Raw genomic sequence first — 576716 nt, 5'->3', positions numbered from 1 at the left:
ATTATAAAAACAAAGCATAATACATTTCTGAACATTTTTTTTCATATACCTTCTTTTAAACCAATGGATAAATCCTATTTATTAAAATCTAAACACCTTTTAATTACCCTGAAATTTTACATAAATGACCAGTAATAATTTTGCCAACCTAATTTCAGTACAAACTACTTTAAAGTGACTGGGCAGAAACACTTTTGTTCCTATAATTTTTAAATTAAACATGGCTGCAAAAACACTACGGGGTTACTAAAAGGTTGCTAAACTTAAACCTGTCAGTTAATTTTAAAAAGAAATCACTTTGCTCAGTGAGACAAAATAAGAGAAGTGAACAACTCCTAAAACTCTTGATAACATGTCAGTAACATCCACACAGGGTTAAGTCACTGAAACGTGGCTTACAGGTTGTTTAAAATTGTTCTGCCGGTTCAAAGGTCTCACATCTACCCTTTGTAAAGTTTATTTTTTGTTGATTTAGGCCAACTCAACCAGAGCCCTTCAGATTGGGAACTTTTCCTCTTCCTGCAGGATCCCAGGCTTTGCCGGGATCGTTGGATCATGAACTTGATAAAATTCCTTGCCACATACCAAAGGTTCCTCCAGGAAGCTCACTTGTCTTATGTTATTCCTTTAAGGACACTGCTTTCTAGCTGAAGGGGACAAAATCTAATGTTTGAAACTGGAAAAAATAAAAATAATAACGCAACTAGAGATAGCAAAATCATGTTCTCAGAAAGAACCTCAGTTGCTTTCAATATCTGGTGTGATAGAGACAATAGGGTCTCTCTTAAAAACATGATCTCCTTTCACACAGGAAGAAGCCATGATACACTGAGACATAACACCTAACATTAAATCAGACAAACTCAATTGTGTGATTTTGTTGTCAGCACATTCAACTTTGTACAGAACAAAGTATTCAATGAGAATATTTCATTCATTCAGATCTAGGATGTGTTATTTGAGTGTTCCCTTTATTTTTTTGAGCAGTGGTGTTTTATATGGTTTTTAAAGCTCTAGTACATTTTTTAGCTATAATAAACCATAATAGTGTTTAACAACAATGTACAACAACAACAAAAAAAGGCTTCTTACCCTGATTCCATTATCATTTCTCCCGTTTTGCAGCTGCTTTTCTGGCACTGCCCGTCCTCATTCCTATCTATCTCATCAAGTTTATTTTCCAGGTCAAATAAATCCTTCTCAGGGACAACACACACTTGGCTGCAAAATCTTTAACGGAAAACAAAAGCACGTTTTCAAATCATGTGACGAAATGAAATGGAGATACAAAATGGTCATGAGATTTGTTGAACATTGACAGACTCAGTGGAAATCTCTAACAGTGTTTAATTATATATATTTTAAAAAGTGTAGTGTTTTTATTACTCACCTGATAGATGTAAAGCTTTCTCTGAAGTAGCCATATACAAATCTGTGAAGACATAATGAAACCAATATCATATTATTTTGGTTAGTCAACAAGTTGTTTCTTCAGAGATTTATTGGCACTTGTTGCTCTTGGCAGTTGGTGGTTACCATAGCAACCGGTAACTGACGGGCCCCTTCTCCTTTTTCTGTTGCTGTTTGTAGCTGTGTGTTTTCGTCACAAATATTATATTTTAACATATATTTTAGACAAATGTAATAACATACAATGTTTCAAAAGTGACGTCATGTTTTGTATATGTTTTTTTAACTGTTGTCATTATTAATGTTGTCCATTTTAGATACGTTTAATTTTACAAATGTTAACGCTAACTGCTCATTGGGAGATATTGCTCTTGTAGTTTGTTTAGGGTTATTTATTGTATTTTATTTAATGTATAGGGGCAGAAGCTGCTGGACTGATGTTAACCAACAATTTGATTTTCTCTTTTGTTGGAATAAATACACTAAACCTGAATGTTTCTGTTGTGACGTCAACTTGTTGGACCTGAGACAGACATAGAAGGGTTACACATCCATACATCCATACAAAATGGATAGCAATATATACTCAATGGTTGCGATATAGCCATCTTAACTATCGTGAATTGAAAATATCGCGATACATCGAGTATTCTCGATACATTGCCCACATTAAGCCAAGTTTATTTTCATAGCACATTTCAGTAACAAGGTTAAAAGTGCTTTACATGACAAAAACATAACACAATAAACAAAAAAACGTGGTAAAATAAAGTGAAGAGAAGTGAGATTTGAAAAGTTGATACAACAACAACAACGACAGATCCTTAATGTATTTTGGTGCTAAGCCATTCAGTAATTTATAAACTAGTGTCAGTTTAAAGTCTATTCTCTAAGCTACAGAGAGCCAGTGTAAGGAAATGTATTATTAAACATTTTGGAGTAAAAGTGGTTTGTATTTTGATCCTTGTAGACATTAATGGTTAACTCACTTTGTAAATATTTTGCAATTTACGTCCAGAACATTTAATCTTTCACTAACTATTCCCATTCATTGCTATTTTGTCCAGTCCACCTTCTATTTTCTACCTGTAAACAAACCAATATACTGAAACTGGCACATAATTTGTTCATTCCAGACAACCAAACAACTGTTTGCTTGTTTTATACAGATTTTAGGTCGTCCACAGGAATACATTTCTTATCTTAAAATCACCACTATCCTCCTGACTACCAGAAAAAAAAATATTGTCCAATCACCATTTTTTTAATCCCACATTCTTTGTAAGGTAATAAAAGGTTTTATGCACTTACTTTGTCTTTTCCCATAAAATGTGTTATTACTGATGAACGCAATTTTTATGAATTAGAAAAAGATACGTACAAAAGCCCCACCCCTTCACATGTGGTATCATTGAAAAGCCCTAAATGTCCTCTCCAGATACCAAAAGGAATTAATTCAGTAGATGGAGGGGGTGGGAGATATTCAAGTTTAGAAATGTCCTGTACAGAGGACAAAAACGAACTACTGGTAGTCAGGAGGCTATGTACGGAAACGCATTGCTATCACGCAGTAAAAAAATTTTTTCGATCGCTATCTCGTTATAACGAGATACGTATCTCGTTTTAACGAGTTACGTATCTCGTTTTAACGAGTTATAACTCGTTAAAACGAGATAATTTTAGGTCCAGGAAGTGGCGGTATTATGCTAGGCTAGTACAGTGACTAATATGAATTGGTCAGGTTTCCCTTCATGTTTGGTCTACAACATGTAGAGATACGGATGCTGCTTTGCACTGTGGTTAAAACCATTAACAGCATGCCTACTCTGACAAGATCCTAAACAGAACGGGACTGCAAAGAAGGAGACGTTAGTCCGGTCCTCTAGCTGTGGCGGCGTTCCTGACTGGATCGAAGCTGAAGTTGGCTTTCGATTGTAGCTTCTGATTCGGGAAATGGCTAAAGGGAGATTATAACGGAGGCTCAGATGTATTTGATGAACATTTTCTGTCCAGATTTGTTTTAACAGTACACTTGCTGAACAACGGCAACGGCTGTTCGTAACCAAGCAACCGAAATCAACAGAAGGCTAGGTAATGGCAAAAGACAAAACTAGATCCTGTTAAGCATTCTTCAAAATAAAAGACTTCCTCTCTCCAAAATAAATCATACATAAAGCTTTGACTTTAATTATTTTTCTCGTCACCTTTTGGAATTGTGTACAGTCAAGTTAAATTCGGTGAATAATAATAATCATGTAAATTATACTTAACATATGACTTGGCATATGACTGTAAATAAGTAACTAATCATGGAAATTATATTTTACATATAAATGTTAAGAAATCATTTATTCTGCTTTAAAAACGAACATACATCGACACTTCAAATCTGGAGTAGATTATTCTAATCTGCGCTAATGGCAGAATATTTCAAACCTAGTTTGTAATTTGTGAAATCTTTATCTGAATTGAAACCTCAGTAATGAGAGATTTAAAAATATTTTTGCATCTGGAATGCATTAGAAATGAACTCCTATCACATTTACAATGTTTGTTATTATTTTAACCTTCTGTTTTCTTTCACTTTTTTGTCCTAGAGCACCTGCCTTTTTGTGTGGTTCACAGGGATCCATCAGCTGGGATAGCAACAACTTTTCAGATTCGATTTATAGTGATGCAACATAGCATCAGAGATGAATAATCGTGGAACATGCAAAAGAAAAAATATTATTAAAAAGTAAAGAATGGGAATTAACAGATCTATGCTGGAGCCAAGCCGAGTAGAGATTTATGAATCAGGATCATTAGATGATTGTTTCTCAGGACGCTTAAAGGAGGCCATTCAGCTTTTGCTGATTTATGATTTATTTTGGAGAAAGGAAGTCTTTTATTTTGAAGAATGTTTAACAGGATCTAGTTTTGTCTTTTGCCACTATCGAGCCTTCTGTTGATTTCGGTTGCTTGGTTACGAACAGCCGTTGCCGTTGTTCAGCAAGTGTACTGTTCTAATAAAAAATCTGACCAGAAAATGTCCAGCAAATACATCTGAGCCTCCGTTATAATCTCCCTTTAGCCATTTCCCGAATCAGAAGCTACAATCGAAAGCCAACTTCAGCTTCGATCCAGTCAGGAACGCCGCCACAGCTAGAGGACCGGACTGACGTCTCCTTCTGTGCAGTCCCGTTCTGTTTAGGATCTTGTCAGAGTAGGCATGATGTTAATGGTTTTAACCACAGTGCAAAGCAGCATCCGTATCTCTACATGTTGTAGACCAAACATGAAGGGAAACCTGACCAATTCATGTTAGCCACTGTACTAGCCTAGCATAATACCGCCACTTCCTGGACCTAAAATTATCTCGTTAAAACGAGATACGTAACCTCGTTAAAACGAGATACGTGACTCGTTATAACGATCTCGTTATAACGAGATACGTAACTCGTTAAAACGACATACTATCACGTTTTAACGAGATACTTATCTCGTTTTAACGAGATACGTATCTCGTTATAACGAGATAGCGATCGAAAAAATTTTTTTTCCTGCGTGATAGCAATGCGCTTCCGTAGCTATGCCACTCGAATATACAAAGGAATCCAGAAGAAAGAACCAGGGCTCAGCCATGCTCTCTACTACCCCACTATCCGTTCCCTCCATATGAAACAACGTTTCTGCTAACATTCTTCCGATTCCCAGAATGCCCAAAGTGTGATCGCTCTGGATTTATTATTAACATTTTATAGAGGCTCACCCAGAGTCCTGACTTTGAGTAAAACATTTGCCATGCTGTTTTTAAAGCCAGATGAAACTGCTGTGAGGAACACCAGAATACAAGCACGAAAAACCCACAGTACATGAATACAGTAAAACATCTATTCTCAAATAGGATTCTTTGCAATAAGAATTATTTTGGGTGTAAAGCATATCAGTGAAGCTAAGACTGTTCTTTGTAAAAATGTAATTGGCCTTTAGTGGATATTTTACTTAAGACACTCACCAAAAATGTTCAATGAACTGAAATGTTTTCTTAAAAAAGAAAAATTAAATCTGTTTGATCGTACACTAATCATCACTTGACACCATTTGCACATCTAAGAAACACAAGACAAAATGGAAAGACAAAAGTTAGCACCCTGAAAAAAGCAACGCATTGATTATCTGGTAAAATTATATTTTTGGGTAAGTTAATGCTTTTCCTAATGATGACAACATAGGGCTAAGTTTGTATTGCTGATTTTTACAGAACCGCCTTCTCTTCCTCCTACATGTCATGAATATTGTTTTATTCACATTTTACATGCTGCCCAATGACTTTGCCTCTGTATGTTATTCTGAGTCACAAAACACAGGCTGGTTGTTAATATCTTGTAATATTTTCACAAACTGCCATTGTAGCTGCGTGTGCTGGGAAGTGATAAACCAGTGTTCACAAACTGCATGGAATAGATGAGCAAAAACAAATGCTCTGGTTAAACAATTCTTTATAGCATTTTTCGTGGGATAAAAAAAAAAATCCTCTGCAGTACTAAATGTGTTTATAGGAAGTAAGCTTTAAAGTCAGCTGGTTCACTACTGCCTGCCAGATTTTGCAATAACTGAAAAAGCAAGTTAGGCAGCAAGAGGAAACTCAACTTTGACTAAATGTTTCAGATTGGCTCTGCTTGTCTTTAAGCTGTCTATGTTTATATTTTATTCTCATTGTCACGATAACGTAGCAATGAGGTTGAGTTCACTGTTTGGAAGTCAACCAAGCAGCTAACTGTTGCTGTCTCTACAGCAATGGCTGTAGAAATACAGCGGCTAACTAGTCCAAGAAAAAAAAAATTTTTAATGTCATTTTGCATTAATTAAAATGGCATTCTTTCAATAGCCTTTTTTTCTATCCTTAAATATAGATAACAACAAAGCAATACATGCATCCAAGCTCTAAAATTTTCACTAAAACCCTTTCTAATTGTAGACTGATCAAAAGAATGTCCAAACAATGGAAAATACCATTTTAACCACTGGGGTAAATCTGTTTTGTGAAGTGGTTATCACAATTGTTAATCACTAAATAGACAATGTTTTTGAGCTCCCATCCCTAATTTTGGAAGGTGAGAAGCTGAATGTGGAGAAGCTGGCATAAAGTTGAGTTTTTTCCTGCCTTTTTCACATTTGCAATACAGTGGAGACTTATACCTGCCTATTTTAATAGTTAAACAACCAAATGTACCTTTATATGCACTAAGACGTACAGTGGAAACTATCTTAGAATTATAGAAGAAGCTAATATGTACAGTTCTCCTTATTTCCACTCTTGTTCAACAAGCATTGAGCAGAGGTATTTCAACTGAACTTCAGGCAATGTTTTCAGAAGTGCTACAAAAACAAAAAACTCCCATTCTGAAAAGCTATGAATCAGGAGACAAATTTCCACATTACATGAATACGTGATTGCAAAAACCTGATAAAAAGACTAAAATTAAACCAGGCAAGTAGCTGCAGGAGCTTCAGGAATTTCTTACTCTGAGTCTTACGTGTTTCTTGTAACAACAGCCTGCACTCGGAGCAGAGGAAACACCCGGGTCATTTTAAACCCCCCTCACCACCTTGTAGTAGAATGTGTCAACAAAAGAACAGCATTTCCACTGGATAATGATCGGGGGTTGCTTTTCTTTACAGCAGAAAGAAACATTTTATTTTAATAGTTTTTAAGGTCAAGCAGGCCATTTTCTAAAAGTTGGCTGATACTGATAGACTCCAACCCAAAAGAAGTGAAATCTAAATTAAAACAAAAGAATGGAGGAAAACTTGATGAGAGTTTACGTGGCCTACATTTTGCTACTTAAATGTAGTAAAGATTATTACAAAAAAGAAGCAGCCAAAAAGAAACACCTGATGTTTCTGTCATTTGCTATCTGTTCTCATTCATTTTGAACACTGACATTCCCATAAGCTAGGATGATCTATGAACACAGAACATGTGGCTTACTGCCAAAGAAGCACTTATCATAATGGCAAGAAACATCCTCCACAAAACAATGATCAGCTTGCTCTCTCTGAAAGACAGGATTCTCTCCCCACTTCCTGTCCCAACATGCTGTTCTCGGCTGGTAAAGTGGGAGCTCACCCACTGGCCGGGTTTGACAACAGGTAATTTGAAATAACTTCTAACTTTCCACTCATCTCCAGTAAATCATGCCTACCAGGAGAAGGTAATCTTGAGTTATTTTGGTATCATTTGCATCATCTCACATATTTTAAGAGTCGTAAGAGCTAAGCTGGGGTCACTAAAATAAATGGCAATCATGTTCAGGTAATGGCATAATTAAATTACATGTAAGACTGAGCAATTTTTATTATCGGTAGTCTTAGGATGGCAATGCAAAGGTACAAAGCAGAGGATATGAAACGGTGGAAGATTGATACAGAGTCAGAAGACGACTATATCGACACAAAAGCCTGGGCGGATCAACTTTCCCAGTTAGATATGGAAGAATTATGTTTCTATTTTTAAGTCAATTGCTGTAGATGTTCATAATGTGCTGACTAACATGGATATGAACAGAATATTCTCCATGGAAATCTTATTTAAAATATTTGGAGATAATCTGTATCGAATGTATGTCGTCTCCTGACATCCAGAGGTTGGCTGTAAAGCGATGATTACAGCAACACTAACAGTGATCTGATAGTTACACCCACAGGTTCCTGAACAGTGAAGCAAGAGGAACAACTCGCCTCACTTTTAAAAGAAAGGTGCAAACTAGTGTTATACCTCTCCCGTATTTGGACACCAAAAATTTACATGAATGCTGTAGAAAACGTTCCATGTTTTCTGCAAGCCGCTCACACCGGTTCTGCAGCAGGAACGCACATGCAAATGTCAAGAGGTCTGTTTGTTGTAATACAGCGATTTTTCAACTAATACTTAAGCTTTCAAAGCTCTCTAAACTCTCATTTTTTCCCTGTGAACCACACAGGGATGATCTGTATACTAATCTTTCTTAGTCAAAGCTGTGAAATACTGAATATTTGCCAAAGGAAGGAGTAGAAACGTAGAAACATTGTTTTGCTAGTTTATGATAATATATCCACAAAATCAAAAGCTACCTCTGTTAACAATATAGGAACACAGTTGAATTTCCTTGAATGAATATTGTACACATCTCTTCATAAAATCATACTACTACAAAACATTTAATTGTCCCTGTTAAACCATTTAATGATGAACCAAAGGCGTTGCTAATTGCCTGCGCTTATCTTTCACAGAAATGTTTACCTGGAGGGAAGAAATAATTTAACATCTCTAGACCTTTACCAAGAAAAGTGGAGAACAATACTCCTAACAGAGTGGCTTCAGATTAGGCTAATGTAAAAAATAAAACTCACTACCACAAGCAGGATTGCAAACAAATAGTTATTCAAATGGAACTCAACTGATGTGCATTTCGTCTAGCCACCACACCCTTTTCCACGAAGGTCCCATGAAATACTTTGCTAGTAAAACTATGGTATGAATTACATTAGGTGTGCTTTTCCTGGAAGTGAGTTTGATACAGAAGGTAATTTATTAATCCCTGTCCTTTTAAAAAGGCTTAATCCAAACAAAAACAAAACAAAAAGGCAGTGGTAATTTCTGTTTGCTTCCTTAGACAAACATATAAATGCCAAATTTGGCATGTATGCATTCAAACTGCAAAACTAATTCCGACTTAGAGTTTTGTTTTTGCTTCCTGGCAAAGGCATGATAGACTGATAGGCCTGTCACGGTAACAAATTTTGCTGAGCGACTAATTGTCTCAAAAATTATTGCAATAAATGATAATATTGTTTGAAGACCATTTTAAACTAATTTAATGGTAATGACATAATAATGCAGGCAACATCCTGCTAAAAATAAATAAACTGTATTTTCAAAAGAACATTTAACACTGGAACAGGTAAACTAAACCAAAAACCAAAATAAAATGAACGATCAGAGCACTTGAAAAAGTGTTCAAACCTCTTTAACTTCTCATTGCATTTCAGGCTTTGATGTATTTTACTGAGGTTTTTACATGATGGACCGATACAAACTATGCATAACTACCGAGAGAAATGAATATAACTAGTTTTCAAACAAATATCTGGAAAGTGTGGTGGGTGTTTGAAACAAAATCGTTATTTATTTTGAAAATGTCAAATATGAGAGCGAGAGAGAGAAAAGGAAAAACTAAAATATTAAAACAAAATTTTCATACCCAGAATGAAAAGGAGTAGGAAGCAGCCAAAGCTTATTAAACTTTAACTGCATATTTTAGTTTGTGCTGTTTTTGTTTTGAAGATATTAATAAAGACCTCTGATGACCAATGGAAACTTTTTCTATTAATATTTTTTAAAATGATAGCGGCACAAACAACCATTTTTACTGCACAAACATAACACAAATGTTTGACAATTTTATTTATTTTATTCACTCAGGTTTGTCCAGAATATACAGAGGGCATTTCAGTATAGAATATGAAATCCAAATATGTCCCACATAGTTATTTACACTTCTAAGTTTTCCTACCTGTCACAACTTCCACTCTTTGAAAATTATATCTGTAGAATTAATTTACTATTACCATATAATGCTGTCAGGAAGTTGAAATATTTCTGTTGAGTTATATTTTGGAGAGAAGTTCTCAGTGTTGATGCTGGTTGATAATGCTACAGTGTGAATTCACGCTTTGATTTTTCTAACGCCACATTGAGAACAAAAACGGACTGATGGTTAAGCCACACCGATGCATACCATCATAACCACTCGTCTGCTGCGACCCTTAATCTGCATGACGCTGTTTATTTACACATCAATAGGTTAGGCTGCACAGTAATTTCCTGGTTGGGATGAATAAAGTACTTCTATTCTATTCTATTCTATTCTATTCTATTCTATTCTATTTCTATCACACCTCATTTATTGAACAGCTGTGTGTTTTAGTGTGATCGAGCTTCACACAGGTGAATTCAGTTTATTAAGTGATTAGTTGGATTGTATTTTATTTAGTAGTGTCGTAGTAAATGGGGCCTGACCACAAATGCACACCACACTCTTCAGAACTATATTAGTAAAATAATTTTAAAAAATAGCAAACGATGCATCACTTCACTTTTATTTCACAGTAATGCACAACGTGAAAGATATGGGTGTGAATATTTTCGCAAGACCTTAATTATGACAAGTGAGCTGCGATTGTGTAAATAAAACAGGCAACAACCAGGCTGAGAGGAAACCAAAGCAGCCTAAGAAAACACATTTAAACCAGCATTATTTCACTGGGATCACAGTTTCACTTCAGCTACATTGCAAATATGTAACTCATGGACAGGAGTTACTCATGTGAGAATTTTACAAGATGCAAAAAATAAAACAAAATAAAGCAAAAGAAAAGCAGGGGATAAAAAGAACAACACACCCAGTTCTAGGTATAGCAGCTTCAGAGAATTGTTTTGACACTTGAGTACAACACACAGAACAATGGAGGCTGCTTTAGCCCACAAGGAAGCGGTTTAAATATTAATATTTTTAAGCCGTACACTTACAGGGAGAAAACTTAACTCAGCCTTTTCCCCCTTATAGCAACACCATGCGCTTGGGTTTTCTACATTTTTACTTATTCCGAATGACACGATAATTTTCCGCTAGTGTTTTTTTTTTTAGCTTCACAAATTCCGGTGTAGAACTTCCGTTTTTGGTGACGCTTACAATATATTTACCATTTTACAACAGAACACTTCACACTAAATTTCACTTATCTACGCGTCGTCTACAGTCGTTCAGAAAAAACCAAAAAGACCATGTCAAGGAGAGAAGATTGGCTACAAACACCCCTCCGTTAAGCACTGTAATTTGAAGTGGAGCAGTTCTCTTTTAACCCCTGACATAACGGGATATATTATATCTTCTCATCTGTTACTCCCGTATTAAAAAGAGCAAAGAGTTGGATATATGTGTAAAAATTAAAAATAAATACAAATCAAGTTTAACTCATAAATGATTCGCTGTAACTGCATCCGAAAGTTCTTCAGAGACGACTTCGCAGTTCTTGACGGAGGATATTTGAGGAGGGCGCACGACGCGACGCACCTAAGTTCACACAAATAAATATTCTTATACTTCAACACCCAGATTTAACGGATACGGGCAGCAAATTTTCGCCTTCTTTGCATGATATTCTGAACTATGAAAACTAAGACACTTTTACACGCAAATACGCAATTTTCTTATTCGTTACAGCCTTTATGCCTTCCCTCCCTTTTTTTTTTTTTTACTTTTCTTGCATCACTACATCAAAAAATAATAATAAAAAAGTCAAACACTTACACCAGGATGATAAGAAAAACTACCACGATCAAGACATGGGACTTGGTGATGTTCCGCTGCATTTTCAGTCCGTTATGACGCGAACAATCGGACGTGAGTAAGAAAGCGTCGAGCAGAAGCTGAAGAGAGATGCGCAGGTTCTGGGGCGCTTGCTGGGACTTCCTGTCCGACAGGCGGTGGGAGGTAAACAATCTGAGAGTTAACAGCAGTTTCTATAGGGCGGGACAAAAACACAAGGCGAGGGGAGGGGATGTTCTCTTCATCATCATCATCATGATCATCATCATCATCAGGAAGCTGCACTGAGATGACAGGAAAGAAACATTTTCACTTCTCCTTTTCATGATTGATAAAATCACCAACTGAAAAAGCAAGAAGACTGTCTGTCAAACTTGTTCGGATCAAAGCCTGTTTTATCTGAACGAATGTTTTTCAAAATATATATTTTAATTTCATTTAATGGTAAACAAGCATCACATGATAAATTGCAAAAATAAATAAATAAATAAATAAAAAATAAAAATAACAAAAAAGTCAAGCATGTTTTAATGGAGCTCCAAAATAAAAAAGACATATATATATATATATATATATATATATATATATATATATATATATAATTTTACATATTTCCAAGGCTCTTCTTATAATGTTTCAGGAAGTGCTGCACCAGAAGCAAAACGTAAAAGTTCTGTAACCAACAAGATGATACGGAAAAAAAAGCAAAGTTATGAATGGATTTGCTTTTATGAAAAATAATTTCACAGTAGGAATTAAATGGGTAACACTTTATTTGAAGGGGGGGTGAATAAGACTGACATGACACTGTCATAAACATGACATAACACATGTCATGAACATGAATAAGTCTTCATGAATATTTATGACTGTTGTCATAAAGCGTCATTCGGTAAATTATGACACTTTTAATACAAAGATGATGAATTCATGCTAGATGTATTTTACTACAGTTTTCTCATTTATCATGACTTGTTTTGTATAAATAGTTTGAGCTGAAGTGTCACATTTAAGGCCTACTGTTTTTACATCATGTTGGCATTTTCACATTTTTTTCATTCTCCAACCACAAAGATGAATGTATTTTGTTGCCATTTCATGAGATAAGTTAGCATAAAGTAGTGCATATTTTTAAGTGAAAGACAAATGATGCAGAGTTTGTAATGTTTTTACAATAAAAACAAAAAAAGTCTGAAATAAGACTAAATTTAATTATTGTATCAGGAGTTCAGAACTTTTGCAGTTTTCTGGAAGTTTATTAAACTAACACTTGTTTCGTATAACATCTTGTTATACAAAACAAGTTTTTTTGCTTGTTTTGTATAATATCAACTCATTCTCTAGGGATCATAAAAATATATGGAGGATGTACCATTTTTAATTTTACTTGCTGATCACATTCTGATTTACAGACAGCAAGTAAAGACAATGATATATAAAAATGATCAATAAACAGCTTAGTAGGGCTTTCATGTTAAATGTAAAGTCAACTTAAAAAAAACAGTAAGTGGAACAAAGTTGAAATATTTACCACAATTTAAAAAGCTCCAAAACTTCTGCTGCACTTAAAACAACTCAGTTATTACTTTAAAAAATAATTTTTGAGTTTAACTACTTGATAGTTTTGTAAATTTCAGTAATTTTGCTTATTTCTGTTTTCAAGATATACTGTTAGGTTTTACAGTGCAGATTAGTTGAGCACAGAATCTTAATGTTGCTTCTCTGCATTTGGATCTGATTCTGGGGGAGTAAAACGACTGAATGTAAAGGACAAGAGAGGCAGATGTGAGAAGAAAGTTACCAGAGTACTATCTATTGAAAACAGAAGAAGAAAAAAGGAGAAACGCCCTTTCATACACTTACCAAAGTTCCCTAAAGAGAAGAGAAACTCAGAAAAAGTGCTGGGAGACGTTTGTCAATTCCGTCAAATTATTTTGACAGCACATCATTCATATCTGCAACATGAAGCAATTTCCACTTTTCCTGTTTTAACTGACTTCTACAACATTATTTAACACTTAAGATGACGAGTGAAACTCTGCTGTGGTTTAACTGAAATATGCAATGCCAGAAAGCAAAAACTCGCAATGAAAGATAATGATCAACACTTTTTCACCCGAGACCAAGGCGGAAGTTGGTGTCTGGATCACAGTTTCACAAAAGGCTTTCTGCTTAACTTGTCCCATCATTTCTGCTTACAAGATACAAAAATGCATCCGAGTTATCCAAATTTCACGAGGCCAAATCAAGGACACTTGTGGAGTTTACTGTCTTTAAATAAATTATACATAAAAAAAATCCACTGTTATGAAACTGAGATCAGATAAAAGCATAAATGAATAATAATGTCTCCTACAATAAAAGTTTGACACAACAAAAAAAGTTTTATTCAAGAATAATCCTGTCTAGTTCTCATCAGTACAAGTGTCATGAATTAAAGAAGATGATTAACATTCTCTGAAGGCAAACATGGTTTTTTGTTCTAGCTACGAATAAGAAACTGACTTTAGTGTCCGCTCAGTTAGATAAAGGCTTTTTGGAAAAGGATGGCTGCGAGTAACATGCGCACCGCGGTTGCTTGGGCGCGCAACTGGGATTCAACCCCGTGTAGCTTTGGAGACATGTGGACATTTATACAAGATTCTGGGAAACGTAAACATATAGTAATGTAGTTCTCTGCTGGTCTGGTTGCGGCGGAGTTGAGCTGCTTCTGGTGAACAGAGAAACCGGAGCGAGAGACCCGTTTCCTGTTTCCAGATGACACAATTTTTGGTTTATTTACCCTGTCAGAGAGAAAGAGAGACAGAGAGAGAGAGGGAGAGAGAGAGAAATTCGGTCATATTTTCAACATGTTAGTCATCCATTTATAAATGTCAGATTTCCAAACTAAACTTTTCATTCAGAAGCTAAATATTTTGCCTACAAACCTATACATTTGCTAAATATAGCTAGCAACTGAAGCTTAATATTTAAACAAGTGTTTCTCAGTTATTTTCTGTCATGCCCCCCTATGGCTGAATTTTTCATATTTAATACTTTTTTTGTACAAACCATGGTTCCAGCATTGACCTTATTATCAAAACCCCTGTTCTAAGTCTCAAAATAATTTCCAAGTCCTGTTTATTAAGTGAATCAGTAACATTTAATCAAGACTACGGTGTTTGAAAGAGAAAAAGTGCATTTGATTCAATTGGATGTGGATTTTTCGACTTAATACATTAAACATTTTTACAACTGTAAGCACTGGTTACTTGTCAGCTTCTTGAGTTTAGTTTTTCATAAGGTTTACCGTGTTTAACATTTATTCCAGCTTGTCAGATGAGAAGAGATGAAAAGTGTACAATGTTTTGCATTAACAATAAAAAGACAGGTTTTGTCTATTGAGAGCTACAATTTATGATGGAGTAAAAGGGCCGGGCTCTGAGTTTTTTTATTTGTGTTATAGATACGTGTAAAGTTGGTTGAGAATAAAGACTAATTTTATGATAACTTTTCACCATACTGAAAGACAAGCCCTGCTTATCCACGCCCTCCTGGGGGAGGGGGAAGCAGCAGCTGTGACATTTATTAATGAAGTTTGTGTCTCTTTCTGCTTTAGTGACTTACGCCAGGGGAAGGTTCGTTGCCAAACTAAAATTTCCTGCTTTTGAACGTACATTTATGCAAGTCTGAGGACATAAATGACCCCTGAACTCTCTTGCTGAGCTCATAATGGATCCATTCAAAAATATTAATGCAGAAAAATTGTCATGGAGGCCATTGAGAACCTTTCAGTTTCTTTCACAATGCAAAGATGAAAAACTCTCATTTCACTGAATAATGAAGCATACCAGTCGCTTACATAAGCCAAACAATTGACTTTTGTTCTGGTTTCATTTCTTTTAATGTAATAATTTCACCTTGTGAATCAAGACAATGAGGTTCACATGTGATAATCAGTCTGCTCTATGACCAAGACAAACCTTTTATAAACAGCAGTTCGCTCAAAAAAGTTATCCATGTCCCTTTATCTCAAGTTTTGGGCAGTAATTGTTGACTTCAGGGATTGTTTCCCAGAAAAATTTTCTGAAGATGTTCAGGTGGGAAAATAAGATGATGATTATCTTTTTAAATCAAGAAAATGTTCCTGCAATGTTGTGCACTTAAAACTGTCACTATGTCACACTAAAGCTGTCATAAGAAGGCCACAGTCACACTTATGTGAAATAGTTCTCTATAAAATCTTTGACACTGGCTTCATTTCCAGCGTCTTCGTGAGACGTCATTAACCTCTGTGTCCAAAGCACCACTTTATTTTATGTTTGCATTCAACAGAAATAACCTTAAGCGCTCTGTAAATGACTGTAAGAGACATAAAACATGAAGCTGTTGCGCTGCCTACTGGTTGGTCATACATCTGATCCATCCATAATTTCTATTTGATAAATTAAAATGTGGATCTGGATGAGGCTTGTTTGCCATCTTAAAAGTACATTTTGAAGATAATAACCTTTTAGAAGGTATTAAACAGAGTTTTTACAAAACCCACAGTAAGTGTTTTGATCTTAAATGTATAGTTTTCATTAGCTGTAACCAGGGTGACCAATGGTGGCCCCTGAGACTGAGAAACAAACATTTTAACCATTAAAATTTAGGAAGTTAAGAGTCATCCAGGCTTTTACTTCCTCAAGGCACTACAATGGCTGTATAGAGTATCTTTCCGCTTGTTTTGTGCTCATACATATACCTGGTAGTCATCAGCATATAAATGAAAAGAGCAATTGCACTTTATAAAAATGGAGCCCACATGAAAAGCATCTCTGTTTCATCTTTACCCTCATGATCTCTTCACTGTTATCGAAACAATTTGTTTCCTTTCGATTCTAATCTAACATAAACAAACTGAACAGGTAATGATATTTAATATTTACTAACTATATTACAGACACTGCACCTCAGTCGCAGTCACATACAATAAATAAAATACTTCATGTTGCTTTGATCGCCTTTTTCAATGTCAGTTACAAAAGAGGAAGTAATAATGAAAATGTTTTAAAAGTCTTCAAACGGGGAAAATAACGAGGGTTAGGCCTTTGTATTTACTTTCCTTTTGTTAAAAATACATGAAGTAAAAACTAAACAATTAAAGTTGGAAAGGTTTGAGGAATGTCTGGTTAGCTCGTTAAATACCTAAAAGTCAAACAAACAAACACAGAGCACTATTATCAGATCAAGATCAAAGCAGGTAATCATTGTGCCGTAATGATTCTGGAGCAATGACAAAGAACAAAAAAGGAAGTAAAATGAGTTTTTGTGGAAACACACAACCGCATCGGTTTTTGAATTTTGAAAATCTATATGTTTTACCTATTTGAGTGAGTGAGTGAGTGAGCTTGAACTTTGATGGATAAATATTCCAATGGCACCATGGCACAGATGTAGATGTAGCTCCTCTGCGGTTTCACATGTACTTCCTGGAGCTTTGCACGCAGGCCATGTCGTTGACGTCTGTACCCTGGAACTGGTATGGGTGGTAGACCTGGATTCCATCTACCTTTGGAGATGTAGGTATGTGGTGTCTGTGGTAGCCTCTGTTCAGCTGAGGTCTGTTGAACATACCGTGCAATCCTGAACGCTACTGCTACTGTTTGTTTTCAACAGTAGTATATGCCACAGGTTCGACCTGAATGACAATACATCCGGAAAGGGAGTTATCTGTGTGTTTCCCAGAACTTGAATTATGTTTCCACAGGTGCCTCCTTATCAACTGGAATACTCCCTACCTTAGAAACTGCCTGTGTGCAGTAGTATTTTGTCTCTGCTGTCTATCCTCCTTCTTTTTGCTTGATAATAAAAGACAAGCTGTAACCAAAGGTCTTCAGAACGCTCAGTGAACGGCTCGGAGGAGCAGTTTGCTGAGACTTCTCCTTTTGCAAAAGTTTGGTCATAAAATTCATATACGTTGTCTGTGGTTCTTTTAATGAAGGTTCGAGGAAAATACCCATCAAAGAAAGTCGCTGTGGGGTGAGTATTTTTAATTGGAAGCATGCAGACATGACCTGGTGGATTAGTCTGTCAAACCTATCTGTAGGCTGAGCAGAAGAGGACAGTGGGTGATTTCTATACCCTTGCTGAGGTACAGTCATGGCCAAAGGTTTTGAGAATGACACAAATATTATATTTTCACATGATCTGCTGTCCTCTGGTTTTCATGTGTGTATGTCAGATGTTTTCATCACATACAGAAATACAATTTCAATCATATTATGAGTAACAAAAGCTTTTATTGACAGAATGAGTTAGTGCAGCAAGTCAGTATTTGCAGTGTTGACCCCTCTTCTTCAGGACCTCTGCAATTCTCCCTGGCATGCTCTCAATCAACTTCTGGACCAAATCCTGACCGAGTTGCTCTCGGTGGACATTCTGGTACCATTCTTTATTCATGGCTGTGTTTTTAGGCAAGACTGTGAGAGAGCCGACTCCATTGGCTGAGAAGCAACCCCACACATGAATGGTTTTAGGATGCTTTACAGTTGGCATGAGACAAGACTGGTGGTAGCGCTCACCTCGTCTTCTCCGAACAAGCTGTTTTCCAGATGTCCCAAACAATCGGAAAGGGGATTCATCAGAGAAAATGACTTTACCCCAGTCCTCAGCAGTCCACTCCCTGTACCTTTTGCAGAATATCAGTCTTAATTGCTGTTAAGCTGATCACTCTTTATAACATTCTGGAGTATATGCAAATTGCCTGAAGGAGTAGACTTTGTTAATATTAACATTTGAATCATTCTCAAAACTTTTGGCCATGACTATAGATAAGTGTGGCTTCACATGTAATTATCGGCTTATCTCCCAAAATTAAGGAAATGTGCTCAATAAATCGGCTGGTACATAAACCAAACCACCCCTACTCTTGATTCCAGTTATTCTTGATGGCAGTTAGTTTGCATATTTTTTTCTCTGCATGCTTCTTGCGACCCCGCCGATTTGCAACAAAACGTTTAATGGTTCTGTGAGCACTGCATCCCTCTGAGAGACTTTTGGTAATTTTTGACTTTTCAGTCAGTTAAAACTCTTTTTTTATTTTTTTACTCTTTTTGCTAAACAAAAACAAGCTGGCTAATAAAGATGCACTCCTAAATATAAGGTATTTACCAACCTGGGTAACACCTTCCTTCATTACGCAAATACACGTCACCTGCTTAAATCCAATAAGCTTCAAAGTTCATTCAGCTTGGAGTTAGAAAATATTCCTAAAATGTGTTTTTGTACCAGTGAGCATTCACATTTATCATTACATGTTATTTATATTTTTTCTTTCTACTTTAGCACTTCCTGTTCTTTGCTCTGCTGTTTTGAAAACGTTGCTTGTTTCCTGTGGTACGAGTGTTTGTTTTTTTCACACTTACAGTTTGCAACACAAATGCTTTGCAGCTCTATAATGTATCCACGTCTGTTTCAGCATATGTTAAACACATTTAATGATCATCTTTTAGTGCTGTGTGCGTTGTTAATGCCGTACAAGATCAATGTAACAGTTAAAGTCAAACTATTGAATTGTTCATACGGAGGTTTTACAGACGTGATGCATGTTTTGTAATTAGTAAGAACAGTTCGAGGTTAGAAAAACCTACTGAACTCTTGTAATTGTGCTGTTAATATCAAAACTGCCATTTAAAAGCACAAGTTGATGTGGGCATTACTGCACTTCTGTGATGCTCAATAAGGGGATTTGACAAAATGTAATGTTTGCTGTTTGTTTTGAAATTGGTGACTTTATGATGCTTTTATGATGAAAAGCACTCTGAACTGCATTGTTGCTGAAATGTGCTATACAAATAAACTTGATAATAAACTACTTCTATTATCTGCATCTGCATTCCATTATTCACATTTGCAGGTTTAAATACCACAATATGCTAACACAGGGCTGAAACACTGCCATTGTAATACAGGCACATCTTTGTGATTTGTTTGCTCTTTCATCCTTACAGTTACTCTCTTCTTTGAAAAATGGAAACCATTGGTAACATCAACTCTGAAGCAGGTACACATTCATGTAGACAGATGTAAATAGTATTTATCTGTCACAACAACATTAAGAAGCTTTCTTTTCATTCTTATTTTACTTTTAGTGACTATTAAAAGTAAACTTGTCAATAGAGAAATGTTTTTCAGGTACATCAGCTTAAAGATACCTCACCAAAAACAATCAGAAAGTCCCGTACAATATTATTGTTTTAGAGATCACTAATAAAGACTTATTTAAAAAACAAACAAAAAAAAAAAAAAACAAAAAAAAAACAACGTAGACCTCTCATGGAGCGCCTAGTCGTACGTAACAGCGTCCGCCATCTTGTATGTGGCAGCAGAGCGATCGGAGCTCCTTAAGTCCTGTGCTGTGTGGACTCATTTCAACCGTTTTATGAAACAAACTGGATTCATTGGCATTACCTTCCCCAGGTAAGGATGAAAGATCAGAATTACTTGACTTTGCAGCCAGAAATTCGCTTCTAAACAACCGGAAAATATATCCTATGTAGCTAAATTGGCCCGAAATAACCGCTAATTGTTAGCATAGCAGCTAACGTTTTCATACTGTTTTCTAATGAGAGAGAGCTGATGAGAAACCGCTGTTAGAAGAGAAGTTAATTAGAAACCAGAGGATTTAGTGAGGAAAGATCAGTCAGGATCAGAGCTGGAGCTGCTGTTCTTCAGTCTGTTTCCCAGCTCAGCTTCTCCATGTCAGTATTTAGCTATAAAGATGCTACGAGTCAGAGCCCAACAAGCTGAAAATGTCTTTTTCTGAATGTGAAAGAAACACATACGAAACATATCGCATGTATTTTCTATTACACTTTTGGATAATTTCTCTTTTATCCTTGGCTTTAGCCTGTGAACTAGGACGTCTCAGAAGTCATTGAGTTCTCCCAGTGTGACCAGCAGACTGAAGCCCTGCCTGTGACCAGTGTTCCCAGTTTAATAAATAAATGTTTTATTCTTTCACTTTTTGTGTATTTTTAAATATCTCAATCTGAAGTATTAGTGTATTAATGTAGCTTATGTAACGAAATAAAAATAATTTACTCTGTTATAATTATTTTCACTCTTTGCTGTCAATAGCAGAGTTGACATACTGTAATAAATATTTATTCTCTGGAAAAAAGTAAGAAAAATGTGTATGTAGGTGAGGATCTACTCTGAAGTTGAAGCTGGTGGGATATATACACTCGCCACTTTGTGTCGATCAGAACAAACTGGAGATGGGCTTTGTTTTGAATCTCTCTTTATTGCGTCGTTACAGCAGATGTGCAGCAGAAGGTGGCTTGGAGTTGGAGATGTGGTCTAGATTAACAGAAACAAGCCCACATTAATACACCTTACACATGTATCCAATACAAGTAGCAGCAGTGACACCTGCTGGCCACAAACTGACCACATGTTCATAAAATGCTACAACTGACGGCTAAAGAGATCTACACACGTGAAATAACTTAAAAGTCACAATAAACAGGCACATCAACATGTACGGATATTAACCAGTGCACACGAAACAGTAATAAGACTAAATACTTGAAATACTACGCAGGTGAGAAGCTAACCATTTGTAGCATGCTAACAACGGCCCGACGAACAACGTCATCCTACAGAACAGGCAGAACTACTAAATAAACTACCGTAACATATTTAATAACAAAAAACACTTACAACAAGTCAGGAACGCACATCCACCCCAACCGAAACTGTCGGCAGCAACTGCACGCCTCCACTCTCAGAGACACGGTTTTTTGTACAGCTGCTGAAGGTGCTATAGAGAACTCACCACTGGGTGGCGCACCTTCCCCACCCAGGCCGAACCAGCCAACACCTGGCCCAATCTGGTCACAAACAATTTCAACCCGAGCCTTTGTAACAGTGTAGTTTAATGTTTGACAATGACTGGTTTATAAATCAAAAGTCATTTCTCAATGTCTAAAAAATAAATACAGGAAAATTATTTGTTTCTTGTCTTGAAATGTTAAATGTACATTAAATTATGGAATATTATAGCAATTATGGATATATTCTTTAATAAAACACCGTAAAAGTGTTTCTGTTCATCATTTTCAATATAAAAATTATCAGAATAATTTCTATCAAATAAAACGCTGTGCTCTTTACTCAGAAATGCCCCAAAACAATTAAAAAAAAATCACATCAAAAGTTAGAAACGCTCTTTATTTGATTGCCAAATATATTAATGTGTGTGAGAAAATGTGTCAATGGCAGGTATAATATATATATATATATATATATATATATATATATATATATATATAAATAAAAATACTTTGTAGAACGGCACTTTATAAAGTTCGGTCCATTTACTTGTATTAGCTTACTGGCACATATTCCACATTCAATATGGCGGACGCTGTTACGTATCGTAGCCATAGACATAATATAAGGATAGACGCCTCATGCCCCGCTGTCGCCTATTGTCGCTGACGAGATTTAGGGCGGCCATCTTGGAGCGGTATACCACTCCACTCGGTCCTATGTGTTTAACAGGCACAGTGACGGATCAGCGCATTTAATCGATCATAACACGCTTTTTTGTTACTGGAAACCATATTCAAACATCTATCAAAGCTACATTTATAAACAATTGTATTATTTAAGTATGTTATTTAAGTATTTAAATATGCTTAGTGGCTAAAACAATAGAATAGGAATGGAATATTCTGATATTGATGTATAAAGAGCATATTACAAAGCACACAGCCGTTCATAATTTATTTAATAAATTATTTAGTAATATCAATACATATTTAAATAACTATACAACACAAATAAAGATTCATAATGGCACAAATAAATAATTAATACTGAATAATATATATATGTTGGCAGTTCTAGGCACAGCCAAGATACTGCGCAGAACCCTCAAGCTCCCAGGCCTCTGGTAGAGGACCCGAGCTCAGAGGATGAAAGAGACCACCCACGGAGGGTGAGAAGGGAATAGAATTATTTATTATTATATATATATAATTTTTTTTTTTTTTTTTTTTTGCCGACTTCTAGCTTCAGAGATTCAGCAGCTGAGATTAAGTCCAAAATCTGATGAGATCCATCCTGCTGCAGTGAATTCGTCTCTCTTTATAGATTTCTCCCTCTTCTTCCTCACATCGTGTCTTTATGAAACTTTCAAAACAAAAACGGAAGATTTGGGATGTATCTTACTAGTGAAAGAATTACATATAAATAATAGTCTTTACCACCTGTGTAAACTTTGCTGGTGAATGTTATAACACATAAGTTTTATAATATGTGTTATATTGTTTCATTTCTAATGCTCTTGTGTCATATAATCTAAGTCAATGTTAGAGAATAATTAATATTTTTAGATGTACAGAATCTCAGTTAGTCTTCATAGCGGGGCTGAACCTGTATTACACCAAGCACTGTAGCTAATATTAGCTGGTATCTCGCCGGTGGACATAAATACAGTAAAGTAATATTCTAATATATAATATAATCACAATATATACACAATAATATGTCCATCTTACTTGTGAAATGCTGTCTGTGGAGCCCTCACATCAATAATCCATAGATCCGAACAATAATATCCCTCAGAGCTGAGGCATCGTCTATTGTTTTGATTGAGGAAAGTAGGAGTTTATACCGCTCTAAGATGGCCGCCGTATTTCCTGCGCCGGAGCAGCCAATGCGGCGTCTACCCTTATATTATGTCTATGATCGTAGCAACGGGCCCGCCCCATAAGTGGTCTACGTATTAATGTCTATGGGTAAACGTTCTGATGATGCGTTCTCATCAGCTCCGAGGTTGGTACTTCCATGTTTCACACCGAAACTTACTGTCTCCCAGTTGCAAGCCAGCGAACCAGTTTAATTCGCTCATTTGCTAACTCAGAGCTGTAGCTGACTGGAAGAAGCAAACTTCTCAGAATTTGTACTTAAACGCTTTTGCCGCATGTTCAGGAAGCATGGGAGTTGCCATTAGCGAACGTTCCATGAACGTTCCACTCGTCAGCTGTGATCACGTTTCTTCGCTCCGCCTCTTCCGGTCCTTTCCATCCGCGTGCCCTAGGTTAGCCTGTGTCCACGTCGAGGGTCTCCAACAGGGAAGAGAAATGCCGTCAAAAATCATCTTTGAAACTGAAGAAGAAACCACCGAGAAAGATATGGACACCGTCGCGGAAGCTGAAACCTTCAAGGTGAGTTTGACGATCCACGTCGAGTTAAAGGGCTGAAGTTTCTGCCACTGCTCCTCCATGTTTGACAACATGTGGCTGTCCTTGCTAGTAGCTAACGTCTAACGGTGGCAACAATAATACATCTCTAACAAAGGGGAACTCGAAACAAGTTACAGTTGAAATATTAACATTGAATTAGCGTTTACAGATGAAAATGAATGTGGTATTAGCATATATCCATTGTGTAATCAGGGAGACTCTTACTTGCATTATCATATGTCAAGTTTTTAAGTGGACGCTTAAAGTATCCAGTACATGGATCCATGATCATTGTACATATCAACAATGTGGACGAATATGACAGTAATTCGCATTTTACCTGTTGACACAAACTCGTGATGTTTAATTTATCTAGATTTACCGATGAGACATGATTTACAAACACACCGTCACGTGTTTCTTTCACTTTTTCATACACCCCTCATTGTATACACAGCTTATTCTTAATAATATAACGATCCCAGAAGTGGACAACTCTGATATTTTAACAGAGAAGGGACAACAGTCAAGTTGAGGTTTGGGGGAAAAATTAATGCATTTGTAGTGACTTGGTTCATTTCCTCAATTTTACCAACTTTACCTTATATCAACATGCATACTGGTATAAAAGGTGACAATTCACACCTGGCATTAAAAACTACCCTGAGTGATTTGATTATATTTTTGATAGTATAGTTATAGAAATATAGTAAATTTCAAACATCATCCAGTTTAAAAAGGATTTAAAGATATTTTACTGAAACAATATTTAGCTTAGGAGTGCCTGGCTTTTTCATACATCAGCAGTTTTGATTGTCAGATACTGGAATATAATTTAATTTTATATGTTTAACTTCCTCATTTCGAACATTCAGTTGTTAAGCTGAGTAGTGTCCCTCTGTTTACATTCTGCCCTGTGAAAAGCTCTAACATTGACCAATGCATGGTGAAATCTGCCCCATGAAAAGTTGCTCTCTGCTTCATGTTATTTATTGGTGAATAATATTAGGTGCATGCATTATGCATCAAATATTTCTTTAAAAAATCACGGAGTAACATTATTTACAAATGATATATCTAATGCAAAATGTATTTGTTACTGTTAAAATTAGTTTAACAATGTTGCTAATCATTACTTGGACAATGAATATTTGGTTAGGGTAAATATTTTTCTTTCCTTGTAGGTGAAGAACAAGACAAAGGAAGGTAAGAAGCTGAAAAAGAAACAACAGCAGTCTGAGGAGCAGGAGGAGGAACCAGACTGTGAACCTCCAGCACCGAAGAAGAAAAAGAAGAAGGACAAGCTGGCAGCGGACCAAGCGAACGGCCACATCGAAGAGGCTGCTGACCTGAACGGTAACAGCGGTGATGTGGAGTCGCCAAAAAAAATAAAGAAGAAGAAAAAGGAAGCATCAGAGGTTAGTACTGTACTGTTGTACATGCATATGTATTTTTTTTCAGTGTCTTTCTTCCACATGTAACACTTTTATTGCTGTTTTTGGACAAATAGAAGAGCCAGAAGCAAAAGAAAGCAACCACTGAGGCAGCAACCAATGGACATTCCACCCCAAACACACCAGTTCAAACTCCCAGTCAGACCCCATCCCATTCGAGCGATGAGTTGGCCAGTGACAGCGAAAATGTAAGATTTGACACCATGTTGGCTGTCTATGCTGGCACGAAGATGCTTAAGGTTTGCTGCAAAGAACAAAAGAAAACATTGGAACTGAATTTCTTTCCATTTTTAGGAGCAGACACCTGAGCAGAGAGAAGGAGCTTTCTCCAACTTCAGAATTTCCAAAGTCACCATTGATAAACTGAAAGGTAAGCAATCTCTGTTTTTATAGTCTAGATGTCTACATTTTAAAACTGGTGAAAAAAAAAGAAGTTCCCTTTACATAGCTGGCATGAAGCTGCATTTATCTGGTGATTGTGTGGTTTGTGTAGAGGACTCATCAACTTAATGATGGCTTAATAACATTAAAAACTTAATATGTGATCTTGATGACATTCATACACAACTGTATATTGCGTAAACACAAATGTGTCTACTTTCAGCCGGATGTTACTCATAAGTTTAAAGCCTGAGGTTATCATTGTTTGTTTTTTGCCTCTTCTGTATCTCCTTATTCTCTCTCTTCTCTGTCGTCTTTTCAGCTCGGGGAGTCACCTACTTGTTTGACATCCAAGTCAAGTCATTTAATCCTGTATATGATGGAGAGGATGTAATCGCCCAAGCCCGTACTGGAACAGGAAAGACTTTCTCCTTCGCCATACCGCTGGTAGAAAAGCTCCAGAACGATTCGGTGGAGATGGCGAGAGGCCGGCCTCCCAAGGTACTCACCAGAAACTTACACATTTCTTCTTCAGTTTCTCTCAATATTTGTCTAAAACTTGATTTTTTATTTGTTAATAGGTGCTAGTGTTGGCTCCTACCAGAGAATTGGCTATCCAGGTCTCCAAGGACTTCAAAGACATCGCCAAAAGACTGTCCATCGCCTGTTTCTATGGAGGCAGCTCATATAACCCACAGAGTATGTCCATGTTTCAGTATTAATAGCTTACTGAAGGTTGTTGTAAAAAAAAAAAAATAGAGAAAAAAAACAGCAAACTCTTGTTCTATATATAGCTTTTAAACGTGATTCAAATTGAAATAGTCTGAGTACCTTAGAAATGTGGCCTGCCGCCTCTTAGTACTTATACTTTTGTCAGAATTAATACTTACTTTTTTTAAAAATCTTTGTCCAGTTGATGCTATTCGTAACGGAATCGATATTTTGGTGGGAACGCCCGGTCGCATTAAAGATCACCTTGAGAACAACAAACTCAACCTCACCAAACTGAAACACGTCGTTCTGGACGAAGTGGACCAAATGTTGGACATGGGGTTTGCAGATCAAGTTGAAGAGATTTTGGGTTCTTCGTATAAGAAAGGTAAGTCAACATCAAAAGTTGTGTGAGAGGAATTTAAGTAGAGATGCAGAAATGGATTTATCAGGGTAGTAGAGGTTTCCAATTTTCTTTGAAATCCTGCTTGCCTATTCCAACTTGGGCTTATTGCATTTTTACATCCTCAGTACTATAATATATAAAAAAAGTGTTTAAGATGAATAGTTTGAGTCCAACATACAATGAAGCAATTACAAGACTATTATACATTGATGAAAATACAATTAAAGTCTGTGCTGTTTGTTGATGTTTATGTAGTATCAAAAATTTTGAGAGTGATTCGTTAAATGGAGCAGAAAAGCTCAGATGTTGTTTTTGGGGAGCTGATGACTCCTACACCTACCATACAGCAACAAGCAAACATTTGGGTGTCATGCTTATGGATATGATGTGTTGGATTTGTTTCGCATTCCTGTGAGAGTGGATCTAAAAATCCGGAGCAGGGTTTTTAAAATGACTGAAGCCCACTTGTGTGTGTGTTCCCCCTGCAGACAGCGACACCAACCCGCAGACTCTTCTGTTTTCTGCAACCTGCCCTCCCTGGGTGTATGATGTGGCCAAGAAATACATGAGGCCAGGCTGCAAGCACATCGACTTGATCGGCAAGAAAACACAAAAAGCAGCAACAACTGTTGAGGTAAGTGTGAGGAAAATAAAAACGCTGCATTCTGAGAACAAACGTGACCCTTGCTGGGTTTTGTTCTCTTTTGTCCACTTGTTGCATCATCCTGTCCTTCCCTCTGCAGCACCTGGCCATCGCGTGCCACTGGTCCCAGCGTGCAGCAGTGATTGGAGATGTAGTCCAGGTGTACAGTGGCAGCCATGGCAGAACAATCGTCTTCTGCGAGACTAAGAAGGAAGCCAATGAACTGGCCATGAATGCATCCATCAAACAGGTAACCATAGCAATCTGCATCTCATAATGACCTTACACAAAAGCAGTTCTTGAATATAAAGTCACATTTGCTGAGCTGTTAAGTTTTTCCTGTCTTATTTGATGCTTTTAGAGTTCCCAGTCCCTCCATGGGGATATTCCACAGAAACAGAGAGAGACGACTCTGAAAGGTTTCAGGAATGGTGTCTTTGAGGTCCTTGTTGCCACAAACGTCGCCGCCCGTGGATTAGACATCCCAGAGGTCGACTTGGTGGTCCAGTGTTCTCCTCCGAAGGTTGGCTCACACAGAAACTCACTCTGCTCGACGAAAATCGGCTCTGGTGTGGAACAAGCCATTATCAGATTTCAAGACAAAAAAAGCAGCACTGATAAAATCTATTATCATAACTGGGGCTGGACGAAATGGCTGAAAAACGTATCAGGATGAATCAAGCGTTTCATATCAGTAGATCAATAATATTGATAATTATTCAAATTCAAAATTAATCCCAAAGGGTTAATAAAATATTAATTTTTATTTTAAATAACTGAAATACTTCCAACATGATGCCGGGACCTCTCCTGTTTTATCCACAGTTTTAACTCCGTGCACTTGTTTTTTATTTTCCACCATTTTATTTATTTATTTTTTATTTTAACCATCAACCTGTTAGCCTGCTGCTAACAGGTTGTTGCTAGGCAACCAAAACTGGGAGGGGGACTTGAAGCTTCTTTTTACCCAGAAGGTTGTTGCTAGGTAACCGAAGAGCGAGTGAATTAGTTAATGCCACCAACCTGGCTGAGTGGCTAAAGCCTTTCCATTGCCTACATCTCCCAGAATGCTGTGCGGTTTTGAATTGGAGTTCAGTGAATATTCTGTCAGATATCATTAGTGATCACATGTATTGAGACATATAATTTTAGCAACTTATTGCAGCAATTTTATACTTTTCTTAGGCCTGTAACATACTATTTTATTCATAAGAATGTAATTTTAATTATTTTTATTTTACAATAAAAATGTTTTTTTTACTTTACTTCAGGCACACAGCAGAAACATGCTTGACCTTTTCTAGAAGCTGTTGCTCCAGGAATCACCAACTCCAGGCCTGAGAGCCACTGACCTAAACTCTTTAGATGCATCGCTGCTCCAACACCCCTGAATACAATTGATCCATTTCCTCTTCACCTTTTTGTCATGTTTGACAGATTCCTAGTAATGAGTCAGGTGTGTTGTAACAGAGATGCATTCAGAAGTTACTCTGGAGGTCTAGAGTTGGAGAGCTGTAGCAATAAATATTGAAAACAAAGTCATTTAGTTTTTAAATGAGAATAACTGAATATAAATCAGTCACATCTTGGCATGACTCAGCAATTTTCTACGTTGTTGTCAGGATGTCGAGTCCTACATCCATCGTTCAGGGCGAACAGGACGAGCGGGCAGGACTGGCATCTGCATCTGCTTCTACCAGAGGAAGGAAGAGGACCAGTTGCGCTATGTGGAGAACAAAGCCGTAGGCGTCTTACACTGACTTGGTTACATTCTGGCTATTTTACCTGTTTAAGTTGATACTAAATGCTTTTTGTTTGATTTTATTTTAGGGAATCACTTTCAGGCGAGTCGGTGTCCCAACTGCCAATGACATCATCAAATCATCCAGCAAAGACGCCGCCAGGTATGTATGGGAGACTCTGCTGCTGTCATTCATAAAACTATTGTAACATTATTGAACGTTTATGAAGTCATTCAACTTCTCAGTTACAAGATTTTGTTGGGATTTCATAAAATCCTTTCCCATTCTTGTTTGCTTGCAGGTTTTTGGACTCTGTTCCAGCCACAGCTGTTGAATATTTCAGGGAATCGGCAGAGAAGCTGATCAAAGAGAAGGGAGCGGTGGATGCACTCGCTGCTGCTCTGGCTCACATTTCCGGAGCCACGAGTCTGGAGCAGAGATCTTTGCTCAACTCTGACGCTGTGAGTTTCCTTTGCCCTCAGAAACCCTTTTCTCAAACCTTTCAGAGTGACTGCAGTTGGCTAAACTGGATCAGATCCAAAACCTGACCTTCGTATATATAACCCAGTTTCCTCATTGTTTCATTGGTGCTGCTCTTCTTGCCAGGGTTGGGCGACGAGGCTTAAAAATGAAAGATTTTTGTTTTCATACCAGATCCAATTTCTGATTTTAGTCATTTTTTTCTTCCTTTCTAAAAAATAAATCACAAGAATTGTATTGAATTATGAGAAAATAGTTATAAAATTAGCAGAATAAAGATTCAATTTCACCAGATTGTCTTAAAAGTAAGAGGTAAAGAGTTTTAATGAGAAAAGCTTCCACAGTTACTGATATATGACCTTTGACATGGACTCAGTCGTTTTCTCAATAGTTTCAAAGTCCTGCTACTGATAATTTGATGTTTATGTGTTAAAAGATGAAGTATTTACTTATCTTTGAGTATTACTTCACAAGATGCTCAGCGTTTCTCATTAAATTTTTTATGTACTCAACTTTATTCTTGTAATAAAAAAAATAGCTTGGCCCTGACGTTCTGTTGAATTCAAAGTCCAAATAATTAGAAGCTGTAACACACGCTTGTCAAGCAAGAGGGCGTGCTGACACAACTCTGTGGAAACACAAGGAGCTCACTGGTGAGAGAAAATCCAGATTTTTCATAAATTAAACTCAAAATTTGGTTGATAAAATCGATTTATCGCCCAGCTCTACTTCTTCCTGATGCACAAAACTGGAGTCATTTTCTTCCATTTCGAGATGCATGTTGTAGTTCCTGTGTGATATTTTGTGTGTTTTTGCAGGGCTACACCACGATGCAGTTGCAGTGCTCCCAGGAGATGCATAATCTGGGTTATGCCTGGAGAACCATTAAAGAGCAGCTGGGAGAGGACTTTGAAAACCACATTCACAGAATGACCTTCCTCAAAGGCAAAACGGTAAATCCATTCAGACGTCTCACTTCTGGAGTTGGTCGGAGCCAGAAATGTAAAACACAGACTTGATCTTTTATCACTGGACAAAACCGCTCACTATTTCTATTTATTTTTGTCTGTTTGTTTGTAATAGGGAGTTTGTTTCGATGTCCCGGCTGATAAAGTCAAAGTGATTCAGGTAAGAACATCAGCGCCCTCTACTGGTCAACGCCAGAATGCTTTTTTGAAATAAATTCAGAAATTGATTTTTCTTTTAATGTAACCCTTTCATGCATGAATTATGATCTTTTGTTTCAGGATTTTTTTTTCCAATTTTTTTTTTTTATTTTCTTAAGGCATAAAGAAAGTAGGAAAAAACATTTTTTTTAGGTGATCAATCGTAATTTTCTCCAAATACAAAGTTGTTATTTGAAAAATACACCAGTAGTATTGATCTTTAGGGGTTATCTGAGGTCACACTATTTGATTTTTTTTACCTGGAAGAGTCGTCTACAGTAGAAGGAGGGACCGGGTCGGTTGCCATGCTTTTTTGTCTGTCGGCCATATTGGATTTAACAAAAATAATTACTTGCATTTACAGCTGATGGCCAGTAGTTGATAGTGTATTTTATGATGCATTAGTGTCCACTTCAGTGCTCTGTGTGCATTTATAACATAAAAATCCACAAGAAGCACAAGAACATGGCTTTTAGACAGCCGTCCACTGTAGTGACCACTGTGCATGAAAGTGTTGAGGTGAAACAAATGTTTTGACACTTTTAGGCCAGTTTCTGTTGTTGAAATAAAACCCTCATCACTTGTTTTGCTTCATCAGGATAATTGGAAAGATGGTCGCCGCTGGCAGCTGACTGTAGCTACAGAGCTCCCAGAGCTGGAGGAGAAGCAGTTCCCCAACCGCGGAGACAGAGGCGGGTTTAGAGGCGGGAGGGGGCGTGGCTTCGGTGGAAACGGAGGACGCAACGGCGGCTTCCGGAGCAGCGGTGGCGGCGGCAGCGGCTACAACAACCGAGGAGGACACAAACGGACCTTCAACCAAGCGTTCGATTACTGAACCATCAACTGATTGATGTTTTCAGCTTTTCTGTTGGTGGACTTTATTAACTATCATTAAGAGGCCGACGGAGCCGGTGAATATATTTCTGATATGAAATATTAGTCACATGCCACATAAACATGAATTACTCCCCTTTGTTCAAAAGTGATAAAGTTTAATTTATCATCTAAAATAATGAATCCTTAGAAAAAAATACAGATGGTCCTTTATGGCTTCATATAAAACTAATATTGCTATTTGGAAGAGTTGAGCAAAAGCACAGCTCAAACACCATCAGCAACGGATGTGTTGGTTTTCCAATATTTTGATTTATAAACAAAGTATTTAAAAATAGTTTCCTGTCCTGGAAAAGGTAGGAGAGCGTCACTCTTACTGATAGTGTCACCGTCTTATCCTGGATCTTTGGGGAACAGCAGGAGCAGTAATCAGTCTTTGACCTCCGTCTATGTAGAGATGACTCGGCCATCAGTAGGTAACATGTTGCACAACGTTTTTATAACATGTTTACTGTCAGATTGCTGCATTACCATCTGCTGACACCTCTCCTCGAATACATATGTTGGATGATTGCTTTGCAATTGCTTCTATTTAATAACTGTTCTGCTTCCATTCATTTGAATGAAACATCTTATTAAAAAAGGTCAACTTGGCTGATGTTTGTTCTTTTTAAAGGTGTGGAAAATCAGACCTTTCACTCCTAATGCATATAAAACACATATGGTCAAAGTGCATGAATGAATCAGTTTTATTACGATGTTGCAATTTTATTCAGTGGTACGATGTGTGAGGGTAATATTGGTCAGAATAATAAACCTAACTGAGACGCACTCTAAACTGATACGGGAACAACATACAGGAATTTTATTCATACCAGCATTACACATAATCTAAACATTTCTGTTTAGTTTTGATCTTCAGTTATAATCCTATGACCTGGTTCTTCATGGGATTATAATCTTGTTCTTGAACTACAAGAATAAGGATTCAGAAAGAATTCACAGCATGCCACCGTTTCCCATGTTGCACCTTAATTCCAAATTATTAAATTAATCTCTTTCCCCTAATTCCCACAGAGAAGAATCCTGTTATGATGATGTGAAAAGGTTTTTTCTTTGTGCAATTTTATTAAAAATAGAAATCACATTTACGTAAGTATTCACATCCTTTTGCTATGAAGCTGAAAATTGTTCCACTGATTATTGAGATTTTTCTACAACGTATTTTCCTCCTGAGGAAAATTTAGTTGGTCTATCAAATCAAAGTCAAATCAAATTTTATTTGTGTAGCACATTTCAGCAACAAGGCATTTCAGAGTGCTTTACATGATAAAAACACGAAAATGCAACAGTCGACAATTGAAACATTTGCTGTCGTTTCACATCAGATTGATTAATGATGAATTGATTATGTTTCTAAAGCAACTCTAAACTGGTGGGTCTTAGTCTGGATTTAAGGGAAGTCAGTGTTTCGGCTGTTTTGCAGCTTTCTGGAAGTTTGTTTCAGATTTGTGGTGCATAGAAGCTGAATCCTGCTTCTCCATGTCTATAATGTCCCAGAGCTGGATCAGGCCAGAGGTCAGAAATCAGACACCAAGCATGAAAGTGAAGGAATCGTCAACAGACCTCAGATTGTCTTCCGGCACAAATCTGGAGAAAGATCAAAAAATGAAGATCCTAAAGAGATCTCTGGCTTCCAGGAATGGATTCATTTGCTCTTTTTCTGACCCGGCCCGCTCCATCATCCTCTCTGCAGACTAAGTTTTCTATAGACATCAGCCAGACGTCACAGCGGTGGATGTGAACAGGACAGACTAGATGACCAGCAGCTCCTGTGGAACGTTTTACTTCTTGAGTTGGTGCATGAAGGTCGTTTTTTCATGGGGCGTCTGTGTGGCTGTCTGGGTGACTCCGAGGAACTGGAAGTTATCTACATCTATTGGAGGGAGATCGCACCAGTTTGGACCGAACCAGTGGACCAGGCAGTCTGCCTCATGTATCCAGACCATTGTCCTGGATCAGACCCATGACATTGGTGTCATCTGCAAACTTCAGGAGTTTCTCAAGCTTTAAGTTTTTTTTTAATTTTTTAATTTTGTTATTTTGGTTCTGAGAAGATCTTGGAACGTTTGCGGTCTTTAATCGCAACTCTTTTGTTTATGTGTCACAAAAATGACATTTTAATTGCAGAAAAAAGAATTTATTTCATAACAGACATTTGATTTGACAAATACATTTTGCTTGTACATTTTTATGATTAAAGGAAATGTCTTTTTTTTCAAAGTGCTTTGCGATGATTAACAGATAATTACAACATTTTAATACAGTGCAGAAAAAGTAACACTGTCCAATACTTGGGTATTACGATAGATAATTCAGTATTTCTAACTATGTGTAAACGTTGAATGTGCTGAACTGTCAGTGATTCCAGGAAAATATCTAGATATTTACTTAAAATGATTTTAAATATTTAAAGATGTTATTTTTGAAATGGAAGTAAAAATGGACTACAATGTGTTTTTCCTTAGATATGGTCCACATCTGCCAATCATCCAACAAAAAGATGTTCAAAATGGCAAAAAAACAACTAGACAGCACTGATATTCTGTAAACCAAACCTGTGTATCTTTGTTTTCACTTCCACTAAATTATTCCAGAGTCATACGCACACTCTGCGACACCCTCTGCAATTAGGCCCTGAAGGATGCTTTTATCCATACAAACAAAAATAAATACAAATCTTAAAAGCAAACACATTTAGGTAAAACAGTCATTAAAAGCCCTCTCTCCAGTGATTTTGTTAAAACGTACTCTCTCGTTCTCATTTTGCATCGCCAAACAAAGCTTATTGAATTTGTAAAAACTGATTTCCCCTGTGCCGTTTGTTCCTCCCCACATTGATTACAATCAGTTCTTTGGGAGGGGAAACAGCTGCTGCAGAACAGATGAAAAGTTTATTATTTCCTGCGTTGACCGATTTAGAATATGGCTTTGTTACTATAAAAAAACAAAAAAGAAACCCAGGCAATATAGCTTTCTCTGAAGTATGATCAAAGATGGCTGTTATGCATTGTGAATGGTGGAAGATAGAAAGGAAGAAATGCATGAGGAGAGGTATTTGTTTCTTGTGCTACAGCTGGAAGTCCTCACTGTGGAGAGAAACGGCGTAATTGTTCTCCAAGACCTGGTCCTCCTCCTCTTCATCCTCCTGCGTTGCAAAACAAAAAACACATGAGGAATTTTATATTTCTTAACATACCAGATATTTTTAACAACCACAATCATGCAAGAGGGAAAGTTAAAGGTTTCCTGATTATCACAGTTGCATGTTAGCTCATATACTGTATTTTCCGGACTACAGAGCGGAGCTCACTATAAGCCGCACCCACAAAGTAAAAAACAACTGGAAACGGGCATATATAAGCCGCACTGAGCTATAAGTCGCTGGTATCTCCACAGCTCTCGGTTTTTCACAATGAATCTGCTATTAAGGACGTAGCCCTGCATCATCAGCGCCGAACCATGGATTCGTTCACGCCGAGTTTACGTGCGGCGGCTACCGATCTGTACTACTGGATCGATAGCCTTCAACTTAAAAGCTGCATCATATGAGTTTGAAAACATTTCTCCGTCGTTCCTGCTGCTAGCATGTGCTGGTTCTAAATGAAAATTAGCACTTTCTTCTTTGATTTCCAATTTTGACTTCCATTGATTCACCTCCTGCTAAAGCGCCCCCTGGTGGTGGAAGAAAAATCCACAGAAAAGCCACACCGGGCTACAAGCCACATGGTTCAAATGTGGGGGAAAAAGTAACAACTTATAGTCCGAAAAATACGGTAAAAGAAGTAATAAATAACTAAGATGAGAGCCAGCTACTGCAGACAAAAGTTTAACTTTAACTTTTTCTCCTTATTAGACTTTTTTAATATTCTTTCGGTACATATTGTTTCATGTCGAGTTCAAAGTTGTTGATCTATAATATTCTGAAATTTGGGTTTTAATGATCAGTAAGCTTTTAAGATAAAAAAATAAGACTAATGCTTAGAAATACGTTGCTCATAATAAATATTGGATATAAATCTATATTATGTATGAGCTTCACTCTTTAAATTAATTCACTAAAGTAACTTTTTGACAATATTTGAATTCACTGGGTACATTCGGATGGGTGTCGTTTCCTACCGGCTCTCTCTCTTTGTAGTCCTTCTCTGTGCCACGGTAGGAAACCACATGGATCAGAGTGTAGACCCTGCAAACCAAGAGACACAAAAGTAAAATGACGGTCGGCCGTGTGGAAAATACCATCTAAATAAGAGATTATTTTAGTAATTTTAGAGTTAATTTTACTTAATAAAAAAACCTGAACAGGAAGTGTTCGCAATGGTTCAGATAACAAAAATAAACCGAAGCATTGAATGCATTCGCTTGTGTACCTGTGATACAACATGGCCACAAACTGGACGAGAAGAAGAACCGCAAAGGAAAACAGGAACATCAAACTGAGAGGCTCCACCTGCCAGAGGAAAACAAAACCAGTGTTTATTTTAAAGTCCCTTCGCTTTATCATTGTGTTGAACTCCATTTTCTGATGTTCCCACCCTTAGGTATTCTGTTTCATTTTTCTCCACTGAAAACTTGGGGATCTTGATGCTGATGATGTCGTTTCCGATGAGCTGCAGGAAGAAAGTTGCTACCACCCAGAGAACGTTGATGATGAAATACAGGAAGACCGACTGTGGGAACCAGACACGTTTTGAGAATTTGGTCACGTCTTTAATGCAGATATAGCGCTTTGGAAAAACGGATCAGGAACTTTTCATCACAGGACACTGAACATAAATGTTGTACCTTGTTTCGCAGCGACTTAAGTTCTTGGCCCACTCTCTTCTTGTGCTCCTCTGAATCATTTATCGGTGTCAGATATCGTTCGATCAGCTTATCCCAGAAGTCCTTCTCACCCTAAACACACAGATAAAGGAACAGCTTTTTAGGTTTTTTAAAAAATACAAATTGGAAATAAATCAATGTCGTTTTCAACTGTGGAGTTTTAGTTTTGCATCAACCCGCCCAGACGCCTGGAGATGTAGAACGATGTGAACCATAATCTCACTTTCTCACCTGCAATCAACCAAACTCAGACATGTACGCAGAAATCACTAACATCTTTCATCTTCCAACCCAAATAACAAATCTGCTAAAAACGTCGGCAGTGAAGGAAACCTACTGAAGTTTAAACCAAACATCAGAACAGGGGGGGAAAAAAAACAATTAAGTGACTTTGAATGCAGCACAGCTGAAAGGCTTGTGTGACTGTTTCAAAATCTACTTATCTAATAAGATTTTTACACACAACCGTTTCTAAGATTTACAGAAATTCGTCTGAAAGGTAAATTTATCCAGTGAGTAAATGTCATTTCTGAAAGCCCCACACGTCGAACCCTGACTCATAGCTACGCTGCCAGCTCAGACTAAAACCTGCACAGGCTCACCAGAACTGGACAAGAATGAGCAACACAAATATTGCCTGGGTCAGCCTTGATTCGAGCCGACATTCAAACGTCGGGGTCAGAATTTGACACAAAACATGAAAACATGGATTCGCTCTGAAGGACTCAAGGTCGATGAAAAATCTTTTCTTGGTACACCAAGCAGAGCAGCAGCAGAATATCGTCCACCTGTTTGTGGATTATGATGGCTCCTTGTAACAGGATAATGCAGCAAAGCTCAGATCGCCTCCAACTCTTCTTAAACACGATAATGAGGTCCCTGTACTCCACCGGCCTCCAGTCAAGAGGTTTACGATCCAGCGGAGCGCGTTTCAGACGCGAGTGATTTGTGTCGTTTACAAGCAGCAAATCTGTGATGTTATCAAGTCAACATGGACCCAAATCTCCGGGGAATATTTCTGACGTCTTGTAGCGTTTACTATAAAAAGACTGAAGCAGGTCCAAGTGGATCCAACCTGTCACTAGAAGCGTGTATTTAATAAAGCAGCCGGTGTGCGTACATTTGAAATGTCATTTATTCTGTAAGCCGATTGGTTTTCTTACCTCATCCAGTCTTTGAATCTGTGGGGCACTGAGGGTTTTCTCTATGGCTCGTTTCACTCTCTTTTCTAACTTCATCATCTTATTACTCTTCAGGATGTGTCGAGCCTGAGGCATAAGCAAAGTAAATCACTCAGTGTCTTATTCCAACAGAAAATACGAGTAATGTTAATCATTGCAAACTGTTGTTCTTAAGGCTGCTATTTTAGAAACAAATGATCCCGTTTTTATGTTTTGAAAGAAAAAAAAAAAACAAAAACACATGACATCCACCTGATTGGTCAGTTCGTGCTGCAACTCGTCAATTTCAGCTTGTTCCAAAATGTCCTCAGGTCCAGCTTTGCTCAGTCTTATATTAAGCGTGTCCGTCAACATCAGGATCAGGTCTTCAACCACATCTTCCTGATTTTTGTTTCGGAGTGTGTATCTGGGAATGAAAACAATATTTACACAACTGCTACTCAGTGACGTCAATGTGCTGCTGTGGTTTATTTGGACATACGAACATGAAGAAACACGTTTTAAAACAAAACAGAGGCAATAAAATGCACATCAGTTACTTCAAAATTAGGTCGTTTTTTTTAAAAAGTAGTTTGTAGTTTCCTTTTGTCCAATCATTAAGGTTTAAGGTTTGTTTCTTTTCCAACATTATCTCACAGGACAAAAATATGAAAACGAGGAAGCTCATCACAATTTACCGGATTTGCGCCTGCAGATTTCTCTTCATGTTGAAATAAGTTAACTTCTTCAGAAACTCTACCTTTACAGGCTCCACCCAGTCTGCACACACAGAAAAATACACGTGTATAATTACAGTTTAATCCTCTGCACGATGTGAATATTGGACATAACTGTGTCGTTTGTAACAACGGCTCACCGCTGACAGGGATGTCTTCCATTTCCTCCGAGTCTGAATTCATAAAGTCATCGTCGCCTTCATCGGACGAGAAAGAGGAATCAGACTTTATGCTCTTTTTCTCATCATCATCGTCGCTGTCGTCACTGTTTACAAATATAGCAATAAATGTCAGTGTTTGGTCGATGATTCAAATACATACTGACAACAGCAGCGATAAAAATGACAAGAAGAAGAAAAATCATAACCTATGAGAGGATGAATCTCCCTTGTCTTTCAGTGATGCCTTTTTGTTTTGGCCAGCTAGAGGAGTTTTAGCTTCTGCGGCTTTCTCTGTGGTGAGTTCAGGTTTGTCTTGAGGCTCCGGGTTTGAGGCGGCCTGCGGCTGCGTTTCTTTTTGGGTGATTTGAAGGAGAGGCGCTTTCTGTGTGGCCAAACTTGTGATCTGCTGAAGCATGGGGTTTTCTGCTTCCTGGGTTATCTGCGAGACAGAAGAGCAGTTTAACTCGGCAGATGCTCTCGCCGAAAGGTTTGTGTCCATTTCTCTCTTGGCCGTACCTTTATGTTCCAGTCCCAGCAGCAGAGCCTGCAGTCTTTGTTGCACAAAACGTTATGAGTTTTCTTCTGTACTCCTTCTTCCCTAATGACAGAAATGACGTAAAGATAAAAATTAGGACATTAATGACAACTAAACCTGATCCTGTGTGATTCAGGTGGATTCTGCGCTTATCGTTTTTGTTTGAGTAGTTACCATTTTACAGTAATTCACTTTACCGTTACTCCATATCAGATTTAGTGCCTTTTAAATAACATTTGGTGTGCAGGTTAAACACTACACATTGTGGAAAGTCAAAACTCCTTTTCAGATTAAGCCAAAATTTGAATTTTACATTTTAGCCTAATTTTATTATGTTATTAATCTCAAAACAATTTCAAGAAAACACTACGATATGTATAACATTTTATTATCTCATTACTTGGATTCTCTTGTTCCCCATGACACATTGTTCATGTTCACCAGAGAGTAGATGGTCAGCAGGAGGTATCCACTGGGGATACAGATGAAGTACATCAGACCATAGATAATCAGCCCTGGAAGAGAGCAGAAAAAACTAATTAGCATAAAATTCAAAAACACTTTCAAAATCAGGAATTAACTGATTAAAACAAAAACACTCCTGAAAATAAGCATGTGATGCACTGCTGATGGAGAATAATGTTTATGATTATAATAAAAACCTACCAAACTCTTGTGGGTGCAATATGGCCGTCACCAAGTACATAATCGTCATTGAGACCAAAAACACACCAGTGGGGGTCAGAAACGTGCCCTGCACCACCATGTCCCCTAAAAGAAGAAACACTCTATGTTTGTATGCACAACGACTGCACAACTGCAGCTACGCATAAGGTTGCACCTACCAATGATGGAGAAGAACGACGCGGTCATAAGAAACGCGTAAATAACGCTCATGACGGCAGCGATGGTTATCTGGGTATTTGCTTTAGTTGCAAAGCAGATGATGATGTAGAGGACGGGCGGGATGCAGGCGATGACGATGGCAAGGGCGCCATCCATTTTGAAGATGAACTGAAACGCTCCTGTTGGGAAAAACAACATGGAGAGCGAGGGACGTATTAACGCCTGACAGAAACATTTTGCATATTATTTATAAATAATGACCATATATGTCTGATTGGCCCAGTTGTCGTCAATATTATTTGTGAATATAAATGTTTCGCTTCCAAACTGTGTGAGATCTGCTTAAATATTGTTCAAGGTATATTTGATTTGACAGAAAAATATTCTTGCATGGTCCCTACTTCTCGTCGAAAAAGTACTTTCTAAATGACTTCAAGAAAACGACCGACTTGATTTTATTAGCTTAGAAGTGACAACAAGGTTCTCTTTGGTTTTTCAATTTTTTCTTTCCAATTAATTTGTTTTGACACACTTTAAAGACACAATGTTCTGTCTTTATAAAATAGAATGTATACATGCAGCTCTGGAAAAAGATAAAGAGTCCACTTAAAATGATCAGTTTCCTTGATTTTGCTTTATATAGGTATATGATTGAGTAAAATGAACATTGTTCTTTTATTCCATAAACTACTGCCAACATGTCTCCAAAATTACAAGCAAAGATTTAGTATTTATTTGAAAAAAATTGCAAAAAGATGCAGAGCTTCCAGACCTCAAATAATGCAAAGAAAACAAGAAACAACAAAACCAATGTTTTAACTCAGGAATAGTTCAGAAATCAATGTTTGGTGGAATAACCAGGAGGTTTTCAATGGGGTTCAGTGCAGCGGACTCTCAGTTTTTTCCAGAGCTTTACATCTGAAACATGTAACTTCCAGTTTCTAAGTCTCTCTGTGATCAGCTTTCAGTGACCGGTACACAAACTGAGGTTCTAAGTCGACACAAGTAAACTTGTTGAGCTTCATTGTTGTGTAAAAACTAGAATGGTTTAAGGCAACAGGTTTCCTCTAACCAAGTCAAACAATCCAGGTTAAGAGAGAACAGACATGTTGCAGTTTGCCTGCGTTCTTATTGTCAGACTTCTGCGGTAAAGTTGAAAACTTGTGCTTTAACTCTAATTTGCTGAGCACAAACATGGAGTGTGAAGGGTCTTTGGTTAACTTGTGGCCTTAGATGTGACGGTCCGGTTCTGCTCACCTGCTACCATAAGCGTCACAGAGGCGGGTCCCAGAATAGAGGATCCAACAGTGAACATCTGATAGAAGATATAAAGGCTTGAGATGGATTGGTTTCTCTTCACCGTCTCACTTCCACTGTATTTAAATGATGAAAAACACAAGAATTAGTACATTTTGATTTAAATATGTGACATCTTTAAATGTCTCGTTGAATAATTAAATCCAGAATAAGATCACAAGAAACCTAAGCAGATATAAAAAAGATTAACATAAGCATCAGACTTACGTGTGTATTTACAGTGCATTGGAAAAGGATGGCATTTTTTTTTTTAATTTGTCACATAACAACCACATGTGAAAATGCACATAACTGGCCAACACAATATGAAGCATAAATGTAAAAAATGATTGATTGTTTTCACACAAGATCCAATAAAACATTTTAAAGTTTTGGGGGTAGTAACATACAAACATGTGAAAATATTAGCTTTCCAAGGCACTGTGTGTACTTACATTTAAAACATGAATGAAAAAGATTGGGTTTTTATCGCTAACCATGATTACTGACCTGTGCAGAAGATCCAGTGTGTTAGCCAGTGTGGAAGGCCCCCATCGTCTCCTCTGGTTGTAAAACTCCTTGAATTCCTGTGGTGAGTTGGTGTATGCGTCTGATGCAGCGTTGTACTCCACACGCCATCCTTGTTGCAGCAGCAAAGTACACAGCCAACGATCCTCCCCTGATGATACGCACAATTATTCCTGCTCCAAGGCCGTCGCATTACGAAACCGGGTCGGATCAGAACCTACCTTGGTCATATTGCACATACTCGGCTCCTCTTGTTGCAGTTGTTGTGTACTTCTTCAAGATGTTGTCGTCCATCAGCGCGGAGCCCCTGAACAGACTGAAGCATCCCGGGCTGCACAACACCGAGCCGAACACGTGCTCTGCGGTCTTCTGCAGCCAATGGCCCACTGCGTACTCAAACTTCTGGTACCAAACCATGGGACCTGTGAAATGCAGGGCAAAGAAGATAATTTAGAGTGAGAATTTAGCATTATGCACAAAAAAGAAAGCCTGTCCTTTAAAAAGGCAACATTTACAGCAAATTGCATTCACAGCTAAATGCATATCAGCTGGTTGGTACCTTCCCATGCATCTTTCTGAGATATAAGATTAAAATCTGTCCAAATGTTCTGAAGTAAAAACACAAAGTAGTGAAAAGTTATCGAGAACATTTGACGTACCCATGCCAGTCGGATGGATTCTGCCACATGCTGCACCGACGTTGTAATACATTCTCAGCCTGTTAAGAAATTATTATTTTTTATTTCAAAGCATTCAAGTGAAACTGCAGAAGTTAAGAAAGTAAACCATTTATGGTATTTATGAAATAAGTAATTCATCAAGCTTTGGTCATTTGTTTTGAGGAAGTTTGAATCATGTTTTTTGATGATGATACTGAATGACAAAACTGTTCGTTAACACAAGAGCTACTTTTTTTCCACACATCATATTCAAGCTGTACCTTAGCACTTGCTATCTGAAGAAAGAAAAATCCCCACCTTGATTATGTCAAGATAAGAGAACTGTAAAGATACGATCTCCAGTAAAACTGCACGGTGGTATGAAATGGCTTCCTGAAAGTGAGATACATCAATATGTTTAGTTTAAAAAACGCGTCGCCCACCTGTCCACGAGCAGAACCACGGCTTTAGGGTGGAAGTCTGTGTCTCCGTCCAGAGCCAGGATGTACGTGTTGTCGTCTGAAATGAATCTTCTCTTGTTGTCGTTGTCGTACTGAGGCAAAAGGAAAATCTCTCCGTCCATAGAGATCAGACTTTCTCTGCTGGTATCCATACGCTGGAATCAGAAAGAAGGACGTTTAACATTTTCACCAGAACATAGAGATAGTAAAATATAAATGCAATCAAGAAATCTCTTACTGGCATTTTCTGGGGGTTCTTGGTGATGTAACCTTTCCAGCCGAGCAGATAGTACATGTACATTATCTGGAAAAAAAGGGAATATTTTGACACTTTTGAGTTTCATAATACATAAAAAATATAACAATGTTGTTTATTAAAAACTATGAAAACTACAAGTCATAAATACAAACTATATAGTGCTTCTCCTTACCTGAGACCACCTTTTTTTGTTGCGAATGCGACTTTTGTCCTTCAGGTGAACGTAGAGCATGTTGCCCTCAGGCAGGACAAACATTAACCTCCCGCCGTAGGGAGTTTCAATGATCGACACGTCGTCAGGCTCTTTGTTGGTGAACACTCTGAACGGGGGGATGGACAGATCAGTGGTCAGAGATGTCAAAATGTACATGTACGCGCTCCATGTCTGCATGGTAGTCTTGTACCTGTAAACCTCTGTCACAACATGAATCAGGTCTTCCACATATTCATTGACCAGCCTTTTCCCTGTCTCCTTTTGAGTCATGAACGCATCGTCAACAAAGATGTGGCTTTCAAAGTCAAAGCTGTCCTTGTGCTCCTCCTTTGGATCGCCTCGATAACGATCCAGCCTGAAACGAAGCAAGAAACAAATGGTAATGCAAATTAAATATTCAGCTTCACTTATGTCACATGTTAAGCTCTTGAATGTCAGCAGGCATACATATTTTCCGGACTACAGAGCGCGCCTCACTATAAGCGCTACCCACAAAGGAAAAAATAAAAAATAAAAAATTTAGAAACGTACATATATATATATATATATATATATATATATATATATATATATATATATATATATATATATATATATATATATATATATATGTTGTTTCCATGATGAGCGAAAGAAATTTCTCTGTCGTGCCTGCTGCTAGCATGTGCTTGCTCTAAATGAAAATTAGCACTTTCTTCTTCGATTTCCAATTTTGACTTCCAATGATTCACTGCTAGAGAGCCCCCTGGTGGTTGAAGAAAAATCCACGGAAAAGCCGCATGGTTCAAAGCGTGGGGGAAAAATAGCGGCTTATAGTCCGAAAAACACGGTATTGATATTGATATTGTGCTACCTGAACATGGAAGTGAGAATCTTCAGCATTTCATCGTAGGTTTCGTGCCACATGGTGGCACAGAGATAGATCACAACGCTCTGCAGTTCATCCTGGCTGTGGAGACGAGGATTTAAAAGATTACAGGAAGGTTTTAGCACATTCTTATATACAACTGCACTGTACATTAGTTTTATTTTGTTCATCTTGTTTTGTACATATAAAACTGTTTGATCTTTTGTGTGAACTAATTACCCCACTTTGGGACAATAAAAGGTATTTATCTCTTCTCTCTGTCTCTGTTATTCTGGTGAGGCTTCATTTTCGTCTTCAGTTCCCCTCAGCTATGGAATAACCTAAGGGTTCATTCTTGGACCACTTCTCTCGTCCCTGTACGTGATTCCATTTGGCTTGATTTTCAAGAAATAAGATTTCATCCTCTTGCTACATGGATAATTCAAAGAGGTTTCTCTTCCTCAAAAAGAATACTGCAGCACTACTGAATCCCTGGTCGTCTACCTGATTTTCAAATCATATATGGCTCTTAAATTTATCAACCTATTTAAAAAAAATCTGCTTGTGACTTCAACAGTGGTAATGTTGCGCCACTATAAATTTTCAAGAAAGGGACTTTTCTGTTATTTTTGAAAACACTTCTATCAAAAATTGATAAATTCAGTTTTCAAAAGCAGATTTTTCCAATTTAGTGTAATTGCTACAGTCAACCCATGTCTGCATGTGCTGTTTTATAATTTTAAAACAGGAAAACAAAGCATGAGAATCCTTTTACTTCTCATTTGTTTGGGCTTTTGGCAGCTTCATCTTGGTGTTGAGCAGCAGAGACAGGTCGATAAAGGCGGATTCGTAGAGTCGACGCACAAAGAGCTGAGATGTTCTTTCTATGCGCTGGACCTGTTGAGTGTAGAATCATTAAGGTCCGCAACTTTTTGTGTGGTTAAAGAAAATAAAATGGCTCAAAAATGCAGTGTTTTAACTTTAACTTAGACAAATGTCTTGTCCGAAACATAATATCTCGGTTTATCTAAGCACATTTTTTTCAGAAACGTGGTTTCAACCTTGTAATTTTAAATATTCGGTAAAGAGAGAAGTATATAAGAGAGCATAAAAATACCTTGATCTTCCACACATAATACGTAGCTGAGACAAATCCACCCCACATGCACACTCCCTCCAGCACCAACATGGCAAAAGGCCATTGGAAGTAGTGGCTGTCAAACAAACAACGCATCACCGTGAGCAACCTTTGCATTTCTAAGACTTCTGTACTTCATATACAACCAAACTGTTCACAGAGCACATAATTTATGCAGGTTTGTGTGGAAATAAAGCAGAATATTAGCCTGGGGTGTCGTACTTGTTGAGTGAGGTCCTGCAGATGCTCCGGAACATCTCCAACAGAGGAACATTAGTTGTGTTTTTGTCCTTAATCAAATGCAAATTTGAACAGAAGGCTGCAAGAATGAAAACATCAATGAGGCGGTTCAGTTTCATGCATAGCATCCGTTTTGTTTTATCCTTTTGATAAAAATATTTGTAGTTTTTTTGTCTCAGCTGATTAACAAAATAATAATAATAACAACAGCAAATAACAATAGATAAGGTCAAAAGAAAATACTTCCGGAAGCTGTATGTTGGTACTTGTTTTCCCAAGTAATCTTGCAATAATCATGCAGCCATTTTCTTTTTATTACATCTGATGTACGTCATAGAGAAAAGGCTCAGATAGATACAGTGATGTGCATAAGGAAGAAGTTTGTCTCTGAGTAAATGACGTCCCAGCATTTTATTTTTTTATTGAAGCTGGACAAGTCAGGTGAGGGAATAAGGAAGAAAAAGTATTTGTAAGAAAAGGTAACCTTACCAATGATCCCGTCTGCGTCTGCTGAATCAAAACGTTCTGCATATACGAGGAAGAGTATCAGGCCCAGGCCCAGCACTGCCGGGCCAGTGCAACACAGAGGCACAGCGAAACTCATCCGGACAGCGTTGATCTTACAGGCAACTACGCCAAACCAGTGGCAGGCTGCTGAGCAGAAGGCCTGAGATAAAAGAAAACATTTTAAAGCTTACTGCGTTTAGGAAGGGATTCGTTTTCTGTCACAGTTTTCCAGTGTGAAGTCGATGGTTTCAGCATTTCACTGGGAACTTTTACATCACGTACAGGCATTCACAAAACGCTCGCTTTAGAGTCAAAGGTTGAATTAATCAGGGCGCAACGCAAAACAACTTGTCTTTATTGCCATCGTCATCTTTTATGAAACAAAAAAAAAATTGTGAAAACCTCAAAACACTACTGGTGAATTTTAGAGTAAGTTTAATACCAGATTCTTTATATGTCCAGTCAGTGTGATTTGTCTTTTTCTCATAACTGTAGTTTTGCCAGGTTAGGTGTTCAGGGTGAGTCTCAGTTTTATAAATAAGAACAAGAAAACTTCCTGAGGAGGTAAAAACAAACTACATTACTGATTTTCTGAGAATACACCTCAGTTAGAATAGATAGAGAGAAACACTAACAATATATTCCACATTACGACATGTAACTCTCCCATAAATGTCTATTTATCAGCCTCTTTGACTTACCTGTAAGAAAAAGAGCACAAGACCTATTTTCAGAATATCTCCTTCATCACCTGCCAGGTTAAAATCTTTCCACACGATAGATTTGATCATGAGTCTGTGGTAGATCAGGTACACAGCTCCTGCAAAAAACAAAAAAACATACTGCATGTTTACAAAACATGATAATGCTAATGCTATTATGAAGCAGAAAAGAGGCATCAAACCTCAAAAGCCTCATTTACATTGTTTATTGTGTGACTATTTCTAAAATCGTGATCCAATTTGTATTTTACTATAACAAACGCTAACTGGTGATGTTCATAAAATCCCAAAACTAACAGTATTTTGGGATTTTTATTGTTTCCTCCAGTGTTGTCTCCATGTGGGCTTCAATAGATATAATATATATAGCAATAAAACTGAACTTATTAAAGCCACTGGTGTAATTTATTAACAAATTTCTCATTTGTTAAGGGCGAGTTTGTGGTGTTTCTGTAGCAGCGACTTTTTATCTACTCTCCTGTCATCATTACCACAACATCAAAGTTCATATTCCCTCATCCCTGCCACATGCTGCACAGAAATGTTGGTGTTTTCATGTCGACTCTTTTCCATCCAAGCATATCAAACCACAGTGAAGCTGAGCGATAAGACGTTTTCCCCGCCAGGTGGGATTCCTCTGCATTGTTTTGACTGCTGCACACCGACACAAGCTTTGGCAGCAGATAATTACCTATCACCAGTATCCTCAAAATACTGCTGATGACAAAGACAAAGTCCCTGAAGCCGTCCAACTCTGCCAGCGCTTTCTGTGAAGTAAGACGTAGAGGAGTTTCACTGATCGTTATTCGTTGACATGTCGGCGCTCTGGAGTGTGTTTGAGGAATACCTGCATGCGGTTTTTGGCCTGCATTGTGTTTTCCCACCAGCAGAGGGAGACGAGGAGCGAAGAGAAAATCCCCAAACCCACGTAGTAAAAGGAATCCTTTTTGTGCCGGTCCACATGCGACGCTTCACGGATGTAGTAGTCCATTCCCAAGAGGCAGTAACCTGCAATCAGGTAGTTATTCCCAAACAGTTAGTGCTTCCTGTACGTTTCTGTCTGTTCGGTCTAAACCAAGCGACAGAGGTTTTATTTCATACTACAGGCAGTAATTCAATTTGTCTAAACTGTTTTGTCCAGTGGAGCAACTAAATCCATGATTTGATCCTGAAAATTGGGTTAGGGGAAAACATTCGTGCTTTCTGGAAGAACCTGATTGAAGATTCTTGCACACGCTATTATAGAGTGGCTATCTGCTAAAAAAAACAATGATATTTTATAAAATCATAAAACTCTTTCTAAGCCACAATTTGCAAATCGTTGTATATCACTTTTCTACTTCTATTATGGAGTTTGTCCAAGTTGCTCCAACACAGCTGCATAGCAGGAAAATCTGTAGTTTTCTTTTTCTGTTTTCATAATAAACAACGAAGTCAGGAGCGTTACCAGCACTGGTGAGGAGAAGGGAGCAGATTGGGAAGAGGATTTTCCAGTTCTCCCTTTGTAGCCTGAACACTATCTGCAGGATTGCTGACATAATGCAGACTCCTCCACTGATGAAGAGATTCGTCAGGATGTCAAACTGAGGCATAACGACCAGGACCAGGAGTGAAGTGCCAAGAGACACCAAACTCTCAATGACACAAATCTGAAAAGGACAGGAGAACATGATGGGACAAAAACACACCAGAGCCTGAAAAGACACCTCATAAGAAAAACTGTAGGTGGCGAAATGAGCCGTATTTCATACCGTGATACATAAGTTGTGTCTTAATTCACTCACTCACTTGTTACACCTAATACATGTCAGCAAATAAGTAAATCTAAAATGAACACTGTATAGTTTCTGGGGCCGTGTGACGGATTAATTTGACGTTTTAAGACACATACCAACGCCATGGTCTTCATGTTGGGGGGCACAAATGTCTTGAAGGCACAACGCCACAGGGACTTCAAAAAAACTAAGAAGTTGGGGAAAACCAGGCAAAACACCAACATCAGCATGTAGAACTGCTGGTCCTTTTTATTACGGAATGAGTTTGGACTGGAGAGTGCTGACAAGACCAAGAGGGAGCCCTGAAAGGAGACGACAGAGAGCCACTGAGAGACAGACTAACACAGACAAGAGCAAAGTGGATACAAGTCGGCTAAAACCGAACTCTATTAAAGATTAGTCAGCTGTAATAAGGATGTTATGTACAAGGAAAAAAGATGCACAAAAAGATCTAACAAATGTTAAACAATCCAAATAAAACCAAAGGTTTGTTTGCTGACATTAAACACACTGAACAAAGAACGTTGTTATGAGAGGAGTGATAAACTGTCCACTATTTTATGTCAATTTCCATTTAAGTAAGTATCAAGGAACAATTTTTTTTTTTTTTTTGCTTCCTGCTCAGCTCTCCAAAAGCATCCATAATGCGCCAACCAAGTCAGACTGGAGAACCAATTAGATTTATGAAATTAAATTTAACTTTTTGTCCTTGGAGCTTTAGGATAGATGCTTGGGTTCCTTACAAGAAAAAAAAGTATTTGAAAAATAATTTTTACCTTGGCAACAACAGCGCTGACCAAAACCGCCAACCCAACAAAAATAGCCACGAGGTACTGCGCCACCAGGAGGCATCGTTTCTTTTGCTCCTTCTCGGCTCCAATGGGGTTCAGCTGAAATGGATCCCATGTGTCCCTGAGAGGCGAGCACAGATGTTTGGGTCAACGGCCAAAACAAAGAGTATCAACACACATTTTTCTATAACTAAGAGAACTGGGCACATTTCTAGAGAGGTTAGTCACCGTTTGCCACTGAGCTCATTGGGACTTGGGATTTTTCTGTATCCTTCCCCAAATCTATAGACAATTCCTTTGATTTCATGCTTGGTGTTTGACCTCTAACCTTGTACTGTCAGCTGTGGGAGCTTGTAGACAGATGCATATCCAATAAAGTAGATTTACCATGAATCTAGTTTGTAATAAAGTAGATTTACCATGAATCTAGTTTGTAATAAAGTAGATTTACCTTGAATGCACTCCATTTAAGATGTAGAAACATCTCAAGAATGATCAGTGGAAATGTCTTAACTGAGTTTTCAAGCCAAAGGCTGTAAATACTTAGATATGTGATTTCCTTTCTTTATTAAAAAAAAAAAAAACATTTTGAAAAGCATTTTCTCCATGTAGACCCAATGGGGTATTTGTGTGTATAATGTAGAAGAAATATATTAATTCCTTGGACTTTTTGAATAAATTCTTTGTATTTTAATTTGCGTTTGTATGTTTTTGTTTTTCCATTTGTATTTGTATCATGGATTAAGTGAGCAGAAAGGATTTGGCACTTAACATAAACGCTGCTGAGTCAACCCCAACACGTAACGCAGAAACAATGCTTTCCCGCTAATCCGGCTGAATATCTCTGACGTCGACAGATGATAGGCAATCAGATTGTTTATGTCCATCATTCTCTGCTGCCAGCTTGTTGCTTACATATAGAGTAATCATCAGGGTGTGGGCTCTGTCTGAGCAGATAAGACATTTTTCTTTTTTATCTTTGTTTCTGGCATAGCAACCATCCAAACAGCTCAGACTGGAAATGAGGACAGCAACACATGCAGAGTTAGTTTATATTGTACGAAGCAATTAAACAGCTCCTTAAAACTCTTTACAATCTTTATCTGGCTTGTTACATAAACTTATGCGCTGATTTAAGCATTATTTGTTGAGCAAGAGTATTTCTTAAGATGATCTCTTAGGTTTAAAGATGTGGCAGAAAAAAAATGACGTCTCACCGACATCTCTACGGATAATGATTGAAAATTACCGCTTTTTAACACAACTCAAAGTACGCCTGTTAAAGACGCGTCATCATAAGGAAACAGACTCTGTCTAAAGCTGTATATATAGTCACCAGATTTCCAGGCACTAAAATGACAAACTCGACTGTTGACCTTTCTGAAAAAAATCCCTTTAGCTTTATTCCTTTTTCCTGTTCTGCAGCGTTGTGTGCATACAGCTCACAGAACAAAGTTCATGTTTAGAGGATCGTTCCAGAAATCTCAGCTCCTTAAACATAATAAATGCCATAAGCTAAGAAGGCTGCTCTTCTGTCACTGAAGCCAGCCTTATAAAACCCTCTTATGTAACATCTGGTCACTGGCTAATTGGCAACAACTCACACAAAAAAAATGAGCAGCTGTCACACTCGCCGTTATTTTTACATGACTTCACGAACCAAATGCTGAAAAAAGACAAAGTGGAGCATATTTAAATCTCCTGATGGAGGTGGCGTTAACAGTGAGGAACAAGAACATGACCTAAACCAACACAAGTAAAGATCATTTCTGCTTTTCTCATCATACTAACCACTCAAAGCACCGTTAGACCAGGATTCTCACTCATCCACTCTTACAAACTTCCCCAATCATACGAAGGCCAGTAAACAATTTTGGTTTCAGTTTTGCCCAAGGATATGAGGCAATGGTGAGGCGTTTGATTGCAACATGACCACTTTTCCCACTGACCCCCCCACTGTATTATTGTTACACAAGAGTGCAATAGATAAAGGACAATTAGAGGGCAAACTGCTGCCATGAACTGCTCTGGTTACAGTAAAGGGGAAGTAATTTCTGTGAAACTGAATCTAAGCAAAACATTTCATCAAAAAAAGAAAAGATTAGCTGCAATTTCTAAATGAGAAAAGGTTGTAATAAGATATCTACTGGCGTCTTAAAATGAGTTAGAGTTGATCAAATGGACAAACCAAGGATGAGTTTGTCTTTGATTAAACTCAATTCAGAGTCAATTTTCCACAAAACTTTTTTCTGGGCTAAAACAAAAAAAAAAGGACCTGGCAACTGCAATAGCAATCGAATCGTTGTCCATCCACGTCCTGAGTTTGAGTGATTTGGTTCAGGATTTAGTCGATGTTGTTTTGCAGACACTTATATGCATAACGTAGCAAGAGAAACCAAATATTTCTGTAGGGAAATTTGAGAAGTAAGGATGGATGAACAATTTTATCAAGACATTTTGCTGCATTTGTTGTGAAAACCAACAAACAGCAGCTGTAATTTCTCTGATTTATTTAGATGTATTTATGAGCCACTATATGGTCCCAACACAAAATCTACTTATTCCCATGAATTGTCTGTCAGTTCTTGGGTTTACAAAATGTTATTAATTTGTGTTTAACATCATCACAATCACAATGTTTCTTATCAACATTTTTCTTCTCCAATAACAACAAACATTTATATTTTCCTTTCATCATCTGGTGAACATGTTACTGATGGCATTAAGGAAAAACTTAAACATTTCCTGGTTTATGAGAACAGCATAAAAAAACTTAAAGGATGATAGTTAATTTAGAACAAATATAAAAAATAAATGTGTTTGTGGTCTATCAAGTTTTTAGTTGTTCCTTGATTTATTAACTTTCTTTAATGGTACTTTTATTTGACAATATATAATTAAAGCTTTCACATTTAAAGTTTTAATTACATACTTTTCTCTTGTGAGGCCTATTTCAAAATGTAAAATATTTTAAGTTTTTAATTTCTAAAAAAAAGTTTAGTAGATAAATGTAACCAATGTTATTTTCTTTTCCAAACTATGGACTTTGTACATTTTATTTAAACAATTTTAATTTCTGTTTTCTTGATATTCTGTTGTTAATTTTGGTGTAATTTGCTATTTTCGAAGAAAACTTAATATTGACTGAATATTTAGTTAGATAGAATATTGAATATTAAGTTAACACCTTTAAGAACAAGTTGATCATATCAGTAATACAAATAAAACAACAATGTTGTGCATTTTTAGATGATAAATAATGAGGGAATATTAAAAAAACTCAGTTTGAAACGGGATTTCAACCTTCAACCCTGTGGCTGTTATGAACTCACCTGTTGTGCTCACAAGATATACAAGCAAATACAATAAATCAATTTTAAAAGGACCTGTTGGATTTAAAACATATTCTGACATTGCTTTTAAAAATTATATTATAATTCATGCCCCTCAGACGATAGCGACATTAATCATATATATGCTTCGGTCTTTTTTCCAAAGCCCTGAGAGTTTAAAATCAGATTAAAAAAAAAAAAAAACTGGTAACCTGATTCCATATTTGCCTCACAGATATCAATATGGAGAATGTGATTAAAGTTTGGTATGTATTTAACATTTTTTAATGGCCCGTCTAACAGCAGGCAGCATCAGCGGGGATGATATCGGGCGCAGCAATAAAGAGAAACGCAGCAGTGCTCAAGGGAAATTAAGTGTTCCCTCAAACTGTAAATTATATTTAATTGAAACCAGGTAATACAAGCGAGCAGTTTTTAATTTTATCCAATACTAATATCTATCCCACTAACAATTAACCTCCTAACAATGATGAAGAGGTTAATAAAGTTTGATCGTGAGCCTGAGGACAAGGAAATTGAATAGTTTCCGTGATTCAACTTGTCTCTTGAATTTTTTTTTACAGGATTTAAAACTTGATGACCGGATGAAACGCTTCCAGTTCTGTTTGCGGAAGAACTTGGGTTGTTCTGAAATAAGAAAAGTGAACTTGCTCTTCCTGGTTTTTTTTTTTACTTTCAGTTGCTGTGGGTGCTAGAAATAATCTGCTGAACAGACAGAGACACAAAAGTAATAAATCTATTTAAATAGTACAATAACCTAAACAAATACTATAAAAGCATATATTCAGAGTTTTGGCCATAATTAAGAAAAGACAGATAATCTATTTTTGCTCAATGTCAACTAAGACAAAACTTTTCCTGGTTTAGGTCAAATAGCATCAACAAAATTATTTCTATTTACTGGTGAGAATTTTACATACACAAATGTTACTGTAACTCTTAACAGTTTGTGACACCACAGATTATAATTTCTGTCTTTGTATGATTTTAAGATTCATTCAAATTTTCAACACTTGAGTTAAATGCATACAAACATTACAGCGCCGCCTCAAATATTCCTTGTGTGACATCATGTGAAAATAAAGTTAAATAAACAAAAACCTCCTGGTTATTCCTCCAAATACTGATCTCTGAACTCTTCCCAAGTTAAAACATTAGCTTTGTTGTTTCTGAATGAACATGAACTTGTTTCCTTTGCATTATTTCAGGTCTGAAAGCGCTGAGTCTTTTTCCTTGTTCTATTTCTCATTTTCTACAGTTTCTGCTTGGATTTTCAGAGAAACTGATAATTTTAAGTGGTCTCCTAATTTTGTCCAGAGCTGTATATCTAATATAACCTAAATAAACCAACATTTGTTGCAAAGTGGCTTAAGGACAACAATGTCACCAGATATCATAACAGGACTGTAAGATACTCAAAAGATCTGTATATACAGCTAAAATGAAACTGCAACGAACTAAGCTAATCTATGCAATCTTTGGACTTTAAAGAAAGTTACAAAAGTATATAAAATAAATCAATCTTTAATTATTCTGACATATATGAAGTTACATTAAACAGGAAAAACTAGTTTAAATCAATTATTGAGTTTTTTTTCTTTTACACAAACTTGAGTTTCCACACCATGTATGTTAAGATATTAGACATTTCCATATTTAAAAGTATATCATATGGTGTCAAAAATATTTACATTTACTTTCCTGAACAAGGTAAATAACCCAAAAAGTAGAAAATACATCTCCACCAATCAGAGAGAAACGTGTCATGTCTGTAGTTAGGACTGCATTTAATCATGCATGCTAATTATAATCAAAGAGTTGCTAATTGGGCCTCCATTAACCTGAATGTGATTCACCGCTCTACATTCACATGTTGTCCTGAGCCTCTTTTCTTTAAAGGAGATTTCTTCCTTGAATAAACAGCAAACAGAGGAAGACAAACAGCCTGTTTACCTGTGCCTCCCTTCTCTTTTCCTCCCTCTGAATCTCAGCTCCTCCGACATGGTCTAATCCGCTGCCTCAGCGACGACCTGAAATCAGTAATGGTTCCTGTTTCATTACCAGCTTTACAACACAGCGTTTAGAAAGGAAGGCCTGGCAACACCAGCTCCGTTCTTCTGTGTTAACCCAGACACGAAATGAGAAATAAGCAGATGAAATTTACCACGACTCGTCGATTATTCTCCTCACAAATGACAGGAAACTGAAAGTACGGTACAGACTCTTCTCAGTGACCTTCTGCCTTTCAATGCTGCTTTTCTTCCAAAAGCAAATGTCAGCAAACTTTAGACATCGGTACTCCGAATCGTATCCCACCGAGTCGGTCTCTGCTGGTCTGTGAAGCAGCTTCTTCTTTGTTGGGCTGTTTTTCTCCGTGTTATCTCTAATGCTTATAAAAGAAACACCCATAAAGACAGTCATCTCCAGCCCTCTCAGGTGTGTTCACCTTAATCAGAGTTTATGAAAGATAAGAGTCCCAGGAAGTACGTGCGTGGGGAATGGTATTAGCAATTCACCATGAGCGAGTTACCATAAGGACCCAATCACACCCATGGTTTTGTGAGTGCGTCTGTGCGTGTGAAGCAGACGTATCAAAGTTTTGCAGTAATAAATAACTTCAGGCTATCTAAGTAGTTTTTATGAGGGCTGTAAGACGGTCCAAGGGTCATTTACACAGAAGCACGCAGAAAGTTAAACTTCAGATCCACAGTGAGCCCCAAATGCAGCTTTCAGTTTGATATTTAATTTGTGAGGCTGGTCTTTCATGGCTATGCCACATAAAAACTTCATTAATTAAGATGTGCAAGTAACACCTGATGTTATAACGGTGTTACAGTGGTGTGAAGAAGAAGTGTTTGGCCTCTTCCTGGTTTCCAGTTTTTTGCATATTTGTCACACTTAACAACAAACTAATTTAAATGTTAGTTAAAGATTTTTCTAAAATAGATTTTTCTAATGAAGGTGTTTATTATTAAGGGAAACGAACCTACATGAAAAGTTGATTGCCCCACACCGTCATTAAGACAGAACCTAACTCTGATTTATCACACCTGAGTTCACCGTCTAGCCACACCCACAAAACACCTGTTCTTACTCAAGATGTCACTTAAAAACCACGTCCACGTTGGTGGTGAGGTTTTCCAGGAACGGCTGGTGAACCAAAGTTACTTCAAGAGTTCAGTAGTGACTCTACCAAAACGTCACAGAAGACAGAAAAGCAAAACAAAAAACCTACAAAAAACTGCAGGTCCCATTTGCCTCAGTTAAGGTCAAAGTTCACAATTAAAAAAAAAAAAACAGCCTGCATGGCAGAGTTCAAATATAAAAGAAGAACATTAAGGCTCATCTTAGTTTTTCCAGAAACATCTTGATGATCCATAAAACCTTGGGGAACAGATTCTGTGGACTGACTAGGCAACATTTTAACTCTTTGGAAGAGAGTCCCATCACATCTGGTGTAAAAATACTGTATTTTTTAGACTATAAGCCGCTATTTTTTTTCCCACACTCTGAACCATGCGGCTTGTAGCCCGGGGCGGCTTTTCAGTGGATTTTTCTTCGACCACCAAGGGGCTCTTTAGCAGGAAGTGAATCATTGGAAGTCAAAATTGGAAATCAAAGAAAAAAGCGCTAATTTTCATTTAGAACAAGCACATGCTAGCAGCAGGCACGACGGAGACATTTCTTCAAACTCATATGATGCAGCTTTTAAGTTGAGGGCTAAAGGTCTGGCAGTGCAGGAGGGAAATAGAGCCGCTGAATGTAAACTGCAGATTTATTAGGACGCAGCTCTCTGCTGCCCTCTGCTGGGTCCTTATGGAAAACCGAGAGCGGCTGAGATTCCAGCAGCTTATAGCCCGGTGCGGCTTGTTACGTTTCCAGTTTTTTGTTTTTTTTTTAAATCTGTAGCTGCTCTTATATTATGGCGCTCTGTAGTCCAGAAAATACGATACCATTGCATTTCAGAAAAACAACCTCAAACCTTCAAGTGTGGAATAATACACAAAAATCTGGCAAAGATGAACGGGCCAAAATTCCTCCACCGGGCTGTAAAAGATTGATTTGAAGTTATCGCCAACACTTGATTGCATTTATTGCAGTACAGGGTGACCTGGCCAATGATTAGGTTTAGCTGCAATAATTTTTCCACACAGGCCATGTTGGTTTGGATTTTGTCACCTTTAATAATGAACACCTTCATGTAATATTTAAACTGGTTTGATGCTCTGAAACACTTAAGTGTGACAAACGTATAAAAAATAGGAAATCAGGAAGGGTGGGACACTTTTTGACAGTGTCAGTATTTACAGCTTTTTTTATATGTGTTTTTGATTTGATGGAGGCAGAATCTTTTTAAAGTACCCAAGGTAATGAAGCGCATAAAAAACTAGAACTGCAAGCAGACCGACCCAGCAGGTCCTCCAGCCCCCAGCATCGCCCCCATAACTGGTTTCTATTTTTGTAAAGGCCATTGATAAAGTTGGTTTAACCCTTTCATGCATGAATTATGATCTTTTGTGTCAGTTTTTTTTCAATTTTTAAAAATTTTTTTTAAGGCATAAACTAAAGGTAGGAAAGACAATTTTGTAAAAAAGGTTTTTATTTTATTTTATTTTTTTGGTGATCAATTGTGATTTTCTCCAAATACAAAGTTGTTATTTGAAAAATACATCAGTACAGTAGTATTGATCTTTAGGGGTTATCTGAGGTCACACTATTTGTTTTTTTTTTTACCTGCAAGAGTTGTCTACAGTAGGAGGAAAGACCGGGTCGGTCGGCATGCCTTTTAGTTTGTCGGCCATATTGGATTTAACAAAAAATAATTTCTTGCATTTGCAGCTGATGGCCAGTTGTTGATAATGTATTTTATGATGCGTTGGTGTCCACTTCAGTGCTCTGTGTGCACTTATAAAAATCCACAAGAAGCACAAGAAAATGGCTTTTAGACAGCTGTCCACTGTAGTGACCACTGTGCATGAAAGGGTTAAAATAGGTTGAGTTTGGTAAATCTACCAAGACCTGACTCGATACCTGAAGTCAGGTGAATAATGTATAAACTGCTGCAGAAATCCACATCTCAGATGAGAAAATGAGTTGAAAGGTCAGCTATTAGATGTTTATTTAATTAATTTGGATCTTTATTTGAAGATGTATGAAACAGAAAAGATTTATTTAAAAGATAGTAAAAGAAAAACAGAGAGCAATGTAGGGGTATGCAAACATGTGAATTAATGTGTTTTCGTGAGATGAGATCCACATTATCTGGCCAACATGCAGCTGAGTACCATCCTCTCCATGACACCATGTTTTGGTGCATCTTGCTGTAGGGGTGTTTTTCCTATCACTGTTCATTCCTGTCCCTGAACAAAGCAGGACAGTCTTAGAAGGACACCTGAAAGAGGAAGAAAAAGCACCGGAGGCTGGTCTGGAGGTTTGCCTTCCTGCATCCCAATGACACTTTAAAGACACTGCTGCAGCGGGAGGTTTGGATTAAAACTTTCATCTGCTGAAGTCAGGAGCTAAAACCTAATTGACAACCTGAGGCAGGACAAGAAAAGGCAGGAAAATTGAAGCCCACAGATGACATGACTGAAAATTGTTGCATTGGAGGGGTTGAAAGCACATGCAAGCTACATTTTTCTCAGAATTTTATTTGCACAAACACAGTTGGGAAATCCACACCACTTTCCTCCCACTTCCAAACTATGTGCTAGTTTGCGTTATTCAACTCAGTCCAGGTGAAAAACATTGAACATTGTGGCTGTTTGTGGCAAAATGTGAAACTCTAACAAACTTTAAACATCTGGAAATTTAGAAATTGCTCCCAAAAAATGAATGAAAAATGTCAAAACAAATACATATAATAGTATTTCTGCTTCTAACAAAGTGATTTGCAAAGGGATCTTTGCAGAAAGCCTGGTACGCTGCAGACGACCAATGATCACAGATACTGAAGGTACAGGAACATAACAAAGACATATTAGACACATTAAAGAAGCATTTAGCTATTTGGCAGCAAAATATATTGGAATTAAAATAATTTAAAACCACCAGGACAAAAGCATTCTCTGTCATCTTCGATCACCACTGGGTGTCACTATAAGGCTTCAACTTCAGCTTGTTTCTATGCTTGGATTATTATTTTTTTTTAGTTTTGTTGTGTGGCTGCGCACAGAGACGGGTTGAGAATAGGATTTTTTTCTGTAATTACTGTTTGTTAATTTAATCTTCAGGAGTGTGTTTCACCATGAGTCTGCATGTTAATATGTTTCTATGATGTGGAATCAAAAGAAAGTCGCTGACAGTTTCTGGACTCTCATGAAGACGCTCGGCCAAATGCCAACATGTAACGATCTGGCCATACGGTCATCGTAGCGTCAGCTTCTCCCTCCTCCTTCAGGTGGAGTTTGACACTCGTTCCTGTGTTAAAGCAACAAAAAACACTGCATTTTACTGGATTAGCTCTTTCATGCACAGTGGTCACTGCAGTGGACAGCTGTCTAAAAGCCATTTTCTTGTGCTTCTTGTGGATTTTTATGTTATAAAAGCGCACAGACCACTGAAGTGGACACTAATGCATCATAAAATACACTATCAGTTACTGGCCATCAGCTGCAAATGCAAGAAATTATTTTTGTTAAATCCAATATGGCCGACAGACAAAAAAGCATGGCGACCGGCCCGGTCCCTCCTTCTACTGTAGATGACTCATGCAGGTAAAAAAAGTATTGACATCAGATAACCCCTAAAGAACAATACTACTGATGTATTTTTCAAATAACAACTTTGTATTTGGAGAAAATTACAATTGATTACCTAAAAAAATAAAATAAAAAACTTTTTTTTTCTTTTTTTTTACAAATTTTTATTCTACATTTTTTATGCTTTAAGAAAATAAAAAAAATTGGGAAAAAAAATCCTGACACAAAGGATCATAATTCATGCTGCATATTGTTGCTGCAGATAGCGCAACAATCACCGTAAGCACTTAAAAATAAGATGGAAAGAGATGTGTGTATGTATATATAGCTGTAATTTGGCTCAGCAGTTCTGCTGCATGATCTCTGATCTGAGTTGTGGCTCACATCACATTGGTGATGTTATTCAGGGCTTTGTTGCTGCTCTGCACAGCTGATGCCTCTCAGATCTGCAGAAAAGGTCAGTAGTGGGGTATCCAACCTTGACTTTGATTTGGTCTCGAAAATAACTCTGAGTGCCAAAGCATAATCAACAGCCATATGCTCTGAGTTGAGGTATCTCCCTGTTGTAGAGTCACTTGGAGAGGCTTTGTTGACGCTCAGCCTTTAGCATAGCGCTTAGTAAAGTGGAGCAATAATCAACAATCTCGTCCAATCAGCCAGAAATGGCTACAGAGCTGAAAACTGGTTAGAGTTTCAGCAAGATGCAGCAATTTCAAAGACTCACAGTACATTTTGAATTTTTGGAAATTAATCCAGTGGGATGCTTTTGTTTTGGCAGTGCGAGAAATTACATCAAGTCAAAATCCAGTATTTTCTCCATGGAGACTTGACGAAATAAAGCACCGGGCTCCTTCCTTTCTACAAGCTGATTTTCTATGATTAAGCAGGAAGAGTTGAAGGAAAAGGATGAAATTCCTCAGTGCATCACTTTATCCTCTCCGTAATCCTCTACAAACTATCAGCAGCAAACTGGATTTAAATTCGACTATAAGGTTCACATGTTATTTGAACAAAATTGTAACATTTCTTTTTATTTTTTATTCCCGTTTCTTTACCTTTTCCCAGTGAAAAGTTGAGAAAATGATGGCATACATCGTCATGTGGAAGTTTAGGTCGCAAATAAGGAGTAAAAGTTCAGAAAAACCCCTTCATCAAAGCCCTGTTGGACTGCATTTTTGCAAAACGGGGCGGGTTACGGTCTGATACCGAACGCGGCTGCTTTCAGAAATGAAAGGACTTTGATGTCAGGTAACTTTGCTTGAGCTAAGTCACCTTTTTGTACTGAAGAAGCATCAAAAGCTCAAATATAGGAGATAATTTGGGGGAGAACCCAATGCAATTCACGATATTTAAACAACTGAACAGCAATAAAGAGGTGTGAAATATCCATTACAGAAATCTATTTTCTAATGTATTTGCTGTACAGTGTGTTACAGACTGATTGGTAAATTTGCATAAAGTTGACTTAGGCAATGAGAAATGAATATGTGCAGATGGCATACTGTGCTGAACCAAAACAATTAATGACAAGTCTGTGAAATCTGTCGGTTGCATGTTGTTACCGCTGGTTAATCAGGAGTTACAGTCCTCTATTATTGCGACATAGTTATATTCAACTCTTCCTGGTCAAAGGTGTGAATGCTGCACAACTGAGCATGTGTTCAAAAATCACAATGGAAGTCAACATTCAGTTGTCTAAAACTTTACAATGTTGTAAATTAATGCAAAATGGAGTTTCAGTACTTTTTGTGCTGCAGCATCACAGCTAGAAGGTTTCTGGTTCAAATCTTGGCTGGAACCTCTGTGTGGAGTTTGCATGTGATAGTTTCCGCAGACATAAATATTATGTTTAGGTGACTTTAACCTGACCATAAATGTGCGTGTGTGTGTGTGTGTGTGTGTGTGTGTGTGTTTGTTGGCCTATTGATAGCAGCTTTGAGTAGTTACAGAATATGGAGAGAAAAGATTTATGTGTTGAGCTACACTGAACTGAATAAATTGTTCCACCAATTTCTAGTTTCCTGATACGGTGAATATTTTTTGAAGTGAGTAAATGGCTGAAAATAAAACTACATTATGGTGTTTCGAAGCTGGAGATCAGCTGGCGTGAAGCAGCAGGGGTTATTTTACACTCTTCACCAAAACACATGTGGCTGAATCTAACGTCTTTTCACTGGACAGATATTTTTTTTTATCTGTCCAGATGTTTTTTATATCTCTAAAAGGAATTCAACAGAAATAAAACATTTTTTTTATTGGATTATCCGTCATATTTTATTTGTAACTTTAGTTATCTGTTATTCCCAATTCACAACAGACAATCCTGTGCAGTTAACTTTTGCTTTACAACCAAACAGAGATTTTGGATTTTGCATCTGTTCTATCAAAACAGAGATTCTGATGCATCACTAAAACACAACTTGGACATTTTTATTTCAAAGCTTTTAAAATGGCATAAATCATTAACAACTTCCTATTTTCCTCAGATGTAATTTTCAAGTTGCAATTTGGAAAAAAAGGAGAATAAAATCACCAAAATTCAAAATTAAATTGAGAAAGTTGGTTGTTTCTCAATCGTCACAATTCAATATGGCTTCCATTGATTCTGAACGCTGCAATTCTCCACTGGAATTAGACAAGAGATTTTACTTTCTTCAAAGTGAAAAGCAAACATTTGATTTTTGAGATGAAGGAATTCAATCAGACGTGGCACAACGGGAGTAAGCATCCCAAACTGGACGAGTTTATGGAGCGATGTAGAATTAGGATGCACAACAATCACTGTTTATGAGATCACAGAGAGGCAAAGAAATTAAAAGCAAGCCTTGCTTTGACTGGATTAATAGAGAAAAATCCCCAGGCCTCAAGCAGAGGGACAATTTGTAAAGGAATGCTTCATTGCTGCTGCAGATCCCCTTTTTCCGGACAAAGATAAATTATTTGAAAGCATCAGTTTGTTCATTTATTCACTGACACAGCAAACAACTCGCGTCTAAACCGAAGCACTTCCAACCATCATATTAGGGCAGTCTGACCAATGCATTAATTTAACAGAAGATGAAGTATTTTCAAATGAAAAATACTTTCTACTCGAGTTCAGAAAGTAGCATTAATCTGAAATGATCGGTATTATACACTGAACAAGTCAGGTCTTTGGTTTACATTATTTAGGGATCCAAAAAGCAGTGCAATTGGTAGAGCTGTTGCCTTGGAGCAAGAAGGTTCTGGGTTTGATTCCCGGCCCGGTGTCTTTCTGCATGTTCTCCCTGTGCATGGTGGGTTCTCTCAGGGTACTCCAGCTTCCTTCCACAGTCCAAAAACACAACTGTTAGGTTAATTGGTCTCTCTAAATTCTCCCTAGGTGTGTCCTGTCTGTCTCTATGTTGCCCTGCTACAGACTGGTAACCTGGGGGGGCGCCGATTTATGTTTTCGCATCCACCTGAATAATGTGCAGTTGCGCCACTGCTCATATGAGTAGCATTTACTCCAGTTGTCATTCTGTTACCTTCCCAGTAAAATAATCCAGACATCCACGCACAAAGTTGCTTTTCTTATTTATCTTCAACACACAAACTAACCTGGCTTCTTCTACCCTGAACGGTGGTAGGAATTTAACACATATCAATCTCTATAACCCCTCATATACATTTACAAACATTAACAGTCCTTAAACTTACACCAACTTCCCATTTCAGCATATAACTTCACACACCTCCGCACACAGGGCCCGCACTCACACATACAGTCCAATACCCGTTGACACTTCCGTTGCAGGCCTGTTGATGTTTGAGTTCGCTGAAACGACCTTACTTTTCCTCTTGTTGGAACCGGATGGACCAAACGAAACCGGCTCGCTCCGCCGACGTCCTCACAGTCACCGCTGCTTCGATCTTGCTGCGTTACCCCAAACACCTGCTCCGCTGCAGTGTCCTCTAATTAGTCAGTAGCAGTCCTCTTATTCTAACTCACCAACTATGTTTAACACGAATTTTTTGTTTCCCGTATTGTTCCAATCCCTCTTACTTTTTTCTCCCCTCTCTACTTCCGCTCTCGTTCTCCTCTCTTCTCCCTGAATCCTCTCTCCATAGACATAATATAAGGATAGACGCCTCATGCACCGCTCTCGCCTATTGTCGATGACGAGATTTAGGGCGGCCATCTTGGAGCGGTACTCCAAGATTATGTGTTTAGCAGGCACAATGACGTATCAGCGCATTTAATCGATCATAACACTTTTTTTGTTACTGTAAACCATATTCAAACATCTATCAAAGCAACATTTATAAACAACTGTATTTTTAAGTATGTTTTTAATACATAGTTCATCATATTTAAATATGCTTAGTGGCTACAACAATAGAATAGGAATGGAATATTCTGATATCGATGTATGAAGAGCATATTACAAAACACAGCCGTTCATAATTTATTTTATAAATTATTTAGTAATATCAATATATATTTATATAACTATACAAACACTAATAAAGATTAATAATGGCACAAATAAATAATTATTAATAGTGTATATATGTTTGTTTTTCAGCCGACGAGTCCAAAATCCGATGCGAGATTCATCCGTGCTGCAGTGAATCCGTCAATCTTTATAGATTTCTCCCTCTTCTTCCTCACATCGTGTCTTTAGGAAACTTTCAAAACAAAAACGGAAGATTTAGGATGTATCTTACTTTTGACAGAGTGAAAGAATATAAATAATAGTCTTTACCACCTGTGTAAACTTTGCCGGTGAATGTTATAACACATAATATAAGTTTTATAATATGTGTTATATTGTTTCATTTCTAATATAGGCCCTTGTGTCAGATAATCTAAGTCAATGTTAGAGAATAATACATTTTTTAGATGTACAGAATCTCAGTTAGCCTTCATAGCGGGGCTGAACCTGTATTACACCAAGCACTGTAGCTAATATTAGCTGGTATCTCGCCGGTGGACATAGATACAGTAAAGTATTATTCTAATCACAATATATACACAATAATATGTCCATCTTACTTGTGAAATGTTGTCGGTGGAGCCCTCACATCAATAATCCATCGATCCGAATAACAATATCCCTCAGTACTGAGGCATCTTCTGCTGTTTTGATTGAGCAAAGTAGGAGAGTATACCGCTCCAAGATGGCCGCCGTATTTCCTGCGCCGGAGCGGCCAATGCGGGGTCTACTCTTATATTATGTCTATGCCTCTCTCCCCTTTCTTTCCCTCCGTACACTTCACTTCCCCTCGTAAATCTCAGTTACTCTCAGACATAGGAATTCATCCCTCTCCGTACTCTACAATAGGTAAATCACCGAAATATACATCTATGTAACTCCCGTATCCATTCTTAACCCCACTTACCTATCAAAAGACATAAACCCCCACTTCTTGTGGTTCTCAAACCCCAGAGCTACACAGATAAAAGAAATCAAAAGCTAAATAGCAGGTAGCTTACCCAGGGATGGAAACACAGCCTAACCCGGGAGGGAGCAGGTCAGCAGGTGAGGACCAGATGGAAGCCGCACACCACAGCAACCCACAGCTGCAGCCGGTGTTATGTCAGATCAGCATACATTGTCTGATAGTCATAGGCTTAGCTCAGACATGTATACGCAGTCATTACCATATGATTTTATTTAATCAGCAACATAGAATCATGACGTAGATCATCATACACGTTGTTATTAACAGTTATATGGCATCCTGACTTAGCGTTAAGTAGGTTAATGAGTTTTACACGGGCGTGTCTCGTAGTTGACTGCAGCTGCAGCCAGACCTGCTTTAAATACACTTTGAAACCATGACAACGCATGTATATTTATCTAGTTATCATATTATGTGATATTATAGACAATTTAATGACTTATTTTCGTCATAACTTGTTGCGTATGCTGAACTGACAACTTTATTGAAGTTTCAATTATTGTACTTATTAAGTGTACATATGCAGGATGTTGGGGGTTTTCTTGACCCTCAACCGCATCTACTTTTAATAACTACAGGAAATTAAATTATTAAGTTACAGACAAACAATTTTGTTAAATAACTGTTTACACATGTTGATGTATTAAGTTTTGGCTAAGTACATATTTTTTTATCAAAACATACAAATTATAGTAATTAACACTCAAAATAAGAATATTAATGTTATAATCACCACTGTTAAGAATAAGTCTCACAGCAATGTCCAACCTCATGCTGTAGACACCGCAGTGGAAACAGGAAAATCCACAACCTCTTTTGCTAGGAGTTTTTTCTGCAAACTGAAATAAACAGCTTAATTTAATGATTCACATTTTAGGTAACAAAGAAAATAATTCACTATACATGTCCATTTTATGTAGGGGGAACATATTATTTCAGGTGGCTGAAAGAGCGAAAATATTTTGTTCCCCCATCCTAACTTTGTCAAAAAAAGAGCAAATGTTATGAAAATCACAGGATTTCTTGTTGAAGATGAGGGGAATTAAGTGAGATAAGGCGGCTAACTGGAGCTCAACGTAGGGAACGTTCCAGATTACAGAACAGTTTTTGATGAATTATATAAAAAAAACGTTTTTGGTGAATAAAGTGGAGTAGACTTGCTATTTGTGAGATGACGGAAAACGTTGAAAGTATCGTTTCTGCTTCAGCACGGAGTAGCGGTTTAAGCAGAGAGGTAATGAAATACAACAGACACTGACAGGCCTGTGTCTGGCTTACTCTGAAGAACTACTGAACGGGAGGAGACAACCAGGTGAGGAAAAACTGTTCTTATCTATCGATTCAGTATTTTTATCATACAGACATTAGGCTGTTGTTGTTGTGCTATTAGCTAGCTGCTAGCTACGACTTTGCTAGCAAAGCTATATAACTGAAAAGCTTCTTCCCTGTGTATGAGGCACATCGCCCGTCCAAAACGTATCATCTCCATAATGGATAAATGTCCGATCTTCTAATTAATTTCCTTTGCTGCATAATGTACATTGCATTTATTCTGGCGTTAGGTAAATGTGTCTTGAAGGAAAATAGCACTTAAATAAAAGTCCAACAAGGATATTATTTAGAATTAAAAATAACTCACCCTGAATTACCATGATAGATATAATGTATGTCATTAATGAAGGGGAAAAAACTCAACCCAGACTTTAAGTTTAGGGTCTGGTTCGCAGAGTATGTAGTTAATTTTTCCCCCCAATTATTCAATGGGAAAAAATAAACTAACCTCAGTTAAGTAAAATAAAATTGTAATCAAAACTTTTGGAATTGTAATGATTTCTTTTTTAAAAACAAATTGTTTTGCTTAAAAACCTTTTTTTTAAATTAAATAACAAATGTTTGTCTTGTGAACTTAAAAAGTTATTTGCCAAACATAAACTTTTATTTGCACACATCAGAAATCTTTTGTTGCGATTTTGGGTCCTGCCAATGACGTCATGTGAGAATCACAAGCAAAACTTTGAGTCAAACAAAAACTTAGAATATTAAGAAAAGATTTCTGACATGCACAAATAAGTTTGTTTTGCAAAAAAAATTCACTTCATGAGACAAATGTGTGATTTAAATGTTTAAAAAAGTTTTAAGCAAAACTCAGTAGGCTTTTCCCATAGTGACATGCATTAACAATTCAATTTTTGCTTATGTTTTTTTCTTTTTTCTGCAGTTCCATGTTAAAGTTTGATGCAACTCTGCTTTCCTGAATGGACCATCTTCATCTCCACTGCAGTAGGAAACAGGCAGCTCTGTTTTATAGATTACAGTTCACTAATAGGTTGCATTGTGCCCCTGTTTATATTTTTAATAGTGTAATTCTGTAAAGACAAAATATGTAATCAGAGCTAGACCACCAGCACTGATTTACATATCTTGCTAAATTGCGGGTTTGAATATTGCAATACCAAAATAGACCTGCAGAAAGAAATTACTAATAAAATATCTTACATATGCATAGTTGTATGCTCTGTATAGAGATTTACCTTAGCTTTGATTGTATATTTCACAATTTTGTAATTTATCATTGTTTATTAAACTCTGAAAGCTGTGTGGCTTTGTTAATATTCTGTCCTAGAATGCGGTAAGATGTGCCCTTTTTTTCTTTTTGAGCACCTGCCCCTTTAGTGGTCTCTGCACGGCCCTGCCGTGCGCAGAGTGGGGGAGGGCGGAACACCATCCCACCACAGATTGTTGCAGTCTTTTTAAAGTGGAAAGTCTTTTTTTTAACTGGGACGACACCTTTCAATTCAAAGAAACCGTACCAACTCTGAGAACAAAAACAAAAGAGGGTCTGCTGCACTAAATCAACCTACTGACAGGGTCTGGTGGAGCATCTGGTAATGAAAGCATTCAGTCCCTCCATCCTGGGCTGTAAGTCAGAGTGTCCTTCAGCAGGACACTGTACCGCGTCTGCTTCACATGAGCAGGTCAATGATCGTTTTGTTAGGGAGAGATGCTCTCTCAGGCCTGTGACCTACATCTGCGCTGCCTTAGGTTTAATGCACGGCCCATCACTATTGACAAAAGACTCGCCCAGGATATTACTCAGGACTTGCTCGCAGATTAATAATCCGAGGTCCAGAGATGATCACTTAAAGTCACCTTCGGTAACACGGGTAAAAAAACAAAAAAACAAACAAAAGCAGCCTTATCTTTCAGCGCAGGCCACAAAGGCACAACCCCTCTCTTGGTGTTTGTTCGTGCTCTTAGCTGTAAGGGCTGCATCTGCTTGCTTCTGTTCATCACTTTGCCCTCCATATTTATTGCCCCATCTTCTGTAAAGATGTGTAAAAAGCTTTCAAATAAATACATATTGAATCCAGTTGCATAATCCCTCACTGAAGACTTTACTGCTTTGGGAATTTCTTTAATCTTCTCTCCTCTCATCCTTCTTTCTCGCTGGCCTTGAAGGCAAGATGAGATGTGTTCATAACAATACCAGTTGTTTTAAACTTTGAGTTTATTGTTCTACTCGCTTCAGATGGAGAAGGTAGTAATTTTATTTTGAGTCCATTTGCTAAGTTGTGAAGGTAAGAAAACTTATATGATGCGTTCGATTCTGTTCATGGAGACGAGCGACCCGGCAAGTTTCAAACACGTCAAGTTACTGCTTTACATTATCAAGCCCTGCAGAGGCGTCGTAGTGACCTATTTATTCAAATTAGATGTGCTGAACCAGAGAAAGATCCAGTCAACCAGCACACCGACCTGGATGACAGGAAGCGGAGGAAGTGGACGCTTCCCTCAACAACATGATCATTTAAAAATTGCCTTCATCTACATTTATTTTAAAAGAAATGTTTGTGGTACTACCTTTAAAAAAAACAAACAAAAAAAAACAATTCAAGATTTTAACATCTGAGGTTAAATTAAAGACAGGCCCTTTTATTAAAAATATATATTTAATGACATTATGCCACTGTAAGAAAAGATTAATCGGTGTAATGGAGTCTTGCACACACAGCTGTGCCTGGATGGTGCTGTAGTTACGTTACCCAGCCTTTGGATCGTTGTAAATCAGTTTGCTGACTTCTTGTGTCAAGCTTGAAGCATGGAACAATGTTCTGGCTATTAAAATCTGAGCAAAAGAGAAGTTGTCCAAGTCTAAAAAAACAAAAACAATCTTAGAGTTTTTGTTTTGTCGCTGAGAAAGCTAAACATTATTCCAGTAGGAACAAAACTCAACAAAGTAGCTACTGGAAGTAAGAAAGATTTCTGGAAAGCAAAATATCCCTGCAGGCAGTCTGGTAGGAAACTGTAAGATTTGATGAACACTTGCTCATTTTACTGCCACTTTTATGCCCTTGTCTCTGGCAATGTGCGTGAAGTCAACGAGCGATCAGGATTATTAGTGACAGGTGTAATTTAGTAGAGTGATATGGTTTCTTTTAACCAATCAAAAGGATAATGAGCTAAGCAAATCATAGCATTACATAAATCTGAAACTTGTTTTCCTCCAGTCAAAACAATGAAATACCTCCGCCATGCCAGCAGTAAATTAACCCAGATTGAAACGGATAGAATAAAATCGCTGCTTGTAATTACCCTTTTATTTCTTATAAAGGTAATATACTCAGCCGTTAGTTTCCTCTTTGCAGGTCAGCTAAATGTGTGGGGGATTTAAGTGAAAAGAATCTAATTATTGCAAAAATCCAAAAATAGCTTAAAGACATTTTCCTGTGTCCTTGATTTGTTAACTTCATGTTCCCTCGCAGTTTCCTTTCAGTGTTCAGCTCTGCTGCAAATGATTAAACCTTCATGGCGATAGGGTCACAAAAACAATAGCAGATGTTAAAAAAAGAATAAATTGGCATCACTGTTAAGTGAAGTGTGCATAAAGAAGGGCTGCTTTGTCATTCGCGTGTCACGTCAGTGTATCAAAGGTATTTTTAGAAAATCTGCCTCTCTCATCAACCTCGTCATTTGCACGTTGACAAGGTAAAGGTGCACAAGTTTGCTTTGTGTCAGGACATTACAGCATCTCAAATATCATTTCATGGTTTTAGTTAAAATGATAGCCAGTTCTAATAGGTGAATCTGTTCTGAATTTTTTTATATGGAGTACAGGAGAAAGAGTAGTGGAGCTCTTCCAGGGATGATACAAATGGAAACAATTTGCAGTTGAGTTTCTGTCCTGCCTCTCAGAGCGAGCAGGAGCTGCTGAAACTCTGCAGTCCAATTACGGCTTTTTGTTTTCACTCTGCTCTTTTTTCATGTCACAGGTTTGTGTTAAAGCAGCTCCTGCGCTGCAGTGCAGAGGGAGCAGTCATTGTTGTGACAAACACGTGTTCCTCCCGCAGAAATGCGGTATGAAAATAATATGTTGTGTCTTATCAGAAGATTGTTGGAGGAGGTGACGGCAGCAGCGTCTCAGACTGTTCTCTGACGGAAAAATGGCAGCATGTGATTCATCATCAATTTCCATCTTTTTGCTACCACAGCTGTAGTGGGAAAGGGACGAAAATGCGAGTCTTATAACTTAGCAGAGTTTCTAGACCAGAGGAAACAGACTTTCCTAAGACCCTCTAAAATGTCAATCTCTCCTTGGTAGGAGGCAGATTTTAAGAAAATAATATTTTTGTACCTTGGTGGTTTCAGTGCCAAACCAAAGCTGGTCCTGAACTTTCATGCAGGCCTCTACCGCATCACTATATATTATTTTTAATAAATATTTGCTCCTTCCTCTGTTTCATTTACAATTTTTGCACTCAGGATTGCGCAGATTACAGTGTTTGATTTCTCTCTGATTAAAGAATATTTGGGGTTTCTACTAAAAAAATGTCTCTGAAATTCAAAGTAAAAATTTAGTTTTTATTTGCAGAAGATGAGAAATGATCTAAATAACAAAAAAGATGCAGTTTTCAGACCTAAAGTAATGAAAAGAAAACATGATCATGTTAATTTAGAAACAACAACACTAATGTTTTAACTCAGGAAGAGTTCAGAAACCAATATTTGGTGGAAAATCCATCAATGGGGTTCAGTGCAGTGGACTCTTAGTTTTTCCCAGATTTGTATGAACACAACTGCAAACAGGAGCTCCACCTTGTTTTTAAATGTCTTTCTCCACCTGATGACTGGCTGAGATGCTTTAGGGCTGATTGTCTTTTCCGACAGAAGTAGTTGTAGTGAAGTGGTTTGTTTTGGTGAAACTCAACTTGTGGCATCAGCAGTTGTGCGTTAAGCATGCACTCAAAGTAAAATCGAACTGTTCCTGTTGGGCAGTGGATTAATTTGAGTTGCCAATTGACATGCAATCAAAACAAATGTGCCATCAAAATGTGAAGCATCTAATTGCTTAGCTAACTTCGCCAACCTTAATGAAAAGGAGTTTTCTTCCCATTCAGATTGTGCTCAGAGAGCTACAGGCAGTAATTAAGATGATGGAACGAAAAACCTCAACTCCAGTTTAATCCTGGAACTGGTTTTGGAGAAAAATTCCACAAAAGGGGGAAATTATGTGTCACCAATCTGAAGACACATAATTACAGGCTCTTCCTGGACTGCTTGTTTTATAGCAATACTAGTTGATGATAAATGGATGAGAGCTACACGACGGTTTCTCCGTTCTGGAAGCACATCCCACTCATCAGCATAGTCTAAGGTGGGAAATGTATTCCTTATTTGTTTAACAAGGAGAAATAAAACGAGCGAAATGTGAGCAACAAATGTTGAGGCTATAAAAAGGGTCTGGAGGCTGCTCGTTCTGAAGTGAATTATATGTCGCGTAGAATTGCCGAAGACTTCAGACTGGCTGTTTTGGGGGATTGCAATGTTTGCAGTGACTAATAAAACTATATTTATGAGGCAGGCGAGCTGCGTTGAGGAGGATGCTGGTTTTGCATTAAGATTTTCATTGGCATTCATGGTTGGTCTGTTTCGTAAATGAAATAATTTAAGGTCTCCTCCTCTCTTAGGTTTTAGTTAATTTACCACAAACTGGTTTATTTTTAAACCACGGCATTTTAGCCCATAAACCGCTGCATTATGCATGTGATAAAGGGTTGTATGTTACCTATCAGGCGGAACAAGGGAGAGCGTAAAGTGGAGGAGCTTTGCATGAAAAACAAAGTTCAACATAAGAGCAGCCAGTTGAATAATTGATCATAAAAAGCGGTGTAATCCAACAGGATTGTTGTCTAAAATACACAGCTTGAAACGATACAGTGAAGGAAAGGCATCATATTCCAATGAAATGAAGACGATGAGGAGGATTACTCAATCTTTACTGCTTTACATTTAGGATTGTTACCAATATTCCAGGGTCAAGGGATTAAAGCAAATTATCTGAATCATATAAAGCAGGGATGTCCAGAGTCAGTTTTCAGTTTTCGTTCTGTGTCTGGTGATTGTTACGACTTCTTCAGCTTGATATTGTTCTGCAGAGGGTGGGTGAGGCTACCTGTTTAGAGTTTGAGTAATATTTAGAAGATTGCACCACAAAATGCAAAAACGTAATGAGGAAACGACCAGCTACTCTCAACCAAAACTGCTTCTTGGGATTAGACAAATAACTCATAATAAACTCATAGTTACCAAGTGCACCCACACATTGATACACACTCTCTAAACTGAGTTAATGAGCGTACCTTGCGCAGTAGTTGCATGATACATTTAGAAAAACAGCAAGAGAGTGATACAGATTTGGCAGACATGGAGTCAAGGCAGGTTCTTCCAAAACCCAAGACCAAGAAAAAACAACACAATATGTGATGGAATGAAAAATATCTACAACATGAGAATAAAACATATACAGCTGATGTGACTGTCAATGTCACCACACACACTTTCTTTTTAAATCCAGTTTTTATCCTTTTCTTTAGTCTGGTGACCCATGTTAAGAAAAATGTATTTCATGTAGACGTTTCAAACTCACGTTTCCACTAAAGGCAGTGGCTTTATTGACTGAGCAAAGGTAAACGACTCGCATTCAAAGCTGTATATCGATATCTTTAACCGGTTTATGACCATGTTCATTCTGTCATAGCTAACCAGCAGACTTTGACGAAGAGAAAATGAAAATATTTTAAAATGTTAGGGGTTTATTTAAAATCAAACCAGTTATTGTTAGGTAGGGGAGAACAGGAAGGTATTGCAGTCTAAGAGGATTTCTGATGTGGAAAAGTATGGAAATGGGTTGAACAGGAAACTCTCTGCATAAAAGAGACCCTGTTCTGTAAAATATGGAAATATGGATTTCCCCCCAACGTAGTGGCTTGATTAATCAGAGTATGATATCTGATCTTGAAGTAAAATGTCGCATTCGAAGCATTTTGGCTGTATATCTGGATTTGACACATCATGAAAGAACAGCAACATCATTTCATTTTATACTAAACATAAGGAGAAATTTCTGTACATAATCAAAATATAAACCTTAAGTTTGAAAAAACTTTTCTATCAGTTACTGATACTTTATAAAAATTTGACTATTCCTGATTAATTTATTACCAAGCTAATAATTGATTAGATCTTTTTTCTAATCGCGCTGGACCTTGAGTTAAATGTTGAACTTAATGTAAAAGAGGGGGAAAAAAATCTTTGCAGGTGTGACTGTTACCGTAAGATTATGGTATTTATTGACACAATAAGCTATGAATTATCTGAACATACTATATGTAATAAATATATTATGTGCCTTAAATTATTCCATTTTTACCCTGAGACAAAAATATTGACAGAGTTTCTCCACACAGGCCAGATATGGATATGATCTAGGCGTTTTATTTTCCAAAAAGTCCTGCAAATGACAAATAATGGTGTTTGTTCTGTCACTGCACTCCACTGATCAAGTCATGAACAAACACTAAGTGCAGCCCAGCCGGTTTCCATCCACTCTCACTGTCATTTGCAATTCTATTAAGTCCCAAAGTGACACATTCCACTTTCTGCTCATCTTGGGACAGAACTGCATTAAAATAATGTTTGTGTCCTGCAGTGACAGATGCTGGAAGTGGCGCCGAGTCCAGAGGACGTGTTTGTGCGGGCGCACGTATGTGCAAAAGCTGCAAAGGAGAGCAAAACCAAAGCTCCCGTCATCTTCTTGGTTCTTTTTTTCCCCCCTGTTTGCTCACTCACCTGTTTTCTGTTCATGTCTTTGTTTTTAGAGTGAAGTTTTTCTTTTTGTTCCTGTCAAACTCCAAAATTAGGTTTTATTTGGGGTTTGAAGCTTTGGAGCGAGTGAGATCACAGTGTTTGTGATGTATTCAAATTGGATATTTGTGTTGCACATCACAGCTCGTCCTCTGCTTTGGTTTCCAGTTGATGTTGTTTTATCCAGAATGGTGGGGAAGATGGACACAAGGAAAAGTAGGTAAGAGAACACAGTTTGAGCAGGAATGATGGACACAAGGGGGCAGAGCTAAAGAAAGGACGATGGATGGGTACCACATGTAAGGACTAAATGTCACAATAAGAAAAAATGCTGCTTTTAGTGATTGGAGGAACAACAAAAGTTTGGAAATACAAATGTTTTCATACTATTTGGTTTATAATCTTTCAGACCTGGAAAATTAATCCATTCCATCCTGGAAGAAAAACTGTCTCGGTGTTTATAAAAAAACTGGGTTCACTTGGTTTGAAAGTCACACAAAACCTTTGAGATTATGCATAGTAAAAATGTAGAATGTGACTGCAGGAAATGCGTGCATTTCAGCAGATCATCACTCTTCCTTACGTTGGTCCCTTTCACAGTCTCCACCAACACTCTACATATCATTTTGGATGAATTCTTTCCTGTGGCTTTCCTCTCCTCCCTCCCGGCAGTCAACATGCATCTTATCTGCTACCCGTTCTCTGCAGATGTCCAAACCACCTCTGTCTTTCTCCTCTAACTTTGTTTCCAAACTGATCACCCTGAGCTGTCCCTCTGATGAAGTAATATCTGATCCTGTCCATGTTGGTCCCTCCCACTGTAAATCGAACCCAACTGAGACCGCCGCCTCCAGCAACATCTCCTGTCTCTTCTCCACAACCGAAATCCCTAAACCATAAATCATCGCCGGTCTTGCTAACATCTTGAAAACCTTCCTGCTCATGCTTGCAGCTAATTTCCTGTCATAATTCACCCCTGACATTCTTCCACCTACCCACTCCATCCTGACTAAGCCCTCTTTCCTTACCTCCCTCATGCACTGCCCATTACTACGTTTGATTGACCTGAGGTACTTAAACTCATCCATCTTCATTGCCTTTACTTGTTGCAGCTTCCTGTATAAAAACAAATACGTAGTTGGAGTTGAAGTGAACCTTATTTTATTGAGTTTCCTCTGCCTTACGGTTTTATCAGGAACTGGAAATATTTTGCTTTGCAGTGAACAATTTCAACAAGATTTAATTGCAAGTGTCTCTAATCCACACAGAGCCTAAGTTATACACACAACCTGCAATATATACATACTCTGACAAATAACTGAATAATGCAAGGTGCAATAAACTCACGTTTTGTAAACAAGGTTATGACATTCTTCTGTAAAAATATTCAATCACTGTTCATTTTCAGAAGTAGTAAAGCCCATTTGAGCTTGTTGGTTTCCTGGAAAATTCAACTAAATAAATACTAGCATAGATGCTTTTACAGATAAATTATTCTGTGTTTTTCCTTCAGCTGTTTGCATGCTCATATACACACACATCTACACACATGTAAGGTTAAGGAAAGGACTTCATAAGGAAACGCCGTCTTTTGGGTGTGGCTTAGATAGAGAAAAGGAACCAGAAACTGTTTAGGTCCAATTTCTGTGTTTCCCATAAGGAAGCGGTGATGGACCAGAACTATAAACAATTTCCTAAACAATGCTAACACTTATTTGGCCTTAAGAAACTGGACTGATGATCTTAAGTTTGTTTTCATGGTTATTTGAGACGATCCCTCCCCCAAAAAGACAGTCTAGACCAGGGGTCACCAACTCCAGTCCTCGAGGGCTACCATCCTGTAACTATTAGATGCGTCTCTGCTCAAACACACTTGGATCAAATAAACTGCTCGTTTCCAGCCTATGGCAGAGAGGAATGAATGCTGGTGAGGGAATTCAGACATTTTGGAACAGAGGTGAATCTAATGGTTGCAGGATGGTAGCCCTTGAGGACTGGAGTTGGTGACCCCTGGTCTAGGGCAACAATGCTAAGCTTTGGCTGGCATCATTTTCATGTTCTGAATTGGAAAAATGAAGATAAAACCTAAAAAAAAAATTTTTTTTTCAGTGCTGCTGTTCTTCATTCCAGTGGACCTCCCACCAGTTTTAAAGTATAACCTACCAAAATGGCTAGAGTCGGTCCTGCATTGTCCTACTGGAAGCCTCAACTATCTGACCCAAATTGTTATGCCGTGTTAATTGTTATATAGAGGAAATAAAATTTACCAGAATGATCTCAACTCTGATCAAAAACAAACATAATGCAATATTCTGTCACTGCCAATAGTGATCAGAGTTTAAGATCAACATAGAAAGTAACCTAGAAAGAAGAAGGAGTAAGGTTTGAGTAGCTGGAATCAGATAAGGATTCTTCATAGGACCAAGAAAATTAGGGAGAATCCTGACCATCCTCTTCATCAGATTGTCTTGGGAGGGAAGAGCATCCATCTTCAGTCAGAGGCTTCTTCTGGTTCAGTGTGGTACAGTCTGCTTCAGGAGAACTTTCCTGTCGACAGCCATCGCATCTTCAAAGGCTCTTTGAATAAACTTGATGAGTTACAACATTTAATTACAACTGGTAAATGCGTTTTACTAGTTATAATAAAATTTAAAGCTAAGTGCTCAATGCTTAGCTTGAGATTCCCAACAAATAACCAAGTCCAAAGACAAAATAAATAAATAAAAAACATGAAAATACCACCAAAGTAAATAAAAACCAATGGAAAACAAAGTAAACAAAATCCACAAAGTATCAACAAAAATTGTTTCCCCATATTTTCGGTTTTGTGGAGAGAAGATGCAATTTCTGTCTCCTCCATGACAATCTCTGCAGCCCCAAAATAGGTTTCGATCTTGTTTGCAGCAAGTTCTTTTAATGGTTTTGGCTCCTGTCGAAAACCAGTTTGGTTGCTTTGGAGAGGAAGAGCAGGGGAAGACGTCACACTTGGTCCATGCTTCTCATAAATATAAACAAATCCCCTTTTGTAAATGTCTTCTTTGCAGTAGCCATCTGCAAACGAAACGCGGTCGTCATCAACCTTAAACGTCCGTTGTCCACTCATAAGATATGTGTAGAAGTGAGTTCGCTCCGAATCACAGCAGATAATGGACGAAAGACAGTACAGCCAATTTCCACTTTGTCCAGGAACGTCAATAGTTGCATTTAGAATCACTAGACGTGTTGGACCCCTAGACCTGGCCAACCGTGGCAGAAACAAGACTATCGCTTCATTTTTACTGAGGAAGTTTTGTCTCTTAAAGACTGACTTGCAGTATGAACAGTGAGTTCCCCTACAATAATCCACCCAACAGCTAAGTAAAGAGGCGATGCTGCTGAGAGTTTTTGCAGGCAGAACAACGAGGGACTGCTCTTCAAGAGGTCTATGAAATCTCCCTTACATTTGTAATGTCTTGCTTCTGCTCGTTGCTGTGGAAACGATCAGATCACTTCTGCATGACCCAAACTATTGACCTTTTGCAACTTACTAGGCGCCATGACGGATTTCGGAAGTGAGGGATGGGCGTATTGAACAGAGCAACTGAAATTGTTTTCCAAAGTTGTTTTTGTCAGTTTATTCTACTTGTTCGAGTCGAGCTAATAATAATAATTTGCCATCAGTTATTGCCTTCTCTCCAAGCTGTTTGTCCCTTGTCCTGTTATCCATTCTGGTCTTTTGCAGGTGTATACCGTATTTTTTGGACCATGAGCCGCTACTTTTTCCCCACACTTTGAACCATGCGGCTTGTAGCCCGGGGCGGCTTTTCTGTGGATTTTTCTTCAACCACCAGGGGGCTCTGTAGCAGGAAGTGAATCATTGGAAGTCAAAATTGTAAATCAAAGAAAGAGCTAATTTTCATTTAGAACAAGCACATGCTAGCAGCAGGCACGACGGAGAAATTTCTTCAAACTCATACCCCCCTCATCATGGAAACCACACGAAGAAGTTCATAAGATGCCGCTTTTAAGTTGAAGGCTATCAATCTGGCTGTACAGATCGATAGTCGCTGCATGTAAACTCGGCGTGAACGAATCCATGGTTGGAGAGGCAGGGCTGCGTCCTTAACAGCAGATTTATTAAGGATGTTTGTGGAAAACTGAGAGCAGCAGGGATTCCAGCGGCTTTTACATAATAAACCAGTGCGGCTTATGTATGTTTCCAGTTGTTTTTTTTTTTTTTAACTTTGTGGGTCAGGCCTGCAGCAAGGTGCGCTCTACAGTCCGGAAAATGCAGTAGTTTTGTCTCTGGGGTTCTTACATCCAGGTCAGAGTCTGATTTAGTGTGTGAACAAGTGTGTTTTTTACAATTAGCTCATTCAAACAAGTGCAACTAATGTATGTAATGAATGAGGGACTGGATGGTTTCTTAAAGATGAACTAACAAATCTGAGAGAAAGAACTTGTAGGTCATTATATGCTTATTTAATACGGTAAAATGCAAATTAACCATATAAAAATCACAGTGTGATTTTTTAAAGACATTTTTTCTCTCATTTGAAGTGTTTCTGCAATGAAAATTCATTTTTTTGTAAATTGCAAAACCTCAGCAGTCTGATTGCAAAGACGTATTAATCAAAGATCTACCATTTATCAGTCACACAATCCAACATTGCATCATATTAAAGCCACAAACCTCAGTGTATTTTATTGTTCTTTAATGTGATACACCAACACAAAGTACTTCATAATTGTTTGGTGAAAAAAACAAAAACAAAACATGCATGTTTTTACTTTTAATGATCTACAAGCCAAAATCTGAAAAGTCTGGTGTACATTTCTATTTAGACAGATATTTTTGGTTTCCTTGTCCTGAAGTTGAGTCAGACTCAGTGCAAAGCATCTGTAAACGTCAATTTTCAAGTCTTGCCATGGACACTTTTTGATGCTAGTGTTATTGAACAAATGGCTGAAGCCTCGACAGAAAGGCTGCGTTCATACTGAGATTAAATGATGGACTTTGTTTAGTAAGTAGGGGAGTTTCTAGGGGTCTGAGAGAGAAGGGGGTGGAATATAAATACACATTTTACTTCTTAAGAAATGTCAAAAGATGCAATAATTGAACTTTCCTTGCATGTTATGTAATCACTTATACAGTGCAGCGTAATCCAAAGTGAAAGACGAGCCAAACATGCACCGATCAGGGCAGAGGTTATCTGGCTTGCTTCAGACAGTGAAGAAATCGATCAGGGATGCTGAAAAAGAAACAAGAAAGCTCCATCGGTTTTGTTTCAATACAATGACAGTGAGATAATCACTGAACCACTAGAATCCCATACTGTACGTTAGACAAAATACCCTCAACCGTGTTTAAAATTCTTTGCAGGGTTTGCTTGATTTTCCAAAACCAAACTTCCTCAGCAGAGAATTAACAAAGAAGGGACTCAAGAAATGGATGGCTGGATGACAGCACAATGATGTGCACATGGTAAATCCAGACAGGTGGGTGGACAGAGATGAATGGAGGGAGACAGACTGACACATAAGAAGAAGAGACAGATAATGAGGCAAAGGGAGGGAGATGAGAGACTGGAGCTGAGCAAGCAAACAGAAAATCAACTGGGGAAAATTAAAAAGGGAACTTGGAGTTGAAAGGATAAAGGGAGAGAGAAGGAGGAATTAAGGCCAGGTGATAAGAAATGAACAAGAGAACTAATTGAAAGCAAGTGAGGGAGAAAAGTATGGACCGGAGTTAGTGGGACAATGTTTGAGAGACAATGAGGAAGTGTGCGAGAGAGAGATAGGCTAGCAAAACAAATTAAGACAGGAGGGCGGGAAGGGATGGGAGGCTAAAAGAGTGACAGAATGAAGCAGTGAAATCAGATGGAAAGGCCTTTTCTGTTCATTCAGGCTGAAAGTTGAATCACAGTTTACAAGCTTCTGGCTTACGACAAGCAGGATGGTGTGTTTTTCATTAGGCAAGGATACAAGAGTGAAGGCATCGCACCATATGTTCACGGCACTCCGTCTTGTACTTCAGTGGAGCGCAGACAAATTCACATCTCGTCTCGTGTTGTGAAGAGGATGTTTACATATTCTTAAACAATCTTAGACGTGCTCCAGCAAACAGGTTTTGTAGAAAGTTTGGTTTAATTCTTACTTAGGGCAAGGCCAAGTTTCCTGACGCAGACACTGATGTGGGTCTGAGTAAGTTACTGACTCCGAACTTGTGTCTTTATGCAGCCTAATTAGGTTTTCTTTTACCCACTGATGTCTTGATTTATGTGTCATGTCAAAGTATTTTGTTGGAATGCATTAATCCTCAGAGTTTTTAGAAACATCCCCATCCTGGTTGGTTATAAGACGACGGTATTAAAATGTTTTTTTTGTTGGTTTGATCTAATATAGTGATCTTAAATGTTGTGTTTTCATTATCTGTAGGAAGAAAATCATCCTAATTGACAGAAATAAATGCTTTAAAGCATCAGTCTGTGTGTAACTAAGATATATGTGTCTTAGTCAACTCAGTTTCTGAATAAATTAACTTTTTAATAATATTCTAATTTATTGAATAGATGCCTTATTCTTCTATCCACCAGACAGTTTTTGTGAAGATTTCCTTCCTGCTTAACTGTGACATAGAACTAAGGAGAATACATTATGCAACACCATTTTCCTGCAAAGTGTCTAAATTGTTTCTTTACTCAGATGTCAGTTGTGTATGAATACCAACACTAGTTTATTGTTTGAATTTTAGGGGCCTTATTTATGCTTAAAAGGTTTATACATCCACATTAAGAGCACAAACAAGCAAAACAAAAATAAAACCAATAATAACATTCCACTCCACTTATTGTATTAAACTGAAAATATTTGCTTTCACCCAAAAATAAATGTTATTCATTCAAAATATGTCTTTTTATTTTTCAGATGCAAACTACACACGCACACACACACGCACACACCTTGATGGACCACATGGAAACCAGATGAGGATGTTTCACACAGTGACAAACTGATTTCTACAGCTTAGCCATAAACTTGAAAATGATTGACTTGTAGAACCTTGACGACTGAACTGATATCCAGACTTTTGGAGATAATCTAAGACGTTTATCCTTTCCCATCATCCTGGGATTTTCTGAGCATAGAAAACATTATTATTATTGTGAATCATTGTATAATCGTGACTTTACTGCATTATGTTGTTTTCAAGCTGTCTGGGATCGTATTGAACGTCTCAGATGAAGTGAAATATCTGGGTCATGTGGCGACAGGCCGTCTGGCTGATGATGAGGACATTTACCGTCAGGTTCAAACGTTATACGCTCAGGCAAATATCCTGCTCCGTAAGTTTGGATTCTGTTCGGATGAAACTGAACTTGTTTAGATCATAATGTACATCACTGTAGACTGAAGACATTTGTTAAAAAAGCCCAGATGGACCAGTGCCAGTGAACTGTTTGGATCTGCTCGTGTCAACTCTTTGATGGCTGTTTTAAGAAGGCTTATGTCTAAATTTAATTGCAGTTTAAACAAGTCTAATAATAGGATTATCCTATTGTTGACTAACATTATATATAGTGCAGTAAGACACTCATCTGTACTTCGGAGACATTGGTATGACTGCATCCTGAATGGTTAGGGGCCTCTTTATTCTCTTATTTTATTGATTGTCTTTCTTTTTTTCTTTTTAATGTGATTTGGACTGAAATAAAAACACACCTGTCTATCTGTTTGTGCAAATTGCCAAAAAGTCGGATATCTGCATATATGGGCAAAGTTTGATACATGTTTCAGTGCGTGCCGTTTTCACTGAATCCCTTTTTGCAGTGGCCTAAAAGATAAACACTTTGAGAGCATAAGCAGCAGCAAGACCACGATGATACGGCTAGAAAAGGAATGAAACACAGCTTCAAACAAGTTTGTTCAGGATCCTGGAGTTTATTTTTGGGAAGTGTTGGCATAAGTGCAAAGTGCAGTCAGCTGTGGAGATCACACAGGGCACGGTGTTTCAGTCTGGGGTTCCTAAGGCCAGAGAGAAGAGCTTCACCTCTTGACACTCTGAAAAACTAAGTGGGCTACCTTTCATGTGGGATGTGGCTCTCCGAGAATGCAGGAAGCATTGATCCATCTCGTCTCACCTCCTTAAAAGGAATGCACTTCATGCCATGAGAAAATGATAATAAACATAGCTAAATTTGGATTCACTTTCACCAAAGTATTTATAACCCCAAAGCTGCCTAAAAAGAAAAAAGAAGAGTTCATATTTGGAAAATAAACTGAGGCACTAACGTAATGTATTTGGCTTCCTAAAACAATGTGTAAAAGGGGCATGATTTTTTTGTGGAAAAGGTCAGATCTGACTCTAATGTGCCAAAATATACATTTAAAGTTGGATTTGATTCCATTTTGTTTATTATTGAAATACCAGAAGATGCAACACCAACACTGTGACTTCATTATATAAAATGTATCATTTTCACCTCTAAAACGTGAACAAAACCTTCTCTTTCCAGTGATGAGGAAGGCTTAAACCTGAAATCATTTTCAACACGTTCCTCCTGAATGCAGGCTAAAATAATTGAGCTGCGTCTGCTAATTGTGTTTCATAGTGTAATTCAATCTGCGTGCTGCACAATTACAGTAATATGTAATCTGATTTAAGACACAATGAGGCAAGACCTGATTACACTTAGGGAGCTATAAGTCTGTTATTGCAGTAAAGCAACACCTGGAAAGTCTCTTCATATGCATGTTTGTTTGTGGGTGAATTACAGAGAAAGAGAGACAGAGAGAGAGAGAGGGAGAGAGAGAGAGAAAGAGGACAACAGGTGAAAACAGACAGGCTTTAAATGAGAGGGATGGAGAGAGTTTGAATGTTTAGAGAAGGAGTTTATCTTTTGTTTTTTTGTACAATTATTATACAAAATCCTCCAAATGTCCAGTATAACAACCTATATATGGTTTATGATATATCAAAAATACAGCATAGTGTCATTGTGACGTTGCAAACGACTGTTTAGATCCTAATGTTTACATTCATATTATTCACAAGTATATTTCAAGTGTAGTGAGATTGTACTTTGCAGTATTTGATTCTGATTTGTCAAGTCATAAGGTTTTCCTAAATTTATGTTGTCTGCAAAATAAAAAAGTTTTGCACTTTTAAGTATAAATTATGAGTATAAAGTGCCACCTCCCAGCAAGATAATGAAGAAATGTTCTTTTATTTTTATTCTCAGGCTTTGCAGAGCTTTTTAGGAAGTTTTCATACACACTATCTGCCATGTTTGGTAAAAGTAGAGCAGACAGAGTGAACCAATGAATAAATTGTAACAGCTTTACACTTAGACACTGAGCATGTAGGATGAAGTCTTACTGCAGTGAATGTTCCCACCTGAAGATGCCAAAGGTCACATGACAAACTGAGGAGTGAGGAAAGTTGCAATCTATTGCTGTAATAAGTTTTGAGTGTGGTACAACTCTAATGATAACAGTTTTTCCCACATGTGTATTTCAAAAGGTACGTTGCTCAAGGTGTTTTTGTTTGCATGCCTTGCAGGGCGTCTTTATTCACTGTTTAGCTGAGAGGTCAGAGCTTGGGCCAAGGTGACTTACTGATTCAAAACAAATTAGTTAGCAACTAATTAGCTTGTCTACTAACGCTTGCAAAAAAAGACAAAAGAATAAAAGGCAACACTCTCGGTCCTCCATGCCTCTCACCACCAATTTCTTAATGAAATCTTGCTCTCCTCTTCGTTTCTTCTTCTTATCGTAATCAGTCCCTTCTGGGTATAGACTCAGAGTTTAACCTCCTCAAAGTCAATTTACCTTCTTACCTCTCTCATCTTTCGCTCTGCGTTTTTCACGCAGCCTCACTGCTTGGTTTTCCAGTCCATCTGCTGACTGCTTCTCTTCTGACGCGTGTATCTTTGTCCTCTTTTCAGAGTCTGACGTCTGCTGCTGTGCAAGATTATTTTAAAAAGATTCAGTGAAAAGTCATGTTCAATAATTTAGAATAGTATTGAAAAGTTGATTTAGTAACTTGGTTCACCAAATGGATTATATATAAAATAACAGAATGATGTTTTTAGGCTTTTATTTCTGTTGATTAAGAGGATTTTCTGCTTAGAATATTATATCAGATCAATAAAATAACAGTCGAAAGGATGTTTAATTCCTGATTGAAGGTTATTTACAAAATATACTTTTAATCTGACAAACAAGCCTCATCTGAACGCATATTCTAATTTAATGAATGACTTTAACTTTAAACCAGCCATGCTTCAAGGTCTTGCATTTTGCTAAAACCCCAAGCTGCCCATGAAATCGTTAACCAAAGCTTTTATGACTTTTATTATTGCACTCTTCAAAATAGAAGCACAGAACAAACACACAAAATTGCAGCACATTTACACAATTACTGATCAGATTTTTATGAGCCAAGTTCAGAAACAAAGTCTGAGTTAGTAGCAGAAGTTTTCACAGACAAATTCATAGACTTTCTTTAAATGACCCCAAATATTTAATCTGTAGTAACATTATTTCATATGAATTTACTAAATTTCATAGGATTGGTACATTCATTAAATTAGTCTTGCTAGATTTAGTAAGCAATACTGACAATTTCATGCCAAAGAGGGAGATACCTATTAGCAATTAAAATAGCAAACATGCAAATAAATCACAGTTATTAAGAAAAATGAAACTGAAAGACATTGAGCTCGATTAAATGTGACCGTGAGATTTAAAGAGAGATCCTTGTTTTTGGTACAGAGAGCTGAAGCAAAATTCAGAATAAAAGTCCTAATTATCCAAACATTTTCAGAAGATATTAAGCATTAACATATCCAGATCATTCTTGGTTGCCATACAGACTCAAACAGACAATAAAGGGTCAACTTTCAATGAATGCAACAAGTTAGTGATTTTCACTTTCACCCCCAAAATGCAAACACTCAGAGAAAATACACTTTTCTTGAAGAAAATGCCTCAAAGGTCTTACAGTTTAAAAATTGGGTTACATTTTGGAAATAGTAGCACTTCCTGTTTAGGTATTTTAGTGAATTCTGTGTAAAGTCTCTGTTAGATTTAATGTTTCACTCATATCATGATGACTACAGCAAACTAAACTTCTTCCACCTGACGAATATTATTCAGAAACATATCTTCTGTCTATGGTATTTTCTTTATAGATTTAATTTGTCTAGAGTTTACAAATGAGACAAGAAACGATCAATATCGGTTATCTAATCTCAGTTTGTGCAGAAACACAGCAGTCAAGTTGATAAAAACATATTCATAGGCAAAGGGCTTCATTCTTAGCATGTTACAGCTCTTATCTAAATTTACAGGAACTAAACGTGATAACAGAACAGAGGTTTGAAGTCTTGACAAAGCTTTTGAGTGAAATAATGAAAGGGAGATTTTGCAGACGTGTGGTCAGTGATCTCTGAGCGGTAGCAGCGCTAAATTACCTGAGTAGATTTTAAAATCGGTTTGCAGCATTTGTTAATCATAATGAAGGCTTTAGTAACAGTAGATAATCTCAATTCAGTTTAAAAAGGCTCAGTTCTTCGACATCTAATAGAGTTGGAAAGTCGTACAAACACGAGAACATGACAAAGTTAATTTTATAAGAGTTACCCGTGACCTCCAAAGATGGTGAAACTTTTCCTTTCCAAAACATTGCCTGTTCTCGGCTCTTTGTGTATCCATTCGTTTTAACTGTCAGACTGTGAACTCGGATTCAGATAAGAGCTATTGAGCAATAGAAGATGCGACATGTTGTTGTTTTTTTTTGCTTGCCCTTGTAGAGATTAATTTGTGGGTAAAGAGCTTAGACAAGGTGGACACTGTTACCTCTTACACTCCATCACAAGCACAACCATAATGTTGAGAGAAGCATGAAACACTTCGCATACTGAGTCCAGTTCAGCTGTCAGAAAGTATGTACCAGCAAAAGTAGCCAAATATATAAATGTTCTTCAGTCATGAAAGCAATACAAATGAGCTATTATTAGATTCTGTGGTTAAAAAAATAGAAAAGAGAATACTCACAGTATTGAGAGGTTTAAAATCCCGTTGTAAATGTTGATGACATACTGGCAGGACGAATCCAAATGACAAACATGCTAAATTTAAATGTTGTATTTTGTCATTTTTCATTTGTGAGAGCTTGATATTACATTACATTAGACTTTGTTAAGTAGTTGTGAAGTTTTGGGAATAATTTTGATAATTGGCATACACCTGCTAATCTGTGTCTCTAATCCAGAACATTACATGACGGTTATGTTTTATAGAACAAGATGTGAATGTTATCTACATGCATAAATAATGAAATTACCCTCATCAAAATGCATCACATGCAGCAGCCCAATATATATAAAACCACCTTTGAATTTGTAAGCTTAAACTATTAGGAAGGAGAAACTGAGAGAGGAGAAGAAAACAAAGAAGCCGAGGGATTGAGGGACGTAGATGTTTGAACTTCATTTAAGCTGCAGACCTAAAGCACGCAATCAAGAGTCAGCAAATATTCAAAGGATGAATTTTGATTGAGTTAAGTTACACGCCTTATTTTAATTATTTAATTTAGTATATTATGTACACATCTAAGGTTTGTAGTCATACGAGTCTAGAGTAAAAAGTAAGTAGACTTTCAGGTGGTGTTTCTGGCACTGATTGTAACTTTAGTTAGACGTCATCAGTGGACTTTGTGATTCCTGCAGAGCAATGAGAAACGTCAGGGAACCCTGGAGCCATGACTGTTGTATCTGTTAGCAACGTAGCAATGATCACAACCATCACACATGTTTCATTATGGACATAAAATTGGGCTTGTCTTTCCCCTCACCTGTCCTCTTTGGGTTTTGGTTTGTCGTCCTGGTTCGGTTCAGTTCGGTTCAGTTCGGTTCAGTTCAGTTCAGTTCAGTTCAGTTCAGTTACTTTATCAGGTTTGATTTTCTCCGTCTTTCCAATAACCTGTTTTATGTTACACTTTTTTAAAATGAACATTTCTAAATCTTGTGTCATTTTCCCTCTTCTTTTTGTCACAATCCCAGAGTCAGCTTGTAACAATATTTCTTGCGTGAGTTGACAAAAACTTGAAAAAGTTTTAAACATGTTTAATTCTCTCTCTTGAAGTTTATATTAATTAGCCCCATCATGCTGTAAGATGATTTGCATATTTTTCAAAGTTTTATAATTCATGAAAATGTTAATAAGCCTCACCTAATTCTCTTACTTGCTGCAGCCTTTAGCCAAACACTTCAGCATTTGCGAAGACGCTGTAAAGAAGTGATACATTCTCCAGCATTACTGAGGATACAGCACCAGTCGGCGCTGCATAAGCTATGACTTTTCAATCAGGCATAAACATTTTGAGATGTTTCTGTGAATAATATATATGTACATATATATGTATATGCATTTTCTTAATTGCAAGTCTGAAAACCCCACTATCATCCCTAATCTAACAAGATTAGATCCCCTTAGTTTGCTACATCTGCAGGTTTAAACTTTGAATTCATGATTTTGTTCAGCATGTCCATATTTAGTCGTTCTGTTCACATGTTGTTCAGTTCATGTTGTTATCCATGCCCCTGCTGTTTCTAATTGTTTTGTTCATTTTCTGGGCAGCTCCTTGTTTCCAACATTCCCAGCTTTGTCTCTCTCCTGTCCTCCTCAGCTCCAGTTTTAGCTGCTGTAGTTAAAGCTGCCCATCTTAAATTTAGCTCTGTTGGAAACTTTTTTTCTGCTAAAACGAAGGACTTCTCTCTCCAGTTTGTCTCTGTTTGAGGGACTGCAGTGAAACTAACACTAAATTGGATCTAATTGAGATATTTTTGATAGAAATGGCTGTAATTTAATTTGAATATATACATTAGTAGCATCCCACCCAACAGACTAAAAATACATGAACACATAAAGTAGGGAATACAATATTTCTTTTACAGGTAAAAAGAAAAAAATCTACCTCTGACTCATCTTCTTATGTAAGCATGTAAATTGTTTTCTCAGAAAGCAAAACATAATTACATATACTTGTCGGTAATGGGCTGCAATGCATGTTGGGATGTTTTAAGACATTTGAGTCTGTAAAAGAGGTCTTTACCACAACAATGGACTTCGTAAAGTTGTTGCTTTTTCCACCTTTTAAGCATGCGAAGGTGTGCTTTTTTACCTCTGTGACAACTCAAATTCACTCATCTTGTCTTGCGGCTGCTGTTTTAGCTGTAGGTGGGAAAACAATAAGGCAGTTATCGCTCTGCAACATAATTAGGATTAATATTTTGTGTTGAATTATCAGCATGGCACTGATTGAACAATGACAACCTGCAAGGCAATCTGAATCTGGTGTTGTCAGTGCACAAGTTGAACTTATTACACATTTTTCGGATGTTTTTTCTCTATGATTCCAACCTCAGATACACAAGGAGTTGTTAAGTTTTAAAGTGCTTTACTGCTTCACTTTGTGTGGCATTTTAATCTCAAATGCAGTGTGTTATCTTTACATTTAAACAAACCAACACTCAAATGTGGCGTGGAAAGTAATTGACAGATTGTTTTCAAGTGAAATCTAAAAAGTGTGGCAGGAATATACAGCCTCACAAAGTTCATACATTGTATGATCTATGCACGTTTTTGAGGTGTTTTATTGACGTTTTTGCATCTTTGTTGTATTTCCTGCATGCCTCATTGCAAACTACATGAGATTTCATGTGTTGTTTCATTAATCAAAGGCCAGATTTGTGGAGTGCAGGATGATCAGCTGCCCTGTCTACAGATGATCACACCTGAACTGTGGATGACTGCAGCTCCTCCAGAGTCACCTCAGGCCTGTTTGATCTCCTGGCACGCCAGTTTGGGTGGAGGATCAGGTTGGGCTGCACTCTTTCCACTTTAAATCACGAAATGTTCAAAGTTGGGAATATTATCGTGAGCTGTCATTTTAGAACTTAATCTTGCTTTAATTTCTCTGCAACTCTATTCCTGATCTACCTGCTATATTCATTTGTCTTATACTCTTTGTTCACTGACATTCTGTAACAAATCTCCACCAAGGACTGAAGTGGAAACTTCAGTTTCATCAACTGAAATATTTGCGGGAAACAAAAACCAAAAACAGAACTTCTGCAAGACAGATTCTCAGTTGGAGAATGATTAGATGATGCCAGACAGACAAAATTATAAACATCTTATCTGCATGAATCAGGACCAAAAGTACTCGTGGGGATTTCAAAGGTAAGTAAATGAAAACCACTTCTATCATGAGGAATAGCCATGCATGTAATGGATGGATATATCACCCACACAAGCCACAAGGTAGATAGATCCAAGACATAGGCATACAGATTTTCTCTTTTCAATATAAATGGATATGTGCAACCTCTGCAGTGGCTCAATAGCTGTTCACAGAGTGGAAATTAACTTCATTAAATAAGACGTGTGTGTGTGTGTGTGTGTGTGTGTGTGTGTGTGTGTGTGTGTGTGTGTGTGTGTGTGTGTGTGTGTGTGTGTGTGTGTGTTGGAGTCTGGAGGGCACAGGTATTAATGTCAGTGGCAAAAAGGGGAGACAGTCTGGGAGACAGGAAGGAGAGAAAAAGGAAGAAAAACCTCAGCATGGAATAAGCGGTAGAAATAACAGAGTAAAATTGAAAAAGAGGAATAATGAAAGAAAGTAAACAACACAGAAAGAGAGAGAGAGAAAGAGAGTGAGAGAGAGAGAGAGAGAAGTGGACAGTGTAGACAGTGAGAGGAGCTGAAAAGATGAAAAGTGTCTGTTGATTTGTTCTCTAACAGGGGAATTGGAATTGATCTTAGAGAAGGTGTGTGTGAGTGCATGTGTGTGTACGTGTACGTATGTGTGTGTACGTGTACGGGGGTGTGTGTGTGTGTGTGTGTGTGCGGGCCGGTGGCTGTCATGTGTGTATTCAAGCATAAAAGACATGTTTAAAGTTTGTATCTGAATCCATGCAGGGATATTAGAGAGCGACGGGCCGTCGTCGTGGGCGGCTGGTGATTACAGCCATCATACCGATCGACTTTAACAGGGAGACAGACAACATGCTCAGCTTGGCTTTGGTTAGATACGACTAAAGAAGGGTCAAATATTTTCAATTGGCTATTACTGCCGGGTCGCGTACCATTTGATTGGGTTTCATATACTTAAACTGCAAGGTCAAACAGTTTTAGCTCTGACTGAACTTCATTTCCTGCCTTCAGAGTGAGGAAAGTGTTGCTCTCCATTCATCAAAAGCCAACCTTTCTTCATGTTGATAAAGACACTGTTGCAGAAGGATCACACTCAACAGAATGGATAAGTGAAAAATCATTGATCTATACAGGATTTAAGGTATATGAATTAAAGATAGAGATGTCTTTACAGTACATACTCACAATACAAGTCCTGATGTTTACAAAAATGCAATTAAAAATCAAGGCACACTTGTCTCTTCTTCTCTTAAACAAGATATCTTCTTTTATCTGTCGATGAATTCAGAATCAGCTGCAAGAATTGCTTTTGTGCCGCATGCAGGATAATCAAATTATATTTAGACTGCAAGATTTGTTTTCTGTCTTGTCACATTTGCCATCACAACCCATGTTTCCTCCTACCTCTCTTCTTCGCACAAGATTTTCATGTAATTCCAAATCATATTTTAGCCTCTTTTATTGAGTTAGTATTCGTCTGATGCAGGGGTTGAAGGAGATGCACTGTCAGACTCTAAAATCCCCCTGTGTGATGATATAGTTCTGAAAAACAGGATGAATAGAGCATGCTGCACAAAAACACAGAAAAAAGATTCCACCCCTTTCTGCTGTGCAGGTTTTCCTTTTAATGTTTAAATTCTAATTAATTGGTATTTATGAACCTCCGCTGCATGCTCACTTCTCCACCAACTTTCACCTTATATTTATTGACGGCTTGTCTGTCTTACTTGACTTGCAAGAATAATTGAATATTTATCACCTCTCTCTGCATGCTAACACTGATGACTTTTATGATGTCTCCCCCAGTGCCAGGATCCTTTCAGGCATGGACAAAAAAGCTGGTAGCACTGGGATTCTGTGCTTGCACACATTTTGTAACACTCCCAGGATGATTTTTTCCCCCTGTATTATAGATACCTTAGAGATATTTTTAGTCAGTCCACTTCTTCTTTCAGCACCTTGCTCTCAGGCTCTGGAGCTCCTCTCAGGAGTGACATAATACATTCTGCAGACCTCTAAAGACAAGGATTTGCATTCAACACAAAGATGAAACACTCTTCTCAAACTAAAACCTAAAGTCTAATCAAACAGTTCAAATAATACAATTTACTCTTTGACTTCAATTATATATTTGGCTTTTTGAGGAAATGTAAAAAACTAAATGATTTGAAAGAAGTTGTAATGAAAGCTGAGCTATAGCGATGCATTTCAGCTTAAATTTAAATTTTTTTCCAAAAATGTTTCAGGAAAATATTTTACTCTCTCAAACCAAACACGTCCAAAGATTCTCAGTTTCCAAGGATTTCATATTCAGGAAAGTTTAAAAGCGGTCATTCTGTTTCAAATGTTAATTCAGATATAAATAAACTAGTTGTGCTTTGGTGGAAGGATAATTCATCACTGCAATATGTTGCTACATATTTCCCCAGTTTTATCCAAAGTAGAAAGTTGCTCTATATTTTTAAAGCAAAAATTTTAAAAACTCAACACGCTCTCCTCATTCATATATATCTTACTGTGTGAACCAGGCATGAGAATGGGTTTTCTATAATTTGGAGCTGAACGTTTAATGGCTGGAAGGAGAGACTGCAACTCTGGTCGGCATTATGGTTAAAATCATAATTCTGAGTCATAAATGTAGGAAATGTTAAAAATGAAGTAAGTCATGATGAAAGTAAGTGCATGTGCTGTTTTTTTTAATTTTTTTATTTTTCATTAAAGTCTGTGAATGTGTGAACAGACTTGGAGAAAGTTATTCTCAAGCAGCACAACATCCCACTGTGTAATCACTGGGAATATGCAATTAACGGGAAATCTCTCAGTCAACACCACGTTTTGTGTATTCATTCATTCTGTCTTCCTTCTACCTGCCCCTTCTTCTCGCTGCTCCTTTTCCTCTCTCTATTTGAGTACCTGCTTACTCTCCTCCTCCACATTAAAAAAAAAGTAAATCAAAATCTAGATCATCACAGAAAGAGCTTCTTGCTTCCCCTCTCGTCTTGCAAATCATTTCTTATTTAATGCAGTCTCATCGTCCCGTGCCATCATCATTACCACCACTCCAATCCCCTGCTTCTCTGTCCCTCTTACTCCTCCTCTCTGCCTCCCACTGGCCTGCGTGTTCATCACGCAGCTTTTTCATTATCATCATCATCACTGAATTCCCATCTCTACATTTCCATGTCGTTCCAACTTAACTCATTGGGATCCTAATTTGTAGTTTCATCTACACTTTTCTTCTGTCTTCAGTTTTTCCCCCACCCCCGAATTATTGCGAATGGCTCAGAACTGGAAAATGTCTCATTGCTCAGAGTCACACGTCTGGTTTCTGCAGCAGCTTCTTCAAATCTGTGGGATCAGGGTCAAGGACCCTGTATGAGTATTTTAGCATGTAACCTCTCTGTAGTCTCTTGTTTCAGTTGAGAAAACCTTTTAATACACAATATTCATCACATTTCACCCCACTTAGACATACATTTGTGTGTTTGCTTGTTTAGGCCTGATTGTCTTCTGATGAGGGGAAATAATATTTGACAAACTCTTCCTGGATGGCTGTAACATTTCATAATAGAGAAGTGAAACCACTACCCTGTGTGACTTTATTGGTGCAGCTCAGTAAATTTAAAAATCATTGAAAAACTAATTTACTTCAGCAATTCAACTCAAAAAGGGAAAGCTTTATATTATACAGATTCATTCCACACATAGTGATTTTTCTTTAAAGCTTTTTATATGGTACTACGAATGAAAACAATAAAATCGGTATCTCAGGAAAAATGCAGCTATTACATAAGAATGACTTTTAATGCAGGTTTGTGGTACCACTGAAAAGTATGTGGGTATAGTAGTATTGTGACGCAGTGCAGTACAAGTATTAAGGAAGGTGGTAGGTTGACGGCATCAGCAGATATTTCTAGTTTCTTCTTGATAGATTTTCTTCTCAGTAACATTAATTTCTGCGATCTTAAACACTCATTTCTTCTTCTTGTGTTTTCATTGAGGTTGGCAATCGACTTCAAGGTGAATTACTGCTACCTTTGAGTATTGATCCACATTATATAAAAAACTATAAAAATTAACAAAAACGTCATCCCTTTATTATCTTTGAAGTGGTTTCCTTATCCCTAATCTACTTTTATTGCTGTAAAGTTTTCTGACTACTACATCTGTCTCATTTGAATATCTATTGCACTCTAAGAATATAAGCTCCCTGTTTCCATTTGTCCACAATATTCACTAAATCCAGCAACATGTTTAGTAATTATTTTAAGCATGCTGCTTAATCCAATGTGACCGAATCTCATTTGATATGACATCAAATGACATCATAAATTCACAGACTTTATTTTGGATACTACAATAATATCTAGCCTTGCCTTCGCTGTCCCACTGCTCTTGCCATTTCCTCTTCATATATAATGTAACTAGGCTCAACCTCATTTTTGCTTGTTTTCAGGTTCCAAATCCACAACTAAGCTCAGCTAAGCTGATTAAAACTTACTGTTTTTACACACCTCAACCTCTTTAGCCTGTTCCATTTGAATACAGTATATTTTGGACTATAAGCCGCTACATTTTCCCCACCCTTTGAACCATGCGGCTTGTAGCCCGGTGCGGCTTTTCTGAGGATTTTTCTTCAACCACCAGGGGGTTCTATAGCAGGAAGTGAATCATTGGAAGTCAAAATTGTAAATCAAAGAACATGCTAATTTTCATTTAGAACAAGCACATGCTAGCAGCAGGCACGACGGAGACATGGTTTCAGACTCATATGATGCAGCTTTTAAGTTGAGGGCTGTCGATCTGGCAGTACAGGAGGGAAACAGAGCCGCTGCACGTAAACTCAGCGTGAACGAAACCATGGTTTGGCTTTAGAGACGGAGGGCTGCGTCCTTAAATCCAGTAGATTTATTAGGACGCAGCTTTCTGCTGCCCTCTGCTGGGTCCTTATGGAAAACCGAGAGCAGCTGAGATATCAGCAGCTTATAGCCCGGTGTGGCTTATATGTACTTTCTAGTTTTTTCCCCCCCAAAATTTGTAGGTGCGGCTTATAGTATGGTGCGCTCTATAGTCCGGAAAATACGGTTATTTAAACAGAGAAACAAGAATAAGACTATTAATCTAATTTACAAACTCGTCTACAAAACTAAATGGTTTGTAAAATGAAACACTCAAGGTTACTTTAAAGAGAGTTAACAATACTATACAAAAAAAGAAGAAAATCCTTCACTTGGTTTCACCCAGTGATGCAATCGGTGACGTCATCCAGCTATACAAACAGGAAGTGATGGGCCGGCCGCTCCCATGCACCTGTTCTGAACAAAGGACAAACATTTGTGAGTACTTACAAGGAAACATCAATAATTAACCACAAATGTACACTTTAACAGAAATGAGATTCAAATTACCTGCTTGCATGTAAACTGTAATATGTTGCTACCGCAAACAAACCCAGGGATAGCATGTCAAGCAAGTTTACAATAGCAATGTTAAGCTAAAGCAATATGAATAACTTTAAAATAAAAAGATAGTATACATTTTGAAATAGTTTAAGGGTCAACTTTGGAATAAATACAGTCTTTACCATTTTGTCACGAGTATACACTAAGTATTTGGTTAGACTATTTCTTTTATGTGTTAAAAGAAATAGCTTGATGGAAGTGATCCGTTTTGTCTTTGCTTTGTTATTAAACTTGTTGTTATTAAACTCTTATTAAACCATGTAGGTTTAATAAGAGACTTCAACTCGTGCATTGAGGTTCTCTTTAGGCCTTAAGTGAGGTAAATTTGTTAGCTAGTCAAGCTTTATGATATCATGGTCATTAAAACGGGTTTTGGTAATTTGACAGCGTGAACATGTGCCACGTGGAAAATTAAATCAGCTTATAATTAAGGCTTGTCAGCAGAGAGAAGCATGAAGTGCTCCAAATGTGGATTCTGCACTGATAAAACAAAGAGGACAAAAACCAGCAGATGACATGGTTGCCCTCTGAAAACCTTTCAGTGGAATGCAGGCAACATGGTTTCTGTGTCTCTACAGAGTCTAGGATCTTGATTTCATAATGAAAATGTGCTTTAATCTGAAAAGAGGTCATTATGCTAATGAGCAGCAGTCTGGTCTTTTTGCTCAGGTGAGATGCTTTTTCAGGAGTGACTTAAAACCATGGAGTTACTAGATGCTGCATGTCTGGTGGTTCTTGAAGTGCTGACTATTGAATCTTTTTGAAAGACTTCATGTCCTGAGATTAAAAAAAGGTTTTTATTAGAAAGAAGTGAAGAAACTCTAATAGACAGGAGAAAATTACTAGTACATAAAATTTTTTTTAACTTTGCTGTCTTCTTTTATCGAATCAGTAATCCATATTTAAGCTGATGGTAAATGACGACAAACCAAAACCAAGCCTTTGGCATGTCTAAATTTAGTCAAGGACAAAAAGTCTGGGATTCTCAGTTCCTTCTGAACCTAATTTATGTATCTGCCACTTGGTTCAAGGACACTTAAACAGCTTAATACAGTATTTTTTTAATAAGCCAACACTTTTGCCTCAAAACTCAGAATCCAAGTTTTCTTATTGGAAATTTTTAATCTCTGCATAAACGGGTCAAATCAGTGGACAGTAAGTTTCAGATTTGGTTTTGCAATAATTAAATAATTAATCAGATCAAACTGTTTTTGTTCTGGCTGAGAGCCATTATGACGATGCTTTTTTTCTTTTTTTTTGCACTTTTTCTGTTAAACTGCTTGTAGTTTGCTGTCCTTGTCTTCAGAGTTCAGCCCTCTCTGTAATATACATTTAAAATATGCAGCTAATTTAAAGGGTTTAGATTATCTCTTTGCTCCGTCATCAAGGTTAAAAACAACTCGGCTCGTTATTCATTCGTTTAAATCCAGTGATTCTTCTACAACAGTGCTTCCTAAGTCCGATCTTGAGGGGCCGCTGCCTGGCATGTTTTACATGAACCTGTTCCAGAACAGGTTCATATGATTGCATGACCTTCTCTGCATGCCGTTAAGTGCTGCAGAAGCTTGTTAGAAGGGAATCGCCTAAAACATGCAGGGCAGTGTTCCCACTGGTCCGAAATTAAGAAGCACTGCTCTGCAGCAAGCACAAAACCAGTAGCACCAGAAGGATCCAGTCCTATTTCGATGTCATTTCTGTGTGTCATTTATCCTGTAAAGATTTGCTTAGCATCTAGTGAGAAGGAGAAATTATTTTTCTGTTGTTGAGTTATGTAGCCAACTGATTGGGACACTTTGAATTCTCCATAAATGTTATTCTTTGAATTTTAGAGCACCTTAATTCAGAGCAACACGTTTTTTGATAATAATCGAACCTCAAGCATAAATATATGTTTGTAATAGTCCGTTTATTTTATTTATCTGAGCACTGGGTCAGATGGGTCACTCATTCTGATCTGGTTCTGCTGAAGGTTTATTCCTGTTAGTATAGAGTTGTTTTGCTCCATTGTTGCAACATGATTGCTCAACTTCAAGCAAAATCAGCAACTCTTACTCAGATGTAAAATTAATAAGAAATTAGTTGATCAACTGAATTAGATTTTTTTTGCACTAGAATTTCAATTGGATGATGGATTTCATTGATCTGAAATAAATTTGCGCGTAGTTGAATTTTGTAAACTGAAGAGGATTTGGTCTTTTTTATGCTTGAGGTTCCTTAAGTATTTTTTATTTAGTTTTTAATTGGTACAATAATTTCAAACAAACTGTAATTTTACCATTATTTTTATTTCTCAAAACCAGTCCAATGAGGTTACATTTCTTCATATTTCACCTTAGTGAGCATAAACCTTGATCGGCATCATTACTTTCCAAACAGCCCATGATGCATGTAAAATATAATGCCTATCCATCTCTTTCAGTCAATTAAAGCCAAGATGTTGGTTGTTACAGCCCTCAGACCAATCCTTAAGAAAAGCCCTGCTAATATCCAAATCTGCAGGGTAACTATGGTTTCATAAGGATGTGCCAAACATGCAGCAAGATGTTGAACCTGGTGTAGTTATTCATTTCCTGTACCTAATTAAGGGTTTTATGTTGTGTTTAAAATCAGCGGGTGTATCCCAGGTTCATGTGTCACAAAGGACTCGTTTTTTGCTGGAGAAGAAGAGTTGAAGTTTTAATTAGGAGGCCAGGTGTTTTTGTTGGGAACTTTCCAGAAACAACATCAGTCTTGCATATCCTCCTCATCCTCTTGGCATATTTTCTCCCCTCTTTATTGGCTTTTCGTTTCTCTCTTAAAACATCTGACTTTCTAAAATCGTTGGCTCTGTGATCTTTGTCTTAAACTGTTTCAGTTTTATTCCACTTCTATACCTCCTTTTTGTTTTTTTTAGATTTTTGCCATTTGAAACACCATTATGTTTAAACCAGAGCTTTTACAGTCAAAAAGGTATGCTCCTTATTAACTCTGAGTTAAACACACACACACATGCAGACACACAGTGAATACCTGAATACACATCACGGAGCACATAATTTCCCTCCAGACTGCGTGCATTGTGTTTGACCGCAAAGACACTTGAAGGAAACTTGGATGGGATCCAGCGCTGTGAAGCAGTTCAACGTACTCATCTAAAAAAAAGATGTCTGAAACTTTTTTCTCACGAGTTAAATAAATAAAGGGACTCACCTTGGACCTGCACTCATTAAAACGTTCTGGTTTTCTTAGTCTTCAGGGACTCAAGTTAAGTCAATTAAAGTCCTCCACTGTTGACCCTGACTTAGCAAGATACATCATGCTGAGGGATACCTAGAGTTCAAGTCATTTAAATAAAGTAAGATTTTTAAGCAGGTATATACTGAAAAACTGATCTTTTTATTCTAAACTGCCGTAAATGAACTTAATTTCACTGTTTGTACAGTACAAATGAACAAAAGGAGAAGCGTAACCCTTTATTTAATATCAAAAATGTACGATTTCGAAATCATCTCTAAGATTTTTCAGTAACATAATAAAAATAAGAATCGCAAGGCGACAATTATTAACAACCAGCTGGTGGGTTGGTTTTAAGCATTACATTTCTGAACAAATACAATTATTATGAAGATAATATTTTTGTCTATCTCACAAATTTTACAATAAATGATATTTGACAAGCAATGAACTTGTTTGGAGACTTTTTGTTATCTCCAGTTACTTAGTTGTCATGCAGGAATTAATTCACTAATCCACAAAGGTTTAGATCATATATTGGGTCAAATATATACCATACATGTATGTATGTACCTCCTGGTTGGTGACCAATGCTGACTGCACTGGGTGTCGGGATAAATTTTTTTTTAACTTCATTATTAGACCAATACTCAGAAAAATGAGAAAAGCCGAGAAACTCATTGTTGCATGAAAAGTAGAGGTGTGCCGATCGATCGGTCACCGATCATAATCGGGCCGATTTTCGTGAAAAAGTGCATGATCGGTGATCGGCGATCATTGGCTCTTGTTGCCGATACCGATCATCTCATTTCCAGCCTGCCTGTGCAGCTGGTCTCCTCTTTCCTTCACACTGCGCAAACGTGCAGCAACAAATCCTAAGCGATGTGTAACTATAACGCACTGAGTGAGTGGGGAAGTTTGCGTGTTGCGGCGGAAAATTGAAGCACGTCAAAATGCATCAACACAACGAAGCTAATACGACATAAAAACAGTGCCATACTTGACGGAGATTGGCTACATCGAGGCTCACTGCAGTAAAAAAGACATACGGAGGATCAGATAGCAGGTAAAGCAGCGCACAGCTACAAACACTCACCCGGATTAGCATGACGGTCAGAAAGCTAAACAAATAACCTGGAAAATTATTTAAGTCTTCGAGCTGCGATGTCAGACGCTGGTTCTGCTCTCGCTGTTGAACCGCTGCTATGCTACAGGTAGTAATATCTGACAGACGGAGCTTCGCTTCTGCTCCACCTGGTAGTGACTCTCACACCGAACCTCTGCTTAAAGCTGCAGCATCTGACTTAAAAAAATACATTTTACATACGTATTAAAACTTTAGTTGTCCTAACATGAGACAGATCATCTCTAAAAAAAATAATCGATCTCCTCCCTGATCTGCATAATTACTCCGCTCAGACAGAAACAGCCAATCAGAGCTAGCAGTAATCAGCTAGCCGCCATGCTAACAGGAAGTTTTCATTCAGTAACTCTGGATTGTTTATTGTAATGGAACCTGTTTTTGCCTTTGAATGTTAAGTTTTATACTTGAATTTTTTTGGCAATGTTGAGTGAGAGGTTTTATTTTGGCTCTTTGCGTTATTTAGCCTCTTCAGAGCCTTCATATGTTATCAGTCTGTTAAAGATGGTATTATCAATAGCAGTACAATTTGCACAATGCCTGTTTTGTTTAGTTTTCTTCTTGAAAAAATTTATTAAAAACAAGTTTTTGTCTAAATTAAGGTGAATTCATGGTTCCTTTTTCCACATAATGTAACCGGTAGTGTTTATGATAAAAATAAAAAAAATAAAAAATAATAATTATGTGATCGGGATCGGTATCGGTGTATCGGCCCTCATGGGTGATCGGTATCGGTATCGGCAGGAAAAAAACCTGATCGGCACATCCCTAATGAAAAGGTAGCGTTGAAAGATGGTTTGGAGCTTCCCATCCTCAGATCCTGGACAGATGATTCCTGGGTCTGAAGTTTAAATAATTGTGCACAAGTCCAAGTTATTCGGATGTTTCACAGATGTTTGTTCTTTTTACAAAAAAGATCCAAACCCCCTAGGTTGTTAAAATGTAAAAGAGGAAGCAATGAATCTCCAAGAAGTTTGTAGGAGAAACTGCTACTTATTATTGGTTATTCAGTCAAATAGTAACTGGACTGAATGTATACTTGTGAACCTGCTTGGATAATTTTGACCAACATCACTCGGTTCATGTTTTTAAAATTATTTTAAATTTTATGTTGTACAATGCACCTTGCATAATTACAAACCTAAAGATTAATTAATTCATGAGTAAATTAACACTGTGAATTATTTAAGCAAAAATAAAAATCCTTTCATTTTTTTTACTTAAACCAAATTATAGGTAAGTTAAAGTTGGCCGTTGGGGAAAAAAAGCCCTAATCTTTCTATTCTTAGTATTTCTTTTAAATTCTTTCAATAAAAAAAAAGTAAAGTGAAAAATTTGTTCTGTTTGTATATTCATGAGGCCGCCTTGTTGAAGCATACATTTCTGGGAGGGTTTTCTCACAAAACATTTTAGAAAATTATAGCTTTTTTCTGGGTTTGTTTTTTTATTTTATTTTTTTTTGTTTTTTCGCATAATGAGGGCAAAAACAAAATGTGGTGATTTTTTTACCTGCAGCAATAAGATGTTTTTCTTCATGTTTTGGTTTTCAGTTCATGTCCACTGTCTGTACGCTATCTGCTTTCTAATGTTCTTTCCCCATCCGAAGTATCTCAGTTTCTCTGTAACAGGAATACTTAACCTGAAAACATAAAAGCTCATCTGTGTGTGTGTGTGTTTTTAAAGAATATCGTTGGTGTCATTGATTGCTTACTTTATCCAGTTGTTTTCCTCTCTTCTTTCATCAGTTAGGATATAAAGCTCTTCATCTCCATCCTGTTAATATAGATGGACTATCATTCCTGGCACTGTGCATCTTTTCATGTTCCTGCTGCACCCACAGTAAACAGCAGCCATAAGATCTTTTATTCAATGACATGGTGCTTTTTGAGAAGGGAATTTGTTAGCTCAGTCCCAGTCGACGCTGTAAACTTCAGCCAACTTTGAACTCCGATCCGAGCCAGTCGTGAAGATGACGAGCAGAAACAGAACCACTTTGACAAATGTTACACCTTGAATTATGATCACATACAAATGGACAAACATTCTAAAATCCATGTAGTTTAAGATGGTTGTTTTTATTTCTGTTTCATTAGACTCTTTCTCCTGCAATATATTGTTGACCAGAAGATGGCAGCCTTACTGCACTGAGCTTTGGTAGGGAACTGTCCGTGGTGTTGAACTATGTTTACCGCAGATTATCTGTCCGTCTGTCTGAACTTTTATCACACATATAGATTCATTTTTACATTGTATATATTGCTCAAAACATGAATAATAAGGCAGTATATATATGTATATAGACACACGTATAAAATGACTGAAGTAGCCCAATGTACAGAGAGCTACCAGCTTGATGGATGACTCACAGTAATGCTGTGAAATGGCTCAACCCACACTCGCTTATACACACACACACACACACACACACACACACACACACACACACACACACACACACACAGTCACTAACTAAAAGACACACACTTTAAGGCAACTCCGGGCCTCGAGGGTCGAGGTCCTGCAGCTTTTAGATGTGTCCAGGTCCAACACACCTGAATCAAGTCACACATCAGGTAAGATATCCAAGTTGACGGTCTGAAATCTGATTATGTGGATCTACAACATGAGTGATTAGTGACACATTATTGTGAAAAAATGTCAAGAAGAGCTATGACAAAACAACACAGGCAGCTGTAGCCTCTAAATCCTGTTAGGATGTCTAAACATGAATTTGTTTGAATTTAATATTTCTTTTCATATAGATAATTATTGAAATGAATCATGAGGATTATTCATAACCTGTACCCCCTCCATGAAAGGGAGAATAAATATTTGATCAAATGTGACATGAAAAAAATGTTTGATGATTAAAGTTATTAAAGTAGGAGACAACTTTTGAGCATTGCTGTGGGGCTGGCAACAAGGGATGAATCCTCATCTCTACGCCACAAAGCTCAACAAAGAGCTAAGAGTGATGTCACAAAGTTACGTTTCCTCTTGTGGTGGAGAAAAGGCCTTCAGGTCGCTCCTTTTCTAAGGACAAATTTACAGCAACGTGTGAAGTGAAGCTGCTCTTGGCTGTCTTAGTGGCTCAGTCGGCTAATTCTTCACGATGCGTTTGTAGCATTGTGATCTTATTAGTGTGATCCTTCACACATGCCACCAGGGAGTTGAGATCAATAACTGGCTTGTGTCTCTCTTTGGGGTTTAGTTATACACACACTATCAAGTGGTGATTATGGAAACAAAAGGCACAGGTGTTGAGAAAAGTGGGATATTTGTTGCGTATGTGTTGAAGCTTATTGAGTTTTTTGCTGATACGCTGAACTTTTCCCCCCCATTAATTCCCTACTTTTGCGCCCCCATGTTTGCATTTTTTCTCTTCTCCCCTCTCTGCATCCCATCTCCTCCCTTCCTTTTTTAATTTCCTGCCACCCTCTTACCATACCCCCTTTCATTCTTCAAATTAGCCTCTTTCTCCTGTTTATAGCTCCTTTAATGCCTTGCTCCTTGACATTGTTCTCTTCTCTTCCCTTTTCACTTTTCTCACACTTCCCTTTCCTTTCTTTTCTCGCCCTTTTGCTTCAACCTTCCTGCCCTCGTCTCTCTTATTTCCCCTTCATTATCATTTCTGCCCCTCTTTTATGGTTTCCGCGCATATCTTCACCTGCTTTTCCTCTCGCTCTTTTCCACTCCTCCCCCCCTCTCTCTTTTTCCCGTCTCAGACCAACCTCTGCTTCTCTTTGCGCCTCTCTCCCTCTCTCTCCCCCCCTCCACCTCCACCAGTCTCAGTCGTTGCTGGCGCGCCGGGCTGTGCGGACCTATACCGACCATCTCTCTCCTCTCCTCCACTGAATCTCTCCTTCTCTTCGCCTCTCTCCTTCGCTCTCTGCTATGACAGCTCACACCAGCGGCGTGCTGCCCGATCTTAGACCGTCAACCCGTCACCGGTTGCTGTCCTGTCCAAACATCAACATGGACATGTGCGAGAGGGATATTCGTGATTGATCTTTCTTTCTTTTCTGTTAATAAGGAAGGGGAAAAAAAGAGGAAAGGGGCTGCCTTCCTTTTTTTTTAACCCCCCCCCCCACCCTCCGCTTCAGTCAGCCAAGCAGAGCGGCAAGGTGGGGAGAGGACTTTAAAAAACAGCCAGCTTGGATTTATTTAGCAGCAAAATGACGGATTTGGGAGCGCCGGAGATGCTGCCGCCGCTGAGAAGAAGGAGGACGATCGGGAAGAAATCTGGGGGACTCGGACTCGACCTCCCGCTTCTCCTCCTGTTGGGGCTCCTCGTCGGGGATTTCTCCCCGTCCAGTGGTGAGTTTTTAGCGGATCTGCGTCTCGCATGCGAGCGGACCTGCGTAACTGTGTGAGCGCGCGAGTTGAAGGGTTGCCACAGTGTTTTTATTTTTATTTTCATTTATTTTTTTTGACGTTGCGTGTGCGCGAATTCAAAAAGGTGATGCGTGGACCTCCGCAGCAACAGTCAGAGTCGGTATGCGAGAGTGACGGAGTTTTTGCATGGAGGCTTGGTGCGTGCGCGGGGGGGGGGGGTGATTGGCTGCGCACGCGCATTCAGGTCCGAGTCCTCTGCGTGTGTGTCTTGTCTTCATGGCGGTGCGTGTTTGTGATACTAAAGCCCGCACAGTTTCGTGTTTGCGCATTCGAGAGGTGGGAGAGCGCTGCGCGGCCAAGTTGGACACAGTGATGCATCTGGAGCTGCGAGGGCCTCGTATTCTCAGCAAAACCAACACAAGCCACTCCAGAATGAATCACCACAACCAGCCAAATCACATTTAGCATCTGCAAGAGTTAGAAATCCTCTCTGCTTGACAGCAGGCTCAGCCCGTGTTAGCCTTCTGTCTACAGACAGACAGGCAGGAAGGGATTTTCATGAGAGAGGAAATCCCGTGATCGGAGTTATTCGTGATTTCCGTGGCGGAGCAGTTCTCTCCGAGGTTGATGGTGGGGGTTGATACCGTGCATCAGCGGTGATGCAGCAGGTGACGAGCACTGGAAGCTCCTGGAGTTGAGCTACGGAGAGAGATCAAGCAGAAAGTGTTAAATTTCTCCCACTCTGTTCATCAATGCCCTCTTTGTGAGGACTTCTCCTCAGTCCTGTTGAAAATGCTCGTCCCCCTCCAAGAGTCTTCTAAACTTTCCCTCTCCACACACAAGTTCATCATCACCCTGAAATTAAGAAAATGTTCCCAGTTTTGAAAATCCTTTATAAGTCAATTAATCAACTTCTATTTCAGCAGCAAGGCATTTCAAAGTGCTTTACATTATAAGTTGCAGTATTTTTTTCCCCCTGTCTTTTCCTTAACTTTGATCTGTTCTGACTAACATAGATTTACTTTGTGGTGTGTGTGTGTGTGTGTGTGTGTGTGTGTGTGAGAATGAGTGCGAGTATGTTTGGCATTGGCATCTTTATCTGCATGCAGGCATGTGTGCCAGCTGTCAGCCTGGAAATAAAGGGATTTGAGTGAAAGCGTGATTGAGGGGGAATCGTGTGTGTTGATGAATATGATAGAGGGTCTTTTGTGATTGAAGCAACTGCTTCTCATCACCTGTGATTTAACTTCAAGCCCAATTTCTTTTTTTTCTGAATGTGTATGTGTGCTTTCAATCTCAGCTTATCTGCCATGAAATTTAAGATAGTCCAATTTTCACAAAAACAAGTTTTGAAATTGCTTGCTGTGTCATATATTATATCTCCCTTCTTTAGAATCTACAAGACATGTCCATAAATGATTATATCATTGAAAAGTTAATTTATTTGCAGTTGAAACTCATTAGATTCATTATGCACAAAGAGATATTCCAGGTGTTTATCTGTATTAATTTGCATGACTATGACGCCAGAATCAGCTCCCCAAACATTTAAAGAATTATATTTGTTTAATAAAATGTTTTATTTTTAATATACTGAATGCTGCTGACTTGGCAGATTTCCATAAGACCCTCTGCAAGAAGAGCAAATCTACAAAAAAGTAATTTCTAAAGAAGCGTAAAACTCAGAATGCTTATCCCAGCTTATTAATAGAAAGTTGAGTGAAAGGAAAAATGTTGTAGAAGCAGCAGCTGGGATAACCGCAGCATTCAGAGGGTTGTGCAGCAAAGCTCATAAGTGAGTGACTGGAGTGAGATCCATATCTGGAATTTGGGCTACAACTCTTCAGGACTGCGTTAGGCCAGATAAGGTCAGAGATTTCTTAGCTGGGCTAAAGAGAAATAAGACTCAGTGCTCCAAGGCCCTTGTTTGTCATTAAAGTAAAAGTCTTGTAGCCTGGAAAAAGAGAAGAGAGGCACAGAATTCAAATGACCCAAACCCAGAGGGAAGCCTCCACCCTCACTGTTGATTCAAGGAGCAATGTCATGTGCTGGTGTTGGTCCACTGTTACTGTTTTTCAAGTCCGAAGTCAGTGCAGCCGTGTTCCAGGAAATTTTTAGAGCCCTGCATGCTTCCCTGTGCTGATCGAATTTATCAAGATGCTAATTTCGTTTTCCGGTACCGACATGCTGAAAGCACCAAAACTTGGCTTATATACTTTCACTAAGCTAATATTTTTGTATTAACATTACTTCTAATATTTCCACGAAAACTAATTTTATACTACCCATAATCTTAGAACTAGATAACTGAAATAAATGTCTCTGGGTGCAATGAATCTATGTATGAGCTTCACCTTTACCAGAATTGAATTAGTGAAATAAATTCACTTTCCAAAAATGTTGAGATTTATTGAGATGCTCCTGTATATTAGATTAGGCTGCTCTGAGTTTACAGTAAAGATAAAGTAACCTGCTATCACTAAGTAGAGCACGATAATGGTAATAAATAAAGCCTTTCAGATGATGTCTTACACAATGTGAGACAACGTACGAGAAAATTAAAGGGCATCCAGACATCTGGCAAGACAGAAGGGAGGGTGGCAATAATTAATTTAGTCAAACCTCAAACCGCAAATGGCTGCCAGCCTTTCAGACAGTGTAAATGACATCACACTGCAAGTTTTAACAGTCAAGTAATTATTGATGTTCTGCAAATGTCTGCTAAAGATGTCACAAAAACCTAAATCCTTACCCAGTTCCTTAACAGAAAGAGATGTTTAAGCTCATTGACGTAGCTTTTTTTTTTTTCCAAGATTATTAGGTAAATAAAATGAGCCTAACATGTCAAAATATTAAGTTTGGAAATATAAATGCTTAACGTTGTAACATAAAACACAATGTTATGCTGAAAATGGTTTTGCGCTCAATACAAGCCAGTTATTATGAAAACAAAAAGCATTGTTGGCGTTGCATTGAAGCATTCACACATTTTCAGTCATTTGTATTTAAATAACCTCCGTCTACCCATCAACAGGTTGTCCGCATGTCCAGCTGTGATCATAATTCCCATTAAACCCAGCTAGTGCTAATATAATTGATATATTGTTAACTGCGCTCTACAGGGGATTGGACAAAAAGGCACTTTTGGAACACCCACTCGCACATACAGACACACACATCTGACAAAAACATGCCTGAGATTTTAGACTCCCACTGGGACTATGAAGCACTTGGTTAATCACTTGGGCACACACTCGCTTTACTAAACACACTCACACAACCCGACACGCGGGACATCCCAATGACTTATTTCTGTTCCGTTTTCGAAGTGCGGAGTGGTGAAAGGTCTGCTTTTCAAAGCTTTTTAAAGTTTATAAGGACACTTGGAGCCAAACGCACGTATTTGCATGCACACCCAAACAAACTAAAGTGCATGCACAAGGTGACAATTAGCTGACATGGAATCAATGCCAAACAACAAGATATTGGAACTAGCTGCCTGTCCTCCTGCCTGGCATACTAATATCACACATGGGAGGGACACACAAGCATGTACATGCACGCATCAACACACACTGGCTTTGTGAAGACAGTTAATTAAAAAAGAGCTGGCTGCCTGGTACAAATTCAACAATACACAACACAAGGGGAAGCGGGTGTACAGGTGGAGTGATCAGTGCCAAGGTACAGTTATGTTTAAAGAAAAAAACGGAGACCAAAATAGGGAAAAGGAGGTGTATCCTGCTTCTTGAAATTTGGCCTCACACAAGGCTTTTATAATCTCACACTGAAAAAATGTGAAATGTAATTTAGGTGTGTTTATGCAGGGAGGGGGAATCCCATGCAAAGAAGCAACTGATTTTAACTGAATCCTGTGTGTCGCTGCCATTGGAACGTCAACAATACAACAACCAAATGTTATTTTATAAAATGTTATTGGGCCGTTTTTGTAAAGACGACATTTTAATTAGGATTCAATTACTTCCTGCTACTGGGATGTAAATTTGATGTGACACAGACATCATTTTTGTTTTTGTTCATTTTGCCACCAGGCACAGTGTAGGGGTTGATGAGGGAGATGGAAAAAAATAAAACCGTACAGATGGAAAACGGCAACAAAGAGTGTCATCTTTCCAAACTAAGTCTGCATTAAATCCTTTCAGATGAAGTTGTTTGAACGCCTTAATGTCGATAAATGCGGAATCTTTACATTCCTTTTAATTCACTGGATAACATCAACTTATTGTACATGCATGACTGAAAATTAACATGGAATAATTAAAAAAAAGTTTTATTGCTTCCTCTTACGAGCATAATCTTTTCTTCTTTCAGTTAAAATTTTTATTTTTGGTAATAAACTGTTTGAGTCAATCCATTAATTATTCACACCTTACTTTTAGAATTACAGTTTTTTATGAACTAATACATTTGGTTGTGATTGGAAATGAGATGGGTGTCTCCCAAATATGTGATAAAACATTTAAAACTTTGAAGTACAAGAAATCAAAGGATTTATTTTTCTTCTTGTAATTCCAGACCATCTTTTGGTATTTTGACCATTAACCTTTGTTGACGAGCACCAAAACTTGCTTTTTTCTCCATCACGGATTTTCTCTGCCAGTGCAACTACAAATCTTGGTCATATTTCCTTTCAGAAGAAACACGGTAAAATTAAAAGATTACTTCAAACCTCAATCAGGGAAGCTGGTAAATCTGGACCAATAATAATATGAGATGTTCTTTTTACAAAGATATTTTTCCATCGCCTCTAATTTGGTTTATGTAACACATCCCACATAAACAATCATAGAATATTGGTTTGTTTTCATTTAAGAAGTCATTTTTAAGCTGACTACTGCCACCGATCCAGGATTTTAACTTTTTCTTTTCTGAATGGTGTCCTAAACATACTGTTTTATCCTCTTGTGTCTCATCTCATGACCTTTTTCTCTGTGTGAGGAAAATATGGATCCAAGTAAACACTCATTCTAGTTTTTATTCATATATTTCCCAAAAATCATTTGTGCTAAAAAAAAATTAATTGAATATTCTCTTATGCATTTAAATCTTACCACTAGTAGAATGTAAGTAAATAGACAAATTGAGGCACAAGTAAACTTATAAAAAAAATTGTCTTTGATTATTTGTTAAATAAATACACTTTGCATCCTGTCTCTCTTACCTTCCTTTTCACAGTTACTTTGTGTTGGTCTATTACATACCATCCGATAAAAATGTATCTTTGTAGCTGTGGTTGTGAAATTACATTATAAACATGTGCCTTGGGTATGAATACCTTGTATCTTAAATGAAAAATCAGTCAGAATATCTGTCCTGATTAATCTGTTTTCTGCATATTGTCATAGTGGCAGAAGGATGCCTTAATGGATTTTAGATGCTTTTGAGACATTTGACACTTTGTGAACGAAATGTCACTCAGTAATTTATCAAACATTTTAGATTTTTTTATTTATTAAGTACATCAAGAGGTTATTCTTTTGTTGAAGCGTACACAACGTGTAGCAGAAAGACCTTACTGTGTCTGCATTCCTGCCCACCAGTCTTTGACACCAGCCACCTGAACGTTGACCGGTCGTTCAAACAAGATAACTCGGACTGCGGTGCGCTTGATGGTTTTCACGTTTCCTGCCCTTTTATATTTCAGTGGGATTCATATCTGAGCTTTAACTCTGCCATTTCCATTAACCCTCCATTTCTGCTTTTTAAGCCATTCCTTGGTGGATTTCCTTGTGTGCTGTGGACCATTATCCTGTAGAAAGGTCTGCTTCAGCTTCAGCTGTTTTCAGGCAGCCTTTGATGTGACGAAGACGGTTTGGTTGAATCAACAAATGCAGGCTTCCCACCGCCTCAGGCAGTGACATTTACTCCACTACGCTTAAAAGCATTGAATTTATTTCTTTAAAATCATTGTCGTTTGCATCAAAACATGCATGACACCAGGCCATCCTAATTTATTGGGGTCTTTGCTTTGATTTTTCCTGATAATTCTTTGAAACAACAAAGTAAACAAATGACCATAAATGTCCAACACTCGCATAAGACATCGTTTACGTATCTTTATAGAATAAAATTTAATTCTCCTGGATTGGTGCGCTTGTGTGACTTTTGTATATTTACCAGTGATGCATTGATTGTTTCTTTGGTCTTTAAAACCCTGGTTTTAGCTTTTTCTTACTAGTAATAGCACATTTTGTTTGCTAACTTTAAAGAGGAAAATTAGCTCTTTGCAATAATTGCTGCTCACTTTTAGTGATTAGTAGGATGCTGAGAGGTTTCTGATAAGGTATGTGTTGCCATCTACAAATACGGTTTAAAATTAGGCAACGTAATATAAACATGATAAAGATATTTATAAAATAAGAATTTGACATTCTTGTATGCAGACAAAATGATAAAAATGAATTTTAATTGAACAGCTAACACTTAAAACAACAGAGGAAAGTTTGTTTATACTTTCAAATATTATGTTAAACACGTTTTATTTTATTTTGAGAAATGGAGAACTGTTCAGTGACATGGTGGATTTTTGCAGTTTGAAAAGGAAGACAGAAAAATACTAATAAACTTAAATGCAAAACTATTCACACCCCTGGCTGATTTTTATTTTTATTTTAATATACCAGTATTTTACTTTTGTTTAGAATTAGAGATTTGATTTGAATTTATCAAAGATTTTGTGCAAAAATCTAAAATTTAGGGTGATGGCAAGGAGGCCTTCCAAGCTCATGGTTTGGTACCATTAAAAGTTTGAGGTAACTGGTCAAAATACCATTGAAATCATGCTGCTTAGTAACTACAACTGAAGCAGGATTTCATTAATGGTGTTTTTGTACATATTTGAGGAGCCTTTAAATCATTTTTACAAGTTATTTTTTGAATGAAAAAAATAAAATAAAATAACATCATTTTTAAAAATTAGCTAAATCTTGTTATTTTTGTTATGTTATTTTTTCTGAGTTATTTACTTATGAAAACTGTTTTATAAATTGGTCAGCTCAGAGTTTTATAATCAGACTGTTGGAACCAGCTTAAAAGTTCGGTAACTGGTACATTTCTAGCATTTGAACTTAGTTACTGTGTTAAAGAGCATTAACTGTTTAAGTTATTTTTCAAACCTTACAGCAGGTTTCCCCCCCAGTGTGTTATAACTAAGTAACGGTGATTTAAAGACGGGTTTAAGAGTCTCTGGCGAAATGGTTGGAACACATACTGAGACTGAAGCCTGGTGTTTTCTGTCGGTCTACAACTTCAGCATATAAAGGATTAAAAAAACACTTTAATTAGGATGAAACAACTGAAGTGCAAAAATCTGATATTTATGTTAATTGCATTTCTAGTATCTTTTAATGACCTGGTTATATTTTCAAATTTCATGCCAACTTTCAACATTTTTTTTTTAAACTCAAAAACATTGGCAGCCCTACAGAGTTTCGCTAGTTTTCTGAGGGGAAACGCTCAAAGCTTGCAGGTTATCACAGTAGCAGTGTGTGGGGTGCTGTGGGTGTTTGCTGGGAATTCAGTGGGAATGTGTTTGCTTTTGACTTCCTGTGGTCTCTGTATGAGAAACCTGGGAATACTCAGCCACAGCTTTTAATTGTGTGAGGAAGATATGTACTATAAGACTCGCATGCGTTCAGGCAAACTCATGCTGCAGGTGGTGGAAGAAAAAAATTTCTGTTCGTTTTCAGGTGCTTGTGTTGTAATTGATCCTCCTTAGTCACACCAAAGACAGAGCGCATTTTAAACAAACGGAGCTTGACAAAGAGCAAAGGAGACTCTTCTCACTGAGTACTGATGATTTTCAGGCACTTGAGAGTGCTTCTGGCTGTCCAGTGAGATGAGCAAAAAACACACACACACACAGTCTTCAGTACAGTTAACTAGCACATCATACACAGTTCAGCAGAGCAAAGGGTCTGTGTTTGATCTGCAGTCAAAAGAAAAATATGGATATGTGGAGATATTTAATAAATTGTGGAAGCAATGCTTTGTTTTATTCCAGATCTAGATTTCAAAATCACATCGAGAACAAAGAAAATAAATTGAAATTAGCTGTCAAAGAGCAAATAAGAAACATACCATTCAAACATTGTTCATATTTTTGACTCTAGCGATGAAAAATTAGCGTGAGCCTCGAGTTAATTGACTTAATTTTTTTGTTGAAGTTACACAGGTTTTAAAAAGAGCCATGGCCTACATAGAGTACGCTTACGCAGGGGAAGAGGACAGTGAGGGGAATACTGGGACAGAAAAACGGGGAATGTGTGTGAAGACAGAGAAAGCGATTGAGGCAGAGACCAAAGGCAGTATGCTAAGGAGAGATTGGGCATGAGAGGAGGGGAGAGGCACTTGAATGTAGGAGGAGACGACACAAAAGGGAAAATGAAAATGCATTTCTGAATTGATGCAATTAATCAGGAATGACTTTTCCATCTTGTGTTACTCAGTTCTTAATGTCAGGCATAAACTAATGACATCATAACCCTGTCGCGCCCAAATTTATTGCTAAGATACGTGAGGGAAATTCACTAAAGTGACCCAAAGGCAAATACAAACAGGGCCTTAAAATGTGCAGATATTAATGACTGGACTCAGATATTTCATGCTGGCAATAAATACTACATTATGCACAGGACTCCCTATGTGTTCATGATTTAAGTGAGGAGAGAAAGGAAAAATATACAGACTGAGGAAATTTAGAAACAACAATACTGATGTTTTAACTCAGGCAGAGTTCAGAAATCTGTATTTGGTGGGATAACCAGGAGGTATGAGGCTTTTAATTTTCTCCAGAGCTGAATGTTAAAAGTATTGATTTCTGTTAAATTTGATTATTATTTTTTTGCCTATAGAACATGAAACATGACATTTAAAATCAAAACATTACCAGAAGGGTACATTTTTTAAAACAGAAATGTGGTCTTAATGGAAATGATGTTCAGTGCCTGCTTTAAGGTTGTTATTTTCAATAGGTACTTTAATAAATCTGATCTGTTAATGTCATTAACTATCAAAAAAACTTAAAGTAAGATTGAAACTTGACATAATTAACATCATAAATGTGTTGTTGCTGAGAGACCTGAGGTTTGCTGGTCTGTCAGCAACAACTAGCATCTAGTTTCATTTTGGGGTCTTTAATTTTTTCATCTTATCCCTTTAATGTCCCGTTTGAACAGATGACAACACTGCATGCACCTAATAAGCAGTGTGTTGCCGAAATTCCTGCAGCATCATAATACAAGTAACAACAGTACGCCCTTAAAACTCGTTTAATCCTTCCACTTCAGGAGCAGTTGTGGCTGTTTTTCTGTACCTTGTTGTGCTGATGCCTCGCTGTGGTGGGAGCTGACGGTTATTTCATAACACACTGGATTACTCAGCCAGCCAACTCTAAAAATAAGCATGAAATGAACCTCTTAAATGGAGCTCATAATGAAAGATTGGGTGGTGTGACTACAAGACATCCATGAAAACCAATATCCAAATTTAATTTGACAGATTATTCAGAACATCAACAGCTATGGAACGTTTTCACCAATTTCAGCAAAGTACATAATTTCCATTTCTTTCACTTCGTTTGCTGTGTTAATGGTAGTGGAATGAATTATTGTAGCTTTGGTTCAAGAAGTAAATACTCCACGCACATATCGATTTGCATTTGCATGCAGCTGTCATACAGACTGTTTTATTCAGACGTTGCTCGTGACCGGCAGAACCTGCAAGTCTGCAGGCAGCATGATTTAATTTCTTGGGAACAGTCTGGGTGTAGTTAAGCAAAGGCATTCCTTCTGCCATCACCAAGGTGGCTCCAACCACTTACTTTTAAATATTTAGCCTTTTGGTCGAAATATGGATCTGACTTTGCCAGTTTAAGATACTGGTCTGATGAAAAAGATCCTTGTAGAGCCGCACAATAGAAATACACTGTGAAATTGTAATGTTTGAAAGAATAAAAACAAACTCCAGGATATACCGTATATTTTGGACTATAAGCTGCTACTTTTCCCCCACGCTTTGAACCATGCGGCTTGTAGCCCGGTGCGGCTTTTCTGAGGATTTTTCTTCAACCACCAGGGGGCGCTTTAGCAGGAAGTGAATCATTGGAAGTCAAAATTGGAAATCAAAGAAGAACACGCTAATTTGCATTTAGATCAAGCACATGCTAGCAGCAGGCACAACGGAGACATTTCTTCAAACTCATATGATGCAGCTTTTAAGTTGAGGGCTAAAGATCTGGCAGTACAGGAGGGAAATGGAGCCGCTGCACGTAAACTCAACGTGAACGAAACCATGGTTTAGTGTTTGAGACGGAGTGCTGCGTCCTTAATAAATCCAGCAGATTTATTAGGACGCAGCCCTCTGCTGGGTCCTTATGGAAAACCGAGAGCGGCGGAGATACCAGCGGCTTATAGAACGGTGCGGCTTATATGTGCACGTTTCCAGTTTTTTCAAACAAATTTGTAGCTGCAACTTATAGTGTGGTGCACTCTATAGTCTGGAAAATACAGTAAATACTTTTGTCAGGTTAAAGTCATAAAGTTAAAGTTAGTTAATTATGTTGGGATAAACACTTTGTTTGTAGTTGGGCCAGGTTGAATTTTGCTGGAGGAATTGAAGTCTTAAGACGGAACATAAAGTTTTACCATGAAAAGTATAAACAATTGCAACTTTCTGTTTACATCTGGAAATGTGTGAATGTGGAGCTGTTGTCCAATGAATCTAAAGGCTAATGTCTCTGTTATTGTACCACTTTTCTTACATTATTTCTGCCTTGCCACCGCTCTTTAGCATGACATTTTATATCAGCTGTAGGCTAATGGCTGGCTAACGGGTTAACATTAAGCAGGCTAATGTGTCTGTTAATGTTATATTAGTGTTATTTCAGTTTTTCTCGCGCTTAGTTCCATGGTTTAAGGGCAGAGTGAGTCTGGGCTTTTGACTCTGTTTGAGCATACCTCCACTCTTTGTGTGAGTGTGTTGGGAAAAGGTGCAAGCTCTGTTCCCTGTGTGTGTGTGTGTGCACTCTGTATATGGAGCCAATGAGATACATTTCCATTTCAAAGCAACGAGTCAGCAGCAGGAGAAGCTACTTTCATCCGTTAATGTGATTTTAGGGGAAGAGCGAGACAGTGAGACACACGCGGAGGGAAATACTGTACATAGAGCCTCGGTAATCATTTCTCTACAGTTTAGAAAGGGGGCTGATATTGTTTAGTTTGTGTTTGAGTCCCCCACTCTCTTGTCTTTCTCCATTTCTGCCTGTGTGTTCTGCCTTACCTATCAAACAGGTCATGGTTTTAATGCTCTTTCACTAAGATTAACAAGTTTGCTACTCAAAAAAAACCAAACAAACAAAACAAATGATACTGCATGAGGCTTGTTTTAAATGTGAGAAATCGTTTTAAAGGAAAAAAAGAGCCTGTGCCGCCTGTAGCTTGGTGTTTGTATCAGCCTTCAAGCAAAAATTGCTCCCAGTTTTAGGTTAGAACAGGGAGTGTTAGAGAGAGAAGCGAGGGGATTACTTTGTGCTCGGGTGCCTTTTTGTGTGTAAATGTCCACACGTAAGCTAAAAGTGTGTACCAGTGTGTCTAAGCGTCGTGTGTGTGTGCGTGTGTGTGTGAGCACAGCTTTTCTATGTGCACCCATGCGAGAGCCGTATAGGCTGCATTTCACAATGTTACAGTGCTGCAAGTGGAGAGCAAATTTGTTTGTTTTAAATATATGTATGTGAATCAGTGTTTCCTTGTGTACACAAGCCTGCATGCGTGAGTGTGTTTGCTTGTCCGAGTGTGTCCATGTGAAAGAATTTAAACTGTTTATTTCCATAATGTAAGGACATTTGCCTCTGGAAATAAACAGAATGTGACGGAGGATACCACATTTTTCAAATGTTTTATTTTGTGTAGTTTATTTAAATGGCATTTCTATGGTGAAGCTCTGGCTTATGACCTGTGAAAGGTGGTATATAAATAATGTTTATCAGTTTTGTTGTCTGTAAAAGAAGCTGCAACATGGTAATTCAACGTGTTTCTTGTCCACATTATTGCCGTGATTTTATTTTTGTATGTGGGGTTGTGTTCATGCATTTTCAACGACCGTGTGTGTTTGTGTGTTTGAGTATGAATGCGTTTGCCACAGGCTATCATTGCTCCAGTAGCATCGTTCTTATTCTATCCATTTTTAATGATCGGTAATGGTCGCTAGCAGTGTCGAAGCTACATCTTAAGGAGGCAGCAAAAACGGTCCCATGGCGCCCAAAGCTACCGAGACAGAGGAGGCAGAAGGAGGGAGGCTGAAACTGGAAAGAGGTTTTAAATAAGGGTTCCTTGGGATGTAACTGCAATGGTCTCATGGCACACTGTGTCACTGCTTTACAGCCCTACATGGAGGACAGCGTGTGAAGAAGAACGAGGAGGTGAGAAAACGGCCAGCAGGCTTACTGACTGGAAGATTTAGAGGCTAAATGATTGGCTGGTTGTTAAATTGATTGACTGACTTGCTGGCTGATTGGTTGTGTTACAGGCTGGCTACGTGACTGACTGAGGCAGGCGCTGATCTGTGGGAGGATTTTTACAAGGTACCTTTGTAACAGCTGAGTAAGAAAAGGACGTATGAGAGCCAGAGGAATGCTTGGTCTCTAAACTGTATTTAATCTCTGTAAACTAAAGGTTTAGAATTAGTTTCCAGGGTCCAAAGGCCAGGGTTGGTTCTTAGCATGTAATGGCTTGTAAATTGTTTCTTGTTGAACTTAAATTTTATTTGTTCCCATTAGAAACCGCATTGGGCTTTATTGGCAATGATTCCTTACTTCTGCCCCCCCCACCCCTCCAGGGAAAAATCCAGATTCTGTCAGCTGAAATCCAGTGGAATCAAATTTAATTCAATTGTATTAAACTAAGCTAGATTTCACTGGGCTTTCTGAGGTATTTATCAATGCAAATGAAGAAAATGTGTTGGACTTTAGATGTTTTTTGCTACACTGACGAGAGAAAACGTTTGGACAGGAGATCAAAGATATGATTGGTTTGGCAGGAATAGGTGGACCAGGAGAAAGAGGCTGCAGTGCACAAACAAGAGGCAAATCAAAGGAAGGAGGAAGAGCCTGGCACTGTGATAAGGAAATAACAAAGGGTAGGTTGTAAAAGCCTTGAATACTGGAGCTGTAGCAAAGCCAACAACTCACATGTGCACACAAAGCTGTATCAAAACTGATTTTGCGGTGTCCTTTACAGACCATTAAATCCAAACAATGTCAATTGCTTCTCGCTCTCTCTGACAAATGATGGCTAAATAACACATCTTTTCTGTCCGTCTTCTTGCCTGAGTGCTTGCTGATCTGAAATCAATCAAACAGACTCTCTAACGGCGTGGGAAGGCCACAGCAGGAAATCCCTGAAGTTGGCATTTGAAAAGGTGGGACGGTCAAACCACACCGATTTCCATTCCCGGTGTGTCAGATGCATGACATCAGCAACAAGAAGCAACACCTGAGGCAGTGTGGGTTGTGGAGAACAAACTCGCCGTTATTATCAAGGATTATTTGGAGAATGAATGATTCTCAAAGTATGCGTTATGTCTCCAAATCAGGAAAAACCTGGCTCTTCATGTCACCAGCATTGGCTGAGGGTGACTAACTGTGATGAACAACAGTAAATTCACTTTGATTTGTTTTTCGTAACTGCTTTGCCGCCAGGATGAAAAACAAAACAAAACAAAAAAACAAAACATGAAAGCTGTATGTGCTCAGTTTTTACCTTAGAATGGCCAACTCTCTGTTATAACTATGTCAATTTGATACAGAGGCTTCCACACTTCCCATATTTGTGTCCTCTGTCACTTTTATCAGCAGTTAAAAGTGTTTAATCCGTTGTTAACATGTCGTAACCTGTTTTTCCGAGCCGACTTTAAACGCAACATGAGCGTTACGACGCTCGCGCTGGGTTTCCACCTGTGAAGGAGACCTGCTGCTGCTGCGCGGAGCTACGTAGGTTTGTGTTAGAATCACGGCAGCAAACCAGCAAAACGCAAAGAACTTTTCACAGTTTTTCCCTTCAAACTAACCGACTGAGTTAAGTAAAGTTGTGGGATGCAGGTAATGTTAGCTAAAGATGACTAGCTAGCTATATACAGCACCTTGTAGCTTGTAGGCTGTTGGTGTTGTTGTCTATGTTCAGCTACGATTCATTTTGCCCCCCAAAAAGTTGATTCCCCCCTTGTTCGTCTGGAAACCACTGGGTGGGTAGGGGGGGGAGAAAAAGTTTGGGAACCACTGGATTAGACAGTAACTTGCTCCTTTTAAGAGTTTTAAATTCACACTTCTTGCACGTCAAGAATCAATCAAGTTTTGTTCCACATTTTTTTTCTTTGCTTCTGTCACCAATCATCTCTTCTTGGTCCCTCTTCACCTTTTCTTTTTCCTGACTCCTCTACATTTTCTTTCTGCTTAATGTGTCAGCCTGCTGCCTTTTCTTTTTCCCCTCTGCCATTCATCCTTCGTTCTTTGTTCCGTCCTGTTTTTTTTTTAACACTTCTCTCCCTTCCCCTGCCTATTTCCTCTCCGTCTGACCGTGCTTCTCCCCTTTTCCTCTTCTGTCCTCCCACCTCTTTGACTTTCCTCCTTGCTCTCCTCACATTCCTCCCCACTTTCTTGGTGTGTCTATTCCTCCTTCCCATTCTCTCTCTCTCTCTCTGCCCTTTTCTGGTCCTTTGATTAGGTTGTTGGCATTTTCATTGAGATGTCTATATGACCACTGAAATAACTCCTCTGTCACAATCTCATCTGCCCTCCATCTACTTTGTCTCTCACTGTCTCTTCATTTTCTGTTTGTGTTCTGCAGAGTTCCCTCCTAATCTCCTCATAACCCTTTTATTTTCTTACTTCCTTTTGTCATCTTCCTGCTGCCTTGTTCCTCTCATTTCCCTCATTTTTTTTATCCCAACCTCTCATTTTCCTTGCTTTTTAACTCTCATTTCTGACTTCTCTTTTTCCTAAGCCACAACTATAGGTCATTCATTTAAATGTCAAATGGCCACGTCAACCAGAGTTGGTATTATAAACAGCCTCTTTGGTTGGTAACACAGGAAGAGAGACGCAGGAAGCGAAAGAGTAAGACAGAACGAGTGTGTGATTATCATGACGGGGCTGATGCTGCAGTTTTCTTGTGTTTCTGGCAGCGAACATCAAGAGAAAGATGTCTGTGAATGGATAGAAGTGTTTGAAAATGATTAGCAATGTGGGGCGGATGTAAGGAGAGGGAGAGAATGAGTTGGCTTTTAGAGAGGAATACGGAGGGGAGATAAGAGAAGTTAAAGGGAGAAGACAAGGAGATGAGGCAGGACAGGAAAAGGAGGATAATGATAAAAATGAAGAGAAAAGGATAGGGAGAGGCTGCTTGTCTACATGCCTCTAATCTGTTGATGGTTGAGGAGAATCAGACAATAACCTATTATCTCTGCAAGACTTAGCTGTCGCTGCTGCAGTATGCTAGATGGCAGATTGTCTGCGCTAAAGCAGCTTACATCCAGTGAAACCCATACAGGAACTTTAACAGAGGCCGGTGATGTGATATCACTACAAATACACAACCATGTACTGTCTATGCAGCTCTTGAAAAAATTAAGAGGCCACTTGAAATGATCAGCTTCTCTGATTTTATTTTTTACAGGTTTATGTTTGAGTAAATTGAACTTTGTTCTTTTATTCCATGAACTGCTGATAACATGGCTCTGAAACTCCAAGCAACAATTTAGTATTTATTTGCAGAAAATGAGAAATGGTCAAAATAACGAAAAAGCTTTCAGACCTCAAAATATGCAACAAAAAACAAATTCATATTCATTTAGAAACAACAATACTAATGTTTTAACTCAGGAAGAGTTCAGAAACCAATGTTTGGTGGTCTTAATTTTTAATTAATTATTTTTTTCCCAGAACTATACATACACACACCACAATGGTATTGAAAAGTTAATTTATTTCAGTAATTGAATTCACTAAGTGAAACACATTGCATAGATAATTACACACAGACTGATGTTTACAAGCCCTTATTTCTGTTATTTATGATGATTTTAAGACTAATGGAAACACACTGAACATTAGAATATTAACCAATAACAGTACTAAATATAATAGTACAGAAATGTGGGCTAATGAAAAGTGCATTTAACATCAGGTTGAAGGTTCTTTTCAATAGGTGCCTTTAACAATATCCGAATTTCCACCTGGATAGTTTTGCTTATTTTAATTGTACGCAGTTCTTTAAATGTCCTGTGATTAAATACATTGCCTATTTATCCATATCAACAGTAACTTTTAATATCTAGCAAGTTATTTTCGCAGTTTACTATTAAAATAATGCCCCTCAGATTAGTTTCACTCCCTGCTACAGGGGGAAAGAATTACGTCTTCTCTTTCAGAAACCATTGGAGTATTTCAGACATAATTACGGTCCTGAAAATCTGGCTGGATTGTGGCCGATATGTTCGGTCTGGAAGGGTTGATCTGTCGAATGAGCTTTATTTGAGTGAATATTCAAATTTATTGAATCAGAATATATTTGGATTGTTGTGATGTTCAGGAGGCCAAGGCTTTTTTTAACAGCGTCTTTCATCTTGTCCGTCTTTCATCATCCTCTTGACGATACTCCATAGATTCTCCGTGGGGTTCAGGTGACTTTTCTGCTTTATTATGTTCTTGAAACCAGATATTGGTACTGTAGGCAGTGTGGTCCTAATGGAATTTGAAATCAGCGTCTCTATAAAGCTCGTCAGAAGAAGGAAACATGAAGCGCTCTAAAATGTTCTTGGCAAACTTTAGAAAACAAAGTGGATGTGGATGTTCGGGTTCTGTGCCTTTCCACTTGATCTCTCAAATTAATTAAAAACGTATATTAATCTAAGGAGAGGCTGAATTGTAAGTCAGATCCTCCTGTCATTGTCTCCGGTCCTGGATCGGCCTAACATCAGGAGCGTTGTCCTCCGTGTCCTAGATGTGTCTGTGTGGTGACTCCTGAAGCTCTTATTTCAGCTGCAGTCGCCGCCTTGTGAAACTCCCCAAAACTGTTGAATAGGCTTTTCTTCACACTCTTTAAGGCTTGCGGTTGTCCCTGTTGCTTGTGCACCTTTTTAAATTCAGACTTTTTCCTTCTACTCAGCTGTCCATTAATGTGCTGGGATACAGCACTTTGTGCGGAGTAAGTTTCTTTAGCCATGACATTTTGTGGCTTTCCCTCCTTGTTGAGGTAACGGCTGCCTGCTGGACAACTTTCAAGTCAGCAGTCTTTTCCCCATCATTGTGTTGGCCATAACATTTCTGTATTAAGCATCCCTTTTCTGTTAATTTTATATAAAATGAATTGAATTGCTGAGATAATTAACTCTGGTTATGTTTTCCGTTCACAATTGTGTTGAATGTTTTATTGTTACTGTCTAGAACGAATGTTTGTCATGTCTCAGGCCTGTCACAAAATGTTTCTGGACGATTAATCTTCCCAGAAGTTATCACAATAAAATTGTTGCTTTGAGACAATTTGGCAGTAATATAAAGATGATAATGGCACAATAATGCAAGAATACGTTCTTGCAATAAACTTTAAATTCTGATGAACGTTTTACACTGGAACTGAAAGACATTTTAAATATCCAAAATAAATCAACAAAGCAATAGAAACGACTTGATAAAATGAATTTAGTTCATAATTCTTCATTTTGCTTTTGAAGGAAAAACAAAAATAATCCTTCTTAAAAAGTTTGGTTGAGACCAAAACTCCAGACTGAACACTTTTATCACCCAGCTTTTGGTAGAAAGAGAAAAATGACTGAGTTCATTTAAATTCATCACGCGATTAATTGATCTATTGATTATTGTGACGGGCCTTGTCATGCTTAGTTTTACACTATTTGACTTGGATTAGCAGATTCTGTTGGATCCTCGATGACGTGCATTTTCACGTGATCTGAAGCCAAATGTGCCTAAAGTGATGTCGCTTCATCTCACAAAGCAGCAGAATCCTGAAGAAATTCACAAAATCATAAACAGAAAGCTCAGCTTACCAGGCTACAAAGTTAGACTACAGATGTTATTTAAATATGATAAGTAAAACAACTCTTCCTGTCTTACTGGTTCAATGGGGTTTTACTTTGTTAATTTGCTTGGGCTGAGTTAGAGTGTGAGCTTGACAGATACTTTCTCTATTCACCTGCTAAGTATACTTTGATAATGCTTGGCTGTTTCCAAATGGATCCCTTGAAAGATTCCCCAGATGGTCCAGGGAAACGAACCATCTGGTATCAGGTAAGCAGCGCGGTGGCTCTGCAGTGACGGTAATGTTTGTAGATGCATATCAGAATGCAGTCTGTCAAAAGTTTAGCGGTAACTCCAGTTGAACTTTTGGTTCTGTTAAAGCAAATAACAAGAAGGGACACATGCAGATAGAAGAGGGGAAAAAATATCTTATTATAATGTAAAATCTGTCACAGTTCATGAAGAAGAGGGAAGCACCCAGTGGCAGAAGCTGGAAGTAAAAGACAGGCAGGCATAGTTACAGCAAACTTCCAGTAAATGAGGGAACGATTTGAAAAAAAGAAGCAGATGATACAGAATGTGTTGCACCCAGGAAGCGAAGTAAAAGCCAAAACGGATTGGACAGGTAAAAATAGGAAGAGAACATAGTGGATCTGGCAGCGAACAACGGAGTCCTGCCAAATACCGACAGAGCAAAGATATGAATGTAGCAAAGACGAACCAGCATCAGTACCAGTGTTACCAGTAGAAGAAGAAAGCTGTGTTTGAATTGAACAGTAATTCACCATGAAGTCCAACAAGGAGTTATATAAGCAGGTTACTTTACAGAGCTTGTACAATAGAAGTTAATGAGAAATTAAAGACAGTGATGGCATTTCTAGTCATTTTTTACTCCAGCAAAACTGTTTAGAGTAAGAGAGCGCTGTGGAGTTTTATTAATTAATTTTTTTTTTACGTAATTCAGGTGGGTTATAGATGCCTTACTGGGATATTCTTCCATGAAGTCAAAAATATGGCGGGCTGTTGCAAACCATCTTCCACTGGAAGAAAGTGAAAAAGCTAAAGCAAAGTTAGTTTGTGAAGAGTTCTCCGTCTGCAGGTTGCTTCTTCCAAGTCTGAGCTGAGCTTTTAGATATTATGAGAAAGTGGTAGTAAAATTGTATTGCAGAACTTTAATTCTAAAGAATAATCATGTCAAAGTCATTGTATGTTTCAGCTGAGAGCTTTTGATTGGGATGCACACATGCTCCAACTCCAAAACTAGCTGCTTACCATGAGATGTTCCATAACTTTCTATAAACAGTATTTCAAATTGTAAATTGATGTTTGTAATATATTCACAGCTGCAGTCTGTGTATGTGTGTAGTCATTTAATACCAGTGTTACAAAGAAGGATTGTCAATAAAAACATGTCTTTTGCCCATTGCCTCAACTTTAGCTCTGCATTCAGATGCACCATGGTGGTAATGGTTCATATTGATGAAGTGCTCACTGTTCACTGGCTGCCTTTATGCAGAACTTCATCATTATGTTGAACACAATGCAAGGAAAAGGACTGAACATTTCAAACCGAGGAGTGACTACGGAACAAAGCAGGGAAGAGATTTCCTGAATTTGACATGCAAACATTGAACAGAAGAAGCCAGATCCAGAAATGAAACATCAAATCAAAACCAACAATTCCCACACACATTATGTGAGAAAACCTTTATTGTCGTCTTACTCGTTGACATGATGCGGTTATATAACACTGGTGCAAGGCTGACTACAGGAAAATACATCACACTAAACTGTATTCTGGGATGTGTTTGCTCTGTGGCTTTTTTTTTTTTTGAGTTTTGACAGCTGGTCTTATAATTACGTCATCATGTTGCAGCTTCTTCTGCTGCCGTTCTGGCTGGATGTCTTATGCCTCACGAAGCTCATTTTGAAGAAAAAGCCCTGAATAATCTCATAGGACTGTTAAAATACCCCTGCGCTAACTCACATCTGAGAGCTATTTAGAATCACTAATTAACCCTGCACGCATACTTTTGGAAGAAACTCAGGTAATCAAGAAAAACATAATAATGTATTTACAAGTTCTTGTGCAGTTGCAGAGCTAATTTCCCCATTTAAGCTTTTAAGTTTATGATTATGATACAGATGCATCTCTGACTTTGATAAATTGAAAAAACTTGATGCAATGTCTGTTATTGGCAGCTTGGGGAGGCGCATGCCTCTTTATACGTCTGTGCATTTAGTTTTTTTTTATTATTAATAGTTACATTCTTTAACTTTGCAGTCTGACTCATGATAATATGGTTCACATAACTATGCTTCTTACCTGTATATCCAGTTTCCTGTGCAAATGAGAGACGAACACGGAGAAAATGTCACCGTGTAAATGTCATTGCAGGACTCGATGCCATCATTCTCAGGCTGTTGTTCTCATAGCCAATACTTCTATGAGTGGGAGTGCAGTGAGTGAAGAGCTTAGAATGCAAAACTGAACATTCGAGGGCTCATGAAGACAACTTAAATTGTTTTTTTTTTCTTTTAGTATCCGTCCACAAATGTCTTCAGAGGTCCACAGGGATGTTCATAAATATCTATGAAAACGCCACATTTACAGCTTAGTAGCCTCTTTCATGATTATCGTCTTGGTTCTAGAAACAGGAGGGAAGCCAGATTTGACACCAGTGCTGTTAAAAAGCTGACGTCACCACACTGAGTAAGACAGAGAACAGAGAGAGGTGTCACATAGCCAGCTTGCTCCTCTCCTCTCCTCTCCTCTCCTCTCCTCTCCTCTCCTCTCCTCTCCTCTCCTCTCCTCTCCTCTCCTCTCCTCTCCTCTCCTCTCCTCTCCTCTCCTCTCCTCTCCTCTCCTCTCCTCTCCTCTCCTCTCCTCTCCCCTCCTCCTCCTCCTCCTCCTCCTCCTCCTCCTCCTCCTCCTCCTCCTCCTCCTCCTCCCTTTTATTCCAATTTTGATTGCTCCAGTCATTTTGTGACATCCAGCAGCCTGCTGGTGTGGAGCTGTTTAGGGGACATGAAGAGCTTTCTAAATGATGGCTAAATTTAACTAAATGACTTCCTCCACTCATGTCTGATATAATGTTTCCCCCTGCTCCTCTCTATGGATCTCTGCCTCTTCCTGTTGTCCTTTTCCCCCTCCTCCTTCCTCTTGCATGCTCTCTCTCGGTCCTAAAGTCTGATTTCCATTTTGCAATCTGCAGCCTCCTTCTCCTGACTATTTACTTCTTTCATCTCGTTTTCCCTCCTGTTCGGCTCTTTTCCTCACTCAGACCTTTCTGCTAATCGTTGTGTTTTGTCTACTTTCTGCTGGCATAAAAAGGTTAGGCTGTTCTCAGCCCGGAGCCTTAATGAGCTGGCTTTAGAGGAATTTTCTGTTATTATATTATAGAAGTGAGCTGGCAGTTGTCAGTCTTTGTGTCGGGCTGATCGATCCCTGCTCTGCCTGTTTCTTGCTGCAATAATGTGCCTCTGACTGAAAGCGCTGACTAATTAGATGATAGATCTTTTACCCGGGAGTTATGGTCAGAAAATTGGAAAAGGATAATTGCTTGTAGATCAGCTGTCAATTGTGACTCCGGCAGCCAACCAACCAGCCTTTGTGGAACTGTATTAATCCTCTAACAACCTTACTGCAATATCACCTAATTACTTAATTTATATGTAGAAAGTATACCACTCATTAGATTGCTATGTATATTAGGGTGCCATATAATTACATCATAAAATAATGAAATATAATGTTGAGGCTGCAATTCATATTACATGTAATTTGATTACTGTATTATAAGCTTGTGATTTATATACTGAACTGAAATGTAATGAACTGAGGTAATATATCATAACCCTAATCTAGTTGCATATGTCGTTTTCATTGAACCGTAATGAAATGCAGCTTTTCCCCACAATGGTGAAAAGCAGGAACTCCAAAAAAAAAACAACTCCATCAAATTAATTAGCTGGCAAAACGGTCAAGATTGCGCGTGGCGTTGGACGGAATCTGCAAATGCGATTTTATGAATTTTAATCTAAATTTTCATTTGAAGACAGCGGTAATAAATCCATTAGGTAAGCCGACGAGAACTGTTTTTTGTTCCTGCTCCGCTGTTTTTGTGTTGAGCTGAATGAGCGAACAGGAGATGAAACCAGATCAAATTCAAATGATGGGTAATTTTTTTTACAGTGGACAGGAAGAGAAGGACAAAAATAATGAAGACAAACAGGGTGACAAGACGGTGACTGAGGGCCGAAACGTCAAATTAAATGAAAACAACGTTCACAGAATTTGTTTGAGGATATCTAAAGGAAAGTCATTCCTGTTAACTTTTGACATCAGGATGAGGAATTTCTGCAAAACCATTAACTGAAAATAATCACTTAGACTTTCTCAACACGTTGTACAATTCACTCAGTGGATTTCTGATTGTGCTGCACTATTTTTAGAATTGGGCTGCACTGTGTGTAACTGGAGATGAAGGTGACTACAGTATATATTTGGCCTGTATTCTATAATTTAGATTTTGACGGGACTAAAACTGACATAAATGCAAAAGATCTGGACATTTGTTGAAATTTGGTGCTTTATAGGTACATTTTGAATGCATTATTTTTTAAATTAAAAGATTCAGGAAGTCGCAGAATCTCCAAAAGGTTGACAAACAAAAACAACAATAGTCCTGTTGTGTTGAAGGAAACGCATTGGCACAGCGACGTAGTGCAGCAGACCAATCACTTCTGAAATAATGTGGAAGTTTACAACCTACATGATTTTATTTATTTCAGGTTTTAGTATTTGAAACTTTTCTCTTTTTCTGTAAAAATAGGACACAAATCTTTACCAGATTATAAATTAAAGTGCCGCAACACGCTATAATAATACACCACTTGCATTTCAGTGGTGCATTATAATGCTCTGACCATGCCTTCTTTCATATTTAACAATGTGACATATTTAATTTTTATTAACAGCTAAGTCCAGCAGTTCCAAGACGGCTGAAACATTTCACTTCAACATCCTGGACACCAGATGTGTGCCCAGCTTTGACCAGTAATGCTAAAATTACTGGTCCCATGTATCACTATGTAAACACTCAGGCTGTGCAGACAAAGATTCACTTCCCCCAGGATATGAAATGATTAAAACTGAGAGTGAATCAGATTGTATGACTACTTTCAGAATAATTTGCTTTATTGTTTGAGCACTTAGGGTCAAACAGGGCACCGAAAGTTTGCTCCTAAAAAGTCTTTTATTCCTTAAATACAGAAGAAAAGTAAAAAGGTAAAATTAAGGCACAGGTATGACATCCCACCTGGACACAGCAGAACGCAAAATTTTACACTCTTGTTCCTAATATGTATCACTTAAACACAGAACACATGACGGATCTTGATGTTCCACAAAATCCATATTATTTTCACTATTTCATAATCTGCAAAGTAGGAATGTGTTTCAAGACGACAGCTAAAGTTTACTAACTTCTACCCTGGTAAAGGTTTCTACTGCGAGTTTTGCTTCTTAAGCAAAAGAAAATATTGAAGAATGAAATTCTGTGTATTTAAGAGTTAATGGAAATATTCTCAAACCAAACATTTAGTTACCTTTACACCAGATTACAATTTAAAGTGCGGCAACACGCTATAATTTGAGGATTAGAGCATTCAGGAAGGATCGATTGTCTTCTCTATACAATATTTTTGATCAGTTTCTTCTTGAGGCTACAATTGCACAAATTATGCTCGCAGAGACATAACTTTTGCAAAGGGGAATGTGTACCGCTGAAAATATCGGAAGAGATCGCTCAGGGTTCTGGAACGAGTACTTATCTAGTTGCTGCAGAAGACAACACTCAGCAGTCTTTCAGTGTAGCGTAGCAGAAAGTCACACCGCTAAGCATGAGGACGGCAACAAACACATTTGACCTCACTAAAGGAAGTCTCGGTTGTTGCCGTTTTCAGCAGAGCATCTATTTTGTTCTGTCCCTGCAGCATGCTCGCTTTCCACACAGCATGGAGGGGTCGCTGTAGCAATCAGCTATTAGACTGATGTGCAGTAAAATCTATTTCCATAACTGTGCTGTCGGTTTAACATTTAGACACTTAATAATTTCATTATCTTAAGTTTTTATTCACCTTTAAATTCAGATTTTAAAGAGGCATCAGATTTGAACTTCACAGCAGAATTTGATGGTGTTTGTGTCACTTTGGCCTCCTCTGCTTTCGTTTTGTCGCTTGCAGAGACGGGTGCAAGTCGCTCCACGTCTCTTCTTGTCGTCCTGCCAGAGGAATCTGCTGGAACGCAATTTGCTTTTTTATTTGAATGAGCAATGATGGGATTCTCATGGACCGACGTTGTTAAAACATGTCAGGATATCATAGAATTTATGCAAATATTTTTAGCTTAACTGTAACCTGGATATAGTTTTTGTTTAAAACAGAAAAACAGCACTCATTTCTAACCCTGATAAAATATTCAGTTGCATTGAATAATGTTCTACATTTGAAATAATGCTTTCTGTAATTTTTATCTAGTGTGGCATTCACGTCATCAGACGGCTTCGTAAAAAGTTTTATTCTGTCGCTGTGGAAACTATGAATAATCTGTGGTTGTGAGTCATCTTGTTTTCCAATTAGAAATTATACATTTTTCATTTGCTGCAGATTACTTTGTACAACACAATGTTTGCTTTATGACACAACCTGATCATTTTCTCCAAGGGAGATTTACCCAGATAATTCATCTTTGCTAATAAATTCCGCCCCAAAAAAAAAAAAAAGCCCTGAAAGGTATTTTGTTTTCATTCCTTTCCTGCATAACTATCTGCAATCTTCTACTTTTGATTAAAAAAAAAACTTCAATAATGTATCCAACTCTTACAGACCCTCAAACACCACAGATCTGACCCTTCAACCACAAGGACTGCCTTTCTTGAAGTAGAAATATTCTTAAAATAGACTTCAGAAATATATAATATAATAGAAATATAACCCTTTTTAAAAGCTTCTTGAGCCTATAGTTTTACCTGCAGTTGTAGTTTTATTTACACTCCTCAATTTTTATCAAATCCACATCAGATTGGCTTCTTAACCTCATGACAACTCCTTCCCCTGAAAGCTGCCAACTCCAAGTGAACAGATATGTGCTGACTGAAAGAGAGAAAAACAAATGAATAATAGAGCCAGTAAAAGGAATCGTCCAGCCGAGTCAGAGCCAAACCTCATCAACCATCCAGATTAAGTTGCACTAAACAATTTTGTTGCATCACACACACTGTGAAGGGTTCCTGCAAAGTTGCCACCCGTGCACCGTGTCTTTCGTTCAGAGCCTGTTTTGTTACTGGTCCGCGTTACATACTTGAGTGCGCCGTGTTAAAGTGTCCTCCTCACAATATGGATGAATAAGAAACGATGTGATGCTACACGCTGTATGGCCTTTTTCTCAGTTCAGTTATTACGCTCGCTTTGGCATTTTATAGATGTAGTGATAAATTTTACCATAAAACGGAAGATGAATGGAGATATTAACACAGCATTCAGTCCTAAATGTCACATCTGAGGAGAGCGTCTCTGCCTTTGCTCTTCACATTTGCATCCTTGCTTGTACACACAAGTGCCCAGTTCTTCCTCAAGTGCGACACACTCTCTGCCTTCGTGTAATTTTGGATTGTTGGAATTAAACTCAGGTACTGCAAGTTTGCATGATTTGACATCCGAATGAAATGTTGTCATGATTTTAGAGAAACTGTAAAGCTTTTAGTCCGGCAGATACTTCCAAGAACGTCTTTGCTGTTATTGCTTCAGCAAGTAAAGTAAAATATCGTCGACCATTTTATATGAGGTTCCTAACTTGTCACATTTAGGTCAAGGTTATGAGTCAGTTCCTGAACACATGGCAAAAGACAGTCGGGTAATAAGATTAATATGATATAACGTCTTTAATAAAGCATGAAAAGCAAGTCGTAGCTACAGAGGCCAACATTAGAGTGTTCTTATTTCATGACTCCCAGGACAGGACTGTTCAGTCAGGTCTCATCTCGCACATTGTGTTTTCCTCTTTTTCTCATGACAGGAGTCAAAAAAAAAAAAAAAAATCCACTATTTCTTAACACACACCAGCCTGGTGAATACAAGGTCCAAAACTTGTATCCTCCTATTTTTTTGTTCTCCTTCATTGCACTTGAGGACCAAGAATTGAATTGAGAGTGATGGCTTCAGCGGTGAATATTTTAACACGTCAGGGTTCGCTTTGTAATTTTTTCCAAGTGATGGCAGCAGAGATGTTTGGCATTCCCCAAACATGTAGCAGGCTAAAGCAAAAGGCTCACTCTTTAGTAATTCATTTGTCTAGGAAAGTCTGATTGCACACATGCTTTCTCCCCCCACATCACAACATATAAAACATAAGCAAGACTTGTTGTAGTTTGTTACATCAGCAGGGGATGGAGGGAAAAAAAGAGTAGTTTCCCATCCAGTCTATTTTTTGTTTGTTAGCTCCATCAGTTTTTTTTTTCTTTGTGGTGACTCAGATTGCAGAACAAGGAGAACATGAGCTCTGCAACACAGATCCACTTCCTCAGTGTGGCTTCAATGAGTGATTGACATTATCTAAAGAATTACAATCGAGATGTCAGTCATGAAAATATAGCATCTAATTAATATAAACCAATTGCCACTGAGCTACTATCGTGGTCGTGTTCTCCCTCAAAATTTTTCACAACTGTTTAGTCATCAGTTCATTTTTATTGATAACTTGCTTTCTAGCAGCACGCAGGTTGTTAAAACCTCTCGCTCGTCTAAATTCTCCTTGATCTCTGCCTCCTCAGCTCTTTCTCTTCCGCACATCTTTGGACTATCAACACAATGAATTATACAAAATGAGGAGAGGGGCACACTCCTCCTGGCAGTTTCTCCTCAAAGGCGTTTTTTAGTCACATTTGGACTAAACACGCTGGATACAACCGCTCACATGGAGTTATTAAAATGAAAAAATAAAAAACTAAGAGGCTTTTTTAGACCTGGTTTTTCTGCGTCTCTCTGCTGAGAACTGAGATTAGGCAAATTAGCCCTCTGAAGTGGAAAAAAATCTCTCCTGTTTTAGAGCTGCAGGGTAGTTCACAGAGCGAGCGGTGATTCAGTTGCATTAACTCAGAATCTGGCAATGAAGCACCTTTCTGTGTGGCTTTTCTGATGATTTTGGCTTAGAAATCATATAATCATAAAATTAAATTTTGGAGATTTGCTGCTTTATGTTCTGGATTGCTCTCTCCGTCGTCATTTTTCACATCTCCGGCGCTGACATGGCCAGTCCAGCTGCATTGGTCAGGTGAGCAGACATTACTGCAGTCAGAATGGGGCGAAGTTAGCAAATATTTAGATTTTCCTTTTCCAATGTTGCATAATCCCAAAACAATGGTAGCAGCTACTTTTGCTAAATCTGCTTGTCTGGAAATTTTGTGACATTTTTTATATTAGTACTTTGCTTCAGTTTGGAAAAAACACACAAAACAAAAAACTGATCTGCTTGGTCCATTCTTTCAAATGTACCATTATTTGGTACATTTGTAATTGCATTTCAATTTAATTTGGCTTATTATGCCATTACAGAAATATTTCTCTCTGTTAGTAGAACAAAAAAAAAATTGTTCATACAAATGAAAAGGAATTACAAAATATCTCTTTTATATACCAGAGAGTACAAGGCTATCTGAATAAATTATAACATTATCATAAGGATAATTTACTTCAGTAATTCATTTAGTTCAAAAAAAGCTTTTTGTTACAATTACTCTCGTGCGACATCTAACCTACAAATAAAATACGTTTTCTCCAAAAATCTTAACATTACAAAGAAACCTGGTATTGCCCTTGTCTTGTAAAATAAATCTTTGTATTTGCCCCCCTCTTTTAGAAAAAGCTGAACCGTTGATGTAACTCGATGACCTCCACCGTTCAGATAATCTGACAAAGAATTGAAATAAGATCCCTTTCACTCGGCCCAGGAATGGTCTCTTGTTCTTGCTTTTGCAGAAGGCAGCCAGACGGTAAGCTCTTATCCAGGAAGTTCTATGTGAAGCTGATGTGATAGTTATACATGTAACATGTTCAGTGAAAGCCTGCCTGCCAGCCTACACCTCCTGGGCCCACGCGTGACAGCATCAGTAATGACTATACAATCACACCGCTTCATATCTCAAGGATTACAGATACATTCTCTGCTTTGGTGTTTGATAGGATTGCTTGGATGTGAAATATTGAACATTCAGCTGGAGACCTTCACCCATCTACTCTTCTTAGATTTTCTCTTCTTTTTCCTGTTTTTCCTCCTTTTCTCTTCTCTTAGAGCCAACTTGTCATCCTTGTCTGTGATTTACTGACTCTTGAACATTCAGTCAGTGACATTAATCCTGCGAAGTGACAAGCAACAAATCAAACTACTTCTCTGGCATATCAGAGAAAATGTCACTTGACATGAGCTGTCTTGATTAATGTGCTTATTAACATATGATGGCCTCCAAATAACTTTTCTTTTTTTTTTTTTAGGTAAATCAGCAAAACTTTGAATAAGGGAGCATCACAGGAAGTGACACACTTTGAACAACAATAACTTTAAGTTGGTGTAAAATATTCCTACTCATGCAGAGCAGTATGTGCACATTTACAGAGACGTCTTACTGATGGTTTGTATTTTATAGACTGCAAATGCGAACACAGAAACAAATACGCTTTCAATATTTAAGTTACTAGCTGTAAGAAGATGTTTCCCCTTGAATGTGTCTTGTGAATCAACGTGATAGAAAAATAAATCTACGTAGAACGTGAAGTGATGCCAGTTAGCAGCTGTGCTGTTTTGCTAGCCTACGCTTGCTAAATCGTCACATCATGATGTTGGTGATCTGATTTGGCGCTGTCCTCTCTGCTTCAGCACATTGTACTGGACGTTACAATACTGGATGTTTGGGGCTGGAGAAACGGTAGGACTCAGTTTTTGCTTTGTGGAGTGTGCTCAGTCTTCAAGCATTGTCTTTATTTTTTATATTTTTGAAGCATAATGCTCTACTTTGGTTTTAAAATGTGCAGTTTGCAACAATAGAATATGCACTTTTTTTTTAATAAAAGCTTGAGATGGGACGATTCCTACAAGTAACATGAAAACATCTTAGATTATAACTCCAGCACTCAGTTGCAGAAGAGATATTACATTTTAACAAGACATCCCTAGTGAGATAACATAAGGAAAGATTGAGAATATTGTCTTTTTAGTCAGCATGCTTTAATAATGAATATGTTGCTATTCTATTAAAAAAATATTTTTCTCTTCTCAAACCTAAGCACAGCTATCGCAGCTGTTTAAGTCATAAAATTCAAAGCATTTTCTGCAGTAAATAACAATCTGAGCAGTCGATTGTGTAGCACAGAGCTTTGTAAACCACCACTCATGAAGCACTTAGACATTCTTGTCCACAAATTTTAAGCTCTTGCAGGAAAACGTCTTTAAATACATGCAAAAATCTCGGTGTGCTTTGAATCTGGCCTCCTCAGACAGTAAATTTTTAACAGGGTGTGCACAAAGAGCAGCGCGAGAGTAAATGTGGTCCATACTGATTTAAAGACAGGATGCTTATTCATGCAGCAGACTCAGACTTGGAAGCTTGCAGCATTTGACACGTAACGTTTTGTGGTAAGCGTCTCACCTCATGAATGTGTCTGTGACTGTTGACACCCCAGTTTGATGTTCCCCTCAATAATTCAGGCAGTCGCTCAGGTTTCATAACCGCAGATTGTTGCCTTATTTTGACGTAGCCAGAACCATGACATGTTTTCTTGGAATCAGTCACGTTTGGCTAACATCATGGCTAAACAAATCTTTTTACATCTTCCGGTTATATAACAAACTGTGAAGATGCAACGTTTTGTGTGCATCGAAAGTACTTTTAAAGATTTTAGCCATTAGCATATTATTGTTAAAACAAGCCAAATAATTTGTTGGCACCTTGAAGTCATGGTTTTAAAAATTTAACTCAGTTTAACTTAATTTTTTTATAGCCAGAAAGCAAAGAGCCAATGTGTGACGGTGCAGAACCACAGCTCTGTACAATGGAAACTGATATGTGTGCTCCGATGCACTAAATAAAAATTGAAAAAGGTGGTGTTAGTTAATTTTTATGACTTATATAGTCAAATTAACAAGGCTTTTGTGCAACTATAAAAAAATGAGGGATGGTGACAGCACACTAAAACACAATCTGTTTGATTATGGACAGCATCACTAAACCAGTTCAAGTACAAAACAAGTCTAGATTCTCAGAGTGTTTAAGATCATCCCCAGCCACCAGCCTCACTTTTTAAAAATAAAATAAACATCCAAGAAGATTAGGTCCCCAACCGTTCAGCTTCTGACCCTCAACACAACGGCTGAAGAGACTCTTGACCCCAACCATTGGCTGATGATGTGGCCTTTTCTATTAACATTATTTATAAGTATCAGCAGCTTCCTTCTCCGCTCCAAAAGCATGACTTTTAGCTTAATTGCCCTCCTGCGTTGGCCTGTGATGGACTTTCGACCCAACCAGGATGGGACCCTGGATGGGTCCTGTTAAATTAGAGGAATAAAATGTTAAACGTCTTTGCTTGTTGTTTTCCTCTAGTGTCCTGAATTCAGGGTTCAGCATGTACAAAGTGGAAACCACACTGAGAACAACCAGTTGCCATTCAACTTCAGACATACCTAGGGTTTTATTCAGACAATTAAATGGATAGAAAAACAGATCAGCATCACAACCAAATCATCAAGAAGTCCAAACCACAAAACATTGATTAACATTTTCAGCTTTTCCCTGTATTATCTATTTTGAAAGATTTAGAAAATCAAAGGAGGTAATAGATTATGTGCCTCTTTTCTTTTAGACTATACAAATAGTCCTGTCATAAGACTGGTGAGCTGGTCTCACACAGAGATACCCCCACACTGTCATAAAACAGCAGGGGGTGGATTCTTGATGCTCAGGACTAATCTTTGTGTTACTTTCTCGACCCAGAACTTATCAGGATCAAAGCCGTACCCTTGAGCATCAAACACTTCCCCCTATTCTTCACAAAAGGCAAATGGCAAGACCATTTGTGCTGAGCTCCACAAAATCCTTGCACATCACAATCCGCAACTTCACACCTATAGATCATTCAGCCTTTTCTTCCCTTTGTTGGGAAACACCCACAAACAGTGGCAACCTGCTGTTACAGGATCTACTGACCAGAGTGAGCTGCTACAGACTCCTTTGACTATTTATCATTTTTCCCCCTGACAAGGTTTTGATAAATGTGTTACTTCTTCTTATCCAGACTCCTGTTAAAGTAATTCTCTTATGACAAAATAATACTCTGGTGTTAGGCCGGATCCTAGATTGTGTATTTTTGCAGCTGGTGCATCAGGATTTGTATTTATTGCTCCCATCAGATTTTCAACCGTTTGTGCAGAGAATCGCTGTTGACTGTATCCATGGTGAGGTTAGAACAGCAAGGGGAGCCATCATGCTTTTCAATCCCATGTACAAGTAACATTTCTGCAAATGCAGAGCCAGTCGTTTGCCAACTTGCAACTTCAATCACTAAACATTAGCATTTTGCATACAGCTCAGGGGTCCATGTGTGTCAAGCTAAACCCATCCATCCAGGACTTTTATGACCGGGGCATTAGGCGGTCCTGGAATGATCTCTGAGACGACACATTCAGTCCCATCTTTGACTACCAGCCATTTCCCTCCAGTGAAAGATTGAGGGACCTGAGAAGAGAGGACAGATATAAAAACTAATTTGTTCCTGTATCCAGTAGGATTTTTAAATGCGAGGAAGTAATTCTCATGGGTCTTGGCTTTTTACTCTTCAAATGCAAAGTCTTTCACAGACATAGACACCGTGCACCAGCCTGCAGTTGTGTGCCGTCTCTTTTCATGATTTTCACATGATGTCAAGATCTACCTTGAAAAGTCACGCATTTGTTTTAAAGATTTGCTTCTGCTTTCCAAAGAGAGGCAACTGAGTTTTTTATATTTTAGACGGCACAGACACTGCAGGTGTGAGAGATGGGATTTTGCGAAACAACTAAGAAAATCCCACACATGCGTAATATTGTGAGCATCATGGATAGAAAACTAAATGAAAGATGAGACCATATAGCTGAAGCTAATGATGAAGGGTACTGCTGAAATGTACTGGATGGATGATGACAGAACAAAACTGAAAATGTTTATGGCTGGAAACACAACTGTATTCTTATGAAAGAGAACATCACCTAAAACAGTCCAAATATAAACAGTTTTTACTGTATATTGTTGAAACATCTCCTTTTTAAAGCTACACTAGTCCTGATCTCTGTGGTTTAGGTGTTTCCAGGGAGCTTTAACATCTTTCTTTTATTTGTAAGAAATTAGTGAGTCACCTAGGAAACGGCACTTACATGCCTGGCTTTTACAGTAGCTGCTGTGCTGTTGAACAGAAATGGCTTCTTCTTTATTAAAATAGAATAATGGGCACTTTGCTAGCACTTATTGTGTGTCTCAATCAATAAAGCAGCTCATATTTAAACCGCCGCTTACTTCAGTGATGAGGTGCATCAACCCATCACCTGGCAACGTCACAGATTAGGCAGCTTATACTGTGAATGTACAGTGTTAGCCATCAGTTTTAGATTTTTTTTTGTTTTATTAACGGAGTAAACACAAATTCAATAAAGATCTTTAATCAATGCTTGGTCACCTCTCTGGTCTCGTCCTGTTTCATAATAACAGGTTTTTATGTTGATTTTGAATCACATTTGTCATATTCTGGACAATAAATCTGCTCCGGTCTTAAAACTGAAACGTCCCATTAAAATTTAATTTAGACATTCTGTTCGTGGATTCTTGTGAGTTCACGTGTTTGCGTAGATAGAGAGGCAAACTGATTTTGCTGACGATTAGCTTGCTGGTTAACCATTGCAATTTGCTCCCACAGCCCCAAAAGCCTTAAAATAATGAATGATTTTTAAATCAACTTTAGCTCTGAGTGCAAGTCTCTCATTATTAATATGCGATCTCTGATGTTTTGGACATGTATAGCAGTTGTCGTTAATATTTCTGATGTCTTGATAACTGTAGAAAACACAATGCAGCATAAAAATAGTGCTACATTATGTTTTATGTGTTTTATATGTTTCATGTGTTCATGCATTCTTCTTACCTCATTTCCTAGAAAGAAAAGTTATTTCAAATAATTAATCAAAATAATTCTACAAATGAATCTATATAGATTTTTTCATTTACAACATTAATTTTTGAGATTAATAAAAAATACCTAATTAATTCCAAAGGGAAATTAATAACAACAATAATAATAAATATTATTTAATGGTTTAACCATGATTCTCGCTGTTACCAATGAAGAATCCTGAAAGTCTCGTACCAACATATACAAAATCGAATACAACTTTTTATATAATCAATTTTTTTATGGTCTGGAGACTTGATGGAAACCAGAATCAAAATTTAAAGAAAGCAAAATGTTTTTGTTGTTTAAATAATAGGGGACATTGTTCAGTTAATGACATTAGGAGAGAGAGAGAGGAAACGAGCGCTGGTGAAACTCGGTGTGGCTTCGTCACGCACTCATGAGGCTGATGTGTAAATCCTTTTTAGCTTTAGATATTTGTAAGATTGTAGTTAAATAAAAAAAAAAAGATTAATATGTTTAACTCTAAGGACAGTGTCTGGTTGAAACACTAGAGGGGCAGTGCACTCATTTAAAACATACTGAGAATTTATTTTTAATATCAGATGTTGACAGCAAACATGTTCTAAAACAAACATGAGCTAAATTTAGTAGGAAATGTGATTAGCCAGATTCCTCTGTGTGAAGTGACTTTGGGAGTCTTACAAATGGATGCTAACTAATTAATATTTAGGTGTGTTTATATTTTTGTTGAGATTGTTGTAAGCTTTCTGCTTTGCCTGCAGACATCCTAACTGTTTGAAGTTGATGCCGATGTTTTTTTTTTTTAGAACAGCATTAAATTAACAAGTGTTTCCATCAGACACACTAAGACGATGTCCAGCATTTTGATTGGCTCTCAAAAGTCAAACCTGCACTGCAGATACTTTGTAACACCCAATAATTGAATGAGTTTATAATACAATAAATTCAGCCACGTTAAAGGTAATAAGTCCCATACCTTAAGACCTTGGTGATAATAAAGTTTATAAATTGCTCAGGCAATGTCCTTTAACCACAAATGGATAAGGTGACATCGCTTGTAAGTTGCTTTAATGTAACAGTTTTTGTGCAGCTTCTTCACCAAAACTAGGTGTCAAAAATACACGTTCTCTCTTTAATTATGGGCTTAATTTAAGATTCATTTATTGCATCAAAAACTTAAATAAGTTTAATCTTTGCTCAGATATCGAAATGCACAACTTTGCATATGGAGAAATATTAGTCACTTATTTCTACAAAGTATTTGATCGTTGGATCACTTTAGGCTGCTTGTTGTTTGCACAGGTTTTGTGCTCCTCCTCTCATTTCATGTCACAAGAACCTGTTCTTTCCCGCTCTGCTTTCCCGCTCTTTTGCCCTCTGGCAGACATACTGACCAGGTGGCAATATTGTTACGTTTTGAGATATATGAGATACATGTTCTGGCATTTCTAGACACCCTCTTCTATAGTGGGTGGCTGCAAATAAAGGCAGTGCTCTGCTTCAGAGACCATTTTATCATGTTTTTCTCTCCTAAATAATAAATCTTAGAGAGAACCAAATATTTTTTTATGTTTGTAGTGTGTAGTTGACTCTATGATTTTGATTTCATTCAACATGACTTTTATGGCCTTCATGAACTGAAGACAATATTTGTTTCTTTTTTTTTTTGTACAGCTTACATGGGAATATGCAAAATGGTAGCATTTTACTTATTCTTATATTGGGATAAATCTGGTAAAAGTTCTCAAATTTCCAGCTGAATAAATATAATTTGAGGCTTTATTTCTGCTTTTTAACTCGGTCATGAAGTCAACAGGTTCCAAGTGGGAAATAAATAAGCACAGTGAATTAAATGTAACAACATGGATTGTAAAACACAACTCGTATCAAATAATGCTAGAATATAACTTGCTGTTTTCACATCCTGCAAACAAAAAGTTCTGAATTTCCAAAGGCAGCTGACCCATATAATCGTGACAGGTTCTGTTTTCTTGAGGAAGATTAATTAGGGAGAAGCTTATTGAAACCAGAATATCCTCAAAGTCTGCAGAACATTTTCACATTTAATGTATATATTTTTTAGATGAACTGCTGACCTGAGTAAATCATCAGACTGGCCCCCAGGCAGCCGTGGCTACTACGCAGTAGCTTGCCACCATCAGTGTGTGAATGTGTGCGTGAATCGGTAAATGACTGAATGCAGTGTGAAACGCTTCGGGACTCTGGATTTGATGAAGGGCTGTACAAGTACAGGCCGTTTCACCAGTCACCATTTTCGAAGCAGGACAGTTGCAACCGGCTGAACATGGGGTCATTTCTTGTGTGTGTTGCCTTTGTATTTGTCATTTTTCATATTTATTAGTGCTTCAGAGATGACATCCAGGACAACTCTCAAACTCTCTTGCTAGGTTCGCATGTGCAAAGTTTAAAAAGTGCAGTTGGACTCGATCTTTGCTCTCCTGCGAGTAGCAACAGGAGCGATGGGACATGTATACAAAATAGTCCAAGTGCTTCATGAATCGTCCCCTGCAAACATCCAGTCATCACCGAATGAAATGTTTTGACCTGGCTTGACTGTCGGAGAGGAAATACTACGTGCCTGGCTGTATCAGATTCTGCTTGGCAAGGAAATATTTACATGATTGACAGAGAAAGACGTGGAAGATAAAGATTGAAAGATGGAGGACACAGATAAAAAAAGATTGACATAGAAATGGAGAGGTGGATGAAAAGAGAACATTTTCAAGGTTTTTCATTAGGAACATTCTGTCAGATATGTAAACATGTTCAAGATATGTGCCAGTACTAATTCAATAACTGTTAAAGATACTTTATGTTAATCGTCGTTTATCACAGCAATTGATAAAAAAAAATGTAATAGTGAATCAATTGTAGTTTTCTGGGTGATCACCGATGTTTAAAAATCCTGACCTGACACAGATTTTGTTTGAAATGTAGCAAAAAGTTGCTAATTCAGCAGCAGTGAGTTGACTGTTGCTGCTACACGCGTTCAGATGTGACCTGGAGGGAGGGAGGGAGGGCGTGTCTGTCTGTCTGTCTGTCTGTCTGTTCCCACAGCAGAGCAAATGGCTGATTTCCTGATCCCTGCAGAAGTAGATAAGACTGGATAAGATCGGTTTCACATGCAAGTTTCGGCTGGCGGTCGATCACACAAAATAAGGAAATCGGGGTCGATCGAGCCCTGCGCCCCTGAAAGAAAGCAATCAAAAACTTTCTTGTTTAACTGTGAGTCCATGCACTGGGACTGAACAGCCATTTAGTCTTAAGAAAACCACTAATCAGTAAAGCTAATTAGGAATCAATTTCCCACAGAGCACAAGGATTGGACCCTGGAGTGTGCCATGTTCCAGAGTGACGGGTGAAGTTATGCACTCACTCGTCATGCATTTTGCTTGGGCAGTGCGATGATGTGGGGTTGCTGCAGTTGGTCAGAAACAACTGATGACCTAAATGTGCAGAATAACCAGGTTATTCCATCAGTGGTTTTCTTCTTCCCTGATGGTACGGGCATGTTCCAGAACGACCAGGATTCACCTAATTGTCAAAGAGTGCGTCAAGGAGCACGAGACATTTTCCACTTGAGTCCAGAGCTTAACCCCACTGAAAACCTTTGTGACATGTTGAAGTTGTACAAAAATCCTCGCTTATAATTCTGCAAGATGTTGGTGAAGAATTAAAGTGAAATTTATAAAGCTTATTGATGCTGATGCGACAGTAAATAATTAAGGGTAAAGGTGGGCCAACAATGGCTGCAGTATATTTCACTTTTTGTAATATTAGAAGCGGTTTTATGGCATGCAAATAGCTGCTCTCATAGAAATAGCAACAGATCCGGCTGCAAGAGCAGTTAAGTTCCAACGACGGGATCCTGCATTTACAAGAATATCACGTCTGCAGATAATGGCAGTGGCGCTCCATAAACCCAAAGAAAGCCAAGCAGAATCAATATTGATTGGTTTATTCAGACCTTTTTACACGCATCTGATTCTTCCCGTGCTCCATGTTGGACAGTAAGAGGAAATGGCAACATTTACAACTTGCCAGTCAGTGATCTGGCAGAAAGACCGATATGGAGAGGAAGAGTGAGTGTGAAGACTGAAGGGAGAGGGTTGAATTAAGCTTCTGGGCCCCAAAGGGACAAGCTCTCAGACATTTTAATCAATAACTGCAGCTCTATCAAAGGACGGCTGATAGGCCAGAGACAGAGGGATTGTTCTGCACACTCCGGCTCACCCCTGAAGGAGTGACTCAACACTCTGGGATGGGCTGAGGAGCAGGAGGTAGGCGGAGACAGATGGTTCCGAAGAATGACGGCGTATGAGGGAAAGTCAAATTGGTAGGCTGACAAAGACGGACTGATCTCACAATAGATTTTTTTAAAAATAGATTTCCTGTCTCTGTTGGTTAGTAAAATGAAGATTCTGAATGCCCTTGCAAGATCCATTTCGATGTGATTCTAAAGATTTTTGTAACTTAAATGTAAAATATGTTTTATTCACAGTGTGTGGGGGAGAGAGGGAGGATGCTGCGACTGATGGGAACTGAGTGCAAGGTTTCATGCAGACAATGAAAAAGAAGGCATCCAGCTGGAAGTAGCATTAGATTCTTTATGCTTTGGGTGGTTAGCAAAACTCATTAACAGTTATGTGGCTCACAAAGTTCAGGTCAGACCCCTCTGGAGGATGAATTTCCCTGAGAGGATCTCCAGAAATAAAAGTTCATTGAAGAAATATTTTTTATATTGCACATTTTATCCCAGTTGAACTTTAAAAAAATGGTTTAGAATAGTATAATGGTGGTTGAGGCCGTGTGCAGTTTAGGCGAACTACCTAAACAAGAGAGGAGTTTCACAGAAATGGTTTTCAATTATTATCCATTATATTTTTTGAATGGCAGCGATTATTGAACCTAGTCGGTAACATAATAATACTGGTCAAGGTTATGGACTATAATAAAGTTCCTTTACTAAACCATCTTTAAGCTTCAGCATGCCTTTTTGCTTCTTGACTGGGAAAAGTGGTTTTACAGCATTATTAATATGCCGGCTAATTTGCATTTCAGACATGTGTTCTGATGGTGCTTTTAAATGCAAATAAGAAAAATGACTTCCTCCTTTTATTTTAACGAAATTCTATGAATCTGTTTTTGTCTTTTATAGTTGGACATATGCAAATGAACAACCATAGATATCATGATAATTCATGGTGAAAATTAGATAGGAAATATTTCTGATTTGTCCTACTGTGGTTGTTAAATGTTCATGTTGAGCTTTAAAGAAAATTTGACTTTAGTCAGAATCTGGATTATGTAGTAGCTGTTGCCACATAGATTTCAAGTTATGTGATGTAGCACATTCACTGCATTTCCTATCTGCTACTATGGAGAGATTACAATTAAAGCTAATGCAAAATAGAGACAACTATTATGTAAGCTTTCGGTATTTGAATTGGAAATATTTATTGTATTGTGAACTGCATCAATTAATTGAACTGTGTCAGTAGAAAGATATTTGCCCAGCCATGAAGGACGCTTCAACAGACCTTTTTGACCATTTGTTGCAAAAATATGAAAGCTGAAACAAAATGCTGCACCTCTTGTGACCTTTGAACTCTCAGAACAAAAAAAAGGGTCTTTTTCTCCAGTGACTTGAGAAAAATGGCTGTTTAATAATGAAGGAGCTGCACAAAAAGGGTTTTTGATTGTTATCTATTAAATTTTTTGAATGGCAGCAACTAAAAATGTACTTTATTTTCATGGCCAACTGCCAGGGTGAAGACATGAATAAGCTGCCATTGTTTGACTGACACTTTTCCAAGAGGAGGAGGAGGATTAACATCTTTGATGCTGTCTGTTATTCCTGACCTTTGAGTTCCTCTTCTTCCAAGATTTGCTGCCTGTTTCTTTCCTCACATCAGTGGAGTTCAACAGACAGAGAAAATAACATAACCTTGGGAAGATAATTCAGTTCATGTGACAGTCATGGCCATTTTTGTTTAAATCGTGCAACTCTCTGGGGCCTCTTCTCCAGCCGTCCATGTGCAAAATCAAGATCATATACAATGAAGAGACCGCTTGAAATGATCAGTTTCTCTGATTTTACTCTTTATAGGTCTATGTGTGAGTAAAATGAACATTGTTCTTTTATTCTATGAACTAATGACAACATGTCTCTGAAATTACAAGTAAAAATTTAGTTTTTATTTGCAGAAAATGAGAAATGGTGAAAATAACACAAGATGCAGAGCTTTCAGACCTCAAATAATGTAAATAAAACAAATTCATAATCATTTAGAAACAACACTAATGGGTAACACTTTATTTGAAGGGGGTGAATAAGACTGATATGACACGTCATAAACATGACATAACACCTGTCATGAACATGAATAAGCCTTCATGAATATTTATGACTGTTGTCATAAAGCGTCATTCGGTAAATTATGACACTTTTAATACAAAGTTGACATTATTCAAAATGTCTTTGTTATGACAACTTGACATTAACCAATAAATCATTACTGATATAAATTTGTTATAAAAGTATTACTGATTGCACTTTAAAAATCAGGTAACTTTATGTTATTAAAGGTAAAGTTTAAACAGTAATGATTTCTTGGGCTCAATGCAGCTTAATTTTTTCTAGAGCTTTATGTGCGTTTCAGTATATTGGTCCTGATCTGAAGCTGTCTACATTCGTAAACGTTTAAGAAGTTGGGTTTTGTGCAGAGCTGCATGCAGCTGCAGGTCTTTATATGTGCGTGCTTTTTGAAACAGATACAGTATGTGCGTGTGTGCTTCAGCCGAGCTGAAAATGTGTGCCTGTATTTGTGTGCAAATCATCTTCATGCGCTGCTGTTGCTCTTTAATCGTTCTGCTTTAGAAACCTCCCTCCAGCTCAGTGATCATGCCCATGATCTAACAGCTGTGCCTTACCTGCTTTTCTATTATTGCAGCTGTAATACGTCTTAAAAATGCACTACCTGTGTGGCAGCAGTAATTCCTAAAGAATGCTTTGGGAAACCTCTGTGGAGAAGCATTTGAATATGAAGTATTTGTGATTGCGTTTAAATACTCATTTGAAATCTGCGACTCCTTTGAGATGGATCCCATCCGGGACTGTAAATGACAAACTTTAAGTATCAATCATCTCTAATGGTAATGATGCTGCTGAAAATATTTGCGCAATCCTTTTTACCAAACTTGCAGGGTATAATAAAGAAAGTATTTGGAACAATCCATGAAATAAAAACAAAGTACAGTTTGTCTGATTTCGGTCATGCCCTGTCATAAGTGCTCTGTGTTAATCCACCTCCACCATTATGTTGTCAAGATGTTTGTTCCACCCGTCATATTCTCTCTAGTAGCTAAGTGCTTCTTTGTGGCTTCATTAGCCGTCAACATCGCAGGAGGCACTGCTCAAGATCAGAATACCTATACAGTCTACAGGCTACAAAATCCATTCATGACTCCTACATGAATTATAAGTTGCTTTCAATGATTATAATATCTTAACCAAACCCAAAATTTAGCTCCACAGAATATTGAAACATGCATCAGAACATTATTGGGCAATAAAGAAATTATCAGTGGTTTTTGCTTTATAATCTGCCTCATCTCACTGACAGAAAAAAAACTATCTTGAACAAAATGGTCCAGTTAATGTACTCCAATAAAATAGTTGGTCTGCAACAAGTCGTATGTCCACAACCCAACATAATCTGCTGCTGAAAACCATCATCATTTTTCAACGTTTGGGAAGAGGGGGGCAGGTGGCAATGGGGATATTATTAGGGTGACGTCAACTAAAAACAATTTTAAAATGGGAAAAGCGCCCTCATTCGACTCTAGGAGAGTTTGAAACGATGTGAGTAAAAACTGATAAGTGACGAACTTTGTATTGCAATTTAAATCCATAAGACGATTAACATGCAGTCCTATGTAAGCGAAGCTTTGGGCGGATGTGAAGTTAAGGTAAGAGGAAAACCTTTATGTGCCACCTACCACAATAAAACCTGTCATCCTTCTAATGCAACTCCATCTAAATACCTCTTTGAAACGAGTCATAAGAGCTTTCAAAAGTAATTTATTGCTTTCAATTTTCCAGATGTGGTCGCTTGAATCGCAATGAGATTCTTTTCGTTTTACCTCGAGGGTGAACATATGTATACATGAAAACCATGTAAATATAAAAATCTGTGCGGTCACAGGAAGTTGGGTTTTATTTTTAAGCAGGCTGTTGTTAGCAGGAAACAAAACTTTCAGATAAGGAATAAATAAGGACAAAATAATTGTTTTTAAATCTGGACGTTATCGGTTAAGACCATTTATAAACTGCACAGCAGATTGTATCGTTGAAGCACAGAGGGAAACGGTTTCTGTCATGTGGAAGGAAAACATTTCAACAAACCTAAAGCAGGATGGCGACTTTCTGTGCCGGTGCAGGACACAATTTAGGTACAAAGTGTGTTTGTTTTACTTGCTCCAGCGCATATACAAAACAGAGCCACATCAAATTTCAAAGTTGTGAAGGATTTCACAAAATGCTCTTTGTTCCTTTACATTTAGACCCTCACAAGTCACACGGTCACAGCGTAAAAACATCCAGAGGAACTGAAGTGGAATTAAATGTTCAACAGCGCGTTGAGTCGATGTCTGGAAAAACACTTATGCAGTCCGTTTGTGATCCACTCAGCAAAGTTAAAAATCTGGATAATGAATTCAAAGAGGAACATTTTTAAAACGGATACAAAAGGAGTGTTTTCCAGAGAGATTTCAGCATTAGCAAAAGAGCTGCAAACAAAATTGCCCCAACACACTGCCTTTGCAGAGCTAGAAGGTCATCTGGATTTGCATAGGTTTCTCTGGGAACCTGTCTACGTACGTGTTGCTGAAAGAGGAGGATGCCCTGAGAAAGTTAATCGTTCTCATCACCGTTCATCGCCTCAGCACACTGGTCCAACAGGACACAATGAAACACACAACTAAATAATGAAATGATGAGTTCAGGGTTGCTCTCTGTTTACAATGGCCTGCATTTAAGTTCTCTCTGTATGAGAGTGCCTTGCAAAAGCATTCAGATCCTGTAAAATGTTTCAGATTTTATTTTTTTAGCAATACATCCACATACTTTATTGCGATTTTCTGCGACCAACACAATGTAGCGCATAACTGTCAGTTTACGGAAAATAATACAAGTTTTTACAAATAAGAGTAAAAAGTGTTGTGTGCATATGTTGCCAGCCCCTTTTATACTGTTGACCCTAAATAAAATTCACAGCAATCAACTGACTTTAAAAAAAAAAGTTTGAAATAAACTCAATTTAAACTCAGTTTAAAACATGGTCAGGGTATAAAGTAACAGAGTAGGATTTAATCAGTTCATGATGGGAAAATATAAAATTTAAGGAGCAAAGCGCTTTAGCATAACCAGCAAACTTAAAATGACAGCTTAAGAAAGAAAAATGTTAATCAGAGAAGCTGCTAAGAAGGTAAAAGTAAATCTACAAGAATTGCAGAGAATGTCGACAATGTGTTACAATGTCCACAAAAACGCTTCAAGACTAGCAGAGCTTCAGCTATTTTACAAAGAAGACTGGGTAAAAGATTCAGGGCTTAGATATAAAGAGGCATGCACCAAAACATCTGTGTCTGTAACGGCAGTGAAACCTGGTTAATGCGAGGGCCTCAATTCAAATGGATGCAACAGTTTCCTGATTTCTGCAGCAAAAACATGTAAAAACCACAAACTGCCTTTTCTCCCGCTTTGCATTTATTCACTACTTTGTGCTAGACCATCACAAACAAAATCACAATGAAAATACATTATTATTAACAAAATGACTGTCATTTGTCCTCGTATAGCAATTTATTTAATATACAATAGCAAGGGCAGCATATTTCTTCTATTCTAAGTACTTCAGACGGATGAACAGGCTCTGCCCTTTATTTGAGACAGTAGATGATAAACACATCCGAGTTCAATAATTTATGTCTACGTTTGTTAATGATTCCTTCTTAAATTACTTATTTTTGCGTTTATATACAAGCTACTTTTGCTCTCCATAATACTAACGTATTGACAATGTTCAGACTCAAATCTCTACAACCTCTCCAGCAGTACTCAACACGTAAAGGTGTTAGGATCCTCATTTTCACAAGGCACATCTCAGACTATTTCCACTGATTGTTCCTTTATGGCCCTCCTTGTGTATTTCCAGTATCCCCGTCTTAGATTTGAGAGCTCATATTTGCTCAAAAGATTCATGCTTTGCTACATATGGCCGCTCTGCTTTGCTGCGTTTGTTAATTGCTGCTGTGCCAGAACATATGAGGCGTTCCGCTTTAGAGCCACCCGTGGGAAGAGCCAACATATAAAAGTCTGTAAATTCTCTTGGCTGCATGAGACTCTGAGAGACGTTATTGTTTGCTCCTTTAAAACCTGCGACTCATTATTTCTACAGGTGGGATTCCACGGGCTGATGAGCAATCTGGTGGGAGTGTTGATAGAGAGAGCAATTGCCCTCTTGGCAACAGAGAGGAAGGGATGGGGAAGAGATGGAAAGTCAGGGAGAGAAGACGAGACACAGGGAAGAGGAGTTATCTTACAGGACGAGACTGGAAGAGAGGATGGATGGTGAAATGTGGGGAAGGCAGATAAAAATAACGGAGACTTACAGATGCACAAACTGACAGTCTCTCCACATGAAAGAAGGAAGAGAATGAAAGGGAATATTAAAAGAACCATAAGCATGCACTTATTTCTACACACACACACACACACACTGTGCAGTCAGTGTCTGTATCTTTAGTGCCTAATGTTCATAGATACTTCTCCAAGCTGAGATAAAATGTGCAAGAGCTCCTTGAACCAGGAAGCAAACTCACTGTGTTGGTGTTTGAGCAGCAGATACTGGAAGATGGAGGAAAACAGAACTGAGCTGCAGAATAGAAAAAGTAAGAGGTTTTGAAAATAGAAGCAACTTTTTGTTGTTTCTAATAGTTCAATATGAGAATCTATGAGGCCCTTTTCTCCACTTCCATCTAAGCAATTACCCAAGAGCAGGTCACAGAAAATTACCAGGCTCGTCTGTCGGCACGTTTCCACGAATGGAGCCTAAAAGATCAGTTTGAAGGCTGTTGCATATGTAGCAAAACTTGCTTGTTGCTTTTTCAAAGGGACAAAGCCCCCTCAACAAGCTGTGGGAGTTTTTTTTATTTTTTATTTTTATAGCTGGGAATGGATAAACGGAGACTCAAATGTGTGGTAGAATGTGGAGCTGAGGATCCAAATGAGGAAACGGGGAGGGGAAGAGCAGGCAAGTCGAAAACTATTCTTAGCCTGCTGCTGTTAACTGCTTTGGCATCCTCGTGCATTTGCACACACACACATGCACGGACAGACACATCCTCAGAAGAATGCACACACTGAGAAAGAAAGATGCTGCACATTTGTCATCCATATAGACCTACAAAAGACGTGTGTGTGTGTTTGGTGTGTGTGTTTGGTGTGTGCCTGTGAAGAGAGGCAAAGGAGGGAAGAATTAAAAAACGAGTAGGGATAAAGCAAATGACTCAAAAACAGCTGACGGGATGGCGGAAACTGAGAGATAACTTATGTTCTTGTCCTTGTATCAGCTTTAATTCCCACTAATGTACCTGGTATTAAAGGGGGAGTTCACCCATTTTATCTGACCTTGACTACGGCACTCAGAGAAGCTGTGGAGATCCAGAGCAGGCAGAAACTGTCTGGCTTTGTGCCCAGAGTTCATCCTCATGTCTGCATGAAAACGAAGAGAATCACTCCTCACTTTATTGCTGCATATTTTAACATTCCTCATATGCATCCCTTCATCTTTTTATATCCTCCACTGTAAAACACATGTTATGTGGCATAATTAACAGCTTTTCGATTATTTTTATCCCATGTTTTTAATTGATAGACTGACGTTAAAAGTTTACTGAAAACCCATAGCACATTTGTTTGCTGTAGGTAAAAATAGACTTTAATCCAAATGGGGCTTTCTAAACATTATTCAACTGACGGATCCAACGCATGCTGTGAGGAATCTGTGGTTGTGCAGAAAAGAAAAGACTGTTGCATGTGGAGGGTAAACACTGACTAACATCGCTTCGCTTTCTCTGAGGATTTCTGCCTTACATGTGCCGTGGTTCGGTTCCCCTCCAGTCGCATTTTGTGTGTATTTTAGATGTTTTTCGACTCAGTGGGACGGTAAGCAATCAGGGTTCAGAGGGTTTTAATGGAAGCTTGCTTTGCTGTGATGCTGTGCCAAATAATTAAATGCCATTTTGATGTCGCTGACAACGACGATGATGCTGAGTGACCACTGAGAGTCAAAGTGATAGCGAGGCATTTTTGGGAAAACGGAGGCTGAAGTAGTGATGTGGTTAGTCCAGGAACATAAGCCACTGCTTTGTCCTCTAAACATTCTGCATTTAAGAGTCTCAATGTGACAATGGACTTTTAAAAAGCTGGTTTTAAAAATATAACATGTTTTATCAATCTTTTCCTCATTTTCTCAAGCTACAATATTCAATATAATAAGCAAATCACTGTTCCTAAATCTATGCTGTTCTTATTGCCTTAATACTTATATCAAAATGCAATAAAAAATACATTTTTGCTTTGTAATTTCAATCAATTACTGTTGCATTTCTGTTTTTAATAAAATAAATTAAAGAAACTGCATCATGTAATGCATTTCACCTTGTCAGAGTATATTTACTGAACAATATTTTCCAAGTAATTTTCCCTCCCACATTAAATATAAATGAATAGGAAAAAATACAGTGAATTTAAAATTTGATGAACTTGCTCAAAGATAGTATGTAAAAAAAAACATTTAATGGCGTTCTGAAATGGACGGAGAAAACAGTTACCTTAAGATGTGAAGTTGTTGTGTTTTTATATTATTTGCATGTACAAAGACATTTATTATTGTTCACTTGTTAGTGTTTTGTTAATTTTACTGAAATGTTGCTTTGCCAAGTTTTTGTTACGACATTGATTTATTATAAATACAGAAGAACATATCACTATTTGATGGCCAACTAGCTCAAACTTCCTGTTTTTGTCACCGATGCAGCAGCATTAACTTCCTACTAATCGCTCCCTGTTTAAAGATCCTTCTTTTGTTCTCGCTGTAGTTTTTGTCATTGCCTCCTTTTCTGCAGAAAGCCACTGTACAATCTCAGGTGCAGCTGATTTCTGTTCACCCTGCTATGCTGCCCCCGGTGGTGACCTTTGGTGACCTTTAAGATGCCGTCAGTGCGGTGTTTGTTTCACTAATGTGAAATCTCTGTCAGGAGTATATCAAATATTGGAAGATGCATATTGGTGAGATAAGACTTTTAAGGTTATCACTCTGGCACATGAACACAATGAATTCTGAATTACTTCAGGTTCGTATCTTTACATGATAGATGCTCGGATGTCACTTTGGACGACTAGGAAATAAATAGACACGCCTGCAAAAAATCAACAAAAGTATCACAATATTTTTCAATTTTTTTGCCATGGAAATAAAGTAGGATCTGTACCAAATGTGGCCCTCTGGTGGAGTGTTAGCTACGTAAAATGGTACATTTATTCCTTTCATTGGGACTGTTGTAAGCCCACAAATGCTTAAGTTGATGGAAGATATCCGTCACTCCTTTTTGCTTGCAATAGATGGCATACATCATATTTAACATGAAAATATTTATTTCCCCACACTTTGTTTTTCAGAAGGACAGCTACATTTTCCTCAGAGACTAAACTAACGTAAGAGAGACAATTAAAAATCCATCCATCCGTTACTTAAACACGCTTGTCTTTGCAGGGTTGTGAGGGCGCCGATCTCCAGAGGTCATCAGGCGAGACAATTAAAAATATACAGTTGATTTTCAGTGTAACTACTTGATTTACATTTCTGCCTTACAAGCATAACTCTGAAATGTGTTTCATTTTATAAAATATGCTAGAACTGCAGCGTTCTTATATGCATCTCTTAGATAATCTTGTTTTATTTTTCGGGTCACTGTAAAGTTCATTTGTTTTGTATTTCCAATCTCAAGTCTTGTTTCTATTTTTGAGTGTCACAATATACCGTATCAAATATTTTTATGGTTTTGGTTTTTCTGAAGATAAAAACTTTTCGTTTGTCTTGCTTGGATGATGTTACACTTCAAAAAGCAAACAATCATATTTCCTCAAGGGCGTTTTAGCAGGTCTATAAAATCACAAAGGTTTACAACAAAATGATATTTAGCACATTGGAAAGATTTATTTTTGAAGGAGTTATGTTGATTTTGTTTATCACAGAACAAAGTAAAATGTTTGAAAGGATTCAACAGCTTGTCACAATATTTACCATATTTATGTGACCTTAAAAAGAAGCGCTGGGATTGCAGTGTGCACACATGTGATCTTACTTCCACAAACAGCAACACACACAAGACTACGTGAGCATAAACAATAATTTATCACAATTCTGCTTGTAAAAGTTTAAGCTGTAGCCATGAGGTTGTTAGCTTAGCCAAGAATAAGTCTAAAAGTAGATGAAAGAAGCAGGTGTGGCTTTTTATAAACGTAACCGATTCCAGTTTGTTTCCGATTTTATCAAACGCACCGTAGATTTATTTTATTTTTTTTTTTTCAAAACTTTAGCTGCAGAAACAAAACTTTATATTGAGGAAATACAGGGACCCATAACCATTTGTACTCATGGTGAAGATATTTACATCACTTGGCAATAAATATTTTCAGTGTTGTAATGTCTCACTTGAAGAAAATAAAACTTGGGGGTACAAATGACAAAACAGACGACATTTCTTTTTGTAATTCTGCAAAATAGGAAAGACTGCAGAACATGTCATTCACATAAAATGGATCTGCTGATCCTCGTTAGTTAGGAAGTGCATTTTGGACACTTGTATCTCAAACAAACTTGCAGTGAGAGCTATGATCAAAAAGTTTCTGAGCTGTGACAGACGGGACTGGACGAAGAGGAAGGTGAGGGAAAGAACAAAAACCCCAAAGGCTTTTGGCCTCTTGGCAAAAAAATAATTTGGAAAGATGCTTAATATGCTGAAGAAAAGAGTATCCTAGTGCTAAGCTCTGTTTCAGCGAAAAGAGGTATATGTTTTAATGACTGTTCTTTTACAAATGTGTCTACTTACATATAATCTGTATTTTAAAAGTATTATCCAACTGGTGTGAACAGAATTGGAAACGGACAAACGACAAAACATGTAGACCACTAAAACTATGTTTTCTTTTTGTCAAACTTGAAAGAGAAACAAAAAGAGCAGAAGAAGAATAATCTACAACCAGATCTGATGCTAGATGAAAACTTTTCCCCTCACATTATTGTGTGTTTTTCTGTACATATCCACAGGAAAGCTTATGGTTTGTACATATTGCTGGGCAGTGTGACTATGATCATGAACATATTCACCAAATTACCACTATTTTCTCTCTCAGTACCTCCTTTCGCTGTAATTTGTCTTTTGGTTGAACTTAATGAAGCAAAAATGTCATTAAGAGATTTGCTGACATTAAGTAATATCCTGCTTAGCTATAGCTTAATAATATGTCAAAAAAAAGAGATTAAAATTCAAAAACAATGTTTTTGTCTCTCAGAGATTTATTGATGGGGGCAGATTGTTTTTCACAGCACCCAAGACTTTTACTGTACATACATTTTTAACACAGCAGCCAAGCCATGGCCCATAAAAGAGCACGGTTTGGGGCTTCGTATTTAATTACGTCGGGTAAATCCTGGAAGTGTGACAGATAATTGGAATCCATTTCCTTCCTCATAGAATATTCATAAATTCGCATCTTGAAATATAGTCAAAGGCGTGGATGAGAAAAACAGAATGAGAACACAAATATCACTTTTGTCATGATTTTGGGGGGAAAAAAAGACAATCTTCGAGCTTCAAAATTATTTCAACAGTGATCAATAGTATATATATATATATATATATATATATATATATATATATATATATATATATATTTTTTTTAAACTTTAATTCTCTGATCAAAACTCTGTGCTCATTTCTAATTATTTTATGTTTTATCCTTCTTTGTGGATTTGTGCATATTGCTTGACAACTATATTGAGACATGACCCATATAGACATGTAATATGTGTAGCAGAGAGATTTGCACAGTAGTAATTTTGTTAAGTGGCATTTATTTGCTGTAGCCCAATTTGCTTACTCTGATGCGAATCTGCATGTCTGTGTGTGTATTGTGCACATCTTTATAATAGCAACAAGGTTTCAGTCGGATTCACCAAAATAGAACGAAAATAATTAAACAATAACTAGATGAAAAGGCAGATTTTTACAGTAGGATGAACATTCATTGACGATTATCATTTCATAAATGCTATGGTAATAATATGTAAGTGAAGGATTGTTAAATTGATTAGTGGTTAATTTTAACGAGTGAATTACAAGTAATAAGTCAACTCTGTCCTTATATTGCTTATGTCTGCTTTTACAGTTGATTGTTGCTATTTTAATGTAGATTTTATGCCACTGGTGTGAACTGTCACTAAATTCTGCATCCACTGCAAAGAGAGAAGTGGCGATCCGGACCAGGCGTCTGTAAATGTTAACTCAGTATTTGGAAGCGTGACCAACACGGACGGATTTGCTCACTTTCTCTGCTGCCATTGCTAAAACTACAGACTACAATTCTATAACGGTGCAGAAAATCAGCCTCATCAAACTCAAACTCCTCCTTCTGCTCGCTGATTGGTCCCGTCAAAAATCGACCGGAAACAATCCGAAACAATAGAGGGGAGAAATCCCACTCTATGTTGGAAGTGGGATTTTTTATTTTTTTTCTTTCCCCCAAGTGGAATTGCACAGGAAAAAAAACAACAGCCAGACTAACAATTTCTTAAAATGTAGATGCAATTTTGAATGTATGACTTGGGGATTGGAGTCATTGTTAATTAACAGCCACTGGTTTTCCTGCTATTTGTGCCATATTGAGCTGCGTAGTGGTGGTCAAAGAGCAGATTACGGTCTAAATGTGTCACTTTCTTAAATACCAAAAATATGAAAAAAATTTAAATAAATTATATAATGGATGGTTCTCCATAAAACCCTGTATCTCAATTTATAGTTTTAGATTCTCAATCATCCAGGACATAAAATCCTGTTTCCTATTGTTCTTAGGAAACAATTCCCCAAACTTAATCTAAACAGGTTTTAGGTTAAGTTTATAAAAGTGTCGTCTCTCCTGTACCCACATCTTATTCCAATAACCTGAACTTTGGGTTTTACACCAAATAATTGACTAACTGGGCAATCCGCTCAGTCTGAACAGCTGTTCGCTCACGTTTTGGTCAGCACTACTGGTTGTCCATACTGTCCAGTGAAACCAAACTTTGTTGAATTGCTGATAACTCAGAATCAAACTTAAGTAAATTCCATAAATTTTCCAGATGGATTTATCAGATAAAACTAACTATTCAAATTAAACTCTTTCTCTAATTATTTTCTCATAAAATCGCTCTTAACATAAATGTTTCATTGGAGACTCTCAGCGTTTAGGAGTGCTTGGAGTCCAGTGTGCACAGTTACTCCTCTGCTCTTGGCACTGAGACAAATTACGCATTTAATATATTGTGCTGAACATAACACTTACCAGAGATCAGAGATCCACGTCCCAGTAGGGGACTGGGAGTCCAAGGGTTCTGCTACAGGTGAGACTGTAGGGATTTAGAAGGATTTAACACAACCTCACTTAAAAAAAAAAAACACCTAAAGGTCCATTCAAATGGAAAATGTAAGAAAGTGACAAATCAGTATTGCCTTAGTGGAATTATTTAGAAGCCTTTTGAGAGTTTCCCTGCAGAGACGGCAATAACAAACAGCCCTTCACTTTCTGTCATTAAGGTTCGAGCCTGGAGATACAGGAAATATAAAATGCAATTAGAAAGTTTTTAGCAAAACAAAATGCAGCCATGACAAGAAGAATGCATGCCCCTGTTACAGTCTTGGTTTAAACAGATTTAAGCTTTTCTGTTTTGGCTTCTTCTTTGCTGTGTTTTTTGCACGGTGGGGAAATTTCAAAGACGAGCTGTTTTTGACACCCAGGCTGACGGAGGGTGTTCTTTCTTTTGCCGTGGCCTGAAGTAAAACGGATCATACAAACTAATGAAGTCACGCTTCCAGAAAGTCAAAACCTCCAGGACACACCCACACAGGAAGCTGAAACCTCACCAAAGCAGTGTGGAAATAGAAAGACATCTTTAGATGGAACAATCGTCCAAGTTAAACATTTTTATCTATTGTTTCTCAGATATTTAATAAACATTTTGAGCATGTATGTGTAAATGACATTTTTCTACATTTTTATTAATGAAACTGTGATTTTTTTTTTTTTAGAAAATCATGGTTTTCAAAGGCTTTTTTTTATTTTATTTTGCTATTTTGTTGGGAAGAAAAAGATCTGTTTCTAACTAGGACGTCTCCTCTAAACAAAACCAGTGAGTAGTCACAGATATAATGAAACTCAGAGGCTGCCTGGTTACATAAGGTCACTCCTGCTGCTCTCTCCGTCTTCACCACCTTCGATAGACTGTGGATGATTTTTAGACCTTTGCAGAGGTAGATAAGATTGGCGTCACGTGTAAGTATTCGCCGATCTCCAAAACATATTTAAATCTGGGCCTGGTTATTGTCTGTCTGATTTATCCCAGCACCTTTTTTAAAAATCCCATACAGCCACACTCACACAAGTTCAGACAGCTCACCAGAAACTGCGTTAATATCTTCTTAAATGATGGAAAAATCTGGAGGCTGTCCATCATTTTGATGGTACACAGACATTTTCAACTTTACGCAGAGTACATCATAAATAAATCAATCAATAATTTCCTGCACATCGTCTCCGATGTGGACATTAAACTAAATGCTTCTAAGAGCATGTAGAAGAGTTACGGAAAAGACGCTTTGGAGCATGTCTGGTTCAAAAGCGCATTGACAACTTTGGGGGAATCTGTGTGTTTAACAATTGTTCAATACACAGAACACAGAAAACTACATTAGAAATCTCTGATGGATTTTTCAATGTAGTTTTTGGGGCCATAGTTAGTTTTTTTTTTTTTTTTTTTGTCACTGCAGAGAAACAGTCAGACGTGTTCATATGCTTGATGCGAGATATGATCTGGATTCTCGATTTAACTTGTTGAATATTAATTAAACCAAATTAAAATTAAATGCAACTGAATAGCCCTCGTCATTATTGTCATTTAAAAGTTGAGTAGAAAACAGAATTTTTTTTGACACCGTCTGTCAAAATGACGGACAGCCAAAGAGCAAAGCCCGACCTCTGCGGCTCACCTACTCATTCATATCATATCATCCAAGCGCATAAGTCCGCCTCTTTGTAAAAACCACTTCACAGAAGTTAGCATTTATGCATTCTAGTGATGTGGAGAGCACAGATAGCAGAGGTATAATGGTGAGTATGAGTTTGCACACGAGTGAGGGACAGTGATAGATTATAGTTAAGAGTAATTCAAGGTCTTCTCCTTTTCTCTGTTGGAGGCCCATCCACTCGACATGGAATAAATAAAATTATCTGAACATTTCAATGTTAAGCAAAATGAAACCGTGGGTCCACAAAGCCCCTTGATTCATATGAAGAGCACAACCTTTTTCTCACTGTTATCCAACCGTTTTTTTTGTCTTTGAGGTGCAGTTCTCATCACGATACAGCGAAACGGAAAGAAAAAAATAAGGCTCTCAACATTCTTAACACTTTTTCTGTCCCACTGGGTGCCGTCTAAATAACAAAAGTAATTATAATTACACTGTTGACATTCAAACATGCAGGAAACGCTTAAGCTCAATTCTGCTGCTTTTTATTTATTTATTTATTTATTTATTTATTTATTTTTTTGCTTTACTAAGCAAATATTCTCAGAAAACCTTTTAATACACCTGAATAAACAATGGTCATTTCACACATGATACTAAAACAGGTGTGTGCTGAAGCACTCAAGGGGCAGCATAGTTTTTATCTCACCAGGCACAAAAAAAACGACAATAAAAAGCATTTTGAACACTTTCGCTCAGTCTGTGATCTTATTTCCTATGTAGTCATGGGTTGCTTATGTTAAATTAAATGCTAATACACCAGACAGTGGACCTCCCACTGAGTGTGACCAAGCATAACATTATGAGTAACAAGTACATTCTTTGATATAGCTAAGTGTGTCCAATTTAGACGCAGCTGGGTGCATGAAAAAGGTTGCGGCCCTCCTTTACTGTTCATATGCTGAGGATCTCATTTGATTAAAGGCAATATCCTGCCACTCAGAATTTCATGTGACAAAACTGATGTAGTGGTTCATAAAAAGTAGCACTGCTTTGTCAATTAACAGGTGACAACGGGAATGAAGTGCTTGAATCAATCATAGTGTGATTTCCATGCATTCATGGAAATCACACAAGATATGTTGATATTAAAGCAGGTCTATTTGCTGTAATGATAAATAGAAACAGCTTTATTTATGTGCACTTTCAGTAGTTTTTAAAAAATTTGATCTAAATTGGATTTAAATAGGTTTTCTCCTGGAACTTCAGCTTCCTCCCACAAACCAAAAATATTTTAGGTTAATTGGATAGTAATTGTATTTATTAATGCTTGTGAAAATATTTTAACAAACAATTGTGATGCACAACACCCCAAATCCTTGTAAAACGTCAAAAAGCAAACTATCACGTCAGCTTGTTGTGCAGAACAGCTATTTTTACCTTTTTAATTAGGTGTGTTTTATGTTTCAGCGTCGAGTCCGCAGATGGCTTTTTATATTAGCAATAAATCAGGTAAATCTTGCATTTAGTTTGTTTAAAAACAGAGTAAAAGAGTGTTGACTTGTGCTTGTTTATCATAGCCAAGTTATGGTTATCTGGGTTTTCTGATAATGAAAAATATTCCAAAATGTTTTTTTTTTTAATAAGTCATTTACCCGACTTTAGTCATTGTAATTATAATAAAAAAAAGGAATGAAAGCAAACAGAAACAGGTTATTGGTTGAGCTGTTGTCACCTTATGACACTTAATTGGTAAAGTTAGATTTGTGATAATGTCACTCTGCGCATCAAAGAAGAAAATGTTGAAATATCTTTTCCAAACATATTAGTATAGTTTTGTTCATTATTTTCCGTGATGCAGGTGCTCAGCTGAGGAGTGATTTCAATAAAAGCCACGTGATGTGACTCACATCATCTTTAAACTCATCAAACCACTCAGTGACCTCTTGTGTTCATGTATGAAAGCTTTGTTATCCTGCAGGAAACAACTCCCATTATATCATAAATGTTTCATCACATTGTCGTGGAGGACAAGCAGATCTTTCCTTTGTCATCTCTCTGAACTGACACAATTTGGAGCTTAGAAAATAAAACTGTAAAATTTTTAGATGTATAAATACAGCAACAACAACAAAACATGCTGTTGGATATGAAAGACGAATTAAGAACAACAAAATAAATTAAGAACAACAAAATATCAGTTCGCTGTATGCGTCATTTTTCCATGGATCTATATAAATGTACTGCATTGATGAATATGTGTAGAGTGAGGAAGATTGTGTCTAATGCACTTAAAGGATATGTTTTGAAACTTTACTATCTTCTAGCTTTAGAACTGTAAGAGTAGGCAACAATAACCACATTTATATATTAGCAAATAAAAGAGGGACATTTCCATTGTATGTGTGTGTGTGTGTGTGTGTGTGTGTGTGTATATATATATATATATATATATATATATATATATATATATATATATATATATATATATATATGTATATGTATTTGACAACTTGCCTTCAGGCAGTTTTTTTTTCTTTTTTTTACATTGTCAAAATTAACACTTCCACCTCGAAAAGATGCAATAACTTTTGTTTCCTGAATTATAATTTTAGGTTTCGGTTTTCTGTCTGTAAGGTAACATTTTGTACTGGAAAACATTGTGCGTAGGTATGCGTGTTTCTTTGAAGTTCATGTATAAAGGCAATAAATAATGATACAATTTGAAAGAACTGTTTTGTAAAACCTTAACAATACACCCCATTTCTATTGACTTTGCTTCTGATTCCTGTTTGTTAGTAGGTCTCACATAAAGCTTAAGATCACAAATGAAACCAAGATAAATCCAAGTTGCCTCCTGTTTGAGTCATAAAAACACGTTTCCTTAAAGTCGACTATGATTAAGACATAAAACTGATTATTTATCAAAACGGGTATGAAATATCCGTCTGGATAGTATGCATGGATTGATACAAAAATCTCCTGTGGATGTTTGGAGCTTTCATCACCTGCCATTGTGCATTTTGTACAGACCATGTGACAACGTGTAACCACCTTTGAGATGTTTTAGCTCGACATAAAATAGTTAAGTACAAGGTATAATATAGCTTAGGTTTAAGTGAAGAGCATGGAATGATTCATGGATACAAAATGTCTGTAAAAAGTCCCTCAGAACCAACCTGGATTACTTCCACTTCCTTTTTATTTTACACGTCCGAATCTTTCTTACTCAGACACTTTTTTTGTCCCAGTTACACATAAATCTGTATTTCTCAGGTGCTTTCTTTTTGACAGGGAGACAAAGCCTTGATTCATAACTGTAAATGCTAGACTCATTTGCGAACATTAATTTACAAGCTGAAATCTTAATGACTCCAAATTCAGCCCATAAAAATTATGCATTATTCTGCCACAAAAACTATTAACGGTAACCTGAGGAGAAAGATTGGAAAGAAGGAGTGAATCTGGCAGTGTGGAAAAGAGATGAATTGGTGGAGAATGAAGGGAAATGAAAGATAAGGAGGAGAGCAACAGAGCAATCAGAGAAGGGGCTTTTTAAACTCAGAGGAGAACTGGAGGAGAAAAGGCAAAAATTGGCAAAAAGGGAAGGAAACCAGAGAGAGACCCGGATGAGGCTGGAAAGGGATGGAGGGATGGCATAGACTGCTAGGGGAACAAGACAGATGAATGCTGGGCAGAAGTGATATGAAGAAAAGGACTGGGAAATAAAACCAAGGAAGAAATATGTTGGCTTTTTTAAATGTACATAAGAGAGTATGTCAGGAGGCTGACTCACAGAGGAACAATGTGCTTTGCACAAGTAAAGGGTTCAGTCGCTCAGAGGAGCATTTGTTTCCTGAGTTCACTCGTTCACTCACTCACTCACTCACTCACTCACTCACTCACTCACTCACTCACTCACTCACTCACTCACTCACTCACTCACTCACTCACTCACTCACTCACTCACTCACTCACTCACTCACTCACTCGAATTTGACTTAAACAACATGGAGGAATTAATCCATCCTGCTTTCTACCGTTTAGGCTGCTGAAGGTTTGATTGTTTTGGCAAACCTTGAGTCCCGTCTTACCATCTGCACACAGCGGCCTTCCTGAGTCGAGTTAGTGACCAAAGCACGTCCATCTTCTGATTGCTTCTCCCATCAGGATAATGGATCACACTAGTTTCTTCAAAACATTGAGTTCCCCGCTCCAAAGTACCAATGTAGGATATTTGGTAGATTTACATAATGGTTGTGTAGCAACTGCGATGCTATCATGTCAGAATGTACCAAGATTTATCAGGAATGTTTCTGGGACCTTGCTGAGTCCATGTCATGAAGAGTTGAGGCAACTCAAGGGATTTTCAACCCTCTAACATAGGGTACCTAATAAAATGGCCAGTAAGTGTAGATATCAGTCTACAGATGAACCAGAGTTGACTGAATTGCATGCTGCTGCCAGTGTTGCTCTGCAATGCCAAACGTGTTTGTCTTTCATCGCCAAACAAGCGAGCATGAAGGAACTTTAAAGACTGTTATATACAAAAAAAATAAATAAAAGTTGAGAGTTATTGATTATAAACCAACAGAACAGCTGAAGTGAAACAGGAAAGAAACAGGACAACTGCAATCAGTAACTTGCCAGACAAGGCGCATCAGGATTTCTCTGAGATTCCTCCAACTTTCAAGAAGGTTTTACAGAGCAAGAGGAATAAAAAAGATGCAACTCGGTCTGCTCAGTGCGCTGGATCAATAACGGACCATCAAAAAGAGGCAACACGAGATGCTGAACACAGAAAATAAAGCCCCAGTTTTATTTTAGAGGCAACCTTGTTGTGATGAGAAGTCAGATTTAACACGTTGCTTTAGTTATGTAAAGTCAGCCCAACTATTCTGTGTGTTGATTTACAAACAAAAAGATGAAATTGTTTCCACTATGCCACACTCTCAGTGAGTTTTGACACTGTATAATCAGCCTGAGCAAAACCGAGGGGAAAATCTATTGAATATCTTCCATAAAATGTTTATCATAGGGCAAAAGCTGATCCATGTCTAGAAGGCTGGTTGGTTTGGAGAGTACACAATGTGCTACAAACATAGAAAACTTCATCCAGATGGGAAACAATGTGTCATCCCAACTCCAGCCCTCGGGACAGAATCTTTTTAAAACTTTTTTTTTAAATAAGAACATGTTATGTTCTTGTCAGAAAAACAAACCACCTACTGTTCTGCTGAAGGTTATTCCCCTAAAGCAAGGTTTTTTTTATCGACTTTTGAGTTTAGTTGAACATCATTTAAATAGCTGTTAAGAAAAAAAAAATCTAATTGCAAAAGTGATAAATACGAAAAGATTCACAAGCATTTCATCTTGAGACTGAGTTCTCACTATTATTTTTTCTTAAATCAACATATATTAAATATAAAACCAGTACAAGCACAACAGAACAGTACAGTTCCTTTGGAGCATAAAGAAACACGGTTTGCCTAAATTATTTTTCTTACAAATATTCTACATGATTTTTCAAAACTAAGCAGGGAGGAAAATAGTTTGATGCATGAGTTTGTTATATGCAGAACAAGCTTTAAAATGTCAATCTTATTTCAGTAAATGCATGCCAGATATATTTTAATATGTAATTTATACCAAATTTCATTAGAAGCCAAATAAAAGCAAAAAAGGCATATAAACACTTTCTCATTTAGAAAACATCCTGCCCTCTATCACTGTAAATTGTTTATTGCAAACTAAAGGCCTGCAAATAAAATTCCCTGACATAAATAAGTAATACGCTGGACCACAATAGGCCTGACGCGCTCTCACTGCACAAAAATGTTACCCTGTTTAATGTTTGCTGCAGAACATTTTGACAAAATGACAACAATAATCTTAATAATGAAAGTGAAATTCTTTGGATGTCAGTGAACTCGCCTTGTTTGGAAGAGAAATGGTCAGACATATGACTTCAAAAATACCAGATCAACAGACGTTTTAAGGTGGGAGCATCATGGTTTTGAGCTGCTTTATGTAATAATGATAAGATTCAGGTAGTACAATTATTTACTAGAAACTGACTAGACGATTATTCCAAAAACTTTCAGCATAAGACGATGGATTCAGCCGTCTAGCATGAGATAAAACAATAGAAATCAGCCTTGAATGGGACAATATCACACCTCACCAATAGATACTGTTAGGTTTTTCATGGAAGAGCTGTCCTCACCAAAAATGTTTTTTTGTTTGTTTTAATCTTTAATGTATTTGACATTTATTCACATTTCCATGTTATTACACCAAATCATTTGACTCATTTCTTTGCATCTGTAAATGATTTTGGCTCTTACCAGCTTCTGGAATTGATTTTATGTCAATAATCACATTAGAAATAAATGTATATAAAAAAAGTCATACTTTAATTGTTCGAATACTCAAATATTCAAAACTATTATCCTGTCCTTCCATGTGTATTTGAACAAGAATTTCTACCAAAAAAGTATTTGTTTAAAACTTTCATGATGTTTTGTAGTATCAACATTTCTCAACTCGACTCATAAATACAGCATTGAAATCCAATATTTTATTTTAAACATACAAATGTAAGTTTTATTCATTTTGTCCAGAGCATAAAAGCCACATGCTGTGCTTCTTTTTAAACAGCGATACAGCCGTGTTACGTCGTCGTCGACCGCTGGAATAGTTTGTTCAGGCTGAAGATTGGCTGAGAGTGTGAACGTGTGTCTGAACTTGCTGAGCGAGTGCGTGAGCAAGTGTGAGAGGAAGGATGGATAAAGGGAATGGTGCAGATAATAGGTGGCTCTATCTGCAGGTGAGAGACGAGGAGGTGCAGAGGGAAGTGAAAGAGGATAGATGGATGGACTGGAGCAGCAGGATAAGTGTAGATAATGGCCAGACATAATATCCGGCAGACAGAATAGAGAAGAGTGACAGAGAGGGGGAAGAAGAGAGAGAGAGCAGGTTGGGTGAAGCAAATCATGGAGGGAACCATGGGTGAATGAAAAGGAAAGAAGGCCCATGTAGCGATGAAGATGACAGACATCAGACCGAATTGGGACATGTGCTTGAGACCTGCGGTGGGGATAGATAATCAGAATTTACATCAGAGATGTTGCATTCATGAGCACAGGAGAGCAGAAATCAAAACTTGCGAGAACTACGCTAACTTGGTCTAAAGAGTGGATAGAAGATGCTTTTTCAGTCATTGGCTCTGACGTTTGAAATGTTGAAACTCAGATAAATGTTGCGCACATGTTGATCAGATTACAAAATGAAAAGGGAGATCAGTTATATAATAAGACACTTGAGGAACAAGTTTACAGTTCCCTCTGATAGCCTTTCTTGGCTTATTTCTAAGAAAATAAAAAATCAAGGACAAGAAAAACAACATAAAGCTACTGATATTCTACCTGTAAATGACGGGAGAAAACAAATAAATCCAAGCAAACTGTTGTTCCGATGCACCTCAGTCAAGACCACAGACCAAAAATCTTGCCTGCAAGTTAATAATGCTTTAGGTCAGACTATGAGTTTCATCACAAGAAAAGATTGCTCAAACATGTATATGTAGTGCCAAACACAAAGAGCTTCTGTTCAAAATCAGTTTATTTTGTCAGAGGTGAAACAATGAAACAACGCTCACACACTCTGGCCTCGGCGTGTCGTCGCTCTGGAGTTCGATCAGCTCCATTCGCAGGTTCAAAGGTGCTCTTTCCACATCGATGGCGAACCGATTACCGAGAAGTTGAAACCTAATTTTCTGGCCGTTAAAGTCTGCAAATCGCAGAGTGAGCTCGGCGCTAAGTGTTTTCCATTTTTCAGCAACATATGAGCTGACAAAGAGGTAAAAGTTTGGTCTGTCATGGATTGGCCACATGGAAGGAAACTGCAGTATTTCCAAGCATCTGCAGCTCTGCATCTCCCTCAAGTGTTTCTCAGTGGACATTCAGAGGCAGCAGGGAACCATCAATCAGCTGGTGATTTTCTGCTTTTGGGTGCGACAGTATAATATACTTATTGTGTGTTGCGTTTTAAAATATTTCAGCTTAGTTTCACACTTGCATAATGATGTACATTTGCATGTGTTGCTTAAGTTGTGCATCCTGTCCAGGTTATTTCCATTCGGTGCACAAGGCGCAGCTTGGGCTTGTTGTTCAGTCTCCTTTGGGGCTTTGTCATATGTTCACCCGGAACTTTCCGGAAGCCACAGATTTACTGTTTTGCTTTTCTTGAACTTATTAATAAACATTAAGTTAGTAATTAGCATTACGACGACAGAGCTGGTGATTTTAAAAAGATTTAGAACAATCAGTCTCTGCATTTTGATGCATCAGCAAATAGATATTATCCTTCACCTCTATTTGACAGCAAACTTTAAAGATTTTTTAGTTTCTGCTGCTGTGTGGTAACAGCTGTGTACCTCTTATTGATTAATGATGAATGTCTGTGTTTCTTTATTTATGGCTGCACACAATTTAGCTTTAGCTTTTCTGTCTGAAATCTCATGTATCAGAATCCGTCTTCAGTTTGTTCATCATCAGACTGATGGGGGAAGGTGGCTTTGCAGACCTCTATTACCATGACAATGTACCATCAGTGCATTCTGGGAATTGCTGTATTTGTGGTATCTACTATACTGCACACCCAAGGGCAAGCTTTGTGACATTTTCAATACGATCTCCGAGGCCTGATAAAGTTGCCAAATCTTTCCCACGGGCCTTCAATTTGAAACATTTTAAAGCTTATGCTCTAACGAGATAAATAGGAAGCAGTAAAATGGTTAAAAGTTGCTACGTCCTGCGTGCTATTTGTACATTTGAACTCACTTTGAACACACATTGTTTAGTGGCATTCAGGGGCTACTTCTGCATACCTGGTGACATATTGAATGCAAATTTAACACTCTTAAGTGCAAAGTGTTGCTTCCAGTTGGATGTCATTGAGACAGCTCGTAATTCAAGCACATGTCTTACCCATGACACATAATCTGATTCAAATGAGTTTACAGTACGATCCACTGACAATGACAGGCCTCTGAGAGACACACAGAGAGAGAGAGAGAGAGAGAGCTGAGGCCTACAGAGGAGAAGGGGAGAGGATGGAGACAGCAGTAGATGGATGTATTGATAGAGAGCACTGGAGGGACAAGTTTAAAATATGGTTCGACATGATGTCTGGCGACGGAAAGGAGAGGAGGGCTGGAAGAGAGACATGAGTGGGTAGAGAAACAGAGGAGCTGAGCATAAATGATGAGATAGGTCTAATGTGTGGAGGAGTAGCGGAGGACATGTGAGAGTAGAAGGGGAAAATAGATGGATGGTGGGAAAGAGTACAAGGATGAATGTGGTGAAGAGGGAGGCTGAGAGGGAGAGATGGATAGATGGACAGTGGAGGAATGAGTGTAGATAATGGCTAAACCTAATGTCTGGAGGGCAGACATCCATCTGACTGACCGAATTATAGTCAGGCTCACTTTCTACCGACTAATTACTGGAACACAGGATACTCTCTCTCTCTCTTTCCCTGCCAGTGGCTTTGTCTTTCTCTGTATCTAAGCACTCAGGGTGGATCAGAGAGCTTACCAGAGGGCAGGATGCCCGTACGGATAACACGTCTTTCTGCTCAGCTTGTAGATCACCTCACCTGGCCTCTTCTCCCCTTGTTACCTCTGAACATCACATGCCTGCCTCTCCTGGCAGATGGCTTTCTGAAGCAGAGTCAGTCTGTTACCTGTTCACCTCATCACTCATTTGACTTGCGTTCACCTTTATATTCCCTCCTGAATCCTAGTTCAGGCCTTTTGCAAAAGTCATAACGGTCCTTCATTTCCTGTGCCGTGATTAACCCTTAAATTTAATCTAAACTGACTAATTAGTAGAATAAAATGTGTTATCTTTATCGTGTATTTGACCACATTTTATCAAATAAATGTTAGAGGGAAAAGCATTAACAGTTTTATTCTTAGTTGTAGGAGCATCATAATCAAATTTCCCAACAAGTATTGATGGTCTAAAATAAAATTATTTGATATAGGCAGGATTAGTTTTGCTATTAAAACTAAAAGCCTTGAGCTTGACCTTCTTGATGACCTTCTTCATGACTGAACATAATGATGACAACTGGTGCTGATACCATTACTACTATAACTACAAGTACTCAAAACAACAACCAAAAAAGGATATTTATGCTCCAGAAAAACAGAGTAATTCTCAATCTGTGCACAATCTACACAGAGACTTTCCCAGTTACGTAAAAAAAAAAAAAAAATCAGCCTCAACTTTGCTAATCCTGTCATTCCTCAAACAAAATACTTAGAAATCACGAATTATTTATTTCTATTAATAGTCGACATCGATGTTTAAATTAGATCCCTCCAATATCTATGATTCCTACAATTCTACTAAGATACAATATTATTAATTTGAATTGCATTATATTGCAAACCTGATGAGTTCAAACTTCAACCAGTCTAATAGGATGCAACATTAATTAAAGCTTGTTTATATTTAAAACAAAACCAGGTTGATGCAAATTTGTAAAGCGGTCCAAAAGTAGTTTTTTTAAACTAACTGAATTTATACAACACTTTTCTCGTCATGGTGATCCTCAAAGCACTTTACTGTGTATCGGCTCACACACTTTCAGCAGGCAGCTTGTGGTTAAGTGGACGAGTCGATACGAGACAAGAGGGAAGCCAGAACGAAACCCACAAGACAAAACTGTGCCACCCACTGAGGCATCTACTTTCACCCGTCACTGTTCTTTTTGCATATTTAACACTTTTGAATTAAACTCCAGGACTACTGATAATTATGATTAGTTTATACATAACAATCCAGTGTTTCCATGCTTATGCATTCCTGATACGAACTGAGTTAAAAAGATTTAAGGCATTCTCCACACAGATAAATCCTCTGCTAGAGCTAAACAAAATAAACATATATTCCTAATATAAATACGTGCAACACGCATCAACATTAATCAGGTGGAAAAAAAAAAATTGCCTTTTTTTAATGTTTGTTCTGATCGTGGTACGTTTGGATCAGCATGTTGAACTCCTGCACTTGGCATGTGCATCTGTTGCACCTCTTTTCCAAGAACTTCCATTATTTAGTGTTTTGACTGTGGAGAAATCATGTCTTTGGCACCAGTGGCTCTCTTGCTAGATTGAGATTTAGTGCCAGCGGCTGCTTTGGGATTCGGTTTACATCGCTCTAAGGCTTATCAAACCAATTTCCTTTTGTTCCCCGTAGATGCAGCCATTATCTACCTGGAAGATTGAACATATTCTCTCACTCAACACGTTTAATGTGCCGTCAGAGATGTCCACTGTAGCTTAGCCATGCCAGGAAAATGCATCCCACACGGGAGAGCTGCTGCTGCTGCAGCAGGCAGAGACGCCGCCGCTTGTAGAGCAGCGTGTGAAGGATGACACATGTGACGGTGTGATTCTCTTTGCTCAGTAGATCATTATCCACGCTGTCGTTCTGCATCACTTGTGTGAAAGACTGTTTCAGGCATAATAAGGTGATTGTTACCGTAATGTAAATACAAAGTGGCATTACCTGGTAGTGCTTTGGATATATTAAGTCTTCTGCCCTTAAAACAAATAAACTGTTGATGCAGTTTAGCAGGTCGGACAGTTTTGCCCAAGTGCCTGAGCTGATTTTGTTTGTCACATTTGCTGAGTATTTTTAGCCACTCAGCTTATCAGTACCTGCTGTTTTACAGTTTTATTTGTACTCCATACACACACTTTGCTTTCTCGCATGTTCACTGGGAATGACACAAGTCTCAATTTAAACAATACTGCTTTCCTGTCCTTAGATCAATGAATTCACAATTATTTGTCTTGCTGTTTGTTGACTTGCATCCAGAGAAGGTCAGCCGCAAGTTTGGGAATCTGTGGCTTTCTTGTTTTGTCTCAAGGTCAAGCTTAATACTCCCTATTGAATTAGAGAGCAAGGTCACAATCTCTAATAATCATCAGAGACAGACCCACTTCATCAGCTCACAGATCTATTTTAAGTTACCATCTTAATGATCAATCACGCTCCTTGGGGGATTTGAACACACATTCTCTGTGTACCTATTTGTTTTTGTCCTTGTTTGAAAATGTGCACTGAAGAACAAGACAGATTATTTCATTTGAACTTGTGCGACACTCATCACCAAACAGCTAGGAGAGTCTATCTGTCTGTCTGCCTATCTAATCTATCTAATCTAATCTATCTAATCTAATCTGTCATATCTGAATGCCTCTATATTCCATGGTTTGTAGGCTGCACTGGTTTTCTTCACAGCAGTCTGCAGGTCAAAGTTCGTCAGCTTTGATTGCTGCACCACACCACACCACCTGAGCTGCATGACCTTCCATGCTGAGATGGCTGCTGCATCCCACTCCACTGCACTCCACTCCATGAAATACCATCGTTATGTTTCTCAATCAATTTCAGCGTCATCGTTAATATCAAATGTGCAAGATTTATTTGTTAATCTAGAAGGTTTAAGTTGTCGTCGGTGAGATTTCGCTGCAGTTTCCCTCCCTGCCTTTTATGGTTCAAGATCTTACCAAGAAGCATTTGCGTGTGAAAATGAACAACAGGTAGATTGCATTACAGTTTTCTGTGCTACAAGAACTGATAAGCAAATTTAGGATATTTATGCAATGGATGAAAAGTATTTTTGAAATGAATTATTGTGAACAATAGTGATTGATTAAGTTGCTATTGACCATTTATAAGTGACCACTGTCAGCACCAGAGACACAAACAATTCTGCTGAATGGCGTAAAAAACACTAAAATCTCTTCAAAGATATCTTAGGAAAAATCTGCAGATGAGTTTATCTGATTAAAAAGAGCAGAATTACAGAATGACGAAACGGCATACAAAAAGATTAGCATGAGTTGGTTTTTACGACGTCTACGCCATTGTTTTCATCCAGATAATATGAGCCCTACCTCCCGAGGTTTTGGATCACTGTTTTATTTTCAGTTCAGCATCATGTTGCTGCAATTAACGTTTACCACCCCCTGCTGTGTTTATGTGTGTGTGGGTCTGGAAGATAATTGAATCGAGCTTCATGTTTTTACCTATGGCTGTGTGTACGTGTGGTAATTAAATCTTTTTCTCAGTGTATCTGAAGGAATAGAGATATGAGGCTTAGTGGCAGAATGATTTACTGTGACAAAATGATGTGTGCTTGTGTGTGGGGGTGTATTTTTGACTTGAATCAAACTTCATACTCTGCACAGCCAACTATGTTATTCAATTAAAAACACAGTTTTAAGAATTTTTTTCATGTCGGTGTAGCTATGCAAGTCCAGTTTTGAATGACTTAGCCTTACCCTCGCTTCTTTTTGTTGCTTAAACTCTATTTGTTGTGTTAATTGTGTCAGAAATGCCAAGGAGGAACAATTTCTACATGCACAAAAATATGAACATATATCTTTAAATATCTAGACTCTTTATCTCAATTAACGAGCAGCTTGTTTACACAACAGTCTATTTTAAGTTATTTTACGCTGACGTAGCTATCCATATTATTCATCACACAACTTTTGTTTTTTGCCATAATTAATTTGAAAAACAAGCATTTTGATGGTCTAGAATTGGAAGCTGAGTATATAAGTACACAACAATCATTTTGTATTATATGTTTTGCGATTACCTGTTAGAAGATGAGATGCTACATCTCAAGGGGTTATCCTCAAAATAAATAAACACAGTAATAACTTGGTGGTTATAAAAAGAAAGGAATGGTGGTGGATACTTAAAACCATATGAAACAGTTAACCTTATAAGAAGTTGTCAAAGACTTAAAACAACAACAAGGAAACAAAGAATAAATCTGTTATGCGGCAAAGGTCACCAGGCTGGGACTCGAACCTGTGACCGCCGGGTTGAGTTTTATCCCTGCACCACCGCAGCACTCCCTATTGTGTACTTTTTAAATCTATGAAGGATTTTTTTTTTTACTGAAGAGTCCTCAGAGTAGCTGAAACCAAAAATAACCTGAAAGTGAACATTCTCCTGTTTGAAAAAATAAAATAGAATATAGCGAATGTCAAAACACTTACAATATCACTGGAAATGTAAATTCCTTTGACGATGTGTTGCAAAAAATCAATTAAGTTTTGTGTTTTTGTTCATGTTTCCATTGAGAATTAGACCTGCTGCCTTTGTAGAGGAAAACAAAACAGGGGGAAAAGCTGTAATAAGCCCCTTCCAGATCATGTTTCAGTGCACAGTCTACATAGGTTTTCTATAACTTGTGATCAGCTGCTCCACCTTGGGAACAGAGCAGCAATGGTCATGAGATGTAAGGTTGAAATGGGTTTGCAGAATGAGTGTGACCTCATAGTGCAGTTTGTGCGAAAGCAGCAGCCGACTGTAGATTACACTTTATTTTTCATTGTCTAATGAGGGAAATACAATAAGATGCAGATAACACTGAAAATGACACAAAGTTCTGGTTCTTGAATTAGGAACACAGAAAACTTGAATCCAGCCTTGTGGCTGTGCTATAAGCGGCGCTGTATTTGAGCCACAAGAGATCCAAGGATCTCCCAAACATGCATCACAGAATCAAAGCAACACTACAGGTTTTTTTTTTGTTTTGATAAGGGGATAACATGATGTAAAGCTAAAAAAACCCCCGAACCATGCGATTCGTTGTTGCAGATTTCTTGACGGACGTTGATCTGCATATTTATGCAGATACAGAAAACAATCTTTTAGTGGGCAACTTAGATCTCCATTCCATATTCCTAACGGTTTTATATTTCTCACTGTCCTCATCATTTTAACTCTTATCTTCAGCAATAGCTTTGATTTTTGTGATACACAAAGCTGCATGTTGCAGACTGTTTTTCTTTTTTCAGTGTAAAGTCGTAGAGTTCAATGACTATGTCTTTAAACTGATGGGCTAAACCGGGCCAGAGCCCAGTGGAGCACAGCTTTACTTCCTTATCTCTAAATCTGTTGCTTTGTCATTCACCATCACAGCCTCCCAAAATTACATGTAAATCTCGAAATCTGCCTTCAGCCTCTGTGTTGCTGTCTTTGCTCTTAGATAAAACTGCATTCGGAATAATGTTTATCTTTATTTGCTACATTCCTATTCTTTCATACCACTGAGACCTTTTATAGCCCAAGAATGCAATATAGATTCACAAATTGACATCATCCACCAAGAAATAAAAGGAGAAAAATCTATTGCGCTTTGAATAAATAACTTTTTTTTCCAGGACGGCATAAAACATTAACTTATTGCCAGAAAATAGTTTCTTTGGAAGCGTTTCGACTGTTTCTAGAAACAGTAACTTTAATGGAAGTAAAAAAAAATAAATAAAAAAATCATGCAAAAAGTAAATTCTGCATTCCCTTTAACACCTTTAACATGGCACAAAGTACTAGTTCTTGATGTCATAATCATACATTTTTAATGTTTTATTGTGACTGCTTGTGATAAACCAGCATAACGAATTGGCTCAATGTGAAAAACAAGGGAATATTATACATTTTTAAAATGGCTTTAAACAGACGTAAAAGTAAAACCTGTCGGTTTCAACTATCAAATCGTAGTTTGAGTATACTTTTTGACTATTTTTATTTAATGTGCATATAATATGAAATGCTAATTAATAGCCCACTCTGTTCAGTGGCTTCCTTCTTTTACTGTCCTTCGCATTTTTCTAAATAGAAACACTCTGCATTTATGTTTCTAAGCCCAGCAATGCATGCTTCTAAGATACACATTCACAATTAATTTACAAAGAATAGGTCCCTTAGTGTATTGCATCTAGAGACTGTGTTCACGTTTTCAAATATTTAAAGTCCGCTTTTATAGTTTCAATGCAGTTTAACATTTTTAAGATGGAGAAACGTCTTTAGCTTCTTGCTAGCAATGTGTACATGTGAGAACAGAATAGAGAATACCGAAAAGAGCAAAGAATGTGAACTAAAACAAAAGAAACTTTGTCTCTGCAGCGTCAGATTTTACCTCATATTAGCTGTGTTGGCAAAACTCAGGAACCTCAGCAGAGACGCAAAGGCCAGCTTTGAGGCTACCTCTACCCTTTATTACTGTAGCCCTAAGCAATGACGCACACATACACACATGCAAGTAAATCCTGCAGGATTGTCCTTACCTAAGTAAAGGTACTCTCACCAGCCAAATATCCACCCACCCACAAATACAGGTGAGTTCTCATTGCTTTGCCCTCAAGAGCACTATCTGTCAAAATGTAATTCAGTCACAACTTGATATACTAACGTGTGTTTGTGTGTATACTGTACATATCAGAGCGTGTGACTATGTGGCTGGCGAGTGTGTGTGTGTGTGTGTGTGTGGGTGTGTGTGTGTGTGCGTGTGTGTGTGTGTGTGTGTGTGTGCGCGTGTGGTATAATGGCAGGCCCGAGGGGGGAGAAAGAAATAGGGAGAGTCCAAACTCTAAGGTATTCTTCAGCTTTTATTACCACGATATTGCTGGAGGCCAGAGAAAGGGTGAGTGAAGGAGACACAAAGATGGATGGAAAGAAGAAACAGATAATCAGTGAACAGGACAGACAGCAGAGAGGACAACAAAGTAATGTCTTTCAGCTGCTTCAGAGATTTAACCTGGGCTTTAAGATGCATGTTTTTGTGAACATATAAACACAAGATAGTCTAAACATCTCTGAGTCATCTGTTTATTTAGGACCGGAGGAGGGAAACTGTTTCACTATCCTCTACAAATCTCTTCTTCGGGGGTCTGGTTAATAAGGGCTGCTGCTGTGTGCGTTTCAGATGGGTTTTGTTTAAATACACCTGACTGTAATGGCTGTATCAGGGCTCTGCAGACTGGAAATGCACCTCTGCTCAAACTGCTTTACAAAAGTTGAAAAATGTTTCCAACTTCTCAAAAACACATTCAGCTTTAGATTTCGGGCTGCTCGCACTGACACTTGGCAAACTAATGCCAGTACTGATGATTTCTTGCAGGAAAGCCTTGCCTTTATGCCCTGGTGTTCACTGAGTTATGGAAGGCCACAGAAAGAACTAAATGCTGACCATGTCATCCACCGTTATATCAAAGTCTGCTGCGGGTTTTCTGCCCCATGTGGGGACAGAATGAACTCCTGTTTGCCTCAGTTTTTTCTCTGATTACATCTCAAAAGCAACTTAAGTTCAGGCTTGCCTTGAACAGTATTTTAAAACTTTTTATGTCCTGACAATGTGTGAATCTGAAGTTGCAACAGTCATTGCAAAGTTAAGCTTAATTGAAGGATGACAAAAGGAATGATGCATTTAATGTGCTCATCAAGGTCTTTACCTCATACAAATGAATTATCTTAAGGCAGAAAGAAAGAAAATTCAAGTAGAAATCTCTGGGCACTTTATCACAATATACAAACAATGTTTCAAGGATGTTTCATCCTTTTAAATGATTCAAAATCAAGATTTAATGCTGAACAAGTTACAAAGTTAACTTGTGCCTCACTGGAAGAACAGCAGTAGCCACGGAGCTCCCACAGTCTATTCCACCTGTTGGGCTAATGCACTTTGTTTGGCTCCATGGAACAATTTAAATAAAGTCATAAACTAATCTGCCTTTGGTAGGTTGAAATACATAGCTATGTTTGTCTTACAGTTCAGTTCAATTCAATTTATTTATATAGAGCCAGTAGACAACATGCTTTCTCAAGGCACTTTACAAAACCACATCCGTTCAGCAGACTCATCTTAAAAATCAAGTGTATCCATTCCAAATGTATCCTGTTTATTCAATATTGCATTCATGTTTACTGACATTGATTAATTTTGAATAAAGTTTTTAGTGATTGCATTTAGTAGACTGCTGCATTCACTCCTCCTGGATGAGCAGCAGACAGTTGTCTATGTTGTGCGGTTGGCTTTGTAGCAATCTCTCACACTCAGCTAGTCTGAACTGACAGCAAAAAGCAAAACTCTCCTTAGCAGGAGAACGTAGAAGCACAAGGAAATGTGGTTATTATCAATCAATCAATCAATCAAATTTTATTTGTATAGCACATTTCAGCAGCAAGGCATTTCAAAGTGCTTTACATAATTTTAAACAATGAGAAAGAAAAAGAAAGTAATAAAAAGATGGCCTTCAGCAGCAACATAGCTCGAGAAATAGCTCACTGGATAAACCTAAGACACTCTAACTAGAAGTTTTATGAAAATGGGAAGTTTTAAGCCTTAAAAGTAGACAAGGTGTCTCTGAGAGCTGGTTCTAGAGGAGGGGAGACGGATAACTGAAGAATCTGTCTTTTGTTCTACTTTTGGAAACTCTACCGCCATCAATAAACCTACAGACTGAGAATGAAGTGCTCTGTGAGGAACATATGGAACAATCACATCTCTGATGTATGATGGAGCTTGATTATTAAGGGCTTCATATGTGATAAAGATAATTGTAAATTCTGCTCCGGATATACGAGGGAGAAAGTGAAGGGAAGCTGAAGTGAAAGAAATATAACTTCTCTTTTTAAATATTCATCAGAATGCTTCATGCACTCTTTGAGCATCACTCTTGGACAGGATATTTCTAATTTTTTTCCATATAGAAACCTGTTTAATAAGGGATGTACTTGTGTGGGTCACTGTAGGGCTGGGCTGGTTTGACCTGAACTGCGTGACTGGGTCAGGGGAGCTCACTGCTCTTTGTCTCACCCTTCTGTACCTCTTTGGTCTTGGTTCTGCTGCATCAGTACTTCACTGATGACCTACCTCTGTGTGTGTGTGTGTGTGTGTGTGTGGTGCAGGTCGGCCCTTTGGTAATGCCTGGTATGTGTCTGCTGCAGCTTTCTGTAGTTGAGTCCACCTGTCCTCTGCTAATCTTGGATACCTGGTGTGTTGCAGGCTTTCTACTGTTTTCACCAGACTAATAACTGTGCACCTCCAGATGACAAACACACTCACACTCAGACACTTATTTCTACATTTATGCTCACCCACCCGCACCTTCATACACATACGCACACTTAGTGCTCGGCCAGTTGTTAATAAAGCCAAACCATTTTTAAAGAGTACATACACATGCCACACTTTTCAGATATTTATTTTGAAAAAAATCTGAAAACTTTGTATTTGTTCACATTATAATTATTCATTTCTGGTTGTGAAATCACACAAAAATCTTAGTATAATACATTGAAGTTGTTGAAAATGTTGAAGGATGTTGATATCTTTGCAAGTTTAGACAATTAAAACTTTGAAACTTACTTGGCTCCCAGTTATTTTGCTCCCCTTGGTTAGTTGCCAATATTCCTCACCTTATTATTACGGTGGCTTATGATTGATCTCCGTTTCAAATTTCTTCTCTCCAGGACGAGGGTCGGTTTTCCACAGCCCGCCGTTTGACAGGTCACTGCTCTGGTGCAGTGTTTGCAGATCAAAAGGCAGGTCACATTGTCTCTGCGACTGCCGCTCCTCTTGACATCTGCTCTGCAACCGAGCTGGAGGAAACCATCTGTCAGCAGCTAAAAAAGCAGAGTGGCACATAAGTTTAAGCAGATTTTTTGAAGTTTTGCTAAAAGTATGGAAAGCTCAATCGATAAGTTTGACGTCTGTTCATGACCGCAGTTTCTTCACTTGACTTGCTTTCTTCCATGAATTAGTCTTTCATGTCTTTTTTTTCTAATTCAGTGAGAAGCTTGTGCTTTTGTTCCAAGCCAGTGTTTGCATCAGCTTAGGCACTAAAACAATTTGTGCACAACTGAGATCCAAAACTCTTAGTGCAACATTTGAGAAAGATCAGAGTTTGGCATAAAACACAGCCCTAAGAACCCGAACCAACATGACTTTGCAGAGAGATGAGAGTGAAAATGAGCTCATGGGTGGATAACATTCAACCCAGGATATCAAAGTCCTGTAGAGGTTGGTGTATGAAAGTGTGTGTTCTGTACTGTTAAGATGATTCCAATTAATCTCCAACAATGTGGCAAATGTCTGGTAATCTAAACTGGTCCTTAACATTTTCTTAGCATTGTTTGCTATCAGCGTCACGAGCTTGATGTTTCATAATCCCCCCGCTCTACCTTTTGAATGTAGAAGAGGGCGTGCCTGTCGTCAAAGTATTTAACATCCTAATAATTAACAAGATGCCTCTTATCTCTGTGTGTTTGCAGAGCTGTCAAATAAACTGAGTCATAAAAACAACAATGGGAAGGCTGGGATGAGACGCAGGCAGACATATGAAGTTACAGGGGCACGAGAAGAGACTGTGTTTTTCTTAATACTTTAAAGGGACCTTTATGATTCTGTTGCCACTTCTTCTTGACATAGATATGCAAATTTGTCTGAGCACACGAACAGAGCAGCTTAGCCATGCAGAGGAAGTGAGAGAAATTAGTTCTTGTGAAGATATTTAAGTTATACATTATTTATGGTTCTGTTTCAGTGTGCTGTCCTCGTCTCTTCTGCATTGTTCTTGCCTCATTGTGACCTGCATGTGTCAATGCTGCTTAATTTTCACTCCAACAACGATTTAAAACTTATCAGAAATATACAAAAAAAAATAAATAAATAGTGCAGACACCGGCAGATAAAAGAAGGGGACAAGGCAAAGACACGGGGCAAAGATGAAGGACAGCAGGAGGACGAGAAAGTGCGAGTCTGTGGCAGAGAGAGGGACAGAGAATTGGAATGGGGCATGTGATGAGTGGGCCATTAGTCACTGGCTTCTTGCTTCCTGCTGTGACTGTGTTTCTATGGTGATAATTAGCATACCAGGCATTAACCTTGTCATGACAACCATTAACAAATCAACTTCAGAGTCAACAAAACTATAAATGATGTATTCTGTGATACAAAAACATTCAAGCCTAAAGTTCATCACCAACGAAATATCTTCATCAGTTATGATAAGTGGAAGATTGCTATACAAAAATAAGTTTTCTAGCAAATATTTAGAGGCATATCAGCAGTTTTTGACATATTCTTAATAAAATGGAAATAAAAGCTTTATTTTTTCCCCCAACATTTATAGTGAATTGATACATTTATGTTGTTTTATTGTCTTTTGAGAGAGGTCTGTATCTTCTCTTTTAGAAATCAAAGTCTTCCGGGAGAAGTAATAATTTGGGTCGTATTTCTGCAAAATAATGGAGAAGCATATAGTCTGAACTAGACGACTGTGATTTTCTTTCTGTACTCTCGCCGCCTTTTTTTTTAGAGACTTTGGGTAGACGACTGGATCCCAGCTGTAATAGAAGTCGGGTCATATCATTGACAAGTTATAATACAATAGTAATATAGATGGGACTGCGGACTGGCTCTTACAGACAACAGAAAGTACTAAACTTATTTTTTAAAACCAACTTGTTTTACTCCTAACCCCAGTTGGATGCAAACCTGGGTGACGTTGTCTGTTATGGTTTTGACGTTTCTACTCATGACCGGTTTTTACTTTGTTTATTTAAAACAGTCAAGTTTCTGCAAGTCAATAAAAATTAGCTGATGAATGCTTTTGTGTTCGGCGTCCTGAATAGTGTTTTCCTTTCCATCTTTTCTGCTTTTATTAAATAAAATTGTTGGCTTGCAACATGTCCATTTTAAAGAACTCAGCCTAAAAATACACAAAAGTAATTTAATGTACGACATTAAGATTTTCATTAAAGCCATAAGGAGCTTTATTACTTTTAATCCTGCTAGTAATTTGGAATGCACCGTAATATTGGTTTCTAGGGGCATTAAATGCCATGCGACCTAAATACCTGTGACCTTGCACTTTAACTTCAGATTACCCACAAGAGCCACTCCCCACATACAGTGCTTGATATGGCCAAGGGATGGTTAAATCTCCAGATCTAACAAGTCTCTTTCCTCTAGTGTGTGATAGGTCTAGTCGGTGGCTGCCTGTAAAAGTGCCCTTGAACGAGGAGCTGAATCACAAGTGAGTCTAGTGACACCGCACTACCTGCCAACCCTCTCTTCTATCTTTTGTGAAGCAAGTTTTTGAAAAGATGCATTCTACAATGAGAAGTGACTGCTCACCAAAACAGTTCTAAAGTGCCCTTGAACAAGGCAGAGACTTCCACATTTCTCCAGGGGTATTGTTTTGCTGCCAGCTTGATGGTCTGTGAAAATATGTGCTTGAGCATGTACATGGCAGTGTGCAGGATGAGGCGTTCAAGGAACCCGCTGCAAGGAAGGATGCTCTGATTCACAAGCTAAAATCTTCAGGAAACATTTATGGGGAAGCTGTCTAAAGCTGGTCTAACAGTCCTTTAGGACGCTCAGACATTGTAGCTCTAAATGGGACAATTTGCTTTTTATGTTGCATTTAGCGTTTGTTATTATCATTTTTATTTTCTCCTCATTTCTTCCCTTATTCCAGGTTTATTCACCAGGCCAAAAAGGTCCCTCAGGTTTAGTCTCAGACAGGTGTTCAGCCAAGTACCCGTTGAAGTATGTGAGCGCTCCCCACCAGCACATTTCTTTGGCACTAACTCTGCATGGGAGGTTTTCCAGTTGCTCTCACAATCCTTTAATTGTTTCTAAAGCTTCAATTACAAGTGGCAAACTCAGGTTTCTTTTGTTCCACATGCAATTGACTTCCGTCTCAAGATCCTAGTCTGTTATTTTCTCTGCCATTTTCTTCAAGATCTGGGATAAACACATCAAGCAAATCACATACTTTGTTATTCTTACATGGAGCATAAGGTCTGGCTGCTTTGTAGAGATGGCACAGGTGCGATTTTTAGAGCGGGTAATGTTCCACGTTACAATATAATCCTCATTGTCAACCACTTTCTCAGTCCTGTGCTCATAGCACTTGTCACTTGTACTTCTGGCATAATGGTTTGTGCATGTAAGTCCTAACCTTGTTGTGTCTTTCTATGTAGTCTTTTAGCGCCAATAATTTGCAATCAGATACTATATGACATATTACTACTAGTGGTAATAATAATAATAATGTTAAAATTATAAATACTGCATGGTACACATAAAGTAACTGAAATAAGTTGTTTTGTTTTTTTGTTAAATCACCAACTATATAGATTCATATAATACAGTGTAATAAAAAAAAGAAAGGACACATTAATCACGGAGCAACATTCTTGTAGGTCAGTTACCATCGCAACAGGATTGAACACACTGGAGACGAGAGAGGGGGAAGAGAGAGACAGGAAAACAGAGGTCTGAACATCAAAAAGTGAACCAGAAGGAAAAATCAACACGGTCAAAGTCAAAAAGAGGGAAAGAGGATTGGGACGGCACAGGCAGTGATCTTGTTTAGCACATGATATATGTGGTCGTCATAACACAAATTGCATATTGTCCTAAATGGTTTCTGTAGAGGAGCTGCACTCTTTTGTTTCCGTGTTCTCCTTCACATCATGCTCAATCTATTTTATTCTCTCAAGGGCATCATGAAAGTAACATTGTTTGCAAAGGATTCTTGCTTTGTCTCTGACTGCATAGCAATAACATCTAAATCATAGCTCCAGCCGTTACTATTAATATGGTTAGTGAGGTATTCCCTTTCTTTACCGTTAGCCTTTAAGCCCCCCCGCCCCCCCACTGCACACAGCATGTGGTAATGCTGCAGTATTTATGTTAATTGTGTTATCTGGGAAATTCGGGTTCAATTCAGTTAATTGCAAATGTCATCTCAGAGCATTTTACATAAAAAAATCAACTCAATCCAATCATTCATACATTTCAATCGATCCTGGTTATCAAACAATGCAGTCAGTTTCAGTTTATTATTCAACTTAGTTTAAAAAAAAAAGTTATTTCTAAAAAAATCCCCCAGCAGATTGCACCGAGTCATTAACTTGCAGCATTCACTCCTGGATGATAACGTAGCAACGATGGACAATTGCTTCTGTTGTTTGTTACAGCAATCCCTCATATAAACTGAGCAAGCACATAGTGACAGTGGAGAGGAAAAACTCCCCTCTTTCAGGAAGAAACCTCCAACAGAACCTGGTTCAATTCAAAATACGTAGCATATGCATAAAAATACAGAATCCCTGATCCAGGAATACTTTCTATGTTATTGAAAAGGAAGAAGGTAATGGCAGGAGTAGCTCCTTTAGCATCTTCACAGTTTTAATGGCAATAGGATGAAAGAGAACATATAGTTAGTCTCAACAACAGCTCAGCCAGTGGTTTCGTCTAGGAGAGAACTAGGATCAACTTCATCGTCTATCAAAAGAGAACGTAGAGTTGTTGGCAGCAGTAGCTCAGCCAATGCCCAGCCTCCAGGAATGTGTCACAGCTACACTGAATGATAGATCATGTTTGGCTTATATGAAAAGTGAAAAACAGAGGCGAACATAAAGTTACAAGTTGAAATATCTGCAAATAAATGTGTATTTGGAGAGAAGGACGAGAATGTAGCCAAGTAAGAAGAAGTGGTCAGTTTGTCCTCGAGCTAACTGGGCTTTATCAAAAGTTTTAAGCCCACACTCAAAAGTAGACGGGGTGAAATGGAAAGTAACTTTTAAAAAGTTGACACTATTGAAATACATTTTCCATTGTAAAGCTTTCGGTGTTTACTGGCAGCTGCTCATAGTCCTTTGCAACTTTTTAAAGTGTATACTGTAAATTAGCGTTATGGTCATAATGGAAAGATGGATACTTAAAGCCTGTACAGAATTAAGCGAGGCCTCCAAATTCTGCCAGCTGCATCCACTTGCAGGAACTACTTGCTTATTTTTGTGACAATTTCGTGTGAGAGAAAATTATAGTAAATTCTTAGAAAGGGATCATTCAACGTAATGAATACTCAATCCTTCATTGCAACTGTGTAGATACAATTATGCAGCTGTATGTAATAGCTTAGCTCAGCTTTTTTCTACTCCTGCTAACCCAATATTAGCAAAGAAACTGTAAAACACATTGTGAAACTAAAAAAAGGGGAAAAAAACAGTAAAAGACATGCTGGTAGTGGGAATACAAGGACTACACAGCGAGGGGGCAAAAAAAAACATTGCAATATCATAAAAGAGAGTTTAGCTGAGATGTGCTGGGGGACGACCAAGAAAGGACAAGTACAGACACAGACAAGATTGGTTCGCTCCTCCGCATGTGTCACTGGGTAGAGATTACCGCTAGCTTAATTCTTATTCCAATCACATAGTGTTTCTAATGAGCTAATGGGTCTGACAACCAGACACACACACACAGTGTAGGGGATGGCACAGAGGCAGCAGGATAGATGGAAAGTCACTATGCTAGTCACCCAGTCAGTCAGCAAGTCAGCCACCCATCCATTAAGGCGGTTGTTCGGCTCCTCAACCTATTAGCCCCTCGTTCCATGACAAAGTTTGTGTTGCTGCTGGAGATAAAACTTGTACAATATGACTGGTTATTGTGGTATTTTGTTGAAACGACTGCTCTTTCTGGACTCTTTCCACTTCTTTCTTTGTCTCGGCTTTCACGCTGTCCCTGTGTGGAACGATTCTCAAAAACAGTTGCACACATGAACTGAAAATGTAACTGTGGTCAAATCTCTAGGTCAGTGGTTCTTAACCTTTTTTGAGGTACCGAACCCCCCAGTTTCATATGCGCATTCACCGAACCCCTCCCCCCTCCCTCGACACAGAAAATAATTTGCAGTATTCTGATTTATTAATGTAATTATATTAGTTGTGTTACCACCCCCACGCCACTAGAGGCAGTACCAACCCTGAAAAGATGTGACTAAGGAGCAGATTTAGACTATAGAATTTGGTAAAAACTGTGAGCTTTACTGAAGTAATTAAAGACACAAGTTCAAATCCATGCTGAGAGTGGAGCTCCTTCCCGCAGCACTGATTGGCTAAGCAATGTAACGTGATCCTCTGGAGCAAGTGATGGCAAAACGGCGCATCATCACGACTTTACACAGTGTGTCTTTACCTCCGCGGCAGAGGCTCCGCCGAACCCCTGAGACCGACTCACCGAACCCCTGGGGTTCGATCGAACCCAGGTTAAGAACCACTGATCTAGGTAAATTCTTTCAGGATGTTTCAGCTGTCTTCATTTGTAACAAATGTCTCATTAAGGCATAACTAAACAAGATCCAATTTCTGTAGCAAATTGAAATATTAAAAGATATGGTCAAATTATACCGACGGTTCTGAAGTCAGCTGCTCTGCAGTCCTAGAAATAAAACACTGCAGTCAAGTTCAGTTTATTCTGCCTCTTGGTAAAGCAGTTTCAGTCTAAAAATACCTGGTCAATTGCACTGACTCCTTCTGAACGAGCACCGGAAACATATATACATCAAATCAGCACCTGTGCTGCAAAGTCTTATATTGAGCATGCATGTGACAAGAGTTGGAAAGGAGATCTCCCTTTTAACAGAAACAAACCTCCTGCAGAAACTGTCTCGGTGTGAGAGGCTGTGCAGAAACTGAATAGATGGTTGGAGAAGACCAAGCAGACTCACAAAAACACAGAACCACTGGTCCAGGAGAACTTCTTACGTCAAAGATGATAGCTGTTTATCTTCTGGATAGTCATGGTAACTAATCTTAGTACTTGGTATAGTCTGAACTACTAGGAACATGTGAATATTAAACAAGAGGAGGCCCAGGATTGAGCCTTAGGGTACTCCACTTGTGACAGGGACTTTCCATTGACACAAGGAAGTCGCTGTTCTTTAGGTAAGATTCATACCAGAGCGTTTGACCCAGATTTCCAGTCACTTTAATAAGATGTCAAGATCAACAGTGTCCAATGCTGCACTGAGATTCAACAGAACCAACACTGTGGTTTTTCCACAGTTTGTATTTATGTGGATGTCATTGATGTGGATGTCATTGATGCCAATCACTTGAAATGGCCAAATGGACAGGCATTCAGGTAACGCAAAAGAAAAACTCCATAATATCAGTTTGAGGCTTAAACATGTGCAACTGAGTTACATTTGGAATAATGGACAAATTCAGAGCAGCTGGTTTACAAACCTACTTAAAGAAAGATCTGCTTCTCTCTGTTTGACATTGTGTTTTATTCTGAAATCTCCTTTGGTCATATTTATTGGCTACAGGAAACAGCAAGTATTTGGTATGTCTTATGCACTTTCTATCGTCCATTAATAATAGTGTTTTACTAATTCACATTTAAAGCAGTGAAAGGCAGATGATTCAAATTTGTTTGGATCAACACATTTCGTAGTGGGAAAAAAAAGTTTTTGTCATAATTACAGGTTAGATTTTAAACTGGAAGACCCCTCCAAACACACACATACTCACAAATCTAAACTAGCAGATTAGTGGAAGGTTAGTTTTAAATGTAGTAATTTTTCCAAAACTAACTTTTGCACTCTTTGTCACAATACACTGAGCAGTTGTAATTAGCATTTTATCTTTGCACAAAAAAAAAATATTAATTATAGATGCATGGGGGTCTAACAGATAAATCTGTTAGACATCTAAATATAATTAAGATTTTATTGCTTTTCTTTTTTTACTCCTCTACAGTTGAGTATGTGATCATTTTTTGCTCTTTATATTAAGTTTGCATTGCTGACTAATCCACGTAGAGCGCATTTACGAGTACTCGTGTGTGTGCAGTGCTTTTAGATTGACATGTCATCTGTTGTGAAACTCAGTGGGCATCTGGACCGATATTCATTACTTGTGCGGGTTCTGCTTTCGGAGAGCAGAACAGAGAGAGAATGAAATGCACAGAGTCAGAGGATGACAGCAGCAGCATCAATCACTTTGTCGATGAGCATCTTTCACCATTTTGGTTCTCGGGGACAGCTGTTTCTCTGGCTGCGTGTGGATGCGTTTGCGTGTGCGAACACGTGTCGGACATCTGTGCGACCAGGTAGAAATCTGTCTCGTACAGGCAAATTTCTGAAAGTTTGGTTCCTGTAATATAACTTTATTAGAGCCCTCCTGATTAAATCAGACATGCCCGAATCACTGCAACAGCTTTTTCATGTTAAACAAAGTCTTTTGGGTTCGCCGCTGGCACATGCAGGAAAAAGATCAAAATACTGGACCAGCAAAGGGTAACAGATGATGGGCTGTAAAGTACAGGGGACTGTCAATGTACACTTTAATTTTCGTAAAAGCACCAACATGGATTTTATGATGGAGTACTGGCAGTTCCACCAGGGATGGCAACTTATTTATTTTCAAGTTAAACATGACCATGCAGAGCTGGCACCTTTCTCACTGCTGGACATGACTCTGGATTACACACATTTAAAAGACCAATGTGAAATTAACCCACTGCCAGAATGCCTTTACACTATATGCTGGGAATTTATGAAACTATAGGCCAGTAAGAGATGGATGGGGTTGAAAAAAAGTGATTTCGGATGGCAGTGTTTGAAAAGATGCATAGAAAAATAATTTACTTGCTTCTTAAGATTTGCAAACTCTCCTCTTCTCATTCTTCTTCATCCTGCTTTTAATATATTCTTATAGGTTTAAAAGGCTGAACTCTGCCCACAGTGGAAGGAACATTTTGTTAATCAACTTTTTTAGCTATTGCTTAAATCCTTAAACCTAGAACACTTTGACATAAAAAAACACATGAAACATGCTTTTATGTAGGAGTAGTTAGAGGATGAAAATATAAAGGTTTCAGATTTTTTTCTAATGTCTGTAATGTTTCATGAAGATGTTGTAATACTACGATATTGGGTGAATTGGATGGGAGAATTTCCCACAGACTATTGATAGTAAGTGTGAGAACAATTGAATGTTTCATTTGTCTTTCTCATTTCCTATCACTTTGCCTCTGACAAGTACAAATTATGAGTAATAATATTGCAAACATGCTTCCTTGATGCACATCAAGATCACACATCATGCCAGATATGCTAGCAAAGGAAATGTCAATTTCCCCCTTGGGAATTAGTAAAGTATATCCATTCGTTTGTTAGTTAGTTTGTACTATTGGTCATACTGTCTGTTGTTTTCTGATTATCATCCTAAATGCTTCTGAATACTGATGATCACAAATGGGTAGCCTGGTCTTGGGCCACACGTTGCATCCATGAGCAGTTTCACTTATTCACCAAAATATTAATTTTGGTGAATGAAATCCACAGAGTCAAACATCTGAGCTTTAACAAAGGTTTGGGGTAAACACTGGAAAATAACTTATCTGTTCAAAAATTTTCCAAACATTTCAACAGATAAGTTGAACTAAATAATGCCTATATTATACATAATGGGCTATGCAAAGTGGGGAACATGAGGATACTCATGTGACAAATATGAAAATCCAAGTATATTTAGACTACTTTAGTCCAGTATCTACTTTTTCAGCACAACATAGAAATGTGCTGGAACGCTGTCCCAATGTTATACTATTACAACAAAGGTAAAACATGTTATATTTTGCTTCGTACTTTTGCACAAAAATTACATATGTACACAAGTTAACACATAAATGAAGAGTCAAAACCTGGAATTTTTCTGTTGAAATAAAGATGTAATTTTACAGCACTGGGTCTTACTGGGTTAAATGAACTTCTAATGACTGGCAGAAGATTATGAAACTGCTTCATAAATATATACTGAACTTGTTCAGAGAACTGTGGAGGAAAGTAGATGTGAGAAGGGTTGTCATTATATGGTTGCTTTAAAAAATAGCAGAAAATATAAACAATTACAGCATGTCAGCATCCTGATAGCCTGATTTGAGCCGAAACCATTGAACAGAATTTTGAAAAAATCTAGACGTTACAAGAACTGAATGAAATGGTGTGTCATTTCATTTAATTAAAAACACTTTTTCTTTCTTTTCTTCTAATGCTTTATCTTACTTCTCTCACAGAAGAGTCTCGCCTTGACTAAATTACAACACTTGTAACAGACACAAAGGGCTTCTAGGGCCTCATTAGTGATATGATATACTTTATGTACTGTAAATAAGCACTTTTAGTTCACAAAAGCATAAATTTAGAAATGTGATTTTTATAAGCAGAAGAGGTTCAATCTCTGGCCGTTCTTATGATTAAATTTAATTGATATAAACAACCATTTGTGATTAGCTGATGATTCTCCCGTTGATCTTGAGGGATTTGAGGGCGTATTTTAATTTATTTTTCTTCAGTTTTTTGTCTTATTTTCCATTATAAAGTTGAGTCAGACCAGTAAGAAAAACAACCCATTTCCTCACACCCCCTCATAACTTGAATTCTTTATTCGTCTCTGTGTTTATGTGCTGTTTCTGTTTCAACAGATTCAGTGGAAATCTTTTCAGGACATTTGGAAACCAGACAGTGGTTTATGTAACATGTCAACATCAAAACGGGGGCACATTTCTAAAGAGGTATCAATTGAACTGTAAAAAAAACAACAACAAAAAAGTCGACCCCATAGTGTTTGCTTCAAATGTCGAGAAAAAATTGTTTAACCCTGGTATTTTCCAGCAAGGAAGACAAACACAATTGTTGAGGGAAAAAGAAAGTGCTGTAAGTACATGAGCCTGGGTTTCATTCATTTTCCTTGTTGCTTCCTCGGTTTCTTTCCACCCCCACATTTATCCTCCTCTGCCTTTTCCTTGTTTCTATAAGTTATGATGCAGGGAAGATTTTTGCCATTTATAAAGCCTTATGGCATTTTTACTGTAAATACAGGCTTATTAATTTTTTGTCTAGTCAGTGCTGCAGAGCATGTGGAAGATATTCTGCAACCTGCCTTTTAAAATGCTTTGCCTTTTCAAGCAAATGGAAAGCCTGTACAATCCAGAAACATAGCAACACCCTGGCTTCGTCTTTGCAGTGGCCCTTTTTGTGCTTTTCCTATCGACAATTGTTGCATGAAATTATATATAAAAAAAAAATCTAATGGAAACCCAGGACCAAAAATACAAACACAGACTCCAAAACAGAAGCACTCAATTGTGTTTCTTTCAATCTCCCTCTATCTAAATGAAAACTGTCCTTTCTGTCTTCCTGCCAACCCACTATCCACCAGTCACACACAGATACACAAACTGTTCCTTCTCGTCTTCGTGTTTCTCTCCCATGGACTCATCTCCCCTCACACTGTGTGCCTCTCTACAGTGTATTGACAAAATTCACCACTTAATCCAGTGAGTGGGGACTGGTGCTGCTAACGGAAAAAGGTGGGAAAAAAGCAGCATCCCACAAAGCTGCATATGCACACAGGCCAACATACGCACAGACGTGACGCCACGCGTGTGGGACGGGTTGAAAGGAAGATTAGAGACCCCACCGTTGTTCTAGCACAGAATAATTGCTCTTAATGACGCCCCTCAGTCTAGACGCAGATAACTTTTAGAAGTCCTGTTTTGTATGAAACATTTCTGTCATCTCTTCAGAAGCATTTTCCTCAGCTGCTCTTTATTTTTCTCTCAAAACCTTAATATCCAAAAGGAATTGTGTTTCGTTAATATCTAAGTCAAGACCAAAGTTTTTTCTTATTTCCATCAGTTTTTGTCCAATGATCATTAGACATTCAAACTTGTGAATGTCTTCAAATCAGTGCTTTTATTTCATTTTTATTTTCAATTTGTTGTTTCTTTTCAAATGTGTTCATATTGTTGATATAACGTTCTCTGCTGACCACTTGTAAATGATGTAATAATTGAAGAAAGATTTCTGACTCATTTAACATACTAGCAATATTCCAACAAGGCATTCCCATTTCTACTGTGTACTGTAGAAGTTCAAGGATAATCAACTTCCAATATTACAAAAACTGCCCCAGGGCTCCACGGCTCTCCCTGGTTCTCAATATCAGTCCTTGCAAGGAGGTAGAAAAACTCTGAAACCGTATTCTTAAAGGAGAAGCATGAAGTAATATTACTTGGATCAATGTCCCCGTTGTGCCAGATGGTTTCAGCTGCAATTATTTAACACTTCTTGGAAATTAAATAATAACAGCAAAAAAATACCTACCTATTCCCACAGCGGATTTAAACCTCTTTTAAACTATGAAACACCAAACAGTTTTGTGGTGAAGTGACGGTGAATGTGAGAGCAGGTCGTTGTCATAGATTCCTTTGTTTATGTTGTAAATAAATGTTTTAATTCTTGCAGCCATAACTACATTTTTTCCGCATGAGTATTTTTAGACTTTGCGGCTTACGCGAATAAGAAGTGACTTTAGTTTGTCAGTGCTGTGACAAACTAAAGTCGTCCTTGCAGACGAAAGCAGTGAAGATACAACAATGATGATTTAGGATAGGACCACATTATGTCTTTTTAATTACTCCAAAATAAAGTAGTTTTGCATACATGAGCCATCGGGGACAGTTTTTCTAAGGACAACTTCTCCAACATGTTTTATAATTAAAAAATTTAAAGATTTTTAAGTAAAACATATGCAAAGGCAAAATCCAGTTAGTTATTTAAGATAGTGAATATGTGGGTCACATGCTGGGCTTATGGTTGTGATGCTCATTACAGAAACATGCAGTCCACATAATAAGCCCTGACCATCTGGACAGCACTTCTGTTGTGCTGGATTACTCTTTGGACTCGTGCCTTGGTCTTTCTCACATACATTTTCTTGCCTTCAACTTCTCATATGCCTTGCCAGGTTTGTTATCTGCCCTAAAACCAGTCACTTCAGTGGGATCAGAAAAGTATAATTTCAGATGTGTGATTACTGTAGGTTTTCAGCAGACACTTTCAGCGCTAATCCTTTCGCATTAATTTGTGATAAATTCCATAATTTTAGACATGTAAACTTAATTTATATAGCATCTTCGACGGATAAAATACATAAGTTGTCGGATTTGCAAAAACAAGTAAAAAAGAAGTTGTAATAATCTAAACAATAGACGTAAGTCTTCTGCTTAGTCAGTTGGTATTTTCTAATTGGGCCAAACTTGTCTGGGTAAAATATTCTTATAAAAGGTGAATGGAACAACTTTTTTTTTTTTTTTTAGGAATTTGTGATGAGGAAATAACTATGGAACAACAGAGCTTATTCCCTTGTTTATTTGTTTAACAATGTTTAAAGCATATTTTATTCTGCACATCAATTTGTCTCAACTTTTGGACAAGAAAGAATATTCTACACCTACATTTTTAGGAAAAAAAAATCATTTGTGGAAAAAGCCAACAAAGCAAATATCTGCAATAAGTCATATATTGGGGGAAACAAAAGTCTATTAAAATATAAACAGTAGATGTCGCTTTGCACGTGTTCAAGTAATAATTCATCAAAGGAATGTCACAAGTGAAATAAAAGCCATTTCTGTCACAGTGAGGTAAATCTCAGTATCAACAGAACGTCTTTGCGTGTCCCTTCCCTGTCTTCTCATGTCGTTGGGCTCCCTGCCTTTGCATTATTTAGTATCCCCACTCCTGAAACCATTTGTCAGTTCATCCTAGCAACAACTCCACTTCTACAAACAAACCTTTGGCTCTAGCGAAAAAATGTACATCTCCCTTTATGTTCTGTCACATCTCACTAGCAACAAAAATTCCCAGAGTTAATTTGGGAATTGTTAAACGGATCACTCCGGTGACAGCCAGAAAAGTAATTCCCTCTTTAAATAGAGAAAAAAAAGCAGCCATGTATGATTTAATGTGCCCCCAGCAACCTCTACATCTTGACCAGATGTAGAGTGCCTCCCAGTGCTGTAAGATTAAACTGAAACAACTTCCTATGTCGTATAGCAATATAGCTTTAACAGGCGGGACGTGGCTGGAGCATTTCAGTTCAATGTGTATAATTTAATAGGCTTGGTGGTTCAAACTGCTTTCAGTTCTAAATGAATAATCGACTGACAGCATCAAAAACAAGCCAGCACTGTCAACAAGCTGTCGAGCTAAATAAAGCGAATTTAATGCAGGCACTCCTGTTTTGTATGTGATTCCTTTTTGCCAGTGTTTGTAGGGATTTTGTTTCTGCCCTGCTGCCGCTTTGCAAAGGAACAACGCATATGTAAATAAGTGCGATCTCACAAGCATGTAAATTTGAGCTTTCGCTCCTAGTTCGCTGTTAACGTTTGCATCATTTGCATCTATTTATTAAGACATTGAGGAAAAATGAAAAGTAAATGAGCCAATGAGATTCTAAAGAGGAAAGATGGGGTTTTGTATCCTTTGCCTTATTTTATTTTATTTTGTTTTTAACATCTCCTCTCACCATTGGGCAGCTGGAGGCATTTCCTAATTGGCTGCACTCCAGACTGACTGTTTCACTGCCTGATTGGCTCTAAGGTCAGCTGACTAACTGACCGCATAAATGGCTGAGAGACTTAGTTCTGGTTGATGGAGCAGCTTACCGGATGGCCGGCTAGCTGGCTGCCTGAATGGTTGAACATAATGCTGGACCACAAACTTATGACCAACAGAGCGGCAACGGGAGCATCCTTGGATGAGATCATCGATACAGACACTTGCATGTGCTTTTAAAGTTACCTTAGTTTCCACAAGTTGGAAAAAAACAACCTTAAGTTAACTTTAGAGCTTTGCCATCAGAGTAGATTTCTTTTAATTCTAGGCTCACTGGCTACTTTCTTATGTAGACCGTTTGCTTCTAAGATCCAACAAGGTGTTGAGAATATTTCTCTGAGATTTTGGTCCTCCTGTATCAGATTCGTCACCTCCATCACAGTTAGATGATGTTTAGAGTTGCTTCTATGTGATTCTCTTTTCATAACATTTTTGAAAAAATGGCTGTTAAGTACATTTAGCACATACAACTATGTGTATGTGTGTCTATAATGACTCCATGGAGTTCTGTCCTAAGGTCCACTTTATTGAAGCGCAACAGGAATTCATTCTTGTTTGGTCAAACATGTCATGGCAAAGTTAACTGATCTAAGAGGAAACAATGTTTCTTAATTTAACCAACTTGACTCGTTTTAACTCTTTCTTTTATTATTTTTTTATGTTTCTTTTGACTTTGGGTTAACACTGCATCAACCTTAAGAGGGCCCTGAATAATACACCCTCATAAATCACTAGAAGTGGTAAAACAGGCTGCACTGAAACTCTGAATAGAACCTAGCAAAAGGATAGTTTCACTTTCAGTTTACTAATTCTGGAAAATCTAACAACATACTTAGTTAATCCATTATTTTAACTAAACTGGAATTGCAGTTTAGTTAGAAAACTTTGAAGATTTAATCTGATATTCAATTTGAGCAGTGAATCTGCTATTGTGACAAAATTTGAGCAAAACTCATCCATCATACCTGAATGTAGAACATGAAACTTTAATCCATTCATTACATTAACTTTAAACCATAAAATTACAGAGATGTGCCATAATACATTGCTACATTGTGCATGCATTAAATAAAAAAAAAAAATCTAACTGAACAGACAATAAGCTGTGCATATCACATGCAATAATAGAATGCATTAGTATTTTTTCTCTTCTAAAGAAAATAAACAGAAACCTAAAAGAAATCTTCTTAATGTGTAAAAACTAAGGGACACATTTACATTTAGAGCTTTGACGTGACAAAGAGCAGAAATGGGGTTAAAAATCCATTGTCTTTCAATTTTATCTTCTTTTTTTCTTCAGATTACACAGATCCTGCTAAATTTGTAACATAAATCCATTTTACATTTTGTATGTTGAATAGAAAGGAGCAAATCAGGGCATGGGAGATTGATGACATCAAAGGACAGATATGCTTTATTTTATTTTGGAGAAATATTACTTTAAAAAGATTTATGATTCTATTATCTAAATAAGGAATGAATTGAGGAAAGGAAAAGGGGAAAAACAAATGAGGAATGCATGTTTTTTTCCCCCAGAAATGAGCTCTGAACAAGTCATGAAATGTTTATTCTTAAGTCTTTCTTTAATTTGGGCCAGTATTAAATAATCTACGGAATCAAATATAAATAGGATTAGCATTCCCTGAATTAGTTGCTTTACACAATAATAGTTTCTAAAACTTTAGTAGAATTTTTTTCTGTTAAGACAGGATTGCAAATTGAGTTTTGACCAAGTTGTAGCCCATCCCAGTCTTGTGCAGTTTTGCCTGTGGTTCCCTTCTATAGCGTCACATTCCTGCCAAAATCCCTGGGCAGCGTAATAAGCAATCACAGCGGCGCATATATTAATCGAGAGATCGCAGCTCTGATCGCAGCTGCATTTCCATGTATTTGCAGGCCCATGAACGCAGCATGGCGAGCAGTAAAACACACTCCCTCCACCCTTCAGTATGCTCATGCAAGAAAATTACATTTCTTCTCTGTGCTTAGTGGGCGTATTTGTCAGTTTGGGGCGGTAACTCTTCTGCTTTGGCTGGAATTTCAGCTCAATTCTGATGACAGCCAGCATAGGACTTGGCCTAATAGGAAAAGAAGAAGAGGAGGAGGACAGCAAATAATAGAAGCATAAGAAAGTACGGAAAAGGAAAGTTGGTTGACTTTTCCTTTTCTTACCTTTTCATTCTTCTTTTTCCTCCTCTGCCCCTTCCTCTTCTATTAGACTAAGTCCCATATTCTTTCTCTTGCTCATGGTGGAGAGCCTAGAGTCTGATCAGTTCTGTGGACAGGTTTCTTACAGGTAAAACAGGTACAATTAATACAAATAAAGAAGAAAAGAGACATTCTTCAAAGTGACTTAACAGGGATTTAGAGTCAGATTTCTTATTTGTTGGCAGGTTATCAAATATTTATTTTTTTAATGTAAAATGTAAATTAATTAAGAAAATCATACAAAGGGACTTTATGGATTTTTTTTATTTTTTAGATTTTGCCTTTCCCAGTTGAAGTACCTATGATGAAATTTACAAACCCTTTTTTTCAAGGGATTTTTTTTAATCACTGTATCAAATACTTATTTTTTTCCACTGTACATGGTATGGACTTATGAAATTACATAATTTCTCAGGAAATTCAGTGATTTTGCTAAAATGTTCTATTTACAAACATCCTTTAATGATGTCTTTTTAATAAACAGTGTTCAGATTTAAGCTTTAGAGATGCTTCTTTTCATATTTCAACTAAAGCTGTGCTCACACTGCAGTCCAACGTGACCCAATTCTGATTTTTTTTTCAAATCGGATTTCTTTTTTTTCTTTTTTCTTTTTTTTTTTTTGCCATGGTCGTTCACGCTTCCATATGAGGGGCCGTTTAGGACAAAATTTACGTTTTGTCTCTCACACACTACCAGAAACTCTCGCATACTCAAAAAAAGTTGCCTCGCATACTCAAAAAAATTACGTTTCGTCTCTCACACACTACCAGAAACTCTCGCACACTCCAAAAATTACATTTTGTCTCTCACACACTACCAGAAACTCTCGCACACTCAAAAAAAATAGCCACGCACACTCAAAAAATACTAAAATGTCACACACTACCAGAAACTCTCGCACACTCCAAAAAAATAGCCACGCACACTCAAAAAATACTAAAATGTCACACACACACAAACGTTAACTTTCTCGCACACATACACTACTAACAGCTCGCACATTCACAAACGTTAACTGTCTCGCTCACATACACTGCTACCAGCTCGCACATTCACAAACGTTAACTGTCTCGCACACATACACTACTAACAGCTCGCACATTCACAAACGTTAACTGTCTCGCTCACATACACTACTAACAGCTCGCACATTCACAAACGTTAACTTTCTCGCTCACATACACTGCTACCAGCTCGCACATTCACAAACGTTAACTGTCTCGCTCACATACACTACTAACAGCTCGCACATTCACAAACGTTAACTGTCTCGCTCACATACACTGCTACCAGCTCGCACACACACACAGACGTTTATCTCTCACATACACAAGACTAAAGTTGAACACACAGTACTAAGACTCGTTTTTTGAATGTGTGAGAGCGAGACTTTTTTTGAATGTGTGAGAGCGAAACTCTTTTTGAATGTGTGAGAGCGAGACTTTTTTTGAATGTGTGAGAGTTGTCACGGAAGAGGCGGGGCATAATTTTTGGATCAAACTGCGCATGCGTAGATCCTAAACCTTAAGTTTCGATTGTTGACTCACTGTATGTTCTATTACTTAGTATATTTGTGCTATATATATTTTAAATATATATAGAACGTTTAACTTTCTTGTAGATTAAATGTGCTATAGAAATAAATGAATTTGATTGATTGATTAAAAATAGCAAAATTGCTGTAGTACAATCTGTCCACTGGGTGCCAGCATTACAGGAATTATTAAGAGGTCTTGTGAGAAATTCTGTTCCCCCGTGAAAATCTGTTCCCCCTGTGACGGGAGCGCGCATTGCAGCCAGAGACGTGGATCCGGTGAATCTGACCATTTTCACGGCACTTCTGATCGATTTCTCGGTAAAAAACTACTCATATGAGCATATCAATGTGTAACTTTCAGTTTAATCGGCAGCTATCAAAATAAAAATACATACATAAATAAACGAGGTCTGGTGTGGAGGTCTTTTTTCGCTGTTTTGTGTTATTTTGAAAGCGAAGAAAATCGATCTTTTTTCAGCTTTTGTCTCGTAAGCCTGACAAATAAAAGTCAGTCAACAAACACAGGTTCCCAACACATAGTGTGCATTTATAATTTTTCATTTCTGATGAAGGAGGAAGGAGATTAATATACCTGCAAGATCTTTTACTTTGTTTTCAAAATATTTGCACTATGTTTGACATTTGTCCTTAACATAGTTTAATATAAGGTAGCTATTGAAAGATAGTTTCAATATATTTATATATATTTAAAAGCACAAATATACTAAGTAATACAACATACAGTGAGTCAAAAATGGAAAATTATAGTTTAGGATCTACGCATGCGCAGTTTGATCCAAAAATTATGCCCCGCCTCTTCCGTGACAACTCTCACACATTCAAAAAGAGTCTCGCTCTCACACATTCAAAAAGAGTTTCGCTCTCACACATTCAAAAAAAGTCTCGCTCTCACACATTCAAAAAACGAGTCTTAGTACTGTGTGTGTGTGTTCAACTTTAGTCTTGTGTATGTGAGAGATAAACGTCTGTGTGTGTGTGCGAGCTGTTAGCAGTGTATGTGTGCGAGACAGTTAACGTTTGTGAATGTGCGAGCTGTTAGTAGTGTATGTGAGCGAGACAGTTAACGTTTGTGAATGTGCGAGCTGTTAGTAGTGTATGTGAGCGAGACAGTTAACGTTTGTGAATGTGCGAGCTGGTAGCAGTGTATGTGAGCGAGAAAGTTAACGTTTGTGAATGTGCGAGCTGGTAGTAGTGTATGTGAGCGAGACAGTTAACGTTTGTGAATGTGCGAGCTGTTAGTGTATGTGTGCGAGAAAGTTAACGTTTGTGTGTGTGTGACATTTTAGTATTTTTTGAGTGTGCGTGGCTATTTTTTTGGAGTGTGCGAGAGTTTCTGGTAGTGTGTGAGAGACGAAACGTAATTTTTTTGAGTATGCGAGGCTACTTTTTTGGAGTGTGCGAGAGTTTCTGGTAGTGTGTGAGAGACGAAACGTAATTTTTTTGAGTATGCGAGGCTACTTTTTTGGAGTATGCGAGACTTTTTGGTAGTGTGTGAGAGACAAAACGTAATTTTTTTGAGTATGCGAGGCTACTTTTTTGGAGTATGCGAGACTTTTTGGTAGTGTGTGAGAGACAAAACGTAATTTTTTTGAGTGTGCGAGGCTATTTTTTTGGAGTATGCGAGAGTTTTTGGTAGTGTGTGAGAGACAAAACGTAATTTTTTGGAGTATGCGAGACTTTTTGGTAGTGTGTGAGAGACAAAACGTAATTTTTTTGAGTGTGCGAGGCTATTTTTTTGGAGTATGCGAGAGTTTTTGGTAGTGTGTGAGAGACAAAACGTAATTTTTGTGAGTGTGCGAGGCTATTTTTTTGGAGTATGCGAGTTTTTGGTAGTGTGTGAGAGACAAAACGTAATTTTTTTGAATGTGCGAGAGTTTTTGGTAGTGTGTGAGAGACAAAACGTAAATTTTGTCCTAAACGGCCCCTCATACTTCCAAATAAATGCGACCTGTATCTATGTGTTCTCCGGTGAGAACGGGAAAACGACCTGAAAATGTCCCGCATGCGCAGTAGAGGGCGCAATAGCGTCAGCGTTCTCAGTGTTTTGCCAACCGCCATAAAAAGAAGAAGTGCTCAGTGTTCGCGGAAGTAAACACGGATGCTAACGGTGGAGCTTAGCTTACATATTTGAAGTTGTTGTCCGACCGGAGCAGCATATTAACATCTTAATCCTCATTACAGTTCGCTATGGTTGTTGTTTTTCTTCCCGCTTACACATTCAGGACGCAGAATAGTGACGTTTGTCGAGTATCAATGACGTTCAGGTCGGATGAACGCGACCTGGACGTTAGGTCACATTTGAATCGGATACGTATCGGATTTCCAAGTGACCTGGGTCTGTCTCTTTCCAAGTAGAAATCCCTCCTGGTGCTTCCTATTATTAATGACCGTTCAATTAATTCATATGTTCAGTTTTATATTTTTTTTAAGTACCAGTCCCTTTGTTGTCAATCAATTGACATTAAAATAGCCTTGTGATTATAACAGATGAATAAATGTTTGTTTTTATTTTCACCAAGGGATTGTGCCTCTTCCTGAAAACCAACAAAGGCAGCAGAAAGTTTTGTGTGCGTGGAGATTCAAATTAATGTGGGCTTCATGCATAATACTCAGGGTGGCCATGGTGACAGGACGTCAGGCTCTTCAGGAGTTGAACCCCTCTGAGACCAAAACTCACAGGGAGGCTGAAGCGAGCCGCTTTTGGCTGTTTTTGTTTGAGCCACGATGTGACTGTTTGGAAGTTTACACTTTCTTTAAAACTGTTTGACACTTGATACTAGACTTTATGTACTTTAATATTTAAATATTGATGTGAGAGCAGGTGAATGCATGTGTTCTTGTTGGAATTCTTTAATAAATTCTATTAAATCTAGATATGAATACTTATATGATTGCTCTTTCTCTAATAAACTAATTACAATAGCCTGTCATTGGCAGTAGTTGATTCTGACAATCTGTAATTTCATTGTCTAATTTGCCCATTGTTTCTCCGCCCCACTTTTCAGATACAGGATTGTTTTATTTCTCATTTTCTTTACTTTCCTTTGCCATCCTCTGACGCCGTCTCTCAGTTTCAGCCTCCATGCTTGGCTTATTCTTGTTTTTCTAACAGACTCTTAATCGGCAATTACTACAGCAACAACAAAGGTTATGCAAAGGAGTTGACAGCATTTGTGTTGTCATGGGATGTGCTAAAGGCAAAATGGAGCATCCATTGAGTTTAATGATCCTCAGTGCCTCTGTTTAAAATAGGTCTCTAAATCACGCATGAACATGACGCAGCTAGTTAAAGAGCTGCGAGTGTGATTTTACCTACATGGACGCACACAAGCAGGCCGTCGATGACGGATGACCTCAAGTTTTGGATAAACCTTTTTGCATCAGTCTGTTTTCCTAAAACGGCAACATTTTGTAGTCAAATTACTGAGTTTATTTATACAAATCTGGCTTACAACAAGACGTCTCAAAACAAACTGATCTATTTCATATAGTAACAAATTTTTCAAATCAATCTAGCTGTAAAGACAGATTATATACATTCCAGTCGAATCCCAGTTGCATTACAATTAAGTTAGTTTGTAATGCCAGTTGGCTCAAACTTAAGTGGTCAAGCAACGATTAAGTCTGTCATAAGAAAAATAAAATTTGTCAATCACATTGTCAATTGTACATCATTCATTCTAAGTATGCAACAGGATGTATTGCAAATGAGAAATAGGCTACATATAGATTTGACAGAAGTTGATGTTTCGGAAAATTCTCAACTTCTTCACATTTGAATCTACCTTTAATGGGGCGTCAGATACACCAACATGAGTAAAAGATAGGAAAAAGCAGGCAGCTCTTGGCTTGTATGGCTCACAAAAAACATTGTTGCTATCTTAGCGAAGTGATGCAACTTTTATTAATTTATTTATTCATGTATTTATGTATTTATTATGTAGTAGACAAGAAGCATAGTCACAATAAAACTTAAAGCGACAAATGTGAGACACTATGGAAAAAAAAAACTGTCTAAAACAAAAAAAAGTTTTTGCCTCAATAGTGTGCATCTGTGTGTTTTTAGAAAACTTTTCAGCATAGGTAATACAACTTGGTATGAGTTGGTACAGGTATAAAACCTGCTGCTGGTCCTCTCTGAAGTCTCAGCCCTCTTTTGTTGGCTGGGATCAGAAGCTTTTTTCTGTTGTAGCTTCCTAATTCTTCAAAAAGCATATGGTGATACATATATATATATATATATATATATATATATATATATATATATATATATATATATTTTTTTTTTAATTTTGTTCACATTCTATAATTTAAATAAAATGTCTCAAGATAATTCTTTAAATAAAATTGTCTACTGTTAATGAGTTTTTGCTTTAGTGCAACAAACATGTAATCATCACACCTATCAAATTGTTTTTAGCATTTTGTGTTTTTTTTTCTTACATGTTGCATAATAATATCTTCTCTCAGTAAAATGGTAACTGTTGCTATAGAAACACCAGGATGAAAGCATCCTCCCTGGTAACTACACAAGTTTTTATTTCTCCGTGTGAGATGGCAAAAGGGGGTTTCACTCTTTGTGTTCTTTTTCTATCTTTTCTGTCTTCTCACATTGAGATAAAACTTTTTTCTCCGTTCTTCCTCTTTATGTTCCACTTATACTCTGTTTTCTTTGTTTCAGCCTCCCCTTCTTTCCTTCCTCAGAAGGTACCAAATATTGTGTTTGAGATTTATTGAATTGGAGTGCATTTGCCCATAACTGACAGGATTTGGTGTAATGTCAGGACAAGAGGTTGCAGGCCTCCAGCAGTGAACCCTTAGATTCACAAAGAGCTGGACTAAGATGAACAACTTATTATTAGTAATGTGCAGCTATATCTGCTTCCCACAGATATGTGTTGATGTGATAATAGATAATAGAAAATATTTCTCGGCTTTCCTACTTTGAAAATTTGTCTCAAACATGCAGTCAACTGAGGATCCTTATCGGTGAAAGCTCTGCAGAGTTTAAAGGAGCAGTACTATGTGATTCCAGGCACATAGTGTGATTTTATTGCACAATAAATTAACCATGTTACCATCTAAAGGTGCACCGATTTATCGGCCAGCCAATTTCCTTAATTTTGGGAGATCGGACGATTTTTACATATGTGGGTGATCTTATCCACCGATCTTATCTAGCTTGGCAAAGAATCAACCACTGTCCTCTTTTGCTCTCCGGTAAGAAAGGTTTGACTGACAGACCGTCCCACCGACTTATGTCTGGACTTTTACAGTTATCAATAGTGACCTCACTGTTGCCAACTCAACAACTTTCTTGCTATATTGAGCAACATTTCAGACAAAAAACACAATCAGAATCGGCAGGCTAAGGCAGGCTAAGGTTTTTAAAAGATCGGTAATCTGGCTGCAATCCAGTTTTCTGGATTGCAGCCAGAAAACTGCAATCGGTGCACCCGTATTACCGTCAGTTGTACGTATTAAAACAAAGAAATTTGACTTTGCAGTTTGACGCCTTGCCTCTTTAAGAAGGTCCTTCTCTTTCCGACACCCATCCTTCAGCATCACATTAATGCTCCTTCATGCTGCTGTTTACAACCGTTCTGAGGAGCGTTGGACATAGAAGTGGTCCATATGACGAACTCAGCAGATGCACAGTTCCACCAGGTGTTTGCTAATTGCTGCCGTCTCTATTCTGGGGGAGATGTGTAGGGAGGATGTGGGTGAGGGGTGCTCTTCTGGGGACTGCAACTCCATGGAGGAGCTTTAAGTAAATAAACAGTGTTTTCTGTGATCAAGCGTTTAGGCACCCCCTGAATGGCTCCCACAGGAGATTCCAGGGTTTCTCAAACATGAAATAATCAAAGCAACACTCCAGGTCATTTTTTGGTGAGGGAATAACATTATAACATAATACGAAGCTCAGAAAGTCATTTTGACATAACCCCCCGCCCCTCCTTCAAAGATTATAAAAGCTTTTCTCATAAATGAATGTGCAGGTTTTTCATAAAGGAAAATTACAAAATCAAGCCTTACATAATCACTATTCATATTACTTGCATATATAGTAAAATGCAGTAGAGGACATATTTAAATTAAAATTTGGTCCAAACAGACGCAGGCAGAAATAATTTTTTTCATGACTTATCATCTTAACAGCAAGTAATTTTTGACCCCACCTAATTCGTGCTCTCTTCCTGAAATTGGAGAGGCAAATGAATAAGCACAGACATAAGAGAAGCACTGCAAGATGCAGCGTTATTGAACCCATGCAGGCAGCAAATTATCCACTGGCCCCAAGCAAATATACAACAGAGTCTGAGTCTGCTGTCAGAAAACTGCTCCACCATGACATTATGTTTGCTGATATCATATGAGAAGCATCTCACCAATATACTTGGACACTTTGGACCATGAGAATAAATTTGCCACAACTTTCACACTTTAAAGTACCTAATATTTAAAATGCAAGAAAACTAACTAAATAAGAAATGTTCTGAAATACATATTCTTTCACTAATAAATTTTGCAGCTTAAAGGTGTTTATAAAGCAAAAGCCCACTGTGATTTGTTTGAGTAGGAAGTTATAGTATTTCCCGGGAAAGTATTAAGAAATGTCAGAAATTTTGTGAACAATGTTCTGAACTGTTGGGTAAATGAAATATGTATTTTTCTAAAGATGAAGAGTTTAAGACTTATTATTCTTCCTAAAACTATTATTAGTTCTGAGTGGTTGTCATGTTCCTTCTTGTGGGTTTCAGGGCTCATCACGTTACTGTGAGCCCTAGAGATGAAAGCAGGTGTTTAAAGTAGTTAAGTCTGGAATGATCCCATGTAATGTTTCTTTAATGTCCAGAAAAAAAGCAAACCTGAAGCAGGAGGAACTGGATGAATACCATATCTCCCAGTTTTGCCAAAGTTGATTCAGAGGACTCTGTTTGGCCACAAAACATGTAGACACTTGTAAAATTGTTTTTATGATTAGTAAATGTTTTACTAGTTAGCAATGGACACACACTGGTTATTGCTACTGAGAATATTTTAAGTTACTGTTTAAAACCACAGTTTTTATAGCATTTTATTGTTTAAAGTCTTTTAATGGGGCGATTCCAGTTCGATTCCAGCTTCCTCCTGCCACATATCGATGTGCCCTTGGCCAAGGCACTTATCCCCAAATTGCCTACGGATCGGTGTATAAATGTATGGGTGAATGTGACTCTAGTGTAAAGCGCTTTGAGAGGTCAAAATGACTGGAAAAGCGCTATATAAGTTCAGTCCATTTACCATTTAATCAAATGCCAAAGAAAAGGTTGGAAAGACTGGAGTTTTTTTTTTTTTTTTTTTTGCAGTTGTTTAAGAAAAAGACCAAAGAAACATTTTTCTCCTCAACCTGTTACTTTGCACTAGCAGATTAAAATAAAAATAAACACACTTTTCCATTATCTAGAATAAATAAACATTTTCCTGTTTGTAAATATTTATGTTTGTGACAAAGATGCACAATCATGCCGTAGAAACTGAAGAAGAACATGATGGTGGCACCATCATGCTGTGGGAGTGGAGTGCCACACATTAGGACTAGATTTAAAAACTACATCTGGAGATTTATCAGCAGCATGTCCTTTAGATTAAATAATGCTATGCATCTTACTTTAAATGTTTATGTTAAACTTTATTGTTTTTACTCAAGGTTTTTGCTCTATGGTTCATGTTTAAGCATCATTTTAGCATAAGAGTTTACCCTGGATTTCTGAGCCCTTGTCTATTTGGAAGTATGTTTTAGCATTTGAAAGACATGTAGGTATCTCAAGCAAACATGACATGTTCCTTTGCAGCAAATTCTTTTGTGAAAATTAGATCTAAACATGCATGGATGTGTGCTCATAAATCTGGACAGATCAAGCAGCTGCTGTGGTTTTCTGTCTGTGTGAAAGCATTGCATCCATTTTGGCTGCGCAGGCCCGTTCATTTGTTGCTCTAATAATCACTCTTTCACTTTCTTGTCTCTCCTTCTCTGATATACAAAGCTAACACAAAAATCCATAATGTGCAATAAACTCTTGAGACCTAAACAGGAAAAAAAAAGGGGGAAAAAAAACGAACGCCTTTATTAAAGCTTGACTAGGGTTGTAAAATACAGAGGCACTGCAGGTGTAACAGATTAGGTAAATACTAGAAGTGACAGAGGCCAATTTATTTCACTGGAGAAAGTAAGTTGAATTATTTACAGCTGCATTACTTAAAGCCAGTCATCAGTTTAGATACAATGTGTCGTGGTTAAGGCTTTTATAAACCAGGATTAAAAGTATAATTTCTGCCACAGTAGCTTCTTTGTAAAACATAATACACTCATGCCTTTTAATTGAAATGTCAATATTTAGGTCCAAAAAGGTTGCATTGACAGTTTCCCAATTGTAAAGGGGCAACTCTTCCAGGTTTTCACATTCAGAGACCGATTGAAATATAAAGGTTTTTTTTTTCAGGTTGGATGCGAAGTGCCAGTCATCATTTGTCTTCAAATTTCATCAAAGGTTTATATTTCTCGTATTGCTCTGTGTTTGGCACTATTGAAACTCTGAGCCAATCTTTCTGTTCCGGCTGAAGGAGCCAATCCCCAAAGGATGATGCTGCCGTCACCATGCTTTATGGTGTTGAGGGTATTGTGATCCTACACACAGCGCTTTCCATTCAGACCAGAAAGTAGAAGGAGCTGGATGGAAATCCAAGCTAAACATTTTTGACTAATATTTGTTTTAACTTAAGACAGCAATTAATATGTCACAAATTGCAACAAAAACATTCTGGGGTTTGTGATTGTAACATCAAGAAAATGAAAAAGATAGTAAGGGGTATTGTTACTTTTGAAGAACCCGTTTTAACAGCCAGAATATTTGAATTTTATGCTATAAATTATAACGTTATAAAGGAAAACACCTGACTACAGAGTGTCTGATTCCTCTGAGAATGTATAACTTGACTTTGAATTTTTTCCACTGTGAAGTGCATGTCATGATTGGCTGCAAATAGAGAGACGTATTCAAGCGCAAACACACAAACCGCTCCCAGAACTTAATTCTTTGAAGTGTATTCACATGATCTTTTGTGACATATTGGTAGCACATTTATTTTAAACAAATGTTAAATATAATCACCAGTTTATGCTGCTTTACTGTCTTTTATATTCTTTATAATCGTCCTTTTTTCCTGACATTATAAGTAAAGAAATTAAAATGCATATGGAAATGTTCTGCCTTGACAATCAAAGCTGAACACGATGCTTTAATACGAAAACACAGAACTTTACTTCAAACAATTCCAATTAAAATTTTGACAAAAGCTATTAAGGTTTATGTAAGCCAAAGCAAGCCTGTTCCCTTTGATGGAAAAGATCAGCAACTTGTTTTTATTTAGAAGAGAGGAAATAGCCCTTGCTTCTTGTCATCGGGATTAGGCAAGAGAATTGCTTTCATTTGTTTGACTGTTTGCAGCAGAAAGCGTGTTATTGTCAGATGAAACAAGCGATTGATTTCAACTGTCAGAGAAAATATCTTTGTAGAGAAGGGGAGAAGATTAAAGATGGTGTGAGGGGAGAGAGAAAAAAAAACAGGAAAAAACAAAACAAAGAATACAGATGAAAGGAAATGCTGAAGGGAAATTGTAGGAGTCTTCAGTGCTGCATTTGTGTTCTGTCAGCAATAACAGATTGACCCACTGTTGACCATTAGTTGTAGCTTATAGTATATTAGAACAACTCAGCATTACGGCACAGTTTATCACAGAGACGCTCCTTATGCATCCAAGGCCACATGTCTGCACAGAAACATCCAATGTGCAAAACAAGCAAAAACACACACACACACACACGCATATGCACACGCATATGCACGCGCGCACACACACACACACACACACACACACACCCACGCACACACACACACACATGTTTGTTTTGCTATCTTTGTGGGAACTTTCTATTGACTTCCATTCATTTCTACAGCCTAAGCCTTACCTTTACCGTTTTCCTAACCCTAACCATCACATACCTAACCCTAACCCTAACCAAAACTCAATTCATGCCTTAGTCCTAACTCTGACCCCTGACCCAAAAACAGGTTTCCCTTCGTGGGGACCAGGCTCCGGTCCCCACGAGGAGCAATTGGTCCCCACAACGTAGTATATGTCAGGAAAATCGTCCCCACAAGGTATTACAACAAACGCACACACACACACACACACACACACACCCCCACACACACACGTTTTGCAAACATACCTCCACTTGCTCACTGCACCCATTTTGTTTGTCTTGCTTTAACCCATGTTCGGCAGATTGCTGAGTTCATGAATTTGATATTCCCACCCCTCCTCGAGCGGCAGCATTTCTGCTGGAGTGTGTGTGTGTGTGTGTGTGTGTGTGTGTGCGCGTTTGGGCCGAATGTGCGTGTGGCGTATTTATAGGTCAACCTTTGAAGCTTGAAGCTTGCAGAGGAATTTAAAAGCTTATCTCCACAATAAGGTAAATACAACCTGTCACTAAAAAAATGCTGTTGGGAATCAGTGATTTTTACTGTCACATCTAATCTGGTTTTATGGCTCCGGATAGGCTAACCTTCACCGGCTCCAGTACGGATCCCCACAAGATGGACAAAAGTCTGTGAGAGCTTGGTCATTCAACCATCAAAAAAAATAAATACAGGGAATACGTTCAGATTACAAAAAATCATTGATATGTTTTTGTCAATCTTCTTGTTTTGCTTCTATATTCACAATGATTAATATACAATGTTGCACAGGAACTCAGGGAATCTCTGCTTGGCTCTAAAGTTTTTCCTCAATAGCATTTATTAGGTCATTGTTAGCACTGAGGCCAGCATTTTTACTGCTATGCTTCACAGTTACTTGCTCTCATGGTGTCATCTCCAGCAGCCATAGGCAGCTGTTTTCAAGGACACACCTTTTTTTTACGACATACAGACGACGTTATGAAATGGCTGGTAAACATGGTGGAGCACAGAGCAGCTATAAAGTTAGCTGCTTCAACAAGGAGTTGCTGAGGGATAAAAACACTCCAAAGAGTGTGACTTTTTAATCAGAAACCGCAAGACACACTATCTCAAATTAAAGATTTGATCAGTGATTAGACCAGTTTTGACTTCCCACACGTGGCTTAACGATCATGAATTGCTACTTAAAGGACCAGATGAAATGGGAACCCTAGTTTGTTATAGAGCTTTAAAAGTGACATTGCCAAATGGATCAATAATGTTTGACTTTACAGAAATAGAAATGGCAAATAGCTCTTAAAATGAGAACTAAACATGTGTCAGTTATTGGTTTCAAAGCGCACCATGGTTTTGGAACCGGTAATCTTTATATTATCCTCCTCTTTTATCCTATGGTTCTTAGATTATTTAATGACAGCGTATAGTATTTCTTTCTGCACCCAACCAACCAACCAACCAACCAACCAACCAACCAACCAACCAACCAACCAACCAACCAACCAACCAACCAGGTTCTATTGTCTGTATCCAAAACTTTGACTTCTTAGTTGGGTACAATTTTCTGGTACTCTACCACCTCTGATTGTCATTCATTGTGTCAAGCTTTAGAAAGGTTGTAGATTTTTTTTACTTCCCTCTTATGACATCATTCTCTGATTTCATTTATGAAATTTTACATTTTTGCTTTTTACAAATTTATGCTTAAAATGTGCAAAACAAGCAAAAACACACACACACACACACGCATATGCACGTGCGCACACACACACACACACACACACACACACACACACACACACACACACACACGCACACACACAGATGCACACACATTGATTTTATGTCTTTCTATCTTTATCTGCAATTTGCATTGACTTCCATTCATTTTTTTTCATTTTACATAGCCTAACCCTTACCCTAAAGCTAACTATTACTAGTACATGCCTAACCCTAAACCTAACAAACTCAATTCAAAGCTAAGCCCTAACCCTATAACAGCACTTATTCTTATGCGGTTTGGGCTTTGGGCTGCATAAGGAGCAGTCGGTCCCCATAACGTCGTATTTGTTAGGAAAATGGTCCTTACACTGTTTCAAAAACAAGGCTACACACACACTCACACATCATCAATCCTCACCAATCTGTGCTATCTCAGACAGCAACCCCTATTCCATGGTGACAGTGTTTGGGATTTACTCCCGAGGTAGCCTTGATTCTTCTGGGGCCACTCTTTGTATGTGTCCTTTTTGTGTGTATGGGGATGAGTCAAACTGAGCATGATAAATGGCTCTTGATATCAAAAGCTTATCATGTGGCTGGTGAAAACACAGACTTTCTCCCTCACCCAACTACCACCTACTGCAGGTCCACTTAACAGTGCCCCAGCGATCAAATTACACTTTTGTTTTTGAGTTATAAATCATGCGCTTAAGATTAAGAAACAAAAACAAAAATAATAGTCCAGCTAATTTCCAACCACGGAGGCCTGTATGCCTAATGAGAGCGCTAACGATCACAAGGGGTGTGGAAGGCTTTAGTGACAAAGATCTGCTAATTTCAAACTCTGAACTTCGATCTGGCTGTGGAAAGACCGGCAAGTCGATACAGTACACAACTTATTTTCACAGCACAACATAGCATGCAGCTGTAACACTATACATTAATAATTACAATGTTCAAAGGAAAATGCTTCTTTTATAAAGCAGAAAATGTTGTGCATTGCGTGGATTTGAAAATACCTTTTAAAACTTAGACTGAAAATTAAAGATTAAAAAAATAAAACAAATTTTAAGGGTAGCTAGGTTGAGACGAATGACTAATTGTAGATGCAGCCATTTTCACATTGATTTGTCCCTTTTTTAAAAATGTCCCTTTTTCTTTACCTCAGTTGGTTTGTTGTACCAGTGTCTTATTACAACTTAGGTCCAGTCTATATTGTTTCCTTACTGTTGTGTAAAGGGAGATGTTTGTTTTTTGAGGCATGAAAAGTAATTACATTTTTCTAAAGTTGGAGTGCTTGACTTCCAAAAATCTTTATGTTCAGCCATGCACTTTATGTAGGAATAAAGTGCAAATTATTTCACTTGTAAGTTTTAACAATTTTCGTAAAACAAATTTGCTAATCACTCGTTGTTCAAATTTGATTTGGTTCCAAATCAAATTTGGAAATTGGGACATAATGAGAAACAAAGACTTTCCATATCTTTTGTGTATATTCAAAGTGAAAAGACGCTAAGGCGAAACTTTAGAAGAAAATGTAATAGTGTAAAATACCACAGTGGCACACAGATTTCACAAAGTGTTTGATGTAAAAAAGAATTAAAATACTGAAAACAAAGTTGAACTTTGCATAAACTATAGAGATTTATTTTAGACAAAATAGCACCCCTAGAACAAATAGATTACATGTCCTAAATTATACATTTAATGCACACTGGAACAGAGTTAAAATATGTCAAACAGGGAGTGACAGAGGTTGAAAACCAGCAACAATGCAACTTGCTTTGGAGAGATATAAAGTTTATAAGTTTAGTTTCACCAACATAAACTTTAGGACTGTCTCACAGTACTTCCACTCTGATATTCCATCAAACAAAGCAAAAATTGTGAACTCATGCTTTTAAAGCATTTAATTTTACCTGCAATTGTCTGTAAGTTAATATAGTTCTTCAAACTATTTTTAGTCTAATATACACTTACATTAGATGGTGAAGACCTGCTTTTACCCAAGGTGAGCACCCTAAATGCCCCAGACCAAACTGCAGTTGCCCATGTTTTAAACAGCTTGACGGTGGACTGCCAGAGAGTGCAAGTGCTGGAAATTGGAGAAAAAGACAGACAGAGAGAGGTTGTGGTATTTGTTCATTGTGTGACAAATATAGCAGGTGAGTGGGTGGAATAAAAACAACCCAACACTAGCAGGATAAGAGAGGAAACACAGGAGAAAGATATAATGACACCAGGAGCGAGGCAATATGACATGGAGATAATAATAGCAAGGCAGCGAGGAGGAAACATAATGACACTTAGGGAGAGATGCGATGAGACTAATACAGAGATAATTGTGGTGAAAGTAGAATGCGGGGAGAACAGGAGGGATAAGGGGATGAGCAGGACAAAGGTAGGAAGAGGAGAGGAGGGACGACAACAGCAGGGGCAATGGAGATGGAGACACTGAGCAGCAAGCAGGAAGAGATGCATTGAAATAAAGTTGGTGATAATATGGATGTAATAAAGAGTCGATGGTCAGGGGCTCAGATGGGGACAGATAGATTGAGTGGGGAAATGGAGGGGTGTGTGTGTGGGGGGGCACAGATAAACATAACATGGCACAAAAACAATGATTTTGACTCAGAGATAATGAATACAAGGATGGGGTTGAGACAAAAGAAGGGGGATGGGTTTATGGAGGGGATGAGGAAGATAAAACAATGGCACCAGAAAAACAGACAGCAGATTCCTGTCCTCTCATGTCCTGTCCTCTCCTCTCTACTTTTTCATTGCCAGTATTGAATCACTGCAGTCAATAGTTCTCCACTGCGTAACTTGGAAAGATGCATTTGATTTGTGGCCCAGGACGCTGTGGAAAGAAGAGGCAAGCGTTTGATTTATGAGTCGGGGGACCTTGTGGTCAGGTTCTATTCGGGCACCTCACCTCTTTTGCTTTATCTCAGCAACAGAAATTTAACAGCCTGCGCGAAACACAGATTAATCCAAAAACTCTTTGTAGACGCCACATCTGGCTAGTCAGAGTGGTTGAACAGAAGTTAATTTTTAATTGCAGAAGGCTTGGTGTCAAGTTGCTTTGGTTTGTTTGCTGACTGGTGGTGGTTTTTACATGAATGGCGACCTGGGCTGGCCTATCTACTTGCCACTTCCTAAACAATTAAAGTAAAAACATGAGATTCAGGATAACATGCTGTGCAGTCTCCCTACTCTCCGTAGCACACAAGAGAGGCACCTTCTCACGAAGGCCAACTCCCCATTGCCTGCATATCTATAAAGCAACAGAAAATGTGTTCAAGGCACAACCTGATAGATTAGTTATATTTATTTATCTATTGCTTTTGAACTTCCTTTCACAATACAATGCTGGGTATCTGTTGGGTCCAAAGTTGCAGCTGTTGCATGTCAACCAGTGTTTAGCCCTGTGTTTTAGTGAAGACTGGTGCAGACCGTATGCTGTGTATGAATTCATGTCTGCAGCCTGAGTGTTCATGTGCTCATGACAGCACACTTTTATCTGCATGTGTTCGGAGAGGGCTATTTCACACTCATCTTTCAGACACAAAGATTGTTTGCTGTCGCTCACATTGAGCACTTTTCCTTTCTCCATTTCTTACCTGTTAATAGCTCAGATGGACTATTTTGTCCAAGTGAAGCAACTAAACAAAAAAGGAGCAAATGAAAAAAAAATTGTTCATCTGATGTTTAATATCATAAGAAGAAAAGGGGCATGTAAGGTAGAAAATAAAAACTACTGACAGAGGGTAAATCATTGGAACGCCAGTACCATTTCTTAATCTATTTTACGACTGCAACACGTCATCAGACAAAAAGTGTGCAGACTTTCTATTCAGATCATTTTCTCACTTGTCAAATTGTAATGATCCAAACAGCAGAGTGTGCCTATTTTGGCCAGAGAAAATTGAGCTTGTTTATGGTTTGCTGTTTACCGGGTGAAAGGTCACCAAACATTAACTGACTGGTTAATGTTTGGCCTCCATCCGCAGGTGCGTCATGGTTGCCTCTCCAAAACATTTTTATTAGATTTTGTAGTGGTGGCACAAATCAATCTAGTCATCCAAAAAACACAGTTGTTTAGTTTTATACTGTGAAATTTTGTGTTAACTTATCATTTTGTTTGTAAACTTTATGTAATGAGGAAGAAAAAATCTGAGATTAAAAATCTAAAAGAGAGTCGTGAGCTATACGCCAGCAAAACGAGATAAACATAAAACAATTTGAACCTTTAAAACATCTCAAAGACGACATGTGATTTTAGTAGAACTGTGCAGTGAGCTTCAAACCAATGTCATACATTGATTGAAATTCATTTAAACATTAACAAGCACAGATTTGTAAGATGACCTAATTGCTGTAATTTAAAAACAAAAATAATGCTGTTTTTGCTTCTGCTCAAATACATGTTCACCTATTTTTTAAGATAATTCTTTGACATTTTGAGACGAATCTTTAGTGCTTTTGAAGACAGTGTTAACGTGCATGTTTTATAAGATATTTATATATTTTTTAAACAATTAATATGTAAAGTGGATCCATAGACAAAAAGAATATATAGTTACATTTATTAATGGTTCTAAAAAAAACATCCATATTGTGCAGAATATGGCATTTTTGTTCTAAGATGAGATTTAGCTTTTTGTAAAGTAACATTAGAGACAAGGTAAACACATGTAGTATAAATGAATGACCTTCCTCAGTGGCAGATAGGCTGTTTATTTATTTGACAGATATCTCAGATAACTTGTAGAAAGTTGCCAGAGGTATTTCTCAGTTTAGTGTTAACTAAAGAGTGGGGGACTGTGCTCCTCTGGCAGCCAAAACAAATCTGTGGTTTTACAACCAAAACAAATTACAGTGTTTCCAGACAGTTTACCTCCCCACTGATATCACATACAGCTGACTGACAGCTTGCAGCTACAGGAGAGAGCGGCTAAAAATGATGGAACGTCTCTAGGATTTCATTGAAATCGAGATGAACCACTGGAAGGCTCTGATGCAATTTTTTGTTTGAAGCCATAACTTTTTAAAATTATTTTGCAACCTGAAATCAGTCCATGCCGTCTCTTTACTAATAAGGGTTCTTAAATCCAGACATGAAAGACTTTCTTCAGCTGCAACAACAAGCTGACATTGGTGATGCTGAGTGCTGAAAAAAAAATAAAAAATTACACTCGCGAAACATCTGAAGAAAACCCGAAAAACAGGAGAAGAGCTTGATGGTAGATTTACTTAGAAGCTAAGCAATGGACTTCTTAAAATCCCCTAAGTATGGTGCTACAATATGGCTTGCTGCAAGTGTCTGCTAAATTCTGCTTATCCCATCTGCTCAAGAGGAGGCAGAGGGGGGATCAAGCAGCGGAAGGGATGGTAAAGCGAAAGAGAGACAACTGAAGACAGAACGAGAGACGAACACAAACACGACTACAGGGGAGAGAGGTGAATTGGGTTGGAAAGACAGCGGAGAACAATCTGAAATTAATCTGGACACTCCAGATGGCTTGAAGTTTGTGTATGTGCATGTGAGACACGCATGTATACATGCTTTCCTGTAACTGGCAGCTTGTCCGTTTTAGCTTGTGTATAGAGATCAGTAGCTTGTGTATTTATGGGCTTCTGTGGATTTTGTGCCATTTCACACCAATGGGAACATCTGTTTTGTTACGGTGAGCATTGTTTTGATCCTGTTTGATGAAGAAAGACAGAAAAACATGCAAAATGTCTCGTATTTTCACTCCAAAGCCCATAAAAGCACATGCATTGATGCACCAAAATCCAGCCATCGCAGCACGTGCATATAGATCACATGTGTCAAACTCAAGGCCCGCGGACCACATGTGGCCCGCCATGTCATTTTATGTGGCCCGCCCAGCATTTTTTAGGCCGATGATTGACTTAAAATAGGTTTTGAGCACGAATTGACTACAAACTATACTGCTCAAAAAATAAAGGGAACATTTCACTTTAATTTTGTGTGTGGCTCCAAATCCAGGCCTCCATTGGTTAATACATTTGATTTCCATTGATGATTTTTGTGTGATTTTGTTGTCAGCACATTCAACTTTGTACAGAACAAAGTATTCAATGAGAATATTTCATTCATTCAGATCTAGGATGTGTTATTTGAGTTTATTTTTTTGAGCAGTGTACATCTCCCACAATGCATTCCAATTGTTACCAGCCAACATTACGGCTTCTCGCCACTAGAGAGCAGCAGAGTCACCTCAAGCTGCTTATTGATTTTCCCAGTGAATAAAACTGAGACATCGACAAGCTAACATCAAAACGTCCAAGAAAAGAAAAATCGATTTACAAGTAAGACTGTGAATGAAGATGTGTGTGAGTTGGTGTCAGGGCGGCAGGTGGCGCTAGACTTTTTTTGTTGTCTGTTATCTTGACCGACAACATAAAAAAATCGGTCCTGTACTATTTTTATCCGTGAGATTACAATCATATTAACATCGGCTATTGAGTCGCATTTTATGCGGTTTAGTTAATATTCACCGTGAATCCAGATCCCTTCACAGATTAAGCAGATAAATGTATCTACATTTTTCTCGTAGTGACAAAAACCACTGACTGAGGCCCCAATAACTTTTAATAAATTAAATTAAGCGACTTCACTTAAATTAGCATCACTTCACCCGCTGGGGTCTGAACGCACTTCCTCCTGGTTCCCATCTGCAGAAAAATCTGCGCTAATTCATCAGTCAGTTGGATCTGTCTGATCCAAACAGATCAACTGAACTCTGTGAGTGTTTTACCCTGTGCGGTCCGGTGTGTGCTTTTACCAGGGTTTTTTTTTTTTTTGGTTGGTTTCGCTTCTCCGAAACGGACAGATGTTACATCAGCAGCTCCTCCAGAGCGCCGCTCTCCTGGGTAACGAACACCAAGAAGGCTCCATTTCTTAAAGCCGCTGGATGAGTTACTTCCAGCGGTTTCTTTCTAATTCCGCAGTGGTTGAGCAGCGGACTGCGCATGTTACAGTCTAATTAACTTTTGCATCGTCATTTATTTCCTCAAGATAAATGCAACGTTGTGTTAATCCACTTGAGGAGCCCTCAAATGGATTAACACAACGCTGGATTCTCTTTAGTTTTCTCTGGTCTGTAATGGAGACTTGAATTTAACGCACCATTTCAACAAAAGGTTTGTAATGTGCTTCCTAGCCATTTTTTATAAGTATTGATTTTATGGACTGAACAGACACATTTTGAAGTGTTGATTTTATTTTTGAACCATTTTTAATTGTTGATTTTATTTTTGAACCCTTATTTATTTTGAAGTGCTGATTTTATTTTTTAAACCTTATTTATTGTAAAGTGTTGATTTTATTTTTGAAACCTTATTTATTGTAAAGTGTTGATTTTACTTTTGAAACCTTATTTATTGTGACGTGTTGATTTTATTTTTGAACCCTTATTTATTTTGAGGTGTTGATTGTCTCAAAGACCTTACACATGAATTGCACCATACGGGGTTTGAACTGACGACTTCAGCATTACCAGCACGGTGCTCTAACCTGCTGAGCTAACTCACCTACCTTACAAACTTATATTCTAATGTTTTTCAAAACAACATACATAATATTTTATTTTCCAGAGACTTTGTATTTTGAAGTGTTGATTGTATTTTTGAACCATTTTTAATTTTCAAGTGTTGATTGTATTTCACAGATATTTTTTATTTTAATGTATTAATTTTATTTTTGAACCATTTTTTATTTGTAAGTATTGATTTTATTTTACAGCCATTTAGCCAAGTCTCTGTAGAACCATTTGTCTCTGCTAATGACATTTTCAATACAATTTCTTGATCCCAGGCTTAGTTTATGGACTGTAATGTGAAATTAGGCACAAGTATAACTCTGACAGTTTGTTCACCAAGTTACTGTGCTCTCTGAGAGGATCTGTGGTATAAGTATTTGACATTGTTCCATGCCCATCGTTGACATTAGTCTCTAACAAAATGTGGATCATCTACCAGGAACACTGCAAAGAGCATGAGTTTCTGTAGTGTATTGGTTATCACGTTTGCTTCACATGCATAAGGTCTCTGGTTCGAAACCAGACAGAAACAGATTTTGCATGTTCTATTCATCACAGGTGTTTACTAAAGGTCAACAAGGGTTCTGTGGTGTCATGGTCTGTACTCTGAATCCAGGCATCTGAGTGCAAACCTCAGTTGAAATTTTCATGCGTTGCATCTCACATCATCAACTTTGGAACCTCAAACTGAAACAAAGCAGAGAAGTTCAGTTTCTGTAGTGTAGTGGTTATCACATTTGCTTTACATGCAAAAGGTCTCTGGTTCAAAACCAGACAGAAACGGTTTTTGTTGGTTATGCATCTCTTGGGGTGCAGTGAGACAACAAGAGCCTTCCTCTTTTGTGATGGTTCATTTGCCAATCGACTTCAATGGAGGCTTCTTTGAAATCGAAGCTACTTTAATTCAATTACCAATTGGCAGTTCTATGGCGTAATGCACATGTATCAAACTCGTGGCCCCCCCAGCATTTTATAGGCCATGGAAACTCAAATGCAATATTTAAAACTTCAATACATAAAATCAGTTATTTAACAATATGAGGTGGTGTTTAATGTATTTTTAACATTATATTTCTATACATTTATGCTAGGGGTGCCCAAGTCTAGTTTTCCAGAGCTACCATCTGCAGCTTTAGATGCATTCCTTCTCTAACACACCTGGACCATCGACTCATTATAAGCCTCTACAGAACTGAATGAGGGAAGTCAACCTTTTGTCTGGGGTGTTTTAGCAGGGATGCACTCCTGATCTGTATCGTCAATGTGGCCCGTTGAAGGGGGCCAATATGCTGAAGTGGCCCTCAGTGAAATTGAGTTTGACACCCCTGATATAGATGTAGGGCTGCAGGGGAACTGGTGCTTATCTTAAGGGTGAGAGGTGGATATGTCATCCGTCAGTCCTGCTTTCCTTCCTTTCTTCACTCCCTCCTTCCTTTCTTTCCTTCCTTCCTTTCCTTCCTTCCTTCCTTCCTTCCTTCCTTCCTTCCTTCCTTCCTTCCTTCCTTCCTTCCTTCCTTCCTTCCTTCCTTCCTTCCTTCCTTCCTTCCTTCCAACTAAGAACAATTTAAACACATTTTTCAAATCTTTCACATTTTTGGGCTGTTACGATAACAAATTTTGCTGGACAATAAATTGTCCAAGAAGTTATTGTGATAAACGATAACATTGTTGCTTTGAGACCATTTTCAAGCAATACTGTGGTAATGGCACAGTAATGCAAGAACACATTCTCAAGGTTCAATAAACTTTAAATTCTTATTAATATTTAACACCCAGACATTTAAAATATACTAAATAAATTAACAAAACAACAGAAACAACAAATAAAATGGAGTAAAAACAAAATTTTCCTTCAAAAAAGTGCTAGCTGAGACAAAAGCACCAAACTTAAGATTTTTGTCATCCAGTTTTTTGGTAGAAAGAGAAAAACAATAAATCATGCAAATGGAAAGTTTGTTTTAATTCATCACGTAATTGATTTGTTTCTTATTGTGACAGGCCTGGCTGTGCATGATAGGACCACCAACTATGACCTGACTAGTAACAAAATATGTAATTAACTTCCTTTGGCAATCTTCATAAATGATATTGGATTGCGTTTACAAGGATCTGGTGGGTTTCATTGTACTTCTGTGACTGGGTTGTGACCAAGTTGATTGTTACCCCTTGAGTGCACAAAATACCTGAGTGTGGGAGTAAAGAAAGGTGTTTTCTCCCTGACCCCAGGTTATTAGATCAATAGTCATCACTATCTTAGATGCAATTACTGCTGGGTTTTATGTTGGATTGCCTCACACACACTGTGTGCTACGTGCTCCGTTTATACTTCAGATGGAAGTCTATTTAGAGCGTTCATGAGAAGAAAGTAGCAGAGCCGAAATAATGGAGAAGGGAGGGAAAAGTGCTTTAAGGGGTTGTTGATATGGGGAAAGAGGAGAATAAAACCTCAAAGACTTGAGGCACAGCATGTCACAGTGTGACACCTTTTGTTTTCCCACACTGTCAACTTATTCCAGGCTTCATTTCAGAGGAATGTGTTGTACTTTTGCCTTCAGTACAACAAATTCCTGTCTTAAGTTGCAAGTGACTTCTTAAAAAATATGTTTTATTCTGTAAAAACTTACAAGATAGTATTAGTGTTATTTAATAAAGCATTGATGTTGGAAATTGATAAAATTGGATTCATATCTTTTGTGAAATATTTTTTTTAAATATTAAATCTACCACATATTAAACTCTGCTCAGGTTTTTTCCTGTGAAATTCAATTGACGTTTTTACAAAAAAGAAGGATTTATAACTAATCTTCAGTCTGTTCTAATAAGCTAAGACCACTATAAGAATATTTCTAGACTCTATATTGTGTTGTAGGAAAATCGTTTTCCCTAAAAAAAAAAAAGAAAAAGAAAAAAAAGTCCTAATATATTTGTTCTCATCTCTCTCTTCCAGCTGATTCCTGTGGTGGTGTAGTCCAAGGCCTGAATGGGACCATAGAGTCTCCTGGTTTTCCACATGGCTATCCCAACTATGCCAACTGCACATGGCTGATAATAACAGGCGAGAGGAACCGAATACAGCTAACCTTTGTCACGCTGGCACTGGAGGAAGACTTTGATATTGTATCCGTCTACGATGGACAACCATCGCCTGGCAACTTAAAAATGAGGTTTGAAGTGATTTTGATATTTTTACCTTCTTTCTTGCTACTGTTTTCTGTCCTTCCTCCTCTGTGCTTTATAATCTATTGATTACAGTTTGAGTTTGTCCTGCAAATGTGTCTGCTTGGTGTTAACGTAAAATATGGCATCCTTTGGCCAACGGCCTAGTGTGACATTGAAAAGGATGCGGATCGCAGCAACATCAGTTTAAAAGTATACAACTTATGTCAGTTAATTTTCTGGTTTTTGCACATCTATTGAATGGAGAGTTGGCACCTCCAGTTTACTGCTGTGAGAAGGGAAACCATTTTATGAGCACAAATCCTACTTACAAATTTAGATAATTTACTGTATTCTGACTGGTTTTGGCCAGAGAAAGACGGGACTCGCCCAAAGGACTATTTATGCAAGAATCATCACCACTGCAGAAAATTTCCCTGGAATTAAAAGTTAAAAGTCACATCAAATAACATAAAATGGCTAATTTTACATGTAATTATTCACTTTTTGCCACCTTGAACCTTTGTTTTATGACAGAAATATGACAAGAAAGGAGGCAGATATTAAAGTCTTCTCCCCAAAGTTATTTCACTCACAGAGGGGTCAGGTGGGGTAACACATGGACAGATTCCCAGTCCAATAAAGACTTGCATTTGCCAAGCAGTCATGAACACAAAAGTCTTAGATCAGCATAGTGTTGCTTGTTAATGTAACTTTCACTCCTTTTGGATAAAACATAACCCATTAATGTCAACTCCACACAAAAAAAGCGCAACCTGAGTTTCAGACCATCACCCCTCAAGCTGTGCAGCATCAGTGTCACACAGCCTGCAGCCTCCAAATACTCTCTGATCTTAAGAGTTTGGTAACGTCGTTAATATTTATTTGAAGAAGAAATTATGGCTTTTTAGTATCAATTATGAACATCAAGTCCTCTTATTGTGTCACTAAAAACAGACTGATTGCCATTACTCCCTCAAGCTGCAAAATGATTAGAATCATCTCCTTTTGCAGCTTTTCAGTACTAATTTAGCATTGTTTCGAACAATTTCACAAAGTTATAGCTAAGGGACACCAACTGTTTGTCTTGATTAACTTATAATATTCAATATCAACGAGTTTCTGTTGACAATAAAAATCAGCGAATAATTTGCAAACTCAATATCCACTCCACTGTGTTGGATCCACTTTCCTTTGAGATACATTTAGAACAGGGAGTCCAGTAACTCCTGAGGAAATCATGAAAGGATGAAGATTATAAAATACTAAAGCTGCTAATGTCGGTAACATTGTTAAAATAAAATAAACTCACTAACTGTAAGACAGTTGATATCTTCATGATCATCTTTTCATACATTTTGCCTGATCACAGGTATGGCAGGAATTGTTTTTAATGAATTAAGCTGTTTATTACATGACCAGCCAATAGAGAACAATGTTAAGATGTCAGGACAAGTTAACCAAAATAAAAGAGACATCTAGTATTTAAGACATTGTTACTTATTTTCTCAAAGGAACCTCAGGTTTTAAGGAGCAGATACACAGTTTGTTCTTGACTTTTAAAAAATACTTCATCCCACTATCAAGGCTTTTCTATTTCCTGGGCAGTAATATTTGATATTTAACGACTTATGGCAATAAGTCTTCAGAAAGAAAGTGTGTTGATTCTGTCTGTAGCTCCACCATGCTACGTATTGATTTAGATTCCCATAGGAATCATTAGTAGAGTTAGTAGAGAGACAATTAGACCTTTCTCAGATGGACAGAATGAAGATGATGGAAGTAGAAAGGTTTGTTAGGAAAGCATGTTGAAATGTGAACCATAACACAGATATTAACATATTGGCGTTTGATAGAACATATAGTATAAAGTTGAGTGAGGACAATGTAAATAACAGATATGCCCAGAAGAGAACCATTTCCTGTCAAACTGAGTCCTTAGGAGAACAGAAACTCCTCTACTTAACAGTTTACACATTCACCCAAAACAGTCACTAATGCACATCCATCCATCCGTCATCATACATGGGAGAGACGCTGGTGCCTGTCTCCACCTGTCAACAGGTGAGAGGCGGGGTCGCACACACGCACACACACACACAGACACACACACACACACACACACGCACGCACGCACGCACGCACGCACGCACGCACATGCACACACACACACACACACACGCACACACACACACACACACACCCACACGCACCCCCACACGCACACACACACACACACACCTAAAGAGAGATCAATTAACCTGACCCTGTTTAACGTCGTTTTAAAACTGCACATTAAAACCATAAGGAATAACATTTCAAAAACAAACATTTCACAATTTTTGATTGATTTTAAAATTAATATTTTATTGCAGAAACCCACCGACTGCGAAAAGCATCCAAAGTAAAAAAATAAATAAGTCGAATTCTATCACCAAGGATTCAGCATAAAACCAAATGCAGGTTATTCTGTTTTGCATGTTTAAAATTTCTTTTCATCACTATGTAAAAAAAAAAAAAAAAAAAAAAAAAAGTAAAGATTTTGTTGTTTCGTCTGACGATCAACAAAAACGCTCAGGGATCTGTGAGGTTTTGATGAATGGGCAGAGTTCCTGCTTGGTGAAAGAGGAAGGAAGGAATGCTAATATTGCTTCAGAAAGGGCAAAGAGAACAAAATATACAGTACAGAGCTGGTAAAATAAGGAAATCTTATTCATAGTGCTCTCTGTGTGTAGGAGGGATGAGCTGGGAATGCACCAAGTGGAGGGTTGCTGGTACAGTTATTTTTTTTTTTTTTCTTGAAAACACTTCACAGCTATGTCATGTGTCATTGTTTAAAAGACATTTTGTTTCTGGATAGATGAGAATAGCCTGTTCAGCTGCTGATTGAAATAAATAAAAATAAAGATCCTGTCTCCTGTTTTGCGTTACAAAAAGCTTAAACTGCTGAAGGATAACTTATAAAGATATTTTTGTGCAAGATAATAGCTTACATCAACACAGAGGTTGTCCATGACTCAAGGCTACAAACAGTGTTTTGAAGTTTGCTTTATTTCAATAAATCGACCATTTGCTCCTTATATTGTTTCTCACCACCTTTTTTTCTAATTCATTTTTTTGAACAGTTTGTTTGTAATTTCTTCTTCTAGCAATAATAAATTAAACTAGAGAACTGGCAGAGCAATAAAAAACAAAATTATCATCTCTTCCACTAAAGCTTAAAAAAAGGTGGAAGTGAGAAAATACTCTCAAACATCAGAGCATGTTTGTAGCCTTTTATTAAGCAACGTAATATTTTTTATCAGTCTCGCAGGAGAATGAAATCATATTTTCTTCCTCGTCATAATCTACGGTGGCAGAAGCTAATTTTATTAACCTGTGTTTAATTGTATTATTATTCTGGTAGAGTTGGGAGAAGTCCTAAACATGCTGTGTTTTTCAACTGTCTACTCTTCAGAGGCAGAAGAAGGACTAAAAAAAGGATTTGTTTGTACTTAGTTGCTCGGCCCCGATGAGATGCGGCAAGATTATTTCATTAGATTGTTAGTCTCAAGAGACACAATACAGATTCATTAACTTATTAGCCACTTCACTTACTTACTTTCAAAGCAGTTTATGAAAAGCCCAGCCTTTTATTGACTGAAATAATTTTCTGTTAAAACAAAGAAGATAGAAGAGATGTGAAAATAAAATGATGGAAGCAGAGACGAAAGAAAAAGTCATTCATATTTGTACGTGTGTACCACCATCAAATACAGGTGTATCTAATTAAAAATTAGAGCATGGCATGAAGGTTCATTTATTTCAGTAATTAAATTACAAAAGTAAAACTCTTATTATGTAGATACATTACTCACAGAGTGCCATTTTTCAGCCACTCACAATTATGTTTGTTTTGGTGACAAATTTCACCCTCAGATAAATAATCAAATAAAGTTCTGATGCAAAAAAAGTCGGCCTCCTGAAAGCACGTCATAACAGCGTGTGCCCTCCATGCAGTGTTTTGCATAAATTCCTACATTGCGGAACGAAGGCGATAAGCTTGTGTTTCTGTCGAGTGCTACAGGAAGCCCAGTTTGATTTAAAGAGCCCTTCATCTCGCCTGCATTGTTTTGTCTGATGTCTCTCATGTTCCTCTTGACCCCATTAGCTACTTTCACTAAACATTTCCATCATATACCTGCAAAGATGAGCCACCTCTGGGCCGCCTCTGGCAATTCATAAATCACAAGTGCGGATCGTGGTATCCCGCAAAGATGTAACCTTTCAGAAAGTGTGGAACAACAGGAGGTGTTGTCATTGGCATTGGCAGCAGAACAATCTGTGTTGAAAGTCTTCTCGTTCTATTCTTCTCGAAACAATAGCCTCAGATGCACCAGTTGTACATGTTGTGTTGTTGTTAAATGATCTCACATATATTTAGACGGTTCAATTCTCTGTCCTTCGCCCAGGTGGGAAACTTCTGACATGAGCTCTGATTCAGCTTAACATAAGGAAAGCAACAGTTGTGGCACCGACTCCACCAACAGTTCACACTTTTGTGAATCTCACTTTTCTTTCCAGTCCTCAAAAGGCTGTGTTTATCCTTATTGTTCATGCATCGTTCTGTTCTACCAGTTATTCTTCCACTCAACTTTTTATATGTGCCGGTGCAGCACTCTGAACATTTTGCATCTTTGGGAATTACTTTTTTTTTAGATGCAAATGCTCATTTTATCTAATGAGCTTTAAAACAGATTGTTTTGATGTTCAGAGATGGAAGATGGAGCGTGTCAAAATTATTTCTTCCTTCCTGCTTCTTCTTATGAGTGTATCCTCAGCCTCATCAAGACACATATAGCATATGCATTACATAACTATAAATTCATTACTGAAAGGAAAAAAAAATAACGCTGCAGATAACTGCTTTGGCAATGAACTGGGAAAAGATGCCAGCTGCAACCGTACCATGCTACGATTTACGTCAGCTGCCACCAGAGTTATTTGGTACCTACACTTTTTCGAGTGAATCAAATATGCTAAGTGTATTTCAAATGTTCCTCCAGGCCCTCAGTGTAAAAATAAATAAATAAATAAATTTAAAAAAAGTAGAGGACTGGTGTTTTTGTAGCTTGTTGCCTTAAGTGCAGTGAGCTGTTACAGTAAGTCTATTCCCACAGCTATTTAGATCACGTAAGAGGTTCTCTATTTTCTCAACATAGCTCTTCTGTTGATGTTAGCACTTTTCTCAAAACACTATACAGGGACAAGTAACATATTGCCTAGTTGAGCCCACTAACCAGTCTTCGTTTTGGCCCCTGGGGTCTCCAAAGCACCGCCACTCTTGTCATATTCAGCTATATACTTAGATTTATCTCCACTATAAAAGACCTTAACTTATCTTTACGTTAAATAAATTGGGCTGACTGTATAGGACCTGATTTCAATTATCCTTTTGTCATTGCTTGTCTTCCTGAGCTCCAGTTGTTGGTTAGCTGAAAAATCCTCCTCCTCCCTCCTGGATACTGTGAGACTTGCTGAAATCAACCAGTCAAGCTTGTCGACATGGACAGTGCAATGAAGCTTTAAGGAGCTGCCTTCTCTTTCTTTGCTCAAACAGAGGTGCACATAAGGCATGGGATATACTCTGTCTTCGTTTTGCACTCACTGGTTTTACTGCCCTCAGAGTTCTGTGTGGGAAACACTGCAATATCATATATAGAAGAATTGTTGAACTGCATCTGTGCCCCCTTCTTACCAGTCCCTGCTGTGCGTCAGCAGCACTAACTCTGCTCCATCCCACTCACTCTGATGGCTGATGTCAACAGTGTGAAAATATTTATCTCAAACTGAAGAGCTTGTCTCTTACTCAGACATTATTACCTCTGTTATATGTCTTAGAGTAGAAACGAAACATCATCCATCCATCCGTATCCATATCTATATAGATGTGTATAATTTTAGATGTAGATCTATATGTGTAAATCTCTATATATATTTCGATCTCTTTCTCTTTGTATGTATATATGTGCACTCACACAGCTCTGTAAAAAACTAAGAGCCCTCTGCTCTGAACCCCACTGAAAGCCTCCTGGTTATTCCACCACATGTTGATTTCTGAACTCTTTCTGAGTTAAAACATGAGTATTGTTGTCTGTAAATACATAAGAATTAGTTTTCTTTGCATTATTTGAGGTCTGAAAGCACTGCATCGTTTTAGTTATTTTGAGCATTTCTCATTTTCTGCAAATAAATACCAAATTTTTGCTTTGACTTTCGGAGACAAGTTGTCAGTAGTTCATACTCAAACATAAACCTATGGAAGTAAAATCAAATAAACTGATAATTTTCAGATTTTTTTCCAGAGCTATATATATATATATATATATATATATATATAGATAGATAGATAGATAGATAGATAGATAGATAGCTCTACATAGACATAGATGAAAGTTTGAAGTCACCCCTAAGCTTTAACCTGTTGAAGAGCATTGGTTCCTAGTTACAAGATCAGGACATATTTAAAAACATGCCTTTCTTTCAAAGGCATATTGAGAAGACTGTAATGGATGCAAAACCTTTTCTTGTGTATCTGACAATAAGAGGAGTGTATGGTGCTCCAGGAATGTCTGTGTGCATGTTTTTCATTTCAGCAAAGTTCTTTAATGTAAAAAAAAAAAAAAATCATAAATAAATCAAAATTAGTTGCTGGATTATTTGGTTCAGTAACTCAAAAAAAGAAACAAAAAACAGAATTTCTTGGACCTGGATAAAGACATGCACAAAGTTCTTCAAAGAGCTTGTCAAGTAGGTTATTCTAAGCCTCTGGGTGGAGATGCCACAGTTATTCTGTGGGCTCAGGCGGTTTTAGATTGTTTTTTTCCCTAAGATCAAGGTTCTGTGATATAAATCGTACCTCCAACACAACTTTAAAAACATATTCTCAGTAGTCAGACAAGCTGTGAACATTTACTAATCCTTGACCGTTAAATTCATTGCTTATGGAAGAGGGAAGCTATTTGCATGGCATCGACTCGTGTGTCAAAACTACCTTCCACTTGTTTCAGATCCTTACTGGCTTCGTTCCAGTTTGACGCCGATGGGGACACAACCCAAAGGACGCACACAAACATTTCGACCCGGGTCCCGCATTTAAAGCCTTACAGCAGCGGGCACGGCTGAGTTTCTCTGAACAGAAACACAACATTTCTAGACCATATAAAGACGTGGGCTGAGAAACTAACCAAAACCAAGTCCTTACAAAAAGGAGCTTGCAGTTCACTCTCAGCCCTGCTGTGTGGGTTGACTTCCCTGCGGAGACAAAAATAATCAACTAGGCTAATTATCTAAGAAAGTTGTATGGATCAGAAATTATGGTCCAAGAATTGGGGAAATGGCGTCTCCTCATATTATTGATGCTTACAGAAATGAGGCAGTTACAGTTTAAAGATGTTAACTTATTGCATGCATATGGAAATATGACTTGTGATTAATCTGAAGTGTCCTAAGTTAGTATCAGTGAGATGTATTCCTCATCATGTGGCATAATAAATAAAAGTGCAGTTTTTGCACTGTGTGTACTGAAATAGTGATCCAGGTGAAACCTATTGGAGAAGCTCTGGATCCGTCCATTGATTTTTAAGTAGCTTATTGCAAAGCCTAAATGCACCAGAAATTTTTATTTGACTGAAAAACAGTTTTTGCAAGAATTTCAAAATCCTTTGTCAAAAATAACAACCTCGACTGCTCAAGTTGCCGTGAAGGTAGAGTTTTGCATAAATTAGAAAAATCATGTTTTTTAGTATGCAATTTTTTTTCTTTTTTCTTCACGGAGAGCATACACCACAGTTTGCATGGAATAGTTGTAAAACCTGACATTTTATGTCATATGAACATAATCGTTGTGTCATTCAGAACTCTCTTAACATTTTACTGAATGCTTATAGTTTGCCTTCAAGTAACTCTAAATGTTTAAAAGAAAATCCAGGAAAATATGCATTCCTTGATTCCTTGTGTTATCAGGTATTTATTTCTCAAAGCTTTAAACTCTCTGGACACATTTTGCAGCTGAAAGACTATAAAGAAGCAAAAAATCAGGCAAAAGATTTTTTTTTTTTTCAAAATCAGTTTCATTAAAGCAAACAAACAAACAAACAAACAAACAAAAAATGTCTAAAACTTCAACAAAAACTGCATGTGTGTTTCTGTTTCTGGTGAATTTTTGGTTAAAATATGTTTTTCATTCAGTGGGTAGAAAATCCAGAAATTTTACTCAAGTAAGAGTAGAAATACTTCATAATAAAATGGCTCAAGTAAAAGTAAAAAGTGTTGTAAAAATACTCCTAAAAGTACGTTTTTTTTTTTTTTTTTCTAAAAACGTTACTCAGGTAAATGGAACAGTATACACAACAGTATCACTGTGATTATCACTCTCCCTATCATTACTGGCACAAATCTTAAATTTAAGCTCGTAGGACTTTTTCCCTGCTTTGCTTGGCCCAATCCTTTACCTGAATCCGTTGTGGATTCACCAGGTTTTGGAGCAACACCCCCAGAGCACAACCACCCAGTTTTAAGATAGACAACATTTCACATAGCACAGCCACCAATGCAAACGACAGGGACAAAGGCGGGGAGACAGAGAGCAGGAGGTGCTACATTGCAGCATGGGCCTGTTTTGCTCCTGGCGCTGCCGGCTTGGCAGGGACTGGTGGTGTGTGGTCACCTTGGAGGCTCCCGCTTGTGTTTTGCTGTTTGTTTGGGGTCTTGGATCACTCAGTAGTGTGTTGGATTCCTGGCTGGCGGAGGAATTATGATTATCTGTAGTTAAATGTTTTTGGGTATGTTTATTTAAACTGTGCTGTCATCGCAAAGCACGGCTTAGCCTCTGTTAGCCTTAGTGAACGCAGCTGACAAGAACACATTTTTTTCTCCTTTTAAACTGAAGATTTAGATCTCTTAAGTTAACTCAGTTCTTGCTTTTTTTTTTTTTTTTTACATGGCTAGTTGTTATATTTATTCTTCCTCTCAGGCTCAACCTGAGCCTTTCTTATGCTCTGGGATATTATTTTTAATGTTTTGCTGAAACTGGCTCTCAGATCAGAATCAGTAAGAAGAAAACGAGACTACAAAAAAACAAAAAAGAAACAAAACAGGAAAGGTTAATGAGAATATGTGCAAAAGAGTAGAATGACAACTTATTAAATAGTTTTTTTGAAGATTTAGCAATTGCAAGCCTTGTTCGTCCTTGTCTGTGACCTCAAAGTCTTGTAAATCCTTTTTAATAATGGGGAACATCTGTCAAAGACAAGATGGCAGGAGTCAATGCAGAATGGATGTAATAAAATTTTAGCTGTAAATGTGATGTGCTAAAACAACCCGAAGAATCACTTAATCTTAAATGAATCTTCCTTCGTTCCGTCCTGCATTTCTTCCTTTATGAATTAAAATCAGCAGGCACAATATTTAATGTTTTGTGCTAAGATTCATACAATCAAACAAGGTTTCAGCTTAACATATTGGACAGAAACATGTCCCTGCTATGCAACAGCAAAGATCTTGTTTACTTAGGTTTTATTTCTCTCAAAGTCGCGTCAAGATTGTAGATTCCCAGCACTTTTTTGTTAACGTTTCTCAAGTAGCTTAGATATTTTCTCCTCTAAGGGTAAAACAATGTTGAACTATATCACATTTGTTCCACAAACAAGGCAGAGCACAGACACACCCAGGTCACTAACGAGCCCTCGTACATAATTAGTCACCTATTTACAGGCACACTAAAATGTTGACAAGAAAAATGTTTACTCTAAAGGTTATTTTAAGTAAGTGGAAGTAGCAAAGTGAGCTGTTTTTCTCTGGAGTGCAAGAACAGTTTATTAGAAACTTGGACTAACACATAAATGAAAACGAATATTGTCAGCTTCGAATTTTCACTAAGAAAATACACAAATGTTCTGTAACGTTGTGTTGAAATTAATTGCAGTCCAACATCCCTGACCAGGTCAAACACTGATTTTTTGACAGGAATCATTTTTCTAAATAATTCAGCAATAAGTGTATTGTTGTAGATTAATGGAAACAGTTCAGTGCATGCATGCTCTGGATCCTCGGAAATTGAATCAATTATCAAGAAAGCATGTTCAAAGTAGGAGTATGAAGTTCAGACATTTAGTCCAGTCATTTTGTGGAAACCAGGTGGCCTGTGGCATGTAGGCAGCAGATGTGGTACATGCTGGTCATGGTGCCAGACATTGTTCGGTTGAACAGCATATTCTGATTAACAAGTCAAATGGACGGAGAAAAACATTCAAAGAAGTGAAAAAGCAGAAAAAAACCCATCTAAGCTGAAATGCTTTAAAATCAAACCATAGCCAGATATATGTTGCAGTTGTGGATAAGGAAATTAGAATATAACCCACACAGCATTATTCTTGTGCTTTGTTAGTTTCTAACTTTAACTGTGGCTCATTTGATTAAATGGTCCTATAGAATGAACCCATTTATAATTCTTTTGTCCATTTCTTACATCACCTTTCTTAGTTTTTTCCTTTGTTCAGTTGTGTTTTTGCAGTTTTGCTGAAACTGCAAAGAGGACATATTTTTCTTAATTGTGTGCCACATATGTATATACTCAGTTTACCAATACTTTTGAAGGAATACAGGTGCATAGAAGATCTTTCAGAAATTAGAATCAGGCTAGTTTGAACCATGATCTGAGCTCAATCTTTTGATTTTAAAACTAAATCGGAGAACATTTAGTGACTAGAATATTGCTGCAGCTAAATCCATCAACAGCTACATATAGCCTTGTTTTCAGATTCATACATGTTGATATTAATATTATCTAACGCTTACATCAATTAACAATAAAATGATTTTGCTCAACAAAAACAATCATTAATTCGTATCCTTGTTACAAACATGGCCTCACATAAAAGCTGCTCGCTGTAACTGTTTGAAGCTTCAGTAAAAACTGAAGGCACAAAGGAAAACCACATAAAAAATGCAACGTTTCTAGCATAGATACCACCTTTTCTGGAAGAGGAAAACCAAATTGAACTGATTGCATCTAGCCGCAAATTGCATTTATGCTCAAACACAAGCAAGATTACAGTGACTGTAAAACGGACACACTTTTTGAAGAAAATAGGCCAATGCTAGATAACCAGGCAATGGAACTAATCCAGGAGTATGGCTGGGTAGGGAAGGGGAGAAGTAAAGTGAGAAAGAACATGGGGAGGGATGAAGGTGGGACTTCAGAGGAAAAGAGAAACACAGGACCATAGGAGGACTTAAACCTACTCACACACACACTGCATACACACAGATGGAGGATACTAAAGCTAGTAGAACTAAGTCCCTCTGCGCTTGGTAGGTCTGTCCATCTGTCTGTGTCCTATTGTATCTTTGATAATTCTCTAAGCTGCTTCTGCTTGTCACCAACACATCAGAAAGTTGAGTACACTTTCACTGTTCTGCAGAGACTAAAACAGGCACCGAAACTCAGCATGATGCATGATTTATACCTTATAAGCATTTTTTTCATTCTCTCGTTCCTTCATTTGCCCACCCAACTGAGTTCTGCAGCGTCAGTGGCTAACAAGATTATGCATGTGCTCATCACAAGACGTCTTAAACAAAAAAAAAAAAAGTGAAAACTTATGCTGTGAATATCAAAGGCTATTTTGGGTTTGAAAGGAAAGTTTTAGAAAGTGTGCAGATAGCTGAATTAAGGAGACTGGCAGCTGGAATCAGCACAGAGCCACAGCGGTTGTAAAAAAAATTAATACATTTACTCCTGTGGCTTAATACACCTCTCTCCTTTTCACACGAATGCTCATTATGATCTAAACATTCAGTTCGAGGAAAAGTATGCAAAATGAGCCTGTATATTATGCAGATAATTATTTCTGCAGGGTGCCCACCTTTATATGTCAATTTATACACATCTTGTGATGTTTTTGTTGGAATGCAGCAAATTGTTATAGTTATTGTGCAATTATATTATCAACAAAGAAAAACACACCGTGCACGCAAATCCTTACACCTCAAGGCAATTTTGAATCACCAATTAACCTGAAATGAATGGTTTTGCATTTTGGGAGAAAAAGGGAAAACGCTCGTGTGTTTGCAGAGAAACGTCTCACTGAAAGACTCCAACTGAGATTCAAACCTGCCGTCTTTTAGCTATGTGACCCTCTACACTGGCTCCTAACTACTGTATCCAGAATCAATAACACAGTAATACTGATTAATATTTTTTACAGGTATAGAAATGAGAAAAAAGGTTAATTTTAACAGTTATCTCTCTTTAAATGTATGTATCAGATTTACACAATGTGGCTAAAAAGTGTAAAGAAATTATTTATTTTGTTCGAATTTATTGACTCATTAAGCTACAAATGATGTTATTTCTATTATCCGTGTTTCTTTCTTCATTATTTTTAGGCATGTAGATTACCAAAAATATTTTCTTCTTATAAAAATTGTGTTTTTCTTTAATTTGAAATCTGAAAACTTAAATATAATTGTGGTTCCTTAATTTCATAAAATCAAAAAAAAAACAGTAATAATAATGGTATGAATGTCCTTTAATAAAGGTCTTGATTTTAAGCAATGATCTGACTTAATTATAATATTCTATAACAATGTTAATACTAGTTCATGCCTGCTGTATTTTAAAAGCCTAAAGTCTCATAAGCTCAATAACTCCTTTCATAAATAGTGTTGAAGTGGCACACAAGGACCCCTTGGTGTTCTTTATGGCACTGTTGATGATTCTCCAGTTCCCAACAAAGCCAGGAGGATTTTGCCAGCACAGAAATGAATTTATTGTATTATTGTCAAGAATAAAAGTGGCTCGAAGGATCTCTGGTCGCTGCAGCAGTGCTGTGGACTGATGCTGAGATCAGCTGTTGGGCTGGACGGTGGGACTGATGAGAACATTTAGATCTGCAGGCTCCCTGCCTCACCAAACACCTGTTACTGCTGAGAGACAGCAGGTGGGTGAGTGATACAGAACCAAAGATGAAGCAATAAAAAAAAGAAATAAAAAGTCCAGGTTGAGGGAGAACAGAGAAACTGAGATTTAGGCGAGTGGAGGGATGCCATGTGAGCAAGGATGAAATAGAGGGAAAAGATAAAAACAGACGTATACAAGTAGGTAGTTTTCACTCTGACCTGAGATGAACTGAAATGATATATTCACATGCACACACACACTAGGATAACTACCATCCTTGGTTATTATTTGCCACTGATTTAGTTCAGGCTCTGCCACTGAAGTTTTACTTCAGCAAAACATCTGACTCAGTTTAGTTTTAACACTTAGATGGAACATAGTGATTGATGGTTGATAGTGAAAGGGCACTGAAGCAAGAGCAAGAAGTGTGGGTCAGCAAATATAGCATGAAGAAATCAGACCAAAGGAGGAAAAATTGCAGCGGCTTCAAATTCTCCCTCAGAAAACTCACAGATTCTTTAGAGAACAATCCCAGATGAAGCTTTTACACGCAGTCTGATTGGCATGTCTTTATGTTAGATTTAATTACCAAACTAATGTTGATTAGGTCTAATTTCTTTTAAAGTGACTCTGAACAATCAGTGCAGAAAACAGCTGGGATGTTGATGGTGTAACAGTGTGGGGGACTATTTCCTGCAGACTTTGGGCCTCATGCTGACAACTGAGCCTTGTTAAAAAGCCACACAACACTCAAGTGTTTCTGCTGACCATATCTATTCCTATGTGACCAGTGTACCCATCTTCTGATGACTCTTTCTACCAAAGTTCAAGCAGGTTTCTCTGAACAACATAAGGCTTGCTGTGCTCTAATGGCGTCCAGCCACCAGGTCTCATGTTTGGGATGTGGTGGGATGGGACTGAGTGAAGCCATCTTGCCAATGTGGACCAACTGAGAAACCACAATAAATTCTGGAGGGAAAATGGGTTTCAACCCAGTGACTATCAAGGTGTTTAAAAAGTGACCATTGACTTACGTTGCTGAATGTTCATGGACATCAGGATTATACTGCCTCGGCTCAGAGATCATTGCCAACATCCAGCATTTTAGTCCTTTGAATTTTATTTATTTATTTAATGATTTTTGTTGTTTTTACTGCATAATGATATTTTTTCATCTTTTGTTCTTTCAATTATTAAATTAACTATTTAGGAATCAAACAATTATTCCAATGGCCGTATTCTTTTTTTACAGTAATCATGAATCATACCTTAACTCTTTCATGCACAGTGGTCACTACAGTGGACAGCTGTCTAAAAGCCATTTTCTTGTGCTTCTTATGGATCTTTATGTTATAAATGCACACAGACCACTGAAGTGGACACTAATGCATCATAAAATACACTATCAACTACTGGCCATCAGCTGCAAATGCAAGAAATTATTTTTGTTAAAAACCAATATGGCCGACAGACAAAAAAAGCATGCAGGTAAAATCAGATAACCTCTAAACAACAATAACAATCCTACTGATGCATTTTTACATATAACAACTTTGTATTTGGAGAAAATTACAATTGATCACCTAAAAAAAATATATATTTTTTATTTTATTGTTTTTACAAAAAACTTTTCCTACCTTTTTTATGCCTTAAGAAAATAAAAAAATAAATAAAAATTGGAAAAAGTCCTGACACAAAGGATCATAATTCATGCATGAAAGGGTTAAAATAAAATACCTTACCTTCATTTTAATGATATTTATTTCCTCAGCGTTGCCTTTCCTGTTGCTAGGTGTAACTTTTTTTTTTTGACAGCGCTGCTGCTGTTAATTCTTTCCATTTATTATTAATGCCACAGTTGTTTTCAAAGTAGGAAATGAATAAAGTAATCCTTTAAATAGTTTCAATTCAAACGCAGGCTTTGCAGTCATGTTTAGTAATTGTAAGAAGAGGTAATGAAGAAGAAGATTTTAGCAACAGGAATAAACATGATAAATAGTTCAGGAAGAAATTACATTTTAGTCTGAGTAGCGTGTTTGTAATTCGTAACGGAGAGATGACTTGGAATCCAAAACAAAGTGTTTGTCTTTGGTACCAACAAGGTCACTGTGCTCACCGTCGTCATCCTCTCTGAACAGTACTTTTCACGAGCCTGTGGTTGTGTAACCGGCCTGCAGTCGGATTTACCTGTAGTGGAATAAACAAAATCAGTGACTTTCCTACAGGGAGGGATATATTATCATATTAAACATCCTCATTTCCATCTGGAGACTCCGGTCAGAAATTACCTCAGATCCATGTAAATTGTGATTTTCTGACTTTACAAGGTAACAGATCTATAGAAATAACGATTTCTCTCCCTTTCTCCCTTCCCTCAGGCGTAATTGTTGATTTATGTTTTGCATTGAAAAATAAAAATCATACATCATAAGTTGTTGTAGCGTTTGCAGGCATTCAATGCGAGGCCTCTGGCACTTCTTTCCACACTGGTTGACTGGCTGACTAACCAGCTGGCTGAATGGCTGGCTGTCAATTCAGAACATCTGAGCTGGCATTTATCCAGACACATCTCCTGCTGTTTTTTTAGCCCCCGCAGGGTATTTGCGGAACAATAATACAGAATCTACACTTCCTGAGAATACGGATAAAAAGAAGGAAAAGAAAGAAAAAAAAGGGTTGTTTGTTTTTAGATATATCAAGGTGTAGAGGCTGGCTGCTAGAAAGCTAGTTTGAAATCGGTCCAAAAGAAGCCTTTTTTTTTTTTTTTTTTTTCCAAGAGCAACATCAACGTACAAACAGGAAAACACTTTGATGTGAGAGGCAAATATCAAATGATGCTCTCTGTTTTCCAAAACCCTTTTTACCCTAAATCCTGCTCACTCTAGGAAACGTGTACACAAAAAACAAACAGAGAAATTGTACTATACAACCATAAGAATCAATCATTTTAAAAGCTTTTCTTTTTCTTTTTTTTCTTTATTTGAATATAACACAAATACTTCACAGTCTGGAAATTATTATTATTATTTATCTACACTGATCTGTAGTTGTAGGTGTACTAATTAGTTTTTGGTTGAGTCCATTACAGTATAACATAGAATAGTGCTGGTTTTATTTAGTCTCCAAGTTGATTACATTTTGCTGACTGGTATTTGCTTCACAAGCTCACAACAATCAGTTATCAAAAAAAAAACAAAAAAAAAAACAATCTATTGTTGTTTTCAGCCATATTGGGATGACAAAAGAACATTTACATTTATACAACATTCATGCAACTCAATTCAGGTTTCTTTTATAAAGCACCAACTCACAATAAATGCCACCAAGAACATTCTACCTACATAGGTCATGATTTAGTAAGTGGTTAAACATAATCAATTAGTCCCGGGCTTCATATGTAACTTCATCTGTTGAAATTCAACATGCAAATGAGAAAGAGTTAATGTAAAATAAAGACTATATCCTAAGGTTTATTCAACTAATTTTTTTACAATATTAGCTCCTTTGCTTTCATAGTAGTAATTATGGGATTATAGCATGAGCTAATTCGCATAAGCAGTCATGTCAGCATATGTAAATTTCACCTCATTTATTTTGTGTCTCTTATTTTTTTAGGTTACATTTATTTTTATTGTGAGTAAACAAGACAGTTTATTTGGTGGAATTAAATGAGATAAAAATTCTTCTAAAATTAAGGTGCAAAAAAAACAGCTGTAGACAGGAAGTGTTTGTTGGCTATTTGCTCATTACCGCTGTTATTATTTCTTCTGAACGTTTGACTTTATCTAAAAATGAAATGTTTTACTTTTGACTACTACGTTTGAGAACCCATCATCTGCTGTTTGAAATATTTTGGTTAATTTTGGCTCCATAAAAGATAGGAATATTGTTTGAGCATTTTGTCAACTATCTTAACTATTATTGTACTTTTCTCAATAGAGAATCACAAGGACAAGGCTGTTCTTTTAGATAAATGTTTATTTCTTAGATATTGCCATATTTATAAATGTTGGTGGACGTTGAAAGAAAATATCGTAGGAGTATTTAAATGTCAAACTGGCTTGTGTGGGCCTACATTTGTGGATAATTGGAACATTAAATTCTGTAGTGAGTGTGTGTGTGTGTGTGTTTACACGTGTTAGCTTGCTTCTATCTCTGTCTCTTTCTGCTAATTTGTTTAGAAAGACTCGATGTTAATTACAGGCTTATACGATGAACTCAACCTAGCTGGGTTTTTCCTTATTACTGTGCAAATTGTCAGCAGGTGCGTCCATATAGATCATACCAGCACACAAAGCAACACAGCTGGATCTTCTCCGCTGCAGAATTAAGTGTGCAAATGTCCGTAAAAACAGAAATGCCCTGCGAATAGCGAGATAACTGGAAGGATTCTTCCTGCACTGGAGATAAACCTGTCGGCTTGCTTGTTTCTTCTTACTGTCTGAATTTTATTTTTGACTAATGTGAACTGAACTAACTATTCTCACTAGACGATCAGGGAAATGCAGAGAGGAAGACGTCCTCCCGTTTGTCAGTTTGGATAAGTTCTTTGGATAAGTAGAGAAAAATAGTGTAGTCCTTCCAAAACTAAACTCATATCTGCCAATGACTCAGCCTGCTTTGCATAATTTTAGCCCTCTGGTTAATTACAGCACAGCATAGCACCTGGCTGGACTTTGAATATATAATGCATTTTTTTTTTTTCCTGCAGAAGATGTTATGGTTACTATAGCAACTAAAGATATTTGTGACTGCAGACTGACAGCTGACGGATCAACTTCACACAAAGAGCCACCTAGATGGACAGTTTTCTCTCCAGTGCTATCTCTTTTTCTTATATAAAGATTTTTCCTCTTTCGTTCTACTCTAGAACACACTTTCTATCTTTCAGACTGACTTAGGAGTTTATAGAGGAATGTTTATGTATCAATCCGATTTAAATTTCAAAGAAATTTAGGGCAATCTTCTTGGAAATGAGAAGAGGAAGAGAAGTGGGTGAAAAAAAAGCAGGTTTGGGGGATTCAGAAGAAGCAATGAAAGAGAAGAGATAATGTTGTCAAAAGAGAGTATAAAGTTACATTCAGGAGGTCTAAACTCAGAGTCACACTGAGGATTTTAAAAGCAGTGACAGAAGAAAAAAGTAAAACTGATTAAGTCTGTGAATACGTTCTGTCTTTTATTATTGTATCCTGTCTGATTAATTTAACCTGCAAAGGCGCTTTGCCTGGGAATAATTAATTCACTCATCATATTAATAAATAAAAACTTTATTAATCTAAAAACAACAGTTGAAGTTAAGATGGTTATTTACTTCTGTACCTTCACTTTTTCCAGGCTTTCATTACAGATATTTTTCAAATGTCATCAAAGGTCATAACTTGCTGGGGAAAAATGCAAGAGAGACTCAAAGCAATAGCAGCTGATGGTAAACAGATGGAAATTTGTGCTTCTTGTTACAAAAAATCAACAAGAACATGTTGGGTGAGGTTCTTATTTATGGGACACATGATTGTAGATTTGAAATGCTTTATTTGTTTTAGGGTAAGTTAACCAATGAAAATGCACATAGCAAATAAAGAGACTCAAGAAACCTGTTGAGGTTCATTAAACACATTCACTTTAATGTCTGTTTTCCTAATTTAATGTAATCAGTAATTGTGGTTAACTTTTGGATTGTGGAAAGGAAACAAGCAAGAGTGAATGTAGAAGAAAAAATCATAAAAACTCCATGAAGACCTGAATTTTAGTGAAAGGCAACAAATCTAAAATAAATCTAGTTTTACTCATTGATCTAAAGCTACTTTTAAATCTAAATTTAGATTTATTGGTGTTCCACAATGTTTCTTGTAATGACCTCTATGAAATTGTCTGCTCTGTCGGACTTCTGCTGCCGTGCTCTCTGGTTTCAGCAGGATCTGCTTGTTAGCTTCATGGGCCGAAACATTCACACCTCATTTCTATTCAGACAGCTTGCGATTCAACAGTGGCGTCTTAATGAACTATGATTACAGCCAAATCCATTTACTTCCGAAAACCTGTACCTGCGATTCAACTCCGCAAACCTTGAAGACGAAATATGATTATTATGAGGAACGAAAGAAAATATGTTTTGACACAAAACGCTAACCTCTAAACCATTCCAGAAAACACAGATTTAACATAAAAATAAATGTTATCTTCCATTTTCTTAAGGACATTTCAATATTAAATGTATGCGTCTTGGTTTTGCCGGAACATCTGTTTGAAAATGAACAAGGGAAAACCTTCATATTTAAGTCATAAAATAGAATAAACTTGCTTTAATTAGTTGAACTTTCTCTCTAGCTGAATTAGATATTTGATATCAACTCTAATTATTACTTAGAAATTCACACCTCCAAGCAAACAAGACAAAGTAGGTGAAGAGGAGGTTCAGGCCTTGATGTGAAATTCAGCCTCATCCTTCAATAAAATCACATCCTTGACTCAGTTTTAAATTGTATCTTGGATTCAGCGCTTTATTTAAAAGATATTGAAACAGATTTCATGTTATAAATGTGAATGTCAGCTGTTCTTTTATTTAAACCGTGTTGGGCTAGTTATCTTGAAAAAGTAATTAGTTGTAGTTTCTAGTTACTTTATCAAAAAAGTAACTGGGCCAATAACAGAGTTAGTAACTACACAGTAAAATCAACTAATTAGCAGGGGAACTAATTGTTCTATTACTTAAAAATCATGTTTTGAATATGTAAAAGTATCTTGGAATCCCACTTAATGAAACTTTAAAATATATGTAATGTTCAAATGTTTATCAGGAAGTTGACACTTAAACTAATGAATTACAAATGTGAAACACTTGTAATTTAAAAACAGTCTAAGACTGGTGGACATTAATATAAGGCTTACATTAATGTAGGGCTTACAATAATGTAAGCCTTAATGTGAGGCTTACATTAACCCAGAGGCTCCCAAACTGCAGGGCGCGCCCCCTAGGGGGGGTGCCGTGCCATTGCAGGGGGGCTCGGGATGGATAAATGAAAACAAAAAAAAAAAAACAAAAAAAAAAAAAATAAAAAACAACAACGATGAACGCTGAGTGTGCTGGGGGTGGAAGAGTATAACAGGGAGTCTCTAAGAGTCTCTCTACACCCCACCCCCTGACTGTCCCTTTCTGTGGTCCACAGCTGGGAGACTTGTCTCTCTCTGTCTGTCTGTCTGCTTTGTTTTTGTGCACTCACTGTGCATCACTGCTTGTGTGGGAACACCTGTCCAAGTCTGCCTGTGATTGGTTTATGGCTACTTTACTCTTCTTCAGTGAATCAGCTGCACATATGCAATTTTTTCTCCTCCACAGCTCGTGGTCAGATGAAGACATCTTCAACATTCAGTGTGGTTAGTTATAGTATTGCGGCATATTTTTGTGTCAGTAACAAAAGTGAACTGCAACAATGGAAAAAGTTATCGCTGCTTTTAAGTGCTTGTGTTCTTAGATGTAAGGCAAAATGTTTGTGTCATTTACAGTAGCAGCACAGTTTTTGTCAGAAGTTTACATGCAATTAGGATAATGTCAGTAAATGTCAGTAATTTTATCTCAATAAGGGATTTGAATTATTTTTTTCACATGGTGAAACGATCATGCACAAAAAAGGGTGCTTTTTAACATTTTATGTGTGTTTGGCATCATTGCTCTGTTGGAATTCTCTTTTGTGTTTATCTGAGCCAAACCTTCAGCTGAAATGTAAGGAAATTAGTCAGGATGTTTAGGAACCACTGAGGAGCCACCAAGCCTCACGCTTACTACAAACTTTATTTTACTCATCTATGCATTTATTTCCCCCCTTTATTCATTTATTTATTTGTTTAATTTTGGCTGAAATGGCTCTCCATATATGGAACACAACTTTAACTGTCCACAGGGTTACATTAAAGCTGGAGGAAGAAAATATCAGCAAATTCAAGCATGACAAGCATGGACTCCCCATTCTGTCCATCTCAGTCACTTTGCTGCTCTGTCCTTGGGCAAAACACTTCACAAGCCCTGCATGCCGCTGGTGGTCAGGGGGCCAAGTGGTGCCGGTTGAATGGCAGCCTCACTTCTGTCAGTCTACTCCAAGGCAGCACAATGCAGGTTAGCACCACCACTGTGTGTATTGGCGGGTAAATGACTGCGATTTGTATTCCTCTGACTTGTTAAAGTGCTTTACATGTACAAGCAATGGGCTCTTTGCACCTCAGCTTCCGCGTTCGGGGAAAAGCGGCTCGATTGTTTCCGATCCAATAAAAATATCATTTAAAATAGGGCTTGGCCAAGGTTTGTACATCGATCCGAAGCCCCAACAAGTAGGTTTGAGATGTTCGCCTCGTTATACATTCACTGATATGAAGGTGGGTTTTACTAACATTAACCTTAGCTTATGCTAGTAGGCAATATTCTCGGACATTGTTCTTGTAAAAATGTGCTATTTAAGTATCTAAACATTCTAACGGACAATGTTTTTACCTAATTTTCAAGTATACTGTGTGTTTATTGTCGTTAGTGTCACAGACTAACGGGGAGGTTACGGTTCGGGCTTTTTTACTTCCGAAGCCTGACGAAGCACAACAAGCCTCATAGCTTAACAGTAACGCAGCTCTGGTGTCAGAGATCTGGTTCAGCTGTTCAGGTTCAAAGTTGCTGCTTTTAGAAAAATATGACCGTGTTGCTTCATGTCTCCGTGTTATTTCGTTTTATTACCTTTGCATGTTTCTTGTGAAGAGCTCAGATAGGACGGTGTTTACAGCAGTATGTACAGGCGGATCAGTTGCTCGGCTGTCTGGCTCTGGTCTGCTCTCTCGTTCCCATAAACTCTTTCAGGCTGAATACAGAAGTGATTCCATGTAAATAACTCAGGGAGGCTCCTTTATTTACCATCCGTATCCCTGGTATTTTTAGGCTGATCCGGAGTGAAGTGAAGGCTGCAAACTTTGTGTTGTGCAGCGTTAGCTTTAACTGGTAGTGACAAATATTTACAAGCCACCATCTTCTTAATTCAGGATCGCTTGGAAATTAATGAAAACTTAAAAGCCCATTATATTAGGAAGACAACAACGTTCATAGTATTGCGTTTTTTGCATCTGAAATACGACTTAGTCTTTTCTACCAGTCATGGAAACTCAAAGCGGAAACAAGTGAGCCGCATTAGCTCCTGGAGATGTGACGTCAACGCCGTAGGTGCAAAGAGCCCATTTATCATCTTATTTTTGATAAAGACTGAATAATGGCAAAACAAATTTAAAAGTGTAATTCCTCGAAAACATGGCAATGGACAGAATATAAACATTAGAGGCAGTATGTATGTATTTTGCGCCTGCATAGATAAATTTACACATGTGTAGAGAGGAGAATATACAAATGTAATGCCTTTAAATGTCTGACTTGCACAAACTTTTACATTGTTCACACAACAAATTTTGATGCAAGGCAGTTTTATTTGTATAGCTCATAAACTGTACAGCCACTTATCACAATGTGTAGGTAATGATTAATTTGTGTGATTAGATGTGACAAATTGTATGTATGAATTCAGTTTCAACGTGTGTGTGTGTGTGTGTGTGTGTGTGTGTGTGTGTGTGTGTGTGTGTGTGTGTGTGTGTGTGTGTGTGTGAGTTATACTGTACCTGCTTGGCCAAATCTGTCAGATGAAGATCAGTGCATACTCACAACTGTCACTTTTCCATTGACACCCAACCAGAGAAATGTGTTTGCAGATATCCTATTTTCTGTCCCAAGTTGAAGGTGATAGTCGGTTCATTTGTCGATTTTTGTTGCGTCCCACTTTCATTTTCCATTTCTTCATCTTCCCGCCTGAACGTGTCCCTCTGCTTATGCATTCAGAAAAAGGAAGGAATGTCAGAGAACTGGAAGATGACAAGAGAAATAGTAGGGTAGTGCTGCACATATTGTGGCCTACGAGAACTGAAAGAGGAAATGATGAAGAGAAGAAGGCGAGAGACACAACTGAATAACTGAAGCAAACTTGAGAGGGAAAAATGAGAGGGAGTGAAGCTTATGAGGGGAGAAGAAATGCTGATTGACTGAAGAGACAAAGCAGGTGAAGAACTCATTAGAGAGACAGACAGATAGATGAATAGGCTTAGTTTTTCACTCATTTTTTAGAAAGTGAGACTTGTATATTATATAGATTAATTACACATAGAGTGAAATATTTCATGTAAATTCGATGATTACGGCTTACAGCTACTGACGGCTGAATATTAGAATATTACAATAGATCAATAAAAGAAAAAACATATTTTAAACAAAAATGTCAGGCTCCCTGAAAGGTATGTTCCTTAATATGCCCTCAGTAATTTTGGAGGCATTTTATCCATTAATGTGAGTTTAGACACATTATGGAGCATTAATCCAGGTAGATTACTTTGAGCTTGTCTAAGCTCTGTGCACAAAATGACTTGCAGAATGTAGATGTCGAGAAAATCTTTGCAAATCTTTGCAGGGCAGCAAAGGTAGATGGAAACTGATTGTTAAAATTTAATTAAAATGAATTTTAGCAAAAGTTTAATGGTGTGAATACTTATGCAACACAATTATTGTGGCTTTCTATTTTTATTTTTTATGTTTTTTCCACAACAGATTTTTTTTTCTTCAGCTTAGTTGTATAGAACATATGTCAAATTGAAGGTGAGAAACATTTGGAAATGAGTTATGATGGTCTACATGTTATTATGCTTTGGGAGCCGCAGTAGGTATGTTTGTAGAAAGGCAGATTCTTAGCTCTGATATCTAACACTTTGATGATAGACACTGTGTGCGTAGGATCTCTGAGTCATTTTAAGGTCTGAGCGCCTGAATCATGCCAACACTGACTAATGTTGAATCGTTGCTATGCTCCAAGCAGAGATAATTTCTCATTGCAACTTTTGTCACTGCCAGATAAACAGAGTCATTTTATGAGCTTAAATCTTTTGTTGTATTAGGTCCAGCCCTTTTTTTCTTTGCATATGGAGAAGCAACATTGAGTTCATCTTTCGTTGTCCAGTAATAAAGAATTAAATATTCGCCTTGTGCTAATGTAGCTGCCTTTAAAACGTTTTGTGCAATGAGCCCTCGGTATTGTTAGCATATTCACGCTTATTGAATAACTAACAAGAATTTTTTATTCATTCCTGCAAAACTGCAAAATCTAGAAAATATCCAGCTGACTGATGTGAAATACCGTTCCCCAGTTGATGTCAGTATGCTTTGCACATCTTCGCATTTTACAGGAGCCTGACTGTCCTCCCAGTAAATAGCCTGTATTATAGTTGGACTGTCAAAGCTAATGCATAAAACTTAAGCAAAGACAAACGAGGTTGGAAAAAAATAGCTGCAAAGTTTATTTTAAATTCAAAAATGCAAATAGCTTGAGGCTTCAAGTCTCCACTTTAAGCCTCTCACGACACAAAAATCTTCCCTGTCCAGCATTTCTGTCTGGGTTGGAAAGCTCAGTGAAGGATTACAGCTGCAACAGAAGGGTGGCAATCAATCAAACAAGGATGAGCGAGGGAATGGTGGAGGGGAATCTCTTTCCTGTCGGTCATGTTTTATACCCCAGAGAAGAGGTTCAGCAGGAATTGGCATCTTTTATTTCACCAGTAATTTAACTTTTTCTTTATTTTATTGCTACTGTCTTTATCCACATTGAACTTTTAGATTCTTATTGACGATACGATAAATTATTAACTCCAAATGCACCACAGCAGACTCAACATGCAAAGTGGCGACGCAGGGATGGGTCAATTCAGTCAATATGGTTGGTCTGTAAGGATACGAGCTGAGACATTATTTGAGCTTTCTTTTGCAATTGCTATAATTAGAAGGATGGATTTCTCTGCCACTCGTCAGATGTAAATACAATAATTACAAGATTGCAGTTGGGCAGTTCTAAAGATTAAAAGGTGTGTCATGAATACTGAACCAAAATGTAGAACCTTTCCACAAAATTATTTGTCTCCAATTCTTAGTTGTATTTTATTCCCTGAGACTAACTGAGATGTCAGTGACAGTAAGACATAAGCATCTTATTGCTTTCCTTCGTCAATGTTGTCTTCATTAGTATATGCTGTGTGTGTGAAGCTTGAAAAAATATAAAACATTGTGCAAAGGTTCAATATTGTCACTAATACGGTCATATTGTATATTTTCATCACATGTAGAATGAAACATTTCAGGCCATTTCTTGGTATTTTCATCACGATGCCTTACTGTTACGCCCCCAAGGTCCAGGGGTTCTGGGGACGTAACATAAAGATGTGTCCAGAGAAAAGAAGTAGAATTCAAAATGATTTTTTACAAAAGGGATGGTTTCACAAAACCAAAACACAATACAGTTTAACCCAATTAACACTAAAAAAGGACTAACAAACTAAAGAATATTAAGTGCAAATTAAATTACAAAATGTCCAAACAAGTCAATCTAAAGTAAAACCAAAAGGAAAAAAACACAAAGGGAGCACCAAGCCTCCCAAAAAAGCAATCAAGATCAGAGTCAAGCTAAACAGAACCAAAATGGGTCAGCAGAACAAAGTTTCTGAAAGCTGCCCAAAACTGTCAGTTACAGGCAAGTTTGCAAGCAAACAAACAAATGTGGAGAACAGCTGAACAAGGCCTCTTCCTACAAGCTGTCCCACTGGAGGAATGTTTTCAGGAACCTTTTATATGGTGCAGGTGGGCCTCATCAGTGTCTTATTGGCTTGCAGCTCTCTGCTGGTCCAATGGGGTCGCTGCTCCTCTGCAGCCTCCAGGCAGCCAATCAGGAAGGTGTTCTCACATCTGAACCTGCACAGCCTCAAGATCCCAGGGGCCGTAACGCTTACAGATGGCCTGGTAAAAACCAGCCACGTTTTCTACGCTTTGCTTTGTTCAAAGGGTCTGGACCCTCGACTACTGGGAAACGATTGCTTGCTGGAGTCGTGGACTCTGTTGAAGTTTTAAATTTTACCCAACTGCAAATGTTTGGTTGTGATGTATTTTCACAGTATTAAAATCACAAAGCGTTAGTACAATAGGAATCAACCTTAAAACCATACAAAACATAAAACCAACATAAGAAACAGTGAAATCAAGAGATAAAATCCTGGGAAAATAAAAATGATCTTAGAGCTTTGGGGCCCCCGACTGAAAGGCCCGGTCCCCTTTAGTTTCTAACTGTGTTGGTGGAACAACCAAGAGATTCAAAGTTTGAGAACGGAGACCACGAGCAGCAGAATATTTAGTTAAAAGCTGACAAGTTGATCAGGAGCCTGGCCATGTAATGCTCCGTATGCCAGCACAAGAACTTTAAAACAAAGTCTAAAATCAACTGGGAGCCAGGGTAGTGAATGTAGAACGGGATCATTTACTAATTTGTAAACCACACTCATCAGAACTACAAGAAATGAAATGTTTTACTGCGCAATGACTCAATATAATATGAGTGTCACTGAGATGAGTGAGAAAGAACACACTGAACTTCGCCATAATATCCAATTGGTTTTATATAGTTGAGGAGAGACCTCTATCCTGCTGTACTGACTGTGCTTCTATCATGTACTTTTAAGATGAAAACCTTAAAAACATTAAAGCTTAAAATTGTAGGATTTATTTTTTAAAAGCCCGAATGAAAATGACGAGTTTTATCATTGAGTTGTTTTACCACTGAGTTAACAGAGATGTCTAAACAATGAAAATGTTAGTTTACTGAAAGTATTTACTGCTGTATATTTGCCCCTGGCTGCACATGCATCCATAACAACAGAAAATATGTGTATTGATTCAGTTATATTGGTGTGTTGCAGTTTCTTTGTTCATGCAAGGAAAGCATGTGCTCTGTGCACAATATTCACTTTTCATTGAACAACCCTGTGGGGGGGATTTAAATGGTAGAAGTTAAGAAGCTGAAGTGCAATCAGAGGCTCAGATATCGATCAATCAAAGATGCCTTGATCAGGAATTGAGTCTGACACTTGAGTTCTCGTCAGGATAGTTTTGATCTGAGTAGCAACGACCAGGACACTCACAGGCAGACCTAATAGCTGACTCGCATTGATCGGCCTCGACGTTATGGGCAGTGACAGGTAAAGTGAGTACACAAGAACGCCACGATCAGATAGGAAAACCTGCATCCTCTCGTTTCCTCAGCCTCTGTCTCCTTCCTGTTCCTGGCCAAGAAAGACAATTCTTTGTAATAATATATCCTATAATAAAAAATTACAAACTGGTTTATATATCTTCTATAAAAACTTTATTCACAACACGCACAAAGATACAATTCATCATCACCAATGACACAGTCAATAGACTACGGCAAATGCGTTTCGAGTTGCCGCTAAGTCAGCCTCGTCCTGTAAACAAACCATCACACACAGATGGTTATGATGAATAGCGACGATTATTAGCTGACAAATTGCCATGCGTATAGATGATAGAGCTAGCAAAGTGTCCATGCCAGGTGACTAATTTCTGTTTTTATCTATGGTCACTCAGCATATGTGAGCAGAGCCGCACTGGCATGGAAAAGTGGCTCGTGGTCAGCTGCACTTACGAGATTAAAACTCAACACTGAGTCTGTTTTAGCATGTTGTGTCATAATGCTTGAATTTGTAAAATGGGGATAGAAAATTTCCAGGCTTAGAAATGTTTCTGTATATTCACAATAAATGATATTGCTGAACTTAAACCAGAAAAAGCATCTGAGTGAATTTCCTCTCTGAAATGTTGAACAAAAGAAAAGATATACAAAGTCAGTGGAATTTGTAGTTTGAACTTAAAGTCGATCAGTAATGACACAATCACACACACACACACACACACACACACACACACACGCACACACACACACACACACACACAAAAACAAGAAAAACAGAAACAAATGTTAGTTGTGTGAAAGTACAGACAGGATCTCGCCTAGATATAAAACTCTAAAACTGAAGCACAAGCAGATTTTTCCTTTAAATTTACTCCTTATTTTCACTTCTTTACATATGAATTCTAATTGAGTTTAGGAAATAGTAAAACGAGGTTAACTCTGATCAGAAATATTGTCTCCTCCTCCTCCTTCCTCCTCTCAGCTGGGGCTGTTTTGGTTTTTTCCTGTCGCTGAAAACAGACAAATGTGTATTTTTCTAACTGCGGCAAAGTTCAAGGGACGTTCACCTCATTCTGGCATCACACACAGCTGACTGCTTGCACCAACTGGATGACGTGTTAGTCTGACACTATACACAGCCTGAGGTATTTTTGCTGGGGTTTTTTTCCAACAAGACACAATCATAGCTGCTCATACTACGGGAGCAGGATGATGGCAAATATACTGGACTTCTTTTTCTTTTTTAGAAACATGAGAACGATTTCAGTTGACCCTTTGATCCGTCTATGTGTTTCTGCCTGGGTTAAATGCATAATAACAATTTTTATCTCTGTACCTTGTGTAAATAATGAGGATACCCATGTGCATAGTTTAGTCTCTGAAGGTGTCCTTCCCTTAGGCCCCTGTATGGATGTGACTGTAGAAGCTTTTAATGTTCACACCTTGTCAGGAATCTTTCAGTTACTGCACACTCACGCAGCCATGCAGAGGACACATGTCATGGGCCTCTAAACAACCCTGACAGAGATAAGAGAGGGAAGAATGAGAGAGCAACAGAGGAGGTGGAGGAGGTAATGGAGAAAAGGGTGAGAAGGTGGGGGGGGGGGGGGGGGCCCTCCTAATTCTTGTTTCCTCTGTCTAATCGGCCCCTTCTCTTATTCTCTCCCTCTCACTGTCTCTCAGAAGCATAGAGAATCGGTTTAGATGGTTTGTCAAATAATGCTTTTTTTCCCCCCACAGTGGATTGGTGAAGTGGTGTTTGTGATAGCCGCGCATGCATCAGCCTGCATGCATGCGTGCGTGCGTGCGGGGGTGTGTGTGTGTGTGTGTGTGTGTGTGTGTGTGTGTGTGTGTGTAGGTGTGTGTGTGTGAGTGTGTGTGGGTTTTAAAGGGAGGCTTGGCCTACTTTAGCACAGTGGGTTTCACTGCTGATATTGCCCATAGCGATGGATTATATGCTTTTCAATGTGGTCAACACACAAATTCACACACACTAAACAAAACACATGCACAACTGGCACACATCTCCAAGACAATGTAAGCACACGCACACACACACACACAAGCATAACACAAAGAGTGAAGGACAGAGATATCTTTACATGAACAGTAAAGGGATTTAAACAAAGATGACAGAAACCTGCTATTTGATAGGGACAGTGAAAACCTTTCACTTCATGCCGATGGTGTGCGTTTTCCACCTTAAGGAAGACCTTTTGGAATACGTGCGTGTGTGTGTGTGTGTGTGTGTGTGTGTGTGTGTGTGTGTGTGTGTGTGTGTGGGTGTGCAGCTAAAGCTTCAGAATTAATTTCATCTGCCACAGTTTGCGTGTGCGACATATTTTATCTGTTTAACATTTTATGTCAATAGACGTGTTAACACATTCAATGAACCGTGTCCTCAGTGGGTCTTTTCTGTTTGACTTGGCTAGTTTATTTATGATGCCATTTCCCTATGTGTGTCAGTTGGTTTATATGTGATTTCGTGTGTGTGTTTTCTCAATTTGACTCTGAAGGGTAGTTATGAACAGTCTGTGTGAGACTAAGAGTGTGAAATTGATTTAATAGTGTGCGAGTGGAGTCCAGATTGAAACACCTTATAAAAAATAGGGTGTGTGCGTGTGTGTGTGTATGTGTGTGAGTGATGGATATAGCAATATATCTCAAGCACAACAGCAGTGTGTGTGCGTAACAGTTGGTCACCTGTGCGCTTTTTGATGGATGGTCGCTTATGCACCTTATATACACAACTGTACAACATAAGAAGGATAGAATGAGTCCTAGTATGGATGTAGTAGAAAAAAAACTCATTCAGGAGAACAAAAGGAGTAGAGGTAGGCAAAGAACATGGATGTTTACTTTGCGTGCTTAGCTGTTGACTGTTGAGAATAAGGCAGTTCTAAAGCAGATAAAGACATACGAAGAGCCATCATTTTAGCATTTATGTTTTGTTTCTTATACATGCTGGAAAACGTCTTGGTATTGGGTCATAAAACTCAGAGTTTGCAGTTGGTTTCCAAATTGTGGTAGCCGTGATCGAATGATGTAATCTCATGACGTAAACTATGTGGGTGGTTTGTCTGCACTGATGAAGATCCACTCACCTTTGTATGCCTACAGCTTATAAAGGCTGAGGCGGCAGCAGATGTGGCCCTCTCTCTTTTCAATCATTAAGCTAATAATTATTTAACTTCTCAGGGACAATCATAAACATTACACTGAGCTCACAAAACCCCAAACTAAAGGAGACAGAGCTTTATTCAAGACTCTGGAACTCCCTTCTTTGGTCTCTGAGGTCAGCAGACTTGAGTGGTAATGCTGCACATTATTCATAAACATAAAAACACATAAACAAACTCAAATCTGTTTTGACCCCCTGACCTCAGTTCCAACTAGGAAAAACAAACCAAGCCTTCTTTTTTTCTTTACACAGCTTTCTTTAAAAGTTTCTTATAAACTCCTCAAAGTCACATTTGTTCTAGATCTGGACCAAAACAACAAGTCGATCTGCATCTAGTGCATTTATTTTCAGGGAAAGTTTTCATTTAAATGGGTTTATCTGAAAACTTATTAAAACCTATGTATCTACATGTTTGAAGAAAGAAATTTGTTTAAACAATTTAAAACAGAAAAAAAAGGCTTTACCGCCTAAATCACAACCATGCAGTACCTTTTGCTTGTAAGGAGTTTGCTCATTATGAGTTACTCTGAACCTTTACAACCTCCCTCTAATATGCCTCCATTTGGATCCAATCTGCAAACTGGGTATTAAAGAGCAGCTCGAAATGTGTGGCTGCATATTGAACCATCTTGCGAAAATCTCTTCTAAAGCCTTTGTACCAAATATCAGATGAAAACTGTTGAGGTCCATGTTTGAACAGATAGCTATAACGAGTCAATATTTGTAATCATAGACTGGTAATGCATGCAGAAGAGGTGCAGGGGATCACAGTGAGGCCAAGTAGTTATTTTGAACATTGTTTTTTTTTCAGATGTTTCTGTCCAAAGGCATACCCACTTTGTTTTGAAGGATGAATTTTACTGTTGTGAACATTACCATGCATGGCCTCCCTGAGTCATATCTGTGATAGAAAACCCAGAGATTGCTGTGTCTCTGGCACATTGTCAATTGGAAAATGATCCAGTCTACCATGCGCCTCTGCAGGATAATGTGACTGTGGCTGATGGATTGATATAAATTCATCCCCAGCTGTTAACAGCTACCCAATCAACAGTAATTCTTGATCACCGATGCACAATTTATATGTTTGTTTTTTTCTCCCTTTTGTTTGTTATTCCTTGGGTAAACAAATTTTCCAAGTGCTACCATGTTTGGCACTGATCCTTCACTCGCATTCACACCTATTAGCTTTTATGTGTTTGCTCCAAGTGCCCTATGTTATTAATGCAAAAGAGCCCGTTTAAACTTCGGAGCCAAATTTCAACTTTGTTTTCCAACAGAGCCGGTGACATCTGCTTCTGACATACAGGCATCCACCAGTACATGTATTTTGTAAGATAATTAAGCATATGCCAAATTCAAAGACAATTACTTTTTGTTTTAAAAGCGTTGATTAAAAATAGTTGAAAAATGACAAGTGTTATTTCATAGCAAATTGTACTTACTTCGGTATACCTTTTATGCTTAAATCTGATGGTGGTGATGGACAGATGGATGTACAAAGCAGCTGTATGTGTTATGCCTATGTAATTTTTTAAACAGAGAGAAACAAGTATGCAGGAGCTTGTTAGTATGGGACAGAGGCAGAAAGAGAAAATACTTTAGTCTGAAGGACCCAAGGACTTGGCTAACAGCCAGAAGTCTACAAACACACAAACCCCTGGCGATGCTGCTGCTGCTGCTGCTGCTAGGCAGACTGAGCTTTTATAAATGCACCCATTATACCTGATGCATTAGCATCAGTATTACTGCTTTTGACCCTGATACCTGAATGTGAAATGTTTGGTGAAATTTTGATTTTAAGTTAGAAAAATGCCCCATGTTTTGATTGCTGTCAAAATATATGGATATAAAAATGTTTTATGCTCTCTGACTGGATAAACTCCAACAGCTACATATCTTGGAATCAATCTCTACCTTAATCACATTGAACCTCTGTGCATTTTCCAATTGTTTTCACCTCGTCTTCACATTCAATAAAATGCCAATTTCTGTGAGCATATTGGATTCAAACAATGATTCATGCTACAATTAGAAAAACAATGGTCATACAACCCAATAAAATGTGGCTGTGCGCCACCTGCCTACTTTTTACTTCTGCTCCTTACAACAGCCTCAACAAATTGGTCCCTCTGGGATTTTTATTGTACTTATCTGGACCTATTGTAACCTAAAATTATTGTGACTTCTCCCAGATATGGTAAAATAATTAACACTGTAATATGTGATTATATTAGTTGCAAGTCAGCTGAAAAGGGTGTTGAGTCAGTAGTTAACGGCAGTGTAATTTGGACTGTAACTGCAGCTATGTATTATGAGATTGGCTCACATTTAATCATTCTCGCTGATATTAAAGAAAGGCACTGCAAACCACTGAAACCCCGTGGAAACACTCAAGGGTTGAACTTTTACATTTTATGACAAGAAAGTTCAAAGCAAAAAGTGCTTTCTTCTGATTGGATTTTGTTGCTTTTTAAAAGGATAATAGATCAGTGTAAAAATTGTAATTTATGATAACCCTAATTAAATTATATATTACAATGTGGTGTATGCTACACTTTAAACTACTTAAAACTTTTCTCACTTTTTCTTTGTGAATGTTTCCTATAGTTACTTTGACTGTTTCCTACATTTATAAACTTTTACCACCAATAAGCTGTGGTATTTTATTTCAAACAAAATCTTTGAACTTTAAAATGTATGAATGTTTTTCTTTTAGTAGAATTGATCTATCTTACTTTTGTTGTGGTGTATATTAACACCAGCATCTGACCAGCTTCCAAGCGAAAAATACAACCATGCCTCTGAAGAAAATGCCCCTTTGGTCAACTGCATGAGAGAGCATTGTCAAGCGTCGGTGGAGTTCCTGCTCTAAACATATGAGAATTGCACATGAAGGTGTCGCTCAAGGCTAGTAGAAAATCAGTGGCGTTCTTACACATTTATGGCTCATGTCAAGTGCCGCCCACTGCCACAGTGCACCTCAGCAAGGCACTTAAGTCCTTACAGCAATGCAGTGTGACTAAGATTTAGGTCATATTGTGCAACTCTCACTTCCCGTCTCGATCCTATTTGCGTATTTGCTTGTGTATATGTCCATAACAAGTCACTTAAGTCTCCCAGAGGCAAAACAACTGTAATGCGTCTTTGGAATAAGGAGAAAGATGTGTGAAAACGGTTCCCATATTGCTTTTTTTTTTTTTTTCTGGAGAAAATGCACAGCATCAAACACCATAGCAGCATTATGCAGTCGGTCTCTAAAACCATTTTTGCAAAAACGAAAAAAATAATGCTCAAGGCTAAATTAGCTCGCCGTTGGTAGACTAACAATGAGAATGATCAGAGAGCTGCAAATAAGATAATATACCAATTATCCCTAAATAAAGCTTAGAAGATTTAATATGCTTTTTGTTTTATTTTCAAACTGATATGGTTACACAAAAATCGAATAGGTCCACCAGCCGATTTCTTTATCGGACTGAGTTTTGTGGTTCCTTACTCTCTTGTTTAAGTTAGCAGCTTGTACCTTGCAGTCAAGGATGTGCTCTTATTTATAGTATTTTAGCTCAGCTGAACAATATTGTTTAAGTCAGAGATGTACAGTTTAGACTGCAACCTCCCACGAGTCAACACGCTCGATTTAAAGTGTGGAAAATAAGTTGTTTTTTAAAGTTTTCCCACTTGCAAAAAAATGAAGGTCTGAAATTTGCATGATATGTACATGTCAGCTGTGAGAGAAGGTACCTAAGAACATCCAGAAAATCACATTTCATGATTTGAGAGATGTCTACTTTATATCCTACCACAAAACCTTTTTGTTGAATGAAAAAGTAACTATTTTAATTCTGCCAGGGACATGAATAAATTTGCTCTTAACTGGATATCTACCATTCTTTTTCCTTTTGCAAATATTTTTTTAAAGAGAAGTAAAAGTTTAAGTAAAACATTTTGTGCCGACTACTTTTCAGAATCCTCCCAACAAAGATTTAAACCACAGTGACTTCTTCACAATCTCCACTTTATACCACAACTTAAACATATATACTCTCACCTTGTTGTTTTATAATTTCCTTTTTTCTTTCATCACATGAAAATACCATCCACCTTAAAAACTTTTATGTTTTTTTTCTTTTACCACATTTTAAGGGTACTTTACCCATCTGCCTTCCTTTTTCTCTGTAGACCTCCTTTTGTTGTCTCTCTCTCCTCTACATGAAGTGCCTCTTGTCTCTCCATTTACTCCATGCTGTGTTGTGTCACTGACAGACTACTGTTCCACTGCAAATTCTTAAAAAATGGATTATGTCCCAGGATGACGGGTTGAAACAAATAGCTTGAACCAGAGGCATACATCTACTGTACAAGTGCGGCTTGTATCTAGCGCTGGCAAATAGAAGCCAAATGCTCTCTGAGACTGTGGCAGGCAATAGTAATACTTATTTGCGAGTGTACATTGATCTTGCTTCTGGCGTGTGTGTGACAGATTGTTTTTCTAAATGTCAGAGCTGGTAGATATATTAGGAACCCAAGATATTAACTCCTGCCATCTCTTTAAAAAAAAACGTGGCTTTTCTGGGAAGACAACAGGTCATATTTTTCAGCCGACTGTCATGTCGCTCTATAATTGATCAAAGGTCTTTGTATGGATTTCAAAGCTGTAGAGGTCGCAGATTTTGCATGATACATGTTACGCTCGTGCCAGACTCATGTGTAGGAATAGGTCTGAAGGTTGTGCATCAGTCAGGCTTATTGCATGCAAAGATCCTCAGGGTAAACAAACAGGAGATTTAGAAAGACTATAGATATATATGAGGAAATGTAATGAATTTTTAACATGAATTTGTTAAAAAAAAAAAGGACACATGAAATACCCCCAAATGTCACAAATTAATTTATTTTATGTTACATTTCAGAATTATATTTCTATAATAGACAAATCCCAACATCACTAAGATAGTAGTGATAATTAAAAACTTTTAATATGGATACATATCACCGTATTACTGGGGTCAAATGTTATAAAACAGCATAAAGCTACTGAAAAAATGGATAAAAGATTAGCAATGAAGTATTTATCAGAACCACAGCTCTCATTCAGGAACACTAGTATATAATTTAACTGGTTTATTTAACAGAATCCAGAGATGAAGCATGAACAGCTACAAAAAGCTTTTACATTCATAACCAGTGTAAAAGCTGTTGTAAATCTCCAGCCTTCTGTAAAATTAAGAGACCACTTAAAATGATCAATTTCTCAGATTTTACATTTTATTGCTCAATGTTTGAATAAAATGAACATTGTTCTTTTATTCTATAAAATACTGACAACATGTCTCTGAAATTACAAGCAAAAACTTAGTATTTATCTCCAGAAAAGAAATCAAGTTCATATTCATTTACTAATGTTTTAACTCGGTTCAGAAATCAATATTTGGTGGAATAACCAGGAGGTTTTCAGTGGGCTCTTAGGTTTTTCCAGAGCTGTATTTATGCATACTCTTTTCATTGGAGTATATATAATGAATTTACGCTAAACACAAAACTATGAAGACCAAAAGAGACCAAGAGAGGTAGCCCCTCCATGCATGTTCTTGGTTCCTTTTTCAGAAGTATTTTTAATGTCTTGTTGTCATCTGGTTAGAAAACTGACATTCCAAACATACAACAGACACACGACAAACAGACAAAACAATAACTTTCATGAAAGTTACAGAAGACAGGAACAAAGTACACATAAAGCTCGCAGACTAATTGAAGACAGATCACCAGAGGCAAGGAAAAAGAAAGGAAGGCATAATGCCAGGAAGTCAAACACCGGCATAAAACATAAGGAGCTCTTCTCATGAAATACAAGTCAAGCTATATTTTACAAGGTGCAACTAAAGTGAAAAGTATGAAGAGTAATCAAAATAGTTTCACTGTCTAAGACAGGGGTGTCAAACTCAATTTCACTGAGGGCCACTTCAGCATATTGGCCCCCCTCAACGGGGCACATTGACGGTACAAATCAGGAGTGCATCCCTGCTAAAACACCCCAGACAAAAGGTTGACTTCCCTCATTCAGTTCTGTAGAGGCTTATAATGAGTCAATGGTCCAGGTGTGTTAGAGAAGGAATGCATCTAAAGCTGCAGATGGTAGCTCTGGAAAACTAGACTTGGGCACCCCCAGCATAAATGTATAAAATACAATGTTAAACACCACCTCATATTGTTAAATAACTGATTTTATGTATTGAAGTTTTAAATATTGCATTTGAGTTTCCATGGCCTATAAAATGCTGGGGGGGCCACGAGTTTGATACATGTGCATTACGCCATAGAACTGCCAATTGGTAATTGAAGTAAAGTAGCTTCGATTTCAAAGAAGCCGACATTGAAGTCGATTGGCAAATGAACCATCACAAAACAGGAAGGCTCTTGTTGTCTCACTGCACCCAAGAGATGCATAACCGACAAAAAACGTTTCTGTCTGGTTTTGAACCAGAGACCTTTCCCATGTAAAGCAATCATGATAACCACTAAACTACAGGAACTGAACTTCCCTGCTTTGTTTCAGTTTGAGGTTCCAAAGTTGATGATGTGAGATGCGACGCATGAAAATTTCAACTGAGGTTTGCACTCAGATGCCTGGATTCAGAGTACAGACCATGACACCACAGAACCCTTGTTGACCTTTAGTAAACACCTGTGATGAATAGAACATGCAAAATCTGTTTCTGTCTGGTTTCAAACCAGAGACCTTTTGCATGTGAAGCAAATGTGATAACCACTACACTACAGAAACTCATGCTCTTTGCAGTGTACCTGATAGGTGATCCACATTTTGTTAGAGACTGATAACGAGCATGGAACAATGTCAAATACCACAGATCCTCTCAGAGAGCACAGTAACTTGGTGAACAAACTGTCAAACTTATACTTGTACCTAATTTCACATTACAGTCCATAAACTAAGCCTGGGATCAAAAAATTGTATTGAAGATGTCATTAGCAGAGACAAATGGTTCTACAGAGATAAATGGCTATAAAATAAAATCAATACTTACAAATAAAAAATGGTTCAAAAATAAAATTAATACATTAAAATAAAAAATATTTGTGAAATACAATCAACACTTGAAAATTAAAAATGGTTCAAAAATACAATCAACACTTCAAAATACAAAATCTCTGGAAAATAAAATATTATGTATGTTGTTTTGAAAAACATTGGAATATAAGCACTTTTATCAAATCTTCATTGTGGTAAGATCATGTAAGTTCTTCTTAAGTCCATGGAAACTCAACAGTTTGTAAGGTAGGTGAGTTAGCTCAGCAGGTTAGAGCACAGTGCTGGTAATCCTGAGGTTGTCGGTTCAAACCCCATATGGGGCAATTCATGTGTAAGGTCTTTCAGACAATCAACACAACAAAATAAATAAGGGTTCAAAAATAAAATCAACACTTTACAATAAATAAGGTTTCAAAAATAAAATCACCACTTCACAATAAACAAGGGTTCAAAAATAAAATCAACACTTCAAAATGTATAATGGTTTCTGTCTGTTCAGAAAATCAATACTTACAAATAAAAAATGGCTAGGAAGCACATTACAAACCTTTTGTTGAAATGGCGCATTAAATTCAAGTATCCATTACAGACCAGAGAAAACTAAAGAGAAATCAGCGTCGTGTTAATCTATTTGAGGGCTCCTCAAGTGGATTAACACAACGTTGCATTTATCTTGAGGAAATAATGCAAAAGTTAATTAGACTGTAACATGCGCAGTCCGCTGCTCAACCACTGCGGAATTGGAAAGAAACCGCTGGAAGTAACTCATCCAGCGGCTTTAAGAAATGGAGCCTTCTTGGTGTTCGTTACCCAGGAGAGCGGCGCTCTGGAGGAGCTGCAGACGTAACATCTGTCCGTTTCGGAGAAGCGAAACCAACCAAAAAAAAAAATAAAAATCCTGGTAAAAGCTCACACCGGACCGCACAGGGTAAAACACTCAGAGTTCAGTTGATCTGTTTGGATCAGACAGATCCAACTGACTGATGAATTAGTGCAGATTTTTCTGCAGATGGGAACCAGGAGGAAGGTTCAGACCCCAGCGGGTGAAGTGATGCTAATTTAAGTGAAGTCGCTTAATTTAATTTATTAAAAGTTATTGGGGCCTCAGTCAGTGGTTTTTGTCACTACGAGAAAAATGTACATTTATCTGCTTAATCTGTGATGGGATCTGGATTCACGGTGCATATTAACTAAACCGCATAAAATGAGACTAAATAGCCGATGTTAATGTGATTGTAATTTCACGGATAAAAATAGTACAGGACCGATTTTTTTATGTTGTCGGTCAAGATAACAGATAACAAAAAAGTCTAGCGCTACCTGCCGCCCTGAGACCAACTCACACACATCTTCATTCACAGTCTTACTTGTAAATCGATTTTTCTTTTCTTGGACGTTTTGATGTTGGCTTGTCGATGTCTCAGTTTTATTCACTGGGAAAATCAATAAGCAGCTTGAGGTGACTCTGCTGCTCTCTAGTGGCGAGAAGCCGTAATGTTGGCTGGTAACAATTGGAATGCATTGTGGGAGATGTAGTTTGTAGTCTATTCGTGCTCAAAACCTATTTTAAGTCAATCATTGGCCTATATAATGCTGGGCGGGCCACATAAAATGTGGCCTAAGAAAGAAAAGACACATGTGGTCTAAGAAATACATTTATGTTGTCTTACTTTCTTCTCTGTTGTTTTGAACTGTAATGAAGCCTCTGAGGTCGTTCAGGCAGACGATCCCCATCCAGCTACCCTCACATGGACAACCGAGACACATATATCCATTTCTAGCTTTTTATTATGGCGTGTATTTAAGCCGTCACTGTTCGGCTCGCCTGCAGCGACTTCCCTCATGTGAGTCACATAGCATTTGAAAGACTTACACCCTCCTTGGTGGTTCCTTGTGGGGGAGCGATGAGGTCAGAGCCCAGACGCCAAAACATCAATGCTGCATATTCTCATCGTTTGGATATAATCTATTGCAGTTGAGCTGGTTGACTGAAATGCAGAAGGGCTCTAGAAAGATGGAGAATCTACTCAGAAAGTTTAAAAGTTAAAAGCTTTTCTGCTTATTGAGCAACTTGTGAGCCAAATATACTATTGGATAGTGAAGGTTATGGCTTTGGTCTGAAAATATAAGTGAATATTAAAAAGCCCAAAATAAATCACTGTCGGTAGGTTTGTGTTTATAGTCTAAATCAATTTTAGATGCAGTGTGGTAGAAAAAAAAGACCTCCGTGTGATAAATGTGAATCTAAAAAGATGTAAGTGAATAGCTGCGCTTTACTTTATTGACATGTTTGCCTCAATCAGCATACCGTACTACAGTTTGTGCTCGGCAGAAAGAGCATTCCTAAGCTCAGCTGTTGTTTTCAATTATAAATCAATGTTCTCAGCCTGTCAGCTCAGTGATAGAAGGCCAGTGTGGAAACTGAAAACAATGTTTCTTACTCTTGGAAGAGGGCTATTGTATTTTTCTGAGCAATCAACCTTTTTCCACTGAGATGACGAATCATCTTTGTGTTGAGTCATTAGAATGAAAGCGTCCATCAATTTCTAACTATTTCTTTCTACAGTTGAGACACTGTCACTTCATAAATTCATTACACAAGCTTTAAAAGATGCAAAATGAGTTGGTAAATGTTACACTTCGCTCTACATTATTGTTCTGGAGTCCACCATCATCCAAACAGGCAGATATTTAATGAGACGGTTCGCATATCTTGAAGGAGGTTTGAAAAAAAAAAAGGCTGAAGTAGACAGTGGTCATGGATTAGATTAGCAGAGGAAAGTCTCCTTGCAGGTGTCAACTTATTCTCAGGAGACGGGCAATTAAATGATGAATGTCCGCCATCAATAGCCACTCAGATCTCTATAATCTTATAGCCTTTTAGGTGATTGCTGAATTGTGGATTTTCATAAATCATCAACTTTGTGACCTGGACCTGTGATGTATTTTTACAGTACTTTTGTCTAATCACATACATACACTGACCATTAATAAAGTGCGCCTTGTTAATGAATTGACCCGTTTTTTTCATCCACGACAGATTTATACTCCTCAGAGATTTTTCCCATGTCAACATGATGCCATCAAAAACTTGATGCAGATTTACTGTATGGAGATTTATTAAGGGCTTGTCCTGCTTAACTATTTCTTAAATGTGTGCTGTTGGTTAAGATCTGGAGACTATTAGGCATCAGTTTGAGATGATATAACCTTTCTGACATGGTACGTAAACCTCCTGACACTGGTTGTCTAACCATGAGAAGATTGGTGAACATGGTCGCTGCCTCAGTTTACTGTTTTTTAGTAACTGGCAGGAGTTTTCTCAAGAGATGACTTTCTGTTGCTGTAGCCTGTTTACTTCAAGACTCACTGTGTTGAGCATTCAAAAGTGGTACTCTGCGTACTTTGCCTTTGAGCTTTTGCTACTTTTTTTGTTATTTCTAACTACTCTTCCATTTCTCCACCTCTGATGACAGAGAGGCATCCACACTAGTGCAGCTCACTGAATATTCTGTCCTGTTCAGATCATGATTGTAAAGTTGCACTTGGAAACCAGAAGATAAATACTCAAGACTATCTTATATGGCAGTAACCAACATGTTACTTTGACATTTACTAAAACCCCAGTTCTTCCCCTCTCTGATGCCTGGGTTGAACTTTAGCAAGACGTCTTCATGCATCTAGATGCCTAAATGTAACTTTCTAGTTTATAACTTCATATATATTTTCTTACAGGGAGTATGACCTGGAAAATATAGTGTATTTTATTATATTGACTAGCAAATTACCCAGAGGATGCATTCATGCACTCATTTCACCTGGAAGAGGGCAACTACATTGTGTTAGGGCTAATGATACATTAGAATTGAACATGGAAAAAATAAATTCTTAAAAGTTTCAAATCAGCTGTAGCCGAGCAAACCGAAGTTTAAAGTACAGAATTGCAATTACCTTTATAAAGTACTTTGTATAATGAAATGAAATGACATCAGACTTATGTAGACACTCAAATCAGAAAATCAGTCATTTCTATTCACCCACACATTCACATACGGATGATGGCGAGCTACCGGATTGTAGCCACAGCTGACCTGAGGCAGTCTGGTTAAAATAATATGTTTATTTGCACATCTAACAGCTTGTGTATCATTAAATCAGTGGCACATTATTGAACTGCTCAACTCCTACCTGCGAACATGTTCCTTAAATGCTTAAAATCCTCAAAAATACATAATTATTGGTTTGTATTACAGTAACAATTAGTCTGGTTACTTCAGTCAAGAGTTTGAAAATTATTCTGGTTTCCCAATCTACCTCTGTAACACAGTTGGGCTTGTGTTATGTCATTCTCAATACAACGTCTAAGGAAAATGGAATGCCCCATAAAACAGCATACTTGGACATGCTGCTTTTATCTATATTGACATGCCCCATCACAAAAGCGCTGCGGTCTAGTCAAAACAGTAACCTTTGCTTTAGAGGAGGATATAAATATGGGACATTCTGACAGACTGGCAGCTCGAGTAAGAGAGTGACTGAAACAGATACAGATGGGCAGTCAGACAGATGGACAAAGCAGCAGAATGGCATACAGGCAAGCTGGCCTGTTGGTTGACTATAGAGGCCAGCTGCCTAAAATCGCTGAGCGGTTGTCTGATTACATAAGCTGGTTGACTGACTGGAAGTGCGACTGACTGCATGAACAGTTAAACCTTCCTTACTTATTATTTTTGTTGTTAGGTAAACTCCAAACAGCTGTGGGATCTTTAGTTACCAGCTTACGAAGCAAAGCTTGATGGGAAGTGAAACGGAGCAAAAATGTTCATCGGAAATTTTGTCGTTTAATTTGGTGACGAGACAACTGCTGCTCATTACCTGGCTGATGAACTGAGAGTCTCCTGTGGCTGTTTAAGAGCACACACAACTAAGAAGTCTCAGTTTTATCCTAATTAATCTCACACTGACTGAGAAAAGTGAGAGTACTTGCTATTTTAAAAAAGACATTTTCTTCTATGCGCTTACCTTGATTTACTACGTATTTTATTTGTATCTAGCTTAAATTGTTGTAACACACTGCAGCATTACATATTTTACCAATCAATAAACAATTTATTATTAAACCTGTTAAAGCAGAATTTTTATCCCAGTCAGCAGCAGGGCTTGCTGAAACCTCTTCACAAACACTTTTACCTCGGTGGTTATCGGCCACGGTGGCTCTACAGTGCAGCCTGTGTCTCTCTGATCAATAGCAGAGTTGTACGTTATGTAGTCAACCCATCGCTTTAGTTTTTCACAAGTTATAGAAGTCAACATTAGCCCAAAGCACAATGCTCTCCAAAGTTCATATAAAAGTATTAATGCACTATTTCACTTTGTTTTTATATGTAGGAATATGATGTCATATGTGAAATATTAGTGAGTTCTGGACGCTATGGGTTTCAGCGATGTTGCAGGTCACAAACACCCGGAGGAGTCCAAACATTTTACCATGAAGGCCAAAGTCATCAACATGAAAGCACTCGGGGGAAATGAAAAAATAATTTTAGTTTTTCAAATAAAAACAGCAAAACTGATTCAAAATTATTTTGTTTTATTATCTTCTTGCCAATAAACTAAACATGCATGATTTTAATAAAATAAAGTAGTCTAATCTTTATAGAAAAAGACTCTGTAAAAATTCCCCAGACTTACATAGTTTTACAGTTACAGTTACATACATTTGAATAAAAAGTTGCAATATGTCTATGTTGCTATTTGCTATAAAACTAATATTGAAACAAACATTGTGACGAATAAAAAAAGAGCTATTTTTATTGTGCCTAACGTTTCCTATTTTATGTACATTTTAATTAAATAGTAAAAATCTTTTCCTAAAAAAAACAAATAAAACTGTCAGCCAATACTGTTGGGCAACAATTGTACTATTTATATTCAAGGATGCAGAGAATCTGGGACCGATCCCAGCAGTCAGGGCTAGATTACTCAGCCAAGACAAACAAACAAACAAAACATCATCTCGTATGCACTCATACCAAAGGTCTATTTAGAATAAACAATTAAGGAACATGACGTTTTTCCACTATAGAAAAGAAGTTTAACTCCTGCAGAAATACATGCAGAGACGGGGTAAAGTATTCATTAAATGCTGTGCATTATGATGTAAACTTAGCTGATTTAGCTAATGCTCATATTTCTGCAAAACAATCTGTCTCGCTTCAAATGTTATTAGTTTTCTTTAAGTAGGAGTTCCACTGATATTTTAGTTGTTCTGCAAATGACAAAATGGACATGGAATATGTTTTAAGCATTGCACAACATTTGATTAACCTGACCACAGGACGCTTAATGCGGGGTTACAAAAACACAAAACAACCAAAATAAGCAGGAAGGGCCGTCTGTTCTTTCCTCCTTTGCATTTCCTGTATTTCCTCTGTTCCTTCTACGACTTCCATCTCCCATTCAGTTTGTTGCTTTTTGTATGCTCCTTTCATCTGTTCTTGTCTGTCCTTTGTGTCCTTGCTGTGAGGCCAGAGAATTAAAGCTATTCATTTTTGCTACCAATGTCTGTTTTTGTTTTATTTTTTTAACCGTCCCCCATGCGACTCAGTACTTTTGATGGCTTACTGCTTTCCCCCTCTATTTTTCACTTTAAACCTTGTCCTCTGCTGTAAGTTGGTGTTCGTTAGAAAGGGTTTGACTGATGAGTACGGTACTAAACAAATAAGCACCGTCCTGTCTCGCGACATTTTTCATTGAGGCTCCAGCTAATCGTTTGGGAACAGAGTTTCCAATATCAGTTGCTCTCCTGCTTCAGCCTGAGCACTTTTTTTGTTAATATTTTACAATTCGTGCTTCAGCTGTGCCGAGTGGAAAAATCCAGATGCAATCAGCAAAATAATGTGATAGAATAATGTCCTCAGCTATGCAGTTTTGCAAGTCATTCATAAGAAAATAGGTCGTTATTGTTAGTAGTTGTCCCAGCAAAATAGGAATATATGTCCCACTGGGGGTGCAGCTCACGTAATCACTGGCAGCAGCAGACACAGTTTCCTCTGGGACTCCTGAATTTGTCTGTTTTAAAAGAGTCACGATGAGCTGCATGGGACTGGACGAGGACAACAGTAACATTGTGTCAGCACATCCGTCGGTGTCCTTTTGATCCTGAAAAACCACAATTCTGGTCCTATTCCATGAAGTATTAATGGTCAAATTTGTTAATTAGTTTTCACATATTTCATTTTTAATTTACAGCACTGAGATTTTTCGGATATGATTTTTGAGCAACCTGCTCTTTTTCTTTTTTTTTTTTTACAAATTATTTGCTGCATTTTGTGAAAATCTCAGAGCAGTTCACTCAGTTTGGCAAGCTTAAGATCACCCTTTTCACCTGCTAGTTAAAACAGCTGTGCTCTGCTGAGCACAACCTTCCCTCCACTTCCTCCAAATTTATTTTTTTCAGAGAAAAATATGTAATTCTTGCAGCGCTGCCAAATGATCACTTGATCAGTATCTGGTCTCTCTCTGTCCTAACTGTGGTGTGTCAGATATTTCTATGGCAGGGATAGGTAGAAGCTTTTGGGTGGCCCCAGTCACAGAGGCATCAGCAGTTTCCATGTCTATTTGCATTTTAGAGCTTTTAATATGCACCTGTGAATGATCTGCATTTAGATATTTCTTTTGTCGTGAGATTCTGGATTATTCTGTTTCGCTCCCATCTTTGGTTTTAAAATCCTCCTGATGAACTTTGTTGTTTTCCTCTTCTTGTCCCATTTCCCTTCCAGTGCCTGATTTTCAAATTGGCCAGGGCTTTGTTCAAGTGGGTTGGGTTTCAGCACAAGAAAATTCTCCTTAAAACTTTCCATTTGACAAAAGAAAAATCAGTTTTTCACAAATGATTAAGGACAGATGTAGACAGCTTTCTTCTTCCGCTTTCTTCTGCTATAACTTGGCATTCATTATAAAAGTTCTGATTGATAAAATCCGTATTAAACGGATCTCTGTGGTTGCCATTTTTGTTTTGTTTACTGCTTTGTTTAAAAAGTAGTTACTGCAGTTATCTCAGCATGTTCTGTTGGTGTTTCTGTTGTGTCAGAGGAGGTCAAACCCCTTTAGTGGACCATTTATTTGAATGATTGTAAGCATTTGATTCTTTTCATGCTCAATTTGTAAATGTTAAGATGTTCTAAATAGCACAGCCTTCTGTGCAGTGGTTATTATGTATAAAATGTCAGATAATACACCATCATTTCAAATAATTACTGTAAATAAAAAATGAATTGTATAGTCTAAATGCTAGCAGCAGAAGCAAACTGTGTCACCACTAAGAGTGTGGCTGTATTATGTAAATGGTTTCAAACCAGAAGATTTCTAATATAAAAGAATGCTGAAATGAAATGAAAAAGGAAGTGAGAGAATGATGAAATAACAGTGCTGTGCATTGTGAGGCCTGGGGAGTTCAAATGGAGGTGAGAACAGTGCAAGAGAAGCAAAATCCAGGAATATCATATTCTCTATCGTTTACAGATCTATCAAAAAAGTGTATTTAGGGAGCTTTTGTCTTCTAAAGGGAGCCCAGGCTGTGGTTATGATGTACCTTTGGGTCAAAGTTAAATACTGCTCTGTTGATTTTAGTCTTTAAAAGTTCTGAAGGCAAATAAACTCTTACTGGGGGGAACATTTTTTTTTTTTATGTAACAAAAAATGTTGTTACAAGGCCTTCATGTCCATCTACAAAGAACAAAGTGTAGTGATGATTGTGTCCACTGTGTTCCAAGGTAAATCGAATGCCTTCAAATTTGCTTTATACTCTTCTTCATCTCTTTCCTGAAAAGGTTCCTGCAATGAAAACGCTCTTTATATGAACTTTGTAATAACCAACAACATCTCACAGAATTCAATAATTCCTCAGATTTTCAATTTTTACATGAGCTACTTGTTGTCTTTGTGAAATCAGTGGTTTATATTTACACTGCTTTCTGTTTGCAGATTGTCAGGATTCATGCTGCCCTCTCCTATTGTCAGCAGCGGTTCCATACTGGCTCTGTGGTTTACAACAGACTTTGCTGTGAGTGCGCAGGGCTTCAAAGCAGTATATGAAGGTAAGAACATCTGTCAGTGTGGGTACATATTTTGAAGCTACAAGAAGAGAATATATTGAGAAATACTGGTTAAATGAAGCGAGACATATCACTTGTGGGACTTCAAAGAACACACATGCAAGTTAGAGCTTCTTATAGATAAGGAATACTTCTTTTTTTTAAATCATACAAGCAAGAGTTAATCATCTATTATTTATTTATACTTCTGTAATGACGCGGTGTTCAGATGGCCTTTTTCGTCGTTGCCTAACCAAATGATTACTTTGTTTAGATTTGAATCGCAGAAAAGCAGTTTTATTCATTTATTCAGTTTTATTCAATATGGAGTCAGTGGTGACTCCATATTGTCTTGAGAACTCAGGAGTGTAAACATTCATATCAAGAACACATCCAACATTTCTCCAAACTTCAGATGAAGCTGTAAGACAGACGTCAATTAAAACAACCGGTTTTAATTGACGGTTTAAACGGTTTGATGCTGTCTTCCTTAGCTAAAAAAATGTTTCACATAAGTCTGCGTTAGTAACCTATTAACATGTCCTTTGTATGCTTTTCATATCTCTGTGGTAATAGGGAGTTTTATATCAGTCCGTCTTTCACTGAGTCTCACATGTTTTGTCGTAAGCATGATAAGGCAAATGTTCCATGTTTGGATGCGACGTGAAAGCTTAGTCTGACCTTTCAGAGAGACCCACAGACACACACAGACACACACACACGCTGTTGTGTAACCGTTTATCCATGAATCATGGACTCTAAATATCAAACACAAGCTCAAAAGGCAACAAATTCACTGACTGCGGTTTATATTTGGGTGTGTTGCCGTTTCTCATTTTGCCCTTGTATTCTGAGCGTCGTATTTGAGAGTTTGTGTAAACGTCTGGGTGAGTGTCAATGACTCTTTGTCTGAAGCAAACCTGTCAGCCATTAAACTTTATTCTCAGAAGGCTTTCTTGTGTTTTTCTGGTTCTGTTTGAAGTGGTTGTCTCCTTGGCAGAGGCTCATTTTTATGTCTGTTAGTAGGAGATGAGTATGTAACAACTTTCAAGGCTGAAATCAAGGTGCAGATTTCTTGGACATAAACTGTCTGTATGTCTGAGAAACACCCTTCAAACGTCATGAAAAGTTTTGAGAGGTTTTGCCTGGGCTCTTGTGATTATGTCACAGAAAGCTTCTCTAGTTTTTACATGTCAGTGAGAACACATTTTATATCGTCACTTTTTATACTGTCTCTATAATCGCACTTTCAAGTTTAAGTTTGGAGTCTTATTGCTAGAATCAAAGAGAACATTCTGTTTAGGAAAATGCTTTTCTATTTAAACCACTATTTTTATAGCGGGTCAGTCTAATTTCCTTGTTAAAATGATCACAAGCCGCATCTTTCGTCGAGTCTGTTGCATAATTTACTTTGATAAATGGATGCGCATTATAAAGCTAACGGCATGTGTAAAGATGGATAGTTGGAGATATTTGACATCTCTTCATCTGCACCTCCACCTCCGTATTTTAACATTTCAGCCTTGAAGCTAAACTTAAAATAGCTGAAAAGCTGCAATTAACTCTAAAACATACATGTTTGACTTCTCTACCAAAACAACTTTTAAGAGATAAAGGAAATGCCTCATCACTATTCATATATGTGCATCATTTAAAGAGGTATAAATATGTGTAATATTCAACAGAAGGAGGTAGAACCAGCAGCAGTTTGCAGAAATCTGTTAATGAAAATGAACAGATTTTTACAGATTCCTGGATAGAGAAGGCATGATTGGAGACAGTCTAGCTGACTAATAATTGTATTTATAAAATCTGATCCATTCAGTTGAAGGATGAAAGTTATTTTTGTAAAAAAAAAAAAAAAAAGCATGTTGTTTTTGTTCTTCTGCTTTTCCTGTGGTGGGACAGTATTATTTTTCTTAGAATCTTTTTCTCTAGAATTGGATCAAGTGTGTCAAAATAAACACTGAAAGAGATTAAAAAAGCTCTAAAGTCCAGTTCTATTTAAATGTATTTTCTAACTCAGCTGTTATTCACAACATACTCAGTGACTCCCAGACTTCATTTCACTTTTAAATGGATTTATTGCTGCATTCTGAATCAGAATGGCTCATTTGATGAAATGCTTCCCTGATATACTTTTTAAATCTTCAACCAAGTGATATTCCTGCTGCATTATAAACTAATCTGCTTTGAAAGGGCTTGGTTATTGTAAGTACTTCAGCACAAAGTAACAGTAACGTGTCATCATTTAGTATATTCACAAAGCTTTACTGTTGAACTCTGTTACAAAATGTGAAATATGTGAAACATCTCCTCACCAAAAGCTTCCCTATTGATTATGAGTTTAAATTCATGTGGCACCTTTTTTTTGGAATTACTTACTTAAAGCCTTAAGCTGTAATAAAGTGTGATCATAATGGTGGAAATAGATACACAAACGTTTTAAAAGCAGCCAATCAAGATCAGATAGTGATCACTTAATATACACTGAAGCAGACCGAGATATGAGGGGAAAGAAGAGGTGTAAAGAGATAACCTCCTGATAAAGTGGTGAGAGAAGAGATGACTTGACAGGCAGTTAGATGATATAAATAGTATTATTTTCTTAATTAAATTAAAATGAAAAAAAAAATCTTAGAGTTGAAAAGCACAAGGATTTCTCTCATCACCCCTAATTCCATCTTTAATAAGAAAAAAAGAGTTGTAGCATAATATTTACATACTCTCACTGCTCTCAGTTATTAGGCACATGCAGCCCTGGCTATAGATTTGTTTTAAAATATATGCAGCCAGTTTCAAAGTGTTTTTGTTTGTTTGTTTTAAACAACTGCATTTGTGTTCTTTTTTTGGGGGGGGAGGAGAAGCTTAACAAATGTTCAGTACTCTTGATACTAAATGTGAAAAGTCATAAATATTTTAAATATGAATGGCTACTTCACCTTAAATGAATTTCCACTTAGTAACGTGGACCTCCAGCAGCACTTCCCTTGGGTGTTCGTAAGGTGCTTTTGCCAGTAAAGTAAACCCTGATGCTTTACTTTCCTGTTCTCAATTACTGAACTCTTTGTTACTGTCAGCATGTTTGAAAGCTGCTATTGGCGCTACCTTAGAGCTTTTAACTTTGTGTGACACTATTCTTTTTTAACAATGTAATTTGTAGTGATTGAGATAAAAGGAATACCAACATTAAATTCATCAACTCACACAAATCTGTTGGTCTAATGATCTCTAAGATACATATGCAAACTTAAAAAATGTTACTCTCGTAGACCAGCGCTCAGTTGGTGACCTGTCTGTGGCGTACTCCAGTAAAATACAGCAACATTGATTGAGCTTGATATTGTAGACAGGCTGTGCTCCATTACGGTGATGGTAATATTGCACCTATTTTCTCTGTGTGTGCTACACGTTCACCTGCTGATCAGACTTTCAGCTGGACGGTTTTAAGTCCTTTCATCAGACTTGATAACATCAATGTCCCTAAGCATATTTAAAACAAAAATAACATATGAATAGATTCAGAGACTTTTTGCTGTTTTATCCTGGTAAACATCAGTGCCTCGTCCTTCACTTTGCTTCAGACCATGGGTCTGTGCTCTTTTGAGAAACAATTGCTTCTTGGAGGCATTTTACCCAATCGCTAACGTTTGCCCGTGACTTACGTAATGCACCAGTTCAAAGCTATGAAGCTTCCTGGAAATTGCCTGGTCAGTATTCTACCACCCCCCACTGTGAAGAGGGAAGTGGAGAGAAAAAAAAAAACAAAGTGGCTGTTAAAGTTGGCTCAATATTTGGATGCATGGCTAAAACAGACTGAGAGGCTTCTTTCACTTCCACCACTGCAAATGCAAAATTTACAGGCAGACTGCAATTCTAAAATAAGCACAGAAAAATGAGATCATCGTCCGCAACTTATCCTTCTGTTCCCTGATTGGCCTGGTAGAAATTTTACTGGAAGGAATCCAAGTGAAGGGGAGAAATCTCAGATTGAGTTGTGAAGCAAGATTCGAATCGAGTGGAAGAGCGAAGGAAGGCAGTGGTCAGGTTTGCTGTTTCGGATAATCGCTGAAACCATTTCTTGCTCCATGGTCAGGTTCTGTCCGTTAGATTAACTTAAATCTGTAGTGCACTTAAGGTTTTTCATAAAATAACTCTTCAAATAATCTCTGCTGAGCATGCCTAGCAGAAGGTGACCTCAGCGGGATGAAAATGCGAGTAATGCGTCTCCTCTGTTCAGATGAGAGGACACTTTTGTTTGCTTTTGGGAAAAATAGATGTCAGGATCCTCGTGTCAAAGTGGAAAACCATGTTACCTGCAAAAGGCGCTAAAGCTGACTGCTTTAAGGCATGGGGGGGTGTCAGCGCCCACAGCGTGAATCACTTGTTGATCTGTCTCCTTTGAAAAAGGGGTAGCGGATCACTAGTGGGGAAATCAAAGCAATTTCAACGCATGTTGAACATTTGAGGTCTCAAATTCAGTAAGAATGAACAGAGGTGGAATTTATGAAGCTTTGTAATCTCCTTCCATTTTTTTTTTTTGCATGCATGATCTGCTTTATTTCTGGCTTTCATTCATGTTTCACATAGAGCTATACTGCATACGTGGAGATGCAAACACGCCCAACCAACACAGCAGATTTCAGCAATCTGCATGGAATTTTTTGCCTTTGTTCGTAGCTGTCCTCCCTTTGGTCACAAGCGCTGCAGTGTGTGTTGTTGTCACTATTTAAATGTCTCTTCTTATTTTATTAGCACATTTATTTCATGGCTATTTTAAGATAGGAGCTATTTTTAGCCGGGTGAACTGATACTTTATTATATATAAGTCAATGACAATAAAAGCAATCTTTGAATCTTCAGACACAAACATGGCAGAAGGAATCAATTTATAACATGCCACTGTGATGAATACATTCATCTAATCATGTGTAACATTGTAAAATTATTGTACGTAGCCTCTAGACATTATATTAACGTCTAATAAATTGTCAGAGGTAAAAAAAAAATAAAATAAAATAAAATAGAGAAACACATTCTGTCATGGCTTTAAATTAACCAGGTTATTCATTATTCATTATTTGCTTTATCTGTGGTTGTCATTGTGTGTCAGTGCACATTCTGGACAGGTTGTCAGTTCACCACAGGACAACACAGAGATATACAGGACAAACAGCCAGACCTGTACAAACTCACTTTAAGGAGAGTTTACAGTCTCCACTTATTCTGACATGTTCAGGTCTATTTGCTGCAAGACAACAATGCTAATAACTGTAAAGACCATTTTGTGAAGTACATGTTGTAAATAGGTGGAACTGATTGGTGGTGCTGTTTTAGGAAAAGATCTTCCTTCACCTGTGCGTTGAGAATTAGACAAACATAATTTGTGAGTAAAACTACAAGAGGAGTAAGAGGGAACAAATTTCCTTCCAGCTTTTGTATAAATCTAGATGATGATGTAATAATCCTTAGAGGGTATTTAGTTACTTTCTGTTCGGTATGTGTGCATGATCAGGGATTGTTTTTTTTATTTATTTATTTTTTTATTCTTACCCATTTGGTTGATATAACAGGGATGTGCATGTTATAAAGCGCCTCTTTCATGCTTAATTAGAACACGTGTCTTTGCATGAGTATGAGTAAAAAAATGTTAAAAGTTCATTCCCATTGGTGTTGGCACAGTTTTTTCTGTTTCCACCTCCTCTCTCCCTAAGCGTGTTGTTGACTGATGTAGAATCCATTAGGGTCACTTCTGGGAGCTTCCAAATCTCGCTGATTGATGCATGGCTTTGCAAACACAGAGGCCAATAGCCAACTGCGACTGAAAAAGACATAAACTCGTCGCAGGACTGCGACTTAGGGATTTTGTTTCTATACATATGATGTGCTGCAGAAGAGGGATTTCTTTCATTTGTTTTTTTTTTGTGTTTTTTTTCTTTCAAGGCCTCAAGCGACATAATTTTCTTTGTACTGCTTGTATTTCAAAGAGTTTTGATTTGTAAAAATCTCAGAGGATACCAATAACTATTGCAGAAAATTGCACTATTCTAGGAAGGAATTGTGACATATTAATAATACAAAATTGCTGGCTCGTTGGCTGATAAAAGTGGCAGGTGACTGATCCTAAAAATGGATGGGGATTTAATATTAGTATCATTATGTTAAACTGACATTATGCCTTGTTATATTTTAAAAGCAGAGACTTCTTTATGCATGTGTACTGATCAGAAATCATATTCTAATGTACATCAAGAGGTGCGGGAGAGGTGCTTGATCTAGAGTTCATTAGGGAATGAACTCTAGTTGCATCACAGTGTGTTAGACATGCTACCTGCTGCATAGCACATAATGCATTGTACTATGTTAAGTTTTGTTTGTTGAAGCAATAAGTACTTATGAAAACCTGCAAAGGATACTTTGGAAAGCAAGCACAAGATACAAATTTAAAATGATTATTTCCTAAAGAGAATGAAATGTAATGAAAGTCAGAAAATGCATGAAATATCAAACAGAATGAATGGAGATCGCCTACATGTAGATGGCTTAGCTTTGTTACCACTGCCATGTTTCATGAGCTTTTGGCTTCACTGTTCAGCCACTTGATGTTTGCTAATTCCAGTCCATCTGGTATATGTGGCTTTTTCCAGTAGAGGAATCCATGGAGGGCAGAAACAAAACAAAACTCCAAAAAGAGGCTTTATACTGACGAGACAGTTCAAACTTCAAACCTACTCATTTATCTGAATTGTTGCTGTGTATGACTCCACTTACTTTCATTTAGTTAGCATTTTTTAATACGCACTAGATGAAAATATAACAGAGTGACATACAAGGCATTATTTCAAGCTTTATTTAAAATATTTCTATATGTAGCTGACTAATGAAGTTACCATCAGATTTTTTGACTTTTTATTCTGCACACTAATAAACGTTTGGCCTCCTGGAATCCGGATTGCATTTGATCACCTCAAAGTCAAAAATAGATGAGCTTCTCAGAACTTTCAGCTTCAAACAGAGATATTGTTTTAAAATCTTTATTCCATTTGTAGGAACACACAAGATACTATTTCTAAAGTTTTAGGTTGAGACAAGTATGGAATCCACAGGATAAATACATGTTACCATAAATATTCTACCGTGATGCAGATTTTGTGAAAACGTTATTTCGTTTGAAAGCGTCACACATGTAAATACAAGAAAAAGTCACGTTCTATTTTCTCTAACTTTAAAACCGATTGTTTCACAAATGATTTACCGTATCAGTTTTTTCTAATGATAAAACTTGTATTTTTCTGAAATACACAACAATGTTTGGATATAAATTATGGTGTCACTCTAAATATGAGAATCAGTCATTTTGTCTGAGGAATTTCCAGTTTGGGTACTTAAGGTTTAACGTGAAACGGGAAGCAAGAACACACTAGAAAAGAGCACAGTAAAAAAAAAATTAATTGCTTCAATCTTCTGAAAAATTCAAAGTAACATCTACCGTGATACAGCCATTGCATTATCTAGTTGTGATAAATCCCTGGTTAATTCCTAAATTATTTACCTGCTCAGTTTAAATGTAGACTAATATTAAATGTTTCTCAGTATTTAAACATATTGTGCACCCAGTTTAGGCTATGTGATAAGCATTCAGTCACATGCAACTGCCTAATCTTACTTGGCATCTTTATTATCTGATTGCAAGAGATTATTTTTAAAAAATAAGCTCTGTCCAATTTTTAGCAAAACTCAGCCATTTGTTATTTATTTCTGCACTTTTCTATTGTCAGCAGTAAATAGTAAAAAGACCGTCGCCTAGCGGAACAAAATCAAATGTATTGGACAAAAGGAAAGTTTGCAGAAGCTCAAACTGTATAATTGATTTTTCAGGATGCCGCCCCACACGCAGCCATCATCATGGGTAATAAAATAAGGATGTCTTACTTTTGAAGCTCAAAGTAAAACTGCTTGTTTGATCAGTCATACAGATGCAATTAATAAGTTCAAACCATATAGCTGTTATTGAAAGGACGTCCTGCTGTGAAAATGTAATGAAAAGAAGGAGAAAAACAATACTTGAACCATAAAAACACTGGGGGTCCTCAGGTGCTCATTCGTTAGAAATGTGTTGATTGTTCAAATTGAGTTTCATATGTTCGGTGAGATGCATGGAGAACAAACGGGAAACTGCACCGCATGAAATGTACTTTGATAGTTATATTATTTTAAATCAAAAAGAGAATTGATTTCCAGTTTTTCTATCGTTCTTTAAACTGTGGTGAAGAACGCTGCCATATTATTTTTATTGTTTTATTCTCAGGCTGATAAGAAAATTTCCAAAGTAAATCCATAGAGATCAGTGCAAGAAAATAAAGCAGAGCTGCTACAGATTCATTTTAAATTTAAACTTAGTTTACCTGCTTTCACATTTTAACGATAAAGCATCAAAAAGATAGTCACGCCTTTGTGTAGAAAAGCTCTATAAAAACAAACGCATGATGCAGGGCTTTTTTTTTTTTTCTTGCTATTGACCCGGTGTCCCCGGCTCCTGACAAAATCTGTGTGCACTTCATTGAGAATAATAGGCTGGCGAGTTTATTTAAAGCAAGTGGATTCAGCAGGGAGGCTTCTACAGCAAACACGGCAAATCATTACGAGGAGGAAGGCCAACTGGAGGATTTGTCAACTTGGACAGTCAGGTGCTGCTATGTCTCTGTGTGTTTATGTGTGGCAGCGAGGTGAAGAGATTAACAGAATGAGAGATAGCGAGAGGAAAGGGAAAAGTTTTACCTTACACCATTAACCCATATTGACTGAAACGCCGTAGGAAGCTCTTCGCTGTGGGAGTGTGTCATATAACGCTGTCGGTGCCGACGCCAGAAGTAGTCGGCTGTATCGATTGAAGTAGCAATGTCAACTGTCCTGCTGTGTGAGAATATGTGATGTGTGTGTGTGTGTGTGTGTGTGTGTGTGTGTGTGTGTGTGTGTGCGTGTGCGTGTGTGTGTGTGTGTGTGGTGTTACCATGGTGGGGTAGCAGAAAAGGGTTCAGTTAGGCAGCCGTCATTAGATCAGGTTGATGGAGCAAAGAGCCATAAAGTCTCACTCACGCACATGTTGTGTGTCCTGTGATTTTGTAATAAGTTTCTCAGCATGCAGCAGGGGCAGCGACACGTCTCAGTCATCAATGCAAAGTAAAATGTACCTGATCTCCGTGGGCCAACCAGACTGCAGCCTCAGTAGCGTATGGCAACAGCTAGAATAAAGGATGTTCACTCTGACACATCGGTAATGTTTTTGCAACTCCTCCAGTCCCAACTGCAGATTTACACATGGAAAAATTTCAGCGTGGGTCAAAGTATTACGTCTAAACTGAAGCTTAATTTGTTCTGCAAATTAGAACGGATTCGTCCTGGTGCACCAGGAGCATGAAAATCTAAAGGTATGTATGCACTGTAATTTTGGAAAAAACAATTTTCTGAACTCCTGGACGTAATTTGTCACAGATTTGGATTTATATTTGTACCCAAAATAAATATTTGTACACAAAAATGCTTTATGAGCCCAAGCATTAATTTCCTCAGTGACACTCCCCTGCTGCCAAATAATTTTTTTTCTGATTAGGAATCATAACCTCAGATGAAGAGAAAATGAATTTCATCCCAACTACTTCAAGATCAGCTGTGAACATTTGTCAGTATATGCAGAAGGTCATGGCCAGAAGTCAGCAGAACCACATTGTCTGCAAAACGCAAATATCTGCCCTCATGTCCTTTAACTGTCCTTACCATGACTGTCCTGTCCGTGATCTCTACGAAAAACTGTCTATGAAAAACCACAAACAGAATCAGTAACAAGGAGCAGGCCTGGCAGGGTTCCACATGAACTGTCAATTTGGCAAAAAAGTTCAACACAGCTCTTGCATTTCATTCAGTCCTCAAAAGTGCAAACCCCTTCCATAACTTTAAAAGTTTTGTTATGGATGTCATGTATATATTATAAACCACTGGAAATCAGGAATGAAACATTTTTGATATATAGATAGAAAATGCAGCCACGGCTCTTTCTGCAAGAATAGAACTTCACTCACCTCTCTATTCCAAATGCTTGAAGTGGCTGACTGTGCAATTGCTCAGTCAGCAGTTTACACTTTAATATTGAAACCAGGTAATATTTTTATTTGACCACTTGAGGGAACTCATGGAATATATTTATATAGTGAACAGAGTATTTAGTTAAAATGGTCCCTTAGGTGTAACACGCTGCAGGTTTTTATACTTTTTACCCAAAACATACCATAACAGTTCATTAAAGGCAAGACATTTTATACTGAAGGTAGAAATCAATGTTGTTGTTTTTTACTTATTGAGAACTTTGAAAGCACACAAAATACATTTTTACATGCAGATAGTATGTGATGAATTAAAATCACTGTGACAGCAGCTTTAGACAAATATACTTTTGTTCAGATTTAGCACTTGTGGCTCAACTCTTTATAAAACTGCAACTGTCAGAAAATGTCTGTAATTATTCTGATAATTTTAAATTGTCTAAAGTTTCCAATTAGGATTAAGTGTGTACCAGGAATCCAAATTTCAATTTTTGCAGTGGATTTATGAATAGTTGATGATCACATATATAGTCATGAGTTGCCTTCAATTGTTCCTCTGACCTGACCGTTTTCCTTTAGAAAAAGCCCATTCATCTCTCCCAAATGTATATTAAAATTCAAATCCAATGAACAAATAATCTGAAAATCATCTTTGTGGCTGAAAGCTTACAACATGTCTTGCTATTGCTTGTTAGTGGTGGTATGCGTCTGCTTTGCTCATTTGTTTTACTGTCTTTGTTTAGCTTTACATTATTTGAAAATGTCAAAGCTGAAAACTGGATCCAGTAGATTTAAAATAATGCATTTGATATATAGACGTTTGATTGCCACATGCGACACCCTGCTGTCCAGAAGAGCACTTTAAAAACACCAGTGCTAAACCTAGAATAAAAGCAGCAGAGACTGTAAACATGCGCGGATCAGTTGAGCAGAAGGAAAAATAAAAAAGTTTTATTTCAAAGGGTGAGAAAGAGAGAGCCAAAAAGCAGGAAAGTAGACTGGAGAGGAACGAAGTGCAGGGAATCCCTGGAATACCAAACATTTCTCCTACTGAAAGAAAAAAAAGAAAACCTGGGAGTAGAGGAAGGGTTGCAGTGAAAGATGGGAAGCATCCCTAGAATACCAAAGAGCATAAATGCTTAGAGGCTTTTCAAGACATTTTCACTCAAAATTAAATCTCTCTGCAAGCAGTTAAGAATAGCATGTAAACGTGAAATGAGGGGCGCCTGCATGGTTTGAGTGATTCCGTTGAATTGCTTGTTTTAATTAGAGAGGTGTTTGCTGCAAAAATATTTCTGCAAGACAAGTTATAGTTTTGGGACAGCGAAGGAAGAAGGAAAGATGATGGGGGATGATGAACAAAAGTGGTAAAATAAGTAAAGAAAAGTCACAGTAAAGGAGAGGGAGAGGGGATGGAAGAAGGGAGATCTGACTCAACGAATCATGCTCACTTGGCTGATCTTGTACCTTTTCCCAAGATGCATTCTGTTTGAAAGGTGCCTAAAAATAGACTACACACAGACACATTTAGAGACTTACACCATTCCCCAGGGTCCACTCACTGTCATGCAAGGTAAGGCCTGTACTTTACAGACACCTGTGTACACACTGCATGTTGTCCAACATTAAACGATTGGCATCACTTGTTTGGCTTTCTATGCAAAAGTAGAATGAAGAGAGACGATTATTTTGTACGTATACATCTGTTGGAATTGGGACATAAAATTGGGTCAATTTTAAATAATTAATAACAGATGTTTAACTTGTTAAAAATAGAATAATGCATATAATCACACGATCTCAGATAACTGTGAGCTTTCAGAAATTAGGCTGGCAGTGTGGGACAACAGGAGGTGTAGTGCAGCATTTGACATCCACACTACGCAGATACAGTGTTGTAAGTCTTCACAATATTGTTTTAAATAAAACATAATTTTTCTGGTCTTATGCAAATCATGCATCATACATGTATCTCTTACCTTGCCTTGATACAGGTCAGCTGATCTGGTTCAGTGTCTCATCTAATCTTCTCATTTCCTCCATCTTTTAAGTTTATTTCAGGATTAAAAGGTAAACTTTAAAGCATAATTAAGTAGAAGTCATCTATTTTTTTAAAATGTTATCTGAATATGATTATTTTCGCTCAGAACAAAGATGGAATTGTGCTGTTTAATCATTGTATGGCATTTAGAAGAGCCATCCTTTGCATTCATTTTGGTTGTAATCACAGCACAATCACATGAACATTTTTAATCAAGGCACTGGACTCTCTTCACTTCCATCTCTTTTTCTCAATAGCTTGGTGGTAGTAATAATGCATCTCCTTGAAATCATTTACAGCACCTCCCATTTTCAACCCATCTTTAGAGGTCTTCAAAACTATAAAGATTATTTGGTCTTACCTGTAATATGTTTTCATTTTTGAGACAGAATCGATATATTTATACCTTTACATTTATAACAAAAGCGGATGCATCTAATCAAAACCAAAAAGGCAGAACCTAAAGCATTTCCTTTGACAGTTCAATTATCATCATAATCTTGAACAGGTCGGCCATGTTTTGCGCTCAACTTGCCAGCGTTGCTCATGACTTTTTTTGCTGGGTCATTTCCATGTAGTTCCTGCGGCAATCGGATATCTTGAGTATTCTGAGGAGTCTTTCGCATAGAGCCATGAAAATGTGATATCATCATTTCATGATTGTAATAGGAGTGAAAAGAAAGATGTAGAGTTAAGAGTCCACTTCTCTTTGCCAGCAGCCATTAGCTATTTTACCTTGTCATATCTTTCAGAAGTACCTCATCATCCTCCTACTGTAGATTCTCTATAGTGAGGCCGCCTCTTTGTCCATGCCACTCTCTCTCTTTCTTTCTTTTGCTCTTTTACATCTTTTCACAGGGAACTGTGGATGTGAGGGTAACTGGCTTTCTTTACAACCAGTAAGTCTTTGAGATGTTAGTCCTGAGGCCATTATTTTTTATGAATCATTACTAATGATCTGCATGTAAAGTACAAATGTACCAGGGGCAAAAAGTTGGTCACTTTTCTGGTTGAGCGACATCTGTGCGACATGCAAAGGTCTGATTTATTTGTGACTCATTAATTTGACAATATCCTACAATTAGTAACCCAGCGATAACCCCTAATATGTTCCATCGTTGGCTCGTGCACATTCGTAGTGAAAATGCAGCTTAAGTCTCTTTAAGAAGCGCCTACTCTTTCCAACACTCCGGCTTCAGCACATCATCACAACAGGGTTCCTCTATAAACCACTTACCAACGTTTTTAGTATTTCACTGAGAAGTAGCTCAGATGATGAGTGCTGCAGATGCACAGTTCCTCAGGTGGCTATTAATTGCTGCTGCTGCTTGTCTGAAGGAGCTGAGTGGGAAAGTTGCAGGGCAGGGGTGCTCTGTGAGGCAGAAGCTCAACTTGGACGCTGCACCTCCAGGGAGGAGCTTCCTGGAAAAGGCTGTGCTCGGTGAGAACGACAGTTTCTGCGGACAGAATGGTTTCCAGGCTGGATGACAGAGTAAAAGCAACACTTCTGGTGTGATTATAACACAACGTAAAGCTCAAAAAAGTTTGTTTTACATAATACAGTCCCTTTAAACATGCATAAGTGCTGAGATGTATAGATGATTGAACTTACTTCACTTTAAGGTAATCTGTTATCTGAATACCCAAAACCTCCTTGTGGCTCGGACTCGTGCCTGACAATGATGTCATAACTTTTACCCCCCCCCCCCAGACTGAATCATTTCTAGGTGCTTTGAAGCATCTGTCTTATTAAGGTGAAGAACTCCCTCTCCACTTTACTTTACCACACAGACATCATGTTCTGGAACAAAAACAGCCAATAAATTCTGGTTCTTGGCATTTAAGCAGATTCTGAAACCTTGACATCAAAGAGAAGAAATAAAGAAAAAACCCAGTGCTTTCCCCTGACATCGCCCCTTGTTGCATCTAAACAATCTCATTTAGAGCAGCTTTGGACGCCCTGCCAGCCTGTCAGCCAAGAGTCACATCCAGCTCTTGTTGAGACCTGTCATTTACTAATCAGAGCTGGAGGCAAAGCGCAGCTCCAGCTCCAGACAGAGACAGACATCAGACCGTTTTCATTTTATTTATTTATTTATTTGTCCTTGGCTCAACTAACTATATTGGTAGCATTATCTTCTTGAGTACCAAATATATTTACAGCCAGTTGTGAGAGGATAAGTCACTGTGATGGACCGAGTTGAAAAGGAACAGGTCTTTTGTTTACTTCAGCCCAAAACGTTTTATTCATAAAAAGAATGAAGGCTGACTTCTTTCAAAGAAACAATACTGAACTCCGGCAGAAAATGTAAGGAGTACAAACTACACACAAAAGTATATATATAATGACTTATCAGACCACTATGGCACAACAGGGGCAACTAAGCACAATGCAAACAATAACTACAAGAAATGACACAGTACAGTCAAATTTATTAATGACGTAAACACCAAAGGAGGAAATCAAAAATCGTAATCTAAATACAGATATTTAGTTGAATACCAAATGTTAATTTCACCAAAAACAATACAAGTTCCCCTTCTGAAGCAAGAGCTGGTGGTGCAGTCCAAGTATGCCCTCCATATATTTGGGTCTGGCCACCATCTTAAGTTTGGGCAAAATCACAGGGATCATGGTAAGAAACCTCTGTTGACAAAAATACATAAGTAAATGGCCGTACTTACAAAAAGAACAAATGCATTTCCACCAATAAATAAAGTTTACTGAAAACTAAAGAACGTGATTGTGTTTGGATGAAAGAATAAATTAAGATGCATGAGAGTTACTGACTTCACTGAAGTGTGGCCCTGTGTTTACTGTCACATCATTATTACTTAAACTTCTAATACTGGGGCTCTGCTAAAAAAAAGTTTTTTTTTCTGGTTTTCTAGTTATAGGTATTAAACTTGATTGTTGATTAATTTTGATACATATTAATGATAAATACTCTTACTTTAAGGACAAAACAAAACTTAACTGGTAAATCAATTCCAAGCAGGAGACAAGATAGAAAAGAAAGTAGCAGGACATTTCTTTCACTTCAATTGAAAAGCATGTCAGTGTTAACTGTACAAACTTATTTAACAGTATGATTGTGTTTCAATTGATATGACTATTTATTTAAAAAAAAACAAAGAACTGTTTCTATTGCTGTTTCTTCTAAATGGCCTGTACTTGTGTAGTGCTTTATGAAGTCCAGAGGAAACCAAAGTGCTTCGCATGACATTCAGTCATACATACATTCATAAGTAGAGTGATGTTTAATGTGCTTAAGAAAATTCATGAATTAAAACTATCTTTTTAGATGGTTAAAATCCTGTATAGTGTCTTTATGGCTGGTTGTCCTAATTGCCACCAAAAGATTAACAAAAGTTAAATTTTAATTTTTGTTGCCTTTCCTGTGAAAAGATAGACACAAAAAGAAACAGGATATCTGATGTCCTGAATAAATCAAAGGCAATGACACAAAGTGATAATGAAATGGATTACAAAAGGCATTTTACAAAGTATGAGAAAAACATAATGTTCACCCAAAATAGCTGCAGACCTTTTTATGATCTTTGCTTTCCTATAACAGTGAAAAAGATAAAACGTTTCAATCTGGGCCTAATTTTTGTCTATCAAAAACCTCAAAACAGTTGATTAGCATTTGCGCAGTGGGCTATTTTACAAGGCAAACATAAAAACCAATGTTCAGGGTGAGTAACTGGTCAGCTATCACAGTTTTCTTTTAAGTTTAAAGTCACAAAAAGCTTTTTTTTTTGTTTTTTTTTTGTTTGTTTTTTTTGCTTTAATGAAGCCATTCCAAATGACAAGCTTTCCCCTTTCCCTTTTCTTTCTGTCTTTCTCAGTCCCCATAATGCATATGTACTTCCTCTTGCCTTAAGGGCCATCCGTTAGTCAGACACAACGAGGCACACTCAATGGATGCCTCTCATATTCTTAAAAAAAAAAACACAAAAAAAAACCACAAAAAAAAAAAAAACATGCATACTGGAGACAAAAAAACCCCATTAGGAATAAACAGGCTTAAACATTGCTCCTCCAGTCTCCTCACTGTATTACTGAGATCATTAGACAATCTATCAACACCACCTCAAGACCATAACTAAAAAAGAAAGAATTGCTTTTGCTTCGAAGCAAAAGCAATTCTTGTGAACTTCACAGTTTTAAAGTTAAATATTTCACTTAATTTGTTCTTGAACAGTAAAATCTTTTATCCTGTGAATCAGTTTAGTTTTTGCAAGAGGCGTCTGCATGCAGACCTTATGATCTGCAACATCTCTGCATGCAGTTGCCTGCAGACTTCTCACACATCCTTCCTGATGATTTAATTAGCTCACATATCACTGAATATGCCTTCTTATGAAACTGTTTAAAACCTAAACTCCATCAGCAAAACCATGTTATCGCCTTCATGTCCTGCGAACCCTCTGCTGGGTTTGTGCCGCAGTTCATGGCCTCACAATAAAACAAGCGGCGATGCAAGAAGCAAGAACAGAGGTAGTATCTGTGTGTGTGTGTGTGTGTGTGTGTGTGTGTGCGTGTGTGTGCGTGTGTGTGTGTGTGTGTGTGTATGTGTGGTCACCAGTCATGTTGGACATACAGGTCAATTCCTGCCTACCCAAAATGTCACTTTCTCTCACCGACAATAAGTCATGCACACAAGCCTACACAAGAAGTGCCCCACACAGTCTAACACACTTGTCTTGCCCTGGGCTGCAATGAGCATATCAGCAGTCAAATTCCCTCCACAACTGAAGTGCAACAAAATCACTGACCACAACAGCCTCCCAAATACACTTGCACAAACTTCTCTGGCACTGTTCTGCTGGTTAGATTGTTGAGATGTGGCCTGAGCTGACAGCTTTCATTTTGAGAGCTGAATTCAGTTAAGGCTGTTTCTTTTTTTTCCTCCGCGTCCTCTGAGTGCGTGTTTTTGTGTGAGTTTTGCTGTATGAGTGCGTGTGTTTGTGTGTGCATTCGTGCATCTGTACATGTGAAAACCAAACCAACAGATTGCAAGCAGTCACTCAGTTGTTTTCTGCCTGCTCATGCAACAAATCCATTTACGGCTAGTCAGCAAACCAGAGATGTCTATCTAAAAGAGGTCTGACACCAGAGCCACCGGGGCCAAAATGCAATTTTTGCGAGTACGGAAAGCCATTGCTATTATTTCTTTCCAGCCAAAGGAATAAAAGGAATAAACACCAGGGGCTTAAAATTCTTCAGACCTCTCCATTTTAGAGCATATACCTTTAGTTTCCAAAACCTTTCTGTGGCGCTAAAACACAATAGTGTGAGACAGGAAATAGCCCACACCAGTGTAATGCATTATTGTTAAGCTTATCTCGGTTCTGCAAAAGTTGTTGGCCTGTTGCAGGCTAAAGATCACTCTTCTACTTTAATGAATGCAATCCAAAGGATAAGGACTGAACACTGCATAGAGTAAGGTTGACTGCTATGTTTGGGAAAGGTATAAGTGTTGACGTGGAAGATCCTGTCTGATCTGAAAGAGTTCAACAGAATGTTACATTTCTCCTGTCGGCATTGTTTATACACTTGATTGTCCAATCTTTAGCTTCACTTTAGAACCTTTTTTTGAAGTGACTGGAGTGCAGATAAAAAAAAGTTGGTATCAGCAAAACGGTGGAAAACTGCTAGAACGTAAAAACAAAACAACAAAAAAAAATCCAGATTTGTGTTCAATGTTAAAACTGTTACATTTACAGGAGAAACATTTTCAACATATCTGTCACTTGCACACATGAATGAATGAATACTTCAATGGCACAAATGGCTGATAGGAAAACAGAGCACTCAGTGTGACAGAGCAGAGCAAAAGGGGAATTAGGATAGACATCCAGTTAAAACCAGATGTTTATCGTTCAAAAAGACACACAGCTCATTTTTCACACACATTCAATGAACCTCAACTTTTTCTGTTTTAGATTAGTTAGGATTTTTAATAGCATTTCTATTGGCTGAATGGCAGAATAGTGAGATGTTTTTGATTGCTTTTGTAAATCAGATGTTCACATATAGCGCGATTACTGTCACATTACATGATATTGTAATAACATGGGATATGTGATAATATTAGTGAATCTTGTGATAATCATAAGACTTTCAAATGATAAATTAAAATGCTTAAAAATTTAACTAAACTCTAAACTTGAACAGAGATCCCAGAATGCTTTATGTGTGCTCATTTCATTGTGTGGATAGAAAGCCAAGGGAAGAAAACTTGCATCTGCATCCGAAGCAACTGAGTCAGTGAAGTAGCTGACTTAGATGCAAATAACTTTCCTAGCGCGAGTTATTTGCAGCCATTTCTTCAAGCTGCCATCCCTCCCTGCATTAGCTGTAGGTAGCGGTAAAACAATATTGCCACATGTAAGCTGTGACAGCTGGAGTTCCCACATATTTTATAGCCTGAAACCTCTGTGGAAAGCCGGTTAGAAATAACAGTTAAACGGTTAGCAAGTTGCTAACATGTAAACAAATGGCGGTTCTGGTTAGCAGCGGAAGTCACGCCCATAAATCCTGCAAAGCTTCATGGGGGCTAGGAATAAGGTAGCTAGATTGGCATAGTAATTACATAGATTGTTGATCTAATTAATGGGGAAAAAGTATTTCCATCTTAACAAGAATTTTTTAGGAAAAAAAAAATAGTGCCTCTGATTCCTTGTGTGATATCATGGGAAACTTCAGGAAGAGAATTGGAGACCACCAGATCTCTCACTCATACTTGAACACAATTTCTAGATAATTACAGGTGCCGCGAACATGCAAGTGAAAACATCTCATTTGTCTTCACTCTTCATAGCATTTGGGTTATGTCCCCAAAAGATGAACCTGTTTTGATGCAAAATCTGCTAGAGAGAAAGTGAAAGGCCTTCTTGAAGTTGTCGATTGAAATTTGATAGTGTCATTATCTGCAGTCTTGTAACAATGTGGGTCCAAAGGCTTAGCAAGGAAGAAGACCTTTCTCCAAAAGCGAAATGTCCGTCAAAGATTAACTCTAGGATCTTTATTCCTTCACTGTTCAGAGTCATGTGACTGTTTTGCTGATGACAAAACATAAATAACATAAATAAAACTTTTCTTTAAATTCTTTTGCTGCTCCGTCCAGAGTCTTTTTTTATTTTGGTTCCCAGTTTTTTCTTCCATAAATCTTGCCATTGGCTTCCCTTTTGTAAGAATATGTGAAGTGTCAGATTTTGAGCAGCCCAAAAGTTGTTTAATCAATTTTTTATCAGCTAGGAAAATGATTCAGCTCAACGCTCCTGCCTCACCCAATTTAGCTCCGGGTGGTACATGGGCCCGACATTTGGGCAAAACAATGTGAAGAAGGCAGATCAGTTCCCATAAAGCCTCGCCGCGCAGGCTTCCAGTGTCTTGGGGAATTGATTTTATGATCTAAGTGTTGACGTTTAAAAGCTCATTATGGCCTCCTTCTTTCTCATTCTTCTGACATTTTAACCTCATGCGAGTCTCTGTGTGGACTGTAAAGGTCCTGTAAGGGAGGACTGCATGACCAAAACCAAAAGTAACAGAGTGGATTCGGTAGAACAAGTTAAGAATGAGCTTTCTCATGATATCAAGTAAATACAGAGAGGGATTTAATTTCAATTCTTTAAATGAGGTGAAAATATGTACAAGCAATGACAGAAAAGTCGAGAGACACAGAGAGAAAAATAAAGAAACCAAGGTAAGAGGATGCATACCAATGGCTTTACATAACTGTCTCAATGACATTCAAAGTGTTTCTCTTTTATGATATTCCTTTTTGTTACAGTATATCTATGTTAAAATAATGTGTATCAAGTTTGGCCTTGACTTGATTTAACTCACTTTACAGACAAACTTAAATTATCCAATGTCAGGATGTGTGTTGTTGCATCAGGTCAGTTCCCTCTTTATTTGATAAGAAGATGTTATGCCTGCAATGGACTGGCGACGTTTGCAGCATAAGCACGCTATCCCTGCACATCCACTTTGATATGGAAGTCGAATTCTGTATTAGAGGCTGAACACAACATCACGTGTTACCAAATCTGGTCCATCTCATCTCTTCAACTTTTACTCTGTTGAGAGTTTAAATTTGTTTTGAAAATTTTAAACATGTCTTTGCCTGTCATACTGCAATGGTATGCATCCTCTTACCTTGGCTTGGAAGTCACTTCTATTGTGTTTTATCAGAATAAAAAAAATCTCTTGAATGAAAACAGATGTTCCATGTTGGACAGCTTCAAGCAGAGTTTAGTTTCTACTGGTTATCAGTCTGGACGCAGCTGACCCACATATGACATCTAGGGACATATTTATTGTCAGAAAAAAGCCAAGAACTCCAAACACACAGGTCATCCCTGTTCTTTAAGAGGTCTGTTGTTGTTTCTCACACGGGAAGAATCAGATTATACTACTGTAATAAACCAGTGCAGCAGATAGACAAGGCATTTGTTGATCCTGATAGGCGCCTGTGATGCAGCAGAAGTTTAACACCTTTTGACTCATAGTTAACTACAGGATACACTAAAAGCTCATGGCTTTGCTCCTCTCTTTGTTTCTGTATATTAAGTATACATACTATAATTTGAATATTTTAATTGTTCTAACTGCCTTGAACAACATTTTTCCTGAGTGTTTCCATAAACATTCTGGTGTTTAAAACATGATCCTCAACTTCTACAACAACGACTTTACACATATTATTGGCTTCACTCTTCACAAAGTCACCATATCTGAATCCTTGATAACTAAACTTTGTTACATATTCATTGCCGGTAGACTTTCAGTATTCAGAGAAAGAAAGATGGACAGTTGGGGCTGACAGAGGTCAAGTCCTGTATAATGAAGATTAGTGCAGAATAAAACGTTGCTTTATTCTGCAACGAAAGACGTGTGATGTTGTGTTTTACATTCGTTCATCATCACAGCTTCAATTTATCCTGTTTTTCACAATTATGTTGGTCTTCTAACAGATTGTAGTTTTCCTTTGTATGCAAGTTATTTGCATTAGATGTCATGTTGTTTTGAGATAGAAAGTATTTTTATGTATACAAAGTAACAAATATTATTTCATAATTGATTTACTGACATATCAAGCTTATTATGCCTTTATTCATTTTCAATTTGGTTAATTCTTTACTAAGTTAAGTTGTCCCTCTATACTACTAAATTATTATTGATTTTAATCAGTGGGAATCTAACAAGTTTTGTTATTGCGTTGAACGTAACACCATATCTGTTAAGACATACGTATAAATGACTGCTTTTGCTCAAGCTAACGCCTAAACGGTGTCCATTTGACCTAGATAAAGGTGATGTACACAATTGACCAGTTTAGCATATCATGCATGTGTATTGAACAATAACAGATATTTTTATTCCAACAAATGCTGCCAACGTTATTATTATTATTTTTTCTTGTGCAGAAGATAAACATGCATTTTAGTTGTGACTTGTTTTTAAAGTTTGGTTTTGCACAAATAGGAGGAAAGAACCAAGCTAGAGCGGCGCAAACCAAGCTTCCAACGAGTTCTTGACAATGTTAACTATACCAGTCATATCCAAACTGAGCACAAGATTACGCAAACTGCACTTGGACAAGAGGCCTTGCACAGTCACAGCCTGAACAGCCAATTTAGCGAGTTCTGTTCTCACATGCAGTGTTGAATATTTCAGGACTCCCTTGCCTGGATGAAAATGGCTTAACTTACTTTCTTCAGTCTGATTTATTATGCATTTACTACAATCAGTGTCTGTTTAGCCTTTCACTCCCAACCTTTAGTGCCAAACTGCAAAGGTTTTCATTATTTAAACTAAGGAAGAAAATGACACATTTCCTCCTTAGCTCACACTGCCTTGATCTGCTGGGCTGCATTAACATGTCAGCTTAAGCTCAGAAAACTATAGAGAGGAAGACGAACGAATTAACTGGGCTTTATAGCTGGGCGTCTCAAAAGTTGTTAAGAGCAAACACCGACTTTTACATGTTTGAAATCCTCATTTATGTATATCTGACACAGTGGAGGTTTGATAAGCAATTAATGCAATTATGGTCATGGCTAAGTTTATTTTCCTTTTGAAATTATAGTCTTTTACTCTGACTTCTCACTCTGAAGTCCCCAGCTCTCTGATTTTCTTACTCCTCTCCCTCTCTTTGGCTGTCCTTGTCATCCACTCATGTCTGATGTGTCAGTCAGTCAAGAACTTAGCAAATCAAAGTGTATGAGTCCTGGAGAGAGTGCATGTATGTTTGATGTGTTTGTGTGCATGCGTGTTCATTTCTTTGCATGTGTGTGTGTGTGTGTGTGTGTGTGTGTGTGCTGGTATGCATGTGCTCTATCTTGTGGAGCCAGGCTTCTGTAATCTGACGTGCTTGGTTGACGTTCTTTAGCTGAAACTTTGCATGACTCCACAAAAATCTCTGGTTAAGCTGCAAGACAGTGCAAAAACCATGTGTCTCTCTGTGTGCTCGGGAAATTAAAAATGAATGAATGTATATAAAAAAAGCAGACATACAGAGAAGAGAAAAAGCGGGAGTCAAAAAAGACGAAGGCGACAACAAACAGGCGTATATGTATTTATAAAACAAGATATTTATTTAGGTTTTTGTTTTTGAACAAGATTGGTTTTGAATCCGATTTCTTTCTGTTGGTGTGTGAGAGAAATCAATCCTTGATGTGTTCTTTTGACTTTCTGGGAGACTTGAAACAAACAAACGAAACCGCAAAATGATGCATAAAAACTAAAAAGTCTACTCAGTTTTTATAAGCATTTTATGTTGTCTTCTTTTTAGACCAGATTTTCGGTGCTTGCAAAAATGTGCTGAATTGTTGGACATTACCAAAGTAATGTCTGACGGAAATCTTAACATCATCAGCTTCTCCTCTAACCTGGCAAATATATTGCCATTTTTTAAAAAACAAAAGCTTGAAAACTGCAACACTGTACAGTGACAAATGTCACTGATGTGATGAAAACAGATTGTACCTGTAGGTGATGCTGTCGCATGCGTCTGAAAACGTTGTGACCAAAGTCTACAGGAGTCGTGTTGGTCTAGAAGCAGAGATTTTAGGTGACCAATGAGAGATGAATCATGTAGCAGGTCTCTGTGTCGGCTGCATGACTTCACATCACGCCACATTCAAGCAGAGAGGATTGTGGCGCAGAGGTGGAAGCGAAGCAGAGCGAGCAACTGCTGTGCACATAATAAAATACAAGCGAACATATTTCAGAACTCTGTGCAGCAGGTTCTGGTGCCGCTAAAGGGAAAACTGGTCATGATCACATTAATAGACTCAACTCTCCGGGCACTGCAGTGACGCAGAGACTAGCAGGTTCATAGATTTTAGCTATGGTGAGATTTTTAAGCAGCAGAACAAAAGTGAGAAAAATCGTGAAGAAACAGACTCCTCAGAGAGTTTAGATTAACAATATTTGTTATTGTGTATTAGGCCCGCAGTGTTTAAACTTTATTGAAAATATTTAAAGGTATTCATGCTTTAATATTATTGTTTATATTAAATACCTACTTGTTGAGCAGGGGCGTATCCAGGACGTTTTTAAAGAGGGGGGTAAATGGGCACCAGTGATGATTGTGGGTTCTCACCAAGTAAAAGCCAAAATGACAGATAGATATCACTCACAGTATGAAGATCAAAGATGGACATAAACATAATATAAAACACAAAAATAATTCTAACTGAAGCTATTTATCTTCTTTCTTAAGCTATTATTAAAAATATTATCCACATAAGACTTACCTTATTAGGAACTAGTGGTGAAACCTAATCTGATATGAATTATTATTGAGAATATTGACTGACTGTCCAAACCTCCTGGCAGAAAGTATTTAGCATACAAAAGTACATTAATGTTCTTTTTTTTCAAACGATTCCAACAGATCATTGCAGCCTCACTTTTCAGACGTATCACAGCTCAGAAGCTGCAACCACGTTTATTTATGACTAACAACTTTCATCTGCTATTTTTAAAGTACATAGTCAAATATTCAAATGTTAGAGGTTACTGCAATCCACATTTGCCATTTTTTCAGGTGCAGCTCAAAGGTTTTCGCGAACACTGGATATTGTCCAAAAAATAGATGAGATTTGCAAAAGAAAGATTTGTTTAATAGATCAACTGCTTCATTAGGTCAGTAGGTTTGTTTGACTTTAAACACAAGCCCATTTCTGTCACAGAGACATTTATAACCTTTTTACTTGTCAAGACCAGTGGTAGTCTTGTACTCTTTGCTCTACCAAATGTTGGTTCAATTTAGGCTTGATGGGAGACAATAAATCTACAGTTTTTGTTGTATATTTTCCTTGGGTTGGTGGGAAATGGATTGGACATTTTCAGAACTCTTGTGTCTTTCTGAAGAAGGTCAGAGTTTTGTTTCATCCACAGTGGAGGCGGAAAATTGTTCCATGGGAATTTCACTACGGAGGGGAATCTCTTAAGAGAAATACATTAGTTGTATAAAATCCAGTTTGACAAACACCAGAATGTAATATTAGTGCACATCTTAAATTTATTTAATATCTATCTAAATATGTTTACTTATACATTTTGTATCAAATTTACTACCCAAGACAGTATTTTCTCTAATATCAGAATCGGCAAACATGACCATACTTATGCAGTGTTTATGTAACTTAGCTTAGAAAAAAAAAGACAGAAGTCCTCCTCATTATAAAGATAAACACTGATGGTGCTCGTAAAAATATAGCTACGTTTTTGATACACAAAGACACATTTTGAATGTTCTAAGTCTTTACCATAGGTCTTGCTGAGAACTTCTAACACATCTTGATTACACTAAAGAGCAATCAAGCCTTAGGACGTTTACTGCCCTGAGGCGATCACCGTATGCAGTGTGATGACACACTGCCGTCGAGAGCCAGAGCCCTTGATTATATTGTTTTAGTTAATTCTTTTGAGATCCCTTTCAATCCCTTACAAGACGAATAAGCTTCAGAACTCTTCTTTCTGAAGGCCTCAGACAGCTCTTTCAATGCTACCATGGTAGTTTTGTGAACAAAAGACAAGAAGTCCTGCTTTCAGACAGAAAGTGCGTGCTCTCGACTTATGGCAGAAAAAGTTCTCCATACTTGTTTTTACGTCTAGTTGATCAAGGTTTAAAGATACAAACTTATAACTGCTGCTTTCTAATTATGTGAAACTGAAATTGCATTTGTTTTATAACATTTTTAAACAATTTCTTTATATCATTTGAATTTCCAAGTATTGTTAAATTTGATATTAAATATTAATATTTGTTTCCAGTTATGTTTCAGAAACGTGCATACTGCTCTGCCTGTAAAGTAGATTTTTTTTTGTCTTTTCCTTTAGTGCTACAGAAATGTTCAACACCCAATCAAATCAGTGTGGCTCACCCATAAAAACTTCATGCAAAACAGATGACATGGGGTTTAACATATAAAGACCAACTTTCATCCTTTTTTTTTATTATTATTATTATTCAAAATTCAACCCCCTCCCCAGAAGAGCATGATGAAGAGGATAAAATCAGTCAAAATGACTCCACAGGGGTCTGTTAAGAGTCACAACTGTTGGATTGTGGAAGAAGATTGTCTTTGCCTGTATAGAAAGCGTTGAGATTTCAAGATCAGCACACTTGCGAGGTAATTACGAAGCTTCGCCGCGCCCCTGCTGTGAGAGAGCCAGCATGTTTCAGTTTAATTGCCCTTCAGTGCTCCTGACCTCTAACAGGACATCCCAATTGCTTTCTAACATCTCTAATACCACCTTTTGTGGAATTCTGGTGTAACACGTCAAATGAAAAGGACAGCGGAGCCAACATCCATGACATCAGGTGAGCGAGGCAGCACCAGCCAAAGAACAAACTTGAATTTTACTTCACCACAGCGTCCGTCGTCCTGTTACCCATTTCTTGTTGCGGTTTTTCTCTGTTCTTTTCAGCGTCAGACACCGGTATTACTATTCAGTCCTTGACCCTTAATGTGAAATTAATTATTTTTAGTTCTGCCAGTTGCTTTTCTGTTGTTGTATTAAGAATGGAACAGTAAGAGATTTTTTTTTTCATTCAAAGTCTCTCTTGCGCACTAAACATCGTCATGCTTCAGTGCAATACCTCTGTTTCGTCTTACCTTCATTTCACTAGGTCCAGTGGATGACATAGATGCACATTTGTGAACAAAATAAAATTTCTGCAGATGAAAATGTTTTTCTGTTAACTTCATTCATCTTTCATTTATCTATTTTCTTTTTCTTTTTTTCTCGTTTTAACAAGTAAATTATAAATGTGCTTGTGGAAACAGATACTCCTGCATGTCATTTAATGGATTTCTTTAATAGACAAAGTAATAAAAATTACTGCAAAAGCCACATCTCTATGTACATCGATAAATAACCTTAAAGCAAATCTTGAAATAGGTTTGTAAAAGCAAAGTGTTAAAAATGATGTGTAATTAAAAGATAAACTCTTAAGTTCACTGTGGATTTTTTTCCAGTACTCTTCAAGGAGTGCTTCTTTGCGAAAAAAATAAAATAAAATAAAGAGCAACAAAAAGACGTCTTTTGAAAGCTCTCAGTTTTAGTCTTCATGCTTTACCTACCCAACATGAAGATCTTCTAAAGTCGAGGTGAAGTTTACACACAGGATGTCCTCTAAAATGATGAGATCGTGATAGTTCAGCTACCTCTGTGCGCGTCTCTTGCTCTCGGCTTGATCGAATCAGAAATTGAAAAACATCTGTGAATGGATTTTGCTGTTGGCTTTCAAGTGAGAGTGCATGTGTCATATACGAGTGTGGCGCTCAGAGTAGCTGGGAAAATTGAAATTAAACACCTTTATTGAGCTGTACTCTTGACAGGAGAGCCAGACTGGACAAGATAAGATGAAACTTTAATAAAAAGTGTGGAGAAATTAGGTCATCGTAGCAGCAAGAGCAAGACTGACAAATGTGAGTGCTCCTACGCTTGTAGTAAAACTCTTCAAAATGAAGACCTGAAATTAGATATATTCTGCCTTGGTGGGATAGGTAATGAAGAATGCAGGTTTTTGTTGTTGTTGCACATCCATTGTCTGTTCAGTGTTATAGTTTTAAAATGTAATTTCTTTCCAGCATTTGAAATTGTGACAGTATCTGTCAGATTTCTTTTGTTTATAATGATCATGCATGTCGATGACAGTCTTCAGAGTGACACACATCTTTTCAGATATTCCCACATAATTATTTTCTGTCGAAGCACTAGAGTTTGTGGAAAATGCACAGGTTGGTTGATGTGTGTTCCAGCTGCAAACAACATTGTGAACAGTTTATATTTGGAGATAGGTGACAAGAAAACAGGGAGGTGGAAAGTCACTACACCTACAAATATGAGGAATAAATTCAATAATGACCTAAAAAAAGCTATTCTTACTTCAGTGTTTTTTACCCCGTTCTGTTAGGATTCTGAGTTGTTTGTCTATTATTTTGTGTTCCATTGTTCTTTATAGTAGTTCTGCCTTATTTTAATTTTTACTTCAGTTTATCTTAGTGATTCTAGTTATGTGCTATTCTTGTGTCTAGTTCTTTACTTAGTTACTCTAGTTTTATTTTTGTTGGATTCATTTCCTTGCCCCCTGTCATTCTGCTCTCTCCCCTCACACCTGAATTTAGTTAGCTAATCAGCCCAGGTCCTTTGTTTCAGCATTCAACCTCTCAGTACTTAAGCACCTCTTTCTCAGTCACTCCTTGCTGGTTTCTTCCGTTACTTCCCAGGTTTTCCCACATTGTCCCTGTGTCTCCTTACTGGCTTTTCCTTGTGAATTATGTTTGGTTTGACTCTGGCTTCTCATATTTTTGTAAGTTTTGTACAATATTATATTTCAAGCCTGCTTCATTTAGGTTCACATACAAACATCCAACATGACATTTTCAGTGTTTACCTTGTGTTTTTATTTTATGTAATTATTTTGTTGTTAATTATACTTCAGAAACACCTGTTGAGTTTAAGTTAAACTCACAGCTACATGTTGCTGAAAAATGTGCTTTATAGGAAACTCAAATTTAAAATGTCCAAATGAATATATACACATATAATCATTATACACAATATACACATTCCCAGCATGTTGGCTTGGTGGGATTACAACAAAGTGTATGTACATTGAATACAAAGTCCTTCAGGAAGCTTTGCTTCAACCAATATAAAGCACAGATCAAAAATCTAATTAGACATACAATTGATCTAATTGGATCAATTGGATCCAATTTTTTTTTTTAGTGCTGAAATCATTGGAACCAATTGAAAAGTGCAAATGAAATATTAACCGACCAAATAAACACATTTCATAACTCGCATACTGTGAATCTACATGGCATTAAGTACAGTTTAAGTAACAGATGGAGAGTCAGGTTGGAGACCTGGAATCTTCTTCAAAAGACTCCAGACTGGAGGTGCTCAGTTGGTAGAGCAAACGCTCTATATGCAAAGGCTGCAGTCCTCAGTGTGGTTGCATTAGCCTGTAAATATTATTATTTATACTGACAGTGTATAACTATAAATTAAAACACACATACAGAGAAATTCAAAGTATTTCTACAACTGATTTTCTCTCCTCTACAGTAGGGAGACATGTTCATACAGGCTTTTATCACCAAGCAGCTCTCAGGTTTGAAACTTGGCAGTGAATGCGTCTCGTGTTTACATGTCTTTGCCGTGGTCCTGTTCTTAGAGTAGCCCACTTCCCTGTCATAGCACAAAACCTGCATGTTAGGTTAATGGAGGATGCTAGATCACCCCTAGGATTGAGTGACTCTGGCCTCTGTCCTGGCCTCGTGAAGGACGGCTGACCTTTCCAGGTTGCACTCTACCACTTGTGTAGTGACAGCTGGCGTAGGCTCCAGCTTACTATGATGCCAAACTGACAAAGGCAGTATGAAGAATGACTGAACAAATATTCTGTCAGTAGAACAAAAATGTGTGTGCCTACACAGAGACAGCAATGCATCACACACACGGATGTGCACTGATTCACTGTAGCCCTATGCTCTCCTTTTTTGACTGGGATCTTTACATGCTTTGTTAAAAATGACTGCACCCCTCAATATATATTTTGCATGTTGTAAAATATAAAAAACAAAGCAAATATAGGAGGATAATTTCTAAAAAGTATGTAATACTTTACTCAGGATATTCTACTTCAGTATGCATTTAAGTATGAACTGGCAGTGCTCCTTAACTAAATCGCAACATTGAAGTAATTATGTTTTCATTTTTCATTGTTGCAGGACTATCTACTGTGTGTTAACACAGTATACCATACAGTATACCATACCACACTATACCATACTTAAAACCTTCAACAACAATGAAAGGTTAAGACTTTCATTTAAGAATACAAATAGTTTTTGATTCTCTCCGTCTGCACAAGGCTGTTTCCCTAGCTTCAGACTTCACAGGATTTAACTTCTCCACCACTACATTTTTCTTTCTAAAACTTTATTTCTGAAAGCTTTCAGTTCACTGACTTTCTTTGCATGTGTTTCGTCTTTTAGCCTTTAGTGTTTGTTTAACATTTTAGACTCTCTGCATCCCTGGTGATTGAGCACCTATATATTTTAAGTAAGCATCTAGGAGAAGCTTATGTATTTACTTTTTTTTGGAATTCACTACACATGCTGTCTCAGCGAGAAACATACACCTTACACCAGGAAAGGAAACAGAAAGAACAGGTAAAAACAATTATTTTTTAAGGCATTTTCCTCCATATGAATTACTGAATGAATCAGAATTGACATAATTTATCCGTGAACACAGAGTATTTGTTTGTGTCCTCTAGAGGCTTGTGTATATATATATCTATATAGATATATATATCTATATATATATATATATATATATATATATAGATATATATATCTATATAGATATATATCTATAGATATAGATATATATATAGATATATATAGATATATATATATCTATAGATATATATCTATATAGATATATATCTATAGATATATATATATATATATCTATATATATATCTATATATATATACTGCTCAAAAAAATAAAGGGAACACTTTAACAACACAATATAACTCAACTATGACCTGCTGGAGGTCATTTTTGTTTGATTTTGTTATCAGCACATTCAACTTTGTACAGAACAAAGTATTCAATGAGAATATTTCATTCATTCAGATCTAGGATGTGTTATTTGAGTGTTCCCTTTATTTTTTTGAGCAGTGTATATATATATATATATATATATATATATATATATATATATATATATATATAATTATATATTTTTTTCATTTAATGACCAAGTTTAAGTGCAGAGTTTGATGCCAGTTCACTTGGAGTTAAGTTGACTTGCCACTGCCCCAAGGCTCAACTCACTGGGAATTGAACTGCCAACCTTTTGGGTCACATAGTCTGAAACACTTTCTGGGCGTTCTAAGCAATCTGGATAACGAGCCCGTTGAGAGTAGATGACTGTGTAGATTAGCATAAATTTACATAAATTAGGGAGGCAATTAATATTCTGTTCAATCTGTTCAGAAGTCATCTGACACTTGGAAAGACAAGGAAAGGAAAACAGGAAGGCACAAATTTTAGGCACGCAGTAGCAATCACACCACGCCTAATAATGGTCTGTCAGAAATGTCAAGGTCTAAATACTCTGATGTAATATTATTAATTAATGTGTTATTAATTCAGTGGCGTCACGAGAAGTTATTGATCTAATGAGCTTTAGTCAAGATAGCAATAAAACGAGGACGTACGGTGAAAATATAGTTTTTACAAGGTTGTTTAAATATAATTTTTTACTTTAAATATGCATATTATATTCTTTAGATTTTATTAGAGTGTTTTTTATTATGTAAAATTCTTGTCTCATGCCCTTGTTTCCTTTTATTCCCTTCGTCTGCTCCAGGTTTGTTTTTAATTCTCGTCTGCTCCAGGTTTGTTTTTAATTTTCTTGTAGTTAGGGGTAGACCTTTGTTTGGTCTATTTTGCCTGATGAAAGCAGGTGAGGAGCTACTAGGTAAAGAAAAAAAAAAGCATTTGAGAATGCATTCATTTGGCACATGTTTTGAGACAAAAATGCAGGGAATCTAAAATACTAATCAGAACAATATTACATCGCAGTGCTGCACTCAGCCTCTCCTGGGAAACCAGTAATGAGACTCAAAGTTATGTTTGTGAAACAACTTTTATTTTTCAGTGGTACTTTTGGAAACATATTTTTTATCTTCAACATTTATGGCTTTCATGAGTTATGGTGCATATTAAAGCACTGAATTTATTTCATAATTAAAAACAAAAAAGAGACGAAATGCTAACTATTCATATGCAAAGCAACTCCTACTATGTGTGTTGTGATGAAAGCACACAACTCTTCTGAATTACGCCTCTATATTCATTTGTCTGAGTAATCCTATCTTTGTGGCCTGTTCTGTTTGTGTACAACACACTTTTCCGCTGTTGCATAAACATTTCCCCCGAGGAGGAATAACATGTATTAATCAATACAACATGCTTTTGAACACCAACAAGCTACAAGATGGCTGTGTGATTTCATACAAATGAGGAAACAACACAAGCACACACAAATGCACACACAAAATGTAATTGAAAAAAAAAAAAAACTGAAACAGACACATATATATGGACATCTATCACAAGTAAGGTATCCGATCAACGGACTTTTGGACTATGTTAGCTAAGAATGAAAGCTGTCGTAACATCCTTGCTTGCTCCTTAGCCTTTTATAACCCAAGCAGAAAATGCATGCTCATATTTCACATGTCATAATTTCCAACTGAAATGATCTTGATCCCTGTGGAATCAAGATAATTTGATTCCACAAATCAAATGATTTTGATCATTTGATCAAAATCAAATGATCAAAACACCATGTTATGTTTGACACTAACATGGTGTTAGTGTCAAACACTAACACCATGTTAGTGTTTGACCACAAACACTAACATGGCTGAGTTTGTTTCATTGTGTCACAACAGTTTGGTTTTCCTTAGTTCATGATGACCAACTACTTTACTGTGTCCATTGTAGTGATTCCTCGAATAACTCGAGTAGCTTGATTATTAAAATTTCTTCTTGGCAAATTATCCAGCTCACTTCTTTGTTAAATTATATTCTACGGTTTAGCGCTATGTGTTCCAGCGGGGTGATTATTTGGGTTGTGCAACGCTCTCACTTCTGCCTATGAGATGTTGATGAATGCTAAGTGCTAGCATAACATGTTTCAAACTCAGTCCAGGATAATCAGGGAGATTTCACTGACTGAATATGCCCAGGTTTTCATTGTTTTTCAGGGGACTAATAGGAATATATATGTAATAGTTTAGCTGAAACTATTGGCATGATGTCAAGGCCTGTGGCCTCAAGTCTCGTCTTGAATACTGAAATATCCGCAAAGTTTTCATGGCTAGAAACAACCTCAGGCTTTTTCTTGTATTCTTTGAGTCAATTTTCTCATCATGTTTTTCACAGGGATTGCTGTGAAATGGCTTCTCCAGCAAAATGGGAAAATGGTGATAGTGAGGTGCTGCTATGGGGAAGTGTTGTTGCCACTTACTGGGATTGATTGGCATGCAAACAATAAAACCTTTCACTAGATGTCTAGTGTCAAAGAAACTTCCCTGTGAATGCCAGAATGCTGGTTTCTTTTAGTATGATGTTGCCTGATGACAAAGAGAGCACTTTAGCTTACTGAATGCAATGCGGATGTTTAGAATGAATGACATTAAATCTGTTTAGTCTGCAAAGTTTGTAAGGTTTAGTCATAAACATTAGTAGAATATTTTTGGGCATCACACAAATCTCACTAAAGTGGGAAATTCAGAAGATCATGTTTAATTTCTAGGTTCTGTAATACACTCTGTGAAATTATTGTAATGTTAAAATGTCAAAAGGATTCCTTAGTAAGCTTAGTTGTTTAGTAGAAGTTCATTTTTCATGTGCAAAGTTATACTGCATTTTAAAATGTCCAACATAAACTTGACAACAAATCAAATCCACATAATTACAAAGATGCAATAGACATTGAAATCAATTGGATTGTAACCGAAGACAAAAAATAATGTTGGATCAAAATTATGTACATGTATACATGTAGAAAAATATCCATGAATTATGCAACAAATACACAGGGAACAATAACATCACCATAGAGCTTTAGTAACTAATAGACCATTTAAAAGCCAAACTTTTTAAACACAAGTTGAAAGCAGAAGGGATCTAGTTTGTTTGAAATGTAAGCAGCAGAAGAATACATAGAGAGTGAAAGAGAAGAAAAAACAATCATAAAGCATGATTAATGAAAAAATAAAATACTGAGGCTTTGGGGATTAAGATTATATTGGGATGTAATTTTAAAAGATGAAAATACTAAGTGATAAAATGTAAAAGGGCATTTGAAACGTTAAGCAAGAGAACAAAGTCTGATGCATGGGTTCCAAAGAGATGACTCTCAAAGTCCAGTTATTAGGAAGTTCTTTAAAAGTAAGAAGTGAAAGTGAAGTGATATGAATACAAAAGTGCTAAGTGGGAACTAATACATGGAGTCAGTTTATGAAAGGAAGATGGGAAACGCAATATAAAGGGGAGATAAAATAAAGCTTTCAAAGGTTAATGCAGATTCAAGAAGAGAAAGGGACTAGAAGACACTGACATGGGGAGACGGGGCGTTCAGGGATGGTGAGAGAAGGTGGAGAGTAAAGAGAAAGATAAAGAGAGACGGGACAAAGACGAAGATGAAAAGTGTGACCAGGGGCCGACCCGCTCACCCCTCCCTTTGCATTTCGTCTGCTTCTTTTCACAGCTATCAGTCAATAATAAGTATAAATTTATGTTTCTGATGTTGTGCATTAATGTAGGTGTAGACAAGTCTGTGCATTCGTGACACTAGTAGTTGAGTGTGTTGGATGAAAGTGTTGCGTTTGTTAGTCTGGGTCACGCCATGAACAATAAGAATCAGAATCCTTGATCAGACATCAAAGACATCACATTGATGGACTCACACACACTTTCATGGACATGTGCATAAACACACACACACTTTCGATGCATCTGAAGAAGCATGAAAGTTTAAATGTACTTTAACCACATTCTGTCCTAATCAGCACAGTGGCATCTTAGCTGAATGATAAAATGCGATTTTTCTTTGCACACCATAAGAATAAACTTTAAGGGATACTCGTCTGGTTTTACTGTCAGCTGTGACATTGCTAATATGGAAATAAGTTGTTTATGTAAATCCGCCTTAATTAGCTACATTCAACTAAATGGATTCTTCAAAGGGCTGCAATTACAAGTAACTGTGGTTTTTCATGGAAAAGATAAAAATGTGTTTAATTATTGTTTGATTTAATTTCGTTCTTAGTGCTCTAAAACACTCCTCTCAGATCTTAGACATTACTGCTGCTGCTGACACACGGCTCTTACAAAAACACCGCTGCGGACCATGCACACCTTTTCAAGCAAACCTGTCCAGTGATGCCAATGAGATCTATCAGAAAAACAAAGCACCACTCCGAAAATGCAGAAATGACTAAGGAATGGTTTAAAAAAAAAAAAAAAGAGTTCTGTGTGTTAATTCTGGATTCAAGTTCTAAAGGTCGTTAAATGTCATGAAACGAAATCAAATGTTATTGGCATATCTGTGAAGCGATTGAATGCTATTCTCTTTGTTCCTAAAAAATGAGAGCACACAAGAGAGAAGAGAAAGTCACGGGATTGTTGGCGAAATAGAGTTTGTTGGTAAGTTACTGTGGATTAGTTTACCTGCATGACAACCTGGATAATACGTAGGAATCCCAAACTTTAAAGCTGTCTGTGTGACAGGCTCCCTATCTTGTGTGTGCGTGTGCGTGTGTGTGTGTGTGTGTGTGTGTGTGTGTGTGTGTGTGTGTGTGTGGGTGTGTGTGTGTGTGTGTGTGCGTGTGTGTGTGTGTGTGTGTGGGTGTGTGTGTGTGTGCGTGTGTGTGTGTGTGTGTGTGTGTGTTTTAGAGGTATTTAGTATGAGTACATAGATTATAACATTCACATCGCTGCTCCATGGCTAATATGGAAAGCTGTCATGTCCTAGATTTTTAAATCAACTCAAAGGCTGTATTTTGTTTGGCACTAAGTGGCTTTAAGAATACATAGTCACAAGTTTTGCTTTGTGAGTCACCTTGTTGTAAGGATCTTATTAATACAAGGTGTCAAAAAGAAAAACTGGTGGGGAAATTTACTTCTCTATATTGAGACAGATTAAAAATCAACATTTGTCTCTTTGGTACGGCAGTTTCTGTTCATAAGCTGCATTTTAAGTGTCTAAATTATAAAACTGAAGTCAACACTTCACCAGTAGTCAAACAAGGGATTAGGGACCATCTACAAATTGCAACATCCAACCACGGTATCTAATTACATCAAAGGTCTTGTCTGCAATTCCCAGCAGACATTTGTTGTCTGTTCATTTTATTCCAGGCTATTTTGGAGCGTGTCAGAGCTGCTCATGTGTTGCTCATGTGGATATATATATATATCCCTTTTCTTAAGAGGTTAGTTGTGGCATGCAAGTAAAGATAGTTTAAAGGAGCAGCATTTTGTTTTTTTCCAGGCACACAGTGCAATTTTATAGCACAATCAAGTAAATGTTACATTCGGTTGTTATAAAAATACTGCATATATAAAACTTTACTTAGATAAATTTGACTTCACTGCCACTAGTCTGGTGGAACTGTGTGGGAGAGTCGCCGGGTAGGGATGTTCTGTGAGGGGGAAACTCTGGTTGGAGACTGCAGATTCATGGAGACGCTGCTTGGAAAAGGATTCACTCAGTGGGACCAAGAATTTATGCAACCCTGAATGGCCGCCCCTGGAGATTCATGGACTTCTCATATTTGTAAGAAAGAATAAAAGCAAAATTCTAGGAATATTTTTTGACGAGCTGAGCTTTACATTATACCATCAAGTAAAGCTGTAAAAAAAAAAGTCACTTTGACATAATACTCCCTCCCCTAATTGTTGATTTATTTTTCTTTTTTAACAGAAAAACTTGAAGGAAGTGAATTACGGAAGCAGCATGCTCAGATCTGTAGCTGGGTTATGTCAGGATACCATGGCAGCACCATTTCCACAGTGCTGTAAAATTTATGCAATTTACTGAAAGTGCTCCATTTCCCATTTTATTCATAGAGATATGTGTGATTCTAAAAACTGAAGATGTGGAAAAGACATTTTAAACTTGTGTCGCTTTGCGAATTAATGCCCTATTTCTGAAACTGTTAGCAGAAATTTCTATTGTCTCTAAATTTTGGTGGTGCCACAGAATTCATTTTGTTATGCAGTTTCTTTGCCTCCACTTTCAATTGTTTGTTTTTCGCATTTTTTTTTCTGATCTTCTGTCCAAAGTGCCACAGTGACATTTGCCAAAATATGCTTCAATATGCTTGTTGTATGAATATGAGACAAAAAAGAACAGCTTGGATTGATCAAATCCAAACACAACTAAACAACAGAAATCCCACAAGTAACTGTTTTAGGACACAGCCACAAGTCATAAACTGCAGCAGTCGAGATGATCTCAAAAGATTGATTGGTTGGTTCAACCTTTATTCAGTATTGAATGACTTAGTTACGCTTTAACAACACTGTACAACATTTACATTTAAATAGTGTTCAGTAAGAGAAAACTATTTCTACGCTTCAGGAAACTCACATGTCACAGAGGCATATTTGCACACCAGTGCACGCATGCCCACACATGCATATGGTTGTTAGACAAAGTATGTTTGACATTATGGTAAGCTGTGGCGTGCCAAATGAGAGAGACGATCATTCACTACCACATAACATACAGTAAGCCCGTGGCACTCTGACACACTCATAAAGAGATAAAAAGAGATTGTACACTTTCAATCCATCACTTTCAATAAAACACCAAGTTACAAATACATTTACGCACATCAGCAGTCATTCATTGATTCATTAGCCACAATCTTTCATCCATCCATCTCTCAGAGAATACCGTGGGAGACAGAAACAGAGAGAGAAGAGAGTGAAAGGAAAGGACAAATGGAAGAACAGTAGGATCGTGAAGCGGAAAATGATATCAGAAAGAAATGGGTGAATATATATTTTTGAAATGGAGAAAAAAAAGTTAGGAAAGAGAAGTAGGAGAAGGGAAATACTTACATAGAAAATGAAAGACCAGTGGATGAAACCTATAAGGAAAGAGGAGCATGAGCAAAGGCAACAATGGAGGAATGTGAGGACAAGGAAAAGGCTACAGAGACCTTTTATATTTTTACATGAACCTGCAGCTTTAATGGCCTTAGTACATTAAGTCTATTGAAATAATCAACGTGTCGCTGAATGAGCTTTGAGTATCCATTAAACTACTTTCTTTACATACTTTTACAACTTCTTTGATGTTTAGAGACATTTTTCATTTTTGAAGGTTTTTGAGTTTATTTGTACTCAGTGTGTTTCAGCACTTTGTAAAAGAAAACAAACAACCATTTATATATATATTTTAAAAAAACACACACACCTAAGTCTATAACTTCACCTTAGTTTTGGGGCACTTTTGAAACTCATTCTAATGAGATTCAGTCAGATTAAGTCATACTTAATTTCATTAGGAGGCTGAGTCACTGCCAAATATCCTTCAGCCAACTAGAAAACACCAAAACCACAACACTGGCTCAAAGGTGCACATGTAAAGACTCACTTATACAAATCAGATGAAGATTTTGGATTCTGCTAATTTAATCTACAATATGAAAATGCAACTTAAGCTGGTGCTCAGTAAGGTTAAAACTTTACAAAAGCAACAGTGGTTACTTTTGCTAGTCTAAAGCTGTACAATGTGTTTTCATTTGAGAGACTTGGTTCTGTGATGCATAATTCAAATCTGCAGTGAAATATACAAAGCACAGATGATCGCTTAGGAATCTTATATGTTATAGCATTTATGATCATTCATTTTAAATGGGTCTGTATTTTTGGCCTTTGTGCCAATCACTAACAGGACTGTCCTTGTCTGTTGGAAGGAGTGAGAAAAAAATGTCATGAGAAAAATTTGAGAGGAATGTAAAGGTTCCTATCTAGACTGTAGAGACTCAAAATAGTTAAATAATGTGTTAAATAATGTGTGTGTCCAGCCAAAGCACAAAATCTGTAAGAGGGGTTCTAAACACAACATATATTGATCTGGAACGCAAGGAACGCCAACAAACGACATAAATACACTTACGCTTTCTCCTTAAAACAGCAATTTGAACACACATTTACCTCAGATAGAGGGTGTTTCAGTAGAAATATAGGGGTTCAACAGGGCTTACATAGTTTTTATGGTTAACACCCACAAAAGCAACAGTTAAGCAGCTGGTCTGCCAGCTACATCAAAGCTATTTCCCAGAATAGACAAGAAACAATGATTAAATATGGCCTCTTTGGCATTACAAAAAGTTATTACCCTTTGTGTGATTATAGGCCAGAAAAGGAAATTTTGCTACCCTCTATGTAGTTGTTTCATTTGAGATAAAATGCTGCTTTTTAAGTAATCTCATGTGGTTGAAAACAAAATATATTTAATTTCAGTAGAGTAAGTCCTTATGGAGGTTCCAGACTCATTTCAATATAAGAAATGTTTTATTTGTGTCTAATTTGATTGGAAAAATGAGGTAGACAAACGTATACATATAGCAAAACAAGACAAACAACCGTGGACACACAGACCTGCACCTAACAAGAGTTAAAAGAAACCAATAAATCTGACAAGCATGTTTTTGGGCAGTGGGAGGAAGCCAGAGTGCCATGAGAAATATTCAGCACTAAAAAAAAATATTTGGTCTCGTTGCAAGATGTGACAAAGGGCAAATAATCTCAAACAGATTTATTGAAATTGAAGATAAGTCCTCCCTACTCTGATGGCATTCATAATTCAAATTGCTTCCATGAAAATGCTAATTGTCAGGTGAAAATTAACAAATAATCTTTGAGCACTAAATCTAAAATATTTCTACATAATATCCATGCAGAACACAAGCAGATGTAAAAGCAGCAAAACGATGTATGCTCTATAGTTGTCAGTGAGTAAATAATAACTTTATAACCTTTGCAGAACTAATTGTGTTGCTTTTGGTCATGGTGCACTTCATGTGTCTATTTCTCCAAGGCGCTTAACAAGCCACATATTTTAGTTTCGTATATAAACTACAGCGCAATAAGAAACAAAGACATGTGTGCTTGATAAGTAAGGTTTGATACGATTAACAAAATTAATGTTTTACACCAACGTTAACCTTATATTTTCTTATCACAGCAGAACTAAAAAAAAAAAACAAAACAAAACAAGGATAATCCTTCTTAAGTTAAAATATTTATCAGTTTATTTGGCTTGTAAATAAACTGACAAATGTTTTGTGTTTTTTTTTTTCAGATGAAATACTTCTATTATTAGAGAGTACTTATAATAGTTAACTCTGACTTGAAGTATTTTTGATACTCTTCTCATTCGGCGCAGGCCGTATCTCACTGGGTCATAGAGCTAGCTCTCGCAGATTGGAGCCAGGTTAATTGGCGATTCTGCATTGACTCCACGAGCGAGTACAATGTGCGAGTGAGTTCGTCTCAGGTGTAATGACAACATGTTTGGGTTATCTTCCAGTTCTCACTCAGTGACACTGCCGTGCCGAACAGAACAAACCGGGTTGAGAAAACGAATGAGTAAAACTGTGCAAGACTTCTTCTGCGTCTTAAACCAAAGCTATCTGTTGCACAGCTGGCAGTATGTTTGATGGTAGACTTTCAGTCTGACTTCTTATGGGTAGCTAACCTTGATGGCATTGTCAACATTTTTCAAAGAAGTTCAAAAAGGTCCACTGCTGCTCTCACATATATTGTTAAACACACTTGCAGTAAGTGTTGAGTCAATGCCAGCAGTGGGTTTCAGCAGAGCAGAACAGAAAAAAACAATGATGCTCCTGCTGTGACAGTGCTCTTGAACTAACATAATGACTGCTGAAAAAAATTGTAAGGAAGTAGCAGTAAAAGCAAAGCAAGTCACTAAATGAGTCGGTGTTTTTCAAAAGCAGGTTGTGGTGAGGGAGGAAATCCAGGAAAGAATGTGAAGAGGTAAAAAGTCTTGAGTTTAATCCTCAATGTGTTCAATAAAGGTTGTGCTTAGACGGGTCAATATCTGTGACAGATTTGAGTGCTGAGGCAGAGTCAGCAAAATCTCCTGTGCACATCAATGGCTGGCTTGACTGATGTCATGCTGTATAATAAAGGATTTTGGGGCATATACATATCATAGATCAATCAGCAATTGTACCTTGCCAATTATGCATCTCAGACCATAACTTGTACTTGTGCAGGCACATTTAGAAACAAAGAAACAAAACTTTTTATATGATGCATTGGTCGTAAGTCGAGTGTCATTATTGCAGGGGTGGTACAAGAATTTATCTTGGTACTGGAGTCCAAACTAACTGATTTTAATTCTTTCAGCATCCATTCAGTGACATCTTGGTGAGACAGATTATACTTTATGACTTAAATCTTTTAGCTTATGACCTCACTTAAGTCTCAGATTGTAGAGAAAATTTACTGACACATAATTTTTTCCATATCTACGTTGCCGACTGCCAATGTTTGCCAACTAAAATTCAGCATTTTCTTCGGGTTTGTCAGTGCCTGTGCCACCCTGATGATGTATGGCAATAGTGTTGACATTGAGTTTACACACGATTCTGTGCTGCCCAGGGGACCATGAACTGTCACCCACCAAGGAAATTGACTCTCTTGCACACATGCGCGCACACACACACACACACACACACACACACACACACACACACACACACACACACACACACACACACACACACACACACACGCACACACACACACGCACACACACACACATCTCCACGCAGGCTCACACCCACATTGGTGTTTAAATACAAAGACCGTTAAAAGGGCGAATGCATCGTCTGACATGTACGCAGAGAAAGACATGCAGTTCAAATTGTGTTTAAATGCAATCAAAGGTAAGCACACACAGGCCGACACGGAGACTGATGGAACAGACACACACATGGCAGCATAAAGCGAGACACACAAACCACAGGCCCATCCATCCATTTTGTATGTTGAGTTGACAAATGTAAATGTGCCCAAAGGACAGGAGGGCTAAATGAAGATGCATTACACTTGTGTGTGTGTGTGTGTGCATGGAAAAAAGAAAACAAGGACAGCCAACAGAGAGAGCCATGATTAATGTCCATTTAAACATCCGAGCAATCAACACTTATTCCTGTACTATTCTTGGCTCTCCTCTCTCCCATTTAGAAGCACATAGATGGGAAATTTGAGATTTTATCAAAAAGAGAAAAAGTTACCTTTGAATACTTCCACAATATGAGCTATGAAGGAAGATTACACTGCAATGCTAAAATAAAGAAAAGTGGTGGGAAATCTACAAATAATGGTTCCATCTTAGAGGATCAAAACAAGTGAATGCTGCTTCTCCACATTCTGTTCTGACAAAAGGGATGCAGAGTGGATGTGAACCAGACCTGAGTGGTGTCAAAGACTGATTCAGTGACAGTAGATCTTTACTGTATTTTGATGCAAAGTCATTCAGTGATTTAGAAATTAACAAGTGTATTTTGAAGCATATTCTCTTAGATACAGGACTTTAGAATAGGGAAGATGTGCTCTGTTTTCTTTTAGTTTTTGTGAGGATTAAAAGCCGCAGCGTTTTGGATCAGGTCCAGCTGCCTGATTGAATTTAAATGTGTTCTGCTTCCAGTAGCTTTTAATACATTTAGTTAAGCTGGAACTCCCAAAACATGTTGAACATGCTTAATACATTTCTCTGGTTGCACTCTTTTTCTCCCTGTGTCTCATGAAAACCACATTTGCCACATGGCCATCGTGACTATCATGTCAAACAAGACAGCAGTTTGTTCCAGGTGTGGTCTTAAAATACATCTGCAGGTGTGGCTGCAATTAACTTCTAATAGACTGTGGTTACCCTATTGGAAGTTTCCAAACAGTGACATCAATAATTTCAAACAGCAAAGTTTGGTCTGATTCACCTTTCATTTAGTGCGTGTATTCTTCCGTTCTTGACTGTAGATTATTTATGAATCTCTCTCTCAGACTGTCGGCCCAAACCAAGACTCATGTCTTGCAAGTCAAGTGTAACAACAGTCTGACTTAAAGACTCGAGTCCCCATCTCTGTCAAACTAATGAAAAAAATCTCAAATTATGCCTCTCATCTCGCAGAAGCCACATGTTGATATGCAACAAAGATGAAAAAAAAAACATATTTACCTACCTCTTTTCATTTTAACACACATTTTCTTAGGAAATAATAGCAAGATAACAATAGATTTAGTGTGAACTCTAAGCACAGACATTTCATGCTCCCATTCCAAGCCCACGTGGATTTGTACACACGTGTCTTTGTCATTGTATTTGAGTATTGATGAGGCGAGTGATGTTGATTCTTGTAGGGTTTTTTTCCCCTCGCTGGCACAACACAGCCTCAGGGCAGGACAGTCTTGCCATCACGACTCTGGTCAGGTCAGGGTTGTCATAGCAATGATGACAAGGGAAAAAAAGCACAGAATGTGTCGGCAGCACTCCTTGGAAACCAGAAGAGATTAGAGGCTGGGAATGGATATGGTTTTTTAGATTTTTGAGCTTTTTATGGATGAATAGGGAGCCGTTTTATCAAGCGCTCTTCTTTTCCTTTGGACTGTCTGTCGCAGAAATGTGTGAGGACCTTCGGTAGTCATTCTGAAAGGGTTCATGAATCTTTAAGAAGTTTATAGAAAAATTGACAAGCCTGTAGAAAAACGATATTTAGTTTTCCCAGTTTCAGATATTTTCTATTCAAAGTAATTCTGTGATGCACTTGTAAATGTTTGTGCAATGCGTCATTTAAAAAGACTAAGTGAGTCTGAGTCTAAAAAGTTCTTTTTTTCTAGGCATGGTGTTTCTTTGTGGTTCAAGGATCTGTTCTTTAACTGTTTCAGCCTTACTCTAATAGATTTATGGAATAGTTTTCACAAAAAACATAACACTGTTATACATTTGATGTTTTTAATGTTTTTATCTTTTTATTACTTTCTTTTTATTTCTCTTTCTCACTGAGTTTTAATGATGTTTTTTTTTAAACTCTTTCTCACATGCTGTTTTTATTTTAATTATGTAAAGCACTTTGAAATGCCTTGCTGCTGAAATGTGCTATACAAATAAAATTTGATTGATTGATTGATTGATAAGTGGACACATGTTATTCATCCAAATCTTTATTCTTACAAATGGAGCATATTGTTTTTATGAAAAGCGTATTTCAGAAGGAAAACATGCTGTTGCTGAATTTCAAGTAGATAGGAACAGAAGTAAGATTTATTTAAAGCACCAGACAGCCTTTATAATAATAAAGGCTATTTATAATAATAAAGGCTGTTTATAATAATAAAGGCTGTTTATAATTATAAAGGCTGTTTATAATTATAAAGGCTGTTTATAATTATAAAGGCTGTCTGGGGCCTTAAATATTGCTATCAGATAAGCATTTTATCAATTTATATATATATGTATAAAATGTGGTCAGTTGTTTAATATTTAACTAAATAAAAATGACAATTAGTTCCCTCCAGATGTCATGTTTCTTTTAATATAGCAAATAATTGGATAACCACTCTTTGTTGCACAGGAAAATAAAATCATAAACCTTCCCTGGATGCACAGAGATTGACTGATGTTCTCTCTTTTGGTCCCCTACAGCGCTCTGTAGCCTTAGGCTAGGTCACTGTTGCCATAGCAACTGCTGTACAAGCCAGGATTATTGTTCCCAAAAGTGTCCTGTTATTGTTGCATGTACCAATAGCCAAAACTACTGTGTTAGCCAAAGGTCTGAGGTACCGTTGTGCCAAATTGAGTTTTTTACTACGACTATGGGGTTAGACATTCATTGACTCATTGAAGTTTTCAAAAAAGAAAACATTCAAAATGCTAGTTCGCATTGGTTATATGGAGAGATGCAGAGCGACATTACGCGAGTACAAACTAAATAAGGGACAGTGAAAGTCGGATAATGATCAATGCAAATAGATTCTGTATGCTTTCCGACTTATATGCATATTCGACCTTCAAAAGAAAAGATTTTATTCCATCCAAATCTGTTTTGCTACTAATGAGAATTGACATATTACTTGACTGGATTAGTGCAGTTGTTTTACTGCCATTAATGATTCCTTGTCAGTTACTTTTAAAGTTGCATTGCTATTACACAGATGAAGCAATTATAATTTCTAAAGGGGAAAATGTTGACATCTTTAGTCAGCTTCCTGCAGACTTTATTCTTGGGGTCTCAAAATGCGAAGCATGAAAAATAACTATCCAAAAGGACACATGGAGATTGTCAATCTGATGTATGTAAATAAACTCATCTTGAGCGTGACAATGCAGGTCAACCCTTTGGCTTTATGTTACAAGAACAGAAGTGGCAATAAGAATCCGAAAGCATCATAATGGAGCCTGCATGGCTCTGTCAGTCCTGATATGAAATAAAGGCGAAAAAAACGGGGCTAAGGGGAAATGTATCGTAGAACCAGGAAAAAAAAGGCATAAGAAGAGAGCAAGAGAAAGGTGGCAGAGTCCTTTTTAAGAGAGCAAAGCTGGTCTGAAGTGTGAAAGCCAAAAAAGCCTGAAGCCTGAATCCCCCAAGCTTCAATTTAACAAGTTCTGTCTAGAAGTAATGGTTCTCTTAGCTCTGTGCTGCTTTAGGTCTGAGAAAGTTGTGGATTATTTTTTCATAACTCTGAGCTGGAATTGCACTGAGGCAGGGTTGACATTTTTCATCTTGAACAATGTCTCCGATGTTAAAATGGCATCTTAATTATCACTGGACTTACTCTGCTGATGATTTACCATGATTTTACAATCAAAATAAACACATTCATTTAAAAAAAAAAAAAAAAAAAAAAAAAAAAGATAAGAAATAGGCCTGAGACACTGAGTGTGAACCGTTTTCAGAGGCTTCTTTGTCACAGTAGGCATGTGTCCCTGCTCTGTGGCTGATGGTAAATACTTGTTGATTCTTTTGCTGCTGATTATTATGGTGTTGGCCTTCCCAGCATGGGGATATTGTGCATTACCATCTTATATATCCTGGCTCCCTAGTCAAACTGGAAAGGCTGTGGAGAGCTTGTGTTTAACAAAGTGTCGCTGCTGCAGTGATTACTCTGTTTAGCAGATGATTGATGAGAGGCACTGCTGGAAATGTCACTTGCCTTGCTAATATATTTTCCACTAAGGGAGCATAGGAAAGGCAGCGGTAATACATTTTAATACATCTACTCCAAGCGAGCAGAAATGTACCTTTTTAAGGGATCGTGTGGCAGTAAATGGGGTTTTGGGTTTGTGTTCTGCTGGAAGACTGCATATATATACATATATGTTTTAAATTTTAATTTTCACACCCAAATTCCAGACTATTAGAGTCGATTAGTGTGATTTTATCTGGCCGTGGCGTGTTATTCTGTCGGTTGTAAAACAAAGCAAAGTCAGTCCTTCCTTAATAATAATCTTTGGGAAATAAGCTAAAAAATATGATGGCAAATCCAAAGCTAAACTTTCAGAATTAAAAAGCAGAGATAAAAGAAAAAAAGGTTACACATATTTTTGAACGTTCGCTATGTGAGATAACAAATGTGTAACCTTTTTTATTCCCGCTTTTTAATTCTGGATGTTTAACTTAATGGAAGGGGTGAAATAGACTTGTGGCCCTTTGAAAGAGAGATTTCCAGAGGCAGAACTGGAAAAAAGAGGCATGAAACACTTATTCTCTGATGAAATATAAATATTTTTCTAGCTAACATAATTTTAATAGCACATTATCACTGAAATGCTTTAATATCATATTTGATAATTTTCAATCACTGTAAATTTCACCCAAATAACAGCTAAGGAAATGTGTTGGAAAAAAAGAAGTCACTTTTAACATTTTTGGTCCCTCAAAAGAAACTGGAACAGCTTAGGAAGTCATAGATTATATTCTGAGGTATTAGTTTAGTGAACAACATATTGCACAATACAAATAGAATGTGTAGTGATTAAATATATTTGCAGTCACAAGTCATCAGTATATCTAAAGAATAGCATTCTTATTACAGTTTGTACTATATTTTTCCTCAGGGTTTGGGGAACATTATCATAAATGTACACATATTAAAATATACATGATTATATTAGAGTACATTTGATATTGTTTTTTTGTTTTTCCTCACAAAGTAGGAAAGCAATGTGCCTCTGCCTGTGATTCAAAATTACATTCTTTACATATTAGTATTTCACATTGTCTTTAGTTTTACCAGGCTCGTTATTCCATTTTGTGCTCATAAGTCTGGTGAGCTGTGCACAAACTGTGAAGAAACTTTAAAATCTTTTCTTGGTATCCTGCCAGGTGTCACATTGTCTTTTCACATATTAAAAGAAGCAGCAAGGTGAGGAGAGGCCTCTCATCACCAACACCAATGTTTTGTAGTCACAACTAGCCAAAAGCCCCACTGCAATTTGCTCACATAGAGTTGTTAAGTACAACATGTCAGTGAAGCTGTTAATACGTTTACACTATGGGAGGACCTGCTGTGTAGGGAAGTCCATCTAGCTCAGGGGCGTTGACATCTTTCCAACCGCAGAGCTCCCCATTAAGACTCACAGATTATGGGAGAATGCTGATGCTGTTTTAATAAAACATACAAACTGTGGGATCTGAGTGAAGGTGTTAATGGATTATGGATTGGACCCACTGAGGGATCTTTTTACATTGTACACTTCCAAAGATAATGCTTCCTTTTCTTCATTTAGGCTATTTCACTACATATGCTTAGGCTGTAGTACCAGTATATTTAGAAATGTACTTAATAGGGTTGTAAGAATTCCTAGAGTGATTCAAGTACCTTGATTATTAAAATCACTCGAGGCAAATTGTCTACCTCGATGCAAAGCTTCGTTAAATTTAGTTTTATTATTTAGCGCACTGTGTTCCGGCCGAGTGATTATTTATGTTGCACAACCGTCTTACTTCTGCCTATACGTTGTTGATGAAGGCTAAGTGTTAACAGTACAACGTCCAATTTTCAAGTTCTGTCTGGAGGATACAGGGGTTATGCATAGAGTTATGATAATGTTTGGGTTTTTAGCGTTTTTGGGGGAATCAATCAGAACTGACTGGTGCAATACCTAGAGTACTGCAGCCTTTCTCCTCCTAGAGCTGCTGCCTAGTGATCAGTGGCAGGTGTATCTATACAGGTGAGTGGACAGACTGAACACTGCGAGCTGCTGTGCTGTAGTTGACGCTTAACCCAAGTGTAACTTTACGGACATACTGGAAAATAAATGTGCCACCATCCGGGTGGCAACAAATGAGTGGCGGAGCACATCGTGGTGGTACATAGCTGGCAGATGTGTTTCTGAATGTGACAGAGGAGCCAAATCCAGTTGTTCACATGGACACAAAAGCAATAAATGGCTGTGAAAAGTGAGAGTTCACCTATTAAATTGACTTGAGATGACTACATAAACTAAAAACTGGAGTATAGGCATGTTTTCTTACAAATGACTTTGTGAGCCTGGCCCTTTATTATTAAATTGAGTATAATTTCAGATTATTGTAAAAAAAATTGTCCAGGTTAACTTAAAAAGTTAGTTGTTATTGTTAAGTTTTAATTTTCTAAACTACAGAGAAGTACTTGTTAGGGATGCTCAAATATGATAAATTGGGCCGATGTTGACATCTGATAGTAATACAGTACTTTAGTCAATTACTTGATTAATGGTCAGAATAATCGATAGAATACTCGATATCTAAAATAATCGTTTATAACAGCCCTAGTGCTTAATATACAAAATACGAGTGCAAGCATTGCTGGGGAAATATGCCTAATGATATGTACACATATAGCTCTAGAAACTGATATTTAATTTTTTCAGATGAATTTCAAACACTATCATCTTCCCATATTCCTGTTTGGCAATATGCACACCGTCTGACATTTGTTCTGGTTCCGCTTGATTTTAACTTTGCAGCCCTCTGGAAATTTGATAAGAAATGCGAGAGTTTTGCCAAGTTCATCACTCAGTACATCTGTTCCAACTGTGGCTGGTGGCACGTTGCATGCTAGGGGTACAAATACTCTACATTTCACTACAGTTGTTTTGTCTGGGAGAGAATTTTAGCTTTTATACTCATAAATTAAATATTATCCATATTTGCACATTTTACGGACCATATCAAACAGCAGGTGATGTTTGTTCACATCTATTTTTATTTGTAGTAAATGTAAGTGTAATGGACAAATGTTTCCTAAAACTAACTTTTGTACTTGAAGAATGAAATCACTATGGAAGCCACTATTTTAGAAACATTGATGTTGCATTTAGATTTTTTCAGGTTTTTTTTTTTTTAATAAAAGTGTTAAATCTATTGTACCAATCTGTTAATAAACTGTAAAGTCTCACATAAGACCACCGCTACAGGGAGCCACCTGTTGTTGCCCTGGAGTTGCATGCAGCTTAATGGAGCAGCTCTACCCACTGGCTGCTGTTGAAATGTGTTCAATATGGGTACTGTGGCCCATCCTCATGCAGCCAATGGACTCAGGATATTCATCAAATTGCTGTAGATCAAGCAGAGATTAGCCGATCAATGTGGGACGAGCGCTTCTTCCAGAGCCCCGTAATGCTCTCTGAAACGTCATCATTTTCTCTCTCCCTTGTTCTTTCTCTTACTCTGTCTACTTCTGTTGTTGATTTTACCATGAGACAGATGCACTATCATACTTGATAGTGCTGTAGTGTTACACATAAAACATTGTCATAATCTATTTATGCCACCAATGCCCAATCCAGAGTGGCTCCTGTAGCGAGTTCAGTACATGTTGGATGAAAGGCACATTACCAAAAGGAGCCAAGGCTCCTGTACAAAGGATTACCAAGACAAATATCACCCACTTACTTTAATAATATAAGCACATCTTATATTTTATGTTGATTAAAATCATTATTTTGCATTGCACAATTTGAGGTGACATTTTTAAGTCCTTTTCTTTTTTGGTTCTCGTTTTCATTTTTGTTTTTTTTTGTTTTTTTGGCAGCACCTTGACTTTTTGTTACCATTCATCTGCTTAGGCATCTTCAGTAGGCCTGTGACAGATCTGCAGGCAGATGGTCTTGTGGTAGCTGGCAGTGAGACCCTGTGTAAGTGCTTCACATGATACACATCTGAGCTGTCTGCACAGTGACCGTTGACTCGAGCAAGCAGGCCTGGCCTGTCTTCTGTGCTCAGTTTTCAACTTACAAATGTAATCTTTGGAATATGTGCACTGTAAATATTCAAAGTAAAAGGGTGTGAAACTATTTAAAGAATCAACTTTAAAACTCTGACGCTGTATGTGTGGAGGAAGCAATGATAAATTGAACTGGTACTCAATGTAAAGATTATTGATATGGAAAATAATTTAATAATTTAACAAAATATTTTCACTCCTCTCTTCCTTCTTTTAATATTTTCTCCATTATCTTCCATTTTCCTCCCCTTTTTAATAAAATATGTTGATCCCTTTGTTATTTTTACTCATTTATTCAAGTTTTTTTTTTCCCTTTCTTGTCAAACTTACATCCTTTCTAAAATATTATCCTGGCTTAGAGTTGCAGAAGCACATAGATTTTCCCTAAAGCTGTAAACAGCTGGCACTGGAACAGAGGAGCAGTAGAGATGTACCATAACTCCATGTCTAGCCCTAATCTAACCAAAATCTAAATCATCAATTAAGTGTTTAATGAACGTTATGGGACCTGCAATTAAAAAAAAAGTCTAATGGTACCACACATATACACACAAATATAGGAATGTCCACAAAACCACAGAGATAAACATGTTGGTGGTCAAATTCTCCATTGAGGATTGCTGGTGCAAATGGATAAAATGCCTCCTCATTGCCTCACAGACCACACAGCTGCGGATCCAATTCCCAAGTCAAATCGTTGGCTGGGAAGACAAAGGATGGTCATGTTCTTGTGGCTGCCATAGCACAATGTGTCACTCAGCCTCCTCGCCAAAGCATGTGAATGAACAGAGTATACTGTACACTGGAGGAATAACAGTGAGAGTGAAGTCATTTCTTTAGATCAGACTGCCATTCAGTTCAGCTAAGTCAGTATTTAACAAATTCTTGGATGCATAATTGCTCCCTGACAATAATTCAATCTATTCAGTTTGGTAGACAACAGACTTTACCGAAAATGAACAGAGTTTGTACAGTGCACCTCTGCTGCACGGTGTTCTTATTTATGCAGCAGATGCTTTCTTTCATGAGGAAAGATTTGTTGAAGTGATGGGGTAACTTCAGCGAATCTCTTCAGGCCATTCTGAAGAAACAATAAGAAAACAAATAATAATATTAAATATTATGGATTTATAGTGTATTCTGCTGAAAAACAGTATCCACCATTAAGAACACAGCTGTCTGTGTTCTTAGTGAATATATATGAATACAAAATCCTTTTTTCAGTTCTTGTTGCTATAATCCCAAAGTGGTCACTCCAAACAGTCTGTCCCAGAGCCTGGAATTTGTACAGCAGCTCTGCAGGTTATCCACCAGAGACAACAGGGCACTGTTTTGTGGATCTGATGTAAAAGGCATCTGTAGCTCTGGACAGGATTTGCAGGGGTAGTAGCAACACTTTTGAGCACTATATCCAACAGAAATCCCCCCTGATTCGTTTTGCTGTCTTCCTCCGTTCAAATGAGGGAAACCCTTTGTGCACAAGGCAGGTATATATATATATATTTTTCCTTTTAACACGCCAGCCTGGCAGAAGCAGAACTCTGCTGTCCAATATGTGACTAACGATGTGACTTTGACTGCTGATTCTTTTCATTTTCAATTCTTTCCGTTGCTTCCTTCCGTCGTCCTGCCCCGTGCTTCAGGTTTAGTGTGAATTCTTGGTTGGGTTGTCTGCCTCACCTTATTAAAACAAAGCAGGCAAGGCTGCATGTTTGCTCAAAAGACAGCGAGGTTAGCTAACTGTAAGTAACTTGCTTCTGATGCATGACTACATAAAATCCAAATAATGAGTCCATTAGAGTAAATTATAAATGTTCAGAGTCTATTACAATTAGTTCGCCTAAGTTTTATTAGTCTCTGACAAAAAAAAAAAAATTTTCCTTCTTCATTCCATCCTGCTTTCTTTTCCACCTTCAATCTTTTTTCAGCCTGTCTGCCACTTCTGACTGTAAGTCTGTCACTTCAGCCATCTTTTGGTTTAAAACCTCTTGCTGTCTTCCTTATATCCTCCTCCCACCCCTTCCCTGCCTCTTTCTCTCTGTCCTAGTTCTCAGGGTCTCCAGGATGAAGCTTTGTCTAATTACCATGCTGGCGTTTAATTGGAACAGCACACACAAACATGCAGATTGACTTGCTGAATACCCCTTACGTGCAGACACACTCTGCTCTCTATCCCATACAGATAGACACACACATCAGAGCCATTAAATGCATGCATTACACACCAAGCAAGTTAACATGCTCCAGTTATACAAATACACACAGCGTACGCTGAGGTTAGAGCCTGTGGAGTTTGTCCAGGTTGTATTGCAGCCACTGTGTATCTGGGCCTTCTGTGGAGCTAAGACGCGTTGGCTACAGTCACAGTTGATTTTGGCCTAGTTAGACCATGAGCTGCCTGTAGCAGCTCCCACTGTAGAGCTAGCTGTGTCATCTAAGAATGGGCAACAACAGATGCACATCGGAGGCAAAACGCCAGCCAGACATCTAAATATCATGCAGTGACTTTGGCATATTTTTAGGATCCTAGAAAACCATGCTCACTTATCGTTGGTATTTTACAATGCTGACTCTTGGTTTTAGTTGTTGATCCGTCTCAGAGGTTTTAACTTTGGGAAAAGGAGGTTTTGGCTGTTGATTACAAATTTGAGGTTCAAAACACATCTGTATCTAAAAGACAAAAGTTTTGATTCTTTTACATTCTGTTTTTTTTTTTTCCATAAAATGTGAATAGCTTAATGGTGATGAAAGATGAAGGCAATTGACTGTCTAGCACCTGGCATTGGGAACATGTTTGAGTACATCAGCTTATTTTTCTTAAGATAATAACATACATAAGACTTAGCTGTGTGAGGAAGTATTTTTTATTAAAGAAATAGCGTATTTTCTGGACTATAGAGCCCACCATACTATAAGCAGCTGATATCTCAGCTGCTCTCGGTTTTCCTTAAGGACCCAGCAGAGGGCAGCAGAGGGCTGCGTCCTAATAAACCTGCTGGATTTTATTAGGACGCAGCCCCCCGTCTCCACAGCCGAACCATGGTTTCGTTCACGCCCAGTTTACCTGCAGCGGCTCTATTTCTCTCCTGTACTACCAGATCTTTAGCCCTCAACTTAAAAGCTGCATCATATGAATTTGAAGAAATGTCTCCGTCGTGCCTGCTGCTAGCATGTGCTTGTTCTATCTAAATGAAAATTAGCACTTTCTTCTTTGATTTCCAATTTTGACTTCCAATTATTCACTTCCTGCTAAAGAGCCCCCCCTGCTGGCTGAAGAAAAATCCACAGCAAAGCCGCAGCAGCCTGAAAGCCGCAGGGTTCAAAGTGTAGGGAAAAAGTCGCAGCTTATAGTCTGAAAAACACGGTACTATTTTTTTTACATTAAGGTATTCAGAAAAAACTTTCTTTTTTCCCCCTTCCCCTCTGCATTTTAGTCCTGCCCAGCCACACGTGTGGCACTCCTGGCCTTATTCCGAATGGAATTATCCATGGATCGAGATACAACATGGGAGACAAGATCCGATACAGCTGCGAGTCGGGTTTTGTGCTGGAAGGTCACAGTACCCTCACATGCATCGTGTCACCTGGCAGTGGAGCACAGTGGGACTTCCCATCGCCGTTTTGTCGAGGTATGTTTATTCTACCCTTCCACTTAAAATACCACCAGAGTGCTGCTGATTTCGAACTGAGAGAAAAGTGATCGCTGTTAATCTGGTAAACGTTTTTCAGTGAGACCGAATCAATTCTGCTCTAGCTGCATCTTTAGTTTTAAAAGTAAAATAAAACTTTGGGGGAAGCATAGTAATAAGATATATAGTGAAGGTCATGAGAACTGAAGGACCTTAATATGAGGTCATGAGCTGAAATATGAGAAGCCCCAGTGTATTGATGTTCTTTAAAACTCATAAAGGTCTGACGCCAATTACTCTACAAACCGCAGTATGAACTGGATGGAGCCCAAAATCCCCAAGCAAAGACCCCTATTAATAACGTGGCACTCCACTGGCAAGAACACATATGTGAATCAGACGGAGGCAGTGTTATTGCTAAATAATCGGTCAGTTCTTCAATAGAAATGTGAGCTTAATCCACTGAATAACCAATAAAATGAGCAAAATAATATATTTTTTAAGATACACAAGCATGTTACAGTATTCTCTAAAAGCTTTAAGCCACCCACCACTCTGTCGTTCTATTTTGTTACCAAGGAGCAAGACAGTCAAGTATTTTAAAGTAGCTTAGATTAATAGTACTTCAGGCTTTCTGAAATGTTTCACTTAAATTTTAGCTTTTTTTTTTACTTATTCACTGTCCAGCTATTGCTAGTAAATAGTGCAGAGTGCTCAGAAAGGGGCAACTGAGCCTTTGGAGGACAAAAGAAGGAAAAGATCTATAGCAGATGAGTAATATCTGTAAAATAAATCTATAGGAAAATAAAATCAAATCCAACAGATGCCCGTCACCCTTTAGCTGATCAACTACTGAATGCCCTATTGTTTTTTTCCTTTTGGTAATCACCTAGTTTGTGCAAACAGAGCTGTACAACATATTACAAATGTATTGTTACTGTGCTTAATATGCATATCACAAAGACCTACATGGACTGATAAAACATGTTTATTGTAAATAATTATATAATTATATTATATATGCCTGGAGTATATTTTTATGACTTGCTTAATTTTCAGCCAGTCATTTTCTGATGGAATGCAAATAAAACATTTTACTGCGCACTCTATTTCTTCAGAGACGCCCGTTTCATTTTTCATCAGAAAGCAAAATTTAGGTTGAACGAAAATAGTTTTACATCTTAATCTGCCAGGTATATGAATAATTTTGGCCTTTATTATTCATAATACACATATCAATTATTGTAATCTTGTTAAAAAAAAAAGAAGCAAATAATTTTAACTTGACAGACATTTGCACAAACTGCATTTCTTTTGAAACATCTGTGTTATCTTTATTATCTTTGGAGACTGGAGAGAATGTGAAGAAATTGTGTCTTATTGACTCTTTGTTCTCCTCAAAACAAAGAGCCTACACACAATTTCTAAAATAAAACAACAGAAAATTTGAGATCAAGAGCTTATTAATTCACATACTGGTGATTTTACTTAACAATTTTTTTTTTCTAAAAATACAGCAAAAGTCCAAAGAAAAACTCATTAATCTCCAGAAAGCCTGAATAAATCCATATTAAGGTCACTTCAGCAGCTTACAGGAATTACCAGGTCCTTAAAAATAAAATAGAAAGAAGTGAGAGATAAATAATGCTTTTTGGTACAGCACAATAAATGGGTAAAAATACTTCGAATGTGCAAACTACTTACAAAGATTCAGCAATTGTTTTAAAATATTTTGATATGAATAAGCCATGATAAACCGACGATACAAATTCAACAACAGACCCGCTCCCCTTAAAAACGAACATTTTACTTTACAGTATAAGATGCAAGTTCTTTTTTTTTATCAAGTTCCCTCTTCTGTTGTCATTTTTCTATTTCTGTCTTTCATCTTTCACCAGCGGAGGGAGCATGCGGCGGCACGTTACGAGGCACCGCGGGTTCAATCACCAGCCCCGGATATCCAGCAGAGTACGACAACAACCTGGACTGCACATGGTCAATCCTCGCTGAACCCGGGGACACGATCGCTCTTGTTTTCAATGACTTCCTATTAGAAGACAAATATGACTTTCTGGAAATCAGCGGGACAGAAGCACCAAGCATATGGTAAGACTCTTGAAGTAGACAAATTTCAGTGCTAAGGGAAAAGAGGGAAAAGAAAGAGTTGTTAAGGATACGGGAGCCTTAGTGGGAATCAACAGGACTTGCCCAGCACATGCTGAGAGCTTTGTACACATGGAGAGAAAATGGATGCATACACGTACCACTGACATTTAGAAGGTTAATTACTGTATATATTAATACATGTTTTGCTATTAATCAAAAAATGACAGTGAATATTACTAACAGAAAGAATGGGGTTGGTGCAGCTTTAAAAAAAAAAATCTTCTTTTCAACAATTTACCAGTGAAAAGAATAGTTGCCTTTTCGGTTCAATTTTCTTAATCGCTTGCACTCCGAAGAGCGTTTGTTATTAAAATACAAGTAATAGTGTTGTTGGGTTAGACGGCTATAACTGCTCATTGATTAGCTACACAGGAGTTGTGTTGATTTTCCTAATTTATTCTAGTTCTATAAAGCAGGTGATGAATTGTCATGTTTTTCGTCCGCCATTTTCTGTGACCGAGTTGGAAAATTGGCACTTCAGAGCACATTCTGCTTTTTGAATTTAGAGCACTGCTGGAATCCACATCGGTTTGCTCAGAATATCACACATATGCATCGAAGGCTCAGAACAGGCCGTGGAAGCGAGGAGACATGCTCATGTTTAAGCATGGAGGGGTTTTCACTATTTCAACTCACTGAGAAAATCCTGTGAGCGAAGAGCAGAAAAGGATGTTTGGCCTCGATAATAACAGATCCCCTGGACCAAATCTGCTTTAAGACTGACAGTAGATAAAAGATTTTCCATGCAGTTTTGGGGTTAGCTTTTGCTCAATTTTTAAAGTGATAAAATGTCTTTTGGTTAATTATCTAATACCAAAAGAAAAAAATCCACATTCTGTTGGATAACATTGGACTAGAAGACATAATTATCTTACTTTAAAGATAATTCATCCATCATGCATTGTGTTCAGTTGAAGTTATATAATAATAAAGCTTCAGTTATCTAAAATATCAATAAAATACTGCAAAGCAACAGAAAGTGTAAATTGTTTTCAATCCAGTAATTCAGATCAAATGCTGCCCTGTATGTTTTTTTTTTTCAGAGCTTATTATTTCAAGTGAATGCAACACATCTGCAGCAACACATTTTCTACATTTTCTATCTAGAAGCTCCTTATGAATGCAACTCTAAAATGGATTTTAAAGATTACAATTTTCTACTCCTGTGACTTTGACCAGTGCCTTCCATATATAAAAATAGTCTGTGATTGTGCCTTCTTAAAGAAACGAATTTGTCAAGAGACAAATTGGTCTCTTGGTCGAAAAGAATAGTAGTAAATGGAAACATAGGGAATAGAGAATAATTGTGTATTAAGCGCTGTCACTAACAGAGCAGCGCACATCACCCACCGTATTCTCTCGATACTATAGTGTTTACGTGTGTGCATGTTTGATGTGTGTCACGCCTTAAGTGGCCCTCTGACAGGGTGAGCTGTTGATCGTTCCACCAGACTTTGACAGATTACACACACTCAACTACTCAAACACAAAGCCTGGTCCTGACAGTGTAATATTAAAGAACCCCTGTCAGCCACACACTGCAACGCAGGGAGAAGATTCAACCTTTGGTAGTGAGATTACTCTCAACGTAGAGCTACCTTTGTGGTCATTTTAAATAAAAAAGCAACATAATATCAATCTGTTGTTCCTAAGTGGCAATGCAACACAATGGTGTGTAAAGTTTTGTATCAAAAACAGAATTATTTGAATTATAAGCAGATGAAATATAAAACTCAAACTATTAGTGATGTCTTCCAGAGCCTGTTGGCACGTATTGATACAATGTGTGGTTCACTTTTCTACGCAGGAGGAATTAGAAGTTGATAGACATTTCACTGAGAGATCTGGTCAGGCCATTTTAAAAATGACTGACACCTGACATGACCACTCTGACAGGTCTTTCCTGTTTATTTGGGGCTTCTTCTGATTGGTTGTCCCAAAAGCAATTTCCTGTTTCATGTTCCTGTCTGGAATCTGGCAGGGTTGGCGTGATGCCGTAGCTGTCACATACACATACCCACAAATATGTGAACGGACAAACACTCACGCATAACATAAAACCAAAGATGACCTGGCAGACTGGGTTCGGGGCTCTTACGTTATATCGCTCCAGGCTCAAGGCTTTATGTTGTGCCTTAAAGCCCACATTTAGCTCTTGAAGTTTTGTCCTTGTATTCTGATATTTGTTAGACACAAACGGGTAAACAAGAGATTTTAATGAGTTCAATAACTTCTGTCCTATTCTAATTATGTGTCTAGTTATGTGGCTCATTTCTTCATCGCAGTTCATGTTTATTCCCATTCAGCTAAACATAGATATATTTGTGTCAAAATCTGTTTTAGAGTTCTTCTGGCTTGACTTCCATGTTTAGCACAAATTTAGCTCAAGGTTGGCCCTGATGTCTCTTGACATTTTCTTTCTGACCCAAAATGCCTCAGGATTTACTGCAATTCAAATACTTTAATTCATTTAGAGTTTGGAGTTGGGACTTCACAGATTTTTAACAAATGTTCTAAAGGACTCAACTCATTTCTGAAACCATCATCCAAGGTTCCTTGAGGGCATCCTTGGACGATGGTTCCAGTACCTGGCAGTCAACATTGTTTCACTAAAAGGGCCATATGCAATGAGCAGATATACTTAAAATGTTTGTTAGAAACATAATAAAATACAGAGGCCTGACAGGACCTAAGATTTCCCAATAGGTCATTACCTTAAGCATGGTCATGCTTCACCAGCATGTGTTTTACGAGGTCAGTGGCAAAGTCATCCACATGATGGAAAGCTGACCCTGGCTCACCAAATCTGGCTTTTTCTTGTCCGTCTCTTCTGACACTTTTGATCGGGTCCGGCAGTCATACTTTGCCAATTTGGGCAGCAGTACCTCTTATAGGATAAGACAACAGAGGCCAGCTTTCGCTTCCCACGTACATCAATGTGCTTTTCCATGACAAGGTCAAGATCCAGCGATCCTGACCTTGTCATGGACGGCCAGTGACAAGTGAATCTGTCATCGCTTGTTTTCTTTCATTCAACCGCTCTTTGTTGGTCATGACTACTGCATACAAACAACATTCCTCAAGAGCGCCATTTGTTGAGATGCTAAAATTCAACTGCCTACCCGTCACAAATTGGCTCTTGAATTAAACATGAAGTGGCAAAAACAAAGCCAAATTTAAAGTACAATTTGTTTTTCCAAAAAGCAAAAATTGAAATACAAAAACAAAAAGACTGTAGCATACAGCATGTTTGTATGTTACATAATAATGCTTTTTTTTTTTTTTTTTTTTTACTTTTAAAATAGCACGGTTATATTTTCATTATTGCCTGGAATGTTTAATTGCATAGTGTAAGCTGTTTTCTGGTTGCTTCCTTGTCAACTTATCCAAATTGTATCATTAGAAGCACTGGACAGTAATCATGCAAGCTGATATAAGTTTCAATAAAAATTAAACTATGTCTGATGTTTTGAGCCTCAGGAACCCAGATCCTTTGTCTCTGTACAACAACTTCTACCTATCACCTTAGTTTCCATTCTTTTTTGTTAACCTTTCCAATATTTTGCCATACCCTAAGCTCCTGCAGCACTCCCCCTGGCTATACCTCGTCTTTGCTCTTCTCTTTCTTGTCTCCTTGTGCTCTTCCCTTTCATGATTTCAAGGCAGAGTATTACTGTTACTGTCAATTTCTTGTACTGAAAGAATCCTTTGTTTGCTCAAATACTCACTTGAATGACTGGCTTTGTTCCGTATTTTATCCCTCGTTTCTGTTCCATAATGATACCTGCATTAATTGGATTTTTTTTTTAAAACATGTTTCTTAGTTCTGACATTTCGTTAAATTGCTGCAAGGGATTATGATTTATATAGGCCAGACTTTCATAGAGACATATATTGTCTTTGATTTAAGGAAAGGTAAGGTAAGATAAGGTAATTTTATTTATATAGCACATTTTCAGGAACAAGGCAATTCAAAGTGCTTTACATGAATTAAAAACAGACAGGAAGAATCATAGAGTTCCCCCTTTCTGTTCACTAACTTATTCAGATTTTTGTTAAATCTGATCAAATATAGATAGGTTTCACAGAGCATACCCAGAGTTAATGGGATTTTTTCCCCCCCTCGTTTTGTTTCTCATAAGTTTTGTTGTAATATAATCGTATCTAGTTGTAAATTCCATTAATGAATTGCTTTAGAGGACCTTGCTACTTCACAATGTCAGGGTGTTGAAAGATTTTCAAGCACATGGGTTTTTGATATTCCCTCATCATTTGCCTTTGAATTCTGAATGCGGTTTTTGAAAACACGCCATGAACCACCTGCACTTCAGTTTCTCTCTTTTGACCATCTTGAAGCAAAGCTGCAAACTGAACAAGCTTTTTATTTAAGTAGAAGTAGAAGAAGCAGGAGTTTCTCCTCGAAGCCCTGATGTTTCTTCTTCTTTTTTTAAAATCTGCTCATGCAGGTTGTTTCGTCTTAATTACAGTCCAACCTTTTCTTTATTTACCTTAACATCATTCTTTGCCAGTGAGGAAGATCTCTTCTCTTCACTTTGGTAAGTGGTTTGTTCTGGTTTTGACTCTGACTAATTCAGCTGGTGAAACAGTAGTTGCTTTACTTCAGTAATTGTTGAGTTTTATATTAATAGAAAAACCAAACTGCATCTTTGCTTGTCAAGTTTTATATTTGTTTTTCATCCCTATTTTCTCAAAGTTCACACTGTATATATTTATGCAAAAATGTAACGGGAGGCTTTCAGACTTAACCATGGCTAAAAATTATATACATATAAAAGAGGCCGACTTATTTACACTTTATAAAACTAGAGAGCCATTTCCATCAAACAGTTATAGTTTTAAACTATAACTGTGGTTCTGTAACCTGTTATTGTGAAATAATGTTTGTGATCATAGTAAAAACTAATTTCCGTCTTTCTTTGTGTTCATCAGTGATTCTAGAAATATTGTAAATAACTCTTCAAATGAGCTTACAATGAAAAATGTTGGAATGTTGGCACTATCACTATTTATCTACAACCATCATATTTTTCCTGATGCGTAGATTTAACATATACCTCAGACATATTCCAGAAGACTCAGAGATCTGGGTCTAGCTACCCTGAAGTAGACCGCCAATTCAAAGATCACCAGAACATTTCTGGTCAATGTCTGTTCCTGGTCCAAGAGAAGCTTAAGGGAAAGCTAGAAGAATAAAGAAACTAAACTGAGCAATGCGATCACGCTCAGTAAATACTGACCCTCGGAGGACGTGTGCGATTGTAAGAATGCTAACCGTGTGAACAGAGCTCATATTTACATTGAATTTAAAGAGCTCAGAGACGGTCCGACAGCACATTTAGAGTAACCTTGTCCATCTGCTGGGACTTCCATGCCAGTTCCAGCCAAGCTTTGCCAAAGAGATGGGCTTAGACATTTTCACTCTGTGTCATGCATCTTGTCTGTTTTCCCATTTGCTCTCCCCTCTTGTTCTTCTGTTACATCTCATTTCACTGCTCCCTTTAGATCCTTAGCTTTCTCATCCTCTCCTGCTGTTTCCTTTTTTAGTTCTCCTCTTTTTATCTCCCCTCCTCCTTTGTGCTACCACCAGTCCTCTTTTACTCTTTTCTTCTTCTTGCAACACTTGTCCTGTTATTACATTTACATTTTAAATCATGTTTACTGCCTGTGTGTGTGTGCGTGTGCGTGGATGCGTGTGCGTGTGTGTGTGTGTGTGTGTGTGTGTGTGTTTCTTTGTAAATGCGTGGGCATATTACGAGATTAAAAGTAGCTTTGTAGCCCAGTTTTGCTTTGAACACTTGAAACAAACAGCTATCTGTTGTGGATAATGTCTTTTAACTTTTCTGACTTGCATCCAGTCATTTATTTTTATAGAGCTATGTTTTGTCATTTTATAGCTGTGAATATCCACAGGGACTAGCAATAAGTGTAACAATGAAACAAGACTGCGAAACGTACAGCCAGGAGCTGAAGCCAGTTGGGAGGTTATGGGCACAGAAACTGCACCCCGATGGTAGAAATGTATGTCTTTCTCTTTGTGCTCGTGTTTCAACAGACAGCTGACAGCCTTGCAATGGAGAGCTTTTGTGTTTGTACAGAAATGTGCATTTTATAACCTTTGTTCTGTTTGTTTCTTGACTGTTTGTTTCTCCGCTTCTACTCCTCTCTTGTGGTCTTGCATTTTCTCTGGCTTTAGTCTAACAATGACTTCCCTCATGAATTTGTGTTATGGTTTTCATTTGTGTTGGTGTTTTAGGCCGTTTCTGGTTTATAGATCTTGCCATATTCAGTTCATGTTGTCACTGTTATTAAATAGAAAGGTGTTGCCAGAGGAGTTAATTGATTTGTGTTTTTTTTATTCTTCTTCTGTTGTGTTCTTTGTGCTATTGTATTTAGTTGTCTTACATCAGTGTTATTTGTTTTTCCCTTTAATTTGTAGTTTCTTTGACTCTTAATTGTCCCTTGTGTTAATTACTCTCTCCTTCGGTTTTTCTTCTTGCATTCTGCTATAGCTGTTCCTCTTCGCCTCAAGATCATTTAGTTTCTTTCTCATTGTCCCTCCTTGCCTTGGTGTCTAAACCCATTTTTTTCATTTTATTTTAGAGTTTTCCGTTTGCTTCCCGCGGTCCATGACCTGCTCTCTCTACGTCTCTCTCTCCCTGCCCATCCTGATCCTGGTTCTTCTGGAGAGTTCGTCCCACTGAAAGTGGAGTTTTCATTCTCCGCTGTTGCCTCTTACTTTCTTAAGATTGAGAATAGCAACAAACTCAACATTTTATAGAGGTTCATAGTTTTTCCTTACACTTTTTTATCTGCTGAAATGTCTGGTGGAATATGATTTCCATTTTATCTTGAATGATTCTTTAAACAGAAGATAAGCTTGAGATAGACTAAAATGAGTGTCAGTGGATTTGGACTGGGCTTGCTTTATATTTCAAATTAAAATTAATTACTTTGAACTACATAAGCTTATAATTGTTTGAGTGATAATTCTGGTCCATTCTTTTTTAGATAATGTACTTGGAGTAGATTAGAGCAATGTTGAAACCTTGGCCTTTATGATCACTTAATGGATAGTTATGAAGGTTCAGATCATGTAGAGTCATGCCACAAACTTAGGAAACTCCATTAAATATCCATCTAAAAAAGAAACAATAAGACATTGATGTGTGAATTTTAAAAAATATATATTTTTTGTATAGAGGAAGCAATTTTATTGTACATGTTAACACCAAAAATTAACATGGTTTTAGTAATTAACACTAACAAGTATATCTGTCTACTAGCTGAATCACCATCTAACAGCTAGTATCACAGCTTTTGCTTTCAGTAACTTCAGTGAAACACGTCTGTCAGTCATCTACCAGCCTCTGACATGGATCTAAACACAGTTTCCTCAATTCTCACTTATAGCTATGAGGTATTTGATGGTATTTGATGGCTCTTGCATGTGCAGCCTATTCCAAGTTACTCTACATCATCTCAAAGGAATCAGGATCTGGGATTTGACTCCGCCCAGAACTTTCAATTACTTTTTTCTCAGCCAGTCCCAGGTAGATTTGCTGGTTGGTTTTGAATCATTGTCATGTTGCAAGGTTCGGTTTTGATTATTATTATTTTTTTCTTCCTGAGTGTCTCACATGTTGTCTTCACATTAAATCTGTAGTCTGGCCTTCATGTTTTTCATGGAGAGCAAAGATTTCCTCCTTGCATTCCTCCTGTGGACTTTAACTTGCTCAGTCTCTTTATCATTGCAGAGGCAGGTACCTTCATATCAACACTGGCAACAACCACAAACTTCTTTTAGCATCTTTCTTTATGAACTTACTTTGACAGCCAAACCCCGGCATGTCAGCATTTGTTTTGAACAGCCTTCCTTTTTTTTTTTTTTTTACATTGCAATAGTTGGTTTAAAATTTCTTTGAGACCTCATTAGATGCCGTATCACACTCATAATCAGGCTTCTTTTTGAAGGCCTCACACAGCTCTTTTGACCTCACCATGATGTTTATTCTCACTTCACAGTCAGGAGCACGCCACACTGAAGGTCAAAGGTGTAAACAGGACAGACAACTTTCTAAATGCTGAGTAATTATGTCATAATTATTTGCAGCTGATGTGTTGAGCCTTTTTTTTAAAGCCATTTAAAGATAAGAAATGTGGCTGTCCAACTGGATTTCCTTTTTTATTACATTTTCCACATCATTTTAAAAAAAGGATGTTTCTTTGGATTTTCTATTGCTACATTTGATATAACATTTAAAATATGTTAGGAGAGCACACAAGGCGAAAGCGATCCTAATTTATTCACATAATTGTCTGTATTCAGTTTGACATTTAACATTAATATTAATATGAATGCAATGCCAAACCATGAAATACTTTTCAGTTCTATTTTTTTGTCACCTAACAGTTCAAGTTCTTGCTGTTTTTTGTTTTTGTTTGTTTTCCCTCATCCATTCCTTACCTGTTTACCATCACTTGTCTCCTTCCAACTTCACTTTCCTTCTCATTTATCTCTGTTCGGGGCAGTCGGCATTAGCAGTGCTGTTCCTCATTTAGGCTTGCCTTTTCGTCTCCCCTTTTATCACTTTTGACCTCTGCTCACAGCTACTAAGTAACATCTCTACTCTCGATCATGTAAGTTACTCCCTTCCCCCATCACCTCCCCTCACGTGTGTTTCATCCGTCAGTCTGTTTTTCTCTGTCTGTACTTTTCAGGCCTTGTCTCTGATTTTGACAAGCTCTCCTTCTCTTGACAGATAGAAATGGCTGTAGATTTTTTTTTCAACCTTGTCCTTCATGTCTTTGCTCTCCTGTCCATCTTTGCTGCCACCCAAATCCTGCTCAGTAGTGTGTTTCATTTCCATTCAATGTGTCTCTCGTCTTTCTTTCCTTAATCAGTCTTTTTCTCTCTTCATCCCTCATCTGCTCTTTTTTTTTCTCTGTCAGTGTCATTCCTTTTTCCTTTTCCTGTCTAACTTCTTGTCTTTTTCTACCTCCACTGTCAAATGTTTGGGAGCTAGCCTAGATAATGGAAATCAAGGACCAAATGCAGGAGTTTTTGTTTTTCCCTATAAGTCGCTTCCCCATCTTGCTGATCTTTTCACATAATGACTTTATCTATTTCATTTAGCAAAGCTACATCATCCATCAACATGTCATAATCAATTCTCGTCATTTTCTCCTTGCCCTTTCCACAACTCCATTTTTCTCTACAGTAGAATTTAAATTACTCCCTCATTAGTTTGGATGCCCAACGTAGTAATTATGAGAAAGATATCACATAATCAGGATCAAAAAGTAACAAGTGCAGCAGGACATAACTGGCTTGAGCAATAAATATGCTGTACATATATCAGTATCAGTTTTCCTAAAATCATGAAGGCAAAAATAATATTAAATTTAATGTGCATGTTGAAACAGTTTGAGGAAAACATTTTTGAGAGTATTTTTTCCTCTACTGTTTTATACAGTCGATTTGTAAAGAGAACAGCACATTAAGTTGTATATGAAGAAAATGTAGACACACGTAGTGACAACATATAGATTGCACATGTTCAATTATTTTGTGATGTGTCTGAACAGTGAGGAGTGCAAAGCTGTTTTACTCACAACAAAGAAAGGACATGGAAGCCTCCTTGTTTCTTTATGACAAACGGATTGGACCATGTCTGGGAACTCAACGTGTCAGAAGGAAAAACAAAGGCCATTTTCAAGGTCTTTTTTGAACTAAATAAGTGCACTTACGGGTAAACTAGCCTATGAAAGAAATCTATGGGCTTCTTGTGACACATAAAAGTGTCACTTCTTAAATGTGCAAGGATTTTGTTTATGCAGTTTAGCAAAGAACAAGGATATGCAGTACCTTGCAAAAATGGTTGTACTTGAATTATTTTCCATTTTATGACTTTAAAACAACCAGTTTTCAATGTGTGATTTAAAGTGATTTTTCAACATGAGGTGCTTAAAATACAAATAAAGTAAAAAAGTATAGACATTAAACATTTTTCACAAATAGGATTTGTGGCCGTAGTTATCGCTTCATTCAACTGACATTTGCTACAGCTTTGCTGGAAAAGACATACCCATGAAAAAATATGTCTCTAAATGTATTTTTTACATTTAGAGACCGTAAAAAATATACTCTATTACAAAATAACTCATTCAGATTATATGGAGAGCAGATGTGGACTTCAAGACTTTCCAGATTATGATGTTTGTATTGGACTTTGAATGAGATATTCGGCCCTATCAGGTCTCTTTGTTTTTCTTTATCTTCTCAGAACTGATGTATTTCAACACACATGGTTGTAAAGACTGCTGGTGGATCAATTTGTTGTTTATTTCAAATGTGTGCCTAAATGTTTTCACAGTGGCAACCTGCTAACTGTGTTTTAGATATGCTCATGGTTCATCTTTTCTCCCTTTTACCGCCTCTCCTATTTTGCTCCTTAAGTTTTCCTCATTTGTGGCTTTCCCTCCTTACTCTTTTTTCCCGTCCACTCGTTATACTTGCAGCACATTAAAGCGTAACTGTAGTTGCTTTTGTTACTTTAGGGCGGTCGGTAGAACTTTTTCTTTTTTTCCCCTCTTACATCATGTCTCCTCTTCCCTTAGTGCACCATTTTCCCCTCTTCTTTTATTTTTGTTACTATTGCTAAGGTTGCCTTTAGTAACAAAATGTGCTGATGTAATACATGCGCATACTGAAGGCTACACGCTTATCATTTTTTTTGTTCTTATGTTGCTATAAAACTGATTTTGTTGAAAGGGACCATTTTTTGATCTACTTATTTCCCTCCTTTTATCTCATTTACAGAACTTTTGAATTAGCTCTTTTCCCTTGGTAATACATAAGAATAATAACAAAATTGTAAAGGGGATAACTGTACAATTCTATGATTTATCTGATAAATATCATGTGCATGAAGCACTTTTAAAAACACACATTTTGGTATTGTGTCAAAAATCTTTGAAAGGATCATAGATGGCCCTTTGAACATATAAGATTGAGTGTAAAGTTATAAAGTCTGGTCAAAGTTGCATTCTGTTTTTAAAAACTATCAGGCAAACTAAAAAGTCATGTAAGCAGATTATCAGTTTTGATTCTCACAAAAAATACAAACAAAAACATGGATATGCCAGGTTTTAACCCAATAATGATAATGTGGAAGCAATTTTAATTACCAATCTGTGTATTTAGACTTTTAGTGAATTAAATTCAATATTGTTTTGAAATTTAGATCAAGCACATCAATTATATCACATTAATCTCTTAAAGAAGCGTCAGGGCAAGCTTCTAGTATTATTGGTAATTTAAGATGTTAGTTTTTAAATTCCTTCTAGTTTATTTCGTCTTTTACAAATTGTGGCCATGATTCACTTCCTTTCAGGCTGCTTGTTATTGTTCTCTTTCTCACAGTGATTGGCAGGAGCATGTCAAAAAGACCATTAAGTAGACCATAGCAAATCTAATTATATGTCCTCTGCAACCTCTCCTATTGATTGTGTTGATGCCGGCGTCTTCTGTCTTCCATCTGCTCCAACTTCCTGTAGATATGCTTCATGTGGAACAGTTTGAGCTGCTCTGCTACGAAGAAAAATAGCTGCTGGTTATTTAGGTCTTCTTCCAAAGTTAAATAAGTAAATATTTCAATACTTATGAAATAAAGTGTAGGCAGACATTTTATTAGAATCCAACTCAACTCCCTCTCCTGATATAGCCGTGACATTGCTGTGGAACAGAAAAGGGAAATACACGTGTTACTACTTGATGAAAATGTATACACTTTTGTCAAAGTTGCTCGATCTTTCAGTGGATATTTATTAATGGAATCACAGACAAATGTGACATGTGAAATAGAGTTTACTCTCATGAAAAGAAGAGTGTCACATTTGCCAGAATCTGAAACTAAGGAAAACACTTTTTTTTGGTCAGTGGTTCCCGTTGTTATAGGTTAATTTTTTATAGCATTGCAGCCATAAAACACTTTGTGGTTTCCATACATAAATTGACCAGAAACTCTAAAAATAAACTGTTCCAGATTTTGTGTTTTCTCTCAAAAATATTTCATAAATAATACAGAGAGCCACTGAAAAGTGTGACTACACACAAAAAAACACATTCTTCATTTTTCTCCTTTCTTGTTGTCTTTAATTTTTTTTGTTTTGAATTTCATATTCTCCAAAGGAAACAACTGGATATTGCAATGGCATGAAAGCACACTTCAACAAATAATTGTAACTTCTTTGAACAAATATTTCAAATGCTGGATTAACCTGGTTGCTGAATTTTTCACACCTTTTGCTCAAGCACTTTTCATTCGGTTCTTTTTTTGGCAGGATTCTATGTCCATACCACATCTTGACTTGGCCGTATTTATCCATTCGCCTTTCCAAATATCGTTGAAGCTCTTGTAAATAGCCGACCCCACAGTTTCCCATCAGATTTTTTCCAGAGCCAGGCTCAGTCGTTACAAAACGTTGATCTTCTTTTGATAAAGCCCTTTTTTTGTTGAACTGGATGCATGCTTGAAATCACTGTGGTGCTGAAAAATGAAATCCTTCCTCATCTTCAGCTTTCTGTCAGATAACCACAAGTGTTGGGTAAAAACTGATTGGTATTTCGAGCTGTTCATGATTGCATTTAAGTCAAAACGTCCAAAGAAATCAAGAGATTGTCAACACATATGGAGTACAACCATTACTTTGTTCTTTGGCTTCTTGGCAGCCTCCCTGAGCACATAAATAATGTAAAGGAGCAAATGTCAGTATAAGCCTGGAGGAAAGCCAATTAGACGTTTTTCAGGTTATTCAGAATCACTCTGGATGATGTACCCGGGAAGATTAAACTAAATTAAAATGTGAATAAAACAAAGTAAAGATGTGAATAACTGTGCTACCAGGCTGTTGCTGCTTGGTATTTTTTTTATTTTTTATTTTTCTTTAGTTTTGAAGTTTGAATGTGGACAAAATATTTCTAAATGAAAGAAGAAAATGATTAACGTTGATTTATCAGGTTTCAGTTTTTCCACATCCCATAAACTTGAAATACCTAACAGGGGTGTGCTCTCCTTTGATACACTGATGGATGTGCTGACAGCAAAGGACTATCATGTGACAGAATTCCCCTTTTCTGCTCTGCATCCTGATTACTGTGTCTCCTGCTGTTTGTGAAGCATATAAATTGAGAACATTTTTCACAGCAGTAGTCGATACTTCTTAGATCTATAATGGTGCAATCTGTAATTACATGGCAGTTTTTTCCTCCAACCATTTTCTGGCACTCTGTGTGCTTTCCTTTGTACCAAGAGTTGAAATATTTGAAGATGGTCTTTCATTCGAAACTTAAGACCTCTTAGCTTCCACCCCTACCTTCAAGGAGGGTTTATTCTTCTGTCTAAGCTTTTGCATCATATTCACCATTATAGAAAACGGTCGAACCACAACAATGACATATTTTCTATACATTGGAGAATATAAGGGCTGTGCTTTTGTGTCCAAGAGGTGGATTCTGTGGAAAAGCGTAAGTCTTGTTTTTAAGGGTTTATTTTTGCTTTTTCTCATCTTGTTCTGTATTCTGAAAAATTACAGTCTTTCACAAAATTCAGTTTAATTCCAGATATTAATTAAATGAATTTTAACTTTGCGTCTGTTGACCACAAGGGATTTTGCTTTGTTTTTAATTCCAAATTATTATATTTGTATTCTTCCAGGCTGACAGGTACAACTCTTCCCTCACCAGTGATATCGAATAAAAACTGGCTTCGGATACATTTCACCTCAGACAGCAATCACAGAAGAAAAGGATTTAGTGCTCAGTATCAAGGTATGTTACATTTTTTCCATTTTTATGATGTCGGTTTTCGAACTTCTTGGTGTGCAAGGAGAGGGGTACAAAAATGTAATCTTTAAAAAAAACAAAACATTTTAAGCAGTTAGATTTAGTTAAGTATTAAGAACTACAAATAATTACTTAGAAAATGTACAGTATATGATTTTAAAGTAATTCTACTATGTGCTTAATCCAAGTGCCAGTAGCAAGTCTTAAACTTCAGCAGCAGAAGATTTACCAACTTGTTGCATCACATCCTTCACACATGTGGCTGGTTTTCTTTCAGATATGCTGCAGTAACCTTTTTGTTACCATGAAAATGCAAGTGTCTATTTTTAAGGTTGGTTTAAATAAACATGAATATATTTTTAATTCCACACTGTTAAAAACTTCTCTTCCAACATTATTTGACTATAGCATATTCGAAGTATATATAAAGGAATATCTTTTACAGCTGCAGAATGTAATTTTATTTAAAAAAAAAAAGTTTTTTTTTAACATATTTGTTAAAACAGACAGCTCCTTGGTTTAGATAATAGGCTTGGTTTTTTCTCCCCTTAAGAATAAACACCTTAATTAAAAACTGTATTTTGTTTTTACTAATATTTAAATTTGTTTGATGTTCTGAAACACTGAAGTGTGACAAAAATGCAAAAAAAAAAAAAAAAAAAAGAGAACAAAACAATACAGAATGGGGCTATCTGTTGTGCTTTTGACGTTATTGCATGCTAACTTCAACATGTTAAAATGATGATAAATCGTGGCATATTACAGTTAAATTAATTACTCTGTGTTGAGAGCATTAGATGAAGGCTGGATGTCCTAAACCACAGGACTTGCCAAACTTTTTATTGTTATATAATGTTATAGTTTGGCATTAGCACTACCATTAGCATTCGAAAGTTCATGTTCCTGGTCAGGTTTAATTGGTTACACCTATCACATGCAACCAGATGAACCAAATGCTGTCTGTCTTTCAGGCTAACTGATGTCCTTTCTAGGCTTGTTTCCTTTACTCTTTCTCTCTTTTTCTTAGCTATCGGTCTGTTGCTCTTGCCATCTGTGCTTTTCTTTATGTGTGTGTGTGTGTGTGTGTGTGTGTGTGTGTGTGTGTGTGCGTGTGTGCGTGTGTGTGTGCGTGTAGAAAACAGAGAGTGAGAGAGAGAGAGAGAGAGAGAGAGGGAGAGAGAGAGGAAGAGAGAGTGAGACGTGTTTTCATGCCAAGCCTGTCTCTCAGTGGAGTTTAGTTTGGTTGTAACACAGATTTTTTCCGTTATCCTCTGCAGTGGTGCCACTTAAGATAAAATAGATGGAATAAATTTTAATGACGCTCCTTTCCCACTTTTTCTCCTGACTTTTCCTGGTTTTTTTAATTGATTTTCATATTTTCCTTTTATGCTTTTCACATTTTACCACCACAGTATAAACTGTATGCTAGAAATGACATTGATCATAAGACGGGATTATTACACATTGGTGAAATGCAGCAAATGGCACCCTGGGGGTAAAGAAAAGTGGTGTAGGAAAAAGACGTACAGCAATTAAAGTTTAATGGAGTATGATTTATAATTAACCGTATAACCCCCTTTTCTTCTTGTCTCTGCAGTGAAGAAAGCCATAGAGTTGAAGTCCAGAGGGGTAAAGATGATGCCCAGCAAAGACTCCAGTCACAAAAATGCTGTCTGTAAGTACTCTATTACCGCCAATATTATTATGTGTGGTATTAGATAATCTTATAAATTACTCAATTTGAAACAGACCTGGCAACATGCACACACACACGCACACTGTGCAGAAAAGAACACAAGGTGCATTTATCTTTCATGTGGCAGAGCCTGAGATTTCATCTATTTTTCAGAGAAGTTGACCTTCTTTGAGATAAGAATTAGGAGCCATTTTATATTTTTTATTATTTGTGCTAGAGCAAGAAGTATTACGTTTTTCTCAATCAGAAAAGAAACCGAGCCGTTAAAATTGCTGCTTTTCAGTCGCTCCATGCCAGCTACCAAAAACCAGACAGGGAAGTTTTCATGTAGCCTTTGCACAAAAAACGATAAGACGGTAATGCTAGAGTTTCGCTTTAAGTAGACAAATACTGATAAAAGTATTCACTTAGTGCAAAACCAAAATGTCTGTTTTGTTCACTCATATTTTACATAAAATTGATTCAGTGGATAAACTGAGAGGCATGCATAACAGAAGTCACAGCTTAATATTATTTGCGTTAATGCTTCAAATGTCTAGGTAAGCGCCTCAAAATTCAGACAGTTTGATGCAAACAAACATATAATAATCACACACTGATTTATTAAAAACTAAATACCCCATTTTAGCTGTTTACACAACATTTATATTTTGAAAAATTCTCTTCTATTTGCTTGCCTTAGACACATTTTTTAGCAACCTGAATAAATTAATTTTATTGCTATTCATTTTCACCTGCTTATTGTTTGTTTTCATGTCTATAACTTAAAATTTTTAAGCCATTTTCAAGCTTCTGGATGAAGAACAATACACAAATACAATACATAAAACACAGTATGCCATTATTTATATGCTTTATTATCTGATTTCATGGTGTTTCACTAGGGAATATTCATATTACATGAAATGTCAATACACCCATGAGATCTATGAGTTGTATTGCACCCATTGGTCCAGATTTTACTGCATATGTCTTCTCTAAAGCAATTTAAGTCTTACTCCACCTGTCCAATAACGATTGTACTTTCTTCATTATGTGGATCTGAAAAAAAAAATAGGATAATGTCAGTTAACTGAGCAACCTGGGGAATCATTAAGCTTTAATTTAACTTTGTGCAATAATAATAATAAAAAAAATATATATATGTGGCTTTGAGAATGGATCCCAAAGCTAAAAAGGCTCACATATTGGTATGGTGAGATTACCAGAGCATATATCCATGCAAAGTTAATAAGGCCTACAGTCAGGTCAACTTCTGATTTTGAACTGGTCTTTGAACATCACTTTTTGTGCGGCGCGTCTCTCCCAGTGGCAATATAATGACTCTACAGTGGAAACTTTACTGTCTTTGTGCAATACATAATCATTATAAAGAAACACAAGATGACGGTAATGAGTTTTATCTATCTAGAGAAGCGAGTGCTTATAAATCATAATCTAAAAGAATGTCTACAACAGCCTCTTACTTATATTAAAGCACAGTTTGATATGAGCACAAAGAGAGCTATGTGTTTAAAAAGGGCCTTATATGAAAAAAAAATCCTTCAAAAGTTTAATTGGTGGAGTCCCAAGCTGCACTAAAACACAATGTAATGTAGCAACATTAAAATAAAAGACTGAACAGTAAGATAAAATAACATATTTAATTTACGTAAAAGCAACTTCTTTTGTTCGTACCTTCCTTAACAGGAATGTTATCTCATTGTGTGGATGTTTCATAATTAGAGAGGCTGAAAGATTATGATTAAGGATTTTTACTCTCCAGACAATGACCTAGAGCTATAATGAATCATCACTGCGAGAGTGTGATTTATAATGAGAGTCTTCTTCTGGGTACTCAGGCAACATGGTGCCGCTCTACAGTCCACTTAAATGAATGACCACTTCAAATTAAAAATTACAAGATCAAACAACATCCCAGGTAGAGCTTTGTGAGAAAAAAGCCTTGCGAGGTAAGTTCTCTTTGGCATTAGAATATTATAGTGATCCTGTGTGTTAAATACACACGACACATGTGGTAAATACATGGCTGCGTACTTCATGTCTAAGGTAGATTGACCTTTTGAGCAACGAGAAGGTGAAGAAGAGGCAGCAAGACAAAGTCAGCAGAGGAACGCATGTGATCTTACCGCACTTCACACATTGCTCTCCTCATCCAACGGGCACCTTAAGAGTACCTTGAAAGCTCTTACCTTGAAAACCTTATTTGATCACAAACACACACACACACACAAACATACACGCAAAAACACTCTTTTCTTTACTTCTTCCATTACTCACAATTTCAAATTCAGCTTATTTTATGAGGGTTAAAGCTGCAGTCCGTCGCTTCTGTAGAGAGAATGTTTGAATTTGTTAAAACTGTCATCATGTCATGGCGGTATGAGACAGATAATCTGTGAAAAGATCGATCTCCTCCACTGCCTCCCAGTGCTGCTACTATCATCTGAAGAAATTCACAGCTCCAGACCAAACACAACCAATCAGAGCCTTGAGACGGGGCTTGGCACCATCGATCAAACTCATGCGCTAATGGCGGAGAATCAACTTACTGTTACAGGAAAACCGTTTAACTGCCATCATTGGTGGCCATGCTAACTAGACTGAGGATTAATAACAGGCTATGCTAGCTGCAGCGTAGCACACATCAAGGGGGAGGATGAGCGATTGATGAGTGGTCAATCAGAATCAGGAGATTTTGATTGACACTCTCCTCCTGGCTCTGATTGGTTGTTTCTAGTTAGCACTGGGAGAAGGCAGATGACCATTTTTTCTTTTTTCATAAATCATACCATACAGTCACAATATAGTCTAAAAAAATAGTTACATATTGTAGCTTTAAGCATAACTATGCCTCAATTTGTTCCCCCCCAACTGCTTGGGAGGAGTCAAGTTACTAGCAAGAAGGAGGAGCTTGCACGGCGCACCACTGCTGCAAAGGTTTACCTCAGTATATTATACCCAAGCTGCATTCTGAATAATTTGCACATGCTGCAGGTCAGTGATTTAATGAGGCAAATCTCTAAAAAGCAGGGTCAGCACAGACAGTCACCACAGAGAAAAAAAATATTCCGCAAATTCCTAAAAAGTTGACTTTCAGAGATGAAACGTTTGCTGAAGACACTTTGATGATATTGAAATGACGCCGTGCATCATAAGCTTGTGTTTAAATGATGAATAGTCTTTTAAGTGCAAATATGGGATTAAGTCAGCGTGAGCAGTTTTGACATCAACCCAAAAGTCATATTTGTCATCTTTTTTCCTGTAACAATCTCATGTTGTTTTCATGAGCTGGATTTGTTTCTGCAATATAAACCTTGTGTTTGATGCCAATGAATGCCATTTGAACATGGGCGGGAGATGGAACGAGCGCACTGAGAGATACTGAAAGAGAAAGTGTGCATTTGAATGTTTGTGTGATGATTTTTGGACAGAACATCAAAAACACAGTCGAGCAAAAAAGACAGCTTGTTCTGTTTGCATCATATCTCACACAAACATGCACACACGATGTCTATACGCGCACAAAGCCCAGAGCACACACACGAAATGCAGTCACACAAACACGGCAAATCATTCATCCATCTTTTATGCTGGGATGCACAAAACTTCGGCTTCCCTTTGTAAATTACAGCTAATGTGTGTGAGACGAAGAAGCAGGCCGAGCTTACTGAGAACGCAGAAGTAGAAAGAGGAAAGAAATGAGAGAAATGATATAGGAAAGGACAGGTAGAAAGAAAAAGGGAAGCCCAAAAAGGCTAGATGTTTCTTTTTCCTCGGGTTATATTTAAAGCCCTGCAGGATATGTTTTTCCCCCCTCCTTTGTACTTATGTGCTGTCTTTTGAGCAAGCTTTTCCCTTCAAATTTTTGTGACTTTCTAACCAATATTATTCATCCAGAGAGTTCCATTACGACAGAACTGGTCTAAACTGGTTTCTGTCAAGTTGTCTGGTCTAATTTACATTCACATTCCATGTTCGGCATGCCGCAGGTGCTTCCAGCTGCTCGAGAACCAATGCAATATTCTGAATGTAAGATAGATACAATTTATCATGTGTTTTGCATTTGTGCCGTTTTAAAACTTCCTCTAAGCAGATTGATGATTCAAAGCGAAAATGATACACTGCACCAAGAAGTGAGAAGCATTCTCACGCTCAAATCTCTGCAGATAACTTAAAAGTTTAGTCTGTCATTTTGATTTTATGCAAAGCCCTTATGAAATTAATTTTGCATTGCTTCTATTAAGCCTTTGTGTCATTGTCACCCTAGATTATTTAAGCTGCACAAGAGTTCCTTCCCATTAAAAAAAAAAAAAAAATGCTAACGGTCTGTTGCTTAATAAAACTTTGAAGCAAGATCCTGAAGGCACGATATTAACATTTCGAAAGCTTAAGTTTGAAAGCACTAAATAACTTAATAACTTGTGAAAGTAAGAGCATGCAACCCTTCTGACCCCACTGGGGACAAGGGTGTACAGAAAATGCATGAATGGATGGAGTATGTAGAGATCTTCTTTTATTTTGTGAATGCTCTTAGAAAACATTTCCAAATCAGACTTTAGTTGTAATGCTTATGGATTTCTTTGTAAAGTAAAACTATTCGCCAGAATCAGCTTAAGGTCGTTTGTTACTATACAAAGCAAGAACAAAGGAAAATTGTAGAGGAAACGTGCTGATAACTTGACATTTACCAATAATGCATAATGGCATCAAAATATCATTAGACAATGATGTGATGTTTAACACTACACTTAAAACTATATGCAACTGAAACTAGATGTTTCCCCTCTCTGACGTTTAATTTATCGAAATGAATGTTCAGTGTTGTAGAAAGGTTCGCACTACACCAAATCACATCTGTCAAAGGCAACACAAATTAACATAAAATGCTGTTTTTAAATGCTGGAGCTTAATATTAAGGAGGAAAACAATGCAAACCTTCATGGCTCTGTGTGAAAAAGTGATTGACTGCCCCTGCCCACGCTTCAGGACCTGGAATGAAAGGGAATGTCCGGCCATCTGTTTGTGACCTCAAGCTGAAACAAACTTGGTCTCTAACTCATCTCTGAATGGCTGGAGAAAAACAGAATGAATGCTTTGCAGTGACCTAGTCAAAGTCTTGACCTGTATTGTGATGCTGGGTCGTGACCACGTGGCAGAATTCAAACAATTCTGCAGAGATGAGTGGGCAGTGGGCCAGGATTACTGTAAAAGACTCAGTGCGAGTTATTGCAAACGCTTGACTGCGGTTTTTGTTGCTAAGGGAGGCACAACCAGGGGCTATCGCTTTTTTACACAAGGACATTTAGCTTTGAATTTTTTTATTTTCTGCAACCTGTAAAATAATATTTTCCCATTATGTGTATGTCTAAGAATGAAAATGGATCATAAATATGAGTGGACAAAACAATTGCATTGATTGGGACAATCTATTTGAAAAAACAAAAAGTAAGTCACTAATATTTCTGTATCATTTCCTTTGGCTATAACATTTAAAGTAGTCTGCAAATTCAATATGTATAGTATTGTGGATCCTTATTGTCAAATTAAATTTATCTCTTTCTTTTCCTCTTACTTCTCCTGCTACCACTTTCTCAACTTCCCTCTCTTCCTTCCTGAGACTGAGAATTGTGTTATGTCTTGATCTTCTTCACAAACCGACGTATTGCTTACAGTTGCCTGTATTCATATTGATTAAATATTTGAAATCGATTGTTCTGTAAATACTGTACAGCCCTGTTGTATTTCCTGGCAACATTCTCTTTCTTTCAGTGAGCCAGAGTGGCCTTGCTGGTGACGTTTGTCCAGATCCCGGAGTTCCTGAAAATGGCAAAAGGATGGGTTCAGTCTTCCAGTAAGTTCATTTTCTCTTTGCCTTCAAGAGCTGCACGGCTAGATCGAGTCACTGGCCAGAGATCATTCCAGTCTCCAACATTACACTGGAGTAGACTCCGTGTATTAACCTGAAGTTGGTAATGAAATCATTAAAATGTAAGAAAACAGGTGCTTTGACCACTGGCAGGTAAAATTAATTACTGTTCACTCTGCAATGTTCTGCAGGCAAAATCTACGTCCTGTGCCACTTGCCACCCACGTCAAATTGTTACCACCCACACAAACAAACCAACGGAGACTGAAGTGTTATAAAAATAATCAAGGTTTGCCGGGGACGTGTTGTTGTTAAAGCACTAGCTTTTAGATGTGGGATATGTGATATAACCACCGAGGCTTAAAGAACCTTTGATTTAATTTATATTTTTAGCCTTTTAAATCCTCTAAAAAAAAAAAAAAAGATCTGTTGCCTGTTAGTCAGACAAGTCTTTTGATGGTTGATTTGTGTCACCTAAAGAACAGCAAATAATTGTCTGCAATTAACAAACAGATGTAAACAAAGTGGTAAGGTAGGCTTGCCGGGTCGAAGGTGGAGCTCACTTTACTCTGTTACATGAACCCAATTAGCATTCTTATGTTGTCAGGGTCGCATGCTGATCCAAAGTCTGTCTGGCCTCTTATCTCATCACATCTGATTTTGTTCAAAACAACATAAAGCCTAAACTACAGCAGGAGGTTCCGAGAAAGATTCACTGTTTTCTTTTTACACTGTCAGAGTTTCGGTTTCAAGCGGTGCTAGGAGCTAATAAAAACAGACCACACCACTGAGCGTGCCAGTGAACCGGGGCTGCGGTCCGAAGACCGAAGATCAGAGAAGCCTGCTGGCACTGAGCTGAGAAAGAATAACAATTTCACGTCGGCGAAAGCTGAAAAGTTTATTAACATTTATGACAGCAACTATTTGATGCTTTTAAATGGCGCCTCCTTCTTTCAGAGGAGCAGGGAGCAAACTAGATCCTCGAGCAGAGATGATCTTTTATTTCACGTAGCCATGACATTTCAACATTTTCAAATATGAGTGCTCACAAGTTAGAATGAGTAAATAAATTATGACATTGCTGTACGTGGAAATATACATTTCCAAAATGTTTAATATACCTTAAAATTTTTCACATTTTGTAACAATTTAGGTTTAAGACTTTGGTGAACTTTTCTGTGATGAACCCCACACAGAGCACTGTAATATTAAGGTGAAAAAAGGGGATTCATGATTTCCAAGTATTTTTATTTTTTTTTTACAAATAGATAAAGCGTGTTGCGAGGAGTGTGTCTATTTGTATTCACAGTTGGAGCTTGCAAGTCTTTTAGAGTATGTTCCGACAAGCCTTGCACATCATAAGGCTGAAATTTAATTCAATCAGACTGGATGGAGAGCATCTGTGAACATCAATTTTCAAGTCTTGCCACAGACTCTCAAATAGATTTAAGTCTGAACCTTGACTATTATAGGAATATCCTTTGATCAGAACCATTCCAATGCAGCTCTGGCTCTATTTTTGGAGTCGTTGTCCTGCTGGATTGTAAACTTCAGCCCACTGCTAAGTCATTTGCAGCCTGTGTCAGGTTTTCTTTCATTATTCCCCTGTCAGCTCTGACCAGCTTCTCACCACATGCTGCATGATGCTTGCCCTGACCTCTTCTAACAAGGGGATGGTGTGATTAAGACAATATGTATTGTTAGTTTTTTCTCTATTCTTGTTTGCATTAAAATACAATTCTGATCTCACCCGATCAGAGCACATACCTGCTTCTCCCCTTACATGGTTTGAGTTAAACTTAACAGGACTTCTTGTGGCTTTGTTTTGACAATATCCATCCTGTGTTGGATTACACACCTTTTGGTAATCCGGTTGGAAGATTTGTTTACTTGATCTTTGCTGATTAACGCTGTCCTCATCTAGCCTGCCAGTTTCACAGGAAACAGTAAAGAAAAATATTCAATATTGTGGTTAACCATTGAATGTAATTACATTTTATACAGTTAAGATTATGGTAAAATCCTCCTGCTTTGAAGTACTTCTACCAAATAGTGTGTGTTGTTGTAACCAAATGTTCTCCTGAGACATCCTGCTCAAGAGCAACAATTCATATTTCAGTACAGCAGTGACTGAGGACAGCAAAGGCTCCAAGACACTTCTCTGTGGAGAGAAATTTCAGGCTAAAATCCAGGTCTGCAAACTGTGTGTAGAAGGATTCGCAAAGTGTTTTTGTTTTATTTTGTTACGCCTTGACTGGATCCAATGAGTGCTATCCAAATATCGATAACTAAAACACAGAAACAGATCCTACAAAGGCCATTGGATCAAAATTAAATATCTGCCATTTCTTATGCTACATGATTTGTAGTACTATTACATATTTATTAGTTTGTAGAAAACTGTCTAGTAACTCTGGGGTATTCAGGCAACCTTGCTTCGATGTGTTCACATGCTGCTTGTGCTGTGCTACAGCCTCAGGTCAAACTCCAGGGCTGCTTTCATTTCCCAGTTCCTCTCTCCAGGGTCCAGTCAAGCAGGGGCTACACACAAAGAACTGCAAGGGAGGGCTCTTATCTGAGAGTCTAGCCACTAAGAAATTGTTTGGCAAATACAGTGAGTTACCCCTTGGTGCTTGTCATCTAATAAGCAAAAATAGACACATTATTTTATGTAGGCAGAAGTGATTGTATAATGATAATCTTTCTTTGCCTTCTGTCCGCTAAACATCAGAAGTAGCTGAGTTACTTTTTTTCACATATGTAAACGAAAGACATTTTATTTGTACTCTATTTCCTGAAATCGTTATCAGGCCAAGCAAAGCTTTTATTGACAATCACATTTTAATCATTTATAAAATTTATTGAGATGCCAGTTAGAGAGGGCATTACTGTATTTTTCGGACAATAAGCCGCTACTTTTTTTCCTACGCTTTGAACCATGCGGCTTGTAGCCCGGTGCGGCTTTTCTGTGGATGTTTCTTCAACCACCAGGGGGCTCTTTAGCAGGAAGTGAATCATTTTAAAGTCAAAATTGTAAATCAAAGAAGAAGGTGCTAATTTTCATTTAGAACAAGCACATGCTAGCAGCAGGCATGGCAGAGAAATGTTTTCAAACTCAAACCCCCTCATCATGTGAACCACACGAAAAAGTTTAGATGATGCAGCTTTTAAGCTGAGGGCTGTCGATCTGGCAGTACAGGAGGGAAATAGAGCCGTTGCATGTAAACGAGGCATGAACGAATGCACAGTTCGGCATTGGAGACGCAGAGGTGCGTCCTTGTGGAAAACCGAGAGCGGCAGAGATATCAGCGGCTTATAGCCTGGTGCGGCTGATATATGTACGTTTCCAGTTTTTTTTTTTTTTTTTTTTACTTTGTGGGTGCGGCTTATAGTGATGTGCTCTATAGTCCCGAAAATAAGGTAAATCCCATGTCCCTGTGTCTCATTTGTCCCATAACACACACTATCGTAAATCATAGTGTGTGTTATGAATTTTTGGTAAAGTGACTGATTGTAGTGCATCATCAGGGTTGAGACATCAAGATTCACACAACAGGTCCCATACAGACTTTCTGGCAGAGATCACGGTGGATCAGGAAAATGAAGAGACAAAAACCATGTCAAGTGGACTGAACAGGATTCAAACAAACAAAAAGAAACCCTTGGAAAAGGTGGCTTGAAACCTCAATCTACCAATGATGGAAAAGCGTCCATCTTCCTCACAGTGATTTTGTGAAGCCTAAAATCTCACTCTCTTTCTCACTCTCACATTCCTCACTCTCACACTCCTTCTTAACACGTTGTTGATGTTGTTTCTAGGGTCGGCTCAAGTGTCCAGTTCAGCTGTGATGACAGCTATGTTCTGCATGGATCTAAAAGTATCACTTGTCAACGGGTCACTGACACTCTGGCTGCTTGGAGCGACCACAGACCCATCTGCAGAAGTAAGTTATAACATGATTCTCACTGAAACAAGTTTTTATTTCTTTAGGTGTGTCGCAGATGTCAAAGCTGTTGGCACCAAATTATCCGTACCTCTTGGTAGGTTTAGATTTAACATAATCAAACTACCTATAAAAAGTATCAACACTGGAAGAAAACACATCTGGGTTTATTAACGTTCTTTTAAATGGAATGTTGTAATCATTTACACCCTTCTTAATAACCAGTGGGAAAATCTTTAATGACAGATCACCAGATTCAAGTCATGGCTCTGGCTCTGGCTAAAGGCTTGTTAATACATTTTGTAGTTAGAAGACAAATGTTAACAATGTTAGAAGATTACCATAGATCTAAATCGGCAAAGAAGTATAAATAGAAATAAACAACTTGTAATGTTTTTGGGTCATTTAATTGTTTTATTAGATATTTTTTCAAATTAAACAAATTAATTTCTGAAAGAGAAAAAATACTTACTAAGCAAAAGAAAGTTTTAAAAAATTCTTAAATGTAATCGTATTAAATGTTATCACCAGGGCAACTTGCAAAAATGCCAATAAATCAGTTTAAGCTGGAAAGCAGCCAAATGCTATGAAATGTATGCAAATGTCAAATACCATGTCTATAAATATCTTCAGCATCAAGGAATCCATTAATTTGCGATATAATTGTAAAAAGAAATCTTCCCATTTTATTCTGTTGAAAGCTGTGCTCAGTGTGAAAGAAAATGGCAGCCAAAAGAGGTGCGAACCAACGTGCAAACAGATTAGAAGTTAGTACATTCAAGAGCACTTTGAACATCACAAGCATGCTCTTTACCTGGAGGAACTTTTACTGAGTGCAGTTCATTTTAACAACATTAAATGGTATTTTATTCTGAAGTGACGAGCACTGAATATTGAGAGACTTTTCAGTCAAACTCTCGCTGCTTCGTGCAGAAAACAGCCAAACTGTTATCCACATGAAACCCCACATAAACGGAAAACTTTAGATGTGCTAAAATAATGAAACAATGCCCATACCAATTAAACTTAAAAAGAATGTTGCAAAGTTAGATTTTTATTTTTTAACCAATTTCTAAATGTCAGGCATTACTGGAAAGACCTTAGCAAAAGTACCTGCCTCATCTAAAACTTCTTATTTAAAAAAAAAATACTTTAAAGAAGCTTTATAGCACTAATTATAATAACAAAATATTGACCAGTTATTGTATTTTATATATTTAATAAAAAAAATATACATACTACAGCAAAGATTATTAGACTGAGATTACAAATAACTTTCTGTAATTTTGGCCCAAGTTTATTTCATATCTTGAAGGCTTTGAGGGCTTCTCGTATCTGAATCTTTTCAATTGTTTTTAATGTGATCAAGATGGATGATTGATTGAGTTTTGCCACTGTAGCTGCTTTACTTTCCTCCTCTGGAACAACTTGAGAGAACTTAACCTTGCTCAAAATCCTATTTCATTCTTTCTGAGAATGTCTGAGTATATTTTGCCAATAGCTGTTGGTTTGGTGACATCAAGCGCTATTCTTTTTCCAAATGATGTATGAAATAATATCCAAAAAGTCCCTATTTGGCCTCACCTGACCAGAATTTTCTCCTGGCATTTTACTGGCTTGTCCATTGTTTCGTAGCAAACATAAAAACAAACTTGCAAATGCAACTAAGTTTGGTGCGGTGAATATGCGTAGAGGTTGTTGAATGCATTATTTATTGTTTTATTGGGATCAGTGACTTTGCTGATTCCTCTGTCCAAAATAGTGCAGAGTGTCTGACTTGTTTGTGGTAAAACGAAGCTCTTTGCTCTTCCAGCTTATAGTCCCTTTGGTTCATGGTGCATCGCTGAGATGTTTTGAAACATCTGTAACCGTTTTCGTCAGCGCACTTTGCAAGAAAAAGGTTGCAAAGTTCTTGAGAGAGGTCTTTGGTGCTACGCATCATAAAATGCTTTTTGAGCGATATGTTGATGAAACTTACTCCTCAAGAAGATTTTAGACATGATATTACAGTATTTACTTCCCTCACTGTGACCTGACTAGATGATGCTGTTCAAAGTTCAGCTTCGACGAGACAAATCCAAGTTTGAAGAAAGAAAGAAAGCCCTGCAGGGTCATAAAGCAAAGCAGTGCAATCCAAATGTGACATCATAAATTTTTAAATGTATTTTTAATAGTTCCTCTGCTGCATTGGAATTACATGCCAATGTCGTTTTTATCAGAATGTAGCCACACAAATAATACATGTAGCGAAAATAATAAATAGTCCTGTTTCTTCAGAGCATAACGTTGCTTATGATAGCGAACATATTGCAGAAAAGCTGCTTTGAATGTTTTGTGATGACTTTGTGTATGATTCTAAGCTAATTCTTCTGAATTGTTTGCTAAACCAGTATATTTTTAAAGCATGTAAAAGTTATTAATTTAAGCACTCGGTGACCATTACCAAAATCCTTGCAGAGGAAAACGATTCGCTGAGCAATCTAATAGCATTTTAATCCACATTTGCAATGTGCTGTATTACAAATTGCTGCATCTGAAAACCTGTTAAATTGTAAATGGTTATGGTGTTTAGTTTTTATTTGAGATTACAAGTGTTGTATAAATGTATTTCTGAGGAGCCATGAAAAACAATATCATTTAGCTTTACATGATTTTGTTTATTGACGTGGCAGAGCGATGATGCAAACTGCTCTCATGTTTACTGACAACACCCTGTTAGGTTTATTGCCACGAAATGAAAAGGCAGACGGCTGGTTTTACACACCCAAGTGTTTGAGCACATGCAGTCGCAAACACACTTGCTCTGACAGCAAATGTCCAAGGGATAATGTCACACATCTAATATCTGCAGCAGTATTGGCCTTGAACTGTTGGTGTGTTTGACAGACAGCCAGTCCCTGCGCTCAGACACATACTGTAGGGTCCCTGTCACATCATGTTATGGTGCATGTGTGTACCATTATCTGCATGTGTTTGTGTGTGTGTGCCTGTATTGTGAATATATGACTGTCTCTGACCTCGGAAACATGCCTAAAGTCATGATACTGGCTCATCCTGTCAGAAACAATTGAAATGTGGAAAGAAAAAAACAAACAAAAAAAAAAATCCAAATTTAGCGTCATCTTAAAACTTTGATGTGAAATGTCTCTGTTTGTTTTTCTTTGTAATTCAGTTAAAATATGATCAAGTAAAATGTTTTTTTAAAGGAGACCAACAACTGAAATTTGCATTTCAAATGACCAAAAACAATAATACATCCATGCATTCATTGATGTATTGTCTTTACCTGTTTATCCATTTAGTATTGCTTGGTTTGGTGCCGATCTACAGCAGTCACTGTGGATAACAGATACAAAAATGCAAAATATAAAAGAAGGATTGGTCTATTTTGTAGATTGTCAAAAAATTTACAGAATACTAAAGGTGTAAATTCACATTTAAGAAGGAAAGAGAGCAGGAGACTACAATATGTGTTTTTGATTTAGTGAATTAAACAGATATGTTGTCCTAGAGCCTATAAAATTATTATGAAAGCCGTAGCAATATATATACCTGCTTTCCTTTGTGGAAAGCAGATGTGATTTTTGTTCATTTATGTCTCAAATTTCTGTAAACTTAACCAGTAATTATTGTTCCTGACCTTTATTTAACTGCTTAGATTTCAGTCACAATAATACCAGAAGAGCACGAGTTGAGCCTGATATATTCTGAAAGGAAAACCTGGAGAGTAACAAAAGCCTAAATCAATGGATTAACTGTTAGAGAAAATGGAAAGGCAGAGGTTAAAAAATGTCTTCTGTACACTGGAGCTCTGGTGTATTGTATTATCTGGTGTGATCACTCTTCTGGGATTCAAACCCGTGAGCCTCTCTCGTTTTCTGCTGAGACTTTGCTGTTAATTAGAAGCTGGTTTCCAAGATGAATTGCAATGAATGTGTTCCTGTGTGTCCGTGTAGCTGTGTGTGTCAAAATGTGGTTCAGCTCTCTTTTCTAATTAACAGTCTGATCAGTCATCTGGATTCCTCTCCTCTCTTCCCCCTCTCTCTCTTGGCATTTTCTGTTTCTTTTTTGCCTCCTGGTTTTTCTTACTTATTTCCTTTTTTCATGCCGTTCATTTTCACAGCACCATCTTTCGGTTTCTGTCTGTCTTTGTCGTTATCTGAACCTCTGTCCCGTCCGTCAATTTGTTTCTCAAGCCTGGTGTCACTAGTGGGGCGAGTGTCTGATAGTCTGCTGTAATTTTAATCTGTAATAATTACAATAGTAGACAGTAGTCGTGTCATGGTTGCTAATTTAAGTTTCAAAAATGCTAAAAAATATATATGTATTATTTTAAAATACCGCAACTACTGCATTATTTAGTACTTATTCAACTTAAATGGTACAAGCATTGACAGTTGCTTTTTTTATTTATTCATATTTAACAGTTCTTAATTATTCCCAAACAAGAGATTCTGTGCTTTTCAACTATTAACAACTTCAAAAATATTTTAAAGCAAATAAATAAATAAAAAAAAAAAAAAGATTCTTATGATTAAAGAGAAAAAAAATCACAGCGAAACAAAAAATACAGCCTTTCACAGAATTGAATCGTTGTGTTTCTAAGCACAGGACAAACTGATTTTTTTTTTTTTTTTACCTGATTCTGGATACTATTACTAAAAATAAACTAATTTCAACAACCATTTTTTTTGTAAAATTTATTTAACCAGCAACATGACAATGTTAGGAATAGTGTAAAAATATATATTTTTTCCAGCATAGCAAGAAAATTAGTGAATAAAATAAATTGTTTACTGAGACTACACATGTGCAGAAACATGTCAATCATTGGAATAAGCATAAGGATACCTTTGGGCTTACTGTTTGGTTTTTTTTCTCTCATCTTCTTTTTATTGCTTAAGGTCAACTATAATTAGCCTGTAAGTGATTACCTTTATCTCAAATTTCTCTTGTAGCCCGTACCTGTGGCAGTAATCTGAGAGGGCCCAGAGGGGTGATAACATCTCCTAACTACCCTGTTCAGTATGAGAACAACGCACACTGTGTGTGGGTCATCACTGCAATGGACTCTGAGAAGGTAAGCAAAATGAATTCATCCTAAATTTATTTCAGTTGCTTTGCTCTAACTCATGTAACACATGGCTCGCCTTCCACTAAAGGAACTAGTCAGAGTTCCTCACTTTTCTTTGTTATATGGTTTAAAATCAGCATTCACAGGACATACTGTAAGGCCTACTTCATAACAAACATCTGAAAATTTGATCTTCCACTCTTTTGATGGACTTTGCAGAGCATTTAATATATAATACGATGGATATCTAAGTCAAACTGTTGAAACCGCTTCTGTCTTGCCTTAATTTGCCTGTCTTGTTTTCGGTAAATGAGGAATTCAAGGAAATTTAGGTGAACATCAAGTATGCATGCGGCCTTTGACGCACTCTAAAGGTGGCATGTGAGCGTTACTTTACTATGTCATCAACACAGAAATGAAAGGCTGAATTTAGGGTGGTGTTTCTAGCCAAAGCAAACATTACAGAAAATGTTTTCATTAAATGGAAAACCCTGAAAGTCTGTAGCTGTGTGATTTAATGGGGCCAGATGTGACTGAAAAAGATGCTTGGAGTCTTTTGGTGGTAAATGGAAATTCGGAGATGCACCAGAGCGCGACAGAAAAGGTAACAAAAGAGAGTTCACTTGCATTAATACTTTGAAATCCAGAATCTACCAGCCATTTTGATAAGCACCTAATCATTTTAAAGAGAAATTTAGCAATTAAAATTCCAAAAAAAAAAAAAAAAAAAAAAATGCGGCCGGGAATAAAAACATTCAATTATCAAATAGCTTCTGTCATTGTTTTAATTATTTGTGAAGAAATATCCAGATTAAATGCCTTTGTAAGCAAACCGACTCCTTAGTGCAGCAGAAAGTTGAATTGTAAATGTGAAAGTGTAGAAAAGTCCTGATGGATTCTTGGTGCTTTATATCCGTGGTCAAACTCCTAACTCCTAAACCCAACATATGACATTACAACACCACCCATTTCTGTTACTTCTTTTTATTTTTTTCTAACATACTTCTGTGATTTTTACTCTCTCCCTAACTCCCGTTCCTCTGCACTACACTTTTCCAATCCAGTTTCTCCCTCTTTGTATTCTTTCTTCCTTTTAACAGCTTTATAATGACAAGCTTCAAAATGGTGAGAGAGGAGAGATGGATAAGTCAAAAAGAAGAATAAGTTGTTACTGAGTTCATTGAAAACTACAGAGAATCTACAGAGAATCTTACAGGAAAGAGAAATAAAAATGCGGCAGAATATTTAGCCAGCTACTTTACATGCATAGGCATGCTAAGGAAGAGAGAGGAAAAATGGACTGAATGTCCAGGATGGTACTTGACATGTGACACCCAAGTTTTTTCTAAAGATGGATAGAAATGGAGTCAGCTCACCTCTTAGCCCTCAAAGACTGGGGCTGAGAAATTGTGAGATATAATTGAAGAGAGACCACAGAAAATATAAAAGCCAGGCTGAAGAGTGGAGAGAAAATGACTTTTTGTTCTCCCTACTGTGTCTTTCTGACCTTGGCGGAGAGAAATGGCTCTTCACAAGGTGGCCAAGGGCTTGTGGCAGGCCATGACGCAGTTTCATTGTATTACTGTGCAGATTTATATCATCCACGTTGCTATGAGCCTCTAATGAAGTCTCTAATCTGATTTATACCAGCACCTACCAGTTTACACTGGTGGGTATGCTAGATCGTCTTTCATTGTTTCAGAATTACCGATTAAAGTCCTGTGTTGATGTGTTTCAGACTTCATGGCACATTTTTGTATATTGTGAATCTGCTTGGTGTCAGATGACACCCATGCAATGCAATATTTTAGATACACGTATTTTTTTTTTTTATTTGAGTTTATGGCAGATGTAGTGCTTTTTTTTCTGCTCTGTATACTGTCTTGTTATATACCTATGCATGTAAGATTTAACCCCTCAAAATACTTACATGTAAAGTCAATGGGTCCATTTCAACCTATGAACCAGTAAAGAAACAATTAAAAAGCAACTTAGTCTTTTGAGTATGCAGGTACACTTCCTTTGAACACATACTCAATGTTTTTTTTGTTTTTTTTTGATAAAATCAAATCATTTTTAAATTTTGATACATTTATTTCACAACTTTTCTTGCAAACTTGAAATTCTACCTTATTACAGCGTGCAATTTAAGACGTTTTTACTGATTTCTAATTTAGTCTTCAACATATTTTTTTCATGAGACAAACCACACACTCAGTGCAACCTAGAGTGTCTTTCTTCTTGGTATATTGTTGCATGTGCTCCCATCTTAGCCCGCCTTGTTATCGTAAAAGGCTGCTCAATCACATTTTTCTCAGGCGTTGCTAAACTCTGCTTCCTTTTTTCATCAGCCCCTTACCTTCACTAATCTAATCTCAATAAGAATTTTACAGTTACAAGTTCATGTTGATAGACGTCGGCCTCTAGTCTTTTTAAAAGAGGCCATCATTAAATGCATTGTTGGAGTGACTTTTGTAGGATATAACAAAGACAGTTTGATGCTTTAAATGCAGTACTTTTCAAAACTAACTTTGAACATTTTGGCAAATTACTGTTTCAAACTTCAGCGTATTTTTTTGTGATCGTATCTGACAGACCAACCCAATTTAGTGCATAATTTACAGGTGGAAGGTATAATAATATAGGATTAAATTCTTTAAACATATATCAATCAGAAAATTATTTCATCTGCACTTATTTAGAACCCATTGCTCTTGCACCTAATCGTAGCATCCAGTACAGATGTTCCTGGTAAAATCTTAGGATAGGTCCTCTCTAGGCGCCATGTATGAAATTGAACAGTGCTCCATGAGATGCTCAGTGTTTTGGATGTTATTTTATGGCATAATCCTCCTTTTAAACTTCTCAACATATATCAGTCTCTTGTGTATTTTTGCTAGACCTTGATGATGCTGTTAATGCACTACTTTTTCTCATCAAATTTATCTGTCCCTTTAGAAAAGAGTAGATTTGTCTGAGGTATCCTCATACTATTCTTTTTCAATCAATATTGGTGGACAAACTTAATTTATTCAGCAGTAAAGGCAGAAGAAAGAAACTTATACCAATGTTTAATTTGGTATAAGGAAACTTTGGTTTCCTTCTACTTTCAAACACAACTGCAAAGTCTTTTTTTTTTCTTCCTGGCATATTCTCAAAACAGAAGAGTTGATGTTTTTATACTCACGGGTACAACCATGTGCAGGGGTGACCTACGACTAGTTCGAAGAGATTTAAGTTTTGAATAAGATGTTTAATGATGGTAAATGTTTAATCTTAGGTTAGATATAGGGTGTTCAGTCCTAGAGCTACAATCTTTCAGGTTATAGATGCATCCCTCCTTCAACACATCTGGATCAAATGGCTGAATTCCCTCATCAGTATTGAGTCATTCAGCTCAATAGAGACCTGGTTACGAGTCATTCATTTGATTCAGGTGTGCTGTAGAAGGGAAACATGTAGAAGTTCCAGGATGTTGGATCTCAAGGACTTGCCTTGTGTTGATGGACGGCTCAACATAAGGGTTTAGTTTTTTGTATTGGAGGATTGATTAAAATGAGTAATAACTATATCCATGCAAACCTTTCTGCCTTTCTATTTTCTCTTATGTGTCAGTCTTTGTTGGTGTGCTGCTCTTCTTTACTCCTGCACTCACAGTGTCTCTGTCAGGTTTTTATTCCAGATGACTTCTTTCATCAATAATGTGTTTCAATGCTGAAAAAACTTTTTTTTTTTGTTCTTACTGAAGTGTGCATACCTTTTCTTTTTCCTTTTTCTTCTTTATGTAGTTTCACTTTCACAAGTTTAAATGACCAATAAGTAATGCCAGCTGGTGTGTGTAACCTTGTTAAGTTTTGAATAAGATCTCCTCAATCAATATGGTTTGTTGTTGTCTGTCAGCCTCTCGGCAAAAACACGGTGACTGTGCTTTTATTTTTGTTTCTGCCTCTGTTGTTATTTGTGTACGAGAGGTTGTGTTTGAGTTTATGAATGTTGACTGTGTGTTTTCTGTCTGCCAGCTTAATTGCTAACTGCCAGCGATTGTGAAAAATATGTTGCACGGTGAACTGTCAGCTCTCGGGTCATAGCGAGGAATAACTTGGGTGGGCAGAAGAAAAAGGACTTGACAGCGCGTGTGTACGTGTGTGTTATTGTGTGTGTCAGTCATTTGATTCATCAGTGTAGAGCGGATAATTATTTTGTTCAAATATGAAGCATTCCTGCTGCTCAGACACACGCACACACACGCACCCTTGAAACGCATCATCTCACATCCCCTTTAAACCTCTAATCATTGCTGTCTTTTTTCTGATGAATACAAATTAGCAACTGCAGAACTGCGTGTGTGCGTGCGTGCGTGCGTGTGTGTGTGTGTGTGCGCGTGTGTGTGTGTGTGTGTGTGTGTGTGTGTGCGTGTGCGTGCGTGTGTGTGTGTTTGTGTGTGTGTGTGCGTGTGCGTGCGTGTGTGTGTGTTTGTGTGTGCGCAGGGTTGGTTGGTTATTTTCATGTGAGCATCATTGCTATCACTTCAACATAAGGCCGACACAGTATGTGACATTCAGTCAGATTCCCTTAATTTTTACTTGATGCAGGAGGTGAGGCCAATAAAGAACAATAAAGGCAGCAGCCAGGATGTGTTAAAATCCAGCATAATTCAGTAGCGGTATATTGTTTTGCATCAGTGCTCAAGCTCTTTCATTAAAGAGCAGAAAACGCCCAAAACGCAGTGCTTTGTTATGCATGTCTAAATAGGGCACCTTTCTGCTATTGCATCTGTTTAGCTTATTTATCAAAGCTGTAAAGAAAATTTAAAGGAACGTTGTGGTTCATTACTATTTTGGTTTTTATTTGCCTCACTGACCATTCATGAGGCAGTCTTTGCCTTATCTCTAAATTGTACTTTGTATAAGTCACTGCTTAAACCAATTTGGTTTAAATAACTACTTTTATAGATGTCAGTAACTACTTAGCAGAGCAAGGAGAAATTGCTAGCCATGGTGTTGATCATTAGAACTAGCAGAGGTCATTTTTTAGCGAAACACACACGGGCTTTTACAGGCAGTCCTTTATGCAGCTCCTAAATTAACCTGAAGATTTGTATAAACCAGTGGATGTTTACAAGTTTAGAGTAAGTAGAGACCATTCTGCTGAAAAGGACTCCTTTTCAGCAAAGTGTTGACAACTGAAATCAGAAAACAGGTCAGCCATAAACTCGCAAATGCAAGTCCCTTTTTCAACTTAATAAAATAATAATACATTTTATGTATAAGTACCTTTCAAGACTCTCATGGTTGCCTTACATTAGCAACATAAAATTAAAAAGTGCTTCAAAGAGAGAAAAAAAAAACATTTAAATACAAATAGCTATTTGCATGTGTGTAAATGTGAAGGAGTTGACTAACATAAAGCAGAGATAATTATGGAGGGCTTAGACTGTTAACAGGAGGATTTTGAACTCAACATGGAGCAAACGGGAGAGTTTCACATCAATCGTACAAACAAAGCCAGCAAGGAAAACCTTGCGTCCATCGGAGGTTCAAAAATCTAATAAGCATTGTGGAACCAAAAGTGTTGTAGATTGATGGTCAGTAGGGTCAATACTGAGCACACTGTGTTAAATGAGTGTAAGAAAAGGGTTGGACACATGTGACTCATAACTGCTGCTAATGAATATGCTGTATTTTAATGAAGTTCAGTGATCTGTGATGTCTAGGTGCCCTTTAAAGCGACAAGTTCATTGTGTGTTTATAGCAAAATTTTTGCCTTCCATGCCCTCATCAGCTGGCTGTGTGGTCATCTGTTATCCGGTCATCACACACTCGGTCTGTGACGCCAGTTTACCATTTCACAAGTCATCTCATATGGAGCTGTTTTTTTGTTTTTTTTTGATAGGGGATAATAGCATACATAGCATATAGAAAGGCAACATTTTTATATCAATCAATCAAATTTTATTTGCATAGCACATTTCAGCAAAAAGGCATTTCAAAGTGCTTTACATCATTAAACACAAAAACACAGAGTCATGCAACATTGAATCAACAATCAAAAGCATTACATTTCCTGCCGAGTCGATGTTCTGCCCTTATGGGTACCTCATCAAAAACAAAAAAACACTAAGTAAAATTCTTACTTGAAAGCATAAACTGCACCACTGAAGACAGTGGCCCTAGCTATAACTGATTACCAGTTGAAAAATTGTTTTGAAGTTAACATATCAGTAAGGTGCACTTATTGTAAATTTTTGTTTTACAGCATTAATATTCTATGTATTATACAATTAAAAATACAGTTTAAAAGGTGCAAAACCTTATGCAATTAATTTCACCAGGTCAATTTTTTAATTATTATTATTAAAAAACCCATATCACTAATGTGTTCAGATCCTAGTTAGTAAGATCTCACACTTGTAGAGATCTTTTTTTTTTTTTTTTTTGTTAAATATGAATAAAAATAAAGATGACCTGAGGCTGGAACCATTTCACTCAAATATGGAGTCACATCTGGGTCCTTCCAAGACACAGCCAACGGGGAGCCTCCTTTAGAGCCTCCTGTTATATTGAAAAACCACTTGTCAGATTAGATTAGACTAAAAAACAATCATTAAAGTGAATGTTTTCTTTTTCTTCCTTTTTTTGTTGGAGTTTTAACTCGGTTATTATTTACTTGTGATAGATTCGCGCACTCCTATACATCACTACCCTGCAATTTGAAATATCAATTTCATTTTGTTTCATGCATTCACGTATTTGAAAAAGATGACGTACAATTGTTTTTTCAGTTTGTGTGCAAAAAGGTTTCAATGTGAGGTGGCACTGTGTCTGGAGGCAGGGTGAAGAGAGGTTCACTTGGCAGCTTCACTCTGCTGTCTGTTGCGTCTTAAGTTCAGAGTTTCTTGTCTGTTTCTGTTTCCTCACACAGTGCAGAGACGTGTAGCTCTGTTAAAGAGAGGTGGTGTATCCGTGCTGGGCCTGTAATTATCTTGACGTTTGCCAAGGCTGCTGCTCTACCTCCAAATCAGAGAATGAGCTTGAAGAACATTGTAACATATCCTCACTCCTGACACGTTGAGAAAATAAAACAAGCAAACACATATTCCCCAAACCCCGTGATTCCTTCTTTGCTTTTATCAGTCAAGAACCAGAAAAAAATGCCATTTGACACACCAATATAGCAATTTATCTTCCAAGCGAAACGTCTGAAGTATGTAACTTGTGACTTGATCCTCCAGTTGATTTATAATTAAAATTCTAGAAAAGAGATCAAGCATCTGTGCACAGGCTGTTTCTGAGCTCTTTACATGTCACTGAACAATACTATCAAATAAATGTATAATCACAAATATAATCATATTTTAACCGTCTAATGGTCCTTTTATAGCTTAGCTTTTTAAACATGCATGCAAATTGTTTCTAAAGTTCTGGTTGGACAATAAAAGTAGTTGTGGCTGAATTAAGCCTATGGCAAAAAACCATATATAAAAAATGTGAGGTAATTAATCAAATTCTTATTTTTTCCCCAAATTTGAAAATAAATAAGGCTTCCAGTAATTTACCTTCTCAAACATTGCCCATACACTTTTCTTTTACTGGAAGTCTAATAGTTATCTGTTGAAAAAGTGTTGCTAACTCTTACTGTGGCAGCTGTCCAGTGACTAAACTCAACTCATTCATCTCACCAAGGAAATCTTGTAGACTTTGGCTCCAGGGCAGCTGTCCCCTGTCTGTACTACTTCTGGTCGTAGGTCACCTCAGTTTATGGTTTAAACTTTCTCTGTATAGCTTTTTTTGGCACATGATTAAAGCTATATCATTATGTCTCAAAGATTTTAGCTAGCATAATACTACATTTGGTAAACAGCATCAACATGGATATACCAAATTTTCCATCCAAGGAAAGCCATAGAGTATAATATTAACTCTAAGCCCATTTTACCCAGTCAGTCCTGGAACTATTTTAGCATATCTGGTAAAACTGGGAAAATGGATCAAGGGCTTTGTAACCTTTCTTTTGCAGAAAGTACTGATTGCAATTTTACAGATAATTTTACAATGATAAACACTGCAGTCAGTACCACAAGTAGAAAGGAAACAATGTTGTCATGAAGTGTGGTTGGTGGTGGTGAGGAGAGACGCAGAGAACCCAGGTTATGGTGAAGATGATGAATTTAATGATGAGCTCAATCAGTCCAAAACAGGCAGCACGGCAAAGAGACAGGCACACAGCCAAATACCGGTAGCAACTGAACACACAGGACTGAAAACGAGAGCTAACGCTATCCAGGACTTAACAGTTCTACTGGAGCGAACACAAGACGTGACACAAACGACACTGACTTACGACAATACACACGACGAGGATCCGACGAGGAACACAGACAACAGGTGGGTTTAAATACAGCCGGGGTAATCAAGGGAATGAGACACACCTGGGAAACAATCAATGGGGAGGACGCAGAGACAGACTCACAGGACTACACAGAAACTCAAAAATAAACACACAGAAACACGGAACATGACAAATGTAACCATAAACAAGCCAGAACCAGTTGTGTCTTGCAGGAACAATCAGAAGTGATATCCATGGGTCAGTAACCACTGGCAGATAACTTCAGAAAGACTTGAAATTGGCAAGTGCAGTGGTTATTTTAAATACAGCAATAAGTAATGCACAAACCACAGAAGCCTATTTTTACACCAACTGCTGAAGAAAAATATCATCTTAAAACTTCTGACTTGATAAGACTGGAACTCCGTTGGTATCATTGTGCACACCGTGTGCAGAGGAAAGGGCCACGTGCATGACTTCAAATACACATACTAACAGGAAATGTGAAGAGAGAACATTATGATTAGGGGATATTTTTCAACATAGAGTACTGAGATATAGATATGGAGAAATATACTGAGACTTTCTTATAAAGAAGACAGATCGTTTGGATTTTTAATCAACAAAATAATATCACACACCCCGTGCAGAAAACTCACAGTTGGGTTTGGAGAATGAAAAAAATCAGCTGCCGGAATGACCCAGTCAACTGCTGCCTGAATGAGGACAATTTGTCTGGAAGAATGGATAAAGCTCACACCTGAGCAATGCATGAAACTAGTTTCTTTATGCGGAAGACATTTTAAAGTTTGCATCACTGATGAAGGCTTTTCCACGAAATATTGATGAAATGTCAAAAGTCATGTTTGCTACTAAATCTGTGTCATTTGATTACACTAACGATGATTTATGGATTCATTAGTTTGGATTCATTTGTAGGTGTTGGTAACTTTGGTTGTTATCAACATCTAGTAAGAATTTCATTCCAGCAGATCTATTAGAAAAAATGTTTCCACTGTAAAAGAATAATGGACCTCCTACAGGGATTATTTATTTGTTCAAATAACACATAAATAATACACATAAATTGGAAACAAACAGTTTTGCTGCCTATTGAAAAGTGTCGGGAGGGATTGGCTTGTTCTAAAAAGGTTGGCTGCCTTCAGGTTAGTGACTTAATAGGTTGAATAAATTAGGAAGTTTGAAATATGCAAAAAAAAAAAATAAGTAGGGAAATTACCTTAGGGTGGTTGTTGCCTGAGCTACCAAAACACAGGTTGGTGTTACTGGCCAAGCTTTGCTTCGACATGAAGCCCAAAGATTGTGGTCTGGTCAGGATCAGCTCATGTACTTTCATGTCATCTGAAAATACAAATAACTGACTGAAAGCACAATATTAAACCCATGCTATATTAACAATACCCACATCTAAATTTATTTTTAGGAACACTCGATGTAGAGCAATTCACACTAAGTACAAACATATTGAAGCCTGTCCAACACTCTCAATTTGATGGATGAAAACATATGTACATATTTTGGCTGTACACTTTTACACAGTATGATTTCACAGAGTATATCAGAAGACATACAAAATACTTTTACTGATACTCCAGATATTTTTTACTGATCCAGGGTTGCTATGCAAGCAGTGACTCAGTGTTAGGGCGTAATTAATGTTCTGTCTTTTCTGGCATGCTTTCATATGGGTCTGCAAAAGGTAATTTTCAGTCTTACTGCCAAACACATTTTGATGTGAATTTGCAATCAGGGTAAGTCAAAATATATCTATATATTTTTTTATCATCAGGTGAGGTTTGGTCTGGGATTCTGACGATATGAAATCCTTGAAGAAAAATGCTCCAATTTTGTGATGTCACAGTACTTTTTAAATGCATTTTTGTATGATTTTGTATCAATATCTTCATTTATAAGAACATTAACAAGAAGAAGTAGATGGCTCAGAATATCAGTGAAGACTGCAGCTTTACCACTGAGCAGCAGTGCCCCCATGATAGAAAAATAACATAAAATATGGTTCCATTACGTTGTAAACATATTGTAAACATACGTCTACGTCAAACATTTAATATTACAAATTTATATATTTTTATCACAGCTGAATACATAATGGAGGCTAGCTGATCTTAATCCCTCCTATTCCATTTGGCCTTTAATGAAACAAAAAAATATTTATGTACCTTGAAGTGCTTTGTGAAAGGGGCCACTAATTTATTCCTTCAAGTAGTAAAAATTTGATTCCATACAGTATTACTGTGTGGGGAACAGGGGATACTCTAGTGGCAAAGTTGACTTTCTGGGTTTTTACAACCAGAAGATATTCAACTCTATCTAGTTTCTTCTTTTTTTTTTATATATATTTTTGTAATAAATTTCCTTTATGCTGATGTCATACATGTATGATTGATGGCTTGCACCAAAATGCTGGACAGAAATAGAACTACTCTGTTCCAAAATATGTAGTATTTCACTTTTGCTAAGAGTTTAAAATGAGCGAATACACTACGTCAATCATTTTTGCAATGTCGAAACCATTATTTTATTTTGTTTTATTTTATTTGCAATGCCATGGTATTCTCTAGAACCAGAAACCAGCCAATTCCTAGAAATTATTTGATCTTGCTATGTGATTATGTCATCAGGAAACCTCAGAGTGTCAGGATCCGTGTTTTTGTGTGTTTATTTTTGAGTTTTCTGTGTTCAGTCCTGTTTCCCTGTGAGTCTCTGTCCTGTCCTCCCCGTTGATTGCTCCCCAGGTGTGTCTCATTCCCTTAATTACCCCGTGTGTATTTAAACCCTCCTGTTGTCTGTGTTCCTTGTCGGATCCTCGTCGTATGTGTCGTAGTCAGTGTCTAAGTCACGTCTTGTGTTCGTTCCAGTAGAACTGTGAAGTCCTGGAAAGCGTTAGCTCTCGTTTCAGTCCGGTGTTTCAGTTGCTACCGGTATTTGGCTGTGTGCCTGTTTTTCTGCCGTGCTGCCTGTTTTGGACTGTGAGCATCATCATTAAATTCTTCATCTTCACCATAACCTGGGTCTCAGCGTCTCTCCTCACCACCAACAACCACACCACATGACAGAAGGATCCGACCCGAAACTACGGTGAGGAGCTGTGCCAGCAGCATGGACGCCAGGGCTAACCCTTGGTGGGGGACACGATTGGCGTTGTGCCCACCAGGGGTCGGACCCCGCCGCTATTGTTGCCCTGAGCCGCCGGAGGTCCCGGCCCCTGGGCACCGACGTCATCGCCGCCCTGAGCCGCCGGAGGTCCCGGCCCCTGGGCACCGACGTCATCGCCGCCCTGAGCCGCCGGAGGTCCCGGCCCCTGGGCACCGACGTCATCGCCGCCCTGAGCCGCCGGAGGTCCCGGCCCCTGGGCACCGACGTCATCGCCGCCCTGAGCCGCCGGAGGTCCCGGCCCCTGGGCACCGACGTCATCGCCGCCCTGAGCCGCCGGAGGTCCCGGCCCCTGGGCACCGACGTTATCGCCGCCCTGAGCCGCCGGAGATCCCGGCCCCTGGGCGGCGCCAGTCTCCTCCGCCTCCGGTCCCCGCGCCGAGGCGGCGCCAGTCTCCTCCGCCTCCGGTCCCCGCGCCGAGGCGGCGCCAGTCTCCTCCGCCTCCGGTCCCCGCGCCGAGGCGGCGCCAGTCTCCTCCGCCTCCGGTCCCCGCGCCGAGGCGGCGCCAGTCTCCTCCGCCTCCGGTCCCCGCGCCGAGGCGGCGCCAGTCTCCTCCGCCTCCGGTCCCCGCGCCGAGGCGGCGCCAGTCTCCTCTGCCTCCGGAGTTCCCCGAGCTTCCGGAGTTCCCTGTGGCTCCGCCCCCCGAGTTTGCGGACGAGCCTCCGCCCCCCAGTGATCCGTCCGAGCCCGCTCCCGAGTTTCCTGAGTCTGCTTCCCCCGAGTTTCCAGAGTCTGCTCCCCCCGAGTTTCCAGAGTCTGCTCCCCCCGAGTTTCCAGAGTCTGCTCCCCCCGAGTTTCCAGAGTCTGCTCCCCCCGAGTTTCCAGAGTCTGCTCCCCCCGAGTTTCCAGAGTCTGCTCCCCCCGAGTTTCCAGAGTCTGCTCCCCCCGAGTTTCCAGAGTCTGCTCCCCCCGAGTTTCCAGCCGGCCTTCCCGCCGGTCCGCCGGACCCGCCTCTACGTCTCGGCTTTCTGCGCCGGAGACGCCGCCCGCCGGACCCGCCTCTACGTCTCGGCTTTCTGCGCCGGAGACGCCGCCCGCCGGACCCGCCTCTACGTCTCGGCTTTCTGCGCCGGAGACGCCGCCCGCCGGACCCGCCTCTACGTCTCGGCTTTCTGCGCCGGAGACGCCGCCCGCCGGACCCGCCTCTACGTCTCGGCTTTCTGCGCCGGAGACGCCGCCCGCCGGACCCGCCTCTACGTCTCGGCTTTCTGCGCCGGAGACGCCGCCCGCCGGACCCGCCTCTACGTCTCGGCTTTCTGCGCCGGAGACGCCGCCCGCCGGACCCGCCTCTACGTCTCGGCTTTCTGCGCCGGAGACGCCGCCCGCCGGACCCGCCTCTACGTCTCGGCTTTCTGCGCCGGAGACGCCGCCCGCCGGACCCGCCTCTACGTCTCGGCTTTCTGCGCCGGAGACGCCGCCCGCCGGACCCGCCTCTACGTCTCGGCTTTCTGCGCCGGAGACGCCGACCGCCGGACCCGTCTCCTCGCTTCCTGCGCCGGCGGAAGAGACCGCCGGACCCGTCTCCTCGCTTCCTGCGCCGGCGGAAGAGACCGCCGGACCCGTCTCCTCGCTTCCTGCGCCGGCGGAAGAGACCGCCGGACCCGTCTCCTCGCTTCCTGCGCCGGCGGAAGAGACCGCCGGACCCGTCTCCTCGCTTCCTGCGCCGGCAACGTCCGCCGGATTAGCCTCCTGGTTCTCCGCCCACTCTGATGGGTAGTTTTTTGTTTCTGAACTCTGGCCCCTTCCGTCGCCCCTCCGCCCACCCCGTTGGGTTGTTTTTTGTTGGACTCTTGCCCTCCTTCCGTCGCCCCTCCGCCCACCCTGTTGGGTTGTTTTGTGTTTTTGGACTTTTCTGTTTTTTGTGGGCGTCTGGTATCCGCCCTTGAGGGAGGGGTACTGTCAGGATCCGTGTTTTTGTGTGTTTATTTTTGAGTTTTCTGTGTTCAGTCCTGTTTCCCTGTGAGTCTCTGTCCTGTCCTCCCCGTTGATTGCTCCCCAGGTGTGTCTCATTCCCTTAATTACCCCGTGTGTATTTAAACCCTCCTGTTGTCTGTGTTCCTTGTCGGATCCTCGTCGTATGTGTCGTAGTCAGTGTCTAAGTCACGTCTTGTGTTCGTTCCAGTAGAACTGTGAAGTCCTGGAAAGCGTTAGCTCTCGTTTCAGTCCGGTGTTTCAGTTGCTACCGGTATTTGGCTGTGTGCCTGTTTTTCTGCCGTGCTGCCTGTTTTGGACTGTGAGCATCATCATTAAATTCTTCATCTTCACCATAACCTGGGTCTCAGCGTCTCTCCTCACCACCAACAACCACACCACATGACACAGAGTTCAAAGCACTACACCTGGTGAATTATTGAAGGGACTTCACTTTAGATTTGGGTTGCTCAGTTAAAGTTGCACTGTTAAAATGTCCTATTGAGCCATTCTATTAATGACCTCAAATGCTATTTAAATTTTAAATATTTATACCCTCCTGTGAATTTTTAGCACATATAGACAATTCCGAAATTCACCGTTGTCATTAGAATACCTGAATTTTAATTACATTTTTGTTGCGTCATGCGTAATCTTTTTCTAAGCAGGCCTATTTAGAGATTATTTAAGAGCACAGAGTTTCTTGGCAATGACCAAAGGATAATAATGCTTCATTTCCTTCCATTAAGTGCCATTGTTCACTGCATCAGCACACAAGCTAGAATGTAAAAGCATACACAAGCAAAATATAGATGAAAGATAACACACATAGGTGAACAAACAAAGTTAGACAGCACTCACACACTCAGTGAAACAGCTTTGCCTTTAGAATTATTCTGCTTCACTTGTTAAGACAGATATACCTGAGAAAACCACCTTCTACTCACACACAAATTATCACACTTGGATGCACAGAAAAACTATTGTCAGTTTCTGGTTCACTCTGTTTTATGACTTCAAGCTTCCTGTAGAGTTTTTAACAACCCTTGCATTACAGTCACAAGCATGTTCATGTTTTCAGTTGTAAGTTTATCAAAAATCATTGGCTATAAAGCCATATCAAAGGCATTTTTAGCTTTTCAGGGTGCTATTTTGACATAAAGTGTTCCAATCCCAAAACCTTTACAATTTTGAGAATAAAAGGAAGCCGTGCTACTTAAAATTGCGGTATGTACATTTTTAAATATATATATTTTGTACATATTTGTTGAAACTGTCACTATGTCGTGACAGGTTGGTATGAGACAGATAACCTATGAAAAAAAAGAATAGCCCCTCTGTCTTCCTACAGTGCTATCTGGAAACAACAAATCAGTTCCAGGAGGCGGGTCTTAGCACTGTCAATCACCTCTCCATTAAGGCTGGGCGATGGATGGCATATACAGTTCTCCTTAAAAGAAGCAAAAATGCATGTTTTAGGACCGGAAAAGTCCTAATAGGATTACAAAAAATCCCCAACGTTTGAGCCTATTAGAAAACAAAGTTCTTGAACCCTCTTGTAGAGAGAAAATCACATCAACTCATCATTGTATGTTAATGCCCCCAGTCATTTGTTGTTAGCCAGTAGTTTTGCATGTTTTTCCCATTAGTTGGAGCTCTTTTGGAAAGACTACGCTTTGCTCGAGGGTGTAACAACAAATGTACACTGGGACAGTTAAATACTTTATACAAGCAGTCTGATTGGGCTGCGCTTTCAATGTTGCTTTATACGAAATACATTGTTTTGCTTGCATAAGACTGTGGGCTGTTTTTTGTAAATGAAAAGGTACGCTGAAACAGAAATGCAGATTTTAGAGAGCTATACAATGACCTCATTGCCATTCCCGTCATGATCGTAGTTAATCCCTCAGACCGTCTCCTATCCTTAGACATGATCTGAACATTTCCCGGCCATTTTTATTTTGACAAAGCACAGCAAAGGCTTAGTTGTGCATGAACGATTCTGGCTCGCTGAAATGGTTTTTACACTCCTTATCACCCACAAAAAGGTTTTTTCGTTACTGTACTGTGATTTGAAATGTGATGGCCTTCCATGCAACGTATTACACGCTCACAGATCATCTCAGGTCCCTGCAGTAATAAACAAGGGTCGTCTCTTGTGAAGACCAGCACTTTTTTTTTGCTCTGAGGATATCTGAGCACAGCAGAGATGTGCCATTATCCATGCTGCCAGGGATATGATCTACATCTAATAAATAATGAACAAGCAGTGAATAATGGAATGCCAGTATTGCAGCATTTTAGAGTGCAAAGCAGATTGATGAACTGATGCTGTATGCATGCTACCGCAGCCACACAGGTGTAAGTCAGGCATTCAGCTCTCGGTGTTCAGCAGCAGAGGGGTGAGAATGCAGGGTGTAACTTCCAGAAATGACGTGTTTAACTGTAAATGAGGCTGACGATGCTGCCGAGGGAAAAAAAAAAATATTACGTCAACAGTCTTTAAGTTTCAAGACTTATTTTGTTCCACTAACATATCGTACACATATCACCTTTAGTGTTGCTGTGATTGTACTACTTTTTAGAAATATGTTTTCCTCTTGCTTTTGCATTTTTTTTTTAAACAATAAAAGGCATATACTGGCTCAAGTCATCACCTTTTTCCTGTTCCAACATTTTTTATCTAGCAGTATAAACATATTAGCATATTATTTTTTTTTGATAAATATTTAATTTTATTTCTCATATTGTGGCATATTTGGATTCCTCCTGCAGAGTCCAAAGATCTGATCGCAGAATCTGTTTCATCACTGTCCAATGTTTTTGCTTTTGTTTCCATTCCATATTTTAAGACGGAAAAAAAAATGCTGTGCAAATGGGGAACCGTGAAAATCATTGTATAATAAATCTGCAGTACTTTTTCTTTCACTTCATCTAAAAGTATGTTTTTACCTTTTGTCTAAAGGAGTTTTAAGTGCCTGTTTGTGTGGTAGATGTGGAGCCTAAGGCAGTAATTGACTATACTTCTGTAAATAAACTTAATATCTGTGAAGATAAAAGAGAGACAATCTTTTTCTACCTTTTTGTTTGGTTTCTTGATTTCTTGTAGCTTTTCAAAAAACCAATTCACATTAATTCTGGAATCAAATACAAAAGTGACTGAGGGTCCACAAAAAGAACTGAGAAGAATACATTTGTTTTTAATATTTTCGTATTATTATTATTATTTTAAGAGAGAAACACTGTCTTTCTTGCATATCGAATTTCTCTGTTAACATGCTTTGTTCGTGGAACACTGGATTTAAGAATGGAATAATCAGATTTGTTTTGCAGTTGCTGTTTTGAAAAGGAACCTATAATCAGAGGTCTATTGGAAGTTGAAAAACTGGAAAGTAAAAAAAAAGAAACAAATGGTCCCAATAAGACTGAACACCACAAATTTATTCCTGTTCCAATGTAAAATGAAACTTAAGAACCTCATGCTGCTTTAAATAAGTATACATTATGTAGCCTATTCCCATGCTATGCATCCTATTTTTGTTTTTGTTTTGATTTCCATGACTTGTCAAGAAAAAATAGTCAGCCTGTTCAAATCGGATAGCTTTGTTTGGAAATACTTATTATTTCAGTGTAAGTCAAAACTACAAGCCTCATCACTAAAAGCGTTTATTAAAAAATATTGCATATTTACAGTATTTATTTGCCCCAGATATCTCACGTATTTTAAATATTACCCACCGTAACTTTATTTCTGCAATTCTTTGTAGTGATGGTGTAGAATTGAACATTTATACTGAGACGATTTTTACTGCTTAGTGGTTACGTGGAATGGACTTGGTTTGTTTTGAAGGCTGGGTTTTGGTTTTACTTAGACGGCTCTGTGGCATTTGTGTCAGTTTTATGTAACTATGACACGTAATTATCAGACCAGATTTTTTTTTAATGATTTTTATTCAGATTAGAATGACAAAGTCATCTTGAGCCTTTTAATTGGCTTGACACCATCTATGCAGTTTGGGCCAATGTTACTCTAATAAAGCACACAGGTCTTATTACTTAGGGTTCAGTTAAAGTGGTGCTTGTTTATGAAGCCCTCATCCAGTCCTTCGGTTTCCATTCTCCAGAGGGATATGATCCTTAAAAGCTCATATTGCTTCAAACTATACAGGTTGAAAATATGATGGCAAAAATAAATTCTTATTAGCTTTTATGTTTTCTTTGCTATTTGCTATTTAATTTGCGTTCAGTGTGTTGTTGTTTTGTAACCATTTCTATGCCTGTTTTCTTGCTTTTCATCGTTTCAGGTAATAAAGCTGTCATTCGACGAGTTCGATCTGGAGAGAGGCTATGACACGCTGACTGTGGGAGACGGTGGAAAGATAGGAGACACTCGGAGGGTACTCTATGTGTAAGCACCAGTAATAATTTCTCATCTGTACCAGTACAGAACAAGTTATTGGCAATCATAAAGAAAACTGTAGACGGAGGAGCGGTAGACTGTTCTGCAGGCATTTCTTTCAAATCTTATACTGCAAATTGCTAATATGTTTGAATCTCCTGCATAATTCACCAAAGTAAAATGGATAAAAAGATTATTTTACTGATGTATAGGTAATGCTTTGTCTTTGTAGACTCACTGGTACCAGCGTCCCTGATCTTATCGTGAGCTTGTCGAATCAGATGTGGCTACACCTGCAGTCAGACGACACAATCGGCTCTGCGGGGTTCAAGGCAATCTATGAAGGTAGGGATTCTTTCTAAGGATTTCAAGATTTCTCATCACACCTTTTTTTTTTTTCTTTACTCTGAATCATGCACGCACATATGCAGTAACATATCACAGCATTCGAGGGGAGCAGTTCATATACGGCAATGTATGGTTTAAAATGAAGAAAGGTGTTATAGTAAAGCTTAAAGTGAAGGGAGAGGCATATATTACATACAACAGGTTTCCACAAAGATTGCCTCTGTGTGGATAACAGCAGAATATGTTTCTATATGCTTTGATAAATACAACATGACAACCAGTTTAGCTACATGAAACATTTACAGTCATCTTTATTAAAGACCAACACATCCTTACAAACTAGCCTGTATCTAAAATACCAGTCGTTTTTTTTTTCAGTCTTAACCCATTACTGTGCCACTTGAAAACGGTAACCTCGATGTCATAAGCGACGTTCATATGTGTGAGAGAAATTATTTTTCTTAATGTCGTAACTGTTCACTTTAAATGTCATCTAAGCATAATGCCTTTTACTCTGAGTTTCCATGAAAGTAAATTTCCTGGGGGCGGAAGTGTGTGTGTGTGCGTGCGTGCGTGTGTGTGTGTGCGCCCGTGTGTGTGTGCGTGTCCGCGTGCGTGCGTGAATGCGTGTGGGTGTGCGTGTGTGTGTTATCTCTTGTGCCTTTAAGCGATGTCCTTTGTGACGATATTTACAGACATTTTTTAAAACAGTCTTCAGTTTTTGTTGTTAATCTTGATGGTAATGCAGTTCCAGTATTACAAGATTAATATTAAATATCCATATTCCCAAGTATGTTAAAAAAAATATACAAACTTTCTTTGGGTGTTTTGTTTTCGCGGCTGTTGTTGTGGGTTCAGTCTTTTACAATTTGTTTTAGTTCAGACTTCCCTTTGCCATGTAGTGTGACATAGAAACCATGACAGAAGCAGAGGAGGAACAAATGGAAGAAATTTGTGCTGTGTGTTTGTTTAGGTGTGTTTACTGCAGTGATGTTATTGAAACTCCAAGATTGGAAACACTTAGGAACATGTAGTAACAGACTGTTCATGTGAGATGTAAAGAATGTGGCTCTTTATCCCAACATAAAGTCACAATGACCATAATTCGGCTCCGTAACTGACATTTCTTTTTTTTTTACTGGGCTTAAAGAATCTGGTTTGCAGTGAGTAAAACCTTAGCTGTAGCTTTCTGGTTAAAATGCTTTGGTGGCAACAATGAAATAAAATGTATTCCATGAGCGCCATCAAGTTTATTTCTGAGTAGCTAAGAAAAGAAATCATGATAAAATGATGCTTTAATAAATGGGTTACCAAGACAACAAAGAGTTGAAGACTAACCACGGCTTTGTGCTTTTCAAGGTGTCATCCGAGCTTTTTCACCTTTAAATTTGGCTTAGTTGTAAAAAAAAAGTGACCAGACAGATCAAGCGCAAGTCAAGTATTTGAAACAAAAAAGAATATTGAAATGTGAAGTGAAAATAAGCAGTACTAAATGATCTCCTGCAGAAGCTTCAGCTGTATATTTTTTCCCCTCATCACAACCCGACATCTGCCTGTGGTGTTTTTATGACTGTTCTTGCATGGGTATATGCGATGCTGTCAAATGCAATAACGTCACCGTGTTATGCACTTTGATCAGCCTTACCCTCCTGAGTTGTCTTAGATTTTCAGCCCAAATCTGTGTCCGTTTTTTTCTTTTTAAATGGCATCGGGCTCTGCTTCTTTTTCAGCGAAGCTGGGGGTGTTTGTGTGCACCATGTGGAATATTATTAGAGCTGAAACATTAGACAAATCTAATTAATATATTAATTAAAGCTTTTTTTATATTTTGCTGCAAACATTTTGACCAGAGCCCATTTGCTTTGAAAGAAAAAATAATAATAATAATAACATTGCAAATAATGCATTTATATTTCTATCCTTCCACAGGACAATAGATTTGATCAAATATTGTTAAAACTGGTATCTTACAACACTCTCGGTTTTGCACATAACCATTCTGCTTTTATCTAATATCTTATGAGCATTGTTGCTGAACAAAAACACGAGTCATCATGGTTAAGCAAATGTGTTTACCTCAATGTGCTAAATACGAGTGAAATTAGTTTTTTAATTTATTTATTTATAAAAAAATAAAAACAATGTGGCAATTAACTGCCATTGGGTGATACCAGTTTGATTTAGTCAGAAAAGCTGTAAACTCCAAATAATCACCTGCACAAAAACACATTTCTCTTGTCTGAAGTCAATTGAGGTAACGTTCTTTTCGATGAATCCAAAAATGTATCCATTTACATTGTATAATAAGACGATGTGTCTTCTGGCAAATCTGATTTTATGATTATCTTTTTCTTTATTTTAATCTGTAATTAGCATCTTTACTCTGTGGTATGAACTGTGAAAGTTTTGAAACAAGAAAAAAGGGAGGATGAATGATGCATCAGAAAGAGTGAGGCACTTAACAGCATAATGACAGACTTATCTTTGGGCTTAGGATCGTTGAAATCCATCCTGACACTTGTCATCTGTGTGACAGAAAGCTGTGGGCCGCAGATACATTTGAGGCTTTTATAATATTCTCTTCCTGTGGGCGCTCTTGCATCCCAGCTGAGTTCAAAAGTGGAAAACTCGCATGCAAATACAAATGCATAACTTATATTGAGATGCTTGTCCGAAGCAGATCCAGGGGGTCAGTGGAGAAGAGAAGAATGTCACAAAATTTTTCTCTTCTAAATGTCTTCCTTGTTGCAAAAACCTGTGCCTGTGTGTGTCTGTGAGAATGCGTGTGTGCGTGTGTGTGTGTGTGTGTGTGTGTATGTTTGCACTTATTGTTTTGTCTTTCACAATTAAAACAAAATTGCACTGCAATTACCCTGATGGCAATTAACTGTAAGAAGGGAAGCAATTAAATAAATTTCTCACAGATTGCCACTACATCACTGCACAGCTGAATGATATTGAAAACTCATCTTGATATAATATGTTATTGCAATTCCGAGATCTTATAGAAATGTTTGCATTAAGACAATATACTTGATATCGAAACTAAAATAAATACAAATATCTTACAGTGCCTTGTAAAAGTAGTATTACACCTTAAAATTTTCACTTTTCACAATTTTACGGCCTAAAAACATTAGTAGATTTTAATGTGAGGTGGAATGATAATTATTCACGGTTTTTTTACTATCAAAAAAGACCAGGGGTGGAATGAATTTATACTCTTTCCCTCCAAGTTAAAAATTTGTGAAACCTCCTGTTTGCCGTGTTTGTAGCTGAAAGTTTATTGGGGTTTGTGTCTACGAACTTTAGAAATCTAGACACCGACATGTTTGTCTTTTCGCCTGCAACCTCAGTCAGATTAAATTTAGAGCATTTAACAATAAATTTGAAGTCTTGCAACAGATTATCAATTGGATTTAAGTACAGGCTTCAAATAAGTTATCCTATGCGTGTGTGTGCTTTGATATAAGACATTCACTTGTATTTCTCACTGTTTATGGTCATCATCTCACACATAAATTGCTATTGTTGTTTTTATTTGATTTAAAATGATTTAATTGGTGCGTAAATAAAATAGATATAGATGGATATTTTTTATATTTAATGGTGCGGAAGAGCATTTTGTTTCTGCCAATCAACTCAGGCCTATTTTTTAAATTATACGTCTAAATTACAAATAGTCCTAAAATATTATTAATGCACACAACACTTGTAGTAAAGAACATACTTTTTCCATTTTCTTTACATAATGGCTTGAATGATGAAACTCTGCTTTGCTCCTTTATCCCTGACCCGTCTGCTGTCTTCTACGGATCCTGTTTTCTCACTAATGTTCTCTAAACCACCTCTGAGACCTCCACAGAACCGTTTACATATATTACAGATTATAATCAAATTAAATGATCAACAGTTGTAGGGGTATCTGGTCCTGGTCCAATCTGGTGATTTCAGAAGACAGATGGTTTCACTGGATTTTTCTTTAGGGGAATGAAACTGCAGTGAATAACTGACTACAAACTTGTTTTATTTTTATTTGCAACTTATAAAATGAAACTAGGAAATGAAACAGATTCAGCTTCACAGTTTGGCTCTAAATTCTTAGTATTTCACATAAAATCTTTGTGGTTGTAAAATGGCAAAATGCAATGAAGTTTATGGGCTATTTATTTTTGCCGTCCTTATTGTGCTACCTGTTTAAAAGATAGAAATATGTTTCTTTTTATTTTATTTTGCTATCTGACTTGGTGCCCGGAGTTTTCAGGACTGAAAAATTCCATATTTGTTTCAGAAATCAACAGAGGAGGTTGCGGTGATCCCGGAGTGCCTGCGTTTGGTCGTCGTAGCGGCGATCGCTTTCAGCACGGTGACGTCTTGACCTTCTTTTGCCAGTCGGCTTTTGAGCTGGTGGGAGAAAAAACCATCACGTGCCAACACAATAACCAGTGGTCTGGAAACAAACCCAGTTGTGTGTGTAAGTAAACACATTTTTATAAGGCCTGTACCTATGTGTACCTTTATGTTTACTCGTCTCTGTGAACTTGCTTGCATTGTCAAAAATTTATCTTTTTTTCCCCCCACTTCTCTTTTTGTAGTTTCTTGCTTCTTCAACTTCACGGCTCCATCAGGGACCGTGTTGTCCCCAAACTACCCAGAGGAGTATGGTAACAACCTGAACTGTGTGTGGTTGATTATCTCTGAGCCGGGCAGTCGAATACATCTCTTCTTCTCTGACTTTGACCTGGAGCCACAATTTGATTGGCTGGTAGTTAAAGATGAAGGTAATTATCTCCTAATAACGATATGCATTTTTCTCATTTAACTGCTACAGTTTCATAATCAGTTTAAAGATTTTAAATTTAGGCCTCCAGTTAAGTTTTGATGAGTTACAGGTGAAACATGAATGGCCATGTAAAAAAAATTAAAATTAAAAAAATTAAAACATATTTAAGTGATCACCTTTTTCATCTTGTATTTCCGACCAGGCGATGTAAACTGCAGACTGGGTTTACGTTAAAAAAATGACTGGTCAATTACCCGAACTGAAAGATAATTGCTATTTTATGTTTTATTTCATCACATTGATCATTTTTTCACCTCATGTAAAACACAGAGCAATTATATTGTTGTTCCACATTTCAGAGTTATTGATTTGGCAGGTTTGAGTTAAGCTCCTGCTTGACTGGCAGGGTGAAGTTGTGTTTAATTGACTGACTGTAAAATCTCTGCATCTTTAGGGATTTTTTTTTCTCTCTTTCTTTGCTCCCTTCTTTCCTTGTGTGTTTCTTTGTTTCTCTCTTTCCTTCTGACTTTCTCTCAGCTTGTTGTCACTGGTAATGTATGACTGATCTCTGTGTCACAGACAGATTTTGGACAAAGCCTGCCAATAATTGGAATGATATGAAATCGTATCAATACTGATTGCATTTTTTACATTTTCTTAAATAGATAATACTTACATTTTAAGTTTGTTATTTACATTTTTAATTAGGCCTTTTTTAAGTTTTAAAACATAAGCATATCTGGAAATATAAATGGTTCAAACAAGACATTAAAAGCATTTAGTAGTCCAGTATTAGAAGCTAGTTTGACTTGACTTTGGTCATTGACCTGAGGCAACATTTGATGGATAAGTCCCATTAAATAGTTCCTGATTAGTTTGCTTTTTGTGGGGTTTGAGTATTGATTTACATTTAAATGGTGCACTAAAGGAGGACAGATGGGATATTGTATTTTAAACAAACAAAATAGGGGGGGATTGGGACTACTGTTAGAGCGAGGGGTGGGGACGTAATTATGTTATAAAACAGGAAATGTACGAGAAACTACTAAAACAAGAACACGGTGGGAAAGAGGGGTAAAATATGGTAGGTTCCCAGCCAAAACGGGAGACTTGATAGGTATGTAATGCATCTGTAGGTACTCATCCAGCAAGAAACTACAGACTACAGGACCGGGAGAAGACAGTTTAGGGTTTTTAAATGTATTTATTGTTAAATTGCCTATATGTGTTGTTTTATGAGCATGCAACTACAACTTAACAGAAGTGTAGTAGTAACCTGTTTGAGTATTGCCCATGGCAGCTTAGCCCAGGGATATGCCAGAAGAGTTTTAGATGCGTTTACTTTACGCTCCTAATTTAACCTTACCACAGAGACTAATTCAATATTCTACACTAATTTTAGATTTTTGCATCTCCGTTCAGCAGTCATTACTTAAACAATCCTATTATACGTAGTCAAATGTTTTTTTTTTTTTTTTTTGTTTCCTTTTCCAGAGGCAGGCATGAGGTCATTTAAGGTCAATTGCAATTCTGTTCAGGTGTTACTGATTAGGAGCAAAAGGTTTTCTACTGTAATTAGTCTTTAGCAGGGTTGTCCAAAATTAGTCCTTAAGGGCGGGCGTCCTGCATGTTTGAGTTCTCTCCCTCGTGGTCGTTAGGACTTTCTCAGCATGTCAGTGTTCTGCAGTGTTCTGCTAACAAGCCATTGTTTGATCCAGGTGTGATTAACCAGGGAGAGAACTAAAACATGCAGGATGCCGGCCCTTAAGGACCGACTTCGGTCACCCCCTAAATATACCTGCTTTTTTTTTTTTTTTTTTTTTGTTCTAATTCAGTGTTTCTCAACCCTGGTCCTCATCGCCCCCCTGTCCTGCATGTTTTAGGTATTTCCCTTCAGCCACACACCTGAATTGTATCTCGGGGTGATTAACAGGCTTCTGCAGCACTTGATGGTCATGCAGTCATTTGAATCAGCTGTTCTGGAGTAGAGGCACATCTGAAACATGCAGAGCAGGGGGGCGCTGAGGACCAGGGTTGAGAAACACTGTTCTAATTGAAAATTAAAAGATAAGGAAGATAAACAGATGTAAAGAAAATAAATAGCTCTTATTATTGTGAGTGGAAACAAAGATTTGCACCATTAACTTTTGAGTTCACATAAAAGCAAAGCCTACCAACAAACAATTAGCAACCAGTAGCATTAAAGTGCAGGATTTATGTGCAGCATAGTCATTTACATAAAATTTTAAAGAAACAGTTAAAATTTAATTACATTTAAATAAAACATCGAGAAGGGTTTCTCACAGGAGAAGGGGACCGTTGGCCGTCTGACTCCATTCCATGGATTATCCTGATGTGGTGAATGGATGAATGATTGGATTTGTGAAGGACTCATATCACATTGTCCTTATGCATCTCAGGCTTCACACTTAGGTTAGTCTGAGCATCTTAGTCATATATGCTGATAGGGATGAGTTAAAAAGTACCTAAACCACTTGGATGCATAAGTCCAAAAGTTCTTTATCTTATATCATTATTTTTGTATCTGAAAAATAGTATCACTTATGACGGTGGCAATTCATAAAGTCATCACCAGCCAGCTTCCATCTGTTCTTCAGTCTTTTAGGCATATTTGTGGATATAATATCTTTATTTGTCCATTGGGTACACTACATCTCTGGACACAGTTTGAATAAATGGTCAGATGCTCAAGACACAAATGTGTCAAAGACTGGAGGTGATGCGTGGCTGGGGCTGTGCGGGCCAGTTGGGAGTTTTAGGGCCATTCATCAGGTGCACTGTGAATTTGTCCATAGAGGCTAATCTTTAAGTCACGACCACCATGTAACTCCACATGGAGTTACCATTTCCACTGCGGAGACAGAATTGTCCAGGACAGATTCAGCTGTAATAAGATGAACCGGCAAAATGATGCAATAACCGGATAAAACTTTCATTCATGTCTGTTCATGCTCCAAGTGCAACATTTGGAGTTAAAAGTAACAATCCAAAAACATTTGAAATCAAGAACAAGCTGGTTAAGGGATTTGCAAAGCATCTGCTTGAGCATAAAACATAATCTTTCTGTCTGCACATGAGCATTAATCAAATAAGATTTTAAAACCAACACTGCAAACATGCATTAGCTATGATTTCGTTACTATCTTTCAAACACAAATGTTCAGTTGGGAACATCTTGGATGTTTTGATCATCAGTTTGTAAAATTAAGCATAACAGATAAAACATAAGCTCAGCGGCCACTTTACTAAGCACACCTGTTAAGTTACTGGTCAACACAAAAAGGGATTTAGACGGTTATTATGTCAGCATCGCCGCATATTTGGACATCAAGACTTCAAACTTGTGAAGACCATTGTACTCCAGTAGCATCCACACCACCAGTTCTTTATTCACCATTGGGCGCTGGTCGAACTCAAGCTTTACCTCATGGTAACCTGCAGCCGAGAAGTCAGCAAATCTCGCCCGTAAGCCTGGGATTTTATCAGGCTTTCTGTGGGTTGAAACTGTCTAATTGCCTCCGAGTATAAACTGAGTTGATGATGGAAACTGACATAGTAGATATCGGCGAAGGACAAACTCTTTTCCTAGTTTTCTTCTGCTCTTCTTTTCTCTGTCTAGAATCACATTGTTTTTGACATTTTTTGGATTCCTTTTTATGTCTGGGATGTTTTTGAGTTCTTGTGCGAGCACTGACAGAAAGGATTTCACTGAAATTTGTCAAAATCTCACTGAATCTCAATAATTATTTTTCCTATTCAGTCTTAGTGCACATTTTTGTCCATCTGAAGTAGCTCAGATGGACATAATTTTGAGATGACTCAAAAATAATTAATTTCACTGATCGCTGCTTTGGCTTGTGTGTACTTGTGTGCTGTAATTGCAAGACACATAATCAGATGAGCCTGTTTAACAACTTCAGCATACCTGAGGGACAAATAGCACAATCTTGGCAATCTACAGCTACTGGCCAGTAAGGACTATTAGGATTATTGGCCCATATATGTAGTGTTCACTGCACATCGATTATCAAAATTGTATTTGTTGATAAGAAGAAATAATTTCACAATTCCATGTTTAATTCACTGGATTACTGAAGTGTGTTGATTGCAGTTGGATTGTGTGGTTAACAAATCTCTGCTTTCAGAAGCTCTATTCCGGAGGGTAAAATGTTGGACCCAATACTCAGTCTTGTACTTCGAATATTCTCTCAGGTCCTTTGAGTAAACAAATAGTTCCCTTTGGAATATTCGCTTCAAGTATTGTCAGCTTGTGAAGATGTCACTGTGATTATGTCTGGAGGTTTTGATGTCGAGATGGCGCACAACCACAAGGCCTCTGGAGTCACATAGTTCAAGCAGTCTATGTGAGCATCCAAATCAGACATGTTGTTTTAATCTAATATAGCAACTTTGTCTGGTTTATGTTAAAATTTGATTCTGAATAATGTATTGTGAAGTCTTGTCCTGTTTCTGAGTATACTAGATGCATATTACTATGGTATTAGTATCACAGATGTGAGGTTCTGTTTACTTTATGACATTTCACAGGGTAGAAAGAACCGTAAATGTTGTTCCTTGGTCATCCTACCAGCCTCTTTTTCTACGCTTTACATTGAAACAATTACTTGCTTTAGGTATGGACTTTGTTAAATTTTAAATTTTACACAGGAGGTAATGTTTAGGTGTGACATATGTAATGCACCAGTTATGTAATATACCATTTTGACACTATAAAGCTTACTGAAAATTGTGTCCACTATAAACAGCCATTCTCCACTGAGAAAAGTGCCAAGCGAAACAAGACGATTGTTAATGTTAAATTAACATTTGGAAACATGGCCAACAGGGACTGAATGGCTTTGTTTACTTCTTCCACTGCCGTTTCTAAACTACAATCATGGCCGACCACAATTCTAATAGAGCACAGAAAAGAGGCGTTCTTCTCCTTTCATCTCTCTGATTCGTCTGCTTGAAATTCAGCCAGAAGTATTGAGTTCAATGAGAGAAATCCCTGATAGAGCTCTGAAGAGAAATGAAAATCAAGCGGAATTGCATGGGAAAGCAGTGGCCATGCTACTCTACATGTGGAAACTTTAATATAATGGACAGCATCACATCAAAGCTAGACTTCTTTTTTTTTTTAGCAATAGTAAAAAGAACTATTAAATCCTTTTTTTCACTTTGTTCTGCTGGCTTGAGTCTAATGTGGTTATTGATATCTCTAGGAGCATTTTGTCTAAATGTGCATCTCTGTAAATCTTTTCTTTTTTTTAGGTTTGTCTGAGGCAACAACATTTGGGACTTTCTCAGGAAAAGACGTTCCATCGCAAATTGCATCAAATGGACATATTATGAGACTGGAATTCCAGTCTGACCATTCCAATACTGGGAAAGGCTTCAATATCAGCTACACAAGTACGTAATGCACACCTGCTTAACATTATCTAGCAGTCTGTTTAATGATGTGTGCTCTACAAGCAGTTCAGGGAAATATCATCACAATGTCACTGGACATAGTTGTCATGAAGCGTTCCACAATAAAAGCAATAATTACCACTGTTACTGCCTGATAAGTTTATGTTGGCTGTTTCAGGACACTTTAACAGCAATTTACTTTGAATACATAAATTAAAATGACAAGACATTTGAACTGGATATTCCTTAAACAATAATCAAGTTGATTTTATTTTCCTTTTTGTTATAAAAATGTTAATTTTTTTTTTTGACAAAAGACATTTAAAAGTAATTTCTGGTAATCATGCAAGCTTTCATAGAATGAGTAGAAATTGCTGGAAATTATATTTTTCTATTCTAGTTTGTTCTTTTGTCTCTTACCATGACCTTCAATTAGTTTGTCATGTATATGCTCCGGTAAATTCTTGCAGCGTATGTACGTCAGCTAACTTGACCTTGTATTTGTAAGTGACGGATAAGTCAAATTGAGTCCTTGAATGGTTTTGCAAAGACCATTTAGCAAGACTAATTTCAGATGCCCTACTGTAATGATGTCATCTGTAGTTGCAGCAGGTAAACCCATATAAAAGTATTGAATAAACCTTTATAAAAGATTAGGGGCACATGAGTAGAATAGGGTTGAGCAAATCAAAATTTAGTTTTCGATTATTTAAGTTAAGCTGTAAGTACTTAACATTAAGTCTAAATCCTTGAATGAAGATTCTAGGATCCAGTAAAACTCCAATGAACCAAGCCAGAACGACGCATCAGTGACTAACTGCTGACGTTATCCATCAGTTTGATTAGCAGTTTGATTAGCTCTGCTTCAAACCCATCATCATCGTCTTACTAAAGCCTGCTTCATTCAGCCCGACTTTAAAACTGACTACTGCAGCCTGTGTGTTTACCTGCAATAGGCTGAGCAAGTCCTGCATGACTGATTTTGATTCATTTTCTGTGATTACCATGCGGCTTTGCACCATTTCACACAGTGCCTCCATAAATGACCTTGTCTCCAGCTCTTCCTTTAGGGGTGACATTTGACAAATGAAACAATGATTGCTCCTTTTGTTTTAGCATATTTATAAAAAAAAACAAAACAAAACAAAAAGACACCCTCACATGTAACCTTAATGCATGTGTTATTTATTTTTGTGTCGTTGAACACCACCGCATGTGTAGACGTGGAAGACGTTTCCATTCCTGTGCTTTTCCTTCATGGAATTTTAGACTTTTTAATTAAATACCTGTAGAAATAATTAACACAAGCTGTTTTTTCTCCAGTTTTAGTAATTTGGGCTATCATCATTTTAATGTTGGTATTAGTTTTAACAGAAGTTGCTTTGGGTGTTTCTGTAAGTGCTTGAATTAATAATGTTTTGTTTTTTTTAAATCAAATACTACGATGTCACACACTGCTTACGGCGGTTTTTATAGCCACATGCTCAGTCCCTGTGAATTAAAGCTCTTCTACATTTACGCCTGTTCATGTTCAGTGCAAGGTACTCCTTTGTGGTGTGTGAATGCCATGTTTAAATTGATACCATGGATGTCCTATTCAAAGTATAGTTTTGCTACAAAATAAATCCTGTTTTCATGAACATTTCTTCATTAAAAACAAGCAAATAAATAGAGAATAATCAAGTAAAGTCAAAGAAATGGCTTCAGTGGGTAAAAAGTAGTGAATGCAGCTCCAGTGGCCCTAATGTCACAAATCCATACCAGACATCAGTAACCTCAGTTATTATAAATGTGCTTGTGGATAAAGTAAAAAAAAAAATTATTCTATTCTCATATGCCTCAAGTTCCTTTGGTGTGAAACGTGGAGATTCAACACAATCACTGTCAGTTTGATGTTATCTTTTATTGTCACTTTCAATAAGTTGTGATCCTGTTAAGTGTTTCTCATTTCTCCTAAATCCTTTAAATTCACTTTGTGTTTTTATCCAGACTCATTTCACTATAGCCTTATCTTAAAGGGAGGGTGCTATTTAAAATAAACTTTTTTGAGCTTTACGTCATGTTTTAATGTTATTGCCTCATTTAAAAACATACCTGGAGTGTTGCTTTGATTCCTTTAATCTCCTCCGGCTGCTGTTGGCGGTGCCTGAACGCTTGCTCTCGCTCGGCGCTGCCTTTTCCACGCAGATCACCCATCCTCCATGACACTCCCTTACTCAGCTCTTTCAGACTAGTGGCAGCAACAATTAGCAAACACCTGGTGGAACTGCGCATCTGCTGAGCTTATTATATAAACTACTTTTCAATGCTCCTAAGATCATTGTTAAAGGCTTAATGGAGAAACATTGTTGTGATGATGTGCTGAAGGCAGAGGGTGGAAAGAGCAGGAGCCTCTTAAAAAGGAGAGAGGCACAGTTTCAAGGTTTTAATTTGCACACTTCTTTAAAGTCATGTTTGATACATATACTGCATTTTTGTAACAACTGAAGGTAACGCAGTTACTTGATTGTGCTATAAAATGGCACTCTGTGCCTAGACCTGTTAGGTACGAGCTGTGAGGTGCCACTCTTTTTGTCCCCTTGACTTCTCACTGAAGTTAAATTGGGTCATTTGAATATTTTATACATATTTAGTTATAGAGCTTCCTTGTTCAAAGATGTATTCTATGATATTAGCAGTATGTCAAATATGTGCAGATCCTCAACATTTGCATGCTCAGTTTCTTCTGTCTCTTCTTTCCTCTGTTTTTTTTTTTTTTTCATTCTGCCTTCATTTCCTCTCCATCAGCAGCTAATCAACCTGAGACATGTCAAATCATTGGGTATGTGCTCTGCCTGGAATCAGGTTAATCTCCAGAATGTGGATAATTTAAGCCTAACATGACAGGATTGAATCCACATAAAGATAATTTCATTCCTATATTTTGTTCCAGTGGAGATGTCACATCCACTGGCAGTCATAGAGCAGTGGTTTCAAACCAATTTTAGGATGGAATCTATTTAAGAGATGTGATATATTTTTGATCTACTTTTATACAGCACATCCTGAATTTAAAACGCGTTAGGTGTCTATTGCATTTTCTCTATATCTATTTACACCCAGTGTAATCTGTTAGAAGAAGTTAATTGCGTTGGAAGTAAGCTGCTTTTTACATCAACTTTTCTTTTGGTGTGGCCCCCTCTTAGCATTTGGTCAGAATGAATGTCATGACCCTGGTGTTCCAGTCAACGGACAAAGGTATGGTGACCAGTTTCAGCTGGGCAGTTCGGTGGCTTTTCGCTGTGATCAAGGATTCATTAGGACACAGGTAAAAAAAAAAAAAAAAAAAAAAAGATATCTTACTACTTCAGATTCCTTTGCCCCCCGGCCCCATTTTTCTTGAGTAAAAAATCAATTTTCCTGTCAGCTGCATATTTTTTCAAAAAGTAATTTTTTTCCCAGGGGTCGGATCAGGTCACTTGCATCATTCAGGATGGGAACGTCGTTTGGTCTGCCGCTGTTCCTCGATGTGAAGGTGAACATAAACAAACTTGCAATTTCTTCTCCGTATGTCTGAGTAAATGGTGATAATTATTTCACCAGACTAAAACACAGCAACGTATCAAATAGTTTAAGTAAAAGGCCTTTCTTCACTTCAACAGGAGTGTAAATTAATTTTTTTTTAATTGCTTTTGGCCTCTCCACACTTATTTAGGCTGCTTATTTATAAACGCTGCCTCCAGTTATGCGAGTATATATTCATATAAGCCTATATAAATTCAGGCAGGTGTTCATATCATTGCAAATAGGCCAACATGTTGGTGTAATGACAGAGGAACTCTGAACGTTCTATTATTTGAAGAGATTTTGAGAGTAATTCGCATCATTCCACGCACTGATGGTTATTTTTCTATTTGTCTCTTGCTTGTTAATTATATTGTCTAAATGACATTATTAAACTTTGCCTGCTGATAAATTAGACGGTGAAGATAAGCAAATTAAAGCGGTTCATCATCTCATTAAGTATGTAGGGTGGGGAGGGAGGAGCGTTCTGTTGGATGAGAAACATATTTGCATACTATGTATCTTTACTCATTTCCTCATGAATCTACAAAGTTCTGATGCCCAGCTCTTTAGAGTTTAAAAAAGTCACTGACTTGCTGAAAGTCCAGATTTAAGAGGGCAACTGGTAGGGATACAGTGTTTTAACCCAGGAGGAGTGGAACATGTTGGCAACATGTCACTGTTTACAGCTAATATATCATATAAAAGTTAAAAGATAACATTTAAAAGATTTTTCTTGTCCCCTTTCTCCCCAAAGTCGTGACTCTATGAGTGATTTTAAAGCAGGTGACTTAACATTTAAATTTTAAAAATAATTAACATACTGATCTAAAGCCCACACCAAACTTTACTCTTTTTGAATTCTAATAATTCATTAAAGAGGTGTTCTGATCTATAATCTAGTGTCTGCCTGCTGCTTTATGAGTTGCACAGATCTAAGGATACATTTTTCTGGCATAATTTGACACTTAAATATGCCTGAATTCTCCTATAAATTAGCATATTCTAATTATTTAAAGCGTTTTTCAAACAGGCGAAAGTTGGATTTGTTTACTTTACCAGAAGATTGGCTCAGCATAATTTCAGATCTAAACATTTTTGTGCAAATTGCAGACGTTCAAAAAGGATTAGAATGCTAAAATAAATTGAGCAGATGATAAATCTTCAAACTTAATGAAATGCAATCTTGGTTCTTGTACAAGGCAAAAATGATTAATTATATTATTCATCGTCGTCGTCGTGTGCATCTCTCTACGTGTATTTGTCTCCATCTTCCTCCAGCTCCCTGCGGAGGCCATCTCACAGCCCCTGCCGGTGTTGTACTGTCTCCTGGTTGGCCTTCCTTTTATAAAGATTCTCTCAACTGCCAGTGGGTCATCGAGGCACAGAAAGACCATGCTGTAAAAATACACTTTGACAAGTAAGTTATTTAATAATTTGCTTACAGAAGCATGGTTTACCACTTTTGCCTGCAGGTTTAATGTGGCTTCTGTGGTTGGTATGTTTTGGTTGCTTAGGTTGTATATAATTAAGTTGCTTAATCTTTACTGAGGTCTTTTTAAATTACAGCGTCAGATACGGATAAATAAAGTTTGTGAGTTACTGCAGCACATGATTAATGTTTGTTGTTTGCACACATTTTTCTTGGAAACAAGCCATGGAAAAATGTGCTCAAGCTTGAACCCGCTATGGCTGAAATTTGTCTTTTTGGGACGTGACGTAAAATTCAAGTCATCTTCATCACCTGCGAGGCATTTCATTTGCGAAGTAATGCACATGTCCGTGGCAAAGGCTAGTTCATTTTTCACTGAGGTGGTCAGATATTGTTATGATGGATGACTGGCTCTCAAGGCCTGATTAGTTTTCAGCTAACATGCATTTGATTGCCGACATGAGAAATCAGTTTCTACTTGATTAATGAGTTACTAAGCAGCATAAGTATTGGTCCTAAATGGACTGATTTAGTTGTTTTGGTGTGCAGTACAAACGGTTTAATATTTTGGGGAGGTGTGGGGAGTCTATGATTTGGTGAACTAGAGTTAGGTAAGTTTATTGATATAGAACATTTTCAGCAACAAGGCAATTCAAAGTGCTTTACGTGAATTAGAAGGAAATACAAACAAAACAACAAACCAAAGGAAAGAACAAAAAGAGGAAAAAAAGAACTAAAAAAAATAAATGTTGGGTCTCCATGTTTGATTCTATGAAGTAGATGGTGCTAAATGTTGATCTAAAGTATATAAACTTAATCTTCATGTTGTGGGTTGCTAAACAGAATCAGAATAGTAACAATAGATATGCAATTATGGGTGTTGGATTTGAATACAAGAACTTTGCATCATAAGGTTAAGTTTTTGATTTTTTTTTTTCACTACAGATGCTAATTAGAACTTAAAATAAATAAATTAATAAATAAAATCCAGAAAACCTGAAATGCTCAAGACTACTTTTAAAGGTCATACAAATATTTGATTGTCTGCTTACCATGACACATTTGACTGTGTCTCATTTGACTATGTAAGTTATCAGAAATTTAGCTTAAGTTGACAAAAACAACAGCAAAAATGCTAATTGGTTCAGAAGCGTCATATGATGCATCGGCGACTGATAAACCAGTGCTCGGCGTTGAGCCGCCCATACCAATTTAGCATCGGTTAAAACAACAACAAGAGGCTATAATCTGACAAATTGTTAAGCAGTTGTGCTTTTAATCAAATGTTTAGGTAGTGCATGAGTAAGCTCTTAAATTTGAATTAGTTTACTGTGCTGCAAGTGAAGTTATTAGCATATTCTTGCGCAACTAACTCATCTTTTGACAGCACTGCAGTCCAATTTTCTGTTAAACAATTAATTAGATAGTCGCTATTCCCGTCATGTACCTTTATGGTTGTCTGATTTAGTGTGTGCGTACTTCTTGCTTATTTGTTAAGGTTCCAGACGGAGGTAAACTATGACACACTGGAGATCAGAGACGGCCCGTCAGCCTCCTCCCCGCTGATTGGTGAATACCACGGCACCCAAGCGCCTCATTTCCTGATTTCCACATCCAACTTCCTGTTCCTGTTGTTCACCACTGACAACAGCCGGTCCTCAGCTGGTTTCAGCATCAGATATGAAGGTGAGACCGATGGAATAACTGATGGAGGTGTTTTTTTTTTTGTTTTTTTTGCAGGCACTCATCCACTCACCCTCTTGACTCTATCCTGTTTGTGCTCGTGCCATGTGGTTTTCAGGTGTGAGGATGGAGTCAGACTCATGCCTCGATCCCGGTATCCCAGTCAACGGCCGTCGCCATGGCAGTAGCTTTTCCATTGGCTCCCACGTCTCATTTGCATGCAACCCTGGATACACACTCAGTGATCAGGAGCCAATTGTTTGTGAGCAGAGTCACCAGTGGAGTCATGCTCTTCCCAGCTGCGATGGTTAGAATCTTTCTTTTCTTTCATTTCGGCTCTGTTCGTTCAGAGCTGTGAAAACTTTCATTTCTTCAATTGTAACACTGTGGAAATGTGGTCATCCGGAAAATAGTGAAGTCAGGGACGCCGCATCACCTTTGTAAAGAGAACCAAACCAAATTACAAAATGTATACGCATTGGCACAGCAGGTCAGTGTGGTCATCTTGTTTCTTTTAACCCCAAACTTATTGAAAAAAAAAAAAGATTTTAAAGAGTTTAAAAACTACATTTACAACTTGCTTAATATAACCCTTAAAAAAAAACTACCAGTGCCATTTTGCAACCTTTATGTTTGTCAGTACAAAAGGAGGGATGCCGAAGTAACCCTGTTTTTTCATAACCCCACTGGACTCTTGTTCTAAGCTCAGTCAGGCAAGACTTTCTTTGTGTAGTTTTCATGAGATTAACTTGTGGTTTTTAAACTGATCTTGGCTGTTAGTGAATGTAAAGTCATAGTTGTGCTTGTGTGGATGGATCTTTAGCTGATGCTAAATGTAGAATGCTAACCGGATTTCTCTTTCAGTTGATATTGCTGAAGTGAAAATGTACATCTAATCAACATGTTGAAAGGAAGGAAATGAGAGGAAGACCATCATATGCAATCCCAGTTAGACACGTTTCCATGTTGTTTGTTACTTTCAGGTGGTTTCAATGGAGATTTTGCGACATTTTGCAATAAAAAACAAGCTTGAAAGGCTTTTCATGAGAGCCACCTACATTCACAGCTCAGCTTCTCAACAAATGGATTTTCTTTACAAAATTAGCATAAGTTAAGAGGAATATGAAGAGGGTTTGCAATGGTATATTATTTACTGCCAAGATACATTGATACAACAAAGAAATAGTCAATCAACACAAATTTCCTTACTTGCAAAGTAATTTTTTTTAATGGTTTCATTCAGCTGTACCTAATGGCTGTAAAAACAAACATGCTCTTAGACACTTGCCTGTTATTCTTCCAGTTTTGTGACTGCACATCGTGTTTGACAACCCTAAAAAAGATGGGGACGTGAACGACCAGGATTTGTGTAGGATAATCCCTTGTATCTCACTTGTTCACTTCAGGGCTGGGGTGTAAAAAAAGGATTAATGTCCTTAAAGCTGTTCTTAATGGTATGCAAGGAAATTGAAAACATCTATGGTTTATTTAAAATAAACTCTGGGGAAATTTCACAACGGTACTTTAGGTTGTTTAGGGTACCTAAATATATGCAAATCGGTCTCTCTGTACTGATGCAAGTTTCCCAGATTTAAATGTAAGACCACTATTCTTATATGTTTATGAAAATTACAATCAGAGCATCATATTTTGCATTTTCAAAGACCATAGTGTGTTTTGATGTGGGGAAGGGGAACAGAGACCTGCTGTGCGCCTGTCTTTACCAAACGAACAGGTCAGGAATGAGGAGAATTTATAGTTCATCCTCTCTTCTTCACTAAGATCCAGTTGATCTTAGTGAATTGATGTTAGTAAATTGGATCTTCGTGAGTTTTTCCACAGTTTGTTAAAAGCTCACTGAATAATTTCTCCTGCTCTCAGCTCTTGTACCAAGAATGAGATGAAACGACTGTTTCTTTTCAGTTATTAAGTTATTCCAATTTAGTAGACTTTGTGTACTAATTTCACATTGGGTGGCATTGCTGTTTTCTTCACTGCAGCATCACCCAATGACTTAGAAATTTTATTCTGATGGGTTTCTCCCAGTCAGAGGTGATTCTGCGATTTTACAGTCTGTTTCCACCCAAAATGGGGTGTTTCTTTTTCCAGGGCAAGGAAGTGACATGATCTGATATTACTGGCTGCACAGCATTAGTAACTAGCACATACATTAATGCTGACCTTTACACTTTGGAGCAATTTTAGTCAGTTGAACAGACTTATAGAGTGTATGCAAATGTAGGAAAAGGTAGTTCCTTGCTTAGCATATTCAAATCCACGTAGCTTTTCTCCTACTTGCTGACAAACGTTATAAAACTTTCTGCTTAAGAATAATCTAAAACGTATAATACTTTTTATTACTCTACAAAATAAAACTAATTAAAAGCATCAAGGAAACTCTCCACCATCCTATTCCAGCTCAGTTGCTTGTGGTGATGTTTTATTTATAGTAATACGGAGCACGGAGTGACGGTTGCTGCAGTAACATCAGGGTCATCTACGACTCTGACTCAGCTTCAAAATAGTCATCTTGTGTTGAGGTAAATATTTTGAGAACAGCATATTTACCCTGGAACCTCTTTGCTTGTTTTAATTACACAGTAATAACCCTTATTGTCCATCACATTTCAATAGTAAAAAAATAAAAATAATCAAAAATCCATTATAAAATAAAACAAAAATAATTATTACAAAAGTTCACATATGAAATTTTGTAAACATGTTCAAAAAGTCATACCAAAACACGTCACATTAGTGTGGTTCACAGTTTTCTATCTCCTTTTGAAAATTAAACCAGAAGCGAGGAACTCAGAGGAAATAAGATGAGGCAGTGTGTTTTAAAAGGAAGTGAGATACCCTACTATGACAACCTCGTCTTCTTCCTTTTCTCACTGTTTGCAACTGACGGCTGGACTGTTGATTGTGCGATCAGTCCTTACTCCCTTAAAAAAAGATTCCTGTAATAACTTAAGTTCAGTGAAATTACAAAAACTCAACAAGCACTGCAGAAACAGATGCTCGGTGGGCATTCACCATCTTCGCCCTCCAGTAATAACAGTTCATGTTATTACTTGAGATGAATCCGGCAAGTTCGATTTCATCTCCCAATCGGAAAGAATCCAATTTGAAAACTAAAGTCAGGATGTCTCTACTTTGGAGCGATTTTTACATCGAGCCTCTCTGCCTCACACTATCTTCTGTATCATGTGAACATTTTGTTAAACGACCGCTGTGACATTTTCAGTTTGTTTCAACAAGCATTCCATGTCACCAGACGGATGTCATATGACAGGATACATCATTTCTGAATGACACTTTTATAAAACAGCACTGAGCCTTGACTCAAGTGTGATATGTCATAGTTTGCCTGTGGGGAAGTGCACAATATTTTAAACACGTCACATTTCTCTCTCTCTCTCTCTCTATATATATATATATATATATATATATATATATATATATATATATATATATATATATATATATATATATATTATTATTTAATTATCTCTGTTTTAATAAAATAGAAAAAAACTGGAAGAAACATTTGCATTTGTTCATGCAGTATGTTTTTTTTTTTATGGGACTGTGCAATGTGCCAGTGTTGCAAGCCAAAATTAGCCGTCCCCCCTAACTGGTCTTCTGTTTTTGCTTTGCTGTCTCACAGTTTTCTCAAACAAGTTTTATTATCACACAAAAGAACCTGTCTAGATACAACTCAGTTTTCAAATTAATTCTATTAGGGCGAAGGAGTTCAAGTCAAAATTTCCCAATGAGAAATAGTTTGCTGAAGTTATGTGACACATACTGTACACTTTCAGTGATTTTTCAGACAGCTAAGTTCCCCTGGAACATGGAACAATTGGGAACATAAGCAGAAGTTAATCCCAATGACTAAATGATTCATCAGAGAGGTCACAAAAGAACCCAGGGCAACAACTAATGCACCGGAGACCTTACCTGCCTCCAGGTCAGTATTCATGTTTCAGCAATAAGAAAGACAGTCAGACATGGAGATAGTAGTGAGATGGCCTGGGGCTTCTCTGCTGCTTCATGACCTGGAAATCTTGCCATCATTATCAAAATCAAGAAATCTGCTTATTCCTAGAAAGTCTTCAATAGGCTTTCCACTTTGGGACTCAAAGTGCAAGCACAGTGGCGTAATGCAGCAAGATACAGACCTGAAGCACATCAGCAAGTCCACCTTGGAATGGCTAAAAAAATAAAAAAAAGTCAAGGTTTTGAAATGACCTCATTAAAGTCTGGACATAAATCCAATTGAGATGCTGCGGCATAACCTTAAAAGAGCTATTCATGCTTGAAAACCGTCTAATGTGGCCGAATTAAAACAATTCTGCAGAAAAGAGTGGACCTGCTCAGGGATGTAGAAATGCCAGTAATGACAAGCAAGGAGACGGCAAGAGATGGGAAAACAGTTGTGTTGAAGGGGCAGTCACTTTTTCACATAAGGTAAAGTTGTTTTGGAAAAGTGATTTCCATTATTAAGCTAAATCATCATTTGATTGCAAATAAGTGCAAGTGTCTTGCACTTATTCAAGTTGTCTTTATATCTTAAACTGGAACTTTATGTCCTAAACTTCAAGGAGGCAATTACAATTTCAAAGCTCCTTTTCTACTCAGGAAAAAACTGCAGAGACAAGGAGGGGATCTGTAGACATTCTGTAGCAGCTCACACACTCATTAAAATCAGTGCTTTTGTGTGGGAGAAAAGTCATGGAGGCAAAGTAACCGCTTAATACCGCCACTCTGAACTTTAGACAACGTGGTCAGAGAAAGAAGTACACTCCCCATAAGCATTTACCCACTCTCCACTTTCAGTGGTCCCACAAAGTCCACTAAATCAAAACTGCTCATCTTGTTCCTGAAGGTCAGCTAAATTGCCAAATAGATAATACAGAACAGGGGCTGCTCTTTTTTTGTGCCAGGGAGAGCACTGAAAGAGTGCTGTGACATTTTAAAGGTTTGTAGTTGGTAGCAAGACAATAACTTGTTAAAAGTGACCAAAGTCATCTTTTTTTTCCCGTTTCAATTAAATAATATGTCAACACAGTCCCTGAGAGAGCGAGTTAATTAAACAAAGCAGAACATTTGGCAAAAGAAATGACAGCATTATATAACAATATCTTTAAATACCCCCCTCTCTTTTCTCTGAAAACAAGGTTCATTTGTGACTTTTCTTCCAGAATGCGTTACTGCTTCTTGAATTCTTGTTAGGCATGAATCATCTTTTACTCTTTTTATGCATTGTGGTAGAACTCTGAGCTTCTTTCTTTCTTTTTCTTTCTTTTATTTATTTATTTACTTATTTATTTATTTACTTATTTCATGATCCATCTTCTGCTTCACCCACACAGATCATTCACACAGCCAAAGTCCTATAAGGAGCTTCACATACATACACAGGAGAAAAATGCACACTTCAGCCGTTTTCTACAATAATCATTTAGATAGTGTCCCAGTTTTGTTTTTTCTTTTTTTCTGAGGTCTGATTAGAGAGTATAAAAAAAAAAAAAACTTGCAGTGATTACCAAACTACACAAGCCTACTGATCAGAAAGAAAGAGAGCAGGCCTCATCTGACACCGGCACTCAGGTCTTTTTGAAATAAGATATGCAATAGATTTTAGGGCGAGATGCAGAGAAAGAGAGAAAGCCAGTGGAAGGGGTGAACACAAATATCCTCTTATCTCTAAAAGTGTAGTTGAAAACTTGGAGAGTTGCTTTGTAAACTTTATGTTTTGTTCTTAAAAAAAAAAAAATCAAATATATCAGTAACACTTAGCTAGAAGACATACAAGTCCATCTCATGAATAAATGAAATATTTTAGCAAATTATTTCAAAATGTGAAACTACAATTTTGTATAATTTCATTAAACACAGCGATATCGTTCAAGCTTTTCATTCTGTTCTATTCTATTTCACACTATTTTTATGGGTTACAGATAATGGAGATCTAAAATCAATTTAAGTTTCCTGGAAACTTTGAACATTGTAGAAGACTAGAGAAAAAAAATATGATGTGTGACGCCCTTATGGTGCTTTACACAATCATGGAAAAGAGTGTTGACTTGACAGTTGCCCAGTGGACACTTGCAAAGTCAGATGTTGGTTGTTAACTCTGCACATAACAGAGAGATGAATGGAAGGAAAAAGGTATACCAGACAACAGGTATAACGACAGCCTTAAAACAGACTTTGAAGCAAAGGCTGCTCAAGATTTTTGCAGAGACTCACAAGGCATGGCCTGCAAATTGAGTCATTGCTTTAAAACTTACCACAAAATGACATCTAGCTCACAGGCTACAGCTGTCAGATTTCTTAGTTTAAGCCACTTTTTAAGCTGAGGTAACATCCAGCTGGGCTAAGGAGAAAAAGAACAGGATGGTTGCTCGGTGCTCTAATGTTCTCATTTCAGATTAAAGTAATTTTTCATTTCATTTGGAAGACAAGGTCCCAGAGTCAAGAGAAAGAGCAAAGAGCCACAGACTCTTGGTTATCTTAAATGCAGTTTTTAGCTTTATAAAGATATTGATTTAAGTTTTTGCAGGGACTTGACACAAACACCTGATTTAATCACATGGTAACACTGTTTGATTGTCAAACAAATACATCAGATCTTATCCCTGTAGGTAATTTTATAATATTGACAAGAGGAATATGAGAGTCACCAGATCCAACAATACAAGTGAGCTGAAGGCCTCTACTAAAACCAAACAGGTTTCTTAACCTCTCCTCAGCACGTTCCTCCATGGCATGGCACATTTATTCAGTTGTTTATGGAGGAGCAACCCAGTCCGAGTTTTCAACACTGTACTAGAGCATACGTTTAAGAGAAACTAAATTTTGTACTTTCATTAATTAGAATCCAAATAAACTGCAATACGATTCTCATGGTATGGATAACTTTCATTTTGAAAAATAACATGAATTTGAGATATTAACCAATAGAATTGCATAGCCCTCTCTGTTTTTTTAACCTGCACATTCATAGCTTGAAAACTACAGTCTTAAAAGGGACTTTTGTTAATGAGAACAATGGGGAGCACTTCCTTCATTTTCAGAGCTTGTCTTCTGTGTTATTTGCACTTGGAAATATGTCCAAGCATATGGAATATTTTGTCCATAGTAGCCATGTGTCAGCCACCTGACCAGCACTGGAAAGCAACACGTGAAAAGGAGATGATATATCCTTTATACAGCACGTAAAAAGTCTAATTCATGGCACTTTTCTGGCTATTTCAGTAAAAGAAATAAAGTTAAAGTGGTTTGGAAACCTTGACCTTTTAAAACCTCTGCATACCTTCACACTGCTAACTGACCCATAGCTGTAAAATCTTCTAGAATCTAAAATGTAGGTGTCTGCCTGTGTCTGTTTTTCTTTCCAGCTAAAATAAAACAAGCTTTCACCATTCATAACAGAAACAGTTTAATTAACTCCAATTTAACCAGATCAAACTAAGAAGCACTGATTGGAAAGTAGTAAACAAAAAAACAAAAGCAAACATGTATTGATTCAGCAGTCTCTAAAGCCTCTTAATCCCCTTTTTATATTACTATTGTATTTTTTTCTTTCTGTTCGATATGAGTACTGCATGAGTTTTGTTTCATTTATAAATCAGTTTCAGTCCCTGATGGGGGTAAATTTTCTTTGCAGGACATGTTGGCCTCCAGTCAAATTATAAAGAGTACCTGTGGGAAGGTTTGGCTCTGCAATGAGATTCCAGAACTGCACTGATCTTCAAAAACGGGGCACAGTACACTCACTTCACTAATGACCGGAGGAGTCTATAAAGAGCAGCTGAAATTAATGCACAGCCTTGAGCTCAGCAGACCTGTTGATGTAGAAAAATTGCCAAAAGCACAGCAGTGTAATTCTTGACGCTGCAGCCCTTAGCCTATTTTATTGAAGCTAATTACCTGTTCAGGTATTAAAAGTTGAATCTAATTTGATAAATAATGGTGTCCCATCACTTAAGTGTCATAAGACTTCACTCTTTGATTTTGTCAGATTAAAAGGTTTTGGTAAAATGAATGATTATGAGGGTCTGTTAATATTATTTTTTTCTGTACTAATGTAACCAGGCAGTGAAATATTTTTCAACCAATATGGTATTTTGAAAACATTTTTATTAGATTGCCTCTTGTTTAGATGCTTTGTCTTCTCAGAAGTGTTGTACAACACGTGGGCACTTTTAGTGCAGCCACTTTCTTCCAAGTCAGACATAAAATTGATGTCCTATCCTAGTAATAGAACATGATGAAGATACTGTTGGCAGTAGGATTGCTCCATACAAAATGTAATAAATAGGTCTCTGTGGTTGATATAAATACCCTCCCATTTAATTCTGCAATATAAATGTACTTGCAATAGGGCTAGGCAAAAATAAATATGTTATATACCTTATATCTCCTGATAAGCACTTATATATATATATATATATATATATATATATATATAAAATAAATAATAATAATATAAAATAAATAATAATAGTTGAGAATTTACAATAAAATATGCTCTCCAGCAAAATCAAAGTGGAACTAAAGGTTGACTTTGGTGTATCATAAAACAAACAATCTCACTCTGTTACAACTGAACTTGGTATTTGTCTCATTCTTGCTGCTGTGTAATGCAGCAATTACACAGAGCTTGGATGTAGCTCTGTGTAATTGCTGCATCTATCACACTTTTTGTACACTCACAAAAAAGATATAGTTCCCCCATAAAACAAACAAGCTGTTAAGATCAGTTATAGTGATTCATTGTATTTTATTCAATAACCGTTTTTTGTTTAGACAATTTAAGCCTTTCAGTGTGACCCAAACTGCGTACAGAACTGAAATCCTGAAAGAGACTTTTCTCCCCATCTATACAATGTTGGGTTATATCCTGAGGTAACCTGCATCATTTTTGTAGAAGAAATGTATATATTTTAAGGAAAGAGCTAAGACTTCACTCAGGATTTCAGCATTCTCTTTTGTAGTTTGGCATATCGGTCAGGTACACCTGCTATCTGAGTCTGTCAGAAACTGTAGATCTACTGGGAGTTTTCCAACAGCCATCTCACGGGTTCACAAGGAACCATCTGAAAAAGATTGAAACCATCTAATGAGCAGCAGATGTGTAGATGAAAATGGCTTGGTAATGTCAGAGGATAATGGGTAGACTTGTTCCAGACGAAAGAACAGCAACAGTTGCTTAATTAACCACTCGTTACAACCAAGTTACTTGTAATGCCATCTTTGATGTGTGTTACAGCAACCGTTTGCTAACCCCAGCAGCTTCACAGTTGAAGGACATGCAATCTGACCTGGACCTCACTGATTGTCAGTTTTTATTGTGCAGGCGTAGAGGCAGACATGAATAACTGATGATATTGCAGACATGATTAAATCTAATTACAAGGAAACTGGCCACCCAACAAAGAGTGGCGCTCACCACATTATTCACTGTCCACATCAACAACACTTAACAAAATGAAAGAAAGATGAACACTAAACACTTCAAACGGATCGTTAATTAAAACCATTGACAAGATCAAATATTCAAAAGCTAACTCAAAAAAAACAACAACAACAACAAAAAAAAACAAATCACCCATTTGGCTACTAAAAAAGCTGAGATTTTCGTAATGTCCCCCAAAACCTGACCAGTGATGCAGAACTATATATACTTTGGCCTTTACATGGTGCCAGGCAATTCATATTTGCTGTACATAAGGTGGATTTGTGGTCTCATAAAAGTCTGCGAAGCTCTTTCTGTTTGTCCAACATAAACCAAACCTCAAGGACATTTTCAAAAATATATACCACACAAGTTCTGCAGCTTATAAAGGATTTTTTTGGCGGTATTTCTGACCTGTGTGTTGAAGTGTAAAAAACTGAATGCCTCAAAAGTCGGATATTGTGCTTAGTGACCACAACCAAAAAAATATGTTATGTTAGAGACTCTTATTGTAGTGGTTGTCAAACCTGGATGCGCATGAGCTACAGCAGTAGCTCATCAGCTGACCACATTCATGTAGCCAAAGAACGAGTATCCGAGTCTACAATTCACAGATGCACACCAAGATTAGAGAATAACAGATTTGAAAGGCATTCTTAGTCTTCCTTTCTACTATTTACAACTCAAAAGATGAGAGTGTGCATGTGATGAACAGGAGATTTGCATCCTGGAAATGTTGTGATGCATTAGGCGTTTGTGTCAATATGGATTAAAATGTCTAAAGAATAATTAAAATACCTTGTTGTGCCACAGAGAGTTAATGCATATTTGAAGGAAAAAGAGGGTCCAACATAATACTATTAAGTTCTTTTAACATTTGGTCTTACTATGCAACTCTCTGGTATTTTATTTTATTTTTTCATGAAGGTAAGGTTTTCCACCAATCACAGTAAAATACATGTGCGATTGATTAATTGAGTAAAAACTGTTTTTATGTGGTAAACCTGAAACCTAAGTAAAAACACACTGTAGGGCACATTGTTCTTGTTCTGTGTAGTGTAAAGAAGCAGGCATATCTGTGAATTTCTTAAGATCTCTGGACTTTGTGTTATAGCTCACAGTTTGTTGTGTCTTTGTAATATAATAAATATTACATATTCTCCTTTTTGATTCCAATCTTTTCTGTTTTCTTTTTCTTTTTTTTTAACTTTAGCGCTGTGTGGAGGCTATGTTTTTGGTAAAACAGGAACAATTCTATCTCCTGGCTTTCCTGATTTTTACCCCAATTCTCTGAACTGCACCTGGACTATAGAGGTGTCTCATGGAAAAGGTACAAACACAAATGCATGGACATAATGAAAGCACAAACTGTGCTTTGGAAATTACTCTTGTAATTGTTATGTGAATGGTTAGAGAACATGTACCTGCTTACAAAACTGCAGACTACTACTCTTGTACATGAGGGGACATGTTTACTGCAACCACTTTTGTTTCTGTTGTATTTCCTGTTTATTCGGATTAGTTTGATTCTCCTTGTCTAATTTTGCTTTCTTTTATCCATCTACCCATCTATTCACCCAATCTTCCACCCGTTTATCCAGGGGTCCATCTGGTTTTCCATACTTTCCACCTAGAGGAGAACCATGACTACCTGTCCATCATTGAAGATGGCAACTTCCAGGCTCCGGTGGCTCGACTCACCGGCTCAGTGCTTCCACCAAGCGTCAAAGCTGGACTCTACGGAAACTTCAGTGTGCAGCTGCGATTTATATCAGATTTCTCCATGAGTTACGAAGGATTTAATATAACTTTTTCAGGTACGAATGCAAGAAAAGCAGTAAAGAGTTATTCACACTGACCCAGATTTATTTGAAATCAGTGAAAATGTTTCTTGATGTAGCAGTTCTATTTAACATGAAAAATTATTGTTAAACTTTTTATGACTTTTTTGGTACTGTGCACACATTTCTTTTGACATCAATCGAAATAGTTTCAAGTCAAATACTATTTAGATGATTTTAGTTTATCCAAGAAATTTGTTTCCAACCGTAAAAGTTCCTCTGAAGGAATGACAACAAAAGCTGTTTTTCTCTCTCTATAGATGTCTGATCTGTGATGAAAAGAACTGCACATATACAGTAGAGATTATAGTAGACTGTCAACCAAGCTATATTATATATATACATATATTTAATGCTAATTACACATTTGGCCTTTGTTATTAAACATGCAGTATACCCTAGAAAAGAAATGGTAAACCAAGGTTGCTGAAATGACTAAATTATTTGTTAGTTAGGTGAAATTTTTTCCAGAGCTCAGTGTTTTCACGAGCTCAGTGTTTTCACGTTGGCAGAAACACTTCTCTTGAAAATGTGTACAGCGGTGGCTCTGTCTGCATTCCACCACACAATCTTGGATGAGCTCGACAGACATGCAATGTTGACAATATATCATCAGATTTACCCTGAAAATTGTACTTTGATATGAACACTTAAGTGTTAAGGTTATATCCCTAAGTTGAGCTAAGTGTGTTCAGTGCTGGATGGTGAATGTCACACTAAATTTGTTCCATTTCTGTGACTTTGTAACTTTAGAACATTTTCAGCATTAATGCCTGTTTTGTACTTAAATCTCATTATTTCTCAATAACACTGAGGGGTTTTGGCCAGGTCCTGGGTCTAGAAACAGGTGAACAGAAGGTAAAATGGTTTAGCTCCAACAGGAATGAGAGTCAAAAGGCCGGTGCTCAACAGTTGATTTGCATTTGCGTGGCTCTCAGCAACTTCATTTAAATACGAAAACCTCTCCCATGCCCAAGGGGAGGGGGGTGATAGGGGAACGCGGACACACAGCGTTTTTGGCCATTCTTGGCAGTGCTCTACAATTTTCCACTCTGACAAAAACCTCTTGCCGATAGCCCTCAATCTCCATGCGCACGGCAGAACTAGGTGTCAATAGCTGTCGAAAATCCCACTTTTCGTCCTGTGCACATCAGTAAATTATAAAATACTTCTCTAAGTTTCTAAGTCATTTTTTTTTATAGAAGAGGTCATTTATGTTATGTCAAAACCAACTATTTGGTGTTTGATTAAAATTGTCATCTTTGTTAAAACGTCAGCAGACTTTATATTTATGACTGCTCCTCTTAACCAATGTAATCCATCAAATAAAGACTTATTCAATTTTCTTGAAGCCTTAGTGAGGTTAAATATATTCAACCTTTTTCCATTCGCTCCTCAGTCATATTATCTTTCTTGCCTGCATGTTCAGAGTACGACTTGGAGCCCTGTGAGGATCCCGGTGTGCCGGCATTCAGCAGGAGGATGGGATTTCGATTTGGAGTCGGCGACTCGCTTGCCTTCTCTTGTTTCCACGGCTACAGACTTGAGGGAGACAGTAAGATCACTTGTCTCGGAGGTGGCAGGAGAGTGTGGAGCAACACACTGCCACGGTGTATAGGTAAGGCGATGGAGACAAAACACAGACTTGTAATTTATTTGTGGAAGTTCTACACAAACACTGAGAGAACTTTTTAATACATTTTTTCCTTCTTTTCATAAACTTATATAAATTAAATTCACAAGCATAGGTATCATTTTCAGTTTATGCAGCAGTGAAGTGATATGGTCTTGTGTGATGGGTAGATGATGAGCTAAAAGTTTCAAATTGCCTCCTGTACTGCATGAATATGGAGGTAAAGTATCAGCATTTTCTGGGTTGTAAATTTGACAGTATTTTACTGCGAACACAGTGGTAATTTACTGTTATGTGACTGGTGGACTGTTGGTTTTATTTGCCAGGATTATTCTGTTAGCAGGTTGTAATTTGCTGGAATTTGATGGCTATCAGTGTTTCTCAGGATGCTGCTGGTAATTTATGAGAGTCTGGCTGGGGGCTGCTGGAAATTTCCGAGCCCCAGAGAGAGTGGACTGAAAATGCTATGATAGCATTATCTGTCAAGAGATCAGGTCTGACTAAGAGGAAGCGAAGTACCAGCAGCAACTGGCAACAACACAGCGTTCGTCTTTTGCTTTGTCCTTCTCCTTATTACTTTGCTGCTGTTTTGTCTTGTTCTCTGTATTTGGGCAGCTTTCTGGTAGATAATTAGAATATTGGATGTTTTAAAGGAGGAGTTAAATCTTCAGGTTTTTTTTTGCCACACCACCATCCTTGTTTAATTTTTTTCATATAGTTTCAAATAATGTTTCTATCTTCTTCTGAAATGATTTCTCCTTCTTTTCACTCTTACAAGCTTCTTTGCATCAACTTCTAATTCTTCTAATTCCCTCTATGTGGTTGTGATTTAACTTTAAAACTAATTTATGAGAAACAAAAGCTGTATACGAACTCTGTTCTTCTGTTGTAACAAAAGTGCTTTGTGTTTATATATATTCTTCACCAACTGCTTCACTTTTGGGTTTCTCATGACTTCCTTGTTCTTAGAGGTAACTGAAAACTTGTTAAACCTTTTCTATTTTCTGGTTTCCTCATTTACATAAGATAAAACTTTTTTTTTTTGCCACCCTTCCATAAATGTGAGATTTGTGAGGAGCACGGCCAATATTTTCCTTGTAAAAAGCTTCTCCCACCTGAGATGTGGACCTTTGCAGCTCCAATAGAATTACCATGGAGCTGCTGCCCTGGTTATTACTCACCTTTCCAGTCAGACTTGGTTGGTTTCCAATTATGCTAGCCTGGTAAAAACCAGCCTTGTGTTCTACATTTTGCTTTGTACAGAGAGTCTGGACCCTCAGCTATTGAGAAATGAGGCCTGGAATTTACTGAAGATTTAATTTGTACCCAATTGCTAATGTTTGACGACTGTAATGCGCCAGTTTGACCCTATGAGGCTTACTGGAGACAATTGTAGTTTTTGGACAATTTGTTGAACAGCTTAATGCTAGAACAGTTTTTGTAACGCTTAACCCTATTTTAAAATTCTTCACAATTTTATCCCTGATGTGCCTGGTGTGCATTAGTCTGATGCTGTTTAAACACTGCTGTTCACAGAACAGCTGTATTAATACTGAGGGGGAAAAAAAAGGATGGCACACAGGTGGACTCTATATACGCTGTCTGAAATCAATTGGTTGCACTAGATCTGATTTAGGGGTAGCTGAGTGATTACATATGCATTTCAAATTTGTAGTTGTGCAAATGTAATTGGACTGTGCCAATTTCTTTCCCCAATTAAAATTATGCATCAGTATGAGTTGGTAATTGCAAACAATACATTGAAGTTTGTTACTGGAACATAACATATCCCAGGAAGAGGTGCAAGTACATTTTAAAGGCACTGTATCCTTGATATGCATTATACACTAATCATTCTTTTTCATGTGGAAGTGAGATATGCATGGACAATGATGGATAATTATACAGAATTGATGCAATTTCTTTCTTTTTTTTCTTTTTCTTTTTTTTTAACCCACACTGTTTCCTCTTTGCTTTTCTTCCCTGCTGCAGCCGAGTGTGGAGCTTCCACGCTAGGACCAGAAGGTGTTCTACTCTCTCCAAATTTTCCCTCCAGCTACGATAACAACCATGAGTGCATCTACCGCATCACTACTGAAAAGGGCAAAGGAATCAGGCTGAAAGCTGAGCGCTTCTCTTTGCAAGATGGAGACTATCTAAAGGTATGCTTAGTCTTTCTCCCTCTCCTCCTCTCTTGCTCTCTCTAGCTCTCTGTTTGTCTCTTACAAACACCCAGACACGTGTGTCAGTATGAACTTCCCCCAGGTGGAAAATCCATAAATGTTTAATTTATTTAGGGATCTATGCCCACACATGCACACACAAACGGTGAATGTGCAAGATTATATCATCCAGATGCGTGTTCTTGCAGTATAATATGAAATATAAGCTTTTTTCCTGTTCAGTTTATGCTTCAGCATAACTGTTGTGTGATTAGCTAGTGTAAAATTAAAGAATATTTCATATGGTAGTTGCCTAGTGTGCATGACATGACACTCAGACAAGCGAGGACAAATCAGATATTTTTGGCAGGTTGTAAACATCTATGGATTATGCAGTAAAACTCTATTTTCATTAGTGCATTAATGAGCATATTCCAGCCATGTGAACCTATGCTTACAGGAACTGTGTAAAAAAACAAGGCTGGAAGTAAAACACATATTGCAGTAAGGGCTTTGAATTCCTAGAGCAGTATTATATCTAAATTGTATTATCAAGGTTTGCTCTACCTTTTAAATGTATTGAATATTTGTGTGCAGAGCAATAAACATTCCTGCTGGGGGTTATTAACAATGTTCTCTATTAGTGTTGATAGTTGTGCTTCTGCAGAAGCTGAAAGGGAACAAATCAGCCTCCTCTAACTCTTGGGAGAATTACTGCTGTATTTGAGGGCTGGCCTTGGCTTTTATACACTTTCATTTGTTGCAGCTTGTGGTATCTGTAAGTAAAACGAGGAGCCATAACTCACAAGAATACCAAGCGATCGTATAAAAGGATCTTAAAGGTGTATTCACGATAAAACAAAAGTGTAACGTGTCTTGGGGTATAATCTCGGGAGGGCTGGGTGATGGGGGTAGTTAGATAGACTTTCTGGAAATTGTTTTAAAATATGATGTGTGTGTGAGAGTGTTTCTTACACATGAGGTGAGATTCAAGTAATTTTAACACCTGTTAAAGACCAACCTATCTATACATCAAAACCCCAGAGCTCTGTTTACAAAGATGCAAACACTTTACTGTGTTTACATCTAAAATTAAATACCTGTGACTGAACCATCTGCACTTATCATCAGACATCACAATTGTGTGGTGTGATCATAGTAGTGTGTTGTACAAGTTATTTATTTTGGCATTTAAGTACATTGTTGTGGTAAAAACAGTATGCAACGTTTCAAGTCTATGGTTAAGTCATTATAAAGTGACGATAATCTCTTTTTCGACCACATTCTAAATGATCAAAACAAAACTAAAATGCACAAAATTACCGATTCCAGCATGTTAAAATGTTTTAAAACTAAAGGCAAATTTTAAAAAGTCGCTTGCCAAAAATTCAGCATGCCATGGTTGAACATCTTGTATAGTTACTTTTAGTAGCAGTAACGCTGAGTAATTACTTTCTGGCATATTAACATTTGTTAATATGCTGCTGTCAAGGTCCTATCACAGCAGCTCAACTGTGTTAAGGTCTAAACTTTCATTGGGTTCTTGCCACGTATTGGTTCTTTTGTTTTTCACCTTTTCTGCTGCACACTTTCTGGTCTACTTGGACTCATTTTTACGGTTAATATAGGTGTTTATGTTTCAAACCAGCAAACTGACAAACACCTTACTTTGTATTTGTGTTCTTACTTGGTAATAACCGTGTAATGAAATACATTTTACTAACAACACCTAACTGCCACTTTTCATCTTCAATCCCTAAATCAGTCTTGATTCAGTCTTGACAGAGTCTTATGTTGTTTTTATTCACAATGTGCCTTAGCACTATGAGTGAGGGCCTGGTTAGTTGGTATGTGGTGAGAGTTTGTTGTTAGTCTTAGGCTGAGAGCATCAGTTGAGTGTGTCTGTGGTTAGGTTGTATTAGCAGAGTTCTCCCTGACTTTTAGAGCGGCTTAATGCCATTGTAAAAGCTGAAGATGTCCCCAGAGGAAAAGGTATAAGACAGAAATAAAAGTTAATAAAAAGAACAATTTCCTAGAGGAGAAGAAAGGGTGACACTGAGATGGTTAACAGACACAAATAAGCCTAAATGCTATCAATAACTTAGACATTTAAAGAAAACCATGACAAGAAACGTACAAATCTTCTCTCCACATATATGCCAAAACTCTCAGTTTATAACAATAGCACGTAGCATTCAGTTTGTACAAATTACTGCCGTAACAGTGGATTTATTATTTTTTTTAACATAAGTTAAAAAAAAAAATTGATATTGAAAAGTCAGATTAATACAAAGTTGCACTTTTAGGATTGTCTAATGAAAAAAACTATACATATCAGTGCCTAATTTAATGAATCCTGGTTAGTCATGTCATTCTTTACACATAATGCTAAAGTGTAACTTTTTTCCATAGTTTATTGTAAACATCTTTTTTTGCTTTTGGTTGTAATGCAAGGTCATAACTAAGCATCAGAGGAGAATTTGCCCAGCTTTCAGTTTTGATGGGATATTGCGTTTTTGAAGCTGTCTTACTGGATGTACAATGTATTGTTTTTTTAATGCCTTTTGCTCTGGCTGGATGAAGATATGTTTATAGATTATGCAGCTGTCTTTAGGTGCTGTCTACTCCTATTGCCTACACATACATATTTCATGAATCAAGACAAACATAGACTGCAAAGCAAAAAGCTGCCTCTTGAATTGTTAGCAGACTTCTCACTCTTACTCAAAAAATGTGGTTTTTAGTGTGATAAATAATTACATTTGTGATGAATGGAACAAAATATACAAACTGCAGTGATTCTGTAAGAATGCAAAATTTAACGAGGACACACTTTTTTCTTCTAGTTTAGTTAATTAGGGTGACCGTTGAGTGCCAATAACTTTCTAATGTTCTAAATTTAACTCAACATCATAAATTGATTCTACATATACAGGAACTGAAATTTCTTGTTTCAACCTGCCTAGTTTGAGCCATGGCCCATCGCCATTTAATGCCTCTGCCCACTTACCTGTCCTCTTGCCACCGTTAATGAAGATCCCAAGAGCTCCCAAAGAGCTGACGAGTGAATTGTTTAGAGTAAGTCTTTCATCTCGTCAAGCAAAAGTTAACAGTTTCACCTTACCTAAACTTACTCGTTGGGTTTTCTGACACAAGGCAGTATTTTTTATTAGTTTTTGTTGTAATTTGAAAAGTTCTTCCTTTTAACTGGTTCACATCTTATCTTTCTGTTTGAAAGGTAAGTTCAGTGTTAAATAGTTGGTATGTGATTCTATCACCGTTTTCTGTGGAGTCCCTCCAGGTTCTATTTTAGGACAGTCCTGTTTCTGATTTCCCCACTGTCTCGGTCAAACTTAAAAGCAGATTTAATAACGTGTCTTACCATATTTATCTATCTGTTTCTTTATTTAGTGGAATGTGGGTTGTAAAAAAAAAAAAAAGGTGGTCACAAATAAATTCTTTACTTGAGAAATATTCCTAAACTTAGAAGGTCAGTGAAAGTGCATGCACTAGAGATGACTACCTATACTTTTATTCCTTCTTGTTTAGATAATCACAACTACCTATTTACCTGTCTTAACAAAAAGCTTAATAATAAGTTAACTTTCTAAATGGCACAACAATCTGCATAAGGATGACTAACTGAGCTGACAAAAGACATCCTTGATTTGAGAGTTTCATCTTTGGGTGCTTTTAGAGTTCACTTCAAAATATTGCTGTTAACCTTCACGACTTTGCAAAGTCAAGTTCCTAATTACATTTTTGGCTTGTTAAGGAACTAAACATCAGTTGAGAAGTTCAGGTCAGCTAACCAGAGAATGCTGATTGTTCCTTAGAAGTGTTTTAAAGCGTCTGGAGATAGCTCCTTTAAAACAGCGACATGTGAATAATGGAATGTCCTTGTCTTATTTTTGAGTTGTATTGACAATTTTTATTCAAAAAGTGTTCTTAGAATTGTAATAAGTACTTTTATTCTGTGTGCTGCTTTTGATTTTCATCATTTAATTTTTTATCTTTATGCTATTGTTATATTCTACTCTGAAAAAGCTTGTTATGTTCCATTGTGAAAGACTTAGTGAAAAGTGTTGTATTAATGAAGTTTGGCTGACATACAAAACATGGTTCAATCTCTTTTTTTACCTTTTTTTGCAACAGTTTTTAATCTTTATGAGCACGTAATGGGAACAAACAAGTGTTAAAAAGATATATGCCTTGATTTTAACAAATAGAAATGTTATTAGCTTTGAAAAAAAATATCCAGTGGAATTGTGGAATTAAATTACATTCACTAAGATTTAGTTTTTATTAATTTATCTTTTAAACTAAGTTTCTGTTGTTATTTACCAGAACATATATGATGTTTTTTTTTTTCTTTCACTGGAAAATGACAGTTTAAAATAAAAACAGGGAAATCTTTATTTAGGCTAGCAATTAGCTTGGGGATCCTCAGGCTAGCAGTAATGCAGCTAACTCCCATCATCGCCGGCGAAAACGCTGAACACAGATCATTTGTTTGACAGCTCCAGACAAAAGCTTAAGGCAAAAACCTCCTTGAGCATATGAACCAGCTCATTAATTCTTCTTGCTATTGGCTAAGGTTTTAGCCTGACACCGTCAAAGAAATCGCTTACCCAGCTGAATTTAACCCAAAATGTCAACTAAGTTAATGTGGTCAATTACTCGACCGCATTAACTTGGATTTACTTGACCTCTGCAGAAAAATAAAAAGATAAGTTGAATGAAAAAAAAAACAACAAAAAAACTAAACAAGGATGTGGAGGAATTGTTACGAAAATAGCGGTGGCAGGAGAACATGCAAGGGGGGAGTCAGACAGACAGAGAGAGGAGGGGTGGCAGATGGTGACATGTTGATTTATGAGCTGCAGGGCTTTTCATTAACCATACTGAGTTTTATAGAAACAGGGGGAAGAAGAGAGAAAGAGCAACAGAGGAAAGCAAAATACAAAAATTGGGCAGGCACTGAGAGGGAAACCTGAGGGAGAGGAACGTGTAAGGGAAAATGAAATTTAGCAGAGTAAGGCTGCAGATACTGTCATGCCATTTCATACTGTCCTTCTCCATATTTGTGCTTTCCATCACCGCCGCACACTCAAACAGGCTGTATCTACATGCAGCGTTGTCTCCTCTGACTGGCAGCACTTGTAAAGATAGAACACTACATCACCTTTGCCCATTTCCTTGGCATTCCTGCCACCTGCAGACCTGTCACCATCCATCTGTGAAAATGTCACAGGCTGCCAAATATAAGCTTGAGCAGTTCAAGCACGAACAATTCACCTTTTCTTTAACAGCCTTGATATGGCAATAAACAGTGTTGCACAATGAAGTACTTAAAGCTTTAACATTTTCCACTAAAAGTTTCAAAACTAATTCCCCCAAAGTGCATTCAACATTATTTGCCAGCAAATCACCATTTTAATCGCTGAATGTTGATTTCAGATCTCAAATTTCCAAAAACATCCCTGATATTAATCGTCATGATTACTTTAGTGCATTAAAGACATTTTTAAAGAGAAAATAGAATATGTTCCTAAAAACATAGTAATACATTAGTTAATCAAAATTCACATTATTGTAAAAAATAAATAAATAAATAGGCCTCTGAAATACTTCTTGGCAGTGTTTGAGATTGTTACAGCTTCACTCTCTGGATCTTCTTGTTTTGCAATGCAAATGGTCTCCAGCTGGTGTGTTATTGCTGTTTTTATTATTGCAGTATCACAGGTGTATGGTTATATTCTAATCATTTGGACATAAGGATTTAGATTGTGGGGGGAAAGTGAAGCAGTAAAAAAATTGGTGATTTCATATTGTTTAGAAATGAAGTTGACATATAGCCAATCAACAAAGAGTAAACTGTTGGCAGAGCCACTGTATGTTGTTTTGGTCCAGGAATTACATTTTACTATGCTGTTTTTGGTTTTGATATATCATAAACAGTAATGTGCACCTTCACAAAACTTTACACACTGAGTTGTTGAACTGTGGATTTTAGAAATGATTTTCACAAAAACAAAACAAAAGAATACAAATAAAAACAGAAAAAAAATCACTTTTTACTACAGCTTTCGAGGTCTTTAATATTAAAATGTACTTTGAATTGGCTTTGCTGAAAATGTGCTATGTAAATAAAATTACCTTACCTCACCTTACTCTGTAGGGTATTCCACAGCCACTGGACATGAAATAAACTCTAAAGGTTTGCGGTGACCACAATAAATGCAGAGCACTGTCAAATGCTGGTTTTCATTAGGTCTTATGGCATGGGAGAGTTTCACAGAGTGCGTCAGAAGAAAGTGCCTGAGGGGATGTACAAACCTGTCTGTTAGATGCCAGATGCTGCATCATAGTATGTGGCATTAGTAGCCCTGGAGGTTTGCACAGTGTGACTTATCAAAGCCTGGTGTTTGTGCTCAAGGGAACCATCAGTATGGCAGGTCAGCAATTTTTTTGGGGGGGGATTGGCAACATATAGCGAGGAAACTTTGTAAGATGACTAGAGCCTGAATCATGAATAAAATTCCATGTTACTGTTTTCATGTGAAAGTTATTGTAGCAATGTAATTGGTTTGAAACCCTTTGAATAATGGTGTCCATTCTGAAGAAGCTCGTTGCTCAAATAAGTCTACACAAACTGAAACATTTCCATGTTGCTTATTAATTTTTATTAAGCAGCTGTTTTCTGCAAGAACACAACATCCACTTATAGACTATTGATGGAGTTTTAAAAACAATTTCAAAAATGATGAAGAAATAATTACAAAGACCCTAACAAACATTGCTCAGACTAGACCTTATAAAATTAAGCATTTTATAAATGAACAGTAATCATGTGATTGGTTTTAACGTAATTTAAAAAGTGAAATGTTAACATAAGTCAAATAAATTCATATACGACTCATGCGTCTTTATAATTTTGATTTAAGAAGTTACTCTGATAGCAGAATAATAATTGCATGGATTAGAATTGTTGAGCCTTGAACTTTCAAAAGTCTGAATTTGTTCCTTAACCCCAAATTCTTTTATCATCTGGTAGGTGTGCAGCCCAAATTACCCCCCTGTCAAAGACTAATGTGAAAGGCATGTAATCCAACTCCTTATGTTGTCAGTCATGCATTAAAATGCTGGTCAGGTACTTTGTTCTGCTTTAATTCTTTTGTTATGTCAAAGCTGGATGCTATAAATACCACAACTGGAGTCTAGAGAGAGCAAAGCTTTGTTCTCTTTTAAGGGGGTTTGTGGTGTTCTGATGAACTCACATATATGGAGGTAAATAAGTTGGCAAACAGACAACCTCAGACATTCTGTAAAAATACACTTTATGCTGTGAAAGTTAATGTTTTTGAAATTTCCATGAAATCTCAGTACCTTTGTTCCAAGCCAAGACTGATTTTATATCCTATAGTTAGAGAAAGGTCACAAGAACCTTTTCTTAGAGATATAGCACTGTTATTACTGCTAATGATCATTACTTAAAAACTAGTTGTTGAATGACATGTGTAGACTTGTGTAAGGTATTTTTCAGTTATCTTTTACTCTTACTTATTTTCACTGCAGCAAACAAACAGCCATGGAAGGTGCCTGGTAGATTTAACTTGCAGTGTGCTCTGATGCAAAGCTAAGCAAAATGACTCAAACTCATGTTTTATTAATGTGGCTCAACACCGTTACTGTGTTTTGATTGACAGGTGTATGATGGAGAGAATACCACATCCCGTCTTCTTGGCAACTTTACACTTGATGGAATGATGGGTCGTGTCATCAACAGTACGTCCAATCACTTATGGATGGAGTTCAACAGCAATGCCTCTGGAACGGATCAGGGCTTCCGCCTTACTTACACAAGTGAGTTAATCCCATGCTCTTGTCATGTTTTCCATAAATTAGGTGAAGCGCTATAATTTTTTTAAATTGACGTAACAGAAATAGGTTATGATTGACATGGTTTGCATTTTTGTTTTTCACATAAACAGTTTTTACACTTTTATTTCTCCACAAAAATACCCTTTCCTAAGCTCTTACGGGCTAATTTTTTGCATCTACAACCTTTTTTTTATTGAAATTCAGAAAGATAAGGTTGTTACGTTACCCTCTTCCTAGATCCTGCATCTCTTTTGTGTATCAGTCAAGTGAATTTTATGTTGATGACTAGACCTGGTCACATCCCCTACATGTTAATTTTAGGACATTGCATAGTTTTTCTTTTAATATAACAAGTAAACTGAGGCAAACGGTTGGTTTCCCGCTCTATTTCAGTTTTCTAATTTAACAGGCATTGAAAGAGGAAATTAGGACATAAATGCTTTAAACAGGCTCTCATTCTGGCTCACAAACACACACATACACACACTCATTTAAATGGCTTTAAAGAGAACCTGTTAAAAACTTCAGAGCAGCCGTTGTATAAGTCAAAGAGGCTATTAAAGGAGCATTTATCTGCGAGTCATTTAAAGAAGGTGAGGATGACACATCTGGAGTGGTGGAGCAGCTGAACGAGCGAGACAAACAAATGAGGGTAAATGGTATATGGATATTATAGGTGCTCTGTAAGTCAGTAAAACCATTAAACTACCCTCAATCTGTAAGACGTTATACTAAAAAAGGTGACATGTTCCTCAGAGTTTTTGCTTTTAACCGAGGAGATGGAGCATGGATAAGAGTGATTGATAGATTAGGGTTAAAACATACAGAAGGAGAGAGAAACAAGAAGGTTCATGAACATCTAATGTTAAAGGATGTCTTAATGTAGCAATAAGAAATGACTGAACATCTATACAAGACAATAACAAGAAAGGTTAACGGAAGTGAAATGCATCTGTTTAATGGATAAAGGAACAGATTGACATTTACCGACATCCTGCTCAAGCTCATGTAAATTTAAAGTAAAAGTTTCTTGTGTAAGAGTTTCCATTGAAGAGTTTGTTTGTGTCATTGCCTATTTGCATAACTGGTGAACAAAAGCTTTAAAAAAAAATCTAGTTTTGATTCATATCTTAGGCATTTTAGCTCTGTATAAATAGCTCGGAAAACAATCTTTGTCTTTGTGAGTTTTGGATGGGTGTGGGTGTGAACACTTCTGAGTACATTTAAATTTTGAAACGTTAAAAATGGGCATATAAGTAGAACACCGTAACATTTTTAAGCACTTTTAGTACTTCTGTTTCTCTCCAAGAATTTATGGTATTTAACAACAGATCAGTTGTTCTTTATGTGTGTCTCACTTCTCCCTCTTTTGTCCCTTTGCATATGTGTTTATTTTTCTTTTTTTTTTTAGGTTTTGATCTGGTTCGCTGTGAGGAGCCTGGAGTTCCCAGTTATGGGTATAAAACCCAGGACGATGGGCATTATGCCAATACGTTCGTCCTGTACTCCTGCAACCCAGGGTACACCCTGCATGGCAGCAGTACGCTTACCTGTCTGAGTGGTGATAGGCGTGTCTGGGACAAACCACTGCCTTCCTGTATCGGTTAGTATGCAAGCAAACGTGTAGATGTCATTGCATAAATAATTCAGTCCAACAAAAGTTTAATTTTTAACCTCTGGGCAGTTTTTTGTGTAGTTTAGCAATAAATGAAGTGAGGACGTTTGACAGTAACTAGATTCAGTTTGTAGGCTGCAGCACAATGACTCAAAGACAGTGAGTAGGCAAATATGTGAGTCAACACAGGCAAATACTTTGAAAAGAGCTTATGGGGACTGATTCAACACTGTGGCAAATATTTGTAATGGTACTACTACAACTCCTTTGCATAAAAATTGCTCTCTCTGCTTCATCTGTAAACACAAAGTTATCAGTTTTTTGACAATAAATGTTTCAGCAGTCAATATTTGGTCCCCTCTTGATGGTATAAAGTTAGCTCTCTTCCAAAGAAATGTCTGACAGTGTCATTGTATGGTGATGTTATTCTCAAGTAAAAACAAAATAATCTGACATCCAGAAAAAAAAAATACACAATGTGAAAATAAGTATATAATTTACATGCAGTCTACTAAACGTGACTTGATATTTGTTCATGGAATCCTTGTTGGTAATTAGACTTTTCTAGAAAAGTGTCTTGTAAAAGTTTTTAAACCTGATGAATTATTTCATATTTTGTTATACGATCACACATTTTTAATTGAGTTTTTTGTAATGCTGGTTTTGAATATGATGACCCAACACCAAGTAGTGCACAATTATGAAGTGGTAAGAAAATGGATACATGGCCGTCAATGTCTTTTAAGAAGTTTTGAATTTGGATATACAGTATCTTCAGGCCCCCTGAGTGAAAAAACTGAGAACCACCAGTATACCTACAAGTTGTTCAGGGTTTTACTCTCCAAATTTTACGCATATAGATTGAAACATTTTGCTATTTATTCTTTGTATAAAAAGCTCCACACAGCATGATTCTGTCGTGGTCAGGTTTTACAGCAGAGATGATATTTTAAGAGTATTGTGCAACGTTAGCTAACATGCTATTTTCCATGTAGGTCAGAAAGTAACATTCTGGGCTCATCTGGCTGTAACTGCAATGCCTCCAATATGGGTTTATGGTAAACTGCAGACAGAAAACATGCATCTCTAAAAAAAATTAACTTTTCACAAAATAATTTTAAAAAGTTATATTGTGCTTCTAAATGTAAATCCATGTTTAGTCAAAGTTGCTTGTTCTTCCTTAGCTTGATGGACAGACATATCTTGGCAGGTATAAATCTTATTACAAACAATGTTATTTGAAGTTTTGGCTGCAGAATATCCAGTTAGATCCCATGTCACTGACTAATTGCCATTTCTGTCCAGCATTTTGTAAATTGAATTCGGTTTCTAACAGATTTTTTAGTCCCTCAAGTAAAGTACTAGCAAAAATGTGTGTCTGCTTTGTCCAGAAGTACTTTTACTTTTTGCATTTTTGTAGAAAAACAATTTTCTGGAAGAATGTCTGCCATACCAGATAGATGCAGGGACATTGCACAAAGAAAACCTTGTGCCAATACACCTGTGCTTTGTGGGGTGGGACCCAGCCTGATACAGTTGCTAATGGCAACAAGAAGAATGTGCATCTGTTTATGAGTGAACTGAATGCATTTGGATGACAATGGATTTTGGCTTTTTATGGAATGTGATTAAAACTGTTTTTCTCACTCAGTTATCGTTAATTTCAGGTGCTTTATCCCTGTCTTACTTTAGCTAATCCAACAACCAATACTTAATGGCTTAACCTGGAATAATCTATTGCCTTAGCTCCCACTCCATTGTTCTGTTTGTTTTGCCTCCTGTCTGACTGTTTCCATCTATGTCTGTCTTATTGTCTCCCACATCTGAGCATATTAGCATAGAGATCATGAAATGGCCTTGCCCCAGGCTCTTGCTCTGCTGCCTCTCTCTTTTTATCGCCTACATGTAGTCAACAGACTCTTTTACGTTTGTTGGCCTCTTTTCTACCATGGTTGTTTGCCCCTGTTTATAGCTCATCCGATCTTCTCTACAAACCGGTCAGGTGTGACACCATGACCATTTTCAAGTGAAGATTTCATTGATATTGAGTGATTGTTAGATGGCTGGGTCAGAGAATCTCCAATATTTCTTTGGCCTCTGAGGTGTTTGCGATCTGCAGTGGTTCACACCAACAAACAAACAAGGTCCGCTGTAGCTCACATTGCTGAAGAAGTTAATCTAGACGGAGCTGCATAGCTGCAGACCAGTTAGTGTGAACATGTCCACCACCAAAAGCGACCTGGATCATGGAATAGAATAAAATCTTTTTATGAAACCTTTACTCCCTGATGGGCAAGGGTGTAGGAACGAGTCTGTCATTGGGGGGGACGCATATCGGAAACCTGACAGATGAGTAAATAGCTTGAGCAGAAATGTCAAACAATTATGTCATCAACACATCAGCAACGCGTTACTCTAATCTGACCCTTGTTTCAATAACAAGTATTCTAACACGTTACTATTTACAATCCAATAATCAGATTAAAGTTATGCAGTATAATGACTGTCATTCCAGGATGAACACTCACTTTAGCATTTGCCTCACAACTAGCAAGCTAAAAACTCTGGTAGCACAGAGCCGACCAGATTCTGATGTATCTTATTGGTCAAAATGCATTGATATAAATTGACTGGTAATTGAACTGGTTCTACTTATTTCTAAAACCAAAGTAGAAAACATCTCCTAAAATAAGACACAACAGTTTTAAACTCAATACAGCAGTTTGACCAACAAAAATAAAATCTAAAAAATCAAGTTTTGTTCTTCTTGAACATCTCTCTACATCAGTGCAACAGTTTGATCTACAAAATAAACAAAAATTATACTTTTCACGTCTAACAGACACCTTAGCTCCTCACTGTTAACTCAGTCTCACTTTCCAGCCCTGCATTCAGTAACTTACCAAAGATTCATGAAAAACACTGAGGCAAAAAGACTAAATGTTTTTTTTCTCCTGTCATTTTCAGCCGCAAACATTTAACTAAAATATCTACGGATATGTGTTTCTGTCTCTGCCTCCCTCTGACTCTCTGCAGCCTGATGTTCCTGCATGGATTCATGGATTTACAACAGACACTACAGTAATGTACAGTGTCAGAATGTGAACTAAATATAAAAAGTATGTTTTATCATACAGAATGAGAATTTAAACTTAATTTTCAGATGTATACATTATTATACATCTCAACTCTATTTACTGTGTAGCAAAAATTTTCACTAATTTATTTTTAAACCTCTCCTCAAGCACTTTTCTTATTATCTTCTAACCATTAACCTTATGGTGTGGAAATAATGAAAAAATATTGAAACGTTGAAAGAAATCAACGTGACATCAGTCTCCTCCTGTTCTCCTTTCTGGTTCTATTATAATTAATATAATTTTTATATCTTCACACCCTGAAACGCCAACTGGCTCTCCTATGTCTTCCCTGACCTGCTCCTCTCATAATAAAATAGTTTATTTAAAAATTAAAAAGAGTTAATACATATTTCAATAAACTAAATGAAGACCTCACCAGAGCTTCTTCACCTTTCTTCAACATCATTCTAGCACTGCTGTTCTCCTAAATATATAATATAATATAATATAATATAATATAATATAATATAATATAATATATAAACACATGTTAAGTGGTTAAGTATGATCAGGTGTTGCTCAGTTTAAATAATAAAAAGGCTCATTTTCCTGCTGTTTCAGTCTAAATCATTGTGACTAGACTAGCTAACTGTTAAAGTTAGTGGTAAAATTTTGGACATGTGACTATTCCAGAATTTAAACAGCTAAACCAAAAAGATTTAGTTCTATATATGAAAGTAAACTGACAATAAGATGTTATAAACGAGCGATATTTATGGCAACATTCCTGACAGACAGTTTACCTCCTTCAAACGGAGTTTCTCTGCTGCTGTCTTTACTCTGAGCCGTTCAGAGGGGGGAGGGGGAGGAAGCGCTCTGCTAAATGCGCTGTTATGCGCCTTCAAAATAAAAGCACGCGAGTGGAAGATTTTAAAATTCTTCGCAACTGCAGTGAAATTATTGGGGGGGACGAATGTGGCTCTCTCCAATATTGGGGGGGACATGTCCCCCGCGTCCCCCCCGCTTCCTACGCCCATGCTGATGGGTGTAGTCTTTTTCAGCAAGATAATGCCACAAAGTAAAGAATAATTCAGAAATCTTTTGAAGAGCACATCAAAGAGTACGAGCTATTGACTTTATCTCCAAACTCAGATCTCAGTTCAGTAGAGCATCTGGAGGAACATATCTTGTCAATTGAGGCTCACAACTCACAGGACTTAAAAGATGGGGCCAACATCTGGTTCCAAAACACCAAAACACACTTTCAGGGGTTTCATTAAGTCAGTGCTTCAAAGTGTCAGGGCATCTACAGACACCAGTAGATGTGCATGCGGATGTGGTCGCTAACTCTTTCAAAATTTGATTTTTCAGTATCATCTGTAGATATCTGTACTTTTCCGTTTTTTATGATAACCATCGTAACTGTTGTGTATTTAATCAACAGTGACTGAGACAAAAACATATCTGAGTGACAGGATTCTATTCAGTGTGTTGCTTTTTTGTCCTTCTGTGTCCTTGTTTTGATTTGCACATTTGACTGTGTATCTATTTACATCCTGCCCAAGGTAATCCAATGAAAGTAGGTTGTCATGGTGTTGTAGGTCATAGGGCAGTAAGATGCAAGTACACAGAACACAGATACATGAAGCCTGCTCTGTACTAAACGGTTTTCTTATCAGCAGGGATCTGCTGGCTCAATGAGCCACCAAGGATTCTGTGAACAATCACTATGATTTTGAATCTGCCTGCAGCCTTCCTGTATCTTCCCCCTTGCCTTTAGACTAAAAATAACCAAAGAATAAGATAAGACTCATGTCTCTCACTTGTGCTTGAAGCAGCATTTTTTTCCCTGATTTGTAAACAATATGGAATAATTCTTATGGGACGACAGGCCTCAACATTTTTCACTAACCTTGAAATACAAAACCAAGGTGGATCTAATGAATTAAGCATTTTAAAAAAAATCTGATTACAATGTAATTCATTAAAATATGAACAGCCTGTTGTCAGTAAGGGATGGACATGATCAACAAAAGTAGTAAAGTATGCTGTTTTCTGTTTTGGGGCTGACAGAAGTGGCCCCACTATGGTTGGGCTGTAAAAATGTGTTTCTTGTTGTCTTTCTCTCAACTCAAGCCAGTCTGCTCGCTCAACTTTGACCTCTGACATATACAAGGAACTTTCTTCCACATAACCACCCTTAACTGGATATTTCTTGGTTTTGGACCGTTCTCTGTAAACTTTTCATGATGGTTGCACATGAAAATCTCAGTGGATCGGCAGTCTCTGAAACCACTCAAACCAGATCAAAGTTAACGTTCTTTTCATTACGATGTTCTTTTTTATCCTTAGAAATTGTCTTCACTGTATCCAGATGCCTACATTTTCTTGCTAAATGAGTTGCTAGCATGTGATTGGCTTATTTGCTGTTTGAGTTTGCAAATTTTCTATCCAATTCTGACAAATGGCAAACACACTTGACACAGTTGTATTTTTCCGCTACTAAAGTATTGTTTATCTGCTTTACTTTAGGAATTTCTAGTTCAAAAACAATCTTTCTTTGTGCTGTTCTTGTAGCGGAGTGTGGAGGTCACATAACTGGAGCAGTGTCTGGACGGATTCTTTCCCCTGGATACCCGGCTCCATATGACAACAACCTCCACTGTACCTGGACTATAGAGGCAGACACAGGCAAGACCATCAGGTGAATATAAAGCAGTTGTGTATGCTGTATCGCTCATCCTCATGCACAATTAAAACTAAAATTGAGGAAACTTGAAATAAAAAAAGCTGCTGACAGGTATGCGAACTCACATGCCTGCCAGGAGTGTTCTTAATTTCATTTTTGTTGAAATACTTTTTCCTCTTTGTGTTTTCTCAGCCTCCACTTCATTGTCTTTGACACTGAGGTCGGCCACGATATTCTGAGAGTTTGGGACGGTCCATCTGGCTCCTCAGACGGTGGGATCCTGTTGAAAGAGTGGTCTGGCCCAGCCTTGCCTGAAGATAGCCACTCGACTTTCAACATCCTCACTCTACAGTTTGATGCTGATTATTTTATCAGCAAACAAGGATTTTCTATACAGTTCTCTAGTAAGAAGCTTACATTAAGGTTGGACTCATCAAAATATGGCCTTGAATTCAACTGAAAATGTATCATGATCTGGTGAAATCACCGGTGTTTACCATCTGCTCGAATTGATGGCCTATATCTCTTCTCCATAAAGAAAAACCAATTACTGACTTAACAATTACATTACCTAATTAGCAAACTCAAGCAGCTTTAGGTTATCTTACAAGCCCCATTTACATTAGAAATATAATAGTTAATATAGCACTAATACAATATATAATAGGATTTCTGGAAAACCTCCAGCTAGAGAACCAAATGAGACACTTAATGTATCACCAGGAGACCCAGGCATGTTAAGTAGACTACTGAGGGGAGCCCCCAGAGACCTGCGGTTCAATTTTGGATAGAACACATCCTTCTTAAAGCAAACTATGCTTTCAAATAAAGGAACTAGAAGATTTATTTTAGTATTCTGTAGAGTTTTTTGGTGAATCTGACACTTACCAGGTTTGGTGTGTGGTAAACTCCTGTAGTCTCACATACATTTCCGTTGGCCGGCACAACTTTGCTTAGTCTTTGTAAGCCTCTGTGTCATTTATTGTGAACAGTACTCTGATGCACAAGGCTGTCATTTGTAAAACACGGCATGAATATTTACACTCAGTACGTTTTATCTCTTGTTCCCCTCTGCGTTCCCCACATCCACCGCAAATTTAAAACAATAAATATTTACACACCCTGACATGGTAATCAAAGGACTGCTATTCCATTACTATGGTAATGATTCCTTATATTTACCTCCATGTTGATTTACTAAAGCATTGCACTTATTTAAATAGGCAAAGGTTTTTGGATTCAATTAATATTACAACCGACCTTCCCTACAATTTTGTCCTGTCTTGTCTTCTGTGTACTATGATCATTAAACTGATGAAAGAAGTAAACTAGTGCAACTTGGATATACATTTTAAGATTTATTAAATAATTTTCAAGATGTAGGTTTGAATAAAGCAAAACAAGTTACTATTTGTGCAGTGATGGTGGATTGATATTGTTTTTTTTTTTTTGTAATCAATCCATGCTATTTTACTTGTTAGGTCTTCAAATAATCTAGCCTGTGATAATACTGCAGTGTTACATAACATACTCTCTGGGGTTTGCATTTGCCCAAAAAGTCAATTTCTTGTGAAAGCTTTGCAACATAAGAATACGTTTGACTGATATTTAGCAAATGATTGTAATAATAGACAACAAAGGGTAAGTAACTTATTGAAGGATATAAAATTTACATCAAATTATGGTGTTAGTTTGTAGACATAGACTGCCACAAGAGTATTTCTGGATGATTATTGGTCTGAAACAAAATTTGAATGGGAAAAAATTCAAAAATCCATAAAAATGATGTCTTAAATCAATTCTAACTCCATCTTTTTATATCTTCAAAAATTTTGGCCAAGTATTGCATCACATAAGTTAATTAGCGTAACCAACATATTATTCAGCTGATGGTAATTGAATATAAGCTGAATAAACTTTATTTGGGAAATAAACATTTCCAAAATACATTTCATGTCATTTTCATACAAATACTTGATGAAAGCTACATCATGCAAATAATGTAGGTAAAATTTGATGAGAATATGCCAGGTACCAATATTTATTATTATCTTTTTTTTTTAATTTGCAGCCACAACAGCGACATCCTGCAATGACCCGGGTATCCCCGTAAACGGTTCTCGATACGGAGACAGTAAAGAGCCCGGTGACAGCATGACCTTCCAGTGTGACCCCGGCTATCAGCTGCAAGGCCAAGACACCATCACATGTGTACGAATGGATAACAGGTTCTACTGGCAGCCGGATCCACCAACCTGCATGGGTAAGTCTAAAGCATACTGCAGATTATTACCCTAACTGACTTCATGAACATTCAAGATTAAAGAGTACTGCAATTATATCACAGATATGTGTAAAATTCATTCACACCAAGCAGAGAATTTCTTCTCTAGACAAGAAGGGAAGAAAGTTATGTGGGGAAAAAAAGTTCCTATTTTCTCCCTTCTTTTCTTTTTTTAATAACTGCATTTTTGATAATCAGAAACTTGAATATCAAAAACAAAGATAATCGGAATCAATACAGAATGCATCTTTCAAATTAATTAATTTAATTTATTAGGTGAAAAGCTATTTAAATGTAGTAAGTAGGAACATTGTGGTTAACTGAGTCTTTTCCAGTGCTTTGGAGGAATTTCAGCTCATCCTAATCAGAAACAGTCTGTTGAAAGATCCCAGCAGAGATTTATTTAGATTTAAATCTTAACTTTGATTAGGCCACTCCAAATTCCAGTACAATGACTATGTTCCCAAAAGTCTTGGAGAGCATCTAATTTTCATTTTGACTTTGGCACTCATGGATTCCATTTTTCTCCATTTTTTCTTTATTGTTTAAACATTAACACTGAACCTAGTGGAAGGCGTGGGAGCTGTAGTTTTCCAGGAGTTTTCTGGGCTATTATGTCACCTCCTAAATAAGTGATTGAACTAATTTTGAGGTCATTTTTGAAGGCAGACCACTCATGGGAGGGTTCACTACTGTTCCATGTCTTCATTTGTGGATAACAGCACTCATTGTCGTTTGAAGGAGTCCTAAATCCTTAAGAATAGCTGTAACCAGAATATAGATTATTTTCTTTGTTTCTCATATGTTCTTTAAATTCTTTTGCTTGGGGTGTGATTTGTCGCTTTTTGAGCCCTTATGCTGGGCTTCATGCTGTCAGACAGATTCTATTTTACATGCTTATTTAATTTTTGCCTAGGTGGGAGAGGGAATCACAGACAAAATCCTAATTTTTGTTTACTCAGGCTGCTTTGTCTGATTTTAAAATTTATATGGCAATGTGAAAAATGCAGGACGTTAAAAGGGGGTAAATACTTTGTCAGGAGTGTAGCAAAACCTTACAAAATTACAGACAAAACATTCATTTTAAGATGGACCTGAGTCTATGAAGTGTAACTACTGTTAAAATAAGATTAAGTGACTGATATTTACAAACTTAAATGCAAAAAGGCATAAAAATGCACAGTTGTTTGATCATGTTAATATGCCATTGTTGAACTCCACAATATGTTTTGGCAGAGTGGAAATATTTACAACTTTCTAATTTAATGACATATAAAATAACTACAGCTAAACTCCTGTAAGAGGTGAGCAACAAGCAACCTGTGGAATGATGCTGTTGCACATACCGGTTGTTCTTAATTTAGAAATACATTGTCCTCTACCAGACTGGCAGGAGATTAAACCACCCAAGGGAAAGGTAAGAAGAATCTTTGACAATACTGAGAGCTTTCTTCTTAAATCTATCCTCTGAAATGGTCTCCAAAGACAGGATTGAGCCTTCAGTGACTCCCTCTGCCCTTGTCACCACACTTTGTAGAGGCTTTCTGTCATTAGCGCTGCGGTTGCAACACCAAGAAGTGATGTAGGCTGTCACAATGAATAGCACCCCAGTGAAAGGTGGTGAAGGGGCACGGAAATGCCTCCACCGCTGAAACTTCTTGACAAAATGTCTAGAGTTCAAACATCAGGTGAAAACTTTCATACTGCCATTAAAAAGATCAACAGCTCATATTTTTGTATCAGAACCGTAAAAAAATCTCCTTTTTCCTTTCTTAGTTGTTATTACCACCTTGCTGCTTTTGTGAAGCCCACTGAGCTCCAACATCCCCGCTCTACACTTTATACACAGGATTCTGCGGCAGTTTGTTTATCCAGTTCGATGTTTTAGTGTCTTACACCCCCTACAGCTTTTCCTAACACATTTGAGTTTATTGGAAAGAGATTAACTCAACTAGAGATAAGAAATCTTAGCTTCAAAAACGTAGGACAAGCTGAGCTTGAGCTTAAAGCTAGAGCTTAAGACACATGTGTGCATGATTTTCCAGCATGCGCACATGTTGGGAAAAAAACAAACATGTATGTAAAAGACAAGATGAATTCACACGCACGCACGCGCGCACACACACACACACACACACACACATGTTTGTGTTGCTATCTTTGTGGGGACTTTCCATTGACTTCCATTCATTTCTACACCCTAAACCTTACCTTTACCCTTTTCCTAACCCTATCCATCATATCCCTAACCCTATCCCTAACCAAAACTCAATTCATACCTTAGTCCTAACTCTGACCCCTGACCCAAAAACAGGGTTTCCCCTTGTGGGGACCAGGTTCCGGTCCCCACAAGGAGCAATTGGTCCCCACAACGTAGTATATGTCAGGAAAATCGTCCCCACAAGGTATTACAAACAAACGCGCGCACACACACATGCACGCACGCACACACACACACACACGCACGCACACACACACACACACACATATATATATATATATATATATATATATATATATATATATATATATATATATATATATATATATATAAGCAAAATGCTTTTTTGTAGGTTTCATAACTTGCTGCTGCACTGAGCTCACTTTTTATGCCAATGCAATCAGAGTAGGTAAATGCTAAGTCAACAGTGATTACCATAAATGTCCTGACCTTCTAAATTTTTTATCATTCAAAGTCAAGAGGGAAGTATGACATCATCCATAGTTAAGAATGCATCATGAGATGAGTAGCATCAGTAAGCCTGTTAAATGACCTGATCACCTGAGTCCTTGTAGCAAGGCAATATGCAGATTGTCTTATATCGCTCAGCCTCCTTTGCTTTTTTTTTCTTTTTGAGCTGGCGCACTAAGGGAAAGTCCTCTGGCACCACCAATGGAACAAGAGTTTGCTTTATAACCTAGTAAAACAGAATGTGTCGGTTCAGAATGTGAACTAAATCTAAATTCATCTTTACTGCATCACTTGCCTTCATCGTCATCTCAGAAGGTTGAGTGCTTTCGTTTTGATTTCTCATAATTAGACGCATTACAAACTCCTAAAGGGGTAGCACTATATAAATGTAACCTTTTTTTTTTAATAGTTTTATACCATGTTCTAATGTTATTCCCTCTTCAACAAACATATGTGGAGTGTAAACAAAGGGCCATCTATTTACCCAGAGCTCTTCCTTGGAGCTGCATTCTCCTGTCGAGTTTCTGCCTCGCAGGGCCTCTCCCTCCACTTGCCTTCTCAGCTCCTCCAGACTAGCGGATTCAACAATTAGCAAACCCCTAGTGGAACCGCACATGTGCTGACTCTATTTTACGATCCACTTCTCAGTTCAGCGCTGATAAGAACATTGAATGGTGTAAAGAGAAGCATTACGTGCTGAAGGAGGAGCGTAGGAAAGAGTATGAGCTTCTTAAAGAAACAGAGACCAATTTCAATGTATTAAATTACAAAGTCAAATTTCCTTTTAAGTCATGTTTTACATATACATTTTTATAACAATTGAAGGTAAACATGGTTACATGATTGTGCTATAAAATGGCACTATGTGCCCAGAAAAATACACATTATTGCCTCTTCAAGCTCAGTTCTCCAATGTAGACTGTTTTTGTGCTGGTATTCAGTCTGTCAGCAATTTGCAACTGTTAATACCCTTGTTTACCACTATTTCAATGATGATTATTTGTTTACACACGCCTGCCATCATGAAGACTCCTCGGCATGTTATAAACTTCTATTTCACATTAATAAATTGCTGCTTGAGTGCATCTTTTTGTCTCTCTTGACATTATCCTTTCCCTGCTCCACGGCTTAATGTGGAATCACAGCACTGCCAGGGGTGATTTTTCCCCCCACCCTAACTACCCGTAGCCCCACAGTCTGTAACTAAATCTCACCATCTGTCTCTCTCTTATGCTGTTTCACAATCTACAACCACCTGCGGAGGCAATATTTGTCTTCAAGGTGTGATTTTCTCTTCTTTAACAAACCTCTCCTGTACTGTATGCCTAACTCATTTCCTCCCTTTCTTCTTTGTGGGGAAAGTTAGTGGACAACCAGGGCTCATCATCTTGCCAAATAACAGAATTCCAGACTTTAATCATGTCTTTCTCTTTCTCCTACTATTCCGCATTTCTCCAGCGACCTGCGGGGGTAATGTCAGCGGTCCTTCCGGTGTGATTCTGTCTCCGAACTACCCGCAGCCTTACCCTCCTGGGAAAGAGTGCGACTGGAGAATCAGAGTCAATCCTGACTTTGTCATTGCCCTCATCTTCAAAAGGTAAGCTGACATTCTGCTGTGATTTCAAGTGTCATTTATTTATTTTTTAGAACGTTTGGCGCTCCTTGTGTGTCTTTTTGGAGGGACTCTTCACAAAAAATCTCCTCCATAACCCCATTAATTTAGAAAATGTGAGATGTAGATGTAGACATAATGAGATGTAGAAGTTTTCCTAATATTTTACTTATTTCCTCAGACCACCACCTTTGCTTTACAGTGAAGTTCAACATAATTCATGGTAGATTAACTTATAGTAGTCTTTTAATTTCACCAACATTTTTCTACTTACTGGAGGTAACGTGAACATTTTGGAAAGGTCCAGCCAGAGTCCCAACTTGAATGCAGTAGACAATCAGCAGAGGAAGCTAAAGATCAGGGTGAAGGCAAAAAGACCTTCCAACCTGAAAGACATGCAGCTCACCAAGATGTTGTCAAATCGCTTATTGAAACACACAAAAATCTGTTTGTCAATTACAATAAGACGTTCATTAATGTGACGGTAATTCTGTTTGTTTTCTTTAAGTATTGGAAGGGATTAAGATCCTGTTTTAGGTGCCATTTTTATAAAAATCAAAACTGCTACTCATGTTATCTTTGGAGATATTCATGTCTAATTTACTATTAGAAACGACCTTTTTGGTTGATTTAAAATAGTTTGAAATCTAAACCTGCCAAAGGTAGAAATAATTTTGGACTTGATCACAGTGATTTATTTATTCTTTAAAAAAAAAAAGTGAGGTAAGACCACTTGTAGTTGTAAATTAATACATGACCTTTTCACCTCTTAGGTGCCTCTGACAGGACTACTGTGCTCTTCTTGAGGCAAAATACTGGCTCTGCTGGAATAATTTAAAGCTCTGGAGATTTAGCAAGTAAAGCATAATAACAGAAGCTTTGCTTAAAATTACTGACAAGTCAGACAGGTAATTCTGCAAAGCAGACTCCAAAATATTTATTCCTGCATTGAAACTTCCTTTTCTTGCTTCAAAGCTAATGTTGTGCTGTATTTTTGGACATTTAACCACCAATAGTTTACAGGTCGTTGACTTAAGATTCAAAATCAAAAGGGCAGAAGTGGAAAAACAAAAACTCACTTAAGAGTAAAAATGTTTTAGTAGAAATGCTACTCAAGTACTGGGTAATTGTTGTTTGTAGTATATGATTTAATTTTTACAAAATGATGGCCATCAGGTCGAGCAAAATAAGTCTTGTGGCAATTCTAGTTTTTCAGAAAATGGGCACAAAATAACAAATTTAGGCTGAAAAATCATTTCCAAATAAAATTATTTACTTTATTCAGTCAAAGTTGCTGTATCATCCATTTTCTTCCAGGATTTAGTTTTCCAGCCAATATTATCATCACAGAACTTTTATTTTAGATTTGTTGGTTTACAAGCTTTTGAAACCAACATTGCAGTGACAATGTATAGTTTTCACTGTAAATTCACTGAACTTCCACATGGCTTAACAAGCCCAGTAGATAGAAAACAACATTAAAGCCAAGATGCTGCCTTGTGCATAAACAATAAGTCTCACTTTCACGTAATCTGGAAGAGTTTCTGTCTGGGGGGTATTTTTGTTTTAAAATATGCTTGTTCTTCATTTAGTAAAGTAATTGGAGGTGGATAGAATAGCCAAACACTACAATTAATTTGGATTAAATTAGATTTCTCCAAAATAAATGTGCTCAAGTCGTAAAAAGTAGAGTGCATTAAAACTACTCCTTGAAGAATGTTTTTTAAAGGTTACTCAAAAAATGCCTTTGATTAAATGTGACAAGTTAGTACCCACCTCTGCAAAAATGTCCGGCTCTATCCTAACCATTTTACTTCAAAAAAATTTCTAAATTGTTGTTCTTTTTTTATCCACTCTCTGATTTGGGGATCTGTTGTGTGTGAAATAAAATAAGATTTAGAACATGTCATGCAAAGATGAAAAAGATGATGGAATAAATGATGATTCAGTTTTTGTTTTGATTTTTATTTATTTTTTTTTATCTAAAGTCAATAAAAGAAAAGCATAACCAAAATACAGTGTGCTTAGAATACCAAAGCAAGGCTCTTTGGTTCATGAAAACAATCAGTGGTTTCTCTATAATTCCCAGTTTATCAGTATAGGAACACACAAAGCTACATAAAAGATTGAGGTGTGTATGAAGGTATATTAAGTAAACTTACAGATCATCCACTGAAGACATGAAAATAGCTTAAAGATCCACTGTTATGCTTCCTTAAACAAGCACAATAAATGTCTGGGCTACACAAAACTTGTTCATTACATTTAATACTCAAAATCATCCTCGCATATTGCGATTTCACCCAATCAAGTTGTGCCTGTTTTGAGCTCATACGGAAAGTGTTGTTTTAGGTCTCGATTATGCAGATAAGCTGCAGCCGGCCCAGCCCTCCCAACGCAGTGTTTACATTTGCCCCTCAGACACATGAAAATGGCTTCAAGCACAGACTCGCAGTGGTACAACCACAGCTCTGTCACCCCGAAGCAAACCCAGACGCAGAAGAAGTGGAGCCTCCTGAACAACCATCGAGCCACAACCGCTGAAGGATCAAATGCTGCAGATCTGATACGCACTTGCATCGTTATTAATTCTCCATCCTCTCCATGGTCTGTTCATCCGTTTGGCATCTTGCAGGAGTTTCCGTTTCTGTAGAAGAGCCAGACTCAGAAAGGGTTACCTCCCGTTGGCCGTCAGATTGCTCAACACCAACAATCCCTCTACTAAGACTGTCTGAACATTTCTGAAAAAGTTTTACATGTTTAGCAATACATTATCGGATTGGTTCTAGAAGCAGGAGACCCAAAAGGAAGGAGAGGAACATACAAAAAGTGAATTTTAATAAAAATAGGTTAGTTTTCCCCTCTCAATTTTAAAACATAAGGCACAAGAGGAATGGGCAAAGTGATTCCACCAGTAAGGCCAATCTTTAAATCCAAATTAGTATAAAATAGAGGTAAAACATTTTGGGTTTTTAAAATGTATTTTGTCCTAACAAAAACACTTCCATTCACCAATAATATTGTTCAGCAGTGTTTTTAATCAAATTCTTGTAGATATCCTGGCTTAATATGGACCCTCACCGAATCTAGAAAGACCTGTCTCCTGAGAGATCAAGCACAGTTTATGTTAAATAACATGCAGCGTAAGATCATTAAGGTAACTAATAACCTAGTCTTTGAGAAGTTTTCTTCACTCCTCAGGGACCGCTGCTTAAAGGCATTACATCTGCCTTAAAAGCTCCTTTGAAATCCTCTCCTCACATAAGTTACCATGGTAGTGTCAAAACAACTTTTTAGTCATACTGGCCATAAGATCCACAAAGCAAGCTCAATCGCAGAGAATGATAAAACCGAAAAGTAACAGTCACCAATTCAGGTAAACTAAATAAAAAAAAAAAAAAGAATATTTGCCAGCTTGTGGAAAACATAGCAACAATGTTTCAACCTGGTTTTTGGGTAAAACATACTTTTTGTTTGTTTGGTGGGGGGGAGGTGGGAAGACAGGACAGAAGTCACCATAACACTGCTTCTCTCCTAACTGAGCTCCATAATACAATCTAGAAGTAAGATAACGGGTGATATTTTTTTGTTTTGCTGTGGTAAACAAATAATGTGTTACTAAAACTAAATTTCCTAACCCATCTCCATGGTTGTTTTATTTTTAATAGAGTATTGTTTATTTACATTTTTATTGCTAATTACTGCACATTGGTGAATGTTTTAAGTCCCAGTCAGTAGTTCATCAAAGTGAGACTTGGATCTTCAAATGAAGCAAAGCAGATAAAACCAAAGACGACTTTCTGCAGATTGCCAAAGGAGAAAAATGACCCAATTTTGACTTCATGTTTTGCAGCTTGAAAGATAAATCCCTGCTGATGTGACATTGAGACACTTTTATTTTACATTTTGCTTTGGCTGTGCTTTATGTGTTGCATAACACTTCTTTGTTATTATTTTATCTTCTCTTTTTAAATGTATTTCACACACTTAACAGAAAAGACATTTTAACCTAGTTACTACTGGCTCTGATTTTTTTTTTTTTTTTTTTTTTTTTTTTTTTTACCATGTTCCCTTTTTATAAATCAAGTTTATTCTCACTCCTATAATAAACCAAGATCATTCAATTCATTTGATTGTCCACATGTGACCCTGTTTTTTTCATGCAAAGCAAAAAAATTAAACAGATGTGCTTTAGAAGTACACACTTCAAGTGAACACTTGTAATAGATATAATTACCATTTTTGTGCCTATCTACTTACTACTTCTCCAGAGCATGTAATTAATTATATAGAAATTTAATTTAAATTTCTACACTTTGATTAGCAGCCTGTAATTCACAACTAGGTTTCAAGTTTTAATTGACTGTTGTTTTATTCTTGTGTCATGGGAGATTATTGCGCTGCCCCATTTCTTCCCAGTGAGATTTCCATGTTCCTTTCATGACATTTAGCGGCTTTGGTATTCAACACCGAATGCATCACTAATGCACAAGGTATTAGCATGGATCGGTTAATGCTTTTTTTCCTGTGGAAAGGAGGCTTAGGTGCAGTTAAGCCCATTTAGCACCCGATATAAACACAGGTCTTAAAATGGAATATTGCGTGCTTTTTCTTTAACTTTGGTAACATCTGCGTACGTTTTGTTGTCCAATGTTTTTGTGCATGTGCCTGTGTGTGTGTGTGTGTGTGTGTGTGTGTGTGCTAAGTTGATTAAAAATGGTATGTATAATAAAGCCCCAAATTTTTGCAATAGCTTATATTTTTATGCATGCAATTGCTTCAAAAACACTATTTAATATATTCCAAATGAAAACATCAATACAAATTTCAACAGTTGTTCAGTATATTTTGTTTTGCCCAAAAACAGCATCTTTTATGTTTCCCACAGTTCTTCCTGTTGTCAACCATATCGTAAATGTTGCCTTTGTTGCTTTTTCTATTATTCAACTTCATCTACAAGTAGATTATTTGAAATTTGATTTTTAACAAAAGCACACATTGCTCGTTAGAGGGCTATTATTTTGTCACATATTATACAAAAGACATTTCTTTGTTCCACAAATTCCATGGCTCTTTATGAATTTGCAGCTCCAAATTTTAAATTCGACCAATACCTTTTCCGTTATCTATGCAAGATGTACTTGCATGGAAAGAGAAATAATTTGGCCTTTTAACAACCACAGAAAAATGGATGTAACAATATGTGTGTTTGCGTGTGTCAAAATGTGGACTCTTGTCATTTTAGTCTCATGGACAAGATAGCTTCATGCATGTACAAAGATAAAAAGATGCTGTCCATGTGAGATCCACTGAAACTTTAAAGACAAACACGTTTGGAGTTGTTTAGATTTAACAGTCTGAGCACATATTTGAGTGTGGCTCAAACACTTGCACACACATTTTGAGATGTGAAAGCCAAAGTATATGTTGCCAAATTGTTACATTTACCTTTTACAGACTGTGCTGTGCATTTTGCAGCATCAGTTTGTCATTGTTGATCAATGTCAAATCTTTTTCATGTTTATCCTTTCATACAGAGCCTAGTGTTTATGTAAACAATGTCAGCAACATGATCAAACTCAAAATCCACACCAGCAGAGGTTACTGTTTCCTACAGAGTAAACTTACACCAAAACGCATGATTTTTAATTCAGAATTAGAGACGGTGATAAAACTTGCATGCAACTTGCAAGTGGCTGTGCACCAATATATATTTCAATTAAACTTTTTAATAAAAGGTTTTTTGTTTTTTTTTTTACTTTTAAAAAATTTAATTCAGAATTTCAAACAACATTGGCCCTCTGTAAAATTTCAACCTAAATGTCTGCCTGTTAGGACATAAAGCATACCTGTTATTAATGCCTCGGATGTGTGTACCAGAACAAATATATGGCGAGGTGGTGAAACGTGTCATTTAGTATGCAGTATGTCTACTGAAGGCGACAGCCATGTTTAGATTGGTGATGGGGGCAAAAAAAGGACAAAAACAAAATGTCTAAAAGATGCAAAAGTTTTATGAAATGTCTGTCTTATTCATTGAAATAATGTGTTTATTTAGTGCAACCAGTGATTGAACTAAAGTCACAAATACTTGGCTTCTCAGTTAATGTTTGGAAAATTGGAAACAAGGTCCTCGAATGCTCTAAACTGCAGAAAGATATTATGGATCTGAACAATAAAGTTTAGCCAAAACCAGGTTGCTGAGTTAAATGTTGTTTTCTGTTGTTTTTTTTTTGTTTTTTTCCCGGCTTAGTTTCAACATGGAGCCAAGTTACGACTTCCTGCACATCTATGAAGGCGAAGACTCAAACGGGCCTCTCCTTGCAAGTCTTCAAGGCAACCAGGCCCCTGAGCGCATAGAAAGCAGCGGGAACAGTCTTTTCCTGGCATTCAGATCAGATGCATCACTAGGAATGTCTGGATTTGCTATTGAATATAGAGGTAATTGTAGCATAGAAAGAGAGCTGCAGTAGTTGAGAAGATGCAGCGTCTGTATTGTGAAATGTGTAGCTGTAGTTGTGATTTCACAGTGCACAGCCGGTCCGAACAGCAGCGTGGTAACTTAAATAGATTCTGGGCAGTCGCAATACGAAAGAGAAATAGAGGTAGTTAGTTGTAGCAGAAGTAAACTTTCTAATTGTATTCAATAAAGATAGTACCGATAGTGATAAGGCAGCACCAGTAATTGCAAACAACATGTCTGAACATAGCAGTGATTCTAATTAAACTGAAAACCACAATTGGTGAGTTCATCCAGCCCTATTGATTGAGATTATCAGGTGGGTTTATTGGTTAGGGCAAATCAATGCTGTGTTGCGTGTCCAGAAAATAAAATGTACTACACGACTCTCTGCATGTTTCTGCACACAATTCCACTGACAGTAATTGTCACTAAATTGTCTACTTGTTAAGTGTTGCGATTAAAATATCAATACACGAATGCGGGCTGCGCTGTCTTGCAGACCTGATAATACTTTAATCTCTCTGCTCTTATTATTTTAAGCCCAGTAACGAGAGAAGCTGTATTCGGCTGAAAGGGCAGGTTGTTCCACGTCTGCCTAAGAGTTGTTTACCTCCACTGATTGTGACTAATGATTTAATACCTTTTGTCAGTCTCTAACATTCGACTTACTCGTGACTAGACTTATTCTTTTTCTCTAATCCTGTCTTTGCTTCTTCTCGTTTCCCTCACTCCAGTTATCTGGTGGAAAGGTTCTGTTGTCTCCAACATTTTTTTTCTAGCTTTTGATTTTGTCATTATTCACTAGCTCTCATATGCCATCCCTCTAATAAAAAAAAAAAAAACAGTCTTAATGATCTGCAACTTTCAGCTCTTTTTGCCCTGAAACTTCTCTCTGTCTGATTATTTCATTCTGTCACTATTTTGTGCAGTGACTGCAGAGAAATGGTTCAAAGACCGACGAATACAGACACAATGGCTCTTTTATTTTTGTTCTGTTTACTTTGCAACTTTTGTTTGATTCATATTTTTCTCCTGATTATGTCTTACTTATCAAACATGGAGCAATATATGTATGACTAACAAAGTTAGGGAATTCAATGGCAACTTACCAGAACACAATTAACACATATTTATTGACACAAGTTATTAAATTTGGTTGCCAAATTAAAACATTTAAGCTACTTTATCACTTATTGTCAAAATATCACGTTTAATATTTTGCACCTTTGTCCACCAACTCACCTAATTCTTCCACATCCACAGAGAAACCAAGAGAGGCCTGTTTTGACCCTGGTAACATCATGAATGCCAGTCGGACCGGCTATGACTACAAACTAGGATCCCAGGTCTCCTACAGCTGTCACCATGGCTACACAATAGTGGGTAGTGAAACCATTATGTGTGTCATGGGGCATGATGGGAAACCAGTGTGGGACAAGGCCTTGCCATCATGTAAAGGTAAGATAGACACAAATTGATGCTTTTATTTTTAATCAAAGGTTACTGGATTTAACTGATAATAGTCTCACAGTAGAAAGTCACTCCAGTAATCAGTTTGTTTTAATTGGTGTTTAACCTGAACTAATGCAAATGAGAGTGTTTTGTTGTTTGATTGTTTCTTAAATAACTCTCAAAGGACGGATCTAATGTAATGGAAAAGATGCATCTCGGTTTTAGAAGGTTTTACATTATAGTTCTGTGATGATAATATTGGCTGGAAAGCTAAATCCTGGAAGAAAATGGATGATACAGCAACTTTGACTGAATAAAGTGCTTAGATAAATCTCAATTAATCATGACTAAATATGCTTTGGACATCTTTTGACTTGTAGTAAGTAAAATACATAGAATACTGGACGGATGTAAGGACAGAACAGCTGTGTGGCAAAAGAGACAGCAACTGATTGCATTAGATTAAATTAGCTTTACTTTACTAGAGAGAATAAAGATCTCAGAGGAACAGGAAAATATCATATCTTGTCAAACATTTTTACCCTGATTGATGCTGAAGTAATATGGTTAATCCTTGGATGCACCTGTCACATGCACCCATTGGTGCCATGCCCTTTGGATTTGCTGCACTATACATTCAAGTCCCATTTAATCTGCATTTGATGACACAACTAATTTTATGCGACCTTGATGTCCAACACTTATCTGTGAATTTTTACATTTGGAGTAGATTATCTCAGTTCAGTTAGCAGTCGGAACCTCGTTATGCTACTTTCCCACCTACATCTACATTTTCAATTTTTCAGCAGTGGTAAATTACATGTCATTCTCAATACTTACATTGGTTTACAGGGAACTCACTTTAGATAGCAGTGTCATGCCAATTTACAATGACTGATTGTTGAAACTTGTTGAAATCAATCTGAGACTTATTGGTTCAGGATTGCCATCCTGTCTGTGTGTGAGTATGTGTTATCAGAGTTGGTCAGGTCTTGGAGGCTAAGCTGTCTTATTTGATTGGCAGCTCAAGGAGGCAATAAAGTGACACCTGCCAAAGTCCCATTGAAGCTGTGTATTTGCCTTTATGCGTGTGTGTGAGGAAATTGAAATGCAGAGACTTCCCAAAATACCTCCTAGATATAAATTTCAACAAAGCAAGGTAGAAGACATTTTAAGATTAACACGTACTGCTTCTTATTTATAGCTCATAATCATTTCATAGCTCTTCTATGAAGGCTCTGTTTAATAATGTCTGACTAGTAAAGGGTGTTGGAAGTGGGAGAAGGAGAGAATAAAGATGGTGTAATTGCACTCTGAAATGCAATTTTGGAACAGCAGTGGGTAACACTGCAAGAAAAAAACGATCCCATCAGGCATTTCATTTCATCTGCTCTGTTAGTTGTTGCTGTTTGTTTGTTTATTTTGTCATTCATTCATGATAAAATAAACAAAGCACTGATCTACAAATATTCCAAATAAGGAGTGCTAAATTGCTGGTGCAATCTTGTTTGTGTGTTGATTGTAGATCAGGCTTGCTTGTGCTATATGTATCAGATGGTGAGTTTGTGATTCTGACAATATGGCAAACAAACTTGCATGTAAGCAGATCTCAAAACAGATCAACATAAAAATAGGCTCTGATTTTCTTGGATAAAATATCAAATTTCTGTCTAGATCCATCACATTACTCTTTTAATCTTTGTGTGACTTCACTTGTAATGAAATGTTTACTTACTTATGAGACGGCAATTAGTCAGAAACTTGTTGCCAAAGTTTTAACGGGAAAATATCTAACAAGCTGTTAAATTGAGATATCCAGACAGTCAAAACAAGCTTTTTAATTATTCATGTAGGTTTTAAGAACGATGGCCTTTTGCACTGAAAAGAGAGAATGGATCTCCAACTTAAAAAAAAAAAAAGTTAATCTGTTACATATAATCAAATTAAGTTTGTCAAATTTGCTTTATGTTGTTGTAACATAACAACTTAATACACTTGATATATTTACTTGGATAAACTTAATTAGATGAGTTGATTTTTTTATTTTTTTTTTTAAGTTGGATCACCCATTTTCTTTCTTCAGTGTGTGGAGAGAAGGAGCTGGTGTGCTTGGTTTTGTGAACAATGTCAAACTCTTGTCGTCAAAGGGTAATCCCAGTGCTCTAAGCTATCAGAGAGATCCTGGTCTTTTTAATTTTCCAATCTCTTTAGCTTATAATCTGACTGGAACAGGTATTTCAATAAGAAAGGGGGAAAAAGCAAAAAAAAATGTAGCTATATGATGTTTAAAGGATGCACAGTTCATTATGAATGGTCGTTCACCCATTCAAACACACATTGATATGCTAATTGTGGTAAGCTGCATTGTAGCCACAGGACTGTCTAAACCAGTACTATTAAAAAGTCCTATTCAGGAAAATAGCAGCAAGTAAGCTTATTTAATATACCAGTTTAACTGTATTTCACAATTTTAAGGATTTCAGCATTGAAAAAGAGCTTAAACATTTTTTTTTCCTATTTCTTGTACCCATGTTAATTTCAGTTTTAGTAATTCTGTGGCTTGCACATCCACATGGATAAATAGATTGTAAAATAGTTGCTTCGGTTGAGAGGAAGTCTGTAAGCTACTTCACAAAGTCAAAGCAGAAGAATGTAACAAAGTCTTGTCATACTCAGTAATTTTGCTCCCCAACTCCCGTGACTCCATTTCCACATTGGATTTTCTCTGCGCATAGTTAGGGAAGTTTCTTAGCCTCTGCCTGTCTCTCTATCTTTGGGCAGCTCTCGGGGCTTTTAGACCAAACTCATTAGACGGGGTGAGACCTCTTTAAATAATACATCTCCACTTACACTCCCTCCACATTCGTTCTTCCTCCTTTTAATCCTCTTCTCAACGCGTACTTCTTCCCTCTTCCTCTGTCCTTCCCCTTAACAACTGCTGGCTCTTATTTTACTTTCCTCCCACCATCTATGTCTGTCTCTGATTTACTCTGTATTTTCCTTTCACCTTTTCTCTCAAGCTTCCTCACCCTTTCTTGCTTTGACTCTCACACACACACACACACACTTGCGCGGACACACATGTAAACACCTCCCAATTCAAACCGCTCTTTTATTGGTTTCCATGGTAACTAAGAGCTGGTGCGAGAAAGAAGGAATTCTCTGTGACTGTTGATAGGGGTGTGTGTGTGTGTGTATGTGTGTGTTTGCGTGCATTGATATGTGTGTGTGGGTCCATGCAAGAAAGGAGGAGAGATACAGAGAAAGAGATAAAGTAAGAAACTATTATAGAGTGCCGCCTAGAGGCAATAAGCACATACACAAACACACACTTTCACCAACACACGCACACGTTAAGCACAAATCAGGGTACACCACTCATCTTCTTGAAAAACTAAAGCCTGAATCATTTAACAGTCATTTATGCTTTTGTCAAAACGTATGATCAGATGGATAGTTTCTCATAATGCATAAATCAGTGTTTCTTGTCCTTAGTAATTCAAGTTTTTATGGTTGGAAGAAGTAATTCCTGGGTTCATGACAACTTCATCTGTTTGGACACAAATGAGTAAGTTTGTGCTTATCAGGAAAACATGTTTTTGGGATAATCCTGTTTGTCACCCTTCATACACCGCTCACTGACAGCTTGCAGCAACAGTTTGGGGATCGGAAGCGCAAGTCTAAGCTCCATACAGCCAGTCAAAATTTCAGTCGGTCACAACTTATTAACGGCACACCAATAAGCTCGATAGCTAACCATTACTGATAGAAAGACATATTACTATGATCACCAGATGATCAATAAAGTCAGTGTAAAGTTAGTTAACCTAAGATGAAACTGAAAAAATGTTGGGCACTTTAAATTTTTAAACCACAAACGTGTTTTTACAGATCAGGAGTGTCCTACGTCAGCCCTCAAGAGCCAGAGTCCTGCAGATTTTAGATGTGATCCTGCTCTGACACTGCAATTGAAATGACTAAAATCTTCTTATTCCAGTGTATATCTATTAAAATGAGTAAATCCTTTTTTTCTGAAACTGTTATTGGTCTGGGTATATTATTTCTGTGCTTAAAAGCTGATAAAGATCAAGTTATCTGAATAGACATAAAAAAAAACGGTTCAACCTAGATTACTTATTTTAACATGCCATACAAATGTTATTCACTTGCATTTAATAAATACTTGAATATGCTGTAAATGTTTGGTTTGAACAGGCGTTTTATGAGACCAAAAGGCAGTTGGGTACATTTGTTAGGAACACCACTTATTTATTTTTTTTACCTCATTGTAATTATATCTATGACACAAATTAGTTGAAATATTTTTTTTCCATATTTTAGCTGGTCTGAAAGATTTATTAAAATGACTTCCATCCAGTGTGAATCCAAGTAAGATGTTGTTGCTTTGTAACAACAGTGTTTTGCAACAATGATGTTACATTATTCATCTGATAAAAAGACAATGGTAATGTTCCAAGATCAACAGGCAAAGGTGGAAATAATGCAAGTTTTAAATCAAGAAAACAAATCCCAAAGCAAAAATCATATTTCAGTGTTCTCTGGTGACCAACGCAAGCAGTGGATTTGGTAAGCTTACTATGTTTATGCGTAAAAATGTACATAGTTTATTTAGTGAGATAGAACCAAGTGTGTGTTTGTGATTAAAAGTTGGCCACTGAAAGCCTGTTTCCTGCCAGTTTGCATTTTTAATTTGAATTATCTATAAGAACTGAACTGTGATAATTCATTTAAGTTGTAATAAAAATTCCTGGATTCAGGAACCATTAAATTCTCTCTTCTATGAGCGCTATCCAAAGTGTAACATGAGAGAGAGGCTCTTGCTATTGATATAAAGTTATTGCATTATCTTATATTGCTCAGCATCTATTAAACTATAATCACATTAAATTAAGACTTATTTCCCCCTTATTAGTTTGAATTAAGGGTTCATCTGTCTGCCACCTAGTTTTAACATCAGTGATGTTTTTGGATAAAACCAAATAGGAGATCTACCCAAAAACCTTGAAGGCGTCATATTTACCATAGACTTCTTTGCATAAAACAACAACAAAAAACAATCTAAACATTTATGTCTGGCTTTTGGTCGGAAATCATCATTTAAAAAGAGAACATTTCCATGAACATAGCAAGTCTGCAGATACTTCACTGTCGATCCAGTGCTGTGATGGGACCTTGAGTGTGTTGCATTTAACGGCCACAAATGTCAATGAGCTGCAACAACATTGGGTCATAATATATCAATAGTGAAGATTAAATCATTCACTTACTGCTGCTAAGGTCGACTCTACAAACTACTATATCATGGGTTATGTTAGTTTTTCCCCCATGACTGTATGCCAATATATCATTACACATGTAATATTAAAGTTATACTAACTGGTTATGATGTGCAGAAGTTCCACTCACAGCTTATTCACAAATTTAAGTTTGATATTCTCCAGGGAAAGATAATGTTGTTATAAATGCCGTGAATATACTGTTTACAATACTGGAATTTTATTTTTTCCTGACCTGTTAGTCATCTGTTAATACTTTCACGTGTGTATTTGGGCAGTAGAAAATAAAAGCAAGATGCGATATATTGGTAGTGAGAGGTAGGACTGCTGAAGTCTCACGTATGTGTGTAGATGATCAAAGTATGCGGCTGTGTGATAGAAGGAGACTGACTTGTATGGCTTTTTTTTTTTTTCTTGCATTTATTTGTGTGTGTTTGAGGGAGAGGGTGTGAGTGATCAAAGCCTGTGTATGGAGGCTTCTGATGAGGCTGACACCCGAGCCTAGAGCAGCACCACCGGAGGATTGTGGGTAGATGAAGACAAGACCTCTAGACCCGAGGGTTTGAAAACGAGAGAACAGTAAAAGTCAATCCAAAATATCAATCAATATCACAGCCTAAGGTCAGGGGGAAATAAGGGGGTTGTTACTATGGAGCTTTAGGAAACAAGAAGAAAATAGAAAGAAGCAGAAGTGGAGTGAAGTAAGATGAGTGGGTGGGTATGAAACAACGTTATACAAGACAAGTGGAAACGAAGTTTTGAAAGAAATTTTACTTCACTATTTATAACAATTTCCCTGAGCAAATCTTGGCTAACATAATGGACCGAGTCGTAATGTGTACGCTTCTGGTCTCATAGACTTTGGCACATCTTACAGAAAAGTCCTCGGGGGCTCACGAATGCCCTACTGTGAAAACTGAAAGTGCTTGAGGGCTCTCTGGTGTACTTTTTGAGCCTTTCATGCTCAGTTTTCACAAGACCAAAATGCTGACGTTCTTACTTGAAAGAGTAACCCTCAAGGGTGTGTTTAAGGGGATGTTTCCAGCTAATAACTGGTAGCATTTAAGCTTTATGATCCTGTACAAAAAGATCACATCCTCGCATCTCAGCACTAGAGCCCCCTGACTTTGGCAGCAGATTAATTCACAAAGTGTTGTTCCGTGTGTCTTAGAGCAGGATCAAACTTTGAACTCGTACGCTCTCTCATTTTCAACAAGCACAGAGGCGATGATAATTAAAATCTGTTAAGGGTCACAGCTAATGACGTTGGTGGATAATAGATCTGACCCTCGGAGGTTCACGCCGTAGCAACCGCAACAAGACGAGATGAGTACAGGGCCAGAGAGGGTGAAGAGGAGGGGAATGAAAATGTGCGGAGAGAATGTGTTGTGTGTGTTGGGGGAGATGACATTGACCGATGGGCTTCTTGCAGCTGTTTTGTGCACTCACTTTCAGAGACACTTACATAAAGGTCAGTGACCTCTGCCTTATTAAGAGCATAAGTGTGCACACACCCACATACTGTTCATGGACAAGAGTTCTTGCTCTCTCGGGGATGCAAAAGATGAATTGAGCCAGAGTCAGGCCTGTTTCTCACAGGTCTTGCTGTTGCTGAATGCGTTAATAGGCTTTTTGAAACAACACTGCTGTGCTGCAGATCACATACTGTTTTCGAGCGCCGGTTGCAAAAGTTTAGTCACTTAGTGTTTGTCCCGCTGTTTTTTTTTGTTTTTTTTTTATTCAGAAAAAATAGCCATCTAGAGAGGGTTTGAAAAAAAAAAAATACATGCAGCAAATGTGCTTTTCAAAATTCAAAATCAAGTTTTTAATATAATGTGGAGATAATTATGCTTCTGGTGTCAGCTGCTGTGTTATTTCTATTAGTAGGATGTCTTTATTTCAGAATCCTCTGCAATCTACTTCTAAAAGTCACAGCATCAACATTACATTTCTTAGTTTCACATAAGGAGTTGCAAGATGCAAAATAATAATAATATTAATGTTCATGACTGTGTCCTTGTATCCAACTACAAATGTAAATCAAATAGCAATACATTTAATATTATTTTATGTTACATAACCAAAGACAAACTTTTTTTTTTGTTCACTAATCAACCTTTGAGCCAAGTATAGTTAGCTTTATGCAAAAGAGACAAGAACAAGGATGTCCACTGATAACTACAAGGAGATAACTAGACCAGTTGTCCAATTGTAAGTGGATGAAAGAGGTTTTTAGACAGTAGTAACTAGTAGTAACTTATTTACTTATTTTTTAACTCTTCATTATCTTTGTATTTATCACTGTGAGCCAAGCGCCCTGTTTCTTGGAAACACTGCAATTCACATAACTGCATATGTTTATAATGAGAAGTTTCCAAGAAAAAAGACATTTTGAGCTAACGTGGCTGTTTCACCGCCACGTTTGAATGTTAAAAGTTTAACACTGTGTTAGTACTGAAACAAGGTGGAGGTGTTTCTCTTTTGCTTTTTGCTATCCGATTAAACCTGCCAGTGGGGAGATGAAACTAATACAAAAATGACATACAGAATTGAGCTAATAAATTTGGAAATAAATCTTATGGTCCTCTCTCTGCCACATAAATCATATGACAAATTGAGTGTTGTAGCAGCAATTCCAATTATACATACAGGTGAGTGGAAGCGAATCCATGCTTTGATATATGGAGTGATCAAACTTAACAAACCAAATTCTTGTAAAACAGCCATCTAAAGCTCAGAGCTTGCGGGTTGAATGCTGCTTGGCCTGCAAGATCAAATTTTATGCGCAATTTCATAGCCCCATGATTATCTGTTACACAAAAGGATAAAATTACTGTTCCCAGATTTCACTAGAACACATTCAATGTGTATCTTTGTTTTTAGTGTGTTTTCTATCATTTCATTATATGCTGGAATGTTAGTGTGTGTTTTTATTTCCACTGATTATTAATTATTAATAATTATAGCATCAGAGCTACCCAAATTTATTTTGAAATCGGGTAGCTCTGACGCTAATATAATAAACTGCAGAAGAATTGATGTCTATAACACTGTTATTATGCATACCACTGGTAAATTGGCTGTCTCAACTGTCCCTTTCAGAGACCTGGAATCATTGTATCATTTCCAACTTCTCCGTTCTAAAAATGTCCATAAAGAGGAGAGTCATACTTGTTGATAATGTATTTAAAGATAGAAGCAAATTGGTTCCTCTAGAGTGTTCTAAATTTAGTTAATTTTGCTAACAGCTTAAATTATTTCTCCTTGTGTGGACAGCTCCGTGTGGAGGACACTACAGCGGATCTGAGGGTGTTGTTTTATCCCCAAACTATCCTTTAAACTACACCATGAGACAGATGTGTTCCTATCACATCACTGTGTCCCCACAGTTTGGTAAGAGATTCATTATCGACACTGAACACGGTTGCTTTCAAACTTATACTAATAAAGGTAATAATAAGGTGTTTTTTTTCCTCTCTCTGTATTTTCTTCTCTGACATTTGCAGTGGTATTTGGTCAGTTTGCTGTTTTCCAGACGGCAATGAATGACTCAGTGGAGCTTTTTGATGGAGCCAATGATAATGCTCGACTGCTCAGCTCCCTGGCTGGATCCCATTCAGGTGAATATGTTGACTAGTTGACTAGAATATGTTGACTCACGCAGGTGAGAGACTTCAGTGTGTTTACAGAGTATTGTCAACCTTACTGTTAAGCTGCTAGCATGCTCTTTATAGTCGTAAAGGCATTATTTTTTTCTTTAATCCTCCTTATCTTTATTGAATTGAATTGAGTTTATTGCCATTGTACGCATGTACAATAAGATTAAAAGGATAAAACATTAAAGAAAATTTCAAAAGGGTTATTAATGAAAATGTGTGTAGGGGAAAAAAAATAGCCTCCTTGGCTGCAGAACGGGGTCACGCCAGTCGTTATTGCAATTTATTCGACAGTGATGTATTTGGTGAAATTTTATTATGGGATGTCTTCACAAGAAGAAATCAGCAGCGCAGAGAGTCTCAGTGGTACGGCACGATCTGCAGTACAGGAGCTGAACCCTCCCTGGGTTTGCATACCCTCCAACTTTGAGTCATCCAAGCTTGGCAGAGCTTTGAATCATTGCACAGTAACACACCGTGCATTGATTAAATCTGACAGCTGTTGCAAAATCGATGCATATCACAAAATTTGAGGAATGTAATATGAGGAAATATTGATTAACATTGCTCATGGCGAACTGTGATGCCATTGCTTTTGAGTTTTACTTCATATATAAGTTTCTGTGTCATTGCTAGCAGGCACACTGCAGGGAAATATCCATGAATGTGACATTAGATTTCCCTCTCTGGAGATCGTGTATACGTCAATTTTGTGTTCATCAAAAGATTGGACTCCAGCTCAGAAACCTTCCTTAAACTGCTTAGGCGCCAAATAGTTTGATCATAGAAGCAAACAATAATAAATTGCAAATAATCTTTAGAAAACATTTATCTACATGCCTGTGGAATTATGAACACCTTTTTTATTTTTTCGTAGATGCCATGGTTTCTTTCAGAAATGGTGCTGCAATTTAAATCATTATGTTTCCAGGTACATTTTGTTTAAATAGGACAAGAGCCAGCTTGAATAGCATTCAGATGTGTGACTTATTCCCGAGTTCATTGTGGTTTGTGTTTTCTGTTTTTAGAATGGAAAACAATCAAACACAGCAGGCTATAGAAAATAATGTCATCTATATCATTCTTACATACACCTACACACACACACACACACACACACACACACACACACACACACACACACACCCACACACACACACACACACACACACACATATAGAGGGACAAACAGCTTTGTGTTGCATTGTTCCATCTAACTGGTTGATTATCTTGGCACGGAAACAAATTAACACACAAGCATGTCTATAAAGTGCACTCACACACACATGCACACATCATGACAGTGCTAATGATGATTCTAAATGTCAGCCACACCAGGCCACATTTGCCTCATTTATTACTGTTACTTCCTCTGTCTGTCTTTGTGTTTTTTTCCCTTTAAATCTGTGTGTGTCTGTTAAATGATGTGCAATGTTCATATTCAACCATAAAAGGGAAATATAAAGTGATATGTGCTGAAAAATAATCAGAAGAAACCAGTGTAGTTAAGTGTTAGACAGTTGGGTAAGTACTTAGTGTTAAACAGTGAACCACTGTTGTTCTGTGTGCATGGATGTTTATATGAAACTGTTGTATTTCTTGATTTATTACATATTTTTTATGTGTAACATTTCTCTTAAAACTAATGTTTAAAAGACACATTTATGCTGGTTTCAGTTTTTAACTTTAACTTGAATATCATGTTTGTGTGTGTGTAATTATTTCAGGAGAGACATTGCCGCTGGCAACATCCAATCAGATCATGCTTCGGTTCAATGCCAAGAGTGGCCAGTCAGCTAAAGGCTTTCATTTTGTCTACCAAGGTAACTCGTTACTGTTTATTTCTTAGTTGAAATATGTTTTCCTCACTTAAATACTGATGCATCTCACTAAAATAAATATAATTGAGAAAATACATGTTTTACTAACTATTTTAAAAATGTCAAAACACGTCAGTTTTTTTTATTTTTTATGTATATGTCAGTTTTTACCCTCCGTAAATTTGTGGGTTCATGGCTTACAGCTTTTAAAAGTCCAAAGTTCAGTTTCTTTTATAGAATATTAAATAAAATCACGAGTCTGAAAACCTTTTTACTAATGAATTTAATTGTTGCTTTAATTATTCTCTTTCAATACAATTGCACTTATTTCTTCACTGTAGCTGTGCCTCGCACAAGTGACAGTCAGTGCAGCTCAGTGCCAGAGCCTCGGTACGGCAGGCGAATCGGCTCGGAGTTCTCAGCCGGCTCCGTTGTCCGTTTCGAGTGCAGTCCTGGGTATCTTTTGAAAGGATCCAGCGCAATCCGATGCCAGGCTGTGCCAGGTGCCCTCGCACAGTGGAACGCATCGACACCTACATGTATAGGTGAGGAGATCAGACCTCTGTAATGTTAAGACTGCAACTGGCAAATCCACACACCTCCAAAATAAAGCTTGCCACTGGATTTTGATTAAATAAGTCAGAAGTTACACAAAAGACCATCAGTTTGTAGGGATCAGAGAATTTTGACCAACAAACTACTAAGACAAAAAAGTAATATGGCTTTCAACAAATGCAAATCAAATATTTCAGACACCTTTTTCAAAGATTTGTTGGCTAATTTGTTAGACAAATTTCATTTATGCTTAGAAATTTTTTTGACTTTCCTCTCTGTTCTAAAATATTTTGAATTTTACATAACTTTAGTTATGTTCTGACAGAACATAACTAAACTAAGCAATATTTGGACAAACTCAGATATACACTGCTCAAAAAAATAAAGGGAACACTCAAATAACACATCCTAGATCTGAATGAATGAAATATTCTCATTGAATACTTTGTTCTGTACAAAGTTGAATGTGCTGACAACAAAATCACACAAAAATCATCAATGGAAATCAAATTTATTAACCAATGGAGGCCTGGATTTGGAGCCATACACAAAATGAAAGTGAAATGTTCCCTTTATTTTTGCCTTGGTTAATCATATTGCAATAGACAATAAAAGTAACTGTTTTTATTTTCACTGCAATTCTAGCAAACTTTATCTATGCCGCTGTGAAACCTTTCACTGTTGAGAGCTGGCATTTTGCAAACACGTAAATAATTTTATGTATTCTTGCTCTGTTCAAAACATCCGTCTGTTTTTTTATTATTATTATTATTATTATTTTAGGCTATATTCCATCATCCTGTCCTAATTAAAAGCTACTTGGTGTATAAATTATGCCAAACATGTATATTTTATGCCTCCGTTTTAGTTCCCTGCAGTGGCAATTTGACTGAACGTCGAGGTACAATATTGTCTCCTGGCTATCCTGAGCCGTACCCTAATGCTCTAAACTGTCTGTGGAGAATCCATGTCAGTGAAGGAGCAGGAATACAGGTACACACATATGTATGCAGTTAGACTGTTGCTCTTTAACGCACCAGTTGTACAGGATTGTTGTAGTCTTGCAAGCCGTATTGTTCAGTGATTATTGTCGTTTACTTGTTAGATCCAAGTTATAACGTTTGCGACAGAACACAACTGGGACTCTCTGGAGATCTATGATGGAGGGGACATGACAGCTCCAAAACTGGGATCCTTTTCAGGTATGACAGCTTGACCGGTCAGACAGGTCAGAAACATAAAACTGCAGATGACATACAAAACAAATTATACATATATAGGCTGTATGGCACAGGATTATTCCTTAACCAAAGAGATGCACAATAATTGTTTAGCATTGTAAAAATATGTTTAAATGTTTGGTGTAGTTCTAACCTCAAATAGTGAACAATAATTGTTATAAATGGAGAAAAAGGATAGAGAAGGAGTGACACTAAGAAGAGAGTCACTAATAAAGTATAACCTTTCACAATTTCCCTGTAGAGTTTCCCTTCTTCCCTGCCCCAAGCACCTATCTGTCTCACAGCTACCTCACATAAGACATGCCACATATAGGGCAACACAAACACACACACACTCACAAATTTAATATATAACTGTACCCTTTTATAAAGGATACACCTGGGAGCTGGCCACTACAACCATGGTGATCTAATGCTGACCATTGAGCACCTTTAGTCAGGCAGATAAAACTGCTTCTCTTTAAAATGCTTTTTGGCCACAGACAGAGAAATTCTGTGCAGCTTTTGCAGCTTTTTTTTTTGTGTGTTTCAAATTTAAGCATAGACTGCAGACTGTGCACAAGTTTCATTGACTTTTCCCACATGAATGCTATAATGTCATATTATCACACTATTAGTAGAAATAGAAAAAAATGAGTTTATTCCCCACAATCAAGTGTTTGGAACAAACCAAGTTTATATGTTATCATTTGTAGTAAAGCAGTTTTATCCTGAAAATATTGGTTGGGGCTTTAGTTTTGCAGCTAAAATGTTTTTGTATAACAGCCAGATTTGTCTTTTTTGTCACGTCTGTCTCACACAATGAGACACCATGAATGAAAATGTCACAGTGATGAGCCGAGGATATTATACACTCTCCTGCTGTGCTATGCAAGCACTTTGTCTACACCGATGAAGATTTCCTTATCTTGGGATACTGAATGATCAGAGCTGCTTCATCTGAAATACCTGTCCTGCCCTTTGATAAATTCACCCAATATTTTCTGTATTTGTCACTTGAGGGTGCTCAGAATGTGAACAGAGTTTTACACTTTGATCATCAAATTACACTTTTGAAAGTATTTGTAATTTTCTTCTTTTTTCTTAATAAATGCACAAGTTATGCAAAAAAGGAGCACATCAAAAATAGCACACATTAATTTATAGATAAGATTTCCCTTGATGTTTAAAAATGTGTCGAGTTTCTTTATGCTTACAGCCTCATGAGTCACACATTTAAAAAGGCCAATTTACATGGTCGAATGAGAAACACTGTACAATTATTTCGAAAGGGCAATGTTTTAAATCTGAGGTGACTGTTAACTGTCTATTTTGAGAAAAGCCAGGAAGTTTGTTTGTGCAGCACCTTCACAAATGGGGCAATTCAAGTTATTTACCAGAAAAACAAAAGGAACGAAATACAGAAACAAAGAGAGAAGCATCACATAAAAATATACAATTATGACACAATAAAAGAATAAAAGAAAGGCATACTAGTATTGCAAAATTTAAGCAAATGAAAAAAAATAAAATATGATAGAATAAAAATAATCATTCTAATAATCTTTGGCCTTTTTTGGTCGTTCCTTGTTGAGTTCTCATCCTTGAAACACAAAAAGAATAGGTCTCTCCTTACCTGAGGGATGTTCATACTTCAGCAACAAACTCTGAAATGTATTTAGGCTCGTGACCCTTCACTGCCTTCTAGACTGGATTTTGATACAACATAAACAGCTTGTGCATTTCTATGAAAACTAAGAATCCCTAATTGGATTTTAAGATGATTTTTGAGACAAGCTTTTACTATTGTAAGTTTGACTTCAAAGCAATACTAGCATGCTAAATAACACTGACAGACCTACCGTGTACAATATTGTAATGTTTTTTTTTGTGTTTGTGTGTGTGTCTGTGTATGTGTCGTGTAGGAACAACAGCTCCTGCTCTACTGAACTCAACATCCAATCAGCTACTCCTGCACTTTCAGAGTGACATCAGTGTGGTAGCAGCAGGCTTCCACCTGGAATATAAGAGTAAGCTAATGGAGATGGATTGGCTTCAAAAAGGAAATGCTTGATGATATAAAACTTCAAAGGAACTATAAAATTGTGTTCTATCTAACTAGAAATGCACACAAACACACAATACTGCTGCCAAAGCTCCAACATCAAATAACAAGAGTCAGTGACCTGAACTGGTATTGCCCGAAAGCACACACACATGCTGAGCGCCGGGTTCTAGCGCGCACACACACACACACTCACACACACACGCACACACACACACACACACACACACACACACACACACACACACACACACACAACTCTCACCTGGAGGGACACAAACAAATTCATGTAGGCTCAGACGCAAACACAGACTTCCTTTGCCTGTGTCGGGCATGCACATAAATCCAGTGAATGCGAAGGCACATAGGTACACAACTATGCAGACCAAACAGGTATGGACACGGGCATTACCGTCATGCATTTACACACCTGTCAGGGCATAGCTGTGCTTTTCAGTCCTTTGTACTTGTTTTAGCTTAGAATCACTTCTAGATCAATGAACATGTCCCCTTCTATGAGAATATGTGAGAGTTTTAGTGTGTATGAATGAGCATTTCGTGGTGTTCAGATTTATAGGTGAGTGCACACATTCGCATCAGTGTTTTTGGCATCTCTGTGTGAGTTGACATGCCATTACTAGGAATGAAAACCTGGAAGACTGTGTTTTTATTTTTCCCTATATTTTTGCTTCGCTGTAATTCTGAATGGCATTGTTCCAAGCTTTCTAGCTTAGGTTTTATTACCAGACCCACAATTAGAGCTCAAGGGCTTTAAGTCCTTGAGTTACGGCAGCTCTTCCTGTTTATTGGTTTGAAATAGTTTTTTATCGAGAATAGGGATGATTTTAACCAGCCAGGCTTACCGGCTTGTTGTTGATGATACAGTTAATACTATCTCCAATGTTGGTCAATATCAACAACAGAAAGGCAGATCATTTTAGCAGAAACCGGCAAAAGAACAAGACTCAGGAATGTTGTTCATCTGCCTTAAATTAGTTGCGCGTTTTAGATGAGAGGAAAGGTAAACCCAGTCATCAGCCATAAAACAAAGAAAATGCTAATGACTGAACTTATGATGTATACATATTGGGGAGTACAGATTGTAATAACAGGATGTTACATTCCTCACCTGTAGCAGCATGACTCAAGAGACATGCTAATTTATTCTAGTCCTAAATGTATTGTGGCTTACTGCCCACAACTGACATCCATGGAAACTTTTACATGTCGTAAGGCTGCAAACTTCAGAGCACTTAGCAAAAACTAATGTGATGTCAAAAAGTGTGAAGCTAAATGTCACAAAATAAAATATTAAATAGTGTGATGTGCAATTTTATCCATCTCCTTTTACTCTAATGCCCTTAAATAAAATTGCAATCAATCATTCTCAAAACTAAATGTTAAAAAGAGTTTATCTGTGTGTAATTTATTCTATGTGGCCCTCAGAGGTTTGATAGAAATAATTAGTTAACAAACGGCATCATGAAGATCAAGGAACACACTGGCTAGGTCTTGACGTTTTGAAGTAAGGAGTTATTAAACAACATACCAAACTACATACCCTGACTGAGGTTTAGCTGTTTTACGAAGAAGAAAACATTCAGTGCCTCGATGCCCGAAGCTAGAAGAAACTCACCCGAAGACATGTTTAGCTCTAATTGCATCATAACGTGTTTCAAAAAAGTATTGATTCAGAGGGTTGTACACATGCACACCACACTTTTTCAATGTAAATATTGGGTGTTAATAGGAGAAAGTCAAAGTAAATAAATGTAGGCCTTTACTAGTTAAGATTCCTGGGTCTTTGATTCTTTGCAAACTCTTTAGGTTCTAAAGGAGAGTTGCATGCTCTATTTAAATGTAAATTAATTTGGATCCGAAATGGATGGTAAAAAGTTTTATTTTTGAACAGTCAAGAAGGTCTGCTAACTTTATATATTCATTTTTAAAGTTGTTATGTTACCAACAGAAGTGGGAAGAATCTGAGTGAGTTTTTCTTCTCTAAATAAAAATGCTAGAAAGCGAATAACCTCCTCACTGTTAATGACTCAGAAGAGTTTGTCTGCCTGATGAAAGTATTCAAAACAAAGGAATTCTTCTTGTTATCTCTTAACAAATAAAAGGTAGCTCTTGCTTTCAAATGTAAACTTTCCAGGGTGAGTGAAATAATTGCTGCACACATTTCTTTCAAAATGTCTCACAGTAAACTACTTTAAACCACAGTGCCACCCTCTTGTGACTACATAGCTTGTTGTTCAAAGAGCCAATTGAATCTTTACTCTGGAGCTTCAGCTACAGCAACACGATTATTAGTTTGTGATGGCCAATACCTAGAAAGACAGATTATGAAACAATATAAACACTTCAGTACAGTTTGTTTTAGAAATGTAAAAAATATGTTGCTCATGTTTGAGAAGGAATCACTTTGTGTTCCCATCTGTATTTAAACGAGGCATGTGCAGCTGTTGGGGAAATTTAACTTTAAATCTAAATTTGCCATGGCTATCAGTAATCTTGGGCTAACATATCCACACCCATATCTTATACATATAATTTCCGACTATGGTCGTGTATAGTTGAAAACTAAACTAAGGCAAGCGAAAGGTAGAAGTAGCTACAACTGTTACATTGCAGCAGCTACATACAATATAACTACAATACAGTCATCAGTTGTTTCTTGAAGGCTAGCAGGTGTTACTTTTTCTGAAAATGATGACTTCAACAACCGCAAAATGCAAGTTCGGATATGTTGAAGAGATTCTATACAGAGCTCTTCATCAGCAAATTGAACTTGTTTTTCTCATAAAACTCATTTTCAGAGATTAGTCAACTTTTAGCTGTTTTGAGATGATAGTTCACAGCTAGCGTGCTACATTGTGTTCTTTCTGCGGCGCAGATCGTTTTAGATGTTCTACCATGAGACGTGTGAATGATTCTGGCAGTGATTCTTCATCACATTTTACGCTGATCATCTAAGGATGAGGGGAGATGTCTCTCTTGCTTGTCTGTCCTCTCGTAAGCTAAAATGGAAGTGTGGTAAATCCAGTCAGTTAGCCTTAACTGCTGACGATGTCCAGCAGGAGTCGAGCAGCCCTGGCGGGATGTTTTGTGGTGCTGTCAGTAGTTTACTGGGCATGACCAGCCTCACATAGTCAGGACTTACTGTGTGTTGGCAGAAGAGAGAGAAAGATGGTCAGCCAAATGGAATAGTTTCATTGATCAGTTGTCATGACAGCCCACTGATGCTCTGCCTAATAATACACGACTGTGTTTGTTTGCGTGTGTGTATGCATGTTAAGCCTCACACAGCTTTCCCACTTATAGTCCCTTTTAAAAATTCAAGTCTCCCTCATTCCCCCTTAGCAAGCAGACTCATGTAAAACTCACTCATCCACGCAGACTCACAAATGTCATTCAGAGGTGCTACGGGCCACCTGGATGTGCACGCCTGAATGTTTGTGTGTATGGGCACAGTTGGATCACTTCCTTTTGATGGTAAGAATGTAGATAATGAACCAACATGACCAGTGACACAAGCATTTCACGCACAAGCAGTCCCTCGTCTTTCTCTCCTTCCCTCTCTTGATTCCTTCCTTCTTTCCTTTCCTCCTTCCTCCCTATCTTCCACCCATGTGCTGCCATGGTAACAGCTCTAAGGCAGTCTCCTGCGGATGTTTCCCCCATGCACAAACAAACGCACCCGCACACAAATGTGCAGATGCACTTCTACTGGTCTCAGGGTCTGCAGCAGTCAAACTTATTAGAGATGTGTTTAACCTATTTTGTGCTGGGAATACAAATCCACTGCCAAGTTATTATCTTCTAAAACTTTTCTTTGTTCAAGTACTTATCAAATCTAAAATGTTGTTGTCAATTTATGCTGGTGAATTTGTTCAAAAATAATAAATACAACTTTCTCATGGAATAAACTTGTGTGGTATAATAAATAAATGTTGTATACATATGTAAGCTAGTAAGAAGTGTGCTACAAATAATTAAAGTTTTGAGAAAAGGTCAAATTCATATGAATGGAGAAAAGCGAAATTGAAGAGATTTCCTGCTGTTTTTACACATAATAAATTGTTTATTTGATTTTAAAATGTAGGTTTAAAAACATTTTGGATGGGAAGTTTTAAAATTTTTGTGGAAGTGAGATTTTTCTGCATAAAATTTTAAGAATTAACGATCATATCACATTTACCTTTTTAGGTTAGTGGTTTCTAACCCAGGCGCTTAGCAATGTTCAGGAAAAAAAAACAACTTGCATTAAAATATGTTTTTGGGGGAATAAAAAAAAACTGTTTTGTTTTTTGTTTGTTTTTCTTCTTTGTTGCAGCGGTTGGGCTGACCACTTGTCCTGAACCAATGATCCCAGCAAACGGCATAAAAACAGGAGACAGATACATGGTGAATGAGGTGGTGGCCTTCATTTGTGAACCTGGTTACACACTACAGGTAATAATCACGCAACATACACAGCAACCCTGTGATGTTTATGATATGCATCAGTTATTGTGTTCTTTAAACTACACAGCTTTGTTAAAAGCACATTGTTCTCCACACTGTAATCATGAGTCATGTGTGAAAAGTGGTCAGCAACAATGAACAACTGCATTAAAACAACGCTGGTTCAATGTAAAATGCCCTTCTTTGAAACAAATACATATACATGCTAAAAAACCTGTATAAATATTTTTTTTTTCTTTAAATACAATTTCATGTCTAAAAATTTTAAACGCAGTTTAAAAAGATGCATTTAAAATTATGAGAGAGAAATTTCTTTTAAAGACGTTAATTTGCAACATCTGACTTGACTGGGGGAGATCCATATGTTAATGTACTTAAGGCAACACCTGAAACACCTGCCTTACATAATGTCCAGCCACGATGCTATTCAGGAAGTGCGAAAGACAGACGGTGCTTATAGAGATGGATGTCTTTTCCTATGCTGTTTATGCAGAAACCCAGAACAGCAGTAAAAAAGACAGTGTGAAAACTCTAACTGAAGCTGACCACAGCTTCAGTTAGAAGCTGTGGTCAGCTTCTAAACAAGCTGACCACAGTGCAGTCGGTAGAGTGCTTCTAAACAAGCACTCTACCGACTTTAAATTAAATATAATTCAGCAAAGAAGAAGCCAATAGTCCAAAAACTGAGGTACGTGTGTGGCAGGAAAGAACAATACACTCACATTTTAAAGGATCATCTCAGAACATCAGCCAGGAAAAATAATGCCTGGGCACATGTAGTATGAGTCTTTTGTCTGGATAGTCATTCTAGGAATACCATAAAATGAGTTATAAAATAGCTTTATAACGTTAAGGGCTGTTTCAGGGTGACCATCATAAAAGCCATGATCTCAGTCACTTAGAACAAATTTTGACAGAGCTAAAAAGGTACAAACCTGACTTGGCTACACCAGCTCTGTCAGAAGAAATTGGCCCAAATTTCAGCAAACTATACTGAGAACCCTGGGGAATAATTCTGTCATTATTCTAGCATTGAAAAAAAAAACAACAAAAAACATTGTATCTAAATATCATTTTTCAACTCTATTTATGTTTTCCTAGAGTACAAAATGAATGTATTAATGTTAAAAATACATCTTTCACAGTATTTTCATGTAATGAATCTAAGACACTTGATTATCTTTTTCAGGGTCATTCACACATCTCTTGCATGCCTGGGACTGTGCGTCGGTGGAACTACCCACCACCTCTTTGCATAGGTATTGCCCAGACAAAAACAAACGCATTTTATTGTGGGCTTCATTGTTTTATTAATTATTTCTGTACTGGGAAGGAAATGATGTCCTGCAGGCACAAACGTTACAGAATATTACATGGCAATGTGCTAGAACTGAGAGGTAAATCTAAAACTTTTGTACATCCACACAATAGAAAGAAAAAAAACAACTGCATGATGAATGAATACCCCCTGTGGATCTGCTTAAAAAAAATTGTATTACTCATCTTTCTGAGGTGTATGGATGAAATATTTTTTCATATTCCATTAGTATATTTTTAAAAGTTTACAATAAAGTTTTTGAAACCTAGAAGTTTCTCCACTGATGTGAGTTCAGCCATCAGTCAAATAATGGTGTAAGATGGTGCAAACACCAACAGAATTTGCACTTTGGAAAGTTAGTGTTTCTGACCTTTGTTAAGATCATGTTTGTGTTTAGGATTGAATTATTCAACAGCTTCAGGAGCTCTTTTTAGACAATTCCCGCTAAACTTGTTCACATATCAGGATTCATTTAACAATGTGCTTCAACAGCCCCTACTTTTTTGTTAATTCTAGTTTTACAGCACACATTTTAGTTCTTTGGAAACCTTTTGCAGCTCATTCATGTTCACATTTGTTAAGGATAAAAGCAACAATCCCCAGAGTATATTTCACATTTACAAACAATGTTTTATGTTCGCTCATTGCCAGCACGCTGCGGTGGGGTCCTATCTGAGATGAGTGGTGTCATCCTCAGTCCAGGTTTTCCTGGCAACTACCCTGGCAACCTGGACTGCACCTGGCAAATCACCCTGCCAGCTGGATATGGTGAGTTAGGCTTTATTGAAGGATGAAGGAGCATTTCTCGAAAGAACATGTCATTTTAAGTATATTTGTTGGCTTGTATGGGACACGTAGACTTGCTTTTTTTAGTGCAAATTCTGCCACCGATTTTTCATATGCGAGTTTTGTATCTTTACAATGCCTGTATGCATTGTAAACATGCATACAGGCTACTACAGACACCTTGGTACATGTTTACCCAAATGATTATAAAGGCTTTATCCACATATATAAATACTAAAATTGCAAATGAGAACATTTGTCATTTCAAATGCACCAGTGTCATCATGAAACTGGTGTCCTGATGGACCCATTGACAATATGTAAGTGTTTTGAGGGTGACAGTTAAGGGGCTTAATACAACATATGTATTGATCTTTAAGATATTGGAGACAACTGTGTTTTCTTTAGATCTTTTCAGCATAAGTCACCTGGCTGTGACTTCATGCATAAATATTAGTATTGATTTGTTTGATGTTATCAAGTACTGTGTTGTTAGTGGGTTTTTTAATATATTTTTTTTCTCTTTTGCTGGTTTTGAACATGTACCTTTTATGCTTGTTTACTAGGAGCCCATGTTCAGTTCCAAAACTTCTCCTCGGAGGACAACCACGACTTCCTTGAAGTCCGTGCCGGACCACAACACAGCTCTGCTCTCATTGGTCAATTCACAGGCTCACAGATTCCACCACCATTGATGAGCACTACTCACCTGACAATCATCCACTTCTACAGTGACCACTCAGAGAACAGGCCAGGGTTCAGACTGATCTACCAGGGTAAGTTGCAGTCATTTTTAAGGTATGCTTTGAGAAACGACCTCAGAAATTGACCGAAGGCTTCATCGACGATAGTACAAGACTGAATGCAAAACATGTCTGCTGTTATTGTTGTTCTCATTTGGTGGGAGCTAGTGGGTGACAGTAGTTGCCCAAATTATTAAGGGGAAAAAAAATGGTCTTCTTAAAGGCTTAGAATAAATTAAGAACCCCTAACCTGGCGGCCAAATTACAAAGCCTGGCAACTCAAAGAAATGATTTATGGGATGAAAAAACATATTGCTACGAGGTTTCTCGAGCTTTGATCCCTGGATGAGTCATGCTAAAGACTTTAAAAACCTTGTGGCTTTTCGTTCATCATTAAAAAAGATGGATTGCCAGTAAACCCCTGTGAGAGACTGGCATCATGTCCAGCAGGCTTTACTTGTAGCCCTGAGTGTTTCACTTCAAAGACACGAGAGATGCATTATGGGCCTGTATGCCAGGATAAGTAGAACAAGGCTTACTTACACATAAGCTAATGCACATTTATGTACACATCTTAATTTCTTTCTTCTTCTCTGCAACAGAAAGTCCCCTAATACTGTAACACCTGTCACCCTCCTCCTACTTTTATGTTTGAGGGATGCCAAAATCCTTCCGCACAATGAGTAACACCCAATGACACCTGACAGCAATATTCTTTGGCAGGAGGCTACAGCACACACAGAACCTCGTGATTGCAACCCAAGCAGAGTGTACCTTCATTCCAGTGCCATTCTGCATCACATGCAATCTCAGGTGTTTAAAGCTTAAGAGGTCGTGAAACTGCATATCTGTGTGCACACCTGTGCAACCGGAGCTGGATAAGTGCTCAAGCCAAAAATGTGACTGTAAACATACTGGGAAAATGTACCCATACGCTACCATTTGAACCCAAGTGTGGCACATAAAAGCTTAAGGGAGCTCTAATTCTAGTTATAGGCGTTGGCACTCTGACATTGCACTGCTGATAAGTGCACTTTTCAACACAAAAATGATGAAAGTTGTTCCTGGAGTTAGTTGAAGCCAAAATGTTGGTTGTAATATCCAAACTGTAAGTTCTATTGCTTCCACAAGCATTTCGTCTGGCCTACATACAGTACATCCAAACTTCTGCTTACTGCTTTTCTAAAATGAATTTTGTACTTTTGAGTTTCCAAGTCCTAGCCGTAATAGTTCGGATATCTGCTTTGTGGATATTGTTTTAATGTCACATTGTTCTGAAAATGTTTTCATCCTCTAATATGTCATCAGATCCTTCCCAAGTTTTAGATCCTACTTTTACCAAACATGCTTTCTGTGATTCAGACGACTGCACAGCACTACAGACTGTGTTTAAGATGACCTTGTGTGAGTTGTGCGAGTTCTTTCAAGTGCTTTTTAGGTGCCACTTGTTCCGTCACCCTTTGTGGTAGCAAGGACTTCAATGTCAGTCACCTCCTTTTACTGTGAAAGGCACATTTAATGGAAAGGCTTCACTTGCCATGACACCCAATGCAGAGAAAAATATGCCTTTAATAGACTAGCATCCGCTGGCATTTCCTCTGTGTGCTTTTCAAGTGCTGACATGTTATGCAGATATGTGCACATAAGAGAGAAAAGTTTCCCTCCGCACTTATTGTCTAATATGTATATGTTTACCTCAACTATCTGTTTATTAACCAGTAGCATATATTTCTGTTCTGATGACCAAAGCCAAGAATAATGTGAAGTCAATTGCTACTATTTCTGTGGTAACTTTACTTTCTATGTTCTTTTTTTTATCTTTAGCTTATCAGCTTCAGAACTGCCAGGATCCTTCTCCTTTCCCAAATGGTGACATTATCAAAAGTGACTACAGTGCTGGACAATCCATAACCTTTCAGTGCTACTCTGGTTATGTTCTGATTGGACACAAGGTGCTAACGTGCCTCCATGGGACAAATCGGAAATGGAATCACCCCTTCCCACGTTGTGAGGGTAAGAAAAACTGGATTAAATCAAACTCTAAGTGAGAATTAAACTCCAGGTGTCCACCACATTCATCTTTGAGGAAACTATAACTCATTCAATATGTTCTTTGCAACATTTCAACGTGAACATGTCTTTATTGCCAAAGTTGCTACAACAATGTAATTTCAGAAGTTCCTTTCACTTTAGACCACTGTGTGGTCAGTTTTGTAGGGGCTTGGTTTATTTTTTGGGTAGTCGTCTTTGTTCACATGTCTGGAATCTCATCCAGACTCTGGTCCAGACCAAACAAGAAACCCCTGGTCTACCTGAAACGTGGGGTCTTAAAATAGCTCAACATCTCGCTTGTGGCAAGATGTTTTAACGTTTAATAAAGACGGAGTATTTTCAAACCAAATACTGATAAAATTTTTCCTTATGGTAGAAATTTACATTTCAGATAGAAGGAGATTCTTCCTATCCAAACTGAACATTACAACCATCTCAAATACTTTTACTCAGACAAATTTCATTACATGTTTCTTCCTCAGTGACTTAGGCTGTTCTGATGAAATAACTGTCTCCTGCGCCTTCATGCACAGCCGCTTCCAAGGAGGGCATGTGGAACAAATTGAAGGGATCCTCAAAGTTTTCCTGCACTATTTGACAGTGTTCTCAGTCTGAGTCAGCAGTTCCCATATGAAAGCATTCGCAAATTTTAGGGTGCTTTCTGTTTGTAAATTGCTAAAAGGTTTTCCAGAACATCCCTTTCTTCCATGTCTAAGTTCTGGCTTCCTCAGCCACTGAAGCTACTGTGTGTCTGGCCACATTGTACCTTTCTGTTGCTTCAGGAATGCCAGTTCATCCCAATTAAGCCCTAAAGGCATTTATGATAATATGTTAAAATGGTTTGCCATACTTCCTGGGCAGTGTCTTGGAAATAGCCCATGAGTATTTTAACTGAACCAAACCAAACAGATATGGGAATTTTCTCTGCATTCATTGCTCAGTCAATGAACTATCCTGTTGTGAAATCCTGATGGCTGTCAGGCTTTGAATGTCTTACTTGTGAAGGTCTCATTGAATCCGACTTAAGCAAAGTGGAGGATAATGGTACAACTAAGCCCAAACCTATTTATACCTCTGGCAGATTTAGGTTTAAACTATTTTTTATTTTACCAATAAGTTTCTTCAGACTGGAAATAATCACAACGTTTTGGAGTGGCTCAGTTACAGCCCTGTCTAAAATCTGCTGTAGGGAGCAGAAGATGATGCTGAGGTGCAGAAGGCCTTGCAACCCGAATTATTTTGACCTAATTGCTAAAGATAAGTCATCAAAGTACTAGTGGAAACATTCCAATTAACATTCTTTCATTGATTAAGAAGGGTGTAATTATATATATTTTTTATTTCTAATTTGTATGGAGCTAAATAGAGTTTAACTTTGATGGTTTAATTTCATAAATTAACCTTTGAATTTTCCCTGTTTTGTTCTGGAGTCACTACGGAAAATGGTTGCTTATGCCTCAATCACAAAGAACGATTTCAAGATTAATCATATGCCTCACCGTCTGCAGTTTAACAGTAACTCCTGTCTTTTTGTTCTTTTTCCAACTTTTCAAACTGACAGTCTCATAATTCTGCTTCTTACAGCTCCTTGCGGATATAATGTGACAGCTGAGAATGGGACCATCTATTCACCTCAGTACCCCAACGAATACCCCAACTCCCAAGACTGCAGCTGGCTCATCAGCGTTCCCCATGGCCACGGGGTTTACATCAACTTTACTTTGCTGCAGACAGAGCCAGTCACAGATTATATTGCTGTCTGGTAAGTCTTGGGGAAATTCACACTCATTCATAGTGTTCACGACAGAAAAGGGTGGATGTATTGGATTCATCGTACAGTTTTTGCATCACTGACAGTTCTGTTTAGGATGTATTCACCCATTCCCTGTTCAGCTGTAATGGACATGCCGCCCGATAGAATCTAAATTTTTTTAAATTCGTGGGATGGGCTTGGTGTTTTCTAACCCCACAGGATGTCTAATTCTGGTTTTCTTTAATATCTTTCATCATACGTTATTGGAGAGGCTGTCTTGGTTTTACAAAGCTATGCACCAGAATTGCTTTTAAGTCTCAAACAATTGTAAAATGATATGCTGTTTAAATTGATATAATGCATGTTTGTAGCAGAGGTTATATGTCTTTAAACCTAATACATAGACACATGTACACCCTGCAATCAGTATATAACCTCTACTGCTATAAAGATGGGATTCAGTGTGGAGGTAAGAGTGCAATACAAGGACTGTGAGAGTAATGCATTTACAATGGGAACACTGACCAATTCAATCTAAGTCAGCACTATGCCCAGATGTAGGCCCACAGAGGATTAGGGAACTCTGGAAGTAATGATGAGAGTCAGTGGGGTTTGGGAAATGTAATGAATGGAGTGGCAGATCTGGATTCACAAATCGAACAGGACTCAACTGGATCTGACAAGATTGCAGAGCGGCTAGGCTGTGCATCATGCATCCTATCAAAAATCAAGATGAGCAACAGATTTATCAGAAAGGAAATTAGGATTGAGCAGGTGTTGCAAGTTTGCTTTTAGATGGGTGACTTGGTACTTGGCTTTTTATTTTCAGGTTCAAGCAATGCGCTCTGGGGAGTAAGTAGCTGCAGGCGAAGGGGGAAGCAATGAATTCACACTTTGTGGCTTCTGGTTTTTCAATCTGGCCAGCTCATAGAGCCTTGCATTTAGCCATGGAGAGGCTCTGCACTGAGTTATTTTGCTGCTGCAAATTGATTTTTATGATTGATGTGTTTTTTGGTACATTTCATTTGGAACTAAATTACGAAATTGCATCCATATGTGGACGCCACCAAAAGAGCTCGGTAATGTGGGATGAGTACACACATGATGGCTCAGTCCTGCTGTATTTCATGAATATATTTGGAAGCTACTGGGGGCTGACACTTGAGAGAGGAGAGCTTTTCGCAGACCCAGTGGAATACCATCACCATCTACCTTCCAAGGTTTTAGACAGATTTAGAGGTCCTGGCGCAAAGGCTCACTGCATTTGCAATTATTTTTATGTAAACAGAATCAGCTGGCAAAGATACCTAATATTACAATCAGTTACCTACTGCTTTTATTTTCAATTTGAGTAATTGATCTTGACAAACATAAATGTGCTTTTCATGTGGAAGGTTGGCACGCAGAAGACTTGTATCCAATTTCGATTTAGATGATATGCACAGCCAGAATATTTTCTAATAAACATAGCTTCTGTTATGGGGATTGGTTTCATTAAAAGCATCATAAAAGCAGAGAAGTAAAACACATCTAACTCGGATATTGAGATTTGGAATGGTGCTGTGTCATGATTTGATAGTTTTTGGAAAGCTTTCTGATTACGGGTACTTAAAGATACAGACACTGAAAGTTTGGCAGGAAAGTATGGAATATATGAGCATTTTCATTTTAAATCTTTTAATTATTTTATATCAAAATATATTAGGGATGGTCCAAAAACGGTGTGTTAGAATTTTAAAAACATAAGTTTAAATGATTATTTTCTGAAATAAACCGGCTCAGTGGGTTACATAAAATGAAATCTGCTTATGCATTCAAAGATTTTCATTATGATTTTAACTAAACACATTCTTTCAACAAATTTAGTGAAACCGCCAAGCTTAAACTTTCATTATTCTTTCTCCATAGTGGATTTAATTTGGCTGTGCTTTATTACATCATGTTAACACAACACAGATGTGTGTCTGCCTTGTTTTCTCTGGGGTGTTATGTGACAGCGTATGCATCCGGATGTGAGGAGCTGCTAACTCTCCCTGTGGTCTTTAACCAGTTGCATTTGGACTTTTGCCTAATATCAGTGAAACAGCACAGTAGGCAGCAGGATCACAGTATAAAGAAAAAAAAACAACAGTCAAAGGTCAAGGATTGTCCATAAGTATATGGACAATATACATATGTTTTTTTTTGTTTGTTTTTTATCCATGGTGTATTACTCAAAGCATTCTGCAGGCATACAATGATTACATAATTATACTATAATAAAGCCCTCTGTAGCATAAAAAAGAAAAAAAAAAAAACAGGCAGACAAAACAATGACGTTCTCAAAATCTCTATAAAATTATAATGTGACATTTTCCTGTTATCATTGTAGTTCAGATTTGGATTTGCAAAATTATATAAACCTTAATGATGGATGCTTTAAGCTTTAAGATTCCACTATATTCTCTGCAAAACAAAGATTAAATCTTTGTTTTATGCTGCATCTTGATAACCCTTATATATATGTGTGTGTGTGTGTGTGTGTGTGTGTGTGTGTGTGTGTGTGTGTGTGTGTGTGTGTGTGTGTGTGTTTATATATTTTTTCTTTGATTTATAAGAATAAATTCAGTTTGTTTAGTTATGTAGGTGCAAAATAAAACCACAGAATGTTGACTTTACTTTCCTTTAAAGCAACTAAGTAGCAGAATTTTATAATGTTAAATGAGCTCCAACACCTTCAGAAGTCTGAATTATTGAGGAGGCAAGAGATCCCAGGCCCTCCTCTTGAATTAAAATTTTAAAACCCTTGTTTAATCCAATGGCATGTTCATTAAAGGCTAAAACTGGTCATTTAGAAACCATAGGAAATGTAACCTTTCAGCAACATTCAATATTTAATGAGTGAAGTAAAGCCTTTAATCTGTGCGCTTTGTTCAATAAATTTGTTTGAAATTGGTTTAAAGGATTGATGAAAAAATACGGGAAGTGCTGAAAGATTCTTCCTTTCTTCTTTGTTAACAAGCGTGCGGATTTTTCAAAGTTTTGTTTTACTAACGCTGACTGTTTTGTTTATCTCTAATGCTCTAATTAAATCCGTCAAACAATGAAGCATATAACAAGAAGTTCGCACTGATCCCTCTTCTTTGCCCTTAATCTCCAGGCAAACATTAACATAACTTGTATTTTGTTTTGTTCTTTGAATTCTATACTTGTCAGGAGCAATTCATGTCAGAAGCAAAGTTTTTAAATACGCTACAGATAAGGTTGGTATATAGAATAACACTGAGATAACTTAAGAAACATAGGGATTTAATAACACTACTGAGAAAACTCAATATCTTTAAATTTTGAAAAGATAATTAGATGAAACCAGGTTAGAGCGAGACTTTAAATGTAACTTGTTTGCAGATGCTACACTTCCTCGACGTTTTCAGGTACACTGAAACAACTAAACTGTTTGCTATTAGCAGGAGCTAAAACCATTAGCAGGAGCTAATGCAGAATCAAAACAATTTGGAAGATAATTAATGGATGCTTAAAGTGACAATGAATCATCCTTAAGTCTTTGTAACACACCCTTCTAATATATTTGAGAAAATATTTTGATCCCGATGCTTACCGTAAACAGCTTGAGTTAGAAACAAGAGCTCTTTGCAGCACATCCTCATCTTCTGGGTTGGCGTTTCCAAGCAGCAGCTGCAGAAGCACCAGTCTTTCTGGCCGACTCTCTCCCCTTCAACCATTGGGTCCTCCTCATTTTCTTTTCCTCTTGTCATTTCTTCATTGCCTTCAATTTCAAGTCCTGATTACCTATCGACATTTACAATTCATTTAATTCATTTTAACGTTTCAGATTTGTTCTCTCCCAGTTTGAGTGTAATCAGTTTTTCATCCGTCTCGTTTTTAAGGGATGGGCCTGATACATCTAGTCCCCAGCTGGGAGTCTTCAGTGGTAACACAGCATTAGAGTCGGCCTACAGTTCCAGCTCGAAGGTCCTGGTTCGCTTTCATTCTGACTTCTCTACTGGAGGATTCTTTATCCTTAACTTCCATGGTAACTCAATTCTCCTACATTTTTTTATACGTATTAAGTTTTATTTTCATGTTTCTGTCTATCTGCCTGCCTGTCTGCCAAAGCTGTCTACTCAACTGTCAAAGCATTGAACTTGATAAAGCCAGATTTATTGGTTTTCGTTATAGTCCCTGTAGAATTTATCTGTTGTTGCTGTTTAAAAATCACCATTTTAAATCATGTTATTTTAGAGGCACAGATTCAGTCAAATTTTCTGCTCCAAGCTTTGAGGAAGGCCATAAACTATCTTGATCGGTTTTCAATTGAGATTATGTTCTGCTTCAACACCATCTGTTGTTATGTTGGGCAGATTATTTTAAATATTTATTTAAACACTTTATTCGGACTACGTGAGCAGTAAGTTATGTTATTATTAATATGTTGATAAATTGTTTTACATATATCCCCTAAATAATAATTTTGTCACTGTATGCTGTGATAAACCTAACCTTAAACTAAATATTGAACGAGATCAACTGTCTATAAGAACAGTGCTGCTTTGGGATCTTTGTGGTGTCTATGACGACAGCATTAGGAAAATAAAAACACATGAATAAAAATAATAATCTTTTGCAGGGAATACACAAAATTTCCCACACTTTATCAAAGAAACATATGCACAATAATGTTGCACATTTTGTTGCTCTGTAATCTGGGCATAAGGTTTTTTTCTACCTATTTCCCCCCCCAGCTTATCGTCTGAAGAAATGCCCACCTCCTCCTATTGTGGACAATGCAGAGATGATCTACGAAGACGAGGACTTTCACATAGGTAGTAGTCCTTAAAGGTGTTTCTTTTGTATTCAGGATTTACAAGAAAAACTTGTTTTGCTCTTATTTGACCTGATCATGTAAAAGATTAGATTAGAATTCTTAAGAATTGTAAATTAAATTGTGCTGGTCACTTTTCAGATTAAATCACTTTTATCAGCTTTATTTGATCTGGTGCACAACGAGATAACGACCAAATATTGTACACAATCGGGCTTGTTGTGACTCATTTTCTGCAGACTTGTTATAAAAAATAATCATGGTACTTGACAATTGTTTTCTTACTTTTATTTTTTATTTTTTAACTATTCCACATTTAATCCAAAGTGTCCATCTGGCTCTGTGGCTTCTCAGTTTGAGAAGATGCAGAGGCATTCCTCATTTAGACTGGCATATTTAGAAGAATGAAACTCACCGTCGTCTTAGATTTTTCTTTATTTTTACCCTCAGAGGAGGAAATGCAGTTATTTTGTAATACACACCAGACCACTATTTTTCTTACCTAATTATTTAGAGAGCTTTGATCAGAATCATCACCACGAAGGAGACCAAGTGTTGCACCAAATAGTCTGAAGATACAATTTGGTGTAATCCACAAGTCAAGTTTTGCTAAATTAGCTCCTCAGTAAACATGAAGGTGGTTAAACTGCATTGGAGTAAGAATCTGTTTGAAAGGACCACACAGCATTTTGTAACCTGCATCTAAGCCTTGCTGGTACAACAAGCGTGAATGCTCGCTCAGCTGATGAAAATATATTTAATTCATGCTAAGAAGCTGAAAACCATTAATAATGTTTTTTTTTTCTGCTAAAGAACAAGATTCCTATCAGTGATCTGCCAGTTCACTTTGAACCAAGCTGAATTTATTCATGTTGAGAGTTAATTACAGTACTAACATGAACTAGTAACTCCCTCATTTTTAACAAATACAGCTCAAAATATTGTTTAGATAATAATAACATCATTTGCCAATTAGCGTTTGTCAGCTCTGTTTAATTCTCTGCTGTTCTCCTGGCCTACATAAAATGTATTTACATTCCCAATGACCAATGAAATGTTTTTATTTCGTTGTGAGAACCCAACATGGGTTTAAAATGTTGAACAGTAATCAATTACTTTGATTTAAGGCAAAGTGAAAGGCCCATTGTGAACAGTTTTGGATTTATTAAACTTAACGAAACATTTGCACATAACCTTAGGAAGTTGAACTCTATCAGCCTTCTGATTAAAAGACAAATCTGCCTGCTGAGCTACTGGCTTTCTGTGTCTGAATTGCTCTTTCCATGACCCGACGCCCTACGGTGAGTTTAGCCTAACATGCCGCCTGGACACAACCTCCCAACCTGCTGGACATTTACTTCAGGAGGCTAAGTCTTAAAGCTCTGAGCATTAAAAAAAGACATTTGACAGCCCAGCAATCGACTGTTGAGACGGCTGAGGTCAGGTCAACACCCCAACGGTCACATTTCGAAAACTAAAAGACTGAAAAGTTTTTTTGTTTTTTTTTCCAGCAGTTCCCCTGTTTTTTCAGTTTTATTTCACTCTCACACGAACATCACATAAATTTAAGACATAATATTGCTTTGAGAAGCTCAGACAGTCTCTGAACCAGGGATTTGCTTAATGCAACATCTTTAGTTGTACAAAATCTAAATGAATTCTAGATTTTGTATGAGTGGAGTTGATCTAGAAATTGACTGAAGATGAACTAAAACTGGAATATGAACATTTTTTTAGAAGTGTCTTTGTGAACCTGCTGGTTTATTATTTGTATTATTAAATTGAGTATAATTTCAGATTTGTGTAATTTTTGTTCAGGTTGACGTAAAAACTGAGCTGTTACAGAATTTTTTTTTTTTTTAAGATACAGGAAAGTAATTGTTAAGGATGCACAGATATGAAAATTAGAACCTGTATTGATCTCCACTATTAATACTGCTGTTACCATTTTATTTTGTCCAGTTTTTTATTCAATTACTCGATTAATCGTCAAAATAATCAGTAGGTTATTTGATTAATAAAATATTGGTTCTGCACCCCTGGTAGTGGAGACATGGTAAACTATAAGTGCTACCTTCTCATACAGTAGTGCTAAGATGGTTTTCACTTACAGTATAAGAAAGAATATATAGTTATATGTATTTTAAGTGAGCGAGAAAGGGGGAGAGAGAGAAATTCAATATTGTCTGTGTTGCCGGATGAAATCAAATTCAATCAAAGTAGGAATTCAATTCCAGCTGCATATAGGGCTACTTCAGAATGGCTCTTGGTAACTATATCCACAACTAATAGAAACAAGTGAGGTTTTTAAATATAGTAGATGTAATAAGATGAGGTTTGAACAGTTAGCTGTTTTTATGGAATTTCTCCATAGAATTTCTCAAAGCGATTTATACAAGATTTATAGAAGAATGTACTTGTTTCTTCTTCTTTAGGCTCTTTCAACAGACTGCAAATTATTCATTCTATTTTAGTGCTACAGATTTTTCCCATACTATGGAAATGAGTCACTTGGCTCCAACAAGACTTTGGCTTTTTCTTCTATCTTATTCTAAAATGTGAAAGTAACATTCATACTAAAGTACATTTTTAAAGTTGGATATGTTGAAAAGCTTGACATGTAATCTTTCTTCCACTTTCAGTATCTCCTGAGGCATCAGAGTCAGTTTGCATTTGTGTCCAGGATCTCACATTTTAACATGATGGAGAATTGCATGTTCCCAGTTTGTCTTGGGCCTACAGTTACACAAATAGTTATTTTCAAACCTCCACTTTGGGCTGAAGGAGGAACAGAACAGGAAAGCATTAAGTCAGTAGTTGCCATGTTGGGGACATGCTCTGGACCGAGAAACAGGGAAGTTGTGCAAAACTTTAGATGAGATGATGGTTTATGCACGTCAAACAGCGCTAAGCAGGCACAAGGTTTTTTTTCTTTGATGTTCTAAAGGTATAAATCTTTAAGTAAGCTCAGGGCTAAACTGAGTGTTAGTGTTTGTTTAGTTCAAAGAAAGTTTTAAGCTTTGTGTCTGTCTGCCTTGTGGTCTGAGTCTCGTCAAAAAGGTTTGAAATATATATAGAATTGAATATGCTGGAAGGCTTTTGAGAATTCAAACCTGTCGAGCTGACCTCTTGAAGTTAAAAGGCATCATCAATGAGAAGGAAAATAAGAAAGAAGAATTGATCAATTTGAAATTTTAAACATAATTTGAAGAGATGCAAAAATGTCACTTTTGTCATTGAGCAAAATAAAATCTAAAAATGTTTCCAGGAACCTACAAAAGCCGTTTTAAAACTTTGTCTTAGTATATGTGGAAATGTAGATCTGTGTGTAGAAATTATAGTCTCAAATCCTTCCATGCTTGAGCATGGAATAAATAAATTCTTCTTCTGTTTTTATTCCGGGTATTTATTTATTTATTGCTTTTCTGAATGGTTTATTTAAAATATCTTTTTATTGTTTCCTGTTTCACTAATAAAAAAATCTGAAAATCAGCAATAAATGCAAAGGTAATATACAATACATAATTATTGTTGAAATAATGTAATGTATTTTGGTGACCTAAAGAGTCTTTTATTCCAATTTTTTTAGGTGATATTGTGAAGTATCGCTGCTTACCTGGCTACACACTGATTGGAAGAGCAGAGCTTATGTGTAAGCTTAATTCCCACTTGCTTTTTGAAGATCCAGCCCCAAAATGTCAAGGTAAAGCACAATATATATAGAACTCTGCTTTAATATGTTGGAAATGAAGTGTATTTGACACTTGATTTAATTGTCAGGTAGAAAAAGATCAGGGTTCCTGGAAGAGTTTCAGTGCAATTTTATTAATAAAGTAACTAACATATTAAGATCAAATTTTGATTGAAATCTGTATTATTTTATAATGGAAGCATCTATGTGTGCTTATTTTTGTGCCTATAAAATTAATTATTGCAATGGCTATCTGAAATCCCTATGGGATAAATATTAGCTACTTTGTGCTAGTTTTTATTTATTTATTTATTTATTTATTCATTTATTTTTGCCTAATAAAGAAACACTGAACAGGTTAATTCAAAACTTAAGTAGTTAAATGTGAAAAAGGTTGTAGCATGTTGGATTTTAAACTTATATCAAAGCTTTAGAAGATAAATTTGTTATCCAATCAAGTCTGGGAAGCGTAGTGGAGTGAGGGCTGAGATTAATACTGAGATTTCTAAGTGACTGAAATGAGCATTGAGCTGCATGTTGAAAAGGTACAGACCCCCCTGTTAAAGTAATAGAAAATAGTTTTCTATTGTAAAACAAAGGGGATAAAAACAACTCTCTAATGAGAAGACGTGAGAAGCAAAAACGAAGTTCTCCTCTAAAACATAAAGTTGCAAAGTTTGAGTAAAGTTTGTTCTTATGTCCTTTTGCTGATCTTGTAAATGCTTAAGGCTATTGACAAGAAATAGTCAGTGGTTTTTAAGTTGTTGTTTTTTTTTTGTTGCTAGAATTCAAATATATTATGAAACTTCTGTAATTGGCTAAATTTTAATCCTAGAGAAGTTGTTTTCTGAACCTAACAAAGTACATTTTAAAGATAAGCATACCCAGTTAAAACATGTTTTAGGTGTTTGGATTCAGGTGTTGACAGATGTACTATCGCTGCTCAAGTATATCTTGTATATGCATATGTTGTTTGTCTTCTCGGTTCTCTTTATTTTTCTCTCTTTCTGCAAGTGTAGAGGTAGACTCAGGGTGTTTTCTTGTAATCTCTTTATCCTTCCATCCCTTTGTTGTTATCTCCTTTCCCTTTATACTTTTTGCCTTACCTCTGCGTTTTTTTCTCTCTTTTTCTCATTTTTTCAATTTCCATGTCCATTTTATATGAAATATACCTATATATATATATATATATATATATATATATATATATCAAGTGAAGCATTATAGCAAATGCTGTAATGCTCCTCTTTTGAAAGCAAATCTCCATGACCTTTGAGTACCATACTGCCAAACAGAACCCACTTAAAAACAAAACAATCTTGTATTTGTGAGTGCATGATAGTTATTTTTGTGTGTGTTTGATTGTGTCCTTTCTGCACTTTTTCTGCCTTTTCTTTTGGCATTCCACAGCTCACAACCCCACCCCCTCCTTTAGTGGTTTCTTACCTGACTTGTTTTATTTTTAATCTCTCCAGCTCAGTGCCCAGCAAATGAGGAGAGGTTTTCATCATCAGGAGTCATACTAAGTCCTGGGTTTCCTGGCAACTACCCCAACAGCCAGACTTGCTCCTGGCTCCTTCGTATGATTCCAGGTAACGGATTTGATGGCATTCTGTTTTCTGAATACGATTGCGTAGTTAGTGTAATAAGGGATTATGCTACTGTAACATCTCTACCTTTTTTTCCCTGTCTGGCTAATGCTAGCTTGTAGGTGAACAGCAGCTAAAAGTAAATTGCCAGTATCATCTGTTATTACTCTTGTCCTGCACTGTAGAAGTGCTACAGTCAATAACATTTTTGGTTTCATTCCCACCCATGAAAAATGAGGATGTTTTCTACAGCTCAAGTACAATAATTGATAAACTGTCACGTCGTTCAGACACCACAAGGGGCATCCCTGACAAACCCCAGCTCCACTGCCAAGGCACAGATATGAATAAGGTCCTTAGTGGTTTGTGTAAAAATAGCATAGAAATAGACTCGAATCCCAGATAAGGCTTACATGGGTCTGTTGTTGGTAAAAATGTTCTTTTTTGTCAAGGGATGAATATAAAGTGTGTAACGTGTGAATTAGCTTTGTTTGAATAAACAGTGCACAAACAATGTTAAATTGCTATACACGTCTTTTTCATGCAGTCTAATACATTTGTCTTGTTTCCCAGGTTACACCATAAATATCTATGTAGAGATGTTCCACAGTGAGAAGCAATTTGATGAACTGGAGATTTTTGATGGTAAGCAAATGTCTCATCACTATTTGTTGCACATGGCAACATTAATATACATAAAAAATACCCATTGGCAGTAAGCTTTAATTCATTTTTATCCATGAATGAAGACATATGATTAGATACACAGCTCTTCATTTCCTCTTATTGTGTTCTGATCTAACATGAGCTTTTCTAATTGATCTGCTATTGCTAAAATAAACAAAGTGCCCTCAGATGTTGATGAGTAAACACAAGCTAAACATGACACCTAATACATGAATATGCAGCAGTTCTTAGCAGCTTGGTGATATTCCCATACAGCACAGTTGAAACATGCATACACTGTATGGACATAAACCTCTTTTCCTAACAGTCTGATATTAAATCACATAAACTTTCTGATTTTGGGCCAGTCTGAATGATTTATAACATTGTTTAGTAACAAAAGTTTTCCCAATGGCAAAGTTTCATATCTATATATTTTTTTTAACTGATAACATTACCTTTTACTGTATGAGCTGAAGCAAATGTGTTGGCTGGGCTTCCACCAGCTTCTCACAATAGTCATGTTTGCAGGTTTCTATGCTAGCAGACTTTTTTTCAGCCAAGCCGTCACATTTTGTACGGGACAGAGATTCCTCCTTCCAAGCACTGATTTTGCTGTTCTTAAGCTACCCTGTGACTAAATTGGCGACATGCATTGGGTTATTACCCATTCTGAAGACCCATTTGCAGGTTTTCTAAGCGGTTTAGACGTCATAAAGTTTTAAGTGCCTGTCTGATGTCTTGATTCCCACATAATGTTCTTTCGTCATGCACGTCTGCGACCTTTAGCGCAGAGCTGTGCAAGTGTTGTGCCTTGTATCTGTAAAGAGACCATGACAAAAAATGTGTAACTTGTGTATTTATTTTTTGGAAATATGCACTGTATTTTTTACAAACACAAGGATTCTTATCTATGAATGGGCAAAGATAAAATTCTCAGACATTCTGCAAAATTTGTTCACAAATGCACATTTTGATTTACAAGCATGAAATGCGCATACCCTGGAGTTTGCACATGCATACATCTCTATCTACACATGCACAAAGCAGAAATTTTCTGCCATTTTCTTTTTCACGAGGTTAAAGACATTGTCAGATTATAAGCATGAAATATATATAACTGTAGTCTGTGCCCATAGACCATCCCTACTTACAACAAAATACTTACAACTACTTATATTGACACTATTGAACTTCACAGTAGTATAATTGTGCTACTGTGCAGTATCCGCCTCTTTTTTTTTTTTTTTTTTAACGTAATGATTGTATTTGCGGTTACACTAGCCTGGTGAAAACCAGACCCTCTGTTCTACACTTCGCTTCATACAGAGGGTCTGGACTCTCGGCTATTACTTGGTTGAGTAGCGAAGTTTTAAATTGTACCCAGTTGCAAGTGATGTGCCAGTTTGACTATGAGGCTTACTGAAGCTTACCTGAGGTGTAAACAACTGATCCTCCACTGCGAAGAGGTGCTGAACGAGGTGACCATTAATGTTTGTATTAGGAAGTGTGGCCAACACGGACTCAACAGTGGATGTTCACCTCATCCGCTGCAATTGCTAAAACTACAGGAAGACCACAGTTCTAAAACGGTGTCAAAAATCAATGCCAAAAGCATTTAAAGACTGAGTCTAAACACAATCTCCCAATGGCAATGCTGCACAGTGGCAGACACAATACAAAAAGTTGCAATTTCTCTATATTGTGGATATCCATCAAGATAACAAGGAATTTTGTTCTAAAGCCCTGTATATGTGTGCTTCTTACTAGGATCATCAGGACAAAGCCCTTTGCTTGTTGCTCTGAGCGGTAACCATTCATCTCAGCTGAACTTCACGTCTAAAACAAACCAGCTCTATCTACGATGGTCCACTGACCACGCGACTAACAAGAGGGGATTCAAGATACGATATTCGGGTACAGCCAGCATCTTTATATTTTCTTTCAGACATCAGCAGATAATCAGATGTGAAAGATTTCACGTTTCTTTGTCCCGCTTTGTTCAGTACTGCATTTGGAGCTTTTGTACAGGTTTTTTCAAAGAAAGAAAGAAAGGAAAAAAAAAACACTATCTTGTTAGTTTCATTCATTGTGAGGTGTGGATGATTGATTTAATGACTTGATTAAAACGAAGTGTTACTTTGCATTACCATATGTCACAATAGTCTCAGTTTTCAAGGTGATAGTTCATATCCCATCTGGATGATTGACAACTACCTGCTCTGCCCTATCTCTGCTTCCTCAGAATCTAGGAACATTTATGCACTCCACATAGTTCAAAAGATTGCTAATTTCTCAGACTAGCATTAATAATGATCTCCTAATGCCTTTCTTCTCATGAGAATAATGTGTTAATGGTAGAGTGAGCAATGATCATTTAGAAAGCATTCTTTTGAATGCATTAGGCTGCTTACATATGAAAAGGGAGTTAATAGCTTTGATTTATTAATGCGTGTTAGATTATGAGTGGCATCTTAAATTTGTACACTGTTTTTTTTTTAAGGTTGCCAATAGTCTTAATTATAAAATGTAATTTACGGTTACACAGAACTTAAAAATAATGGAGGAAATAAAGTTGATGGATTTTTAATCTATAGTTGGAATTGGTCAGCAGTCTTGAGCTCTGTTCCCCACAGAGCTGTAATGGGCTGATAGCAGCGACACAGAACAGGGATTTATGGTTGAGATATTCCACTTCATATACATTATTAATACCCTGGTGTGCTGAGGTAAACAAATCAAAGTATATAATGCAAATACATGCTAATCACTTTTGGCTTCCTGCTTGGTAGGTTGAACTGATCAGAATGACGTTTAATACTAGCCGCTTTATTTTCATCATATTTACATGCTTTGACTTGGCTTCTGCTGCTAAATGGTGTTATTGTTAATGTTCTTGAATGTTCATGTCTGCATCCAGTGATCCTCCTGAAACACAGCAGTGGAGTCGTCAGTGTTTACGTTTTATTGATCTTTATTAGAGTTATTATTTGCTTTGTTTTTTTGTTTTTTGTTTCTGTCTTGTTATTGTTTTACAGACTCCATTTCATTCGTAGAGCTTTTTGGGCAACCTGTGAATAAATCTGGCAGTGTATAAATACTTAAATTATTTGGAGAACAAGAGAAAAATGGCTTGAAGTTGTCTTTTGTGTTCTTTTTGTCATTTGTGATTTATCCTGCCTTATATGGTTAGACAGTTTCTATTTAAATAAATTCCTGAATTCTACAGACAGTGAGTGATCAAAGTTAATTGAATTAGGGAGACTTGGGAACCTTCTTACTTTATTAAATAAAAGCCCTATTTGAAAACATATTGCATTCATTTCCTGTAACATTAAAATTAGTTTGGTGGGAAATTGTGTCAAAAACAAACTGAAAAAACAAATCTGCAAGAGGATAAAATATTTTTTCATAGTACTAAATCCTTTCATATTGTTGTCAAAAATTATTATTTTTTTATTGTACTGAAGTCCATAAAACTAATTATTCTTCTTACAAGTACTGTCAACAATTTTCTTTTTTCCATGGGAAAATATACCTGACTACCAAACGTTTTTAGGTAATATGTGTCAAATAGACACATAGATGGTAGAACCAAGATGTCTGATATTTTAAGCCCTATACCATTAGCTGGATGAAATAGTGCAATAGTAGTGTAATAATGTTTAAAAAGAAAAAAGCAGGTAAAGAGGGTTAGACATATGTTAGACACTCAGTTGGGATGACAAGTTTGTAGAAATGGTGGGGTGTTATTTCGCTGTAATGGGCAGCTCATTTCAGGAAATATATCTGAGAGAAACGCTGACCCCATTAGGTAAACAAGAGACAAAAGTGGGCTATCATAATTCATCCAACCGTTCTGTACTCAATCAACTTTGCATTTTCTTTGTTCTGAGAACAAACCTATTATATTACTCAAAAATAATGGCTCTATTATACGGTCTGTCACAGGTTTTTAAGTTCTTGTAAGTTGACTCAAGTCACTGTAATGCTTGCACAGGCAGAGATGATTTATCGTGTTTTTTTTTTTTTTTTTTCTCAAAATCCCTCTTAAAATTAACAGGCATTCTTGATAATTATTTTCAGCATCAGGCTGGTAATCGCTTCAGTTTCTTGTGAATTTATATCATTTTTCCCATCTGTCTTTCTCTTTCTCCGTTTCAAGCTTCTTATTGCAGCATTAATGATCCTCCGTTAAATGGTGGCGTGGTCAACCGAACGAAACTCCATCCAGGTAGCAGACTCCAGTTCTACTGTAACCATGGTTACCGCCTGGTAGGCTTGAGCAACGCCACCTGCAGGCTTGATTCCAGTGGGCTTTACCAGTGGGACGCACCTGCACCCGTTTGTCAAGGTCGGCGGCCAAAAGATGCTTTCGAATAATTCTTTTCTAAGACCTTTCCATTTTAAAGATGTCCTTCGTATCCTATTTATCTTGTCAGTAAATATGTTTCATTTGGGATGAATTTTAGCTATTTATGTCTTTTAATGTTCTACCTTGTACCATTGAGTTGTATTCCCAATCTCGTTGTACTATTTCAGTCCAATGACAATAAAGGCTTTCTATTCTATTTCTGTTCTATTTTTTTACTTTTTCGCAGCGGTTTCATGTGGAATACCTCAGACTCCCGGCAACGGCAGCTTCCATGCATACCACTACAATGTTGGTAGCCAGGTCACCTATCAGTGTAATTATGGCTACCATCTTGACCCTGGTGCTCCTGTGTCAGCTGTGTGTTTGGAGGATGGCAGCTGGAGTAACACAGGTTCAGTTCCCCATTGCCTGCGTAAGTGATCCTAACCATAATCCACCTGTCTATAAAGCAATGCTATAATTTCAGGCTCTGTTTTCATCTATGAAACATTTCTCTTCTTTTTTTTTTTACCTCCCACTACAGCTGTGCACTGTCCCAGCATTGAAGGCGTCCTGACAGAGCACATGACCTACCGCCTGCTCATCGGCAGGCTGGCTGAGTTTGGTTCCACTGTGATGTTGGAGTGCTCAACAGGCTTTTATTTGGGTGTCGGGCATCGAACTCTCCGTTGCCTCGCCAACGGGACCTGGGAAGGATCGGATGACCCAGCTACCTGCAAGAGTAAGTTTGACTCACTTATTCATTAGAAGGCGTACACTCTAGGCCACTTGATTTTGAGATGTTATTTTTGATTGCGACATAGTTAAATATTACAGGACGTAGACAGTTACATGAAGTACTTTAAAGTAAAGAAAGATGTATTTTAGTACATATTTTAAATTTAGATGGGTTTCAGTTTTTTGTTTTAATAAAAACAAACAGGTTTGCAGATTGCACCCTGCTGAAAGTTGCAAAAGAGTTAGGAATCCCAGCAGAGAAGCCAAGCTTGCTCACCATTGCATAACCCTATGGCCATCTAAGAAAAAAAAAAAAATGGTGGTAGCAAAGTCTTTAGTTTGAGTAAGTGCTTACAAAACGAAAGCTTAATTAGTTATGACTAGTTAGAAGAAATAAGACCAAAAAAATCTTGCCTACTGTGACGGATTGCTGGGAATTTGCAAACTTCTCATAGCAAACTGTATTTCCAAACAGCTTAAATTCAGGCTGCAGTCATGTAGCTGATGTAACTTCTGCTCTCGTTCTGAGGAGCATTGCTGCCCTGATGTGCACAGGTGTGTGCCAAGACTCAGTTTCCTCAGGACAACTTTATGGAGGGAATACTTTTTATTAGCAAAGAGTGAATTGATTGTATAAAATGTAGAAGTGAGTATCAACTACCAAAAGCCTCATTGTTCCACACATCATCAGTCTGGACCTTTCGTTCAGTTTTAATTGTGTTAGCGTGTCGCAGCAGTCAGGTAATTCTGAGGACACTGTGATGTCACTCAAACTCTGTTAGCAATGCACAATCAGACGGCGGCTGCAGCTAAATCCTGATCTTATTCCTTTGGCTTAGACACAAAAGGATAGGTCCCCAACACTACTAGTAATAAACGCTAATATAACACAACATGCTTTCTTAATATCTGCATGGCCAGATATTATGGCCATTGCAGAAACTGTGGGCTATGTCCTGGTGCCTCAGCCATGTTGTGTTCTTTCCCCTGAAACTGGAGATCTTTAATAGTCTTGTTTATCAATCCTGTGGCTGTAAGTGTGTAACTGTTTTTATGGTAAATCCATCCTAATTTTTCTGAAACTCACCCACTTCTCCTGCATAGCCAAGCTTTCTGGTAGAAGAATATATGTTGTCCTTTTCTGTGTGACCAAGGACACACTCGCAAAATTTGGCAACCAAACAATTTCTGTAAATGTATTATCACATTTGTTAGCTGGTGGTTGCCACCCAGCCCCAGTATAGTACAACATAATCTCCGAAAGTTGAATTCATTCAAATGTTACTAATCTGCTTGCAAAACCAGAGGAGAGACCCAACTCTGATCTTTTTAATGTGAGTACACAATTTTACTTGGCTGTATGTCTCTAAGAAACGGTTTTACGTCTTTAAGCCTTGTTTGTACTCTATACTTCACACATGAAACGCTGTCTATGTGACCTCTGTTAACAAGTTTTATGGTTGAAAAGAGCCGCTGTACGAAAGAAGAGATGAAAAAGACGCCTTATACATAGAGACACTCAAACAATGATGCAACAACGTGAGCAGGCGACATGCAGCACACTGAAAGAATAACACATGAATAAAACTGCATTGCAGTTACTTCCACCACCTGTCATGAATTAGTTATCAAAACAGCAAACCCACCCTGGAACAAGCAGACAGCTGGAAAAATCAGAGAAAGGTATTCTTCTAATAGGGGTACCTTCTGTTATTTTGTCAAAATTGTGAGCTTTATGTTTTGGTGTGTTGGAACCACAATGCAGGAATGGAGTTTTTTGAAAATAAAAGCTTATCCCAAAAGCTAGATATATCAACTCGATAGCCTGTACATGAGTTTTTCTGCTTTCTTCTCCACTTTATCCTTCTGAGATATGAGGGGTGTATGTGTTTCCAAATGCCTTAGGGTATTAAGCATCGCCTTTCACCTTGGGGCTGTGATAACCGTTTCATGCAGAATATAGACTGTGATTCCTAAATGTGATTTGCATGTTGGCAACCATCAAAGACATTTTTTTTTCAAATACGAGTGATATTCTGCAATGTGTCTTTGCTGCTTAGTTCATAAAGAAAAGCTTAGTGAGAACATTGTGACTGCGAAAACTTTCCAATGCAGAATTTCATAGTGTTGCATAATACATGAATTGCTGATGATAAAGTGAGATGTGTACACTGAGAGGAAAAATAGTGAGGGGATTAAATTTGTTTAAGATTAAAACAGTGATTTATTTAGGTCGATTTTAAGTAATCTCTTTGTCTAAGTTGGCTAACCAAATACTAAGGCAGCTTAGGCAGATTGAGGAGAATTCCTTAAAGATGACAATAAGTTTGAAGACTATATTCTTTCTAAATCTGTCATTATTTTACTACAGATAAATTATGGCAACAGCATTTGAGCTAAGAATCAGAAAGACATTTCCAGTTGTTTGGAGATAAAAGAACAAAGAAACATATTCAAAACTGATCGTTTTTTGATCTTACGACTAAAGTCGAACCTGATTCTTTCCATCTGCCCGCACTGCTTCCAGTTCTGTTTGGTATCCAGTGTCTCGGTCTGTCGTACTCCAACCACAAACAGTGTTGAGTTTCTTTAGCAAAACAAAAATATGCACATTTAGAGTTTTCAGTGCTCTTCTCAGATTTATGTCTCGACTTTGATGGCCAGATGTTATAGCCATTACAGAAACTGTGCGCTATGTCCTGGTGCCTCATTTTGGGGTATCTCAAGGTGTTCCCATGCCAGAAGGGATATGAGGGATATGTAGTCCCTTCACTGATTTCTGGGTCATCCCCCTGGATTCTTTTCAGTAGGTTGTGCCCATCCTGATCAGATGCCCAAAACACCTCAACTCAGTCCTGACTCTCCATTTCCAGATTTCTAGTTATATCATTGTTATTGTTTTTTTAGATCTTTACTTAAATTTTTCTGTAAAATATCTCTTTTGGTTTCAGTCATCTCTTGTGGGGAGCTTCCTACGCCACCCTTTGGTACGAAACTGGGGACACTGACTACGTTTGGAGCAACCGCCATCTTTATGTGTAACCACGGATACACGCTGGTGGGGTCACATGTGAGAGAATGTGGCGCTGATGGGCTGTGGAGTGGTGCAGAAACTAAATGTTTAGGTAAGATCCATTAAATATTGTTGAGTGTGTGTGTTGTTTTCTGGTTTCTGCTCAATCAGATTTACATGAAAGCCTGATCAATAAAATAAATATTCTATTGAGTGTGTGCTGTGAATAATTAACAGAACAGAGAAGACATTGGGATTAAAATGCAGTGAGCAGTCAGAAAAATATCAGAAGTTTCATTCTCGTTAAATGTTAACTTGGACCATTTTCATCATAGGTCTGGGATCTATAGAGAGGTTTTCTTTGTCTACGCCTTTAACGTCCGCTATAACCTTTACTTGCATCCTTTTTTAAATGGGACGTATTCTAACAGTGCAAATGATGGATAATGCATTTTATAGGGTGGATTTTATACATAGTTACTGCAAAGGGCTTCTGTGAGGTTCTTAGTAGATATTAAATAGTGTTTGCTGTAAACTTGGTGTTTTTAAGTTCAAAAGCTTCAAAATCTTGAAAAGAAACATATTCAGCATTAATGTGACATTATATTTAAATATAGGGTTAAGACGCAGAAAGAAAGCGCTGTCATTGACAGTTTCATTTTATATGTCTGTGTTTATGACTGGTTAATTATAAGAAACACATCTACACTGTAAAATACAATGTGAAAAATTTTTTTAAATAGTCTATATTTAAGACAACCGTTTTTTGTTTTTTTTTTTGTTAAAAGTAGTTTGTTTGTGGGTGTGCTGTGGTGGCGCAGGGGTTAAGCACAGTCCACATATGGAGGCCTCAGTCCTCGACGTGGCCGTCGCAGGTTCCATTCCCGGCCTGGCGACCTTTGCCACATGTCTTTCCCCATCTCTCATTACCCACTTTCCTGTTAACTAACTATCAAATAAAGGCCACTAGAGCCAATAAAACCTTTAAAAAATGTAGTTTTTCTTGTGATCCATCTGTTTAGAAAGGTATATTTAATACTGCCAACTTATTCTTGAAATATTTATCATTCCTCAGGATAATTAACTCAAAATACGGCGTTAGTATTTCAAGGTCTCTTCGAAAACACAGAAAGTTTTCATGTTTGTGGTTTTCAGAGACCTTTTGTGCATCTGTAATTGCCAAATTCTTGAGCTAAGCTGTTGAAACGCTGACTTGAAAATGCACTAATGGTTTTGAGGCCAAAAAATTATCCTCACATATTTGAAGTGTTTTAAAGTTTTAGCTTTGTGTGCGCCAAGCAAACTTGAGATTTATGAAGCGAAAGTAAGTTTTTATTTATTTATTTTTCACTGTACGTGTGTCTCTTCCAGCTGGTCACTGCGACTCTCCAGATCCTATAGTCAACGGTCACATTAGCGGAGATGGCTCAAGCTACCGTGACACTGTGGTGTACCAGTGCATGTTGGGATACAGACTAATCGGCACATCCGTCAGAATCTGCCAGCAAGACCATCGGTGGTCCGGAACAACACCTGTCTGTGTCCGTAAGTAAACGCATTCTTTTATTACTGCAAGACGCTGATGACTTGCAACTTTGTTAGGAAAAACAAAGAGCTAAATTGGATAAATGCCTCATTTTTATTTTTTTGCATGCTAAATATGTGAAAGATGTGAAGTGTAGGATAACAGTGCTTCACTTAATCATCTTTTTTATTGTTTTTCTCTTGTTTCCTTTGACTTGTTTAGCCATCACTTGTGGTCACCCTGGAAACCCAGCCAATGGGCGAACCAATGGCAGCGAGTTCAACCTCAATGACGTTGTCAACTTCACCTGCAATAAAGGTTACATCCTCAGTGGGAATGCCCGCGCTCAGTGTCGACTCAACGGACAGTGGAGCAACCCCTTACCTGTCTGCAAAGGTCACTTTCACATCTGTCACACAGCGCTACCCAGTTGTTTGCGTCCTAAAACATGTTTTCTTTTTATATCCGTCACAAATTAGGGAGCTGGAATGAAAGTTATCTTGTTGTTGTTATTGACAATTTTATGATGAACAAAACAATCGAAAATTACATTTGTTTGATGTATTTATTTGTTTACTTTTAATGCGGTATGCTTTAGGATTTTGTGACTCAGCCTTTTGAAACATAAGTACCATTTCTGTATAAATAAAAATCCTCTAGTACAATGGTTAAATTATACAAGAACAAACGCATATTGAGAGAAGGTTAAATTTTGGACCTACAATGAAAGGCTTTGGAAATTCTAACAAGAACACCAAAATGTTTTGCTTAGTTTTTTTTTTTTTTTTTTTTTTTTCAACTTTATTCAAATATGTATGTCACCAAGTTTACTATAAGAACCGATTAGGTAAAATTCACCAAACACACCATTACATATAAGTAGTTTGGTTGAAAAATTGGAGCAGATGTAAACGAATACAATTTGTAAACATTAAAACACACATTTTTAGACTCCAAATTTCAGTTAAAAAATTAATAATTTATACATGTCTTTTAAAATCACGGCGTATCGCTACTTATCAATGGAAAGTTTAGTGGTAAGAAAAAATGTTGTTTACAAAGGTATTTTGAAAAGCGATAACTGCGACATTAAGAAGTCCAACCAAGGATCGAGTGCAAATCCTGGGCAGTGTATATGTGTACCGTTTTGTATAATTTTTGTAGTTTTCTGAAATGAATTTAATTGTTTTTATTAGACGTCATCCGTAGCCATCAAGCTTTACAGAAAAAAAAAAAAAAAAAAAACTACTACTGTGTTTTGAACCTGTTCACTTTTTTTTGTTTCATTTATTAATTTTTCTATTATAAATTTAATTAAACAGAACATATACAGATACACACTCTTAAGCATTTAAAAGACTTGATATCATATAGTCTCTTACATGGGTTTCCCATCAAAAGGTTTCTTCTAGCTTGCCTGTTTTTCATCCTCCCTGAATTTTTTTTCGCTCTTATTCCCCCTCTGCCTCCTTCCTTTTCTCCCTTTCTCACAGCAGCAGCTGTCAATTATGAGCCCGAAACTTTCTTGCTTCCCATAGGGTGCCAAACACACATACACACTCTTACTCACACACAGCCATCTCCCCCATGGGCTTGGATTTTCAGTGAATGTCAGTCCTCCCCTGTGACATGTGGAAAATCACACTCTACTCCTATTGGACTAGCATGCACTGAGAGAAGAGCAAGAGTTAAGAACAAAGAGCTCATGAAAACTGAGCGGGGTGAGACAAAAGAGGAGGTTTAAAGGAACTGCAAGGACAATCTGAATTTGTAACAGTTTTTCTTTTAGTCAGCACATTTAAGAAGACAGTGGGAAAGAAGAGGTTGATAGCATTTTTTTTAATTCTCTGGTAATACCACATAATGGGTTCGCACAGAGAACATAGCACAGTGTGACATAGACACCAATAGGTAGACACTGCATTGACTGTCTCAAACAGTTGCAGTGAAACGTCAAGGTGTCTGCCATTTCAGGAGGAGAAACGGCAGGCAGGAAATCCTTAAAGCGAATCTGGGAGTTGAGGTTTCAGCCAAGATAAAGGAAGTTTTGCGTTTGTTTCACAAAGAGACTTTACTTTTAACACGGCGGGTTTTCTGTATTTGTAATGTTAAGTCGTTTCTTTTGCGACTTAAAGGTTTGATCGTGAAGCAATGAAGATCATAAATGCTGAAAAGTGAACATTTTTTAGTGGCACTCTCAAGAAGACGACCTAAATCCGGGTCAAGTGTTGATTCAGCAGAGAACTGACTATGAAAAGTTACGCTATTGAGGATGCATTTGTTGTTTTTATAGGTTAATTGCATATGGATGTAAAGCAAATGAAAACTATCACTTAGATTTCCTTTTTCGAAATCACAATGATAAAAAAATAAAGAAATAAATATGAACATTTAATTTAGAACAAATTAAGTAAATTAACCCCATTAGTACAAGTTTTTATTTTTTATTTTTTAAGCACTCGATCAAATTTTTATTAATGTAATAAAATCATGTGCAAGACTAAAAAGAAATTACCTTAAGCTTAAAAACGTTAAAAAAAAAAAAAAAAAAAAAAAATATATATATATATATATATGTATATATATATAAAAATTCCCTTCTCACCCTCCGCGGGTGGTCTCTTTCATCCTCTGAGCTCGGGTCCTCTACCAGAGGCCTGGGAGCTTGAGGGTTCTGCGCAGTATCTTGGCTGTGCCTAGAACTGCACATTTCTGGACTGAGATGTCTGATGTTGTTCCTGGGATCTGTTTGAGCCACTGCTCCAGTTTGGGGGTGACTGCCCCGAGGGCCCCTATGACCACAGGCACCACTGTGGTCTTCACCTTCCAGGCCTTCTCCAGTTCCTATCTGAGGCCCTGGTATTTCTCCAGTTTCTCATGCTCCTTTTTCCTGATGTTGTGGTCACTTGGTATTGCTACATCCACCACAACGGCTTTCCTCTGTTCTTTATCCACCACCACAATGTCCGGTTGGTTCGCCATTACCATCTTGTCTGTTTGGATCTGGAAGTCCCACAGGATCTTAGCTCGGTCATTCTCCACCACCTTTGGGGGTGTTCCCCACTTTGACCTCGGGGCTTCCAGTCCATATTCGGCACAGATGTTCCTGTACACTATGCCCGCCACTTGGTTATGTCGTTCCATGTATGCTTTCCCTGCCAGCATCTTGCACCCTGCTGTTATGTGCTGGACTGTCTCAGAGGCCTCCTTGCACAACCTACACCTTGGGTCTTGTCTGGTGTGGTAGATCTGAGCTTCTATTGCTCTGGTGTTTAGGGCCTGTTCCTGGGCGGCCAGGATGAGGGCCTCTGTGCTGTCCTTGAGTCCAGCTTTCTCCAGCCATTGGTAGGATTTCCTGATATCAGCCACATCAGTTATTTGTCGGTGGTACATCCCATGTAGGGGCTTGTCTTCCCATGATGGTTCCTCCAGCACCTCGTCCTCTGTTCCCCATTGTCTGAGACATTCGCTGAGCACATCGTCCATTGAGGCTTTGTCCTTGATGTATTTATGGATCTTGGATGTTTCATCCTGGACAGTGGCTCTCACACTCGCTAGTCCTCTGCCTCCTTCCTTACGGCTTGTGTACAGTCTCAGGGTGCTGGATTTGGGGTGGAACCCTCCATGCATGGTTAGTAGCTTCCGAGTCTTAACGTCCGTGGCCTTTATCTCTTCCATTGGCCAGCTAATTATTCCGGCAGGGTATCTGATTACTGGTAAGGCATAGCTGTTTATTGCACGGATCTTGTTCTTGCCATTGAGCTGGCTTCTCAGGACTTGCCTTATTCGTTGGAGGTATTTGGCTGTGGCTCCTTTCCTTGTGACTTCATCGAGGTTGCCATTTGCTTGTGGTATTCCCAGGTACTTGTAGCTGTGCTCTATGTCTGCTATTGTTCCCTCTGGGAGTGAGACCCCTTCTGTGTGGATGACCTTCCCTCTCTTTGTAACCATCCGGCCACACTTCTCTAGTCCGAATGACATCCCAATGTCAGTGCTGTAGATCCTGGTGGTGTGGATCAGTGAGTCGATGTCTCGCTCGTTCTTGGCGTACAGCTTGATGTCATCCATGTAGAGGAGGTGACTGATTGTGGCCCCATTCTTGAGTCGGTATCCGTAGCCAGTCTTGATGATGATTTGGCTAAGGGGGTTCAGGCCTATGCAGAACAGCAGTGGGGACAGAGCATCTCCTTGGTATATGCCACATTTGATGGACACTTGTGCAAGTGGTTTGCAGTTGGCTTCAAACCCCATCGAGTTTGCAATGAAGGCTCTTAGAGTCCTATTGATGTTGTACATCTCTAAGCATTCAATGATCCAAGTGTGTGGCATTGAGTCATAGGCTTTCTTGTAATCAATCCAAGCGGTGCACAGGTTGGTGTGTCGGGTTTTGCAGTCTACAAGGAGTTGGTGTTTGGCTCCTCTGCTATTTATGCCGATGCCCTTCTGTGCCGTGTTCATGTATTTATCCATGTGCCCGCTTATCTTAGCTGCTATGATGCCTGACATGAGCTGGTTCAGTTGAACTGCTAGTCGCTCATGGAGGGCAGTGAGTTTCTTTAGCCAGTAGGCATGGATCATGTCAGGCCCTGGTGCTGTCCAGTTTTTCATATATATATATATATATATATATAGCTATATATATGGTAATTCCAATATTGACCTAAAATGTCTTGTGTTCTCAGTATAGAAGCTCTTTTGATTTACACGTTATTGGTGTACATTTCTAAATTATAATATTTGCTAGCAAAATGCATTGCGTTGTAGTTGACTTATTTCTTTTATTTCTACATAAAATCTTCTAAAGCTCTAGTCTTTATGAGTCCTATAGATATATCTATATCTTTGTTTTTAATATTAGAGATGCTATAGAAAGGAAATGAATCTAAGATGTTAGACAGATTAACAATTGTATCAATAAAATCTTTAAAACTATTTGTTTTAATTGAGGCCAGGTCACACCATGAACCCTCTGCTGTATTCTCTCAAGCTGGTGAGAAAGGCCAGAAACATGATGTCCAGCTGGGATTGTGCTTCATACTGAGCCAAAGTTGTTTGGAGTAAATTGGCAAAAGAATCAGGCATGCAGGACAGGAAAACTCACTATGAGCAACAACAGAGGAGAAGCAGTAGCAAAAAGGGTAAGAGGTGAACTATGTGGTGGCTGCTGCACTCTAAATAAAAGTATAATATACAGTGGTGTGGAAAAAAGTTTTTGCCCTTTTCCTCATTTCCTTTTTTTTTGCATTTCTGTCACATCACTGTTTCAGTCCAATTTAAATATTAGACAAAGCCAAGTAAACACAAATGCATTTTTTTTAAACAGAACTGCTTATTAGGAAGCGAGAAACAAATTCAAACCTACATTGCCCTTTGAAAAAGTGATGACTCCCTAGTTTCAGGTATTAACATGTAATTAATTATTTCTGTGCATAAAAAAATGTGATCTGAATGAGAACTGTATTGTCTTGTGCAGTGGTGAACTGTTCGGACCCTGGCCACGTGGAGAACGGTGTGCGCCAGTCCGGTCTGCGTTACCCAGAAGTTTTCAGCTATGGCGTAACCGTGGCGATCCACTGCAAGAGAGGCTATTACCTTCTGGGCTCTGCGATCCTCACGTGTCAACACAGCGGGCTGTGGGACCGACCAACGCCTCGTTGCTTAGGTATGACCAAAAAAAAAAAAAAAAAAGAAAACTGGTGACTGCTGAATCAGTTGGAAGTTGTAAAAAGCGTTGATCATGTGACCAGATGAGATGGTATGATTTTTTTTGTAGTCTGTGGATAATGTTTTTCACTTTTAAAAGTGAATATAAGTTTCATAAACATTGTGTTTAGACCATGATACATATTCTTAAATTTGTTCATATATCTGTTGTGCTACATGTGAGCTACAACATGAGATCATAAACTGAATATAAAAGTGTAGCATTTTAACTGTGGGCGCAAATGAAATGAAATGGTAGCTTTGGGGTAAGTTGCACTCTACGGAGTCTCAGCTTACCAAGGACTCAGTTTTACTACTTCCTTTCCAAATGTTAATGTTTGCTTCCCAAGCCCACTAAAAATATTGAGCTTTTTTTGTTTTACTAAACAGTTGTTTAATTGTAGCAACAACAAAAAGTCATTGTGTCTCATGAATTGTGGATAGCAAACAGAGAGAACTGGATGGGAAAAAAATGACTTTTATTTAGGGTAGGAAGAGGTGAGCGAGGGATAGGGTTGAAAGGGATGGGACAGAGCGTGTGTGAGTATATTTCTGTGATTTATTTTCTTTTTTTTGTAACTCATTGAATTCAGACTTTTACAGACATACAGTATCAGGGATAGTTGGCTTTTTTGGGGGGTTTGTAAATATAAAATATTTTCAAAATCTTGTCTGAATTTTCTTTGGGCAGGTTTAATCACTGATGTTTGTTTTTTTTATTTTGGGAACTAGGGTTATTTAGGTAAATGTTTTTTTTTTAAGTTATTTTCATTAATGGCATTTAAAAACATAGCTATAACAGATGTAAAAGTAATTGCAATGTATACACACATGAAGCACTGTGGTGCCTGGTCAGCTTCATTTTGATTGTGTGTGTTAATATAATCTGTGTTTTGTTTGAAATAAACATCGGACAGATCTTCACAAAAGATGTGCCTAATTTCTCCAGTTTTCTGGGCTTGTATGAACTTATTGAAACATTCAGTCCTGGGATGACTGAACCAAAATATGATTTTTTTTATAGTTAATATTTTTGCATGTTGTTAAATGATCTGGACATGAAAACATTACAAGTTTTCCTCCTGGTGTTTTTGCTCACATCTTTTAGACTGTATGTGTAAAGCTGTTCTAATCTGTCTCTTTGAATTTATACTACATATAAGGGCGTTCGTATTTACGTTTCAAAATATTCAAGTAATACAGTATTCCTAGATTACGCCTTGCTCTCATATATATTAGAATAGAGGTTCTGCAACGTTGTAACCATTTTTTTGCTGATATTGGTAGAGTCAGCAAATAGCATGTAAAAGTAGTGCATTATGGCAAAGTGTGGCCATTCTGGATACCATAAACATCCACATACAGTATAGCTACAAATGGAAAAGTTGTATTAAGGATACTATTTGCAGTTCAGTCACACTAAGAAGTGGATAGTTTGTACTATGCTTTGCTGATTCAGCAAAACCTTCTTCCAGATGTAGGAAGCAAAAGTAAAGCCTTTGTAAGATGCAAAAAATTTCCCCTAATGGCTTCAATGAATGAGTTCTCAATACAACCTCTTCAAAATACAAATTCTTAATGTAGATTTAGGAAAAGGTTGAAGTCACAAAATGTTCAAAAACATAATGTTCTGTTGGGTAATTGAGGTTGCGTGTATAAAATGCCTCAGTCCTAGTTTTTTAATTAGCTTTTGTTTGTCTTTTTGTTTTGCTTTGAATCCTGTGTTGAATAATTAAGTCCTTTGGTTCACAAAAGTAGAAGTTTTTTTTTTTTTTTCTCATATAGAAAATTCTTACTACACTCAAACACATTTGTGACAGAAACTTTAAAAAAAAACAACCTTTCCCCCCCTGAATCTCAAGAGAAATGCCTTTTTGAAAACCAGGACTCTAGTCCTTTCTTCTTCTTCTTCTTCTCGGATGGATCAGTGACACATGTGACTGTAACAAGTCTCTCAAGTGTGATTGTCTGTACAACACCTTAGCCTGAAACTCCCCAACAGTCCATTTGAACTGAAAAGGGTTTCAGAAAGGAGATAAAACAAATAAAGAATCAAAGAAAAAAGCCAACTTGCCCTGCTTTCAAGCACTTCAGTCATCTGCACTATTGCATTTGAGAAGCACTTACTTCTTTCAGTGGAAGCAATAAGATCATGGTGTATTAGAGCTTTTCACACACTGTTTCTCCACCTTGCTTACCACTTTGGATTTTTACTTACATAAATCATGGCATGACACATCAGACCAGTCCTAAAAAAAACCCACAGTGCATAAAATGCATTGTTGCACATTAAAGCCGTGTCATTTATAATTACATCTTTAAAAAGTAAATATGAGAGGAAAATATTAAGGAATTCTTCGAAAACATGTCTTAAAAATACCATCACAGCCAGGTGAATCTTTTTTTTTATATATATATATACAAGGAGAGAAATGGCTTGAAGAGCCACCAAGATGACTACAAGGAGCGAATGAGAAACTGAGAGGAAAAAAGAAGGTTCAAGTGAGAAAGGGAAGCAATCATAAAAAGGCAATAGAAGAAAAAGGCTTAAAGGTTTTTGCATAACTGTGTGTATGAGTGTGTATGCGTGTACATAAAAAAAAAACTGAGCATGTTTCTCTTAAGGCAATAGATGTTCTTGTTAGGAACCTACTCTGGCTGATACAAACATCAAGATTAAACCAGAGAGGGATAGCAGCAGACTGATTCAAAGATGAAGGGAGAAGCACAAAGAGGTGAGCAGAAGTGCAGGAGAAGACGACGTCAACAGAGAGGTAGAGATGAGGAATCCGGCAGAAACGGGAAAAAGTTGGGGACGTATCTGTGCATCGAGCATCACATTCGAGAAACGAGGTCTTATCGGAAAATTACTGGCCGATTGGAGATCAGCGGGGGCCGAGAAAAAGAGGCGAGGAGAGAAGCGCAAGAAATGTCCTTAGGTTCTTGTGTGTATATCTGTATGCTCAAAGATTTCTTAAAAAATTAACAAAAATATATTTAGGAAATATCTGATAATTTAAAACTGTGAGCTCAATTCTACTGGGTTTTACCATTGAGTGGATGGAAAATAGTTTTTATTTAATTTGACAGGACGAGGTGGTTTTTACTTTTTTGAACTATTAATATGAGCTCCTCACTGTGATTCAAACACCAGTGACTTTGCCAGTGATGAGAGGTTTACTATCCATCACATCACAATGTATCCTGTCATCTCAAGGAGACTTTGTGAGCACAAACCTACCTGTGGAGACACACACTGCAGACTTACCTCCTTCACTGCACTCTTTCTAGCCGATTTTCGTTTCATATCAGTTTTCAGCTCAAGACAAATGTCTGCCTTTCTGTTGCCGTCTGTATGCTTTCACACATAAACACATACATTATCAACAAACACCTGATGTAATGCCTCACTTTTTCTTCCTGTCACCCTCTCTCCTTCGCCGTCTGCAGAACCCCAGCTGCACTGCCTAATGCAGTTATGTATCTGGAATCTATAACTGGATTTACTCACAAACTCTAACCCCACCCCTGGTCTGTCTCCTTTCTCTTCCAACGTCTCATCGTTTCTGCAGCTATTTCCTGTGGCGATCCCGGCGTGCCACCTAATGCAGCAGTCTCGGGAACCCACAGTTGGACATACGGTTCTGTTCTGCAGTACTCCTGTTTGCCTGGCGGGGTTCTAGTGGGCAATTCCACTCGCAACTGCCAAGAAGATGGCAAGTGGAGCGGAGCGCCGCCCTACTGCACAGGTAGGCAAACTAGCGTTTAAGCCTGTAAACAATCACAGCTTAAAATGTACACATTTGCACAACTTAACGTTTGGAAATTGTTCACTGAAATCAGATATACGAGTTAAAATGGTCAACAATAAATGTGCTGTATGTAATTAAAGTATTCTAGGTAGGAATGTAGTTTCTTTTCTTATAGCTGCCAAAACCTACATAGATGGTTAATTAAACGCTACATGTGCTGCACCTTCAATAGTTATTTGCATGTCTGGTGAAAATGTATAAAAACATAAAATGAAGTTGTAGTTTTAATGTAAATAAATAGGAAACAATGCAACATTAAGAATTAAAAAAAATGGCTGCCGTACGTATTGACACCCTTTACAGATGCAAATTGAATGCATGCAACTACAGCTTTTATTTTATTTTATTTATTTATTTTAAATTAGACCTAACTTTTTTAGGTTGATAAAAAAAGTTAGAGTCAGGATCTTTTAATTTAATTATACCTTTCTACAATTTCTTATTTTTTCTTAAATTGAAATATGATGTTATACAAAGATGTAGATTTATTTTTGTTAACTTGGGCAAGAGAACATGCCATTCAAGTAAAGTACATACATGTTGTTCTTCATTATCCAGAAAATAACAACACTAGAAGAAAAGCTACTCAGCTCAACTTTCTATATCTGGAATCGGAGAAATATTTTTAAGAAGTAAAACAACTTGAAATGCGATAAATGTGTGGTTGGTGTTGGGCATAAATCCGCAGATTTTGCTAAATGTCTAATAATTTTCTTTGTTTTGTTTTAGATCACACAACAGCCGTACAGATTTCATATAGAGTTTATTTTTTTACCAGGGTTGCTGTGACCTTAGATCTAAACCAGTCCAAATAGTATTAATGGAGCAGAGTCACGCTGGCTTTCTTTCATTTCAGAAACAGTCGCCTTTCAGGTGCAAGCAGGGGCTGTGGTTAAACTGGCACAGTGGAAATAATAGCAGAACCACATCCAAAGTGGTTTGCATTTCATTTAGATATTAGATATTAAAGAAACTTAGTTACATTTTTGTTTGCTTCTGCAAAGAGAGAGAGACACTAAGGAGGGATTTGCGGCTTCCAGCCAACTGTCAAGAGAGACCCTCTTTTTCCATAATCATGAAAATGTCTGCAGTTATCTTGCTCAGTTGTGTGGTAGTCATCAGTTATTTCTACTTGTACTGAAGTGGGACTTCACTTGTTAGGAAGTGCTTTAAACTGCAATGTTGTCATTTTTTTTTGACTGAGCTAAAGAGCCGTAAATCCTTCTACTACAGGTTGGCTCGCTTTATCAAAAGCGATGATGATGAAATTAGATTACCTTTACTTCTACACTAATCACTGCTCATTATGGCTAAACATTAGTCTTTCCCCTGCAGATTAATAGCAGTGAGCACTAACTCGAGGCGCATGAGTGTGTCCCAGGAGAAGATTTAGAATTTTCCACAATTTGGGACATAAATTACACACCTGAGGAGACATCATAATTTGAAATCAGTTAATCAGTTTAATAGCTGAAAAACTGCATCAAGCTGTTTATAACCTTGATTATAATTACCTACCCCTTTCTTATCAAAAACAAACCACCCCATGACCACACTGCCCTTTCTTGCACATATTTGCTTCCTAACTGTATAAAACAGACTCAAAGTGAAGTCATTATTCAAGATCTTTGCTAAATAACATTATTCCAGTCATTTTGAGGTGACGTGTGGAATCCATCTTAAGAAGGTGGTTTTACGCTGAACATTCACTTTAGCTCAGTTGTTTGAGCTACAGGATACTGTGACTACAACAGCCGTAGTCTCACCTCAAATGTTTGATACCTTGATTTTTTTTTAAATATGTAACACAGAATCAAGGCAGTTCTGTAGAGGAAATGGGGTCTTGCAAGGTCTACATAATAGCCTTAAAGCGGTTGCTGAGTGTGTCCGCAAAATGTGACCTTGCACTGAGCAGCTGTCTCTGTGACAGTCTGCTTGTGTCTTATAAAAATTCCCCCCACTTCTGATAAGATTCTCGCTGGTTAGAAAAGACAGCAGCAGGAACTGTGAGAGTCTTCTGTTTCTCCGGGTGACTGTCTCCGGTGCTATTCTTGACTGTGTGCTGCTTGGCTAATATTGCGCATCTGAGAATAAGTCGGTGAAGTTATCCTTGTCTCCTGTGCAGGGTGTAAGTGATGCTCTGCGGTAGGCTTCCACAGATCCCCACGTTAACGAAAAATGATCGTTTTGAAACTCATCAGCTATTGTCTCAGTAGTTGAAATGCAATGAGCCTCCTGTGATGGCCTCAAAGCAGAGCACTAAGCAGGGAAGATTTCAACCTGCAGCTAAAAAGTTTATTGAGATTCAAGACTCTGCATTCAGAGGTGCACACTGTTAAATGCACAATTCCTACTGAGTTTGAGCTGCTGGAGTCGTGACGCACTAAACTGATCTTTTAGAAAAGTTTATGATGGCATAAAAACTAACTGTTACAGTTGTTTGCATGTCTGGGTACATAAGCATGTATTTGTGTGTTCTTACATCAAACATAGAAGAAAACTGTTTAGGAACTGAACAGGCTAACAAACGTGAACATTTTTGATACATAATGGTTTTAAGCGAAAAACATTTTGAGTTCCTATTGACCATAAGTCACACTGTTTTCATAGTTTGGCTGGTCTTGTGACTCACATTCAGGTGTGACATATATGTTTTTTTCATCTTCATGAATTTTAATTCATACTACAATCATGAACCAAGAATTAAGTATTGGCTTTTGCCTTGGAATGTGTTTCTAGGAGAGGCAGGATTACGTTTCCATGCCCTGGTAGTTGCCAAAAAAAATTAATGAAAATGGCTTTGGAGGCGGGATTTATTTTCGTTACCGCTTCATGCAATGCAACCGCCTCCATCACCCAATATTTACACTGCATGCGTCTCCGCTCCTCCCCACCGGCGAAGTACACAGCGGGTACGAGTCGTTCCCAACTTTGATTTAGAGCAGGGACATCGGTGTGTCAGAAACTGCCAGCAGACATCCAGCCCATGGTGGTCAGTTTCTATGAGTTTGTTGTAAAGCAGGAAACTGAACATGTGTCATCGGATCATATTATTAACATGGACAAGATTCCCCTGACGTTTGATAATCTCTAAATAAATGCTAGTTATACTCCAGTGAGACTCATAGTCAGGAATATACAGTATTAGGCTTTTTAAAAATTCTAATTGCATCAAACAATATACATCATGTTACTCTTGGTCTTTCCTCACATGCAATGTATTGAGTAGATTTAAATTGTGTAAGTGAACTGATAGTGTCTTGATGGTTACATCTTATAGTTCCACTGCAAAGGAGTGCTACATTTCTTCACCTAAACATGAACGTTGTTATGCTTTCTAAATGTAATTGACCATTTCTCACTTCCCTATAGGAGCTAGTCCTGGATTGTGCGGAGACCCTGGGATCCCGCCACATGGCACCAGACTGGGAGGGGAAGAATTTAAGACCAAGAGCCTTCTGCGTTTTAGCTGCGAGGCCGGGTATAATCTGATTGGCTCCGCTGAGAGGACCTGTCTTCACAACAGCAGCTGGAGCGGTACGCAGCCTGTGTGTCAAGGTAGGAAGTGGAGCACTGACCGTTTCTTTGAATTCTGTTATCTAATAATCTGGTTCTGTAACGATCAGGAAGCCGTCATAAAGCTGCCCTGCACCTCAAAGATTATACAGCTCACAGAATGCCTGCATGTTTCTGGGTTTTATTTCTACTGAAAATCGAAGGAGTGATTCTTCTGTGGAACGAATCAGATATTTATGTTCCTTTGTAAACAATAATCTACATGTGCAAAGCCTTTTTAAATTTGTTTTATTATAAAATCCGGCTGCCTGATTTATACCAGGCCCTGTGATGTGACAACATAGCATATTGAGAACTGTCTGTCTTGTTGAGACATTTCGATAGCAACCTATTCCTGGCTCATTACCTTTGGGTCCCAACCCAGTTTCTTTAAAACATTACAGCTGAAATGAAATATGCTATAAAATGACTCTTTCCACATTTTTGCGAAAACCTATAATGCATTTGTGGATGTGGACTTTTCACCATGCACTGGAAAAATATAAATCAGCTGAGGCCCAGGAGTTGATGAGCATAGGCTCTTTTTCTGCACATAAAGCAGCATCAGGCACACAGCTGACAGTAAGAAACTGATCCTTTATCAAACAAACAGGCTTCGTGCTACATACTGTACATTTTCTATAATGTGAAGAAGCTTGCTCATTGTTCATTCTTGCAAGCCGTGACAGAGATAGAGTAGTCATGAAATGAAGCCCTGTAGACATGAGTTATGGATGTGTTGAATCTGAGCTTCTCCAATTTTCTCCCCAGTTCAGGATCACATTTTCTCTGCAGATACATATCACTAAATTAGAATAACATTGAAAAGTAAATCTATTTGAGTGATTAAATTGAAAGGTGAAAATGATATAGATTCATTACACACAGAGTGATGTATTTAAAGGTTTTTATGCAGTTAATTTTGATAATTATGACTTACAGCTAATTCAAATATTACATTTCTCAAAAAGTTTGAATATTAAATGCAAGACTGGTTTGAAATACAGTATGTACAGTCGATACTTGGCCCCCGGCTCCTTTTACATGTATTACCATCTACTTTATAGAGTCAAACATGGAGAGCCAACATCTAGTTTTATCAGATCATGAATCCAGACAAACCCCAACTAGGTTATAAATTTGTGTTCTTACTAAACATTTTGAACCAATATGTAGTTCTATACTTTTACCTTTTTTGTAAACTGCTTATGTTTTTATTTTTCTCTTGCTTTTCTTTTATTTTGTTTGTATTTCCTCTGATTGGTGTAAAGCACTTTGAATTGCCTTGTTGCTGAAAATGTGCTATATAAATAAAATTACCTTATCAGTGCATGATAAGCAATTAACTTAGCCTTCGGGTCACCTGCATTGTTGTCTCTCATCTTCCTCTTGACAATATCCCACAGAGTCAAAAATTGATAACCAGCTCTCTCTGTTTTTTTATTGTGGACGACGTTGTTCACAATAAAAAAGAAAGTGCTGAAAGAGTAACAGGGAGTGCTGGTTATAAAATTTTGAATGTTCCCCAAAACCTGGCACCTATTAAGTCTCATTGACTTTGGAGTTGTGTGCACTGAAATATTTCTTTGGATGTCTCATAGATTCTCTTTTGGGTTTAGCTCAGGGGAATTTGGTAGCCAATCAAACACAGTGATACAAGCTGGGTGTTGGGACTCTTGGCAGTGTGGGTAGGAGCCACGTCAGAGTGGAAAATAAAGGTTTTTTCTGTAAAGGAAAGGATACAATGCCTTGGTAAATGACTGCAGTGACTTTGGACTTGATAAAACACAATTGACAGCAGATGACAGATGTTAGCTGTGTTTCACATCATAATCCCCAAATCATCACTGACTGTGGAAATTTCACACTGCACTTCATGCCACTTAGCTTCTGTGCCTTCTCACTCTTTTTCCAAACCACTGGACAAGAGTCTTTCTTCTTCGTTGTCATTTTTCTTCTTTACTTGACCTTATTTGTTTCCAATTGTCCAAGTAACACAAAAGTTAAGTCTTTATGTTGTTCAGGAGTGATTTAAGATAAGTAATGCAACAGTTGTATATCCCAAACACATCTGTGTGTTGTAGCACGTGAAGCACCGACTCCTGCTGCAGTCGATGTCCTCCGATTCTCTCTTTTGAGTGGGATTTGCTTCACAGGCTTTACAAGACTACAAGTGCTCCTTTTTGTCTGCTGTTGATCATGATGCACTTGGAAATATAGCCAAAGAAGCTATTAAACATTTTCGCTAAAAACAATTGTATTTGTAAATGTAAAGTCAAAGTAGATTCTACAAAACAGAGGGAAATATAAAAAGAAATGTGATGTGACATGGTGTATTATTCTTGCAAGCTCAAAAACAGAACTGAGTGGAAAAATTCATTAAGTTTGAGAAATTTGATACAATATTGAGATATAAAATCTATTATATCTGTCTCTCTGAAATGAATCTTGTGCGTCACTTTTCTAATAAAGCTCAGTCTTTATAGTAGCAGTTTTTGAAGGCACTCTGTGGGCAGATGGGAATTTACGGGAAATTAAAGAAGGTCTCTGTAGCGCTATAGACTCACTGGAAACCTCACACTGTTCCCCAAAATACTGCAGCTGAATAAAGCACATAATCTCCAGTGTGTCTGAGTGCTGGTGTTAGATTATGGGTTTTTTTTTTGGAAGGGTGAGTCATACAGTATCAGTGTCCACTTGAGCATTGTTAAAGGTCTGTAAAAAAATAATTACCAGAATGCTAAAAGTCGGCTTTAACAACTTAAAGGAAAAATACTGATATAACTGAGCAAACACAACAATTTGCTCTGATATAAACATCAATTTAGAAAGTAGTCGCTTTTGTCTGCAGTGTTTATCACAATGCTTGACTTCATAAAGGTCAATATTGTTCACCTGTTGATTAATTGCACTCCAAAAGAGTCTTGTCAACCCTGAAATTATTGCTGCTTTGAAAATCCAAACTTTAATGCAGAAATGTAATGTAATTTTTCTTCATGTCAGAAATCAATATGTTTGGGTTGTAGTTTCTTATGGCAAGGAAAAAAGCTATAAGGCACAAACTGTACATGAAACTCTTGTTTTTTTTTTCTGTTTTTGACAGAAAATCAGAACTCTCTACTAAATTGATTACACATACAGAAACATGCACACACCTGGGAGATGCACGTCTGTTTGCCTTTGCCAGGGCCCGTGTTTGCGTAAGGCTAATTATTTATGTCTGTCTACATTTGTTTTTCATTAGGCTAACAGTGGTTAAAAGTTGATTCAGAAAGGGTGAGATTTCCATCACCGGGACACGAGTAAACAAAAACCCATGGACACAAATGCGTACACATCCTCAAACTGCTGCTACGGCACACAGTCTTCACACTCCTAGCTGAAAACAGCAAAAATTTACTCTTGGACCAAGCTTTTAAAAGGGTCCTAACAAATGAATCCAGTCAATAGGTGGCTGATTGTTAAGGGCTGTCAACTGTCATGATCTTATTAGTGAAATGCGCTGTGGGTGGTTGCTAATTCCTCCTGGCTCAGTTAATGTGCTTTGCCAGCAAACTAAAGTTCAATGAATCAGTAGTTCAGACCTTTCCTGTCTGCTTTTAGTGCCCTTCCTGACAGTTTTGTAATGCAATCCGCAGACCAGTTGTGATCAAAAATTAAAAAGGCCCTTGCCGTATCCCTCTCTGTCCACAAGTTCTAAATAATGAACCAACTCTACAACCCGGCAGCGTGAGCAACGCTTCCTTTGTTTTTTTGTTTTTTTTTATTTGTGTATAAATGTTAAAGCTCGTGAATCTTTTGCCCGACAGAGAGTCTGATTTTCTTCAAGCAGACAGAACCAGGCAACACTTGGCCTTGGTGTTTTTTAATGCTTTAAGCAGCAGCCCTTTGGTAGATGATGCTGATTTATTCGAAGCTTCCAGTTAGTCTTAAGTGCACAAATGTAACCCAGCGCATCTGCCACTCAGCGTTGGGAATTAGGCCAATGACCTTTATTCATCAATCAGCCTCACTAACTAAAGGATGCATTTTAGGTTATTTCCAGCTGTCTCCAGTGATAATCTCATTATTGCAGCCCAGAGCTGATCAGCACTGATTGACAGGAAGACGCTAACAGCTCGCTTTGCAGTTATTTCCTCCATTAATCAGCGCTGACGGCTATGTTTCTTTTTTTTTTTTTCTCATCAATCCTCAGCTGTTTCTTGCGGTAACCCTGGCACCCCTGCCCATGGAAGAATTGTGTTCAGCGACGGCATCACCTTTGGCAGCTCAGTTGCTTACGCGTGTTGGGAAGGGTTTAAAACATCTGGACTGACCACCAGACACTGCACAACAAATGGCACATGGACTGGCCAGCCCCCAGATTGCACTGGTAGGAAAGCTTTTGCATGATTACTATCTATGCAGTTTGTATTTTGAACACTTAGTGTAGCAGGGTTGCAGTCATAATAGGATAAGAAATTTAGTTTAGACTGGTATCCATCACCACTCCAGGATGCTATATGTAGGTAAGTGTAAGTATGTTGCAGCAACATACTTTAATTTGGCTAGCTTAACACAAAACAGACAAACATTTAGGAAACAGGAGTAAAAATGTTAGTTTAAAAAAAAAAAAAGCAAGATTCTGCACCAGGGAACTAAAGGATTCTGCATGGTCGGGCCAAATTGCTGAAATTGGTTTTCACTGACGCAGTTGCGTGACAAAATACATGTCCACCTCATGCCATCTTCCCGTTCTTATTACAGCCCCTCTGAGGAACTTTTTGCCTCACTCTGTATGCAAAACTGTTATGTGATTTGTCTGCATTTTGTTTATTTGAAACAAAACGCAACTACTCAACTTCCAGAGGTCGGTTTCTCAGCCAGAAAGTAGGATGGATAGTCTTGAGGAGCAGTTGTCCAAGGCTAAGAGGAAGTACATACTGTATGTATTTGTTCTCGTCCTCTGAACTTGTAAGTTGTCATGATTGCTGTGTTTACTATATTGCCGCAAACCACACATATGTCAAAACAACATGATGCATAATGCAGTGGGAGGTGATTTCACTGGACGTTGGTTCGGTGTGTCTTGTGGACCTTGAAGGTTGTGTGAAAACGATTTGATTTCGGTCTGACCATGCTGGGCCCTTTAAAGAATGGTGACCAAGAAACCTTTATGTTTCTCTAACTGTGACAGAGAGCTCTGTAAACAAACCTGTACCTCTTTTAAAGAGAATTGGATAAATCAACATGTCTAAAATAAACAAATAAAACCCCTTCCATATTGCTGTAGCTCAGAATATATTATTTTTTCTGGCTTGAGTAAAACTTTATTTCTCTTGTTCTCCTTTTCAGTGATCAGTTGTGGCGACCCTGGGCCCATCGCCAATGGCATCTATTTGGGAAGAGAATTTACCTTCAACCATACTGTGGCCTACCGCTGCAACCCTGGCCACCTGATGGAACCAGCTGGACACAATGTTCTGAGCTGCACTAAAGATGGAACCTGGAACCAAACCAAGCCCAGTTGCAAAGGTATCAGAAAGCAACATAAGTGGCAGATTTACTATCCGCAGGCAGTTCACCATCTGGTCGTGGTTCAGAAATGGCACCTCTGGGAGTGTCCAGCTTTTTGTATGAGACACCACAACTGTTCTGATCTGCAAGTGCAAGCACAATTGGCTCATTTCAAGAATGAGTCAAAAGTCTATGAGGGGCAGCATGGATTAGTGCAGTCGCAAACAGGTAGGCCTGTTGATCCCCGCAGTCCAGTCATTTGCACTACATTAGTTAGGCAGCAAAGAGCTCAAGACAGGCACAGCAAAAACTTTAGGACCTCAAGGTTTTTTTCATCACACAGCAAGAGTGCATGTGTAGTGAGATTAGGATTGAATAACTAAATAAAAGAATGTTTTTGTAAATTAAAAACAAATAATCTCTACGATCACCACTGAGATGACACTGCTGCTTTTAAGTACTTTGTACATCACAAAGTATAAAAATGAAAAATTCCAATAAATGTGTTGCGTAAGTGCAAACTCTTAAACAGATCCTTTGTTGAAGCACTTTTTGACTTTTTAAACCTGCATTCAAGACTGTATATTAGACTATATATTCTATACTATCCTGATATACATTTTAGTTGTTCTGGTAGGAATTTACTAACATGCTCATTTTTAATTATACAGCTAAAGACATAGTCTATAGAGAAGCTACACAGGATCCAGATTACCTTTTATGCACACTAGTGTAAATACACTTTGGCTCAATGTGGACAGCCGTCCATCATCTAAACCCACTTGTCCTAGCAGTGTTGTGTGTGTGTGTCTCGTATTCTCCAAATTATTGGACAAATGAGTAGAGCACCAGGGCAACATTATTTTCTTTCAAAGTACTGGCCAACATCTTACAGACATTATGGTAGAACGTGTAATGGTTTGATAAAACCACTTGAAATTACGATGTTCTTCATTTTGACTAATTTAACAACACTTATCATGGTGGGTTAATGTTGCCGAGTCAGAGTGTGCGACAGAGACGCCTTCCTCAGAAGACCGGCTGCTCAAATCACATTAAAACGTGGTTTCACAAAGTCTTAGTCTAATTGGATGTTTTTGTTAAATATGTAATATTTGTCAACATTTCTCAAACATTTTAGAGCATTATAAAAACTGAAAAAGTATCTGATAACATTTTTTTTTGCTCCTTTCAATTCCATCAGTTTATTTGCTACATTAAAGCTCTGCTTGCTTATTGAAAAAAATTACACAGTATTTTCTACTAACATGCATTGTGGATCAAAAAGAGGAGAGTGGGAAGATAGCATGGCTCTGCTATTGAAGCTAGTCTAAAAAAGTGCTGATTTCACAAATAAATATTTAAATGTGAGCTGATTTGCCAAAATAAAAGACTGGGGATGAACAACACTTCTGCCGGAAAATCGGGACACAAGAACATTACCCGTCAAAACAACATTGTGAGTTTTAAAGGCAAAAAAAAAAAAAACCTTCTGTTCTCTAAAACATGCAAAAAAGAAGTTAAAAGAAAGCATACAGTGTTTGAGAGTGGTACAGTAAAACAACCTAGTTTAGACTATTATGCTCAACAACTCTAACAGGGAAATGTTTCCTGCGATCCTCTCTACCACCTCTTCCCATAAACAGAAAATATCCTGCTGGCTTTCTCAGTAGCTGAGGCTTTGAACTAAGATGAAAAAAAGAGAGAAAACTGGGAGAGAGGATGCTGAAAAAGAACCAAGCAAAGGAGTTGGAGAGGTAGAACAGAACAGAACAGAAAAGGAAAAAACGATACTGCTGGTGATGGAGGCTGACGAGGAAATTGAAAAGTGGAAATTATAGGTGTTAGGGATGAATAAGAAGTGGGGATGGGAATGGGCTTCAAGCTCTCTCCCATTTGTTTGTCCACTTTCTTTTCATCTTCTGTTCCCTTTAGTGCTCACCTTTCTCCTGCTCTTTAGAGTCTTCCTCTCATATCATGAGTTTTGTTTACTCCTCCCATTTCCATCACCTTTGTGTAGATCCAGTCCCATTTTGATGCAAAACCATTTATTTTTCTTAAATATGTAAACAAATAAATAGAACTCGGGAGAATTCAAGGCCGTAGTTTGACAGATTTTGTAATCAGAGTAATAACAAAGGGTGATAGGTATGGGGTGGAAGGTAAAGAGGCCTAGCAGTGACAAGGGAGGAGGGAGAATCAAAGCGGTAAAGAGGTGCATTTGGAAAAAAATGGGATTAGAACGGAGGGTGGTGCAAACAAAGCCAACAATGGCACACATTGAGCAACAGGGAGATTAAGAGAATAAGCATCGGGATGTCAAGAAAAAGAGATTTAAGAAAGTGAATGGAAATGGAAAAGGGAGGTGTTTTGATGAGGCTTCACAGTGGCGGCAAAGAGGAAGCAAAAGAGAAACAAGTGAGGGAGGAAAGAAGCGATGAGAAAACCGAGAAGCGAATCAATAGCTGCCCCCGAACCTGTAAACACACCGTGAGAAAAGGAATTAGGCTCATAAAATGTGTTGGCTGGCTGAATTGTGCCAAGAGAGAAATGCCTAAAAGGAAAATAAAGGCAGAGGGGAAGTGGTCCAAAAAAGCGTGAGAGGGAAGACGAGGGGTTCCGGGGTGAGGAATGAGAGAGAGCTGGAGCTGGGGACTAAGAGAGGTGAGGGAGGGGGGAGATTTGCAAGGAAAGAAGAGTGGGTGGGTGGAAGGAGTCAACAATACTAATTAGGTAATAAAATGCTGAGATACATGAGGAAGTTTACTCCTCTTCCTCCAGGTTTTGATGTCACCGCAGTCTACACAGAATAGGACGCAAAGAGGAAGTGAAAGAGTTCAAAATCCTTCATTTCCAAGCACAAATGTCCTTTAGGCACTGGAGACTTGTGGAAATACAGGCCTTGAATATTAAGAAAGCCGAAGTCAATAAAAGTGTTTTCTTTCATTTTTAGACAGCTGGAGTTTGTTCGATAATAACAAAGTTGTTTATATGAAGGAGAAAACACTCATATGGTGATTAATTTGGATCCCCGTTAGCTTCTGGCCAGCCACCAGCTATTGTTCCTGGAGTCACAAAGCAATAAAATGATGAACTGCATGCTGAACAAAACTGGCAGTGACTTGTGTGCAGGTGTATAGATTATTCCTGTGGATGGTGGGGGCGGACCAGCCAAACGCATTGTAGGAATATGAAATGAGCAATACTGAATGATGGGACACTTTCTGGATTTTGTCTCGGAGAGCGACTTTGGGGACATCGGAGGCTTCTTCAGGACGCCCGTGACTCTCAAAGACAGAAATGTGTCGCTTCAGATGCTGCAAACAGACGTAGTTGGCTCAAACTCATTACATAAACACTGACATGATAGAAAAAGCCAAATAGCTATTATTTCATTCTTATACATGCTATATTTTCACATACTCCTCTCAGTACTTCATCTAGACCTTTGATGGGTTCATACATCTACATTTTTTAACCTTTTTTTTTGGTTTCCAGGCAACCACATCTGCTTGCAACAAGCTAATCAACTTACTAATTTTGACTTTGAATGTCACAAGCATTCTGGGGGAAAAAAAAAACAAAAAAAAACAGTCGTGTCTGGATCCATGTGTGCACCCTGTATCATCAGAGCAGTGTGAATGAATGGAGCATGACACCATCTGTCTCCTAGTTAGACAGAAATTACACTGACTTTATGAGACGTTTGAAGCCTTGCAGATGGTTATCATTATCTCAGGGAGTTGGTTACATGCACACACAGAGATGTTTATCGTGTCATGAAGTTATCCGCACGCACATCGGTGCACGTGAACTGCTCTGCAAGTGTGTGCACGTCATCTTTAATAACTTTGTCATGCATAAACAGCGCATTGCCTAATGATCAAATGATAACAGATTCCTCCTTTAATGCACAATAATCTTCAGACAGCCGCAGACAATCTGATATCATCGCCGAACACTGGCAGTTTCGAAATTAAGCTTTAAAATAGTCATGGGTTTTTGTGAATCATTACCAGAAATAGCACTGCCGCTCGAAATGTGTATCAGAGGGAAGAATTAGGGGATATCATCTAAATCTTCATTCAAAACACATTTGAAAGAAAACCCAATTTTTTGCTGAATAAAAGTAGACAGATTATGGCCTTATTGAACACTGATGGTTTGGTTTGAGTCATGAAGCCTGACGTCTTCATTTAAAGTAGTAAAAGCTTCTTGGGGCAAAGGGTCATCGCAGTAATGTTTGACACAGTGCACTCACAAATCCTTCAAACAAATGGATGTTATGGTGACTTGGTGGTGCTAAGATGCAACATTTCTTGTTGTTTTCTGTCTGCCAGTGAAATTTGCTCACAGTCCCCTTAGCTGTGCATAGTGGCAACACGTACCCTGGTCCTTTACCAGGTTTTTCACAGTTGTAGTGTTTTTAAAACTGTTAATTATTTTCTGACTGTAAATATGGAAAGGTTTTAGTGAAAATGTATTTCCTTATCTGCAATTCCCCACTTAAGAGGATCGACATACATCTCTCTTACAAGAATGAAATGCTCTCTTGTCTTACCTTTTAAGAGAGGCACTAAATGAAACCGGTCTCTGTGTTAAATTAAGAGTAAAATACTCTGAATATCCTCCTGGAGCTGCATACACAAAGTTTCATAGGATAAGCAGAGATCCTGACAATTTTGCTGGACTTTGATTTGTGTGTGTTTGCCTCAGTTATCCAGTGTGGACATCCACCCCAAGTGCTCAATGGAAAGGTCGAAGGGACTGATCATTCCTGGGGATCCAGTGTGAGCTACAGTTGTTTGCAGGGTTACCAGATGTCCATCCCTGCTGTCTTAACCTGCGAAGGAAACGGGACTTGGACTGGAGACATTCCACAGTGTTTGCGTGAGTTTATATTCTCCTTTATATCCGGCAAACTACAGCACACTCCGTTTGAGCCAAAGCAAAGGATTCCCAGCGATGCTAAAAGTGCAGAGCAGTCGAAGTGTTGACTGTCACTATTTTGTCTTTCAAGCTGTCCTGTGTGGGGATCCTGGTTCTCCTGGAGAAGGATTCAGAGAGGGGAACATCTTCTCATACGGGTCAGCTGATAAACTTTTGTATTTCTGCACGAGACAAAATGTGTTGTCGTTAAGGATGCAACGACTGCAGTGTTCTGGCCGGTCGCCGATTACAGATTTTTTAGAAGTCTGACCTGCTGATTTTGATTTTGGTCGATACTGATTTTTTTTTTTTTTTTTTTTTTTTTTTTGCCTGAATTGTTGCTAAATATAGAAAGAAAGTTTGGGATGACTATTGTTAACTGTCATAGTATTTGCTGTGTGGCACAGAAAAATGTCCAGATATCGTCCTGATTTTAAACACTGGGGCTCCTGTCATGTTTATGTGTGATTTGATGTTTATTTTTCTCTTACAGGTCAGAGGTCAGGTTTTACTGCCATTCCCCCTATGTGCTGGTGGGCTCTGCCACCAGACTCTGTCAAGCAGATGGAATTTGGAGTGGGCATCAACCAACCTGTATAGGTAACTAAAAGAAGGAAAACATGATTGCTTTCTGATTTAGTAGGATGCATCAGAAGGTGCATTTCTAGACAAATGACTGCTTGATTAAATTTAATTAGGACAGCAACTGGGAGGTTCGAACAAAAAGACGCGTTGAAGAGAAAATTCAACTGTTTGATTTTGGTGTGTTGAAGCAGGGGGTGCATCTTTAACAAGCAGGACTCCTGCTCCTACTCAACACCATCTCCTACCCAGCTCACATAATGTAATGGGTTTACTTTATTTCCAGTTTTCTAGATGTTCATTCATTTTTTTGTTATTTTGGCCTGATTGCCTGTATTTTTATGTCCTTGTAGAATAAATGAAAAAAAAAAACTTCATAAAATAATTGTTTTTATTGTTGTTTGGATGGCACGGTTGGTAATGTAATCATAGGAGCATAATGAAATACAGTGTTTACTTTTTTTTATGTTTGTGTGTGTAGATCCAGCCTTCAACAGCTGTCGTGATCCAGGAACTCCAGCCTACGGTATTCCGATCATGGCCCAGGGCTTTCAGGTGAGCACTTGATGGTAGTGAAGTAAAAACAAAAAAAAAAGCATATATTTTCACAGCTTTTATGCAGCTGGAATTAGAGATAAGCACACGTATGTAACCTGCTTATTATTATTGGATTACAGGACAGCAGTCAGCATTGTTGACCATGGCATATTACTGAAAACCAAACCATGATGTGATGGTTTTACTAAGATCAGTAAAACCAAAACTTAATGCATTAACTGATATAAATTTGGGTAACACTTTATTTGAAGGGGGTTGAATAAGACTGTCATGACACTGTCATAAAAACCTGTCATGAACATGAATAAGCCTTCATGAATATTAATGACTGTTGTCATAAAGCGTCATTCGGTAAATTATGACACTTTTAATACAAAGTTGACATTATTTAAAATGTCTTTGTTATGACAACTTGACATTAACCAAGAAATCATTACTGATATAAATTTGTTATAAAAGTATTACTGATTGCACTTTAAAAATTAGGTAACTTTATGTTATTAAAGGTAAAGTTTAAACAGTAACGATTTATTGGTTAATGTCAAGTTGTCATAACAAAGACATTTTGAATAATGTCAACTTTGTATTAAAAGTGTCATAATTTACCGAATATTTATGACAGTCATAAATATTCATGAAGGCTTATTCATGTTCATGCCAGGTGTTTATGACATGTTTATGACATTATCATGACAGTCTTATTCACCCCCCTTCAAATAAAGTGTTACCAAGAAATCTGGTAAAAAAAATAATTACTTCTTCTTGATTAAAGTATATTTGCAACGTAAAGCGGTCTTTATCTTAGATATTGACCTCGAGTTTTAATGTTTAAAACTAGTTAAGATTTTATAAACATTTCACTACATTTACATAAACACGTAGTTTAAACCTGAGACAGATGAGCAACAAAAAATACAAACGTTCATGAATTATGTAGGAAAATGTTCTATTCAAAGAAAGAGATAATTGTAGATGATTATACTAATTAGTAACTGTAAAAAAGATTCTTTAAAAAAAAATCATCCAAAGTAATTTCTGTCTAACTCAACTAGAGAAATAATCTGATATGCACTTCATTTAATGCTTCTTCAGCTGTAGCTTTCTTTCGTGCAGTTAATGCGTTTTAAAATATTAAAAAGCCTCCACGAATCAAAATGTCACCGGCAGTCACTCCGCTCGTGTTGGTGGCGGAGCAGCCGGGTTAACAGATGGCTGTCGGAGAGTTTAACCAAGGCTCTGAAGGCAACTGGGATGAGCTGGGGGTGAAAAGCAGAGGGGCTTCTGGCAATCTGAACGGCAGAGTTGTAGACTAGCAATGCATTCTTAAGAAAGGGGATTAGGTGCTGATTGGTTCTGGAAGTCCGAGTTAAAAGATCAGTGAGCAGTTAACAAACCCAGTTGAGTTTGAGGTGACTTTGACCGCGTGAGAACCGCAAGAACAGCACACAACGAAGGCGGCAGCGTCCATAAATAAACCAGTAGAAAACTTTGAGATGGTACATAAATAGTACCACTGTGGCGTGGGCTTGAATATTAATAACTCTAATGTAAATCTAAAGGCTGGAACTCAGATAAGTTATTCAAACAGGTAATAGATTATTTTCAGTCGTCTTTCAAGTTTGTGTAGCTGAATTCTGAAGTAGAAAAGAGTTCTGTTTTTGACACCGGAGTTCGAGTTTAAGATTCTCAAATATTGATTGTCGATGCAATTCTTCACCTTCAGTCCCCCAAACAAGATTAAGACTCCTTTAAGAAAGTCATCGCAGTGAATTGGTATATTAGCAGTCATGTGATGTACATATTCATTGGAGATGAGTCAGAAAACCAAAGGTTTTTTTTTTCCCCTCTGCACTGTCATGATTTCTTTTCAAATGTGCCTTAAAAGCTTTTTCTCAGCACCCCCTCAACTTGTTTACCTGCCGAGTGCGTTGTGAATTGAAGGTTATTTTCTGTTGAATGTGGCGTGGTTTTCGAATAGAAAAGGCTAACCTGAATAGTCTTTCTGTCATTATATTTCAACGATACGTAGGTGGGCAGTAAGATTTCTTTCAAGTGCCGCAAAAACTACCACATCCTCGGTTCGACAACAAGAACATGCCTGGAAAACCTAACGTGGAGCGGAACTCAGCCTGAGTGCATAGGTAAAGATTAACTCGGGATGTATAACTATTACTTGTTCATGTCTGTTAAGAAATTACTTGTCAGATTTTAGTATGTCACACATGTTTCTGCTTCTCATCACTCAGCTCATTCATGTCGACAGCCAGAAACCCCCAGCAACGTGGATGTTCGAGCTATGGACCTGCCGACTTTAGGATACACGCTGATATACACGTGTCAAGAAGGTTTTTATCTGTCTGGTGGATCAGAGCACAGAACCTGCAGAAGTGATGGGAGATGGACAGGGAAACCGCCGCTCTGTAAAGGTATTCAGACATTCTCTGCTTTTAAAATGGTTTTATCCTGAGTTTAAAATCAGATCTATAGATAGAGCCCAAGTGATGCATCATTTTTCAACAAGATAATGAAAAGGAACGATGAAACTCAAGACGGTTTTAATTTGTGACTAACATCAAAGCTTGATTTGATAGTAACATTGTATGTGCCGATTATTTTATCAATCAAATCAAAGAAGTTTTATTTGTGTTCTGCCAAATTACATCAAGGTGAAAATATGCTTAATATTTATTTTCATGAAGTCCTCATCAAGGCAGCTATTTAGCAACACATTTCACTGCAACATGCCTTTTAAAGACCTTCTGGATCTTAATGTGGCCAAAAAAGAAAATTATTTGAACACCAACATTTCTGCACGAAAATTAATTTTTTTGATAAAACATGAAAAAAATGAAAATTTTTCATATCACTGTGGTTTCAAGCCACAGTGATTGAGGAAATATTTATAAATACAGCACTATAGTGTGTAATGGATCTATATAATGTGAGTCTGACTTTGTGAATTGAGTGAACATCACTTATATTTTAAGATATTGAGAGATACACTTAGCCACTCTTCTCAGTATTGTTTCCTGTTATAACAAAATGATTTTCTTTGCTCACGGCAACAAGCAACTTTCTATGTTTCTTCTATTTTTTTTTTCTTCCTCTTTTCATGTAATTTATATAATATTTTGAACGCAATTCAAGCTGAACTGAATTTTAAACTGTCTTTCATTTCAGTTGGAGTGAAAGTAAATCCCAAAGGCAGAGGGGAGTCAGACATACAGAAGAATAAGATCCGTGGTATGCAGAACGGACTACAAACAGCACATTAATATTAATTGAAGAGTTTTTGCTTCATTGCTGATTGTTTTTTTTCCACTTTTGTTGTTGAATTAATTACATTATTTCTCAGTAAGCATGAGTGTTTCAAAAAGAATTTCCCATGGAGGAAAAGATGCTGACACTGTAGCGATGAACGTTACTTATATGGGTCACAGATCAGTAGAAGCCGTCTTCACCGAACAGCTCTTCAAAGAGTGCAAGAGTTAAATACATCAGCTCAAATATGATGAAGCACATTTTAAATTAAATAAATTATTTCAGAGTGAAATCTGTAGTTTGAAGGAGACAGTAAGAAGAGAAAAACACCACAGGAAAAGATTGAGATTGAGATTCTTGCAAAGGAATACAGCAACATCTTTGTTTGGCGTGAGTCATGTCTGAGGCACAGACTGACCCTTCAGTCGTGATGGAAGAAGAGGCTCAAGATATTGTGTTAGGACATTTTAGCAGCTGTCAAAGATTGCTTCTCCTGTTTTGTTAAGCTGCTGTTATTTATCCATGTATTTCTTTCCAAGTTCCAGCAGATGTCTTCTCTCCAAACTCTGAGTGGAGCGGTTTCTACGAGTATTTAGGGAAGAGGCAGACCACCACCTTTGCAGTTACTGGGTTCAACGCTAACAGCAGCCGAGTGAACGTCACATTACTGGAGACCAGCGGCGTGTCGATCAGACTGTCAGGTAAAAGACTATCATTTTGGGTTTTCAGATGATGTTATTTAAGTCTGTGCTTTTAATTTCACTCTTATAATACTTGGTAGGAGGATAGAAACTGTAAAAGACTAATTAGCATTAGCTAGATCGCTATGCTTAGAGTTATAGAGCCCTGCAAGTGTTATATCTCATAATATATAAATGAAAAATAACGTTACCTTAATCCCAAAAGTACCAAGGAAAATATTCAAAGATAGTCAGTGTGTGGAAAAATTATTTTTTATGCAGTGATACCTATTTTATTATCGGTGAGTTAAAATGAGTTAGACCCCAGAAGCTGAACATGTAAGGACATGTTCAATCTAGTACAATCAACATGTGAGCATTTCCCTGAAGGTGAAGAAAAGTAAGTAAATAAAAATCCTTTATCCTTTAAAATACTTTATGTTCTTAAACTTTTACAACCTCCTTTATTGTACCAAACATTTACAGCTTCACTGGTATTTAGTAATTAGGCCCGAGCAGCTAAGCGCTGCGAAGGCCTATTGTAATCGCGCTGTTTCTTATTATTAGGCCCGAGCAGCTAAGCGCTGCGAAGGCCTATTGTAATCGCGCTGTTTATTATTCTTATTATTATTATTATTATTATGCTTCCGCCAAATAAATTGGCTTTTAGGGGGCTTTATCATATTCAAAAACTCACCAAACTTGGCGGACGCGTCAGGTCTGTGTGAAAATTACGTATTTTAAGGTCCTCAGAAAAATCGCACAAGAAACGGCTCAAGGGCGCCACCTAGCAACTTTCAAAAGACCCTTTCCTATTCACTTACTTTATCGTAGAGACTTGAAATTTGGTACACTTGTAGAGCTCCCCAAAACACTCTGAATTTACAATTAATGTCATAGTGCAAGTATCACAGATTGTCGGCCATTTTGGATTAAAGTTCCGATTTTGAACCGATTTTGGGCGTTTGCAGGGTTCGCATTTGATCGAACTTGTCCTAGGGATTTCGATCGATCGGCTTCAAACTCGGTCAGATCGTTCAAAAGGCATGGCCGATCCAAAGTTATCGTACGTTTGTGTTTTCGGGCTTGCTGAAGGGGTCTTTCCGGGGGTCAAAGGTCACCGATTCGCCATGAAACATCAAACTGTTATAACTCTTTGAAAAAAACTCATAGAAGCACCAAACTTTCAGTGATTGATCATCATGGGATGCTCTACAATACCCAACGGTCAAATGATGACGTCACTTAGGCCACGCCCCCTGAGAACAGGAAGTGTCATTTTTTACGCTGAACGGTCGCTATCTGACCCCTTTGACCTAATCGAGGTGAAACTGTGTCCACAGACAGAAAACATGTTGGTGTGTTGAGGATTCCAAGCCAAGCTCATTTGAATCCAGCAGGTGGGCGTGGCGGCGTGGCGAAGTGACCCTAAACGCCGTGTCCTTACGTTTGGCTGTGGATTCCACAATTTTGAGGCCAGCTGCACCAAACTTGACATGACTGATCCTGGTAGGGTCCCCTACGAACCTATGTTGTCATAGTCTGACGTCATCTAAGCCCCGCCCCTCAGAACAGGAAGTGCTTTTTTTTCCATGGAAAGCTGCCTTTCTGGCTCACTGCACCTAATCAACATGATTCTGTGTTGGATGACAGATAACATGTTAGTGTCACTTGCTTTAAAGCGCCAAGAGTCTTCTGTAGAGGGCGTGGCCGTGGGACCGCGGCGAAGCAGAGGTAACGCCGCCGCCATACGTTTGGCTCTAGATTCCACATCGTTCAGCCCAGCTGCACCAAACTCACTAGGATGCATCCTTATCCATCCCCGAACAGGAATCCATAACAGTCGTTGATGGGCGTGGCCTAATTTCTCTACAGCGCCCCCTAGAATTTTTTAAATGATCAGCCCCAAGCCATTCTTTAACCTAGAATTATGAAACTTGGTACACATGTGTATCATGTCAGGACCTACAAAAAAGTCTCTTGGAGCCATGGTGCAAACCCAACAGGAAGTCGGCCATTTTGGATCAAAATCAGCCATTTCCTCTTTTTCATAGACATCGCATCTGATCTATCTCCTCCTGCAGCTTTTGAGATAGAGACTTCAAACTCAGTCAGCAGAGACTTGAGACATTAAAGATGAAAAGTTATCGTAGGAATTTTTCTATGTCAAAGCATGTGGGCGTGGCTAAGTCCCAAACTTTGACTATTCGCCATGAAACATCAAGATACAATAACTTCCACATAGAAGGTCACAGCTGCATCAGACTTCCTATATCTGACTACAGACCACCCCTCATCACATTGAGATGGTCAGTTGATGACATCACCTTAACCCCGCCCACTTCCGACAGGAAATCACCTGTTTTTTCTATTGTATGTCTTACTTTTACTCTCTAAATCATATGGGATTCATCCTGTGCAGGCTGACATGAAATTACATGATGATGAACTCTCCCATGATGAACTCGACTGACCCGTGGGGGCGTGGCTAAGTCCCAAACTTTGACTATACAGCATGAAACATGAATGTGAAATAACTTCCAAATGCCAGGTCACAGCTGCATCAGACTTTCTATGTCTCATTATAGACCAGCCTTCATCATAGTTAGGTGGTCGATTGATGACATCACCCTAGCCCCGCCCACTTCCGACAGGAAGTAACCTCTTTCTTCAATTGTATGTCTTACTTTTACTCTCTAATTCTTATGGGTTTCATCCTGTGCAGGCTGACATGAAATGACATGATGATGAACTCTCCCATGATGAACTCTACTGACCCGTGGGGGCGTGGCTAAGTCCCAAACTTTGACTATACACCATGAAACATGAATGTGAAATAACTTCCAAATGCCAGGTCAGAGCTGCATCAGACTTTCTATGTCTCATTATAGATAAGCCCTCATCACAGTTATGTGGTCGATTGATGACATCACCCTTGCCCCGCCCACTTCCGACAGGAAGTGACCTGTTTTTTCTACTGTATGTCTTACTTTTTCTCTCTAATTCTTATGGGTTTCATCCTGTGCAGACTGACATGAAATGAAATGATGATGAACTCTGCCGTGATGAACTCTACTGACCCGTGGGGGCGTGGCTAAGTCCCAAACTTTGATTATACATCATGAAACATGAATGTGAAATTACTTCCTAATGCCAGGTCACAGATGCATCAGACTTTCTATGTGTCATTATAGACCAGCCATCATGACAGTTAGGTGGTCGATTGATGACATAACATTAGCCCCGCACACTTCCGACAGGAAGTCACCTGTTTTTTCTACTGTATGTCTTACTTTTTCTCTCTAATTCTTATGGGTTTCATCCTGTGCAGACTGACATAAAATGAAATGATGATGAACTTATTGATGATGAACTCATTGATGATGAACTCTACTGACCCGTGGGGGCGTGGCAAAATGGCTGTCCCTCGTAATATGCATACGTTCGTCTCGTATTCACAAACGCATCATCCGATTTGCACCAGACATTGTATGAGTGACACTTGTGAACCTCTAAGGAGCCCAATAGAGTTTAATTGTGATTTGACTCCACTGCGCCCCCTAGGTTAATCAAACAGCTGTATCTCCTCTCTACATGGCCCGATGTGCTCCAGATTTTTGGTTCATCGCCAGGGAGCTCTGCCGAAGCCGTAAAAGCGGATAGCGTGGATGAGGGCGCGCGAGCGTCGGCGGTGGCGGGCGGGGGGCGGTGCTGGTACCCCCGCGGTGGCTATAGGCCGGAGCAGCGCTAGCTGCGAGGGCCGCTTGAGGCTCCGCGGAGCTTTAATTAGGCCCGAGCAGCTAAGCGCTGCGAGAGCCTATTGAAACTGTGCTGTTTATTATTATTATTTTTATTGTGCCAAAAGAATTGGCTTTTTGGGGGCTTTCTCATATTCAAAAACTCACCAAACTTGGCGGGGGCATAGAGCCCGTGTAAAATTTACGTATTTTAAGGTCCCTGGAAAAATCGCAACAGAAACGGCTCAAGGGCGCCACCTAGCAACTTTCAAAAGACCCTTTCCTATTCACTTACTTTATCGTAGAGACTTGAAACTTGGTACACTTGTACAGCTCCCCAAAACACTCAGAATTTACAATTAATGTCATAGTGCAAGTATCACAGATTGTCGGCCATTTTGGATTAAAGTTCCGATTTTGACCCGATTTTGGGCGTTCGCAGGGTTCGCATTTGATCGAACTTGTCCTAGGGATTTCGATCGATCGGCTTGAAACTCGGTCAGATCGTTCATAAGGCATGGCCGATCCAAAGTTATCGTAGGTTTGCGTTTTCGGGCTTGCTGAAGGGGTCTTTCCGGGGGTCAAAGGTCACCGATTCGCCATGAAACATCAAACTGTTATAACTCTTTCAAAAAAACTCATAGAAGCACCAAACTTTCAGTGATTGATCATCATGGGATGCTCTACAATACCCAACGGTCAAATGATGACGTCACTTAGGCCACGCCCCCTGAGAACAGGAACTGTCATTTTTTACGCTGAACGGTCGCTATCTGACCCCTTTGACCTAATCGAGGTGAAACTGTGTCCACAGACAGAAAACATGTTGGTGTGTTGAGGATTCCAAGCCAAGCTCATTTGAATCCAGCAGGTGGGCGTGGCGGCGTGGCGAAGTGACCCTAAACGCCGTGTCCTTACGTTTGGCTGTGGATTCCACAATTTTGAGGCCAGCTGCACCAAACTTGACATGAGTGATCCTGGTAGGGTCCCCTACGATCCTATGTTGTCATAGTCTGACGTCATCTAAGCCCCGCCCCCTCAGAACAGGAAGTGCTTTTTTTTCCATGGAAAGCTGCCTTTCTGGCTCACTGCACCTAATCAACATGATTCTGTGTTGGATGACAGATAACATGTTAGTCTCACTTGCTTTAAAGCGCCAAGAGTCTTCTGTAGAGGGCGTGGCCGTGGGACCGCGGCGAAGCAGAGGTAACGCCGCCGCCATACGTTTGGCTCTAGATTCCACATCGTTCAGCCCAGCTGCACCAAACTCACTAGGATGCATCCTTATCCATCCCCGAACAGGAATCCATAACAGTCGTTGATGGGCGTGGCCTAATTTCTCTACAGCGCCCCCTAGAAATTTTTAAATGATCAGCCCCAAGCCATGCTTTAACCTAGAATTATGAAACTTGGTACACATGTGTATCATGTGAGGACCTACAAAAAAGTCTCTTGGAGCCATGGTGCAAACCCAACAGGAAGTCGGCCATTTTGGATCAAATCAGCCATTTCCTCTTTTTCATAGACATCGCATCTGATCTATCTCCTCCTGCAGCTTTTGAGATAGAGACTTCAAACTCAGTCAGCAGAGACTTGAGACATTAAAGATGAAAAGTTATCGTAGGAATTTTTCTATGTCAAAGAATGTGGGCGTGGCTAAGTCCCAAACTTTGACTATTCGCCATGAAACATCAAGATGCAATAACTTCCACATAGAAGGTCACAGCTGCATCAGACTTCCTATATCTGACTACAGACCACCCCTCATCACATTGAGATGGTCAGTTGATGACATCACCTTAACCCCGCCCACTTCCGACAGGAAGTCACCTGTTTTTTCTATTGTATGTCTTACTTTTACTCTCTAAGTCATATGGGTTTCATCCGGTGTAGGCTGAACATGACATGATATGATGATGAACTCTCCCATGATGAACTCGACTGACCCGTGGGGGCGTGGCTAAGTCCCAAACTTTGACTATACAGCATGAAACATGAATGTGAAATAACTTCCAAATGCCAGGTCACAGCTGCATCAGACTTTCTATGTCTCATTATAGACCAGCCTTCATCATAGTTAGGTGGTCGATTGATGACATCACCCTAGCCCCGCCCACTTCCGACAGGAAGTAACCTCTTTCTTCAATTGTATGTCTTACTTTTACTCTCTAATTCTTATGGGTTTCATCCTGTGCAGGCTGACATGAAATGACATGATGATGAACTCTCCCATGATGAACTCTACTGACCCGTGGGGGCGTGGCTAAGTCCCAAACTTTGACTATACACCATGAAACATGAATGTGAAATAACTTCCAAATGCCAGGTCAGAGCTGCATCAGACTTTCTATGTCTCATTATAGATAAGCCCTCATCACAGTTATGTGGTCGATTGATGACATCACCCTTGCCCCGCCCACTTCCGACAGGAAGTGACCTGTTTTTTCTACTGTATGTCTTACTTTTTCTCTCTAATTCTTATGGGTTTCATCCTGTGCAGACTGACATGAAATGAAATGATGATGAACTCTGCCGTGATGAACTCTACTGACCCGTGGGGGCGTGGCTAAGTCCCAAACTTTGAATATACATCATGAAACATGAATGTGAAATTACTTCCTAATGCCAGGTCACAGATGCATCAGACTTTCTATGTCTCATTATAGACCAGCCCTCATAACAGTTAGGTGGTCGATTGATGACATCACCTTAGCCCCGCTCACTTCCGACAGGAAGTCACCTGTTTTTTATACTGTATGTCTTACTTTTACACTCTAAAACATGTTGGTGTGTCATGGATTCCAACCCTGTGCAGACTGACATAACATGACATGATGATGAACTCTGTCAATGCCTACTGACCCGTGGGGGAGTGGCAAAATGGCTGTCCCTCGCCATATGCATATGATCGTCTCTTATTCACAAACGCATCATCCTATTTGCACCAGACTTTTTATGAGTGAAACTTGTGAACCTCTGAGGAGCCCAATACAGTTTAATTGCAATTTGACTCCACTGCGCCCCCTAGGTTAATCAAACAGCTGTATCTCCTTGCCACATGGCCCAATCTATTCCAGATTTTGGGTGCATGGCCAGTGAACGCTGCCGAAGACATCGAAGCGGATCGCATGGAGGACGGCGCGCGAGCGTCGGCGGTGGCCGGCGGGAGGCGGTGCTGGAACATCCGCGGTAGCTATAGGCTTGAGCGGCGCTTGGCTGCGAGGGCCGCTTGAGGCTCCGCGGAGCTTTAATTATTATTATTATTATTATTATAGTTCTTGTGCCAAATGAATTGGCTTTTTGGGGGCTTTATCATATTCAAAAACTCACCAAACGTGGCGGGGGCATAGAGCCCGTGTAAAATTTACGTATTTTAAGGTCCTCAGAAAAATCGCACAAGAAACGGCTCAAGGGCGCCACCTGGCAAATTTCAAAGGACCCTTTCCTATTCACTTACTTTATCGTAGAGACTTGAAACTTGGTACACTTGTAGAGCTCCCCAAGACACTCAGAATTTACAATTAATGTCATAGTGCAAGTATCACAGAATGTCGGCCATTTTGGATTGAAGTTCCGATTTTGACCCGATTTTGGCCGTTTACAGGGTTCGCATTTTTTCGAACTTGTCCTAGGGATTTCGATCGATCGGCTTCAAACTCGGTCAGATCGTTCATAAGGCATGGCCGATCCAAAGTTATCGTAGGTTTGCGTTTTCGACCTTCCTGAAGGGGGGTTACCTGGGGTCAAAGTTCACCTAGTCGCCATGAAAAATAAAACGGTTATAACTTTTACAAAAAAACTCACAGCAGCACCAAACTGTCAGTGATTGATCATCATCGGGTCCCCTAGAATACCCAATGGTCAAATGATGACATCACTTAGGCCACGCCCCCTTAGAACAGGAAGTGTCATTTTTTACTGTGAATGGTCGCTATCTGACCCCTTTGACCTAATCAACATGAAACTGTGTCCACAGACAGAAAACATGTTGGTGTGTCATGGATTCCAACCCTGTTTCGATTTGATGGAGCAGGTGGGCGTGGCAGCGTGGCGAACTGACCTGTAACGCCGTCGCCATACCTTTGGCTGTAGATTCCACAATTTTAAGCCCAGCTGCACCAAACTTCACATGAGTGATCCTGGTGGGATGCCTTACGATCCTATGTCGTCATAGTCTGACGTCATCTAAGCCCCGCCCCCTCAGAACAGGAAGTGCCTTTTTTTGACTTGTAAAGCTCCATCTATGGTTCTCTCAACCTAATCAAGATGATTCTGTGTTGGATGACAGATAACATGTTGGTCTCACTTGCTTTTAAGCGCCAAGAGTCTTCAGTAGAGGGCGTGGCCGTGGCAGCGCGGCGAAGCAGAGGGAACGCCGCCGCCATACGTTTGGCTCTAGATTCCACATCGTTCAGCCCAGCTGCACCAAACTCACTAGGATGCATCCTTATTTATCCCCGAACAGGAATCCATAACAGTCGTTCATGGGCGTGGCCTAATTTCTCTACAGCGCCCCCTAGAATTATTTAAATAATCAGCCCCAAGCCATGCTTTAACCTAGAATTATGAAACTTGGTACACATGTGTATGATGTCAGGACCTACAAAAAAGTCTCTTGGAGCCATGGTGCAAACCCAACAGGAAGTCGGCCATTTTGGATCAAAATCCGCCATTTACTGTTTTTCATAGACGTCACATCTGATCCATCTCCTCCTACAGCTTTCGAGATACAGACTTCAAACTCAGTCAGCAGAGAGTTGAGACAATAAAGGTCTGAAGTTATCACAGGAATTTTTGTGTGTCAAAGCGTGTGGGCGTGGCAAAGTCCCAAACTTTGACTATTCACCATTAAGCATCAAAGTGACATAACATGCACATACAAGGTCACAGCTGCATCAGACTTTCTATGTCTCATTATAGACCAGTCCTCATCACGGTTAGGTGGTCGATTGATGACATCACCTTAGCCCCGCCCACTTCCGACAGGAAGTCACCTGTTTTTTCTACTGTATGTCTTACTTTTACACTCTAAGTCATATGGGATTCATCCTGTGCAGACTGACATAAAATGACATGAAGATGAACTCTGTCAATGCCTACTGATGCGTGGGGGCGTCGCAAAATGGCTGTCCCTCGCCATATGCATACGATCATCTCTTATTCACAGACACATCATCCGATTTACACCAGACTTTTTATGAGTGACACTTGTGAACCTCTAAGGAGCCCAGTGGAGTTTAATTGCAATTTGACTCCACTGCGCCCCCTATGTTAATCAAACAGCTGTATCTCCTCTCTACATGGCCCGATGTGCTCCAGATTTTTGGTTCATCGCCAGGGAGCTCTGCCGAAGCCGTAAAAGCGGATAGCGTGGATGAGGGCGCGCGAGCGTCGGCGGTGGCGGGCGGGTGGCGGTGCTGGTACCCCCGCGGTGGCTATAGGCCGGAGCAGCGCTAGCTGCGAGGGCCGCTTGAGGCTCCGCGGAGCTTTAATTAGGCCCGAGCAGCTAAGCGCTGCGAGAGCCTATTGAAACCTTGCTGTTTCTTATTATTATAGTTCTTCAGCCAAATGAATTGGCTTTTTGGGGGCTTTATCATACTCAAAAACTCACCAAACGTGGCGGGGGCATAGAGCCCGTGTAAAATTTACGTATTTTAAGGTCCCCAGAAAAATCGCTAAAGAAACGGCTCAAGGGCGCCACCTAGCAACTTTCAAAGGACCCTTTCCTATTCACTTACTTTATCGTAGAGACTTGAAACTTGGTACACTTGTACAGCTCCCCAAAACACTCAGAATTTACAATTAATGTCATAGTGCAAGTATCACAGATTGTCGGCCATTTTGGATTAAAATTCCGATTTTGACCCGATTTTGGGCGTTTGCAGGGTTCGCATTTGATCGAACTTGTCCTAGGGATTTCGATCGATCGGCTTCAAACTCGGTCAGATCGTTCATAAGGCATGGCCGATCCAAAGTTATCGTAGGTTTGCGTTTTCGGGCTTGCTGAAGGGGTCTTTCCGGGGGTCAAAGGTCACCGATTCGCCATGAAACATCAAACTGTTATAACTCTTTGAAAAAAACTCATAGAAGCACCAAACTTTCAGTGATTGATCATCATGGGATGCTCTACAATACCCAACGGTCAAATGATGACGTCACTTAGGCCACGCCCCCTGAGAACAGGAAGTGTCATTTTTTACGCTGAACGGTCGCTATCTGACCCCTTTGACCTAATCGAGGTGAAACTGTGTCCACAGACAGAAAACATGTTGGTGTGTTGAGGATTCCAAGCCAAGCTCATTTGAATCCAGCAGGTGGGCGTGGCGGCGTGGCGAAGTGACCCTAAACGCCGTGTCCTTACGTTTGGCTGTGGATTCCACAATTTTGAGGCCAGCTGCACCAAACTTGACATGAGTGATCCTGGTAGGGTCCCCTACGATCCTATGTTGTCATAGTCTGACGTCATCTAAGCCCCGCCCCCTCAGAACAGGAAGTGCTTTTTTTTCCATGGAAAGCTGCCTTTCTGGCTCACTGCACCTAATCAACATGATTCTGTGTTGGATGACAGATAACATGTTAGTCTCACTTGCTTTAAAGCGCCAAGAGTCTTCTGTAGAGGGCGTGGCCGTGGGACCGCGGCGAAGCAGAGGTAACGCCGCCGCCATACGTTTGGCTCTAGATTCCACATCGTTCAGCCCAGCTGCACCAAACTCACTAGGATGCATCCTTATCCATCCCCGAACAGGAATACATAACAGTCGTTGATGGGCGTGGCCTAATTTCTCTACAGCGCCCCCTAGAAATTTTTAAATGATCAGCCCCAAGCCATGCTTTAACCTAGAATTATGAAACTTGGTACACATGTGTATCATGTCAGGACCTACAAAAAAGTCTCTTGGAGCCATGGTGCAAACCCAACAGGAAGTCGGCCATTTTGGATCAAAATCAGCCATTTCCTCTTTTTCATAGACATCGCATCTGATCTATCTCCTCCTGCAGCTTTTGAGATACAGACTTCAAACTCAGTCAGCAGAGACTTGAGACATTAAAGATGAAAAGTTATCGTAGGAATTTTTCTATGTCAAAGCATGTGGGCGTGGCTAAGTCCCAAACTTTGACTATTCGCCATGAAACATCAAGATGCAATAACTTCCACATAGAAGGTCACAGCTGCATCAAACTTCCTATATCTGACTACAGACCACCCCTCATCACATTGAGATGGTCAGTTGATGACATCACCTTAACCCCGCCCACTTCCGACAGGAAGTCACCTGTTTTTTCTATTGTATGTCTTACTTTTACGCTCTAAGTCATATGGGTTTCATCCGGTGTAGGCTGACATGACATGATATGATGATGAACTCTCCCATGATGAACTCGACTGACCCGTGGGGGCGTGGCTAAGTCCCAAACTTTGACTATACACCATGAAACATGAATGTGAAATAACTTCCAAATGCCAGGTCAGAGCTGCATCAGACTTTCTATGTCTCATTATAGATAAGCCCTCATCACAGTTATGTGGTCGATTGATGACATCACCCTTGCCCCGCACACTTCCGACAGGAAGTGACCTGTTTTTTCTACTGTATGTCTTACTTTTTCTCTCTAATTCTTATGGGTTTCATCCTGTGCAGACTGACATGAAATGAAATGATGATGAACTCTGCCGTGATGAACTCTACTGACCCGTGGGGGCGTGGCTAAGTCCCAAACTTTGAATATACATCATGAAACATGAATGTGAAATTACTTCCTAATGCCAGGTCACAGATGCATCAGACTTTCTATGTCTCATTATAGACCAGCCCTCATCACAGTTAGGTGGTCGATTGATGACATCACCTTAGCCCCGCCCACTTCCGACAGGAAGTCACCTGTTTTTTATACTGTATGTCGTACTTTTACACTCTAAAACATGTTGGTGTGTCATGGATTCCAACCCTGTGCAGACTGACATAACATGACATGATGATGAACTCTGTCAATGCCTACAGACCCGTGGGGGAGTGGCAAAATGGCTGTCCCTCGCCATATGCATACGATCGTCTCTTATTCACAAACGCATCATCCTATTTGCACCAAACTTTTTATGAGTGAAACTTGTGAACCTCTGAGGAGCCCAATACAGTTTAATTGCAATTTGACTCCACTGCGCCCCCTAGGTTAATCAAACAGCTGTATCTCCTTGCCACATGGCCCAATCTGCTCCAGATTTTGGGTGCATGGCCAGTGAACGCTGCCGAAGACATCGAAGCGGATCGCATGGAGGACGGCGCGCGAGCGTCGGCGGTGGCCGGCGGGAGGCGGTGCTGGAACATCCGCGGTGGCTATAGGCTTGAGCGGCGCTTGGCTGCGAGGGCCGCTTGTTATTATTATAGTTCTTGTGCCAAATGAATTGGCTTTTTGGGGGCTTTATCATATTCAAAAACTCACCAAACTTGGCGGGGCCATAGAGTCTGGTGAAAATTTACGTATTTTAAGGTCCCCGGAAAAATCGCACCAGAAACGGCTCAAGGGCGCCACCTAGCAACTTTTAAAAGACCCTTTCCTATTCACTTACTTTATCGTAGAGACTTGAAACTTGGTACACTTGTAGAGCTCCCCAAAACACTCTGAATTTACAATTAATGTCATAGTGCAAGTATCACAGATTGTCGGCCATTTTGGATTAAAGTTCCGATTTTGACCCGATTTTGGGCGTTTGCAGGGTTCGCATTTGATCGAACTTGTCCTAGGGATTTCGATCGATCGGCTTCAAACTCGGTCAGATCGTTCATAAGGCATGGCCGATCCAAAGTTATCGTAGGTTTGCGTTTTCGGGCTTGCTGAAGGGGTCTTTCCGGGGGTCAAAGGTCACCGATTCGCCATGAAACATCAAACTGTTATAACTCTTTGAAAAAAACTCATAGAAGCACCAAACTTTCAGTGATTGATCATCATGGGATGCTCTACAATACCCAACGGTCAAATGATGACGTCACTTAGGCCACGCCCCCTGAGAACAGGAAGTGTCATTTTTTACGCTGAACGGTCGCTATCTGACCCCTTTGACCTAATCGAGGTGAAACTGTGTCCACAGACAGAAAACATGTTGGTGTGTTGAGGATTCCAAGCCAAGCTCATTTGAATCCAGCAGGTGGGCGTGGCGGCGTGGCGAAGTGACCCTAAACGCCGTGTCCTTACGTTTGGCTGTGGATTCCACAATTTTGAGGCCAGCTGCACCAAACTTGACATGAGTGATCCTGGTAGGGTCCCCTACGATCCTATGTTGTCATAGTCTGACGTCATCTAAGCCCCGCCCCCTCAGAACAGGAAGTGCTTTTTTTTCCATGGAAAGCTGCCTTTCTGGCTCACTGCACCTAATCAACATGATTCTGTGTTGGATGACAGATAACATGTTAGTCTCACTTGCTTTAAAGCGCCAAGAGTCTTCTGTAGAGGGCGTGGCCGTGGGACCGCGGCGAAGCAGAGGTAACGCCGCCGCCATACGTTTGGCTCTAGATTCCACATCGTTCAGCCCAGCTGCACCAAACTCACTAGGATGCATCCTTATCCATCCCCGAACAGGAATCCATAACAGTCGTTGATGGGCGTGGCCTAATTTCTCTACAGCGCCCCCTAGAAATTTTTAAATGATCAGCCCCAAGCCATGCTTTAACCTAGAATTATGAAACTTGGTACACATGTGTATCATGTCAGGACCTACAAAAAAGTCTCTTGGAGCCATGGTGCAAACCCAACAGGAAGTCGGCCATTTTGGATCAAAATCAGCCATTTCCTCTTTTTCATAGACATCGCATCTGATCTATCTCCTCCTGCAGCTTTTGAGATAGAGACTTCAAACTCAGTCAGCAGAGACTTGAGACATTAAAGATGAAAAGTTATCGTAGGAATTTTTCTATGTCAAAGCATGTGGGCGTGGCTAAGTCCCAAACTTTGACTATTCGCCATGAAACATCAAGATGCAATAACTTCCACATAGAAGGTCACAGCTGCATCAGACTTCCTATATCTGACTACAGACCACCCCTCATCACATTGAGATGGTCAGTTGATGACGTCACCTTAACCCCGCCCACTTCCGACAGGAAGTCACCTGTTTTTTCTATTGTATGTCTTACTTTTACTCTCTAAGTCATATGGGTTTCATCCGGTGTAGGCTGACATGACATGATATGATGATGAACTCTCCCATGATGAACTCGACTGACCCGTGGGGGCGTGGCTAAGTCCCAAACTTTGACTATACAGCATGAAACATGAATGTGAAATAACTTCCAAATGCCAGGTCACAGCTGCATCAGACTTTCTATGTCTCATTATAGACCAGCCCTCATCACAGTTATGTGGTCGATTGATGACATCACCCTTGCCCCGCCCACTTCCGACAGGAAGTCACCTCTATTTTCTACTGTATGTCTGACTTTTACTCTCTAAGTAATGTTGGTGTGTCATGGATTCCAACCCTGTGCAGGCTGACATAAAATGAGATGATGATGAACTCTGTAAATGCCTACTGCTAAGTTTGGGACTAAGCGTGGCTTAGTCCCAAACTTTGACTATTCACCATGAAACATGAATGTGAAATAACTTCCTAATGCCAGGTCACAGCTGCATCAGACTTTCTATGTCTCATTATAGACCAGTCCTCATCACAGTTAGGTGGTCGATTGATGACATCACCTTAGCCCCGCCCACTTCCGACAGGAAGTCACCTGTTTTTTCTACTGTATGTCTGACTTTTACTCTCTAAGTCATATGGGTTTCATCCTGTGCAGACTGACATAAAATGCCATGAAGATGAACTCTGTCAATGGCATCTGACCCTTGTGGGTGTGGCAAAAATGGCTGTCCCTCGCCATATGCATACGATCGTCTCTTATTGACAAACGCATCATCCCATTTGCTCCAGACTTTTTATGAGTGACACTTGTGAACCTCTAAGGAGCCCAATAGAGTTTAATTGCAATTTGACTCTACTGCGCACCCAGGTTAATCAAACACCTGTGTCTCCTTGCGATATCAGCTGATCTACACCAGATTTTTGTGCATTGACTGGGAGCAATGTCGAACATGACAGGGTGACTATCTTCAGGGCGGGTTTGGCAGTTCCGTGAGAGCAAGGCGGTGGCTGGGGGTAGGCGGTGGCTGGGCTGACATGGTGCTGAGGGGAGGCAGTGGCTGGGCGGAGGTGGTGCTGAGGGGAGGCGGTGGCTGAGGGGAGGCGGTGCTGGAACATCCGCGGTCGCTAGGCTTGAGCGGCGCTTGGCTGCGAGGGCCGCTTGAGGCTCCGCGGAGCTTTAATTAGGCCCGAGCAGCTAAGCGCTGCGAAGGCCTATTGTAATCGCGCTGTTTATTATTCTTATTATTATTATTATTATTATGCTTCCGCCAAATAAATTGGCTTTTAGGGGGCTTTATCATATTCAAAAACTCACCAAACTTGGCGGACGCGTCAGGTCTGTGTGAAAATTACGTATTTTAAGGTCCTCAGAAAAATCGCACAAGAAACGGCTCAAGGGCGCCACCTAGCAACTTTCAAAAGACCCTTTCCTATTCACTTACTTTATCGTAGAGACTTGAAATTTGGTACACTTGTAGAGCTCCCCAAAACACTCTGAATTTACAATTAATGTCATAGTGCAAGTATCACAGATTGTCGGCCATTTTGGATTAAAGTTCCGATTTTGAACCGATTTTGGGCGTTTGCAGGGTTCGCATTTGATCGAACTTGTCCTAGGGATTTCGATCGATCGGCTTCAAACTCGGTCAGATCGTTCAAAAGGCATGGCCGATCCAAAGTTATCGTACGTTTGTGTTTTCGGGCTTGCTGAAGGGGTCTTTCCGGGGGTCAAAGGTCACCGATTCGCCATGAAACATCAAACTGTTATAACTCTTTGAAAAAAACTCATAGAAGCACCAAACTTTCAGTGATTGATCATCATGGGATGCTCTACAATACCCAACGGTCAAATGATGACGTCACTTAGGCCACGCCCCCTGAGAACAGGAAGTGTCATTTTTTACGCTGAACGGTCGCTATCTGACCCCTTTGACCTAATCGAGGTGAAACTGTGTCCACAGACAGAAAACATGTTGGTGTGTTGAGGATTCCAAGCCAAGCTCATTTGAATCCAGCAGGTGGGCGTGGCGGCGTGGCGAAGTGACCCTAAACGCCGTGTCCTTACGTTTGGCTGTGGATTCCACAATTTTGAGGCCAGCTGCACCAAACTTGACATGACTGATCCTGGTAGGGTCCCCTACGAACCTATGTTGTCATAGTCTGACGTCATCTAAGCCCCGCCCCTCAGAACAGGAAGTGCTTTTTTTTCCATGGAAAGCTGCCTTTCTGGCTCACTGCACCTAATCAACATGATTCTGTGTTGGATGACAGATAACATGTTAGTGTCACTTGCTTTAAAGCGCCAAGAGTCTTCTGTAGAGGGCGTGGCCGTGGGACCGCGGCGAAGCAGAGGTAACGCCGCCGCCATACGTTTGGCTCTAGATTCCACATCGTTCAGCCCAGCTGCACCAAACTCACTAGGATGCATCCTTATCCATCCCCGAACAGGAATCCATAACAGTCGTTGATGGGCGTGGCCTAATTTCTCTACAGCGCCCCCTAGAATTTTTTAAATGATCAGCCCCAAGCCATTCTTTAACCTAGAATTATGAAACTTGGTACACATGTGTATCATGTCAGGACCTACAAAAAAGTCTCTTGGAGCCATGGTGCAAACCCAACAGGAAGTCGGCCATTTTGGATCAAAATCAGCCATTTCCTCTTTTTCATAGACATCGCATCTGATCTATCTCCTCCTGCAGCTTTTGAGATAGAGACTTCAAACTCAGTCAGCAGAGACTTGAGACATTAAAGATGAAAAGTTATCGTAGGAATTTTTCTATGTCAAAGCATGTGGGCGTGGCTAAGTCCCAAACTTTGACTATTCGCCATGAAACATCAAGATACAATAACTTCCACATAGAAGGTCACAGCTGCATCAGACTTCCTATATCTGACTACAGACCACCCCTCATCACATTGAGATGGTCAGTTGATGACATCACCTTAACCCCGCCCACTTCCGACAGGAAATCACCTGTTTTTTCTATTGTATGTCTTACTTTTACTCTCTAAATCATATGGGATTCATCCTGTGCAGGCTGACATGAAATTACATGATGATGAACTCTCCCATGATGAACTCGACTGACCCGTGGGGGCGTGGCTAAGTCCCAAACTTTGACTATACAGCATGAAACATGAATGTGAAATAACTTCCAAATGCCAGGTCACAGCTGCATCAGACTTTCTATGTCTCATTATAGACCAGCCTTCATCATAGTTAGGTGGTCGATTGATGACATCACCCTAGCCCCGCCCACTTCCGACAGGAAGTAACCTCTTTCTTCAATTGTATGTCTTACTTTTACTCTCTAATTCTTATGGGTTTCATCCTGTGCAGGCTGACATGAAATGACATGATGATGAACTCTCCCATGATGAACTCTACTGACCCGTGGGGGCGTGGCTAAGTCCCAAACTTTGACTATACACCATGAAACATGAATGTGAAATAACTTCCAAATGCCAGGTCAGAGCTGCATCAGACTTTCTATGTCTCATTATAGATAAGCCCTCATCACAGTTATGTGGTCGATTGATGACATCACCCTTGCCCCGCCCACTTCCGACAGGAAGTGACCTGTTTTTTCTACTGTATGTCTTACTTTTTCTCTCTAATTCTTATGGGTTTCATCCTGTGCAGACTGACATGAAATGAAATGATGATGAACTCTGCCGTGATGAACTCTACTGACCCGTGGGGGCGTGGCTAAGTCCCAAACTTTGATTATACATCATGAAACATGAATGTGAAATTACTTCCTAATGCCAGGTCACAGATGCATCAGACTTTCTATGTGTCATTATAGACCAGCCATCATGACAGTTAGGTGGTCGATTGATGACATAACATTAGCCCCGCACACTTCCGACAGGAAGTCACCTGTTTTTTCTACTGTATGTCTTACTTTTTCTCTCTAATTCTTATGGGTTTCATCCTGTGCAGACTGACATAAAATGAAATGATGATGAACTTATTGATGATGAACTCATTGATGATGAACTCTACTGACCCGTGGGGGCGTGGCAAAATGGCTGTCCCTCGTAATATGCATACGTTCGTCTCGTATTCACAAACGCATCATCCGATTTGCACCAGACATTGTATGAGTGACACTTGTGAACCTCTAAGGAGCCCAATAGAGTTTAATTGTGATTTGACTCCACTGCGCCCCCTAGGTTAATCAAACAGCTGTATCTCCTCTCTACATGGCCCGATGTGCTCCAGATTTTTGGTTCATCGCCAGGGAGCTCTGCCGAAGCCGTAAAAGCGGATAGCGTGGATGAGGGCGCGCGAGCGTCGGCGGTGGCGGGCGGGGGGCGGTGCTGGTACCCCCGCGGTGGCTATAGGCCGGAGCAGCGCTAGCTGCGAGGGCCGCTTGAGGCTCCGCGGAGCTTTAATTATTATTATTTTTTTTATCTTCCCAAATGAATTGGCTTTTTGGGGGCTTTATCATATTCAAAAACTCACCATACTGGGCGGGGGCATAGAGCACGTGTAAAATTTACGTATTTTAAGGTAACAGGAAAAATCGCACAAGAAACGGCTCAAGGGCGCCACCTAGCAAATTTCAAAAGACCCTTTCCTATTCACTTCCTTCATCGTACAGACTTGAAATTCGGTACACTTGTAGAGCTCCCCAAGACACTCTGAATTTACAATTAATGTCATAGTGCAAGTATCACAGATTGTCGGCCATTTTGGATTGAAGTTCCGATTTTGACCCGATTTTGGCAGTTTACAGGGTTCGCATTTGATCGAACTTGTCCTAGGGATTTCGATCGATCGGCTTCAAACTCGGTCAGATCGTTCATAAGGCATGGCCGATCCAAAGTTATCGTAGGTTTGCGTTTTCGGGCTTGCTGAAGGGGTCTTTCCGGGGGTCAAAGGTCACCGATTCGCCATGAAACATCAAACTGTTATAACTCTTTGAAAAAAACTCATAGAAGCACCAAACTTTCAGTGATTGATCATCATGGGATGCTCTACAATACCCAACGGTCAAATGATGACGTCACTTAGGCCACGCCCCCTGAGAACAGGAAGTGTCATTTTTGACGCTGAACGGTCGCTATCTGACCCCTTTGACCTAATCGAGGTGAAACTGTGTCCACAGACAGAAAACATGTTGGTGTGTTGAGGATTCCAAGCCAAGCTCATTTGAATCCAGCAGGTGGGCGTGGCGGCGTGGCGAAGTGACCCTAAACGCCGTGTCCTTACGTTTGGCTGTGGATTCCACAATTTTGAGGCCAGCTGCACCAAACTTGACATGAGTGATCCTGGTAGGGTCCCCTACGATCCTATGTTGTCATAGTCTGACGTCATCTAAGCCCCGCCCCCTCAGAACAGGAAGTGCTTTTTTTTCCATGGAAAGCTGCCTTTCTGGCTCACTGCACCTAATCAACATGATTCTGTGTTGGATGACAGATAACATGTTAGTGTCACTTGCTTTAAAGCGCCAAGAGTCTTCTGTAGAGGGCGTGGCCGTGGGACCGCGGCGAAGCAGAGGTAACGCCGCCGCCATACGTTTGGCTCTAGATTCCACATCGTTCAGCCCAGCTGCACCAAACTCACTAGGATGCATCCTTATCCATCCCCGAACAGGAATCCATAAAAGTCGTTGATGGGCGTGGCCTAATTTCTCTACAGCGCCCCCTAGAAATTTTTAAATGATCAGCCCCAAGCCATGCTTTAACCTAGAATTATGAAACTTGGTACACATGTGTATCATGTCAGGACCTACAAAAAAGTCTCTTGGAGCCATGGTGCAAACCCAACAGGAAGTCGGCCATTTTGGATCAAAATCAGCCATTTCCTCTTTTTCATAGACATCGCATCTGATCTATCTCCTCCTGCAGCTTTTGAGATAGAGACTTCAAACTCAGTCAGCAGAGACTTGAGACATTAAAGATGAAAAGTTATCGTAGGAATTTTTCTATGTCAAAGCATGTGGGCGTGGCTAAGTCCCAAACTTTGACTATTCGCCATGAAACATCAAGATGCAATAACTTCCACATAGAAGGTCACAGCTGCATCAGACTTCCTATATCTGACTACAGACCACCCCTCATCACATTGAGATGGTCAGTTGATGACATCACCTTAACCCCGCCCACTTCCGACAGGAAGTCACCTGTTTTTTCTATTGTATGTCTTACTTTTACTCTCTAATTCTTATGGGTTTCATCCTGTGCAGACTGACATGAAATAAAATGATGATGAACTCTGCCGTGATGAACTCTACTGACCCGTGGGGGCGTGGCTAAGTCCCAAACTTTGAATATACATCATGAAACATGAATGTGAAATTACTTCCTAATGCCAGGTCACAGATGCATCAGACTTTCTATGTCTCATTATAGACCAGCCCTCATCACAGTTAGGTGGTCGATTGATGACATCACCTTAGCCCCGCCCACTTCCGACAGGAAGTCACCTGTTTTTTCTACTGTATGTCTATCTTCAGGGTGGGTTTGGCAGCTCCGTGAGAGCAAGGGGGTGGCTGGGGGTAGGCGGTGGCTGGGGTGACATGGTGCTGAGGGGAGGCAGTGGCTGGGGGGAGGTGGTGCTGAGGGTAGGCGGTGGCTGGGGGGAGGCGGTGCTGGAACATCCGCGGTGGCTAGGCTTGAGCGGCGCTTGGCTGCGAGGGCCGCTTGAGGCTCCGCGGAGCTTTAATTATTATTATTTTTATTGTGCCAAAAGAATTGGCTTTTTGGGGGCTTTCTCATATTCAAAAACTCACCAAACTTGGCGGGGGCATAGAGCCCGTGTAAAATTTACGTATTTTAAGGTCCCTGGAAAAATCGCAACAGAAACGGCTCAAGGGCGCCACCTAGCAACTTTCAAAAGACCCTTTCCTATTCACTTACTTTATCGTAGAGACTTGAAACTTGGTACACTTGTACAGCTCCCCAAAACACTCAGAATTTACAATTAATGTCATAGTGCAAGTATCACAGATTGTCGGCCATTTTGGATTAAAGTTCCGATTTTGACCCGATTTTGGGCGTTCGCAGGGTTCGCATTTGATCGAACTTGTCCTAGGGATTTCGATCGATCGGCTTCAAACTCGGTCAGATCGTTCATAAGGCATGGCCGATCCAAAGTTATCGTAGGTTTGCGTTTTCGGGCTTGCTGAAGGGGTCTTTCCGGGGGTCAAAGGTCACCGATTCGCCATGAAACATCAAACTGTTATAACTCTTTGAAAAAAACTCATAGAAGCACCAAACTTTCAGTGATTGATCATCATGGGATGCTCTACAATACCCAACGGTCAAATGATGACGTCACTTAGGCCACGCCCCCTGAGAACAGGAAGTGTCATTTTTTACGCTGAACGGTCGCTATCTGACCCCTTTGACCTAATCGAGGTGAAACTGTGTCCACAGACAGAAAACATGTTGGTGTGTTGAGGATTCCAAGCCAAGCTCATTTGAATCCAGCAGGTGGGCGTGGCGGCGTGGCGAAGTGACCCTAAACGCCGTGTCCTTACGTTTGGCTGTGGATTCCACAATTTTGAGGCCAGCTGCACCAAACTTGACATGAGTGATCCTGGTAGGGTCCCCTACGATCCTATGTTGTCATAGTCTGACGTCATCTAAGCCCCGCCCCCTCAGAACAGGAAGTGCTTTTTTTTCCATGGAAAGCTGCCTTTCTGGCTCACTGCACCTAATCAACATGATTCTGTGTTGGATGACAGATAACATGTTAGTCTCACTTGCTTTAAAGCGCCAACAGTCTTCTGTAGAGGGCGTGGCCGTGGGACCGCGGCGAAGCAGAGGTAACGCCGCCGCCATACGTCTGGCTCTAGATTCCACATCGTTCAGCCCAGCTGCACCAAACTCACTAGGATGCATCCTTATCCATCCCCGAACAGGAATCCATAACAGTCGTTGATGGGCGTGGCCTAATTTCTCTACAGCGCCCCCTAGAAATTTTTAAATGATCAGCCCCAAGCCATGCTTTAACCTAGAATTATGAAACTTGGTACACATGTGTATCATGTCAGGACCTACAAAAAAGTCTCTTGGAGCCATGGTGCAAACCCAACAGGAAGTCGGCCATTTTGGATCAAAATCAGCCATTTCCTCTTTTTCATAGACATCGCATCTGATCTATCTCCTCCTGCAGCTTTTGAGATAGAGACTTCAAACTCAGTCAGCAGAGACTTGAGACATTAAAGATGAAAAGTTATCGTAGGAATTTTTCTATGTCAAAGCATGTGGGCGTGGCTAAGTCCCAAACTTTGACTATTCGCCATGAAACATCAAGATGCAATAACTTCCACATAGAAGGTCACAGCTGCATCAGACTTCCTATATCTGACTACAGACCACCCCTCATCACATTGAGATGGTCAGTTGATGACATCACCTTAACCCCGCCCACTTCCGACAGGAAGTCACCTGTTTTTTCTATTGTATGTCTTACTTTTACTCTCTAAGTCATATGGGTTTCATCCGGTGTAGGCTGACATGACATGATATGATGATGAACTCTCCCATGATGAACTCGACTGACCCGTGGGGGCGTGGCTAAGTCCCAAACTTTGACTATACAGCATGAAACATGAATGTGAAATAACTTCCAAATGCCAGGTCACAGCTGCATCAGACTTTCTATGTCTCATTATAGACCAGCCTTCATCATAGTTAGGTGGTCGATTGATGACATCACCCTAGCCCCGCCCACTTCCGACAGGAAGTAACCTCTTTCTTCAATTGTATGTCTTACTTTTACTCTCTAATTCTTATGGGTTTCATCCTGTGCAGGCTGACATGAAATGACATGATGATGAACTCTCCCATGATGAACTCTACTGACCCGTGGGGGCGTGGCTAAGTCCCAAACTTTGACTATACACCATGAAACATGAATGTGAAATAACTTCCAAATGCCAGGTCAGAGCTGCATCAGACTTTCTATGTCTCATTATAGATAAGCCCTCATCACAGTTATGTGGTCGATTGATGACATCACCCTTGCCCCGCCCACTTCCGACAGGAAGTGACCTGTTTTTTCTACTGTATGTCTTACTTTTTCTCTCTAATTCTTATGGGTTTCATCCTGTGCAGACTGACATGAAATGAAATGATGATGAACTCTGCCGTGATGAACTCTACTGACCCGTGGGGGCGTGGCTAAGTCCCAAACTTTGAATATACATCATGAAACATGAATGTGAAATTACTTCCTAATGCCAGGTCACAGATGCATCAGACTTTCTATGTGTCATTATAGACCAGCCATCATGACAGTTAGGTGGTCGATTGATGACATAACATTAGCCCCGCCCACTTCCGACAGGAAGTCACCTGTTTTTTCTACTGTATGTCTTACTTTTACACTCTAAAACATGTTGGTGTGTCATGGATTCCAACCCTGTGCACACTGACATAACATGAGATGATGATGAACTCTGTCAATGCCTACAGACCCGTGGGGGAGTGGCAAAATGGCTGTCCCTCGCCATATGCATATGATCGTCTCTTATTCACAAACGCATCATCCTATTTGCACCAGACTTTTTATGAGTGAAACTTGTGAACCTCTGAGGAGCCCAATACAGTTTAATTGCAATTTGACTCCACTGCGCCCCCTAGGTTAATCAAACAGCTGTATCTCCTTGCCACATGGCCCAATCTGCTCCAGATTTTGGGTGCATGGCCAGTGAACGCTGCCGAAGACATCGAAGCGGATCGCATGGAGGACGGCGCGCGAGCGTCGGCGGTGGCCGGCGGGAGGCGGTGCTGGAACATCCGCGGTGGCTATAGGCTTGAGCGGCGCTTGGCTGCGAGGGCCGCTTGAGGCTCCGCGGAGCTTTAATTTATTTTACAATGTGTGAGTAAAAAAAAAAACAATTGAAAGTATGGCTATATACTTTTAAAGGTATACAAAGAAACTAAAGTTCAAACACAGAAAAAACAAAAGCAAAGATGAAACTAAACCTCTAACTTAATAATTTTAGGTGCATTGAAATCAAATTTTGATGATTGCAAATGACAATGTAGGTTTGTTTTAAAAAAATGTTGTAAAGTTGGAAAGTTAAAACAAAGCCTGGCTTTGATGTGACTGTATTTTGGCTTTGGAAGAGTCTTTTCTATGGTTTTCTTTTGTTTTTGTTTTACTCATTTCCTGTTCTGCACTTGAACATTTTCAGATTTTGTAACTATAAATCCTTCAAACTAACTTCATGGGATTAACCAATGTTTTGTCAACATGTAACAAAGAACTTCTTTAAATTTAGAGAAACTGTTTTAGTTGCATCCTCCCACAAAGAGGCTGAAAAGATTTAAATTTTCAGTCGGAAATGGGCAAAGAAAAAAAAAAGCAGATGTGGGCCGCATTTACCTGCTGTGTGAAGGTAGCCTATGTGATGCTATTGATGGTTTTAGCCCTGACAACTCTTTTTTTTTAAAGATTACAAGACAGTCTGAAAGGAAAGCACAGAGAAATCAATGGCTGTTTTATACTTTTTCACAGTGTAGAGTGTCAATGTAGGCCAACAAAGACATGAAAAGTAGCAAGGCAGAATAAAAGCAAACAAACTGTAGGAATCTGTTCGATTAATAAATCCCAAGCCTTTCCACATTACTATCCAACCTTGGAATGCAGCTCACAACAAAATTAGCTAAAATTTCACTTATGATGAATGTTAGTACATAAACAGTGTCCTTGGGTTTGAGACTTTTCGCTGAAATGACATGAAAGAGGTTCTAATTCAGTTTGTAGCCAACGAGAACTCGCCGTCTGATAAAATAAATAAATGCATAATGTAACAAGCCCATAAAAGAAATCAAAAGAGAAAATTATCTTTTGGCTGTTTATTTGCAAGTCTTTTCTTAGAACTTGCTTGCGTGTCTGCTGTCATATTGACAATCAGCTGCTTTTGTGTTTGCACTGTATTTACACAGAGACATGTTGCTAAAGGCTAAATGTCATGTTTTCCTCCCATATTGTGTTATATGGTTTTTGAAGGAAAGAGAGGATGATCATTTGAAATGTCAAGGTGGCTCCTTTTCTCTGCCTGTCACAAACAAATCTGTTTGCTTACCACCTGCCTGCCTAGCCGTGTTTGTCTCTTCTGGCAAAGTCCTCGACTTTGACAAGTTCCAACACAAATCAGGAGATAATGTGCCATTGATTAATGCAAGATTTAAACACCAGTCAAACTGTTTGCATATGCAGTCTGAATCTCTGCCTCCGTCTTTCTAGGTACTTACAAGTCAGAGGAGAACCAGCTGCTGTTGAAGGTGTACCAAGTGAAGGGGCCGACAGAGTATTACTACAGCAAGTTTAAAAACGACAACTGGGCTATGGATGGATATGTAAGCAAAAGCTTCTTTAATTAAAGGCACCTGCAGGGCTTTAATCAAATATGGTGAAATGACATGTTATGTTTTAAAAGTAAGCACTTGTTTCAAAAACGAGACCCCTTTGGTAAAGATGGATCCAAATTTTCAGCTTTCAGTTTGTTGCAGGGATTTTGAGATACAGAGAGTGGTTAAAGCAATATGTCATCCATATTGCTGTTCTGTTTGTTGTGACTTTTTACTTATTAACTCTTACCAAAGCTAATGTTGCACTGCATATGTGGTTGTGTAAGTGTTTGAGTCTGCCTATTCTGCTTGACGTTGATGCTCCTAATTGCCCCATACTTTGCATTTCCATCACAGGAAGACTTTGCAGGAACAAGGTTGCTGTCTGAGGGCGTTCTTTGACCCCCGTTATTTACACTCCAGGAACCTGGACCAAATAAGAATACCCTGAAAATGGCTCCATCAAGGAGCCATTACTTACTCACCTAGACAGTACTACACTGTAGTATGAATGAAGTTTTCTGATGGGATGTTGCTTCCTCTCTGGAGGAGTATTCACAGTATTTTGATTTGCTCATCTCTTACTTTAAACTCCACTACGACTCACATTTGCTGTAACTCATAAATTTCACAGCTGAAGTTTTTCGAGTAAACCCAGTTACGTATGTCGATTGTTGTGCGTTGCAGTAATAAAATCTGCTTACCTTTGTGGGAAATAATGAAATAAAACATGGACTTCTTCTTTTAGCTGTTTTTGGAAGACAGGGAAAACTCGCATCAAAGCATTTCATTGAGGGATTTGTCTGAACATATTAAATCAATCTAATCCCTCAGGATTGTTCAGCATTAACAAATTATTAGTTTAAAACAAACAAGGCACACGTTAGGATGCTGTTTGGCACGTCACTGTGGAAACGCGTCCAGCAGACACCATTAAAACATCACATTGTGGAAACATGCCTATAGATTATCAATCCTTCACTCCCTACTCTGTCAAACAATATTCCACAAGAATGTCTTTTCCCAGAGAATCCATGACCTGAGGAGATGCTGCTCTGCATTTCATTCAGTTGCTGTTCACTTTCTTCCTTTAATAACCTCTCACGCCTTCTCTCCTCGCACTGCAGTGTGTGGTGTGTCTGGATGGTTTGTTCTTAAGGTGAACCTGAACCTAGATGAAGGTATTTTTAGATGCGATATCTGTCGGCATGAGTGATTCTGATTCAGCTTCTCTTACCAATTGGAAAACGATAACAACATATTGGGTTCTGCTCATGTTCTTGTTCACCTCTTTGAGACTGTGACGTGACCTTAAACGCTCCTGCTATCAGCTGTGATTACTATGAGCTAGCCAACGTCAAAGTGGGAAAGCGAATCAGTCCCGCATGACTACAGAACCCAACACATGAACCTTAAGGCAATCAGTGTGTTCTAGTTAGGTGATCCTGTGAAGAAAGCGAATTAAACACATTCCAGTTCAATTCAGATCTCCTAGATTGAGATTAATTTCTCCCTGTGTGTTCGGACACATTGCCTGGCTCCGTCTCAGAACTGTATTACCCATAGTGCCATTTTGGAAAGAAGGTAAAGCTTATCTGGTAATAAAATTGTACCATGAATTGATTGTTTTTCATTTAAATTTACTTCATAGGACACCCACTTACCCATGACAGACTTTGAAAAGGGCTGTGGCTTCAAAATATCTTTAGCTCTCTAAAAACGTCTTTAGAGCTCCTGACAAACGCAACAAGTATTTTCAACCAATTCTGATAATCTTATTAGTTTGATGATACATAAATGGCTTTTACTTGATAGTGTAAGTCTTGGACAACCTCACGACTCTAACACTATCCTCCATTTTTTCAAACATGGCAGCTTTAAGGGGCTTCTGCATGGTTATGCCTAACCAAGGACTGATAGCAAGGTCTTACGTAATCCCATTAAACAATCTGTGGTGCCGTTTACGCATTTCGATCACATATCATTTACGAGTTTGTTTGTACATGATCACAGCGCTTCGTTCTACGGCTTTCAACCGACTTTGTGTTTATTCAATGCATCCGTAAGATGGAACTTAACGAGGGAAAAATGGATTAACTTTGGTGCTAGCAATTAGATGCCTGTTTTTAAATAACGGTGTGGCACCTAAAGTTAAGGGCTTTGATCAGCTCATCGTACCATGCACAGTCTTTTTTTAGTTTGCTTGAGTGTTGCAGCTCTAAAATTTAAATTAGGAGCTACGCATGATAGGTTACTAAAAAAAAAAAAAAAAAAAAAAAATCCACCATCGGAACAAAAAAGCGTGCGCTTTCATTTTATTCAGACAATGCATTACATTTCTTGATGTAATGTAACTACTGAGTAATGTTGCACTTTGTAATGACAAAAATGGGGGCGATTCTGAATTCTCACTTTACTGGTTGCTGTAGAGTGTGCAATTGCCTTTCTGTCATAGAGGCCCCAGTTAATGGCTGGTTATACCTTTTTTTGTCACCATGAGTGGCCCAGGCATGCAGCTGAGACTTCCAGGAACTTAATCTTCTCACCAAGCAATTGTTGCAGCATGTAACGCTCTGCAGGGCTCAGGCGTGGGACTCAGTTCTTATTGAGCTATTGTGACATTTAACTTTTGTGCCTTCATAAATTTCCTGTGGCGTGGATAGATTATATTTTCTGTATTTACACTTTGGATGTTATCAGTCATTTAAATTAACTTTCTATTTGGGGGATGCAAAGGAGAGAAAGTCAGGCAGTCGGTTAAATTTTGTTGGGGTGATATTTGAAGCTGAGTAAAACTCCTGGATGCTTCAGAGAGAGCAGGAGCGTTTAAGAGAATAGCTAAGTGACGTTGAAAGCATTTTATGGATAACAACACTTTTTAATGTGTTCGTTTTCAGTTTTTATTTAAAACAATGGAAAGACGGGACTCATAAGCAGTTTTTGTTAAGTTCAAGCAAAAAAAAAAAAAATGAGCAGCTCAATCTGTAATTCATAATTTATAACATACAAAAAAATAGGTTTCTTCTTTTAGGTCACTTGGGATTAACAACATTTAAATTTGCTACACACTAGAATGAGGGTTAGGGTTGGCCGGAATTTCACATGCATCCTTTGCATTTGGTAAATTTGCTTTTTTGTGACCGAGATTAAACATTCTGGGTTTTCTTCAACAGGCCTCTGACAATAACTGTTGGATTTTCCCTGATTATCTAGCTTTCGGAGTAAAACCTTCTTCCTAACTCAGTATCCTTACTATGTCATTATCCGCCCTCATAGGTGCAGCCCTTGTTCCGTTGCAAATAATGACACTTTCCCCTCCAGCTCCGCCAGCATCTTAGAAGATCCTTTGCTTTTGTTCACTGCACACTGCAGCGGGATCATCTGGGGAGCACAGAATCCGTCTCTTTCCAGAACAGTATAATGGCCGGACAGACCCATATTGTTTGTGATTCTTTCAACAGATCAACATGGCACCTTCAGGCATCTGGAAATTGTAACTAAGAATAGGTCATAATTTCCCTACATGAAATCTGTCTGATGTTTTTACATGTTTTGATCATGTCACAGAAGAAGGCAGTATGCTTGATTTGTGCCTTAGCATCCAAAGCTCAAATATTGTGAATTAATTTATCAGAAGTTTACATCCTCATTACTCAACCTAAAGGTGAAGCATTGTTAGCTTATGTAAATTTCTGAATTTGAAGAAAGCCATAAGAATTTGCCTCATTGCATCTCAAAAGCAAGTCATTTGGTTGGTTATCCTAAATGACCTATAATAGGAAAAGTTTAGTTAGTTTAGAATAAGATGCACAGTGAAAATATGTATATTTGTTCTTTAATGTGTTTTAATTTCTGGCTTCAATTGTAACTGAAGTAAAATTGAAAAACAAAAAAAAAAAAAACCCACAAATATGTCATGCAAATTTGGTCTATAGACTGCATTATTACACTGATGGATTTTAATACTTTTTTGTACACATATTTTCAAATTAATTTAAACAATATCTAACCTATATGTTTCTTTAAAACAAATCCCTCAATGTGCATTCCTGTAAAACTGAAAACACGTGGAGTTTTGTCAAGTTAGAAAAAAGAAACATTAAATTATTCTAATCTAAAAACAAAATAAGCTCGTACTTTTTACACGTTTTTTTTTTTTTTTCTTTTTCTAAAACCTGAACCCTCTCTTGTGTTTCAGGTCACTGCGGAGTCCGACCAGAAGACTTTCGTTTACCAGGGACATATTCACAGTAAAGACTTTGGCAAGTTTTCTCTGACGAGACAAGGTGGGTCCGCTCGGCGGCACCGACACGCTGCTTTCATAACGTCGTGCAACCAACGTTACAACCAAATTATGCATTTCGAATGTGTCGCTTGGGATTACTTTATTTCAGAACAAATCTTCCAGGGGTACGCTGAATAGAAATGTGAAGCAAACTGGATCAAGTGTTTGAGTTCAAGAGTTTGTGTGCACATGTTTGGCTTATCTCTTCGTGACTCCAGGTCCTGTAACCACGGCGATGAATCCGTCAAACCCATACACGAACAGCAGCTCTGTGGCAGCAGCCATTTTAGTTCCCTTCTTTGCCCTCATCCTCTCTGGGTTTGCCTTCTACCTCTACAAGCACAGGTAAGCTATAGTCTCAATGTCAATCCTTCAGAAACAGCAGCAGAGCAGAATACAAAACAGCTGTTTGTCCTCTGTTTCTGTAAACACTCTACCAGAAGGTGCTGGATGTGAAACCTGAGCCTGTTTCTATCAAAATATCTTAGTTTTAGTTTGTAATTCATTCTTGGGATCAGTCTTAATTTTATGCACAGCTACACTTTGCTTTTCTTTTCTATATACACATTCATTTTGGGTCTTTATTTTTTTATATATATAGTTCAGAACATTTAATACGCAAAGACTGAATATAGTAAAAGTTTAAAAGAACCGAATGTTATTGTGTTTCTTTTTAAGGTCTCCTGCAAAGTTCGAGAGCAGGAAGGCTTTTAGAGCGACGTATAAAGTTTTTTTTTTTTTCCAGAAGAAGCATTCAATATAAAAGAAGATAATTGATTACTAACCAGTCTATACATGTACAGGAATGTTTAAGCTATTCTTTGTTTAGGTAGAAACTATACCATTATTTACATAACCATCAACAATACAGAGGTGCAATTGTCACAAATTAAAACATAATCAAACATTTAATCTATTTTAGCTATTCAATTCCAGAAGTGAAACTTAGATTAATTCTTTTTAGTGAAGTTTTGGTAATTGCAGAAAGTAACTTTACTACAAAACCTACATTCTAGTGAGAAATCAGTTCATAAAATCTGAACAGCAAGTCTCCCTGTACCATCCTTTTCAAAAACAACTCTAGGAGAGAAACTCGGGGCAGTGTTCCTGCTGTTGCCAAATGCATCAGCTTTAAATGATCTATCTCACCTTCCAACCGTTGTTGTCTGAATTGATTGCTGAGTCTTGTTCATGCCTTTAGATCCCTGCGGCCGGCCGGTCGCACAATCCAAATGTCACCCCGACGTCGTTCTCTCAACCTGACAAGATCACATACGCTTATGTACATCAGCCGAAGCAGTAGTGAGACGGGCTGACTTTAACCCCCCCTTGCCACACCTGTCCTTTTACAAAACACATGTAGACAGTTAAATGGGCCTTTAATCCTGCCACGAGGTGTTTTGTGAAAGGCTCTTTTGACTCCAACTGCTGTTGACAGATCGTTAATCTCTCCCGAAGTCTTTAATGAGCGCTGCCTCATTGTTGTCCCACGGCTGCAGTTATACCTGTTCTTAAGCATCTTTATCAAATACAATTTCCTTCCTCTTAACTTTTCGTAAAATGCTAGTGTGCAGCACTTTGAGCAAACGACTATTTTGGGAATGTCCTTTTTATGGCTCACATTCTCTGTGGGAAACGTCAGCGACTGTGCTGGACAACATAGTCGTAACATTTCTGCTTCGAACGTTTTTTTTTTTTTTCTTAAATTAGTTTTAAGTAATATTCTAATTAAAATATAGGAGTTTCACTTTTTAAATCGAAATGCTGAAATAAACTAAATCTTTGATGATGATATATCTCAGTTGCACATTCACGTACGATTGAAACTACCAGGTCTTGTTTAATGTTAACAAACGTTGCAAGTTGCAGTCTGCGGTTCGAATCGATGTATATTAAAGCTGCTGGTTGTATGCAGGACATTGTCTGCTGACACAGATGACAATGAGAGACCAAAAAACACCTGGGGGCCTGGCGGCAGGTAAGTCATCCATCTGGTTCTAACAACCAGACCTCCGCCCGCCGCCACATCCTCCGTCAAATTTCCCATCTCTTGTTTTTAGTTTGCAAACCGTTTATCCATGCTGTTTAGTAAGGCTGCACAATATTACGTGGACCTAAATTAAAGCTTAAAACACAATTTTGGGACAACTTGCATCGGCAAAGAGCAATTGGGGTGATGTTTGTACTCGGAAGAGAACAAATAGCATGAAGTTTTTCTGAAGCAGTGCAGCCCTACTGTGTCCAAACAGCAATCATTAAAAGCTTTATGAGGGCATTTTACTTTGTCTTTGATCTCATTGTCATCTCCCTGTCAGCATGATGTCATTAAGACCAATCTTTAAATTGTAAATGAGTGAAGTTACTCACATGCTTTGATACACTCTTGCATTAATAAGTGTGTTCATACTGTATCCAGTATGAGGCCTTGCATTCATTATACTCTATATAGTTAAATCTCTGCAGGCGTACTTCAACATCAACGCCACTACAATGGCAGGCCAACAGAAATATAAATTAATTCCTCACATGCTGATGTAAAGTAGTTAATGAGAAACTAAAGGGTTTGCATGCATGTGTGTGTGTGTGTGTGTGTGTGTGTGTGTGTGTGTGTGTGTGTGCGTGTGTGTGTGCGTGTGCGTGTGTGTGTGTGTGTGTGTGCTCTGCAGTTTTTTTCTGCTGTGACCCATTTGTCTATATAGTATCTACAATAGTATCAGAGGAATTATGTGTGCCATTTTTCATTTTCCTGATAGAAGGAAAGTTTTGCACCTACCATCCATGGCCGGTGCCGTGATTTAAGCTTCTTCCATGCAGGGAGGTCCACGCCATGTGTTGGTGTGCGCAGTTTTGTAAAGTAATGGCTTGAACATGTAGGGTAGGCTTAGTGGCTCCCCAGGGTTGAATTTCCACCATTGCTCACACACGCACGCACACGCACACACACACACACACACACACACACACACACACACACGCACACACACACACACACACACACACACACACACACACACAAGCGCACACACGCACTCTTAATGAGGTCAGAATCAAACAGCGGCAGCTCTCCTCACTGCAAATAGTTCCACAGGGTGTAGAAGTAAGTGATTAAATCTAACAGGATTAAAGGAACTGATTATCTAAAATGTAATCTGCAACAAACAGACAAATTAGGAAAGTGTATTTGTCAGTCTTAAGTGTTCGGTTAGACCACTGTTTAAAATCTTAATAAAAAAAAAAAGCATGCTGTGAACATGTATGTGTATTAAAAATACATTTGTATGCAACCATGGGAATTCCAGCCTATTTAAAATGTTTGGATACTCTATCTATATTTTGTCACTGCTTTTACAATCTCACCCCCCTGCAATCTTTTTCATTTTTATTATAACTTCCTCACCATAAAACTGTTCAGTCATCGCTGCAAATCAGCTTGTTTAAAAATAGACCTAAAAGGATTAATGTTAATTAAATTTAATTTTGCATTTGTGAGATCTATAGATTTGGTTTTGAGGGACAAAGTTATGAGTCATACCTATAAACTTCTTAAATTACTCCTCCCATTTGTGAGCGGATATGAGGCGTTAAACTGTCTAGTTATTCCTGAACTAATGTATCTGCCTGTGAACTCCTGTGAAATTAAAGGAGCTCAAGGGATCATGCATTGCAAATCAACACAGTAAAGCATGGAAATGTTTCTACAACCCTGGCTAATGTGAGCTAATGACTAAAACATGACCTGGTTTCTTATAGATTATTAGCAGTAGAACTTTCCCCCCCCCCCATCGTTTACACTTTACCGCCAAAGATTAGAGTAAAAAGTACCACTATTAACAACATCACAAAAATACTGATTCTTTTATCCAACTTAAAAGTCTCTTGATTCTTAAAGTAAAAATTATCTAAGCCTTGCTTTGAAAATTGCTCACATACCTAGTGGGCAATGGACTTAATTTCAATGTCAAGACTCCATGTGGAGCTCGTTTAGATATAAGTCAATGTTACTTCTATCTTTGGTCCTGGTTTAGGCCAACTGTAATGTCTGCAAGTATTAGTTACACAGAAAGATAATTATCCAAAAATGTCAAAAAAGTAAAAAAAAAAAGTTAGATTGTGTCATTTGATTCAGTCCTTTGCAGGTAAATGATCTTTATTTTCACAATACAAAAATGTCAAACTCAATGCATTTACTAAGAAAATGCTCAATAGCAATGCAACATTTTTTAAGAGACAATATTCTTGTTAGGAGTAAAAAAAAAATACTTTAATCATGGTATGACAGATTAACAGTCACTGGTGTCCATGAAGCTAATGTGTTATCCAGCATTAGCACAACTAGCATGTGAGATTGTTCAACATTTCTAAAGAGGGTTGCATATGTTTTTTGTTTTTTCTTTATGTGCCTGCCTGTTGATCAGGTAATCAGAGGGGAGGGCTGAGACATTGTAGGCAAATGATTGGGTTTCTTTATATTGATTTTGACACAAATTTGTGTTTTTAGAAAAATTCTTCTTTAGCACTGATTATATCAAAATATTGATAGTTTTGACAACTTGATCACTGACAAGTTAAAGCAACACATTTCAGTCTAAAATGTTGAAACAATGATGATAACACTAAATACAGACAAATGTTTACCTTGACATCTATGAACCAGTTAGAAATTGTTTTGAAGCATTTCCTGCATTGTTTTGAGCCACTAAGCCTTAAAAAGTAGGCTTTATAAAGAGGAATCAAAACAACAAAGCAATTTCTCATCATTTAAACTCTTCACATGACTGATTGTGTGGGCTTGTTTAGGATTTTGCGTTTGAAATGCTTGTTAAAACTGGCTTTGCTTTTATATACATTTTACATGATTTACGTTAGCAGATAAAGTTGTACTGGTTATGCTTCTCTGTTTTTTTCAGGACCCGTCCAAAGGTCCAATTCAACGGCTATGTCGGACATGAGAGCTCCAATGGGCAGGCGTCGTTTGAAAATCCAATGTATGACACCAACATGAAGCCCACAGAGGCTAAGGCGGTTCGATTTGATACCACCCTGAACACAGTCTGCACTGTGGTGTAGTTGGGCAAACCTGTCTCTGCCCATAAGGCGGTTCAGCCCACCTTCATGCGGCGGTCTGCAGATGTGTCTGCGGTCTGTGTAACCAAAATAGAAAGAAAACAAAACCTAATATCTGGACTTGTCACCATGAGCAGCCTTTGTGTAACATGCTGGTGCCCTGCCAGCAAAATCTTCACAATAATGCAGCTCTGCTCCACTTCCTTCCACTCTGACGGCATTTTTCCGCTCTGGTTTCATGGAGAAAGACAGGAAAGATGGTTGATACTGACAAAAAAAAAAGAAAAAGGCAGTAAATCACGACCTCATCAAATATCACAAAGTCTGATTTCAGGAGATTACTGCTTCAGCTACAGTTGTTTTTAATTTTAATTTTTTTGGCACTATTGCATTTCAAGCATGTATACAGATGGCATAGCTAGTTGAACTGCTGCTAAGGTCGTGCTCATCAAGTTTGAAGAAGTCGCCCTTATTTTCTCTTGGGAAAAAGCTCTGCAGTAAGGGTCACATAACTAAATCAATAGCCGTTAATTCCAACATCATCCCACACTCCCATGCCAAGTTTGCACAGTGGCACAGGCTTATGAACTTCCCCGCTGCAGGCCAGATATGGGTTTGACCAACACGAGGTTTTACCCTCAGGGGAAGCACATACACCTAGTCTACCTTTCATACAGATATAAGATGGACCCTGTATAAAACCTTAGATAATATCTGGTGCTGGACCAAAATCATCCCACTGACTTTCCGTCCTTCTGGATTTGACAGAACCGAACTATCGGACACAATGAACCTTTTACAGTCTTTCTTGTGTTAGAGCCTCTTGTGGGCTCCACAGATTTGCATACGTTTAAAAACCAAATGCAGTGATATGATTAGTTTAATGGGTTAATTTAGGATTAACCTGGTTGACATTTGGTGAACAACAATCAGGGTTAGACGGGAGTTGAGTTAAGTTTGAAAATGTTTTAGCCTATTTAGAGAGCTGAGCGACAAGCAGGACAATCACAGAGTTAGGTACGTTTAGTGGACAGATATTACAATTTGTTTCATGGATTCTTGTAATTTTCATTAATTTATGCCACTTTTATGCCTTTTATAACAGCACCGTAGTACACTGCAGCTAAATAGGTTAAAACATAGTAAATCAAGCCTCTCTAAACTATGTTTTCCAAAGGGTTTGGAAAACCAAGAGTCATCCCAAGCTAGGCGTAGTTTTCAACACGTTCAAATATTACAAGACAATAGTAAACACCAATAAGTCCTGCACAGAATTCAGTTGTTGAAACATAAAACCAGTCGATTGCGTTGTAATGCCTTTGCAGACTATGGACTGGTTTCCAGAAGCTTGTCAAACACAATCAAACATTTGTTTTTCCTGGACTCGCCACAATTCTGCGCTTGGTGGCTTAACAAGTGGAAACCTGGAGGCAATAAGCTGTCAGGATTGTCAACTGCTGCAATCAACTGTGCCCAAATCCAGGAAATGATTTGTTCTCTTGTAACTCTGGTCTGGACTATCAGCCACAAGATGACTGATTCCTTTTCTACACTGCACTCTCCAGCTACAAAATCCGAAGTAAGATAAACTGATTTGCTGACAGAACGGCTGACTGACAGCAACTGGACAAATGGACGCAGACAAAAAAAAAAAAAAAAAGTGCAGTTAGTCACTGTTGTCAGTCAAACTAACTGTAAAAAGAGACATGGACATGTTAGAGTGAAAACAGAGACATCAAGATGTCTCTATGTGTCTCTTCTGGAATTTTTCTTCAGTGAAGATATCGATGAACAGACTCGTATGTTCAAAAGCCCAGTGGTTCATTGGGACTTCCCAAACTACGGCTGCTGGGGACTCTAAAATATAAAGTTTATATAAATCGCACAAATTTTGCACTAGTGTTATTTTTTTTAGTTTTTTTGTTCATGTTTTTTTTTTTTTGACCCAATTGGGACGAGGGAATGAAGAGAAGATTTGGGAACAGAAATGGGTTTGCTAAAGGAGTCAGTTAAAAAGTAATTTTAATTCAAAAGCTTCTGTCTTTAAAAAGACAACATGACTAAATACAGGGTTACAGTGTGTTTGTATATACACATTTATATTTCTCGCTCCCTGTTAGCGGTTGTTTTTGTTGCCATACATGCTAGCTAATCAGAAGTGTGGGAGTTCCCATGTGAAAGAGACGGGAAATGTTAGTTTATTGCTCTTTCTGAAAGCTTTTACTTGCTTCAGTGTAATTGGTAGAAGAAACAAAAGGAGAACATCACATTCATTAAAAACTACTTACAATAACTTGCAAAATGCCTATCCAAAAAAAAAAAGTAATTTGCACAGAATAAATTAGCAGCTTTTTTTCCTTGAAAATGGGACGATTTCGAGTATTAGCTTTCAGAAAAGCCCCGCAACCATTTCTCTAACCATCTTTAAAAGGCACATGTTCCCTTCCACCACTGTTATTGTGCATCCTCCCATCACATCGCATATCTGATGCGCACAGTCTTGTTACAACAGCCTTTTCAAAGAGCACAGAGAGTTTGCGATTGGTTTGAGAAGCGGTCGGCAGTCAAACAAGTTCATAAGGAAGGCAACATGCACATTTAGGGTTGTCAGCAATTATATCCCCGTATTATTTAAGAAATACCTCATCAGCAGAAAGTGTGTCAAATCCTTTGTTATGAATGCTGGATCATCGCTGCAGCAAATCTACAAGCTTACGGACAAACTTATCCTGCCGATTTCCTGGAAATTTAAAAAATGTTGCTCTGACGTCCACAAATCTGTAGGACTCAAGAAAATCCACGAGATTCAAACACTAAGCTTGTTATTTTTCGCAGTGTTTTCTCAAAATGCTATTATTTTTTTTCAAAAGTTGCTGCTCTTGGTTTATGTAACAGATTTAATTGCTGTCACTGTGTCTCCTTTATTGTGTCCAGGGTCAGTTTCATGCCTCACACACACAACATTCTGAGAATATGTTTATACATCCAGCATTTGCGTTAAGCCTCGTGTCTTTTTTTTTTCGTATGTTTTCCATGTCTTGTTTTGTTTTTTTTTTTCTCATCCGCCACAGCCACAAAACCATTCTCTGAAATTTAATTCATGCGCTAGTAGATTAGGTACATGTAAAGAGAAGAGCTTCCAACAGACAAAATAATGATATCTTCTAAATAATGTGTCGTATTAAAAGTAGATGATTATTCTGAAGAACTCAAATACCCCAAAAGTGCGCATGAGGAGATTGTCAAAACTCTACGGCTTTCACCTCGTTTACTGGGAAACGACTTTGCCCCAGACCTCAGTGCCGCAAACAAAATGCCGTTAAACAATCCGGATTGAGTCTGGATGGACATTGTTTTGTGTAAAACAACAGTTGTGATGCAAAGAAAGAAAGAAAAATCGATGAACAGAGCAGCTCTTGAGAAATATTTCAGCAAAAACGGACGACATATTCAGCATCTCCGTATAGGAATAAACAAGACATCTGTAAACAACAGTGGAGCGTCTGCTCACAGTCACGAGCCACATCTCTTCCTCCCATCTTCTTTACTTTTAATTGCGAGAGAGCTTTCTGTGCTTCTGGTTTTTAATTGATTTGATTAATCCAGTGTAGATTTCCTATGGAGTCAGGAGTGCATAATAGAGCCTGAAAATTAGAGACTGGTTTCCAAAACCGTATTAAAAGGTTTAGTTTCATCATTACTGAGCGATATATCTGATCTCCTAGTGTGCCTGAAAGAGAGAATTTGGACCGTTTTGTTTGTTCAGGCATGCCACAATGTGACTGAACTGCTGCGGTTCGATCTGACATCCCCCAGGCCCCATGAAAACACGGCATAATGCAGAATGTCATTTTGTGCAGATACCGAGTCTCCTGCACAACTGTCAAGTCATTGTAAAAATTTCTATAAGCACACTTCAACACACGCTGAGCTCAGAACAGGATTTTCCACCCACTAATGTTTCAATATTTCCCCTGATAACCAGGTCTGTAGTGACAGATGTCAGGCGCCATTTGACTTCATTTTGGTATAAAAACAGATATCCCTCACAGATATTTCTGTGGAAGGTGGGCCCAGTCGCATCTCAAAAATGTGCTGTAGAAATACAAGCCCATGGCAGGAAATGCTGAATTAGTGACCTATTCTTAGGTAATTGTTATATGTGAGGAACTGTCTGTGTAACATGACAGAGACCACTATCCATTTATGTTATTTATACGGTCCGTAATCATGTCTGTTTTTACGTCTGATCCTGACAGTCGGTGTATTTTTAACCTGCTAGCCTTATCCGAGTGAGAGGGAAATGTCAAGGGCGATGCGAGTGAGACCAGCACAGACGTGAAGAGGTTGTGGAAACCCGTCTGTGGGGATAACGTTAAGAATCGTTTTGATGCATTTCATCTTTACAGAAATTTAGGCTCAAAATTATTATCCAAATGCCTGATGGGCTTAGAGTAAAAGTTATTTTCATTCAATCAAGAAGTTTATTTCTGACTGAAACTAACACTGGTGTTACTGGAAATACAAAAAACGAAGTACAAAAGGTACATTCTATTATTTTTATATTGCTTGTGGGAAAAAACAAACATTTATACCCTTTTCCATCATTTATGAGAATGCCTTTTTTCCCATTATATCAGTGGAACCATTGTCACTTCTAATATAACTGTGAATGCTTCCATAGATTTAAGTCAAAACTCTGGCTGGGCCAAGCTGAACTATTAACATTACTTCAGCAGCAGAAGAAACATAAAATTAAGAAGTTACTTGGCCTAAATCGACCTGTAGCATTGGTCATTTTAACCCTCCCACAGTCCTAAATGGCTCGAGTTGACCCAGTGTGAGCTTGTTACCCTGAATGTTGTTCCGGGCGGACTGACCCCACATGTGCTTTTACAAGTTTTTATTGTTTTATCAGTTTTGGGAACTGATAAAAGTGTCGAACTAGGACTGTGGGAGGGTTAAGTCTTATTGTATGTAAGTCAAAAAGTCATCCGCTTACAGATTTAGCTGGTAAAACTGATTTAGACCCTGGAAAAGATTTATGTTTTCCACAATTCTGAGGCAATTTTTGCTGTTTATATAAATCACCTAATATATACTCAAATGTTTAAAATACAGAATCAGTTTTAATTGTTGAAGTGAATAAAACTTTAATCTTCCAAAATATGGTTACGAATGCAACATGGAGTTGACGGTTCTGACGCCATATGGACTAAGATATCATACAGTGCCTTGGCAAAATATTCACACACCTTATTTTTGTCACATTACAACCACAAATACCAACTTATTTAATTTGGTTTTATGTTGTAGAGTACAAAGTGGAGCATACAGCAATTACGAAGTGGAAGAAAACTGATAGAACATTTAAACATTTATACAAAGTCTGCATATGCATTCAGTTCCTCTGAGATGGAAAAAGAAAAACATGTGTTCCTGCAATTACAGTCTTTTAAGGTACATTTCTTTCAGCTCTCCACGTTCAGGCAGATTTTGGCCCATTCTCCTTTGCAGAGCAGCTCAGGCTCTCTGAAAAAGGATGGAGAGAATCCTTGAACCGTGATCCTCAAGTCTTACCACAGATTCTCAATGGGATTCAGGTCTGCACTTTCAGTTTACCATTTTAACACATGAATATGGTTTGATCTGACCGTTTGATCTAATCATTATGGCTCTGACTGTATATTCAGAGCCACTGACCTGCTGGAAAATGAACCTCGCCCCCATTCTGAAATCCAACAGGTTTTTGTTCAGAAATGCCTGTTTTTAGCCCCATACAGCTTCCTGTGAACTCTGACCAGCTTTCTGCCCCGTTCACGGTCATTTCTACTGCTGCAAAATGTAACATTTATTATCTTTTTTAATATTTATTTATGTATTAATTATGTAATTAAAATATTTCCATGTTTTCTGAGTTCCTTGCATTGCTAGTGTAAAGTATTACCTATTACCTTGAAATAGTTTTTGCAAGATAAACTATTCCACCGCCTTTTTTTTTGCATTTGTTCACTAATGTTATTTTAACATTAGTGAACAAATAAAGGCCTTCATGGAGCAGCTTTTTCAATTAACTTTTCATAGAGTTTGCCTCTGAAAGCAAAGGGTTGTGCTGAATTCTATGTACCATGGGAGTCCCATTAAAGCGGACAGAATACATGTGCATGCCATTCCTTTCAGATACATTTGTAAAAGATGATGAAAACCACATCATTTCCCTTCCACTTTGTAGCTGCGCACTGCTTTGATTTTGAAATTTGTTTTTATTTTTGTAAAAAAGACAAAATGTGAAATGAATTTAAGGGTTTAAAATACAAGGCACTAGCACTTGTAGGAACTGTGGTTCTGTTTGCATAATTTCATCCCCAATATTTTGAGTTGGACAATGTTACTATGGAAACTAAACCTTCTTATTTCACAATTGAGAATCTATCAGCTGAGCACATGACTGCTTTTCAATGGAGGTACAAAACGAAATTATTTAGTTAAACTGAAGAGATGTGTTCTCATTAACTCATTAACATGCAGGAAGTGGCTGGTGCTTTTAAAGATATGCTGAAATATATAACCTATATTTTTGTTTTATTATTTTGACGTCCCCTGTGGCAGAGATGAGTTGAGAAATGGTGCGTCTTTAACCGACAGTCGCCGTCATCTAAAATGTTTGTTTCTAGCTTTGTGATGCCTCCATTTTCACCGCTGTCATCTCTCACCACCATTATCATGTGCTGCTGAACTTGAAGTAGGTGCAAAAGAAGAAAAAGAAAAAAAAACAAACAAAAAAAACATTTTTGTACAAAAATCTATTTTTTATGAAGAGATTTGTAAAAAAGAAAAAATAATATCAAAACAAATTATTAAACATGCTGTAATTTTTATGAACAACAATGTAGGTTCAAATAAAATCTTGTTCATTGCAATCAATGTTTTTACTGTTATACACCATGTAAAGATCTATGGTTGAGACTGAGTATCAAATATCAGATATGATCTTATTTGCCCATCATGGCTGCTTTTACATAGGAACACACAAGCTTGAGAGCTGAAGCTAAATTACACTTTTCTCCAGGTAATAAATGTGAAAGAAAATGTGGAGTCTAAAACAGTTTCTGCAGCAAGGTGGGATTAATTTCATGTTTCATTTAAAAAAAAAAAAAAAAAAAAACATTATAAAGCTTTTATGATATAGTTTGAATTTCTGATTCTTTGTGCTCACTGATGCTTGAGTCATCATTTTTAAAATCTTTGAGATATTAACAGTACATGTGTGGTACGTCAAAAGGGTTGAAAATCATTCCAACTTTAAAACTCATTGTTCCTGTGTAACAGCAGCTCTACGTATATGGCTACTCCTCATACTTGTATCTTAGAGAGAATGGCTTTTAGAGGCAAAAATAAAAATAATTTGGATGAATTTTTTTTTTTTTTTTTTTTTCATTTCAAATTTGTTTAAATTTAAAAAAGAGCAAACTCTCTTTTAGCTTAATGGATCTGTTTGGGTCATTGAGCTGTGATAAAAATTTTGATGTAGCATCATGAATATTTGGCAGCGAATTTGAAGGTATAAAACTACAGTGGTACTTTAGCGAATGACCAGTCCTCCTCCTCCAACGTGATCACGAGGGAAACACGCAGTGGAGTGTTACCAAGACTTGCATAACAGTTTGTGCATTCAGCCTCACAGCCTGCAAGACTCACCGTTTATCTATCAGATATTTTGGAGATATTATTTGAGAATAAAGTTTTTTATACCATAAAACCCAAGTTGTCTTTTGTAGTTTTCTTTGTCCTATTGTTCGATGAGTCTAGTTTGTTGATGACAAATGTTATTGCATTAGTTGAGCCAGGCTGGCGCATCCATACTGCTTACAAGTCAAGCTGCTAAATGCTACAAAAACGTAAAATCAATGAACCAATGCTAAATATGCTTAATCTTATTCTACGTTATGCAAATCCTTTGTCTGCACAGATTCACTCATAATTGATTGGACTGGTTGAGATGGCAAAAGAGTCGGCCATATTTTCAGTAATTTATAGTCCTTACAGCGATCATTAGACATTCAGTCTAAGATGGGCAGGTGATCATTAAAATGTGGAGAAGAACAATTAGACACTGTCATGGTAACATTAACACAAAATAGGCTTTTCACATTCAATCTCAGTACACAAAACAGGTGTATGATAAATGGTGGTGACTTCATTTATCACCACTATAATGTTGTTTATTTTTTTAGCTGAAGTAAAACATGTTTGATACGCCAACAGGTGACACTGAGAAGCATCAGGTCACAAGTTGATGTGCTACTGGGAAGGTTTTCATCCCTTTCTTGGTCTAATTAAGTTTATTTTAAATGAGCTGAATTCAGATGATGTTGCTGTACACGTTCGGTGTTTTCATTCTCTAACTGGATTACTAATGAGATAAAGGTTAATCAATATATTGATCAAGGCGCTGCCCCCTGGAAGACCAGTTAAATTAACCATGTTCACAGCACTGATGTTAAGTCAGGAACAGGCTGGCGATTACTGCTTACAGCTGCTTCTGGTATGATCATAGAAGATGTGCGCAATGCACGAAAACTACACACTACAAAATAGTGAAACTTTTTGTACCTTGCTGGTCTTTTTATTTGGGGGCAAAATAAAAAGCTGTCATCAGTGTTACTTTATTACAGAGCCAGTTTGGTGACATGGGACAAGGGGAAAAGAAATGTGTAGGATCGACTTAACTCGGAACAACTTGTTTAATTCAGGGGGATTACTTGTTTGCATTGGAGCCGCTAGTTTTTGAGCAGTGTGTGCCCAACTGCAACTGACTGAAGGATATAATCACAGCGAATAAATTCTCAGATTAAAATAAAACAAAAGGAGATCAGATTTGTTTGTAAACAGCTGATGCTGCAGCTCCCAGTCAATAAACAGAATCTCATTTTTGGAATCAATTTTACTCTTTTGCTTTCTGTATGTTTTATGGCGGTATGCACTATAAATTTCACCTTTACAAAAATGTGCAACCAACAAATTCTACCCAAGAAATTATTATCCACAAAAGCCGGCATAAAAGCTACTGAACAAGATAATGGCTTTTAGCTGTAACTGGCCAACATCATAAAATACAAAGTCACAAACTAAACTACTGGGAAAGTCCTGAATAAACACCAAACACAAATACTCAACAGGATTTAAAGCTGGGAAAATTCATTTTAAAAAGCTACTTGAAACAAACTCATAGATACAAATAAGACGAATGCTATAAGTTAAGTTTTTGGGGGGTGTTTGTAAACTTACCCACAGAAATCTGTTTCTCCATTTCTAGCATGGAATCTCAAAAAAATAAAAAAAGAAAAGAAAAACTATTACAGAACCATACAATCTTTTTTTTTTTTTTTTTACTTTGTACTAAATCCCTAACTTTGTTTCTGACACCTAAAAAAATGTTTCTCAAAGAAAACTGAAAGGCATAAATTACTATTATTTTAAAGCTGGAAACGTGAACCATGAAGCAATATTTTCACTGCCGTATCCGACATAAAAAGGAGAAAAGAAAAGTGAAAATCTGTCACCTAGCACGCTATAAAACTATAATAGGATTTTATTTCATTCTTGACCCAACGATCCTTCTCGGGTTGATAAAATGTTAGCATGAGAAGAGCACTGACAGAGCATAAAATGTCCAAACACAAACATTATTTTGATCCCTGCCACCCCCCAAAATTAATAAACGAATAAACCTTTTCGTAAGAGGATCTCTGGCTCTGATTTGCAGACTTTGTAAGGCATTGAGTTGACTTTGCATTTTATTTTGTATGCTCCCCAATTCAGTGTTTGGCTTTGTTTAAAAAAGAAATAAAACCTACCTGTATTTTCAACACTGGCATTTCAATCCTGACTGATGCACTAGATCCGTCTTTAGTCACAGAAAGTCTTATTTGTTAATGTATCCCATAACCAGATTACCAAAGAAATCCTAAACCATTTCATCAGGCAAATCTGGTTAAAATATGTCTGAAATGTTTTGTGTTATTAATCTAAAATTATAGAGACGTTAAACTAGATACAGCAATCATCCCAAAACAGAGCCTCTTGGAGCTTCACATCAATTTTAGAAATAAAAATAGGTAACTGTCATAAACCATCATTTAGAAGAAGTCATCAGAATAATTACCAGCAGCTATTAATATCATATGAAGCATTAGGGATAGATCATTCTCAGTGTAATAATGATTTACTGTCTTCCACTGAATTAAATTAAATTAAAGAACTGTATTGGCAGAACTTGTAGAGAAAACCAAAGAACACAAAAATGACGAAACCCAAACAATCCCAGATCCTAACAATGTCAAAACAAGAAAATAAAAAATAAATAAAATATATAGATATGCATATATATGTGCTGCAGTGCATAGAAGTGTACATGCACTGACTAAGACATCAACACATGCTATTCCAAAATATATAATCTTCATAAATCTAAGCTTTTTTATTTAATCAGAGGGATAAATTCAGAAACTTGCACGTCTTCCTTTACTGCCACGTTTTACTTAATGCTATTGTCATTCCTGTCTATTTTGCATACATAATACAAGATTCCTGCCTTTGAAATGCTGATGGGAGAGGCTCTGCAATCACATCAGTGCATCTGCCTGAATTTATGGGTCACACTGCAGCTTTGTCACGGCTTCATGTTGAAAATACACGACTGGGTAGTTCAATTGGTTTTTCTAACACACTGTGAAATGCAGTGAGAGCAGTAGAACACTTGTTCCTTTTTTTTTGTCAATTTAGGAGATTACTTTTGTGAAAAATGTATTTTTACCATGTCAGCAGGTGATTTCTTATCTAATGCTCATCAAAAACTAATGATTGTTGAGCTCCACAGGAGCCCAAATCTCTAATCTTTACTTTGAATCAATAGTTCAAAGGTTCCAGCAAGAAAGAAAGTAATAAATAGACAAGGATATATGAATTGTCTTTCAGAACTGAATGCGCCCTCCAATACCTGTTACAAAGCCTGCAATGACAACATAATGTCTGAGAAAACAATAGTGAAATTAACTATTTTAATAGAATCTGGGACCAGAGGAATGTGTTTGTAGTTTTTTTTTTCTTTAGTTGTTCAACAGACTCTGAATAAATTATATTTCCCAGTAAAAGTGGTTAATTATTTCCAACCAAACAAGGAAGACAGGATTCGTTGCACCTAAGATTCACTATGTCGCCAGAAGTTTTAGGTCATCCCTACAAATAAAAAAAAAAATCAGGGGTTCCAACCATTCTGCTGTCTACATGTGTTTGAAATCCACTGTCTATGCAATTTACTTCTATAAATGTTTGTCAAGTAACGAGTTTCTCACAGAAGCTCTGTAAATTTCAGGATGATAAAATGCCATGCATGCAATAAGTCCTTACAATGTCTTCAGTACTAGACATATTCCATAGCGAAAATTAAAGAAGCAACTGAATGACATTAAGATTTGTCAAAATATAACAATCATATATGATATGTTATGATTTCTCTCGCTGTGGTGCAGACATCTTTTGAAGGACAGAAGTTTCCCCTGGCAAAGACACTTTAATTTGAAACAAGTGTTATTAAACAGCAAGCTGTGGTTATTTGGTGTAAAACCACTGAAAAGGGCAAGAAAATAACATTGAAATGTTAAGTGTGACATGGGCAAGATATTTTGACACATTTGTTTTTTTTTGTTTTGTTTTTTTGTTTCTTTTTCCAGGTACTTCTTTGATGATATCATTTTGTGACGGTTGTCCATCACACAACATGACAGATGGTTCTTTCAATTCCCAGCTAAGAGTGAACTGGAAATAGCTGCCCGGTTTAAAAACACGCTCTGCAGCTGATTTCCCTGGTGGTTCTTGGAAACAAACCATCTGCTTAGACAGTTGTGTCATCATGGTCTCTAATTTAAACTGTGCCGTCAACATCTACAGGGTTATTAAATGTTCCTTTTATTGCAGGAGAAATGTTGTCATTGGACATCTTCAGTGATTGACATTGATGTTTCAAACATATACATATATATATTTATTTTTTCCTGTATAATTTGATTCTTTATATATTCTTGGCAGTGGTGTTTTTAATGTTCCCACGGTTTGTCCCCCTCTAATTGGCAGGCTGGGAATTTGCACATGGACAGCATCAATTCTCTGTAGAAACGACTTTCTGCTAAGATTTAAACTCTGAGATTTAAAGAAGGTATGCCATGGAAACTGTCAGCAATATTTCCTGCTTATGCCCTTTCACAGAACCCTACGTTCAATAACTGAAGAGAATAAAAATCCCCATTACATTAAACCCTAGTTACAAGCTTTTTACACGCTATTTTCAACATGTGCATCTCAACTGAACAAGATTCTGTTCAGCTATCATCATAATGTAGATTACATAATTTTAGTTAGTAGATCAGTAACTGGAAACGTGGGGAAGATGTTGACTGAGGACAAGGAGTCAGGAATTACAACGTTCATCATCAACCTGTCCAGTATTTTCTCAGTTTCCAGCTGTGAGATTAAAAATAGCTGGAAAAATAAGAAAATTGCTTTGCCTCGATAAATAATGACTCAAACTAAGTAAGCTAACATTTTATTTATTTATTTTTTTATAAAATATTGTCTCTATGTAAGTACTAGACAAACGACTACAATTTAATGATTGTTAAGGAAAAATAGAAAAAAAAAACATAAAGTCCTTGTGGGTGCAGGATCAGAAATCCCAAAGTGAAACAATAAAACACGTTTCCTAAACGGAGTCAGAGTCTCAGACTTTCAACACGGACCTGCTGATCCTCACACGTATCCCGCAGTCAGCTTTGGCAGTCCACTAATAACATGGAATAAGTGGAAGTCATCAGCCATGACGCTCATGCTCCCTCAGGTCTATCAGCTCAGGCCATTATCAGGATAATATCATGTGGTCTTGGGAGGCTTTAAGTGACTGTGAAAAACCATAAACAAGACTGAACCAGTCTGTAACTCATTATCAGGAAAGAGGCTCCAGCATCTGTCCCCTGATAATATCACAGATTAGAGCCCTCGCTGCTCTGGGTTTAATCTTTGGCAGAAAGTTGTTGATTTAGCAGGAGAACCGTGTCCCTGTGCGGTTTGCTGTCACTGAATTTCATTATTATTGGTTTCAGCGGGAAGCTTTTTTGTATTGCATCTAAATGCCGTTTCAAGTGGGGCTTTTTTTTTTTTTTTTTTTTTACATTGCCAAAATTATATATCTTGGGAGAACTCTGAAATGCTATTATGTACTTATTGTATTGGCCAAATGCCGAAAATGGGAAATGGCTATGGATTTTGGCACCTTTGCAGGAGTTCAGTCATGATGATCAGTTGGCAACATCACCGGTTGGCAGCAGGAGTGAAATATTTTCCCTCCTTTGCACCTCTTTCCCTTCCTGCATGTACTTGTGTACAGTGTGTGGATTAGTGGTAAGAAACAAACAGATGTCATGGATTCTGGGTAAATGCCTTCCTACTCCACTTCACTCCAACTTACATGCTAGTTTTTTTTATTTTATTTTTGCCAATATTTCTGCACCTTTCTGGTGCGTTCTTCTTTCACTGGTACATACTTAACAGACATTCATTCAGCATAATACTAAGATCGACATATGCACTGTGACTGGGCTTAACCAATGACAATTCCCCGACAGTGGGAGAACTATAATACTTGTCTAAAGAATATACAGACCCCGTTACTTCCCCTGTGCAACAATGAGCCTCATCTAGCCGAAACGCAGACATAAGTTCATACTGCTGAATCTCCCGCTCCTTTAATTAATCACAAAGTTAAATAATGTTGTAGTACTGTGAATGTAGACCTGATTATTTTTATTTATTGGTTGCCATACCACCTGTTCACAGAAGATGCAGTTTATTTTTTATGCTTATTCAAAGACATTTTAGTTTTTATGACGTTGCTTCCATTTGCAGAAAAAAATATCCAGCTGAAGCTCGTGTCAAATACACACATTAGGTCATTTATAACAAATCTTTACATGATAGTTTTAGTCGACACAAAACATCCAAAATCCATAAAACAATATTCACATGAAATGTGGTTTCAGTATTTTACGCTATGTTGTGACAATATTTGGGAATTCAACCTGAAATATCAAAAAAAGTGGACGTTTCAGGTATTATTAAGCTGAATATTTTAAACTCAAAATAAAAACATGTTCCACTCCTGAGTCATTGGAGGGTCTTTGAGGCCAAAGAGCCATTTTACTTACTGTGGAACCAACTCTACATGAAAGGTTCATGTTCACAAAGGTAGCGGTTCGGTTGGGGTTTGGGACGCAGAGTTCAGGTTCTAAACTTGTATTTACAAATGATGGAGGAAACTGAGCTCATTAGGACCTTCAAAGCAGTAGATTTGTTTTTCTTTATCCTTCCCCAGACTCGTGGCCAATCCTGTCTCGGGAAATCTACAGACGATTCCTTTGATTTCATGCTTCGTGTTTGCGCTCAGACACACACACATGTCAACTAAATAGACAGATGTGTGTCTGTCCCAATCAACTCCAATCAGCTGAGTTTACGACAGGTGGAGCCCATTTAAACTAGAAACATCCATCTATTCATTATCTTACATCTCAGGGATAATCAGTGGAAACGGCACAATTTTGAGCTATAAGGCAAAGGCTGAGTAAATGTGATTTGTTGGTTTTCTGTTTTTAATAATTGTTCAAAACACACAAAGACATTTCATGTTGTCATAATGGCGTATTTGTGTGTAGTATTTTGATTAAAGAGAATAATTTGGAGTAAGGCATAACAAAGTGTGGAAAGCGAAGCATGCAGTGAGAACTTATGCTGAAACAGAGGCATTTTACCTCACTGATGATTCACAAGTTGTTGGCAACTTTTGCTGTACGCCCTGTAAATACTCGAGCCAAACATCTAATCCAGCAGAGGAGAAACCTTTTAACACTGACTGGATGAAGTAAAATCTAAGAAAAATAACTTTTGAAATGTATTGACGAATGCAGTAGCCCAGACCTGAGCTGTCATAACCATGTCCAGCTAGACTGACGTGTTCTAGAGCTAGTGCTTTTCTACATAAGCTATTGTGCAATCAGTCAGCTTCAAGGGGAGAATATCGTCAGTGATTTTAAAGTTATTTTTGAATGGCACTTGAATTTGTGAAGCAAATTCCTTGGTTCTCTATATTTCAAAGACATGAAACTATATTACATCAAGAGATTAATAGTCAGGAGGATGAAAAATATAAAACATGCATCCTAATTTTTTTGTGAAAAATCTCAGACTTTTGTGTTTATCTGCTTATTAGGTTGTCTCTTTGGTTGCCTGACAGAAATGATATTATGTAAAGGAGGCTGATAGAATAACAAAGTTAGAGAAGGGAGAGAGAGGTGGGAGACGTATTAATATATAAGAAAAGAGACGGTGAAGGAACAATGAAGCAAAAGTCGAATCTGAGCTGACTGGAGCGCAAAAACACACACAGACTTCTCAGCCAGGTGAGCAGGGCATTAGAAGCTGGCAGCTCTAATAAGTAACTCTGGATTGCAGTGTTCTGTGTAAAATAGATTCCTTTCAGAAATGTGTGTGTGTCTGTGCATGGCTGTGTGAGCACACCATGAGGGTGTCAGGTGTTATACTCAGGAATCTGCTTCAGAGGTTATATTGACCTACACACACACCCACACACACCCGCACACGCACACACACACACACACACACACACGCACACAAAAGTGACAGGTTGTGGATTTTCTGATTGTGTGGAAGTCTGCTGTAATGGAATCTGAAGATACACAGACATACAGAGATTTATAAGCACATATCCTGTTCCTGACATTTTTGTTTTGGTGCTTTATAGCATCAAACGACTATATGTTTGGAATTACATTGTACTTCAAGGCAGAGCTATTAAAAAAAAAAAAAAAGGAATAACAAGAAAAAAAAGTTAACTATGTCACAGACTCTTCTTTAGCTTGTTAAGTTCTGTTTTAAACCCCAGTGGTAATTAGCAGCGCTATAGCCTTAGCACCTATCTGCCCCATATGTTCTCCTTGTTGCTGGCATATTTTTGTGCTAATTATCTGCCCAGTTGCCGCTTTACAAAACAGTGCCTCTGAAACTGTTTTTACCCCCTTTGGATTTTATTCTGTTTTCCAGTTGGACTTTCTGGAAAGTATTAGTGTAGTTTGGGAGTGGGAGGATCAATTGATCAGTGTAACACTCCTGCCACTTTATAGAGCAAACTTAAACACTGAAACAAGACAAAAAAAATGTTGCAAACCTATGTGTACATATATTTTTTCAATCCTTGAGCCCAAGGTCAATACATAGCATAGAACCCTTTGCTGCAATTACAAGTGCAGGTCTCTTGAGATACAGGGCTGCAAGATTGGCAATTTGATTATTGTCCATTACCCAAGGCTGAGCTGCTGCAGCTGTAAGCCTGAGTAGTTAAACTTGAGTACAGCAGGAATAAAGTAAACGCATTCTAAGATGGATTCATGTCGAGATTTTTCTAAGCTGTTGAAAGAAGCCTTAAAGCAGGGGTGTTATGTTTTTGTATTTTTTTTTTTAGCTTAAAATCATGTTATATCTTATTACCTCATCACCTATTGCTTTGATTCTTTCATGCATGTTTGAGGAATCTTCAAATTTCCCATGGCAGCCATTCAGAGAGGCCTAAACCACAGCCGAGCTTCAGCACCTCCCTCACTCAGCTCCATCAGACTAGTGGCAGCAGGAATTAGTGAACACCTGGTAGAACTTGTGAGCTAATCATACAAACTGTTTCCTCTTAAGAGCGACCGTAAAGAACCCATTGAAACATTGTTGTGATTATGTGTGTCTGAAAGAGAGCTTCTTAAAGAGACAGAGGCCATTTTCAAATCGTAAATTTTTTTTTTAGGTTGGAAATTTACAGTGATTTTTTTATAACAACCGAACTTGATTGTGCCATGAAATGGCTCCATGTGCCTGGAAAACACATGATGCAACCTCTTTAACGTACCTTTATATATCACCTGTTCAGCATGCTGGGGGTCAATTTCACGCTAACAGAAAAACCACCGTGCCTGTCTAATTTGTTTAAAACATAATTGTTTTTCTTCTTCTAAGAATGAGATTCATTCTAACCAATATTTTAAACATGTGCAACACAAAACAGCAGCTTGAATTCAGAAACAGGTGTAATTGGAAATAGGTTTTTTGTAAAGATTTATTTTTACAAATTACCAGAGTAATTTTTCAGTATTCCTAAGCAACTAGTTGAGATTAAAGGAAAAGGGTAAAATAACAGGAAATGAAAAAAAGATAACATAATGACCTTCATTCTGCAAGACAAGTGTTTATTTTATGCATTTTTTCAACCTGTTTATGGTAAACTTGGACCAATTGGACTTTCCTGTCAATGATTGTTTTTTTTTATGCGATTTGAATATTATTGTGTAATAATGCTACATAAATAAATGTAAATAAATGGAACCGAACTGTAAGTAATTGTGTAATTATAACCTATATTGATGGTGGCAAACAATATCAAAAATTTTAATTTTGTAATTTTTTTAATGATCTTAAACAGAACAAGCATTTGAAATTGAAGCAAAAAAAAAAAAAAAAAAAACACAGATTGATGTAGAACTTCATACCTGTGTACAGCGGTGTGTTGATGATTCTGCTTTTGATTTGAAGCCTACAAAATGTCACCTATAATAACTAAGCGCAAAATGTCAATTGTATTTGCTACAGTAGAGTTATTTTGGTTTAGGACAACCATTCCTCTGTTGCTGTAGTCCAAAAATATCACGCATGAACATCGGTGTCCTTTTATCACAAAGAAACAAATGTTAAGCTCTTCTGAAGTTACAGCCTACATCCTGGTACTGTGCAGAGTTTTGCTCTTTCATATTTTTCTGCTCTCTACTGATGCAAGGTTTTCAGATACAAAAAAACCCCATTATGCTTACAGAAATGTATGTGCCTATTGTGCCATGGACCAGCAGATTGCATTTCTTTTCTAATGCATGCTGCAATACACTTTGCAGCCCAGCAAAAAAAAAAAAAAGAAAAAAAGCACTGGGGGGTGGAAAATAAATAGATGGATTTACTGAGACCAGAGCTGCTTTAATCTATCCTGCATCTGTTTGACAGTGATGAGATAGGGGGGTGTATCGTGATTCTGAAGTGTTTTTTTATTTGATCCCTTTCTGCACCGTTTGACAGCAGGACAGTTTTGGCACTTATGGTTGTGAATCGTGAACCTGACAGCTGGAGGTGGATGGAAAAGGATGAATTATTATCTTATGTGGTTCATGGACTTATATTCACCTTTGCAGGAGTCCGGGAGCTTCACACAGCATTGCAATTTCAGGGGGCAAACCCTTGATCAAAGATGTATTGTAACATAAAAATACCTATGCTTTGTAGAAAAAAAAAAACTGAAAGAAATTTGTGATCTTAAGTATATATGTTTTAAAAATAGATATAGTTTTAAATTGCATGGAAATCATGTAATGTCAAATTTGATGCTGGACGCTGTTTGGATTGTGGATGCTGCTGCACAAAATGATTTAAAAAGTCCACACAAAACACACACACACACACGCGCACACACACACACACACACACACTGAAGACATTCACAATATTTGATAATTTTGTTAATTAGAATAGTGATGCATTTTTGTGCACACTAAATCCTCCTTGAAGGTAAGAAACTTCAGGCATGTGAACAGTGGGACTAAAGGTAGAGCTGGGATCTACAGTCACACATTTAAATTACACTTTAAGGATTAGGACTATTGGTTTTAATCCCTCAATAAATCCAAATAACGTTATTCCTGTTTCTACTGTTGTGATTTGTTTTTCAAAAGGCAGTAGTGTGGCTGCCACATTAAGTAGGTTGTTTTCTTCATTGCCTTTAATATTATCTTCTCCAATTCTTCTCGGTTGTTGCAGCGTATTGTGCAGATTGAATCTTCACAGCATCTAAAATCCCAGGACACCAGCAGCAGAACATCCAAATAGCTTCACAAGACTAATAACAAAATAGGATCAAAGCAAATATTTAATTATTATTACAGCTTAATATAATCTGTGTAGAACTCTTTATTTCCCTAAACTGCTTCTTCACCTATTTCCATAAAATGTTTCAAAAAGTAGACGACATAGACAATGTGGCACTGGACCTGGATAACAGATATCCCCTCCATGGGTTTTTGAGTAGTGGCTTGAATACCGTCTCAGAATCAAAAGATTTCAAATGTTGAGTGGAAAAGAGCTCCAGCAAGTACAAACAGCCCAAAAAGCTCCATGTAGCTCCTGATACCATAGTGGCAATTCCAGCTGATCTTCCTGATGCGCACCCTCTGCATAGAGAGTCTGCTCTGACCCTTCCTGTGAAGAGCATCAGAGTCGGTGGCTCACACCTGTAATTGGACAGGGCTGGCGTGGTTCAGACAGGTCGGTCTCTCCAATACTACCCAGTTCAGCACACAGATTTAAGAGCTGTGCTGTAGGGATTGTAAATTGACAGATGACTCAGTCGTCATCAGGGGCCGGAAGGACTTGGTGATCCTTGAAAACGTGTTTCCTCCTGATTTCCCCAACATCTTCCATCAACATATTTAGATGTTGACAGGACTGCAGCATGCGGCCACATGCTAACAGCTGTCAGTTCAGTGTCCTTACTGCAGTGCCTCTTTGATGGCTGAAGGTCCAGAGTTGCTCCATCTACCATCCACAAGCACAGCCACCTCTTACTGCCTTTGATTCTGTTGACACAGAGTAAATAAAAACCGTTTGTGTTAATATGTGCGTTGGCACATTTAGCACCGTCTCAATCAGGCAGATGAGGCTGGTTTTCTGGTAGCTCTTTTGAGGGCCTTTGTTGGGAATAGATCCCACATTTCCCATGACGATGGACAGGATGGTGGGACGGCACCTTCCTCTCCAACTGCGGCGCCTGACTCTCATTTCACTGGGTTGCTCCACGGGGAGCTGGCGCAGCAGAGATACTGTTACCCTGCAACCTAGGATGGCTGAGGGTAATGTATGAGATGATCTTCCCTCAACGTGTGATGCTGTGGAATAGGAAAGACGAGACACACACGTTGAGCTTCCTTCTCATTCAACTGGAAGATTTATTCTTCTTGTGTTATAACACACTTCATATGCAACATGCTTCAGGTATCACATACTTCAGTAGAGAACTATTAACTTCATTACATCAGAAATGACTAATATAACTTTAAACCAAACAATCACTCTTTCAATATAAACTGAAAAGGGCGCAATGCCTCTTCAACACTGTGCCTCGGCGCTCAGCCTCACACAGATATGATTTATCAGGGTTTTCAACAAACCCATAAAATAAAATAAAAATAAAAAACATCACATCTATAAAATAGAGAAACCAGAACAATGTCCCTTGAGTGAGACTCTCCCAAAAAGTGCCAAACACAAGCTCAAATGAACTCTGCTGTCCGTCAGCTAGCTCCTCAGCTAGCTCACACACACGTGCACAGGCCCGCTAGCATTAGCTCCAACCAGCCCCCAGAACAAGTCCCGCCCTCATACACAACAATTACAAGACGAACTTTGCGACTCATTAGTCGACAGCTGACTCAAGGACCTCCTCAACTCTTCCAAGAAACATATATATATTCATAAAAACACATTTTTACTGACCTGTGGAATAGGAAAGACGAGACACACACGTTGAGCTTCCTTCTCATTCAACTGGAAGATTTATTCTTCTTGTGTGCTCAATCTTTTCTGTGCCACTAACGCGGCAGCGCCCCTAGCGGTTGTGTGCGGCATTGCATAGGACTAACTAAAATGACACTACAGAACTTAGTACAAAGAGAAATTAAAGATACAAAAATAAAAATTATGTTGGGGTGCCTATTTTCTTAATTATTGTTTTAATTTACTAAGAGCTCATTTTTCACCCCTCTACACTCTCCCTCACTTAAAAAAAATGTCTCCTGACATTAACAGTTTCTTATGCGAGTCTCACTGTATGGAACTGTACTGCTGATACAGATGTGGATATGGAAGATAAGGAAATGGCAGTAGACCAGGTGTCATCATGAAGGGTTGGTTGAACAGCAACGGACTAACACCTGCACTCCAACAACTATATGATGGCTGGCCAAGTGTCTCATATGTTAGTCTTTCTGTTGGTCTCCCTCTTCTCTCTGATCTACGTACATTACTTTCCCCTCTGGTTTCTTCCATCTCCATCTGATTCTGATCTCTTTCACACATTTCAGATGTTTCTTCAGTTTCAGCAGTAGTTCTTTCGTTGATAATGGCTTCTCTTGAAGAGGGACAGAACTCTTCAGCTGTTGCACGCAGATTATTTTGATTTTCTTGGTTCTGTCTTGTCACAATATGTTCTTGTTCAGAATTTTGAGTCTGGTTTGACTGTAGTTGTTGTGGGTTTACAAATCCATAACACGGGATTCTGCTCCGGAGATTATGGTGGTAAGTAAACTCTTCCTCTTCTTCACCAGAGTCATGCATTTCAGGTTCATTCTCACGTCTTTCAGTTTGCCGCTTTCTTTTCTGTTTTGTCTGTTCTCTCACAGAAAGTTCATCCTCCAGAGGTAGGTCGTTGACAGGCAGCAACAGGTTTCTGTGAAGCACACGCATGTTTTTGTTACCCCTCTCTTGCTGTACTTTGTAGACAGGTCCATCCCCCACTCTTTCAATCACGCGGTACACCGCCTGCTCCCAGTATGAGCGGAGTTTACCTGGACCTCCCCTTTCTGAGAGGTTTTTAACCAGGACTCTATCGCCTGCCTGGAGAGTGACACCTCTGGCGCGTCTGTCATATTGCTTTTTGCCTTTAGCTGAAGACTTTTGACTGTTGTTGGCAGCTATTTGGTATGCCACACGCATCCTTTCAGCCCACTTTTTAACAAAGGTTTGATGGTTGCAGTCTTCAGTCTCTTTCCTGGTGCCAAAAAGCAAATCGACTGGTAGACGTGGAGCCCTGCCATACAATAGGAAGAAAGGCGAGTATCCTGTCGCTTCATGCCTCGTGCAATTATATGCATGCACAATTTGTGGCAGATGATCTTTCCAGTCACTCTTTTTCTCCTCTTGTAAGGTGCGCAACATCTGGAGAAGCGTGCGGTTCAGTCGCTCCACTGGATTGCACTGAGGATGATAGGGAGTGGTGCGTGAGTGAGAAATTCCTGAGAGTTGTTGTAATCTTTGGAATAAACTGTTCTCAAATTCACGTCCCTGATCGTGATGGAGTTTCTCTGGGTACCCAAAACGAGGAATAAAATCTTGGAATATCTTTTCAGCTGCTGTCTTTCCGGATTTGTTTCTCGTTGGGTACGCTTGTGCAAAGCGAGTGAAATGATCAGCGACAACCAGGATATACTCGTATCCTCCTTTGCTTGGCTCCAAATGCAAATAATCAATAGAGACCAACTCAAATGGCGCACTAGTTGTGATGGATCCCATTGGAGCTCTCTGTGGGACATTGGGATGTTTTTGTTTAATACATTGACATCTCTTTGTCACATAATCCTCAATGTCTTGTTGCATGTTCGGCCAGTAAAAGCGTTCTCGAGCAAGATGGATCACCTTGTCAGGACCGACATGGCCCATGTCGTCATGCAAGCTCTTCAACACTAGTGGTTTGAGTTTTTCTGGGAGAACTAGCTGTCTGTTTAGTTCTGTTTTCCGGAAAAGTAGTCCATTTTCCATGACTAGCTTGTTCCACTCGTACAACAGTCTCCTTGTTTCTTTACACATGGTTCTTTTATCCTTTTCATTTGGACTCCAGTTTCTTTGTTTCAATGACACAATCTCTTTAATAGCTCTATCTTCTTGTTGTGCTGCTCTGATGTTTTCAGGCATGATGGTCATGACACCATCCGGTAGGTTAGCCTCATCATTTTCATCAGCAAGTTGTAATGCAGCAATCCAGGGAACATCATTGCTTTGTGTTGCTTTGTTGCCTTGCCACACTGCAGAGACTACTTCAGGTGACACTGTCTCGGTGTGATCTTTCATGTACTGTTCAAGGCCCACTGGGTATCTGGACAACATATCTGCATCAGCATTCCTCTTTCCCGGTCTATACTTGATATCAAAGTGGAAGTCGGCCAATTCCCCAACCCACCTATGACCTACAGCATTTAACCTGGCAGAACTCAAAACATAAGTCAGGGGATTGTTATCTGTATAGACCGTGAAAGTTGGTGCGTAATACAGATAGTCTCGAAACTTATCACAAATGGCCCACTTGAGTGCTAGAAACTCAAGTTTACCAGAATGGAGATGATAGTTTCGTTCAGCAGGTGTTAAGGTCCTAGATCCGTAGCCAATAACACGCAGCTTGTTATTTTGGGACTGATACAAAACCGCTCCAAGCCCTTCATTTGATGCATCTGTATGCAAAACAAACGGTCGATCAAAGTCGGGATAGGCTAATATGGGCGGATTGATCAGCATCTCCACAAGCTTGGACAGCACCGTCTGATGTTCAGTCGTCCATGTCACAGGTGTGCGGGAGGGAAGCTGACCTGTGTTTTCTTTAATTTTACAACCTCGACCCTTAGAAGTCTGGAGCTTGTTGGGCTTACTTGTGTCGGCTGAGTTTTGAAGGAGTTCAAACAGAGGTCTTGCCAGTCGAGAGAAATCTTGGATGAAGGATCGGTAATAACTAAGGAAACCTAGCAATGTCCGAACTTCTCCAATTGTGTGAGGTTTCTTCTCCTTCAGAGCTATAACAGCTTCCAAATCTTTTGGGTCAATCTGGACGCCTTCTCCTGAAACCATGCGGCCTAGATAACGAATTTGTCTCTTGAAAAGCTCGCATTTGGCTGGTCGAAGTTTAATGCCATGTTGTCTCATTCTGCAGAAAACTTGCCTCAGATGGTCCACGTGTTCCTCAAATGTTTTTGAGTAGCAGAGGACATCATCTAAATAAGGTACGCAGCACTCATCCCTGATGCCTTCTAATACACCTTCCATACATCTCTGGAATGCAGCTGGCGCATTGGTCAGTCCGAATGGAATCCTTACCCATTCGTAAAGACCCCAAGGTGTGCTAAATGCTGTCAGATGCCTTGACTCCTCACTCACAAACCCTTGGTGATATGCACTTCCTTGATCTAAAATGGAGAACCATGAATTTCCTCCAAGACTGTCCAATAGATCCTGAATGCGTGGTAGTGGATGGCGGTCTGGAGTGGTTTTACGGTTGAGTTCACGGAAGTCAACACAAAGACGCAGACTGTGGTCTTTCTTTCGCACACAGACGACAGGTGAGGAATAGGCTGAAACTGACTTTCTGACCCACCCTCTGTCCAAAAGGTTGGAAATATAATCCTTAACCTCTTTAAACAATGGCCGAGGAATGGAGTTATAATTTTTTTGGACAGGGGTGTTCTCTGTTGTGGTAATCTGGAGCTGTAAACCAGGAATGCATCCAATGTCGCCTTCTTCAGATGCAAACACATCTGATTCTTCATACAACATTTGGTGTACTATATCCTGTTCATGTTTAGACAGATGATCCAGATTAACATTTGGATGCCATTTTTCTTGTGAATGAACAGGTGTATGGTTTCTCTGTTTGGCGCAGTCTCCATCATTTAGCGAGTTCACATGAGTGGTGCACAAGAGTGGGTCATCCTGTCCACTGACTCGTTTATGAGATGATGGAGAGATGTTCACAGGTTTGGTTCCATCAATTTCCTCAATGAATCCTAAAGCTGTTCTTGGAGGTAAGAAAATGTCATGGTTGGTTGAATTCTGGATTGGAATTCTCACAATTTTTGAAACTCCAACAGGAACATCAACCAGAGCAGGAAATAACTCCAACCCATCTGGTACGATGCTCTGTATGTCTGGTTCAAACAACATTACTCCTCCTCCTGGAAAAGTTCTGATGCGACATTTCACTTCACAGATTTGGCCACTTTGAACATTAAGACCCTTCTTTCCAACTCTCACTGTTGAACTATTTGATTCTTTTTGAGATGGCATAGTGCAAACCACAGAGACTAGAGTTTCAACACTACTCTTTTGGATTCTCAACGCCTCTGACAGTAAGTCCACTAAGTTGATGTTGTTTGTCTGGTCAGTGTTTCCCATTATGATTTCTTGTATCACATTAAAGCCTAGCAAAGGGCTACTCACACTCTCTTGACTTACAAGCAATGGAACATAGAGGGCAACTGAACCATATTTGATGCTTTTGATCTCGAGCAGGACTTCTATCCACCCATCAAATGGCACCTCTGTTCCATTAGCTGCTGTGACTTTGAGGGGGTGTTCTGGTAGTAGACTCTCAAGTGGTTGTATCGTTACATTTGGTAGAGCTTTCTGCACCCATGACTTCTCCACTATGCTCACTTGTGCCCCACTGTCCAACAGCATCTGCAACTTGACCCCATTTAGTTGGCATGTCACAGTACATCTACCACCAATCAGCTGTGCAACATGTTTCTTTTTAGTAAAGTTGTTTTGTTTGATGGGCCTGATGGAGAATGATGTACTCTCTTCAGGATGCAGCTTTGCAGTGGGGTGGGACTCCGCATTCTGTCTGGTCACTGGTGGTCCCGCCCCAGCGACCTCACCCAGTTTCCCGACTGGTTGTTCTTCATCAGACAGCCAACCGCTCTGTGTCCCTCTTTCCCGCACTTGAAACAGTGGCTGCAACTCTCAGTTCCTTGGGAGACACATTGCTGACATCTTCGTTTAGCTTCTGGCTTTGTTGGTTGTTTTTGGTGGGGAAAAGGTGTGTGAATGTTTTCAGTCCCTGAACTAGACATAGGTGTTAAAGCTTTCTCTAAACTCTTGGTTAGTGATGAAACCTGTGCTGTTAGCTCTTGTATGGCAGTACGATTAGCTTGGACTTCTGCCTGCATCTGAACTGCATTCTGATTTTTCTTATCCATCTGCACTGTACTGACACTGACTACCTTTGGTTTGAGAGCCTGACCTAGTCTATTCTGTCTCTCCGTCTCTTCACCTACTGACCTTGTTATCACTTCTAGGATAAAGTCATCAGTGACCTTCTCGTCTGAAATGTGGGGTTTAAGATCTCGTCGGACATATGAATATTTTTCATGCATCCCCTGATAGAGTGAATGTAGGAACACTCCTTGAACTAGCTTCTTGTCATACTGGAAACCTGTACTTACTTTGGAAGCAAAAAGTACACGCTGTTTTAACCCCATCAGTCTATACATAAACTGTTGTGGACCTTCTTTATCATTTTGTCTCGCATTGCTCAGTTCCTGAAATAATTCAGTGCTGCTCTTATCTTTAAGATGTGCTCTGAGAAAACGCTTCAGTTCAGTTACAGTCAGACTATCTTTTGTTATAAGCATGTCTTTAAATGTACCCGGTTTAATTATTCTGAGAACTGTTCTAATGATCTCAGTCTCAGTGAAACCTTCACTCAGTCCTTCATCAATTTGCTTACACAAACAGTTAAAGCTCACATCTGAGTCAGAGTCTGAGATCTGACCAGCCTGAATCCGAAATTCTCTTCGTGGGAGTAATGCAGCAACATCTGTCAGTTTTACTAACCCAGTTACCTGATCAGCAACAACTGGTGTTGATACTGTCTTACTCATCACCGAAGCTGCTACAGTCTGCTCAGCCTCGTACACCGATGCAACTTCCTCTTCATCCACTGAATGATGCAGATTCTCTGCTTCTTGGGCTGACTGCAGTTCATCGATGAGGTCACGAAACATCAGCAGGCGCGACATCCCTTGGTCCTCCAGACTCCTCAATCGTTTACTTCTTAAAAAGTCAACAATGAAGTCAAAGAGTTCCACCTCGGACGACTCCTCCCCTGGCACGTCTTCTCCCACCTCATCTTGGCATGATACTGCTAGCTTGTGAAGCAGGTCTCTTCTAGCGTCATTCATCAGTTGGTGAAGCAACTGTTGGATCTCCCACTGAAGCTCATGTAGCGGCGACATCTCTGGATACCTGAAGTCTTGCCCTTAGGTCATCAGCTCATGGAAAAGGAAGTCAGGATCCCTCGGTTCTTTGTTGGATAGCACCAAGCCAGCAGGAGGCGCTATCCCGGACGAGCCCCCAAATTTACTAAGAGCTAACCTTAACCCTACCCTAACCCTTTTACTAAGAGCTCATTTTTCACCCCTCTACAATACCGACAGATAGTCGCTGGTCCAGGGAGCAAACAAAAGGAGTGTTTTGACTCATGCCCTGTGCAAATATAAAAAAATTTAAATAAAGAAAATAAAAACAAATCTGTATACAGAAATGTCAGCTTCACGGTATGTAGAAAAGAGCAGAAGGACACAGAAACACACACACCATGTTTAAAACAACTAATTAAAAAAAATGTTGACAGCTTTCCTTCCAGTCTTACATTGTTTTTTCTTGTCTTCAATCATAATGTTGTAAACACCAGTCATGAATCCTGCAAGCTGTCCAGTCAGCCAATCTCTTCTGCTTATTCAAAACTTGGGCTAAGGGGCACACAGATTCCCTCCAGCGATGCTTTCCAGCTCTTTCCTTGGGGATCACAAGAGGTTCCATGGTCAGACATCAGAAAAACTGTTGACAAGGTTTTGGGTCTGCATCGGGTTTAAAAACTTGAAACTTGAACCAATCACGTTTATCTTTTTAAAATTAAGAACATTACCACTAAAAGATTCTTCTGTTTTTAAGTCTCCATTTATCGGTTTTACCATCTTTGCATTTTGCTTATGGTTAATATGACACTTATGCAAAAATCTTGAAAGTTTACGAAGCTTCAAAAACGCCCCACAATTCTTTGTTGCAACAGGACATGAGGAAGCAGTTTCCTGAATTATGTTATTATATTTTATGTGTCCAGTTTGATTATGCTACTGGAATATAATTACGTTGAGTTATTGACCATACCTTCACTCTGCTCTGAACTGCTGCTGCCAAACTGCAGCCGCTGCAGTCCCTTCAAACATATAGATTTTGTATTGAAAGTAAAGCCCTTTTCCAGTTTCTGTCTGTCCTGTTGACTCGTTCACGTGTCGTTCTACACAAAAAAAGTGCGACAAGAGTCCTTAACTTCCAAGCGTACAATGCAGCATTGTCAGCTGCTAATCTAGCTTGAAAATAGGAGAGAAAATATGTTTTTTACTGAAGCGTAAATTCAGTACATGCTCTTGAACATATTCAAATTATGTTCGGGACCTGTGAGCTTGCAGCTTTTTCTCGTGAGGGTGGAATAACCAAACATAGCTGAAGATATTTAGTATATGATTTTACTCCACCTTGTTCATGTTGCCCATTCTGTGTTTACTGGGAAGCAAAGAGAGAAGCAAGCATGGATGACTGCATAGCTGACCCCTATGTTATCAGAGTAAGTAAAACCACACACGTGTGTGTGTGTGCGTGTGTGTGTGTGTGTGTGTGTGTGTGTGTGTGCGTGTGTGTGTGCGTGTGTGTGTGTGTGTGTACGTGTGTGTGTGTGTGGAAGCCTGGTCTGCTTGAAAATGATTGGTTGTGACAGGAGAAGTGTACGGACCTGATGCCAGAAGCAATAGTTACCTGTAAACATACACAGACAGACCAGATGTGCGCAAATGTAAGCATAACGCCTTTTGTTCCTGATTCATTAACTGACTGAGATTTTAATGCTTTCAAAATACATTTCAATTTTTTTTTATCTAATCATAATATTGTCCAAAAAATGTCCAGTTTAATAGCAATACTCTACACCAACTGCATAGGCTGGAAACAAGCAGTTTATTTGATCCAGGTGTGTTTGAGCAGCATCTAAAAGTTACAGGATGGTAGCCCTCGAGGACTGGTGTTGGTGACCCCTGCTCTACACTAACGTTTCCAGATTAAAAAGGTGCAGAATTTTAACAGTTCCTGAATAACTTGTGGTAAATATATTATCTAGTATGAAATGGTATCATGGTTTGATCATCATGAAAAAAAATAAATAAATAATGAATTTTTTGAACAAGCAAAACATGGTTCAACATTTTTGAAATAATAATAATAAAAAAAACTACATCACAAGCAGTAGCAAAAATAATAATAATAAAAAAAAATCTTCTTGCAAGAATCCTGGAAAAAGTCACAGAGACATTTTCGCTCATTGCAGAAGTGTTCCAGCTCCTTCATTGTTTTTTTTTTTCCATTTAGTTTGTCAAGCATCTGCAATAGTTTCCCTGAGGATGTTGGTAACTGCTGTGGTAAGCCAACAACATCCTGACACCTGACGTCTCGTGATTAATTAATGGAGCGCACTAAGAGAATTACAGCAGTTCATAAATGTTCTATGTTTTTTATTATCCTGGCTGAGGAGGTTTTTGTTTCACACAATGTGGCTTGGCTTGCAATAAAATAGCCGGAGAACGCTTCTTTCCTCCACAGCAAAAGTGCTTTGTGTAGTATTTTAATTAATAGGGAGCACAAGATTACCTAAATCAGGTTGCCAGTGGAGATTACTATCCTTTATACTTTTATATTTGTGGCAAAGACACATAATATCCAGGTCAGTTATTTGACGATAATGGCTTGTATGCTTACAGTCTCATGGATATAGGTTCATTAAATATAAGTATGCAGATATAATTTTTCTTTTTAAAAGAAAATGTGGTTCTTGACTTTTGGCAAGTTATCTCTGTGCTACATTCCATAGAAAAAGGAAACTATGGGATTGAAAAGTACACTCACTTATATAAATTTGAAGGGTTCCATCATAATCTTTATATAGTGATTCTTATCAGACTCTGCTAATGGTGTTTAGACCTGAAGGTGTGTACAATAAGCTTGATGGACTGTATGCAGAATCCAATGTCTGGGGGACAAGAGACTAAATCTACAACTATAAAATGTGGCAAAGCAAATAGCACCCAAAATTATTTTCACGTCAAAGTAAGTCAGTGATGATCCACAGTTTCTAAATTAAATATGACACCTTATAAAGTAATCTAAACATCAGTAAAAATCCATTTTGCCATTAGCAAAACATAAAAAAGTGTGATCATTGAAACGTTTCTGCAAAGACCTTCTGTAATGAATCAAGAATGCAGCTCTCTCCTAATTATGCATGATAGAGTGTAAGGGTCCCCTGAATGAGAATGCAAAAAGAAAAAAAAAGTGCCCGTTGAAAGGTCATGTTAGTTTATTTTATGGTGGCAGTTTGTGGAGGACTGTGGTTGCAGCAGTGGCTTGTCATGACATGTGGTCAGCATGCAACAGTTCAGTTTGACTGTCAGAGAGATACATTGCCCTATTCCCAGTGGAAAAACCTCATTTCACTCACAGCAGGCCAACAGTGCACAATTTAAGTTATTTTAAAATTATTTAAAGTTAAAAGTAAAAAAAAAATCAACTTGTCATAATATTATTCCGTCATCAGAGCTATATCTGTAATGTTGCTTTAATTGTTATATGTATGTTTAAAGGGTTCTTGAATCTCTGGTGACAGCTGCAGTCACTTAAAGCCCCTCCTTGGAGCTGCAGCTCCCGTCTCACTGCTCCACCAGACTAGCGGCAGCAGCCATTAGCAAACACCTGGGCGAACTGAAACGACGACGTTCTGAAAGCAAAGTGTCGGTAAGAGTAGGAGCTTCTTAAAGGCCGATTTTAAGACATCAAATCAGATAAATAAGAAGTCAGATTTCTTTTAAGTGATGTTTGATATGTACAGCATTTTCATCTCTACATTACAATGTCACTCAGTGACTATGAATAGATCCAAGCACTGATTACAGGCATAGAACAAATCAGTGCATTGATGTGCACTAACTTTTTTCAGCAGAATACGAACAAAACTTTAGAAATTGCTTTTGGACCTAAAGAGGAACGATGATGTGTTAGCATCAACCTTCAGTTATTACAGTCAGAAACTATTGATCAGACCCAACTCGTGGGCGTAGTGATGAGCTCAGACCTGAACCAAAGATGCATGAAGAAAAATGAGAAAGTTTGCATTTCGCCATCTGAAGAACATTTCCAGGATTAAGTGACCAATGTCCCAGCAAGATATTGAGACACTCATCCATGTCTTTTTGTTTTTGGTGTCCTCACAGGTCTTCCTAAAATGTCAATCCGACAGCTGCATTTGATCCAGATCACTTCTGGTCATGTTCTCAATAAAACTAAGAAAAAAAAGACTACAGCTTTAAATTCTCTACACTGGCTCCTTGTAGCTCAGAGAATAGACTTTAAAATGTGTTAGTTCATCATCACTAAATTCATTTTAGTCTTTACTTCAGTTTTTTGTATGATGACAACTTTTGATGTTAGAAAATGTAATGTTTGTTATATGAAGTAGCTTCAGTTGCCTTTTGCTGAAATGTGCTATAAATTTGCTTTGACCTTAACACCTAGCATTACTCTGAAGATCTAATCAACTCTCATATTTAGATGGAAAAGACTGTCTATAAAGGTGCCCTTCATCAGTTCAGATATTTCTGAAGGAGTTGGACCTCATAAGCACACCACCGACTTCTCATGCCATCTTGAAGCAAATTAGATTCAGATCAGTGAAGGAATTGTGCTCAGCAACCCTTTGATACGTATAAACCCTTTTTCAGTTGCTACAAACCAACATTCAACACTCTTTCCTGTTTTCAATCTTAGAAAAACAAACATAGCCACTTCCTTCTCAGGAGTACAACAAATTCAAAGAAATTCACAGAAGCATTGCTATATCACTACATGTGTCTTCCTGTGCAGTGTGGAATGGTTTTAATAGCAAAAAGTACAAAACCATGTGCAGTTGAGCTCTAGATATTCATACACACGAGTGTAGGTAATATTAAAAATGTAGAAAAATGTAATGAACATATATATAGATCTGTAAATACGTGTTCAAAGAAAAGTATTTTTTCTAACTCAGGTAGGAAAAGCAGATCAAAGAGGGAAAAAAAGACAGTATAACATCATAGTTTCTTTCCTCTTCGTGTGTGTAATGTGCTGCAAGATCTCAAAAAGGCCTTGATTAGCTTTGAGAATAAAGCAGCAGTTACCTTGGTTAGCGCGTTTTGTTTGTCATGACGTGCATGCTATCGATAGGACATATACTGTGCTCAGTTAAAATGGCATTGAACACAGCAGCCAAACATTGTAATGCATGCACTGACAGTTTTGGATGTCTCATTAGATTGCAGAAGGTGAATTTGAGCCTCGTGACCTTGGAAGTCAGAGTTGTCTCCTCTGATTGTCGGGTCGCGACCGATGCACTCATGTTCATGAATGCAAAACAACCGCACTTTCTCCTAGCAGCAATACGCATTTGCTGAACTTGAGGAGGTTGTTTGGTTCTTTTGAAGTTGGTCCGTATCAGGGACAGTAAATTCTCATTTAGGGGTAAACACTGCAGGATTCAAGAGCAGGCAGATTTTCCAATTTCTATTCATTCATTTGACATAGTTTAGACAATATAGAAAAAAAACAACTTCCTGTAAACTATTTCATAGGTCAAACTCGTTGGACATTTTGAGCTCACTATCATGATGCAGTGATGGAGAAGGTCAGCACATTTGATTAATCTCTACTAATCTACAGATATTACCTGAATAAAAGGCTTTTTTTTTAAATTACCGTTAAAAATATATTATGATTGGAATGGAATATTCCATCACAGAAATTTCCTGGAACTATGGCGTTCACAAATATGAAGGCGTCTTTCTTTTCTTTTCGGTGAATATATCTGTAAAGTTATGTCTTCTATGACAAGTGCATTCATTATTCTGAGAAGGCTCCATGTCACACAACCATAAAGACAAAAAAAATGTCTCCTCGATGTGATTGGGCAAATAGTAGTAAATTTTCCAGTAATAACCAGGTGACACATCCTGTCTGCGTTACGAGTTGCATTGTAAACAAAAGATGATCAAACCGTCAGATCTGAATTTGAAACACAAGTGAAGAGAGAATGTGCTAACTACTCCTGGCTGTTGGCTGTGATCCATGCAGCTCATGGTTTCCTAAGGCAAAAAGAAAAGTTGAATTTGAATTGGCTAATTATAATGTAGCTCCTTCCACCGATTTTGACCCTTAGACTGAGGGGGTGCAGACACCGGTTCACTGTAAAAGTCAGAGAAAAAACATCTGATGCACAGAGAGAGAGACAGGTGAGACAAATGATGTTCACAGGGAGACAGCTGGCTTCTCCATATCGAAAAAATGGCTCCTTTTGTCTGTGTGCCAACAAACTGATATGCATCATGAATCGTTTTCAGGAAGCTGGGAGTGTATGCTGAGATTGGGAGCAGGAATGTTAGACCAGAGTATTTCCACAGGTGCATTTTACAATGTACTACCGTAAAGATAAACTCTCACACACACACACACACCTATCTCTGCTGTCTGCTTTATTTTCTGCCTTGCCCCAACAGCATTCGCTCCTCTTCCATTTTATCCTGGCAATAACTGTAACTGAATAACAGTTTGAGCTCCTACTTGTTAAGTCTGTAACGCTTTTAGGAATAAGTAGGGCTTTGAAAAAAAACAAGACACAACATAAAATAGTGAGAGTTAAATAAAAGAGATCATGCAGACAGGTTGGAGAAATTGCAAAGCAAAACCGTGAGTCAGTTTGTCAGGGTGGGTGTGCCCGAGAAGCTGGAAAATCATTTAAATTGGGAAACAAACGAAGGAATGTTCACCAGTGATTCTTATCTGAGTCACAATTCCCTGTCACAAAAGAAGCAAAGTAGCAGCCTTGCAATTTCACAGTGATTGGACAAGGGAAGACGGAGAAGGAGGGAGGGCGACTGAAAGAGAGAATACAAAGAAGATAGACCGGTAGAAGACTTGAATAGAGGGTAAAGAGATCAGAGTTGGAAAAAAAAAAGCAGACTGAAGAGATCATGGTAATACAGACTTCATTATTATAAGTACTTCAGCTATGCAGAGAGAATAAGTGCACTGTCAGATAAGAGATGCACATCTCTGACATACATTTTTCAGGAATAAGTAGTTGAGGTCAAAAAAAAAACTCACGTCAATCTTAATGTCTCGTTTTTTTTTTTTTTTTTTTTTTTTTTTTTAAAGCTGCAATAAAACCATCTTCAAAACAACTTTATTTTGTTCTGTGCAACACAAAGGAATTTCATTTTCTCTGCCCACTGTTACTCCACCACTTATACGGAGGGCAGGGTGACCTGTGCCAAGACAGATCCTGAGTCATTCATGAATGCGAGCAATTTAAACAGCTCAGTCAAACAAAGGCCACTTTGTTCAGAAGCCAATTTAAAACACACAGGCTCATCAGAAGCAAAAATACGCCGAAAACGATTTTCGAAGAAATTATTTTTTACAACCCCTCTCTCAATAATGATTCAAATTTATCACAGCAATGCAATTCCAACAAGCTCCTCTTTTCCTATCGACTAATAGATTCCTGAAAGACTTCAAGAGGATTTAAAAGTGTGAAACATTTTTCTTGTGGTCACATTTATCTTGGGTTTGCTTCTAGGATTTTAAATGGTTTTCAAATTTTCATTCCGATTTGGATTCTGGTTTGTCCGGTTAGAATATCCCCTGCTGCACATCCTAAGCCCTTTCAGGAAACAGTTTAGGTTTAATTTCTGCCGAAAGAAATATCAGGATCAAGTAGGAACAGTTGTATTTTAAGTGGGAAATAAAGGCCAAAACAAACTATTGAAGCTATTTTTGGACTGTTGTTTGATCACAGTCATGGTGAGGGAAGACTTTGTCAAAGTGCTTAAAAAAAAGAAAAGAAAAGAAAAACTCAGATCGCCTCATTATTTTTGTCAGCTTGAATTTTTACATTTTGTATTATCACACCACACTTTCAGGCATTTTATTAGAATTTTAGGTGACAGGATAGAACAAATGCAATTGTAAAATGTCAGGAGATATAAATCTGAGAAGTATGCTGTGTGTGATATATATATATATATATATATATATATATATATATATATATATATATATATATATATATATATATATAGGAGGCAGAGGACTAGTGAGTGTGAGAGCCACTGTCCAGGATGAAACATCCAAGATCCATAAATACATCAAGGACAAAGCCTCAATGGACGATGTGCTCAGCGAATGTCTCAGACAATGGGGAACAGAGGACGAGGTGCTGGAGGAACCATCATGGGAAGACAAGCCCCTACATGGGATGTACCACCGACAAATAACTGAAGTGGCTGATATCAGGAAATCCTACCAATGGCTGGAGAAAGCTGGACTCAAGGACAGCACAGAGGCCCTCATCCTGGCCGCCCAGGAACAGGCCCTAAACACCAGAGCAATAGAAGCTCAGATCTACCACACCAGACAAGACCCAAGGTGTAGGTTGTGCAAGGAGGCCTCTGAGACAGTCCAGCACATAACAGCAGGGTGCAAGATGCTGGCAGGGAAAGCGTACATGGAACGACATAACCAAGTGGCGGGCATAGTGTACAGGAACATCTGTGCAGAATATGGACTGGAAGCCCCGAGGTCAAAATGGGGGACACCCCCAAAGGTGGTGGAGAATGACCGAGCTAAGATCCTGTGGGACTTCCAGATCCAGACAGACAAGATGGTAATGTCGAACCAACCGGACATTGTGGTGGTGGATAAAGAACAGAGGAAAGCCGTTGTGGTGGATGTAGCAATACCAAGTGACCACAACATCAGGAAAAAGGAGCATGAGAAACTGGAGAAATACCAGGGCCTCAGAGAGGAACTGGAGAAGGCCTGGAAGGTGAAGACCACAGTGGTGCCTGTGGTCATCGGGGCCCTCGGGGCAGTCACCCCCAAACTGGAGCAGTGGCTCAAACAGATCCCAGGAACAACATCAGACATCTCAGTCCAGAAATGTGCAGTTCTAGGCACAGCCAAGATACTGCGCAGAACCCTCAAGCTCCCAGGCCTCTGGTAGAGGACCCGAGCTCAGAGGATGAAAGAGACCACCCACGGAGGGTGAGAGGGGAATTTTTTTTTTTTTTATTATATATATACGTGTGTGTGTGTGTTTCAGAATAGTTATCTGCAATAACTGCAGATTAAGAGGTAGTTACATGTGATAATTTCTTTGTTTTCAAGCTTGGTGAGATTAAGCAAATCTATGAAAAGCAATGTTCAAGTTTTTCCACAGATTCTCAATTCAGTTCAGATCTGAACTTTGAATTGGCCATTCAACAGCATGTAAATGCTTTGACCTAAGCGTTGTAATTAGCTCTGCCTGTGTGTTTATGAACAGTGTCCTGCTGGAATATCAACTTCATCTCTGTTCTCGAGTCTTTTACACCTTCTGAAATATTTTCTTCCAGAACTGCCCTGTTTAAACACCATCTATCATCCCACCAATGAAATCTAAATACATTTTTCTCTATCTGCTAAATAAAACAATCCTCCCATCATGATGCTGCCACCACCATGTTAGATTGAGGTCACACATGACATTACAGCCAAAAGGATCAACTTTGAACTCATCTGACCAAACCACCTTCTTTCATATTCCTCATCTCCCCTGTTTTTGACCAATTTTAAACTGAAGCTTTCTTTCAACAATGACTTTCACTCTGCCATCAAGGCCAGTATCATGAAGTGCACAACCAGCAGTTCTCATGTCAATAAATTCTCCCACATGACCTGTAAATCTCTGCATGCTTACCAAAAGGCCTCCGAGTTGCTTCTCTGATTAAAACTCCCCTTCTCCAGAGTGCGAGTCGGTGGCCCACCATGCTAGTATTTCAGCTGGACCAACAACAGCTTTTAAGTTTGATGTTTGGTTGAATGATTCTCTCGAGGTTTGGTGTTTTCAGAGCCGAGTTTGTTGGAGAGCAAGCAGGCAGAGAGGGATGCAGTGGAGCTTTGCTGGATGAATTCAGGAATAAACTGTGGTGACTGAGTTATGGTGAGGAAATCAGAGAGAAACACGAAGCGCTGGAGAAATCAACAGAGCTCAGAAAGTTCAAACCGGAGAGCGGTTTCGTGGCTTGACTCTACCGGTGTCCGTTAATCACCAGGTGCCGACTGGACGTCCAGCAGCTCTTTAGGAACCTCAGTTGATTACCCTCCTCAGGTGCAACGGCGGCGGCGGCAGCACTGCATACTCAATCAGCGATCCTCAGGAGCAAAGACCTCACACTCGCTCACCACAGACGAGCACAAACAAATCCAGAATCCCAACACTGAGGCCTTCACAGAGCAGCTGTATTTATATTGCAGTTAATCGCAACCAGTTGGTTCCAGTTGGAGAAGCCAACTGGAACGTCCTCCAAAGTGGAATTTTCTACAAGGAAAGTGGGAGCAACTCTGACTGTTTTTTAAAAAAGTTTTTCTTTGTTGTAAATATATATATGTTCCCTGATTATCGATGGTGTGTTTACCAGTAGCACAGGGTGGGGTGGTTGTCAATACCATCTATCTGGATGTTACTTATAAGTTACAATAAAAACGGATACACATTTAAAGTGCAACTATAAATGTAGTCATTTACCTTACGGGGAAAAGAGATTCATATTATGCACCGTTTTTTATAACCTCAGCAAGGTGAAGAGGGGACTGTGTGGGCCCTCATCTCCTAAACATTGGCTGTCAAGACAAGTGCTTGCATGATTTCTGGGAGATGTTTGAAACACCAACACAGCTATTCTAGGAACTACACTTGTCATTGTTGTTGTTCCACTCCACACAAAATAATTTATTGAACAGTGCTGACAGTGTGTCTCATTTAGTGTGCATACGGATCCACAGGTGCAGAAAAATGGCATTAAAACTGTAGCCCGGAATGCCATGTGGGTGTGCTGTCCGTGGACCAGAAATACAGCGTTTAAACCCCAATGCTGACAGATGTCTGCACCACTGAAACATCCAGCATTCACACTGAGTCATGGTGAGCTGCAGGGTTGCTGGTGAGTAGCTGATCTACCCATCGTCCCTGCAGAAGAAGCATGTTGTCCTCCCACAGAAAATAAAGCAGATGTGAACACTGAACTTTCCTCCTTGTTTAGATGATTCATTTTCCACCTGATGCACATCCAGCCTCCCAGTTAACGTTTGCTCTGAGCAGGAGACCAAATGGGTTTTGACAAATAACATGCCCGCAGAAAAATACTATTATTAACCTCGCACGATTATTTTCATCATCTTTTGATTTCTTTGTAAAACTATAACGAATGACCGAAGGAAGCACAGCAGTGCAGCTGCAGTGATTATAATAAAAATCTACCTGCTGAATCGTAAAATGTTCCCTGCTTCTTTTAGGGAGTTTGAAAAAAAAAAAAGATTAATTGAGAGATAAAAGATTATTTACATGATTATACTGTATCTGATTATATTGCACCCTTTAGGATACCATGATATGAGAAGATAGATTGTTTAGTCTATGAAGTCAAAATTGATTGGTTTTTGTTTGAGAACCAGATGGATTAAGGATTGAACTAGACCTTTGTAAATTAAATGGTGCCATATAACTCTTCACATACAGGTTGGTTACATTTTCACGTTTTGTCACTAGATGTCTCTAAATCCCACATATTGCAACATAAACGCAAACTTCCACCAGTAGTGATGTATTGTGGCAAGGATGACATAAAAAATATCCAACTATTGAAACATTTTAATGCCATGTTGTCTTAAAATCCAGAATGATTCCTCTTCTTCTGCCTGTTCAAACTATTCGCTTTCATGGTCATTACTTCCTGCCTCTCTCCTATTGGTGCCCTTTTTATGCCATGTAGAAAAAAGAGGAAAAAATTATAGGAACACAACTTTATAGGATAACATGCTTCTTCTGTCTGTCTGGTTTTCCTCTTTCTTATCATGTTATTAGATGCCTCATTCTCCTCTCTTGTTGAGGTAAAGAAAAAAATTAAATACAAGTATGAATATCAACACTTGACTGCTTGTCATCACACCCGCAATG

General features: G+C 38.0%; 4 protein-coding genes, 1 long non-coding RNA gene and 1 other non-coding gene across 7 annotated transcripts in view; 3 read left to right on the top strand and 3 right to left on the bottom strand.

The window, feature by feature from the left end:
• The window catches only part of LOC106922789 (globoside alpha-1,3-N-acetylgalactosaminyltransferase 1-like), a 25812-nt gene extending 13869 nt beyond the window's left edge, over positions 1–11943 (bottom strand). Inside the window, exons 1-3 of the mRNA XM_014995486.2 lie at positions 11745–11943; positions 1391–1432; positions 1093–1230 (exon numbers count right to left, since the gene is read on the bottom strand). Coding sequence (XP_014850972.2) covers positions 1093–1230; positions 1391–1432; positions 11745–11806 — 242 coding nt within the window. The 5' untranslated portion in view covers positions 11807–11943. The remainder of the gene's footprint in view (positions 1–1092; positions 1231–1390; positions 1433–11744) is intronic.
• A 7061-nt stretch (positions 11944–19004) lies between these two features.
• On the bottom strand, positions 19005–21882 carry LOC148160230 (uncharacterized). The gene is made up of 2 exons (XR_015762533.1): positions 21450–21882; positions 19005–21086 (listed from the first exon to the last, which is right to left on the bottom strand). It is a non-coding gene; the product is annotated as an uncharacterized LOC148160230 (long non-coding RNA).
• A 1908-nt stretch (positions 21883–23790) lies between these two features.
• Positions 23791–32451, top strand: ddx21 (DEAD (Asp-Glu-Ala-Asp) box helicase 21). The gene is made up of 16 exons (XM_014995487.2): positions 23791–23962; positions 25165–25398; positions 25491–25622; positions 25729–25804; positions 26138–26316; positions 26397–26514; positions 26729–26914; positions 27421–27566; positions 27676–27825; positions 27937–28098; positions 29198–29317; positions 29406–29479; positions 29619–29778; positions 30616–30750; positions 30881–30925; positions 31562–32451. The coding sequence occupies exons 1-16, from the start codon at positions 23879–23881 to the stop codon at positions 31796–31798; spliced, it is 2238 nt and encodes a 745-aa protein (XP_014850973.2). The 5' UTR covers positions 23791–23878; the 3' UTR covers positions 31799–32451.
• Positions 32452–33975: 1524 nt separating this feature from the next.
• chs1 (chitin synthase 1) lies at positions 33976–55364 on the bottom strand. The gene is made up of 35 exons (XM_014995488.2): positions 55078–55364; positions 54867–54943; positions 49546–49681; positions 48886–49071; positions 48442–48643; positions 47842–48002; positions 47686–47761; positions 46974–47092; positions 46255–46432; positions 45748–45844; positions 45505–45601; positions 45163–45284; positions 44394–44489; positions 43731–43895; positions 43499–43646; positions 43306–43371; positions 43050–43222; positions 42607–42665; positions 42169–42369; positions 41930–42098; positions 41381–41496; positions 40123–40302; positions 39944–40048; positions 39678–39792; positions 39259–39340; positions 38949–39181; positions 38722–38846; positions 38543–38624; positions 38118–38271; positions 37848–37952; positions 36646–36756; positions 36396–36530; positions 36231–36310; positions 35980–36046; positions 33976–35005 (listed from the first exon to the last, which is right to left on the bottom strand). The coding sequence occupies exons 2-35, from the start codon at positions 54914–54916 to the stop codon at positions 34928–34930; spliced, it is 4269 nt and encodes a 1422-aa protein (XP_014850974.2). The 5' UTR covers positions 54917–54943; positions 55078–55364; the 3' UTR covers positions 33976–34927.
• A 47973-nt stretch (positions 55365–103337) lies between these two features.
• csmd1b (CUB and Sushi multiple domains 1b) lies at positions 103338–540130 on the top strand. 2 transcript variants are annotated; one of them, XM_088004350.1, is made up of 75 exons: positions 103338–103513; positions 216341–216557; positions 262797–262909; positions 315868–316062; positions 317961–318168; positions 331965–332077; positions 333690–333767; positions 339561–339642; positions 343477–343601; positions 348560–348681; positions 366415–366518; positions 366742–366854; positions 371149–371331; positions 371453–371638; positions 376936–377076; positions 380262–380383; positions 380518–380590; positions 381901–382039; positions 383550–383737; positions 383853–384041; positions 394414–394530; positions 394802–395017; positions 396471–396659; positions 398667–398836; positions 406546–406702; positions 408132–408323; positions 413993–414119; positions 414297–414508; positions 416176–416367; positions 420539–420677; positions 426946–427133; positions 428419–428613; positions 437181–437297; positions 437411–437524; positions 439288–439383; positions 439722–439925; positions 440804–440928; positions 441041–441137; positions 443081–443185; positions 447557–447675; positions 448877–448946; positions 449657–449773; positions 450358–450567; positions 452359–452547; positions 454171–454348; positions 458227–458372; positions 459082–459165; positions 462751–462864; positions 464328–464444; positions 465015–465086; positions 466878–467024; positions 469273–469461; positions 469709–469894; positions 470006–470203; positions 473151–473324; positions 474584–474757; positions 474960–475133; positions 480211–480399; positions 484013–484189; positions 487625–487810; positions 492003–492179; positions 493142–493321; positions 498020–498193; positions 498324–498390; positions 498726–498832; positions 499296–499369; positions 501402–501513; positions 501619–501798; positions 502553–502615; positions 503173–503334; positions 528398–528510; positions 532700–532787; positions 533005–533131; positions 534702–534764; positions 537694–540130. In XM_088004350.1, exons 1-75 carry the CDS (start codon positions 103372–103374, stop codon positions 537851–537853), a joined length of 10842 nt encoding a protein of 3613 aa, XP_087860476.1. In that variant the 5' UTR covers positions 103338–103371; the 3' UTR covers positions 537854–540130. The 2 variants fall into 2 exon arrangements, with proteins under 2 accessions (XP_087860476.1, XP_087860477.1); XM_088004351.1 differs by lacking the exons at positions 103338–103513; positions 216341–216557 and having other exon boundaries at positions 459082–459162.
• trnav-uac (transfer RNA valine (anticodon UAC)) lies at positions 214104–214176 on the top strand. The gene has a single exon. It is a non-coding gene; the product is annotated as a tRNA-Val (tRNA).
• Positions 540131–576716: the final 36586 nt, after the last annotated feature.

This window comes from Poecilia mexicana, unplaced genomic scaffold (assembly GCF_051168715.1).
Source record: "Poecilia mexicana isolate PSO_F unplaced genomic scaffold, ASM5116871v1 scaffold_3, whole genome shotgun sequence".
NCBI lineage: Eukaryota > Metazoa > Chordata > Actinopteri > Cyprinodontiformes > Poeciliidae > Poecilia > Poecilia mexicana.
This window is presented reverse-complemented; position numbering and strand designations above follow the sequence as displayed.

Bases quoted from the DNA above. Each gene is read 5' to 3' on its own strand.
- ddx21 (XM_014995487.2), top strand. From the start codon at position 23,879: ATGCCGTCAAAAATCATCTTTGAAACTGAAGAAGAAACCACCGAGAAA. The intron at 26,317-26,396 runs GTACTCACCAGA...ATTTGTTAATAG, and splicing joins CGAGAGGCCGGCCTCCCAAG to GTGCTAGTGTTGGCTCCTAC. The intron at 26,915-27,420 runs GTAAGTCAACAT...TTCCCCCTGCAG, and splicing joins GGGTTCTTCGTATAAGAAAG to ACAGCGACACCAACCCGCAG.
- csmd1b (XM_088004350.1), top strand. From the start codon at position 103,372: ATGACGGATTTGGGAGCGCCGGAGATGCTGCCGCCGCTGAGAAGAAGG. The intron at 437,298-437,410 runs GTAAGAGATTCA...TGACATTTGCAG, and splicing joins CACTGTGTCCCCACAGTTTG to TGGTATTTGGTCAGTTTGCT. The intron at 501,799-502,552 runs GTATTCAGACAT...CTTTCATTTCAG, and splicing joins GAAACCGCCGCTCTGTAAAG to TTGGAGTGAAAGTAAATCCC.
- chs1 (XM_014995488.2), bottom strand. From the start codon at position 54,916: ATGTCGGAGGAGCTGAGATTCAGAGGGAGGAAAAGAGAAGGGAGGCAC. The intron at 48,644-48,885 runs GTATGTGTCTTA...TGTCCTTTTCAG, and splicing joins ACATGAAGACCATGGCGTTG to ATTTGTGTCATTGAGAGTTT. The intron at 42,666-43,049 runs GTGGGCGACGCG...ATTTCTTAACAG, and splicing joins GTGGTTCTGCTCGTGGACAG to GCTGAGAATGTATTACAACG.